We start from the raw sequence: 576,716 nt of genomic DNA, 5'->3' as shown, positions 1-576,716 counted from the left end.
GGGAGACTGAAGTCAAGAAGCCCTAAATTTATGTCCTTTGACAGAAAGTATTTGAGTGACAATGCCAATACTTAGCATCTTAATTTCTTTTTTGAAAATGTATTATTTATTGAAAGCATTCTTTTCTTTTTTAAATTCTAAATTCCAAATTCTCTCACTCCCCACCCATTTAGTGAGAAGGCAAGCAAAATTATATCAATTATACAAGTGCAATTATGCAAAAATATTTCTATATTAGCTATATTGCTAAAATACAGTGAGAAAATTATATTTCAATTGTACTTAGGGTTCATCACTTCTTTCAGGAAATAGATAACATTTTCAAAATCATGAGTCATTTGGAATTATCTTAGAATTAAATTGAAATTATATTAATATATATGTCATATAATGTCATTAAAACAAACTTTGCTATCCCTGTGCACCATGATCTCCTTGTTCTTTATATTTAATTTTGCTTCTGTTATAAAAGTCTTGCCATGTTCTTTCTGAAACAACCACCCTCATCATTTTTATACCACAAGAGTACTCCATTACAATTATATACGAAAACTTGTTCAACCATTCTTCTGTTGGAGTACTCTCTCAATTTCCAATTTTTTGCCATCACCAAAAAAAAAAAGCAATATTTTTGTACTTGTGGGTCCTTTCCTTTTTAAAAAAAATCTCTCTGGGTTACAGAGATGATATTGTGGGGTCAAATATCCAGTTTTATAGCCCTTTGGTCAAATTTTGTTTTACAAAACTCAGATAGTTCATACCCCAACAACAGTTTGTTAGTATCTATTTTGAATTCATCATTTATAATTTCTGATACATGTAAGGTAGTATACCAGAATTGTTTCTCTTTTCAATAGAGATTTAGAATGGTTTTTCCTAGGGCTATAAATAACTTTGATTTCTTCTTCTGAAAATTGCCTGTTCATATCCTTTAACAATTTAACAATTGGGAAATGGCTATTATTTTTTATAAATTTTATTCAGTTCCCTATATACTGGAGAAATGAGGTCTTTGTCTGAGAAACTTAAAATTATTTTAATATTACTTCATTGTCTATGGTACCTTTTAGCAAAATGTAGTTACTCTCTGATTATCTCTTTTAATTCAGTCTCTTTTTGCTTTTGTTTTGGGAACATGATTGCTATCAGTGACTTTTTTTACTTCAGCTGAATCATAATATACTCTACTCTAGTATTTTATTTTTACTCTTTGTGTGTATCTTTCTGTTTCAAGTATATTTCTTGTAAGCAATATATTGTTGAATCCTGGCTAATAATTCATGCTGCTCTTTGCTTTCATTTTATGGAATGGAATGAGTTCATCCCATTTCCAATTATGATTACTAATGGCATATTTCCCTTCATCCCATTTTCTTCTGCTGCGCTCTCTCTCTCTCTCTCTCTCTCTCTCTCTCTCTCTCTCTCTCTCTCTCTCTCTCTCTCTCTCCTGTCCCTTCTCAAAAATCTGTTTGCTTCTAACCACTGTCTCCTTTTTATCATTTTCTACCTTCCATATTTTTTAACCCATTCCCCTTTTCTTTCACTATTGGGTAAATTAGATTTTTAAACCCAAATGAGTATGTATATATACTTTTCCCTCTTTGAACCAATTTTAATGAAAGCAAGGTTCAAGCAACTTCCTCCATATTCCTGTCTACTCTAAAAGTTCTTCTTTGCACGCCTCTTTTATGTGAGAAAATTTTCCTAATTCTACCACTTCCTTCCTCATATTCCCAGTGCATCCCTCTTTCTCAATCCTTTATTTGATTTTTGTTTTGCTTTTTGAGAGGAAGGAGTTCATCCCAACATAATCAATTCACACCCATGTCCTCTATGTAAATTTCTTCTAATTGCCTTAATAATAATAATAAAGTCTTAGAAGTTACAGGTATCATTTTCCAATATAGTAATGTTTAACTGAAAAAAATCTTTAATGTTTACTTCTTATGCTTCTCTTGAGTCTTGAGTTTGAATGTCAATTCTTCTATTCAGCTATGGTCTTTTCATGAGGAATGTTTGAAAGTCCTCTATTCAATTAAATATTCATTTTTCCCTTTTGAAGGATGATATTCAGTGATAAGGTTTTTTCCTTAGTTTTTTGCTCTCTTCTTTGCCTTCTGAAACATTATATTCTAAGGACTTCACTTTGATATGGAAGCTGTTAGATTTTGTATGATCCTAACTGTGGATCCATGATATTCGAACAGTTATTTTCTGGATGCCTGAAACATTTTCTCCTTGACTTGGGAACTCTAGAATTTGGTTATTATATTCCTAGGAGTTATCATGTTAGTATCTCTTTAAAGAAGTGATTGGTAGATTCTTTCAATTTCTATTTTGTCCTCTGCGTCTAAGAAATCAGGAATTATTTTTAAACTTTATTGGAGAGAAATGGAAGAATTCCTCTGTTTTGTTGCCTTTATCCTAGCATCCTTCAACCTCTCATTTTCAAAACAAACAAACAAGCAAATGTCTCTAAAACTATAAATAATAGATTAATTTTTTATTTACCTTATAACAAATTTCCATACCAGTAGTAACCCCATCATGATGCAATCACCATACCAAAACCAAAATTCTCCTTATGATGCTAAATGATTGTGAATCATATAGCAACCATGATTTCAAAGGATTACAATCATAGACAACTGATTCAGAAGTCAACAAAAGAACAATACATAGTGAATAAAAGTAGACTGTGACATGGAATTATTGATAATTCATGGATGTAAAAGATATCATCCAGGATATGTATGACCATAAAAGGAGGTGGAGAAGTTATGCAAAAAGAACACAGTGCTAGCACATAATAGGAGTTAAATACATGCTTATTGTTTTCCCCTACATGCCACACCAAGAATTTCTTGATGAAATCACAGACTCAGGGGAAAAGAAAAAAGAAAAAAAAAACAGAAAAAAAACTGGAGATAAGTAAATGTGTTTATATAACACATAAATTATGTGCCATTATTTTTCATGTAAAATATATAGATACATATTCACATCTAGAAGTATATCCATGTATACATATACCTGTTTATATTAGATGTAGTTATTAAAAATCTATATTTGCTTTTATGTATATGAAGATAATAGAGGGAAAAAACACAGAAAGTTGAAGACTTTAACATATCAATCAACAAGTATTTATTGATGTCTTTATCATCTATTTATTAATATGTATTACTAGAATTAATGATATTATTATGTGTCTAGAATTCTCCTAAGCACTGAGAATGCAAAGACAAAAGGGAAAAAATACTGCCCTCAAGGAACTTATATTCTATCATAGCCCAAAAGTTGCATGATCTTTCTTAGTTCTGCTTAGACCTCACCTTTTTCTCTATGTATGTATACTGCCCATCTCATCTCTCTCATATAACTCATCTTTAACTCTGAACCTTATCATTTACTCCTACCCAAACAGGGACCTTCCTTATTGCTATTCTCAGATCTACAGTCATTTTAATTAAAATAACTCTATTACTTGGGGACATTTCAAGAAGTTAGTCAAACTCTCTATGTCCATTTGCTAATCCAAAAATAGAAAGATTTATTTACCAAAGGCAATATAGACCTATCTCCAAGGGAAATGAACCGTACAAAAGTAAATTATCAGTTACAAATTCTCCTTAGAGAAAAAGGAAATACAAGTCAAATTTGGCTCAAAGGTTGCTGATTTAATTTTTCTTTAACATGAAAATATGCAGTCATTGGATTCCACAAAGGGATTTGGCAAAGCAATAATAAGTTGCTAACCAGCACCTAATTTCTTGCTATTACCAGTGGTTTATGGTCATAGTGCTTCAGTCAGCAAATTGTGAAAGACAATTTGGATATTAACTGAGGGCTGGGGCTTTCACTGAAATGTCTGTCTTAGTAGCCTATCTACTCCCATCTCCAAAGACATCCCAGTGGTGAGGCTGCAATCAGCAAAAACAAAGGAGAGATCAGTCTAGGAAAACAATCATTCATTTGTGGTTTGTTTTCAAAACTGGCTTCTCAACTTCAGGATCTTGAACAAACCAACTCAGAACCATAGGAATGAGTATGGAGAAGAGGGGAAGGAAATTTAAGCTATACTGAATTGCATTGAAAACTAAAATATAACAAGATTGTTAAACTATTATTTTTAAACCCCATCATTTGGGCCAGAAGGAATCAGAATGATGTATCTTTCATATAACAGTGAGCAGAGAGAGATTGAGCCAGGGTTTTCTCTGGATTTCTAGTTTTCCAAGAAGTTAGTCAACCCCCTTTCATATTTTTATAGATCTCTGCCTTTTCTTTTTTTTTTTTTTTTTTTTTTTTTTTTTTTTTTTTTTTTTTTTGGCAAGGCAATTGGGGTTAAGTGATTTGTTAAGTGTTTGAGATCAGATTTGAACTCAGGTCCTCCTGACTTCAAGGCTGGTGCTTTTATTTACTGTGCCATCTAGATGCCCCAACCTCTGCATTTTCTGAGTACTATAATCATACATGTAATGGTATGGACCCCTAGGTTAGTTTTACCTCATATAGATAGGAAAATACTAAATTTCATCATTCATGAATTCATTAACAAGTATTTATGGAATGCCTACGTAATGAAGGTTATGTTCTGTTAGAAAAAAAAAACAATTAATATATATGTAAGTATATGTGCCTAGAGCACCTGACTTGGAGTCAGGAAGATCTGAGTTCAAATTTAGACCCTAGCTGTGTGATCCTGGCCAAGTCACTTAATCCTGTTTACCTCAGTATCCTTATCTATAAAATGAACTAGAGAAGGAAATGGCAAACCACTCTAGTATCTTTGCCAAAACACCCTGAGATCACAAAGAACTGACAGGACTGAAACAACTCAAGAATAACAACAGTCACTAAAATTTATATAGCTATAGTTAGCCCCTCTATTCTCAGTCTCTCAACTTACACTGGCCATTTGAGGTGCCCATTCCTATTAGGATAAAATAGGGATACAACAGGTCAAGATAACTTACCCTTCCCTGGTTGGTTACATTCATCTCTGGTAATTGCCACATGAAAATATCTGCAAAGAAAACAAAGGGAGCTTATTGGTATGGAATATGAATAGCATTTGTTGCTCTCAAACTAAAAAAAAATTCAAGAATGATAATTCAGAGCAGTTCTCACCTTCTTCACATTTGTGAAAGAAAAGAGCAAAAAGAGATATAGAGATTGGTTGTCTGCCTTTTTTGTACAGCAATTCAATTCTGGATCAACACCTGCTGAATCATCAGTTCTTCCAACTAGCCAGCCAAAGAGAAGACTTTTCATCACCACAGAGTACCAACCCCTTAATCACTCATGGACAGAAACCAGCTCATGATAGAATGGAATCCAGTAAGAAATATCTGTGCATGTTCAATAAATCCCACCAGGAAGAACAAATTGTGGCATATAAAGAATTCAAAAGACATAGTTTCTCAGTAATTAGTTACTTTATTAACTATACTAGAAGATAATTAATAAAGAAGATAATTAATATGGAACCCATATTTCTTTAGAAGAGTGGTTGTTCTTGAAGGACTCTAGTTAATAAGTAATGAGAGAATGAGTATTACAATGAGAAGTGGATCTATTTTAAGGAAAGACTAGGGGTCAGAGTGATTATATCATGGACAAAGACCACCTCCACTCAGGCAGTCCACTTTGCCTGAGTGGAACATAATAGGCATGACTTCACCTTAGATTAAATTCTTTGTAAGGTTCTTTAGTTGGGTGGGGTCTCCCACTCAGGATGAAAGGCATATACCTGGGCACCTGAGTAACCTCATCCATCAACAATATCCTTCAGTTCAATGTAATTCAATAATTGATTATTAGTATAAGAGAAAAATAAACATTTCTCTCAAATTCCAAGAATTCTCTTAGAACTGCGTCTTTATTGGTCATTCCTCATCATATCACACTTTTAAATTTCCAAACTAATTACAAATAGAATCTCATTTAGGAGCTTGGAGGGATGGTGTGATGCTTATTATCTCCAATTTACAGATGAAGAAACTTAGAGAATTTAAGTGATTTGTGATAACTGAGGTCTTCTTAATTTCAAGTACATTATTCTATCTATTCATAACTGATTATTCTGAAGGAATAAAAGAAGAATAAGAAGAATGATGGTCAATCTGTGCAAAAATACAATGAAAGGAGATAGAATCTCACAGGAGAGAAATAACAAGTAAGTGAATTTAATCAGATTTTAATTTTAATTGGAATTAATCTATCTAACAAGATTAGATATCCTATAGCCAAATTGGGTGCCAAAATGCTAAACATAAGAATTTTTATTTTATCCTGGAGGAAATAGGGAATCAGTAGATCTTTTTAAGCAGGAGAAGAGATTGTCAGTTTTCTAAATTTGAAACATCTAGCCTGACAGTTATGTACAGCAAAGCTTCTTTTAAAAAGCTACTCACATTGTGGGTTTAACTGTGGGGTCATATAACTGAATGCAGGGATTGCAAAATTATAACTTGTTATCACTAAAAATGTTTGGCTTGTATAGTTATTTCATATACCTATATGTCCAGTGTCTCATAAAGATTTCTCTGGAGAAATGGGGTCATGAATGGAAAGCATTTAAGAAAACATAAAGACAAGATTTGAGTAAGGCAGACTAATTAGGAGACTAATATGTAGTCAATCAATCAATTAGGAATTAGTATAATCTAAGCACTATACTGAGTTCTAGAGATAGAATGGGAAAACAAATTCCCACCCTCAAGGAATTTACATTCTAATGGAGGAGGCCGAACATCTAAACCCAAACAGACAAGATAAATACACAGAATTGGTAGAAGATAACCTTAGAGGAGATAACACTGGCAGTAAAGGGGAACCAGGAAAGGCCTCCTGGAGGAGGCAGCACTTGAGCTAAGACTTAAAGGAAACCGGAGATTCTAAGAGTTGGTGGTTGAGAGAGAGTATTTCAGACATGGGAACACCTGGTGCAAAAACACCATGTGTAAAAGAACAGCTAAAGAAGAAAACAAGTCTTCATTAAGTGTCAGGCATTGTACTAAGTACTCCATAAATAATGTGTCATATAATTCTCATATAATATAAGGGTTATTTTTATCCCCATTTTACAGTTGAAGAAACTGAGGCACCAAGCTTAGCACAGTGTAAGCATTTAATAAATGTTGATTTATTGAGGCAGACAGAAATTAAGTAACTTGCCCAGGTTAACATAGCTGGTGAGCATACTCATATCTTCCTGACTTCCGACCCAGTACTCACTCCACTGTGCCATCTAGATGACTCAAACTAAAATGTGACTTTTGAGATGTTTACCTGATATTGCCAGAATAACTCACAGAAATCAACAAATCAACATGCATTTAGTAAACACTTCCTGTGTACAAAGGATAGTGCTGTAATTACAAACAATTACAAACTGAAAAAGTCCTTGCCCTCAAGGAACTTATATTTTAATAATGGAAGATAATACATAAAAGGGAAATAAAGTGGTGGGATTAGTGAATTCCAAAGATTCCAGAGCCAAGGAATAGTGAGTATGAGTGAACCTGGTTGGCTTAAAAATTCCAAGTAGAGACTACATTTTATGATTAATAAACCATAATGCATTTTTATTACACACACACACAAAAAAAAAAAAAGAATTCAAAATAGAGGTTCCACAAGGAACTTAATCATAGGAGGAGAAGATCACAAGGGTAGAAAGGAGCTTTCAGAATGAGAAGACTTTTAGGACATGGAGGGAAATCTCAGATAATGTGGAGTGGAGCCAGGAGCCAGGAAAAGAACAAAGGGAAAATAGACAGAAAGGATAAGTTCAAAAGATGTCAGTCATACCAACAGGACTTAACAAATGACTGAAAGAGAGACAGACATACACAGAGAGACGGAGACACAAAAGATACACAGAGATACAGAGACAGAGGGGACAGAGGGACAAAGACAGGCAGACAGAAAGAAGGATGGAGACTAAAGTTCCCAAATATAGACCTGGAAAGTGGCTTCACAGAAACAGTAAGCATATATTAGAGGCAAGTCTTGAACCCATAACTTTCTGATTCTAAGATTACCTCTCTATGTATCATACTGGAGTTGGCAAACACACCCAGGGATGCAACCCTCTTGAGTGAAGCTCAAGCCAAATTAAAATATAATCAGGAAATATTTAACAAAACAAGTAAAACTATGATAAAACATAGTGTCCATTTGTGATTTTCTAATTCAATATCCTTTTCTTACATTCAATTTAATAGTCCCATTTCTATTTGAGTCTCATACCATTCATTACAACATGTTGTCTCTCCCTGAAGCAGCCATGTTAATTGCTTCAATAAAATTCACTTTTTTATTGCAATAAGTCTGGAAACATTTAATTTTATAATAACAGTTCCTATCATGCATATGTATTTATTTACAAGAGAAATAAAAAGTACAGGATTTTTTTTAAGAAGATAATTTTTTTTAAAATAAAAAAGAAGATAAAAAATTTATTTCTATTTGGTTATTAGTGTCCCTTCTTCCTTTGAAAAGGGAAAGATTATATTCTTCAAATTAGATAGTCATCATAGGGCAGACCTCTCTGAACATAGATAATGAAAGCACTTTCCTGTAGAAAAACAATGTTGAATTTAAGACAACTCCTCAACTTTTAGGGATCACAGAAATGCTACAATAGTTTTAAGATGCTCAGTGGAATACAATATATTTGAAACTATAGCTCACAATTCCACACTTTGTGTTTACTTTTATTAGTCAGAAGATATACAATTCAAATCAAAGACATTTAATAAACAGCATAGAAAGAAGCACCTATCTCTATAAACTTGGGGTAACAGTCTCCCACAAATTTATCCCCTCACTAGTGAAAAGAAAGACTAGTAGAAAGAGTATTTAACATGTGTGGAGGGGAGGCGCATGTATGTATGGCCAAGGTACATTTATAGAAGAACTCACATTAGAAACATATAGCCAGGGTCTAGAACCAGAGTGATACTCAGACACTACAAAGCTACCAATGCTTCTACTGATGATGGTGACCAACATTTATATAGTTCTTACTATGTATCAGGCACTATTCTAAGGACTTTACAATTATTATCTCATTTGATCCTCACAACAATCCTGAGAGATGCTTCATTTTACAGATGAGGAAACTGAGGCAGACAAAGATTAAATAACTTGCACAGAATCATAAAGATAATGAGTGTCTGAATTCAGATTTGAATGCAGGTCTTTCAGTCCCCAGGTTTAATGCTCTACCAACCACTCTACCTAACTACACCTGATGATGTCATCATTCTATCTATTACCACTGACATTGCTTCATGCAAATCATTACATATAAGCTCTACTGGGCTCTGTTCCCTATTGTTCTTATGGTCACACTTATTCCTTTAATTCCTCCTATTTCCTATTTCTTTCAACTTAAAACTTTTTTTTTTTGTCAGGAATTTACAGCTGAGATGCTACCTTTTACTTATAAGAGCAGTAATAGGCTCTGTCATCTCTCTTTTGACTCATATCCCAAAGAATAACTTTCTGTACTTAGTGAGAAAGGCAAGCTTCCCACATCTAAATGTTTTAATTCTTTTTCTCCATAAGGAGAGGTTTGTTTGATTCAAATCTTATTCCCCAGGGGCCAAGTTCATTTGGAACACAGAGCAGCCAGACAGCTTTTAGCCCAGAGGCAATTCAGTCTGTTTTGAACCTTACTTTCTTATTTGCAGATTCAATGTCTTTATCTCAAACTTCTATTAATTTAGAATTAGATAGCTTCCTCCAATTATAACTAAATGACAACTTTAATGCTGCTTGAATAATTTCAGAGGATGCCTTTATAATAAATGACAAAGAACTATCTTGGTTTAAAGCACCAAAGTTTTTCTCAACCCCTCTATGATCTTTTAGATCTTGCCACATGCAGAAATTACATCATTACAAGAAAAAATGCTTATGGAAAGCAGAGAAAATTTGTTTTAAGCATCATGACTTCCAAAAATTAAAATTAAAATCAGCTCCACCCAAAAATCAAGGAGCCCTGGAATTCATTCCTGCCATTTTGCAAATGTACTTACCAATATCTTTTTCCTGGGTCAAAGCTATGATTTTCCCACTAGCAATGTATGGCTATGAGAGTTGAACTGTAAAGAAAGCTGAACACCGCAGATTTGATCATTTTGAATTATGGGGCTGGAGAAGACTTTTGCTGGGACAGCAAAAAGATCAAATTAGCCAATATTTTTGAAAAATTAATTAGAGCTATTCATTGGAAGTTAAAGTACTGAAGCTAAAGATTAAATACTTTGGCCATATGATGAAAAAATAGAACTCATTGAAAATGACCCTGATGTTGGGAAAGATTGAAGGCAAAAGGAAAAGGGAACGGGAGGAGATGAGATGGATCGTGTCATGGAAACAATGAACATAAACTTGGACAGACATGGAGAAATAATGGAGGATAAAGGGGTTTAGTTCGGCTTAGGTCAGGAAGTGTCGCATACAACTGAACAACTGAATAACAACAACAAAAAATTGGCAACATATGTCCTAGACTTTAAGCTGCCTTATGGTGACTTAAAAAATAAAACTAAATTTGCCCAACAAATATACTGGAGCTGCCCACCGAAGTAACAAAATATAGATTTAGAGCCAGAATGAATACCTAATACAATTCTCTCATTTTCCAGATGAGGAGACAGACAAGAGAGAGGTTAGGTGAGTTGTCCAAAGAATCATTGATAACAGAACCAAGATTTAAAATTCAATCCACTAATTATGAATCTTGAACTTTTTCCATTGACCTATTCTTACTGCTTGGTAGGTGGTACTGGGTCCTGAAATGCTCAGAAGCAACCAATGCAGAGAATTTCTGGGTTCCACATATAGTTTCTGAAAATCTGTCATCTCCTTTCTTTCACCAGAGATAACCTGAAGTCAAAGACCACTCATTGGCAGATAGAAAGGGAATAGCTTCCTGTTCTCTTCAGGTGACAGTTGCCAATAGCACAAATTTTGGAGAATGTTTTAATTCCGGGGAAATCAAAGTTCTTCAAATATGAAGAAAATGTGAGTATTATGACCATAATAATGCTCACTTCTACAATTATCTTTATTATGGAACATGAGAGATATATGAGAACAGAGAAAATACCAAAAATTATATCTACTTGTAATTGAAATGGCTCCCAAGCCAATCTATTGTGTATAGGGGTTAAATTTATAGTCAAAGCATAGACTTTCTACAACAGTGGACAAAGTATAAATAGCATATATAAAAGAGTACTAGTTTTAGAGTAAGGAAATCTATATTCAATTTGCCTTCCCTATGTAGCCTTGGAACAAGCCATTTCAGAGTCAGAGTCAATAAATATTTATTAAATACCTATTGGTGTCAGATACTGTGTTAAGCACTAGGGATAGAAGAAGAAAAAAAAAAAGGCAGAAGATGGTCCCTACCCTCAAGAAGCTCCCATTCAAACAGAGTAGACAAAACATTAAAAATAAGCTGAAAAGGTGGGAGGTACATGATGAAGTCTTGCAGCCCAGGTTGGAAACAGTCTGAGGAAATGACAGTTTTAGAGTTAATTTAATCTTTGAAAGAATGGGCTTCTGGAGATCATAAAGTTCAGGAAAATGGCCAGGTGGAAAAGGATAAAGTGAATCCTTTCTTCCTCTTTCTCAGACTGAAGATCTAGGAGAGAGAGGTCCAAGAGATAAGGGGCATTAAGAAGGGCTAAGTTTCAGAGATGATTTTATCTACCAGAACAATGAGTTTCTGGAGATCATAAATTCCATGAAGTCAGTCAGGTAAGCCTCAGTTTCCTTTTCTGCAAAATTAGAGAATAGGTGACTAATACTACTTCCCTCCCAAAGTTAGTGATATATTATTTAAATGCAGTATTTGAAAGCATAATGATTATCAAAGAAAATTTCATCCAGTGTTACTGTTAGATCATTTTTAATTCTACAACTCACTGACTTGGTGGTGAAGTAGAAGCAATTGAGCAGATCAGAATATTGAAAACAGATCAAAGGAAATTGTATTTTCTATTGATGGAATCCTTTTTCTTTCTCAAAGGCAAGGGGCTCTGAATAAAAATAAAATCTCCATCCTTAGCAAAATGGCATGGAATAAAATCTGGAGATTGTCCTAAATGTTCTTATTTATTATAGCAATAAAATTGATTTTGGCTTGGGAATTCAACTCCTCGGTTTGATGAATGCCAAGGAACAAAACCTCACCATCTGCCTCAAAAACACAGTAGCAAAGATCTGAAAAGAGACTAAAATGTTATATAAAGTTAAAGACCTTCAAACAAATCTCAATAGTTATTCCCTTCAGGACCTCAGGAAAGTCATTTAATATCTCTGTTCCTGATATACAAATATGTTTCCATTGTAAAGTGAAGGGGTTGGATGAGAATCTCTGAAGTTTCTGCCACATCTAAATTTTCCTTTTCTATGTCTAAATAGAATTCTAGCATCCTCTTTTGTCTGTGAGATACATGCAGTCCCTGTCTGAGATCACTTATCCCAACTTCAGACTTCTTAGACACTGGTAGGAAGAGAAAAAATATTTCAAAATGAGGTGGCATTTAGTGATTGCAAATGAATAGCACAGTTGAAAAAAAAAAAAAAAAACTTGGCTCCCTCCTGAATAGAAGGATTAAGATTGTCTCCAAAGAAAAATTGATTTAATTAAATTAATGAAGGTGAAAAACACCTTTATTAAGCCAACCAATAGAGATTATGATAGAATAAAAAGAACATTGCAGTCAGAGGACCACGAATAGTTTATCTTCTATCTGAAAAGGCCAGACAAATGATTTCCAAAGTACGTTCTTTTCTAGATCCGAAAATTAAATTTTTTTGCTTGTATAATACCAAAAGTCAGTTGCACAAGTGAAAGTGAGAGAATTGTAGCTAGAAAACAGTGTGTGTGTGTGTATGCATATCTGAAACTCTATAAACTCTAAACTCAATATAAGTTAATAGTCACATGTGGCAGCCAAAATATCTAACTTAACCTTAAACTACAATCATGGAACTAAAATGTAATGTACAAAAGAAAGGAGTTGCTAGTTCTGTCCCGTATCAACACACACCATGTTTTAGGAAGGTTATTGAACAACTGAATGTTATCCAAAAGATGGTAATTAAGTTGATGAGGGGAAGTTTAATATGAAGAAAACAACCAGAAAAGATATATTTGTTCCCTTCAAATATTTCATAGATGATAAGACTTAAAGTTTAAAGCAACTTAGAAATCAAGCCAATCAAACAAGCATCTATTATGTACTTATAACATGTCCCATATTGAAATAGGTATTAGGAATACAGATACAAAAAACAAAATATCTTCTATTTCATAGAAATTTACATTCTAATGGGGAAGACAAGTAAATCAGTAAATATATCTCACATAAATCTAAAGTGAATAAAGAAAATATATTCAAAGTAGTTAAATATTTCAGCTAGAATATGCTATGGATAGAGTGTGGATAAAATCAGGGGGTTAGCACTCCCTAAACCTACACTCCTAAATTTGGAGTTTAAATCTGGTTTCAGACACTTACCAGCAATGTGACCCTAACCAAATCACTTACCCTCTGTAGCAGTGTTATCATCTGTAAAATAGGCATGTAAAATAGTGTTGACTTGGCACAAAGAAGAATTAAGTTCAAATCCTGCCTCAAACAGTTACTAATAATGTGACATTGGACAAATCATATGACTCTTAGCCTGAGTCAAAATGAGGATAATAATAAAACCTGCATCCCAGAATTGAAATTGTTAAGATAGAATTAGATGACATGCAAAATACTTTCCAAATCTTAAAAATCTTTATAAGTCTTGCGAGCAACATCATTATACAATGTAATTTAGGAAATAAGACTCTAGCATTTGGCTAGATACAGAGAAAAGAGAGAGCAGAGACAGAGGGAAATACATATACAGAGAGGGGATGGGGGGGGATAGAGTATGGAATGTGTGCTAGATTACAGTCAGGGAGACCTTGGTTCAAATCTCTTCCAAAATGTATTAGCTGTTGAGTGAAGTGACTAGAACCAAGAGAACATTGTACATAGTAACAAGATTATGTGATAATCAATTGTGATAGACTTGGCTCTTCTCAACAATGAAATGAATGAAAGCAATTCAATAGGCTTGGGATGTAAAATGTCTCCATTGTTCTGTCTCTGAATGTGGATCAAAGCATAGTATTTTCACCTTTTTGTTTGTTTCCTTGCTTGTTTTTTTATGTTTTTTTCCCCCTCTTTTGATCTGATTTTTCTTGCACAGCGCAATGAATATGGAAATATGTTTAGAAAAATTGCACATATTTAGCTTATATTGGATTCTCTTGGCGGGGGGAGAGAGAAAGAAAAAGGGAGAAAAATTTGGAACATAAGGTCTTGCAAAGGTGAATGTTGAAAACTACCTTTGCAGGGGCAGCTAGGTGGTGTGGTGGATAGAGCACCGGCCTTGAATTCAGGAGGACCCGAGTTCAAATCTGGTCTCAGACACCTAACACATCCTAGCTGTGTGACCCTAGGCAAGTCACTTAACCCTGGCCTCAAAAAAAAAAAAAAAAAAGACTTGTTGAACATAGCTGATTTATTTTTCCCCTCAATAGTATTTTATGTTTCCTTTGCATGTATTTGGAAACATAAAATACTATTGAGGGGAAAAATAAATCAGCTATGTTCAACAAGTCATTTAACTTCTAAGTGTCTCAAGTAATTCCCTAAAATTTAACTACTTGTAATAAACGGGTTTCCACTGCTGAGAAATCAAGTAGCTTATATTGCAAGCAGCCAAGGAGATATGTAACATCTCATACAATTGGCAATATAAATAAGCAATCTTTTCATGCTTTTTCATATTTTATTATACTTATTTCTTTCTACCCCTCCTTTTCTAACTCTGTCCTTCAGGTCTTGAATTTTCTTTCAGAGATCTTATAAAGGCACAGGGCACTTAACAAAAGCTGTATGACCCTGAGCAAGTCATTTAACTCTAATTGTTACAGAAGAAGAAGAAGAAGAAGAAGAAGAAGAAGAAGAAGAAGAAGAAGAAGAAGAAGAAGAAGAAGAAGAAGAAGAAGAAGAAGAAGAAGAAGAAGAAGAAGAAGAAGAAGAAGAAGAAGAAGAAGAAGAAGAAGAAGGAAGAAGAAGAAGAAGAAGAAGAAGAAGAAGAAGAAGAAGAAGAAGAAGAAGAAGAAGAAGAAGAAGAAGAAGAAGAAGAAGAAGAAGAAAGAAGAAAGAAAAATGAGAAATATGAGGTCCAGAAAAATAAGTGATTTATTCAAAATCACACAGATTGCAGATCCAGGTCTTAAACCCATATCTTTTAAAACTAAATACAGAGATCTTTTCCTCTTATGATGCTGCCTCATATAAGCCACTTAAAAAGTATATTTAGCTTTAACATGGGAAGAAGTTGGAGCAGGATGAATCCTGCTCCCTCTGGAGATACTTAAGCGATCTTGCTATAGTTTACCAGTGTTGCCCAAATAACCTATTCTGGTTCCTAATTTCTTTTACTATAAGCACTAGGATTAAGGATTTGAGGAAATTTGCGGAAGCTCTTACAGTCCTACAATTTATGGGTCTAAGCTATTTCATCCTAGAACAAATATTTGTGGGAAAGGGGATTTAGAGAAGATTTGATTTTAAGTACCAGGGTTCCAAAAAAGAAAAACTGGAGTCAGCTCCACCCCAAAATTTTGGACATGCATCCTCTAGGGAATGGCCAAAATCAACATAGTGTTCCTGGAATGCTAGATTCATTTGGTGACCCATCCATTGGCCTTGCATCTGGGTTGGCTGTTACATGAGCCAGTTACTCATCTTGGAAAAATAGAATGCTCTTTTGATTTTGACATAACCTTTATTTTGGTTGGGAAAATATGAAATAGACATGTGATGAAATTAAAAAGCCATCCTTGAAATACTTACATTATTTAAAACATATTTTGACTGTATTTTGTAAATGCTGATGAGCAGTCAAAAAGATCCAACACATTCAAAAATTGTCCATTTCCTTTGAGTACCAAATTATAATCATAGGCAAACATCCCATGTTTACTGTTAGAATCAAACATAACATCTCATCCTGATGGCTCCATTACTATTTTCCCAGGACAGTTTTCGTTATGATGCAATTTTGTCAGTAGTTTATTTTCATTTCACAACAGTATCCTGGTGACCTTCCTATTGTTCCAGACATCCAGTGCCTGGAACTTCTCAAAATGAAATTACTACATTAGAAATTTAGCATTGAAATAGTATATTTTCAATTAGTTGTTTTCAACTACTTCATCTTTGTTTTTCCTATATAATAGAGAATCCTTAAATTAAAATTGTGTGGATAGAGCACCAGCTCTGGAGTCAGGGGTATCTGAGTTCAAATCTAGCCTCAGACATTTACTATGCGATACTGGGCAAGTCACTTAATCCCCCCAAAATAAAACAATATGATTCTTTGTAGCAGTAGAAGTCTCCTTAGAGAAGTCACATTCTTGCCTTTTAGATTTTTTTGGATCAAGAACCTGAGATTGAGAAATGTAAAAAGAATTACCTAAATTAACCTGTTCAGTTTGTGGCAGAATAGGGATATAGCAGAATTTTAAATGTCCAGATTATGAAATAATCGAAGCTAGTTTCAAATTCTATTATTGACAATACTTTTTTTTTTTTAACCTTATGTAAGTTCTTCTCTGGGTCTCATTTTCCTCATCTATAAAATGAGGGAGTTGGACTAGATGGTCTAAAAGAGCCTTCTATAGCTATCACACTTCTCCACCCTCCCTGTCTTTAGGCTTTGTTTACCTAATAAAACAACCATTTGAAAAAAATCTGGATTTTTTTTTAAAATGTAATCAACATTTTAGGTATTTTGTCCACTCTAAATCATTGCAGGATCTGATTGATTTTTTTTCCACTTAGCAGTGACTATTTTAACTATTAAGTCCTCGAGATTCTGTAATGATCAATTCTATATTTGTCCAGTTTACAAATGTGAAATAGACAAGTGGCTTTGTCCAACATGTAAACATGCGTTGAAAATTCATCCAAAGATGTTCTTTTTTCACAACATGCAATTCTATTGTCGAAAATGGATGTTTGTGGTTTGTGGACTGTCTTCAAAAGGAGGCAGAAGCCAAAACATTGTTATGCTGAAATAATACATCTTCTAGTTAAAGGAGGAAAACACACTCAATGTGAAACAATTAAATATCTTATGCATATAGGCATGGTAGTGGCTTACTCCTAGCACAGACAAATTCACTTAAAATAATTTTCAAAATACAATTTAGATCTGTATTTTTCATTAAAAGAGGAAGGGACAAATCTCTTCTTCCTTCCCCCCAACCCCATGCAGAGATTCTTTCAAGCATTTGGTTAGTTGTTCTTTATGGTTGCTTTTCCAACAAAGCTATCCAGTGAAAATGATGAGTGCAAGTACCACAGAAATCTATTTTTGTGATAATAGCTGTAATTGAAATAGTAAATGTAGTCCTTCTCTTAAGGCTATAATCACGTGTGACCTCTTTGTATGAGCTCTCTTGCTCCCTCTTTACCACCCCACTCTATATGAGTGCATGTGTGTATGTGTGTACATGTAAATATAGTAAATAATTTCTAGGCTATTTTGTTTTGTTTTGTTTTGCCAGTATCAGACAATGAGGAAAAATGACTCAAATCTAGTCTCAAAAATTGGTCAAATTGAAAAAGATTTTTTAAAAAAAGATATTTCAATGGAGTAAATTCATTCTACCTCCTCAATAATTTAAGCTTCTCACAATGGACTTTTCTTGCTTAACTCATTTCTTTAAGTGCTTTCAGTTAGAGATAAATGAAGCAACGAAACGGAAAATGTGGATCATCGTTTGGTTTTTGCTTTCTGGGATAGTATTAAAATTCAGGACTTTATTAAATTAGCCACTGATTTCCTTGACTGACTAGAAATCCCTTAATTCTCTCCTTTCTCGATTCTCAGGTGATTTTATGAAAGCTTAAAGAATGATGAAAAGAATGAGTAGGAACTCATTTTGTTTTGCCCATCAGTTTGCATTAGAAAGCTCAGAAAGTTAATTACTATGGGACTGCCTTTCTGTGAGGTTCCTAGATCAACAGTCATGAAAGAGTAGATGAGTCAATTCTGTGAATTATCAAATTGCTTGAGTTGGCTAAATGTTTAACAGTCCTCACAGAGAGGGCCTCCTAGTTTTAAAAATGCAAAGACCTAAGGATATAACCTAGAATATTTCGCAAAGATTAAAAAATGATTTTTTAATCAATAGAGCTTAAGTATGTCTAAAAATTATATTTTTTGGATTACATTATGCATTTACATGGATTAACTTTTTAAAATTTGTTTCAAAAATAAGCTCCGGTGACTGGTTTTTCCTTCCTGTATATGCAAATATAGAACAAAATGCAGAATGGGGGGGGTCTATTGAAAACAGTTTCCTATTTATATTATAAAATGTAAATTACATATAATTAACTAGCCATTTTGAATAATAAGGGCAGCCTGTTTTGCCAAACAATATTCTTCCTCCGAAACTTCTTCATGGAGGCAACTAAGAGAACAAAACATGAATAAAGTACAACTATAAAGTCACATAGAAGTTGTCTAGTTGTTGAAGGTTATGCTAGAAGAGCATCAGCTATCATAGAAACTAGGGAAGAAAAAAACATTCAATTGGGGACCCATTGATTGATTGCACATGTGTTGTCAGACACCTTAGCAAAGTTTAGAGAAGTTTATTCCCAGATTGTCTGCAGGATGATGAATTTTTGGATTCCAAAACTTTTGAAAACCATTTTATGATGAAAGGAACCCTAGATTTCAACTCAAAAGAGTCATATTTAAATCCCATTTCAAATACATTCATTCAAGAACCATATTTACACTATGTACTTATTACACACCAGAATTGTGCAAATTATTGGGAATATGAAAACAAAGAAAAACAGCCCTGGCCCACAAAGGGTTTATGATCTATTGAGAAAAGTGAGCCTTTCTCCATGTAAATGTTGGGGTTGCTTAGCCCAGGGTTAGGACCTCATGGAAGTTTGATTGTTCCTCACCATGATTACTTAGGGATTTGTATTGTGAGATGACAAAAAGCTTTCCAATTGTCTGTTGAACCCAAAAGAGCTAATGACACTTGAATTTCTGAGATGCAATTTAGTGGGCATAAAAAAGGGATTAATTCAACCCTTTATGGCTCTGTATTTTACAGCTTCAAGAGTAGTTTCAAGCTTCCATTCCAAGAGCTGTGTGGAAGAAGAGTGACTCCCCTTCCTCCTAGTTGGCCATCAGCTGTGAACATATGGCATCATCTTTATATTTATTGTTTATTTTTTTCTTTTTTGGAATTATAATTTTAAATGAATTAATATTCAGAGATGAAAGTATCCAGATGAATTCAGAAAATGAGATTCCCTAAGACTTCCTATTCTTACTTGGACCTGAATGGAGGCATCAGTAATAATGTTCATATGAAATAATAATACTGTTTACTAGAATGATTATGGATAATAGAAATGAAAGCAAATTATTGAAAGTAGAGAAACAAACAAAAGAAATAAGATGTACAACTATAGTCACTCAAGGACAAAATAACATTGGGGCCCAGTAATCATTGAAATACCTCACAGAGGAGATGCCATTTGATATCTTTAAAGACAGATGAGAGAATTCTATGAAAAGGCATACAAATTGAGCAGATGATGTTGTGCACAAAGAAGAGCAAATAAATTAGAATGACTGGAGGAAAGTCATTTCCCTTTCTAAGCCTCCATTTCTTCACCTCTAAAATAAGGAGAAATAACAACAATAATTTCACAAGGTTATTGTAGAGATTAAACAAGTTCTCTACAGAGTTCTTTTTGAACCTAAAAGTGCTATAAATTCCAGTTATCATAAGGTTCTAATTTATTATAGAGATCATGATTTACAGCCTCATCATTGAAATCAGAGGTCCTTGAAGTGTTTAAATATAATTATTAAGGATGGAACTATTTGATTTAACTATAAAAAGAATAGCTTAACTTCTACTTTAAACTTATTTTTAATGTAGACACAACCAGACCATAGCTGACTGGATGATATTGTCCTTCACACAAAGAGATAATGCTATTGACTAACCATCTACTGAACAGGGCATTAGAGTTGTCTTTTCAGTAATCATGACAATATACTAGTGAGACAGCTGTCTAGCAAGAAAGGCTTTAAATAGTCGGTGGCAGACCATGAAAAATCAAATGATTTTATAGAAATAAAGCTGCTACCTTTGTTTTATCACACTACTCTCTAACTAACTATGGGATGGGGGGCCTTTAATACTAATAACTTCCAAGCTAAAGATAAATTTCACAAGATAAGTCATCACATATGTCCTTTATAAATGGTCTGTTTCTTCCTCTCTATGTTTATCTTGTCAATTTTTAATCTACTAGTTGGTCAATTCAGCAACTTCTCCTTCTTCCTAAATGTTTATCTTCCATTTCAGACACAGTCTGACATACTGATTTCCATGTGGATTCTAAGCTTGCTTTTTAAATCTAGAATTAGCTATGGAGAAAATATTAGTAGCAGGACCAAAGAGAGCTGATCAGCACCCACACACTACAAATATTGCTTCTTATTGTTCAATAATTCAGACACTTGTGTGGGGAGGTACCTCAGTCATCAATTAGTCCAAGCACTGGGAGAGTTACAAAAACCAATGAAATAATCTCTAACCTGAGACATAGTTAGTAGAAAGAACAACTTGGTAGGTGTAAGGGTCTGTCCTTTGATCATAGTATGAGTTCCACTCAATTTTTAAGTCTTGAATGTCGTTTCTTGTTTTCCCCTCCTTTCTCTTTTTTTCACTTTTTGAGATTGGATCTCCCTATATGGCCCAGATTAAAAGTTCAGCAGCCACTAATGGTGTATCTCATTCATTGACGATTGGCAAGAAATGTTCCGTTTCTAACCTGGGCCAGTTGACTCTCCTAGGGAACCTGGTGACCTTCTGTTCCCAAGAATTCACTATATTCGATGTAGACTCAGTGAGAATGGACTTTAAACCATAGAATTTTTTAACTCAAGCAATTCACTAGTAACAGCCATTGCAGTAGCAAACACAATACACATGCATCACCATGCTCATCAATAATAACAACATTGTAAAAACAAGTTAAACATGCAATGGCTAGCCCCAATTCTAGAAAATTACTGATAAAACACAAACACATGAACTATCTTCTGACAGAGAGGAGTTGGATTTAGGATTCAGATTATGCCATGTGAATTTAGATATGACCAATGTGCAAATTCACTTTGTTATTTTTTTAAAATTTGTTATACACATATATATGTGTGTATATATGTATGTATATATATATATACATATATATATATATTGTTGAAATTGTTTACATTTGTTATAAAGCTTTTGTTTTTCTTTATCTTTTCCCCCTCATTACTTTGAAAAAACATATATAGGAAAAAGTTCAAATGAATTAATTATATAAGAACTCTTGGGAAACAGGAATGTGCTGTAAGGAGGTCAGGAATTGTTATTTAGGGCCAGAATTTGGCTAATCTTTTGTTATCTATTAGATGTAATAAACAACTGAAATATTGAATGAAAAATGAATAAAACAGGATTGGGAATAAATGGGGTGCCCTCAATTTTGACCAATAGCAGAAATGACATTTGAATTGTTTCTATAAATGTCTAAAAAAGGTAAGAAAAAAAAGTTAAAAACCTCCCTCTTGAAGTTTTCAAATCAATTATCTCATACTAAGTCACTGGTTCTTCTCACGTTGACTTCAGATTTTGAATGATTGCCCCATCTTTGTGTTAAGCTATCAGATGGAAAACAGATGAAATGGGTTATCAGTATCTTGTATAGGGAGGATAGCTAATATCTCTTCAGGTTGCAACTGAGTCTTCTCAGATTTCCTCTATAAATCTGGACATATGTCTTAATGAAACCCTATTTGTATTAACTTCTATTCACCAACATACACAATAAAATTAGAAAATAACATAAAAGTACTATGCAAAATGTATCATCAAAAATTACCATCTCCTTTATAAGCCTTCTTGATTCATTTGGTTATTAAAACATAGTCCCTATCCAGTTGAAATTATTTTTATTAATCTATATTATTTTTAATTCCTTATTTTCACATCTCATTTCATCAGAGTAGTCTGTAAGTTCCTTAACAATAAGGATTATTATTTTTTTATTTTGTTAAAGCTTTTTATTTACAAAACATATACATGGGTAATTTTTTCAACATTGACCCTTGCAAAACCTTCTGTTCCAAATTTTTTCCTTCTTCCCCCACTCCTTCCTTAGATGGTGGATAGTTCAATACATGTGAAATATGCTAAAATACATATTAAATTCAATATATGTATACATATTTATACAGTTATCTTGCTGCACAAGAAAAATCAGAACAAGAAGAAAAAAACTGAGAAAGAAAACAAAATGCAAACAAACCAACAGAAAGAATGAAAATGCTATGTTGTGGTCCACAACTCAGTTCCCACAGTACTTTCTCTAGGTATAAATGGTTCTCTCCATTACTGAACAAGTGGCATTGGTTTGAATCACCTCATTGTTGAAGAGAGCCATGTCCATCAGAATTGATCATCGTATACTCTTGTTGTCGCCATGTATAATGATCTACTAGTTCTGCTCATTTCACTTAGCATCAGGTCATGCAGGTCTCTCCAGGCATCTCTGAAATCACCCTGCTGGTCTTTTCTTACAGAACAGTAATATTCGATAACATTCATATACCACAACTTATTCAGCCATTCTCCTATCTATGGGTATCCACTCAGTTTCCAGTTTCTTACCACTACAAAGAGGGCTGACACAAACAGTTTTTGAACATACAAGTCTCTTTTCCTTCTTTAAAATGTCTTTGGGATACAAACCCAGTTGAAACACTTCTGGATCAAAGGGTATGCACAGTTTGATAACTTTTTGAGCATAGTTCCAAATTGCTCTCCAGAATGGTTGGATTCATTCACAGTTCCACCAACAATGTATCAGTGTCCCAGTTATCCCATATCCCTTCCAATATTCGTCATTATCTTTTCCTGTCATCTTAGCCAATCTGAGAGGTGGGTAGTGCTTTTACAGAGTTGTCTTAATTTGCATTTTTCTGATCAATAATTATTTGGAGAACCTTTACATATGACTAGAAATACTTTCGATTTCTTCACCTAAAAATTGTTCATATCGTCTCACCATTTATCAATTGGAGAATGGTTTGAATTCTTATAAATTTGAGTCAATTTTCTATATATTTTAGAAATGAGGCCTTTATCAGAACCTTTGAATGCAAAAAAGTTTCCTATTTTATTGCTTTCCTTCTAATCTTGTCTGCATTAGTTTTGTTTGTACAAAAACTTTTTAACATAATATAATAAAATTTTTCTATTCTGTGATCAGTAATGATCTCTAGTTCCTCTTTGGTCACGAATTCCTTCCTCTTCCACAAGTCTGAGAGGTAAACTAAGGGATAAGGCTTATTTTATCTTTATCTTTGTATCTAGAGTACCTAGCATCATGCTTCACATAAGAGTCAACAATCACTATCAATGAATTCAATTTTCATTGCTATATATGTGGTTTCACTCCTCCCAGTAGAATATCAGCTCTTTGAGGGAAGGAGCTACTTTGGTTTTGTCATTGCAATCCCAGAGTTCCTGGCACAGAATAGGTCCTGAGTTAATACTTTTTGAATTGAATTGAATTTTAGTTTTTCACCATACCTTCCACTCATATTTTGGAGGAAAATGGGGGCATGGAAGATCCTGACACACAACTTGTAGGAAAAATGGAAACTTGGCAAATGGTTCTAAAGTCCTTCTTAAAGGTACATAACTAACCACTTCTGACACATGGTTCAGGGTCAATATATATATATATATATATATATATATATATATATATATATATATATATATATATATATATATATATATATATTTTTTTTTTTTTTTTTTTTTTTTTTTTTCTTCTTAGGGGAAAGTGAGGAAGCACTTGCTATCTTTCTAGCTGAGGTTGAAGCTGTTTGTAACTTTAAAATTATGTTAGCCACATCAGTCTTCAACATATAGTCTGGGAAATAATAGCTTCATCATATTTTCTTCACTACATAGCTGATATCATATTTTTTTTCCTAATGGAACAATTGCACATATTGTTGCAATGATGTCATAGACTACATAGTAATATTACTATTTTGAGGGTTTCAGGTCTAAACTTGTGGCCATATTTATGCAAAGTTCTCAAGTTGTTTCTCAAAAGATATAAATTATACAGAATATTCCCATATTAGAACTTTCCTGCTTTTAACTACTGTTATAAGATTATTAGTGTTTTGACTTCAGATAGACAAAAAGGGGGAAAAGTCAAGATAGCAATTTTGATTAGCATAGGAGGGGACTTTTTTTTTTCAAAATTCAAATAAAAAAAAATTAACAGAATTTAAGTGACTTCCCTATTGGAATAAATGGCAAAGTCAGAATTTGAACTCAGCTCTTCTAACTAAAATTAAGTTTGTTTTTGTATATTGTACCATCTTGCTTATAAACATCAACATCATAAAACCCTGATTTTTTCATAAAACTAATAAAATCCTAAAAATGTATTCCTCAAAGTGTCTTTTCATACACTAATGATTTTTTGCTAGTTAAGAATAGTCCTACAAAAATAACTCTCCATGATATTCTCTATAAAATAAGCTGATTCATATCACCCAGAAGTACGATTCCTTAACTCTTTTTGCCTTGGTACATCTTTAATAAATTTCAAGGAATTTCATTGTTAATCATTATATTTAATCATTTCACTCTTAATCATTATAGAGAAGGTATCAGTCAAATATTTCCAGGTATTTATTTAGCTCCAGGCACTGGACTAAGTTTAAAATGTAATGGAAAGACACAAGCCCAAATAATACTCAGTAGAAGTTCTATAAATGAGCTTATTATGTTGATAGTCATGAAATATATGGCATCATCGATTAGTCATAAAATTGCAGAATCTCAGAGTTTGAAGGGATTTTAGAGATTACCTGGGGAAGTTAGGAGGTACAGTTGATAGAGCAGCAGGATGCAGTGCTCTAAAGTAAGGAAAATTCACTTTGTTAAGTTCAAATCTGATTTCAAATATTTGCTAACTGTGTGACACTGAACAAATCACTTAATCCTCAATTTGCCTCAGTTTCTTCATACAGAAATGATTTGGAAAAAAAGTAAATGATAAACTAATCCAGTCTCTCTGCCAAGAAAACCTCAAATTGGGTCAGAGAATTGAATACCATAAAATGATGGGACAACAGGTCAACAAGAATTTCCTTTGCAGTCTTACTAACTAGAGTACCTGAACTCCTCCGGTGATAAGAACCAGATAATCTGTCATGATAGCCTAACTTCAAATCATTTTGGAATAACTTTAATTGTTTCAAAACTTTTATTTAATCCTTTCATTAAGTCAAAATTTGCCTTTCCCTGAAATTCCTACATGTTCCTCCTCTTTCCCTTGAACTACATCCTATGTAGTCATTTAGACCCAATGAGAATTTATCAGTGTAGGGAATGGCCAATGAACAAACTCCCTCTTCCAGAAACCTTGTCCTTCCCATTATGAATATCTTACCATTTGCTCTGCTATTGTTCCCTTTCTCACCACCTTCAGTTTCCTTCATAATCCTATATATTTTATTTATTAAAATTATATATTTTATGTATTAAAACATAAATTCTGAAAAAGGAATCTGTTAAGGATCCAGTACTAACAGCAACTCCCTCTTATTTCATATTAAACCTTAGGATACAATGAAGTACTTGTGGGTAATTGAACAAAGATAACACAAAATATCAAAAAAAAAAAAAAAAAAAGGCCCAAATACACAAAAAAGAAAGGAAAAAACCCAGCAGCACTTATATTCACCTTTGTTAGACTCGGCCTCCCTTCTTCACAGAAATGTGTCTAATCATCAGAAGGTCTACAGGATATGATTGTTCTGACGGTTTTAAACATCCTCCAAGTCTAATGGACTCAGATGCCACATGAGTTGTGCTTTTTATTTACTGTACTATAGACCAAGAAGCTGAATCTGGAAGACTCTAGGGAAACCAGGGTAAAGGAAACTAAAAGGGACAAAACAATACCAAGGAAGCAAGGGTCACTAAGAGAGGCAGCATCCGTAAGTTTCCAGACTACCAAAAGGGTTTATGTCTTAAAAGGTTGAACATTAATGAATATTCTACATCCAGCCACTTACCCATCTGAATCCACTTAACAATACCATTCAACACAATATAATATAATATAATATGATGATGTGATATAACATATTATATAATATAACATAACACAATATAATATATGACATAATATATAAGATAATATATAACACAATATAACATAATATAATATAATATAAGCTTCACTGAAATCTAGTTGCCCTACGTCTGAAACATTCCCCTATCTACCACTATAATGACCTTACCAAAAATGGAAGTGATATTAAACTAGCATGACCAATTTTGAACAAACCAGGCTAGCATTTAGTAACCACTACTTCATTTTCTGAATGTTCACAGACAACCCATTTAATATTGCAATCTAAAATGTATTTTTCAGAAAGTTCACTAGCCTGTCATTTGTAGATTCTACCCTCTTCCCTTCTGTGAAAAGTGATGTATTTACTTTTTCCTAAGCCTGTAGCACCTCTTCTGTTCTCCACAATCTTTCAAAAGAAGCTCAGCAGTCATATCTGACAGGTTCTGGCATACTCTGGAATGTCAGTAATTTATCTAGACCTGGTGATTTGAACTCACTGAGAACAGCTACATGTCTTCTCACAATCTCCTCACTTATCTTATGCTTCAATTCACTGCAAATCATTTTTATTTTATCACTCACAGTCAATGACCATTTCCTCTAACTCCTACTATCATTGTTCTTGCCCACCTCCAGCCCAAAAAATTTTGAAAAATCCCTTTATGTCTTCTATAGCATTTGTAACCAACTTCATCTCATTCTTAGTTTTATTATTCTTAGCATTATTTCAATTTTCCTGTATGATAGAATATAAGCTCTTTGAAGTCAGCTATTGCTTAATTTCTGATACTATATTAGGTGCCTTCAAGACTTGCTTAGAACATGGAAATAATATGTGTTGAATTCAGTTGAATGACAATACCACATCACTTTTTATTCACCCACATTTCCATCTTTTACATATGACTTCAAAACGTTCATGTTGGTTGATGAGTTCCATATGCATTTCTTAGACATTTGCCCTTTTTTCCTCATCAGAAATATTTCCATTTTCAGAATTTCATTATTGGTAGATAGGTTATAAAATAGAGATGATAAGATGGTGGTTTGCTGAACTGATACACATAGACAGATAGAGAGATACATAGATAGAGAGGGAAGAGAGATATATTTTAAAATGAAAGTGATTTGAAATATAAAAAAATTTAAAATTATTCTTAAGTTCTTACTAGACTTTTTTGTCCAAATTTCTTTGAAATCTCTTTGATTGTAGGCTTGTGCCAATACTTTCTCTAAGCTCTCCCCAAATCTGGAATATACATCAGATTATAATCAGCTTTCTTCTCCTTTTCTATCACCCTTTCTAACATGGAATGGTGACTTTACACTTTCCCACCTTCCGTCCCCAGATTTCCTTAATTTCTATTTCAACAACATTGCTCCTTGTTGGTGAGAACTGTGTCAAGAAGAGCAGTTATTTTTATTACACTTTAGGAACACGAAAACAGAATTATCTTAAATTAGGTCTTTTCAAATATCCATGCATTCTGAGTTTCTTAAAGGGAATATGTTTAATAAATAAGTTGAATGGCTTTGAGATAAAATAAATTGCTATCTCCTTTGGACCATTTCTGGTATTTAAAAGACATTAGTAGCTTAATTCCCCAGAGAATCCAAAAGGGGAAAAAAAGGAAGAGAGAGGTAAAAAGTTTTCACTGAAATTTAAAGTCCAAAAAATGTAATAAATTTTGTAATTAAGGGAGAAGGAAACGGAATTATCTTACTTAGTATGGTGACTATCACTTAATAAATTAACTCTGTTATCCTTTATATCTCAGTCATATATTAACCTCTATCTATGTCTCTCAACTTTCTGTATATTATCATGGGATGTATAGGGTATTAAGGATGGACTAGCACCTCTGCTGCTTCTCTCTGTCTATCTTTCTGTCTCTTTTTATCTCTCTCTGTCCTTCTGTCTCTCTCTCTCTTTCTCTCCCATGTCTTACAAGCACTGATAAAAATGGTCACCTGGGTGTCCAAACTAAAGCTTCTGTCTTTAATCTCATTGTGTTCTGCATCAGTGCTATCAAATTTAAATAGGAACTGGGGCCATTAAATTAGATATAAAGATCCCTATGGGAGCATATTGATATAAAAACACATTAACTTTGCATTCATGTTATTGTAGTTTATAAATTATATTAATTTAATTATATTATATTAATTTTATATTATATATTATTATATATTATATAATATATATGATATATATTAATTATAAATTATATTAATTATATAAATTAAATTAAAATTATATTTTAATTTAATTAACCCAAGTAAAAAATTATCAATAATTGTGGTTTTGATAGAAAGAAAATATAGTAAATGTCCAAATTACTGAAGTTCTGATTGTTAATTAAATATTGCTTCCATGTCAAGTTTTAATTTTTAAATATATTTTCTGTTCTCCCCCACTCGTATGACTGGGACATACTCAGGAACATAGTGATCATTTAATAAATAATATAATAAAAAACTGAAGAACTTGTCTTTTGCAACTAGTTAGTAGATTCTCATAGAATGAAGAAATAGAGAGAAATTTACTAACCTATTCATATTCTTTGACATATAAATGCAACATCTAAATATATACACCCAAGGAGTTCAAAGACAAAATGAAAGTTATCATCTATACTGGTTTAACTAGACAATTCAGTGGTAGAATATCAAGCCTAGAAGCAAAGAAATCTGAATTCAAATACAAACTCTGATACTTTTTAGCTGTGCAACTTTAAGCAAGTCATTTTATCCCATTTGTTCCAGTAAAATGAAGATAATAATAATAGCACTCTCTTCCCAGAGTTATTATGGGGATCAAATGAGATAATGCTCATAAAATGCTAAGTACAGTGCCTAGCAGGTACTAAGGCTAAATAAATGTTGGCTATTGTTATTATTTAACTGAAGTTTTCATAGAAGGGAGTTTTTTTTTTTTTTTTTTTTTTTTTTTTTTTTTTTTTTTTTTTTTTTTTTATAATAGCAAAGAACTGGAATCAAAGTAGGTGTCCATCGATATGTAAACTGAAGATAGCCAAATATTATCACATGTAAAGAATTTGTATAAGAAGTACCTTAGACCAATGTAATCAGAGAAAGGGTGTGGGAAGAGGGGAAGAGACGACTTATGTGAACTGATACAAACAAAATAAGCAGCACTAGCAGAACAACATGCACAGACTGCAATTATATAAAGGAAAAGAGCATTAAATGGAATTTAATTCCATGAAATGGTAACTATCTATCTGGGTCCCAGAGAAGAAATAAGACATTGTACCTGCTCCTTCTGGTAGAGGATTATTGGTATAGAATCTTACATATTTTGTTAGGTGTGATTTTTTGGATTGGTTAGGAACACTAGGATATTTTTCTTACAATAGTAAAGGATCACTGGGATGAAAGTATGAAGGCTTGTATCCAGGACTGCATTTTCTGTCAAATAAATGGGTGGGTGCATCAATAAAAAAAGGTGGGCAAAAAGGAGGCCTTTTAAATTTTAAAATAGAAAGCTAGACTAGAATGGTGGAAGTAAAAAAAAAAAATTAATTTACCTTGACTTCAATAATTCTTTGGCCTCTCTATAAGTACCATTAAACTATTAAAATTATTCTTTGAATTTCATCTGCTAATTATGTACCAACTTGAGGGGCATATATATTAAGTCACTAACCCTGATTGCATATGCCATTGTATTGATCAGAAATCTTAAGTCTTTCAAAATTGTCTTTATGAAGTTATCATTGTATTAAATGTGTGCCTAGTTCTGTTCACATCATTGCATCAGTTCATATAACTCTTCCCAAGTTTCTTTGAAATCATTGCTTTCATTTCCTATGGCATAATAATAAAAACTGATGATGAAACATCCTCACATATGACAGAGAAGAGGTAGGCTTAAGATAGTACAATAAAACAAATATTTTCATAAATGATCACTATTTGGCTATGTATTAAATAGATTTGGTCTTTCTTTTTCCTTTTTCTTTCATTTCTTCCTCCTCCCCCTTCTCCAAAGAAGTAGGGGGGAAAGGAAGGTAAAATTAATGCTATTAATTAAAAATTTTTTTTTAAATAAATTTAAAAGTTTATATGACAGAAGTGATACTTAAAGTTAACTTTTCCCCTACTGCTAGCTAAATCTATACTTGCTCTGATAACCAAGGAGCCAATTTATGATAGAGTATAGTCTTTTGAAGTATAAGCAATTATCTCAACCACAACTGATGGGGCAAGTAAAGGTCCTACCTATGAGTAGTCTTAAAAGAACAAAATAACCAAACTAGTTTTTTGTTGCCTATTTCAAACTGCCTTTTCCAAGTACTGATAAATGTCATAAAATCCATAAGGAATAACTCCACAGATTTTAAGATACTTTTGTTGTTTAATTTTATGAAAGGTTTCCCCCTTCAATTCTATGTAGAATTACTTCTTCACTTGGATACCTAAATATATGTATGAACAGAGAAAGGATACAGTTGAATTTTCAAGGGTAATTTAATCACTACAACAAAGTGAAACAGACAAAAAGATGGCAACAGATAATTGGTACAGGGAGGTCAACATGATTCCAATATTTTATATTCATCAAATTTCATCACTATGCTTACCATTCAGCCTTGACCATTCAACACCACCTCATATCTCTCAGTTATCTTTTCTTTTTGATTGGATAGATGGAGGAAGGCAAACTCAATTCCTCCCAAAGTCTTCCTTTATGGAAAGTAGGGTTTGAATTTCCAGCTCACTCCATTCTCCATTTACATCTTTGCTTGATTTCAACTCTGTAGAACATCATGACCATCAGAATACCCACCCCCTGCATTTTACAGTTTCCTTTTGGGTGTTTTTCCCCAAATTAAATTGTAAACTCTGTGACAGCAGGGACTGTTTTTTGTTTTGTTTTGTTTTTTAATCTGTAGCACAATGTCTGGAATATAATAGGTACTTAATAATTGTTTATTCAATTTAATTGAATCAAATATTTCTCCAGATAGGCATGAAGACAAAAGAAAAATCTTTGGTTGTCCCATTAAGCCATAATAAACTAGACTTGAATCAGTACTTTTGGACTGCCAACTCAGCAAATCAGCATTAAGTTAAATTAACTATAAAGTTAGAATAGTCACAGTGAATCCATTTATAGGCTATTAACTAACCAAAAGGTTAATGGTTCAGAAGAGACATAAAATAATTAAAGAACTTACAGATCTGGCCTCTGGGGAGAACAGTTACTGGAGCAAACAGAAGAAAGGCTCTGAAAATAACTTTTTGACTTTATGAAGCATAGAAGGAAAAGTTTCTTATTTTATCAAGGATAAGGAAATATAAAATATGTAGATAGAGATAGATAAATAGATGTTAGATATAGAGATAGATGATAGAGATAGAAATAGAAATAGAGAAATAGATGATAGATAGAAAGATAGATATAGATAGATAGATAGATAGATAGATAGATAGATCTGAAAGAATAAAATTAGACATCAGATAAAACTTTCAGGTGGAGAAGGTGAGTGGTTCATTGGATAGAGTGCCAAAGTTAGGAAGATCAATCTGGCCTCAGACACTTGCTAGCTATGTGATCCTAGACAAATCACTTAACCCCTTCTGCCTCAGTTTCCTTATCCATAATGGAGTCACAGTCAGACAGGACTGAAAAACTGAATGACAATAACAGAACTCCAGGTATTAGTAAGTTCAGCCATGTTATCCAGTGAATAAAAGGCTAGGCCTTAAGTCAGGAAGATCTGAATTCAAATCCAAGCTCCAATACTTAGAGGTCAGGTGACCCTGAGCAAGTCACTTAATCCCTGCTTAATCTTCCTCAGCTAAAAAATAGAGATAATAAAATGACATCTCCTGTGGTTGCCTTGAGGATCAAATGAGATGATAATTATAAAGTCTCTGGTACATAGTGAGCTCTATATAAATGATGTTGCTTTTCTTTTTTTTTTTTTTTAAGAAAGTGAAAAAGAGTAAGGAAATACATTAAAAGATGAATTTTTATATTAAAAAGTAAATACAGCAAACCTTTCTTAAATGATTTTATAAGTAAAGGCCAAAATGCTGAGAAGTAATGTGGGAACACAATAGAAGTTTGAAAGGACAACGTAGCTCAACTAATCCAACCTCCCCATTTTACAAATGAAGAAACAGGGAAGATGAAATGCCTTGTCCAAAATCCCTCAGGCAGTAAGCTGCAGAAAATATTTCTATTATTGAATGAAAAATGCACATTGAGACACAATGATAATGGATAATTTATAACTAGGCAAAATAAATTTTTGATAAATGATTATTTAGTGTGTACAAATTAGTGTGTAAATGAGTTTCTTTATAGATTTCTTGTCATAATTTGAGGAAGAAAAGGCCCATGTCCACCACATTTATAACTATTCATCACCGCAGTCATTGACTAAGATAGTTTTATGAGTGCATTAAAGTCCTATTAGAAAAGTCAGTCAACTAGGGATAATTCAATGGCTAAATGAGATTTCTATTGCCCAGCTCATGTCTGCTAGATTACCTCCATTCATGAAAATGAATTCCCTATTGACGAGTGCTTAGTGAAGTTGATAATTTAGCTTTAATTCTGAAACTGTAGCTAGTATCCCCAAACTCTACTTAAAATATTGTTTTATTAGTCTTTTCACAAGGGAGTCAAACTGTTACTTCCTCATAACTGCCAGGCAATTTTGGGGGATTACTTTAAGTGTGAATTGTCAAGTATTTTTTCCAGCTGTCTCCTGTCAGGCCATAATCCCATATTGAGTCTTGTCCCTACAGAGTAGGCACTTGATCCTGGGGTCACAGGTCATTTAGCTCTTGACTAATTCACCTCATTAGGAGAGGAAAGTGGAATGTCTCCAGCAATACAAATGCCATGAGATATAACAGAACTCTGGCTGTGAAGTTGTTGTTGTTGTATATTTTTTCTTTTTAAAAATCACAAGGACTAAAGGGGAAAAAAATAAAGCCCATCAACTCTAATTATAAATTAAAAGGGTAATTTTAGGATATTACATAATACCCTAAAGCAAACCTGACAGCCAATTTTATAACAAAGTGTTCACAGTAATTAGCAATCATTTAATTTATTAAGATGTGACACTTACTTTGTTAAAAGATGTGTATGTATATATTTCTTTATATGTATATTATGAAGGCATTTTATATGTAAATATTAATCATATATGGCATAAATATTTTAAACATATGCATATATAATTTAGCATATATAAACATATGCTAAATATATCAATGATATTCAATAAATTAAGTATATGATATGAAAAGAAATATTGATAAAATTATTTATAGCTGAAATGAAAAATATAGAGGTGTGTAGATATGTGTGTATAATTTGTATTGTGTATATGTATACACATACATGCAAGATGTCTTTATATATTTTTAAATTTAATATTGCTTTTTTTTTAGATTTGTTCTTCTAACAATTATTTGAGACTTTATACTAGTTTTTAGGGGTAGGTACTCCAGGTATTATGACCCTTTATTTTACAAATGAAGAAACTGAAGCTAAAGAAGGGTAAGTGATTTACCCAATACAGAACAGTTGAAGTGGCATTTAAACCTGAGTCTTGTGGACTTCAAATCCCACAATCTCTGTACCAAAGTTATACTGCATCATAGGGGAGCATCTAGTTTAACTCCTTTATTTTATAGATGAAGAATATGAAGTTCAGCAAGTTAAGTTGGAAGTGATAGAATTTAGACTTTTTAAAGTATAACAGGACCCAAATTATCTTCTTTTAGCATCAAACACTCAAGCAATTACCAATAAATCAATGATAAGTTCAGAAATGCCACTTGAGATTTTTATCTAAAAATGTCTTTAAGTCAATTTCTAGCTTTTCAGATTGTCAAAAAAAAGTCCCCATATTCTAAATCACCTGTATTTAGATTTTTTTCCCATTAATTAAATACCCAGCAATTCCTTATCTAGCAAAGCTTCCAACTTTCAATAAAAATCGGAAGAAAGGAATTTAAGAATTTATATTTCAGTCACCTAAAGCTCAAATGGAGCTAAAATATCCTATGCCAGGCACAATCCTAGGCACTGGGATACAAAGACAAGAACTTAACAATCCTTGTTTTCAGGGCACTTATATTTTATTGGAGAAAACAGCATTCACACACGCGGAATTAAATTGAATATATACAAATTTTTGCAAATTAATTTGAGCTAGGTATTAGGAGCTTGGAAGGGTGGGTCAGGAAAAGCTCCATGCAGAAGTTCATATTCTAGCTAGGTCTTGGAAAAAAGTAAAGGATTCCAAGGTATAGCGGGGAGAAAAGAATATATGCTGAAGCTGATGCATTGAGCAAAGGTAAAAAATGGAATTGTAAAAAATGACAAGAAACTTAGTTTGACTGGATCACAAACTGCATATAAAAGGAAAAATCACTGTAGTATTATATAATAGATGGATTGAAGTGGGAAACTTCAGGAAACTCTTGAAAGTGTCTAAATAAAAGGCATTAAGGACCTTAACTAAGGTGGTAGCTGTGTGAGTAGTAAGAAAGGATGAAAGAAATATTATGAAAAGAAACAGGATCTGGCAACCAATTGTCTATGTGTGATGAAGAAAAATTAAGTCAAGATTAATTCTTAAACCTAGGAAAGTGGAAGAAGTGGTACCTCTATAGAATAAGTTTTAAGAGGATTTCTTAAAGAGAGGAGTGAAGAAAAAGAGAAGAGAGGATGGGAAAGAAAGAGAAAGGAGGGAAGGGAAGGAGAGAAGAGAAAAAGAAAGGGAGAAGAGGGAGAGGAAGAGAAGAAAGAGGAAGAGAGGGGAGGGGAAGCAGGGGAGAGAAAGAAGGAGAGGGGTCCATAAGGCAATGTGCTGTTTTGTTATATTCCTACTTAAGACAGTTATTACTAAAACCACATTCCTATTTAAGACAATGCATAAAGTATAAAGCCTTAGATTCAAGAAGACCACAGTTATCCAGCCTCAAACACTAGCTGGATTATCCTGGAAATTTTATTTAACATCTGTTTCAGTTTTCTTACCTGTAACAAATGGGGATAATAATAGCACCTACATTCTAGGATAATTGTGAGGATCAAATGTTTTTAAGCTTCTCTACAAACCTTTAAGTCTTGTATAAATGCTATCCTGTTTATTGAGGCATATTTACATTTTAAAATACTATATTACCAAGCAGTCATACTTGAAAGCTAGCTAAATTTAAGAATCTCCAAAGTCATTTATATGGAAGGAACTTATATTTCTATTCATATTTGAAAACAATTCTTCCTGTTGAGAAATGCAAAGTGATTTGTCTTTTTTTTTCTGAAACTATTTTAAGAATTACAAATAGGGGATCATAAGGGCTGACCACATATTCTCTTTTAAAAATTCATCTTTCAAAGAAGTATATTACTTTAACATAAAGAAAAAATGGAAAATTTTTGATATGAGGTAATCTAAAGAGATAAATGCTGCTAAAATTTCGGTCATTTCAAGAAAAATAACTTGCACAAAAGATCATTTCTTCACTACATTAAGGTATTTCTTGACCATTGACTTCAATGATTTGTTCATCCACTTCAAGTAACTAGAAATCACCTTACAGTGTCGTGTCTGCATTCCTTCCTTGAATAGAAACACACCAGGAGACTGAAACCGGATAATTAATTCCACTTCTACCTTTCTTGGCTATTCACAGAAGGTGCCATAGGGATTTGCCTTATTATACATTCTCTGTTTTATAGTTTAACTGCTGGGTCACTCACTATTCCATGAATATACATATGATTCAAAAATATATATTTATGATTTCCATCTTTTTTTTCATTGATCCAAAAAAATGTTATTGTTATTTTCTCCTTCTTCATCTGTTCTGACTAAGGGGAAAAATATAGACACACACCCAGGGGCCAGGAGTCAATAGTGTAAAGATGGTAACTAAGCTCCAATTCAGGAACAACACTTGTTATAGTATTAGTAATAAAAATATTGCATAACTTGTAGAGTATGTTCCCTAGTTTAACCTCACTAAGGTCCTTTATGAGCCAGAAATGGAAAATTAGTTATGCAAGCACAGTTAACAAATCATTTGTCAAGCCAGAGATAGAACTTAGTTATCTTGACTACTCTTGAACAGGTGGTAAAGTACTGTAGATCATATAGAGCTAGAAGGGAATTGAGAAGTTACCTGATTTGATTTGAATTTTAAAGATAAAAAAAAACTGAGGTCCAGAGTTGTTATTTTATCAATTAGTCCTGTCTGACTTTTCCTGACCCCATTTTGGGGTTCTCTTGGCAAAGATACTGGAATGATTTGCCATTTCCTTCTCCAGCTTGTTTTACAGATAAGGAAACTGAGACAGATAGGGTTAAGTGATTTGCCCAAGATGACACAGCTAGTCAGTACCTAAGGCTATGATTTGAACTCAGATCCTAACTCCAGGGATGGTACTCCAGATAAAACCTTAAACTGTATATCATGACCCCATATGGAATCCTCAAATCCAATACTCTTTTCAATGACCTGCCCTTTGTACCCTTAAAAATTTGTGCTTGACTTTTTCTTTTGTTTTTTATTCTACACATGTCTAGAAGTAGAATCATAAAATGATTCTATTTTATATCTCAATTTTGGAGTTCTAGGAAGGGAACTGGCTGCTAGCCAATAATCACAGCCATTTCCTGCTCCATATTGAAACCTTTTGAGGAAGCTCTAAAAGATGGGTTATAATTTAATCTCATACAGTCCTTTCATTTTACAGTGCAGGGAACTGAAGCAAATAATATCTCAAAGTCCTTCAAGAGTACTGAGGGGGACAGTAGCAAAGCCAATTTCAATGTTAAAAGGCTTTCTGGTGTAGTAAGTAGTATATTTGACTTGGATTCACAACAAAGTTCAAACTTCAGCTACTTACTACCTATATGACCCTTTCTGGGATTCACTCCCTTCATCTGTAAAAATGACCTAAATGACATGTGATGTCTCAGTTTTAAATCAATAATCCCATCCTTCCAAGTTGTTGCCCATTAATCAAGTGTTTTTTCTCAATAGTCCCTAAAATTTCAGAGTATATTTCCTATTTAACATTAAAACATTCTGAAAATTCTCCTTTAGTAGTCCTAAATAAAGACCAAAATTACATTTAGTATTTATATGTAATTTACAATTCAATAATACCAGCCCCTTGGGGGAGCAGGCTCACAGGTGGGGATTCACAGCACTATATTAGAGTGTTTGTCACTTTTATAAACTTTCAAGGCTGCTAAAAGGATTTAATCCAAATCATTGTGCATTCATTTTCCAATTTCTTTTCTCTATAGCTCCTAGTCACTCAAAAGTGCTTCTGTCTGGACCTCCATGACAGTGGATATTGAATAACATTTTTCTGAAAGTCCCAAGGCTCCACATTAGAGATCAGGGGAAAGCTCTTCTCAGCAGAGGCATGGAATTTAATTAACTTCTCCAATGGTTTGAAGGGGAAAAATCTTCTTTCTTTTATTCATTCTTCAATAGTATGTTCAAGTAAACACCATTATGGACAATTGTAATGATGTATCTCATTTGAAAATTTGATAGCTAAAACTTGCCCTGAACAGCAGAACTATATACATATGTGCATATCCATTGTCAAATATATGCATAATATGTATTATGTGTGTATATACCTACACACATACATACAAACATAGAGACAGATAAGCAGAGACAAGAGACAGAGACACAAAAAGAATATTTTTTTCTTGTATTTTAATAGTTTTTTTCAAATACATGCAAAGAGAGTCTTTAACATTCACCTTTGCAAAACTTTATGTTCCAGATTTTCGTCCCCTCTCCTTCCTCCTTCCCATCTCCCCAAGACAGAAAACAATCTAACATAGGTCAAACATACACAATTCTTCTAAACATATTTCCATGTCATACACACACACACACACACACACACACACACACACACACAGATCAAAAAGGGAAAAATACAAGAAAAAAAAATAAGGAAACAAAGAACAGCAGCAACAACAACAAAAGATGAAAACACTATGCTTTGATCTACATTCAGTCTCCATAGTTCTCTCTTTGGATGTGGATGGTACTTTCCATCCCAAGTCTATTGGAATTTCTTTGAATCACCTCATTGTTGAAAAGAGCCAAGTCTATCACACTGGGTCATCACATAATCTTGTTGCTATGTGCAGTGTTCTCTTGGTTCTGCTCACTTCCCTTAGCAGCAGTTCATGTAAGTCTTTCCAGGTTTTTCAGAAATCATCCTGCTCATCATTTCTTACAGAATAATAATATTCTATTATGATAATATGTATTTTGTTGTTGTTGTTGTTGTTCATTTGTTTTGGTTGTGTCTGACTTTTGGTGATCCCATTTAGGGTTTTCTTGGCAAAGATACTGGAGAGGTTTGCCATTTCCTTCTCCAATTCACTTTATAGATGAGGGACTAATTCAAACAGGGTTAAATGTTAAACCTAGAATCACAAGTGCCTGAGGCCAGATTTGAACTCAGGAAGATAAGGCTTCCTTATTCCAAATCAGGCCCTCTATCTCCTATACCACCTACCAGCCCTATATGTATATATATACATGAATGTATACATATATATCTACGTATAGAAATATATGTATTAATATATACTGCATATGCATGCATACATTTATGTATATGTATTTAATTATACCCAAAAAGAAAAACCCAGAGAAAGATTATAGTTACACACATATTTATGCCATTATCAATATTACATGATTTTATTTATTCATGATGACATATCAATATCTAACTATGGAAAAGAAAGCAACAAAGCTTTTGACCTTGGTCAAATGACTTTTTCATGTATTGATGTGTGGTAGTGGATAGAACCTTGGATTTGGGGTCAAGAAGACCTAAATTTGATGTTGAAGTCAGTCACTCACAAATTGTGTGACTTAATGTTTATATGCCTTAATTTCTTTATCTCTAAAATGGGGATAATGCTTGCACCTTCTTCCCAGGGTTCTCCTGAAGACCAAATGAGATAATATTTGTAAAACATTTAGCACAATTTCTGGGACATAGCTGGTACTTAATACTTATTAATTAATCATGTAACCTGCCTATTGTAGAGGAGTTATCTTGAAGATATGAAAATTCTTCCTAAACCTATGTAAGAGCCTTTAGCAAGTCCTTAAATTTCCAGCATAAGGTAACCTTAGTTTTGCTGAAGTAGGGGAATAAGGGTATATTGTACATTGGATACTATCAGTTGTAGATACTATTTCTGTTGACTTTTAAAAAACATTAATGTTTTTTTTTAAAAAACATTAAACAATGTTTTTCTTAGGTAGAAAAAAAAAAGGTTTATTGGGTAAGAATGAAAGCAGAGTGTGATGGCTACTTCTAGAAATCCGAAATAATTTTGTGATATAAAAACAAAGTGTTTCAATAAAACTTAAAGAAAACAAAACTATATTCAGAAGAAGAACCAAACAACACAATTTTTAACTACCTTGCTAAATTGAATATACTTAATGTTAATACAAATAATTTCTCACAGAAATGTACACTTTCATATCGAATACAAGTTTTTTTTTGTTCTTTGTGTAAAGAAATGTTTGTGTTTCTTGATGATTAAGTTGATAAAAAGAAAAAATTAAAGCAATTACAAATATGAAAAAGTAGAATAGGTTAATTATGGACTTAAAAGATTGCTGCCTTTTAAAGGAATTTTAATCATCCACCAGCAGGTGGTGGAAATTTAGGAAGCTTGAGAAACCTTTAAAATCATAAATCTCCAGGTGGAAGATGTCAGGGTTCCTTCCTTGCATCCAATCCTTTCATTCTACAGATGAAGAATATTAGTCCCAAAGAAGCCTCCATCACACTGGTAAAAAGCATTAGAGACAGATTGTGAACCCAAAGCTTGAACTAGGGTTCTACCCTACCATTATACCCCTGAAATTACACGATGAAAGCTGCTATCTATTCTTCCTATTTATAAGGCCAGCATTATAGGTAAAAGCTGAACAAAGGATAATATTTATAGTTTATTCCATAAAATATGAATCTAAGAGGCTGAAATTATCTTTGAGATTATCAAGTCCATGCTACTACATTTAAATAATTTTATTTTAAATATTCTTTTATCATGGACTTCATTTATATGCAGCTTGTTTTCAAGTCTATTGTAGAGGCCATCTTCTGAATTTCCTTCTATTCTCTTTTGTACATTTTAAAAAGAAATTATTGTATTGATTCTGTTTTTGTTTCATTTCTTTTTCTGGGGAACATAGGGTGGGTGACATTTATATCACTATCCATCTTTTTTCCTATAACTTTTCTCCTACACAAAACAAAATCCTCATATTTAACACAAAGTTAAACAAGACAAATTCACATACTGGCCATGCCGAAAAAGTCTTCACCTGCAGTTCATCATCTCTTTGAAAAGGGATCAAAAATATTGTCATCACTCTCCTGGTTTCATCATTGGTCATTGCACTAATCAGAGTTCTTAAGTATTTTCAATTTTATTTTACATTATTGTAGCCATTTTTATAAATTGTTTTCCTGATTTTGTTTGCTTCATTCTGCATCAGTTCTTATTTGTCTACCCAGTCAATTAGTTCTCTTAATAATTTCTTGTAGTAAAACAGTATTTTATTATACTTACATGCCATAATTTGCTCATCTGCTCTCCAGCTGATCAGCGTCTACCTTATTCTCAGTTCTTGCCATAATGAAAAGTTTGTATAAATAATGTCAAATACAAATATTGTCCTATCATTTCATTCTGATTTGTATCTCATTGGTTATTTACTTATTAATAGCACCCTAGATGAAAGCCTTTGGTGCCTTTTGAATTTATAATTACAAACTGCTTTCCAAGGTAGTCTGATTTTGCAGTTTCACCAGAAGCACAATCATGCACTTATCTTTCAATATTCTTGCCAACAATCTTCATTGTTGCCAATCTTACAGGCATAATGTAAAACCTAAAATGTTTTGTTTATATTTTATCTCTTATTATTGATTTGGATATTCTGCGGAGAGTTAGATAGCTTATATCATTTATTATTGGAGCCCTCTTGTTTTTATGCCCTGTATTTTTATTAATTCCTTATACACTTTGAATACCAAGTTTCTATCAGAGACATTTGCTGAAAAGAATGTTTTCACATTATTTCTTTTCTAATTATGTTTGTTTATATCAATTGTCTATTTTCTCTTTTGTGATCATTTCAATTCCTTGTTTGGTTAAGACCTCATTTTCTGAGGTTATAATTGTGAAAATATCTCATTTTCTTCTTTAGTTTGTCCATAATATGACCTCTTATATTTAGACTATGTATCCATTTATAGCTTTTTTGTAGTATTTCATAGGACATATTGGTATCAACCTAACATGCATTTTTTTTACTCCAGCTGTACTTAATAACTACTGACTCCTTACTCCTCTCTTCCAGTTCTACCCCAATTAATGTTCTTAGGTTCAATGTAATACTATGCTATTATATTTAATTGCTTCTAGGTCTCTTGTACCTAATTTGTTCCATTGCTCATTTTCTTAAAAAAAAAAAAAAAAACTAGTACCAAATAGTTTTCATGAATTGCCTTGTATCATAGTTTGAGATCTGGTATTTCTAGGCACCCTCCCTTCTTACTTTATTTATTTTTCATTATTGACCCTTTAGATTCTTAACCTTTTGTTCTTCCAGATGAATTTTGTCATAATTGTAAAGTAACTTCTGTAAAGTAACCCTATAGTCATCTAACAATTAAAAATGTTGTTGGTCCCTGAGGGCAGGGACTTTATTCCCTTTAGCTTCTCCACTAAGGAATCAAGATCAAGGATCTTGTTTGGTCATTGATCAAGCTCTGTTTCTTACACACTTTGTTAATTATGTCTCAGTTCCAGTGCCCCAGGAAGGAAAATATATTTAAAGCTTAGGTTTGTATCATATCTAAGTTTTCCCCATAAGGGAGGATTAGAAGAGACTCAGTGTACTATAATAATCAGCTATGGACAATTATCTATGTTCTCTACACAAACGAAATGCTAAATACAAATGACCCATAATCACAAATTGAGAAAAAAATTTAAAACAGTATACAATAACATAACTATTTTTGAGATCTACCTCCATCTTGAGATATAAATATCAGAATATGAAACAGTTCGAAAGGCTGCTAAGTTGGCTTTTTATAATTCATCTTGGTCCTATGATATCCCAAACCAATTCCTTACTGTCCTATACTATTCAAAAACCTAAACAGTAAGGCGGTACTGTAAATAGAATGCTGGTTCTGGAATGAGGAAGACTTGAGATCTAATCCAGTCTCAGAATCTTACTAGTGGTATAACTGTATGGTGATAATAGCACCTACTTCCCAGGGTTGTTGTGAGGATCAAATGAAGTAATATTTGTATCCCGTCTGAAGTCTTCCCAAAGGAAAGTTTCCAAAGGGAAGTGCTTAGCACATTTCATGTAATATAAAGGATGTTTAAAAATGCTTCCTTCCTTCCTTCTTTCTCTCCTCCTTCCAAATCCATGTTTTCTGGAAAGCCAGACAAGATGGTGAGCTCTTCACCTATGGATGATATTTCCTCTGATGCTACCAGTCACCTCATACTGAAGCATCTAGGACTTCCCAATAACTTTATCTCACAAGACTTATTATAGACAGAATATATATATATATATATATATATATATATATATATATATATATATATGTGTGTGTGTGTGTGTGTGTGTGTGTGTGTGTGTGTGTGTGTGTGTGTGTGTGTGTATGTATTTCAGAACTACTGGTCATCTAATCTTAGGAAAAAATAAACACAGAAGAAGTAGCTCCAGAATTTTGCTCAGGTTCATCAAGGTGGCATATCATGGCATCATGGGCAACTACTTACCATATGGCAGGAAAAAAGCCATCTTTTTCTTTCAAATGTTCACCGAATCATTTGGTACTTTCTGTTCAGTGGCCAATAAGGAGATGTCTTTGTCATCCCCAAAGTACCAAAGTCCTTGGGTGCTGAGTTATACATGGCTGATTCAAAGTAGGTAGGGACTTAATCATATCCCAAGTCCTAAGCTAGCAAATATTGAAGGTCACTCTTCACATTGACAATTACAGTAGAGTGACTGGTATGATGGAGAATTCATCGAATTATTTAGGTCAACCCACTCATTTTACTAAGGAGATCCTCATGTCAAGGAATGGTTAAGTGACTTGTCCAGATATGAAGTAAGTTTTTGCCAGCACTGAAGCTGGAACTCACATTTCCTGATCTTCCCACTAGGAAACAAGATTTTTTCATTGCTTTTCAGATTTTACAAAATTAAAAATTTTTTCCCCACAAGAAAAGTCTTAAAATATAAATAAAAACCTGTTTCACATTCTTTTCCTATAATGCAATTCAAAGCAAGATAGATTAGATGCAATATTTTCATCATTTCCCCCATTGGCTTATTTTATATTGGCTAAGGGCAAGCGATTCCCTAGGTAATATGGTCATGTTGAAAAGGTAAAACAATTTTTACCATAGCTATGGGTTGTATGTACAACATAATGATTTAATAATAAGTCAGAAGGCTGGCATTTTCACACCACAACTATGAGATTGAAACAGATTGCCTCATAATTACAAAGAATGTGCAAAATGGAATCGTAAATTTCTGACCTCAGTTTCTCTCAAGAATCTCATATTTTTTCCACAAATGAAGTGTTTCCTCTGCAAATGTAAACTGTTCCATTTTTCATGTTTTCTACATTCTGCAAGATTTCCCTGCAATTTCACTTGGAAAACTGATGTCAGCCCAGCTGTGGTTTTTAAGGAGGTGTTTACATCACTTTAGCACACAGTTCATCCATCATATTCTGCTCACATATTGTGAGGATTAAAATGTAGAAAGATGGTAGCAAAGAACATGGCCTTGTAGATACTAGATATGTGAGTGTCAACCATCCAAGGACAATATGGACAACCAAAGAAAATATGCCACAAGGAGTACCTTTGTCCACAAAAGAATAGAAAGGTACTTAAGATTCTGTTTTTGTTACAGATAACTTTGAAGTTTACTCTAGATTCTTTGCTACAAAAGGTGTTACTTAAAGAAGATTATAAATAAAACAAATCAACTTGACAAATTATTTAAATGTAATATTTAATACCTGGACAAGTCTCCAAGAAAAGTTGTAAACAAGGTGCCAAGCTGTATTAGGAGAGAGCTTCCTCTTCCCAGAGTTTCTTATGCTAGTATAACTACAGGCCTACTTAGCATCTTTATCCCTGAAAGTAAAACCGTGCATGTGGAAAGTATGTGACAACATTTTTTCTCTCTCTTTTCACATAATGAATCTTTCTACACTGGAATAAAGGGGTGAGTTATTAAACATTGGATTGGCAGGAGACTGTGATTAGGCTTTTTTTTTCCTCTCCTTAGTTCTCCATTGAATTTAGTTAGAATGAAATTTTAATGGAGGATTTTTTGTTTCATTGTTGTTGTTTTTTTTTTTTCTGCCACATTCTTATTAGTGAAAGGATTTATCACTGACATAGGAGCTAAGAGTATGCTATTAGGTATTTAGCTAAATAATATTTGGAAAGGAATATAACTTAGCTAAATCATATACTCTTGTTTTTAATAGATAGCTAAAATAACTGATATTATCTAACCTATTTTATTTATCTTAGAGTTCTTCTATGTTGGATATTAATACTCTGATGCTCCGATGAAACTGGGATCACATTGATGCAGATAAAATTCTGTTCAAGCAATGTATCCATGGTAGTCCTTTTGCATTACTTTTATGCATCTATTCCCACAACTTTGCCACAGAAGGGAGTGCTATATACTTCCTAGTCTTCTTCAATTTCTCTTTATATTGGATAGATTTTAGAGATATAAGAGAGCTTTCCATTAATTGTGCATCACTCTTACTATGGATTTGGCACATCATTTTTTTCCTCTAATGAAATTTTTCATACTATTTCAGAATAATTTTGTATTTGAAATGTGTTGCTACACACATCCAACTTGCATCTCTCCATGACCCTTTGTGTGATCCTCAAATTCTGTTCTTTTGAGATAATAGTAGTAGCCAGGAGTGTAATAGAGTCTACCTTACACTGTCTCAATAGAGTCAATTGTTAAATTTTCAGTATGACCATTTACAACTGAAATAATGGCAAATAATACAAATCAGTGCTTGATTTATTATTTTGTTGATCATCTAGTCTTAATAAAATTATGGAGAAATGTTAATAATAGAGATTAAACTTAAATGTGTGTTCTACATACATTTTTCCCTCAAGAGGGTCATTTGTTAAACGTTTACCAGCACACCCATAGTTACAACTATAAAACAGTAATGGAAGCACTAAAAAATTACACATCTTATTTTAAGGAAAAAACTTTTAAAATAAGCATCGTATTTCAGGCTGTGTAACTTCCCAAAGGCCATTTAATCCAAGATTACTCTCCTTACTTAACTCTGATCCCAACTCACTTTCTAAGTAAAGTATTCATATAGATACCAAATGGACGATTCCCTTCCTATGCCTTCTTTCCCTTTCTAGTATAGTACATCTATCTTCAATTAGAAATGGTGGTTAAAAACTCTGCTTTGACCCCAATGTCTTTTAGTTTCTTATGCACACTTTCATAATACCTAAGAATTTGTTATGAGTTTCTTCAGCAATTTCATTTTTTCTCATATTTAGTGATATTAGAATAGAAGGAATCATCAAATTTTTAAATTGTGTTATTCTTTTTGCCTCATTATAGATACATACTCCCAATGTGACTGTCTACAAATGAAATAAAGACATCAGGTCAACAAAGTCTGTTGTACAGCTTGTTATTAAGTCTTTAACCTTAATACCTCTCTTTTCCCCAGAACTAGTAATTGTTTTCCTAGCACACACTTCATCAATCAGATCTGTTCCTTTTTACTGGATGTCCCCTACTCCATGAATGGAATGATTTCCCTCCTCAGTTTGGCTTCCTTGGCTCCATTCAAATTCAGTTCAATTCTAACTTGCAGAAGACCTTTCTCAGTCCTTTCCTTCTTCCACCTATGTTAATAACTTCTTTCTATGATTACCTTCTATTTATCTTGAATATTACACACATGAACTATTTTTGTATCCATCTCCTATATTAAACTATAAGTTCCTTGAGGTTAGGATCGTGTTTTTGTTTTTTTCTGTAACCCCAGTAGTTAGCATAGTGTCTGACACATAGTAAGTGCTTAATAAATGCTTGTTGACTGAACAAATGACTATGTCTAATATTTGTCACTGTCCACTTTTATTTTGAGGAACATAGGAAAATAAATGTTTCTCAAAATTCCATGTTAATTTTCCATGTTAACTTGAGGCTCAAAAGCTTCAAACTATTATATCACTCTATCTGGTCAAAGAATTTTCTTTTTTTTCTGTTACATTTTTTCCTTCCTCCAGAGTTTTAAAGCTCACTTATATATTTCCTCTTCCTCCTCAGAATATTTTATTACATGATATTAGGAAAAAGAGATTTAAAAATAAGCAGTTTGTAGTTATAGAATGGGATCTCCAATTTTGAGATTTGGAAAAGTAACATAGGATTGCTAAGATAAAGGTTATAGTATACTATTATGATAGTACACCTGGAATAAAGGTCAATGAACCCAAGAAAAGTGAGAAAAATACCTCCCATCCTCCCTAAAATTTCTTATAGATGAAAAATATCATTATGTCATCTGTCACTTACTTCCCTATTTTCCTTAAGGCTTCATATTTCAATATTTTAATAATCTTTAGCTAGATCACTTGAATTTCCTCTTAGTCTTTCTTCTTCAGGGATAGAATAAAGAAATGAACTTTAGTTACAAATACAAGAGACAAATGATTTTAGGCTTCATTTCTATTTAGTTATAATATTTTATGGGAGGCTTATATTATTAATATACTACTGCCATATGCATTTTATTTTAGTTAGCTTATGTATCTTATTTTATATTTTATATTTATATTATTTTTATTTAATGCTTATTTAGTTTATGTATATTAACGTGACTGTTTGGCAAATACTTTGATCCTTGGATGCAAAGTGTCATGAAAGGAAACTAAATACAAATATGTATATAGTTGTATGCATACATATGTAACAAAATTTGTAGCATTTTAAACACTATAATTATTAACATGGAATAAGTAAAGTGTAAAAATGTAGAGACATATGTTTATCATTTTATTTTATTTTATATTTATGTATATTATTTTCATTTAATGCTTATTTAGTTTATGTATATTAACATGACTATTTGGCAAATACTTTGATCCTTGGATGCAAAGTGTCATGAAAGGAAACTAAATACAAATATGTATGTAGTTGCATGCATGCATATGTAACAAAATATGTAGCATTTTAAACAATACTATAATTATTAATGTGGAATAAATAAAATAAAAATGTAGAGACATATGTTTACCAAACATGGTTTGATGCCCCCTAGCATCATGGAAGATATGTGTATAGGATCCAAATGAAAGAGATTCTGTATAGATGATAAAGTCTCCCCTATGCAGATTACATTTCAGTTTATATCAAGCTTAACAACATTACAGGACTTCCAAATTATCAAAAGATATCAATCTAACAATCCACACCAAAAAAAAGTCCAAGTGGATAAGAAATAGCTATTATCCAAACATGCAAGTTATAGGGTCAGTCCAATGATTTAGTTCATCAATACATTTGCTCTTATCAGGCAATGAAGGATGGCAATGAATAGGTCTCCAGACTGATTAAGAGAAAAAGTGGAAGTAAATCAAATTTAAGAACTCGGTAATTATTTTAACAATCATAAACTTCTTCCTCACTCAAAACCCATCTTTCAAAAACCGTGTTTATTCCAGAAGATGGTCACAAGTCCAAGTAAGCCACAATCTCCCAAAAAGCAGAATTGTTTCTGACTCAAAGGGCAAAGAAGAGATACATGATTGAAAGAAGTAGGTCATAATGTTATTTTCAATGATGATCCACATGCAACAAATGACATAAAGGATGTTAACAAAAGTAGAATACATGGATTTTCCAAGAGACTCTGTTTGCATTATTATCCAGAAATTGTAAACAAGCCTACTACTTTTGTTCTCCAAGTCAATGTTTTCTGTATCTCAAGAATCTTTTCAGAAAAGTATAATAGACCATTTGGCAGGCTGAACCCCACTGAATACAGATAACAATTTTAAGACAGAGTAGAAGAGGGAGGGGAGAAGGAGAACAAAGAGGGAGAGGTTGAGACACAGAGAAAAAAGGAAGAGAATAGAAATAGAGACAGAAACAGAAACAGAGAGAAGGGTGATATTTACTATTAAGCAAACATGAAAACTCATCGAAAATTTTCACTCAATAATAAATGTACAAATTCATGAAAATAACTTTCATAAGATATCAATGTAATCTTTAACAATGATTTTAAATATATGATAGATACAGATGTGCCTGAAAGGAGAATGAAAATGAAGTATCAATTGATTTATATCTTAGACTCAGAGGAGCTATCTATCCTGCTTTCTGCTGTTTTGATAAAAGCTGTGAAACAGGTCTGGATCTATGATTTCATTGATAAACAAAACTACCAGTGAGGAAATATACACTTTACCAATGCAGACCAGCTTCTTCTCAGTAATGTATAATCTTTAAAAGTTGCCTAGAGTTAAGTGAATTGTTCAATTCATACAGCTAGTATGTATCAGGGACAAAATTTAAATCTAAGTCTACCTGCCTCAGTTTACCTCTCTATCCATGATATATACTACTTACAGCCTACTTTGTCTAATAAGGAAACTAAGAAGTAGGAACTGAAACACTCGGTTCCTTAAAAGACATGAGTCTAAATTCACATCTTGACTGCTAGTCAAGTCATGTCACACACTGGAGTTCATTGTTCCTAGATCCTACTGCCAGGAACTAAAGGTAACAATACACATTTTAATTCTAAGTTCTGAGGAGCAGATTTGAATGTCACTTTGAGTATATTTTTTTTTTGCCAAAAGGGACATTTATTTAGGAGATATCAGACAAAATGAAGAGGTAAAATAGATACCAGGAATTGTAAATATGAAATAGAGGTGGGACAACATATAGTTAGACACGATATAGCATGGCAGAACGGAGTAAGGAGAAAGACATCACAAAGAAAGAACAACATGGCAGGCTAACCCAAAAGGGATTCAGAAAAGATGACAAGGACCAAGGACAGTTTTAGGGGAAATTTAGAGGTCTGATATATCTTGACTTTCTGATTTGATACAATGAGGACCTATAACTTGAGTATACCTTTTTAAGGAATGAATAAGCTTTAAATCCAAGGGTCCTCATCTGCTCATAAGAAAAAACTGCTTCCTTAATACAGTCAATATGTACATGTTTTTTACTATGCTGGATGGACTCTAGGATATGGCATGAGCTATTATTCCCTTTGATATTTTCAGGGGCAGCTAAGCAGTCAGTTTCCTCAATGAAAAAAGTGATAGAGAAAAGGATATGGAATGGTCAAGAAAAATACAATAAAGAAAAGGCAGAATACTGGACTGATATCCATCAAATGTAAAAAAGAGCTAGAAAAGCCCCCCAACTCATTGGATGAGAGAGACAATATGGTATGGTGGAAACTAACTTGGATTTGGAAGCAAAGGATCTGGATTTAAAGACTACTTCTGTCCCTTGTTACTTGTACTACCTCACTTACCTCCTTTGGCTCTCTCTTTTCTTTTCTATAAAATGAAAACAGATGACCCTAAAGTCATTTCTATATCTTAATTTATAACCCTATAATCCTAAGGATTAGTTCACTATGGATGATTCAGAAGACAACAAGAGCAAGAATTGTACAAAGTGATAAAACTTGAATTAGTTAGGATTTCTACTGATAAAAGAAGCACCAAAATCTATGAGATCTTGGAGCTGTCAAAATATTGGGATATGCATGAATATTTCTTCCACGTAGAAATGTACCAGCCATCTCTATCCTTACTTCAAGTTATTGCAGATCAGTTTCTATGGAGTGTACCTAATTTTTTACATTAACATAGAAATTGTGGTTTTCTTTGGTTACTTTAAAAAGGTATTTAAATTGACAGGAGAGGCATCTCAAAAAAAGTATAATCATTTCTTCAGCTACAACCCAGGTATTTTCCATTTTGAAATGTGACCCACATTAATTTTTTTTTGTTCAAAGAAACATGATCTCTTCAGATGTTCTTTGAGGTAAGCATATTTAATATGTACTTTCTGCACTATGTAAAGTTCTATGGCCCGGCAGCACTAATGATGCTGCATATAATGACTTAAAATGGTTTTGATGAATTTCTGTTAAAAAAAAATCAGAATTTCTGTGCTTACTAGATTCTAGAGTTACTATTTTGTTATTTTCCTTCTAGGAACTTGGTATTTCTGCAAAAAACTATGGGCAATCCAAATAAGAATGTCCTGAAGAACTATGAGAAGCCATGCTGCCTTTAGGTATAACAAAGAAAATGCTCGTGTAATTTCTGTGTATAATTTGCTGTGATTAATTTTCCATTAATTCTCTATCCTTTCCCCTGAAAATCCCACCTCAAGAAACTCAAACAGCTTCTGAGTTTCCATGATTCTCCTTTGCACATTTTCATTATCTTAGCTGCTTTGAATATCTTCATTAATTAACCAATTCAGCATACCTTTATTTATATTATCTAATACACTTATTTCATCCTTTTTCTCCCCAGGAGTATAAAAAATGTTTAAACTTGCACAGTTTGAATAGAAGTGCCATCTCGACACTTAGATTGAATGATATGCTTTTTCCCTTTCAGCCTCTGCCATGAAATCAATCCTCTGGGTTTATTCTTCTCCAAAAGTAACAATGGCTCAAATGTTTAAGTATCTCCATAATTCAAAACAAGCATTTTGCCATATGGGAAATATCATGATGTATGTCAGTCAATAAGGATTTATTACACACCTTCTATGTGCCAGGCACTCTTCTAAGCAGTAGGGACACACATACACAAATATATATATATATATATATATATATATATATATATATATATATATATATATATATATATATATATATATATATATATATAATGGTCCATGTTCTAAAGAAGCTCACAGTCTAATGAGGGAGATTTGTGATATCTTTAACACTTAGTACAATTAGGAAACATTCTATGAATAAAATATAGTATCTGACTATTTGTTACAAATACTACCTAGATTTCCACTTAAAATTTCTGGTTTCTATGCAAAAGTGACATCTAAGAATCAACACCAGGAGCACAACCAGGCCATAAAGAAAGCTGAGAAATATCTCAAAAAAACAAAAAAACCAAACCAGGATTCCATAGCATAATTCAGACAGTGCCTCCCTATCATAAACAAAAAGTCATTATGCCTACTGCGTGCAAAAGTGTTCAGTAAAAAGAAATAAACAGAGAATGTTTTAACAAATCATATTAGCAAAATGAAAAAAAAAAGAATAAAGCCACAGTCCTGAATGAGTCTGCCAATAAAGTTTCAATCTGAGCCAAGAGTTGGAAAACAATTTAAACACAGCCAGGCTGAGTCTGAATCTTCCAAAGATATGATATTCTGGTGTGTAGTGTTTTTCTCCCTAACTTCCTTTCTTTTATTTTTTGGGGAGAAAACCTTTACCAGATCTAGCAATGTGATACCAAGTATGCTCAAACTGGATCCAAATTTAAATTGGAGATATAGCCTAATGAAATTCAAAAATACGAAACAGATTATGGGCACCATAGAGAGAATATACATCAGGACAAAGCCAAAGTGTTTGAAACACTGTCTGTCAACTATATAATGTTGTATTTAAAAAAAGCCTAAGAGGAAGTTAAGATGGTGAATTAGGGGTAGCTACCCAGCTTAACTCTCCCAATATTCTCCTCCAAATAACTTTAAAATAATGCCTTAAATGAAATTTTAGAGTGTCAGAGCTAACAAGAGGTCAGAGTGCACATTTTTTTTTTATCAGTCTAAGGAAATTTAAAAGATCAACAATAGAAGCCTGTGACAATAAGGTGGAAACCTGTGGGAAGCCCATGTATGCTTCAATAAGCACACAAAGTTTGAGGAGCTCTCAGAACTGAAGCTATGAACTATGGGAAGCCATGCTGTATTTAGGTATAACAAAGAAAATGCTCATGTAATTTCTAATTCATGGCCAGTAGAAGATAATACAGTGGTCAGTTTTGATGACTGTAGCTCTTTCAACAATGAGGGGATTCAGGCCAATTCCAATAGACTTGTGGAGAGAGTTTTCTGCATCTAGAGAGTAGACTATGGGGACTGAATGTGGATTCCAACATAGTATTTTCTCCTTTTTTGTTGTTCTTTGCTTGCTTTTTGTTTTCTTTCTCATTTTTGTTTTCCTTTTTGATCTGATTTTTCTTGCACAGTATGATAACTGTGAAAATATGTATAGAAGAACTGTACATGTTTAACATATAATTGAATTTCTTGTCTAGAGGAGGGGGTGGAGGAAGGGAGGGAGAAAAAATTGGAACACAAGGTTTTGCAAGGGTGAATATTGAAAACTATCTTTGCATGTATTTTGAAAATAAAAGGCTAATTGTTGAAAAAGAGCAAGAGATTACATAAGACACCCTTTGCTGGCACAAAGAATTGCAGGAGTTTATTGGCAACTATTGCCCATATACAGTTGTGAGTCACAGTATGAAAGCAAAGAGGAACACTAGCACTTGTGACTACAAGGGAGCAGGAACCGTTCCTATGAGTAGATTTCCCAGGATCAAACTATCTTGGAAATACAAAAATCTTACACACCCCCTCCCAAGAACTTAGTCTGAAATCAATAGCACAAAAAAGCTTATAGCTTGGCAAAGTGCCTTTCTGCCCAGAGGTGAGCAAAGCCCAACTTTAACATAAAGTTCAAAGTTAAGAAAGAAATTGGTAAAATGAGTAAACAACAATAAAAAAAGAACTTGACTATAAAAAGCTACTATGGTTGCAGGGAAGACCAAGACATAAACTCAGAAGAAGACAATGGTATAAAAATATCTACAAAAAAAAGACTCTGAAAATGCTAATTGGACCCAAACTCAAAAAAAATTCCCAGAAGAATTAAAGAAAAAGATGAGAATGGTAGGAGGAAAATTGAAAAAAGAAATGAGTTGTAGAAGAAAATTATGGGAAAAAATAGCTAGGTAAAACAGACACCAAAAAATATTGAAGAAAAACAATGTGATAAAAAAATAAAATTGGCCAAATGGTAAAGAGACATAAAATTCTACTGAGAAAAACTTTTTTTAAAAGCAAAATTGATCAAATGGAAAAAATAGGTAAAAATCTCATGAAAGAAAATAATTCCTTAAAAATTACAATTGGGCAACTGGAAGCTAATGACTTCATAAGATATCAAGAAACAGATTTTTTTAAAAGGCAAAAAGAATGAAAAAATAGAAGAAAATGTGAAATAGCTAATCAAAAAAACTGATCTGGAAAATAGATCAAGGAGAGATAATTTAAGATTATTGAATTGAATAAAAACCCTAGGCAACATATTTCAAGAAATTGCTAAGGAAATTGTTCTGAAATCTTAGATACAAAGAGTAAAATACAAATTGAAAAAAATCTGCCAATCAGTTCCTGAGAGTGATTCCCAAACAAAACCTTTCCAGAATATTATAATCATATTCCAGAGCCCCTAAATCAAAGAAAAAAATTTTTCCAACATCAGAAAAGAAACATTTCATATATCATGGAGCCCTAGTCAAGATATCATGAAATTCAGTGTCTTCCACATTGAAGGAGCACAAGCCATAGAATACGATATTCCAGAAAGCAGAAGAGCCAGAATTATAACAACAACAAAAAAATCAGCAAAAGTAAGTTAAATCCTTGAAAGGAAAAACAAATATTGTTAGAGGACTTTTAAACATTTTTAATGACCAGAGATGAATAAAAAATTTGGCCTTCAAACATAATACTCAAGAGAAGAATAAAAAAGTAAACATGAAAGAATATAAAGGAAACAATAAAGTTAATCTGTTTACATTCCATTACCGGGATACATGTAGAGTTTTCTTATTATTAGGGCTGTTAAAAGGAGTTTATATAAACAGAAGGCATATATTTGAGTTGATTATGTTGGAATGATGTCCAAAGGAAATGAAAAAAATGAAGATATGAAAAAGAGGACTCATAAGAGAGAAAGAAAAAAGGAAATGGATAAGGGATAACAGGTGTATAAGGAAGAACTTTTAAAATGGAAGGGAAATTGAGAAGTGATAAGCAATGACTGAATCTCATTTTATTGGAATTGATGCAGAGGGAAGAATATGTATATGCTTAGAGGAAACACAGTTATTAGTCATACCTGTGAATGGGAATTGAGGTAAGTTCACCCATAAAATGGAAACAAATAGCAGAATGGATTAAAACCAGAATCCAACAATATGTTATTTATGATACATACTTGAAACAGAAAGTCACACATAGAGTTAAAATAAAAGGCTGGAATATAATTGAATATGGTTCAGTTTTATAAATAGGACAAGCAAAGCAGAGTGATAAAAGTTACTTATCAAAGGTCACCCAACCAAAAAATAGCAGAAACAAAAAGAACTAAAACTCAGGCCCCATGAAACCAAATCTGGTTCTCATTACATTACACCACGCACGTTGTTTCTTGGATTGGGACTACTTAGGGTAAATTGAGGAATGCGAAACAAGAAATCAGTTAATCTAACCCACTTACTTTAAAGACTAAACTGAAGCAATATTATTTTCATTTTTTCACTGAAATACTATTGCACCTATCTATACTATGGTCCCATTTGATGCTTTTGAGAATTAATTGGGATGTCTATGTAACAGGACACACCTGATCAAAAAAAGTTATTACCTTAGTTATTTAATGGACCTGGTTATTTAAAAGAAGCAAAAGTAAAATATACATGATTAATATACAATAATTTCAAATTTAGAGGCATTAGCTGAATTAGGAAGAAATGAGATAAGGAAAGACTTTATAGAGCTTTATCAAAATTGAGGTTAGAAGGAGTCTTAGAATTCTAAAAAGAATTGATATAGATATAAATAAAAGGTCTTCAGGAGTTGTAATACAGCTTTACCCTCTTGTGCAGAAAGAAACCAACATTCTATGTAAAATAGATCTTTCTTTAAAATATTTTACAACAGTGTTCTTTAAGGTCAATCAAAGCTGATATTAAATGGACTATATTTATATTAGCAATAAATCAGAAATGCTTTCTGTAAGCAGTTCTGAAACAAATATTTTGCTGTTTCTGTTAGACATATTTAGGATTATTTTTTATAACGAAAGGAAATTTGAACTCTGAATGACCATCTTAAACAAGTATAATTTGCTGCTGCTTCACTACAAGAAAGACTTATTCAGGATTGTGAATTGAGATGAAAAAGAAGATCATTTAATAGATGTTATTTTACTAAATGATCTATCTATAAATTAATTATTCAGAATCTGTTTTTGTCATCTGTATGTGTTTCTAAATGCCTCAAAATTTACAAAACATATATTTTGCATGTAACGTGAAGTCAGATATGGTGATAAATTACATTGCACAAATTATACAGTAATGTTCAATTAATGTAGACAACTCAATGGGGTAATCAGTTTAAAAACCTGAATTAACTATATTGATCAAATTAAGCAATTTATCCTAATTTTCTACTCAATTCTGTGTTTAGATAGTTTCATAGAATCTCAAAGTTGGAAAACACCCAAGAGAATATATAGTTAAATTTATACCTGAATAAGAGTTCTCTATACAACATACCCAATAAATGGTCATTGAACTTTTACTGGAAGGTCTCCAATGATGGAAAAATCATTACTCACCAAGGTAGCTCGGTATACTTTTGGACCACTCTGAATCATTCAAAAGGCTTGAAACCTGCAAGTTCCAACTATTGTTTGCATCTTTAGTGTCTAAGACCAGGTAGATAGCTAATTTCTCTTCCATTCAAAAACCTTTTAAATTAATAATTATAGTATGTGTATAGCACTTTAAGGTTTGTGAAACTCCCTACACATATTTTTCTTTCTTTTAATCTTCATTACAATCAGTGAGGTATGTAGATTTTATTCCCATTTTGCAGATAAGAAAACTGAGGCTGAAAGTTTTAGTGACTTGCCTAAAAACACAGGGAAAAAAAAAAGATTTAGTAAGGTTTAAAACTCAGACCTTCCTTACTCCCAATTCAGTAATCTGTCCACTATGCTAAGTATATGTTTCAAGTCATATAATCAACTAAAATGCCATCCACCTTAATTTGGATCTTCCCCAATTCTTTATATGATAATTCACTCATTTGTCAACATTCTTCCTAAATTATAGCAACTGGAAGTTCTTCCAAGACCCAGGCATGGTAAAATAGAACTAGCATCTCACTTTTGCAGGATTTTAGTGAATTGTAAACCCAAGTGAGGTAATAAAAAGCTAGCCCAATTTTACGAGGCAAAAAACAAAAAAACAAAAAACTGGGCTACCTTTTTGTTATCATGCATATCTCCATCTTGCATGGTGGCATGTGGCATCCATGAGTAGGACTTTATATTCAATCCTATTAAATTTCACCTCATTAGGTTTTGGTCACTATTATAAAATTTCTGTAATGCATAATAACCCAAGAAGTTAAACTTCTAGTTTTATATATATATATATATATATGTGTGTGTGTGTGTGTGTGTGTGTGTGTGTGTGTGTGTGTGTTATCTGTAAAATTGTGGACCAAATACAGTTCCTGAATCCCCATAAATGTGCCATTATCTAACCCACATTGCTTCATCCTGAAACACATACCAATCTTGCACAATTTAAAAAAAAAAAGAAAGAAAGAAAGAAAAGAAAAAATGCAAATGAACTTATTCTGTCATGTTCCTGATTCAGACCAAGTGATTCACAGGAGACACTGCTTCCTTTACTTTTTTTCCCTTTAGTTTTATTCATAAACTACCCTAAATAATATATTTAGAAAACATATATTATATATACATACATATATACATGTGTGTATGTATGTATATATGTATACACATATATGGGATGGTATCTGTATGTGTTTGTATATGTGTATGTCTGTGTTTTAAGGAATTTAAAGAAATTTTCCAACACCTATCATTCATTATAACAGCTAACTTTGAGATTTATAAATTGCTTTCTGTATAGAATTCTTTTAATGCCTCAAGACAGCCCTATAAAGTAGTTTCTATTATTAATTCTCCTTATTGCTATTTAATGATTTTAGTCATATGAAACTCTTGTTGACCCCATTTGAGGTTTTGCTGGCAAAGATCTTAAATTAGTTTATCATTTTCTTCTTCAGCTCATTTTACAGATAAAGAAACTGAGGCAAAATGAATTAAGTGACTTGTACAGGGTCACACAGCTTGTAAGTTTCTGAGCTGTATCTGAACTGAGGAAAAAAAGAGTCTTCCTGATTCCATGTCTGGCCCTCTAACCATTGTACTATGCAGCTGCCCCTATCCCTCCTTTACAGATGAGGAAACTGAGGTATAAAGATACAATGACTTGCCATTAACTCATAGAGTTAATGGAGACTTGAAATGGATTTCAAAGCCACTTCCTCCTTACTCCAGCAATCTTCACATCATATTATTAGTTCAGATTGATTTTTGTGAAAATGCAAGCATTTGTCCAAATCCAATCTTTTGGTATCTTTCCCAGTCTTCATGAGTTTCCAAAGATCACCTACAATAAGAAACATAGCTATTCATTCTAATAAGTACAGAAATAGTTCATCTGGGAGTGATGACTTGAATTCATAGAAAGCAGCTAGGTGATCCATTGCCATCTTAATAATTGATTGGTTTCCTTCTAATTCTGAGATTTTGTGACCCTCATTTACCTTTAATTTTGACTCTGGTATTTTCATCACACCCTTTGTTGTCTAAAATCATTCTCATCATAGAAAAATCAACAAGAAAGAAAGGGCAAGAATTCTCCTTTTTGTCCAAGGTCATCATGGAATCCTAGATTGAGAAGAGTTGAGTCTTGCCTCTGATATATACTGCTTACAGAAGTGTGATCAAATCATTTAATGTCTAAATAGCTCTAGTTAACTCTCTAATATTGTAAATTGCAAAGATGTTGGTTAATAGAAGTTTCCTCATGCTGGAGATCTTTTAATCAATGAAATAACAAGTTCAGTAAAATATTTTTGTTGTTCCTAATCTGGCTAAAATTTTCTTTCTTTCTCTTATCTTTAGTATTCATCAGCATCTCATTCTAAAATTTGGTACTCATTTTTCTTTAAGAATCATCCTAGTCTTGTTTACCATCCTTACCTTAGTTTTATTTCCTCTTCTATCCATGTGCATTTTTTGTTGAAATTGGCTGTTGTATTACCTTTGTGTCTATATTAGTCTCTTTAAACATGGTCCTCCTTTATTCTTAATAAGGATCATTCATGTTACATCATCAGTATTTCTTGTTGAAACTTTTCATTTATCTTGAAGTGATTTCTCTCATAAGATTTTAGCTTATAAAATCCTAACCACTCTTTCTCTGAATTCTGAAATTCAATCTCCCAATATTCATGATGTAAAATATTTATCTTTCCCTTCATTAGCTATCACAAACTCAAAAATGGAGCAGTCCATTCTTCCAAGTAAAATTAAACTTAAGTAATCACTGATTCCAATGGGATTAGAATTGAGTCTGAAGTCCTGGGTTCAAATCTGAACTCTGATGATTAAGTACATGATCTTGGGCACTAATTTCTGTGGGTCTCAGTTTCCTCTATAATCTTTGATCTTTTGTCTCAGACCCAGAATACTATTTCTTCATATCCTTCCTCCATTTTTCAAAAGAATGAGATAGGAAACAAATTAAAAATTGCTTTATTGTTTCTTCTCACCTAGAAAGCTGAGTAAAGCTTGGTAAAGAATAAGGAATGGCAAAGAAAATTATTTTCTTTATGTCCTGTATACAGAAGTTCAGCTGTATGTCCTGGATATCAATATACATTCTGGAGAGAATTTCTGAATCCTCAGCGTGAACTGTATTTCGTGATCTTTAACATAAATCTCAGATAATAATCAGAAATCAATCTTTTATAGTAAACCACACTGTTTCAGAATGAGGGAGCCAGATGCCTATTGAAAGGCCAAAACAATAAAGATTCTTATAACGATGAGATTGAGTACATCACAAATTAATACAAACCATTTTCTGGAAGTCATTAGACAGATATGGATGCTCTAGAAATAGGTGATGTAGTGGGGAGAATGATGTTCTTGGAGTATGGGAAGATATGAGTTAAAACTCCTGCCTCAGATCCTTACTCATTGTGTGACATTAGGCAAGTAAACTTAAACATTGTCTTTCTCAGTTTTGCTTATCTGTAAAATGGGGATAATAATAGGACCTACCTCCCAGGATTGTTGGGAGTATCAAGTGAGATCATAATTGTAAAGAACTCAGCATGGTGCCTGTACAGGTATATAAATGTAAATGTACAAGCTATATAGATATAGCTATATGCTGAATAAATATCTCAATTTGTATGTATCATTCTATTCTCATATAGAGAGATAAATTATAATTTTATAATATAAATGTGCATAAAAGGGTAACTGAATTTATATATATATATATATATATATATATATAATTTCTCAGTAATATAATATATAATGTCTCAATAAATAAGAGTAAAGTTCCCATACTTTGGGGAGAGGGAGAGCCTAGAATATTTATTTTTAGTGAAAAAAAGTCTTCATACTCACCTCTTCCAAACTTCTCTATTTTACAACTCTCTTTCCTATTTCTTAGTAAGAATCTTAGCATTAATTCTGAACTCCTCACTCTGTCTCACCCCATATGTTCAACAGTTACCAAATCTTGTTGACATTTTTTGTATTCATACTGCTACCACCTTAAATATCTCATTCCCCACTATTTAGATTATTGCAAGAGATTCCTAATTCGTCGTCCTGCTTCTCCCTGAGTCCAGGAGATGTTAAGTGATTTGCCTTGGTTCATGTATCTGATGTCTTAGGTAGGATTTGAACCCATATCTCCTTAATCCATAAGCAGTGCCTAATCTACCAGGTTATTTCCCAGTTGGATTGGGCTGTCACTAAGCAGCCATTAGGTGCTTACTATGTGCCAAGCACTATGCTAAGTGCTAAGATACAAAAAAGAGACAACAGGCCCCTCTTCTTAAGGAGTTAACAATCTTTAGCTTGTTTTCAATTTCAATTCACTTGCTCCATGTTTCACACCCTTTTCTTTTCCTTCCTTTCTTTCTCTGTCTCTATATATGTATAGACAAAACAGAAGAAATGTATAAGGGCACATGATTTTGATAGATGTTCTATATTTTTCAAAGTAAATGCAATTTAGGAGAATCTATTGAATTAAAGAAGCTATTTAGCAGAAGCAAGAGAATGTATAAGGGACAGTATGTATTATTTCTTTATATCTATTTCTGTGTATATTGTATATATACATATCCTTATGCTTATTTACATAAGCATCCACATAACCATCTGCATCCACTTAACAGTTACATAAACCTAAACAAAACCATCAAAGTACATATTATTATGAAAAATGTAAATCACCTATAATTTAATGAGCAGAACAAAAATATTTTAAGTAAATGGATTGAAGATTTCTTGACTCTTAAGTACCTCAGACATGTCATTTTGGAGAAGGAAATACACAGATGATCTTATTCCCCATATTTGTAATTTGGGTCAATATAGAACCACCCATCATTTGTCTGGTAAAAATTACATTTCACATTCCCTATCTCTCCTTTATTGTAATCCTTTGTGTCACTGCTCATTCAAAATTTGATTTTTTAAAAGCAAAGATCTTTCCAAAAAATAAGAAGCAGTAAATTCTCAGCATATTAGAGGTAGGGCAAAAAAAGCTATAGTATGCCTTCCACCAAAAAAAAAAACCCAAAACATTAATGTTGTGTCAATATACACAAACTAAGCTTATTTTGACCACTGATTTAATCAGTTATTGCTTTTAAAAAGTAGTTTTCCTATTTTTAAAAAATCCTATCTGTAAAGTATGAAGGAACCTTAGAATTCACTTAATTAAATTTTTAATCCACCTATTCCTATTTTATGGATTTATCAGAATACAGCAAGCACTTACTAAAACCTATTAGACTACAACAAGAAACTGAGGCACAGAGAAGTTAAAAGATATATTCAAGATTTTATGAGTAGCAAATTTCAGAATCAGAATTGAAACAAAACTTTTTTTCACTTGAAATTTAGTATCCAAATTGATACTAAAATCCAATATAAATGTTCACAAACTTACTGAGTAACTTAGGGACAATAGTATTTAGAGGTAGAAAGGACCTTATATATCATTTTACAATAGGATGGGAAGTACTGACTAAGCCCATAAATAGTAACAGGTTGCAGATTCTGGATTCAAATACAAATATCCTGATTCCAGATGAAAATGTTCTGCCTACTAAACCAACACTGTATCTAGGAAATGTAACAAGCATTTACTAAGCACCTATTTAATATATGCCACCTAAAGTATCATCTTGTTTCATCTTTATGCCAACTCTAAGAGGTAAGTGAGTAGCTGCTATTATTATTCTCATTTTACAGTTAAGGAAACTGAGGCAAACCAAAGATACTTGCCCAGTCACACAGCTAACAAATGTCTGAGGCTAAATTTGAACCCGGATCTTCCTGACACCAGTCTCAAGGTTTTATCCATGGTGTCTTAAGATCTAGATAAAGTATAGTAGATGAATAAAGACCATAAGGAAAGCAAAATGACTATTATTATAATTTAATGAAATTTTCCTCTTCCTATCAAAAACTGTCTGAACAAAAGAAAAAGTGATTTAAAAAATCAAAGAACTGTAGTTGGAAAAGATTAATCCTTTTACAGATAAGTAAACTGAGGCCCAGAAAGATGAATTGTTTAAGATTAGCTAATAAATGGCAGAACCAATCATTAAACAGTATATGAACCCAGGTCCTCTAGTACCAAACCTAGCTTTTATTCTACTAGATGGCCAATTTCAAAGTGATGCTTAGTATGATGGAACCACCATGTCAATTCACAGGTCAAAGCCATGTGGCGTCATTTGTGAACAGAGTATCAGAGGATCAAAGGTTAAGAAGGAAACAAAATTTGAAAGAAATGTTTTTAAAAAGTCATGGGCCACTGGATGAAAGCAGGAACTGGAGAAGAAAGATGAAGGTAAAAACATCTGTAAGTACTGTTGGGGGAGGGGGAGAACACAGACAAGCATTACCCCACAGGCGACATGACTCATAGTCCAAAGTTAGAGCCTAAATTCTTTGATTTTATGTGTCTAGTAAGAACTTCAGTTATTATTAGTCTGGCTGTGAGTATAGTCTTCATTTAAGTTGTTTGCATGACTTTGCATCCTTAAATTTCATGTTCAATTGTTTTATTGAAAAGTAAATATGACATATATGTGTATAATGAGTGTAAATCACATTGCTAAAAGTTTCCTTAAGACAATTTGAAATAGTTTGGGTTTGGCTTTTTTGTTTTGGTTTGGGTTTTGGTTCTTATGTTTATTTGTTCCATTTGATTTTAGTTAAATGGTCTTCATCTACTGCTTAATAATAGAAAACCATTTTAAAAATGAACTTCATAAAAGGACAAATAAATAATACTCTCTAAGACTATTTCAAGGAATCTTGAAAGGTTTCAATATATAGATCAGAGACACCTTGTTGGAAGAGAGAGCTTAAGATACATCAAGTGAACAGGCTTGAGTCTTGAATGTGAAATTTATAATAAAGTGTCAAACATTAAGAGATAAGTACAATGTTGTTAAGAAGTTGGAAAATTGGGGTCCTCTTTGCATCCAAGAGCAAAAAAAATGACTTTTACACTTTTAAATACCATAAAACTTGATTTTTAAGTTTTAATCTAAAAACTTGATTCTTAAGTTTAAGTTCTACCATTCTTCACTAATCATGCCTTTTACATTTTAAAAACACCATAAAACTTTATTTTACATTATAAAAACCATTCTTAACTCCTATCAGGCCAAATTTGTCCACTGGCCGTAGTTTTCTCAACCGTGGTATAGTAAAGAGATGACCACTAACCTTAAAGTCAGTATGTCACATACTCCTCACATACACTGTGTGACCCCGGGGGAAATCATTTAACCCCAGGAAACTCTCTAAAACCATAAGTTATAGTAGCATGAAGAAGGCCCTTCATGCCAAGTTTCCTTCACAGATGAATCATATACAAAACTAAAACCAAATGCTATTCAGGTAAAAACTTGGGGATTGGAGGTAGAGGAGTGTGATTTGATTATATTCTCATTTCTATTCTGAATGGTCCTAGACAATCTCCAAAGAAAAAACTGAGTTTTTCTTTACTTTTTTAATAAATCAGTATCATGGGCTTAAGAAAGGAAGGAAACAAGCATCTTATTTAAACATTATAAAAATGTTCAGAGATAGATGCTATTATTATCATTCCCACTTCACAACTGAAGATACTGAGACACATGGAGGTGATTTGCTTAGGTACATATAGATAGTAAGTGGATAGATTTAAATTTAGATCTTCCTGTCACCCATGCTGCTAGTTGCCTTAAGATTAGCTGATCATGTCTTTTATATTTTTAAAATACCATTAAAACTTTATTTTACATTATGAAACATTCTTAAAAACTTATTAATTGAAGTTTAATATTGACAATCTGTCAATAACTGTTAATAAAAGGAGATTTACTTAGATATAGAATATAATGCTAAGAAGCACTTAACTGGAGGAGGAAAACCTCTTTGCCTCATTAGGAAATGGGGCAGGGTGTGGCATATCATGTAGTTTTAAGACATCCACAATAGTAAAGGGTTTGGATTCCACCTGGGGCCTTTTTATGTTCTTAGATTACCAATAAATCAGGTCAGTATGGTCAAAGGCTACCCGAAAGCTACTTCAAGAGAGGATAGGAAACAACCAGGTCTCAGCTTTTGTTACCTTTTAAAGTAAACTAGCCAAGTCAATGTTGGTGGGGAAAAGGGAACCCTCATAGAAATTGGTTCTGTCACCCTGAGGACTATTTGTTGCATAGGAATGAATTTGGAACACTGTGTGTGGTAAGCAAAAAACAAAAAATAAAAAAAAAACATTTTATGAGAACCAGAAAGTAGAATTCATAGTATTTGCCATGCTGATTATTTAAAATAAGTCCAGATTTCAGTGAAAATCTCGGACTATTTATCTACACCATAAGGTATCAAAAAGGCTTTATTAATAATTTGTAATAATTCCATTGTACTTAAGAAGTTTAAAATATTGTTTTAGTGAGATTAATAGTCTCAGGGACTTAAATGAGTTTTGTATACTATATTTCATATCATTTTGAAATGTTCTTCCTGTTAGCTATCAGAGGTCATTTATGTGTCTGTAAATAATATTCTAGGGGCATGTGCAGAAAGTCATAGAGAGGTCACTTCTCATCTTGCTCCCGGCCCTACAGAACTAATCACAACATAGAACCCCATTTTACATCAAAACCATTTTGATTCAACTACTGATTGTTCACCACCTTCCCTGTTTTCACTTTTCAATTCTGGATTGGATTGGAAAATGCTAAAGCTCCTTTTCAGTTCAGACTATAAATCTATAGCTGCCCTTCTGCTTTCTTATTTCCATTAGAGGTTTAAAAATAAAATTTCTAATACATTGTAAAAGTGTTATGAAGCTTTCTTACATGATCAACCACTAATATGTTAAATACTAATTTAACTGGTCAAAATGATGCTGTATCAAAAATAGTCAAACAACTGGACTATAACAGAATAATCAATCAATTAATTAACAAGCTTCTATTAAGCACATGCCAGGTAATAACAGTGGATAGAGCACCAGGTCTGCAGTTAGGAAGATTTAAGTTCAAATACACCCTAATGCACTTACTAGCTGTGTGACACTGGGTAAGTCACTTAAGCCTATTTGTGTCTTTTTAAAAAGCCTGGGAAACTTACATGATCTAAACTATAATCAAGATTACATTCAGAAAAATTAAGAATTTGTCAAAAATATCTAGTGCTATAAGCATACTTTCATAACAAATAAGTATATGTTTATAATAATTAAAAATTATGTAAAGGTATGGGGAATTCAATGGCAAATTTATTTTTATAACAAGTGACTACTGTAGCAAAAGGATTTAAATATTAAATTTATTAATGTAAAAATGAATGACGTTTACAACATGTCAAGTAATTACATAATTGTTTTACTTTGTCCAAAATAAATACAATGTAATTTCAAGAGACAGGAGCTAATATCTATATAACTCTGGAAAAGGCTAATAGAGAGCCATGGCCCATCATTGAGCTTTGAAGGAAGTGAGGATTTCTAAGAGATAAAGATGAAGAGGGAGTATATGCTAAGCATAAAAAGAAAGACATAGTGGACAACCAGTACAAAGGCAAAGAAATAATAACTGAAATATTACTCTGAGGAACAACAACATAAGGAGAAACATTTATTGTACTAGTAGACTTCTATTTTTTAAAATGCCCACCTTAGTTATGTTTAAAACTACATGTCTCATTCTGCATATTTAGTCCCTTACTTCTTAGTGGTAAGGAGGGTACCATACTTTATTATGCCACACTATAATATACCATATTATTTTTATTAGTTCTAAAAATCATTCTTGGTGATTGCATTGATCATAGTTCTTAAGCCTTTTAAAGTTGCTTGTTTTACAGGGTTATTATTATTATTTAAATTGTTTTTCTGATATTATTGTTCCATAAGAAACAATCAATAGGATGATTTCAGAAAGGCCTGGAGAAACTTTCATGAATTGATGCTAAGTGAAGTTAGTAGAACAAAGAGAACATTGTACACAGCAACAGCAAGACTATGTGATGATCAATTCTGATGAACGTGGCGCTTTTCAACAATGAGGTAATTCAGGTCCATTCCAATAAACTTGTGTTGGAGAAAGTCAGCTGTATCCAGAAAGAAGATTATGGGGACTGAATGTGGATTACAACATAGTATTTTTACTCTTTTTTGTTGAAGTTGTTTGCTTCTTTTCCCTTTTTGATCTTATTTTTCGTGTGCAGCATGATAAATGTATAGGAGAATTGCACATGATTATTTGTTCTCTAGATAAGGCAGAAAAATTTGGAACACAAGATTTTGCAAGGGGGAATTTTGAAATCTTTGCATATATTTGGGGGTTTTGTTCATCAACTTTTTAAATATTCTTTAGTTATTTACTAATTATGGCTTTTTATTTTCAAAATATATACATGGATAATTTTTGACATTCACCCTTACAAAACCCTGTGTTCTAATTTTTTCCCCCTCCCTCAACTCCTGAGTCAGCAAATGATCCAATATCTATTAAACATGTGCAATTCTTCTGTATACATTTCCACAAATATCATGCTTCACAAGAAAAATGAGATCCAATAGAAAAAAAAATGAGAAAGAAAACAAAATGCAAGCAAACAACAACAAAAAGAGTGAAAACACTATGTTATGGTCACATTCAGTTCCCACAGTCTTCTCTCTTGGCGTAGATGCTTTCTTCATTGGAACTGGTCTGAATCACTTCATGAGCCATGTCCATCAGAATTGATCATCATGCATACATTTTGATAACAAAAAATTAAAATATAAATAACTAAATAGTTTTTTTCTGATTCTCATTTCACTTTCATCAGCTCATACAATTCTTCTAAGGTTTCTCTGAAACCATCCTTCTCATCATTTGTTAAAGCAAAATAGTACTCCTCCAATTCATATATCATAGTTTATTCAAGCATATCCTATTATACTCAATTCTCAGTTAAATAAACCTTGAACGTAGTCTTTCTCCACTCCTAACTGAGGTAGCCCTTTGCTGTTCTCTTATAAGTTTTTATTAGAAAAATGGGGTTTTATATTATAATTTTAAAAATTATATTTGTGTATATATCCTATCAATCAACCAACCAATCAACAAACATTTATTAAGCACATATTATGTGCCACGGATCATGGTAGACTCTAAAGCTACAAATACTAAAATGAAGTAGCTCCTGCACTCAAGAAGATCCCATTCAATTATGCAGATGACATGTACATAATTTTTTATTGTTTGCTGTTTAGTCATTTCAGTCATGTCCAACTCTTCATGAAGCCTTTTAGGGTTTTCTTGATCAAGATACTGGAATGGTTTGCCATTTCCTTAAACAGGGGTAAGTGACTTGCTCAGGGTCACACAGCTATCAAGTATTTGACATATTTGAGCTCTGGTCTTCCTGACTCTAACTTTGGTACTCTATCGATTGCTCCACCTAGCTGTTACATAATTAAATACAAACAAAAATATATGTAAAATAAATACAAGTCTGGAAGGGGGACAGTCAATTAAGTTTTTATATAGAAGATGACAACTGAACAGTATTTTGAAGGGAGCCACAAACTCTAAGAGGTAGAGGTAAGACAAGAATGAATTATAGCCATAGACAACAGCAACTGCTAAGGCTTGAAGAGGGACATAGACGAGATGATAGAGGAACAGCATCAAGGCCATTTGGGTTAGTCCTTAAAGTATGAAAAGGGAAATAATGAATAAAGTGTTGGAATCATTGGAGTTTATTAGAATCAGAAGAGTTCATATTTGATTTTTAAGGCAATACTAAACTTTTAAGTAAGGAATGATTTGGCAGGAAAAAATATGGGGGTCTATAATGTAAAGAAGAAATCAAAACCAAAAAAACAATACAGTCTTTGACTACAAAATGTAAATTAAGGCAATATTAAATTGTGATATAGCATTTTTTGGCACTACTTCATTAAAATTCATGCATCCAGGATAGTAGAGTAGAAACAATTCTCATTATTGAATTAGAGAATCTGAACTGAAATCTTTTCTCAGGAAACTTAACTCCTTGATGACTTTGGACAAGTCATTTCAGGTCTCCCCCTATTCCAAGTTTCCTCAATGTAAAATGAAGGGATTGAGCTAGATGTTTTCTGAGGTACCTTCCAGTTCTAGATCTGTGGACCATTGGGTGACCTTGAGCAAGTCGCTTCACATTCACAGTTTCTTCAGTTGTAAAATGAGAGAATTGGACTGAATAGATTCTGAAATCTCTTTCAGATAAGTGTCTGTCTTTCTCTTTCTCTCTCTCTGTCTTTCTGTCCCATTATTCATTTCTTGTGACACTGAAATCCTGGTGCACAATAGCTTGATTCACATTTAAAGTACCTGAAAAGTGCTGAAGGGCTGTAGTGGTCTTCCATGCAGCTCTGAAACAAAAACAGGATTCAAAAGCTACCATCTGACTGGAACTATCCACCTTCCCACTGGCCCAGCGGCCTGGAATCAATCCCTTTCTTCCCTGTCCTTGCTGTTTGCTCCTTTGACAATCAAGGTTATCATCATCTTAGCTTCAAGTTATGTTGCTGCATGTAGGGTTACTTATATCTTGAATATTTACAAATTTTGTTTTTCTCTTAACCATCTTCAATCACCCAAATCTAAATAAAGCTTTTGAATGTGGTTGGAGGTAGAAAAGTTTTTTGTTATGGAGGCCAGAGAAAATGGGGCACAAACAACCATGGAAATCCACATTGTGCACACTTCCCAAATGAAAAGGTCAGGTTCTGGGAGAGGTGGGGGGTCAAGAACTCTTCACCCTTAGAAACGCTCCAGAGGCAAAAGGTACCTTGTTTTGAGGTCACCTTTTTTTTTTTTTCTTCCTTTCTCTCTGCCAAAGGGACCAAAAATAATAATCCGGAGGCGATTATAGCTACTTCTAGTCCGGAAGCCTCCACACTATACCACTCAGGCATCCCTTGCAAATGATTAAGATAGCCTTAGATGTGGGGAGGCTGTTTCTGATCCCCTTATCACAGAGTAAAGTGAAACATATTTGACTAGTTAATAAAAATGGAAGATGGAGTTACAGAGAGGAAAAAGGTCGCTCTAAAACCCAAACAAAGACCTTTTGGTCACACCCAGGAAGGACAAGCTTACTTTAACCTCAGAAACAGGGGTGAAAACTTCCTGGTGGGAGCCTTTCCTAATTCACCCTTAATTGTCATTAGAAGTAAAGGAGGTTGGGGAAGGCAAACCCAATTCTACCATCTGATTTCAGTTGCTGGGGAAAAGCAAAACTTTTTCCAGGTCAGTTAGACAGTCTAAGTCCCTGCTTACCTAAGCAGCTGTAAAAGTCATTTCATATATGAATGGGACAATACATAAGTTTGCTGCACTCATTCATGAGTTGTCAGTACATATGATTTTAACTTCTCTTTTGAATGAATTGCCTTTCATTTATTTCTGTAACTCCTTTTTCCCTCATTTGATAGCCATGTTTTTTTTTAAAGGTTTCAAAATGCAGAAGCCATATTAAAATAAGGGTATCTGGCAGGCCTGGATTGCTAGAAAAATCCAGATTTTACAAAGGATGATATAAGTAGAATTGGGAAGGATTTAAGAGGTCAATCTAGTATATAATTTTAACTTCCTTTTTGAATGAATTGCCTTTCATTTATTTCTATAACTCCCTTTTCCCTCATTCAATGAGCATGTATTTTTTTTAAGATTTCAGAATACAGAAGCCACTTTAAAATACTAGTATCTGGTAAGACTGGATTGCTAGAAGAATCCAGATTTTACAAAGGATACTATAAATAGAATTGGGAAGGATTTAAGAGGTCAATTCATTCATTTTACAAATGAGGAAACTGAGGATTAGAAAAAGTAGATAATTTGTCCAAGATTACACAAGTATTAAACAGCAGAGAGAGAACTTGAATTTTCCAGTACTTTGCATTTAAGGAAAGCTTTATTTTTTCCTGGAATAATCTTAAACTCCATCCAAAATTCCATCCTAAACTCCATCCAAAGACATGAAGTCTTTCCTGATCTCTTCTTTTCTTCTTCCTTAGAATGTGAATTCTTTGCAGGTGGTTATTGTTCTTTTCATTGTATTTGTATCCTTAGTGCCTGACACAAAACCTGGAATGCAGTAAGTACTTAATAAATGCTGTTTAACTGACTGAGGATTGTTAGTGTCTCCAATACGTCCCTGTTATCCCCCAAAAACTGAGTCTGTATTTATTTTTATTATAGATATGACTAAAACTGCTACTAAAAGCCAGATCTTCTGGTTCCTTTCCCAGAGTTCTCTCCACTGCCTCATATAATCACATCACAGGAAATTGTTTAAAGGGAGTCCTAGCACTTAATAAATGAAGGAGGGGAAATACCATCATAAGCTGATGACAAGCAAAGAGGGCGTTAATAGTAATTCTTCTCCAGCTTCACAAATCATTTCAGATGATTCACTTCAGTGTACTGCAATAAGGGATGAATTTGGACCCGAGTTTGAATCCCAGCACTATCCCTATGATGGGGCCCAAGTTTACCTAGGCCACAGTTTCTTCTGCTCTAAAATTAGGGGGTTGAATCAGACACATCTTAGGATTTCTTCATTCTGGATTAATGACCCTAGTACCATTTTTCATTTGTTGTATATTCAAGTTCTTGAATTCTTAGCTTAAAAATGCCTTGGGCCAATAATAGAGCTTCCTTTATCATGTTTTTTAAGCAAAGATTTTTTTATGGAAAGAGTACTGATTTTGAAATTAAGGCCCTAAAGGTTGAATCTGGACTCTGCCAACTTATTAACCATACAACTTTGGAAAAGTCACTTAAATTTTGCATATATAAAATGAGGATATTGATTTCTTCTTAAACTGTGGGTCTTGACCCCAGAAAGGTCTCGTAACTGAACATGGAGTTGTTAAATTATGATTTTATTATCAGTAAATGTTTTATTTGTATACCTATTTTATATTCCTATTTTTATAATTTCTATATTAAATAAATACATATATTTATAAATTTATATGCAATAAATTTATATATATATATATATTCCTATTTATCTAGGATCATGTAAAAATTTATCTGATGAAAAGGGGTCACAAGTGGAAAAAATTTAAGAAGACCTACTTCTTAGATTTCTTCTTTCTCAGGATCTCTGATCCTATAATTCAATAATACTCACCTCTATGAATTATTTTTCAACTGACACTTCAGAGGCTTTATTAAGTTGTCTGTTTTTTCTTCTGAAATAATTCTCTCAATATTTTTACATATCACTAAAGCCCACTTTGAGCTTTCTTCCCTCTTATAAGGGAAGAACTTTCAATTCAGAAATTCAGAGTGAACTGTGAAATGAAGTTCTTTTAACTATTCAAAGCATTCTCTTTGGGGTTACCTTGATATCAAGTGGTCTGTTTCCTCATGTTTCCAGTGGTGGGGAACATGTCATACTATATTCAAGCCTAGTTTGGCAAATTAGATAGAAAGATGCCAAAAAAAAAAAAAAAAAGCACAAATGGAAAAGTCTCCTAAGTTCAAGATCATCAGAGCTGACCTTTTGCAAATTTATTTGGTAGACTGTGTGAGAATTCCAAGATATATAGGATTGTAGAGTTATAAGAAATGCTAGAAGCTTTCTTATTCAGTCATCTATAGTCTCCTCCAACTTTTCATGATCCCATTTGGGATTTTCTTGGCAAAGATATTGGAGTGCTTTGCCATTTCCTTCTCCAATTCATTTTATAAATAAGAAACTGAGGAAGAGTTAAGTAACTTACCCAAGGTCAATAGTTTGTGAGGTCATATTTGAACTCAGGAAAATGAGTAGCCCTCGCTCCAGACCTAGTTCTCTAATTGCTCTGACTATTGCACCACCATCAAGTCTCTCATTTTTGCAGGAGGGACAACTAAGATCTAGAGAGACTAAGTCCCTTGACCTAAAGAACTGCAGATGGTTGTTTTGAACCCAGGACCTCTGAAAGCATCCTCTTCATTGTATCATACTGCCTCCAATCTCTTTGCTGTTTTGAGGATTACCCATCTTCCATTAAAATATTCAGGGTCTTAATGTGGTACCTTGACTTCCTACCCACACATATCTAAGGCACATATAGTTAACACATGCCTACTTTTACTGAGTATCTCCCAAAGGTCACAGAAGTATAGAGCTTTCTAGAGCTGACAAAGACATCAGTAGTTTTCTACTCATAAAGATTGGGAACTCTTAAACTTTTTTCACTAACACTCCTTTGTGCCTAAGAAATTTTCACACAACCCCAGCATGTAGGTATATGAAATAGACATACAAATCAAACATTTACTGATAATAAATCATAAAGAAATGTATTTTAAAAACAATTCTTTGATATATATATATATAATTTTGCCATTTATTAAAGACAAACATAAATTTGCATACTGATGATATGTAAGTGCTTGTTTTTTACATAAAGAATTAAATCTTGGCAGAATATTTGATATTTTTTATTGTCACCAAATTTTCATAATCCCTGTATTCATATGAAGAAGCTTTACTATAGATTAAAAAGAAAATCTTCCCTAAAATAATCAAGTTGTCCTTCAACTTTTGCTTGCAATTTCCCAATGTCAGAATAACCACAAACCTCCTGAAACAACCCATTCTATTATCCAACAATTCCAGTTGTTTTTCTTCATATCAAATAAAAATTTGGCTGTCTATAACTTATAGAAGAGATTTCAAACCTATGGGCCTAAGTTTGGCCCAAACCAGATTAAAATATAATTGGGAAATTTTTTTTAAATAAGCAAAAATATAATAAAATACAGATAACATTACATTTTAAAACTAAGTCAAATACAGTCTATAGGGATCTATAAGGATTAGTGTTTCTATTGGAGTTTGATACCAAATGAGTTATAATTTCACAGTACCATATATTTAGGGATAGAAGGAAATATATAGATTATAAAGTCTAACCTACTTCATGTTATAGAAGATTATGAAGAATAAAGAGATTAAGTGACTTGCCCAGGTCTTTATAACTAGTAAAAATCACATGGAATCTAAACCTCGGTCTTCCTGACTTGAAGTCCAATGCTGCCCACTCCATTGTCTTGCTACATTCAGACCTTTATATTCCATCTTCCAGTATCAAACCTGACACCATATGCCATAAAAGGTCAACTGAGGCTGGATAAGCAAAGGTTTTGGCATTTGGGGCCCAGATTTTTAAAAATTTATTTATTTTGTTTTGAACTTAAGAAATAAAACAATAATTTCCATATAAAATGGGATAGAAAAATAGGATAGTACTTGAAATTGCAGATCCATTATATATAACTTGCTGTTCCCTTCAAATATACTATAAACTTATCATGTAACTCTCTTTTTTCCCCTTTCCCTCCTCCCAATTTTGAGATGGTTATCATTAGACACAAAGCTGTATGGAGTGTGTATATACATTTACACATATATACATACATATATATATATATATTTGTGTATGTGTATATATATATATATATACACACATAGCGAGAGAGATAAACACATACATACATTCATTTATTTTTCTGGATATAAATGGCTTATTCTTTTAAAGGATCTTTGCAGTTGATTTGAATATTTATAATAGTCAATGACTTGATTGCTCAAAATTGTTCTTAAAACAATATTACTATTACTATATGCAGTGTTCTCTTGGTTCTGCTCATTTCACTTCATTATTTTGTGGAGGTCTTTACATGCTTCTCTAAAATTACTGAGCTCATCATTTCTTATAGGAGAGTAATATTCTATCACAAATATATATTTATATTATATATGTATATTACATATTATATATGTATATTACAATTTGTTTAGCTATTCCCCAACTGATAGGCATCCCTACAATTTTCAGTTCTTTATCATCACAAAAAAGGTACTATCAATATTTTAGAACATGTAAGATTCTTTTACTTTATCTCTAATCATCTTGAGAAGCAGTTTAAAAACTCTCTGAACATAATTTCAAATCCCTCTCCAAATGTTTGGATCTACTCACAGATGCAGCTAATAATGAATTAAGGTTTCAATTTTTTTCATATCCTTTCCAACAGTTGTTACATTCCCCTTCTACCATTTTAGCTAACCTGATAGGTATAAAATTTTATCTCAAAGTTGTTTCAATTTGCATTTCTCTAATGAATTATGATTTAGAGTATTTTTGTATGGTTATAAGTAATTTTGATATTTTCACTGGAAAACTCCTTGTTCATGTTCTTTGATCATTTATCAATTGGTGAATAATTCACATTCTTATGGATTTGAAAAAGTTATTTATATATTTGAGATATAAGATCTATATCTGAAGAACTGTTTATAAAAAAAAATTCCCCAGTTTTTGCTTTCCTTCTGATCTTAGCTATGGGTATAAAAACATTTTTAATTTAATGTAATCAAAATTATCCATTTCTTTTCTTACAAGTCTTTATCTTTTGTTTGCTCATAAATTGTTCACCTATCCATAAGTCTGTTCCATTTTTTCCAAATTTTCTTGTAATGTCTACATATATGTCTATATATTATATAGCCATAGCAAGAGATACACATATATTTCTCTCTCTGTGTGTGTGTACATCTATATATATATATGTATATAGTTCATATAATCATTTTGATCTTATCTAGTAAATGGTATATTAGTCTATGCCCAACTTTTGCCTGATTGCTTTCCAGCTTTCCCCAAATTTTTTACTAAATAATAAATTCTTATCCTCAAAGACTTGCAAAGATCCTGTAAAGACTTATACACTTGCAAATATTGTTATTATATGAATTTGTTGCTGTAGATTGTGTACTCTGTTCCACTAATCTACCTTTCTATTTCTTAGCTAGTACTAGATAGTTTTGATAATTACTGCCTTATAATACAGTTTAAGATCTATTACTGTTAAACCTCCTTCCTTTACATTTTTTTCCCATTAGTTCCTTTGATAGTCTTGACCTGGGGCCCAGTTAAGGGCAGCAGAGAATCAGAAGAGATAAACCCTGATTGAGGAAGTTAATGATTACCAGTTGGGGAAGTCTGGGGAAGCAAGTGGAGGGGAAGCTAAAGACTAGGTATATGGTAACTAAATTCCACAATTCCCAGGCTAGAATTAGAAACAATCACAAAGTCCAGGTATTGAAATATATGTTGGGAGCCAAAAGATCAATAAGCTGGTATCACCAGAGCCAAATCATAAAATTTCAGAGATGGAAGAGATCTCAGCAACTGTCTTATCCAACCTTATTGAAAAGGAATTCCCATTATTATTACATACCTAACAATTTGCTGTCCAGCACCTGCTTGAAGACTTCTAAAGAAAAGGACCCAAGTAGCTCTTGAGGCAGTCCATTATGTTCCCTCATAATTCTAATTTTTAGAAAATATTTTTACCACTATCAAGCCTAAATTTGTCTCTTTATAACTGCCACTTATTGTTTATGCTCCTCACTCCCACAATTGCTGTCTGAAAGATGGAGAGTAGGAGGAGAAGGAATATTTTAGAAAGTATAGATAATGTAATTTTTAAAGTATCAATAAAATAGTTTTAAATTAAATAAAGTGATTACCTGGGCTTCTCGGGAGCTTATAAACTTATTTATTTAAAGTTAAAAGAGAGTTGGGCTCTAAACTCCAACTCATTCCTTTTACAGAAGGAAACTAAATCACAAGGAGAGAAATGATGTGCCCATAGTCATATAGCTAGTAAGTATCTGACACTGTATATCAACTCATCTTCCTGATTCCATGTCCAATATTCTATCCATGGAGTTTCCAATCTTTCATGGCTATAAATAGTCAAAATTATGCCTGGGGCCAATTCAAATGAAGTTAGAGAGAGTCATGAGGACAACCACATATTTTATGCAGTTACACAGGAGGAGTAGAATTATTGTGGGAAAGTGGAGGGAGCCTCCACTAAAGAGATGCCATAGTAACAGATCTCAACAGAAATTAGGATGGATAATAGGACTTATGTTGCTGCTTCTGGATGACTGAAATGTTAGAGTTAGCAATAATCATAAAGAGGAAATAAAACCCTGCTATTATAGTTGGCACTCTGTACCAAAGCCCCTAACTTGTCCAGGTAACTTAGATTGCTAGGAGGTACAGTGGGTAATAGAGTTGGATTAGGACTCAGGGGAAAAAATCAGGAAGATTTTATTTTACATGTATATGTATATTTTACATACATATATGTATGTGTATGCATATAACATATGTATGTAAAATCTGTATATACACATTAGCTGTCTGACCCTAGGCAAGCCATATAACCTCTCTCAGTCTCAGTTTACCCATCTATAAAATGGGGATAATAATAGCATCTATCTCATGGAATTGTTGTAAAGTTCAATGAGAACATATATACAGAGCTTTGCAAAACTTAAAGCTGTATATAAAAATTAGTGATTATAATATTTTCTGAATCAAATATTGAAATATAATATGATCTAAACAAAATATTTTGGTTTTTTGTAATCAAATAAAAAAGTATGATTGCTGCATTACTATTACCTCCATTATCTCAAAGCTTTTTTCTATGATAGTTTATATATGACTAATCTGATAAAAAATGCCTAACTGAAATTACTAGGTATTAATGTCCTAGATCTCTTAGGACACTTTTCCCCTTTTTCCTTTTTGAATTTTGGAAGAGGCCTTCTCAAGGTATAATGCTTTCACTTTAATGAATCTCTAAATATGGCATGATTGCAAAGAAAGTACTTTGAAAAAAAATGGGTCTATTTCTTTGGATGCATGATCCCTTAATTCAACAAATTTAATCAAACAGAAGCATCATCCTAGGCATGAGAGTGTAAAGATAACACAGCATTCACTGTTCTCAAGTTGCTTTGGTTCTACTGAAAATGAGAAGGTAAGACTAGGTTATCTTTTAGGTCATAGGACCACTGATTTAGAAAAGAAAGGAACATGGGTCATCCCTCTATAATATTTACCTAAGTCATTAAGATTGGAGGAGTACAGGCTTCCTAGAGTAACACAGCGAACAATAACAAAATTAATTCAATGTAGCCCTATATAAGTTAGCCAATCAATCATTTCAACACTGTAGGTTGTCAGTAGGTATGGGAACTTGTAATTGCGTGAATATAGGGAACTTTCTGTTGACCTCTATCAATATAAGGCAGGACATTCTCAACAATTTATAGTCTTACAGAATTGCCCTCTAGAGCCCTCCAAGGCTAATTGACTTCTCCATGGTCAGATAGCCAGATCATGTTAGAATTAGGACTTGAACTCATGACTTCCTAGATCCAAGGCCAGTGCTCTTTTCTTAAGTACACTATTTCACCTCCTTTAGTTAATAAAATAAATAACAATATACATATTTGGAATTTTATGATTTTTCATATATGTCCTCTCTATATCAAATGGTCCACACTCTAATTCATACTCTAATCACCTCTCCCTTTGATTATTGCCAAAAGGCTCTTAATTGGTCTTCCCTAGTCCAGTCCATCCTTCACCTCCACACAATGGGCAGAGTGATTTTCCTAAAAGCCAAATCTACCCATGCCTTTTTTTCTCATTCAAAAAGGCTGTATTTATCCTAACTTCTCAATCTGACATTGAGAGCCTTCACAATGACTCTTATTTACTTTACTTCCCTTTCCCCAAATATTTCAGCCAAACGAACGTTATTTATGGTTTATCATATGTCATTCTATCTTACTTTGCTATACTCCTATACTAGCATTTATCTTCTATTCCTGGAATGTATTCCCTTTTTTAGAGTTCCCAGCTGAAGATCAAAGATCTTGAGGGAGAAAAGAGAGAGATAGGAAGAAGAATAAGGAGGGAGGAGGACGGAAGAGGAGGAGGAGGAGGAGGAGGAGGAGGAGGAGGAGGAGGAGGAGGAGAAAAGGGGAGGAGGAGAAAAGAGAAGGGAGGGAGAGAGAGAGAGAGAGAGAGAGAGAGAGAGAGATGAACGAGAGATGATGAGGAGCGAGAGAGAGAGAGAAGATGAAGAGAGAGAGGAGATCAGGTGAAGAGTGAGAGAGAGAGAGAGAGAGCGCACTATTAGTAGTTCCCTCATTCAGAATTTACCTTGTATCGTCATACATTTTGTATTTACTCATGCTTGAGGTAGGTTTTGATCTTATTTCTGTTATCTGGTACAAAAAGTCCCTTGGGAAATGGAAATAACTATATCTACATATATGTATTCATGTTATTCCCTCTGGTAGAATGTAAACTTCTTGAGATTAAGGATTATTTGTTTGTTTGTTTGTTAGTTTTCTTGAAATTCTCAATGACTGGCATATTATTTGCTGAATCAGATCTGTGATTTCCAATAAGGCAACTGAGTCTCTCAAATAGATCAAAATGTTACTTACCATCTTAGAGAATTCCCTAGGAGACACTGAAACTTTAAGAAACGTACTCAGTCAAACTGAAGCTAAAATTTGAACCAAGGACTTTTTGACTCAAGTCAAGTATCCTTTATCCTATACTCTCTGCACAACTGCCATGCAAGTGGAACAGGGTACTGAATTGCTGGATAGCCAACAAACTTCAATTTATTAAAACAAGTGGAATAGCCAAATCACTCATTCTCACAGCTCTTTTGTTTTGTGGTGCCCATTCTTCAAATAATTGACCAAGGGGAAAATAAATAACACTCAAAAGTAGCTCACTTAACACTTCATTAAAAACTTCTTTTAGAAAAAAAATGAGTGGCACATCAAAAGAAGTACTGGATTTAGAGTCAAGCAATATAGGTTCAAATCCCATGTCTTCACCTTTTACCCTGTGTGACCTTAGAAAATAATAATAATCACCATCATTTCTTTAGCCTCAGTTTCCTCCTATGCAAAATGAGACTGTTGACTTCTAAGGGCCCTTTTAGATCAAATTCTATGATCCCATAATAAATAATACAGAAAAGCATTTAGTTCTTTAAAAAAAATAGACAGTCATATTCTACTTAGTACCAGACTTATTTCTGTGATTTGCAAAGAAGTAGTTTAAAAGGCATCATTTCGTTCAAATATGGACAGAAAAACAAGGAAAGTGGTCATGTTGCAGGAGTAGTTACTATGAGCAGAACCAGGAGAACATTGTACACAACAATAAGAAGATTCTGTGATGCTCAATTGTGATGGACTTGGCTCTTCTCAATTTATATTCATGTGATTCAACACAATTCCAATAGTCTGGGATGGAACATCCCATTGTCATCCAGAGAGAGAACTATGAAGATTGAATGTAGATTAAAACTAGATTTTCACCCTTTTGTGGCGGTTGAATAGTTTGTTTTCTTAGTTTTTTTTTTTTCTTTTCTCATTTTTTTCCCTTTTGATCTGATTTTTTTCTTGTGCAGCATGACAAATCCATGGAAATGTGTTTAGAAGAATTGCACATGTTAAACCTATATAAAGCTACCTGCTGTCTTGACAGGGAAGAGAAAAATTGGGATCACAAGGTTTGGCAAAGGTGATTGTTGAAAACTATCTGCATGGATTTAGAAAAATAAAATCCTATCAAAATAATGTTTTAAAAAAGAGTGGTCACAAATCATTTCCAATAGAGCAGTAATGAACTATTTTTGTCCATCTGCATTTTTTATTGCCTTCACAAGCTAAATGTACACTATTTCAAAGTCCGATTCTTTTTGTACAGCAAAATAACTGTTTGGACATGTATACATATATTATATTTAACTTATATTTTAACATATTTAACATGTATTGGTCAACCTGCCATCTTGGGGAATGGGTGGGGGGAAGGAGGGGAAAAGTTGGAACAAAAGGTTTTGCAATTGTCAATGCTGAAAAATCAACTCTGCATATATCTTGTAAATAAAAAGCTATAATAATAAAAAAAAAGAGTAGTCACCATGTATCTTGCAGTGCTATCTCTGAAACATCAGATTAATCAGGAAAAAAATTAGTGAGGGATGGGTTTATAGAAAGTCACAGACAAGAAACAACATTGCTGTCAAACTCAAGAATAGATCCCTCTGGGTTGCATATTGACTTAGAAAATCACAAATTAACATTATCTGTGTTGTATTATATTTTTATTTATTTAGCGGAACACTTTCCAATTACATTTTAATCTTGTTGGCCTCAGTAAGTTTACTATAGGCATTAGTCTGTAGCCTACTTGTAGGGAGTTTGAAACCTCTTGTGTAGTGGAGTTTGGAAGACCTATATTCAAATCCCACCTAGACATTTCATAAAACTGTGGTCCTGAAAAAGTCTTTTAATATCTTTGAACTTACCTATTCTGTTAAAAGAAGACATCGAACTCAATTGCCTCTAAGATCTCTTATAGTTTCAACTGCCTCTCAAAAAAGAGGGGAAAAAAGGACACATTTTAAGTTTAACCAGCATTATTGACATTTTCGTATCACTTTTTAAAGTTAAGTCTAGAAATCAACAAAGCAATAAAACAATTTCAGATCTGTAGCATTTGCCCGTTTGCTCAAGCTGAAAATTTAAGTTGGTTTTATCAAACCTGCAAAAGCTAACTTCAGTATACCTTTTATAAAGATTAAATTAATGATTATATGATTCTCAAATAAGGTCCAGTGGCAAACTGCCTCTGACATTTAATGGAGCAATTTGATCTATCCTTTCAGGGCCTCAACTAACTCTCTGACACTACAGAATTACAGAGAAGATGACAATTGGAATTGATGTTTTTTCAGTGGGAGCTCCCTATATGATGAAATTTCAGTTTAGATTTTTTTAAAAACAAACGTATTAGGAGATGGAAAAATGAAAACAGTCCTGATCATTTATACAATGAAACATCTTGTTTTAAAAAAAATGAATCATCAATTTGATAAATACATCTTTTTGTCTCTGAGACATTAGCCTAAGAGACTTGACTGAATTAGTCACAACAGTGATTTTCCCCAGTTCATTTGATTTAGTTCTGTGGTCAGCATGGACACCAAATCAAACTACTCAAACAAAAAGCTTGATAGAAGTTGTCTTGTGTTGAGAGACCTCAAATTGAGTTTAATTCTTACTTTTTATATTTCACGATTATTTCAGGTAGGCAGAAGCAGGAAAGACATTATAAGGTAGCAGTCAGAAAAAGCTTAAAACCCACTTCCAAGATAGTCTTTGAATAAAGGCAGCCTCCCCCAAAGGAGTTTGTTTGTTAATTGCTTTGGTCCACTTTACAAGGTCAAATCCATTCTCCTAATGATGAATTTCATCTGTTCTGGTGGAGAAAGAAATGTTTTCTTTCACTTCTACGTGTGGTAAGAGCTCATTCATCTCTGTAAGTTCTGAAGAGAAATCTAGCTACATCAGAGAGAGAAGAATTCAGAGGGCAACTGATGGCCAGTAAGATATATTGAATTCACTTTCCTGGGACAGACATTCAAATGGTAACAAGTGATAGAAAACAGCTCTATATTTCAGCATGATGTGTGTTCTCTCCTGATGATTAAACCCCCTGTGGGCCATCTGCGTTTAATGGGTTAGAACTACTTTGTAGCTGCAGTTTTTTCCTTCCCTCACTCTTATTTATTTGAGGGGAGACCAAACTGCAGTCTTTAAAAGTACAGCATGTAAGAAATCCTGCCAAGAGAAATCAGAAAGAAAAGGCAAATTTATTGCCCAATGTTGTTTTAAGCATTTAGCCGTATAAATAAGGAGTGTAGATAAATGTGTACATGTGGACGCATAAGTGACTCTCTGTTTATCTCAGTTACATTATTTGCCTAAATCCTAGGGCAGAATTAACCCAATTAGTTTACATAATGGCTAATGCTGTCCCTTGGTTGAGCTATTAGGAGACGTGCAGAACTGAAATTAGACAGGAGATGGTGTTCTTTCTCTTAATAAGGTAACACTTACAGGAGGAAAAAAGCTGATTCAATTCATCCTGATCAATGCTTCCTAAAGATTAAAATCAGGAACAAGTGTGAACCATATTTTAGCAAAATTGGCTGCGAGCTCCTACTCTTACTAATGCAGCTAACTGAGTTGTTCTTAGCGCTTTGAAAAGCTGGTGAAATTAATGCCGGTATTTATGTGGAGTTGCGTTTCCAGGAACCTCACTTTTTACAGACATCTCATTATTCTTCATCGTGTTTTAGAAAAGTAGGCAGTGATAGGGAGACACTGTCTGGGCACTGACATGTGAGGTGATACTGCACATCAACGGCACATCTGGGAGTAGAAACAGCTGCCTTTTCTGCCCATGAATTTATCTCAGACAGAATCAATGGGAAGAATAGCATGTGGGGACTTTTAAATCTAAAAAATCCTTCACACGGTTGCAAATGTTAAAGTGATTTATCTAACTACATCTGTATGCCCTAGTGATTCTCTCTTGACGCTCATTTTCAGTTTTTAAAGGATGACACTGAGCAGCATTTTTGCTTGGTATCTGCCGTATATATTAATCTGTCCTTTCTCCTTTGCATATTTCTAACAGAAAATTAAGAGGGAAATGTTTTCCTTGCATAATGCCCCCACCTCAATTTCCTGTCCCCGTTCTCTTCCACCCCCCCCAACTTTGAACAGAAAATATCTACAACAAAAGGCTCCTTGGGGGCTTTAAAAAACATCAATCAGTTTCACAGCTGGAGGCAGAAGGATCTAGATAAGAGTACAGCAATTCTTCAATTAAATCACTGGTTGCAACTTGGCTTTTCCATTAGGGAATAATTTTTTTTTTTATAAAGTGAAACAAGTTTAGTCTTCCTAATGAAAAGCAAAGGGTTAACTTAAAGGAACAAAACAAGCACTTTTTTTTTTTTCCTTTTCTTCTTACATTTAGGGATTAGGTAGGCTTCTGACTCTCCTAACCTCTGCAATATCCCCCCATTTCCATCTTGATCAAAGATCAAGGCAGGCAAAAGAGGGTAAAGGTTTTTTTTCCTGTTGAACTGAAAAATTCTTCTCCTCCAGAAGTTTTTTCTAGACATATTAAATGAGTATAGTTAGGCATCATGAAATAGTAGATAAAGGAAGCATCCTTAAAGCCAGAAAGATTTGTGTTCAAGTTTTGCCTCTGATACAATGGATCTGTGATCCTAAGGGAGTCACTTCCTGATTTTAGGAAATTAAGACTGAATTGCAAAGGATATGCTGACCTACTTTGATAGAGGGAGATTTTCCTCATCAAGTAATTCTCCATAACAAGGAAATCCCAAATCCAATCTTTATCCCTAAAGCAAGTTTTGTCTGCCTTGGTGGTTGGGTTCCTATTTTTGTTGTTGTTTGTTTTTGTTGTTTTGGTTTTTTGTTTATTTGTTTTGTTGGGGTTGTAACTGAGAAATATAGAAGAAAAGTTTTTTCTTCTATATGTAGAGATGGATTTTGGGGGGATTTTTTAAAAATTTCTTTAAGTGCTCATATTCTGTCTTTTTTTGAAAGGAGATTGTGCTGTATTCCTCATTATATCCTTACGGACTATCATAGTCAATAAATGTGTGATTTTACTCTCTTCTTTTAGTGAGAGAGACATGAGATAGAGAAGATGTTAGCAGGAAGGTGAAAATATTTTCAGACTTACTAAAGTCTCATTCAGAGTCTCCTTTAGAAAAAGAGAAGTTAAAGATTAATAATTGTTCATGGTGGTGATTGATACACAAAGGCAAAAATTTCTAGAGGAAAGGATAGAAATAAACTGAAAAAAGGAGAGAACCATGATGAAGCAGTAGGATAATTCAGAGTCTTTTAATCAATATTGTTCCAGGCAAAACTATGAATGGGGTGAAACTGAGACTTACCATATTATGGTAGATAGAGTATTGAGCTTTGAATAAGGAAGACCTAAGGGTTCAAATCTTCCTTCACATAATAGCTGTGTGATCCTGGGCAAGTCACTTATTTTCTCTGACCATCGGAGGCCACATCTATAAAAGATTGGAGTTAAATGTGATGACCCTAAGCTTCCTTCCAATTCTAAATCTATAATCCTATGCCTTTTGTCATCACATGAGTTTAAATTTTAGTGCATTTTTCATTTCTTCTGCATCCCTGGACCTCAATCACCTTTCCCAGATCCCAATTTGTTCATATTGCCTTCTGTTAGACTCAGAGAATCCAATTTGATGCTCTATTTATGCCTGCCCCATCAAAATTGATCGGTGCCATATCCTACACTATTGAGGCCATGCTTTATGGCAGACCACTCATTCCACAATCTGACAGCAGTCAGACTTCACATTATTCCTGTTGACATACTCTATGCTCCAACTCAACTAGCTAACTCTTCTCAGAATTTAGCATTCTATCTCTACAATGCACTTTAATGTTTGCAAAGCATTCCATGTATTGTTTCACAGCCCTATGATATAGGAGCTATTATTTTCCCCATTTTAGAGATGAATAAATGAAGCCTAAAAGAAGTGAAGTGACTTGTCCAGAAACATATAGCTAGTAAGTGTCTGATACTGGATTTGAACTCATATCCTTCTAACTCCAAAGTGTTCTTTTTCTTTTGCCTTTAATTAATTTGATTAATAGATTAATCCCTAGTCTAATTCTTAATCTTGGGTAGGTATGTAGATGTGTCCTAGACTTCTCTGGAAGTCTATTGAAGTCCATACACCTCTGCACTATATACGAATAAAATAAAATACTTAGAATTATAAAGGAAAACTAATTATATTAAGATATATTTATAAAATATTCCTTAAAAGTTCACAGATCTTCCTGAGTTAACCATTAACTTATTAGATAGTTTATTATCTATTTTCATTTTCATAAGGACTTTCTGGAAGGAGTCTTTCAATCCACAGGAATGTGTTTAATGGAGGGATCTTTGGGCATGCTTACAAGCTAGTAAAAAAGATATTTTTTTACCAGACAGGATTGGCTTAACTCCATGTATGTAACTCTAAGGTAGCTAACTTCCTGTTCCAATGATTTGAAAAGCCTGATTTTGAATAGAAATTGCATCTCATCTTCTGGATGGTTTTTCTTAAATCTTAACAACTTGTCTCATGCGTACAGGGTTAGAAGAAAATAAATGAACTACAAATTATGAGAAGATGCATGTAAAATGAGTATGCTAATTGCCCCTCCCAAAGTAGGATATAAAATGTAAAGCAGATCTGAGAGAAAACATCTATCAATTAACCCAATTATGCCCTAAACTTTGGTTTGTTAATTTATATACCACTCCATGTCATGGAGAGATATAAGAATTCCCTCTCCTGGATTAATCAGCAACTCTAGATATTCTATTTGTCCCTGTCTGAAACCATGATCAAAACTTTGGGAACAAATAGATTCAGATGTGAGGTGGTCATAAACATTAATTTATTTTTAAAATTTCTTATTGAAACCAAAAAGAATTTTAAAAATATGATTATAAGACACTTTAAAGTTTACAAATCCTTTTTATACACACTAGGTTTTTTGAGTCTCACAATATCTTCTCATGTTGCAGATAAGGAAACTGAGGCTCAGAGAAGATCATTGACCTGCTCAAGGTCAGTTAATCAAAAAGCTTAGGTTTGTGCCAAACACCTAAGTTAAAATAGCCCTTAAGAAATTTACATTCTGATAGGGGAAACAACAAGTAAATAGCTAGTTATATACAGAATGTGAAGTTTGATTGCACACAAACTTTGGGGACACCTTCTAAAGGAGAATTAAAAGAGTAGATGGGAAGTTTATCTTATGAGGAAGGCACTATTAGCTGGGAAATTCTGGAAAGACTTCCAGAAAAAGGTCAGATTTGAGGTGAGACTTGAAAGAAACCAGAAAACCTGAAAGGTAGATGTCAGGAGTATGCCAGGGATGGGAGAAAAATGATGGAGTGTTGTGCAGGAAGAAGAATAAGTGGTTCACATAGCTAACAAGTGAAAAAGGCAAGGTTTGAAATCAGGTTTTCCCATCTCCAACTCCAATAGACTATTACTAGGCTAGAAAACTTTTGACACTATCTTGTAGAACTAGTATAGTTCTATAACTATATTAGTTTAACATAATTAGACACAGTCCAACTAGTTGTTGGACTATGAATTAAATGCCTGTGAATCCCCTTTAAGAAGTTTCCAAAAGCACTGGACTCAGAAGGACCTGAGTTCAAATCCTACCTCAAACACTAGCTAGATATGTGACCCTGGGCAAGTCACTTAATCCCAATTTGTCTTCCTTCCCCCCACCCCCCAACATACAAAAGAAGTTACTTCCCTTATTATTTTATACAAATCCCCCACTTCTTCTACTTACTACCTGTGTGGTCTTAGAATTGTTCCTTCAAATGCTCCAAGCCTTAGTTTCCCTATCTATAAAATAGTCGGATTGGACTAGACATAGAGAAAGTAGCTGACAAAAGTCCAGAGCACACCCCATTCAGATTAAAATATAATTGGGAAATATTTAACAAAAGAAATAAAAATACAACACGATATAGATAAATGTCATTTTCTAAGTCTGATCTATGGTAGAATAATCTAGTATCTATTACATTTGATATCACTGCAATAGAGGAAATCTGGAGTTTTTTTCTGACTTTAAACCATGACTCCTAATTTTAATTACAAAAGAGCCTCTCTATGTTTTTAAAATAATTGTGACATCCCTACGAATAGCCATTTGTATTTTGGGATATCACTTCCCTTCCTTTAGTGGAATCCATACCTAAAATGATTTCCCATCCATAAAATGACCAGGTTAGATGACAAGACTTCTGAGGACTCTTCTGAATCTGAATCTATTACTCTATAATATGACTACACCGATATTAGCATATGTCTAATGCTGAAGAGAGAATTACAAGATCCAAAGTTTATACAACTTAATTCCTTTTAAATTCTATATATAATCTCACATGCAGGTTGCATCACAGTCTGGTTCTCTCCTAAAAACTTGCCCATGACATGAGTTTGTTGTAAGACTACATGCGGATTGAGAGGTGGGCAAAAGAGATTATGTATAGAAGAACACAGGAAAAGTTAGGGGAAAAGGTGAAAGAAGAAAATATATATAAACGGCTAATGTATTCTTTTAATAACAGCTGATGTGAAGAAAGGAGACTTTTTTTTTTCTTCAGAAGTAAAAGGATCAGCAATTTGACAGAGGTCAGGCAAGATGAAAAGCTAGGAATGACTATGTTTCTGTAATTTATAAACACAATTCCTTGAGTTTACCCAGTGTTATAAGGGTTAAGAATTCATCAACTTATGAACAATAAAGACCAGGACTCCAATAAGTTTGGGGGTTTTTTGTTTGTTTGTTTTTACTTTCTTATGGAATTTTGTGGGGAAAAATGCACTCACTTTAAGAAAAAAAGAAAGAAAAAAAATCCATGTTTTCAAGTAACCCACAGATGTGCTCTCTACCAATATTTCACTTTATTTTTTGAGGAAAACTGGAATCTTTGCCTCCATTGACCATTAACTTATGTTTCATCACACAGTCCAAACATGAACCAAAATGATTGGACAGGGAATATGTAAATCACCTTTTTTAAAGTGAAGAAAATATTGCCGAAGGAATAAGATTGTAAGAGAAGCAAATGGTGAACTAAACTGAAATATTTACTTTACCAATTTTGTAAGAATATTAAACATATGCAAGGAAGGTATATTATCTAGCCTTTCTTGGCTAGTACTAGTTTAACTAAAACTTTTTTTTGTTGTTGTTGTTACTATATGAAATTTGCTGTGTGGATGTTTATTAGCCTAGGGCCAGAGTTTGAGGAAACTCAAGAATTAAGAGGGAATCATAAATACAGGAAAAGTATTTTAGGGTATTTAAATTTTTCTGGCAAGTTTAAAGTAGCAGATTTAAGGCAACTAAAAACAGACAGTTTTTATTTGAGAAAAACTCAGCCTTTTGGGAAAAAATTCCAAAAGTATCATCTTCTCAGTTCATCTCAATTTCTAGAGTAGCATGCTCTCACTTTTTTTCTAATCATGTACACGGGGGAAAAAAGACTTTTTTTTTTTTTTGAATCCCAAAACTTTCTAAACATATCCTTTGAAAAAGATTAGACATGAGAAAAGATTTTTTTTTTTTTTACTCTTGATTCCCAGGGCAAAAGTTAAGAAGTTCATTTTAGGGTAACACAGAGAAGAAAACATGAACACCCAGAGCAATAAGGACAAAAGTTTATTATGAACTCAGGGCATGTTGGTTTAAGATGTTCCCCCATCTCGATCATCTGTTTAATTTAAAATTTTATTACAAAAAGTGATGTCTGTTTATTATAAATATTTTCCTAGTGAATAGGGGGTATTTATAGGAATAAAATATTATTTCTCTGGAATTTAATCTTTCTAATTGTATTCCCTCATATTCTATCAGAAGGAAAAGGGCTCCCTTCCCCTTCCTCCCTCCCCCACTCCACCCTCATACTCCTCAAAACCAGTTAAACTTAGCAAGAAGATTCAAGAGGCACACAAAAAACTGTATCCTGTGCTAATCACAGCCATGCAAGTCCTCTTCAATTCAATTAATTTACTTTGCCTTTATGAACTTGGGAGACTGACTGTTACTTTCAAGGAGGCTGACATTTCACTCATCTGAAGGAGCTTGGAATGTGACAGGGGAAAGGGAGGAGAAGTAAATCAAAGGAGTTAGCAATTTTCCAGATGCAAAGTTATTTTTCTTCCTTTTTTCCCCCAACAGGAATTTGAGTAAGTCTTTTTGGACATTTTCATTCCTTATGTGAAAGAATAGTGGCTCAAGGGGCAAAGGTAGGAGAGATCCAAGAGGAAACACAGATACATGTATACATATGTGCACACATTTGTACATATATATATATATGCATATATATATATATATATACATACTCATAAGTGTATGCATATACTCCATTAAGTAGGCAAAGGGCACTGACAATAAAATACTTAAATAAAAAAGGTTTACTCTCTCCTTTGTGCTATTTATTTATTTGAAATCCCTATTCAGGTAGGCGGGTTTTTTTTTTCTTTCATTTGAAGTAATCTGGTAACCAGTAAGTCCACAAAATGATGACATTTTAAAAAAAATTATCCTTGGAATTATATGTGAATTCAGTACTAGTATATTTCAATTATCACCTTTGACCACATAGGTTCATATAGCTGACCCCAAATCTCGTGCAAATGTTGCTCATTTTTGAGTAGTAATTCTTCACACAGTGGAGAGGTCCTAAAACAGAGAGATCTGAAAACCTCTTTGAAAATCTGAATATCAAAGTGTCAGCAAAGAGGAGTTATACCCACCGGGATGGAGAGACATACGTTCAATTCCCTAAACACCTTACATCAGTATTTACTTGCTACACTGAAATTTTCCCCAGTGGATTTCCTCCTCCTCTATCGGGTATTAATTTATAGGGAATTCCTTAGTATGAAGCGGTCACATAAATCAATCTCTAGCAAAGGTATTTGTTTAATGCATTTATTCTTTTAGCAGGTTTTATGATCATATTTCATCGACTGGTACAATAGAAAAGGCTTTACCACTAAACAGGGTTGGTTGAGATCCGTGCATGGTAAACCAATTTAGTCCCTCTACAAATTCGTTCTTAGATTTTATTGTTAAATAATATTAGTATTCATTGTAAGCTGTTCTCCCCATGAAGCCTGACCTTTCACAATCTCCCCCCCATACAGCAGCTTACTGTTGCATCCTTTAAATATGAGAAAGAAGAATGTTTTTTTTTCATTTTGCTATGAAAAGAAAAATAAAGGGGTACTGTATATTACATGGCCCATGAAATATTGGCAGTGTGCTCTTTGGCCTTCATTCGAAGGACAGCAATGCTGGAAGACCTCCTTTCAAATTCTGGCTTTGTTTCGAATGCATGTCCATTGGTGGCCCCAGAGAGGAGAGAGTCAGTGAAAAAATTGTTGAGGGGCACGTGGCCAAATTGGTTCTGATGGTTTGAAAACCCTGTGTAACCGGAATCTGTCCGAGGCGAATGAGAATATGGTGTCATGCAGGAAGAAGTATCACGTGGCAACATACAGGAGGTAACCACAGAGCCACCAGTTGCATTTCCTGCCCACATATTGTTTTGAATCTAGAATACAAAAAAAAAAAAGAAAGAAAGAAATATATAAATATATTTTATAAAGTTTTGCACTTAATAGCTTTTCTATAATTGACTTAGCTTTGTTCCTGTTCCATTGCCGGCATTTTTCTTCTAAGCATATTGGGTAATGATTGAAACTTTTCAGTATATAAACAGTTGATTCAAAATAATTTTATTTTAATAGAACTCAATTGGCTGTGAATTTGACCCTGGGAAATACAAAACTCAACTAATTCAGCCTCAAGAAGCTAAGATGAATCATAGAACAGAGAGGAATCTATGAGGTCATTTTATGGAAATGGAAACTGAGTTTTATAATTTAGTGACTTTACTAAGGTCACACAATGAGAACCAGAATTCATAGTCTCTAAATTTAGTGTTCTTTCCAATATGTCTTTTATATTAGTATTTTTAAAGAAAAATAGAAGATAAAGAAAATATATTTTTATATTGTTACGGGGAATGGAGGCAGTTCAACCTGTGATTTCACTAGAGAATTCCTGGTATCAATGATCCATTCATATCCTTTGAGGTCAAAGGGAATTTTAAAATATGACTTTCTAGACAAAATATGAGTGAGCAATTTTCTTAGTCTCCTAAACCAGCTCCTCTGTTAGAAAATATTCCTCGCATGAGACTAGTGTGCTCTCTAAAGGTCTTAGCTATCACAGGCACTTGGCTGAATAAATCTTAGCCTTTTTTCATTATCTTGGGTACTCTATCACCTTCAAGACAGAGCTCCTAGAACCCTTACAAAGTGTACATTTTTCCAGACATTTGTTTTTATGATTTATTGAATATTGCTGTCAAAATGTAACTGAAGTTAGAAGAATCAGAAATAAGAAAAATATTTAAAATATTAAAAATCTGAAATAGTAAAGCAAAAAAGAGAAAATGATGGAAGCAGCCTGAAAAGAATATAAAAAAAATTAACAAAGTTTATTTACAAATCTATAAGAATGGTGAGTTGGCATGGAACTCCCTATCCCAGAATTTTATATCTCAAATTGTTATTAAAATGGAAAAGTGAAGAACTTTATACTGGATTTATGAATTAGTACAAAGAAATTAAAATTTTCCTGAGGGTTAGAAGAGTCCAGTTTTTGTTTTTGTAACCCCAGCACCTAGTGAAGGACCTGATATAGAGTGGATACTTGATGTACTTGATAAAAGATTGTTGCATTTCATTTAATTAAACACAATTGCCCTCTCCTCTACCCCCTGAAACTGTTCACATTTGAAGGCATATGAATAAATGTAGATTGTGTTTGGAATGGAAAATTTAAAGTGAAAACATAAGGAAAAGGTTCAGGAGTATGCGGGTAAATGTGTAACAACTATCTCTTTGAGGGGGAGATACATTCGGGACATACTTCTGAGCTTAATCTCTAGTATTAATATTTTCTCCATCATTTTCTTAAGTCTCAACAATTAGCAAAACAAGGAGTCAAGCCTAGATTTCAGTGATATGCAAACGACTCACAGCCACCTTCAGAACACCCTTAAATAAACTTTTTTGTTTGTTTGTTTGGGGTTTTATTTGTTTTTGTTTGTTTGTTTTTGGAATCAATTGGTGATAAATGGCTTGTGTAGGGTCTTACAGCTAGTCTGAGGATGGATTTCAACTCTGGTTCTCCTGGCTCCAGACTGGTACCATATATACTATGTCATTTTGTAGCCCCTAGATAAGATTATAAATGAAGGAAAGATATGAGACATAGAATATGTTTACCAGCAAGCATAGAAAAAAGCTTGCTTAGGAAAACAAGGCAAGATAACTGAACAACTTGCTGCTATGATAGATGCACATTCAGATTTAAGCTAGAAAATAATTAAGTGCTGAGTATGTGTCCAGAACTCTACTTGATGTTTTTGCTCAGTCATTTTCAGTCACGTCCCCATTTAGGATTTTCTCAGCAAAAATTTCTAGAGGGTTTGCTATTTCCTTCTCCAGATCACTTTATGGATGAGGAAACTGAGATAAATGGGATTGAGTGACTTAGCTAAGGTCACACAGCTAGTGTTAAAAGTCAAATTTGAACTCAGGATGATTAGACTTCCTGAGCTCTACCCACTGTTGTGTCACTTAGCTGCTCCAGTTCTGGAAGTACCTTATACAAACAAAAACAAAACAGTCCCAGCCTTCGAGAAGCTTACATTCTAAATACCCTGCTATTGATTGGTATCTATCTATACCTATAGATACATACATATATGTATATGTACATGTATGTATGTTTTACTTTCCCACATTAGATCTGTCAGAGAATTCATCCGCCCCAACAACCATCTTTTTCCAATGTTCATGTCAGGGTCATGGTTTCTATATTAATTAGTATTAGTTATCTATAAGTCAACTACAAAAAATATGCTTAATGGTGCTTCTAGCAGAATATAAATTCCTTAAGGAAAAGTAGCACAAAGCCAGGCATGAAGTGGTGCTTAATAAATGTTTATTAATTGATTGATAAATTAAAAGTTCCTGTGTCTCTTTACCACTTAGGAAAGACAAAGCAAAGAGTCTGTCATAACTAATTCCGTTAGCAAAATAAAATGAATTTTGTCCGTGTGTGTGTGTGTGTGTGTGTGTGTGTGTGTGTGTGTGTGTGTTTGTAGCAAGGGTTTCTATTTATTGGCAAGCTGCTCTTTCAATGGTTGTTGTAATGGATTAGATCAGTCATAGAGTGTTATTTTTAGAATATTACATGTTTTTGATTGCTTAATTACTGAAGACTATGCTTTAAATTCAATAAAGCTGTCCCCTTCCAAGCTGAGATTTTTACACTCAGCTAATCTTTGCGGCATCTCGGGAAATGTTATTTTAATTTAGGCTCACTCTATGATATGCATTCTCTTCTAAATAGGACATAATGATCAATGCCAGTAACCACTGACGGATGTGTCTCAGACTAACAAGAGGAACTGTTAATGCCATTACTTTGTCACACACACAGTTCCTCTGACCAGATCTGAGTGATTTTTCTTCTGGCTTGCAATCAACCATTGCTAGATGCCTAACACTAGCCAAGGTCACTTGGTTCCTGACAACATATTTCACAAATTGAAAATGAACTTGTTTTCTTGGTTTTTCCAGTAGAACTAAAGTTTTCAAGTTGTTATTATAGTATCATAGATTTGCAAATGAAAGGAACCTTAGATGTCAGAGTTTAACCACTTTATTTCACTGATGAACAAAATGTGGTAACAATAACCCTAACCCTAACCTAAATAGGCAGAGTTTGAAGAAGGGATGAGGATTTGAAGGAGGGATACATTGGAGCACTCATAAGCAAGAATCAATAGTTAATTTTTTGGTGTGACCATTTACATCTCAGAAATCAGCAACTGCTACAAATTAGGCTTGATTTGTTGTTTACTGATTGCCTAACCTTAAGAAAGTATTAATGAGGGGCAGCTAGGTGGCAGTGGATAGAACACCAGCCTTGAATTCAGGAGGACTCGAGTTCAAATCTGGTCTCAGACACTTAACACTTCCTAGCTGTGTGACCCTGGGCAAGTCACTTAACCCCAGCCTCAGAAAAAGAAAAAAAAAAAAAAAAGAAAGTATTAATGATATCAATGTAGCCTGGTTGTTAAACATTTACCATTGCACCCCTGTATTACTATATAAACAGCGCTGGAATTCTGCAGAAGTGCAGGAGTAGGGCAGAGGCTCACTGCCAGCCTCTGACAAAATCTGAAGTACAAGAGAGAACCTGCATTGAAGTATAATTGGAAAATGTTTAACAAAATAAATAAAACTACAGCATAACATAGTGTTAATTTGTGGTTTTCTAAGTCAATATGTGTTTGACTTCCCTGTAAGTAGATACTCAGAGAATGAAGTCATCACTAGCCTGGATGTCTAATAACTATAGGTTCATAATAGCTTGCATCTATGTAGTTCTTTACAATACCCCTGGTTTGAAACCAGGGCCATTTTTTTCCAAATTCTACATTCTTTAAATTTCACTATATTCTCCTTTCTATTTCAGTAGAGTATCTCAGCTGTTAAAGAATTCAGTGTTCACTTCTTATTACTAGAAATAACTAGTGGAAAAATGTATTCAACAAACTGCTTTCATTCACATATATACACAGACACACACACACACAAACACACACACGTTTTCTTAATATCACTTTATATTGTTTAAAGGCCTTTCATATTCACTACTTCATTTGAGCCCCCTCCCCTTAATCCAGTCCCTATTTATTCCCAGCAATGACCCAAAGTGCAACCAATACAATTGAGGTTGTAAGAGTTTTAGTGACTTGTCTGAAGTCATATAATTAGCTACTATCAGGGGATAGATTAAATTTGGATCTTTTTGACTCCAAAACCAGTACATGTATTTGTTCAAAGATGTTGCATTTGGAAGGGACCTAAGATTCATTTTAGGGATTCTTTTTTGTGGTATGGGATAATCTGGCAGTTTGGTTGGCCCTATGGACCACTTCTCAGAATAATGTTTTCAAATACGGTGAGATAAAATACGTGAGATTACAAAGGAAATCAATTATGTTGAAACAGCTTTTGAAATATAATTTTAAAACACATGTACCAGTTCATGGACTCAAGAACTCCCTATTCTAATCCAGCTTTCCTATTTCATGGATCAAAGATGCTCTAAGAGGAGAGCTGACTTGCCGAGGATCACTCAGTTAATCTATGGCAGAACCAAATTTAAACACATTTGATTTGACTCTCAATTCATGATTTTCTTACAATGCTATGCTGCTTTTTTCATGGTGGCAATGAAGTCTTATACAGAAAACAATGTACAGGAAGAATCTGAACTGGACAGAAATGGAAATGGCTCTGATAAGCCTAAAAGATGAATAAAGTTAAGGAATAAGAATAAAAAAAAAAAAAACTTAAGGTAAAAATTTTAAATTATAAGCATAGAACAAAGAAAGATGGCTTTTAGTTAATTTAGATCTTTGAGATTTTCTGAAACACTGAATATACATATGGATAAGTAATAACATGAAGTTAGTGAAAACAATATACAGATCTCCTCTGTCCAAAGGAAAATACTCTATTAATAGAATGAGAAGCCCACTATAATTTCCATGACAAAAACAAACATGATCATGACAATAAAACATTTTCTCTGAAAACATGTAACAATTCAGGTTTATCAACTCTATTGTTGAGGCTCCAATGAATAGCAATATTTTTAGAAAACAACTGATTCATACAAACATGAGGCTATGCACATTTTACTTTGGCCTTTTAAGAAGACCAAACATCTCAAGTCTCTCCTAGTAAACTGTTTGTATACTTTTTCACAAATAAGAAGGTATAAATGGGGAGGGTATCCCTAAAAATAAATATATTTTTCTATTAAACTATGGGTTTTGTAAAGTGTTTTTAATCATATTACAGAATTTTATTTATTTTTTAAAACTTAAAAAAAACTTGGCACAAATGCCCTACTCATTCCTGGAAAATATAGGGGAAAAAATGGCCCCAAAGAAGTTTGAGCCTACCCTGTCTCAAGCTTCCCTTAAGTTTGTTCAAATATCTTAATTATAATATGATGCATTTATAAGGAGAAATATGAATAGTTGTAAGAGTATAGTATTTGTACTAATTCCTCTTGGGCTATTTTAAGACAGATGGTTTGGGACTGAGACGAGCTAGGTCTGCATCAAGACTTTACCACTTACTACGTAGGGGACTAGTCAAATTCCAAACTTGAGTTTTCTCATCTATAAATCAAAGGGCAGATCCCCCCCACTTTTTTAGGCATAGGAAGGGAAATTAGGGTTCATATGTTCTTATATTCATAAAAATATTCTAATATTCTGAGCGAATTAATATAAAAATATTCTAAACTCCCTTCTAATATAAGAATGTCTTCTACAACATCCTTAATAAATTCTGCTCCAACACTTCCAATGATTCTTGAATTATAATGTGTCATTGTTGGATAGCTTTGTTAAAAAGTTCTTATAAAGAATATCTTGGTCTAATGTTATCCTATTGGTCCTAGTTCTTTCCTCAACTAGAGGATACATGATAGCATAGAAACAGAAACCTAGTCTTTGGTTTCATTGGTTGGTAGAGAGTGCTCCAGGATTGAGCCACTCCCTCTATCACTGCTGGTGAGCACTTTTATTAAAAATTTAGAGAGATAGCTAGAACACTGAGAGGTTATATGATTTGACTTGAATCAGCAGTAGATATCAAAGACAAAATCTGAATCCATGTCTTTCTGATTCGGAGACCATCTTTTTATGCACTATATGCTATTTCATCCCATTCATATGATAATCTTCCTTTCTTCTTCCCTCATTCCCTTCCTTCTTTTCTCCCTCCCTCCCTCCTCCTCTTCTCATAATCCTCCACATTTTGTCAAAGGAGATATTTTCCATATCTCCTCAAAGGAAATGGTATCCTGCTTCTTCACTATCTTCATCACTCTCTTCTGAATGCCCTCTCCCTTTAGTGGTATCTCCAGAACTGGACATATTTTATCCAGATGATAAAAATTCTAAATAAAAATGTCTATAAAATGAAGATAATAACACTTGTAGAATTCACCTCATAGGATTGTTGTGAGTCCCAAATGAGAAGCATAAAATCATCTTTTTGATTGAAGAGAATTCCCCAAACTTCAAAAAAAGAGATTATATCTGAGAACATTTTTACAAACACAGAAGGCAACCCCTTTACCCCTTAGCAGACAATCTTGATGAGTTGGTGTGGTTAAAACAATTCATTCCCTGCTGGTCACTGGACTACTATGAATTTTGCTGGACTAGCATGCAGAGAAGCAACATAGTTTGTCACCAGGTCTATCCATATATTTTTGAATGTTACACTAGCATTATTATTAGGTAGCTAAGTGTTACAATGATATAATAGAAGGCTGAGAATCAGAAACATTTCAAATCCTGCCTCAGACACTTATTAACTTTGTATTCCCTGAGCAAGTCATTTTAGCTTTTCTGTGCCTCAGTTTTCTCATCTATAAGATGGGAATAATAGCACTTAATTCATATGATTGTTAAAAGGATCAAATGAATTAAATATAAATTTGTATATCAATTTAAAACATTTTGCAAAGCCAAAAGCACTATATAGAGGCTAACAACTAGTAACATTATTGCTACTGTTGCCTTATCTTTAAAAAATGAGATGTTTGAGCAAGATGGAGTTAGCAAAAAGTTTTCTTCTAAAGCTCTAAAAATTCCTAATACATTTTAAACATTATTAACCTCTTTAATTACATACATAATACACACAGAGAGAGGGATGGGGACATTTTATCATATTGAATTTATGGTTTACCAATCTCACCAATTCTTTTTTACATCATATTATAATCAAGCTAAATCTTACTCATCCTATATTTAGGGATTTATGATGTTTTGTTTTGTTTTTAGCTGAATACAGGGTTTTTCATTGACCGATTTAAAAGTAATTAATTTTCTTATTTTTTTCTTTTTATGTGTTTATTTTGTAAATTTTCTTCACTTATCATATATAAGATGTCCCGAAAGTTTTAATGCAGTAGTAGGCTTTAATAGTTTATAACAAAACATTTCCTAGATTAAAACTACACTAAGACTTTTGGGACAACCTGTATAAATAAATGAAGAAATGAGTGATCTCATTTTATTCCATATTTAAAAGAATTTCTTAGAGAGAAGTTGTTAAATTCTGGAATTTTGCTTGTTCTGAATAGGAGAGATATAATAGATAAAGAAACGGCTAGAAGCCGAGAACATCTAGATTCAAGACAGCCTCTTCCTGCTACTGGCTGTGTGACTTTGACTTGAATTGTTTGACTGGATTGGTTTTTGTGTTGGGCTTAACTTGCTTAAGGTTGTATAACTCCTCAGTGCTTTAGACTTCTCTTTAATACTTAGATTTGCAGAAGGGTTGCCAGTCTGCAGGGAGGGTAGAGGACAGAGGGAGTTCCCACACCAGGGAGTACCCTAAAGGAAAAAAAAATATCTAGTCTGTAAGTAGTATTTTTCCATTAGTTAGAGTACTATTCTTCACTCTTGGATTTTATTGTAGCTCTATCTTAAGGAAATGTCTCAGATTGGAAGAATTTTCAGGTGGTCCTAAACACCTAAAAATCTATAGTGCCCCAGGATTCCATAGCCAGAAGCAACAATTATATCAAATACTGGCCACATCCTCCTTTCAAATGTATATAGAAAAGAACAGCATGTCATTATATTTCCTCCTTTATTGTGTTTAAAAGGAATTGGGAACCTCAAAACATTCCAGGTCTTAATGTCCTTTGGAACTTTTTTTTTCCCTTAAGTTTTAGGGACTAATATGTTCAAAGCATTGTTTAGAGAATTTAGCCAACTGACTCCCATTAACATGAATGGAAGTTCAATGAGATTACCATATACTACTTTGAACATTTGCTTTTTAATGTTTTTTCCCTAGCCAAATAAAAAAAAAGTTAGCATTTAATTACTGCATGGCTTTGGAACTCGGGGCTAAAATTATGCTCACCCCTTCCCCCTTTGAGATTCATTTAAAAGTGAAAATCAAGAGTACATACATCTTTTCATGTTTAACAGAGAAAAGCAGTGACTATAAAAAAGGGGGGGGAGGTTTAAGATCAAAACTCCATGCAAGGTCTTTGCTATGCAAACATCCTTATCACTAATATTTATCACTAGAGTAAGCAAGCATTAGAAAATATAAGTCCTGTTACCATAGACATGATAGTTATATTATTTTTAAGGAAAAGAAAGTAATTACAATTGTAAATATTTAATTCATCTGCTTTTCCTGTGTTCAGTTATTTTTATTATGACTTTTTATTAGGACAAGATTCAAATTTAATTTCCCCCAAAATTTCTCATCTTTCTGCAGAGTGTCCCAAAAGTCATGGTGCAGTTTAAAGCTACACTGAAACTTTTGGAACTCCTTGAATAGTATTTAAGAGTTTGTAAAAAAAATACTTTATCCACATAATCCTCACAATCCTATGAGCAGACACCAATATGAGGAAACTAAGGCTTAGGGCAATAAACTGACTTGTCCAATATCACAAAACTAATAAATAGCTAGGGAAAAATTTTATCTGAGTAAAAGTCTGTTAAATTTATACTGCAAAAGTAAAAATTGAACCTATTTATCTAGTTTTGATTATTCTAGACCTGGGAACAACCAGGTGGCAAAGTGGATAAAGCCCCTCTTCCCTTCACTCCCACACCTTCCTATCCCACCCCTGCTGGAATTAGGAAGACCTGAATTCAAATCAAACCTCAAATACTTGACACTTTCCAGTGTGTGACCCTAGGCAAGTAAGTCACTTAATCCTGAAAGCCTTGCAAATACAAACATACATATATATGTATATAGATAGATATATAAATAAACATATACATGTATGTATGTATATATATATATATATATATATATATATATATATATATATATATATATATATATATATATATATATATACATAAAATCTAGGTAGCCAACAACCAGTTATTCAAGATAGCCATAATGTTTTGAAAAAATAGTTTATTGGAACTCCAACAAGTAGTCAAATGATCTGACTTCAGTTTAATTTCACTAGCCTCACCTTACTAAAACAATTAGATCTGCTCTAAGTTGGAATGGGTTACCTTCCATGTAATGAAAATTTCAACATTAAAGGTCTTCAAATGGCCTGGATGACTGTATGTGCAAGGAACTCGGAAGATGGTGGCTATTTCAACCAATGTAGATTTTGAAAAATAATTTGTAACTTGTAGTTTTAACAAGTTAACTAGGAAAACTGAGAGGGTTAAGCAATTTGCCCATGATCATCTTCCCAGTATTGATAACTAATTTATAGTTTTAGAGAATTAAGTGGGGGCACCAAGGAATTAAGGCAACTGGGTGGATCAGTAGATAGAATGCTGAGCTTGGAGTCAGGAAGACTCATCTTCCTAAATTCAAATTTAATCTCAGATGCTTTCTAGCTAAATAACCCTAGGCAAGTCACTTAACTCTGTTTGCCTCAGTTTCCTCATCTGTAAAATGAGCTGGAGAAGGAAATGGCAAACCACTTCAGTATCTTTCCATGAAAACTCCAAATGGAATCACAGTCGGACACAACTAAAGGGATTGAACAACAATAACAATAAACTAAGAAATAAATCATTTTCCTTTTTCCCCACTGGCTTCTAATCCTGTTGGACACAGAATTTGAATACAGGTCTTTACAATTTCATGAGAGGGACCTCTCAATTCTATGCCTCACTGACTGTTATTATGATCAACAAAATAAAAAAAATAGCTATTTTCTACTCTGTGAATCTAGAAGAGAAAAAATATAGCAAAAAAAAGAGTATTCTAGTTGAAAAGTCTAGCAAGTTCGAATTATGTTATGATACACATTTCTGCATATTTTATTAACACAACTTAAACCGACTTAAAAGAAACCAGTCCATGGAACCAAATTCGAATAAAAGAGGCTTGTGAAACACCTGGAAATGCATCAGTAAACATGTGCCTTTTAATTGAAAAACAAGTTCCAAAACTGATTTTTTACTATATTTATATTTCCAAAGTGGTCAGTTTGTTTGCTTATTTATTTTTTTAAAAGAAAAGTCTTCTGTGCAGGAGTTACAGATTAAGAAAAAATACCCTTGTCCTTCACACAAGCATGAAATATTCAAATAAGTGTATGTGTGTGATTATCTCCTGCTCTACAATTAAGAAAGGATATGAAATACTCAAGATGGTTTCATGTATTTTACATTAAAGCATAAAAATAAAATAAATGAAAATTAAAAGTTTCTATTTGTCTTCCTGCTTTAATATCATGCTTTTACCTTACTTTCTTCCAGTCACTGTTAACCTAGACACCCTGTAAAAATTAATTGGCACATTATCACCCCATAATATACATTATCACAAAAGTTTTTATTGTTTCTTTCGAAAAAAAATTTATATGGCATTCCTCAAAAACAGCTGAATTTTTCTAATAGCCTGATGCATTAATTTTACTTACATATCCATTTCCTGAAAAGTCAAGGTGGTGATATGCTTAATTCTTATTAAGATGAAAAAGAAGATTCACATAAATTTTATTTTTTAGAGTTGTATTCATTTTGGGGGGGAGAGGTGGGGCAGATGTCAGTAAATGATGAGCCCAGAAAGAGCAAATGAATATTCTCAAACTGCTTTAATTCCAGTGACATCCTGAGGCATATATAGACACACTATTAGTTTTAATTAGTTAACAAATCCAATTAATTATATTTTAAATATAGTCTTGTTATATAAGGACAAGGCACTGTTTTATCCACATATACTAGTTAGTATCAATTTCTTTTAGCTGAAGTCTGTCTAAAATTCAATTACATTTTATGACACCTTCAAATTTTTTTTTTCAAATGTTCCATGATTAAAAATATTCACAATTTGTCATTAAACTCAATGGAGTCTAAAGTCTAAAGTCTACCCCAAACTAGAAACTAAAATCGAAAAATTTACTAAATTATTGTATAGCTTATTTGATTTTCTGATATGAAACCATTTTGGAATGGCTATAAAAATGAGTCTACTATTACAGCTATTATTAATAACAGACATGTGTATAGTGTTCTAAGGTTCCCAAAGAACTTTAACACATTATCTTATTTGAGTTTCCCAACATCTTGGTTACTCTGTCATTCTGCTACTTAATAAATTCCAGTTGCTCCCTATTGCCTCTAGAATAAGATGTCAAATCCTCCCTTTTTGAAGTCTTTCATAATTTTGCCCTGACCTAATTTTTCCATGATCATCACACATTACTCCTCCTTATGCACTCTGCAATCTAGTTAAACTGGTCTTTTCTCTGTTCCTTACAAATGACTCCTATTTCTCAGCTCCACACCTTGTGCCTGGAATATACCTCTTCCTCTGAAAACATCAATTCTTTCAAAGCACTCCTCAAATACCAAGCCTTTCCTAATCACCTCAGCTTCTAAAAACTCCCCCTCTCAAACTACTTGTATTTAACTACATCATATTAATAATTTTTTGAATTTATTTTGTATCTATAGATATTATTTTGCCTACTTTACATAGGGGAAAATGAGGTTTGGAGAGATAAGTAACTTGCCCAGAATCTCATAGTGAAAGGAACCCAGGTTCTCCTGAATCTTAATTCTCATGCTCCATTAAATCATGCTGCCACTAAATGGGCTCTTCACTATCATGAATGGGATGGAGGAAGGGTGAGAAGGAAAAGAAGGATGATATTTGATATGCGTTCAGCATTTATTTTAAGCTACTTGAAATTCAAAATATCTCAAATATGAAGTAGAAATAAAACTAGCTTCAGTGAAATTTAAATGTATTATAATGAGTCCTGAAATTGAACAATTTGGCATAAATTGAATTTATTTTTAAGTCATTCCTACCAAACTTTCAAGTTTCTTTTGAAAGAGAAAGTTGTCTTCATTATAAAATGGGAAAATATATATTTAAAATCCAAAAATCAAGACAACATTCTATAGCAGAAATGTACATGTCTGAATAGTTTTCATATAAATATAAAACTTCCAAATTAAAAAAAAAGTTAATTCTGCAGTTGCCTTAATAATTTTTTTCATATTTCTGTTTTACTTTCTTAAATACACAATTTTGACTCCTTCATCTTTGATTACTTCACCTTTAGTAATTGTAATAGTCAAATATATTACATCATTGAAATTATGCATTTTATTATTTCAAATAGAATATCAAAATATCTTTATTAAGGAGAATAAAAATAACAACATGCAGAATTTGTCTTATACTATTTTTATCAAGCAACAACTTCCATATGAAATATTTCCTAATAATATTCTACATAATTTTTGTGCTTAACATTTAATCATGTCATCATATTTCTTTGACATAAAATAGCTAACATTTACATAGTGCTATTTGCAAATTATTATGTGCATAGATGCTCTTTCATTTAATATTTTAAATGGAAATAAGAAAACATTTTTTTGATTTATCAGTACCTAAATACCATTGGTACCACAATTCCCCAACAGTTTTAATAAAATTATCATTAAAATTTTAAATATGCTATACTTCTGTCTAGGCATTTTAATTTATAATTTGAGGAAAATTTTAATCACAGAAATCAAACCTGGAAAGATTTACTAAGAATTGTTATACCCTATGCTCATTACTTTCCAAATTATATGAGCTTTGAAATCTAGTTTGAGGAGGGGGTCCATGTCCAAAAATGTGAATGAAGATAATTATTATGTATCTTTTGTTTCTAAAGATAACACATTTGGATCTTTAATTTTGCAATTTTTAAATTAATTCTTCAATATCTTTAAAATATATCCATTTGAATTTGTTTTAGTAATGTTATAATATCTAGAAAAAAATACTATATTTCATAAACAATATAAAGTAAAAGAAATGCTGTATATAGAGAGGAGTATCCAGCACAATTTGCTCCATTTTTATAGAATTAATTGTATATTCAGTCCTATAATCTGTATATCTTCAAAAAGTTATCTTTCAAAAAGAAAGGTATACTTTATCACAGAATATAAACACACACAAACACACACACACACACACACACACACACACACACACACACACACACATTCTTTTCTTCTTCCAATTGGTTTGACAAGGTAGTTCTATAATTCTGCCATAAACTTTTTTTTTGAAAAGTTTCCATTACATTAATGATTTACTTGTTCAATCTCCCTCTAATTTATAGAGAATATTAAGAAATGGACAACTCCAGTAAAAATGTTTTAATAAGGCATCACCTAAAATGAATAGTCTTTTCTAGTTTCTTATGCTCCTTAATATTTAAATTCATTACCTTCCATTTATCTATTCACTTGTTTCAGATACAATAAAACCATGTATAAATAATTTGTTGCATTTTCTAGTTCATATTGTTACTTTCATCATCCAAGCCATACAACAAATTCCTTGCCACACCATCTCCTATTTTATGGTGATATCACTAATCTTTTAAAATTGTGTAATAATCATCAGCAAAGTAGAAATTTTTTGACATTCGAGGCTCAATACTTATTTAAGAAATACTGCAAAAATTTCACTTCATTTCATTTATTCCCCTTATTTATATTTTTAAAACACATATATAAGCTAATCTCATCCTGGCTCTCAACAACTTTATAAGTGTTCCTCATTCTTCACCACATTTACAGATGACACTTGTTTAACATGGAGCATAGGATCCATAAAATATTGTTAACAATTGTGTGAAGAAATAATTTTTGTCATGGAAGTTCTGAAACTTTTGAGTCTGAGAAGAATGCCTGAGGTATACCACTAATGCCACTACTCATCAGACATACCCATGGTTCTTTCCACTGGAATAGTTGATAATCACTTAAATTTTCCTGAAACAACTATTGGTTTATTATCAGCAGTGAAAGAATTTTGTTTGCTCATAATAGATATAATCTATTGGAAAGAAAAATAGTCAAATTGACTGTTTAAAATTTTCAATAAAGTAAAACTTTTAAACTTATTCTTTGATCTTCTAATCATAAAAGGGGGAGGGGCATAGCAATTCTATTATCAGTCCATAAGCATTTATTAAGCCTTCACTATGTGCTATATACTATACTTGGGATATTTTATAATGAAGAAAAAAAAAATCTTTTTTGACATTAAGAACCTTATGTTCAAATAGATTCAATTCAGTTTTATTAAAGATGAAATTTTAAAACAGCACAAAATATGTGATGGAAGAACCTTATCATAAATGGATATTGGGATTTGGAAGATATTCCCCCCCAGAATATAGATATATACCTAGATATAGGTATATATCTAGGTATATATAGATATATATACATATATATCTATATCTATATATATATATATATATATATACATATATATATATATACACACACATACACACAAATAAGAACACCTTTCCATTACTATCTTCTAATTAGCATTTGTTGATCAGAAATTTGTTGATCAGAAAAGTAAACCACTGCAATTTGTGTTTTAAATCAATTCTTGATGACCCTGGAAATGATGTATAATTAAAAACCAAAGATTGGCACCTCTGCTTTGATCTCCTATTAGAAAGTATTCTTAAAACTCTTAGCACAATTTGACAGAAACCAAGGCAATTGATCATTTTGCTTTGGTTTTTCATTTAATGAACAAAAGATTTTTTATGATCTTTCACTGGATGTCCATAAAAGTCATATATAACATTTTAGTAAACTAAAACTTTCTTAAATAATTTCTACTCCAAGCCCTTTCTGAAATTTTTTTTAAAGAATAGAATTTTTCTCATGAGAATAAACCAGTGACAAATTCAGAATATACTGAAACGTTCCCACAGGAACCATATTTTATAGTCCTAATTCAAGAAAAAAAATTGAATTAAATTGGATTTTTCCTTTAGTTGTAATGAGCAAACATGCTCCCTAGATAGCACATTTAACTGCATTTTTGATTAGTTTGAACTGCTACACATGTGAAAATTGAAACCATTTCCCTGGTTCTAAGTTGGCTTTGGGGGGGGGGGGGGGGAGGAAGAATGGCCTTATAAGACCATTCTGGCAGTTTATGCAAACAAATCTTCCATGCCTGTGTTTCATGTAGGATTTTTTTCATAAAATGCTTACACTAGAATAAAAGTATTCTAGTATAATGACAAGGAGTGACCTCTGGTTTTTCTACTTTAGAAAAACATTAAGTATCTGATGTAAATTGTTCACATTTAATTTTAAACTATGATTCTCTGATTTAAACTATGATATAATAAGTTTAGGAACAAAATGACTATTTCCTTTTCAAAGTCAGTTGTTTTAACTGAAGAACAGTATGATGTAGTTGAAAGAGTATCTAACTTGGAGTAATGAAGGCACCAGGATTGAAGTCCATAACCTGATATTTATATATAGTACCTATCTCCCTGTACTAACATGGAGACCAAATGAGATGTGATATTTATATATAGTACCTATGTCCCAGGATTGCCATGGGGACCAAATGAGACATTTGAAAAGCAATTGGCAAAGTGACCAGAACAAAGAAGTGCTTAACAAATGTCTATTTCCTTCCCTTATTTATTTAATAGCAAGCCACTAAAACTTTTTAAGCTTCAGTTTTTCTGTCTGTAAAACAGAGACACTAATATTTTGCACTACATACCGCAGAGGGTTGTTGGGAGGATGAAATATGTAAACCTCATAAACTCTAAATCATCATAAATAACACCCACATTTTGTAAGCCTGTTCTATAATCATAATATTTCATAATCTATCTAAAATGTCTGAAATGTATCCTTTCTTCAATTGTGTCTCTTGGAATCCTTATCACCTATAAAAAGTCTTTCCCCAAGTTGTTAATAATTTTACCTCCCCTGGGGAAAAAAAAGTGCATTTGCTTATTGTATATTGTGTACTTACTTATATGAATACATTTTTTTCCTGATAGAGTGTAAGTTCTTTGAAAGCAAAAGCTTGTTTTTTGTTTTTGTTTTTGTTTTTGTTTTTTTTACTATAGAAGAGAATCTATCACCATGTTACACATGTCCTATACACTTAATAAATTCTAGTTAATTTAGGCTAACGATACTTTAGAAATAATTGATCCCTCTGCTTTTCTCAATAACTAAACTTAAGCCAAGGTATATTTTAAAGATCACTCGGTTAATTACTCAGGATGAGGACTAAAACCTTTATAATTGATCACTAAAACTTTTCATTTTACCAATACCATATGGGCAAACAACGAAATGGTCATGCTCAGAAGTGAATTATCTATAGACACAGATCATGAATGCAAGTAAATCTAATATTTATACGAAGTAATGTAGGCACAAAAATGAAAAAATTTTGAAGAAAAAAATAGCTGTCTTATTTCTTAGCATTTCATGAGATAACGTAAAAATGTCGCCATAAAGGGACATTTAACTATAATGTCATCAGCTTCAGACAGAACATTCAGCAAGTCATTCTTATTTGTTTACTGATACAATATATTACTTCACTAAAGAAAAGGATAGTTATAAGGCCCTTTTCTTATCTTAACAAGTTGTTCAATGATATTTTCCCCTTTTGATCTAATTTTTTTTGTGTGCAACAAGACAAATATGGAAATGTTTAAAAGAATTGTACATGTTTAACTTATATCAGATTGCTTTCTGTCTTGGGAAGGAGAGAGGGAAGGAGGGAAAGAAAAGTTTGGAAAACAAATTTTGCAAAGATGAATATGGAAACTATCTTTGCATGTATTTGGAAAAATAAAATACTGCTGGGAAAAAAAAGTCGTTCAAGCACAATCTTATATATTAATGCTCTTCAAATATAGATCACAACTTCATATGGGATTGTATAACTGAATGTAAGGGTCATGAAAAATTTGCTACTAGTAAAAGGTATTAAATATTTCACCAAGATTTAATTCTTTTTGTAAAAACAAAGACACAAATCCATTTCATTTGTATGCAAGTTTACTTTCATTTTTGATAAATGGTAAAAATTGTATGTATAGCTTAAAATAAATTTCTTTATGGTTTATTATTGGCAAATGTTTGATTTCATACCTATAATCTTGGGGTAGTGTAAAAATTTCTCAGATGAAAAGGAATTGCAAGTGGAAAAAATTTAAGAAGCCTGGTCTATATGATTTCACCAAATAGTAGTGCTATCTTTCTCAAATTATCTTGAATTTAGATACTTTATATATATTTTTTATCTATTTTGTATTCATTTTGTGTATTTTATATTTAAATTATGTATGTATAAATGCATTCATATATATATACATTTTATAATTATATGTGTATATATGAGTATGTATATAGATGAAAGTAAGTGTATATGTGTTTACATACACATATGTATGCATGAATATATGTATATACACAGAAACACATCTGTATTTACATATGTGTGTATGTGTATATATCTATTTTATATACATATATCTATTATCTATATCTATATCTATATCTATATACATCCAGGTATATATGTACACTATATGTATAGGCATACATGTATGAATACACATTTTACATATATACAAACATAGCTGTGTTTAACAGCTATCTACACATATATCTGCATGCACATACATATACATGTATACATCTCCTCCATTATATCGTATGCTGACCCATAGTAGTTACTCAATAAATATTTGTGGATTGATTGACTATCATATCAGATGATTCAAAGTTTAATCATCATAATAGGAATAAACAAATCCTCATAGGATGACAGCTAGAACTTGAAGGGATTTTAGAGGTCATTGGGCCTGTTCCCTTCAGGTTAAAGATAAGGAAACTGATGCCCAGAAAAGTTAAATGGTTGACCCAAGTTACATAGCTATTGTATGTCTGAGGGAAGACAACTCAGTTCTTATGAGTTCACAGGTATGACCCTCTTTCCCCTGAAAGCTACTTTTCATAGCTTTCAGAAATACAGAAATTTGACAAGAATGAAGGCCATTAACATGCCTACTCAAGAAGAATCATTATTATTAGAATGACCTTGGCCATTGTCTAGTTCAAGAATATTATAAATTCTTATTTATAATAAGAAAACAGAAGCCCCAATGAGGTATGATCACTTGTCCAAATCCATTGTTCATTGATCGAGAAGTCCAGATTAGACCTTCCTATCTTCCTATTTCTCTCCTTTATATCACAGTTTATTTGAGTATTGCTATCAATCATCTTGACGGTAAATAAAGTTAATTTGTTTGGAAAGTATATTCATTGCTTGAATTACTTAAAACTTCTCTGTATGTTGCTAAGAATGAATACCCTTGCCATATTTTTCATTCTTTTACTTTGTTATTCTGCCTCCAACTTTTTCTAATATTTGACTATTCTTATAATTAGTCACAGTAATCAGATTAGATTTTCTCTTGCACTGAATTTTTGGAGAACGCTATAGTTTCCAGTAGAAATTTCTATTTCTAGGCCCCATGATAAAAGTTTCCTCCAGGCTTGAAGCTTGGCAGACATGAGCTCAGCCTGGGAATGATTTTTTAAACCAAATCAGAAAAAAGCAAAAAAAAAAAAAAAAAAAAAAACCCTTCAACTATACTTCCCTCCCTCTTTTGAAGCAGTAAAATAAATAAATTAAGTAAATTAAAAATTTGGAGATTTGTTTTGTGAAATGTGTGAAGCCTTGATTAATGTATTTTACAAACTCATATACTCTTGATATTTTATTTCATGTTTCATCCACTAAACCGGATTTCTTTAAGAAGGAAAACTAGTTCAGTGACATTAAAAGTTATTTGTGTATTAATGTCTTCACTTTTTAAGTACTTTCTTCCGGTGTTAATAAAAATCTACAAATCCATTTTGTCAATCAATATTTTTTTTTCTTAAAGTCCCCATTCTAAGGTTGGCTATCCTAACAGGAGTCTGGCCAACCTGAGATTAAATTAGTAGAGAATTTTGGTCTATCTGTAGCAAGAAGGAAGAAAACAAGAATGATCTTAACTAGCTTGTTACTGTTCTTAGGAATTTCTAAACCAAGCCTCCTTTTGGGGGGGGGATAGCATAACAAAATCAAACAAAAACAAATACCATGCAATTGCATACTCTCCCTTTCTACTTTAGGTACCATCTCTAGGTAACTTAGTGAGCTTTCAGTAAGTCTCTAAGTCTTCAGTAATAAGGCAACAAAGTATGATGTTTTATGGATGTGAAAATGGACATATAAGGAAGATAATGGATTAAGAGAGGTAGAGAAAAAGACAGAGAACATTAAAAAAAAGAATAACATACAAAAGGAGATCAAGGTAAAAGAACAGAGATGAAAGGAACTGGATAGAGAAAAAGAAGACGCATAAGAGAAAGTAAAAATAATAATGGAAAAGAAAAATATTTGCATGGAAAAGAAAAATATTTGCAAACAATAAAAAAATGAGGCAAGACAAAAAAATCTATCCACCATTATTCTGTGATCCTTCTTTTAAGAAACAGTCTACATTTATTTTTTGCATGTCAAAATACCACTAGGATGTAAACCTTTGATGAGAAATTTTGAGAGAGATGTAACAATTACCCTATGACCCCTAGTTGCTTAAATTATGGCAGTTGGAAAAGACTTGAAACATTTTTCTATTGATATTTTGATAAATCTTTAAACTTAAAATATTTAACAAATATTTATTTTACTCTCATTGAATAATTGCCTTGAATTTTTTAAAGTCCTTAATGTTTATATTTTTCCTTAAATACTTTTTAAGCTCATTGAAGGCAGAGACATGCTTTCTTTGTCAATTTTCTTTCTGGGGCCCTTACAACATCTTGCTCTATGATATGGACTATAAATATTTGAATTTCATTATCTATATGATGTTAAGATTCAATAAAATAGTGATAATTTCTCAAAGAATAAAAGAAAAGATATAAAAACTTATACATCTTAAATGATTACAAAAACAAAACAGAAGTGATGGAATAAAGATGCAGAATGAGATATATTTTTGGACATGACTAACATGACAATTTCTTTTGTTTAACTATGGACTATGAATACTCTTTTCAAGGTTTCTTTTTGTTTTTGTTTTTCTTTAATCTTGTATTTTATTTTGGGGGGATAAGTAGAAGTAATTTTGTAAAGAAAATAAAATTTATGTAAAAAACAAAAACCTAGCATTCTTATAGCAAGAACCTGATTTCAGCATTGGTTCTTCAAGCAACCTATCTAAACTGCCAAGGGAAGAAAATATTTGGGATATCAAATTTCCCAACATAGACTTTTAATTTCCACAAAGAGCAAAAAGGACCCTCCATTCTGAAAACTCACTCAAAGAAAACACAAAAAGACAAAAGGACCATGTGAAGTCAGAACCCATAGCCAATATTGTATCCAATACAAAGATTCACCTCTATGTTCAGATTACTCTTAAGGTTTTTCAGCTTTTTAAGTTCATCTTCCTATTACCCCACAACTCATCTAGTCTAACTCTGATTGATATGTATTTTTCATTCCATGTGCTACATTTTATAGAATCACTTGTCTTGCAATTAAAAGTCCTAGAGTATGACATAGGGTCATGTTTATGCAGAAAATTGCGTAAAACTATAATGATAAATCTCATAAATGCACAAGAATAACTTTTGAAAAATAAAATATATTCATATATACTATATACACATGCTTCCAAAAATATATTCTTCTAATTAATATCTAGTAGATGCAGGAATTATATACATATATATGCATATGTACTTGTACATATATGCATACATACACTTATGGCAATATAATTAAGAATCAACAAGGGTTATTATAAATCTTTCAAAGTCTTGTGATAAAGAGATAAGTTTTTTACCCTGAAAATAAAATAGTCAAAACGCAAATTCAAACCTAGTTATTACAATTGCAGGTCTAGCTACTGTAATAATTTTGGACATTATTCAAAAGAACTGAAGACAATAGGAGTCTCTGAGAAAATGAATAACATAATTGGTCCAGGGTTAAAAACAAAGACAGCAAAAGAAAACAGATGCTTGGCTATGAGTGATGGTTTCATGGAACTATTTTCCACACTGGGCTATAGTTCATCAAACAAAGCCCCAAAGGTATCATGCCATATAGTGTTTTATTTATTTCAATAGTTAACAAAGGATCTGAAGAATGAACATGTACAGCCATGTATAATAATCTCCAAAGGGGACACCCTATATATGTTCATCATTAAAGAAAGTAATGAAATCAATCAGGCAAAGACCTAAAACAAAAGATTGATTCTTGAAAAAGATTTTAAATGTAATAATATATGCATTTCATATTTTTTGCTATATAACAAATCACCAAGTATGATATCCATCTTCACTATTCCATATTATTTACCATACCTGCGGGTAACTGTCAGTCCGTGGTAAGACAGATATATCATAGGTGGCAGCAAAATGGCTTTTAGCTTGTTGTATTTGGCCATAACGTTCTCTTTTTCTCCATTTAGCTCTTCGATTTTGAAACCAAACCTACATGAGAGAAGCAGCATGTTGTCAAAGAGCCTGGAACATACTAAGAATTTAATAAGAGCTTGTTGTCTCACCTTGCCTAAAAGAAATAACTGAAAAAGTCATGCAAAATGTATGACAAAATATCCCAAATACCACATTAGTACAGAAACATAGGCAAACAAGGCTTCTTTTAAAGTCTGTCTCCATTCCAAAAGAAAACAGTCCTGATATTTCTTTTCCATCTTATGTAAGATCTCATAATAGTAAGTATTCTAAATGTCTCATTCGATTAATTTTCCCCAAATGATGGAAGAATAAAAAAACAGAGAGAATCAATATTTTGAAAAATTCCAACATTTCAGATTTTCTACCCATTTGGAGAAGTAAGATGGAATAAAAAGAGCACCAGACCAGATGGCCAGCTTTGCCAATAATTGATAACATTAAGCAAAGCTTTCTGAGACTTAGTTTTATCAATGATAAATAGGGTTGTTAAACTGGATTTCTTCCATGGACTCTTGCAGATCAGAAATTTTGTGAATTATATAACTTCACTGAAATTCCAGATCCAAAATTCTTTAAGACTAAAAGTCATTGAGATATTTTTGTTTTAGAATTAAATTCAACCTGACCTGCCTGCCTGACATGGGTATGATCTGGTTGAGTAAAAGAATACTAGATGAAGTCAAGTCCTCCAAAGAAGACCCCATGCATGTCCTTGATTTGATTCTTTTCAGAAAGTGTTGAATATTGAAGGAGAAATATAAAGATATTCTGGCTTTTTATAGAACAGGAAAAAAATATTGACTTTATTTTTTTATTAAAAGTAAATGATGGGCACATCATTTAAAGCACAACTATCTGTAGGTATTATCTATTTATATGTGAGATATGTAGATTTGCTGGATAGATGGAATGCATTTATATGGTTTATTTTTTCTTATTAAAATTCATATACTTTTAAACATTTTCATTATAAAACAAAAAAATTGAGGCAATATTACCTCAAGTCATAAAAGTCCCTCTGTCAAGAATTTCATCCATTTGGTCATGTCTTTTACAAATCCAAATACAAACTTTTAAAAAACAAACAAAACTTTTTTTGACTTAAAACTTCTAATGAATTTCCAATGGAAAGTTATACTTGTAATCATGGCATGACATTTTTTGAAACTGAAGTCCTAAGGACATTTTTCTATGAATATATGATTAGTGTACTGACAGAAGATATGTGATCTAACTGAAGATGTCTAAGGAGAGGTTATCCAAATTGATATTTGATAAACAGATTTCTAATTTTTTAAATTGTTGATGTTCTTTGAAACATGACTGCTTTTAAACTGTAGCCTACTTAGTGTGGACTTAGATGGAAATGAAATAGGAAAAATGCATAGCTAAATAATCTTCTGCTAAAGATCACTTGAACTTTTTACTCTGTGTGTGTGTGTGTGTATGTGTGTGTGTGTGTGTGTGTGTATTCTCATGTCTACCTCTCATAGTCTTTAACTTTTTCAGTTCATGATGATCTAATTGCTTAGAGATACTTTAAACACCAGTTTGATATTTAAATGCACATTGCAGATTTAATGTGGTACTTTGAAAAACTGATCTATTATTCAGGGACATACCTGTTGAGCATATTTTTCGAAGGAGCTGCTTGTTAAATTTGTATTATCCATCATGCCTGGGACTCAGAAAAAAAGAAAGAAGAAAAGAAAAAAATCCCCTTCTGTCTCCACAGGAGGCACCAAGAACATACTATGAGAATTTATTAATGAGCTTCTTTCATTGAAAAAAGACCTCAACAATCTCTTTAAAATGGGTGCCAATTACTACATTGACGAGAAGCAGGAAAGAGAACTTAGATAAATTAGGTTCAAGCTGGCTCTCTGCATGGACTCAGGACAAAAAAAAAATTAAATTGGACCTTGAATCAATATTTAAGGGGAAAGCAGGTAGTATGTACAACCAGTGTGTTTGCTTGTGGACATACAGTATATGTTCACATAGTATAATTGAACACATACTAACCAAAGGAGAAAGGGTAAAAATATCTACATTTATATTTTTATTACTTTAAGGTTTTTTTATAACTCAAAAATTTTCTTTTGCATTGCTTTTCCAGAAATTAGCTAAAGATAAAATAACCATTTGTCTCCACAAATGAAAACAAAAATCTGCTGCTTGTTATCCGTGCATTGCCAGATGTTGCCCCTAATGATGTAAGGGCCTTATAATTACTTATTCTTGTGATGGAATTCTGTTATACTCAGGATAGAAATTCCCACTGCTTTTCCTGAATATTTCTTTCTTAATTATTAATCAAAATTGCTAAATTCAGTACTTTCCTATGAAAAGCAGGCTATATATATATACACACTGTAAAGAAAATATACAGCTCCTGGAGTGTTTGTTGATATTATTTGCTTTAGAAACCTTTAGTTATATTTCAGGCAACACTGAAAAGGGAAAATAAACCCCACATAAGAAGAATTAAAATTAAATCTAATGCAAATAATGTAAACAAATGAAATATAACATTATGCCAGCTTTGATTTCCATTTTTAAAACTATAAATATATTTAGGCAACATTCTTTTAAAATAGAACATTCTGTTTTCTATATTGGCAAAAAAAAAATAAAACCTTTTAAAAGGGAAATTTAACTATGTCTAATAAAATCAGTATTAAAATGAAATAATGCTCACTGCTTATGGATAGAAATGAAATAATTTAATTTTATGAGGATAATAACTTATATTTGAAAAGTATAATTAACAAGTGAGATTAAAAATTTGTACCATTTTATCTTTAAACCCTATTCTAATAATATTGATATTCATATAAAATTTAGTTTATTATTACATTTTTCTTTATTATGACATGCAATATAAAATCATCATGAGTAACTTTTTTGATCTTGTACATACATAAACACACACACACACATATATATATATATATATACATATATATGACAAACATATTTCCAACAATACTCAAATGTTGATAACTAAAAACATATATATATATATATACATTATCTATCTATTTGAAGATAGATAGATATGTACACAATGTATGCCATATTTTAGAAAGCTACAATTTTAATATTAGCACTTAGGAATCATTTTGCCTCTTTTTTGCTTCATTATATTTTTGCTACTTATGATTAATAAATAAACAGATTATCTTTTAATATTATTAAACTATTAGTATAATATAGTTTAGATTAATTGCAATATTCATTTTTCTAAAGAAAATATGGCTTAATGCCATCTCTTTTAAAGGGAAAAGTAGTTTTTCTGGGATATGCTAGCTCTCTATTTAACCTTAATTACCGAAGATTTTAAAAATGCAGTTATTCAACTATGATAACATTAATTATTTCTCATTTAGTCAAGTTCATACCTGGACTCTGGCCTCAGTCAGCTCTGTCCTCAGAGCAAGTTGTTCTCTGACATACACATCAGGATAATGTGTTTTCTGGAAGACTTTTTCCAGCTCTTCCAGTTGTAAACTTGTAAAGGTGGTTCTGTGTCTCCTCTTCTTGCTGCTGGACACATTGCTGTCACATTTATCTCCAAGTTCATCCAATTCTCCCTTTTCCTGCATCCCTTTGACTGGAGACATCCTGAGGCTGTTACAATTGTCCATGGCTCTATTCAGCTCAGTATGAAGAGGCTGTCCTTCGACTTTAGTAATCCCATAGTTCACTAGATACAGGGGGGAAATAACAAGTAAGTCTTAAGACTCAATAGACAAACATCCTTGAAAAAATAATTTTCAGTTTAGAGTATGAGGAAGATGTTAGTGTTAGAGTTTGGGAAGAGGATATGTGGATCAAATGCAAGTCAGTATTATCTCATTTTCTCTTTCTAGTTCTTTAATATTATATTAAAATTTAAGTGTAGGGATTGACATGAATCTTGATTTTATAAGGCACATAACACATATAATGCCTAGCTTTCTAATAAGTTGAAAAGTAAAGCAAATAAGCCCTGGCCTCTGCTTCCAAATAAGTATTCTTCCAACTAAAATCTTTGTACATTTGGTAATATTGAGGGAATTCCTTACACACACATACATGAAACTCCCTCTCCTCCCTCCCCCCTCTGAAAAAGTTTCTGCTTACAAACTGAGAGCAGAGTCTTAACCTTAAGAGAATACACAGTCTAAATAATTTTCAATTGGGGGGGGGGGTGGAGAGAGGAAGAGATGAGGACAGAAGAAAAGAAAGACAAAACTTAGAAAAAGAATAGAATTCAGTTAAATTTTTAAGCTAAAACTTTCAAAAGTTATTTTTCCCTTTTGAATACATAGGATTGAAGTGCTTCAGGAAGAAAAATAAAGCCACAACTTGACACAAAATTTATAAACTTGTTTAGGAGGGATTACTGGACTGATGCTAGTTGCTATTAATCAAACCCCCAATTTAGATTTCCCACTCACCCACCCAAGATCTGTAATTGGCAATTTGGAACTATTTCCTCAATGTTATTCATTAATTTCACATTTAATTCATGAAAAACATTTTTAAAAGTATATTTATAGGATCCAATTATTTTTAAAAAACCCATATTTTCTCACTATTTCAAGAAATGCCCCCCCACTTTCAAAGAGACTGATTACTGATAAGACTTAAGGAGAACCCTTTAGCATTAAAATAACACAAGGAATTTGTAGCTTTTTCTAAACAAGTCCCTTCTTAGGATACTTCATACAATATCTTCTAAAATTTGAAAGTTCTTTATTTCCCATCCCCCATAGATGGGAAGGGGAGAGATACGGAAGTATCTAGTAAACACAACTAGTAAAACACTACAAAGGATGGCATCTGTTATGCTATTATGAGTTGTTTCAGGGTTCTCTGCCATTCCTAATAATTCCCTATTAATTTGATTGCAAGCCTATAGCATTATTTAAACCAAAACTTTATCACATAATTTTAGACATAAAAATAATATGTATAATTAAAGAAAAAATAAGATCTAAAGTGACCTTTACTACCTATACTTTGGAATTTCTATTTTCCATTTCTCTTTTTAAAAGCTATTTCAGTCTATTTTAAAACATTTCAAAAAAGCATTAAAAACATATTCACCTTAAACTTCCACATAATTAACTTAGTTACTGTAAAATCTTTTCAAAGCGAGTAAAGAAATATTTCACATAAATATGCATAAAGTGATAATCTAAGGAACGAACAGTGGTTAATGACTATTATGAATCAATGTCTACACGTGTAAAATAAAGTGGAAAATTTAGACGGGGAGATATCTCGGGAGAATGGGAGGGAAGCTTTAAAGCCAAATAACTGAGAAACTAATCCAGCAGATCACTCCCCAATTAGTCTGTGTAAAAACAAATCTCCAAATGTCATTCCGGGATTTTTTTTTTTTTCATTTCACGATATTTTTCCGCTATATATTTTGAAATATGTAAATACCTAAATATTTATATCAGTTGAAATTATTGACAATAATTCTTTTCAGTGATAATCCAAGAGAGCCTATTTTTTAAAAAAAAAATCTGACAATTCCCTAATTGTAGGTTTACATCTAAGAAATAGATGAAATAAAAGTGTTGCGTTATTCGTCCTAAGAAAATCAATGAATCAGCTTACAGTTTTGTGAAAAAAATAATAATGATGATTTGATTGTCTCTAATGCCTTTCAAAAAATATATGCTGAGGAGTAGGAACTAATTTTCCTCCACGGTTTCAAAATCTTTCGAAGAATTTTTTAAAAATACTTTCTCAACCTTACCGACTGAAAATAGAAAAGAAAAGAAAAATTCGACTGGGAGCATGAAACATTTGAAAGAATCATGAACAAGGACTTCTGCGGTCCAATTTTTTGACAGCTTTGGAACCCTTATTAAAGTGAGGGGCTGGAGTGGTGGTGTGGAGAGCTTGTTATAAATACCTCCCTTTTAATTGGTTTGTTGTTTTAAAAGAACCCGCAGCTTATAGGTTAACTGTGGTATATATACAATGATAAGGAGAAGTCCTCTTGGAATTGTAAACGTGCCTCAACTGTCACATCTGAAATAATAGGTTCTCATTCAGTTACAAGTTAGAAAAGATAGATGGTCTGTTTAGATAACATTTGGACTTGGATACAGAGTGGCGCATTTGGAGTGGAAGCCGTAGTCCAAAGCACCGAAGCAGCCCCCAAGCCTTTTGGTCCTATAACTTTTAAAATAGAGTGCTTGGGAGAGAAGGGGGATGAAAGCTGAATTGAAAAGAATTCTATATTGGGAGATTGATCTGCGGAAAAGTGTGTGTAGTGATATACAGCTAGAGAGTGAAAGCGCTCAACCCGACGCTTTTCATATTGAATTGTTCTTTTTATTTGTTTTAAAGAAACTTCGATATAGTTATGTATGAATCTGTATTTATATCTGTGAATGTGTATATAGATTTATATACATATACATGCATATATATAAATGCCTGCAGCGGTCTAGTGCGCACTTCTGTACCGCCATCAACCCGCCAACATTTGACAAGAAAATAATGTCATTTCCTGGACCATAAAAAGGGGATTTCACTACAAGCTAGCTCGATCTGACCCGTTACACGTGATGACAGTGATCTTCTCTAATGGATTTTGATCGATGTCTACTATTAACTGAGGGCTACGTAGAAAGGAAATACCCTGCTTTGATTCAATTAGGCTGTCCTTTGCGCTTTATCTCTGTACCCGGGGCATCCCCAAGGAAATCTAACGTTGGATCTCAGAATTGGAGGACAATTAGGGCTGCGAGGGAACTAAACCAATCTAGGGGAGAACCGAACTGAACCTTAAGAGACTCAAATGGATTGCTTTATCTTTCAATATTTCCGCAATAGAGTAGAGAGGGCACAGCGAGGCTGTGAGGGCTGAAAATTCAGTCGCCTAGAAAACACCTCCCTTATTCTTACAGCTGGAACCTAAAAGGGCAGCGGGGGAGAGGGAGAGGGAGGCGGAGAAGGAGGCTGAAGGGAAGACTACACACTCTTACAATTCTTCTACGCGTTTTTATTTCCTCATTTCATATCATTCATTTTACTCAAAATTAGATTGTGTTCCTTCCTTTCCTTCCTTCCTTCTTTCCTTCCTTCCTTCTTTCCTTCCTTCCTTCCTTCCTTCCTTCCTTCCTTCCTTCCTTCCTTCCTTCCTTCCTTCCTTCCTTCCTTCCTTCCTTCCTTCCTTCCTTCCTTCCTTCCTTCCTTCCTTCCTTCCTTCCTTCCTTCCTTTCCTTCCTTCCTTCCTTCCTTCCTTCCGATCGGGAAAGTGGACAGCTCTGGGAGGGAGTCAATCTACGATTGGGAAAGACTCACCATTATTCTCCTGACAGGGAGATGTCCTGTCCAGTCTCACATGATGCTCTGCCCTTTGGAGAGGATTGAAGGCCTGCACACATTTGCTGGCGGAGGTTTTGCTGTAAAAGGTCTCATTGTCTAAAGTTTCCATAACGTGCTCCAAAGTGCCTCCTGCTCCCATGTAAAAGTCACTGTTTTTACTCGGCTGGTTTTTCAGGGCAAACTTCTCGCTCAGAAAATCCATAATCATCTAAGGCCGGTGCTAAGCCTCCTCTAGAAACACAGAAGCTGGACTGTGAGCTGGGGGAGGGAAAGAGGGAGGGAAGAGAGGGTGAAGGAGGGAGAGAGGATGAAGAGAGAAAGGAGGAAGAGGAGGAGGAAGGGAAAGAGAAAGCTCCGGAGCTGTTTTCACTCTGAGAGTTTAATTTGTCTTGTCTTGAAAGAGGGAACCTGAAGTTGCTTTTATATCTTGAAACTCAGCAGGGCTCTTCGGGCAACCTCCATTTCTAATGAATATGAAAATAGGCAACCGCCTAACTCCACCCCAGGTTCTCCCTCTTCCCCTCCCCCAAACCTAGTCCCAGCCCAGAGACGGAAGGAAGATCCAGGACCCGGTTAGACAGCTCCATTCCAGACAGACAAACGCAGAGGGGGAGGAGGGGTTGGCACAAACACGCAGCAACTTTGCCCTGCCGCGTTGGACTGGCATTTCTAAGGAGATTTGTAAGATAAAAACAAATAAACTCTTCCTCTCCCATCCTGCGTTAACACACACACCCTCCACCCTCCCTCTTCCCTCCTTCCAGTTTCCCCCAAAAACCCACCACCACCACCCTCTCCCTCCTTCTTTCTCCTTGGTCACAAGCTCCTGGAAAGATTTAGAAGCATCGCAGAAACTTGAAAAGTGAGTAATGCTCTTAAAAGGGCTTTTATTCATCAGTAAGTTGCTTATGTAGGAGATCCACATTAATCCAAAGCCCAAGGAAACCGGATACATAGGAAGCTATTAACCGAACAGCGATGGCAAGCGTTACTCCTGCTTCCTACGTAGAAAGCATTCGACATCTTATACTGCATTATACAAGCACTTTAAGAGGGGAGGGGGGATGTTTTGTGTGTGTGTGTGTGTGTGTGTGTGTGTGTGTGTGTGTGTGTGTGTGTGTGTGCGTGTGTCCCCTCTCCCTTCCTTTCTGGAAAAACTGTGTGTTGATGTGCTGGGAAGGGCAATCCAGAAAAGGACAAAGAAGAATTGAAAACAAGTAAGATTAATACCAATTGAATTCTCCACCCCCCACCCCTCCTTCATCCACGGGCAGAAAAAATCTTTCGGGGATGGAATCTTAAAATCTATATTATGAGATGCAAAATCCACTTTGCAAAACTACAGATCTCACCTATCCCACTTATTCCACTCAAAAATGTTTGCAGTCTCAATAGGAAACTATTAGAAAGTGAGTGAGAAAGAGGAATTTCTTGCACCGATTAGGGTGTGAGGGGGTGGGGTGAGGAGGCAATTGTGCATAGCTTTTATAGCTTTTAAAAAGGCACTATGGCGATTGCCTTTTTTTTTTTTTTTTTTAATACATTTGTCTGAGGAGGTAGAGCATCCCTGCATATTTTCTCTGGCCCAAGGCACATGCCTAGAGATCCTCACCTCAGCTCAATGAGGGAAGAGGTTGCTCCTTCTATTTGTCAACCTTGAATCCTGTAGCCACTCAGAGGGCTGAGAGTGGGTGGGCTAGGGTCGAAAACTGGCCCCTTTGATTCAGGGTCAGAGTTCCAAACGAGAGAGCTGGGTGCAGAGCACATTCTAGAGAGCTTCCCCACCTACACACACATGAAAGCAGGAGAGCTGGATAGATATGGCTACAGAAGCACCAAGAAGGTCTCTTCCCTCCACAGGGCATTTCAGGCATTTACCCCTACTGCCCCAACTCAGGCCTAGAATCTTGGAAGACTGAGCAAAGTTTAAAAATTAGGAGAATGGTGGAACGTGGAAAGGGGGACTGGCTCTGCTCGAAAAGACTGGGAAACCAGGCTTTGGGCTTCAGACGGGCCCAGGTCCAGCCTGACACTTTAAGAAGGGTTCTGACTAGGCCTCATCTTGGCTGGGTAACGCAACTTTTACTTCCTCTTTCTGATCCAGGAACCAAGCAGGAAGATTATCTGGAGATCATCCTGGGGGACTGTGCCACTTCCACCGCCACCACCCCCAAACACATGCATGCTTGCACCCGACCACCCTAAATTCCATGGAGTCTGCTCGTGGCCGACTACTAAGAGATGGGCCCCACAGAGCTTCCCTGCCTAGAGGGAGGGAGGAAGGACATCCTTCCAGAAAAGCAAATCAAGCCCAGTCCCCTCTAACCCTCGGGGGCAGACTGGGCATCTACCAGTCCTACTCTTCCGGTTTCAACAAAGAGCAAAATCTTCTTGATAGTCTCTTTACATCTACTCCAGGAATGTGAGTGACAGTGGTGGTGGTAGAGATGGTAGTGCTGGGGTGCGTGCTTTTGTTCAAACTCTAAAAACTTTATTAAAGCAGATTTTAAAATAGCTCCCTATCGAAGCAGCTCAGCCATCATAAACCGTAATGTAAATGTCCAAAGAACATGAACGCGTCTATGGAGGCTAATGAAATGCTGGGGGGATAAACTGGATGTGTATTCAGAACAAAGAAACTCCTCCAATCTTTTCCCCCTAAAAGCACCATCACTAAGGTAGATGTACAAACTGAGGGAGGATGGGGGAGTGAAGGGAGGAAGCATTTAACTAGACCGAGGCACACCTACCTACTTGAACAACGAGAAGTTCTTTGCCGATGCTCCAAGATGCTGTGTGGCGAAGGGGAATACCTGTAGAGTCAACACCAGCTGGCGGCAGGAGTATGCATAGTCACCTCCCCCCCATTACCCCCACCCCATCTCCTCCAGTACTCCACCCTATTCTTCGCCTTGCTTATTTGCCTGGGTTGGGGTAGGTACTAAACACTTTCCCTGGCGTCCTCCGCCTTTGGGAGTTGTCTTGATTTTAAAGAGTCCAAGGACTCTCTCCTATTCTACCTCGACGAGAATGCGTCCCTCTCTTTTCCCCAAAACTTTCACCACTCTCCAAGTATGGTCTGGATCAGGAGCAGTCCTGCTTTTTTGCTACCTTTTCTCTCCAGTCCCCCCCCCCCCCATCCCCTTCCTGATGTCCGATTGTTATCGGGTATCCCCCCTTTGGTATTTCTCCCCACTCCATTTTTTTTTTTTAATCCACAGCAAGATCAACGCTTATTGCTGACTTGAAAATGCACAAACAGCCCCTTGACATAAATGTATTTATGCCATGGAAGTCTGTCAGAATGTTTATAAATATGTGTCTTAAGAGCCCTAAATTCCTTGAAAAACGTTTGGTGTCTTCTAAATGAAAGACATATGATGCAAGGTTGTGGAAAGCCCGCAGAGTACTTTGATACCAATAAAGGTCCGGCTTAAAGCGAGCCAGTTAACTGCGGGGGAGCGGGGGAGCAGCAGCTGTCTTGTAAACCAAGATTCCCTACTATCCCCCCCCAAATACATCAGCCTCACTTTTGGTGGTAGTATGAGAGGCAAGAGGCGACAACGAATTGGGATCCCAGTAACCTCCGAGAGAACGCAAAATCTATTCGCCAGGGATACTGCTTGTACTTTGGGACAAGCAATCACATATGCCCCTACCAGAGAGAACAACTAATGGCAGTCGTCCCTACCAAATGCTTAATCTGCAATTGTTGGCAAGGGATTGGGACTCTCTTTGCCAAGAACTGCATTAAACGGGGTTTGCAAGTTTGAAATGCAGCTCCTCCTAAAGACACAGTTGTGGTCACTGGAGCATTGATAATTACAAATAATCATTATAATGACAACAAAGGTGATCACAGGATGCCTGGAAGTCCCTCGGAGCAAACTTAAATGGGAGTCCGTCTCTTCCTCGCTAAGGGATAATGTGACCAGCCAGTCTCTTCTGGTCTGATGCTATGAGGATAAGAATCCAGGAAATTGACTGGAGAGCTGAACTGATAACTGCTCAGCTTCTCTAATCCTCCCAGACGCGAGAGTTTCTGTAACTTCTCCTCAGGGAGCTTCCTGTAGGTGCAGAGAGGCTAAGGTAGAGATAATACTAAAAGGAGCTAATTTCAGTTTCTTTAAAAAAAAATAATAATAATAAAGGAAAGCTGGAAGGTAAATTCAGGTTCAGTCTGAGAGCTGAATTGAGGTAGGAGATCCTGGAAAGGTTGCTTCAATCAACACTATTTCCAGGACCCTCTGCTCCGTCTTCCCAACCTCAGGATGAGATTGAAAAATTCATCTTTTTCGAAACCTGAGTATTCAACATTCTGGCCCTTTCTTGTTATCAGGGAATTTTCCTTGAATAAAATTATCTCTCCCTTCCCCTCCCCAGATTTCTAACGCCCCAAATTCTGAGTTGCCTCTTCATTTTTTTTCCCCCTAGAGTCACAGACACTGAGTAGAGAACTTTATAAGGGGAAGGGAGGATTGGAAAGTGATTAGGAGGAAGTCTGGACTCTGGGTCTTCTCAAAGGCGGAGTTCCAGGTGCTGGGTCATCAATTACCTTGCAACATAACAAGGACCTCCGAGGACCTTCCTTATCACAGATTCCCAACTCTTTTCAATTACTGATCTGTTTCATGAAGATCGATCTCACATTGCACTCTGACAGTTTTGGGGGAAAGAGGCATCCGTGGACCAACTGCATCATCTTATCCTTTTTCAAAGAAGGGGATCTATGTGTAACGGATCATTTGCAAGGCCTTCTGGGGGAAGGAGGTTGAGTTGTCGCATTAATGACAATGTAATGGAAGTAGGGGAATATTTCAGAACGAGACCGATTTAGCTTTAACGACTGGAGGAAGGTAATTCACCAGACATTGTTTAAAACCCGGTCTCCTTTCCTTTTCGCAAGCTTCATAACGCACTTTCCCTAAAACTTTTAAATCCTACTATTCTTCCTCCTCCGTCCCCCTTCCCAAATGTTATTTAAATGGACTTATTTGGGTCCAAAAATGTTTGACACTAGTACTCAAATGAAAAAAGCTCAGGATATCAATAAAAGATGGAAATTTTGGTATGAAATCAATGGGGGAGGGAAGAGGAGGAGAAAGGGAAAAAAAGTTACTTTTTTTTTTTTTAAACAGTATTAAGTTTAGGTTTAGAACTGGTAGTACTGTACAGGGTAATATTTCCATGTTTTGCATAAATAATCTCAGTAACTAAAAGCTGCTTTTATTGAATTTTTTTCTTTTTCTGGACAAATATAACATTTCTGGAAAAGGAAACTTTTCTATTTACTTAGATCAAGCAGTAGATGGTAGTAATAGTTTTATACGCTCTTTTCTCAACTTGTTAAAGGAAACCCAACGATTATACATTAATAAAGGAATGACAAGTTAGGACTTCAAAATCAAACGTGTTTCTTTTATACATTTTGTAAAGTCAATTTGAGGTATACAGGAAAACTAGGAGAAACTCTTACTGAATAAGACCATGTAAACTTCGGGAAACCAATGGAAAAGGGGAGTGTGTGTGTGTGTGTGTGTGTGTGTGTGTGTGTGTGTGTGTGTGTGTGTGTGGAGGGGGAGGTGTACAAGAGGAAAACTTTCTTGAAAAAGTACTAAAATAATTGAATGTCATGTACCTTGGCTAGAAGCCAAGAGGCTCAGAATTTGTATGTGCTCCGCTGTTGGTTGGTCTTTCTGAAGTAGGGATTCTTGTCTAACTCTCACCCTTCAACCCCAGCTTTCCATACCTCAAAGGTAAAGATGTCTAGTAGGCACTGCTAGCAGCTAGAGAGGCTAGCACTAAAATCAAAGGGGGAACGGGAAAATAAGCATTAAATTTACTATAGGGAAATTTTTAGGGTTTTCATTTTTTAAATTTCCCCTTCTAGCTTTCAACCTCTCTGGAAATACGAAGACTTTCGTACACACCTTAAAATATACAATGATAAGACCAACAGAACTCTGAGGAATCTATATATAAAGTGCTTTCCTGATCAGAAACAGGGAACTCAGTATTTCCAAGAATGGCATTTAGAAACTCCTCAAGAAAATGGATATCTATTTTCTAATGGAATTTCGATTGAAAAAAAGGTTGCTACATTCGGCTTCCTAAGAATTTTCCAAGAGCAATTAATCTTTTGAGGGTTCAGCTTGCTTTGTAGATTTGGGGGATCCGGGTCTATACTTTTCTCTCCAAAACCTGGAAGGGGACTGAAACTTCTATTTCGTCAACTGAAAATACACCCTTATTTTTTTGAAGAGAAAATATTTGCTAGTTACTTCAAGAAAGGGGTCACTTTAAAAGTAGATCCCATTCTATTTTCAACGTGACAAGAAATATTACTTGTCTCCTTTGCAAGGCCTTCTGGAATGAAGGAAGTTGAGTTTTTATATCAATGACAGTGTGATGGAAGTAGAACGGGAACGATTTAGCTCTTATTCAACATGTTATGAATTGTGTTTTTCTATTACTGGAATATACACTCTAAAAGTCACAAAACATTATTCTCTTGTAAGCATCCAGTCACCTATATGAAAATTTCCCTCTATGAAAATTTAACAGAGTTCTGAAAAAAACTCTCTGGTGACATCTCCCTAAAGTTGAAGCCACACTTTTTAGAAGATATTTGTCTAACTGAAAAGTCTGATGTTTCTTTGTATACAAGTAACATTTGGCTCTCAATTTAAATATGCCTTATGTTTATTAAGTTTTCATCTAAGCTCGATTCTTGAGCTCATGTTTTCCTTTGTAATTATTAATTATTTACCAGTTTGGATCCTCCTTTCCTCAACTGTTTTCCATTGTCTAATCCTAATCCTGTTTTTTTTGTTTTTGTTTTTAAGAGTAGGTTAATTTATTTTTTAAAGTTTTTACTTGTCAGACTATATTATCTTCGGCAATCACACATTCGATTCCATCATACTCAGTTTCCTTGTCTATAAAATGACAGGACTGGACGAGATGGTCTCCGAGGTACCTTTCAGCTATGGAGCTTTGATCTTATCTGTTCTTAAATGTAGTCCTTTCTTTGATAAGAGTACGTACTCTGCACTCATAGAAAAGCGAGAATGATGACTTCCTCGTTTTAAGTCTTTTTCCCTACAAGAAAACTCCCACTAGAAAAGTTCTTTCTCTGCTATGACATTTTATAAGGGGGAAGAAGGGACGCGAAGTTTCTGATCTTAAGACAGAACCGCCCAAAGCACAGTGGGAGAGATTGTGGAATGGGAGCTTCAGGCACAGGTAACTCCGAAACAGGACTCCTCTCAGTTCCTTGGATGGCTCAGAGAGGTGAGAAGAATCCTCACTCCTCGAAATTTGATTTGCGGTCAGTGCGTGCAGGTGCTGAGCTGACCCACATCCTCTTTCTCCCCGGTATCTCGGTTCCCACAGCTTAAGGAAAAGCAAGATGGACTGGGAATCTGGGAGTACTTGGACAGTAGTTTTCCCCCTACCCTTTTCAGCAGCTGAGAACTGTTTGAAATCCATCTTGACTTCTTTGCTACACTAATAAATTCAAGAGGCAGATTAGAAGACAAACATAAATATGTTTTTCACATCAAAGGATTAATCACATAAAACCTCTCCCTTACCCTTTACCCCCTAGTATGAATAAACAACCTCAAGAGAAAGTTAAAGATGAACATTTGCTTTCGTTACTCCCACACCGCACATTCTTCCCCATCCCCCACCCTCTGTCCCAAACTGATTGTGCCTTTTGAAAATGATGAGTTTTAACTCATAATATCTTTTATCTAGAGTTTCTGCACTTAAAAACAGCAGTGAATTAATTGCTGGGGGTTGGGGCGCGAAATGGGGGGGGGGGGAAGGAGGGGGCTAGTTACAGTAGCTTCCTGCCTCCAAGCATCTCCTATAACCTAGCTGGCTGCCGGCTGCCCTCCCATCCCAAGCCCAATTTGCCCACACACAGGATTCTCTCCGAGCCGCGGGGGTCCGGAGGAGGCTTTTTTCCAGTTATTTCCTGTTCCAAAGACGCAGGCCACCCTTCCACACCGAGTCTAGGGGTCCCTGATGGGTGGGCAGGTGGGGGAAGGAGACTTGTACAGTTTTCTAGCTAGGATATTTTTCTAAGATTACATATCTAAAAAAGTCATTGTCTGAATTTTAGGGTTGGAGATTTAAGAGTATAGAAGCGCATCCATCCATGCCTCACCTGGCTTCGCCCCGGCAGAGAGATGAACGATTAAGTCTCCTGCTTCCGAAGCAGCTTTTCAATTTGCCGGGGAACTTCTGGGTGAGAGTTTAGGGAGCCCCACAATTAAAACTTCCAGCAACTGCGCTGCCCCGACCTGTTTGCGGCAGGAGACACTCTTGATTCCCTTATGGAGGTTCTATTCTCAATTTACAAAATGAAGTTTCGCTTTTACTATCAACCTGAAAATGCCTTAGATGAATACAGGAGGACTTTGCGGTTAACCATTTTTGCTGCTAATATTTCGTCCTCAGTCGTTTCTTCGCTTTAAACTCAACTCCTGGGAACACAACATATTTTAATCTTTCCAGACAAATATTGATATTGGCAAATCAGATCAGCTAACCATCCCCGGTCGAGGACAATATTCTTTTTGTCTCATTTGTTGGCAAACAAAATGAATCCACGATATCACAAATTTCTTAAAAAGATCAGCGGACTTAAGGCAGGACGAGATATGAAGTCTTTTTTTTTTTTTTTTTTTTTTTTTTTTTTTAAGGAGGGTTCCCTTCTATTTTTACACATAGCTAATAGCGAATAAACCTTCCTCTGTGTTGAGAAAAGGCTTGGAACTTTGAAAATACAGTTGGAATGTTCATAAAGTGGGATATGTCAAATGCCAAGAAACTATTTCAGTCACTTAAGGACACAGTTAGTTACTGAATTCCCACTGTCCCGAGAGAAAAGTCTCCAGAGGGGCCAAGTTTTCTCAGCTTGAGGACCAGCACTGTTTGCAGAAGAGGGGCTCAGGCCTCTGAAGAGCACTGCTGATTAGCTATTCCTAGAACTTCTGGGTCAGTCTTAAAAGGATGCCTCATATTAGTGCCAACGTACTAAATACCAGTTCATGCTTCTTCAATAGCCAACTTTTCCAACCCATAACGATTTCACCTACATGCAAAGATCACAATGATTCATGAATATGTTATAGGAATTTTCATGTAAAATATCAAAGGAATCTGAAAAGAGTTAGAACTTCTGCAGTTTTGCAGTGTTCAAAGAGAAAACACACTTGTTTTTTAAACCCAACACATTACAATGATCTTTTAAAACAATTTCTGTCATTCCACTTATGAGGTTTCCAGTTCCCATTTATGAAGCAATTGCATCATTTAACATTCTGAGTTCTTCATGCAACTCTAATTTAATTTTTGCAAAAAAAAAAAAATCTTCAATACAACTAGTTGGTGAATATCAAAATAATGATTTACAAGGAAAAGGAAGGGTTGTCCTATCATCATCAAATTCACTTTGAATTTATATTCTATATACTTATCTGACTTCATATTGCCTTCTTCCTCATTGGCAGAATTAAACCATCAAAAGTTATTTAAATGCCTGCTGTGGGCAAGCAAAGTACTGCAATACAGTGCTTTGAGGGCACTGCCTGTCATTTTTGTCTTTGTATTTCCAGTACTTAAGACAAATGAGGACAAATGGTAGGTACTTAATAAAAGCATATTCCATGGAATTTTAAAGTGGTCTAAAATAACATTCTTGAATCTATTTTACATACTTAATATTTCACCTCTTTTTTCTGTTTTTGATGTGTAGTTATTATCCCATTACATTAAGGAATGCTCAAGAATTGAATTGAATTAAGTAAAATGAAAGTAATTGATTAGGAATGTCTTTTAATCTTGAAGTTTTTCTAATGTTAATAAAACCTGAAACATGCATTTGAAAGTTATAAAGAAATAAACCTAAATCAAAGACTAATGAGCTAAGAAAAGAAACTAGATATATTTAACTATTCTTTTGATTTTTCTTCACATTTTTTAAACTGTTAAAATTCATTTTGAGAATGGAGAATAATTTTCCTGCGATAAAATCTTAATTTATTTTTACTTATATTATCCATTAGCATGGACATTCCAAAATAAAGCATGGACATTCCAAAATAATAAAACATAATTGTTTCAAAATAATTTAAGCCTTCTATTTCATATTATGTTATGTCACATTTCATAAATTGTGCAATAGCAAACTAGTTCAAGATTTTTATACGTATAAATAAACCTATGTGTGTAAAATTTATATATATACATATATATATATATATATATATACATACACATATTTATATGATATAGTGTGTGTGTGTGAGAGAGAGAGAGAGAGAAATTGGTTAGGTATCATTGGTCAGGTATCACAATGAGTACAAGAAAGAAATGTTCAAATTATTTTGTTACACAGGATTTTCGTTTTAATAAATAAAGTCAAAGCCAAGAAGGACCTTAAGTGTCCAGTGCTTCCTAAAGTAGAAAGAAATATGAGAAAAGCCCTTGGACATATACAGTAGCTGTCCCATAAAATAGGGATTCCTAAATGTACCTGTTGTGGCTGCTAGCAATATCAGATGCTACCAGGAAATCTAGAGAACTATTCATGTTGTCCTCACAAGTCTAGACATAGTAGTAGAGACTCAAATTGGAAATTATCTATTCTTCCCTCATTTTCCACCTCCATTCCTTTACCTATTGATACTTTGTATACTTTTAGAAAACTGAATATATGAGGGAATCTAAATTTAAACTTATGATCATTCCACTTGGGTTGGGTTAGAGTTTACTTTTGCATTTCAGTAAAGAAAGAGTTTGTTGTGTAAATTAAGATTGTAACTAAGATGACCACAGAGTGTTTAGCCTACTTAAAAGAATTCATTGTTTTAAAGAACCATAGGACTTTACCCCCCCACACACACAATATGCAAGTTAATAATGCTAATTTTTAAAAATTAGACATAATCAAATCCAGCCAGGCAATTCCTCTCCTTGGAGAACTGAATTAAGCAGTTAGCTTAAGTAAGTGTAGCACATGAAAACAACAAAGCTGAATTTCTTGGGGATATTGTATAATTCAGACTTCTTTAACCAATTCTGGTCAACTTTTCCAATTAGAAAACTTGCTGTAATTTAGGACAATTATTCTTTGTTCATTTTTTACCTTCATCACCATTAACAAATGACATACAATTTTGTTCAATTAAAAATGTTTATTAAGCAACTTATGATATACATGTACCAGTATGTTATGATTGCTGCCTGAAAATAGGTTTTTTAAAAAGTTCACAAATCCCAGGTGAAGAACTCCAGGTAAAGAGGTAGTGATGAGTTTGAGGAGAGGTGTCTTCAGGAAAAATAATGGCTTCAGAAAAGCCACTATTAAAGGAATGGAAGGTAATATAGTAATAATTTATTAATCACTTTACTATATGCCAGGAACTATGATAAGCACAGGGGATGTAGTACAAGCAAAACATTCTGATACAGCTTAAGTGTCGATATGCTTTTTGCCTAGTAGTATAAGAGCAATAGATTTATAGTAGAGACTGAGCCAATCAGGGCTATATTGCCATTTTATGACTTTTCCTATTTTAATACTTTTTCCCCTTCCCCTATCAATTCAGAGATCAGGTATACACACACACACACACACACACACACACCCCTACAAAACCTAAACAAAAAGACAACAAAGTTATAAGCCAAAAGAAAGTCCTCAGGAAGCTTACATTCCAGTGAGGGAACCCAATCCATAAAAAAAGAGCAGAATCCTGCAGGGGAGGGGAAGAGAAGTCCATGATGGGAGGGGAGGGGAAAGAACTATCCACTAGGGAATATAGTAGTAAAACTGAAAGTCAGAAACATTACTGGGAGGGAAATGAAAGTTGGAGATCCTACATGGAGCTTACCAAAGGGAAAAGAATAATGAAAGGAAGTTTCAGGGTGAGGAAGCAGTTGAATCATGGTAATAAACTTCAGAGAATCAACAAACGATAAGTATAAATGTTACTAAGCCATAAAGTGAAGTTAATCTTTTTTTTTTTTTTTTTTTTTTTTTTTTTTTTTTTTTTTTGTGCATGGACCCATTCAATATGTTTGTTTTGTCTAGCAGTGAATGGTGTGGAAAGAAATGGAACAGTGAAGATAATCTAGAATAGAAGATCAGTAAAGCAAAGAATACACTTCAAAAAAGGTGACAAAAAAAGGAAGGAGGCAAGTATAGTGAACAGCATTTAAGTGAGGGTGGGAAGATAATGAAGAAGGATGGACTGAGAATAGGGAAGAATCTGAGAACAGGAATCCAAATGAAGACAAAGAGCAGGTTCTATGGGAATGGCAAACTGGGAGAAGCTGAAGAAAATTTCTCTTAGCTTCCTACTGATTGGTCTTCCTACCTCTGTTTTCTAGGTTTTGTAGTGCTGGTCCACTGAACCAGAACTCAAGATACTTGAACTCAAATCCAGCCCCAAATATTCACATCTGACTGCCTCAGTTTCCTCAGCTGCAAAATGGTGTTAGTAATAGCACTTAACACAGTTCCTGGCGTATAGGAGGTACTTAATAAGTACTTATTCTGAAATTTCCTTCTCTCTTTCTAATCTATTCCTCATATTACTGTCCTTATATTTTCCTAACAAATTGTTCTGTTCAAGATTCTTCTTGTATTTAAAGCCCCTATAGTCAGTCTCTAGGCTATATTTATATCCTTATCTTACAAGATATCATCAACATCATACAACTTTCCTCTTTCAACATATCATTCTTATGTTGGTTTTGCTCATATCCATGGAGGAACAGACATTCCCCCACCTCTACTCTCCCACTCCCCACTCCTACTCTACCTTCTGAAATATTCAATCTCCTTAAGGACAGGAAATCTTTGTTGTTATTCTTTTTTATATTGTTTTGTTTTCCTACCTCCAGTTATTAGCATTAAGACTAGTGCACTTAATAACCATCTGGTAAAGCTGAAGGGACAATTCAGATTCACCTTATCCTTACATTCCTTCATTTACTCATTAAACAAATATTTATTTAACACCTGTTATGAGCTAAGAACTGTGCTCAGCTCTGGGAATATACATATCAAAATAAAAAGAAAATAGTTTTTTACTTCAAGGAGCTTACATTCCTGTTTCTTAGGAAGATTTTCCTGATCTTATCATATGATTTATATCTCCTAATTATTGCATATTTCTTTTGTAATTAATATTCTGTACCTTTTATTACTTATTAGTATACATGTTTATTTTACTTGGATATCTCATTAGGCCTTTACCTGGAGATAACATTGATTTCTCAAAGTTCTGGAAAGTACTATTGTTGGTCCTTTGTTCTCAAAGTGGACAAATTATATCAGGAGGGCCATTATAGGGTTAGGGAAAAAAGAGATGAATGTTGATCTGGTGATAGGTTGTATCTATCTTACAAATACCTATAATTTTGAGGGTTTAATCACCAAGTCACTGATGGGTTTATTTATTTGTTTTTTTGGCCATAGACATTTTTTATATATTAAGATGTAGTTGGGTTTCAATTTGGATTGAAGGAAGGAAAGTCAACAAAAATTCTTGAAGTGCTGAAATGGCTATGTTTTATGCTCCTTTAAGACCATAAGTTCTTCATGCACAGACAGTGACAATCATTTAATCTTCCTTCAGCATTTAGCATAGTAAAGATAATAAATTAGTTCAATTGAATAAATACTAATATTTTGTACTTTTGCTGTTCTCAATCTTAGAATACTCTGCTAAGTCTAATATCTGCTGATTGAAATCCCATTCATCTTTTAAAGCTTCCTGGACATGGAAACAATCTTTGTATCCTTAACACCTATTCACAGTACCTTGCACATAATAAATGATTAATAAATGTTTACTGAATTGAAAGACAAACTCAAATATTCTTTCCTTCCTGAAGTCTTCATTGACTTCCTGAGCTACAAATAATCTATCCCAGATTAGACATATGTAAAACTGTGTGAACTAGATGGGATCATGAGGAATTGGATGTTCATCCAATCTCTACAAGACCAAAATTTTTTTTCAGGGACATAAGGAGAACTTTTATTTTAAAAAAATTATGATGAATAGTTTATCAAGTGAAGAATCACTGGTGATTTTTTTTTGAGATCAAAATTCTTTATTTTGTCCAGGCTTAGAAGTTCAGCGGCCACTGACGAACCCTATTCCAAAACTGATTGATTGACATGAAAAATTTAAATTGCTCATTTTGTTGGAGATGGACCAGAGTACCAATCCTAAGGCAGCCTGGAAATCACATTCTCCTTGGGGAAAGGCTTACTGAGACTGATTTGTGAGGATATCTGATGGCAGCTCAGAACTCCTGAACTCAAGTGATGTACCAGACTCAATCTTTTTATCATCATAGTTTTGTATCATTGTACCTAGCTGACCCATTTTAAAATAATGTTTTTAAATTCATTAAATAAAATAGGTACTTAAAAGAAATCACTTTGAAGTTTACTAACAATATTAAAAATTGTTCATAGAGTCCATCTCAAAAATCTCCAGTCTAATTTGAGAGAACTTACTAAACTTCTTATGAGTCAGATTAAATCTGGACTATTTAAATCTTCAGTATCATATATAAAGAGAGACATAAACAAATAGGATTTTTACAGATTTAGATAACTAGGAAAGTAAGAGATCTTGAAAATATATAATACATATCAAAGTCATTTGAAGGCTCTGGCAGTATTTAGCCTGAAAAAAAAAGAAGATTTATGTGGAATATGATAGTTTATCTTTAAATGCTTGAAGTCACATTACAGATAAGAACAAAATGGTATAAACTGGTAAAAATTATAGGGGGTGCATATATGGATTTGATATTTTAAAAATTATAAGAATTAAAAAGTATCTGCCAAATTAGAAATCACTTTGAGAAACCATAATGGGCTAAGAAATGATCAAGGAGAATCTAGAAAAGAGCTGTCAAAACATATAGTCATGACTCCTGAATGAGGCCCAAGCCAGAATAAAATGTATTTGGAAGATACTTAACAAAATACAAAAATACAATAAAACAAATAACATTAATATGTGGTTTTCTAAGTAAATATATGGCTCTTAGGGTCCCTTTTTCTAAATGATTTTAACATTTTTGGTCGAGAGGAATGTCAATTGTAGTGTCTTGTAGACAATATTCTTGTGATCTCTTGAAGGCTGGATTCATGTGATTCATGAAGCTTTTAGAACACAAAGATTTTTGCTTTGTTATTCCTTCTGAAGAATATTCACCATATTATTTTAAAGTTTTGCCCTGTGTTTCCTCAGAAACTCGAGGGTGTTATCCACAATGGATGATAAAAAGATATTATGTATTCTGGAAATAATATTATGAATTTTGGAAATAATCTAAATAAAATTTTTGATAAAATTAATTTTCATTGACAAGATTATGATCAGAAAGGGAAATTTCAAAGCTCAATATTTTAGGGTGGATGAGTTATAACATATGACAATAAAGGTCCTCTCCATTTAATTTTTGCTTCCACACCTTACATTATTCCAATCTAGGCAAAATGGACTCTATTTTTTATACCCTAAATTCCAGAAAGCTGGAAATGATATGTCATCTTGTCAAAATAAAAAAAAAAAATTAACATATCATTGAAGAGTGAAATGTCTTTTCTAATTTCTAAAGCAATAAAGTATATATCCCAAGAAGGTTCTGAATTTAATGATATATTTGAGACCTACATTTCTGAATCAAAGAATGTGTGAACAAGAAAAGACCTAATTCCATCATTTTACAGATATGAAACTGAGAGAGAAATTTGCCAGCAGATACCTATAGATAGTAAATGGCAGAATCAGAATTTAAGGTTTGATTTTGACTTGGGAGTTCAATGGTTTTTCCATTACTTGCATTCTATTTAAGGAAGTTAATGTTTAAAGACCTTAAAAATGTAATTTTTTTTTTTTGGCAAATATCATCCAAAAAAAAGTTTTGCAAAACTGAACAAGTAGTTTTTAGCTCACAGAAATTTCTTTTCTTGGCTAAATTTCAGAACTTTGGGCTGAGAAAATAAGGTGATTCCCAGGAATGATAACAGATGCAAAAATGCCTACCCATGAGAGTAAAAGTCCTGTGCCTAGTCCTTTGCACAAGGCTGCGCTATTCCAAATATGGGCATCCTTTTGAAGTTAATGGGAGTTCCATGCTTAGATCAACTCTACTTGATACAGACAAAGATGAGAAACAGGCCCACCATATCTATATCTCCTTGTAATCCTTTGTTGATCCATAGACACAATGACTTTCAGAGAATATCACAAATCTATTTCATAGTCCAAGGCAGTAAATTTTGTGTTATTTTTATTTAGAACACATGTATCCAGAATATTCCCTAAGAACTATATATACATCTAGAGATAACCAAACACTGAAAATCTACTGTTTTCTGGTCCATTTTCTCCTATGTTTGCTACTTCTAGAAATATTTTGGCTGAAATTTCTTTTATAAATCAATAAGTACAGATGAGATTATATTTTCTTTCTTTCCAAGCAATAAATTAAATTTAGAGAAGAAATCACTCTCTGTGACAAGAATAAGTATAGCTATGTCCAAACAGCACAAAAATAATAATTGAAAATGGGAGAATATATTTTGTTAAATTTTTAACTTAGATTCTCTTAAATCCTTAAGTTTTTCCTTTCTAATAATTCGATCAATGTCTATCAATCAAGCATTTCTTAAACTCCTATATGTCTGGCATTATGCAGATCATTTGGGTTTAAAGTACAGTGGGACCCAATTGCAGCATGATTGGTTATCAAGTGGATTTAGATATCTCACAGGTCAACTCATACCTTACAATTTTACATCTATACACAGGAGAAAAAGGATGTAGCAGTTGGACTATAAATTAAAATTTAATCTTGTTTTTTTTTCATTCTTAGGATTATAAAAGACTTCTGATCTACTTTACAACCTTGTCTATGATCAAAACATCATACAGACTTTGAAAACAGATGGTATCTAAACAAAGGCTAATTAAATATAATTTTAAATAAAGATGATCTCTTTTTCTTATCGCTATCTATTGTTTAGGCTTATAGAATAAAGAATCCATTGAAAAAAATCCTTCTTTTTCCCTTTTTTTCCTCTCCTATAGGTACTATCATTCTAGTCTCTATCACCACCCTATTAATCTTTTGCTGAAATCAATTCCTGACCAATATTATTTCCCTGTTCAGTCACAAAATTCTTTGTTGATTGTGAAAGTTGCCCTTTTCTACATATCAGCCATCACGGGAATAATCAGCATCTTTTTAGTCCAGAAGCAGGACAGTAGAAAAGAAAACTGCTATTCTACTGAAATTCCTAAGTAGGAATTATATTTTATAAAGACGGTTTATAAGAGGAGGCTTGGGAATTTCCTGTTATAGAATTTTTAAAGGGATAATATCCTTAAATTCAAAGTAGCTCACTTATTAGTTAGTACAACTACTTATAAATAGTAGGTTGCCCAATCACTTTAAGATATAGACGTAAGTTCCCCATCTACTACTACATGAGATCTTTGCTCAAAGGTAATTTTCTCCACATATGATTTTATTTTTTCCAAATTACATGTCTTTTTCTTAAAACTCCTCTCTGCCAATCCATATCCTTCACTTTTTTTCTTTCAAATTATGACTCTAATTTCTACAATACTTCATATATACCTAGGGATATCCTTCCTCAACTCACACATGATTCCTCTGAACTTTGAATTCCAGAATGAAGGTACAATATAGGCCCTTATGTCCTTAAAGACTACATTTCAGGAGTTCCCCTTCCTTTTTTATTTTCTTTTAGTCAGAGGGCACAAGTAAAAAAAAAAAAACACTTAATGAAATAGCATAGAAAAAAAGTAGAAGCAAAACATTCCTCTCCTAGGTGTGGAGTATAATTTCCCTCATAAATACATGTAAAAACAATGGGAAGAGGGAATATATCTAGGCTATACATATGGAGGAAAACATAGGAATATTTGTGAGGGACAGCTGCCCCTCTGATACTGCAGTTCTGTTGATTTCTTTTGGTAATATTGTTGTACTTTTCCCATTGGGCCTGTTTTTACTCACATGGTCTATTATTCCTTCTGTAAATCATTCCCATTAGTCTTTCGTAGTCAGTGGTCAACATTGTTGTTACAACCTTGAGGTTACTGCCAGGTAAAGATAAACTAGGCAAGAGTTTTTGAAGTTTCTCTCAGCTTCTAGATTTTGGATTCAGCTGGAGTCCTTGGCAAGAGGTATTGTTCTTTCACTTAAGAATATGAATTGGCTTCAAAATGATACTTCTGAAGTCCAAAGTCTTGTATGCTACAACTGCATTTAAAAAAGGAGAAAAAAAATCTACCCCATGAGACGAGAATAAGCCTCCCTCCAGTGGTTTTTCTTCCCAATTTCTTTGAGTCTCAGTTGAAGTGTATGTCTCTTTGTCACAAAGAAAGTTTTTTGCCTTTAGACAGAGCGCTACTCAAGCTAAGTATGCTTTTAGACTTAATTCTCTTTCTCTGTCGTTTTTTCTCTCTGTGTCTGTTTCTCTTCATATCTTCTCTCTCTCTCTCTCTCTCTCTCTCTCTCTCTCTCTCTCTCTCTCTCTCTCTCTCTGTTTTTCTCTGTTGCTTTTTCTCTCTATCTCTGTGTCTGTGTCTGTTTCTCTTCATATCTCCTTTCTCTCTGTCTCTGTCTCTGTCTCTGTCTGTCTCTCTGTCTCTCTCTGTCTCTGTCTCTGTCTCTGTCTCTCTCTCTCTCTCTCTCTCTCTCTCTCTCTCTCTCTCTCTCTCTCTCTCTCTCTCTCTCTCTCTCTTTCTCTGTTGCTTTTTCTCTCTGTTTCTGTCCCTATCTCTGTTTTCCTGTTTCTCTCTGTCTCTGTCTCTCTGTTTCTCTCAACTTATCATGCTTTAAATAAACCCAAATGTAATTGAACAGCACAGTGTCAGACACAGAGTTATTTCCTGCTTATCAAGGGCAGGTGCTCTCTTAGAGGGTTTAGTCTTATTTAGGATTAGAATTTCCTCATGGTTCCCTATTTAATTTCCAGTTACTAAACTTGTACTTAGCTGTATAATGGAGAACCTGCTGATTAATTATTTGGTATGCTTTCCATTTTAGTTTACTGACATTCTAGAGTAAGGACATCCGTGTGGTCAGTGTCCATTCCCTGAAGATGTTGTAAGATATCACTAGGATCTCTACTCACTCTCAGTCAACATTTACATTATTTTCTATCACACTTCTCTTGTCACAAGTTAAATTTGCTACTGTGCCAGAAGTAGCTACTTACATGATGTGTGATTTGAACTAATTCACCCTATCCCACATATGGAAAGTGACATATAGAAAGCTGGATTTCTGAATACATACAGAGAAGTACTTGTTGGGTTTTTTTTCTGTCTTCATAAAATTATGAAATCACAGGATTGAGTGGACCATATAGTCTCCCTAAATATAAATCTGTTCTCCAATAGCCTTGAGAAGCTATATTAATGATAGTGATATAGCACCTATTATTTATAGAAGCATTTCAAAGTTTACAAAGTTTTTTTATTTACATTATTATATTTGATCTTCAAAACCAACTGATTAGGTAGATACTATAACTTTTATTTCTCCAATTTTTCAACTAACATTTGAAAAATTCAGCTCTGAGGACTTCATCATCTTCTGACACTGCCCATTCTAATTTAAATTGTTAGGAAATTCTTCCTTAAGATAAAATGAAACCCAAATGAAACCCACCACTTTCTGATTTCTACCTTGTTCTGTCTTTAGAGGCCAAGTAAAACATGTCTAATCTCTCTTCCACAATGATCTTTCAAATGCTTCCTTCCAGCATATTATTCCAGTGTAATAAAGTGGAAAGTGTCTCTGAAGCCAAAAGGGCTGGATTCAAATCCCATAGCAATTATTCCTTGGGTGACTTTGGGCAAGGTAAGTAATCTCCCGGTCCTTAAGTTTTTTTATCCATAAAACAATGGGTTTGAACTAAAACACAATTGAGGTCCCTGTCACTTTTAGGTTTATGATTTTTTTATAACCTTATATATTTTTTTCTTTTCAAACTTATCATAGACAATCCTTTAATTTGATCTTCTTATAATTTCCAATTCTCTTTCCACAACAACTGTCCTATTTAGGGTAGATTCCAGCTGGTCAATGTTCTTTCTAATATATGGGCACAGAACTGGCAAAAACGCCATAGCTGTGGTCTGATCAAATTTGTGAATAGAAAGACTAGTACCTTGACAACTCTGCATAGAATGTTGCTATTATTTCAGTTTAAGAGCCTATGAGCTTTTTTGGCTTTCATTTCTACTTTTGAGTCATATTAAAAACTCTAGACCTTTTTCACATGAACAAAGGTCTAGACAAAGATTCCTTGTTTAGTATCTATATTAATTTTTAAACCAAGTTTAAGACTATATAATCGTCCATCTTAAGTATATTATTATTATGCTTGATCAATTGTTCTGGTCTACTGAGATAATTTTGGATTTCAGTTCTGTCATGTGTTAGCTATCATTTACAAAGTTGATAAATATGCCATCTACTCTGTCATCCAAGTCACTGATAATAATGTTGAGCAGAAAAAGATTAGAGTAAGACTCTTTTCCAGATCACCACTTAATCCATTAATCATCACTAGTTGGATGCTGTGATTACATCTATTTTGAATTCACTTAAATTTATTATTTGGATTAATAGCAATCTGAGTAACAAAAGAAAGAGTATTACTTAATTTGAGCTCTTTAATATATTTATTCAATTCTAAAGACCTAAGATTATGTTGAATCTTTATAAACAAAAAGAAAACAATGAAAAACATCAATATTCAAAATAATATATTCTGATATACTATCAATATGGAATTATATTCTTATTTGATACTAGGCAAATAAAGGAAATATCATCATCATCATGTTTTCATAATTATCATCACTGTCACCCATTACCTAAAAATAGAGTAGTGTCAGTACTGTCATTACTTTTAAAATTTAATTGCATAAAACAATCAAACTGGTTGCTGAATAAGAGTCCATGCTAGTAAGTCCATTTTAGGCACTGAGACAATTTAATAAAAAGGAAATAACTAAAGACTTTCCACTTCACTGATTTTAGTATGTGAACCATAAAAATATCAATACCAACTTTAATGTGGTTTTTCCTACCATTTTCAAAATAAGTTGAGATTCATAAAATATTTCCAATCATATTATATTGCTATGTGGAAGCTGTTAGTAAAAAGACAATAATGTAATGGACTGTTGCACAAAACAATTGCACATGGAGTTTATGTTTCTAAACTCAATTTCTAGGCCACAACATATGAATCTATGTTTTCTTTATTGACTGACATCTCAAGGCTCATTGACTTTTCTAGTTCAATCAGAGTTTAAAGAGATTTACAGGTTTTAATGGGAATAAAGTCCAGAAAAATAGTAGTGATGATAATAATGATGGGGATCCAAAGGGAGAGGAGTGATCAAGAAATGCATCCTAGCTAAGTTTAGGTATTTCTTTTCTCCAGCTGAAAGCTTTCAAAAAGGGAAGAAACTAAAAGGAAAGTTGACTGGATCCTATTATTCAACTAACATTTAAATGGAAAGTCACTGAAAACTCAAACTTTGTGAAAACAGTTCTGGACTCAAGGGAGCAATAGTATTGAAAGCCCATTAAAGGTAACTACAAGATTTTGTGTATTTAATTTACTAAGTTGTCACTCAACTTTACTAGACAGGAAGACTGGACATCTGTAAGCTTTGGGAAAATATGAAACATAACAAAATGATGCTTGGAGTTGGAAAGGACTTTAAAGAACGGGTTATTTAGGAGGATAATTTTATGAAAATATAAATTTCTAACAATTTTCTGAGTCAGAATAATAATCACTTATTAGATTCACATGTACTTTCATATGTCAAAATAATAAATGTACCACATGTTCAAATAGTACTACCATTAAAATATCCAATTTGTTTTAATTTATCAAGTTCATTTTAATTTGAAAGACCATCTCTAAAAGAAACTATAGTTTGATAAATTTAACAATCAGAAAAACATTTACAGGAACATCATGAACATGAACTAAATTACCTATGAAAATGACATCCTCCCTATCTAGTTCAATAATATCAATTATAAGATCTAAAACTTGTTAAGACAGAATGTGAATTCCTAATAACACAATACACAATTAGTATCAATGAAAATATACATAATCATGATGTTAAACTTCCCAGAATTGTTATTAATAGATTTATCATTATTGCTAACAAAAATTTTATCTTGAACTTAGGAATCATAAAATACTTTTAAAACTAAAGAGTTTTTTATTTTAAAAATCCCTCACAATTATATCAAGGGTTAAATTTTTCTGGAGACCATATCACATGAGCATAGGAATCATTGCAAAAACTGTATTTTACTGATGGGGAGTAAGATAACTCAACCAGAAAGCTAAATTGCAAAACATGTATAGTAAAACAAATTAAATGCAGTACTCTAAAACTTTGTATCCAATTGGTAACATATAACCAGATATTCACAGACCTCTTGAAAAGAAACAGCTCGCCATATGTTTTGCATGTTGAAGTTTGAAAGATTAGTTGAAAGTTTTCGCCTTCCATTTCCCACTTTCCCATCCATCGCTGAACTCTACTGGATAGTCTCGATGTGATACCCATTTTTTCTTAGTATTTTTTATCCCCGGAACAGCTATTACTTTAACTGAAAAGCAAAAATAATAGCATTAAATATAAACTTTCACTTAATATGATCCAAGTAAAATTGGTTTGAAAAAACAATAATAAACATGATTAAATCAACAGTATGTACTTAGGGGTCACTGACATATTTCATTTATTAGAAACATCTTTTTGGTGTTTTGGGAGTTAAATTATTTACTGAAGACTTGATAGGATTTTTTTATGCCAATTTTACTTGAAAAATACAGTTACTTGAAAATGTAACCACTATATACATATATATATATATATATATATATATATATATATATATATATATATATAATTGTTTCCTAGCTTTTATCCTTTTTTTAATAAATGAAAATACATTGATGATTGGACATTTATGAAATAAGTAAATGCTTTCAATTTTTCCTGAATGGCATATCATTGTTAGTTTGTGTATGGATTTGAGTAAATTGGAGAAAATCTTGCAAATAGCAACAACAATGACTAGAGATGAAAAATAAGATTGATGAGATCAGGATTGAAAAAGGTCATATCCTCTTTACTCTGGAAGAGTAATCTATTATTCCTACATATTCTTAATATATTAGGAACTTTTGAAAACTTAATTTTTAAAATTTTGTTTTTCATCATCTTAGAAGACAGAACAAGAGGGAATAAACAAAAACAAAAGAGCTAGGTGGAAGGACAACAACATCCAGTCTACATTAGCCTGATAAGCAGAAGATTTATTTTGCTTTCTGATTGTGAATTTGAAGACAGAGTAAAAATGTTGCCTAGCAGCTTGGAAGCAGATCATGACATATTTGATGTTAACTTGTACACATGTGGATGTCATATTGGACCCAATAAAGCCTTTCTGGACAATGTGCTGTTGAACACAACATTAGGTTAGCAAGAGACTGTTGACTATAATTGATGACATGATAAACCACCACTTATCATGTTAATTTATGTATATAGAACTTCATAATGACACTGGGTGAAATTAGTTGACTTTCTATAGTCCTTTTCTGAATAAGTTTATGAGTTGGAAAAAAAAAGAAATCTGTCATGTTTTGGGTATTAACATTTAATTGCCAATATACAATTAGGGATATTTTAATAAGCAAGTGGCTTAAAAAGGGAACAAATTTTAAGACACTTAGGAGAATCGTTCTCTAAATTTAAATTTGGCATAAAAGGTGATTAATATAATGTGTGAATATATTTTTCTGCTTCAATGTTCTTTAAAACATTCTGAGGAATTTACTCGAGTTTGAGTCCTATTAGGGGGCAGTAGGAATGCTGGGACCTGGGATCATATCGTGATTCCAACACTTACTCATGTGGAACCTTGGATAAGTCATTTAACCACTCATTCATAATCTCCTTATTTATGATGCTATGATTTGGTCAGTCATGAACTAATATTTACTCTTAGGCATCTTTTCAAAATTGAGTGGATTCTAAGATTATACTTTTGGGCCACAGGCCCAAATTTGATTTGTTACCACCACATTTCTGAAAGGATGGAAGAATAAAATCTGTTATTTTAGAGAAAAAGAATGAGCAATGCATAGTGAGGTTACATGCTTAAGGTGACTCATTCTGTTAGAAATAGATCTGCATCTAAAATGAGTTTTGATGACTTTACAATTGTAATTCATGTCAGAAATCCTAGGAAAGAGACTAATAAACTGAGATGATGACTGAATTTGGTTTTTACAGGAGTATGTCATATTCATCTACTGTAAATCTGCTAATTAGAAAATCAGTTAGGCCCTTTGAGAAATTACATTAAGCACTTCAGGCAACTGCAGTGTCAATGAGAATAAAATCAATGTCATTATTTTCCATATAAACAAATGGTCAAGAAAAGTTAAGAGAATTTCCAAAAGAATTTATCTTACTTTTAGCATAAAATTGGGCATCCTACATAAAAGCATAGTTTCTAAAAGTCCAACAGGGTCTTAGAGATCATTGAGTCTAACCCCTATCCAACATAGCTCTTCCACTCAGGACAAGTGGTCCTTCAATGGCCATTGCGCAATCCCAGCAATGAGCAGAATCACTTAACAATCCATCAGGCAGCTGTATTATTCCATTTAATGATTCAATAAATAATTTTTAATTAATCGATTGCCATACATTTTTTCATACTTTTTTATTATTTTGAGTTTTGAAAATTTGTCTAAGAACAACAACACTTAGTCAATAAACTATTCCATGAATAAACAAATATTCACACCCATACCTACAATCTGGAGTATGTTTGGTTTTTGAGAAAAGGAGTGGCAAGATAGGATTGTTTCACGAAAAAAATCTATTGAGATATCATTTAGTATCCAAAAAAAGATTTAAGTTAACAACTGAAATAGTTAATTTGAAAAATTCCCTCAGAAATATCCAAGGTTTTGGCTTTTTTTTTTAACCTTACAAAGAAGAGAGAATGACAAATTTGTTTATTAATACAATGATCAGCTTTTTTCTTTAATTAAACAACCATTTTTGTTTCCACTTGTTCTGTCTTCTAGGATGATGATTGAGTTTTTCATAATTACATTACATATTCTATATCATTTTAAAATACCTACCTTTATTAATAAAAAATAGGAATGAATGCTTTAACCTTTCCATGCTTTGACTGATGTCACCATGCTTTAAGATCACAGAAAAATATTAATACATTCATTAATTAATAAAGCTTTTTGATCATGATAAAAAGAAGACAATGTTTTATGTATATTTACAACATTAAATTATTTATATTTGGAAATAATAATTTTCAGGATAAATTCATTTCAATTTGTTGGGGAACATTTTATATTTAGTAAACTGCTCCCAAGCCTTATATTCTAGATGTTTACCAAAGAACTTCCATTTCTAACAAATTCCATTTTAAAAATTTCCTAATGTGGATAGGATCTCTTTGTTATATTTTGTCTTTCAATTGAATCTTCAAGTCATTGTGTCCCTCCGGTACAATGTAACCCTATATTTAAGTGACAATCTGTAATCTTTTCATAGCAAGTTGTAACTCCTTCTGCTAATATCAACAATTATGTCTAAAAACAACTATTATGTGATATTACAGGCTTGCTCGTTCATAACAGTCTCTAAATATGTTTTTGCTGGAATGGAAATGTTTAAGGAAAATTAGCAATCCACATGACATTTAAGATCAGATTGAACAAATAGAGTATTTTTGAAAGAATATTGTGTGTGTGTGTGATTAAAAAGCCCATAGTGTTACTATTTTGCTATTTGTAGATAAACAATTTGACCAATCATCAATAAAGCATCTTCTCGCATTGTGTTCTGTGACATATTTTTGTTATTATAGAAATACTTCAAATTAATAGATACAGAAAAATTGTGGTATAAAAACAACAGAATTATGTGAAGCCATTACTATGTTCAATGATTACCTCTCAAATTGGAAAAAAAATGTGTAAAGGAGCAATTTAGCACAGTCAATGTATAATCATGCTAACATTATTTATCTACCCAAGAATAAAATAGTAAAGGACTCAAACTAAGAAAACAATTTGATATGAAAGGTATCTTTTCTGATAGCCTCTTGGAACAAAATTGCTAAAGTACTTTTTTTTTTCATTCTCTCAAAGACTATTGTCAGGCCATATGAATCTTCAACGATCTTCTGAAGCATATTTTCAGGTGATCATACAGATCAACCAACCAGTCTTTTAAATATGTGCTGAAAGCAAGTCTTGAAGTTTAAGTTAAAATGCTCTCATTTTCAAGCAGCCACTTCTTTGCTGCTTAATATGTTTTCTGCTAAAGATTTGTTCTGGTCTTTTTTTGGTTAAATCCCTGGTTCTTTAACAAATGTCAAGGTCTACATATGCTGTGTTTTGATAAGTAATTTAATATGTAAAATGCTTTGAATGAAACTCCTGGTATGTATAAAAAAAAAAAAAAAAACTTGGTTAAGCAGGTCATGATAGAAATTTCATGATGTATAGTAATACGTCATAGGATTTTCATTGATATATCCAACGTTGTGTGTCTGGAGATATAATTTATTTCAAAGTCCTTCCCATATTGTATTACTTAACAGCAGATAGAGCATAAGTAAAGCATGGAGAAGAAATTCAACATTTTAATGAAAGTGACCAGAACGAATCTTTAGCAGCAAAGCGTTTACATCAATTTAAACTCTGTGAATGAGCTAGGTTCGCCAGGATTGGGGTGAAGTAGAGATGGTGAGGAAAAGAATAGTTATTTTTATGCTACTCCTTTTAAATCATCCTGACCTTTTCCATAAAACCGATGGATGATTTAAATATCATACATATTATCTTGGGATTTTGTTTGGTTTTAGTTTTTATTATTTTAGATAGAAGAGAAATTTCAATTTTCATGATGTCTGCTACAAAATACACAATTAGATTTTGTGTTCTCTCCAGCCCGTAGCACAGCACTCTGTATATGGTGGGGGTTTGATAAACATTTTATTAATTTGACTTGATGTTTGTTGATATAAAATAGAAGTGTGAGTCTTACTAATTGCCTTTGAAATTATAGTAGGAAGCTTTAAAACATTAGGAAATTTATGATTTAATAAAAAGTTTCATATGTTCTTAATTTTGTAATTTAAAAAATCAAGTATATTTTATCAAATTCCTCAAATTTTTCTGATTTCTTATAAAAATATTGGTGACATGTTATTTAACAACTTATGAACAATTTTTTTTCTTATTGCTTACCAGGGGAGAGAGAAAATAATGCTAAAAATATTTGCAGTGACCACAAAAGTTAAGATATCATATAGAGTATCAGGTTGCTTGATGTCCTGGGGAGAGAGGAAGCAAGGGAGGGGGAAAATATGGCATACAAAAATCTTACAAAAATGAATGTTGAAAACTATCTTTAAATATATTTTGATAAATGAAATTCTATTGAGGGAAAAAAAGATATATAGAGAATATAAAATCTTACTATGTAGGTATTCAAATTTCTGATGATGTATTTTGCTAATATGTTGCTTTTAGTTATTTCTTGGTTCCAGAATGGGTACTATCTGTTTTTGACAAATAGATTTTATTAGGTTTCCCTGTGATAAACATTATTGTCTATGTGTTTTCAATTAAACTTATTTTTTGGGGGTACGGCTACTTAAAAATCACCTTTAATTATTTTTTGTTGATATATATATATACATATATATATATATATCATACATACATATATACATATAACATATATATATGTGTGTGTGTGTATGTGTGTGTGTATATATATATATATATATATATATATATATATATATATATATATATATATGTACTTGTTATTTCCTTTTCTTTGGGATTTAATTTTTATGAGCGTAATAATTACTATTTCCATCTCTTTTTTTCACTTGCCCAGTCTCAGACCACCAGCCACAAGCTGGACATCTCTAATTGAATGTTTCATAGAAAGCTCAAATTCATCATGTCTCAAATGGAATTTATACTTCCCTAAACTAGCCTCTTCTCTAAATACCTCTTTCATAAGAGGGCACCATGATTTCTACAGTTACCCAGGTTCAGAACCTGAGAATCAATTTCGACATTGCCTTCTCTATCATTGCTCACATAATAGATGATAATTGCTAGCATTTGTATAAGCTTTAAAGTTCACAAATAACTTTGTAAATATAAATGTGTGCGTATTATTATTTAGCTTTTCCTGACTCTAAATCCATCATTCTTTCTATTTTGTCAAGTAGATTCACACCTAATCAGTTGCCAATTTAGTTTCCTTCAAATCTGTCTATTCTTCTTGCCTTACAATGGGCATGTATTTAGGCCCAGTTCATTTTCCAATGGACTCTTCTAATAGTTTCCTCATTGGATTCTCAGCTTCAGTCTTTCTTTTCTCCAATTCATCCTACATAGTTGCTAAAATAATTTCTTTAAAGCAAAATTTGACCATAACTAGCTCTAGTCTATCTTTCTGTTCTCCTTAATATATTCTATGTTCCACTTTTGCTTATTTATTTTGCTTAGTCAGCAAACACTTATTAAGCATCTACTATGTATCTGATATTGTGTTAAGCACAAAAATAATACAATGAACATGTTTCCTACCCTTAAAAGCTTTCAGTCCAGTGGATTTTTACCTCATATATCCATACATAGCTTTGCACAGGCTACCATGATTAAAATGTACCCACTTTTGTGTCTTAGACTCCTTAGCTTCCTTGTAGGCTCAGCTTTTGTACCATCATATCTTCAAAGTTGTTCTTCCTGATTTCCTTCATGGTCAGTTCTCTCTCCTCAAAGTACCATGTACATGTTTAATATTTATGTATTATAATCCCTCTATCCTTCCTCTGTAGGATGCAATACTTCATCTTCATGATATTCTTCACTTATGTATTTTTTTCTCCACTCAGAGAGCAACCAACCTGAGCCAGACCTTTTAATCTCTCACATGAATTATTATAATAGTCTCTTAACTGTTCTCTTTGACTCCAGGCTTCTCCTTTTCTAACCCAACTTTCATTATGATATCAAAATAATTTTTATTAAGTTTTATGTCTAATCATGTCATTCCCCTTCAATGCTTTTTTACTGACTTTAGGACAAAGTTCAAACTCTTTAGTCTAGTCCTCAAAAATCTGGCTCCTACCCACCTTTTCAGACATCTCACAAGATTTCCTGTCATTCATTCTATGTTCCAGCACTACAAACTGTACTATGAACTTGACATTCTATCTCCAGTCTTTATGCATTCATATGATCTGCATATCATTGTGTTAATTATATACATTTAAGATATTAATGTCTGTGGAATTAAATTGAATATGGAGATTTTTTTCTTTTCAAAGAGAATTATATCACACACATACTCCCTTCACTAAGACAATCTGCATTCTTGGATGACTTAGAAAAATAGCCAGAAGGAGCTGATTGGGATGCAAACAGTTTAAGTGACTTGGTTGGAGTTTTTGAGTCCATTAACATTTTAACAAGTTATGATTTTTTTAAATGTAGCTTTCCTGTTAATTATCTCCCTTGCCCTAAATCATAAATTTCCATTTGAATTTTCAAGGGCTGTCCTTTCTTATCAAGAGTCATTTACAAATTACATATTCTACTCTAATATTATTTATTCTTTAACTGGAGGTTCTTAGCATTTGATTTTTAAAATTCCATCACATTTTGCAATGGGGACCTGTGTAAAGTAATTACAATTAAATAACTAATTGTAATTAATTAATTAATGGTAATTCTTGATAGTGAGGTCATGTAGAAAAAGTTTTAATCAAATCAACCAGCTCAACAATTTTTATCAAGAAAATTGAATTATGTCTTTTCATGTTTCTCTGTCCATATTAGACCATTGTATAATAGAAATAGATATTAGGAGCTTGCAGAATTATTTTAAGAATTGTGTACATTATATGAGGCAGCTAATTGTCATTGGATGGTGCACTGTGTCTGGAGTCAGGAAGATTTCTCTTCCTGAGTTCAAATCTGACCTCAAACATATCCTAATTGTGTAAGCCTAAGATCTGTTTGCCTTAAGCTAGTCACTTACCTTCTGCTTTAGTGTTTTCTTCATCGTCAAAATAAGCTAGAGAAGGAAATGGCCAATCACTCCATGATCTTTGTCAAGAAACCTCAAAATGGGGGTCTTTAAGCAGATGCTAGATGTCTACATGTGGATTTTAGAGAGAGGATTCCTGCATGTGTATAGGTTAGCTGGATAGATTCTCAAGTCTCTTTGAACTCTAACATTTTGGGATTTGAGTAGATGGATCCCAACTTTGTAACTAATAGGCAACAAATTATGTAAGAAATTGAGTGGTATTCACACAAGTATAAAGAGTATTGGTTAAAATAAATCTGTTTCTTTCACAGAGACAATAATAATATTAGGCTATTTATGAACTACAATTCAATATATAATAGAAATATGGCAAACATGACTATATTAACCTTGAACTAATTAACACAGATGTTAGCAAAATTCTCTTTTTTTTGGTTTGGAGGAAAAATGAATAAACAAGAGTACTAACTGTCTCTCCTCAAAGAGGAATGAAAAATGATGGGAATCTTTGCTAGGTGACTATGAGCATTTTGTGAGATTTTAGAAAACTGGCACTAATTGCCATATATAATTACGGTGCATTTTTGTAGCATCAGACATTTTTTAATGAGATAATTCAGGTCACCAAAACACAATATTCTTTAATTGTAACAGTTAACTTTGGTATTACTATTACAAATGTACAATATTTAACCACCTATCCTTATGTCCTGAATTAGTTATTTTTTTACTTTTTTTCGTTCTTGTTTGTTTGTTTTTAATTCAATAAAAATTTTTGACTGGCATCACTTTCTAATTTAAGAAGGAATTTAATAGAGAAAGTGATCAATGAATTGAGCTTGTAACTTAAAAAGCTAGAAAAAGACCAAATTAAAAACCCCCAATCAAATACTAAACTTGAAATTCTAAAATAAAAAAGAGTAATTAATAATATTGAAATTAAAAACAACTATTGAACTAATAAATAAAACTAAGAATTGGTTTTATGAAAAAAACCCAATAAAATAGATAAACCTTTATTAAATCTGATTAGAAAAAGGAGAGAGGAAAATCAAATTTTCAAAAATGAAAAGGGAGAACTTTCCACCAATAAAAAAGAAATTAGAGAAATAATGAGTTACTTTGCCCAACTTTATGCCAATAAATTTGATAACCTAAGTGAAATGGATGACTACCTACAAAAATATAGGTTTCCCAGATTAACAGAGAAGGAAGTAAATTGCTTAAATAGTCCCATTTCAGAAAAAGAAATAGAACAAGCTATTAATCAACTCACTAAGAAAAAATCCCCAGGACCAGATGGATTTACATGTGAATTCTACCAAATGTTTAAAGAACAATTAGCCCCAATTCTATATAAACTATTTGAAAAAACAGGGAATGAAGGAGTCCTACCAAATTCCTTTTATAACACAGACATGGTACTGATATCTAAACCAGGTAGATCGAAAACTGAGAAAGAAAACTATAGACAAATTTCCTTAATGAATATTGATGCTAAAATCTTAAATAAGATATTAGCAAAAAGACTTCAGAAAATCATCCCCAGGATAATACACCATGATCAAGTAGGATTTATACCAAGAATACAGGGCTGGTTCAATATTAAGAAAACTATCAGTATAATTGGCCATATTAATAAACAAATTAACAAAAACTATATGGTCATCTCAACATATGCAGAAAAAGCATTTGACAAAATCCAACATCCATTCCTATTAAAAACACTTTGAGAGTACAGGAATAAATGGACTTTTCCTTAAAATGATCAGTAGCATCTATTTAAAACAATCAGTAAGCATCATATGTAATGGGGATAAACTGCAATCATTCCCAATAAGATCAGGAATAAAACAAGGTTGCCCACTATCACCATTACTATTCAATATTGTATTAGAAATGCTAGCTTTGGCAATAAGGGTTGAGAAAGAGATTAAATGAATTAGAGTAGGCAATGAGGAAACCAAATTATTACTCTTTGCTGATGATATAAGTATAGAGAACCCCAGATATTCTACTAAAAAGCAATTAGAAATAATTCACACCTTTAAAAAAGTAGCAGGATACAAAATAAACCCACAGAAGTCATCAGCATTCTTATATATCACTAATAAAATCCAACAGAGTTATAAAGAGAAATTCCATTTAAAGTAACTACTGATAGTATAAAACATCTAGAAATCTATCTGCCAAGGGAAAATCAGAAACTATATAAGCAAAACTATAAAACATTTTTCACACAAATTAAGTCTGATCTAACCAATTGGAAAAATATTAAATGCTCTTGGATAAGGCGAGCAAATATAATAAAAATGATAGTTCTACCTAAACTAATTATTTATTTAGCACTATACCAATCAGACTCCCAAAAATCTATTTTAATGACCTAGAAAAAATAACAACAAAATTCATATGTAAAAACAAAAGGTCAAGAATTTCAAGGGAATTAATAAAAAAAAAAATCAAATGAATGTGGCCTCGCTGTACCAGATCTAAAATTATATTACAAAGCAGCGGTTACCATAACCATTTGGTATTGGCTAAGAAATAGACTAGTTCATCAGTGGAATAGGTTAAGTTCAAAGCACAAAAAAGTCAATAACTTTAAAAATCTAGTGTTTGACAAACCCAAAAAACCCAGCTTTTGGGATAAGAACTCACTGTTTGACAAAAATTGCTGGGACAATTGGAAATTAGTATGGCAGAAATTAGGCATTGACTCACACTTAACACCATACACCAAAATAAGGTCAAAATGGGTTCATGATCTAGGCATGAAGAATGAGATTATAAATAAATTAGAGGAACATATGATAGTTTACCTCTCAGACCTCTGGAAGAGGAAGGAATTTATGACCAAAGAAGAACTAGAGATCATTATTGATCACAAAATAGAAAATTTTGATTATATCAAATTGAAAAGTTTTTGTACAAACAAAACTAATGCACATAAGATCAGAAGGGAAGCAATAAACTGGGAAAACATTTTTACAGTCAAAAGTTCTGATAAAAGCCTCATTTCCAAAATATATAGAGGATTTACTCTAATTTATAAGAAATCAAGCCATTCTCCAACTGATAAATGGTCAAGGGAAATGAATAGACAATTCTCAGATAAAAAAAAAATTGAAACTATTTCTAGCTATATGAAAAGATGCTCCAAGTCATTATTAATCAGAGAAATGCAAATTAAGACAACTCTAAGATACCATTACACACCTATCAGATTGGCTAGAATGACAGGTAAAGATAATGCACAATGTTGGAGGGGATGTGGGAAAGCAGGGACACTGATACATTGTTGGTAGAATTGTGAATACATCCAGCCATTCTGGAGAGCAATTTGGAACTATGCTCAAGAAGTTATAAAACAGTGTGTAACCTTTGATCCAGTAGTGTTACTACTGGGCTTATATCCCAAATAGATTCTTCTTTAAAGAAGTGAAAGAGACCTGTATAAGCAAGAATGTTTGTGGCAGCCCTCTTTGTGGTGGCCAGAAACTGGAAACTGAGTGGATGCCCATCAATTGGAGAATGGCTGAATAAATTGTGGTTTATGAATATTATGGAATATTATTGTTCTGTAAGAAATATCCAGCAGGATGATTTCAGAAAGGCCTAGAGAGACTTACATGAACTGATGCTGAGTGAAATGAGCAGGACCAGGAGATCATTATATACTTCAACAACAATACTATATGATGATCAATTCTGATGGGCGTGGCCCTCTTCAACAATGAGATGAACTAAATCAGTTCCAATAGAGCAGTAATGAACTGAACCAGCTACACCCAGCGAAAGAACTCTGGGAGATGACTATGAATCACTACATAGAATTCCCAGTCCTTCTATTTTTGTCCACCTGCATTTTTGATTTCCTTCACAGGCTAATTGTACACTGTTTCAAAGTCTGACTCTTTTTGTACAGCAAAATAACTGTAGGGACATGTATACATATATTTTATTTAACTTATACTTTAACATATTTAACATGTATTGGTCAACCTGCCATCTGGGGAGGGGGTATGGGGAAGGAGGGGAAAAATTGGAACAAAAAGCTTGGCAATTGTCAATGCTGTAAAATTATTCATGCATATATATTATAAATAAAAAGCTATAATTAAAAAAGAAGGAATTTAGGTAATTTAAAAAGTTCTAAATTTTTTTCCATTTAAAAATTTGTCTACTATTTCATAAGTAGATCCTTCTAATTAGAGAATTTTCACATACTCATATTCTAGAACTTAGAATTTTTATCTTTCAGTGGTAGACTTCGTTGTTGTTGTTGTATTCCAAGCAAACTTTTAACATAAACCTCACTAATCACAGCTTAAGTCTCACCTCCTATACAAACCCATCTCTGAACACTGTAGTCCACAATAATCTACATTCCTTCTTCAAATTTTATATCAATGGCAGTTCCGTGCTATACCATTTAGCATGTGACTATATTCTGACATATTCTTTTCTGGGTAGATTTTTCCCATAACATTTTGCAAAATATTTAATTCAGAATAGGTTCTGTTTTGTCCTTTAATCCCATCCTTAAGTGGAGTCTGTTGGAAATGGAATTTAGGGTCCTTCCATATAAGAAAGTGGAATAGGGAACTATGATATTATTCAAGAGCCAATAGAAATAGGTTGAGGTCTATAAAAGCTTATCCATTAGGCATGGGAGTGTTTTTGAACATGAAGCAGTAATAAATCAGAAGAACTTAAGAATAATCAGAGTTTAATCAGAAGCAGGCCAACAAGGAGGCAATATAAGGAGTGCAGGATCAAAGATAAGATCTTACTGTGTATTTTGGCAATGGTACTGGTCACCAACACTCCAGGGCACCCAGAATAAACCATTGTCAGTAGCCACAGATACTTATTAACTTGGCTTGGAGAGGCTAGTTGGGATTAGTACAGGTAAAATTTATACAAGGCATTTTTAAAATGTTATTTTATGACAAATATAAACTAATGGTTTATCTGGGCCAATTTATGCAGATCCTAGCATGTTGGGAAGGAGGGTCTGAACTTTAGATACAATAGGAAATTACTGAAGATCTTTGAACAGAAGATTGACATAATCACAGTTTTTCTCCCCTTGGAGGCAATGGGGTTAAGTGACTTGACCAGAATCATTCAGCTAGTAAGTGTTTGAAGTTAGATTTGAACCAGGTCATCCTGACTCTAGGTCTAATGCTCTCTCCACTGAACCACATTAATTTTTTTTAAAAAACATTATTCTGGCAGTACTATTCAGGAAGGTTAGAGATAGGAAAATCTGTTAGAAGAGTTTTGAAATAATACAGGCAAGTTTAAGTGAGATTCTGTACTGGGGTGGTGGAAAAGAGATGAGGAGATAGATGTGAGGAATGTTTCAGAGATGGAATCAACAAGACATGGTAACTGGTCTGAATATTTAAAGTGAGAGAATTGTTACTGGATTAGTTAAGGCACTAGGGATAGATGTAGATAACTTTTTGTAAGAAGTTTAATATGTAGGGGAGAGGAAGCATCTTACAAAATCTAAAGAAAGACAAAATGGAGGATTTTTTTTCTTTTCTTGGATTGAAGAAATTTGCATGGCTAAGAAGATAGAAAGGAATCATTCAAGGGAGGGAGTGAAGATGCATGAGAGAGGAGCAAGATCTAAGAGGAGGCTTAATGGGATTGAGAAAAACAGAAGTATTAGGGGTTAGGTAAATTAAAAGGATAGCTTTTTTTCCCTTGTGACTAGAGACAAGGGAAAAAAGATAAATGCTTGGGTAGTGAACAGAGAAAGCTTGAAAATACATTTAAACCAATTTCCTTAATTTTATAAGTGAAGCACCGGAAGTCACTAAGCATCCAGTGCCATGCCCAAAATGATGGAGGTAGGAAGGAATCAACGTATGATTGATCCCCTCATTCAAATCCAAATCCAGCAATCCTTCCATAGCACCACACTGCTTTCTCCAAATCCATTGCTTTATACACTATACCACCATTACCTGACAATCTGAATGTTCTGTTTTGGATTCATTCGATGTTTAATCAAGTTTATTATTAACCCTTATTTAAAGGTCTGAGCATTTTCAAATGTTTGCCTCAATTCTTAAAGATCAGGGCAGCATTACTAATGCATCATTCATTTTAAAACATTAATTTTGTTTGCATTAAAATCATGCAATAGATATATTCCATAAAATATTCTTTTCTTTCTTTTAAAATATTTTCCTTAAAACATTTATAAGAGTGAATTTTCAGAATTTATAGTGTCAGAAAATGTTACCAATATTGAATTTATCTGAGAAAAACAAACATTAATTAATATATAATTGAATCATGTTTAAAATTAATTCCCCATCATTAAAATATGCAATTATTGATAGTACTGCTACTTGTAACTTCAGTCTGATTTCTGTAGATGGCATTTGCAGTACTCTGAAAGGTAGAAATGATCAGTCCCATCACAGAAAGCAGACATTCCTTGTGTAATATGACCGTTTCATTCATGGTGAAACAACTCTCCCTTGCTTGGTCTCTAAGTACTTTCAAATGGAAAAGAAAAGAAAAGACTCTACACTTATCAAAGAGGAGATCTAGTTTTATGTCTAAATCAATCTGTTTAGACCCTGAATTGAAATACTAGAAGTGAACAGTTGGGCAAACTTACTAAATGAAGTACCATGGAAAGAAAATGATAGGGTTTTTTTTTTGCTGTTTTTTTTAAAGCCAATACAGTGGATTTGGACATATTGGGGACATTAGAGTTTAAAATATTACTCTGTCCATTTTAAGAAAAAGAAACTAAAGCACAGCATTTGTTAAGAATTATTCATATATTTAATAACAATGGATATTTTATGTATAATTTAAATATCTAGCTTAAGCCATGTTGGACCAATTACCGCTTACTGATCTTTTATGAACATTGGGTCCTGAAAGATTTTGTATAGCTTCTGCTGTTGAGTATGACATAGGAATCATGTCATCCCAATTCTGATTAAATTCTCCAGGCTTTTATGGAACAACTGATTATAGTGAGTTTTCCATACTATGGAAAGAAGCCATGAAAGAGGTGAATTCTATTTAAATTCCCAATCTATGGCACTAAATGGTAGAGTAGATAGCATGCTATGGGGAGAAAAAAGTTCTGAAATTTATAATGCTATTTAAGACTTGTGATTTCATTGCTAGACGGTATAATAGATAGGGTGCTGGATCTTTAGAAAGATTTAAGTTTGAATTTTGTGTCCCTGATTAAGTCAATTAACTGTTGGTTTCTTCATTTATAAAACGGGAATAGCAATAGCACCTATATCATTTGAGAGCATAAGATGGGCTAACATGTACAAAGTTCTTTGCAAACCTTAAAATGCCATATAAATTTTAGCTATCATCATCATTCCTTTCTCTTCTGATTGGCTATCCTATATTAATACAAAAAATCATGCATTATCCTCAAATAACAATTTTGTGATTATGTTCATTTTATGTTTATGAGATACAGATACCTAGGATAATCTCTGTATTTAAGTTCCAAAGCAGAAAACCAATTGTAATAACAATTCACTTTTCCTCATTTAGAGCTTTATGTAGAACATTAAACTTTTAAAACCTCTCTCCTGATAAAGAAGGTAGTTTATCTTTAAAAATATTTTAAAACAAGATGAACATATTTTGATTTTATGATACTTTTGCTTCCATATATATGTATTCAAGGGGCAAGTATATATGGTATAGTAGAATGAGTGCCAAGTCTGGAATCAGAAAGACTTTATTTTTAGCTTCACATACTTACTAGCTATGTGATTCTGGGCAAGTCACTTAACCCTGCCTGCCTTAGTTCCTCATCTGTAAAATGAGCTGGAAAAGGAAATAGCAAACTACATCAGTGTCTTTGCCAAGAAAATTTGGACAGAACTTACACACAGTATGGACAACTGAACAACATATGCATATACACATATGCATATATGCACATAGAGATATGTGTGTATACAGTAAGGAGGAAGGAAGGGGAGAAGGAAAGAAGGAAGGGAGAGAAGGAAGGAAGGAGAGAGAAGGAGGGAAGGAAGGAAGGAGGTAGGAAGGAGAGAAGGAAGAAAGGAGTGAGGGAGGGAAGGAATCATAAAAAAGAAAAAAGGAAGGAAGGAAGGAAGGAACAAAGGAAGGGAAGAAAGGAAAGAGGAAGGGAGGAAGGGAAGAAAGAGGAAAACAAAACAAAAACTCCAGACAACTAATAAATGTATTCAATATAGTTGAGCAGAATATGCAGTATTCTACATCCATAGTTTTCTACCTCTGTAAAGAAGAAATGAAAGCTTCTTTTTTCCCCTTATGCTCTTTATATTTACAGATGAGGAAAATTAGACTCAGCACATGACCATGAGCATGGCCATGTCCATTTAGTCATCTTAGCTTTTAAGTGTCAGAATCCAAGACAGATCTTGAGTCCATATCCAGAAATTCTTCCATTAAATAAGATGTTTCTTAGAATTGGAGAAAAAGCCTCAGTTAGTTTATTTTTTAAAATATTTCTTACCACCTAAGCTATAATATTTAATTAGTAGGGAAATGAGTCATGCCTGAGGGACTACAGTTTCTTTTATTTCAAGTAATATGTGGATGAAGTTGAAATGAAGGAAAACAGCCAAATGAAATCAGCTTATGCAGATATCACCAAAAATTTTTTTAATGATTATGTCAAAATGTTACAATTTTAAAAATAAAAAGCAATCCTTTTAATAAACAAATTAGTTTAAGAAACATAAGGGAAAATGTTTCTAACAGTCTTTTTTTGGTAGTGGTAAGAAATTATACACTGATTTGATGGCCATCAATTGGGGAATGGCTGAATAAGTTATGCTATGGGAAAGTTATAGAATATTATTGTTCTATGAAAAAAATCAGCATAATGATTCCAGCAAGGCCTGGAGAGACTTACATGAACTGATGCTAAGTAAAGAGAGTAGAACCAAGAAAACATTGTATATAGCAACAAGAAAATTATGTGATGATTAACTCAATGACATGGATTTTTTCAATAATGAGGAGATTCAGGGCAATTTCAATAAATGTGTGATGGAGTGAGCCATCTGCAGCCAGAGGACTCTAGGGAGTGAATGTGGATCACAAAGGAGTATTTTCACCTTTTTTGTTTGCTTGCTTTTTGGTTGTTTTTTTTTTTCATTTTTTCCCCTTTTGATCTGATTTTTCTTGTGCAGAATGATAAATGTGGAAATATGTATAGAAGAATTACATGTTGAACAGATATGGGATTATTTGCTATCTAGGAGAAGGATCAGGGTAAAGAGAGGAAGAACAATTTGGAACAAAGCTTTTTTAAGGGTGAATGTTAAAAACTACCTGCATATATTTTGAAAATTAAAAACTATTATTTTTAAATCCTTAAAAATTAAAAAAGAAAAAAGAACCATAAGGAAAAGTTTGGCTTCTTGGCTCTACAATGGGAAATGTATGACTTTAGCAGGCTTCATCCTTCTTTCATGAACAATAGGAACATTAAACTAGATCACAGATTTATATTATTAAAGTTGGAAAAGATCCTTTAAAATCATTTAACCCAGCTTCTACCAGAATTATAAACTTTTCTTATAAGAGCCCATACAAATGGTCATTCAGATTCCTAGAAAGATTTCTCAGTGTCCTTTCAACTTTAAAATACCATGAGTTTCATGGAGAAAACTAAATCAGTAAGAGAAAGTTGCTACTTTGGCTTCTTATAGCATAAATATATATTTTATAATCTTATTTTTCACTTTCTAAAGTGCCTCAAACCATAATGTAACTTCCTCAATTTCCCTTCTTCACAGTATTATTTTTTTTTCTTTTTTGATTTATTTGAATATGATAGCATCTTTTAGGGAAGAGCAATGGATCTGGAATCCAAAAACCTGGGTTCAAATCCCACTTCCAGCATTTATGTGACCTTAATTTAAACAAGGTGCTTAATGTCCTTTTCCTCTCTCATTTTCCTCATTCATAACATAAGGGATTTGAATTAGATAGCTTATGAAATCCCTTATAGTTAAAGAAATAACCTTATGCTTTTACAAAGATCAGATTTTGTTTAATGTCATTTCACTGTGTGTTTTGTATATTTTTTTTAATGAAACAAAATACTGAATTAGGTCTAATTAATCTTAATAGTCTATTTTATTGGGTGATTAAATCCATTTACATTTAGGCTAATTTCCATTTATGTTTTCATGGATTAAACTCTTATATTGTTTTTCACATCCTCTTTTAAATTAGAGCTTATTTGTTGAAATTTGTTTTGTTTATTCTATTTTGTCTCTGATCTCTTCCCACCAATTTCATATCCCAGGATATACTTCCTCAATGCAAATTCCTTGAGTTCTTTCTCTCTCTTCCTATTTTTATATCCCTGTCTCTTTCTTCTCTCCCTGCCTCACTTTTTTTGCTTCCCTTTTGTTTTGCCCTTCCATTTTTTAGCTCAGGTGAAAACATGCAATTTACCTCTCCCTATCTTCATAATCCTATCAATTTTTTATGGGATTTATCTACCATTTGTGGACTTGGTGCTTTTCTGACCTTTCTTATTCCCCTTTCTGGCTCTCCTATTAGTCTGAATTTCAGTGAGACAAAATTTATTTTTGTTTCTGATAATCACATCTATTAGTATTATTAAAGATAATTTTGTCTTGTCTTCCTTCTCTGTCTCTCCTATTATTATTTTTTCAAAATATTAGTTCTAAGAATATTCATGAAGGATTTATTTGGGGTAGAGTGAGAGTGCTCTATAACCTACATTTTGGGGATTCATTTCTTTTTATTGCCTTTTCTTTGTGATCTGCTCATCTTGGTATTGTCACATTATTCTTTGGATGTCTGTCTGTCTGTTTTTCTTCTCTGAGCTGTTCACCCTTAGGTCAATATTCACATTTTCCCTCTAGTAAGCAATAATTCCATGAAGTACTGCTTAGAGAAGCTATTTTCCTGAGCTGTTTAAATGCCCTAGAGTTCAGGAAGTTCCCTGCTATACTCCCTTCCATCTCAACCTCTGTGGGATAGGTATAATACACTGCCAGAATATTCCTTTAAAAATTTCAGCACTACCTTTGTATTGTCCCCTTAATGAGAGGATAGCAGAAAGGTGAAAGGAAATTAAAAACGTTTATGCAAATCTCTCAATTGCTGAACAACTTTAGGAAACACAGCACTTCCAGTCCACTCCAGTAATTATGTACTGATTTATTCATGAGAAAATGAGATTTTAGATTATTAAATAGTAATTCACTTATAGTAGAAAGGGAAGTATTGTGATTTTTTTTTATTCTTAAAACTTTTGCTCCTTTGATTTCTTTTTTTCACTGATGTTTTCTATTTCTCTGATGTTTCATAGATTTTGTACAAGATTTTTTAAAAAGGGGGAAAAAGATACACATATTTTATGCACCTCTATTACAAAGGAAAATATCAATTTCATTTCTTCCCCTTTCACTGTTATTTGAAACTATTCAACAGATTTTCTTGGGTGAATTTACTTGCTGAATATCCTGCTTACTTTTGTGTCCTATTTGTTAAATGTCCATTAAAAATCACACATTGTTATTTTGGGGTTCAAATAAAATTTTCTAAGCATTATATTCTATTCCCCCCCTTGCTTTATAGCAATCCTATGGTATTTAAGAATAGATTTCTTCAGAATCTGGGAAATTTTATTTTTATAATTGACTGTAATATCTGTGGTCTGCACTTCTGTATATCATTTCTAATTTATATTCCGCACCATCACCCACCTTATTTCTCATTTCTATCTTCCTCCCTTGCTATTTAAAAGTATTAACCAACTATCATTCAGCCCTTCCACTATAGCAGATGGAATGACTGATTCAGAAGCAATAAACTTCCTTTCCTCTTAAAATCTTTTTGTCTCTCACTCTCACTCACACTTACTCAAATCTGGTTTCCTTCTTATAATAGAGCTTCCCTGGTCACACTTTCTGGAACTGACTGTACTTTTACTCATTCTTTTTACCTCAGTGGTACAGATGTAGGAGTTGTTATACTCACGATTCCATTGCTACTTCCAGGTTCTCCCCCTGCCTCAATAACCTCTCTTGATTTGAACTTGAATGCCATTAATATCTACAGCTCAATCAGAATTCTGCTGTGGTCTGTAGGCCCCACTCCTCAAACTACTATCTTTCTTACTTAATGAGGAAGAAGTCCCTGGCTCATAAATTTTTTTCTCCTCCTCAAATCCTGCCTACAATGCTAGGGGACTTAAAAGTTGATCAAGGAAATTAGAATAGCAAGTAGTGATGGGAATTAAGTGAAACCATATTAATTCCATTTTATGACTCAATAGCTAGCTCATTTTCCTTTCTGTACATTTATGGATCTATTTCTGTCTTGTGAAAAAGACATTCAATTATGGGAATTGTGAGAGGATTTTATTACTTTGCTTGAACTTAGCTCTATGGTATTGGGAATCTCTACCCATTACTGCTTAGAGATTCTTGACTAAGGACCTAGTTATGCTTACCAGAAACCCAGTCAGATCTAAAGACTTATGCAAGGAGTTTTTTCAAAATTATACATCTCAAGCAACCCTATGTTTTACCATAACACTGGGCCCATACTGATTAATCAGTTATTGTTTACTTGTACCTTTGAAATACACTTGGCTGGGGTGGAGGTGAGGGGAGAAGTAGGACACTTCTTTTTCTGACTTCAGGAAATTTCACCTGTTTGCTCTCCCTTTGCCAACCTGAAAAGTCCCTAATCTTTCTTCCAATTAGAAATCAGATTACCTAATTTTGTATCCTGATTATTTCCCTTCAATTAATTGGTCTTTTAAAAAACTGTTTTTAATGTATAAATCTTTCTCCCCCCTGTATTTGAGGTTTAATTCCAAAAACAAGGAAGAGAGCCATTTCTGATTTGTTAGGCAATTGGCATACATTGCTTAGTAAACTGATATGCTGGGAAGCTCCAAGCTTTGTTTCCTTTCCACTTCTTCATAGAGGTTCTTCCAAACCTTTTCACCATTCTCCAAATCTTTCATGTCTCCCCCTTACTCCACTACCTCAATTAAACATTTTACAGAAAAAAATTGATCCATTTTTCATGATCTCCTTCTTCTCCCCTTTTCCTCATCTCCTATCACTCAGAAGCCTAATTGAATAAATATTCAAATGATGCCATCCTATCCTGTTTCCTCCAATAGATTGCCCCTTCTGTGATCCCCAGTCTTTCATTTATTTTCATTCTCTTCCAATCTACTAGTTAATTCCCTGCTGCTTATAAACCATGCCTATGTCCCCTCACTGCTTTAAGAGCCCTCACTTGAGCATTCCTTTGCTGCTCTTTTGTCCTCTACAGCTAACTTCCTCTAAAAGGCCAAATACAATAGGTGTCTTGACATTTTCTCCTCTCATGTTCTTTTTTGACCCTTTACAATCCAGCATTCAACCTTATTAATACCACAGAAATTGCTCACATTAAAGTTATTAATAATGTCTGAATTGCCAAATCCAGTACCCTTTCCAATATCCTCAATAGCTTTGACCTCTATGTAGCCCAAAACATTGTGGATTACTCTCTCCCCCTGGAAATTTTCTTGTCTTTAAGTTTTTTGGGGACATCAGTCTTGCTTGGTTCTCCTCCTACCTATCTGATTGCTCCCTTTCTCTGTTTCCTTTGCTATTCCTTTCCTCTTTCAGGTTACACTCTAAATATAGGTGTCTCTCAATTTTCTCTCTGGTTCTTCTTTCTCTTCCCTTTTTATTCTACTTCATTTGGTGATCTCGCCATCTTCTATAGATTTAGTTATCATCCCTATGCTGATAATTCTCAAATCTATTTATCCTGCCTGAAACTCTCTGCTGACATCCAATCTCATATCTCCAGTTACCTTTCAGAAATTTGAAACTGGATATTCAGTAAGCATCTTAAATTCAACATATCCAAAAATAGAATTCATCTTCCCCCCCCCAAACTCCTTCAATACCTTCCCTATTCCTGGAAAGGGCAATAGCATCCTCCCAGGCCCTCAGACTCTCAACAAAGATCTCATCTGGACTCCTTACTATCATTCACCTCCTGCTCCACATCTAAGTCTGTTAATTTTACCTTTGTGATATCTCTTAAATTTATCTCCTTTTCTTCTGACACTGCCTCTATTTCATTGTAGACCCTTATCACCTCATGTCTCAATTACTGCGATAAGATTTCTGCTGTGTCTGCACAAGTCTCATTTTAGTTCAATCCATTTTCCATTTAGCCACTAAAGTGATTTTTCCTAAAGCCCGGGTCTAATCAAGTCATCTCTTTAGTCAATAAATTTCGGTGACTGCCTATTGCTTCAGATGTCAAATATTTGTTTGGCATTCAGAGACCTTCATAATCTGGCCATATTTCCAGTCTTTTAAAAAAATTTACTCCCCAAAATGTCCACTTCAATCCAGTGACATTAGTATTTTTGCTGTTCCATGAATAAGATTCTCCATCTTTTTGCTCCAAACATTTTTTCTGGCTGTCCCCCGAGCCTAGAATGCTCTCCTATCTATATGCAAGTACTGATCTCCCTGGCTTACTTTAAGTTGCAACTAAAATCCCATCTTGTACTGGAAGTTTCTCCCAAGCCCCCTTAATTCTAGTGTCTATCCTCTGTTATTTCCTGTTTAATCCTGTACTATTTACTTTGTACATATTTGTTTGTATGTTGTATCTCCCAGTAGATTGTAAGATCCTTGAGGTCAGGACTTCTTTTTGTATTTCCACTGTTTAATACTATAGTGTTATACTATAGAACATAGTAAGGATTTAATGCTGACAGGTTGATTTTGTAATTATAAAGTTTGAACTTGATATTTCTTACTGAGTTTAGTTTAACTTGAATTTTCCTTTGTTGTTCTGTGTACTATCTTGAACAGTCCTTTGCCATTTGCTTCCAATATTTCTCTAAAGTTTTTTCCTATACTATACAAAGGCATAATATTTAAATTTTTTCATCATATTTTTCTTAAAATTACCTCTTAAAATTCTATTTTCAAATTTACTGTTCCAGTTTTATAGAAACATATTGGTATTTTACTCTCATTTTTTGACTTTGGATCCATTTTTTCAAACCCATCAAAAAAATTTTTTATTTTATAGAGGCTGGAGTGAAGTGACTTGACCAGGGTAATAATATAACTAAGTCTCTGGGGTAGGGACTGATTTAGGATATGGTTTTCAAATAAGCAGAGAAAGTAATACAAGAATTATTGATAGATTCGTGGAATGCTAGAGCTAAAATCGGTAAGCAATTATTTATTAAGTGCTTATTATGTGCTGCGTACTATGCTAAAATGACCTTAAGAGACTGTTTAATCCTTTCCCCTAATTTTGCAGATGAATAAAATGATGTTGAGAGCAGTTAGATGATTTAGTCCAAGGTCATAGAGTTGACATATAGCAGAATATTAACAAAGATTGAGATTCAAATCATTAGTATTGTTCTTGGATAAATGGATGTTTTTTAACTATTGTTTTATCTATATAATACCAAATATTTGGATGAAAAGTGGAAAAAGTGAAAAATTATGATCTACTGATTATTTTAAAAATGAACATCTTTGAGAAATGACTAAAGTTTTTGCTTTTCTTTTTTCCTTCATTCAGATATGTCATTGTATTCATAATGAATTTTTTAAAAACTCTAATTTAATGAATTAATTAATACATTTTATTGGGACCTGCAACTTCATTAATATGGGTTACTCCCTACATTGATGATGATCAGTAATTCCTCTGTAAATGATAGTTTTAGAGAGTTGCCTGAGATATTGAGATGTTTTTGCTAGTCACTCTGCCAGATCTCCAGAATTCAAAGACAAAAATGAAAATAGTTTTCAAGAACTTATATTTCACTAAGGGAAAACAACAGTATACATATTTCTACATGAGCATGAATTTAGATTATAAAATTTATTAGGTCTAGTCTAATAGGATATGTCTGTGTGTATGTGTATACACACATATACAAATGCATAAACACATACATATACAAGTATATACACACACATACAAAAATGTATACACACACAAATATATATATTTGTGTACTCTTGTTTTATGTTATGTATAGTATGGTATACTATAATGTATATAGTATATACACATTTTGCATACTCTCATTTTCTCTCTATATGTTTATATGTATATGTATGCATGTAAATCTATAGACAATATATATACACATTACATATAGATATACTATATATATATATATATATATATATATATATATATACACATACATACACACAACCATCCACATATTATATATGGATATGGATAGATACCTATATATCTATATCTATATCTACATATATCAAGAGAGAGAGAGAGAGAGAGAGAGAGAGAGAGAGAGAGAGAAGGAAAGACAAGCAAATCATACAGGTAAGCTATCAGAATTTGAATTTATCCATTCCTGTCTCTAAGAGTCACTCCCTTAACTACTGTCAAGCTGTCTTTTAGCAATTATAATAGACAATTAGCACATTAATAATATAAAAATAAACATGTCAACAATATCAATTACATATTTCATTATATTATACTATAATATTGTTAAAGTTTAATTTAATCTAAACCATGTGATTCCTTGAATGTTAAAACCAATGAAGTTAAAAACTCAAAAAGACAATTTTTATAGACTAACAGCTTAGATAAAATTTATGTTAATTTATAATATTTTAGAAGTTTTGTTCAGATGTGTAGGATATAAATGGAAAATTGGAATTTGTAAAAGTGAAACTCTCTCACATTGCACTGTTATAGTCATTAAATATATGTTTATAAAATACATAGCAGTAATAACCATAGTATAATTCTTACTAAAATAAGCAAAACATGTTTTCTCCCCAAATTGAAACAGACTATATCTGTGTGACAAGTTTACAAATATCAAAGAGACAACACAACCTAAATACAACTAAATAGCCATCAACAATTCAGTGGGAAACATTTCAAAATATATGTTTTGTTAACAATAGTGTACTGTCATCAGAAACTTATATATAAATATATAGATTTTTTTAAGAAACATTTTATTTAGGAATTAGTTTAATATAAAATGGCCAATAAATTAATATAAGAAGACCAAAAGACATTGTTTTGATACATGAGGCCTACTTTTTATAATTAGCTAAAAATAAACATTTTAGAAATGAATGATCAAAGGGTTGAATCTAACCCATAGGAAAAAAAATCCACTGGATCACAGGTTACAATTAAAATAAGAACTCATGCTGTTAATCTTTTAAATAATTTATTTTTTCTCATACTAAAAGAAGCTATTTAAGGGGAGGATACACTAAATGCATGTATTAGGTAATTCTGGTTTATGCTATTCTATCCCCTAACTGTAAAAGAATTCACTTTGACATTAGGTTCCATCAATTCATTTGCAATTTCTCAATGTACATGGAATGAAACCACAACTTACATGAAGATTCTGCTGAGTGTCTGGATGCTTGATTATTTTTTTCTCTGTTCTGAGCCAAAGCACTCCCACTGTTCATGGAAACAAGGTCTACATCCACGTCTTCTCTCCTTACAAGTCTTGCCTGGAAGCAATGGGAGAGAATGTACACAATCGTGAAACAAAATATGGCACTTTCTGAATGCAGCTCATATTACCCCAAATAAACAAACAGGCTCTGTCAAACAACCGTCTTCCAAATGATACCACAATCCTTTATTGCTGCCCAGGCAGAACAAATGCACTATGTCAAAGCATTTTTTGCAAATAAGAGCCGATTTCAAAATTGTAGTTTGCTATTTGAGTCTGTACAACAAAAGAAAACATTTTAGTACTGTAATTTTGAAGAAAATCAATCTTCCAGACAGCTGATGAAACCTTAAACAGCTTAAGATCATTTATTTACCAGTATATAATTTAATTCTTAATTGAATGTCAGAAATGTCAGAACTAGTTATTTTCTGTAATATTTAAGTTTTAGCCTATATATCAGTCCCATTAATAATTGTAACATTTTATCCTCTAATCATTTATTACAAAAATCATATTGAAAAAGAGATCATTGTTTATAATTTGTATACAAGTTAACATAAAGGCCCTGTATTCTAGAACTGATGACAATACATGCAAAATGATCTTGAGGATTAAAAACCCAAATTATCATATTTAAATTCATTCATATTTTGGCCTAAGCCCATAATGAAGGATTAATTTTTTATTGTTGATTGAAATAACATTTTCATTCAATATCAGATTTAATATTCAGCACTTAAACAGATTTAGATGAATTTTTAAAATATATTCATTCTTTTTCCCCAATGAATTCTATGTGGAATGAACATTTTTCAAGCTATTTGGAAACAAATATTAGACATAAAGAGTGTGAATTCTCTAGAAGAGATTTTTAGTGAAAATTTAAAACTACATGAAAAACAACAAAACCAAAAATATACACTATACACAATAATAATTGATTGCCCATGAAGTTATCAAAAACAACAGTACTATAATTTATCTGATTAAGACTTTCATATTAAATAAAAATCTGTTTTTTCTTTTCAGTCTGGAAAAATCTGTTTTTTTCTTTTTCATTCTAGATTCTAGAGCAGTAAGAATTTCATAGATCATATAATTCAATCCTCCCATTTTAAAGAAGAGGTCTAAAAAGGCTAAATGACTTTTCTCAAGGTCACACAGGGCAGAATTAGGATTTATAATTCAATTCTCAGTGAATGATAATAATAAACATTTATTAATCATCTACTCTGTGTCAGACACAGTTAAGTTTGGGAATACAAAAAGAAGCAAGGCCTTCTGGCCTCAAGAAGCTCCCAATCTAGTGGGAGAGACAATAAGCAAATAAATAAATACAAAAGCAAGCTATCTGTAGATTTTGATAAGAAATAACAAAGGGGAGATACTAGAATTAAGAAAAGTTGGGAAAAGTTTCTTGTAGAAGATAGAATTTTAGTCAGGACAAAGTCAGGAAAGTCATGAGGTGGAAAGAGGGACAGCAACATTCCAATATGAGAGATAGCCAAAGAGGATGTAGAGGGTTAAGAGATGAGTGTTTTGTTAATGGAATACCCAGGAGGCTAGTGTTATTGGTTCAAAAAGTATGTGTTGAGGAGTAAGGTTTAAGAAGATTGGAAAGATGACGTGTGGGGATAAATGGGTTTGGTTACAAAGGGCTTTGATTGGCAAATGAGGATTTTGTACTTTATCCTAGAGGCAATAGGGAGCCATTGGAGTTTGTTGAATAAGGAGGGAGAAAGGGTGACATAGTTGGACCTGAACTTTAGGAAAATCACTTTGATGGCAGAATGAAGGATGATTTGGAATGGGATGAGACTTGAGACAGACAGATGTACCACAATGCTAATACAATAGTGCAGATGGGAAACAAGGAGGGTTTACACCAGAGTCGTGGCAGTATCAGAGATATGTTAGAGATAGATTGCATAGTTGGATCAGTTGTCCAAGACTGGATATGGAAAATAACAGATAATCAGGAGTTAAGGATGATTGGGCTGTTAGCCTCAGGAATTAACAGGATAGTGGTAGGACAGGGAGATTTTAGGGGAAATGTAAGTTCAGTTTGGATTCATTGAGTTTCAAGGTGTCTGAAAGATTAGATGAATAGATTTTACAATTGTTAGCATAGAGATAGGGACTAAAACTCATGGAAACTGAAGAGCATCAAGTGAAGTAATGTATAGATAGAAGAGAAAAAGGGTCCAGGACAGAACCTTGTGGAACATGTATGGTTAGAGGGTGGGAACTTAAGGAAAACCAGCAAAGGAAACTGATAAGGAACATGCTGTCCAATAGGGTAGAGAAGAACCAGAGAGTGGTGTTCTGAAAACCTAGAGAAGAGTTATCAAAGAAAAGAAAATGATAAACAGTGTTGGTAAGCTATAGAAAAGTAAAAAACAAACAAACAAAAAAACAAAAGAGGGTTGAAAAAATCCATTTGATTTAGAAGATCATTGGTAACTCTGGAGAGAGTATTTTCAATGGAATAAGGAGATTAGAAGACTACTTTGTCCAGTATGTTATACTGCTTCCTATGACATTTCATGTTAGTGACAATTTTAGACTTGAAAAAAAATTAGATTCCCTAATATTCCTAGCAAATTTATTCCATTATGAAACTTGTATTCTTAAAATACTCAGAGAGAGCCTCAATTACTGTCTAAACTTCACTGAATTCTGTCTCTCCAAAGACAGTATATGAGTTCCACAGAATGTTGATGTCACCTGTCTGAACTCTAATTGGATCAAATTACTTCCAAAATGTCTTTTTTTCCTTCTTTCTTTCTTAAGGGATGCAGGTTTTTGATAGGAAACACTTGCATTTTTACTATCGAGGTGAAAAATTCAAGGTGCAATTATTTGAACCTCTTCTCCTCTCAAGTCTCCCAAACTATTCTCTCCTCTCTGTTCAGCACTGAGATAATTTGAAATAGGCCCCCTCCTTGCCAATATTCTCCATCTCAAAACTCCTCAATATCATCTCCTCTTCTCTTTTCCATTAATCTTTGATAATGATGTGGGTTTTCTGTTCTCCAAGGCTAGCTTCTCTATCAAGCCTACCCACCATGGCATGCTTAAAGAGGAAACTGCTCTATGAGCAAAGCAGAATTCAGTAGCTTAAAAGAAATATAAGATGTGGAAATTCAAATATCTCTGCTCTAAATACTGATATGGACTATTTCTGCTCATCCAACCTACTAGTAGAGCCTGCCAAACCCATAGTCTGCCACACTGTACTTTAAGTGCAACATATTGATGTCATTTTAGTCCTCTTCAAGAATAAAGACAACCAACCAACCAAGTCTTATCTCTGGACTCTATCTTGTTTCCTGTTGGTTCAGTTACATTTATATGCATATGGTTCCCAGACTTGTATCTGTAGTCTTTCCTGGTACCTCTTGTGCTGGTCATCATCATCTCCTAGTAGCATGTCTGCATGTCCTATGGGCATCTTATACTCAAATGTCCCAAAGAAAAATGCACTGTATTCCCATCCAAATCCCTCCAAATTTTTCTTTTTCTCTGGAGGATACTACTCTTCCATTGGCCCAGTTTCACAATTTCCTCACTCTCCTTTATTGCATATAGTTAAAAAAATCACCAAATTCTGTCATGTTTACGTCTACAACATCTTCATATCCCCTTTTCTCTGCTCACACAATCACTGCCTTATTTCTGGGACTCTTCATCCTTAGCTAAACTACTGCAATATCTTTTTAATTGTTTTCTCTCCTTCCAGTCTCTCTCTTCTTTAATCTATCCTCCATACAGCTGACAGAATGAGATCACAAAAGTATATCAGATCATTCTTTGTCCAATAATCTCTGATGGCTCCCTGTTATTTCTAGGATCAAATACAAATGCCTTTGCTTGACATTTTAAGCCACTGAGGATTTTTATAAGCATTACTTTTCATATACTCCACAACTGAGATGAACTAGCTTCCTCACTATTCTTCACATATACCATTAGTATTCTTTGCTCCATAGCTTTGCACATAGCACCCCCCATGACTGAAAAGCATTTACTCTAACCACTCTCTCTTAGAAACTTTAGTGTTCTTCAAAACTTGGCTCAGGCACTACCTCTCACCTGAGGCCTTTACAGATCCCTTAGAGAACATTAAGCTCTCTAAATTAAATAATTTGGCATTTATTTTGTACATAATTATAAATGTACATGCTATTTGCCTCCAATAGAATACAAGCCCCTTCAAGGAAGGTATTGTTTCACTTTTGTTTTTGTATTCACATTGTCTTAATAAATACCTATTGAGTAATTGACACCAAAGTAGAACCTGTTACCTTACACTCCTGGTGTTTCAGTTGACACTCACTATGTACCCAAAAGTTTTAAAGTATATTTTTACTTATTTTAGTTCTATGACTTAACATCATCAAGAAGGCAGTCCTCAAAATAAGAAAACCACTAAGAGTATCTGGTTAAGGTCAAGGAAATATTTGTAAACATGTGGCTTCTGAAAAAATCATTAGCATCTGAGTCACCAACAGGCAAAAGATTAGCTCTTTCCATTAAAACACACATAAACACACATGTCAGTCTCTAATTATTTCTGAATATGACAAGAATTTCAAATCAAAAGTCAATTTTCAAAGTGGTATCATCCAGGATCTTATATGCAAACCTAGAATTTGTATAAGTGGACAAGTTTGTTTCTCATTTGTCTAGCAGCGTAATCAGTGCTGCCACGGGAATATTTAGATTCATTTCTGAAAACATAGTTTCCAAATTTAAAGTGAATCAAGCTAAGTTCCTCCCAGGCTATACAGATGGACACAACACAGATAAGGAAAGCAAAACCACAATCTCCTGCTATAAAGCCCTAAACTAATACTTGATAATAATTCAGTACCTTAACAAGTTTACAAGACAATGAATTTCACAATATTTTTGAGTGATTCTGCCCATTCATCCTCACTTCCATTTAACCTCACAATGTTGTAATATAATCCCTTATTAAATGGTAAATTTGCTCTAATCATTTTTTTTCAGACAGTACCTACTGTATTTATTCATGCTATTTTTTCTGTTTCCTTCCTATGACTTTTCATTGGAAAATGAAGGGTTTAAATTAAGAGAATCACTCCAGCATCAGGGCCCCAGATACACAAACATTTGAGTCAATTCATTTATCCTTTTCAGTCACAAGCATTTATTAAGGATCCATGCTAAGTGCTGAGAACAAAAGTTACAAAGAAGGTAGAATCCCTCTCAAAATGAGCTTACATTCTAAGGAAGGCGATAATCAGTACATCTAAAATATATGTGGCATAAATTTAAAGTGAATAAATACAAATACATATAAAGATCAATTTGACATTCTCACTAAAGCACAGATACATTCTGATTATACAGAAACTCTCAGCAACATTAGCTAATTAGTAGATTTCTTAATATTTTTTCTTCCTAACAAGAAATATTTTTAAATATTATCTACACCCAAGGCACTGTCATAACCACTGAGATAGAAATAAAAATAAACAGAACTCCTGCTCTCAGGAACTTATAATTTAATAGGAAAGATAAATCATGTCAACATCTAATCATAATACAAAATAGGATGATAAATGCATTAGGAATACAAAGTGCCACTAAGCTCAAAAGAGTAAATAGGTGAATCAGTGGTGGAGAAGCTACTGATTCAACTTGTAAAGTCCAAAGTTTGAAGTATGAAGAGGAGGAAAAACGAACTCTTTTTAGATACAGGAAGAATCAGCCAAAGAAACAGCAAGACAGGTGGGATGGATGAGTAAGTAGCCTAGCTTAGGAGAACTTTTCTGTGAGAGAAGGGGAACAGTGTTGAGTCTGACTTCTAGAAATGCTTGAACTTGAAGGAGGCAGAAATAGGAAGGGGGAAAAGGCAGCTGAGTGACTTTTAGTAACAAAGTAGTCAGCAGAAAGCAACCTGTTAGTCAATTTAACCCTTTATCCAAGTGGTATAGCACAAAATTGGGAAGGAAAGTAAAGACAGGTTTTATGCAAAAAAATTGAAACTTTCAAAAAAAATTTCTACATAAAATGTGTGAAGGGAAATAAATATATCAGATGGACAAGCATGAGTCCCTTTGGTACATCTTGTTCCTTTTGCCTAGGAATCTCAAAGTCTTCCTGTATATAACTATAAATGCTTTAAATTGATACAATCCCTTAAAAGTTGGTTGTCTGTCATCCATATGTTAACTAGAATACAGATTTTCAGTATTCTTGGTGGCTAGATACATAAAGTAAGCTATGATGAAATAAAGACTTTTGGTCTTAAATATTTTTTAGCTGAAATAGATAATAAAAGTCCTAACTTCTAATCCTCACAGAATTTACATAGTCAGAGTTCTATAGGCCTTCAATTAACACCCAAAGCAATTCTATGAATTTAAATTAAGGGTATGCTTAAAGTATGAGAATTAAATGAAGGTTTAGTTTCCATAGTTACATAAAAAGAAAATATCAGAAAAAATGAAATTTAAATCAGAAATGAAACTGAAATCTAAGAAATGAAACCTAGGGGTTAGGCTGATGCAGAACAATAGGAAATATAGAGAGATTGCCAATATAGTCACTCAATGGGGAACTATGACCAACTATGACCTATGCCAAGGGGAGATGTAAGAAGGGGTATACTCAAATGGCGGATTTAAGCATTTCAGATAGACTGTAACCTCAGTAGTACCAAACCATTGAAGGAAATAGGGGACGAACTTGATTTTCAGGACAGAGCATAAAAGGCTGTGTGCATACACAATTTAAAGGTGTGCCTATTAGTTTAAACACCTCTTTTTTGCAAGAATATAGAATAAAATCTTTTCTGGATTCATCAGTGAGTGAGTGGAGTTCTTAGGAAGAAGCTTGTTTCTTACAAGGGCTCCCCTCAAGTTCTGGTTCCTTTAAGATATCTTTTCTGATAATTCTCTATCATGTGTAGTTATTTTGAATGTAGCCTATATGTACTTATTGGTGGATATACTATGTCATGCTACTGGGATGTAAGTTTCATTAGGGTAGTGACATGTCACACTTTTGTAGTTGTATCAGCCTGGCAATAGAAGAAGCTGAATAAAAAAACAAAACAAAACAAAACAAAAAGCTTTTTTTGGATTGCTTAATTGATTGATGGAGCAAAGAATAAGATACTGGGCTGGGCTAGGAAAGGCAAATGAGTCCAGATTGGTTTTTTTGTTTTTTTTTCTTTTGGATGGGGGGAGGGTAAGGAGAAGGGATAGGCCCAACTAGACTTTAAATTCAGTAGTTACAATCACCTAAAGAGCCCTGTACAAAGGAATTACATTAAGTCCAAAGACTTATCTAGCCTTTTCATTCCTTTATGAAGTATATAAAGAGGTTCTGTTTGATGGGATTAGGAAACAGCCAGCTATTGGCTGCCCTACAATAAATAACAAGTCCTAGGGGCCTAACAGAAAAATAAACAAACAAACAAATAAAACTAATATAACCCTGGATATTCTCTGGGGATAGTCAAGACTGAAAGAGTTGGGAGAAGAAAGCTGCTTCAAGGTGTGTGACCTCTAGAAACACTAAAAATGAACCAATTACAGATTCCAGATGAACCAGTCTTGGAGGTCAAACATCGAGTTATGGAGGAAAGCAGGCCCTTGGAGCCCAGTTTCATGTTCTGCCCAGTAGAGATGATGGGCCTAGAAGAACAGTGCAAAAATACCACAAGATGGGAAAAGTTATTGGAACTCTAGAATGCCACAGGTGTAATATGCTTCAGCTAAATGTATTCTCTCCAAGTATGCTTTGTTACCAGCATACCCTTAAATTTGGACCCACTTTTCTCAGTGACACTTCATTTGTGGGCCAGCATGCTTCAGGTTTATGGGGATAGGGCTTTTTGACTATTGTTCCTACTAAAGCATCTTAGTAAATGCATTTTCTAATTGTTTCTCCTGGACAGCTTTCTGGTAAGTAAGGGGAGAGGATTAGTGAGCTATAATTTTATCCATTAAGCTTTGATGTAGTATCTACTCCATGGGAGACCAAATCTGCCATTGTGAGTTGAGGGAAGGTATAGGCTATGGAAGAGAATTACACAGTACATACTTCATCCAAGATATATTTGGAGGACTGTAACGTGCTGTTGTCTCCAGAAGCTGCCGATCCCTCTCTGGGAGGAGATCTGCTTTGTCAACTCAAATCTCTCAGACAGATTCTTCTTCCTGTAGAGAACCATTGTCTCCAGACAGTAACCATTAACTGTGGTCCAGAGTAGCGACTTCCCTCTTTTATCCTCCCAGAGAATGGGTGTGGGATAATGCAAGGGCTTCTGGGAAAAATTACTTCAACCAATGAACTTGCCCCTCCTAAGCATGCAAGCTCTTCCCCAGAAATTCACAAGTAAAACTCCCAGTCATGGCCAGAACTAGAGAATTGTCATGTACAGACTTAGCACTTAGTAAGAAATTAATATCTCATTATCTCATTAGCACTTAGTAAGAACCTAACATCTCCCCCTTTCTTTTGATTTAGAACATAGGGTGGTCATGACCTTGAAACATAAATCCATCAATATGGGAGGCATTACACATAATTACATAGATTACATAAACACATTGTAACATAGTACATACTAGAAGTATGTAACAAATAACATGATCAAATAATCATAAATTGAGTATTTATAAATGTCCATAAGTCCATTGTCCATTAGTCTCATCATGTGTTAGGAAATCCAATGATTCCTGCTGGTTTTAAAGTTCTTTAACAGTCTTCTTATTATCCATGCTCTTTCAGTGTCAGATGTTTCTTAGATCTTCTCCTTTATTTTGAGGTCTTTCTCTTTTTCTGTCTCTCTCTGATGGATAAGGCGAATATGACTCGTTGGCACCCATCTGATTCCTTCTCCATCTGAAGAAATACAAGCAAACCCTCTCCCCCAGGCAGTTAACCTATCTGGTCCCTTCCATTCACCACTTTCTGGGTCTCTCCACATCACCTGGCGATTATCTAAGGACAGTGGAGCTGCTCACACTGGACACTGCCCTTCTGGTGGGACATAAAACCTGTATGCCGGAGCCAGTGCATCTTTGTCAAAAATTAGAAAATTAATGGTATAGAGAACTAAATTTAGAAGTTCCCTAGGGCTACCTGTGGCTCCCCCTTTCTTTTGTTTTTGGAGGAGTGTCTTAATGTCTCTGTTTCTTCTCTCTACTATTGCCTGACCTTGAGGATTAAAAGGTATTCCAGTAATGTGTAATATCTTATACTGCGCACAAAAGTGCGCAAAATGTTTAGAACTATATGCAGGTCCATTATCTGTTTTTATTTCTTGTGGCACACCCATAATTGCCAATACTTGGATAAGGAATTCAGTGACCACTCGGGCTGTCTCTTTTGCTGTTGGCACTGCAAAAGTGAATCCTGAAAAGGTATCTACTACCACATGGATGAAAGACAAACGATCAAAAGATTTATAATGGGTCACATCCATTTGCCAGATTTCATTGGGTCTCAAACCACGAGGATTCTTCCCTGGAGGGAGTGTAGGAGCGTGGAAAAGAAGACAAGCTGTACAGCTTTTTACTATGCTCCTAGCTTCCTCTCTTGTGATTCCAAATTGTAAACTTAAAGCTCGAGCAGCCTAATGATATTTAGAATGAGATTCTTGTGCTTCCTGAAATAAAGGACTACTGCCTAACATAGTTAGAAGGCTATCTGCCTTTGAATTTCCATCAAAAATAGGACCTAGAAGTCCACTATGTGAGTGGACATGCAAGATATAAATCTTGCCTGGATGTTTTCTCACTTGCTCTTGAAGTTCCTTAAAGAGCTGATAAATATTAGAGGCTGCAAATTTTATTTGGGCTGTGGCAATTCTTTGTACTACACCTACTGAATAGGCTGAATCAGTAATTATATTTACATCTCCTGGGTAATAAGAAAGAGCTAGCATGATAGCAAATAATTCATTCTGTTGAGTGGACTGAAAAGGAGTCCTGACTACGCTCTTTATGGTTAAATCATGAGAGTATACAGCACAAATATTTTCTTCGGAGGCATCTGTAAAGATTGTTGGTCCTTAAATATTGTTGGTCCTTTAAGAGGAACCTTAGAAACCTTTTCTTCAAAAATCCATCGCCAATTATGTAGTAGCCGGGTTATCTTTAATGGAGATCCATGTGCAAAATTTGGAGCGGTGGCCAATAAAATTTGCCTTTCTGTGATGGTCTCACAGCATACATTAATTTGTGCATTAGTATAGAATGTGTATATTTTTTCAGGACTTATTCCAGATAATTGTATTAGTCTCTTAATAGCCTTTAATAAAATCCTAGCCACAAGCACTAGGTAAGGAGTAAGGCTTTGTTCTGGTTGTGCTGGGAGGTTCACCCACTCAATCAGACTGTCTCCTTGATGAAGGACTGCTGTGGGTGCCTCTTGTGTAGCAAAAACTGATATTTCCAAGGGTTTTTGAGTGACTCTTTCAACCACATTGGATAAAGCCAGTTCAACTTCTCTCAAAGCCTCTTGTGCTTCTTTTGTAAGCTGGCATGGTGAATTTAAATCACTGTCTCCCCTTAAAATGTCATATAGAGGTTGTAGTTGATTGGTAGTTAAGCCTAACACTGGATGCATCCATTGGATATCTCCTATTAATTTTTGGAAATCATTTAAGGTGTTCAACTTCTCTGTTCTTAAAGAAAGCTTTTGTACTATGAGTGTCTTAGGATATAATTCATATCCTAAATATTGAAAAGGAGCATGTCTTTGAATTTTTTCTGTAGCTATATGCAGTTTGTAGTACTTTAGTGTTTCCATGGTCTTTTGTAGGCATGCTTCTAACATTTGTTCCTCAGGTGCACATCCCAAAATATCATCCATATAATGTAACAATATTACTTTAGGAAAGGCTTTTCTTACTGGAGCAAGAGCAGCAGCAACATACATTTGGCACATAGTAGGGCTGTTTTTCATTCCCTGTGGCAAAACTGTCCATTCATATCTTTTATAAGGCTCGGCCAAATTAACACTAGGCACTGAAAAAGTAAAGCTTTTCATATCCTCCTTATCTAGAGGGATACAATAGAAATAGTCCTTAATGTCTATAACCCATAGAGGCCATTCTCTTGGCAACTGAGTAGGAGATAGAAGTCCAGGCTGAAGAGTTCCCATAGTTTCCATCTGTTTATTTACTTTTCTTAGATCAGTTAACATCCTCCATTTTCCATATTTCTTTTTCACCACAAATACTGGGGAATTCCAGGGACTTAGAGAAGGCCGCAAGTGTCCTTGGTCAAGTTGTTTGTTCACTATGTCTAATAAGGCCTGAATTTTATCACTTCTTAAAGGCCACTGTTCTACCCACACTGGTGAATCAGTCTTCCACTGAAAAGGAACCGGTGAAAGTGCAGGTAGGCCTTCAACAGCAGCCCTGCCTAAAAAGCCCAAGTGCTTATTTGTAATCCTATCTGTTGTAAAATGTCTCTTCCCCACAGATTGATGGGGATTTTTTCAACCAGAAAAGGAGTAAAAACTCCTGTTTCACCTTCAAATATCCATCTCAAAGGCCTAGCACTAATTTCTGCTGCTATTGATCCTCCTACCCAAAACATGTAGGTGTCTGCCTTAATCTTTGGCCAGTGACTGGGCCAATTGGCATCTCTAATAATTGTACGATCTGCACCCGTGTCTACCAATCCTTCAAATGGTATTCCATTTATATAAGTAGTAAGCATAGGTCGGTCAGCTGTCACAGCTGCTGTCCAATATATTCCTGGATTTTGTTCATTGGAGTCAGAATCTGGGCGACTGTCACCAGGTTGCTAATTAGGGGTACATAACATTAAGCCTGATGCTACTACTTTTCCTGGTTGATAAATCACATGTTGTCTACCTGTGTTAGTGACTGGGATATTAGCTACACCTTCTCCAGTTTCCCACATCAGTGTATGGATAGACACTGTTTTGTAAGCATTCTCAGAAGGTGAAATGGTCAAGCCTACTGTGCCTGGAGGCAAAGGATCCATAGGCTTAACAGGAACAGATTTCACTTCTCCAGGGAGTATCTCAGTAGTCTCTACTGCACACAACTCTATTTTTCCTAATTTCTATCCCTTTTTTCCATCTGATTGCCTTTTGGCTGATTGATCATGTCTTAAAAGTCTCTGGATGTAACCTCGGCTGCCATCATGCCCCACTTGGGGGGATGAAGCTGGGCCCTGCCTCTCATTTTCCTGGGTCAATCTACATTCAGAAGCCCAGTGGAGACCCTTGTGACATTTCGGACATGGAGTTTTAGGTCTTCTCTCACCCTGTCTTCTCACTCTATCTCCATATCTACACTGAGCTCTTAGATGTCCAATTTTTCCACATTGGAAACATTGACGAATTTTTCTAGAAGTCCCTTGCCAGGAGGGACCCTGTCTTTCTACGTTCATCATAGTCTGGGTGTAAAAGCATTTGTTCCCACTGTAGCACAGCATCTTATGATCTCCTCTAAAGGAGCATCTTTGTCTAATCCCCATATAATTCTTTTGCAAATCTCATTGGCATTTTCCTTAGCCAGATGTTTGGTCATTATTTCTGTAGCTGCATTTTCTCCAATAGTTCTTTTGACAGCAGTTTGCAAATGTCCCACAAAATCCGCAAAAGGTTCATTGGGACCTTGCTCTATTTTAGTGAAAACTTCTCCCTGATCTTTCTGTCCAGGGAGGACACCCCAAGCTTTTATTGCAGCCTTAGCAATTTGCTCATATATTGTCATGGTATAATTAATCTGTTCTGAATTCTCTCCATACCAACCTTCACCAGCTAAGTGCTCAAAAGTGAATTGTGTGTTAACTCCTATTTCCAAATTGCATCTGACTTGGATTTTACATAATTCATGAAACTCCGCAAGCCATAACAAATTTTCTCTAGGTTCTAGGCAAGCCCTTGCTATGGATTTCCAATCATTTGGGGTTAGGACTTCATAAGACAAACCATCTAGTAACATTTTAACATAAGCTGATGTAGCCCCATAAAGGGTACAACCTTTTTTCAAATCTTTAATTTTATTCAAATCTAAAGGTGCATATTTTCTCCTTTTATGACCTACAGAGTCAATATCTTCAATCACAGGATATGCATGTATAAAATCCCTTATATCCTGTCCTTCTCTCTTGGCTTTAATCAATGCTTTTTCTAATCTTGTCATAGGCTTAGGCTGCTTCACAGGCAATTCTGTTTGGGTTTCTGCCTCTTCCCCTCCTCCTTCTTGATCCACCCCTGAAGGGTTAATTGAGGGAGGAGATGGGAAATGCTCCTGTTGCTCAGAATTGTACTTAACTTCATTGTTATCTGATTCATCCTTTTCACCTAGTTTAGTTGACACCTCCCCATTTTGGTCCTTCTTCTCTTCCTTTAGAATAACATTTTTTAAAGCCATTTGGATTAAATTGTAGGTATGAAGTGTATCTTTGGAAATTGAGTTTGGTCCGGAACCAAAGGGCAAAATGTCACAAAGGCAATTGTAGTGTTCCCCCAATTTCTTTCCTACTAATTCCCATTCATCTGGATCTAATTCTTCTTCCAGAGAAAAACAAGGACCATATGACCTTCACAGTTTTTAAAAGTTCAGTAATATCCTCCAAAATGATAATAAATCCTTGGCTTTTCATAACCTTGACGATGCTCTCTAAACATTTTCCTTGAACAGAAGGTGTTTGCCCCATTTCACTATAAGAGATTGCTAGTTTAGCCCTTAACAAGTTAAGTTCCTTATTTGTCTATTAGAACGCTCACTTAATCTTTAACAAAGTTTCCTTGTTACTCACAGTTCTGGGTCAGAGAGACTGAGATCTGGATCAGAGGCTTTCCCACTGGAATCAGGATCGTGTCTGTCCCTGTTCAGGTGCCAAATAGCGATGGTCCGGTCTAGCTCCTCTGAAGGGCTGAGAATAAGTACTTAAATGCGAAGGTCTGGGCTAGCTCCTCTGAAGGGCTCAGAATAAGTCCTTGTCAGGATAAGCAAAAGTCCTTGCCCTACATTGGGCGCCAATTTGTAATGTGCTGTTGTCTCCAGAAGCTGCCGATCCTTCTCTGGGAGGAGATCTGCTGTGTCAACTCAAATCTCTCAAACAGATTCTTCTTTCTGTAGAGAACCATAGTCTCCAGACAGTAGCCATTAACTGTGGTCCAGAGTAGTGACTTCCCTCTTTTATCCTCCCAGAGAATGGGCGTGGGATAATGCAAGGGCTTCTGGGAAAAATTACTTCAACCAATGAACTTGCTCCTCCTAAGCATGCAAGCTCTTCCCCAGAAATTCACAACTAAAACTCCCAGTCATGGCTGGAACTAGAGAATTGTCAAGTACCGACTTAGTACTTAGTAAGAACCTAATATCTCATTATCTCATTAGCACTTAGTAAGAACCTAACAGAGGACCTTCACTGAAGAGATTATCATTTGGGTACTCCTTATATGACTTAGTGTTTCAGGGATCCATTGGAGAAAGCACAGGTTTTAAAAATTATTATTTTGTTTTAGGTTGTAGTTGGTCAGTTAATTTTGTGTTGTTTTCCCTCTACAAATCATAGTAGTTTTTTTTAACATAATTTTTGTACAGAATTAAGGCTTATCTTTCAAGATGTGTCCATTTTTAATATGGAAATTGATATGAGCAGTATTCATGCTAAATTCTTTTTTTTTTAATTATGGCTTTTTATTTACCAGATATATGCATGGGTAATTTTTCAGCATTGAAAATTGCCAAACCTTTTGTTCCATTTCTTTCCCCTCCTTCCTGCTACCTCCTCCCCCTGATGGCAGGTTGACCAATACATGTTAAATATGTTAAAGTATAAATTAAATATATGTATACATGTCCAAACAGTTATTTTGCTATACAAAAAGAGTCAGACTTTGAAATAGTGTACAATTAGCCTGGGAAGGAAATCAAAAATGCAGGTGGACAAAAATAGAGGGATTGGAAATTCTATGTAGTGGTTCATAGTCATCTCCCAGAGTTCTTTCGCTGGGTGTAGCTGGTTGAATTCATTACTGCTCTATTGGAACTGATTTGGTTCATCTCATTGTTGAAGATGGCCATGTCCATCAAAACACAATCTCCTACAGTATCATTGTTGAGGTATATAATGATCTCCTGGTCCTGCTCATTTCACTCAGCATCAGTTCATGTAAGTCTCTCCAGGCCTTTCTGAAATCATGCTGCTGGATATTTCTTACAGAACAATAATATTCCATAACATTCATATACCACAATTTATTCAGCCAATCTCCAATTGATGGGCACCCATGTAGTTTCCAGTTTCTGGCCACCACAAAGAGGGCTGCCACAAACATTCTTGCACATACAGGTCCCTTTACTTTCTTTAAAGAAGAATCTCTTTGGGTTATAAGCCCAGTAGTAACACTGATGGATACCTCTTTGAGCATAGTTCCAAATTGCTCTCCAGAATGGCTGGATGTATTCACAGTTCCACCAACAATGTATCACTGTCCTTGTTTTCCCACATCCCCTCCAACACTCGTCATTAATTGTTCCTGTCATCTTAGCCAATCTAACAAGTGTGTAGCGGTATCTCAGAGTTGTCTTAATTTGCATTTCTTTCTTGCTAAATTCTTAGCATGAATACTGATGACTGGAAATGTACTTAGATATATAGTTGACTCCTAATTAAAGGACTGGCTCATTAATTAAGGGTCAAAGATAATTAAAACATTCTGTAGGATAGTATAAAACTAGAGTTCTGTGTGTGTGTGTGTGTGTGTGTGTGTGTGTGTGTGTGTGTGTGTATGTCCTAGACTCCCTCTCTCCAATTTTGGCAGGTTGGTAAAACCTATGGGACCCCTTCTTGGAATCAAGACTTTAATCCACAATGTAGATTAAAGAATTACAAAAAGAAACCATTTATATTTAACTAAAAACATATTTTTGCCCACCTGTATCCAAGGACCCCAATTAAGAGGTCTCAATAAAAATACCTAATAAAATTTATATAGTATCTGCTGTGTCAGATTGATCTACAAAACAACTCGCGAAGATAGGTCATATTCTTAATCACCACTTGTTACATTTAAGGAAACTGAGGCAGACAAATTAAGTGATTTTCCACATATCAGTGAAATAAAATCTTTAGAACAAGTCAAGTCTTTCATCCACTCTGCTACCTAGATGCCTAATCAAATCTCATCTCATTTTACACATGAGGAAATTGTAATATCTTTTGTAGCTTCCTCAATGACTTGCCATATGTGCCTACATGAATCATGATAAGGGGATAGTCATCCATTTTGAAAATCACCAAGGAAGTTTTTTTTGTCTTGAATATATGCCCTAAGAAGACAACTCACTGTTCTATTGTTGCTATCAAGTTGAGAATTTGCTGCTCAAGTCCCTGAACAGGGAATCACCAATTCATATTCCTCTTTTTTTTTTCTTCTCATGACTTTCATTGGATGATTTCTCACCTGAGAGCTTTTGTGGCTCTTCTGTATCATTCCTTGGAGGACAAGGAGTTTTTTCCTCCTCAGTCTATCAAATTCCTCCTTTTCAGGAAGTCTCAAAGTTCAGGGGCTAGATTCTGATGGATGTCCATATTCCCTAATGCATGCTACTTAGTTTTGATCCCTCACAGCACAGTGGAATGCAAAGTGCTTAACACGGAAAATTGTGTTTCTGGGACTAACAAATAAAAAACTTTCTTCATCTTGTCTGGAACACCATGCTGATTTAATAAAAAAAAAAAAAAAAGATATGATAGGATGGGCCTGAAACAGAGAAATGTTGGTAGTTGTTGGAAAGTCTGAGGGGACTAGTCTATGACATGGTATGTATACTGAAAGTATAGAACTCAAAAGACTATATTATCTGATGATTTTAGAAAGTATGATGACACTTAGGGAATATTCCTAATCTCCCAATAAAAGGGAAAAGAATTCATTGATTTTATGTTAAGATTAGTGAAACTGTCCCTGAGGACCACAATCAGAAGAGAGTACTTGGATCAGGGAGACTAGTATAAGTTCTTAGGATAGTACATTACACGTCAAGTTAATAAATATTTATTGAGCACTTACTGTGTGCCAAATATTGTGTTAAGTGCCTTCTTACTACTTCTGCCATTGAAACCACATGAGTGAAAAAAACCAGTCCTTGGCACAAGTTGGAGAACCTCCTGGGAATCCAAAACATTCCCCCAGGCATGAGTCACTGGACAATGGGAGGAGAGGTTATACAGGACTGACAGATCTATGCTAGGAACTCAGGTGGTCTTTTGAAAGTGCAATAGGCAGAGTCACTATTTCTAGGAAGGAAGAAGGTTTGAAGGAAGAGATCCAAGAGACCCAGAGCAAGAAAGCAGGGACAAAATGCAGAGAGTTAGGTCTATTCTATTACAACTGTGTCCTAAATGGACACACTAGGGATGTATGTGAGAAAAAGAAATACAGAATTGGTATGTAAAAAGGCTTGAATTAAAACAAAAACAAAAACAAAAACAAAAAAACCCAAAAAAGAACTACCATAGGAAAAGACATATGGGTACTTGAATGAAGATCATCATTGAGACCTTTGAAAAGTGCAAGCCTGGTCTCAGTGTCATCAAAGCTTAGGGCTCCATTTGATCCGGACTTGTGGTAACTTACAAAAAAAGGGTCTAAAGTAAATGCTGGGAATGTGAACTGAACTGCTGAACTGGACAATACATCCCAGTGCTCTGCTCTACTCTAATGTTCTTCAAAATTTGGTTGTAGCATATAAAGAAGGATAGAATTATATAGCCCAAGTGAAAAAAGGATTACTACATCTGGCTTCTAGGTGAAAAAAGTTTTAGGGAAAAGAGCAAAATGAGAACGATATAAACTGAAAAAGAGTAAGAAATCATATAGTTGGCTTGCAGCGGCCTAGATTAATGAAAAAAGTAAGAGATTGAATCTGATGGGGTCAATTAAGTAAAAAGAAAATTATAAAAATGGATGATGAATATTCAAGTAGGATAAGGGAAGAACCTGAGGAGATAAATTCAAGAAAGAAATGGAGAACACAATTGGTATGAGAAAGCAAAGTAAGAAAAGGTTGAACAATTTAGAGGGTTAAAAATTGATAAAGTGTAGCAGAGTTCAAAATATTGAAGCAGAAAAGAAAATAGTACAAGTCCAAAAGAGAATTGAGTATGCTGGTATCGTTGAAAATTGAGAAAGGAAGTTGAGTGAAGTTGTCAGGTTATTAAGAGATGATTGGTTGTTAAAAAAAAAAAAAATTAATCAGATACCAAGGATTAAGGTAGAAACACCCATAATTAGTTAAATAAAGCAAGACTGAATATTTCAACTATTATGAAGAATAGGAGAAAATTTGCAGTAACTTACATTATATGCGAAATGTTTACATTTCTGCGCACTGAGAATTTTCTGTGCTTCAAATGTAGGCCGATCTTCTTCTTTGAGGAAATGAAGGGACTTGAAAAGTGCTTCTTTACACTTCAGGTTGTTGGGAAGAAGCAAGTTTTCCTAAAGGAAAATGGGGAAAAGGGAAATGAGGAAGAAAAGAAACTTGACTTTTATCAGGATAGTAGTGGAGAATGGAAAAGTATTATCCAGAGGAGAGAGAGAAAGAAATAGATCTTAAAAACAATTTTGAAACTTTCTGAAGTGGACACACTGAGGAGGAAAAAATTGTTTTTCTTCCAAGGAATCAGAGTAGGACCACAGAAACCTATAGGGAAGAGATTAGCCAGTAAGATTCAGGCAAAGAATTAAAGAATAAGAGAAGTTGGTGATTCCTAGTTCAGAGGGACTGAGACAGCTTTTTCTCAATATGAGAGCAACAATTAGGGAAATATTGTCATCCTTAAGGCATGTATCCAATAAAACAAAACAAATATATATATATATATATATATATATATATATATATATATATTATTATTATTATTATTTTTTTGCCACAAGTCTAGGTAGACTGGAGGAAGGTTTGTAAATAATTATAAAATGTCAGAAAAGAAATGGAATTGCAATTTCCTCAATATTGCCCATTAAAGAAAAGGAATGAAGAACAGAAAAATTAATTTGGGAAGTGAACAGTTGGCTAAGAAAATGAAATCTGACACTAGATTTTGATGCTGACATAAAAGTAACAAGAGGCTCTACCAGTGGGGAGTCTGAACCTCCTTCATTTTTCCTTTCACTTTGCTCTCCTACCCTTGGGCCATCTCATAACCCAAGATGGATATGCAAGGAGCAGGAAGAATTGACTTCACCAAGAGTGCTTTCTTACCTTGCCTTTTCTTTTAAACCAAGCTAGCTACTTGACTGCTCACAGGACTTGGATGATATCGGAATCAACAACTTCATTCTTTATGATGAAATACAAAACCACCATTTGTCCTATCACTGCCTCCCTAAGAATGTCTAGGCTTTTTCATCTGCCCTCTGTACCCTATGGTCCTTTGGCATTGCCATCTTAAATACCCATGTAACCTAAACTTTAGGCTTTGCCAACTAATCCACTGCTCCACAAAAGGCTTTGGAGTTTTTGCATTAACCCTGAAGCTGAATTTTCATAATATGATTGTTTCCCCCAATTAGAGTGTAAACTCAGCGGGGACTAAAATATTTTCATTTCCAGTTTAATAAATATTTTTATTTACTCATTAAATTCTGTATCATGGATTATAATACAGAAATAGCAGATCCCTGACCAGAGATAAGAGTATTCCAAAAAAAAAAAAAGACTGGAAATAATGTATTTGGCAGGTGTTCTATAAATCTAATCAAAGGAGCTTTAAAATAAAAAGAATGGGGGGAAAAGGAAGACTTTATATATAGCTCTCCTTAGATAGAAGCTACCAAAAAAAGGAAGGAAAAGAAAAAAGAAAAGAAGTAGCAACAGAGATTCCAGATTCATAGGAGGAAAAATCCAGGAAAAGAGGTGGTGGTAAGATCCAGAAACTTAAATGTCTATGTACAAATATCCACAGTTTAGGCAAGAAACTAATCTCACAAGGAGTTAAATTTTATCTCATAGGTATCATTGGAACTTGGTAGTATAGAACCGATGAATAGGTTATGGTACTAAATGGATAGATCTTATTCAAAATAAAGAGGGTAAATGGATGTGGGTGGTTATGGAGTTACACTGAACACTAAGAAAGCATTTCCATTTGAGTACAACCAGTAATTAGGCATGGAAAGCATGGTAGAGAGCATTTTGGATGAAGGTCAAAGTAGGGAGAAACAGAAGTGATTGATTATGTTATTATAATACACTAAAGAGCACCTGTACAGAAAGAAGAAAGCTATTATTTGGGGAAACAAATAAAAAATCTGGCACAGAGGCATAATGTAGTAGTGATGGGGAGTTTAATTATCCAAACCCCGGATGGAGCTCTCTCAATGCCAAAATCAGTTTTACATCATAAGTTCTTGATTGACTTTACTACAAATTTCAACCTTCAAAAAGTAGAGCAATCAACAAGGGGAGAAATTCAGTTCTGGATTTATCTCATTTACTTGGAGAAACTGCTGGGTTGCTGGGCTGGAAGTGATAAGAATTCTGGGGAGAAATTACAACAATTGTGATAGAAAAGGAGAATCCCTTTACATTTAGGAAGGCATATTTCAAAGGGCTCAGAGACAAGATAGATGGTATCCCATGGAATGAAATGCTTCAAGGAAAGGAGACCAGATCAGGATGGGTAGGAGGTGCTCAGGAATTGTATTCCTAAAGATATAAAACAATTTCACTGAAGAAAAAAATGGGACTTTGAAAGTATGATTCTTCTTCCTTAAAACAAGTTTTTATTAATACCTTTTGTTTTTTAACATGAACATGATTATCCCTACTATCCTTCCTCAGAGTGCAATTCAATATGGCAAAGAGCAATTTTTGGACATTTATTTTATTTTTTCCAAATACATGTGAATATACTTTTCAATATTTTAAATCAATTGATAAAAGTTATACATGTGCAATAATGTTTTAAATAGATAATTTTAAAGTCAAAAAAAGAAAAGAAAACCAGAACAATTGATCAATATATTGAGAAAATCAAAGACTATGTGAGGTTTTGGGTTGAAAAATTGAGAAGATGGAATGTTTCATAGCTTGCATGGATTTCAGTTAAAAGCTAGTAACTCCATGTTGCCATGTCCACAGCTCAAAAAAAAAATTTTATGGAAACAAGTAATAGTAAAATATCCAAGTTCATTGCCAAAATATCCATGGGATGTTGGAGTTCAGGGTATGTAAGAGGCAGCAGATTAAGAGAAGTTCACTCAATAGTAAGGTGTATAAAGATTCAACTACTATCTATTCATATAAAGGTCCCAGAGAATTATCAGGGTCCTAAAAAGAACAAATACATTGAAAATTCCTCTTTTCTACCTGAAAATTGATGGGATTTTTGTGAAGAACTAACTTGAGAGTAGTGATATATAGTGAATATATACTAGAAGAATCTATTTGCTTGCTATGCAAAGACTGTCAAAAGCTAGATATTAGCTCAAAAAATGATGATTCTCAGGATGAACTGAGTGCAGGTAATAAAGAAATTCTGTTAAAGGGTCCTGGGCCTCTCAAACTGATCTCACATTTCTGTAATGCTTCATTTTTTTCTTTAACTTCCCTATTTCTGTTGTTGATAAGACTGTCCTAGCAATCTAGGCTCAAAAACCTCAGGCATCAATTTGACTCTGTTTTCTTCATTCCTATTGTTGAATAAAATTCAATCAGGTTCCAAATTTTAATGTAGCATCATAGTGTAATATATGTGGGAACTTCAGAAGAGCTACTCTAGGTTCAAGGTATTCTGAGTTTGAATTCACTCAAAATCTTTAACTCATGAACCCTGACTAGTAAAGTTTACTTTTTATTAGTTAACAAAATTATATAATGAGTAAAATAAGCATAATATTTCCCTATCACGGATATAAATAATCTGTTGGATCCTCACAGGTAAGATTGTTTTTGCTCTCTCAAACAACTGAAGGGAAGGGGGAAAGACAAATGTTATATTCCAAATTCTTGCTTTTATATGTAACTATGGCTAATCACTAGCTTCTAGGGTTTTGGGCTACCTTATATAGTTAGATCCACACAAAATTTCTAATATCCATCCTCCCTTTTTTTTCACAAGCCACCACTAAAGTCCAAACCCTCACTGAGTTTCCCTGAACTATTTAAAAAATATTTTCCCTTTGTTTCCAGTCTTTCCCCTTTTTATTGCAATCATGTTTTACACAGTCAACTAAAAAAGAAAAAAAATTCTAATGAAGAGTTAGGATCATGCCACTTCTATTATCAAATACCATATTTTTCCACAGGAAAAATATAGTCACCTTAGCAATAGAAATTCTCTGCAAACTGGTCCCAACATATCTTTTTTAACCTTATATCTAATGACTCCACTTCATTCATTCTATGTTCTCACCAAATGCACTAACAGTTAATTCCTTATCTTTTCTGACTCAATTTTTTTTATAATTTATTTTCCATGCCTAGAATGCCCTCTCCCCTTATCTCCATTTATTGAAGTATTTTTTCAAGGTAAATCTTAGATGCTATTTCCTCCAATAAATCTTTCCCACCTTCTATAGGTAAAATGATTCCTCTAGTTTTCTTGGAACATTTTGTCCAGAAATTGCCTTTGACCTTATGATGTTGTACTAAATATACTTCTCTGTGTACATATTTAATTCCCTACTCTCCTGTATTGTAAACTACCCAAATATAGAGGCCATGCTTTTTTTCAAGTTTGTATTTCCATAATCTATTTCACTTCATATAATAAGGATTACATAAATGGTCGCTGAATTTAACATAAATAATTTCCCCTGATAATATTGTAATATTGTAGCTGAGATTAGAGGAATTAGGATTTCACAGGATTGGAGGAAGACTTTTTTGAATAATACTACATGGATGTATTAAGAGTAACATATTTAAATAGTTTTTTTTGTTTTTGTTTTTGTTTTTTTTTTTTTGGACAACCTAATAAGGGAATAGGCCCTAGACCTAAAAAAGAGAGAATCAAGTTTCAATTGGAAGTTATACTAAATGAACTTTGAAATCTCTTCAATTATCATAGGATTACTAAGTTAGAGAAACAAGAAAGTAAAAATAAAATGAGAAAAAGTAGTAAAGGGAACTGAAGAGTCAAGATAAGGATTGTTTGTTTTTCCAAGAAAACCCATGATGTGTGTGAACAAATGAATGAAATGTTTAAAAAAATGAATGAAGACCAGAGAAGGAAAACTTTGTTTGTAGAAGAGAATATAAGAGAGAATAGGACTGAGGATATTAGTAGCAAGATGACACTTAAGAAGAGGAATGATTATTTCCTCACAAAAATTTCAACATTACATAGATAACATTGTAGAGTATCATTATTATGTAGTTATTGAATCCTGTTATCCTATAACCATAAAAAGGACTTTTGTGAATTCAGTTTTGTGCATGGATAAGTTAAAATTCTAGAAAGAAATTCTCTAGCCTAAATTAATTTATCTCTCTTAAACCAGAAGTATACTGAAAATGTAGCTGCCTGAACATGAGAGGGAGGAGTCTTTCTTGCCTTTCCTCACAAATTTTCCCTTGGTAGGAACAGCTTTGCCCAGTTCCCTCAAAAGGATTTCCAAAGGAACCATCCCAAGATTATTGGGGTCAATAGTGAAAGAAGTCAATCAGTACAACACCTGGAGAATCTCAGGTGGCTATGTTCAGATGCTCAACATCCCTTGGGCCACCAGTTCCTATTAGGTTCCACACACCTGTGTGGAAAATTATTTTATTTTATTTTTTTACCTTTGTGTAAACATGGACTAACAACAACAGATGTGTTTACTGGCCCACTTAACCCTTAAAGAGGGACAAGCTGAGTGTAATATCTCTGTAAAACCTGATGCAGTGAGTGTTCTGTAGCACTGTTTCATTTCTGTAGGAATTCAATAGGACATCAGAAATCTCTCAGGGAAAACATCTTGATGAAACAATGGAAAGTGGGGAGACTCCAATAGTATGGGATATAGTTCTGGAAATGCTAGAAACAGAAAAGAGAAAGAAATCAAAAGTATAAAGATAAGTAAAGTCATGCCTATTTTCTGATGATATGATGGAATGCTTGGAAAATACTAAATACTTTTTAGCATAGATATTGGTCGAGATCATTAATAGTTTCAACAAATTTTAAGCCAATTGTATTTCTATATAATAATAAAATCCAAGAAACAAAATAGAAAGTTAAGTCTCATTCCAAATAGCTATAGTACTATGCATAAACTATCTGAGGACTGATTTAGTAAAGCACACAAAAGACTGGTACTGATTCAGTTATCAAGTATTACTTAAAGAAATAAATAACTTAAACAGATGAAGAAATTATTCAGTGCTCATGGCTAGGCTGTGCCAACATAATAAATATGGCAATGCTATCAAAGTTAATTTATATTTTTAATATTAAATTAATCAAATTATGAAAGTGATGCTTTACAGAACTTGGTAAAATACTAATAAACATTATTTGGAAAAAGAAAAGAAAAGAAAAAATAGAGCTGAAAGGCAGAATAGGGGAACAACATTTCTAAACCTAACACTATAGTACAAAGCAGCAGTGGCATAATTTAAAAAGTAGAGTGATTAAACAAATGAGAAGCAGGGACAATGGAACCCAATTAATGCCATGTTGGATAAAAAAGGAAAACAAATTATATAGAAAAATACTCTTTTGATAAAAACTGTTTGGATAACTAGAAAGAATTTTAAACGAAATTAGACATATCTTAATATCTTAAAAATTCAAATAGAAATTAATATTTCTATGGTATATTGATTAAAACCCCCCAGCAAAGCAACATTACCTATGTTGTCTTGTATTTTAATTTCTTTAACATTTCCCAGTTATGTTTTAATCTGATTTGAGTTACAATAGGAAGTTTTGCTAATCTTGAGTTTGACACCTTTGTCTTATCATAATTCTATGACATATCCTAAATGTATAAGCAACTTTATTATTAAAGATCATACTATTAAAAATTATCAGAGAAATAAGAAATATATTTCTTAGCTATGACTAGGAAATGTATTCCTAACCAAATGAGAGATTAAAATTAAAAAGATAAAATTGATAACTTTTATTATATGAAATGGAAAAGCTTCTGCACAGACAATATGATTGCACCTACAATAAGTATGAGAAAAAAAAATCTCTGTATCAAATTTCCCTTATTTGGATTTGGAATCAAAGATATATAAACAATTAATAAATTCATATAAGACTAATCATCATTCCCCAATAGATAAATGATCAAAGGATAAGAACAAACAGTACTCCAAAGTAGAATTACAAAGTATTCACAAGCACATGAATAATTAGAAAAATACAAATCAAAACAACCCTGAGGTTGTTCATACCCTGAAAATTGGCAAAGATGATTAAAAAAAGACAGTCAGTGTTAGATTGTAGAATAATTCATACAGTAAACACATCACTGATAGAGCCATGAAATGGTACAACTATTCTAGAAAGCAATTTGGAATTACACTAATAAAGTGACTTTTGAACTAGAGACTATTATTATATTACATGTCAAGGAAGCCACTGATAAAAAAAAGAAAGCCCCCATATATACTGTATATTTGTAACTGCACTTTTTGTGATAGAGAATTGGAATCAAAGGAGATGCTTATTGTTTGAAGAATGGCTAAACAAATGGTAGTACATAAATATAATAGAATATTGCCATGATGTAAGAATCTATAAGTGTGATATAAATACAGAGAAACATGGAAAGATGTACATCAATTGATTCAGAATGAATTAAGCAGAAATATGAAACAACCTATACAACAATATAAATATAAAATAAATGGAAGGAACAACCACACTCAAAACCCAAAAGTGAATATTACAAAATTAAAAATCAATTGTGACTCAGATGAAGAGTCCCTTAGGGGGAGGTGGGAAATCCAAAGAGTTTATATTTTACACATATTTCAGGGCTTTTTCAATATATTAATCAGTAATGCTGATTTTTTCCCCTCTTTTATTTCTTTCCTTCTTCCTTTCATCTTTAAAAAAGTATTATTTGTTATATGAGATAGCTCTCTGGGAGGGGAAGGAGAAGAATATCAGGACTATGATGATATAAAAAATCAATTAAAAACATTCTATGTGTAAATAGAAAGCTTTCTAAAGTTCTCTGCTTCATCTGTCCTTAAGAGAGATTTCTGATCAGCTATTAACTGTGCAGGGGGTAGAGAACCTCAGAAGTGAAACCAAGGCTCTCTGTTCACAATATGGGCAGAAGCCAAAAAAAGATTTTCTTAGATAAAATCTCTGTGCTGCTGGCAGCCTGACCTGCATCTGTTTCTATCTGTTGTGACTGGATCCTGAAGCAAGAAATCTGAGACCAGACTATTCTTGACCCGGCCACATCCTGAGCTTCTCCCTGTGGCGATAAGGACCGGTGCTGTAGAAATGAACAGAAGCAGAAAACAGGATCGAGAGGTGGTCCAGAGGCCTGGAGACTGACAGTTGTCTCATTGTTGGTGTTCAGTCAGTCTGAAGTAAAAGGGAGCAGGAGTCCGATCAATTTCCCTTGCAATGCCCTTATATTCTTAATCAAACTTAAAGGCCCAGAGTTGTGACCTCAGGCCCCTGGCCATTAAGCCCTCTCCAGGATCTGCTGGCAAGACTGCCTTAGAGTCTTTGAAGGTTTTTGGGAGAGAATAGTCTAGTAGAGGGCAGCTTGGGGAGTAGTCAGTTTGGCTGGAGTAAAGAGTGTGTATCCATTTTTCATCCATTTTTGCTATGCCATACAAACCATTAGAACACAGTGAATTGAGTCAGTGTATTCTATGAGTATATGTATTGGGTAAAGAGAAGGGGGATGGGGTGGGGTGGTACTGACTGAGAAACAAAAGTCCACATTGGGGAGACAGATGGTACAACTATGCAAATAGATTGATGGACAGATTGGTGGACAGATAGATAGTTAGATGGAAAGAAAAATAAGTGTATGGATAGATACATGGAAATGATGATGATAGATGGAAAAAGATAAATAGATGGATAGATAGATGGATGGATGGACAGATAGATGTATATAAAGATGAATGCATGGATAGATGTGTGAGGAGCCAGATGACAGATAGTTAGATGACAGATAGATGGAAAGACAAGATAGATGTACACATATGTGTGTTTTTATGTAAATATATTTTTAATGCTTTTGCGCTCATTATTTCCTAGTCTGTTTCCTAAGTCATCGCCACCTTAAGATGCTGAGGGTTCCATCCTTCACTGTCTTTCCAGTGCTGAAAGAGACTTTAGTTTTTGGAGGCTGAGAGTGCTCTTGGGGATAAAGCAGCTATTTAGAAGGCAGTTCTGTTCAGGCTCCAGAGGAAAGCCTATTTGACTCGGCGTTTGAGTGTATTGCCACCTGCTGAGCAACTGTGATATTGTACTCCTTCTTTGGATAATTAATGAAAGGTTACCTTGCTTTCCTACAGATCAAATTTTTCATTGGTGGTATCCTTACTGTTTTCATTTTTGATACAGATAATTTGGTTTTTACTTTCCTTTTTCTAATCAAATAACCAAAAATTATCAGTGAATATGTGCTACAGAGTGCCTCAAATGTCAAACACTCTAGAGTCCTCACCAAGTGCATACACAACCTACAACTGTTTCACACAGATTAATTAGCATTCAACTAATCACAGAATCATCAATTCCCTCCTTCCCCCTATTTCCCTTTTTAGGGGAAAGCAACAAAACAAAGAATGCAGGCTAACATCAGAAAGTAAGTACAAAAAAAAAAAGCAGCTTCTAAAATGTGTCCTTGAGTCAGTACATCCAGTCTGATATTCTTTTGATAAAATCAGCTTATTTTCTGTTGAAATCCTGCTTTATTTGAAGGAATATGATTATTTTAAATTAACTGAATGATGCAATATTTGAAGTCATTGCGATTGGAAATATGCCAAAAGATTACAAAGTAAGTAATATTTTTAATTTTTTTATACTTTTTATTTACCAGATATATGCATGGGTAATTTTATAGCATTGACAATTGCCAAACCTTTTGTTCTAATTTTTCCCCTCTCCCCCCCCATGGCAGTGTTAAATATGTTAAAGTATAAATTAAATACAATATATGTATACATGTCCAAACAGTTGTTTTGCTGTACAAAAAGAATTGGACTTTGAAATAGTGTACAATTAGCTTGTGAAGGAATCAAATATGCAGGTGGACAAAAATATAGGGATTGAGAATTCTATATAGTGGTTCATAATCATCTCCCAGAGTTCTTTTGCTGGGTGTAGCTGGTTCAGTTCATTACTGCTCTATTGGAACTGTTTCGGTTCATTTGTTGAAAATGGCCACATCCATCAGAATACATCCTCATATAGTATTGTTATTGAAGTATATAATGATCTCCTGGTCCTGCTCATTTCTCTCACCATCAGTTCATGTAAGTTTCTCCAGGCCTTTCTGAAATCATCCTGTTGGTCATTTCTTACAGAACAATAATATTCCATAATATTCTTATACCAAAATTTATTCAGCCATTCTCCAATTGATGGGCATCCACTTAGTTTCCAGTTTCTGGCCGCTACAAAGAGGGCTGCCACAAACATTCTTGCACATACTGGTCCCTTTCCCTTCTTTAAGATCACTTTGGGATACAAACCCAATAGTAACACTGCTGGGTCAAAGGGTATGCACAATTTGATAACTTTTTGAGCATAGTTCCAAATTGCAAAGTAAGTAATCTTAGTGACTGAGTATAACTGAAGTTAGACAGATATAGTTTCTAGTCTAAAAAAGAAAGGAAGATGGCAATTCCTCTCCTAATATGCCATATAAAAAATACTTCTAATTGAGAGAAGGCAGTTGTTGTTTTTTTATGTTTCCCAGTTGTCAATACTTGTGTTGAACCAAAATTTGCCTCCCTTTAACTTTTGCCCATTTGTTTTGGTTTCCAGGTTTTGAATTCTGGAACGAAGGAGAATAAATCCAGTTTTTTTCTCCACCTAGCCATCAACCAAATACTTGAAAAGAGAAATAATTCCTGTGCTAAGTTTGTTTTTTCCTTCTGTTGAACTGCTGCAATACAATTGATATAGTTTCAAGTTACCTTATCACTTTGTTCACTGTCTTCTAGCTCCACTATACTTTATATAGTAGGACTCAAAATGTGATTCCTAGAACTGAATACAGTACTCTTCAAATGATAAGCTCAGTGCAGAATGTGACAAGACTCCACCTCTTTTTTTCCTCAACATTCTTCAAGGGGAACAATTTTGATTTGGTCAAATTCGGGGTTACCTCAATGAACACGTGCCCTAAGTATTACCCAGAAACTTCTGGGGACTCCAAAATCATGGTAATTTGTTGCTTAAGGTTTTGGGCAATAGTGAACTTCTTGACTGCTTCTGACCACATCATGACTGCAAAGATTTGGTCCCTTGATCATCTTCCCAGTAGCCTCTTCATTAAACTAATATTAATATACTAAGAGCACAAGAATAAAGTGCCATGGTGCTGGCATTCACTGACTTTGCATTTCAGTAAGTGTCCCCACCCCTAATTTTTTCATACTGACTCCTTTTTCTAGCCAAGCCTCTTCCATTCAAAGTATAGGCCTTTATATTTCCCCTATTTGATTAAGTTTGCTCTTTTATAGGGCTCTAACCATTGACAGCTTCTGTGTGGAGAGGGAGCAGACTTCAAATGCTGAGGAGACTAGGAACAGACTGTCCCCAGATGTATCCCCTGGGAGGGATATAAGCTGCTCCTCAATACAAAAGAACCTCATAGAGGAAATCAAAAAGGCTCTCACAAGAGAGCTGGAGGAGAAATGGGAAAAGGAAAGGGAAGCTTGGCAAGAGAGCCTGGAGAAGTCATCCTATGCATTCAAAGACAGAGTGGATAAAGAAATCAAATCATTGAGAAACAAGATTAGTGAGCTGGAAAAGGTAAACAACTCCAAGGAAAACAGGATTAGAGAGCTGGAAAAAGAAATCAGCTCTCTAAAAAATACAATGGAAAAAAATTCCATAGAAGATAAAAACTCAATTGGACAATTACAAAAAGATATAAAAAAAGTGAGTGAAGAAAATACATCATTGAAAATTAGACTGGAACAAGTAGAAATGAATGACTCAAGGAGAAACCAAGAGGGAGTCAAGCAAAACCAGAGAAATGAGACAATTGAAAAGACTGTCAAGTACCTTACCAGAAAGACAACAGACCTGGAAAACAGATCCAGGAGAGACAATTTGAGAATAATCGGACTCCCTGAAAAATGGGAGGAAAAAAAGAGCTTGGACACCATTTTCGAGGAAATTATAAAAGAGAACTGCCCAGACGTTTTGGAAACAGAGGGTAAAATAGACATTGAGAAAATTCATCGATCACCTACTGAAAGGGACCCTAAAATCAAAACGCCAAGAAATATAGTGGCCAAGTTCAAGAACCATCAGACAAAGGAAAAGATATTGGAAGCTGCTAGAAAAAAACAATTCAGATATGGAGGATCCACAATAAGGATAACACAGGATCTAGCAGCGTCCACATTAAAAGAACGCAGGGCCTGGAACATGATATTCCGAAAGGCTAAGGAACTTGGTATGCAGCCAAGAGTGACTTACCCAGCAAGAATGAGCATCATTTTCCAGGGAAGAAGATGGACATTTAACGAAATAAATGAATTCCATCTATTTTTGATGAAAAAACCAGACCTACATAAAAGGTTTAATCTTCAAATACAGAACTCAAGAGACTTCTAAAAAAGGTAAAAAGAATCTTGAGAACTATACTTCTGTCAAAAAAATATGTAAAGAACATATGTACAATTTGTCTTAGAAACTAGAGGTGGAAAGGAGATTATATCATAAAAAAGTATAAAGTGGTGGTACTACATCTCATGAAGAGGCAAAGGTAACCTATTATATCTGAGAGAAAGAAAGGAGGGAGATGAACATAGCGTGTATCAATAGACATATTCGATTTATGGTGAAACTTCTTCCACTTCATTGAAAAGTGAAAGGGAAGGAGTAAGCTAAGGGGAAGGGAATACAGTAATTTCGAGGAAAAGGGATAAAATAAGGGGAGGATCTTTAAGGTGGGGGAGGGATCCTAAAAAGGGAGGGCTGTGAAAAGCAAGTGGTGTTTACCAGTTTAATACTGGATAGGAGGGTAAAAGGGAAGGAAAGGGGAAAAGCATAAGCAGGGGTTAATAGGATGGCAAGCAATATAGAATTAGTCCTTCTAACCATAAATGTGAATGGGGCAAACTGCCTCATAAAGAGGAAGCAGTTAGCAGACTGGATTAAAAGTCAGAATCCTACTATATGTTGTTTACAGGAAACACACCTGAAACAGGATGAGACATTCAAACTAAAAGTAAAAGGGTGGAGCAGAATCTATTATGCTTCAGGCAAAACCAAAAAAGCAGGAGTAGCCATCCTCATCTCAGATCAAGCAAAAACAAAAATTGATCTAATTAAAAGAGATAAGGAAGGGCATTATATCCTGCTAAAGGGAAGCATCAATAGTGAAGCCCTATCAATATTAAACATGTATGCACCAAGTGGTGCAGCATCTAAATTCTTAAAAGAGAAATTAAGAGAGCTGCAAGAGGAAATAGATAGCAAAACTATAATAGCGGGAGATCTCAACCTTGCACTATCAGAATTAGATAAATCAAACCACAAAATAAATAAGAAAGAAGTCAAAGAGGTAAATAGAATACTAGAAAAGTTTGATATGATAGATCTTTGGCGAAAGCTAAATGGAGACAGAAAGGAATATACTTTCTTCTCAGCAGTTCATGGAACCTATACAAAAATTGATCATATACTAGGGCATAAAAACCTCAAAATCAAATGCAGTAAGGCAGAAATAGTAAATGCATCCTTTTCAGACCATAATGCAATCAAAATAACATTTAATAAAAAGACAGGGGAAAATAGACCAAAAAATAATTGGAAACTAAATAATCTTATACTAAAGAATGATTGGGTAAAACAGCAAATCATAGACATAATTAATAACTTCACCCAAGAAAATGACAATAATGAGACATCATACCAAAATGTGTGGGATACAGCCAAAGCAGTAATTAGGGGAAGTTTTATATCTCTACAGGCCTACTTGCATAAAATAGAGAAAGAGAGGGCCAACGAATTGGGTTTACAACTAAAATTGCTAGAAAAGGAACAAATTAAAAACCCCCAGACAAACACAAAACTTGAAATTCAAAAAATAAAAGGTGAGATTAATAAAATTGAAAGTAAAAAAACTATTGAATTAATTAATAAAACTAAGAGTTGGTTTTATGAAAAAACCAACAAAATAGACAAACCCTTAGTAAACCTGATTAAAAAAAGGAAAGAGAAAAAGCAAATTGATAGTCTTGAAAATGAAAAGGGTGAACTCACCACTAATGAAGAGGAAATTAGAACAATAGTTAGGAGCTACTTTGCTCAACTTTATGCCGATAAATTTGATAACTTAAATGAAATGGAAGAATACCTTCAAAAATATAGCTTGCCCAGATTAACAGAGGAAGAAGTAAGTAGTCTAAATAGTCCCATCTCAGAAAAAGAAATAGACCAAGCTATTAACCAACTTCCTAAGAAAAAGTTCCCAGGACCAGATGGATTTACAGGTGAATTCTACCAAACATTTAAAGAACAACTAACTCCAATGCTATGTAAACTATTTGAAAAAATAGGGATTGAAGGAGTCCTACCAAATTCCTTCTATGACACAGACATGGTACTGATACTTAAACCAGGTAGATCGAAAACTGAGAAAGAAAACTATAGACCAATTTCCTTAATGAATATTGATGCTAAAATCTTAAATAAGATATTAGCAAATAGACTTCAGAAAATCATCCCCAGAATAATACACTATGACCAAGTGGGATTTATACCAGGAATGCAGGGCTGGTTTAATATTAGGAAAACTATTAGTATAATTGACCATATTAATAATCAAATTAATAAAAACCATATGATCATCTCAATAGATGCAGAAAAGGCATTTGATAAAATCCAACATCCATTCCTACTAAAAACGCTTGAGAGTATAGGAATAAATGGACTATTCCTTAAAATAATAAGGAGCATATATTTAAAACCTTCAGTAAACATCATATGTAATGGTGATAAACTAGAACCTTTCCCTGTTAGATCAGGAGTGAAACAAGGTTGCCCACTATCACCATTACTATTCAATATAGTACTAGAAACTCTAGCCTTGGCAATAAGAGCCGAGAAAGAGATCCAAGGAATTAGAGTAGGAAATGAAGAAATCAAATTGTCACTTTTCGCAGATGACATGATGGTATACTTAGAGAACCCCAAAGACTCTGCTAAAAAGCTATTAGAAATAATTCAGAATTTTAGCAAAGTCGCAGGATACAAAATAAATCCACATAAATCCTCAGGATTTTTATACATTACCAACACAATCCAACAGCAAGAGATACAAAGAGAAATTCCATTCAAAATAACAGTCGATAGTATCAAATATTTGGGAATATATCTACCAAAGGAGAGTCAGGAATTATATGAGCAAAATTACAAAACACTTGCCACAAAAATAAAGTCAGATTTAAATAATTGGAAAGACATTCAATGTTCTTGGATAGGCCGAGCGAATATAATAAAGATGACAATACTCCCCAAACTAATCTATTTATTTAGTGCTATACCAATCAGACTCCCAAGAAACTATTTTAATGACCTAGAAAAAATAACAACAAAATTCATATGGAAGAATAAAAGGTCGAGAATTGCAAGGGAACTAATGAAAAAAAAGTCAGAGGAAGGTGGTCTAAGTGTACCTGATTTAAAGCTGTATTATAAAGCAACAGTCACCAAAACCATTTGGTATTGGCTAAGAAATAGACTAGTTGATCAGTGGCATAGGTTAGGTTCACAGGACAAGATAGTGAATAAAAATAGCAATCTAATCTTTGACAAACCCAAAGATCCCAAATTTTGGGATAAGAATTCATTATTTGACAAAAACTGCTGGGAAAACTGGAAATTAGTATGGCAGAAACTAGGCATGGACCCACATTTAACACCACATACTAAGATTAGATCAAAATGGGTCCAAGATTTAGGCATAAAGAACGAAATCATAAATAAATTGGAGGAACATGGGATGGTTTACCTCTCAGACTTGTGGAGGAGGAAGGAGTTTGTGTCCAAGGGAGAACTAGAGACCATTATTGATCACAAAATAGAACATTTTGATTACACCAAATTAAAGAGTTTCTGCACAAACAAAACTAATGCAAACAAGATTAGAAGGGAAGTAACAAATTGGGAAAAAATTTTTACAGTTAAAGGTTCTGATAAAGGCCTCATCTCCAAAATATACAGAGAATTGACTTTAATCTATAAGAAATCAAGCCATTCTCCAATTGATAAATGGTCAAAGGATATGAACAGACAATTTTCAGATGATGAAATTAAAACTATTTCCACTCATATGAAAGAGTGTTCCAAATCACTATTGATCAGAGAAATGCAAATTAAGACAACTCTGAGGTATCATTACACACCTGTCAGATTGGCTAAGATGACAGGAACAAATAACGATGAATGTTGGAGGGGCTGTGGGAAAACTGGGACACTGATGCATTGTTGGTGGAGTTGTGAAAGAATCCAACCATTCTGGAGAGCAATCTGGAATTATGCCCAAAAAGTTATCAAAATGTGCATACCCTTTGACCCAGCCATACTACTACTGGGCTTATACCCCAAGGAACTACTAGAGAAGGGAAAGGGTCCTGTATGTGCCAAAATGTTTGTGGCAGCCCTTTTCATAGTGGCTAGAAGCTGGAAGATGAATGGATGTCCATCAATTGGAGAATGGTTGGGTAAACTATGGTATATGAATGTTATGGAATATTATTGTTCTATAAGAAATGACCAACAGGAGAAATACAGAGAGGTTTGGAGAGACTTACATCAACTGATGCTGAGTGAAACGAGCAGAACCAGAAGATCATTATACACTTCAACAATGATACTGTACGAGGATGTATGCTGATGGAAGTGGATTTCTTCAACATAGAGAAGAGCTAATCCAATTCCAATTGATTAATGATGGAAAGAACCAGCTACATCCAGAAAAGGAACAATGGGAAATGAATGTAAACTGTTATTTTTACCTTCTGAATCCAATTCTTCCTGTGCAACAAAAAATTCGGTTCTACACACATATATTGTATCTAAATTATACTGTAATATATTTAACATATATAAGACTGCTTGCCATCTGGGGGAGGGATTTGGGGGAGGAAGGGAAAAAATCTGAATAGAAGTAAGTGCAAGGGATAATGTTGTAAAAAATTACCCATGCATATGTACTGTCAAAAAATGTTATAATTATAAAATAAAATAAAAATTTAAAAAAAAAAAAAAAAAAAAAAAAAAAAAAAAAAGAAAGTTTGCTCTTTTATTGTAGCCCATTGAGGAAGTCCCTTTTCTATTAACTAACATATTAGCTAACTATCCCATTTTTTTATCACCTAAGTCTTCATCTAAGTTCTTTAAAATGTACAAAGTCTCACAGGAACACAACTAGAGAATTACCTATAGGTTGATCATGAACCATTCATCAATATAATGACAAAAATAGAGGGTAGCATGATGAAGTAGTGAATGGAGGATCTGTCTGCCTCTTAGAGCCAAGAAATATTGGGTTTAAATTTTGCTTCGGACACATACTATATCTATAATTCTGGAAAAGTCACTTAATCTTGTTTAAGTCTTCAGCCAACAAAGATTACTAGTGGCAGAGCAGTTGTAAATTTAAATTGATGGAGGGAACTTATTTATTAGGGAGCTTTATCTATGGATGAAATCATAGTCCAGACTTAAATTAATGTAGCTCTCCTCTAAGAGGCCAAAAGTTATAATGGAAGTCTGGAAAATGGACAGAATGACAGCATTTTCACCTTGAAGTCTTCCTGGTCTCATTGATCTCGACAAATTCTGGCCTGATGTATATATAGAGGTATATATATACCACCAAAGATTTTCCATGAATGTAAGCAGAGAATGACACAACCTGGAGCCATATTTGTATCTCAGGAAGCTTGGAAGTGCAGAATTAGCACAGACTTCCCCCTCCCCCCACTTTCTGTATTGTTCTTGATTTTTAAAAAAATCAAAACTTTGCTAAAGCTGTTGTTTCAAGTAGATAATATCTGCAGAGTGATAGTTTTATCTCCTCAATGCCTATTGTAATTCCTTTAATTTATTTTTCCTTTCTTATTGCTACAGCCAACAGTTTTAGCACAATATTGAATACTAGTGGTGATAATAGACATTCTTGTTTCAATTCCTGATCTTACTGGGAAGGCATCTAATTTCTCCTCATTACAAATAACACTTACTGAATAGTTTTAGATAAAAGCAGCTTATCATTTTAAGTTTAACTCCATTTATTCCTATGCTCACTAGTGTTGTTTTAAATAGGAATGGGTGCTGTATTTCATGAAAAGCTTCTTCTATATCTACTGATATTATCATATGATTTCTGTCAATTTTGTTATCAATGGACAATTATGGTTATAGTTTTCCTTATATTGAACCACCCTTGCATTCCTGGTACAAATCTCACTGGGTTTTACCCTGCTGATAAGTTGTAATCTCTTGGCTAAAAATTTTTGCATCTATATTCATTGGGGAGATTGGTATATAGTTTTCTTTCTCTGTTTTAGTTCTTTATGGTTTAAGTATCAGTACCATATTTGTGTCATAGAAAGAATTTATCAGGATTCCTTCTTTATTTTTTTTCAAATAGTTTACATAGTATTGTGATTGATCTTTTTTTTTTTTTTAAATGTTTGATAGAATTCTACTGTAAGTCCAATTGGCCCAGGAGACTTTTTCTTAGAGAGTTCACTGATCACTTGTTCAATTTCTTTTTCTAAAATGCACTTGTTTATATAATTTATTCCTTCTTCTTTTCAACTAGGCAATTTATATTTTTGTAAATATTCATCCATTTTAATTACATTGTCAGATTGTTTTGCAAAAAGTTGGGTAAAACAGTTCCTAATTATTGCTTTAATTTCTTTTTCATTGGTGGTAAGTTTACTCTTCATTTTTGATGCAAGTAATTTGGTTTTTACTTTCCTTTTTTAAACTTTCCTTTTTCTAATCAAATGATCAAATGCCTATCTCTTTTGTTATTTTTTTCATAAAACCAACCCTTACTTTTATTAATTAGTTCAATTGTTTTCTTACTTTCAATTTTTATTAATCTCTCTTTTGATTTTCAGAATTTCTAATTTGGTATTTAATTGAGGGCTTTTAATTTCTTCTTTTGTTAGCTTTTTAAATTGTATGACTAATTCCTTGATTTCCTCTTTCTCTATTTTATTCATGTAACTATTTAGAGATAAAAAAAAAATTTCCCCTAAGACCTGCTTTGGCTGCATCCCACAGGTTTTGATATGTAGTCTCATTATTGTCACTCTCTTGGATGAAATTATCTATTCTTTCTATGATTTATTGTTCAATTCACTCATTATTTAGAATTAGAACACTTAATTTCCCACTAGTTTTCACTCTATCTTTCCCTGGACCTCTATTGAATGTGATTTTTATTCCATTGTTATCTGAAAAAGATGCATTCACTATTCTGCATTTGACTGTGAGGTGTTAATATCCTAAACATGGTCAATTTTTGTGTAAGTGGCATGTGCTGATGAGAAAAAGACATATTCCTTTTTATCGCTATTCAACTTTTCTCCAGAGTTCTAAAATATTTAACTTTTCTAAGATTCTATTAACCTCCCTAATGTCTTTCTTGTTTATTTTCTATTTAGATCTAATTCTCAGAGGGGGAAGTTGAGGCCCCCCATTAGTATAATTTTGCTATTTCTTCCTGTAATTAGTTTAAGTTCTTCTCTAAGAATTTGGATGTTCTACTACTTGGTGTATTTAAATATAATATCAATTCCACTTCATTGTCTAAGGTACCCTAACAAGATGTTGTTTCCTTCCTTACCTCTTTTAATTAGATCTATTTTTGCTTTTGCTTTGTCTGAGATCAGAATTGCTATCCTTGCCTTTTTTTTTTTTTTGCTTTGACTGAAATATAATAAATTCTGCTCCAGCCTTTTACCTTTTCTCTGTATGTATCTCTCTGTTTCAAATGAGTTTCTTGTAAACAATATACTGTAGGATTCTGGTTTTTAATCCACTCAGCTATCTGCTTCTGTTTTATGGGAGAGTTCATCTCATTCCCATTCCCATTTATGATTACCAGCTGAGTCTTTCCCTCCATCCTATTTTCTCCCTTATATATACTTTTTCCCCTCTCTTTCCACCATGTTCCCCCTTAATAGTGTTTTGCTTCTGACTAACAACACTGCCCTCCCTTCTATCTCCCCTCTTCTCTTTTCTTACCTTTTTCTCCTAGTGTTTCTGTCCTTAATACTTCTGCCTTTCTCCTCTTCTTTCCCTATAAGGTAAGATAAAATTTCTACATCCATCTGATTGAATATGTTATTCCATTTTTGAGCCTAAACTGATGAGATTAAGCTTCAGATAATGCTCACTCCCTTCTTTTCCTCTACTGTAATAGGTCTTTTATGCCTCTTCATATGGTCTAATTTATCACATTTTATGTCCCCTTTCCTCTTCTCTCAATACAATCATTTCCCCATGTTTTAATACTTTTTTCTTTATTTCATCACATCAGAATCAATATATACTCACACCCTCTGTCTATATATGTCCCTAATAAAAGATACAGTTTTCAAGAGCTACAAGTATCATTTTCCCATCTAGGGATGTAATCAGTTTAAACTTTAAATAATGTTTTTCCCCTTTATTTACCTTTTTATGCTTGAGTTCTGTGTTTGTAGATCAAATTTTCTGTTTTATTCTTCTCTTTTCAACAGAAATGACTGAAAGTCCCCTACTTCATTGAAGATCCATCTCCCCAAGATGATGCTCACTCTCATGGGATAGCTTATTTTTGGTTGTAATTCCAGCTCCTCTGATTATTTATTGAAAAAGCTGCCAAATCCTGGGTAATCCTGCTCCTTGAGAGATTACAATCAATTGTGTTTTTTTCTTTCTTTTTTTTCAGCCTGGACTATTTTTTCCCTTGAGATTATAGTTCTGGAGTTTTGCTACAATGTTTCTTGGGGTTTTCCTTGTGGGATATCTTTCTGAAGGTGAATGGTGGATTCTTTGAATGATTTGTCTTTGACTATTGTCAGACAAAGACAAAGACGTGTCTTTTTTTGCTTGTGGCCTTCAGGTAGATAGATCATTTTAAAATGATCTCTCTTGGATCTATTTTCCAGGTCAGCTGTTTTTCCAATATGGTATTTTACATTTTCTTCCATTTTTTTTCATTCCTTTTAGTTTATTTGATTGATTCTTGATGTCTCAAAGAGTCATTAGCTTCCATTTGTTCAGTTCTAGTTTTCAATGTGTGATTTTCTTCAGTTAGCTTTTGTATATTCTTTTCCATTTTATTTATTCTACTTTTCAAGGTGTTTTTTGGGTATTTTTTTCCACATTTGGTTAATTACATTTTTCAAAAGGAATTGTTTTCTTCAATTTTTGTCCTTCCTTTTCCAAGCTGTTGACTCTCTTTTACATACCTCTCATCTCTTTTTCCCAATTTTTCTTCTACCTCTCTGATTTGACTTTTAAAATCCTTTATGAATGCTTCTAAAAAGGATCTTTGGGATTGAGACTAATATATATCCATCTTTTGAAGTTTCACATGAGGGTATTTTGTCTTCTTTTGAACTAATGTTCTTTTCTGTCACGATAGTAGCTATGATTAAGGTTCTTTTCTGTTTCTTGCTCATTTCTCTCTCTCTCCCTCCCCCTTCCTCCCTCTGTTCTTTCTTTCCTTCCTTCCTTCCTTCCTTCCTTCCTTCCTTCCTTCCTTCCTTCCTTCCTTCCTTCCTTCCTTCCTTCCTTCCTTCCTTCCTTCCTTCCTTCCTTCCTTCCTTCCTCCTTTCTTTGTATTTTGTGACTTTTAAGGTCATGCCTTGCTCCTGGGATTTGTCCCTAGCTTCCTATGCAGCTTTGAGAACAGAGAGGCCCCTTGTGTTTGGTGTCTTGCTTATAGCAGGAGGTGGACCCAACCTAGTTGCCTGAGTTTTCCAGGATGCCTTCTGAGCATGAACTGGAGGATGCCCCCTTGGTCTGCTCTGCTACTGAGTCAGGAACAAGGATCTCAGTTATTAATCTGTGTAATTCAGACCCTCTCACTGGCTTTCCTGGACACTTCTCACCTGGGCTGGGCACTGCTTTCTTGAAATTCTGTTAATCTTCCTTGAGCTGGAGAATAGTTTCATTCCATCACTTTGTAGGCTCTGTCATTTCATACTCTTTTCAGAGGCTTGTTTCTTGTGATTTCCAAGGGCAACTGGGAAAGCTTGAGCAGCTTCCTGGCTTCACTCTATCATCTTGGCTCTGCCTCCGGAAGTGGAATAATGTTTTCCAAATCAAACTAATCAGTCAACAAGTATTTATTTTTCACCTGTCTTAGTCCAGCACTGACTTTAAAGTTCTTTGATTTTGTTTTCACAAACATTAGCCCTCTGTGACTTGGGAGACAGGCTACAATGTAGTGTGGATAAAACATCCACATCTAGGGCATAGCTTATGACAAGTTTTGAACACAGTAGAGACTAAATGAATGTTTAATTGAATTAAATCATAAAATTCTTGCAAACCACAAAATCTCAAAAATGTGGTATTTATTTTTTCTGCTTCAAGAAGATGATTAAATATAAAGTGGTAAAATTGTTTTAGTAATAGTAACTGCCTATTAGGGCTATTGTGAGGATCAAATGAAATAATATTTGTAAATTACTTAACACCGTGCCTGCTACATAGTAGACATCTAATAAATGCTTGTTTCCTTTCTATCTAGCTACAGTAAGGAAAAATTTCTCCTCTTTAGGTTTAGAGGAGGGGTACATCAAAAATACCTTGCCCTTGACATATCAAAGAGCAGGAGTGACAGAAATTGGCATTTAGCCATTTGGCAATATTGCCAATTCATAGTGTGTCCTCTCTTAATACCAAAATTACAAATAATCTATCCATATAAATTTCTTCCCTTACCCTTAGACTGAAACTATCATTAACGTCTTTTTACTCCAATGTTAAAATGGCAACCATTAAACGGGGAAGGGATGAGAATAAACAAAATAAAACAAAGACAAAACAAACTAAAAAATCTTGGAGCTTCTAAAGAGCTTTAAGGTTCTGTGTGGAGTAAAGGGAAACTTTAATGAAAAATTAAAAACACAACAACAATATTTCAGACAAAAGGCTATAACTGTGCATGGAACTGAGAGAAAACAAAGCTGGAGGTTTTGTGAAGGTCTTGTGACTAGAGGTACAGTGAAAGCTTCATAGCATCAAAGATGTTGAATTTAAAGGGACCTTTTCTATTAGTCCATGGCTTCTCCACTTCCAATTTACAGATATAAAACTAAGGCCAAGAGAATTTAAGTGATTTGCCATCATCACACAGCTCCTAAGTGTTTGAGGTAGGTTTTATATCCAGTTCTTCCTGACTCCAAGCCCAGCACTCTTATCTCTTATGACTTATTGTCTTGCAAAGTAAAGAGACTTCATATCATGACCAGGAAGGAACAGAATGGCTATTCACAGGCAAGATCTTACTACTAATCAGTGGGGGAATTTTGACCTGTTCCATTTCCAATCAAGGCTGGTTCATTTCTCCTTAGGTAACCTAGTGATGCTCCATTTCCAAAAGCTCACCATATTAATGCTCGACTTAGTCAATAATTCAATAAACATTTATTAGGTATCTACTATGTGCTAGGTACTAAGCATTGGAAATTTAAATAAGGAGCAAAAGACAGTCCCTGCTCTCAAAAAGCTGATACCCAAATGCCATAGCACACTGCCTTCCAGCACTCCTGAATGTAAACTCTATTCCAGTCTTAGCTTCCCATGTAGTTAGGATTATAGGCCATCATACCCTAATCAACAAGCACTTGTCAAGCACCTACTATGTGTTGGGCATGATATTAGATACTGTGTATATAAAGGCATACATCAAATAATCTCTATTCTCAAGAAATTTATTGGGGGATGATTTATGCAAATACAAGAATATATTAAGTATATAGAAAAATAGATTATGTCAGAAATGAGTACTAGACTGTGGATTTTATCAGCTGCCCAATGTAGGTCCACACTGCAGTGGGTGAGAATGATGGTTTTGGATTCAGGAAGAACAAAGTTCAAATGTAGACTCATATTTTTGAACAAATCCTTTAACCTCAATAGAAGGTAAAGAATTAACCTCTGTTGACCTCAGTTTCCTCAATCTGTAAAATGGGGACAATAATAACACTTCAAGATTGTTCTGAGCATCAGCTGAGATAACATCTGCAAAACACTGCAAACCTTAAAGAACTCTCATCAGCTCCCTTAGACTTAAATACCTGTCTACCTTTCCTGCCCCAATCTTCCTGCTGCCCTCCAATTTTGAATCTCCAATTGCTTTTCAGATATCTCAACCTGGATATCCTGTAGAACTCATTCATTGTCTTTCCCTCTAAGTACACCTGCTTTCTATCTTTCATATTAGTATGGAGAATGAGTATATTCTCTCTGGCTCTTGGATTCAAAATTTAAGAGTCAGCTTAGTCTTCTGTCTTTCATTTCCCCCATACCGAAACTGTTGCCAGGGCTTGAGACATTTCTTATTTCTTCCCCTTCTCTGACACTGACCTCACCCTAGTACAGGCTCCCCTCACCTCCCACACTGATGGATGCTTGCTGATGGGTTTGCCTGCTTCAATTCTCTCCCTATTCCAATCCATTCTCTATCAGCCACTAAAATGATGTTCCAATCATGTCACCTTCTCTACTCAATAAATTTCAGTAGCTTTCTATTGCACCCAGGAGCAAATGCAAAAATGTTCTGTTAGGCCTTCAAAGCTCTCTCCTACTTTTCCCAGGCTTTGTACGGTTTGCACCCTGACTTCTTAGCTGTCCCATGATCTCCCAGCTCCAGGCATTCTCTGTGGTTGTCCCTCATGCCTGGAATGCTTTCAACTACTGAGCTCATCTTCCTTTAGTTACCCACTAAAATCCTTTTACAGGAAGGCTTCTCCATATCTTTTAATTCTAGTGCCTTTCTTCTGTTAAGTATTTCCTCTTTATCTATTATCTAAAGCAAGTTAGATAACTTGCTTTGTTCATATTTGTTTATCTTCCCTCATTAGATCTTGAGCTCTTTGAGGACAGGGACTGTCTTATGTGTCCTCTGCAATTTATCACAGTGGCTGGAACATAATAATTTTCAATAAGAATTTATTAATTAATGGATTATTAATTACCTAGAGAATTGAGAGGTGAGTTACTTGCCCAAGAATCACACAGCATGTGTCAGAGGTAGGATGTGAAACTAGTATTTCCTGGTACCAAGGCCAGCTCTCTATTTCTTACTACTTCTATATATGTGTATGCATAATATACACATATATGTGTGTATATATATATATATATATATATATATATGAAATGCAACCATATCCCTACACACATACATACACAACCATATACATCAAAATAACTTCACATTTCACATGTATACAGACATATGATTATATTGGGTACATATAGTTTTATTTCCCTTATGTAGAGGAAATGTCATATATGCTTACACACTCACACAGAACAATTTTTAGAAGAAAGAAGTTGTCCTAGAAACTGGATCGATATGGAAAGGCTCATGTGGGAGGTGTTGGAGGCTCAGCATTGAAGAAAACTAAGAAGTGGTGTACATTTCAGGCATGAGAAAAACAAACTGGGCAAAGTCACTGAATTTACATTTACAGGCACTTGAGAGACTTTCTAATCATTACTCTTATTTTAAAAAGGAAATAAATGTCAGAAGTATGATGTGAAACCAGTTCCTCTGGCTCCATAATTAGCTTTTTTTCTATAATACTACAATGCTCCCGAGTGGGATGCTGTATGTAGAGAAAGCAGTCCGTTTGACCAAACAGTAAAGCACACGAAGGGAAGTTGTTAAGGACCATGCCTAAGTGAATGGGCAGGTCAATTCTCAGAGAACCTCCACAGATATGAATCATAACACTTGAAGGAGTTGTAAAGTAGTCTTTGACGAAGATGTTCCTTGTGGATTGGGAATGAAATAAATTGAAGGCAAGAGGGAAGAGGAGTGAGGTCAGATAATGCAACTGCCTCTCAGTCCTTGTATCCTCCTTCTGTTCCTGTTCTTCCTCCTCTTTCTCCTGCTCTTCCTCCTCTTCCTTCTTTCTCCTGCTCTTCCTCCTCTTCCTCCTTCCTCCTCCTCCTCCTCTTCCTCCTGCTCCTCTTGTCCCTGCTCCTGTTCTTCCTCCTCCTCCTGCTCCTGCTCCTGCTCCTGCTCCTCCTCCTCTTCCTCCTCTTCCTCTCACATGAAAAGATCCATTCTACAGTTGGAGTTAGACCTCCAGCAGCCACTGACAGGTGGTTCCCGTATAGCAACAGGAAGCAATGTATAATTATAAAGTTACAAAAGTAGATTAGAACCAGATAATGAAAACTTTAAATGGCAAACAGAGGAAAATGGATGTGACCAAAGAAGTAATAAGAGAGATATGGGTGTATACTGAGCAAGAGATTGACATGGTCAAGTCTGTGCTTTTAAAAGTATTGCCTTGGCAGTGGTATCAAGTGTAGGCTGATTCAGGTCAAAGGAAGAGGAAAAAAAAATTTGCTATAATAATAAAATAATCTAGAGTCAACTAATGGCATAGAATGATTCTTGGATGCCAATATGAGGGGCAAAAGATAAGAAAGAAGCAAGGTATTACCATTTTCAAAAATAAAATAAACAAAACATGAATCCAAGGACCAAAACCAGCATGACACCTAGCACTTGAGTTACACACACACACACACACACACACACACACACACACACACACACACACACACACACACACTCTTACACACTCCAACAATTTTCTGGATTCATCTTTCTTTCCAGGATGAATTTTTTTTAATGCTCAGTTCCTTTTTAACTGGCTATAGCTGAACAGCTCCATACAAACAGGTGTGTCTAAGCAACAAGAGAAAGTGTTAAAAGTTGGGAAAGTTTAGGGAAGAGAGACTCTTCTTAAAGCTATGCTATCTACAAAGTGGCTTCTCACTGTTTTCCCTACCTGTAATTTTTATACTGATTTTTCTCCATGAAATTTCATTAATTTGAGATTTATTGGGAGTTAACAAACATTCTTTTTTAAAATGCATATACCTTAAGAAGAGTTAAAGGTGTTATCACATATTTAAACCTAATTTTGAATAATATATTTATCTGATGCTTTAGTGTTTACAACAAGTTTTCCTTCCAACAACTATATGAGATAATATAATTAATACACTGTATAAATGAAGAAATAAAATCTCATTAAAGTCAAGCCACAATTAGCAAGAGTGAAAACCAGAATTAGAACACAGATCTCAGGACACATTTGTATTTCCAAAATATCAAACTATTCTTTCAATCAGTTGTATCAGATTATGTTCCATGTCACACTTAACTTGGATTGACAATGCTGATAGAATGGGAGTGTTGGTTGGAGGGAAGTAAGATTTACAAGATTTTCTCTGTAGATACTGCTGGGAGTATGAGCTTCATGATGGCATAGGATCAAAGATTTGGACATATAAGGAACTACAGAAGCCCAATAGTTCAGCCCTTTAATTTTACAAATGAGAAACTTAGGCCCAGAAAGTTTAAATAACTCTTGCTCCAGATCATTGTTTCTCCCAGTTTGAAAACCTTACATCACCCAGTTTCCATTTCCCTGTCAGCCCTTTAGAATTTGGCATTCCTGAGAAAATCTGGTCCCTGAATCTGGTTTCTTCCTCTCTTAGGATGCTACTTGTGTCTGGGTCTTTTTTTCCCTAGGAGGTGTTACCATCAGGCTTCATGACTGCCTTAATTACCAGATTGTATTGGGAGGGGAATGATTATACAAATTCAAAGAGAGGTTTCCTAAAGACAAAGCATAAGTTTTAAATTTTTGCCCACAGACTATCCTTCATTCCACAAAATATTTCACATAGGGAGGATAATCTTTCTTTTTTCAATTTCTTTATATTTCAGCTTTTTACTCTAAGAAATCCCATTAAGAGTATTACTATTATATATATATATATAGTTTACCTATATATTCATTGTTCAAGTTATTATTTTTTTGTATGTGAAGAGTTGTCTTTTATTAGGTTGGTTCCATGGAAAAATTAATTCTGATTCCCAAATAACCAATCAGGAATTGAACATTTGGAATAACAAATAATAGAACTGATAGAGTTAGTTCCATGATGCACCCAAAGGAAACAAGAAATATTTGATTGTATATCTTGCAGGATTCAGAATGAATATAAACAGACTAGAAAGAAAATAAATGCAGTTTATTAGCCAACCTCTACTTTAAGTGATGAAAAAATAGAGAAATTAGAAAAAGAATTTTATAAGGTTCCCTAAGTTAAGTCAACATGTAGTTTTGAAACTTGAGGATTTCACAGGGGAAGTGACAGATTTATTGGACAATATGGTTCAAAATCAGAAAATTTTGAAAGAGACCAAAAGGCTTAAAAAAACTATTGAAAAAATATCCTATCTATAAGGGTAGGGGTATTTTATTCTAAAACAGTTAGAATATATTAAGCACCCAAGAGATAAAGAAATAGTAAAATTGATCTGTTGGGGGAGAAACGATCTCTAAAAGAAAGAATTGGAAGAGGAATAAACATAATGGTATATGAGGTAAAAACAAACAAAAAGCCCTGTTCCAAGAAACAAACTTACTGAAAATCAGAATGAACCAAAGAGAAGATTCCACTGTCCAATAAGAAATATTAAAACTAAATCAAGAGACTAAAATATATAAGTAAACTTAAGTATCTCATAGCAAAAAGAACTGACATAAAAAAAAAAGATCAAAGGAAATAATTAACAAAGCCATGACAATGCCTCCCAAAGGCCCAGACATTATCATATTTAAAGAAATTGTAAAACTACCCAGTTCTTTTAGAAGCAGAAAGCCAAGGAGAAATAGAAAGGATCCATTGTTGATTTCCTGAAACCTCCAAAATGAAAACTCTAAGAAACTCCCAGTAAAAGTCCTGAGTATCCAAGTCAAAGAAAAATACTGCAAGAAGCCAGAAAGAATCAAATCCCTAGGAATCATATTCAGATCCACATATGATATAACAACCATCACTCTAAAGAAGCACAAAGCTTAGAATACTATATTCCTGAGGGTAAAGCATCTAAGACTATCCCCAAGAATAAGTTGTCAAGTAATATTGAATATAATTGTATAAGGTAAAAAAAATGGATCCTTAATAAAATAAAATATCTTCTAAGCACTTCTGATGAAAACAGAACTGCTTAAAAATTTAAGCAAATGGAGATCAAGGGTCTGGGAGTAGTTTCTTGATCTCAAAAAAACAACAGAATTGAAAAAGAAGAATACACTGGATGGAGTGGAAGCAAAGGAGAGGAAATGAGGAAATTTTCTCTCATGATAAAGGTACATAAGTAGAAATCTATACAAAGAAGAAGGAAGGAGTGAGGAAAGTGGTTGATACTTGGATTTCACTCACATGAACTAATAAAAAGGAAGGAATAATATCTAAGCAAAACAAACTAAAGATGTAAAAAATTATTTATAGCAGCTCTTTTTGTCAGTGGCATGTAAATGGCAACAAAAGGAATGTCCATCATTTATAAATGGCTGAACAAGCTATAGCTTATAAATATTATGCAATATTTATGCTATAAGGGATGATGAGATTTTTTTTAAAAGCTAGGGAGAAATATAAATTGATGCAGAGTGAAGTAATAAGAACCAGAAGAACAATTTATACCATAAAAACAATATTCCAAATAAAAAAAAACTTTGAAAGACTTAGAAACTCTGATGACAATGACAATGACAAACCAAGATTTCAGAAGATTCAAGATCAAACATACTAGCCATTATTTCTGGATAGAGAGAGGATTAAATCAGAGTGTGGAATGAAGCATATCAATTTTTTTTGGAATGTTACCAATGGCAGGGATTTGTTTTGATTGATTGTAGAAGTTTGTAACAGGTTTTTATTTGTTGTTTCTCAATACAGGAGAAGGGAGATATGTTATTCAGCTGTTTTCATTTATGTTTGTCTCTTTGTGAATTTTTTTTGGAAAAATTAATAGAATAAAATAGATTGTCTTGCTGTTTTCTTTTTCATCTCATTTTACAGCTAAAGGACTGAAGCAAACAGGGTTAAGTGACTTGCTCAGGGTCACACAGCTAGTACTCATATGAGACTAGATTTGAACTTAGCAAGGCCCAGCACTCTATCCATTGTATCATCTACCTACCTCAGGTAGAGGTGGAAGGAAGTAAAAATAGAGATTTGTGATTGAAAACAAATTTAATTTAAAAAGCAATAACAAAAACAACAGAAAGGGGAAATAGGAAATACAGAATATTACAGCTGAGTCATTGGTAACTTCTTGGAAGCTTAACTTGTTGTATCATCCCATTAAATCTTACAAAAGATGAGCTGCTTTTACAATTATACCTTCATTCCCTATTACCTTAAATACTTACCTCTTGCTAGGCACAGATACAAATAATGTCTCAAATATTTATCTTTAGCATATCTCAGCTGTGCTTCTTTACCTCCACCCCCAAATATTTTCAAGATTTTTAAAGGCATTCTATCATTCCTTTCATACTATTATCTCTCTATGAGTTATTGAAAACATAAAACAAGTATGATCTCAACATATTCACCAGCTGGATCATTCATTCAACTACACCCTTAGTAACTTTGTAGTACAAAGAATGCTGGGGAAAAAAAAACCCTATATGTCCATTTGGGGAATAGCTGAATGAATTGTGATATGTGAATGTAATGAAATATTTTTATGCCATAAGGATTGGCAAATATAAAGAGTGAAAAGATATTTAAATGATTTAACATAAAGAAAACAACTAAATGAACAATATACACATCGGTTGGAATTATGAAAAAATATCAAAATTAAAAGAAAATTTGAACAAAATATATAGGAATAGAAAGGGACACAAGATCTGACATAATGGAATTTGTTTTCACAGCCTTTTTTGTTACTTTTTGATGATTTGTGTTGATGAATATAGACTATAAAAATATCTAACCTCCCAATCATGTCCCAAGTCTCCCAAATTATCTTAGAAATATGTGACCAAATTATATTCCTATGAAAAGAGTTCTCACATGTAAGATTTTTCTAAAAAAGAATCTTAATTTGGGGGCACCTAGGTGGTGCAGTGGATGGAGCACCAGCCCTGAACTCAGGAAGACCTGAGTTCAAATGTGACCCTAGACACTTAATACTTCCTAGCTGTGTGACCCTGGGCAAGTCACTTAACCCCAACTGCCTCGGTGAAAAGAAAAATCTTAATTTTTATTTTTCTCCCCAAAAGATGGGACAATTTACTTACTGTTCTGTGCAGTTTTTATTTATAATTTCTTGAAATATAGTTCTGACAAAACAGGCTTTTAAAAAGTCTATTATGTTTCAAATAGAAGTACTTAGACTATGCCTATAAATCTGAATCACTCTGATTTTCACTGAATGACCAATAATAACATCTAGCCCAAGATTTTGTTGATTTAGAATGAGTGTAAGAAGGAATTGTTTTATATTCTGACCAGAAACTCTGAGGGTCTTCCCCAACCAGATTGATATTTTTATGATGGCAAATAAAGCCATTTTAGTCTCAATTATGACTTAGTCCATAGTTACTGAAAGGGCATAGCTTCTAACAACCTGAGATCTAGGAAGGATCTAAATTTAGAAAGGCCTAGGTCACCCACTACACTTCAGGCCATTCCAAGTCTTCTTGTCTTTTGTCCTAATCCTCTTGTTTTGTTTTGTTTTTTTGTCTTGCCATTGGACTTAGATGACTCTGGAAGAGAGAATTAGGCTGATGACTCTTGAAGTTCTATCTCACTTTAATCCAATTCATACCCAAATCAAGACATCATTCTTAGGATGTCACTGGTCCTCTTCAAGAAGCATGAACGACAACAATAGACTATGATTTTTTTCAAAGAAGGATTTGTAGTCAAAGGATTTGTGTCCAAATTCTAACTATACCATTTAATCACAAAAAAGTAGGTGTGACTTTGGACAAGCCACTTGACATCTCTAGGGTTCAGTTTCTTGGAATGGAACATACCAAGCTATGGTTTAAGAACAAAGGATAAAAACCAAAACTGACACATTCCCTGTTCTCAAGAAACTCACATTCTCATTGGAAGATACAGCATGCAAAGCATAGTGGGTACAAGGGCTATGACCAAAAGAGGCTTTGGAATATCTCCATTAGCAATAAGGAGGCCTGGGCTTGAGAAGGTGATAGAGGTGGCTTCTTCAAATCCTCAGTATAGCAGAGAAAGTGTTGGAATAGGAGAGGTAAAGGTAGTTCATTTAGAAATTGAAAAAGTTAAGAAAACATGCTTTCTAACATTTATAATAGCTTTAAATTTATTATTCCATTGTTTCCTTTACCTCATAATCATTCTGTGACCCAAATGTGAATGAGAATTTTTTTTGTTATTATGAGAATTCTAGAAAATAGGGAAGAGATATGGAATTTCATGTTATCAGATTCAAACACTAGCAGATGGCAAGTACCAGTAAGTAACGCTCAGAGAGAGAAGGCTTGGTTGCTGATAAATGCTTATGATCTAGCCCAGTCAGGTATTCCAGTTCTAGCATAGATACCTCTATTCTTTACTCTTTACATCATTAAATCTCTTTGATATATAGTGAAAAGCACCACTTGTAAGTGCCACTTTCATGTTTCAAAGACACGCGCTATATTTCTGGAGTATGTACCAGACAGAAGAATAGGGCACAGCCTAAGTATGAAGTACACTGTGATGCTATAGGAAAGTTAGACCATGAGCAAAAACAGTCCAGCCATATATGTGGAATATCAGTGTACAAACTTAACTATAAGGAGAATCTTAGCCTCTTCAGGATATATTTTAAGGATTTAAGTCTAATACCATAAGCTATGGTCCCTCTCTGACATATCTGCAACAGAAGCACTTGTACTTAAATGTTATTGTTTTAAATTACCACAATGTTTGAGATGTAATAAAGAGACATAAATTCAGGTAGCATATTCTTGAGAAATAGTCCAAAGTAATGAAGATGCTTATATAATCTAAGGGTGGCAACCAATCCATCACAAACTCTTCCTTTCTTAGCACAAAGATTGCATGGGAACAACCAAGGAAGGATGCAGTCTTCTGATGTTCTGGCATTTTTTCAGCTTTTCCCATAATGCTACATTATCATATATCCAAGGGTGGGTGGGTTGGTCATTGTCCTTCATTCTTGAAGAGAACCCAAATGAGATCACTATGCTAGAGCTGAGTTTTCATGTGTCTGAATAGAGCTGAGCTCCAAAGACTCTGCCTCAGGTCGGACACAACCAATCCCTTTGAACATTTGCGGTGGACTCTCTAACTTTGGGCATCTTGTGTTTCTTCTGAGATAATTCAGTTCTGCTTTGCTCACAGAGCCCAGCACCCTCTCTGATGAGGGCACAACATTTTGGGCGGTCCTGTGCTAGTCTCCCGTCAATTCTGAAGTTAAGAGAGACCTTGAGAACATCCCTGTCTCGCTTGTTCTGACCACTCTGTGAGCATTCGCCCAGGGAATTCTCCACCCAATACTCTTTTTGGCAAGTGGACAGTTGGTATTCCCACAACACTCCAGCCCAGCAGAGCAGCACTCTAGGCAGTAGTTGTGTGACCCTGGCAAGTCCGGTAGTTTCTCTGAGTCTTTGTTTCATCATCTATAAGACAGAGATAATAACAGCATCTGCCTTCCCCCAAAGGAGTTGTGAGGATCAACTAATATCTGTGAAGGTCTTTGCAAACCCTCAAGTGCCTCCACAATGCTAGCTGTTACTGTGGTTTTGCACAAGGCATCTTGCTTCTCTGGATCCTGATTCTTATCCTCCTGCTGCTCGAAAATGCCTGTCCCTACAGACAGAGCCTCTCTGTTCCAGGATGGGCATCTGGCAGCAGCAAGTTTTTGCTTGCTCATTCTCTTGGCCAGCTTCCTCATCCCCTTGGGAAAACTCCTCAGCTGAAACTGCTCTTCTGCCCCCTAAACTATGATGCATTGAACAGCACCTAAAAAAATCAAGGAAGGAACAGCTGCAACCACAACTAGAGTCTTTGCATGCTCAGTGCTACTGAGGAAATGACCCTAAGTTCCAAAAAAAGAAATAAAACACAAACAAAAGCTTTGTCATTGATTATAATGTTTCCCACGTGCTCCTGTTTGCCAGTGATATCCTCATTATTACACCAGGCTTTAGCACACTACAGAGCTTCCTCAATGATATGTACAGGGATGTGAAAAAGACTGACTCAACTATCCATAAAGTGGATGAAAAACAGTGTCCAATTAAGACATACAGCTAGCTGGGAAGGTCCACTGAATTAGTCTATTATTGATATGTATATGTATGAACATTGATATGTACCATTGGATAAATGGTGCAGCTAACTAGTTGCATCGAGAATTGAGTCATGGGAAGATCAAATTAAATTGCATTTGCAAAAACAAGTTATTTATGTAGAAAATCAACTTTCAGGATTTTAAATTGATTACTCAGACAAAAATTCATTTCTTTTAACATTAAAATTCTCCAACTGATATTGTGAACTGTGAACAATAATACTTGGAGGCATTAAAAAATAAATATCTTAAAGAGTACATAGTGGATTATGAACAGTTTACAGAATGGTATGAACAATAGCATTAGTACAAGAAATGTCATAATCCTTAAGTGATGTCGTTTGGGTCCTCTTCAAGAAGGAAGGACAATATTCAACCCACCCACTCTTCGATATATCCCTACCCCCTTTTTGTCATGTACTTCTGTATATTAATTGAAATAGTAGAAGAATGTTCAAAGTGTCAAGGGACAAAGTGTCAAGAACAAAATTCAACAAAATTTCAAAAATTTTCAAGGAATAAAAATATGTACATTGCATATAAAATAAAATAAAATAAATATAAAATAAAAATATGTACATTCCATATATTATATTGCATATATTAAAATTTCAATTACTTTTTCATTTTGTCTTTCATAGTCTATGTGATGAAGAAGAGTGCTATTTCTTAGGATATATCAATTTTAGGTAACATTTAAAGCATACTGTCAGGACACTTATTTGACTTGATTTTGTTTATTGTTAACTATGTAATATATTCATTACCCTCTCCCAAAGAAATAACTTATTTAATCATAATTTGCTCCAAATTGATTGAATCCTAATTTTAAGCAATACATGACTTTAATCATGTATTAGTGGAAATATATTATGTTAATAATATATTAATAAAGATATACTATTTTCAAAATCTTTAAAGTATTATTTCAATATGTCATTTTGATATTGTTCAGAAGTAGTTACAGTTGTGACATTTTTGTAGTTTAAACAAATTATAGACATATTTTTAAACGACAGTTATTGAGTATTGGTGTCTGCAACATTTTACTGTAACTTTAAACACATTTCTTACCACAAGTTGAACTCGCCCACCATTAAGTACATCTGGATCTAACACAGGCAAGAAGTGAGTCTGACTGTAAAGTGACCAAAGCAGAAAATGTTTTATATTTTAAATGTAGCATATTACATAATGTAATTTTCATATTTTAAAATTTTCTAGAATTATTTTGATCAAAGAACTTGAAAATGTCATTAAGCTACATTTTGGCAGAAAATAAAACATACAATTTTAAGATATCAATTTTATGAACAGTTTTTCCTTGAAAGTAGCAAGAAACTAAAAATCCTAAATAAAACTTTTAATTCCCAAACAAAAAATGTGAAACAAAAACCAGAAACTGATCATTCTTACAAAATATAGAAATTTTACAAACTTAATTCAATTAACTTACATCACTTTATTTATCTTTAGAGAAAAAAAAAATCTCAGTTTGAAACATCTGTAGGAAATTTCATGCATTTTCCTAATGCATATAGTGAACTTTGTTTCTAAAATTGGGAAAAATATTTCAACTACAGAAATGGCATAGTCATAAAACTTGCCTTTCTTTACAAGACCACTAGCTAGACATTTGTAAGGTCCTAGCAAACAAGAAAACCTACAAAAACCTGCTTCTTATATTTTCTTTTGAGAAAAAAAACCTAATTATGAGTAAGAAAAATGTCAACTTCAACATTCAAAAATCTTCCTGTATAATCTTGAATTGTCTATTTCATATAACTTATAACTATACAAACTTTTGTACTAGCTTTTTATGTTTAGATAATGTAGTTAAAGAACTATCTACTGTATTTGTATATTATTGGTGCTATTCATATGGTACATATAAAATGTAGTATTATTCAGCATGAAAATAAAATAAAACAGACATGATAATTACACAAAATCCTTAGTGAAATAATAATGAGCCTTAGAAATTATACTAATGTCAAGAACTTTTTCCTACTTTTTTGGCTCAAAATAAAATATGGTAATACTGAATCAGAATACAAAATACTGATGCAATCTGACTCTTTCATTCTTCCAAACACATGATTTCCATTTTCTTTAACAGGAATTACATGGAGAGAATTGACCACATATGAGTAGAATCAATTAATATACATTATTTAGAGAAGTTATATTTTTGCATATTGTGATTCTCTTGTTGTTAAACTTAGGACTGAATAATTATAGGTTTCGCATTCATTCAATTTGTTTTATAATCAACAGTGACAAGAAATGCAGGCCTAATACTTTAAAACCAGCTTCTGTATTTGGAAACATGACTGTTTTACATCTGCAGCATCTGTCTGTACAGAGAATAATAGGATCATAGAATTTCAAGTGGTAAAGGACATTAGAGATCACCTAGTTTAACCTTCTCATTTGGAAGTTGTGGAGGTCCTCTAATTCTCCTAAAGTCACACAGGTAACAAGTAGAAGCCCTGCTATTTGAACCTTTAACTAAATATATAGAGTTCTTTTCATTACAAAATATTTCCTGAATGTTAAAAAAGAAAAAGTTCTGAAAATTTAGGTGGAATTTTCTTCTTCAGTTGTCTTAAATATTAGCTTAATGGATACATGGATAGCCACTTTTTATTTCATTTCCTTCTTTTCTTCTGCTTTTTTTTTTTGACATATTATATTATAGACTGACTACAGTAAAACCTATGACATAAGCGGCCATTTTGTCTTAGTTTAAGGATATTCTATATTGCATTTTTCAAGCATGATTCCTTGGTGGCTTATCTATTGGCTTTCCATTATTATTAAAGAAACTGAGTTCTTCATGATCATTTAAAGGTTATTAAATCAATTATGAATGAGGGTCTTTGAATAACCTAACCATTTGGTACACTGGCCTTTGGCTATAAAGCTATGTTTGTTTTAGCACAATTAACTGAGGTTTCACATTTCATGATGTATTTACAAGACAAAAATCTAATTGAATGGAAATGACCTCACCCTTTCGAATTTTTGGGGCAGGTTGTTTCATAACTTCCAACTTGCGAATGGAGCCACTGGTAGGTCAGCTCTTTACTGCGCTCAAGTTTTTCATTGGAAATAGCAGTATCTGCACTGGTAAGTTCTTCTTCATCAACTGGGGAAGAAATATATAAATAATGTATATGACAAAATATTAAAAAAAAGGTTAAGAACTCTGTTTTGTTTTTGTTTTCAAAGCAGAGAAGATTTGAACCTCTATTACTTTCTTATTTTACTTTATTTTTGAGGTCTAAGCCTACTTTTTTTGTATAAAAAGGGAAAGACACAAGTATGCTCTGAGTTTTCCCTAAGACAGTGATCCTCCTTGGTGACGTGAGGGTGATTCTTCTAGAGTTCAACAGTTCTTAATAGGGTACTTTTTCTCTGAAATTCCTTTTTGAGTGTTGTTCTAAGATTAACCTATATACACTGGACTCATTCAATAAAAAAAAAATTAGAAATAGCATCACAACATTTGAAACAAAATCAGAATTTTTCAGAAAGAAAAAAAACACACATTTAAATTTCCATGGGATAATCTAAAATCTTATGCCAGGATAGTGTAGCATATTCTGACACTAAATAAGATAAATGTACTCAAGTTAATATATACATATGCAGAAACATAGTGGTTTAAAACATGTTTTATTTATTTTTCTAGGTGTAATTTCATGTCAGCTGTATTGCCCTGCTATTTGAGTTTCTTAAAATTACAATGATTTATATTATTGATCTTTTGTTTCAATGGAGTCATTTCCTATATTCAGATTTTTTTTGCCACTTTCAGGCTCTTTAATCAATGGAGTAACTATTATTCTGGAAAGGAGTGGATTCTATTTCTTTTTCCCCACTAGTCAAATAATCTAATTGCTATCCCTGGGTGGGATGAAAAGAAAGGAAAAGAATAAAATCCTTCCTTTCTCTTTGGTCATTCATACTTCTTAGTGCTTTTTAAAAAAATCTTCTTTAAACTTGGCTATCATTCATTTCCTACTCTGTTAAGTCTAACATATCATATTACTAAACAATGTCTTTTTTTCTTATATTTTTACTCTAAATTGAAATTGGTAGAGAAGACAATTGTGTAAACATCTGAAATCTTTGAATTATTAAGATTCTCACTTTCACTGAGTTACAAATAGGTCAACCTGAAGTTATATTCAATTAATAACAAAATCAACTAAAATGTATATCTTTAAAATTTTTTCTTTGTCTTCTACTTAGTACCATTTTTGACAAATGTCATTTCCATCCCATGTGATGTTGTGTCAGTAAAAAAACATTTAAGCTGAGAAAGAGTAAATTTTTTGAGTCACTGAAAGAGAACTGAATTTTCTAGGCACACCCTTGAACTATTGCTTTAGGGTGCTCTGTGTGTGCAATTTGGGTTAATGCCGGGAAAGCTATGTAACCTGGCAGCCAGGATTTTTTTCTATTTAATTACTTGTAATGGAGATCTGGGATAAACCCATGATTCCATCTCTTTCTATAAAAATAAACTCATTATTAAAATGTATATAGAAAGATTAGCCAAATTTATTCCCAAAGAAAGTTATATGAAAGGAGATAACTTTTTAAGCAATTTTTTTTAAAACAAGGAATTTTTAAATGCACTTGTGTACCCAGATGTTTCTAGCACTATTTAATTTACCAATTATTATTCCTATTTGAGTCTCCATAGGGTTAGATACTTGAGATTATAATTCCCAGGCTTTGTACATTCATTCCAGGTATCGGCCGATATATAGTTTACCTTATATGAAGGATAGTTCCAAATGACTGAGATATGTTTAATGAATTTAACTCTTAGAGAGCTGGAATTACCCTCCTAAACTTTTGGGATCTTTACCTCTGCTTGAGGTACTATATTGATTCCAATGTCCTAGCTCACCTTTTGAAAATTATTCTTGGTTGCTATTCTGAAGAACAAATTATTTTTACTTTTATCAAAATCTTTCTTTATATGCATGAGATTGATATGTTTAAAGGTCCTAAGAAGCCATGGTTGCTGTTCAAATAAGAAAATGTAGGAGGTGGAAAACAAGAAGCAGCTCAAATGAATGAAAGCATGTTTTCCTCATGAAAATGGCAGCAACATAATGTAAGTTGAAGAAATATATGTACAATGAAAGTTTGGGTACATGTCCAGAAAACCCAAAATCAAAGTCCCCACCTAGGAGATATGCATCTGGGATGATGGCCAGTGAATGCAACATTCAATGTTGGCTATCCATGTGGTTGAGATTAGCCTCCTTCCATTGGCTGCATAGTCAGAATTGGTTGCATCTTTAAAACTACTTGAATAGGATAGTCTCTTTTCTCTTTTTTACAATTTAGCATGTTTACCTAACCTACATTCTTTTTTTGTTGTTAATCTCTTCTTTAAAAAAAAATTTTACTTTGTTCATATAACAGGGAAAATGCAACTCTAATTTTCTTTAGTACTTAAAAATAAACAAAATAATTGGAGACACTACTCACAGAAGGTACTAGCATGGACACCATACAGTAAGTAAGGAAAAAATTTTGAAGACAACTTTCCCTTTCCCCTAGGCCAGCTGGCCCCAATAAAAGAGCTTGGGGTTTTGCTTTTTCTTCATTTGTCCTCTTTAGTTCTAGGTACAGGGAATGGAATCCTAGACCCAGAAGCTTTAACCTTGAGAACTTTGGAGCCTGGAATTCCAGGACGAATATTACAAACCAACCCCAAAGAGCAACAAACCCTGAGAAAGAAGGATTCAAGGTAGAAACCTGGGAGGGAACTTTGGCCTTGAAACCTGGTGAAACTAATCCTATGTTTGAGCTAAATTATGAACCTAATCTTTCTTTCCTCTCCTCAGAGATTGAGGGGGAGCAGGGAAAATTATGTTCCTGAGATATTCCAGGGCAATATTTGTATGCCTATTCTGGCTATGCTTTTCATGGAATATTTCTTTGAAAAAATTTATCTATTAAATAGTTAAATGGAACTGGGGTATCTGGACTCTTAAAACTGAGGGAATGATCACTGTTACACATGAATAAAAGAAAAGTATAATTAAGAAATATTTTAAAAATCCAAATTCTTATGTTCAGACTTAAGTATCCCTACACACATTCCTGTAATATGAAAAATATTCACAAAACTTTGTTTATAATAAAAACTCATTGAATGAAAATACTCTTTGCCTCTGTCTATGTCTGTACCTGTTTCTGTTTTTCTCTCTGTTACACAGATATATAGAAATACATACATATATACACACACACTTCCCACATATGTTACTCACAGTTGACTGCATTTACAAAGCAGGGGGGCATGTGCCAATTTCTGTTTTTAACCTGAGCGCTGCCCTACCTTAGACAAATCTGTGACTCCCTAACTTTAGTGAGTGGACCATATTCCTGCTAAACTTTGAGTTCCAACATTTTAATGTTGAGTTCCAACAGTACTCAGAAGTCCAGAGCTGAAGAGATTTGTCAACCTCAGTCTTCCTATTATCTAGGTTTACAGTCCTGGGCCATGACTAGATATATGAAAACTCTCAAAGGCTATAGATGATAACACTTATTAAGTTAAATTTCTATGTATAGTTTTTAAATTTTTCTTATTAGTTTAAGCTTGAAAAACATCAAGAAAGCAGAAAACTAGAGAAAAAATAATTTATAGCAAGTTTCTTTGATAAGGAATTGAGCCATTCCCCAACTATATGGTCAAATGATATGAATAAGAATTTTCAGAAGAAGAAATCAAAATTATCATGTCATATTTTGCTATCACCTTATGACTATTAGAATGGCTGTGACACTGAGAGAAAAAACCAAATGCTATGAAGGGATGCAAATAAATAGGGAGGCATGCATTTTGGTGAAACTGTGAGCTGGTCCAACTGTTCTGGAAAACAATTTGGAACTATGTTCAATAGGCTATAAAATTATGCATACCATCTGACCCTAAATCACAAAGCCCAACAACTTTAAGGTTCAAAGCATTTTCCATTACAATGGGCTGGTCCAAGGAAAGACTGTGGGTTTTAAGCCAGCACTGACAGTGAGAGCCTTGTGTTGGTGCTAAAACTAAGGGCAGATAAGAGAAATCTTTCTATCTCCTTCATGAGGACCACCATCAACCAAGATGCTCATGGCAGATTCAATAATATTCAGCCGAAAGTGCAAATCAAAGAAGGCTCATTTGGGATCCAATGGAGGAAGAGAAAAATGTAATTGGAGCTTGGGGAGAGTCCATGTGTGTTTGGCAGAAAGCTGCAGGTAAAAAGTACCTATGTGTGGGATGCTGTGCATGAGATAAAGTGCACATGGGGAGGGAAGGATCCACAGTGTGGAAGAATCACGTTTTCTGGGACTTTCTAGCCCAGCTGGTTTTCCCCAAAGTTCGGTTTTAATGGAGAGAGCAAGGGACTAATGTGAAGTGAAGTGGAATGGGGTTTGAAAAGTCCTTAAGAATGAATCCAAGCATCAGGGCTTGGGTATGGTGGTGAGAAGCAAGCAGTTGTGGGGAGATAAGTTGGGAGTGTGGCTGTTAAGTGAGGTCGAAGGGATGGCAATGGTTAGGAGAGTTTGATTCAAACAATGGCCCAGCACTGGGGATTTTGGAGTATGCTCAGGTGAACCCCATGTAGGTACTTTCCACTACCAGTATCATTTGGTGGAGCCAGAAGCCAGTGGTGATGAAGAAATGAACCCATCCACCCAAGAGCATTGAAGGGTAATACTCCTATCTTTGGCTAAAAAAGTCAAGCTGTTCCCCTAAAAATCTTTTAGGGTCTATGTCTCAAAGAAAAAGGGAAAGGACCTATATGTAACATCTTTATGTATATCTATACAGAGAGAGAGAGAGAGAGAGAGAGAGAGAGAGAGAGAGAGAGAGAGAGAGAGAGAGAGAGAGAGAGAGAGAGAGAGGAAGAGAGGAAGAGAGAGAGAGAGTGCGCTGGGGTCTATGTTCCAAAGAAAAAGGAAAAGGATCGATATGTAACATTATATGTATATTTATACACACAAACATATTTTATACATTTATATACAGAGAGAGGGAAAGAGAGAGAATTGGCAAAGAAGTGGACATTGAAGACATACCTATTAGCTGAGGAATGGTTGAACAAGCTGTGGCGTATTATTATGATGGAATACTATTCTGCCATAAGAAATGAAAAGAAGTATATTTTCAAAAAAATCTGGGAAAACATATGAATTGATGCAAAGCAGAATGTGCCAAACCAAGAAAACACTGCACATAGGTAATATCAATATTGTAATAATGATCAATTGTGAATGACTTAGCTGTTTTGATTAATACAATAATCAATAACAATTCCAAAGGATTTATGATGAAAAATGGTTTCTACCTCCAAAGAGAGAACTGGTGAATTCTGAATGCAGATTAAAGCATATATTTTTTTAACTTTATTTTTCTTGCTTTTTTTGAGAGAGGGGACAACATGGTCAATATAAAACATTTTCACAGGTATAATTTCACATGTACAAACAATGCTTGACTTTTCAATGAATGGGGGAGGGATTGGAGGGAGAGATAATTGAGGATTCAAAATTTAAAAGAATGTTTTTTAAAAAACTTAGTCCTATGAAGTCATGTCTGATCACTGCCTTTATCAGAGTACTTAAGTCTTTCATTTTTTTTTCTTTTGCAATGTTCCAATTATTTAAATTGTTCTACTGCTTCTGCTTACTTCACTCTTGTTCAATTCATACAAGGTCTCTGATGTATCATTACTGAATTAAAAGAAATATACTGTTTAGTCATGAGTACAACTGTAAATTGTTTTGAGTTCAATTCTAAATTGTTTTCTGGAATGGCTAGAGTAATAACAGGGTATCAAAGTACTGTCTAAATCCCTCCAAATATTGCAACTTTATTTTTTTTTATCATTTTTGCCAATCTGGTTGGTATAAAATGGAAATACAAAGTTGTTTTAATTTGTATTTCTTTAATTATTCGTGAGTTCAACCACAGGGTTATATGTAGATGCCTTTTTTTTTTCTTTTGAGAAAAGTAATGGTTATATTCTTTAACCATTGAGGGAAATGGCCTTTTAAAAAATATATTCCTTTGTATCTTGGCTATCAGACCTTAACTAAAAAATTAGCTGCAAAGAATTTTCTCACAAGCATTTATTTTTAAGTTTGAATGACATTGGTTTTCTTTATCTTTATTATTATTTTTTTTTTTTTTTGTGATTAGACCTTTAACATCTAGGTCTTATTTCCATTCAGTGATTATTGTGGTATGTGGTGTAAATTGTTCATCTAAACTTATTTTTGCCAAAATACTTCACAGGTTTCCTAGTAGTTTTTATTGAATAATATGTTCTTATAGCAGTGGTTGAAATATTTTGGTTTATCAAATGATATGCTATTAGCGCGCATATACTTTGTGTGTTATGAACTTATTTGTTCTATTCAATTAACATTTCTGTCTCTTATCCATTACCAAATTGTTTTGATAATGATCAGTATCTGGTATGGTTAAGATATGGTCCTTCTAAGTCCTTTTCCTTAACACCTTTTTTTTTCATTATTTTCCCTATCATAGATCATAATTTTTACAATTCAAGGTTATCTAATAGAATACTCTTATTTTATCAGACCATACAAAGAGATTAAGTGTTTAGCCTTTGATTACACTAACAGTAAGAGGCAGAGGATTAAAACTACTATCTGATTTCAAACATCACAGTCTTATACTACACAATATAATTCTCTAAAGCCCTCATGTCTTCCTGTTAAGTACTCAAACCCTGGTCCTCCTATATGACAGGAAAGGATAAGCTTCCCTGATTTAGAAGGAGAACCTTAGGTACTAACATTTTAATGATATTTATACTACCCAATCATGATTGAGTAATATCTTTCTACTATTTAAGTTTCTCTTAATTTTTGTGAAGATTATTTGAGAGTTGTGTTCACTTAACACTAGCGTGTGTCTTGGGAATGAAACTTAAAGATATTTTATACATTTGAACATAATTTATTTGTCTAACTTACTAATGGGTTTTGTTCATAATGTATGCATGTTTATTTTTATAACTGATACTTTTGCTTAATTTAGTGTTTAAATTAATTTTAGTTGACTTTCTAAGGTTCTTTAAATAAACCATCATGTTATCTAAGAAACACAATAATTATATTTCATTTTTGTTTTTGTTTACTGGTTTATTTATTTATCTTGACTTACTGCCATATCTAGTATTTTGTTGAAATCTATCAAATCCTAGAGATAGGTAGATGGTACAGTCTTCATTTTAAATGGAGTCAAAAAGACCTGAATTCAAATCTGTCCTCGGATCTTTTCTTATTGTGTGAGTCTGAGCAATTCATTTAACCTCTTTTTTTTTTTTTTTTACTTTTATATATTTGTAGCATGAGGACATAAATAGCACACTTCACAGGGTTGTTTTCAGAATAAATTGGGAAAATATTTGTAAAGCCTTTCATAAAGTAATGTGCTAGTTATCATCATCATTAACAATGAATTCTTAAGTTTTACACTGGACTTTACTGACAAAATCTCTGATATTTTTCTATTACATAGAATGATGTTTTTTGATTTTAGATAATACTTGACATTAAGAAATGGTCCATGTTTTCAACATGATACTGTACTTTTAAAAAAGTTTATTCTAAATCTATTGATATAAGCATATGATTTCCCTTGCTTGTTATTAATCAGTTCATCATGTTTACAATATTCCTAATATTTAATCAGTTCTATATTCTTCTTATAAATGTGACCTGATCATAGTGTGTGATCATTTCAGTATGTTGTAGCATTTTGCTAATATTTCATCACAATTTTTCAAGCAATTTTTGAATGTTAGACAATGAGATAACATATGTTGTAAAAAGTATTATGTAACTTGTATAAATATATCCATTTTTAGAGATACTGATTTGTAATTTTTATTTTATATTTTGTCTCTCCTGGGTATAGCAAATATGGTTACAAAAATGTTTCTATCTTCACCAGACATTTATTGATGGTTTCACATTTTAACCAAAATAAGTTCTTGTCTCAATCAAATGGTACTTCTAAAGATTAAGACTATGACATATATACATACGTGTATATATGTGTAACATATGTTATATATATAATTATTTGTGATCTATATTTTGCGTGTATATACACACATCTAATTTCAATAAATTGTATTTATGTTCCTTGAACCTTAAAAAATAAAGAGGGGAAAGGAAGACACAAAGAAGGAAGGGTTCACACCATTATGAGGCCAGGAACTATCTTTTGTTTCTTTGTACCATTGGTGCTTATTAGCATAATGACTTGCACATAGTAGACACTTAAATATATTACCAATTTGTGAAGGGTTTTAAATGCATAAATGAAGAATAAATATTTTATTCTACAAATAATGGTGAGTCAGTGAAGTTTCTTGCTTGGGTGAGTGCTTTATGATGATTATTTTGGTAGCTGTATGGAGAAGGGAATGTAGAAGGCACAAATTGTTGGCCAGAAATCTAATCAGGAGCCTGTTGCAATAGTCCAGGTGAGGGATTCATAAGACTTGAACTAAAAGCAGTGGCTGTATGAGTGAAGTATGACAAAATACAAGATGTTATGGAAGAAGACTTGATGTGAATTTGCACATGACAGGATATGGATAGAGAAAGAATTGAGGAGTTTGGGATAATTCTAAAATTGTGAAACTGAGTGACTGGAAAGATCATAGTGCACTCAATAGGACCAGCAAAATTAGGAGGAAACACAGATCTGGGGGAAGGGGAGATAATGAGTTCTACTTTGGATATCCTGAATTTGAGATATCAGTAAAAAAAAAAAAAAAAGATGGTTCCAACAACCTGTTGATTATGTGGGACTAGAGCTTAGGAAATAGTCTACAGCTGCATATATAGATCTGGGAGTTATATACAAAGAGAAAATAACTGAATTTCTGGGAAGTTAAAATCACCAAGGAAGTATATGTAGAAAGAGAAATGCAAATGGACCAAGACAAAGCCTGGAGAGACATTAACATGAACAGAGACAAAGATAAAAGTAAAATAAAAATGATGTCTCTTCAGGGAGAAGAGTACCTAGGAAGAGGAGACTGTCAAAAGTGAAAATTTCTACAAAGAAGTCAAGAAGGATAAAAACAGAGAAAAGTCTCCTTGTAATTGTTAATGCTTTATATTAATTTATTTCTGTATGAAATGTGGTGAGATAAACAGATTTAATGTCCTTTGCTCTTTTCCCCCCTTTTAAGCATCAGTTACTCTGAGTAGCTCAGATTAGAAGTGCTGTGATTAGATTTAATTTCTTCTAATTTGTTGTTGTTTGACTTAACTAAATGATGGCTTGATTACGTACGTGAAGTTGATCCTGGTATGGTTCTGATATCAATAACCAGTCACTAAATAGACATTAAGCACCTAGAATGTTGTCATTTCCTGTTTGTTAAGAAATAATATTTGTGTGTATGTGTGTGTTGCTTCAAGCTCACCAAGTTTGCTTTAATACTCTTCTGAAGAGTCTAGAATTGTTTGGCATCTCTGTTTCTTAACCAGGAAACATATCATACATTTTTTGCCATAGTAAAATCACTGAATATTGATGTACATGTTGACTTCATTTATATGATCTTCTCAAATTCTTTATTTCTTTATCTCCAAATCTCCCACTGGAGCCCTCCAAATATCTCAAGTCAGACTATCTCTAGTCATGTTTCTTAGTTCCTTAAGCCAATACTCATTTAAGCAAGATTGAGAGGTGAACTGTTTCCTTCATATGGACAAGAGGGGGAGTGGGGTGGGAGGAGGTGGGCAGGAGAGACAGAAAGAGAGGAGGAGGAAAGGTAGAGGGGGGAAAGGGAGAAAAGGGAGGGAGGGGAAAAGAGGGGAAAGGAAGGGAGAGAAAGAGGGAAGAGGAGAGGAAGGGAGAGGGAGAAGAAGAGAGAGGGAGATGGAAAGGGAAGTGAGAGAGAATGGAAAGGGGAGGGAGAGAAAAGGGAAGGGAGAAGGAGAGAGATGAGAAGGGGGAAGGAGGGAGAAGGGAAGGGAGAAGGAGGGAAAGAAGAGGGAAAGGGAGAGAGGAGGAGAGGGAAAGACAGAGACACAGACTAGTTCTGCTAGTATCAAGGTGATAGAACTGGGATCAAAGAGTAAAAGTTATAACAAAGCAGATTTGTGCTTAATCTAAGGATTGCTATTGATAATGACAGTATTGGAAAGTGAAATAATTTATTTCAAAGGACAGGAACTCAACTATTCCTAAAAGTGTTTGCTAAAAGTTTTCAGTAGAAACCAGATGGAAACTTTTAGGGGATATTGTGGAGGAGATTCTCAGTCATAAAGGGATTAGATTCTCCAGTTGGGGTATTATGTAATTTTCTAATTAAAGCTTTTCATTTTCAAAATACATGAATAACTTTCAACACTAACCTTTGCAAATTCTTTCAAAAACCTTTCCAAAATTTTTCCCTCCATTCCACCTTTCCTCTAGATAGCAAGTAATCCAATGTATTTCTACATTTATCATGCTGCTCAAGAAAAATAACTTCAAAAAGGAAAAAAAAATTAGAAAGAAAACAAAATGCAAGCAAACAACAAAAAGAATGAAAATACTATGCTGTGATTCACACTCAGGACCACAGTCCTGTCTCTGGGTGCAGATAGCTCTCCATCACAAGACCATTGGAACTGGCCTGAATCATCTTTAGAACTGATCACTGTATAATCTTGTTGTGTACAATGCTCTCCTATTTCTACTCACTTTACTTACAAAAAATAGTAACAGACTTATGGAAATCTCCCAGACTTCTCTGACATCTTCTTGCTTGTTGTTTCATATAGAAACAACTATAACTGTTTGGCTTATTCTCCAACTGATGGGCAGTTTCTTGCCTACAAAAAGAGCAGCCACAAACATTTTTGTACCCATAGGTCCTTTTCCCTTTTTATGATATTTTTGGTTACAAACCCAGTAGAGACATTGCTGGATCAAGGGGTATATGCAGAGTTTGATAACTTTTTGAGTATAGTTCCAAATTGCTCTCTAGAATGGTTGAATTAGTTCACAACTCCACCAACAATGTCGAAGTTTTCCCAGATCCCCTCCAACATTCATCATTATCCTTTCCTATTATTTTAGCCAATCTGAGAGGTATGTAGTGGTACCTCAGAGTTGTGTTGTCTTGCATTTCTCTGATCAATAATGATTTAGAGCGCCTTTTCATATGAATATACATGATTTTAATGTCTTCATCTGAAAATTGTTCATATCCATTAACCAATTGTCAACTGAAGAATGGCTTGTATTTTTATAAATTTGAGTCAATTCTTTTTTATGTTTTAGAAATGAGGTCTTTATTAGAACTCTTGGATGTAAAATTTTCCCCAGTTTACTCCTTCCCTTGTAATCTTGACTGCATTGGTTTTGTTTGTACAAAAACTTTTTAACTTAATGTAATCAAAACTATCCATTTTTTATTCCATAATTTATTTTAGTTCTTTGGCCACAAATTTCTTCCTTCTCCACAGATCTGAGAGATAAACTATTCTTTGTTCTTTTAATTTGCTTATAGCTACCACACTCATGTCTAAATCATGAATCCATTTTGACCTTATTTTGGTATAGGGTGTTAGATGCTGGTCAATGCCTAGTTTCTGCCATACTAACTTCCAGGGTGTTATGTGATTTTAAATGTATATTTTGATACTTTTCCATTGACACCTTCTTAAGATATAGAGCTGACTGAATTGACAAGGATCTTAGCAGTGAAACATCAGCTTTAGTCTTTTAAACTGGAAGGATTTCAAGTATGATTCTGGAAATGAATTCTAGAGTTTGGCATACAAGACTTGGGCTACTTCAATTTTGAGAATTGAGTAATATGGTTTGGTGATCTTGAAATAAGGGGTCTCTGGGAATGAGCTTCAAAAAATAGAAAAAGTAGAACTTCCATTGACAACAGGAGGCCGTAGCAGAGCCCAACAGAGGTATTTTCAGCAGCTAATGACAGATGAGCTGACTAGATGGATGAAGACAATTCCTTAAGGACTTTAATGGCTTAAAGGATTTATGAGCCCTAGTGAGAAGAGCCAGCTGGATACCAACTCTTGCATCCCAGAAGAAAGCTAGATATAAGGAGAACTTTCAGGGTACTCCATGAGGAGAAAAAAAAATTCTTCTACCAAAAGTCTCAAGATAGCCTTTTGCCAGTAAGGTTCCTTATATGAATGGTTATATTTTAGTAGATTTGAATCCAAGCTCCTTAAAGACCTTTGGCTCTGCAAGGAAAGAGCAAACTCCTAGTCGGTAAGAACTGCTTTTGTAACTACTATTTTTGTCATTTTTTTCAATAAATCACATTTATAAGAGCTAATATCTATTTTTTAGTCTTTTCCCGCAAGTTGACTGATAATGAAGAACGTGATGAGGGGTGGCTTAAGGTTGCCTCTAGGATGCTGGAGTAATCAGCTATCCTCTAAAGGCCCAACCATTTCCCATGGAAGTGGGAGTTGAGAAAGTTCTCCTAGAAAAGGGTACTCCACTGGCCTCATAATAAAGGTTTCTTCAGCTGTGGTAATTCTTGACTGTTGATCAGTTCTCAGAATGGTTGTAATTTGTGTCTATAGATGGACTATCCAAAGTAATGAAATCACGGATTGGTGAAATTCTGAAATATCTCAGTATTTTGAAATGATGGATTATTATTTGTTATTAAATTATATGATTGCAATGAAACTTGTTTTGTATATTTTGCTATTTTCTTTAAGGAACACAAAGTATAGCAAGCAACTTCAGGCTCTATGAGGTTCTCCCAAGATAACAGAACATTTTTACTAGTAAAGGTGCTTTCCTTTTATTCATTGTGGGTAGAGTATGTTTCTTATTAAATCCATTGCTTCAAATAAATTCATTCTTTGATATTTTAAAGTACAGTCTCATAATTAAATGGGAGCAATAACCAATTATAATTGAGATTTCTAAAAAGAGAAAGTTAATCATTTTTATTACTGCATGCTAATGATGGCAGTTTTCCCATGACATACTTTTTTTTCTTTCTCAATATCATTTTATAGTAATGCAATTCTTAAATACTTGGTTTCATGGATGGCAAAGAGTCTATATCCTTTTTTTTTAGGTTTTCAAAAGTCACGATACAGTCTGAACTCAAACAGAGAAAAAGAAAAAAAAAGAATCTATAGTATGGAAATGTTTTTGGTAACTTGGATAGATTATATGCTGAAAATACCTTTAGAAATATGATTTATATTAGAAAGTATAAATGTTCCGTATGTGTTTATTAAGAGAGGTTATTGCATCATACTTCACAAATGAAGCAAACATAAAATTGGATCTTGGCACAAACGTTACACTTACAGAATTTTAATTTCATTAACATCTGTATAAATACTTGTTGATAGGCTGTTTATGGCTTCCTGGTTAACCAATCCAATCTGTGTTTTTGGAAGGCTGACAGCACTGGCATGAAACCAGGAATTCTATAAGGGCTATTTGTATGGGACTAGCAACATCCCTATTCTTTTGAATGTATTCAAATGTACATGAAATTAATTACTAGAGGAAAAAAATGGCTTAATGAATACAGAACAGGATTGTTGGGAAGAGAATTTAAAAACAGAAACTTTGGGGATAAAGCCAAATTTAAGACATGTAAGCCTCAAAGAATGACTGAAACACTAATCACTCTATGGCTTGTTCCAAAATATTTCATGGTGGGGGAGTAAAAAAAAGGTACTAGGATGACAGTTACTTGACAGTTTTAAACATTTTTTGCTAATATTAAATATGGGTCTGCCTTGGTGGAATAATTAAATCACTTGAAGGACGTAGTCAAAAGCAAAGAAAAAACAGACAGTGAAGTACTGATGTACATCTTTTAAATTATTTGGGCTCTGTGAAAACAAAATTTCCTGTGTTATGGGATTACCAGATTTAAGATATTTAATATAGAGATGTCTCTATATGGAGACATTGGGACACCTGCAAGAATAGAAACCCCCTTTCACAAGTAAGATATACATGTTTTCAGTAAACATCTTTTAACGTATATTTCTTATTTTTAAAAAAAGTATTCCTGACCCTTGTCATTGTCAAGATGAATATTTCAACAGTAACATTTCTGTGCTTAAATGCATCCTGTTGTTATACAAATGAACATGTTCTTTTGAGCCCCCCCCCCCCAATGAAGGGAATAGCAAGGGGAATTAAAGTCACATAGGCTACATTTTGAAATTACCATTCACTTTACAAAAGGCTTTAGATTTCTAAGGCACTTACCTCACAACAAAGATAAGATACATAATGTGGATTTGATGGATGAGTGGATGAGACAATGTGTAGGTTAAATGACTGGCCTAATGGTACAGTTGCTAAATGTTGGAACTAAGGTTTGAACCCAGGTCTTCTAATACCAAAATCAATGTTTTTGCTGCACCAAATTGCTGCTCTATGTGTCTACTCATATTTTCATTGATTTCATAATTTGTTAGTCACATGCTGTGATCAGAGCATTTTTGTATTAGGATGAAACATTTAAATAATATATGGTCCCCTTTCTTCATGGATTTTATATTATGGGATGGAAATAAGGCATCAGGAAGAATATTTATCACATGGCAAATTGATTTAAGTTCTATATAGTATTCTTTGTAAGTTCTATAGCACAATATTAGATCTAAATTCTACATAAAATAATTACATAAGAATTAACAAGATAGCAAGAAAAGACAGTGTGAGTAAATGTCCAGAGGCAAAGAAAAGGGATTCTTTTGACTTGTAGCATAGGGAAAGAGACACCAAGATGCAATATTAAAAAACAAAAACAAAAAAAAAAAAACATTAATTAAAAGGCTTGGGTTCAAATTTCTACTCTGTCTTGTACTACTTGTATGACCTTAGGCAAGACACATTCTCTTTCTAGACCTCCATTCTCTCAGTTAGAACTTCTGAGGTCCCTTTCAGCTCTTACTTACTCTATGATCCTTTAGAAGTAATTTGAGATAAGAATCAAAAGACATAATGATTTAGAAAGTGAAGGGGGACTTTGAATGGAGTGTTAGAATAGAAATCAATAAAGGGGCAAGGTAAGTTTTGGGCTAGAGGATTGACATGACCAATTATATAACAGACTATTGTATTCTGACAGAGATATTAAAATAGGGAATCACTTCAGGAAGCCAGCTAGGGAGTGTGGGAGAGACACTTCTGAGCCTGAAGCAGGGAAGTCTTGAATTCAAATGTGACTTCAGTTGTCAAACCATTTCAGTACCTCTATCAAGAAAACCCCCAAAAGAGTTATGAAGACCTGGAATGGCTGAAAATAACTCTAGAAAGAAATTTCAATAAATCAGGCAGCTGGAAATGTAGACCCCATTCTAGAGTAGTGATAACAGAAAAAGATGTGAAGATGGAAATGATGGGATTTAGCAAATATTTGGATATGAGTTATTGGGAGAGATAAAAGTTAAAAACATCTGTACTCTTAGTGGTACATTTAGGGAAAGGAAAATATATTCTTTCCAAAAGGTATGAAGAATAATATTTGACTCTTAAGAGGAGAGAGCAGGACTGGATTTATAGACTATAAAATTTATTCAATTTAATTCAAACAGTGATTATTAAGCATTGACTTTGTGAAAGCATCAGGTGCTAAATAAACAAAAAGAAATTCTCTACTGCTTCAATGTTTAACATATCGGGGGAAGGGGAGGGAAACACATTTATGGGTAAATAAACACAAAGTAATTTTAGCAAGGGAAAAACAGGGAGGTAATGAGGAAATGTCTTATGGGTGTGGGAGTGGTCCCTAAGGTGAACCTTGAAGAAAATAAGAGTTTACTAGAACTGTAAGGGTAGAAGGGAACAATTATATTAAGGGGTATTATGAGGCTCAAATGAGGTAACAGATGTAAATCATTTTGTCAACTTCAAAGGGTTTTAAAATGCTTCTTCCCTTTCTTCTTTTTTTCTTTCTTTCTTTTTCTTTTTTTCTTTCTTTCTCTTTCTTTCTCGTCTTCCTTCTCCTCTTTCTTCGCTTCCTTCTCCTCTTCCTTTTCCTTCTCTTCATTATTATTTTCCAGTCACAGAATCTAGTCTGTTGGTAACATTCCTTAAATAAACTACTGAATATTTACTAAACTCAAGTAACATTTATAAAGCATTACAAGGATATGTTGGCAAATGGTTTTAACAATAACACAATACAAGGATATGCTAGCAAATGTTTAACAATAAGACTCTCCTAGAAAAAAATAAAATGTACACATGTTTAAGTTTATTCTGTATAATTAATACTTTGTTAAATATAAACTTATATTTAACAAAGTATAGACAATAAAAAGAAATAAAGCCATTTTGTAACAATGACTGATTTTTGCTTTATAACAGTAGATTCCAGCAAACTCCTTTTACATCAAGTATCAGAGATAGCCTATGCAAAATGCAAAATGTTGAAACGAATCTAATTGAATCTATTCTTCCTACCCAATTCAATTCAGGATTATGCAATGTTATTAAACATCTACTATATAGAAAATAATTTACTTGAAGCTAGAGATACTCAAGAAGAAGAAAGCCAGTTTCCTGTCCTCAAGGAGTTTGCAATTTAATCATAATCTTATCTCAAAAACTTGAAGTCTGTCATATTTTTTTTGTACTTTTCATGAGGGCAACTATCATAGAAGAAACAAAGTTAGGGTCATAGGTTTACTTTGCTGTATTTTAAAAGAATCTATTACTTAAAAGATCTGTTAGAAGCATAAATCCAGTTCAGTCTATGTACTTTACACTGATATCTAGTAATGACCTTGAAGAAGGCTCTCTTAGTATGACTTTCTCTCTTGTTTCTCCCTATAATTAAATTATGCTTGGAAAATAATTCCACTAGCCTCTTCTCCCCACTCTGGGCTCCCTCAGGGAGTGATAGTATTATAGAGTATTATAGGTTATCCAAACTCAGAGCCACACAATGAATTAATGAAATCTGCGGATGTAAGTAGGTTGTCTTTTTATATAATTGTTTTAAAGAAATGATAAACATATTACAGTTATCTTTTGTCTTATGTGCAGGCTTGCAATTTTGAAGGTCCTCACCAATGCCATGACCTTTCATGGTCCTATATACAGTCATCTCTAATTCAACTCATTCATATCCCTTTGGCATTTGATAAGGTTAAAAAGTTCATTTTAAAAAGAGAATACCCATGTTAAACAGGAAATTCTCTTCCCCCCCTCCAACTCCCATCTATTGAACTCATTCGAATGTTTTGAAAGAAGGTTCAGCTGAGTATTGTACTGATATTTTTATGGTATGAGTTTAAAAAATTTAAGATTATTGTAATAATTATCTGGTCAATATGTTATATATATTTTTAATTTTTCTTTCACCTAATACCCCAAAGTAACTACATTTACAGCAGATTTCACTTAGAAAATGGAAGCCATCCAACCTAAGCTACCTTTCTTCATTTCTAAACCATCTTAGCAACAGCACCTTCTCATTTCTTCCTTAAAGTCACAGAATGAAATGTCTGACATTCATTTCAATGTATGCAAAGTTGTATGCAAAATACTGACCTTATATTAGCTCATCATCAAAATAGAAAAAAAAAAGTTTGTGGCTCTTCTCTTTCTGTATTCACATCACTAAGCTGCAGTTATTATTGCTATTTCTATATTACTGATGAGAAAACTGAGTCTTTGAAAGAAGGAGTAAAAGGAATAAGAGTTTATATAATCACTACATATCAGGCACTGAATAGACAACTTTTTATAATATAATTTATTGAAATAAAAATAAAACAAATCTATAGTCATTACTTCTATTTTTCTTATTAGCCACAATTCTTAAGGCATTATTACTGGGTTTCTGCCCCAACTCTTGCACTGAAAATCTTCTCTCAGACATAACCAATGACTTTCTAATCTGCATATGCAAAAGAGTTTGGCTCAATTTTTAACCTCTTTGACTTTTCTGACTTTGACACTGTTGACCACTCTCCTCTCATGTGTCTGCTTTTCCTACCTCTCTGAAGTCTCCCTGATCTCATTCATTGGATGCTAATCCTCTTCCTGATTTTTTAGAGTTTATCCTTGATTTTTTTCTTTTTCCTTTTTTCTCTTTTCTTTACAGCTTCATTCACTTTCATGGTTTCAGTACTCACCAACAGGTTTCCAACTTGACATATCTATTTTAACCTCGATTCTGAGTGTCACATACATGTACTTCCAACTCACTATAAAATGTCTCCACCTGGATATCCCATCTTAAACTGAACATTTCCAAATGCAAATTTGTTACCTTTCCTCATAAACCTGTTTTTTTTATTTTATTTTACTGTCTTAATAAGTAGCATTATCATTCCCCAAGTTTTCTATATACATAAAATTGGAATTATCTTTTGACTATTTCCTTGCTTTCAATTCTTAGTTTGGTTTTAACTCTAGAACATTTATGATATTTCACCCAAATTCTCTTTGCCACCCCTCTAGATCAGCCTTTCATTATCAATTATCTTGATTATTATGCCATATTTCACTGCCACATTCCAATTTCTAGAATATTTGGGTACACTATCCATTGGGTATACTAATCTATTCAACTTTTCAGAAGCCTATGTTTACCTCTGAACCTCCTCATGTAGTCAAAACTAATCATGTACAAATATTAATTCTTTGACAGTAGGGATCAATTAATTCTTTGTATGTTTTCCCAGCATGCAACACATTGCCCATCACATAGTAGGCATTGAATACATAATTTTGAAGGATTGAAATATAAAAGGACATTTACAAGAAATAAACTGTGAGATATATTTTAATAAGAAATATTAATCTGTTTCCCATTTTACTCCTCTATGTCAGGGGAGGTGGTCTGCAACCTCCTAGATACATTTCCGCACTTGTTCATCACCCTGAAGCTAGAACAACAGGGGAAATAAGTGAGCATACTTTCACTCATAATCTACTAGATGAACATGCTCCGACAGTCTAGAGAAAGAAAGGTAAAAATACTGTGCTAGGTATGTAATTAGGAGATTTGAGTTCAGTTCTGCTTCAGACACTTAGTAGCTGTGAGACCCTGGGCAAATTAACTGTTTGTCTCTCTTTTCTCAATTGTGAAATGAGAATAACAACAATACCTACCTCTTAGGACTGTTTGTTGTGAGGATCAAACGAGATACTATTTGTAAAGTGCTTAGCACAGTGCCCAGTGCATACAAGTGACTTAAAGAAATGCTAGTTCCCTCCTTCCTCTTAGTTACTTGTCCAAAAAGCTTCAGGGCAAGAGAGGCTTTAAGTCTCCCCACCAAATCTTCAAAGCACTGAAATCTTGTTAAGTTTATAGTGAAGGGAAAGAGAGAGGGGCCCTGTGTCTTTCCTCTTTTAGAGAGAGTGACTGTATCTTTAAACTAGCCTTCATTTCAGCAAAAAAAAAAAAAAAAGCTCAAAAACTAATCCAATCCATTCCATCTGCTAAATTCGTTTTTACTCTTCTATTTTCCTCCTATGTTGAGTTTTAGAGTAAGATCGTTTTGAGTTTTTGAGTAAATCATTTCCTTGTTTTGCTCCTTAGAGAATTTTGACTGATTAGTAAGATTCTGCCTTTCCTCTAAGGTCAGCTATAGAACAGAAGTGACTACCATCCATTTTTTTAAGCTTCCAAATCTTTATATATATATGAACAGAAAATTGTATGCAGAGCTCATATTATGGTTGAATAACACATTGTCAATCAAATGGCTTTTATATTATTTTATTTTTTGAATTAAAAAAAAATTTGGTGGGGAGTTATACATGTATATATATATTTTTAAACATTCCCTTATGAATCATGTTGGGAGAGAAAAATCCAAACAAGAGAGAAAAAACATGAAATAAAGAAAAAAAATAGAAAAAAAAGAAAAAAATGAACATAGCATGGGCTGATTTCCATTCAGTTTGCATAGTTCTCTTTGGTTATGGATAGCATTTTCCATCCAAAGTTTATTGGGATTGCTTTGGATCACTTAACAGCTGAGAAGTAAGTAAGTCCATCATAGTTGATCATCAAACAATCTTGTTGCTGCCATGTATAATGTTTTCCTGGTTCTGCTTGTTTCATTCAGTATCAATTCATGTAAATCTTTCCAGGCCTTTCTAAAATCAGTCTGTTCATTTTTTTATAAAACAATAACATTCCATTCCTTTTATATACCATAACTTATTCAACCATTCCCCAAATGATGGACATCTACTCAGTTTCCAATTTGCCACCACAAAAAGAGGTGCTACAAACATTTTTGTGTATGTGGATCCTTTTCCCTCATTTCTTTGGGATACAGACCCAATAGAGACACTACTAGATCCAAGGTATACACAGTTTGATAGCCCTTTGGGCATAGTTCCAAATAACTCTCTAAAATGGCTGGATCACTTCACAACTCCACCAACAATGTTTTAGTGTCTATGTTTCCTCATATCCCCTCCAACATTCATCATTATTTTTTCCTGTCATTTTAGTTAAATTGAGAGGTATGAGGTGATACCTCAGTGTTATTTTAATTTGCATTTCTCTAATCAAATAGTGATTTAGAGTATTTTTTCATATGACTATAAATGGCTTTAATTTCTTCATCTGAAAATTATCTGTTCATAATTTTTGACCTTTTACCAATTGGAGAATAACTTTTATTCTTATAAATTTGACACACTTCTTTATATATTTTAGAAATGAGGCCTTTATCAGAATCACTGGCTGCAAAAATGTTTTTCCCAGATTTCTTCTTCCTTTCTAATCTTGGGTGCAATGGGTTTTTTTGTGCAAAAACTCTTTAATTTAATATAATCAAAGTTGTCCATCTTGCATTTCATAATTTTTTTAGTAGTTCTTTGGCCATAAATCTCTCCCTTCTCCAAAAACCTGACAGGTAAACTCACACTCTCCTAATTTGTTTATAATATCACCCTTTACACCTAAATCATGTATCAATTTTGACCTTATTTTAGTGAGATATGGGGGTCTATGCTGAGTTTCTGACATATATTTTCCAGTTTTCCCAACAATTTTTGTAAAAGAGTGAGTTCTTAATAGTGACTATATAATCTACTGTTTGATAACCCCCAAACTCAGAAACTAGAGTTTTGGTTTTATTAAACATTAGATTATATAGACATTCATTATTGTTATCATGCATATCTATCTTATATTCCACTTATCCATCACTCTGTCTTAGCCAGTACCACAGTTTTAATGATTGCTTCTTTATAATAGACTTTTAGGCCTGGTACTACTAGGCTATCATTCTTTGTTCTCCCTCTCCCCCCATTCATTCCCTTGATATTCTTGACTGTTTGTTCTTTTAGATGAATTGTGTTATTTTTTCTAGCTCCATAAAATAATTTTTGGCAGTTTTATTGGTGTGGCAAAGCAAGTAGACTAATTGAGGTAGAATTATCATTTTCATTATAGCCTTGGCCTACCCATAAGCAACTGATATTTTTCCAATTGTTTAGATCTGACTGTGTAAGAAGTGTTTTATAATTGTGTTCATATGGTTTCTGGGTTTATCTTGGCAAGTTAACACCTAAATATTTTATTTTGTTCACAGCTATTTTATATGGAATTTCTCTTTTGCTGCTGAAATTCCTTAATAATATATAGAAATGCTGATGATTTGTGTGGCTTTATTTTATATCCTGCAGTTTTGCTAAAGCTTGTTAATTGTTTCAAGTAGGTTTTTGGATAATCGTCTAAGATTCTCTAAATATATCAAATCTGCAAAGAGTGATAGTTTTGTCTCCTCATTGTCTATTCTAATTCTTTTAATTTCTATTCTTTAATTTCTTTCATGAAAGTGGGTATCCTTGTTTCATATCTGATCTTTCTGGAAAGCTTCTAGCTTTCCTGTTACAACTAATGTTTGCTGATGGTTTTAGAAAGATATTGCTTATCATTTTAAGGAAAATTCCATCTATTCTTATTTTCTCTAGTGTTTTTTTTTTTAATAGAAATGGGTATTGTATTTTGGCAAAAGGCTTTTTATGCATCTACTGAGATTTATCATATGATTTCTTAGTTTTTTTTATTGATGTGGTCAATTATTGACAATTTTCCTTTACTTAAGCAACCCTGCAATCCTGGTATAAATCCATTTGGTCATAGGGTATTATCTTGCTGATAAATTGTTTTAATCTCTTTGCTAATATTTTATTTAAATTTTACATGAATATTCATTAGGGAGATTAATCTCTTAATGTTCTCTATCTCTTTTGGTTCTTCCTGGTTTAGATATCAGCATAAAAGGAATTTGGTAGAACTCCTTCTTTACCTATTTTCACAAGTAGTTTATATAGTATTGGAATTAATTATTCTTTAAATGTTTGGTAGAATTCACTTGTAAATCCATCTAGCCCTAGAGAGTTTTTTTTAGGGAGTTTATTGAGAGCTTTTTCAATTTTTTTTCCTAAAATGGGGCAATTGAAATAGTTTATTTCCTTTTCTGTTAATATGAGCAATTTTATTTTTTGTAAATACTCATCCATTTCAATTAGATTATTAAATCTGTTGGCATACAGTTAAGCAAAATAAAATAGTTCCTAATTATTGCCTTGATTTCTTTTTCATTGAAGGAAAGTTCACTCTTTTCATTTTTGATACTAGCAATTTGATTTTCTTCTTTCCTTTTTCTAATCAAATTAACTAAAGGCTTATTTATTTTGTTGGTTTTATCATAAAACTAAGTTTTAGTTTTATTAATTAGCTCAGGAAATTTCACTTTCAACTTTTATTAATCTCCTTTGATTTTCAGAATTCCTAATTTTGAATTTAATTGGGAGTTTTGATTTTTTTTCCCTAGCTTTTTTTAGTTGCCTTATCAATTCATTTTCCCATCTAGTGATATAAACAATTTACTTTTAAATAATATACATACATACATATATATATATTTTTTCTTTCCTGTTTACCTTTCTATATTCCTATGTTTGAAGATTGAGTTTAGTTCTGGTCTTTTCAATAGAAATGAGTGAAAGTTTCTTACTTCATTGAAGTTCCATCTCTTCCCCTGAAAGATGATGCTGAGTCTCGCTGGATAGTTAATTTTTGGTTGTTACCCTGTGTCCTTTGCCTTCCAGCACATGGTATTCTAGGCCCTCTAATCCTTTATTGTAGAAACTGCCTTAGTTCTGGATAATCTTTACTGTGGTTCTTCTAAACTTGAATTTTTTTCTGGCAGCTTGTAGTATTTTTTCCTTGAGATTGTAGTTCTGGAATTTTGCAAAAATGATTTTGGGGGTTTTTCCTTGTGGATTACTTCCTGGAAGTGATCGATTGGTTCTTTCAATGATTATTTGCCTTTCTAATTATAGTCTAACAGGGAACTTTTTCTGAATGATCTCTTAAAGAATGCTATACAGACTCGCCTTTACACCACTAATTTTTAAAATTATCTCTCAACTATTTTCCAGCTCAGCTATTTTTCCAATGAAGTATTTCACATTTTCTTCCATTTTTTCATTCTTTTGTTTAATTGATTCTTTATATCTCATGAAATCATTAGATTCCATTTGTCTGGTTATAAGTTTTTAATATATGATTTTCTTCAGTTAACTTTTATATCTTTTTCCATTTGATTAATTCTATTTTTCAAGGTGGTTGCTTCAGTGGATTTTTTTTTTTTTTTGCATTTGGCCAATTGTATTTTTTACAGAATTGTTTTCTTCAATCAATTTTACTCATTTCTTTCCCAAGCAGTTGACTCTCGTGCACACTTGTTTCTTTTCCCAATTTTTTTTCTCCTCCTCCTATTTGCCTATTAAAATCCTTTATTCCAAGAAGCCCAAAGAGGCTGTTCAATCAGCCTTTGAGACTTCTCATATGGACACTTGGCTTCTTCTGAGTTGGTGTTTTGGTCTTCCCTTCTCCCTCTAAGGTTCTTTCAATACATATCCATTTCAATTAGATTGTCAAACTTGTTGGCATACAGTTGGGCAAAATAAAATTGAAATGGATGGTTAAGTTTCTTTTTTGTTTTTTGCTCATTTTCTTTATTTTTTCCTATTTTGTGATTGTTAAGGTCAAGTTTTGCTTCTGGTGTGTTCCCAAGTTTCCTGACCAGCTGTGAGCCTTGGCTTTGGGCACAGCAGTCCCTTGTGATTGGTGTCTTGCTCACAACAGCAGGGGATAGCCTTAGCTGCTCTCTCCAGAAAACAGCATGGTTTCTCTGGAAGACAGCTGTGCTGGGACTGGAAGCTACCTCACTGGTCTGCTCTGCTGCTCTAGGACCTAGAGTCTTAGTTGTGACCTGCTATGTCTAAGACCCTGTCACTGGCATTACCAGGCTGAGATGGACTGAACAAACCTTTTACTCCAGAAGTCCTTCTAATCAATCATGAGCAAAAGAGTGATTTCTTTCCTCAGACTTGCTCACAGGCTTAGTTTCATGTGGTTTTTTTGAAGGAAATGGGAAAACTGAAGCAGCTTCTGGGCTTCATTCCACCATTTTGCTCCACACCCAGAACCCCTGCCATGGCTTTTTAGCAACAATAATCCTTCCTGGAGCCTATTTATATCCAACTTTTATTGATTTGGGTCTTTTTGTCATGTAGATTCTTAAGACAAAAAGTACGAATGGAAGGGTAGATGCAGCTATTCTTTGCTGGTCCAGAAGTGAGGAAGTCTCCTATTCTCAGTGCCAGTGGTCAGTTGCAGTTAGGAGGCAGCTTTTTGGCTTCATCAGTATTTTCTCCTCATTTCCTCCTGGCAATTTGGTTTTATTCTCCCATACTTCATCCTCATTCTGCATATCTGTGGGCCAAGCTGCTACCTGGCAAACTGCATATGATCCCATGTAGGGTAGTGTTATCATTTGCTATCCTGTGCACTAATTTGTGGGAAATTCTGTTCATGAAGAGAATAAATATATCTCCCAACAAATTACAATAGTATCCTAAGAGGTTTTTCAAAGTCTGTCATCTCTCCCCATACCTCTAGTACTAAAATCAGCTTTCTTAAGCATGTATATGGCCATATCACTCTCATGTTCAAATTTCTCCGGTGGCTCCCTATTAACAAGTAAAATTAAAACTCTTCTTAGAAGAAATCTTCCATGATCTGGTGTCAACCTCTCTCTGAATTTCAACAAATAGTAAATAAATATTTATTAAATATTTAAATCAGATAATAGAATATTATTGTACTAAAATAAATGATAAGTAGGTAGATTTCAGAAAAACCTGTAAAGACTTATAGGAACTGATAACAAAGCTAAATGAGCAAAATCAGGAGAACATTGTACAAAGTAAAAGCAACACTGTGGGATGACTAACTAGACTGATTTAACAATTCTCAGCAATACAAAAAATTCTATCCACAACCAGAGAAAGAATTGATGTAGTCTGAATGCATTTCTGATTATACTATTTTCACCTTTTTTTGGTGTATTTTACTTCTTTTTTACCTCCATTTTTTCAGAACATGACTAATATGGAAATTTTATATGATTGCACATACGTAACCTATATCAAATTGCTTACTGTTTTAGGAAAGGGGAAGAAAAATAGGAAAGGAGAAAATTTGGAACCCAAAATTTTATTTTTAAAAATGGCAAAAATTGTTTTTACATGTAGTTGGAAAAATAAAATATTATTTAAAAATACTTAATCAGGTTAAGCTTGTTATTAGGCACTAAGAAAGAGAGAAAGAGTAGCTTCATTCAATCAACAAAATTTAGTAAGTTCATATTATATGCCAGCCATTGTCTTAGGCACTGAGGATACAAAGATAAAAACAGAACTGAACCTGGCTTTTTAAAATAGGGTGGCAGCTTATACCTGTGTTTAGGGAAATATATAACACAAGCAAAACAGATACAGTATAATCTTGGGGATAAAGTGCTAGAGCTTGAAGGAATAGGAAAAATATCAAGCATGAGGAAAGGTGGGATTTCAAGAGACAGAAGCGGAGAGGGAGTGAATTCCAGGCGTGAGGGACAGATGGAGCAAAGGCGCAGAGATAGAAGGTGAAGTGCCATGTGAAGAATACCAAGAAGGCCAGTTTGGCTAACTTATAGAATGCATAAGGTGAATAAGGTGTACTAAGACTGGAAAGACAAGAAGTTGCCAGGTTGTTCTGACTCTTGGTTTCATGGGCTTCCTTCAAGTTTAAATTAAAATCTCATTGTGAGAAACTTTTCCTAGTTTTTCTTAATGTTAATGCCTTCTTTCTCAGATTATCTCTGATTTATCCAGCATATCTTTTCTTTAAATATAATAATTTCAATATTGTCTTTCCCATTAGTCTGTGAACTAGGGTCTGCTTTTCCCTTTTTGGGGGGGAGAGAGGGAGGAGTATATCCAGGGCTTAAGCACACTGTCTGGTACATAGAAGGCAATTAACAAAAGTTTGTTGATTTGACTTTATTTGAAAATCTTTTATCAGCTAAGAAGATAAAGACATTTAAAAGACTGCAAGAAACTTGTCCATAGTCATATAGTTTCTAAGTGTCAGAAAGCAAATGTCAAATCTAGGTCTTCTTACTTCTATGTCCCACCATTAACTTCTATAATTCCTTTTGGTTCCCTCAAAACTTTAATTCCTTAAAGTGAACAGACATGAAAATATTTGTTTTGAAAAGATGGGTCTCTGTACCAGGAAACATCTTGGTAATCTAACAAATATGGTGTAACTTCCCAAATACCGTCTACCTCACAGTTCAGCTTTCTATTCAATTCTAGGGCCCATTCTCATTGTTCATCTCCTATACTGATTAGCTAATTCAATGGATTGGTCTTCCAGCTATATGTCAAAATCTGGGCAACAGGCATTTTTCATCCGTATGATTTTACTGTGAAGGCTCCATGGATGCTCTTCTAGTCTACTCTTTTGAACAATCACAGATTTCATTGAGGAGGTCCTCTAATATTCTGGGGCTTAATGCAATTAGCATACCATTATCCACAAAAAGGAACATCTGGAGGACCTCACCATCTATAAGGAAACCCTCTTCATTTAGGGCTTTGTACAAGGAATGCTCCACAAAAGTAGTAAACATCTTTAACCAGCAAACATATGGCAGTTTTATGACTCAATTGATATTGATGATCAGAATGTTCTTGAACAGCTATTTTTGTGGTTATGAGTGTCAAAGAATACACATAAGCATGTACATGTACATATATGTATGTATATGTGTGAACATACATGCATGTGTGCATATATACTTATACATATAGAGAGAAAAATGCAAGAGATTCCTTCTTTGTGGTTAGATTTGACTCTTAAGTCAATGCTTTTTTGTTATCAATAAATAACAATACATCTGGATCTTTTCTTGTCTATACCACTCAGTCAATTTTGTGACAATCAAGATTTGATCTACTATAGATTTGTCATATGCAGAAAAGAAGATAGGCATAAGGTTTGCTATGTTGATGCCCTCCTATCCATCAGGGCTATTAATATCATCTAATATATTTCTGTTCTTCTGGTATAAAGTGACATTTAAATTTATACTGACATTGTACAAAGTCCTTCAGATATATTATTTGTGATGCACAATGACCCTGCGAGGTAGATATTATAGATGTTACAATATCCCTTTTTATAGGCTAAGAACCTGAGATTCTGGGACAGTCAATGGCTTTTACATTAATTAATTAACTAATATACCTGTTAAATGTTAGGGGAAGGTTTTGAACCCAGGTATTCCTGAATTACAAGTCCTATACTCTACTATGTCAATCTGCCTCTATCATCCCATCATTTAGATGTAAAGCAATTCTTTAATGCTTTCAAGACTCATCTATTAGAATTTAAGTTCTAAGAGGAAAGGACTATATATTTTTTTCTTTTTGTCTATTTCAGGTGCCTAATACTCATGACTGGCATACAGCACTTCATAAATGCTTTCTGATTAACTGATTCAATCTTTATTTCCTGTTTTAAAAGGAAGTTCAATCAATACAGTAGATAGGGTTTAAAAGAAATAGCACTGAATTGGGAGAGAAAATATCAGTGTTTTGCCATATGTCATTTAATGATTATAGGACCCTAAACAAGTGGCAACTATTCTGAGTTACAACTTCCCCATCTGTAGAATGGGAAAACCTGACTGTCTCCCAGAATTATTGTAAAATAAATGATGTGATTTATACAGAACTTTGTTAATGGTAAAACCCTGTCTGGTATTATTATTATTATTATTATCATTATTAGTGATATAAAATAGAGCCTTTTAGATTTTTCTGTTCCAATGTATGATACATGATTGTAATATATTTGCCAAAACTGTTATCTAAAATATGGATTTTTAAATGTGAGGCAATAATATAAGTAATGTACCTAAATTTTTCCTGTTTTATTAGGTTGAATTTAGGCAACAAGAGGATTGATTTTGTTTAGTTTAAAAGGAGGAGACATATTTTATAAGCATAATTATACATGATAGATTATACATATGATAGATTTATGACATAATTTTATTATATACATGATTATTTAAATATACATAATTTAAGCAATTATCTCTACAAAATGTTTTTTTTTTCTGTTTCTAGATTATCAAACCAAATGAAGCAAAAAACCTGAAGGCAAAATAGCAAAAGGGAAAAAATAAACCACTATGTATGGGATTTAGTTCCAATATTATTATAAAACAAAATGACTATAAATTCATTCTTACTAGAATTTCTTACATTTTCATACTTTAAAAAATGTCACTTTCACTAAGATTTTTTAATATGGATTATAAAACAAACTGATTATGTGTTCATTTATATCCAAAATATAATATTGAATTATTATTTCAATAATTTATTTTACAAAAACCCTCTGAAATTTATCTTATTCAATAATTTCTTCAACAAAGTCCTTCTGTGATGACTAATAGAAATAGTCTTGAGCTCAATGGAATATAAGCTTTCTACCCATGATGTAAAGTTCCTAATTTTAGTGCCCAATTACTCATTGAGGGGAATCCATGTTAGAGGCAACACAATTCTGAATGGACTGAATGATTGATAAGAAGTCTCAGGAAATAGAAATGAAAAGATACTAAATAAAAAGAAAGTCACCTCAGGTATTGATAAGTCTTAGGAAATGGAAAGATACTAAAAGAAAAAAAAATCTCATCAGGTATTAATGACTCACAAATTGTTGTTAATGGGACACTAATTAACTAATAGTTTAGATATGCAAAATTCATTCGTTTATCTGTTTTTAAGTTACTCTACTTTCTTTGAAATAGCTTAATAAGCTCAAGAATTTCGGGATTTTTTTTTTTTATTATGCTTCTATTTTAAGAAAAAATAAGAGAAAATTATAACATAAACAACTGAGTTTTGCACATCTAGTAAACTTATTTTCTAAATTTTCCTGGATTGTTAGTCCTTGACCTCCTTTTATCACAGCATTTTAACATTCCAAATCTTTTTCTTTTTTAAAAAACATCCTTACTGGTAGTTACTAAGCAATTACTGTGGACCAACTAGGTGAAACATTCCATCATGGATACTTCTAAAAGATTTAAAAAAATAAGTACTGGACAATTTCTATAACCTCAAGAAATTTAGAATTTGGTTGAAAAGGTAACAACACAGTTAAATATGAGAATGTTTCCAAAGACATGAATCTTATAAAATGGGCAAAGTATTTTAAGTGTTGTTTCAATTTTCATGAAGACAGACCAGCATAAGCAAAACATTAATTTTGTCAATTATTTTTGATAAGGAACTGTTTTAAATATGCTCTTCAATTTTTTAATATATGTCTTATATTTCTCTCTTATCTAAAGGTAAGCAGCTAGGTGGAACACTGGATAGAATATCATACCCAGAGATAAGAAGAATCATCCTCCTGAGTTCAAATCTGGTTTCAGACACTTACTAGCTATATGAGTCTAGATAAGTTACTTAATAGGATTTGCCTCATTTTTTTTCCTCTGTAAAATGAGCTATAGAAGGAAAGGCAAACCACTCTACTATTTTTGCCAAGTAAACCAAATGGAGTCATGAAGAGGAAGACATAATTGAAAAAGAAAAAAAAAAAAAAGTGGGCTCCCTCCACTATACCATCTAGCTGCTTTCATTATTTATTTATTTATTTATTTGTTTTTTGCTGAGGCAATTGAGGTTAAGTAATTTGCCCAGGGTCACACAGCAGGCAGTGTTCAAGTTTCTGTGGGCAGATTTGAACTCAAGTCCTCCTGACTTCAAGGCTGGTGCTCTATCCACTACATCAACTAGCCGCCCCCTCATTATTCTATTTTTGAAAATTCATGTGACAACATAATTTTCAAATAATATTTACCATAGGCAAAATTTTAGAGTTGAACCATTCTCAGACAATTCATCTGTAAAGTCCTTTGGGGATAATAAAAAAAATGGGAGTTATTTTGGTTGGCTGGTTGGTTTGGGGATTTCTTCTTTCTCTCCACTCCCGCCCCTATTTCTATAATTTCATAGCTGAATGGATTCAAGGAGAATTTGCCAAATATTTCAGAGATCAACATGAAAAATTCAGTGAAAAAGATGATTTCCCTCCCTGAAAGTAACACACAGGGACAAAAAGGAAGATGAGATATTAGCTTTAATAGGTGCTATATTAAAGAACAAAAATAATTCCTTATTATCAGATCAATGATTCATCCTAGCTCAGAATTCTTCTTACGCAGTAGTGTCAATGCATGTTTTGTGGAATGCTGATCCCAAAATATTGATATAATCTGAACATCCATTAAGTTCTGTTATGGATTTCTCATAAAGGAATTTATTATAACCTTTTTTAAACCAATTTATGCTTTTCAGCTTGTATTAACAGGCATGAGTTCTTTAAATGTATTGCCTACAGTACAAATACCTGGTTGTTTTGATCATCCAGTTAAATTTTAATTTTATTATTCACTATTTAAAAGAAGGCTACTTTTTGGCCATAGGCATACCCCTTCTTTATGAGAAGACAAAATTCCTTAATAACTTACTAGGCAGTTTGAGATTCTGCAGCTAAAACATTCACTACTAGTAGACTGAACTCATGTTGTCTGGGTATGGCCTCAAAAAACACAGTTTGATTCAGGATATACTAAAGCCTGGCCTTCCAGAGATAAGTCAATTTCATGCTAGTAAAACACACTGGAGTAAAACATTATAGGAAGAACTTATTCATATCGTTAATAATTTATTGGACTTGAATTATGATCTTACAGCTTTTGTCACTACAGAATCACAAACTTTTACTGCTTTGGTAATGGTTTTACTTTGTTCTATTGTTAATGCTTATATATTCTCTAAATCAGGTGTCTAGAGACCATTCTCTAAAGGGGTTGAGAGAAGCTCCCTGGGATCACAATTCTTCAGCCTGAATATTTTCTACTCTCTTGCTAGATGTCAAATACTGAGTGTTTCCGATCCCTAGCCTCCACTCTCTACCTCTGGATCAGAAAACTGTGATCAAATCATTAATATAAATGATGCTGGAAACAATGTCAATTGCTTCTCCTATTGGTCCACTGATCATATGTGACATCCCCAAAGCATCTCTGTGTATGTCTGTCTGTATGTCTTCTTCCCTTATATATGTGTGTGTATACACACATGCATATATGTATATGTAGGTTGTGATATATGCATGCATATATTTAAATATACAAATATGTAGGTGTATATTTGTATGTGGTATGCATCATATATTAAAATGCATTTCTATGCACATACATATGTATGTGTGTGTATAAACTACAAAAGCATGACAGTCTCTGACTTGAAGCTTACATTCTAATAGGTAAATATTTGTGCATACATATACACATACATAATAGACACGTGAGTATGTATATGTTTATGTATATATATTTATCTGTTCATATATATATGTATATATATGTATGTATATATACATATCGCATTCACGATGTTTACCATACAGTAAATACTTAATTGCTTTCATTCATTCACCAATTCTAATGAATTCAATGATAGATTTTTAGGGAGTTACTTAGTGATAGAAATAGGCAAATACTGGTAAATTCTAAACCCCTGAAATCAGTAAGTTTATTGTCATATTACTTTGTATGGAAAATCAATACAAGATGGTTTTAGAAGAGGAGCAGCAGAAACAGCTGAGGGGAACAAGAAAGGATTCATGTAAAGGCTGTGCTCAAGCTGAGTCTTGAAAGAAATAAGTGAGCCTAAGGGACAAAAGTGGAGAAGAGGGCATTCCAAGTATGTGGGAAAGCCAATATAAAGGAGAGAAGATGGGAACTGAAATATTCTGTATGAAAAACAGAAAGGAGATGAATTCGACTGGATCATAAACTGTGGTTTAAAAAAAGTGACAGAAAATGGGGTAATAGGTTCAAACTAGATTATTGGGGGCTTTAAGTGACAGATTATTGGGGGCGTTAAGTGAAAGAAGAGTTTCAATTTTATTTTAGAGGCAGTCACTGGATTATACTGCATAAGGGAGTTTCATGGTTAGACATGTTCTCAAGAAAAATAACTTTGGTGGCTGCATAAAGGATTAATTTGTTTGGGAAGAGAATGGAAGCACACTGTATGACCTTATTTCAATTCTGCTGACCACTAGGCATTGGGATGCAGGGTTCCACTATGAGAAGGGGTTATTGGTCCTGCCACATTCACTCAGTAAATATTCAGTAAATATTTATTGTGTACCTACAGTATTAGCTACTACATGTAAAGCACAGTCCTTTTAACAAGATGTCAAAATGCCTGCAGAGTCATCTTTACTATAAATGACTGGTAATCTTGAGTTCTAGAATGATGAGTTAAAACTAATCAGCTACCAGAGAATTACAGTGGTGCTAAAAAGAGCTAGTGAGGCAATCAAAATAGACAGCCAGTACCACTAACATCTGTAAGGGATATGGGTTGGTAGCAAAGTCCTTAAACATATAGAAGTTCTTGAATGCCTTTAAATAAAGTGGCAATTTAATTGGTAGTTAATCTTTTCCAGCTGTTTTGTGTGATTTTTATATTTTTCTGTTTTTAACACCTGGTCAATGCATAATAAATACTTCTTGATTGGTTGATATATGTAGTTTTCATGTTTAAATAATAAGAGCTCCAAATTTCTGCCCATCTATTTCTTTTGGACTTAAATATCCAGTATATTTCTATGTACATCATTCTAAATGATTGCAGTGGGATAGATGGTGAACAATTAATATGACTGTATACTGAGGCATCTAAATGTTGTTGTGGATAGAGTCCCAATCTTGAAGTCAGGAAGATCTGAGTTCAAATCCAGTCTTAGACATTTATAAGCTGTATGACCCTGGGCTTATGTCATTTGACTTCTCTTTATCTCAGTTTCCTCAACTATAAAAAGGGCACCTGCAGGGTAATTGTGAAATATTTGTAAACCAAAGCTCAGCAGAGTGCCTGACACATAGTAGGTATTTTATAAATTCTGATTCAGTGTTTTGCATTTTCTTGTTCTTTTTCTCCCCTCCTCCCCCCTCCCATTTCTCCTTTTTACCTATTCCCCTGGGTTTTTTTTTATTTCACTAGGTGATCTGCTTACATATGTGTATGTAGGCAGACACACATGCTTTCCCTTCACCCAGATGCTGATCCAGGGACCAGTAAATAGGTTGTGATGGCATGAGGGCAAATTTCTCAAGGGCTATCCTTTAGTAGGATAATGTCTACATTTGGGGTAGCTAGGTGATTCACTGGATAGTGTTGGGTTTAGAATCATGACTTCAAATCCAGTCTCAGACATTTCCTGTGAGACTTCACTCTGTTTTGCCTCAGTTTCCCTATTTATAAAATGGAGAAGAAAATGGCAAACCTCTCTAGTATCTCTGCCAAGAAAACTCCAAATGGGTCACAAAGAGTCAAGCACAAATGGAAAAACTTAGTATCTTCCTTTACAGTTATCATTAAATAGAGTGTGCATGAAGAGCATTCCTCTCTGCTCCCTGCCATGACCCACATTTATGTCTAGAGGCTCCCATTTACCTCGACCTGAAGCTGCCAAGGTAATCTTCCCTGATAGGAAGGCACCTAAGTGAACTGTTATAGCATCTTCTCTTGTTAAAGGAAGCTCCCATCTCTTTTCCTGCTTGCTCAGCCACCTTATTTCCTTCAGTTGCATTAGGTCTTCTGATTCCTAATTTTGCTTAGACTTCGGACTTCTCCCTTACTCTGCCAACCATGAATTGTGCTCTCTTCTCTTTTGATCCAGTGCTCACTCATCTACCTGATTCTTACTCAGGGCTTTTCTCCAGCCCTCATTTACTTTACCTCTCTGAAGTCTCAGTTTCCCCAGTTACAGAATGACTGGTTGGAAACTGATGATCTTTCAGGCCCCTTCTAGCTGTGCTGTTTCTCTAAGTGATCACTCAAGCCTTAATGCAATATCCCCAGCAGTTAGGACACCTACTTGTACTTTGGGAGAAGACAGTCCCAACAAAAAGAAAGCCAAGTCCCAAACAATAAGCTCTGCTCATACCCCACAATGACACAAACCAGACTTTCCCATTAATCCAGATCTCATGGTGGGCTTCCCAATTTCTACAGTGGAATCCGATTCTATTTAAGAGAAGTAGAAGCCAGTCCTGGCTGACTTGGATTTCAGACTCCATGCCTATACACAATTCCAGGATCTATATTACATTAGGAATATATATTAAGACTGCCTAATATTTCTGCTGTTTCGTTTTTCTGTCTTCATTTGGAACTCTGGCATTGCCTTATACCTTGGGCTCAGAACCCCAGTGTCTCTGATGATGCTTTCTGATGACCCTGGAACTGGTGTGAGAGTACTCTGATTGGTTCAAAATGAATCCTTCTCATCCTGATATTGAAGCCTAAATCTGAATTACCTGTTGCTTATGGTCTGTTACAGCCAGCAAAGTTCCAGTTGAGCAAGTGTTAGTCAATCTGGAGCTGATTTCCATTTCTATTCCTATGATTTCCACTTCTTTCAATCAAGGACAGAATCAGTACAATATAAAAACTGGAAGGATATTAGCAACAAGCCCTTAAAAATGACAGTGCAGGTGGCTAGCTGTGTGGGCATGATGGGAAGGGCTTCAGAGTCTAAAGAATCTTGCACAGGCACTTAAGACTCTGGAAATGGAACAATTTGAACTCTTGTTAGTCAAAGAGCAACAAAAACCATTAATTTAAGTGGAACTGGGGGAAGGATGAATGTGTTAGCAATTTCATAGCTCAGTAAATAAATCAAAAGAACAGGGTAGATATTGAATTGGGCCCTATTTTTTCATTTGTTTTTCTAGTATTCTACTTTAAATGATCAGATTAGCAAGACAGCTAATAAGTTCTGTCTCACAATAAGAAGTAGGAATTCTTGTTGCTTGATTTCTTAAGTTTATGGTAAAATGACATTGTGTAAATTGTTTAATTTCTTATTATGCTAAATTCAATGTATATTTTAACAGGCAGAGAAATGCACAATGTACAATGTGAATATGACTTGCACTTTGATCCATTATATAAAATCAATCTTTATTAAGGACATTATTCTAAGTTCCTGGTAATATGAGATACTAAAAATATCAAAAAAACAAACAATACAACAAAATGTTTCCTATCAGAAAATATAAAAACATATGTAACTATATTCAAGATAGATGTAAAACAAATGCAACAATAAAGTGACCTTGAATAAATAACACTTAGGCATTAAAAACCATTCTGGTCCTGATTTTCATTTGAACTGAACTCAAGTGAAATTTGCTAGTTAATCAATCATTCTAATCAGGCTGCTGTGTAGAATAATTATGATTAAAGCAGCTCTATGTCAAGCTATGGTCAAAACTGTTCTAGAACCATTTTGTTCCCTTTGAGTGTAAGTGGACCCTAAATCTGTTTGGCCCTCTATTTTTCATTAAGTGAAACCATAGGAATAGTATCAATCAACTTTTTATTTTTTTAATTAAAAATTATATAATAGACTGTGCTTTTCTGAGGTCTATACCAGATTAGATTTAGACAGGAATATGACATGTAAATTTATATTTTCTATAATTAAACACATTAATGATATAGCCTTATGTACATCTAATTTTTCTTTCCACTCTGAAATGATAAACTTATATAGACTTTATAGACTTTATTTTTTAAAATAGATATTAAAAAGTACTCTTTATGAGGTGAAAACTCAAATATTTCAGGGAGATTTAGATATAAGAAATGGCACAATACACTACAGGAGGATATATACTATTGAAGCATGAGTAACATAGATTAACAAAGACCGACAACATCTACACAAGTGGACCCACCATTCTGGCTAAAAACCAGGAGTCACGCTTATTATGTAGAACTCTCAAGAGTATCATGCAATCAGAGGTCACAATCGAGGCAACAGAAGCAATGTCACGATATCAGAGAATGGGCCAATTCAGATCTGCTCCCTGACAGTCAGTAAGGTCAGGGCTCGCGGCAAATAATTGTATTAGACAGAAATATTCTCTGCACACTTTTAGAACTGTCATCTGAACAAACAAGGCCAGGTCATCTGTAGGTTAAATCTGAACTCTTTTCCTGGTACCCAGTGCTACTTTCTAATCTTAATTTGTTCAATTTTTTTGTTTGTTTGTTTTTCGGCAGAGGTTGAAATTCTCTTCTGCCACTGTACTTAGTGAATAAATGACTTTTAAATATTCAGTAATCATTTAAAATGAATTTTAGATTATATATTAATATACTTCAAGACAGTTAATCCTTAACATTATGAAACTTCTTATATTTTAACCTGATAAAGTTACTCCATGAGAAATGAAAAACCTATTCTTGAGACTGAGAACAAAAATATTTTCCAAGTCAAAATGGAAAAAAAAAAAACAACTCTATATAGAGGTTCTCATTAATGTGAGTTCTATGAACTTGACAAATATATTTCGATGTAATTGCTTTCTTTGTTATCCTATATGTTTTATTATATGGTGCATTAAAAAACATTCTAATGTGGCTTTCCAAAGGGGTTCAAGACACACACACAGAGCTCTATTTTATAATCTTTCTTATAGAAAAATAATCAATTATTTTTATGGGACCATATGACTTTCTGTTTACTCTTCATAAAACATAACACACTCAACTCAGAAAATAAGTATTTGGCAAAAGGTACATATTATTAATAAAAGGTATATATTGATCACTTAATGTGTTTTCCTGAAAGTTTAGTTGAGAAAGGGGAAAAAAAACACTTGCTAAGAGTTGGTGAATCAAATTTTAAAAATGAATGTTAAAAGATTTTTTTTCATTTGGTAGTAATGACAATGAAATTGTAATTTTAATTGAATAGCACATTAATTACTCAGAACCTAAACTCAAACTTGAAAATTCACTATAATGACACATATTCCATATCTGTCATGAATGAAAAAGTGGACTGTCAATCATCTCTCATCTTTTTTCTCCATTCTTAAAATGCAGACTTTTTTAAAAGGGCCCCAACCCAGTGATTTAGTATATATTACTTTAACACAAATAGTCTTTTAAAAATCATTGTTACTTTGACTCTGAGCGTTTAGATGCTTTAATTCAGTACCCAATGTCAACAGGTATTATCTAAATGTTAGTATTCCTTCAACAAGATTTTCTCCTTATACATGTTTAATCTTAAAAATTTTTTTCACTTTTTAAAAAATCTTCAAATTTAATATTTACTTAAAAACATGCATACATACAAAACAAAAGATGATGGCAGCCATCCAAATTCAAATGCTGTAATAAACACGATGATAAAATCTTGACCCTGACATTGGCAAGTGTTCAAATTTCAACTCAATTAGTATGCAGTTCTATGTTTTTCATGGCATAGTTTTTGTTTAGTATGCTATCAGTTGGAAATTTCTCTAAGAGTTTCATCTATATGGTCTAACGGACAACAATAAAATGCTTCCAAGAAAGATCCTAGAATCTTTTCACATTCAAAGACTTCAATTTTAAATAACTTATAATCATAAACCTTCTCTGAGAACTTCTAAATCTGTAATGCTTCTCTTGTATTTTCACAGATTATATGAATTTTATAAAAGGTGTAAGACTTTCTTCAGAGTGAATAAAATAATTTTCAATAACTATTTCAATTTCAAAGACTTAAGATTTAGTTTGTTGTTTTTTTTTTTATTTACATCTTAAGATTCAGTTGTTTTTTCATTCACATCTTTCAAAATGTATTTTGACTATATGGTTGAGCCACAACTTTGTTAGTAATAAAAAGAGGGGGGAAAAAAAGCAACAAATGTATGTTCAACATTAAAGCTGCTTTTATATGGAAATATATCTTGACCTCACTAAAAGAAATCAATATTTCATAATACTGCATTTTATGTCCAAGTAATGGAAAAACAAAAAAAAAATTTGTCAAAATAAACTTAAGACAATTACATTTTCAGATCAGTAATGTCCTTGTAAGGTTCTTCCCCTAATCCAAATCCTATGGGCATTTCTGCAGCTCAGATAGAGAATTAAAAACATTCCTGGCATAATTTCTAAAATGTATAGGACCTTCCTGATCCCTCTTCCCCCAAACACATCTCCTTCATGGGTCAGCTCATTATGGTTACTTAAATACTGTTATAACATTTGGCCATGATATTGTCATTCTTAAAATGATATTTGTAATTCTCTTTTTTCTGTCATTTAAATAAAAAAAATTTGATATCCACAAACATGAATTTAAAAAAAAAACTAGCCAAGAAAAGGAAAAATTTGGAAATTCCTCATTTAAGAGATTCACAAATTTAGTACTCTGCATTCAATAATTTGAAGGCAAAAAAAAAAAAAAAAAAAGCAATGGCTTTTAGTGCTTTTAAAAAAATGAACCTAAGGCAAAAATTCCTCACTTATTTTTAACTAAACCTAAGTTCTGTGTTATAATATTTAGTTCAGAAGGGAATTTAGTTGAAATCTCTGTTACATTTCAACTCTGTGGATTTAACTTGTTTCTAAAATTATCTGCATTTTGCACTCTAAGACCTGGGTCACAACCTTACTTAGGGACAGGAAATAGTTATCAGGTCACCGAATGGTCAGATGAAAAAGGATTTGAAATGCTTCAGCACTTAAGACTCTATTCATTCAAAAGGATTGCCTCATGCATTGTTAAAAGGTGTGGACTGCTCTTCTTTGAATAGGCCAGTTTATACATATATATGATTGCAAATATTATTTAAGAAGAACTAAAGCTTTAGACTCTTGACAATGGACAAAAGTACTGAAAATGAAGCCAGCACATTCATGCAAAGAGAATTTTGTGCCAAAGCCACCTTATGAAACTATTATAAGAATTGACCTTTAGGAAATGCTCAAATATTTTATTCAACCACTTAATGAGTCCAAGGCTAATTCTCCTGGCAATCAGGTTCAATACAACTATTAAGAAGTGGAGAGAGAGGAGGTAAGATAGACAAATACTTTTCTTCTTAAAGAAGCATAAAATTTTTCATGGCAATGGGGCAACAAATGTTCCTTCCACCTAAGAAAGATGATCATGTTCACCCATATATATCAAAATAGTTGTCCTTGAGCATTCTTTCATTTTCATCTGATATCATTTTGAACAAAATATGATAATGGGGATATGAAAGTAGCATGAAGAAAGACAAAAAAGGGACTATTTCATCTGAATTCTTCAGTTTGAGGATACTGATATCAATATTAAGTGTTCTAAATTTGCAAACATGTGCAATCTCCATACTGAACACCGGTAGCATCAGAAATGACGAGAAAAATTCTAAATTGAAAGAATTAAACCTTAAAAAAGCAATGAAAGAAATTTATCATAATACCATTACCTAAACAAGACCCTTTTCCAACATGTGGAAGCCCAAGCTCATCTTATTATGAACATAGGACCACATAAAGGTGTTCCATATTTACTTGCTTTTTCTTTGGCAATAAACGCGAAGGAATGTTTTATTCTACAAATGTTGAGGGAAGCAATGTTATCATTGATGGACAGGAGGTTGGAAAATTAGGCACAGATTTTATTTTTAAGTTTTATTTTATAATAAGAAACTGGGCCATTAAAACTATGTAACTGAAGCTCTAGTGCGTGCACTGGAAGGCCCCTGAAGTCTTTTACAACTTTTCAGAGTGCCGCTGTTGTGAACTAGGTTTGCACTCTGCCAGAAGAGCAGCTCTGACCCATGGCGAGCACTCCTTCAGATCAACACTGCCTCAGGCTTTTCTGCTTTCTCCAAGAAGTCTTACATTTCAGGCATCAAGTTGAATTTCTTCTGGAGATGATTAACCCAAACCCATGACAGATTTTTTCCAAGATATCCAACTCCTTATGTTTATTTTATCCTGGCTCTTTTTTGGATGTACTGGACACAAGTAACCTACTCATTTTACATGTTAAAGGGCTGGTGGAGAGCCATTAATTCCTTAAAAAATGAGAAAATATTGCGATGTGATGAACTCTGTTGTGTGAGCTCACACCAGCTACAAAATTTGGATTTTTATGAGGCATGTTTCTTCCATGTTGGTTTTTTTTTTTAAATGCATTTCATCACATCTCAAGATAAGATCTATGCTTTCTGGAAATGCATTATAGTGTATTAAAAAACACAATGCTGGAAGGATCAATTGCTGTTTCCATAAGCACAGTTTGCAGGGGGTTTTCAACTAAAACTTGGCATACAGTTTCAGTTTAAAAAAAAAAAAAAAAAGGATAAGGATAATTCTTCCTATCCATGTCCCTACTCAGTTCCTATATCCCTAACTTTTCCAAGATTTTCTTTTTAGATTGGGCAGAATATGATGGGTAAAGAAAAAATTCTGGTGCTTTTTTAACTTCTTAAAAAAAAGTAATACTCAAGAAATTATTTTTGAAAAATAGCTAAGTAAATTAAACTTTTACTAAGCATCACTAATGGAACCTTTCATTGGAACTTGAAGATTCTATGTTCTTATAAAAAAGTATCTTGGATACTTTTCACTGACTTTTTGAGGCCAACACAATTATCTTTGAAACCTTATTTCTAAACAAATTATTTATTTGCTAATGGATAGTGAATCATAACATATATATATATATATACATATACATATATATACACACACATGCATACATATAAATATATATGTGTGTGAATATTATAATATTCACATAGAAACAGAAGTGATAATGTCATTTGAAATTTCCATTGTTGAAATTTTTAATCTTTTTCTGGTCAAAGAAAAATGGAAAGAAACCAAGAATATTACAAATTTATAAAAGGAATACACATGCTCTTAAAAGCTACTACATCTAACTATTTTACTTTTAATAAAGTTATTGACAATGCTTACAATTTGAGGGAAATGGTTACATGCAGAAAATTAAGACAGCTAAGCTACAAAACTATAGTAGAATAGTTATCTAATCACACAAGTTGGTATTTTCTGACCATGAGTGGTTCATCATTATGTGAAAATGACAATTTTGAGAAACTCTGAAACTAGAAATTTACTCTTAAACCTTAATGATTTTCATAGTGATAGGTAGATTAGTTCATTAACTAATTCAATAAGCATTTGCAGAGCACTTACTGTATTTTATAAAAATATTCCAGGTGTTGGGAGAGATATAAAATTTCGATAAGACATGCTATCTTTGTGGAACTCATAATCTAGCAGTTTAAGGTAAATATAATTTCATGACTTTAAAAGAGCTACAAAGAAAAGATGATTTTAACTAATTTACAACTTATATTTGGGATTAGTTATTCTTATAAATAGAATAATTCCTATTTATAACATAAGGATACAAGTACATAAAATAAAATACTTTTAAAATAAATTTTAAAATGTTTCCTATCAAATAACAGAAATAATTAAACTTATATAAAAAAGAAATATCATATGTAATAGAGTGATATTCATCATTCATTAGGTTCATGTTAATAAGTTCAGAATTGTTCATTTTGTTTAATTAAGGCTAGACATTAAAAAATAGATTCCTGCTTATAAATGCAAAATAATAAAAAAATATTCAAAAAATTAATTGCCTCGTATATAATTCTCAATAGTTATTTGTGGAATTTCATCTTTAAGTAAAGGTTTCAAACAGTTGATTTTCATAATTTAATTTACTACTCAAATAAGTATCAGTTTCTTCTTTAATTCATACTTAGGTGGGCTACCTAAGTTCAAGGCCTTACACGTGGTAGAGATGACTGACTGTCTAACATCACTTTAGAAATATCTAAGACAGATACGGATATTAAATTTGCCCTGGTAAACTTACAGCAAAATGGATCATTCAACTTAAACATAAAATTCACTCATTTAGATTAGTTCATTGCCACATGAAAACAAATTTTCATTTAAAATGCTAGGTCATTAAAAGATATAGAGATATAAATATATGTGAATAAACATGTATTATAGATATTCAGAAGCATTCAGATAATAATGAAATTTACCTAATAAATATAACTAAAATAGATATTTTATCATACTAAATTTGTCCTGGTAAAACATAGAATAGAAAGGATCATTCACTTGAATCTGAAACTTACTCATTTCATTGCCACATGAAAACCTTTTTTATGAAAAAATGTTGTCATTAAAAAATACTATAATGTCTATCTATTATATTCATATACATGTATGTATATACACATATATTCAGAAGCATTCAGGTAACAGTATAATACAACCAAGTACCAAGTATAATTACAAAAAGTTATTTTTCTTGTCTTCCATGACACCTCAAAGAATAGTCTTAAAAAGTAAAAGGCAATTTAGTCAGTAATAATAATAATATCTACATGATTTACTCAAGTGCTCAAAAGAATTCCACTGCAAATAGTTTTAAGATCATTTTCTGTCTGCTCAGTAACAGTTAAGAAGTTTTACACTAATTCAAATACACCACCTTCACTACACTTTCAGTTGAGTATTAAAAGCTAAAGTTATAAAAGCCCCCTACCCCCCTCAGAATAGGGGAAAACAAATTGTTTATAGTCATGAAGTTTGACAAGAACCACAACCCTAATAGAATAGTATTGACACTGTGAATGTATTTACCTATTCAATGGTTTCCTTAACAAAGTAATAAAAAGTATTGTCTATCAATATTATACTTCTCATCCAAGATTTATAAAATATTAGATTCACAAGGACTTAAAATAAGAAAAGACCTTAGTTAATTCAAAAACCTTTATTTTACAAATGAGGAAACAGGACTGTATTCCAGATCTTCTGATATCAAAACTAGCACTATTTTCACTGTACCATATTGCCTTCCTATTTTGGCAATTTCTGGTACAGAAGGATGTCTTGAAAACTATATCTTGACTATAACTGAGATGATATATCATCACACAGCAGTTATGTATCACTTTAAGACTGATAAACACACAATTTCATTTGAACCTCACATCAATCTTAGGTATTATTATTCCCATTTTATTGAAAAGAAATCTAAGCCTCAGAGAATCAAAATTTAAAGTTGGAATGGTTCACCTAGCTCAACTCATATCCCAAAAGAAAATCTTACTGTAATATACTCAATAAATGGCCAACCAGCCTTTTGCTGATAGCCTCTAATTTGAGGAACTAATAGTCAAGAAAACTATTTTTGGCTATGTCTTACTGTCATTCTCCCCTTCACCAAAATCTCTAGATCATTTTCAACCAAAATGAATATCTTAAAAAGTTATGTGACTTAGTCAAGGTCATAGCAGATCAAATTCTAAACTGTCAATTGGAATTTGAAGTTAGGTTTTTCTGACTCCAAGACCAGCAAGTTATCTACCTTCTCTCTTTCTGTGTGTGTGTGTATAATGTGTATGTGCATACACTCATATATACATGTGTGTATGTATACACACATATATAATGTGTGTCTGTTATACATATACATGTGTATATGTATACACATGTGTGTATATGTACCCACACATATATGATGTATATATGTATATACACACATATATAATGTATGTGTGTGTGTGTGTGTGTGTGTGTGTGTGTATATATATATATATATAAAGTTTCCCAAACTTTATTTTTTCATGGTGCTCTTAGGTCAAAAGAAATACCCACAATTTTATACATTAAGCAGTTAGGTCAACAATTTGAAATATTCTGTAAGTTTGCTATGAAACCCCAAGGCACCATGGCACACAGTTTAGGAAACACACCATAACACTCTGCTTATCCCCTCTTTGATCCTCAGTTTCTTCATTTGGAAAACAAAACACTTGGACTAGATTTCCAGAATTAACTTAAAATCCAGCATGAACAGTCTGTGATCAATCAACAGACATTTTAGTTTGAGTGGAACATACAACAACAATAAAGCACCAAAAAGAAATTATTCTATAACTAGGTATGTGTAGATGTACTAAAGTCATGAAAATTAAGAGATTGCCTTCAGCTTGGTCAGGTACAAATCTAGCTATCAATAACGTGGAAAGCATTCACAGTAGACTGAACCACTGACATTATTAAGTTGAGACTATTACAAATTCTTAATTTAAAGTAACAGGAATTAAAAAGGAGAAAATTTAGAAGTTAAAATTACATTAAAAGTGAAATTAAAAGGATATTTGTTTAAAATATCTTTATATTTATTCAAATGTAATTATACATATGTACTACATATACATGTATAAGTTATAGTGTTCACATATGTTGTTAGATTATATGTTTGCATAGTCTTATAAAAGAGGAAAGAGGAGAGAAAAAAAAAAGAGAGGCAAAGGGAAAGGGAGTTAAAACAATCATTGGACTAGTGATTAAGTTGATACAATGGAATTATTTGATTGAGGAAATTTCCTCTACCATTGGAGAATGGCAATTAATCTGCAATTTATATTAGAAGTTGCCAAAATTAAATAACTCATATTAATTAAACACTTAAAGTTAACAAAATTCTCCTCATAAAATTCCTATGGGGTAGATGGTATAAATATTATTTCTATCCTACAGATGAAACAGGCTAAAAAAAGGCATTTCTAAATTATTTGCCTGAAATTACCGTCAATAAGTATTGGAGAGTATATTTGAACCCAAGTTTCCTGTTATCATTTCTAATGCTCTCTACTACATATTATCGCCTTTAAAATTCGATACATCAGAGTACTATTGACTCAAAATGGGTCTGCTTAAGCAACGCCCAGGTAGAGCAAGCATATGATAAGGGCACAGGGAAGTATTACTTATATTTTCTTTTTAAAAATTTCATCAAATAAATGAAGTAAAGTGAGACTATTCTGATGATTTTTCTCTTTTTTACTGATATAATAAAATTATTTTATCTTCAATGGGTTTTTCCATATATGTGACTTTTAAATGATGAGTTAGCCAACAAGCATTTATTAAGCACCATAGTATACTATAGTTATAACTTCCTTAAGAACAAACTGATTTGAAAATATTTCCTATAATTGTACCCAGTGACTAAATAAGAATTCCTAGAGGTCTGTCCCTTTTTCTTTGAGCCTTTTCAACAACTGATGTAACATTTCCCATATAGGTAGATAAGTATGCTTATGGCATCAGGAAACTCTTTTAACACTTTAAGTTGCAGAGAAAGTATAGATCTATTATCAGTAGAAGGTATCCTCGATTGAGAGATTCATAATAAATGTGAAGTTCAACCTCTATTTCATGAAACTGCAACACAACACCAACTTTGACATTCAAAATAGAGTATTAAAGGGAATAAATGTTGAGCCAAAATAAATCTTCATTTTTTTCCTTAAGAATGCCTAGAGTGTGTATGTGTGGGAAGGGTTAGGAGATGGAGAGAAGGGTGGTTCCTACCCATAGCTGCTGCTTCTTACTTTTGCCAGAAAGAAGTCTAAGAAGCTGTATATCATTGAAGTCTAACTTTCCTCTGTGATCATATGTGCTTTTATTAATGTAGCCTAAACTAAAGTTATTATATGTGCAATGTGGGTCAAGTTATCCAAGGGATTTGGGATCACAGTCTCTATCCAAGTGCCCTAAAACTTTATGCTCTGACATGATAAAGCATTTCCCTTACTGGCTTCTAAAAGGAGAGGTAATCCTTATGAATGCTCTCTTATTCCTGTCTCCAGAATGTGTGGAATGGAACTTTTTCTCTGGGACTTCCTGTAAGGAGTGGGAGAGAGTTACTTCTCTCCCTGCCCTGAAGCCATGGATGCTGCTAACATATGGCAGTATGCTTATGTGCAGCCTTGCCAAGGATGAGTCTAGGCCCCAAAGATCCTGGCTACATCTTCTGCTTGGGTTTCCTTCCACACTTCAAAGTATAGGTGATCCAATTTCTAAGGTATACAGTCCCAGCTTGGGCAGCAACCTCATGAGCCTGAGAGGTTCTGGATTCCACAATGAGGGATGACTAAGAGGTGGTTTTCTGTCACTACAAATTAACCTTCTTAGAGGAGACAACTACAAAGGATGAGAAGGTTCCTTCCAGGCTAAAGATATACATCTCAGGATTGTTCAGTCTTCCCCTGTGTGTGTGTGTGTGTGTGTGTGTGTGTGTGTGTGTGTGTGTGTGATTTCTGCTGTAAGCTAAGGTTCATGAGGTCAAGAACCTCATCTTAAAAAAGCATCTTCCTACAAAAAAAGAAAATGAGTCCATACTTATATTAGTAACTTTTGTGTAAATAATTAGCACTATGGAATGGCTTTATTAGTTAAATTTTTAATTAATTAATTAAATTTGTCTTGGAAACTAGAAACAAGAGGTCAAGGAAGATACAAAAATCTAATATTAGCAGTTAGCATCCAGAACTTAAACTAGGGTAAGTCAGAGCAAGGGTAACAGAAATAGCAATCAGGCCCAGTAGACAGCCAAAAACTGGGACCAGTAAATAATTATAACAATAACAATAATAATATCATCTATGATTTTTATTTTTAGCTAGCATTTATGGAACACCTACTATGTGGCAGGCGCTCTACTAGGCAATTTACAGATATTATCTTATTTGATAATCACAAGTCTCCATTTATAGTTGAGGAAACCAAGGAAAGCAGAGATTAAGTGGCATGCCCATAAGTGTCTGAGGTCAAAATTGAACTCAGGCCTTCCTGAAGCTCCACTGCTCCCCTCTCTAGCCTATTCAGTTAACTCAATAAGAGAAATAATCTAAAGTTGGGACCAGAAGTTGGAACAGAAAAGGCAATGTTGAACCATTAAGGTTCTTGTGTTCTCTGCCTCTTTCTGTAGGATGAGCTTACCAAAAAGTTTGGCACAAGAATCAGTCTACGCTGGGAAGCAGGTGTAGGTCAGCAGGTTACTCAGCTTTCTTCTGGTCAAAGGTCTACACCTGGCAGCCAGGCCCTGTCTGCCAGACCTTGACAAATGGTACATGTTTGTACTAATGAAGTACCAGAATCTTAATTCATCAGCTTGGGTACTACACCATGTGTCCTACATCTGGACATAGCTCTTTCATTTGTCAATGTTTCATGAAGAGGGCAGAGTGGAAGAATAACAATGTTCTCTTAGTAGCAAGCTGCTTTACAGAATATATAGAACACAAGAAAGGGATAATTATTCATTCTTTGATCGCTCAGCTGGGAAAAGGAAAGAATTGGTTTTTGGTAACTCTTATCAATAAATAACTAAAAAGACATACTAATTGATAGTTATCTTTTATTCCTCAAAGTAAACATATTTCTTTTTCATAGGTCCATAGAAATGAAAAAAATATTCTCTTTAAGTTATATGGATCTTGATATAGACACAGGTATAAGGGAAAGTTAGTAAATAATTACTTAAATAAACATCACTGTATTTCAATAGTCCTAAAAATTATAGAGAATATTTTTTAAAAGCACAGATTGAAGAAAGCAAAATATTAAAAATTAGATTGGAATTTTTTATTTGCATGCAAAACCATCTTAAACCAAGTAGGAATTATGAATGATAGCATTCAACTGACACTATGGCTTAATTTAAACAAAACCAAGGGAATTATAAGTTGGTCTTGCCAAACCACTCTTGGTTTCCCATTGCGCCTAGATGTTGTTCCACATACTGTTCCATAGACTACCATCCCCAGTGGATATATTGCCAAATGGATGTTGCAAGTGTTACTCTTAAATCAGACCTTCCTCACTTCTTCAGGAAGTATGTCCAATTGTTAATTTAATTTGCATTTTTCCAATCCAAAAAAAAAAAAAAAAAAAAAAAAAAAAAAAAAAGAAAAGAAAAGAAAACCTCTAAATAAAACTGTTTTTGCAAAGCTTTCCTTCCAATTTTTTTTCCAAATGCCTGTTAGTCTCTTGAAAATTTGGTAAGTACATAAAAGCTGCTCTGTGAAATTAATGAAATGCCAGATGCACTTGAGGTTGAAAAAAAAAAAGTAAACCAAACACATTTCACATGGGGAAAGAATACAAGTACAAATATGTTGCCTTATATAATGAAGCATGCATGAAAATGTTCCATACATATATGGGTCACCTTATCCAATATTATTTTGGCTAATCCTACTATATACACATATGCATATACATGTGTATATTTTTCCACATTCATTCATACATAGCGTACACCCAAGACTGCATACATGTGTACGTCTACTGCTCTAATTTGTAACAAATCTGCATGTCCCCTAGAAATAGTCAAAAAAATTTCATATAATAGAAAGGTTTTCTTCTATCTACTACTGAGACATGTTCCAGTTTAAAGGGGCAAAAATGCTCTAATTGTCTCTCTTCCTAGGGCATCCCCTTTCCAAAGTAACAATCCTTTTACTTAACAGGTAACATCTGTGGAGTTGCTATTGATTTTAGTTAGAATTTCCGCTCTCTCCCCCATTTAAAGAAATACAACTATAGCATTAAGAATATAGCAGGGAGATTAGGCTTGCTTAAAATTACAAGTCTTATTTTTATTGAAAAAATATTTAGAGAACTCACTACAGAAAACCCAAACTTTCACTCACACAGTAATAAAATTTTTTAAATTCATGTTTAGAATCTTTGGTCCCTTTGAAAGTAAAACTATGTTTTCCTGTGGCTAGAATATAATAATTAGTAGTAACTTTTAAAAATATAATATGAAGGAATGGATAGACAAGAAATGGAACATTATTTCAATTTGGGGAATAATAAAGTTGGAAAATAATGAGTTGAAATTTTTATTAATGGTTCATAAATTCATAAAGTAAAATTGAGAGGCCTAAACATTTCATATTATTCTATTTCCTTGCTTTATTGCTCCTCTAAGAAAATATAGGTAATACTAGAGAAAGATAGATTCTCATAATTGTGAAACATCTATTTCATTATTTTAGTCATATTTAGTTAACATTTCACTTCTATACCAACAATCCCTTTATTTTTCAAATAGTAAAATCAACTTTCTCTCTTCTAAACACTTTGTTGTATATTTTTAAAATAATAAAAAATAAAAATTAGTATTTATATAGTGTCTACTATGTGCCAGGAACTGGATTAAGCACTTTACAAATATTATCTCATTGATCTTCACAATGACTCTTGGAGAGAAGTGCTATTATTAAATAATGTAAATAATGCAAGGAGGAGTTGGGGTGGGTGAGATTTTTCTAGCAAAAATCAAAAAATCTTATTTCTAAATCTATTGAAGGATTTCAAACCTCAATGGAAAGTTCATAGAACTTAATGAAATCTACAAACATTGTCATATAGCTTTTGGCACACCAAAATAAACAAAAAAATAAAGAAATAGAATAATCTTTATGTACTGTGAGGACAAAATTTTCATATATATGTCTATATATCTATACACACATATACAAAGTTTTCACAAATACCCCAACCCCACACACATATATAAACGTATATATGTATATACATACAGACATACATATATATGCCACTAAAAATGTAAGAAGTTAACATAACCCTAGTACAAATGCAAAATATACTTCTGATAATAATTTTTAAAATTTTTGCTGAGTATTATTATTTATTATTTTTACTCAATTATAACTGAATACTATTATATATTTCTTAACTATATTCTCAATACTTTACTGAGAGTTTTTGTTTATTTTGAACATTTTCAGTCTTCAAGTTTGTAACTTACTTCATAGGTGTGACTGACCCCTACCTTCAAAATACCCTTGTCTGGCAGGGTATGCTTTCCTCGCTGGCTTCACAGGGGGTTGTTTATTTTCATTATTTTTGAACAATGCCAGGCGCACAGCAGGGTCTGGACAAAAAAAGTTAAAAATCAAAGGTCACTTCTAGCTCAATCATTTTCTGAAATAGCTTTTCTTGATTAAGTTATTTAAAACCCTTTCTTGATATTTATATGAAGAAAATAATGATATTCTTTTATTTCTAAATTACTTCTAACTTTATTCTCGAAATAAGAGAATGATGCAGATCATATAGGTTTATTTTTTTATATATACTTTTCCCTTCTGATGTTAAAGATTAACTGTCAATATTTTAAAACATTCAAAGCAAATCAAATACTATCTTATTTTAGTTAAAAGTGTTCTTTATTCTTCATTATTCTTCCTTTTGGTGCCAAGATTCTCCTCTAATATTATGAATATGTTTTAAGTTCCAAAAGTTTTGATACCTCTGGTAAAATTGAAGAAAATTTAAATATGTCTCAGATATAACATGTATTTACCAATTCATTCAGCTATTTTAAATATGTTTATGTCTTTTCTTTGTTTCTACCACTTGATTCATTCTGTGACAATGAAAATCAATAGTTGAAGAATGGGGGCTGGATCATAGAATTTAGAGCTGGAAATAACCTTGGAGATTTCATAAAGACTAGCCTTTTAATTTTAAAGATGAGAAGATTAAGTGTCAGAAAAGATGTGAATTTGACCAAGGTCATATATAATGTCAATGGCAGAGCCAGATTCAAATCCAAAGTCTTCTGTCGAGAAAAGCACTGGGATAATATATGGAAAATGGGAGGGGGAAAAAGGTTGAAGGAAGAAATTTAACAAGGTTGAAATTGGAATGAAGTGAGTAAGATTTTGCTTTGTTTTTTTTTCACTTGCTTTGTTCTTTAAAACATTCATAGGGAAATACTGATCTCCCCATTGTCCCTAAACAATCTATATAAATTAATTAATTATAAAATAAAGTGAAGGTTGATAATAAGGAAAGAGAAATAGGGATGGAGGAAAATATTCAGTTTCTAGGAATATCATTGTCATGATATTAATTGGTGCCACAAAAGTAGTGTTAGAGAAATTAGATTCAGTTGAAATGTTTTGGGAAAATGAATAAAGTTTACAGAAGAATAATATGAGACATAGATTATAAAAATGGTAAAGGAAAAAAATATCTGTTTTGCCAAGTAGGTTGGTTAAGAAAGTGATACTTTAGGGTTCAAAAGGCTGTTTTTGTTTTTATCTGCATTACTTGGTAAGAAGTGAGAAATGATAACGGTAGATGGCAACTGTTAAATCCAAATATAACACAAATTCCATGTATATAATAACTGCAAAAGATATTTAAAATTATGGTGTAAAAAACTGGGAATTGGAGGTAATACATAGAATTGTAAGGGTTACTCTGTGTGTGTTCATTTTTAACATTTGAAATCAAAAGCACTTTTGTGCTCCATCTGTAGTTTTCCAACTAAATAATAAATTCAAGGATATGTCATTTGGCATTCTGATAATACATCAGAAAACATTGACCCTTAGTAATAACTAAAAAAACACTGACATATGGTCAGAGAACAACAATGTTATTTTACACATGAAGCACCTTATATAATTCTTGATAACTGGGACCTGAAATGTAAATTTTCATTTCACTTCTTGAGAAAATAAGCAGCAGCATGTTGTAGAGGGTACCCCTTTGAGTTCTTAAAGTGGAAAAGAAGATAACTAGGAGCAAAGCAAACTTGCCTTCAGATCTTGACTTTGCCTTCAACTTTATGACTCTGGAAAGTTACTTCCATCTTCTAATTTTGTTTTCTCATTTGCTAAAATAAGGGGGCAGGGTTTTATCCCTTTAAAAATAACACTTTATGACTAGGAGTTTCTGATCACAATCATCTCAGTTTATTGAAAGCTCAAACACTGAAAAGGTTTAAATCATATGAAAGACAAGAAGATAAAAATAATAAGCTGAATTCATTCTAGTTGGAACAAAATCAATCCCTCCTCCTTCATGTTCTCCATAATTGTATAAATTTCATTTTGCATCTTAAGATAGTTTTTCAAAATTTATTTCCAAAAAACCTTTTAAAGAACCTCAACTATATGTTTCATACTCCTCATCATTTAGATATAATTTTTGTACATTCATTAAATTTAAATTATTTTTATCCTCTGCTTTGTTTCTTGTATGTTTATTTTATATCCCTCCCACAGTTACCCTCCTTCTCCCTTCAAGCTAGGTCCTTGTAAGAACTTTGAGGCTTGGGGATCATCTACTGGTGTATAAAGTATCTTCAGATAAGCTAATTTTTTCTTAATTTGTACAAGTTTTTTTTTTTAATTTTACAGTAGGTGACAACATCTTTTGTGGAATATAAGTATTAAAAAGTCAAAACTGATCTATGTGATTTGTAAAATAACCAATAGACATTTAAAAATTTAAGGCAATAGTGTTTTCCACTGAAAGTTCATTGAGTGTTTTAAAACCTGCAATCTACTCTTGGAGAGAGAAATCTCCAAGAAAACGATCTTTTAAACTGTGAAACCAGAAAACTTGAAAATGTTTTCATAAAAGGTATAACCAGTATGGATGTAATTTTTTAGAAACTTTAACATAGAGGGTGATAAATGACACAGTGGATAAAAGTGCTGAAGTCAGGAAGAACTGAGTTCAAATCCAGCCTCAGACACTTAACATTTACTAGCTGTGTGACTCTGGGTTAGTCACTTAATCCCAACTGCAGAAAGAAAAGAAAGAAGAGAGAGAGAGAGAGAGAGAGAGAGAGAGAGAGAGAGAGAGAGAGAGAGAGAGAGAGAGAGAGAGAGAGAGAGAGAGAGAGAGAGAGAGAGAGAGAGAGAGAGAGAGAGAGAGAGAGAGAGAGAGAGAGAGAGAGAGAGAGAGAGAGAGAGAGAGAGAGAGAGAGAGAGAGAGAGAGAGAGAGAGAAAAGAAAGAAGAGAGAGAGGGGGGGACGAAGGAAGGAATGAAGGAAGGAACGAAGGAGAGAGGGGGGGGACGAAGGAAGGAATGAAGGAAGGAACGAAGGAGAGAGGGGGAGAGAAAAAGGAGAGAGAGAAAGAGAAAGAAAGGGAAAGAAAGAAAAAAGTGGGAAAGAGAGAGAAAGAGGGAAAGAAAGAGAGAGGGAAAGAAAGAGAGAGAAAGAGGGAAAGGAAGAGGGAGGAAGGAAGGAGGAATTTTAACATATCACAAGAAAATGCAAATAATGATGTTCAGTCTTATGGTGCTCAATTAAATATGAAACCTACAATTGTGCAGTCTTTCCAGTGACTTGGTTATTAAAATATAATTTCCATGGGAAAAAAATAGAATGAAAAAGAGAATGGAAAAAAAAAAGAATGGCAAAAATGCCATAATCATCTGGAATTCTGGAGAAACTGAGGCAAGATAGAGATTAGAGAGTATTTAATATTTTATTTGAAAGGGAGAGATTGTGCTGGGACCAAATGGATCCATGGTTTGGTTCCAGGGCTGAATGAGACTATTTCTCCAAGAACCAGCAAACAATGTTGAGTTCTCAGAGACATATATATATATATATATATATATATATATATATATATATATATATATATATATATACACTCGTGGCTCAGATACAGGGGATAGACAGAGGCAGGGGTGGAGCCAGAGCCCTGAAAGTGGGGAATGGAACTCTGACAGGGTGGGGGGAGGCACCAGAGATGGGGGAGAGGCATCTGATAAAACTGTATCTGATATTCTGAAAGATTGGAATGAGGAGAGGCATTCTGATATCCTAAAACATAAGATCTTTTATCCTTCTCAAATATTCTGATGATTAAGAGGGAGGGGTGGTTTTGCAGGATTGAGCAGAACAATTAGAAACTGAAGCAGGACAATTTAGGGAAACTTAGGACAATTAGGGGAACTGCATCAGGACAATAAAAGAGAACTTCGGCACAACACATGCTGCAATATTTTCTTCTAAAGGCAAAGATATATTAAGGCAAATCATAATGAAGAGTCATTTAAAGCATAAATGTTTAAGATTTTTGCTTTTGTTTCCAAGTAGTTAAACTAAACAGAAAGAATATCTATTTTAAGAGATTTATACAAACAACATCAATAATTGTCACTTTGCAAAACACCTTACAAAACAGCTACTATTTTTTAAGAAAAACCTATGAAATGTAGAAAATTCTACAAAAAAAAAATCTACAAATTTTTCTAACATTTTGGGGCATGAGATAAGATAAACTAATAAAGGGTAATTCTAAGTTATTTTTGAAAGAAATCAAACTAATATAATTTATAAAAGCCAAGTTTTTTTAATTTTTAATTTTTAAAATTATCATTATTACTCTTTTTTTTTTAGTTAAACTTTTTTTTTTCCATTTCATCTCAAAGGAAATTCAAACTGCAGGTTATAGATCAAATGAAAATATATCTCATTTCACAAGGCAGATTTATAGTTTTGAACTGGAAGAGACTTCAGGGTCTCTTGGGTTGTGCTCTCTCGTTTTGTTAAGAAGACCAAGAAAGGCTATTATAACTTCCCCAAAGTCATACATGTAATAATTAACAGAGGTGGGATTTGAACTTGGGTCTTCGGGTTCCTGAACTTTTTGGTTCCAAATCATTCCTCTTCCTACTGTACAATATTGCTGCAAAGTTTCCAAAATTGCAGTTTTCATGTATTGATTTCTATTTCCCCACTAATTTCCATTTTTAAAAAGCAGTAAGTTTATTTAGGGAATTTTAGAATTGTAACGGACCTTCAGAAATGATTTAGTCCAACCTCTTATTTTTTAGAAACTGAGGTCTAGGAGCAAAAACTTAAGACATGCTAAGAATTCAACCCTTTCATTTGACAGATGAGAACCCTAAGCCCTGGGAGACAGTGATTTGCTCCCAGTCATAGATCATTACAAGTAGGAAAACTGGATTTTGAAAACCAAGTCACCTGATCTGATGAAATGTACAAACTTCTCTGATTGGCATTCAGAGCCCTTTCAACAGTCTAGCTCCTTGTATTTTCAGATGAATGCAGCTTCTCCCTCCTTCTCATGTACCATATGATCTAGCCTGTACTCTCAGTGCAGTACATTTTAAAATGCTTCCATTGCCTTTAATTGATCATTGCCTCTTAATTCTCTTCCCACCATTCAATTATTCTATTGCTCCCCTGTCCTCACTTCCTTGAGTTTCTTCCAAAATCTATGGAAAATTGATTATACTTTTTTTTATTAGTACTAATATTAACAATAGCAGCTCATACACAATTATATATATATTATTAGTAGCAACTCATACATAGAACTTTAAGACCTACAGAAATTAATCTTTAAATATGTTGACCTAATAACAACTCAAAATTGCTGCTGCTGTAATGTGTTCAGTCATTCAGTGATATCATGATATCATGGCCCCTAAACTCTATGGAGTTTTCTTAGCCATTTTCTTCTCCAGAATTTTAGGGCAAATAGTGCTTAGGGATCAGGATTACATAACTAAATGTCTGAGACCAGATTTGAGGTCAGGACTGGTCCATGTCCACTGCTCTATCTCTACTAAGCCAGCAAGAGGCCTTTTGAGTGTTGTTATTATTTACTATAATTGTTATTGAGTTTGTGCTATCTGTGGCTCACCAAAAGTTACATGGCTGATGATTAATGAAGTTAGAACTAGCCAATCTAATCCAAAAATATTATTAAGTAGATACTTAATGTGTCAGATATCCAACCAATCTTCTTTCCAAATCATTGTTTCTTACATTATTTCAAGCTGCCTCCTAAAGCTAAATAAATTAACGATCCTCACTAATCTCTGCTGCATATGATTCTACTTTTGGATTACTTGATCAGGACTTGGCCTTTGTTGTTCATCTTCCATTCATTTCTCAGGGCATATACTTCCGGTCAAGCTTTTGCCTTCATAGACTGTTAATTCCTAGTGGACCTTTCTGATATTCTACTTTTCTACTGTTAGCTTGGTATAATCCCCCAATGTATAACTTTAGCATATTTAGATTTTATTCATTCACCTTTATCATTTCAATAGGTTCCCCTCACCTCAGCTATTTATATAAATATTGTATCATTGGCATTATTCTAACTGGATGATGTTCTATATTAGAACTAATCAAAAGAGTTCTCTCCTTTGTCATATAGTTATCAAAATTTTCCTTTATTCACAATTGATTGAATTGCTTTCATCGTTCTTTGCACTACCTTCAAATAATGGACATAAACTTTAAAAAAATTATCAACTAAACGGAAATCTTTCCTTCCAGCTGATGTAAGTTTGTTTCCCTTCTTGATAGTGTCATGGGCCCCATACTTCTCTTTTCTTTCTATTCATTAAATATTAACTATTAAACTTCAAACTGAGTCATCCAACAACAACAAAAGACCCCACAACCTTTCTCCTTTCCTATACAGAGGCCACTAAAAAATGTTACTTATGATTCATGTTCATTTCAAAAATAATATTTATTTTTAAAGACTGATGATGGAATGTGTTCCATAGTCAAGAGGTAATAGACTGGAGGTTCAAAATGAGAAAGATTTTTCAGATACCGCCTATATGTATGAATTTTGTTTTGTATAATTATAATTCTTTGCTATAAGGGAGAGCTTTTGGAGGGAGAGGAGGAGTTGTGAGTAGTTGATAGTGATGTTTTAAAAAGAGGGAAGAAAAAGTTGCATCAGTGAACATTTTGGAAATATGAAGAGAAGAAAATTCAGAAAGGATTCTAGAGATCAAAGATATAATTCTGTTACTATTATGTTAAATATACATAGAAAAAGCTTTTATAAAACCAATTCAGTCTTATATACAACCTTTTTATACACAAATTTAAATGATTGTTTTTGGTTAATGTGTTAAATGCATAATATAAAGAAAAAATAAAAAAAAAACACTTGCTAACTAGTAATTCTATGAATTCATATAAAGCTACAATCATCTGTTAATTACTGACTAAAATTTCCAATTCTATCTCATCATTCATCTTTAGAAAATGATACCACCATCTCCCTTCAGTCCAAATTGAATTCTACCCAAATGACTGCCAATCCACGGTTCTGCTATTTGCTCATAACCTACTATATTTCCTTCTTTGCCAGTGCCCATCATTGGATTGGATGCAATGACTTACACATCATCTTATCCCATTAAACTAATTGGCTTCTCCTTTGTATAGTCTTTTCTATCTCACTTTGAAATTAATTATTTAATAAAAATCTATAGACAACAAAACTAGAAAATAGAGACAGGAATAGTATAGTATTGCTGTAAAGTGAATTTAAATTTTTCATGATGGAATTTTGCATTTTAATTACCATAATCCACCATTCAAATAATGTTCCATTTTCTTGGTAACATACAGCCTTTTCTAATTTTGGGGACAATCTGACTCTATCTAAATGAATGTTTCTAGTCTATGAACCTTAAGAAAGCCAGGACAAATCACTGTGGGACTATCATGGATTATGTTGCCCTCTGGTGGCCATTCAGGTCAGAAAAAAAACTAGGCTTCTTTATATCATACATATCACCAATTATTAAGCATTGTTTACAAATTGCTTTAATTTATTTGAAACATTTATTTTTTTCTTTCCTTTAGTTTTGCTGAAGCAATCGGGGTTAAGTGATTTTCCCAGGATCACACAGCTAGAAGTGTTATGTGTCTGAGGTCAAATTTGAACTCATGTCCTCCTGACTTCATTCTATCCACTGCCCCACCTAACTGCCACCTACCTGCACACTCCTTTGAAAGATAATTTAAATGGAAGTTTAAAATAATTTCTTTTTCACACTTAAATGAGGTTTTAAAGTAACTCTCTTAAGATAGTGAGTCTTACAAGGCAGGTTCATCATATTTAATAGAAATATAAAGTTTTAGAGTAGTAATACGGTCAAGAGTCCAACACTCTTATTTCACAGATGAAGAAACTGAGGACCAGAGAGTTTAAATTGTTTTCTTGAAACTTGTTCTTATTTGTGGTCAATATCCTCAAAAAAGGGGGAAAAAACCAGAAAGCCATCTACTGATAATCAATATATTTGATTAGGGAAAAAATGTATTACTAATGATGTCAAATTTTCCCTTTTTATGCTTTATGCTTGTCATTACAAGCTCATACAGCATTCAAATGCATGTTGGTTAAGACTTGAGGGAATGACAGTGTTAAAGATGATTACCTATGTGAACATTTTCCCACTTTGAATTTTCATTTGACAGTTGGATTTAAATTAATTTTGGGAAATATTCTGAAAATGAGCATTATAAAACTAACAAAGAAACACCATACCTGATATCATAGAAAGTCTTTTAAAATAAGATATGACTTTTACCATAAAAAAGAAGTCAAGCTTTAGTAAATACTGTCATTAAATGTATCTTCATATATATGTACACATTTTATATTATAATGTTTGAATTGAAATAATAACTTAGAAATCTGAAGCACTCATCTATTTGTTACCCTACTATGCCCCCTTGTGACTGGTCATTATAGATTTATTTTTTATATAATAATTAATTTGTTCTTTGCAAATCTATAGTGTGGGCTTTGCATGTAAGTATATGCTAGATTATATACTATAGAGCTTTGCTAGATGTATATGTAGCAGTAACTATAATAATTTATACATTTATAAAAACAATTAACTTGCATATGAATATTTAGAAAATTCCATAAAAATGCAAGTGCCAAAATATTATTGGCATAAACTGCTTTAACTTTAAGCAAAAAAAAATCAAATGCTTGACATATATATTTTTTTAAATAAGTAATGATAGTGCAAACACCTTGATTGACATCCTCATTCTTTTGATATTGAGACTTTTCTTATGTTACATCCAAAGATAGCCTAACAGAATGGAAATAACCTGGGTTTTTAGTCATATCTCTCACACTGATTTTATGACCTTAAGGGCCTTTCTGAAATTGTTTTCTTATCTGTAAAACAACAGAGTTAGACAAAATGATCTCTAAAGTCCTTTTGTAGGTACACCATTTTGTGATTTTTATGTCTCAGTTAAGAAAATCAGTAGGCTTGTGTTTTTATCTCTTTCATAAAAGAGCTATGTAATAAAAATCTCTCAGCTTTTGTTTGAATGAAGCACAGAGATTCCTCATGGAATTTATGGGGATTTTACTGACCCTTCCACTACTCTCAAAGATGGTATTTAATGCATATTTTGTTAATGATGAAAGTTATGACTTATGCTGTTGAAGAAATTTAAAAACATTTCTTGGCTATTCACATTCTCTGCATGGCTATGGAGCCTGACGGACTTCAAGAATGTGCTTTCTTTGCTTCAATTTTGCCTGATAGCAATGACAGAATTGGTTGCTTAATGACACTCACAGCCCAAATGAAAAGACAGGAACTCCGAATGTGATGAGAAATGTCATGTTTATTTACATTAAATAAATTGATATTATAGACAAAATATATTTTAAATGTATGAAACAACATATAATATGCCAATTACCCAAAGACAACCCTAATAGTCTAGTTTTTGCATATTTAAGAAAATGGATACTTTGTTGTATCGTTGAACCTGAGAAAGTGATAATCTATTAATGGCCATTAATTATATAAAATGCAAGGGACACTGTGTAAAAAATCAAAAGAAAACAATGATTAGGCTATTTCATCTCACTGGCTCACTCGGATTATAGCTATTTTGTGATTTTAAAATTCTTCTTACCCATAGATAAGTATACTATTTTCCCTCTTTTTCTTCAATTGTAAGAGATCTATGCTAAAGAAGCTGATAAAAGTCTTAAAATTTCACTCTATTGCATAGTCCTCTCAAGATACCTTTTGATTATGAACTTATAGGAGTAATGGTAAATGCCAACACTACAGAATATTAATATTCACCTTTTAGAAAAATTTCCTTAAGATTAACCATGAAGAAAAGAGAGAGACACAGAGCCAAAGACAGAAACAGAAACAGAGACAGAGCTAGAGACAGAGACAGAGAGAAACAGAGAGAAATAGTCAGAGAGATCAAAATTTATAGGAAACTGTTCTTTCCATCAATGACATCTGTAAAATAGCTGAGAACATTCAACAAATCCACTCAAGTGATAAGAGGTGTCCAGAAAAGGAAGGCTGGCAACAAGTAGTGGTCAGGTCACACAAGTGGGACAGAAAGAAAGAAATATCTGGATGCTTTCCAAGCTCTACAAAACCACATGCTAATACTTGGAAGCCATCTATTATACTCAAACTACAGGTGTCAAAAGTCATGAAATCTCTAAAACTACCATTCATGAAATTTATCAATTTAAATAATAGCCTACAAGAGTCTAAAAAATATGATTATGAGCACATATCATGAATTTTTTTAAAGGAAGAAATCAATAAAATTAAAAAGAAATAAAATTGCTTGACGACATATTATTAGTTAAATTTTCAGTTCAAAAATTTCAGAAATTAATTAAAAACATCAAAAATACAGAAGTAAACAAAATATAACACAAAAATACTCATCTTTGCACGACCAAAAATATTCCTATTTCAGAAAATATTGTATATAAGGCTGTAACTAACCATTTCAAAATAACTTAATTTTCTGAATTTATTTATCTATTTTGTCTTCTTTAGAGTCACTAATTTTGATGTAATCATTTCTGATCTTTCATTTCTATATTTAAAATAAGGTATATTTTAAGAACCACAGAGATAATCTATACTAAATAAAAGACAGGTATTTAAAATACATTTGTACTGTTCACCCACCTAATTTGTGTCTTGCTTTCTTAGATTTCATTTTCTGGGCTCTCTTTAGCATCAACTGAGCAGTAGAAATATCTTTAAAGCCCCTAAAAAGGCAATTAAAATAGGTAAAAACAATGATTGAATAAACACCAGATATTAAACATGTTCATATATGTGCACACGTGTGAACACACATTTATGTGCACATACATATGTATATATGTAAATATGCATATATGGGGATAAAGAAATTTAACATAATTATTGTATGTCATTTAAATTTAAAAAGCAAAAATATTGATAGAATTATGGTTTAATCAGCCTAATCTGTCAAATAAATTTGGGAAAATCAATATTGAAATAGAAGAAAATATCTTTTTTAAAAATAGCTTGGTCTTTTGATTTGTAACAATGTAGAAATAGAGAATATAGAAAACGTACCATTCCTCTGAAATTTTTTCTTCTTTTTTAGATCTTAGGGACGTTTTCATATAGTTCTTGATGTCAGATGAAGAGGACAGATTTTGACTTTCTGATCTAGCAACAGAAGAGAACTAGTAACAACTGAGTTAAAGTATGATTGCCTTTCATTCTTTACTAAACTGCAAACTGTTTATGTTCTGTAAAACTCGGAAATAAAATCTATTTTAAATAACAGAAGAAGTCTTTATCTTAGAAAGTAATAAAAGTCTGCCATCAATTTAAAATGTTTACATTTCAATTACTTGAAGCATATTTCAATCCCTTTCTGCAGAGGAATGCAGCATGGAAAGAAATTCTCCTTTAATCCTTATCTATACCTAGGGAACTGTATTTAAGTGTTTCCCAGCTGAAAATCATTTTATTAAAAACCTAGCTGTGCAACTTGGTTTTAAAAATAAAGCTAACTTTTATAATTTGCATAATTAAAAAAATTCCTAGAAATTATTTTTTAAAACCCCAAAACTAATTAATCATATTTAAGTAAATATAATAATAATAGTAATTTTTAAAAAGAACTCTACCGCCTATGCTAACTTATAACTAGTGCCTGAAAGAATGCTATTTATTCATTTGGATAAGGAGCTACTTCCCATAAACATGCACACATAACTTTAACCTACCTGTCAGTAAGCTGAGAGTCTTCAGAAGAGCATGGGTTTTCTTTCTCATTATTTTGCCAAGCTTGCTCTGGATGATATGGTAAATTAAGTGAAGTGTCATCAGAGGACAAATATCCTGAATACTTATCAAAAAGGAAAATGTAAATACTGCATTACTTTATTTTCATTTGAATTTTGAACATTTTAGTCAATTTACATTAATTGTCTTAAAACTACAAAAAAAAATTCAACTAAACATCTGTAATTCATACTTCAATTTAAAGACAAAATGTTCGAGAAATGAAAATTTATGAAACATCCTTTGTTGTTATGAGGAGGAGTAGGTCTTCTGGAATAGTTTGCATATAGTAAGATGAATAATTACAAAGCAGCAAAAAAAAAAAAAAACAAAAAACAAAACCTAAAAAACCTCAGAAAGCTAAAACTTCAAAGTTTATCAAATAAATAACAGATATTACAGTTCAATGACCTCTGAGAAGCTTCAGCTGTTGCCATCCTAATGCAGACTTTTGTATTTTTAATGTACTATTTCAACTAGTGATTCTTAGCCCATTGCCAAACATGCAGCTGAAGCATATCATCTTTTTTTTTTTTTTTTTGCTACTGTGAAGTAAAGTGTTGAAAGAAGTCCAAAATTAAGAAACAAATGAAACAAATGAAAGAAAGAGCATCATGAAAAATTACATCTGGGGATGAAGAGGAAGTCAGAGGCTTCTAAAAGTAATTGTGTTTTTCAAGTCAATAAATTGGAGTATTAATCACCCCAAGTGTAGCATAACCTTAAGAAATGAACAAAGATGTAGGACTAAGAAATTTCCATGACATGTTACCTTTGGCTGGTGCAGCCCATTTGGGAGATCCTGTGTTTGGGAAGGGAAGTTGGTGGAATCCAAAGAGAACCATTCTTTCTCTAAGGCAGCCTGTGTGAATAAGAAATGCCCCAAAGTATGCTGATAAAATCAAGTTTCATTTAGATAACTTTTACAAATTCTCTTTTAAACTATCTTATATACTGTGAAGGTTGCAAAAGTTTTCACATAATACATCAGAGTTTTTCCTTGCAGGAAACTTTTGTCTTTTTGAGATGTAACATAATAGATTATTGGATGTAACTTTTCAATAAATTATGTTACTTTTGATCCCTGTTCAGTGCCTTCATCTGTTTGACAGCTATAATTTCAAAAAGTATTAGAAATATCATATAATCATTATACACAAGTTGATGCATAGAACAATATATTTGTCCAAATAATCATACATTCTCTCCTAAATTTATTAATTGGACTGCATTAGCTAACAATATCTTTCTCAAACCTGAGAGTAAAAAAAAAGTGCCTTTTTTTATTAGATCTGAGAGAAAATATTGTCTCATTCATTTTTCAGTTACTTACCACAACTTCTCAGAATATATGAAAGTATTAAGTGATGATGAATAAAACACTACTAGTAACATGATTAACTTTGTCCTTTGTATTAATCTGGATCTAGTGCCCTTCTTCCAAAGTCCCTTCCCCCCAAAATTTAAGAACATCTTTCTCCCACTTATTTATTTATTTCTAGGCTGTCTTCAGTTTCAATCAGAGCCTGAGATAGATGGTTATCCTAACATTGGATAATTTAGTATAGAATTACTGGGACTATTTATTGCTTGGATTTTCTAATATGACAGTATATACTTTAAAAGTTTAAATGATGTATAATATGGATTGCATTATTCTTTAAGAAAAGTTTATAACAGAATCACTGTTCATTTATAAGAAGTTACTCTGAATAATGATCAAATTTTTTTTAATTCTAAAACTGTTCTGTATATTTAACAGTATAAATAACAATTCTTAATCATTTTCCCCATTTATATCTTTCTCATATTTTTTGTGATCATATGAAATTTAAGGAAAACATTTTATACGGATTAACACCGTGGAACAAAATAACTTTCTTTTATTCATATGCCTAGGAGATATTTTGTTCAACAGCTATTGAAATGAATAAGGATGATATGTAATCATGTATACATTTCCAAATATTTCTTTGGAATTTTATACTCATTTCTCATACTGGGAATTCTACAGTTTCCAACTAAGTAGTATAAATTAATCTTTTAGCATAATTTAAATAAAGGAAACCAACATAATTTTTGAAATATTATGTTTTAATAGCAATGCAGAGAGGTCTAAAATTAATATAATTCAATACTTAAAGTTTACATTATTTCATAAGCATAAGTGCTACATCTACCAACTTAAGCCTGAAAATTTTCAGTGAACTGACAAATATCTCCATCATCCACTAGGGTGACATTCAAAGAAGAATCCTACAGGATATTTACTGGGACCATACTAATAAACGTTTTGAAATCTGTAAAACTTTCCAGAGCTCATGCCCAGTTGGGAAAGCTTCTGAGAATTGATGTCTTCTTGCAGTCCACTGTGAAGTATCATCATAGACCTTAAGTAGAGAGTTACTGAGATAGAAATATGTATATGTAAAAATGAGTACTATAATGAATGGAAAAATAGGTTATTTGAAAGCAACAATTTTTGTTTTTATAATAGTTTCAGTCTATTTTACTATTGCTAGTGGTTATTTTATCCTTTATACCTGAGCTAGAAAAATATTATCTGGTATGAGATTTTTTTAAAATGACTGGGAACTTTAAATATCAATTCCTCCTTATGTCTTTGACAAATAGGGTGAAATCTAAGACCATCCTTAGAGAGTAAATGTTTTAGTCTTTCACATTCCTCTCTTAACATTTTTATATAGGTGAAACCTAGTTAAATAATTATCAATAACAGCCTTACAGAGACAAAGATATTGAAGTGTCACCAAAAACCACGTAATTTGAAGGATGGCTTTGAAAAGATAGAAGAAAACATTGCTGCCAAGAAGACATGAAGACCCAAATAAATACTATATGTGTATATACACAATAGGATTTTGGGGTTTTTTTTTTGTTGTTTTTTAGCACCAGCTGTCCCCTTTCTGATCCTATCTTATAGTGTTTTTCTATTTTATTTTATTTTCATATTAGAATCATATGATTTAAGAACATGTATTTTATTAACCTTATTTTGTGATTATATGAACATTGAGATGTCTTATAAGCCTAAAGGTAATTTAATTTATTAAAAAAGATAAAAGAATTATTTAGGAAATATAATAAGCACAATAAGTAACAAAAATACAACTAGTATAACTGATTTATATAAGGTCAAACTTGCTAATGGAAGCTTACATTTGCTACTACTAAGAATGTTTGAAAAAATATATCCCACAATGTCATTTAAGCAAAAGCAATAAACATATCGCTGCTTTCTAAAATGTATGTTATTCTATTATGTTTACCACTAGAGATTTATACAATCCTCAGTGGCTGCTTAAAAAAACTTGTTTAGATTTTCCTTACTATATAAATGTTAAAAATGTTTGAAGAGAAATTTATCAACATGTTTTTCTAGTTATTGGAATCAATATAAATATAAAACATACACATTATACATATATACATATTATACATATGCGTGTATATATGTGTGTTTCTGTGTATATATATGCACATAACTTATATATAAGTATATGTATGTATGCATGTATATATGTATAGAAAGACAGAGACAGGGAGAGAGTTCTAGCTATATACTTACAACCTTGGTCAGAAGAGATTTAAATTGTACCTTAAGACTTTAAAAGGCAAATATCAAAGATTATGGAAATTCATTATTTTATGTCTATATTAAAATCTCTTCTACACATATATCTAGATAGATAACAGATAGATAGATAGATAGATAGATAGATAGATAGATAGATAGATAGATAGATAAGATAGAAAGATATTCACAGATCTATGTCTCCAAGACATTGCAAATGTAGCAAGGGTTATCCTGGAAAATACAAGCATGGTAAAAGAATGTATCCATAGGAGATGATAATGAGTAAGGATAGACTGGAGTAAAAAATAAAGTATCATACTCTATACACTATTGGGAAGACTTAAATTTTTAAACTATCCTCATCAGAATGATGTTCTACATGGTGATTGGATATAAAACCATAACATAAGTGAACATATATTAGATTCTAAATGTCCACATGCTAGTGAGATTTTTGTCATTATCTTGGATTCAGCTATTCCTCTGCTCATTTCCAATACTGCTATTTCTGCACCACTTTACAAGTATGAAATAAAGCCTGGGTGAACTCCTTAAGAAGTATTTGTAGTTTCCACTATATATCACAGTGATATAGTATATAGTACATCAGACATTTTACTTGTAATGAATGTTAGTTACTATTGCAAATGTAATTATGAGTCCCCTGTAGATGCTGGCCATTTTGCTGATTAAAAGGGATAAAAAAATGTAGAATTTTCATGTTAAAAAAGAAAAAAAAAAAGCACCACTAAGAAAGCATCTTAAAGAGATGATGGATTAACACCGGACAAAGACAGTTTTTTTCAGCTGTTCACCTGTATATGAATTCATGGGAGAACTTTAGAATTAACATCTGCAGAATTCTGACCCCAGAATTGTTTTGTGATTATAAGACAAATATAGATTGACTGGATATAGCATAGTCATCAGAGATGTGTGGATTTATTAAATATACTGGTTGATCATTATAACTTTGAGTTCTTTCATTGAGAGGACCCAGCCCTGAACAATGAATGTTGGTGAAAGAGAAGTTATACACTGCTACCTATTGCTTAAAAGATAACAATCTTTCATAGTCCAAAAGTAGAGGTTTTTTTAAAAAAAAAAAATCCCATGCCAAAGGGATCTCTGCTTTTTCTGGGAAAAAAAAAAAAAAAGAAAAAAAAAAAAGAGGAAATAGCATAGGAGGAAAGAGTCTTGCCTCAGCAGAAGAGCAGCAGGGAATCATTTTTTTCAACATGGATGGCATCATCCATGGCATCCATCAGTGAACTCTGAAAACATTCTCTGAAAAAAGGCATCAAGACCCATAGTTCGGAATTGTCAATTGCTCTAGCCATGTATGTTCTTAGCACGTGTGCCACTGTGTAAGTGTTTATTCTTTCTATGGATGCCATATGCTAGGTTTGTTGGTACAACATTATTTAATATTTTTCTTGCTTTGTATTTTGAATAAATATTTTTGCGGTTTTTTTTAAATGGTGGAAGAAAAAGAAATGCTTGTTAAAAAGAATTAAAATAATTAAAATTTCTGATTTATTAATGAGAAACACACTGATAAGGATCATGAGGTAGAATCACAGGCATAGCTATCTATAAGTTTTTTCCTAAGACCCTGAATAGTAGCCACTGATCCTCTGAGAATCCAAATTGGCAATAAGGGTGCATTTTGGAGAACACAAAAAGAAAGGGGGAGGAGGAAAAGTGAGAAAAGGAGGAGATTGTCCTTGCAATGAGCTGGACTTCCTAATCTGACAACCACTTTACATTTAATGCTAAAATCATGATCTACATATCATGAATGTTGCTCCATCATATCCAATTACTTTTCTCCTTATCCATCTTTCCTGACATTTGTGGTGCATTTAAGACAAATGAATTATCTCTTTCTAGATACCTCTTTATCCTTTATTTCTAAAACATTATTCTAGCTCCATTTTCCTTTTTTTATTGTTTACTAGCTCTATTTTAGTTCCTTGCTGGTTTCTCTTCTTCTGAATATATGAATATCAAATATCACTTCTTCAAGAATGATCAATTTTTTTCTATGTAATATTTCAATCATTCTATACTTTTGATAGGTACAACTACATCCAAGTTCAGACCTTTATCATTCAGACCATCTTAACTGCTTTCTAACCCTTTTCTCAGCTTCTGGTCTCCCTTTTTCAATAACTGACTTCTTGACACGACTGTCCAAAGTTATAAGCTTAAGTGCTTACTCCATTCACCAAATTAAGTTAAGAATTCAATTTTTAAAATCCTCAGACGGACATTTAAAGCCCTACATGATGCAATTAAATAAAATTGAATTTCAGTGGGAAAAGAACTAAATTTGGAATGAGAAAAGTGAACTGAATCACATTCCTGTAATTTATTACATGTATGCCTTTCAGAAGTCATTCACTCTTTTTAATCCTCAGTTTCCTCATCTGTAAAATAAGAAAGTTGAATTAGATGATCTCTAAATTTCTTCCATCTAATTCAAAAATTTTATCACCTTACTTCAATTCAGAAAATTATTAAACTCCCTATGTGGGGAGAACCCTCATCATAAGTCATGAGGGACAAATATAGGAAACAAAACATGAGCTCTCAAGAAACTTACAATTTGAGGAAAATGAGAAGTACAAAAATAATTATAAAACAGGGGAAAGAAAATAGAAAAAGCCCCAAAGTAAAGGTCACCAAAGAATCAGGAGAGTTGAAGAGGGAAAGTTCACTTTCACCACTGTTTACCTCCAGTCTGCAATTTTTAGCCTTACATCTTTATTTTAACTTCACTTTTTGCAAACTCCATGTTCTAGTCATATTGAAGAAGGCACCCTAAACTCTAAAACTCCTTGAAGGAGAAAATCTCTTTCAACCCTGCCTCTGTGAGGGATTCTCCCTCCTCCCCCCAGGGAAACAAGATAAACAGCTTCCTTACATTATCTAGGTGGGGTTGGTCAGTCCCAAGCTAAAAGAAGTCCAACCCTATTCAATTAAAGATCTTCTATTCAACTCCACTCACCAGCTTCATTGAGAGGGGAAGCAGGCCTCTCTTGAAGCCAAAGACCTCCTTAATGGCAATTAAAAACTCATTTCTTTGCAGAGGTTCTGAACACGGCAGGCTATGCCAAGGAAGCCTTTGCCCACTGGCAAAGAATAATATTCTTTTCCAGTGTTACCCTCTCTTTACCCTCACCTATTTTCCTAAACAAGACTTTATGCCTCTCTGTTGAGATTTCCAACCTTACTTCCCAATCCCTATAATAAACCTCTTTTATCAATTTAGGTTTTCGGATTTGTAAATTCCTTTACAGAGAATCCCTGCGCCACCAGAAGGGGGTTCCCTACCCTTGTGCCAAATCCCAAGGGGGTGTAGGGGAGCCAAATCTTTCCATTTGGTTCCCTAAACTCTGAACCTGCCACTAGACCTTATCATTTAACTCCCTGACCACCAGAAACCCTAATCTCATTTTGGTTCCCTAAGTCTAGACCGCATCATTTGGTTCCCTGAAAAGGGAATCCAAAACCTAAACCTCATATTTTTGGTTCCCTGAAAGGGAACCCCCAAAACTAGACATCCTCACCAATATTAGGTAGTTGTTATAGACCCCGTTTTGTGTATATCTGTTCAGATAAATCCCTATTCCAAGAATAGACTCTCTTCTATGTCTCCTCTCTGTTTAAAATTCTTTCTTCAAGACCGGGCTCAGGAGTCATCTTTTCTATGAAGTGTTCCTGATCCAGTTAGATAAAAGTGATCATTTTTCTACAATCTAAAATAAAGCATTCTTGCTAATGGGATAAAAAAAACAAACAAACATACATTTGATGAACCTGACTATGCCAATTCACAATGAATTTGGCTGGAGCTTAACTAGTCTTGTATAGGACACAGTGTATAATGTACTACTATAACTAGTGCTTATAATAAGTATCTGCTTCAGGATTCAAAAATTTTCCTAAAGGATATGTCTTTAGACACTAAGCTAACTAGCTGCCTACTTGATAATATGATTATGTCTTATGAGGTATTCAGGAGGTACAGTGCATATAAGAGGGCTAGGCCTGGAGTCAAGGCCTGAATTCAAGTCTAGCCTCAGGAATTTATTAATTATGTGACTCTGTGCTAGTCACTTGACCTTTGTTTACCTTAACTTCCTCAATTGTAAAATGGGGGGGATAATATCATTTCTGGAGGACTGTCAAGGAAGAGTAAATGAGATTATATTGCTATTAGACTTTAGCACAATGCCTAGAATGTAGTAAGCACTTAATATATGTTTCCTTCTTCTAACACTACCAAAAATAATGTGGGACAGATTATGTTGGGCTGGGGTTTTTTGTTTTTTTTTTTTGAGGAATTCATAATATTTCCTGGCTTGAATTTAGATTATTTTGATCTCCTAGGTTATTAGACTTAGTGGTTTCAAACAGCACTAGAGGTAGCATGAGATTTCTGGCATACTTAATCACTGAGTTAAGAACCACATATTTGAAGATGCTATAAAATTAACTGTAGTCTTCTGTGTGACTCATGATATCTGTGGTCTTCTCAGTTTAAGTTCAGAACTATGTATGTTTCTTTGGAACAGGATGCATGTGGTTGTTTGGTGAGAGAAAGCAGGTAAAAGCAGGGGACACAAAATATTAACATTTGAAAACTAGTCAGAGAATATAGGTAGAATACTGTACTTAGATTTGCCCAATTTCCTGGTAGGTTAAGAAAATATCAGAGGATATTTTAATGAATGGAATTGGATCCCAAGAAGACTGGTTAAGCTACTGCCTAATTTATCATGAATCGGCTTGCTCAGGCTCACCAAAATTAAAAAAAAAAAAAAATGCATGGGCAGGAATATTTTATTCTACATTGTAGAAAAGTGATCACTTTTATCTAGTTGGATCAGGAACACATCATGAAAAAGGTTGCTCCTAAGCTAGGTCTTGAAGAAAGAAGTTTCAAAGACAAAGATAAGAGGTAGAATGGAGTCTATTCTTGGAATAGGGATTGACCTGTCCAGATATATACAAATATATGTGCTGATCAAGTAAATAGGGACAAAAATACACCTGCTCAAAGGATTATTTTGAGGATCAAATGAGATGATTTATATATGAGATGATTTACATAAAGTACTTTGGTAAATTTGCATTACAATATGTTGCTATATTATTACATATTATGTTATGATAATCATAAATATGTATTATGATATTTGAAAATATCTCATAACAGTCATACTGTTTGCAACATGCAGGTGATATTCAACAGCTGGCATGCTATGTATAGTTTTCTCTTTAATACTAAGACTTAGTACGTGGCACTAGGGCCTTTAGCACAGTCCAGGAAGAGAAATGGCCCACCCAAAGACCACTCAATTACCTGATTGGTTTTGTACTTCAGGAATTTTATAATTCAGGAATCTTAAATCCTAGATGGTCACATCTTCTCACTGTGGAAACTCTCAGAAATGAAACTCTCCCCTTTGTAGTTAAGGGGATCCCATGCAATTGACCACCTGCCTTGCCAAAGTCCAGTTGTCTATCAAAAACAGAGAATTATAAGTCTGTCCCAATTGTGAAGCCCTGAATGACATCACTCTTCAATATCAGTATACTTCCTTCATTCCCAGTTGATAAGGGCAATTGTATGATTCAGAGACAGATAAGGGATAAAAAGAAGACAGCCTGGCAATAAAGTGCACTATTTAAGAATATCAGGTTGTCCTATTTGATTTTTCCAAGAGTTTTAAATTTTTTCAAAGGTTCACTGATTTTGGTTGAAGTGGCAAATTCTCCATTGATTGTGAGCACAGAGAAAAATGGTAAAAAACACACGGAAAAATACTTTGAGATAAATAAAAGAGATCCAAGTCTTGTAGAGCACATGTATATTTTGTCTCTGTGTTCTGTGATTTTTTACCTATAATAATATAATAATTTTTAAGCATAGTCAAATGTTAGACATGATAGGCATTTAGCAACACCAAAAGAAATGAATTTATATTATTTTAAGAGGCAGAAAATATCTAGTTACCAATGTGTGAATCATGCCTGGCTTATCTGTGCAATCAGATCATTGAGTAGTAAGATGCTAGGTCAAAATTAGTACCAAATTGTAAGATAACATGAGATGAGAAGTATAAAGTTATTCTCTGAAGTGTAATCTTTTCTGAGAGCTGGTTTCTTGAGGGGCTTCTGGAGGCAGCCTTCGTTTCAGTTTAGTGTAATCACCCCAAATGCAGCCAGGTATTAAAGTCTAAATCCTTTATTGATTCCTTCAAAGTCTTGTCTCCTTCACTTGGAGCTCAGCTAGTTTTTCTTGGAGGCCTTCTGTAGTCTTGATTCCGAGAGCTTAGCTGCCTTCTCTGGCTTCTGAATCTGCTCGACTGAATCATGGCTGAGGCTCTGAGAGCTTCTAGTGGACTTATCCTTTCTGACTCTGAGAGCTCCTCCTTATATGTTCCACACTGAGTATAAACCAATCATTATATCACTAGGAAATCATTATTTGTTGTTAAGATTAAATATTGTATCACTAGGTAATCATTATTTGTTGTAAGATTAAATCAATGCTAAACTAGATTTAACCATTGTCTCCTCAATTCCACTTAATACCTTGTTTCAAGTTCTGGCCCATAACATCTGCTTGTAGGATCAGATCAATCATTTTGAACCATGCTAAATTAGATAATTATTGTCTCTATCAATTCCATTTACTTAGCACTTTGTAAGAATCCTAACATCTCCCGCTTTCTTTTGTTTTTAGAACATAGGTGGTCATGACCTCCCTGACTTCTCAAGGAGGTGAGAATCCCAAAAAAGAAGGTGATCATGCCTTCCCTGACTACTCAAAAAAGGAGTGAAAACACCATAAAAAGGAGGTAGTAACACCCTCCCTGACTTTTCAGGGAGATGAAAACACCAAAGGAAATGGGAAATCAAATCAGATTAACGAGTTTCTAAAGGGGCTCATTCTTAAAATAGGCATACATAAATCCATCAGTATGGGAGTTATTACACATAATTACATAAGCACATAGTAACATAGGATAGTAGTGATGTAACAAATAACATGAATCAATATGAGGAATTATACATGTCCATAAATCCTAGAAATAGTCCAAAAGGACTATACACACACACACATATATATATGCACATACACATATATGTATCAAATGATACAAAGGTAGTTTACAAAAAAAGGATGAATTTACAAGGATAATAAATGGTAATCTGGAAAAATTTGATAGCAGTTAAATGCAAACAAAAGAAGAATAGAGGTCATATCTAAAGACCTTCAGTTGAATCAATATAATTATAACACAAAATGAAATACCAAGCTAATCATTATGTTTTTCATGACACAATTTCAGAATTTTCAGAAAGTTCATAGGTATTTAGAATTTAATGTTTAAAACACCTTGTGGTATATTGGGAATAAGCCCTGCCCCCCCCCTTTAATGTTCTATTTAAAACATCCTTCACTATTCTTACAGAATATCTTGAGATTGTATGTCTCTTATCGTAAATTTTATATTTTGTTTACTTGTAGCTACAATCTTTTTTTCTTCCTAATTTTACTGATATATTTTTGGCACAGAAGTTAGAGGTTGCATAGCTAGCAAGTATTCAGTGTCTGAGGCCACATTTGAAGTCAGGTCCATCCTGACTCTAAAACTAATTGTGCTCTATCCACTGCGCCATCTAGCGGCCCCCAAGTCACTTAACTTCTAACAGCATCAATTTCCTTGTCTATAAAATGGGATAATAAATAGCACCTACCTCCGAGGAGTAATATTATGAGGATAAGATTAAACCATATTTTTAAAGTACCTTACAAGCCTTAAAAGTATTATATTAATGGTAGCTTTTATTTCCTAAATATATCTCTCCCTCTGGGAGAGCTATACTAAATAATAAAGAACAGAGAAAGAGGGGAAAATATTCAGCAAAACTCATATATTAAATAATTCTGACATCATAACTATGGATAGAGTTCCATACTCAGTTTCCTCCTACTTTGCAAAGGAGGGGTGATCTACTCTCATATGTCTTACTTAGGAACAAACATGGTCACCATAAACTTACAGAATTCAGTTTTGATTATTTCATCATTATTCTTTCCTTTTGCACTGATGTAATTTTGAGTACAGTTTTTCAGGATCTGTAATTACTTTTAATTTTCATCAGTTAATTAAAATGTCCCAACTGCTTGAGTGTACTAATCATATTCATTATGCACTCAATAGAGTAACATTATATTTATGTACCATAAGTTGTTTAGCCATTCCCCAACTGATGGACATTTATTTTGTTTCCAGTTCTTTGCTGCTACAAAAAGTGGTACTACAGATATTTTGTTGTAAAAAAAAACAAAATTTTTGTTGTGGAACTGTCTAGCAGTGGCATCCCTGGGTCAAAAATATGAATATTTAAATCACTTTATTAGAATAATTTCAAGTGGTTTTCCAAAATTTTTGGACCAGTTCATAGTACCAACAGCATATTTATATGACTATCTTTTCACTCCCTCTCCAGAATTGATTATTTCCCATGCTTTGGTACCTTTGCTTACCACAAATAGTGCTCCTATGAAAATGTAGGTATTTATGAGGAACATTTTTCTTATTAATGGAATATGGTTCAAAAGTTATCAAATATTTGACCATTTTGTTTGCATAATTCCAAAGTGCTTTCCAGAATAGTTGTACAGCTCCACCAACAATGCATCAGCATTCCTCTCTCCCTATAATCTTTCTAACATTGAATATTGACATTTTTGTTGGCTTTGCCAACATAACATGCTTTTTTTTTTAAACATTACTGATTTTTGCTTCTGTTCTTCCCAAATTGTCTTTCAGTTCTAGGTACTTGTATTGCACTATCAGCAATTCTCTTTTATTTCTTTGCTGAGACTTCCTACCATGGATTCAAGTTTTTCTTAGTTTGACAATTATTTCTTCTATGTAAACTACAACTTCTGCTTTCACAATTCTTATTTCTCATTTAGATAATTCAAGAATGTGCTGCTGTGGTTCTGTGCTGTTTTGGGAATACACAGGGTTGTCCCCCTCCTCAAGGTGTGTGTTCATCTTCTTTTGTCTTTTAATTCTTTTAATTTTTAAATTCACAGATGTCTGGACTCTTTTGAGATCATATTCCCTACTGTTAGTATTGAAATATATGGAGAATACATATCCCTTAAAATGATATTTTTAAACTTTGGGGCATACACTGAAACCTAGTCCATTAACAGTTTTATTTGCTTCTTGAAGGAGTACCTTTGAATCATTCTTCTATTTAATGCAACTTCATTCCTCCTTCTTGTATTTGTAATAAAGAGTAATAAAATTGGTACTTAGCTTCTTTTGTAATATGTCCACTTTTCTCACATATTCAGTGCACCAATCAAATTAAAGATTATCAGTGTCTAAAAGCCATTTTAGAAATTAATGTTTCCTATCCTGCCTCTGCTACCATCACTACAAAAAATAGAAGACTCTCACCCAGGGTTAAAGACCATTAAAGTATATTTATAACTACGTCATTTATATCTATGCTGATATCTGCATTATCTATTTTCTGTTTCTTTCTTGGTCTCTCTAACTCTCTTTGTCTGTGTGTGTGTGTGTGTGTGTGTGTGTATGTGTGTGTGTCTCTGTCTGTCTGTCTGTCTGTCTGTCTATCTGTCTCTTCATAGATTGATCTGACCGAAACAATTTCATCATCAGGTAGGCTATTATACTTTCCCAGGATTAGGAGACTCCAGGATTGGAGTTTGCATATTCTCTTAGAAACACAAGAAAACAGACTTGATTTATTCCCTGTGAAGTTTTTCTAGCAGTTTAGAACCTGTCAAGATTAAATTCTGCTGGCAAAGTTTTCAAGAACCCAGAATTACCTCCACAACACATCATGATGAAGCATCAGAGCAAGACTTCTGTGGAGGTTACACCATATACTATAATATATTTCATATAAACAATTAAAAAACATAAAAGTTAAAATAAAATTCAACAATTTTGTTTCAATTTTTAAAAAGGGAAAAATAATCTCTGTCCTTGGGTAACATATACTCTCTGTTGTGTTATTATTACTAATGATCTTTTTGAAAATATTAATGTTACTATAATACAATCTACTATACTTCTTCGTGGTCCAAATACTTCTGACAAAGATAACAAAGAAGTTTTCTAAAACTTATTACCATGCATGCACTACACTCTGACCTCATCACTTTATACAAAGTGATATACAAAGCAATAATACAAATGTGAGTTCAGAACCAGACTGGAAGTTTAGGAAAATACATGCTGTGATTATAATATTCCTAGCACATCCTTACCTTGAGAATGTATACATTGTCAATATACATTATAATATATATATAAATAATATATATTATATATACATTAACATATAATATTACATTATACATTAAGTAATATACATATATACTTTACATACATTAATATATACATTAAGTAATGATATGCGTTTTCCTATTTGAGAGAATACATAATGGAAATTCAATAAAATTTTAAATGGTTTTAGATTTTAATTTAGCACTATTTTAACTGAAAATTTTATGTTTCACTTTATACTTACTTCATCAAAAATAAAGTCATCTATATCAACTTCTTCATAGTCATCCTCAAGTTCTTCATTTTTAATGGAAGCTAATGCTTTGGCTAGTTTCTTCCGTAAAAGGAAGCCTTTCCAAACTGCCTAAACAAAAATGTAAAACATGTTATATAAGGTTATAGATCAAACCCGAACCCAGATTCTCTCCATTATACCATTATGAAGATAAAATATCTCAGACCTTGTTTTAATAGCTCAATGATCTGATTTTTGAACTTTATATGACATTTAAAACTGTAAGACAAATTAAGTGCCTTCATGTGTCTAAAGTCCTGAATACCCAGGAGACTTGTTGCTTGGTAAGCAGAATGGAATCTTAAAAACTCCTTCAACCACAAACATTGGTCAACTAATTAATGATCTGACAAATCCTCCAGGACCTATTAAAAGTGAAAAGAGAGTAATATAAAAAAAATACACAAAAGCTAATTTTCAAATGATTGTGTGAAATGTAAATCTCAGCACACATCAGAAATATTAAATATTTGGAAGTGGCATATGTAAAAGTATTAAATATTTCAATACTTGAAATTATAAACCTTGTCTTTACAAATAAATCCATGGTCATTTTGAGTTCTTTAAAAAAATACACAGAATTTTATAAAAATACTACTATGAAATTTCAGATCTGGAATAGACCATAGAGATCAGCTAACCCTTTCATTTTACTATTACTATAATTGTGATTTTACTGTCTCCAATTTTTTTCTCCTTAGCACAAAGTGGTGGTGAGATAATTGGTCCAAAATTAGGAAGACCTGGGATCCATTCCCAACCTAGAATTTCTATTTGTCTTCAAGCAAACTGCTTAATGTCTTTTAAATTTTTAAATAATTATAAAATTTAAAATAAGAGCAGTAATACTTAACACTGCCTCTTCTCAGCAAGCTGCTGTGAAGAAAATATTCTGTAAACCCGAAATCATGACATAAATTTGAGTTTTTATAGTCATATCTTAGTAATTGTAATAAAACAATTTATAGTTATCTAATACAATTTTTTAAAATGTATTTGTATTTATATGCAATCCCAAATCCTAAAGAACTACGATAGTATTCTTGAGATAACTGGAAATGATGAATTGTTTTTAAAAGAAAACAAATTTCATGAATCTTCAAAAAGAGATGAGGAATTATGTTTAGAGAGAAGAAAAATCTGTGATTAAGCAGAAAAGCTTTATTTAAAAGCTACATCTGGCCAGGGGATAGTTGAACAGTGGATAGAGTCCTTGTTTAAAGTCAGGAAAATATGCATTCAAATATAGCCTTAGATATTGGCTTGTGACCCTAGAAAGCACCCTACCTGCCTCAACTTCCTTATCTGTAAAATGATATGGAGAAGGAAATGTGAAACTGCTTTAGTATCTTTGCCAAAAAAAAAAAAAAAAAAAAAAAAACCTAAAAGGGAGCTCAAAGCATGTTTAATCAATGAAAAAAAAATCTTTCACTCACCTGATATTATTATCTTTTTTGGGGAGACAGGGTGACAGCACAACCTAATAAGTATCTGAGGCTGGATTTGAACTCAGATCTTCTGACTCCAGGGCCAGTGTTCTATGTAATACACCACCTAGCTGCCCTACATTGATACCTTTTTAATCCAAAGGATAAATTTGAAATCTCTAATTCTAACAAGATAATGTTGAAAAATTAAAAATACATTTCTTTCTTTCCAAGTACAATTGACTTTACTTCAAAATATTATATCTCTGATTTCAGAATTAAACTATTTCATGAGGGTTGTTACAAAGTAATAAAGAAATACTGAATTATTATTGAGAGTCTCAGGGGAAAGTGGGCAGCTGTGTTTAGATGTAGCATTCAAGAATCTGTCTGTAATCCTAAAACTGTACTCTCCACCCTCATATTTCCTCCCCTCACAAAAAAAAAAAATAAATCTTGGCTTATTGGTGATTCACAATGATGTGAGTGACAGTTGACAGTTGTTGCTATAGAAGCTCTGGTCTTCTGGGTTGAGTTTGTGGTAGTGTGTGAAGGGGATACTGAGTGACGGAAAGAAAGAAGAAAAAAGGGAGGAAAGGGAATGGAAGAGAAAAAGGGAGAGGATGAGAGAAAAGGAGAAGAGTAGAGGAGAGAAAAGTAGATAGAAGAGGGAAAGAGGGAAGAAAAGATAAGAGGGATAGAGAGGGAGAGGAGGGGGACAGGGGGAGAACGAGAGAAATGAGAGAAAAGGAAGGAAAGTGAGAGATGAGGGAGAAGAAGGGGAAGAGATTTCACGGATTGTTTCTCAAAATCATGATTTTAAAACATTTATAAAATACAGTACATAGGATTCCAGGGGCAACCAAAAGCTGATGAAAATAAAGATAATTTTCCCAATCCCTCTGGAATTATTCATTCTACCCCCCCCAATTTTTTTTTTTTTTTTGGTGGGAGATTCAATGGACTTCAAGTAAAGAGTTCTTGTTCTGTATACATTCAATATCAAGTATATATATATATATATATATATTGGCCCCTTTTACTTACTATATACATATACATATATACATATATATGTATATGTATATAGTAAGTAAATACATATATATATATATATATATATATATATGTATATGTATATAGTAAGTAAAAGGGGCCAGCCAAAACCAGGCTACCCCTGCTTGCACAGCCAGATGGTGACATTTGACACCTCTATCCCAATGCTGACCCACAAAAAGCAAACATAGCATTTTGGAGAATTTTTAAAAAATTTAGGGCATTTTAAATTTCTGGCTAAACTCTTGATATCTTCCTCATGGGAAAAATGACTACCTGAAATGTCAGGGAATGGAAAGGTCACTTAAAGTTTGGTGAATGACTGAATTTGAAAATATGAGTGATTCTAGGACATCTTCCGCCTTCCTCATATTTGTTTCTGGGTTTCTTTCAAGGCCCAGCTAAAATTCCACCTTTCATAGAAGCTTTCTTATTAGAAGCTTTTCCTAACCCCCCTTTACTCTGTGGATTATCTCCAATTTATCCTATTTAGAACTTCTTTGTACATAGTACTGTGTCTCCCCCATCAGACAGTAAACTCCTTAACATTTGAGATCACTTTTGCCTTTCTCTTTGTATCCCTAGTGCTTAGTGGACCATCTGGCATACAGCAAGTACTTAATATATGTTTATTAATTGAATGACATGCCACTGATAAGTTTGATCGGTGATATAAGTTGTTTTTTATTTCCTTCTCCCAAAAGAGGGCTGTTTCATCAAAAAATACAATGATAGAATCAGTTCATACTATTTACACGTATAAATGACAAAAGATGACACTGACCTGAATAAGTGTAGCAGCTTTCTCCCTCTTTGCATGCATATCAGTATTGTAACAATTTCTTTTTTTCATTTGGGTTTTTTTAAGGTAATTTCGCAAAGCTCTCTGTATTATCATTGCTGCCATATTCTTTTTATCACAAAAATTAATCTGTCTTCGAATGACATATCCTTGCAAGTGGCTCTGAAGTTCTGTAGCTGCCTCACTATTAATACAAAACAAAACAAAACAAAACAAAAAACCCACTGAAAATATTTCATCACATTTGGAAATTTTCACTTAAAGATAGATATATGAATGGGTACAACAACAAATGTTAGTGTAGATTCTGTCTTTATAGATTATTCTCAATTACAAAAAGCCCTAAGGAAGTCTTGTGCTCAGTTTGCAAAATGTGTCTAAGATACAGTTCTGCTACATTATGGGAGCAATATAGAGTTTTCACCTTGCAAAAACAAATATTTATTTCTGGAATTTGAAAAATTAAATTAAATGTCCTACAAGAGTGGTGTAGTCAATATTGGGTCATCAACAAGGAGATATCTGACCAGAGTGTGGATAAAAGAGGCTATATTTTACAAATGATAAAAAGTAAGAAGGTGTTTTAAGAGACCAAATTTTATTGTAGAAATGACAAGTAAAAGGTATTTAAACCTTAATAATTCAGAAAAGTAGGGGAAGCAGAACCAAGAACAACCTCTGGCATATCATAGGAAAACAAAACTTTGGAGCTAGTAAAAAAAAAAAAATCACTGGAGGTCAAATCCAACAAGAGAAGTCGTCTTGTTCAACCACTGGTATCTAAACCAAAATATAAATGTATTCCTGCCATAGAATATTGACTTAGAAAAAACACAAATTAATAATATCCACATGTATTGCATTTTTATTTATTTTGTTAACGATTTCCCAATTACAATTTAAGCTGGTCTCACTGGCATTGTAATTCAAGGCTAATGCTTTATCTAAAACATAAATGAATTTTATCTCTAATAAATAGTCATTGAGCCTCCAGTTGGAGGTCTTAAGCAATTGAGAAATTGCTATATTCTATGGTAGGACATTCCATTTCTAGATAGCTCTATCTAATTTGGTAGATGTTTTTCATCATATTTGGCAATATCTCCTTTTTAACTCAAATCCATTGCTTAATTCTGATCTTTCAAGTCAATGGAGGTCTAATACCATTTCTAAATAATGCTGACTCAAATATATTGAAAGCAAACATTCCCCCCCCAAATCTCTATCAATTCTTGTCTTCAGACTAAAAATTCCCAGTTCTTTCAATTTAATCTCATAAAATAGTTTTCAATCCATTACGAGTAAATATTTTGGTCCATATCTCAACTGGATGTCCTTTAGCTTGACAATATCTTTCTTAAAATGTAGCAACAAGAACTGAACAGGACTCTGTGTTGTCTGAGGCCAGAATATGGTGGAAATAATATTTGCCTAGGTTATATGTGGCCACTTAGGGATAGCATGGGGGCTTGATCAAAAACAGAAGATGCCAGAGAAAACATATTTCCTATTTTGACAAAGTCACTAAATTGTTAATTCTGAGGAATGCCTTAGACACAGTACATTTGAAATTCAATAAAACATCTGAAAGAGTTTCATTAAAACAATCTATCTATCCATAAGTATTTATTAAGCACCATCAGGAACCATGTTGGATGCTGGGGACATAAAGGTATTGAATGAAAAAATCTCTACTTATAAAGAGCTTACATTTTAACAGAAACAAGAAAAAAATATAATCCTTGGTTCAAAGAATAAATCACTTGGAGCTTTCTCCTATAATTGATACACATGCTATTTAGTGTCCCATGTCTGCAAGGGGAGGAGGGGGCAGGGTGGAATTAATGAGAATGGTAAAGAGGAGTTACATGAGCTCTTCTGTTTCTCAGTTTTGAGAGAGAAGATTCATGATTTCAAATACTCTTTAGATCCCTGAAGGGAAAAAGATCTTGGGAAGAAATAGAATGTAGAAAAGTTATCATCTCTATCACATCTCTCTCTCTTTTGCTGTTGGGAAATTTCTTTATGGTCCATTTAGGGATTCTTAGCAAAGATACTAGAGTAATTTGCCATTTTCTTCTCCAGCTCATTTTAAAGATGAGGAATTTGGGCAAATAGGATTAAGTGACTTGCCACACAGTCAAGATATAGAAGATGATGTGGAAGATGAGTCTTCCTTACTTCATGTTAGGACTCTAAGCTTTGGAGAATATCTCCTTATATACTATCTCCTCTCTTTCTTTCTCTAAGCTTTGGGGAATAAATCCCCTTGGATATTTTCTCCCTTCCTCTCTCCTCTCTTTCTGTATGTGTGTGTATATATATATATATATATATATATATATATATATATATATATATATATATATATATATATATATATATATATATATATATATATATATATATATATATATATATACACACATATATACATATATATATGTGTATATATATACTTACATATGTATATATACATAGTTACATATATAGATATATACATATGTATATATACATAGTTACATATATACTTACATACATACACGTGTATATCTACACTTATACATATACACACATGTATATATACTTACATGTATATATACTTACGTGTATATATACTTACACGTGTACATACATATGTAGACATTTAGATATATACATACACATGTAGATATATACTTACATATATACATACATGTGTATGTATATTCATATATATGCTATGTATATTCATCATAGATCTAATTATCATTTGGGAAAGGTATCAAGACTTTGATATATAGTTTGGGATAATACTATTCTCATAAAGATAGATAGATCTGGTCCTTTGGTTTGAACCTAACTGTATTTCAATATTCTAAGACCATAACACCAAAAATGGTTAAGAACTCCTGTTTTAGATTAAATTCTATGGGGAAGTTGCTACAGAATAGAAAAGCAGCTCTCAAAAATGAAATCCTAAAGAAACAAAAATGAAAATGAAACGGGTTTGAACTGTCTAAAAAAAATGATGTGGAACTCGTTGGAGATTTTTAAATCTTGTACAGAAGGCAGAAGCTAGAGTTGACAATATGATGGATCAGTCAGGAGAAACTCAAACTCAGTGGAGCATTGGCATTGGCTGTTATCCTTTACTGTTCTTGAAAACGATCAAAATCACTATGTTGGAGTCAAGTACAGTGTTGTCTAATTGTGGCTGATCAGAACAATGGGAGCTCAGAAGGCTCCAGCACTAGTCAGGCATAAATATTTAGAGTGGGAATGTCTTTAAATCTGCACTTCTCACTTTTCTTTTACGCCAATACAATTCTGCTTTACTCAGAAGCACAGGATTTTCTCTTTGATATGAACATACCATGCTAGGCAGTTCTTTGCCAAGTGTCTCCTATTCAATGGATTCAAAGTTCTTCAAAGAGTCTTTGTATCACTTCTGATCTCCATGTAAATATTTGCCTTATATGAATTCTTCATAAAATATTACCTTAAGCAAATGCATGTTTGGCATTCAAAAATTGTGGCCAGCCCATGGAAGTTGCAGTAGAGTTTGAACGCTTGACAGTTTAGCTTGAGAAAGGACTTTAGTATCATGTACCTTATCTTGCCAGGTAATCATAAAAATCTTGCTAAGACAATTCAGATAGAAGGGCTTTTAGTATGGCATTGGTATATAGTCCAGATTTCACAGGTATAGCCTTCCTTCATTCAATTGGTTACTGGGAAAGTATGAGAGCATTGTCCATTATCCAAAATCCAAGCAAGTTTGTCATCATGAAATAGACATACAATACTGATTAACTTCTCTGGGCAACCAAATTCTGACTTAATTTTTCACAAGCCCTCATAACTGTCAATATCAAAGGCTTTGGTCAGATATACAAACGATGTGTTCAGACACCTATTTTGTACCTGGTCTTTGTCCTGCAGTTGTCAATAGCAAATATCACACATGTCAACTATTCCTTGGCTCTTCTCTGAAGCCAAACTGGCCTAGGTAAAATAACCACCTTCTAAGTGAAAGATTAGTCTACTAAGTAGGACTCTCGCAAGAATCTCGCTAGCAATGACTAAGAGATAAGACACCCCATGCGAAACACTGTGATTGTCACAGGACAATCTATTTCATTTACTTTTATATAGACAATGGTGGCACCCTTGTTCTCCTGAGGAATAATCTTTTGCCATATAACCCAAAAGATGTCAACTTTTATATGAATAATGAACTCCCTGCTTTATAAATCTCAGCTGCAATGGAATCAGTATCAGGAATTGTCACAAAAGCAGAGCCTAGTGGCATTCAAAACTTCCACTTGGAAATTCAGCCAGAGGGAGACTGACTTCATAACTTGAAGTTTATGGCCAATGATTTTAGAAATGATTAATGGGATTCTTAATTTGGAACTATGCCCAAAGGCTATAAAACGGTGCATACTCTATGAGCCAGCAGTGTATTTGCTAGGTTTACCTCCCAAAGAGATCATAAAAAACGGTAAAAGGATACATCCACATATGCAAAAATGTTTATAGCAGCTTCTTTTGTAGTGGCAAGAAACTGGAAACTGAGTGGATGCCCGTCATTTGGGGAATAGCTTTATGAATAAAATGAAATAATACTGTTCTATGAGAAATGATGAGCAGGCCGATTTCAGAAAAGCCTACAAAGACTTAACATGAGCTGATGGTAAGTGAAATGAGCAGAACCAAGAGAACATTGTACATGGCTACAAGATTATATATTGATCAACTGTGATGGATTTGGCTGTTTTCAACAATAAGGTAATTCAAGTCAATTCCAATAGATTTCTGATGGAATGTGCCAATCTGCATCCAGAGAGAGAATTATGGAGAATGTATGTGGATCAAAGCATAGTATTTTTCATCTTTGCTTTTTTCCCTTTTTTTCATGTTATTTCCCCCCTTTAATTTTTCTTGCATATCATGATAATATTGAAATAGAAGAACTGTACATAGCCAATCTATATTAGATTGCTTGCTGTCTTGGTGAGGGAGAAAAATTTGGAATACAAAGTTTTGCAAAGATTAAATTTGAAAAACATCTTTGCATGTATTTGAAAAAATTAAAAAAAACTACTATTTTTTAATGTGTAATAGTGCTCTTATTGTGAACATTATGAAAATGTTCAGCCCATCTCTCCAGGATCATGCCCTTATCACTAGTCAATGTGGAATTGAGTAGTTGAAATATACCAAGGTCTTTGGCCCATAACTAGTCTCCAAGACATTGTAAAAGCACTTTCTATTGTTACTATGATAGAACTGAATTTCATTTACTTTCTAAGCAAACTAAATTTCCCTGTCTCTAAGCTTCACTTACCCTTTACTTTTTATGTACTTCCATGCTGCCTTCTTAGATGAACAATCCTGCTGGACTCTGTAGAGATTTTGGTTTTTGTTCAGAGTTCCTGAATTTCCTCATCATTTTTGCCAAACCAATCTTGGTGTTTGTGGTGTTTTTAAGTGCTCTGACCCAGATGGGTAAATGCAATACAAAAAAGTACACCATATCTTTGAAAACTGCCCATCCTTTTTCATTGCTGCTAACTGTATGTTGGTTAAACTTTTTCTCCATATTAACAACAAACTTCCCATTCAGAGAAATGTTCTAGAAATCTGTTAACATTAAATCTGATAGTCATCTTGTCTTGAGGCTGCCACTTTTGTTGAATGTAAATATTTAATCTGGAGAGGATAAGTCTATGATAAGCACTCTGCACCACATATCACTTTCCTCATTCTCACATTCTCTCCATCTTTTCTAACAATGACAATGTCTAGAAGATGCCAAATGTTTCTTCAAGGTTGTATCCCACAAAGTTTGTTGCATTTAAATAAATGAAAGACAGTGTTGGTGATAAAATAGCCAAGAGATGTACAAATCTTCAGTAATAAGTGACCATGCTGTTGCTATTTCTGATTCCATTCCTCTTTAAGGACTCTCTGTCATTTCTAGTAATCTGTGCCTACTCTAGCATTAAAGTCTCCCAGAATTATAAGGTTATCCTCTTTTTGGCACATTGATGATGAGGATCTGTCACTTGTTACCCCAAGACTTTTAAAGTAGATGAAAATATCAAAACGGTATGGGTGATGTCATGACAATAGTATAGACTGAGGGAGGAAGAGAGAACTACAGTGGTACTTAGATCAGATGTGACCATTTGGTGTCTTCATTTTGCTTAATTGATTCTCTTTTAACTTGGAGAATGTGGGAGGTGATGTATATATATAGATATGTTAGAAAATAACTATGGTATAAAAAACAAAGGAATCAAAACTTTTTAAAAAGAACGAATAGTTTTAGAAATATTGATAATGAATACTAAGAATACAAAAAGGTTTCGTTTTGGGTTTTTAAAGATACTGTAAAGGAAGGAACAGTTTTATCATAATGCCAAAAAAAGGTATTTTCTCACATTTTGCTTCTACATTCTCTACCAAGGAAAATAGTTTTTGGACTAGATAAGAGAGATGAGAGAACAAAAATGTTTAAGGAAAAGTTGAAACATGAAAGATATAGGGAGATAGAAATCATACTGCTTTCATTGAGAAGTTAAATTCAGGAGGCTCAGAGGACCTACAGGTATCATATGAATTAATGGATATAAATTGTTGGGCCACTGTCAGTGATTTATGAAACATCCTGAGAGTTAGAAAGGTACCATATGTCTGAAAATGGCAAAAGCTTATATTTTTAAAAAAGGAAAGAGAAAGGAATCTACAAACTATAGGTTATTAAGTCTGAACTTGGTCCTTGTGTTTCCATAATGGGAAATGATGTAAAAAACAAGGTTAATGGACAGGAGAATAGGGAGGAAGTAAAAGTCACAATGAGAAGGGAAAATTCTAGAATTATTATATTAATAGTTAGCAAACACAGAGAAATAAAAGTGGGGACCAAAAAGATCCATGGCTCCATCAAGAACAGATCATACAAGATTAACTTACTTACCTTTTTCCACAGGGTTCCTAAAACGGTATATAAAGGTTTACTTACCTATATTTTGGCAAAACATCTTGCAAAGTCACTCATGCTATTTTATAGACATGATGGAGAAATGTGAATAATAAATTGTATAATTAGATGGACTGAGAACTAGTTGAATGTACAGACCCACCAAAACTGGTCATGAATGATTCTATATCAAATTGAAAGGATTTGGAAAACCCCAGGAATCTATAGGTGGATATATGGTCTTTTACATTTCTATGAGACTTGGTTAATGGGAAATAACATGCTTGATTAAGTTTTCAGATAATACAAAATCAGGAGGGATAGCTAACACATTATGTATAACAGCACTAAAGGCCTTTATAGGATAGAATGTTGAGCTAACGTAAATAGAGTAAAAGTGAATAATGTAAAGATTTATATTTGTGTTCAAAAAAATTCTAGTTTTTGAGTACAAAATGGATACTAGAGAGAAATTTATTTGGCTAATAGTTTCAGTGGATTAAGTCAGCACTGTAATATAGTAATTCTAAATTGCCTCATGTGATATACTCTTTAGTACTAAAGAAATGATAACCATACTCACTCTTCTTCTCTATACAGATTAAAAAATATCTGGGTTTCAATTCTCAGACCAAATTTTAAAACTGAAAATGACAAGATGAACAATTTCCAGAAGAGAATCTGATTGGTGAAAAACCTGAGATCATGGTATGTAAGGATCAGGTGAAGGAATGGGTATGTTTGCCTGGAGAAGAGGTCTTGGGGAAGACAATTCAGCTTTCTTTGTATACGTGAATGTCAAATAGAAGAGTAATTTGACTTCTACCCAGTCTAAAGGTTAAGAATAGAAGAGTAATTTGACTTCTATCCAGTCTAAAGGTTAAGTACTATGAGCAATGGAGTATAAGCTATGGGAGAGCAATTTAGTATTGCTATAAGGGAAAACTAACAATTATAACTGTCTACAAGTGAAATGGGCTACATCTACAGGCAGCTAAATTCCATATTAATGAAGTTATTCAAGGGAATTGTAGGTATATTGTAGAGGGAATTCCTGATTAGTTATGAATGAAGATTATGATAGATGACCTGGTAGAGTCCTTCCAACACTGAGATTTTATAATAGTCCATGATTATTTTTCTCCATTATCTGTCTCCAATCTTTTCCCACTGCTTTTCACATAAATAGGCTGCCTAATGCATAAATCTGGTCACTTTATTTCTTAGTGTCAAACTTTCATTGACTCCTAAATTAGCCTATCCAAAAAAGTACAAATTCCTTTTCTTAATAATTAAGGCATTGACATTAAAACTATAAATCCACCTTCAGGCTATTTTTGAAGATTTAAACTATTTCTCTTTATGAATTCTGAACTATAGGAAAACTGGAATACTCATTATCTTCCAGTTTTGAGCTACTCTTGTCTTGCCCCTCCCTTTATATCTTCCTCTTCAACCTTCAATAAGAAATAAACAACTGTCACATCTACTATGGAAATCATTCTCTCTTCAAATTTCAACTGAGTTCCTGACTTTTCCATGAAACTTTCTTTGAACTGAAAGTTATCTTTCTTTACAAAAGTTCCTTATATCACTTTGGAATTTTTTTTCTTACTTGCATTCTCCTTTTCTACTTCCAAAATGATAAGTTGCATAGTAGCAGAAAGGTGTGTAGAATGTGTTAAGAATCATAGTTTTTAGGCCATCTCTAACCATTAACTGAGCAATCAATACTCAACTGTAATATCTAGGTAGAAAAACCAGTGAATTGATATACTATTAGAGAAATTAAACTGCAGATATGGGGGCATTTTCACTACAAATGAAAGCAGTAGATAAAAAGAACCTGTAGTTAAATTGAAAGTGGGCTCATAGGTTTTCCTTGGAAAGAATAATAAAGAGGCTTCATGATATTTCCAAGTGTAACAGAAAAAAAAAACTTTCATGAAATACTTGATTATTTCAATTTGTGCTGACAATAAGCATAAGTAAAAGTTAAACATAAAAGCTGGAATATATCCATAACTATCTGCTGTTATATGAGGTAAAGATGTAGAAAAATTCTTATGAAGACCCTAATGAAGTGCTTCAAACCAACTCAACATAAATCTTGTTAACTTATTCAACATGAAAATGCTTACCATAAGGGCAAGAAAAAAAAAAAAAAAAAAAAGGAGAAAATGTTTTACTCTTTTTTTCCCCCGGAGGCAATTAGGGTTAAATGACTTGCCCAGGATCACCCAGTTAAGAAGTGTTAAGTGTCTGAGAAGATTTGAATTTAGGTCCTCCTGACTTCAGGGTGGTGCTCTATCCACTGCACCACCCAGCTGTCCCCAAATGTTTTACCTTTAAAAAGCTTAGAAAAAATTGCACATACATGGATATGTAATTATGAACTAACAAAAATAAAATAGATGAAGTTAAGCATAGTAGAAATCTTGTTAGATATGTTTTAGAATCAAGAAAGTATGACATTAAAATCCTATAGCATATGAAGAAATCTCACAACTTCTATAATTTTTTTAAAAATAGCATAAGACATTAGATAATGTTTTACATGCAAAAATGTCACCAAATATTAAATTATAGTTCAGCAGAAAAGAATCAGTTACCAGTGTGGGAAGTTGTTTCAGAAATGGTTTCCCAGGAGTAATCAAATTATCAACTAAAGATAGTAATAATTAATGAAAAATTAAAAGATAATGAAAAGATATTGCTTAATCATGACTATACCAACTCAACTTGTTTAAATAACTATCAACTTTGAAACTTTGGAATAAGAGAAAAGAAAAAAATTTGAGAACAACTGCAATTATGTTAAAAAAAAGTTTCATCCATACAAAAATCACAGATTTTTAAAAAATAGATATTACCTCACAAAAAATAATCTCTTTGTTCATAAAATCTATGAGTGTTAAGGGAATTCCACTATAGAAAACAAGATCATTTGTAAAAACTAAATAAATAACAAAAAAAAAAAAGAATCAAGAAGTCAAAGTATTTATAATCTTATGAAAATTATGATAAGTATAACCATATGATATTATTACCTGATTAAAACATGCCAGGCAACTAAGCAAAAATAATCTCATGTGAGATCAGGCTGAGTTTGTTTATGCTGAAAATATCAAATTAAATTTATCAAATTAAAAAGCCACTAATAGATATGAATTAGAACAAGGTTACTATCTTATCTATGCTGATCCATTCTCCAAGATTCTGATAATGAACATTGTTCCCATATATTTTATAGTCATTAATATATATTAACTGTCATTTTTGCTTTCCTTTTTCTTGAACTCTTGTCTATGTGCTTCTACATCAGTTGTCTCCCATGCCGGGAATGAATTTGTGTACATTTTTCTTTTCTCTTTCTCCAATAAAAAGGAGAGTTGGGGCCATGTTGAAAAGGATTTTAAATGCCCAATAGAAGAGTATTTTATGGTTCACAGAGAGTCACTGAAGTTGAGTAAGAAAATGACATGGTCAAACTTTAAGAAAATTACATTGGCAGCTATGTTGAGAACAGATTGGAGTGAAGAAGAGATTTGAGGTAGTGAGACCAATTAAGAGGCTAATGGCATACTCATGCAAGAGATAGTGAAGGCTTTAACTTAGAGGAAGTGACTATATGAATGGAGGGAGAGTTTCTAATACCCTCTCTTCTATTCCTAGACCTTCAAAATTTTATTGTTTATTTTAGGTTCATATAGTATATGCACATAGGTGTGTATACACATGAATATATGTGTTTGTATATATATATATATATATATATATATATATATATATATATACATATATACATATACACACACATACATAAATACACAGATGTATGTATGTATGTGTATGTGTGTGTGTGTATGTGTGTGTGTGTGTGTGTGTGTGTGTGTGTGTGTGTGTATAAAATACATCCTACTTCCCAAAAGAATGAAAGATCTTTGAGGGTGAATGTCTTTTTTTTTTTTCCTTATAAGCCCCCAGAGCATATAAATGGGTGACTAACAAATACTTGTTAAGCACATACAGAGTGATTGATCTCCAAAGAACAACCCCTCAGAATTTACCCTTGTTTCCATCTTCCTTGCCCCAACCTCTTCAGAAAGTTTTTTCCCATAATTCTCTTTTATCTCTAATTTTACATTTCTTCCTATTAGCTCTGTTCCTATTGTGAATAAATATACCCCAAGTCACTCCCCTATATTCCTTATATATTCTGATCTACCCAACACCCCCTTCTCTTAAATTGTTGCTATTTCTCCATCTTTTCACAACCAAACTGGCAAAAAGAAGTCTTTGCTTTCATTGCCTTCACTTCTCCTCCCCTTACTTTTCCTGGCTTCCAACCCAATCACTAAAGTGACACTAATCTCTTCAAAGTTGCTATGATTTCTTAACTTCCAGTTTTCTTTCTCATTCTTCTTAATGTCTCTGAGGCTTTTGGCACTTATGAATAATCTTCTCCCTTCTCCAAGATACTCTACTCTCATTCCTCTGAATTTTTGTAATCCTCTCATTTCTCAGTTTTCCATTTGCCTATTGTTTCTTTACTGGATCACTGTCTGTGTCATACTCAGTAATCTGTTTTCTCTTCACATTTTCACTTGGTTAGCTCATCATCTTTTATGAGTGTAATTATTATCTTTTATGCACATAACTCCTAAATCCAGCTATCTAAACCAAACCCTCTATTGAACTTCAGGGCCTATATTACCAATGACTTAAGGAACATCTCAAACTGAATATTGTCCCTGGATAAATTTTTAATTCAAACAAAACTAAAACAAAACTTTCTATTTTTCCTCCTAATTCATCTCCTAAAGCTTCCCAGATACTATCTACCATCTTTCTAATTCTCCTAAATTCACAATCTTGGAAACAAACTTGACTCTTGGTTTATCCTCATCCCATATATTCAATCAGGAGTCAGCACTTAAACCAGTAAGTTTTTACATGCATCCCTTTCTCTTCCCTTTCATCATTACCACTCCAGATAGGGTTTTTTTCACTGGGATTATTTTAATGCTCCCTAATGGAACTATTTCTAATCTGTCTTTCCTCTTTTTAATCTGTATTTCACACAGCTGAAAAAGTGATTATACAAAAACATAAGTCTTGACTGTTATTCCCCTCCCTCAATAATTTCCAGAAGCTCCCTATTATGTCTAAGATCAAATATATAGTTCTGTGTTTCACATTTTAAACTCTTTCACAATTTAGCTCCACCCTTTCAGACCTTGTGACAACACATGACACATAACATTCTTACATATCATTATGATATCATTATGACTTTCTGCCTGTGGCTTAAGAGCAACATTCAATCCCTTGTGTCTCTGGGTTGGGGTGTGTGTGTGTATGTGTGTTTGGTTGGTTTTTACAAATTATTTTCCTTGCCTGGAATGCATTTTGTCCTTATCTAAACTTTCCAAGAATCCCTAGTTTCCCTCCAAGGTCAGATCAAGTGACACCTTCTGTTTGAGATATTTCCTCATCTCCCAATGACCAATATTTTCCCAACACTCCACCCCCCCCCAAAAAAAAAAATTACCTCAGATAAGTTTTGTGTGCCTTTTATATATCTCTATATGTACACACCTCCCCTCATAAAATGTGAGATTCTCAAGGATAGGGGCCTGTTTCATTTTTGTCTTTGTATTCCATGCTACTAACAGAATAGAAGGGTGTTGCAAATGATTATTTGACTTGTGCCTAAGAAGTAGAATATAAATAGCACCTCCTATATGTGTAACCTGACACAAGGGTAGATAATTCATATAATAAAGTTGAAATATAACTGGACAGCCAAAATGTTGTGCTCATATCCATGAAACCTTAGTAGAATCTAGGAAAAGCACCAGTGAGTTAGGTAGATTTTCTGTTCAGGATTCACAGAAAAACATGAATACGATCATACAAAGCCTAGATAGGTTACAATCTGCCATTATTTTCAAGAGATTAAACTAAACAGTTATTCTTTTTTGCAACCTTGACATTAGAGGCAAGTGAAATGAAACAGACTTAAAGCTAAAACCATCTTTCATTACAGAAAGGGAAAATAAAGCAAGTAAACCGATTTACCATTTAACCATTCATAATGTCATTCTTGATTAATAAAATATTTCTATAGCTGCAAAAAAGAATGTGTACAATTAAATCAGAAGGCATATTGGCATAATTCACTTGGCCCTTATTGGGCTCAGTTAAATTTAATGAATAAACAGGAAAAAAAATAAGTCTTCTTTGAAAAGAAAGTTGGAAAGGCATTTGAATGCATTTGAATGTCCTTGAAGGGCATTTCTTTGTTTTTTCCAGTTCCTCCAAAAATAACAGTTTTAAATAAACAAGAATTTGAAGACATTGAGTAGCATCTAATATTCAATTACATATTAGCAGAATTGATCAATTAATACCCCAGATTAATATGGTAGAAAACAAAGCGACTTTTAGGCATAGTGATATTTTGAGAAAAAAATATCAGTACTTCTCTACAAATAACCAATGAGATACAAAGTATCTGGTCATTTGAAATCTGTCCTTGTACCAAAAAGTGCTGGAAAGATATTCCCCCCCCCTTCATAAAGATCATACTATAAAATATAATCAATAGTGTAAAACTAAGAAGAAAAATTATATTTGTTAATCTTACTTTTTGGCATCATTCTGAATATGCTGTTTATCATTTTCCATTTCACTTGTAATTAATGGCTCAGTGCCAGTGCTGTTCTTGGTATAAATTTTGGTGCTTATAATGCCTTTCCTCCTCCTCTGGACTCTGTGGTCTTGATTTGTTTTCTGTATGTGCTCATGTATAGAAGATGCAATGAATCCAGAGTTACTTGTGTCAGAATCAATTCTTTGTTGAGAAGCTTTCAGAAAATTCTGTTTGTTTTTATTTACCTCAGGAATGAAGACGCTGTTTTGCTGTAGTCTGCTACTGTCTACTTGTTTCAAATGATCTTGCTGTTCTTCTGATAGGTTTGTTTTTGTAATACTTAAATCTTCATCTTTATGAATGATTCTGAAATCTACACGTTCATGAGCATCTCTGTACCTACTACTAAGTTTCATCAGCTCATTAAAGTAACAGAACAAGTCCTCTACAGCATCCAAAGAGTCTATGTTGCTAAAGAAAAAATAATGGAAAATATTTAGTCATAATGAGAAAATGTCACAATTTTAAATAAGTGTAAGGAACACTGATTTCCACTGATGTTAGAGATTTATTTAGGCTTTGTTGCTTCTTAATGGATCTCATTTTTCATAAAAATAAAAATATTCATATATATATATGTTATATATTATGTATACTTTTTTATTAAAGCTTTCTATTTTTCAAAACACATGCATGGAAAATTTTTCAACATTAGCCCTTGCAAAACCCTGTGTTTCAATTCCCCCTTTTCCCCATACCCTCCCCTAGTTAGCAAGTAGTTCAATATATTTTAAACATGGTAGAAATATATGTTAAATCCAATATATGTTTATACAACATGGTAATTATATAAATACTATGCTGAACAAGAAAAAAAAGAAAAACAAAATAAAATGCAAACAACAAAAAGAGTGAAAATGCTGTGTCATGAACCACACTTAGTTCCAACAATCCTCCTTTTGGGTGTAAATGGCTCTCTTTATCACAAGATCACTGGAACTGGTTTGAATCTCATTGTTGAAGAAAGCCATGTCCATCAGAATTGATCACATTGATATATTTTTAAATGATTAGATGAGACAATGTCCTGTTGTCTTATTGTAATATATTTCCCTCTGGAGATAATAAATAGATTAGAGGAACAGAGGATAATCTACCTCTCAGACTTGTGGAGGAGGAAGGAATTTATGACCAGAGGAGAACTAGAGATCATTATTGATCACAAAATAGAAGATTTTGATTACATCAAACTAAAAAGTTTCTGTACAAATAATACTAATGCAAACAAGATTAGAAGGGAAGTAACAAATTGGGAAAATATTTTTAAAAACAAAGGTTCTGACAAAGGTCTCATTTCCAAAATATATAGAGAACTGACCATAATTTATAAGAAACCGAACCATTCTCCAATTGATAAATGGTCAAAGGATATGAACAGACAATTCTCAGAGGAAGAAATTGAAACTATATCCACTCACATGAAAGAGTGTTCCAAATCACTACTGATCAGAGAAATGCAAATTAAGACCACTCTGAGATACCACTACACACCTGTCAGATTGGCTAAGATGACAGGAACAAATAATGACAAATGTTGGAGGGGATGTGGGGAAATTGGGACACTAATACATTGCTGGTGGAGTTGTGAAAGAATCCAGCCATTCTGGAGAGCAATCTGGAATTATGCCCAAAAAGTTATCAAACTGTGCATACCCTTTGACCCAGCAGTGCTACTACTGGGATTATATCCCAAAGAAATACTAAAGAGCGGAAAGAGACATATATGTGCCAAAATGTTTGTGGCAGCTCTTTTTGTTGTAGCTAGAAACTGGAAGATGAATGGATGTCCATCAGTTGGAGAATGGTTGGGTAAATTGTGGTATATGAAAGTTATGGAATATTATTGCTCTGTAAGAAATGACCAGCAGGAGGAATACAGAGAGGATTGGAGAGACTTAAATCAACTGATGCTGAGTGAAATGAGCAGAACCAGAAGATCACTGTATACTTCAACAACAATACTGTATGAGGATGTATTTTGATGGAAGTGGAAATCTTCAACATAAAGAAGATCCAACTCACTTCCAGTTGATCAATGATGGACAGAGGTAGCTGCACCCAGAGAAGAAACACTGGGAGGGGAATGTAAATTGTTAGCACTACAATCTGTCTGCCCAGGTTGCATGTACCTTCGGAATCTAATGTTTATTGTGCAACAAGAAAATGATATTCACACACATGTATTGTACTTAGACTATATTGTAACACATGTAAAATGTATGGTATTGCCTGTCGTCGGGGGGAGGGAATAGAGGGAGGGGGGGTAATTTGGAAAAATGAATACAAGGGATAATATTATAAAAAAAATATATATATATAATAAAAAAAAATAAAAAAAAATAAAAGGAAAAAAATATATATATTTCTCTCTGCTAGGTATTCCTTTTGTACAAATGAATGAGAATGAGCTAAGTCTTCACAACTGTAAACATCAGATGCAGACAGAAAGCCTATGAGGATTACCACTGCTAAATCTAGAGAAGCTATTTATGAAATAAACTTGAAAGTGCTTCCCACATTGGATCTTGCCATGCAAAATATTTTTATTGGACTTTTAAACAAAGGACTGATGTTATGGGAAAGGTTTTTTTTCCCATTTTTCACTTGAAAGAGAATTCACTTGAAAAAAAGAATTCAAATACTTTACACAACATTAAGCTTACAAATTTAAACAAAGGTAAAATCGCTAGATCAATTTTATTTGTTTTAAATTTTTATCAGTTTATAGTCAAATGTCACATGTTACCATCAATTATTAGGTCCTTGGCACAGGATGGCTCCATTATATTAATTATGATGTTTCTAACCATAGGAGGAAGGAAAAAAGGGATAAGGAGTATTATAGAATATTAGATAATTATGGCACTGAATGCTGTCAGGAGCTTAGTAAACAAAAATAAGAGATGCACGTGTCTGTCATTTTCTAAATAACATAATTCATCTTAATTGCAACCACTAAAAATTAGTCATGTAAAAAAGGCTTTTTGTGAATTTCAATGCTGTATAAAAAGTCATATTTACCTGTAAAAAAGTATAAATATACACATATGTGTATTAATATATGTATGTGTGCACACATATATATTGGAGATTATTTCTTATAGTTATATCTTTTTAGTTCAGTAGTTCATAATGGAATAATAAATTTGTCTTTAAGTGCAAATTATAACAAAAGTATTATTTTAAAATCATACTTTGATTTGTTTTCTTTGAATTTTAAAATACTGTGTGACACTGAACTATCAATTCTTTGGCACAGTATATTTCTGAAAATAGTAATAGCACATGCAAAATGAGGACTAGTAAATAGATGGTTTTTAACAACAAACATCGATCTGATTTTACTAAAGATTCAATATGAGTTAAATGAATCAAATAATTAAACTCTCTTTTCCTAGGCTCTGTTCTCAGAATAAATCCTGAAATTCCTTTAAAGAAAAAAGAATCCTGAGTCATAATTACTAGACAACTAGATAATATAGTAGATAAGAAGTTCTAGACTTGGAGTCAAGAAGACTTGAATTCAAAATCTACTCAGAAATAATAACAATGTGACCACAGACAAGCCATTTAACTTTTTATCAGCTTCAATTTCCTTATTTGTAAAAGAGGTAGTTGTGAGAATCTAATAATATATAAAATGTAATAGCACTTTGAAAATCTTAAAACATTATTATTATTATTGGTTGTGGTGGTACTTTCTTACTTATATTATTACTATTAACATTACATGACTTAAATTTTCATTTATACTTGAGTTCCTATATCTTTAAAAATGTTTATACTAACTAACTAAATATAAATGGAAGAGCAGTAAGACAAAATAAAAATAGGTCACATAATCTCAATTTTTTATTGAAGAAATCATGAAATTCTTAAATCCAAAATAAAAATAAATGTCCATATTTTAGATTTTGTAAGCATAAATGAAAATTATGTTTTATCCTTTAATAAAGAAATTAAGCAAAATAAGCAATCACAGAAACAATTGTTTATTCAGTTGTCGTGGATAAATGGAAAATTTCCCTTAGGAAATTAAAAATCTAGGTAGGAGCTTTTTTAATAGTTATTCATTCTAATACTGACTCTGATCATAAGTACTCAGTAGTTATCAATTCTTATTCCTCAGGGAAAATACAAGCCATATATTACTTTCAGACTCTCCTATTCTCTTTTTTCAAATTCTTTCCTTTCTCTTCAGCAAGTAGGAAAGTAAAATCAGAACTGAAATTTCCAGGCCCAAAATGATAATTCAATAAAGCAACCAGTTATTGAATCAGACTCCTTTCTCATGATGTATTAATCAAATCAGAAGACTCAAAAGTTAACAGATTACTTATTTGCATGTGTGAACAGTTTGTTGCTAACTTGGCATGGGGAGAATTTGAGACCAACACATGGATAGCAATAATGGAGCATAAAAGGAGAGGGCAGCTTTCAGAGAAGGGGTGCATGGTATTGCATTTACTCATCTGGGCCAGAACATTTGCAAACATCAAGATTGGTTTGATGAAAATGATGGGGAAATTCAAAAAATACTAAATGAAAAATGAGAATTTCACATGGTTTACCAGCAGGATAATTCATTTTTTTTCTAAGAAAGCAGCATTTAATTCCATCCAAAGTATAGTATAATGAAAGTTTAGAGAGATGCAGTTTTCTTGGCTCAGAAAAGAGGCAGATGAGATTCAATTTTATGCTGAGAGGAAGAATCCAAAATGCTTCTGTGATTCCCTGTAAGCTATTTATAGATAAAAGACCTATGGCACATCTTAGCTATCCACAGTGCTGATAGAACCAAACTGATCAGTCATAAGGACATAATCCTAGAGAGATGGGCTGAACATCTCCATAGTGTTCTCAACAGACCATCATCAACAAATGCTAAAGCCATTTACCACTGTGTACTTCAGGCTAAAATCAATCCCTTTCTAGACAAACTTCCAACAAAAGAGATTTTTTCAATGTCATTAAACTCCTATTTTGTAGCAAAGAATCTAATTCTAATTTCATTTCAGAAAGATCTACAAGGTAGGTATCCCTTAGGTATCCCTTACACATACAAAATCTGAGAGCTTTTGGATTATTATGGCAAGAGATTATTGTCCCCCAGGAAATAAAGGATGCCTCCACTGTTCATCTCTATGAAGGAAAAGGATTAATTTGATTGTCCTGTGACAAACACTGAAGGATCTTTCAGTCATGGGAGGCAAGATTTTTGCCATACTTCTCCTTAATAAACTAATTCTTCACCCAAAAGATGGTCATCTGGCCAAGAGCCTCCGTGGTTTCAGAAAGGTCCAAAGAAGAGTTGACATGGTGTTTGCTTCAATACACACTTTTAATCAAGGCCTTTAATACTATCCATCATGAAAGATTTGTAGAAGATCATGAGGAAAATGGGCTGCCTAGAGAAGTTCATCAGTACTGTACAGTATTTCATGATGTCATATTTACACAGGTTCTGGATAATATTCATATGCTTTCCCAGTCACCAATGGAATAAAGCATAACTGTGTGCTTGCTCCCATGTTTTTAAAATGTTTTCAACAACACTGTGAGATGCTTACAGTGAGGACAAAAATGGAATTAAGGTCAACTACCACAATGATGTTAACTTATTTTGAAAAGCCAAATGGAATGGAGAGTTGGTATGTCACTTTTTATTCATGAATAACTGTAATATTACTAAATATTTAATTGGATTAAATAAAAATACTTCCTACAGAAATATACTAAAATTCAGTTTGTGATTTTGAAACTTCGGTTGTTGGTTCTCAATATAAATCCAAAATGTACAACTATAAATTTCTATTATTTTGATACCGTATTTTTATTTCAAGATCTCTCCAAGTGAATATATATTGTATTTCAAAGAACAGATCTAAAAGTTATCTGACATCCTGCAGTTTTACTGAGAATTTTTCAAAGGTATTATATTCAACCAGGATGATACAATTAAAGTAGAACATTTGTTATAAAACTGCATTAATATTTTCATTATGTTAAAATTTGGTTACATACCTTTTTTCAGTGATGTATTTTTTAAAAATTAAATTAAATTCCTGGGTCTGGGTCTGACAAAAAGCTGAAAAACTGTCTGGTTCTGGAACATTGAATTCATGATCAGATGAATCAGATTTTAGTGTTTCACCATTAAGAATTTTTAGAGCAGGTAAAATTTCAAATATGGATTGCCTAATGAAAAAACACAAAATTAAACATAAGTTTTACAAACATGGGTGAACTTTTCAAAAAAAACTACAACTACTTAGCTATACAATATAAATTTGGATTGAACTTTATGGAAAGTTTTGATTGGCCCTCTTCATATTATTACCAAAAATATGATGTAGATAATCCAATTAAAATTTTAGTTTGATTCAGCACATATTAGTGAGCAAGTTTAGTATATTCAAAGTACTGTGATGGGCTCTGAGGGAATTCAAAGACACACATGAAACAGCCTCTGCCCACAAGAAGCTTATATTCTACCAGAATGTTTGCAAATTGGAAATTGTTCCTTTTAGAGTTTAGTAGATTTTAGAGTTGAAAAAGCTTTTTCATATTTACTTTATAATTCAGTTTTAGAAGAGTTAAAGACATAGTCAAGAAACACATAGAATCAGTAGCATGTAAGAATCACTCTTATGCAAGTACCACCACCACCACCCCTGCCCATAAAAAGCAAATTATCAAAATACTAAAGTAATGGTTAAATACACTGTAATTATCAAACCTAGAAAAAATATAACCAAATCTAACAATGTAGAACTTTGGCAGGAGTGCCAGGGGAACTAGGGATTCAGATCTAACTCAGCATCTCCTGTATCTTGGATCTTCTAGCTCCTAATCAATTAGAGGTTTTTTTGTCATGATACCATAATGATTCCTTTATTTCTTCCCCAAAGTTCCATATGCTATATTGTGACCAGGCAGAGAACTATTTATATATGCTTTTATAAGTAGGACCTCACAGGCTAATCTCCCATTTTACAAATGACACTTGAATAGTGCATGCAAAACGGATATCCCATCATTGAACTCAAATTGATAACTTATTGACAGCTGCTCACTAATGAAACAAATTTATGTTGTGAGGGTTTTTAGATAGCACTAGGAACAAGGCCACAAGAAAGTGAATGCTTGTCTTCTATGAAATAGAAAACATTTGGGCAAGACGCTTAACTAGCTTGAGCTTTAGTTTACTTAATATGAAAACGAATTGTCTCTGAAGTAAAATCCAACTCTCGATATAGGACCCTGTGAACTTTAAAATTCTTTCTAATTGCTTAGTGATTTGAATAAAAACACACAAAAAAGGAGAGGGCAGAAAAGAAAAAAATAAAACCAGACCAATTGCTATGGTAGTCTATGCAGAAATGGCTGTCCTGGGCTGATGTTAAAATTGTGATTGTTCACCATTTATTTGGAAAAGGACCAATGACATCACAGGTTATATTTTGTATGTGAAATGAGGCAGAGATCTGAACAAAGTTGTCAGCAGCTTCAGAAAAGCCTGGAAAGACTTACATGAACTGAAACTGAATGAAATTAAGTAAGCAAAATCAGAAGAACATTGTACTCAGTAACAGCAAGATTATGTGATCAACTATAATACACTTAGCCCTTCTCAGCAATGCAGTGATCCAAGGTAATTCCAATGGACTTGGGATAGAAAATGCCATCCACATTGAAAGAGAGAACTATACTATTTCAACTTTTTTTAATTGTTTGCTTTTTCTTCTCATAGTTTTTTTTTTCCCTCCTTTTGGTCTGATTTTTCTTTCACAACATGACAAATAATGGAAATATGTTTAAAATGATTGTACATGTATAACCTATATCAAGCTGCTTGCTGTTTTGGGGAAAAGGGAGATAATAGATGAAAGGATAAAGAGCAAGAGAAAAAAAATTGGAATTCTAAATCTTACAAAAATTAATGTTGAAAATGATTTTTACCTATAATTGGAATAACAAAAATACTATTGAGAAAGAAAATTCAAAACCAAAGTTGTTACTCAGCCTTACTCTCTTCTCCAGAATCACTGAAGTACAGTGGCAAGATAAAAATCAAGACAAGTGGTCTTTCTAAATAAGGTCCTTCCTCGGTCTCCATTTGTTTGAGGCACTGTTGGCTACAAAGGATCAAGATTGCTCATCAATGAATTTCAAAGTTAGAAGACAACATAGGTCTACTTCAACCTGTACCTGAGGAAAAAAATTCCATTGATATATCTGAGAAAGGTCATACAACCTTTTTTTTTAATATTCCTTCTTGTCGTTCAGTTGTTTTCAGACAGGTCTAATTCTTTGTCACACCATTTGGAATTTTCCTGGCAAAGATCCTGGAGTAGTTTGCTATTTCTTTCAGATTTATAGGTTTACAGATGAGGAAACTGGGAACAAACAGGTTTAAGTGACTTGCCCAGGGTCACATACCTAGTAATATCAGAGTTCTGTATTCGAATTCAAGATGAATTTTCCTGACTTTAGGCCCAGCCTTCTCTCCACTGTGTTGTCTAGCTGCCTAGTTTATAAATAAGGAAACTTTAATCTTCCTAGATACCTAGTAGAGTTTTGGAGAGTTCTATTTTTTAGGAAGTTTTTTCCTTATATTAAGCCTAAATTTTTGCCTTTCCAACTTCTATGCATTGCTCCTAAGAGTTCTGTCCACTTAGGTCAAGTAGAACAAGTCTAATGTTTCCTCCATGTGACAATTCTTCAAGTCTTGAAGGCAACTGTCATGGCTCCTGAATCTTTTATATGCTCACTACACCTCCAGGGCCTTCAAACACTCAATCAGCAGGTATATGCCAGGAACTTTGCTACAAATCAAACAGCCTCTTCTCTTAAGGAGCTGACATTCTATCAGGGAGACAAAATGAACATATAGGACATAATATAATATGTGATCTTGGAACCTTCACTCTCCTGATTGCTCAGTAAATCAAAGGCATGTTTTTCTCTTCAGTTACAAATGTCAACAGAGAACTAGATTATATAAATTTACTGCTTACATGTGGTATCAAAATAATTAAAAGCCTCTCAACATGTGCCAAAGAAACTCTTCTTTAGATCATACCCCCAAAGCAATAGCCAAAACAAATAATGAAAAGCCTCAATTGCTTTGAAGATTAGAAAGTGTTGTTTAATTATATTTTTCTAATTTACAGGTAAATTACAGGTAAATCAGACTAAAAATGATTCTGCTAAAAGGAGATGCTCATCATAGAAATCTTGAGACTTTAGGGAAGGAAAATAGAGAGTATGAATAAATCAGAGGGAAAAGCTTGCCTTGAGAAAAAAATATTGAGGGATAGGGACTTGCAGGAAGATATTAAAAATAAGTATTCCTAAATAAAGGTGTTTGTGTGAGCCTGCCCTTAGTCTTTTTATGATACTTCACTGCAGTATGACTCTTTATTCTAGAGGACAAGTTAATCATGGAGCACAAGTTTTAATAAAGTACCACACCAAGATAGAAAGGTTTTGAGTAAGGATGCAGAAATGGACTTTTGTTATTTAAGGACAAATGTCACTTAGTGCAAAGCCTTTTACTATCATTTGCCCAGAGGGTGATGAAATTTTCAGTATTAATAAAACTCTTATAGTTTTCCCCATTATAAAGTCGATAATACATACGACTAAGATATAACTTGTAATATTCACCAGTTTCAAGGAAACACCACCACTGAGGAAATCATAGATCCATGAAGAATAAGATACATTCTAAAAGTAGACCAGAAAGCTGCGGTGCTGAGATTCTAAAAGTTGGAGGTGAAAAGAGCCTTAGAGAATACCTAGTCACCCCCTTTATTTTATGGAAATGGAACCAAGTCCAGAAAGGTAAATGGTAACTTGCCAACAGTCACAGAGGTAACAAGTAAAACTATGACCTAGTAAGAAGCAAATTGAAAATTATGTGTATAAATCTAAAAAAACATAAAATATCTTAGGGCTATCTCAGGTCTTAATCACACTGGGTCATTTGGGAAAAGCCCTATTTGAGAATAGTGGAGCCCCATTAGAAGTGTTTCACTTCTACACTTATTTTGCATCTTATTTGCAAGTTCATAATTACAGAATCGAAAAGCTGTTTAAGAATTTGAACACTGGTGTTTTCTAGGCTAACAGTGAAAACTTTGCATACTTACACTGCTGTCCACACCCACTGTAATGCTTTAAATTGACAGAGGAAGAAAGAAGGAAGTACATATATCCAGGTGAGGAGAGGGAGTAGATATATTCAGGAGAGGGAAGGAAGTATATTTATACATATATATATATACATATATACAAATATTCAGAGTCCTCTACCATTCATCTATTTCCCATCCCTGATTGGCTATCAGCCAGCATTAGACAATGACATTATGACAACCACCAGCTCAGCATGACCTAATTAATGGTGACTGACACCCCAGCCAGTCAAAAAGATAAAAGCTATTAATAGCTAACTTGTTTATAGTGCTTACTGTGTGTTAAGCACTGTGCAGAGTGCTTTACAGTTATCTCATTTGATTGGCCACAACAGCCCTAGAAATAGATGGCATTGTTATCCCATTTTATGGGTTGAGGAAACTGAGACAGTGTATAAGCAAATTGTTCAGTCATACAGCTAGCAAGTATGTGAGGTAAGATTTAAATTCAGGTCTTCCTGCTTTTAAGCCCAGAACTTTATTCACATTTGTTGTTGCCATTATTTAGTTGCTTTCAACTGACTCCTTTTTGGGTTTTCTTGGCAGAAATATTGAAGTGGTTTGCCATTTCCTGCTTTAGATCATTTTACATACAAGAAAATTAAATCAGAGTTCTATGATTTGCTCAGAGTCTCCAGCTAATGTGTCTGAGGTCTTCCTGAATCCAGTGGCATTCTATCCACTAACTCATCTAGCTGCCATTAACATTTGGTCAGGTCCCCAAACTATTTTGGGAATCTGATTAGTACAAAATTGTAATAGAAGTTCCTGAGGTTATCTATTTTCATCACTCTTAGTGTCTCCTGAGGACTCATAGTCAGCATTTGACTTGAATGCAAATCAAGGTTTTGACTTATAATATGCACCACTTTTAAGAACCATCACCACTGAGGAAATCTTAGCTCTAGGGAGTAATAAAGTAGGCACCTAATTAAGGATTTGATGCATTCTAGGAGACAACCAGAAAACTCAGGTGATGGGATTCTAAGACTTCTTGCCTTAGAAAATACTAATCTGTCCTTTTTATTTTATAAATGTGGAAATAAGTCCATAAAGACAAATGGTGACTTGCCAAAAGTCACACAGGTAAACAAGTAGAACCCTCACCAAGTAAGAAGCAAATTACACTGGTAAAAGCCAGTCAGAAATGGCTAAAATTCAGCCCTGAAATCAGGAGAACCTGAGTTCAAATCTAGTCTCTTCATAGCTGTGTGATCCTGGGCAAGTCTCTTAATATCAATTGCCTCAGCAAGAAAAAAGAAATGGCTAAGATCAGAAAGACATCTTGTAAGTAATGTTAAAAGCAACTATAGAGCTCTCAAAATAACTTTTATTTTTAAAAAGCAGAAATTATAAGTAGATTAATAAATCTGGAAAATGATATAACTTATAAATTCAACTTTGAGAATATTAATATTTGTATTTACTTTGGTACTAGTACTTACTTGTGTGAAAGTAATCTCAAAGCTGCTTTTGACCATTTGGTGGATTCTAAATGCAGCTTCTTAGAGGCAAGGGTGAGGCTTAATAAACAGAGACGACAATTACCTGCTCCCACCTAGCTTTTTTTCTGAAAGTTTTCCCTATTCACTCATTTACATGAAATAACTGAAAAGGTTTAGGGGTTGGAAAACTGGAGAATTCTGAGCTGTAAAGATATATAGTAGCTAGGTAATGTTTTATACTTCAGAGAGTATAGGGAATGTTTACCACAAACTAGAATTGAGTTACATCTGTGGGTATTAGAATTAATCCTAAAATTAATAACCTGGAAACTTAGTCTAAACAGAAAGTTATTGGCTAGCTATGAGGCTCCTGTCCCTTGTTCCAAAGATTTCAGTACCTGAGGTTAATTGAAAATGAACGAACTAGACAAGACTGTGAAGACTAGGATGGGAGAATTTTTTTCCTAATCTAAGAAAAGGAAAGTTGCTTTTCTAAAAGAGCTAAAAGCAAATAAATAAACAAACAAATAAATAAGCTCAGAGAGCACAGAGAAGCTCTCCCTCCTCATGGAGATAGTAAAAAATTTCAGTTGTGCTAGAAGCTGGAAATAGAATTGGCACTGACTTGTGTCCAATCAGGGTGTGTTTATGTCCAAAAGAAATTATGTACCCAACAAAAACTATGTCTGGTGGAGAAGAGCAGCATTAGCAGTACCAGAACACAATAATGGCCCTGTTGCCCCTCCACAGGGTCACCTGACCACTGATTTCCTTTTGTGTATAGATTTCCATATATATTCTCTGTCTGTTCATAGCCACTGAAGGTGTCTGTAATTCTCTCATAAGAGATTTATGAGAGAAATCAGTTATTACTATCTTCTTTACTAACACTTTATTAAACTTGTTAATTGACTGTGGGCTCATAAAGTACTTTAAACCTAGGATAATTATTCCCTCAACTTATCCTCAGGCTCCAATATTAAACACAAGAATTGTAACATATATTATAATGTATCAACTTATTTTAGATGGAGCCATACCAAAAGACCTTTCATTTCCCCTTTTCTCACATCCCGCTAAATCCTCTGCAATCTACTTTCTAACATCAGTCACCTGAAACCACCTCTCCTACATTACCAATGATGGCTTAATTGCCAAACTCTCCTCAGTTTTCATGCTTCTTGACCTCTCTGTAGCACCTGATAACTATCAGTCACCTTCTCCTGATTCTCTGACTGTATCTTCTCAGTCCTTTTTTGTTGACTGTTCATCCAAGTCAAGTTCAACAAATGTGACTTCCCTTTAAAGGCACTGTTCCTGGGCCACTGGGTAATCTATTACTTCAGTTCCTATGGGTTCAATCATCATTTCTATGACCGTGACTTCCAGATCTATATATCCCAATCTAGTCTTTCTCCTTAGCTATAGCTAAGGTAATGCATCATCAGTAGCCATTTGTATATTTCAAACTTCATATTTTGAAATGATCTAAAATTCAACATGTTCAAAATAAAAATCATTCTTTCCCCTCACACCTCCCCAAATTCTCCATCTTCTGAGTTTCCCTATTAATTTTAGACACGACTTTCCTCCCAGATCCCCAACCCCTACCTTGGAAATTATCTTTAGCTCCTTCACTTCACCTATTCAATCTGTACCAAATCTTATCATTTCTACTTTTTCATCATCACTCAAAAGCATCTCTTCTCTACATACATTGCCACTATATTCATCATAATTTGCCTGCCAGTTACAAGTCATCTAATTCATTTCCCTGCCTCAAGTCTTTTCTTGTTCTAATTCATCCTTCATTCATCTACCATAGTAGTTTTTCTAAAGTGCAGGTCTATGTCAGTAAGTTTCATTGGCTACCCCATTAATCTCTGAAATCAAAAACAAACTCCTCTACTTGGCATTTGGAGATCTTCCTAACCTGGACCCTTCTTACTTTTCCAGTTCCCTTATACTTTAATATCTTCTATGCTTAAATGATTAAATTACACTAGCCTACTTGTAAAGGGTCACAGACAGTGGGGAAACTCTGGGTAAGGCATAAGACCCCCTTCAGCCCAGAGGGAACCTGCTAACAATGTCTGGTTTTGACTCCCCATCTCCCCTAAGGATTCTTGGAAGCCTTCCTGAGAAGTCAGGAGGTGGTGACAACCCGTGTTGTGACTGAAGCAAAGTGATAGCAGGTGGCAAACTATGTACAGTAGAAAGTTGTTTTTGTGGTCCTATGTGAGCAATATATACTGGGTGCATGCCCAATGTTTTTTTGTTACATAAGGGTATGAGGGTATAAAAATAGGAAAGTTCTTGCAATAAAGGGACTCCCATTTTCCCACCATCCTCAGGAGTCCCACCTCATCAATTTTTTCCACTAAGATGGTATATTTTAATCACCCTGGTGTAGGGCTCTAGAAAGTGGGACACAACATTTGGCGCCTAAGCCAATAAGGGGTCCTATAAATGCAGGGCCTTGCAAATCAGGGCACAAATCAACTCTCAACTGCAGAGATCAGCCCAGCTCAATGGAGAAGTCCTTGTGACCCAGAATAGGGTAAGTATAAAAACAGGAACTCGGGAAAAATCAGTAAAGGCTAAACTAGTCACTTTTGTTTTTCAACCTAAATGAGGCAAATACTAAGAAAAGAGCCTTCCTCCCCAGGGAAATATGAAGCAGGCTTCCTTAGGTTAACAGAGAAGCAAGGTTTGTTGGTAACTCAGAAGCAGATCAATGAATTCTCAGGGGTGCATGTTATCTGTGGCTTTGTAAGAAGGAGAGTTTGGAGCCAGAGATGTGGAAGTCAGTAGGAGAACAACTAATTGAATACAATGGATTAAGGAATCTCACAAGTTTAAAAAGAGGAAAGATTTTAACTTGGGCAGCCAGACAAGGAAGTATGAGGAGAAAAGCAAGCAGCCTCTGAGAGGTACAACACCTGGGGCAGAGTTAAGGAAGTCATTTTTTTTTTAGCATTTTACTGATTTATTTTGCATGTTACTACTACAAGAGATGTGCAGGGCACTGCCAGTTGAGCAGAAAAGGAATGAAGTGCCTTAACTACCTTGCTGATGAGCTTGCTTTTCACCTTCAAAGCTCATTTTCAATTCTGCCTACACCTGAGCATGCATCCTTAGAGTATTCTCCATTTCCTGACCCTCCTTCCTCAACTTCATGGTGGGGGGGAGGGGAAATGATACCATTAGCACCACCCATGTAGCAGTTTTGCTCCCCCCCCCCATGTCCTCATTACAAGAAGCTGGGCTTGACTCCAGGGCCTCAGGCAAAAAACACCTGGGGCATGATGGCAAATGTTATTAACCCAAAGAGTCTTTAAGCAAGCCATTTGGGGGAAGGAGATTGCAATTAGGATGAATAGAGTTGTATGCCACTGGGACTACTAGAGAGCTGAAATCTCTTCCTGTCTGCCTATTGACCCCTTGCCTCCACACAGTCAACTTGATCATTTCACCTCCTGAGGATGCTTACAAAACAGTGTCCATCCATATACTGATTTGGGAAGCTGGATAATGTATAACTAATATCCCAGTCACTGGCCAAAGATTCTAGCAAACACCCATAAGTCTGGCATAGGAGGATCAATGGCAGCTGAATTTAGTGCTACCTCTTTGAGATAGAAATTTGAAGACATCAAGTTGCTCCTCCAAAAATAAAAAGGGGGAGCCACAGGTAACACTAGAGAACTTCTAAATTTAACTTTATATATTAAATTTTTTTTTGATTTTTGATGGAAATGCACTGGCTCCAGCACATAGATTTCATAACCCAGTGGAGAAGCAGTATCCTGTGTGAGCAGCTCCACTGTCTTTAGATAATCGCCAGGTGATATGGAAAGATTCAGAAAGTGGTGAATGGAAGGGACCAGATAGGCGAACTGCTTGGGGGAGAAGGTTTGCTTATATCTCAACAGATAGAAAAGGAGCCCAATGAGTGCTATCAAACCGTATCTGCTTTGTCCATCCAAGTGAGATAGAAAAAGAGAAGACCCTCAAAACAAAGGAGATGACCCAAGAAACATTGGATGGTTTCATCACTGACTGTGCCTACTACTGAAAGAGCCTGGCACTTAACCTTTTGTGTATGGCAAGTGGCTCATGAACATCAAAAATAATTCTCAATGACAATGATACAAGACTTCAAAATCTGCAGGAATCATTGGATTCACTGACACATGAAGTGATGGACAATAGATTAGCTGCTGAAGGAGGTGCATGTGTGGTTGTGAATTGATAGTTATTTTTTACACATTCCTTCTGGGACTCATGGAAATCTTTTATAGCACTTGGTTTATTCATATTGTTTATGTTACTACTTGCTTGTATGATATTACAACTTGCCTGTGCCCATGCTGATGGATTTAACCACTATTATATACCTGCTTCAATTAAAACAAAAGAAAGGACAAGATGTAGAGCAGGGGTTCTCAAACTACGGCCGGCGGGCCATATGCCCGCCAAGAACGGTTATGTGGCCCACCGGGTTATGGCAAATGGACTGAGGGGCGGAGACAGAGTGTGAGTTTTTGTTTTTACTATAGTCCAGCCTTCCATCAGTTTGAGGGACAGTGAACTGGCCCCCTATTTAAAAATTTGAGGACCACTGATATAGAGGGTCACAGACAGTGGGGAAACTCTGGGTAAGACCCTTCAGCCCAGATAACAATGTCTGGTTGGCTCCCCCTCTCCCCTAAGGCTCTTGGCTTTCCTGAGAAGGCAGGGGGTGGTGACAACCTGTGTTGTGATAGAAGCAGAGTGATACCAGGTGGCAAACTGCATGGAGAAGTCCCCATGACCCAGAATAGGATAAGTATAAAGACAGGAAAGCGGGAAGAAATGGTTGTTTATGTGGTCCCACATGTGCAGTATATACTTGACTAATGCCCAGTGTTTTTTGTTACATAAGTGTATGAGTATATAAAATGGGGAAAGACCTTGAAATAAAGGGACTCCATTTTTCTGCCATCCTCAGGAGTCCTGCCTCATCATTTTTCCACTAAGACAATATATTTTAATCACCCCAGTGTGGGGACTCTAGAAAGTACGGTATTTTTTGTCACCCCAACTTAGGGGCTCTAGAAAGCTGGACTCAATATTTTAATCATCCCGCATAGGGGCTTTAGAAAGCAACGGTACATTTTGTCACCCCAACTTGGGGACTCTAGAAAGCAGGACACAAAACCTATTGGCTGTTACTTGACCATGATATCATCTTTCATCTCCATGCCATTGCATCTCCTATGTTTGTAAAACTCTTCCCTATGACCTTCACTTCTTAGTTACCCTGCTTTATAATTTTGTTCAGGTCTTTCCATAAACTCTCCAGAAAGTACCTATTAACACGTCAAAGATCAAGTATACCTATTATCTCTAATCTTCTGTATCAACTGTCCACTTCTTTGCTGCCTTTCTTGCTATGATAAAGATCTTACCTTAGACTCTTTCCTCAAGTTCTCTCCATCCCAACTATCTACTGTCCATTTGCAACTAGATGTTCCCTAGGCATCTCAAACTTTATGTATCCAAAATAATTACTTTTTCATTTCCCTTATGAGCTTCTCTATTTTTATTTAGGTCTATTTCTATTTAGATCAATTATAGATCAATTAATCTTAGAATCATCTTTGATTCCTCTCATGGCCCATATCCAATCATGGTACATGGTACTTTATCTCCTTCCTTAGTAAGTTTCAGTGGCTCCCTATTAACCTCAGAAATAAAAAACCTCCTGTACTTGGCATTTAAAACTCTTCATAACCTAGACCTATCCTACTTATGTAGGTACATGAGTATGTGGTACTTCATTTTTTTCCATCTATATGACCATCAAAATAGTGCAGGTGCTCATCACATTTCTCTGAACTGCTTCTGTACTCTAATTGATATCCCTTACTCTAGCTTTACCCTAATTAATCCATCTTCTACATCGAACAGATATGATTATGACATTTCCTTAAAGAAAAATAAATTAGGAAACAAACAAGCAAAAACAAAAACAAAAAACCTCCACAGTCTGTTTATTGTTTATAAGATTAAATGGTAACTCTTCAGAATTTGGTATTTAAATTACCCTTCCCCATTTTTATTTTTTCTCTCTGAAAACATATTCTCTCTGGAAAAATATGGTATAGTTTTTCATACTACAGATGCTTTTAAGAGTTATAAATTTTGGAGGTAAGAAAACAGTACAAGCTGTCTAGATTCTCATTCATTTTTCCAATTTTTTCAAAGATATTAACAAATGCAGTGTAGAATCTCCATTATTAAATTAATAATAGCAGTAATCCACTACCCATACTTTCACATAATCTCCCTTCCTATTTCAAATTGAAAAAGCTTGAGAGGGGAAAAAATAGAAAAATAGATATATTTACTGAAATTAATTTCAGTTGTTAAAGTTTTATCTGATTATTTATTTGATGTTAACAGGAGCAATTGAGAGAAAAAAATGTTGAAGATGGCAAAATCTCAGAACAAATGGGGAAATAAAAACAATTTGTAAGAATACATGAAGTCTATTCCAAGTTTTCAATTACAATTTTGCCATTAATTAACCTAAAATGCTCCACAATCTATAGAAACAAAATACCATTTATAGTTTTAATACTATTTAATGAAAAATGGTTCTTTCTCAAATTAGTCAACATAATTCTCCATGTTAAAAACACATTTTACTCTTATCAAATAAGTAGAAATAGAAAATGCCATTTCTTCAAAGGAACCTAATGATTATGATTTAGTATATGATGTGATGAGCAATGATGCCATTGCAAAGTAAGTTTTATGAAGGCAGAGGGTATCTCTTGCTAATTAATCTCTCTCTCCCCTGTTTAATATTCTAAACATTAGACATGCTTAAAAAGCATGTTAAATTTTATTTTTAAATTATTTTATTTTCCCCTAATTACATGTTAAAAACAATTTTAACATTTTTTTAGTTGCAAATTAAAAATTCTATCCCTCCTTCTCTTCTTCCCCTCTTTGCCCCAATGACAGAGATTATACATAATGCAATCATGTAAAACACTTCCGGTAGTCAAGAAGGAAAGAAAAAGTGAAAATTAGAATGCTACATTCATTCTATTGTATTCAGACAATATCAATCTTGCTCTGGAAGCAGAAGTTTCATCATGAGTCCTTTGGAATTGACTTGGACCAAAGTATTGTTGAAAATTAGTGAAGTCATTCACAATTCACTGCACAATATTGCTATTGCTATGTACAACTTTCTGTTTTGGCTCACTTTACTTTGTATTCATTCATGCAAATATTTCCAGGTTCTTCTAAAACCATATTGTCTTTTCTTAAAGCACAATAGTATTCCAGCAAAACCATATATCAGTATTCTTTCAGCTTTTCCTCAACTGATGAGAATACCCTCAATCTTCACTTAAAGTTTTTATTTTTGTGGAGGAGCCAAGATGGCAGAGAAGACACACACACATCTATCTAAGCTCTTCCTTGTCCTCAGACTCCTTTTTTTCATGATACAACCTCGGAATTAGTGCTTGACTGAAAAAACCCATGAATATTGGGAGTACAACACATTATCAACGGAAGATATCCTTGAAATTCACCAGAAAAGGTCTGTTTTTGCTCATAGGTGGGGATGGTTATACTAGGTGCATTCAGCAGGCAGGCAGAAAGAGCATGGAAGGCAACTAACACTGAGCAGACTGGAGGGGGAGTGGGTGATATCAGCAGGTGGAAAATTTGCAGGGAGAACTTTTATCACAGTATGAGCTTCTTTGCCTTGGCAGCAAGTGAGTAGATCAGCAGAGAAGCTGGATAAAGACTTTAATCCTAAAACACTAGGGTCTCTTGGGACCTGGCCACACCCACCAAGCACCAGGAGTGACTCAGCCTGCTCCCAGAGTCTCAAAGCGCAACCTCTGTTCAGGCAGCGCAGCCATTGTTGTTCTGCTGCTACTTCACTGCTACTTCCTGTTGTTTGTAGAGGAAACTTGGTAATACCATATTGCCCAAAAAGCACACTGCACTTGCTTTTTTTTGTTTTGTTTTCTTTGTTTCTTTTTTGTCAAAATGAGTAAAAAGTTAAAGCAACTCTAACTATAGATAGCTTCTATACAGATAGAGAACATACTTTAAACCTTGAGGAGACTAAAAACAGACTGTCTCCAGGTGAATCCCCAAAGGGAAATGTGACCTGATCCCCACAACACGAAACTTTCATAGAAGAAATTTTAAAAGCTCTTACTAGAAAACTAGAAGAAAATTGGGGAAAGGAAAGAGAAGCTTGGCAAGAAGGTCTGGATAACTCATCCCACTCATTTAAAGATAGAGTGGATAAAGAAATCAAATCCCTGAAAAACAGAATTAGTGAATTGAAAAAGATAAACAATTCCAAGGTAAACAGAATTAATGAGTTGGAAAAAGAAAATAGCTCTCTATAAAATAAAATTGGAGAAATGGAAAAAAATTCCATAGAACAAAACAACTCATTTAAAAACTCAGTTGGACAATTACAAAAAGAAATAAAAAAGGAAATGAAGAAAATAATTTATTAAAAATCATAATTGAACAAATGGAAATGAATGACTCAAGAAGACACCAAGAATCAGTTAAGCAAAACCAAAAAAAAATGAAAATTTTTTTTAAAAAGTTAAATGCCTACTTGGGAAAACAACAGATCTGGAAAATAGATCTAGGAGAGATAATCTGAAAATTATTGGACTTCCTGAAAATTATGACGAAAAAAAGAGCCTAGACACTGTTTTTCAGGAAATCATCAAAGAGAACTGCCCAGATGTTATAGAAATAGAGGGTAAAATAGACATTGAAAGAATTCATTGATCACTTACTTAAACCTAAATCAAAACTCAAAGAAATATTGTAGCTAAATTCCAGAACTATCAGACCAAGGAAAAAAATACTACAAGCAGCTAGAAAAAAACAGTTCAAACAAGAGGAACCACAATAAAGATTACTCAGGATCTAACAGCATCCACATTAAAGGATCAAAGGGCCTGGAATGATATTCCAAAAGCCTATGGAACTTGGTATGCAGCCAAGAATAACTTACCCAGCCAAAATGAGCATCTTTCTCCAGGGAAGAAGATGGACATTTAATGAAATAGGTGAATTTCATCTATTTCTAACGAAAAAACCAGAACTAAACAAAAAGTTTGATCTCCAAATATAGGACTCAAGAGAAACATAAAAAGGTAAAAAGAAAACTTAGAAATTATATTTCTGTTATGAGTATACATAAAGAATACATGTATAATTTTGTTTTACTATTATTAAAAGAAACTAGAGGTGGAAAGGAAATTGTACCAGAAAAAGGGGAAAGTAAGGGTACTATATCTCACAAAGAGGCAAAGGAAATCTATTATATCTAAGAAAGAAGGGGGGCGGTGAACATAGTGTGTATCTTACTCTCATCAGAATTGGCTTAAAGAGAAAAATGTTAGACATACTTGATTTACAGAGAAACTTCTCCCACCTCATTGAAAAGTGGGAGGGGAAAAGTGAAAGGGAAGGAGTAAGATAAGTAGAAGGAAATACAGAAATTGTGAGGAAAAGGGTTAAGAAAAGGGGAGCATTCTAAGGTGGGAGGAAGGATCCTAAAAAGGGCACTTATGTCTGTGAACAGACTTTTTCTAGAATGAAACATTTGAAATCTCCAACCAGATCAAGACTAACAGATGCACACTTGCATCACTTGTTATGACTATCAGTGACAAATGTAGAACCAGACACTGACCATCTCATTAGCCAAAAGCAGGCCCAAAGTTCCCATTGAAATACTAGTAAGTTTGTTGATTTAACTTTACTTCATTTTAAATATTGCATTTGTTCCCGTTTTGTTTCTTCACTTCAAAATAAGATATATACAGCGTGCATAGGAATTTGTTCATAGTTTTTGTTTCTACTATAGTCCAGCCCTCCAACAGTCTGAGGGACACTGAACTGGCCCCCTATTTAAAATTTTTGAGGACCACTGATATATGGTATAAGACAATGCTTTATACCTACTTTCTGACATACTATTTCCAATTTCTCCAGCATTTTTTGTTGAAATAACTTTTTGTCCCCAAAACTTAGATCTTTAGGTTTATCATATACTAGATAACTATGGTCATTTTCTACAATATTCTGTGTCCCTAATCTATCCCATTGTATCCTATTCTCTTTTTTAATGAGAATGGGATATTGTAATTTGTTAAAAGGCTTTTTCTGCATCTATTGAGATAATCATATGATTTCTGTTGATTTTATTATGGGTATGGTTAATTATGCCGATAGTTTTCCTAATAATGAAATCAGTCTTGTATTCCTAGTATAAATAGCACTTTGTCATGGTGTTTGATCCTAGTGATAAACTGCTAGAATCTTCTTGGTTGAAAAATTTTGAATCAATATTCAAAGTAAATTGGATTACAATTTTAACTCTACTTAGGTTACAACACCATATCATGTCATAAAAGGAATTTTATAGGTCTCTGCCTAGTTTTCTAAATAGTTTACATAGTATTGGGATTAATTATTCTTTAAATTTTTGGTAGAATTTACTTGCAAATTCATCTGGTACTTGGAATTTTTTCTTAGAAAGTTCACTGATGGCTTGTTCAATTTCTTTTTCTAAAATAGTATTAATTAAATATTTTGTTTCCTCTTGTAAAGACCTAGACAATTTATATATTTAAAATATTCATCCATTTCATTTAGATTATCAGACTTATTGGTATAAAATTGAGCAAAATAGCTCCTAATATTTATTCTAATTTCCTCTTCTTTGGTGATTAATTTATTGCTTCCATTTTTAATACTGATAATTTGGTTTTCTTCTTTTCTTTATTAAAAACTGATTTAACCAATGGTTTACCAATTTTTGCCCAATAAAAACAAAGTTCTAGTTTTACTTCTTAATACAATTGTTTTCTTTCATTTTCATTAATCTCTCCTTTGATTTTTCAAAATTTCCAGTTTGCTGTTTGTGACTTATTAATTTGTTCTTTTCCTAGTTTTTTTAAAAAGTAATATGCCCAATTCATTGATCTGCTCTTTATTGATGTAACCAATTAGAAATAAAACTTTTCTGCTAAGTACTACACTGACTGTATCCCTTAAATTTTGATTATGTTGTGTCATTGTTGTCATTCTCTTCAATGAAATTGTTTCTATGATTTGTTCTTTTACTTACATTTTAGGATTAGATTAGTTTCTAACAATTTTAATCTATCTTTATACTGCCCATTACTGAATGTAATTTTAGTATGATCTGAAAAGGACTTATTTAATAATTGTGCTTTTCTACATTTGGTATGGTTTTTGTGTTTAATACATGGTCAATTTCTGTGTAGTGCTATGTACTTCTGAGAAAAGGTTTATTCCTTTCTATTCTCATTTGATTTTCTCCAGATATTTAGCATATTTAACTTTTTCCACCTCCTTAACTTCTTATGTATTCCTTAGTTAGATTTATCTAGTAATGAGAGGGGAAAGTTGAGGTCCCCAACTAAAATAGCTTTATTGTCTATTTCATTTCATAACTTATTCAACTTTTTCAAAACTTTAGATGCTATGCCATTTGATACATACATAGCAGCAGCCAAGATTGTGGAAAGAAGCCAGGAAGTTGCCTGAGCTCTCCCCAGTTTCTCTCAGAAACAATGTTAAATCAAACCTTTAAACAGATTCTACAGTGACAGGACCTACAAAAAAAAAAAAAAAAAAAAACAAAACAAAACAGAGTGAGACAATCTTCCAGCTTATGATAACTTAGAAGGATTTCAGGAAAAGTCTGTTTCACTTGGGCAAAAAGGGGAGTGTAGCACAGGATAGGTGTAGTGCAGACAAGTCAGTGGAAGGGTGTAGCCACTGCAAGGTCAGCAACCTAGACTCCTTATTCTTAAATCTACAGGACAGTGAAACAGCAGGCCACAGTTGCAGAAGGCAAATGGCCAGCTCCACAAGCCAGGCAACAACAGCTCCTACTAGGCTGGGCTTACCAGTCCTTGAGTCCCAAGGCTCAAAATCAGTGGCTCCACTATGTCCTTTAACACAAGAAGCTTGGGACAGTGCTCCCTGCACCCTCGAGCAGAACTGAACTTTAAAAGCCACTACATAAGTTTAAAAAGTGAGCAAGAAACAAAAAAATATCCTCAATCATAGAAAACTGCTATGGTGAACGGGAAGAAAATAATTCAGAAGAGGACAAAATGTCTGCATACAAAACCTCAAAGAGGGGATATGAATTGGTCTCAAGACCAAAAAGTCTTTTTTGAAGATAGAGCTCAAAAAGAATTTTAAAAGACAAATGGGAGAGGTAGAAGAAAAATTGGTTAAAGAAATGAAAGGTATACAAGAGAGTCATTTGGTGCATATGTTTAGTACTGATATTACTTCATTGTTTATGGTATCTTTCAGTAAGACTTGATGTCCTTCCTTATCTCTTTTAGTTAGCTCTATTTTTGCTTTTCCTTTGTATGAGATCATGATTGATACTCTTGCTTTTTTTCCCCTTTCAACTGAAACAGAAAAGATTCCAGTCTAGCCCTTTATCTTTATTCTCTGTGTATATGTCTGTGCTTCTTGTAAACAACATTGCAAAATTCTGGTTTTTAATTCATTCTGCTATCCACTTCCATTTTAGGGTTGGGTCCATCCCATTCACATTTATAGTTATGATCATTACTCCATCCTATATTTCTCTCCTCCTCTCTCTCTTACCCTTGCCCTATTCTCTACTCAGAAATGTTTCATTTCTGATCACTACCTCCCCCAATCCACCCTTTCTTCTTTCAGTTCCCTCCTTTTCTCTTATATTCCCATTCCTTTTTACTTCCCTATATGGTAAGATAAATTTCTACATATAACTGAGTGTGTATGTTATTCTCGCTTTGAGCCAATTATGGTGAGTTAGTTTCATTTTTTTTCCTCTACTCCCTCATCTTCGTCTCCCTGAAAATATGCATGCCCCTTTTATGTGAGATATTTTACCATGATTCTATCCTTCCCCTCCCTCTTCTCCCAATATAATCTTTCTCACCCCCTGATTTTTTTGGGGGGGCTATCACCCCATCAAAGTTATCTTATATTTACACTCTCTACAAACTCTTTCTAATTGACTTTGCAATAAAATTCTTAAGAATTACAAATATTATCTTGCCATATAGGAATATAAACAGTTTAACCTTATTGAATTTCTTATGTTTCTCTTCTTGCACGTTTATCTTTTTATGTTTCCTTTGAGTCTTGTATATGAAGATCAAATTTTTGATTTAGCTCTGATCTATTGATTAGGAATACTTGAGCATTTTCTATTTTATTAAATTTCCCTTTACCCCCTCAATTTTGCTAGGTAGGTAATTCTTGTTTGCAATCCTAGTTCCTTTGCCTTTCAGAAATCATATTCCAAGTCCTCCAGTTCTTTAATGAGGAAGCTGCTAAATCCTGTGTTATCCTGACTTCAACTCCACATTATTTTAATTGTTTCTTTCTGACTGCTTAGAGTATTTTCTCTTTGACCTAGGATTTCTGGCATTTGTTCAACTTTTAGTTATATAGTGAGTATAGGTACCCTGGATATTTTCCTAACTTACATTTAAAATGTTATCAAGTTATTTATACGTTAGTTTGCTTTTTGTTATATTTGAAAAAAAAAATATTTTAATCAAAAAGAAAAAAACAGTAAGTGATTATTGTGAAATCTGATTTTCAAAATTCATTTCTATAGCACATTTAGTGAATTCTGTTAAAACACTTTCCTCTATTTCCTGTTAATACCAAGGTAATATTATCTGATCTGACTGCATTTGATATATTAGGATAGTACTGCATGGATTGACCTTGAGTTTATAGTGAAGAATTGTAAAAGTCAATGCTGAATAATGATATGTAAGAAGTGCCGAATCAAGTTGATTAATGCAAAAAGTGAAATATTTTAATGTTATGAGATCTTACCACTACTTTTCCCAGCTGGGCTTCTCCTACTGAAGGGCTAAATCAATATTTCATTTAGTGAAAACTTCCTGGTGAATATTCTGTCACTTAAGAGGTTCTATTAATCATCTCTGAAATGAAACATATTCCCAAGAGAGATTTCAGACTGATCCTAGGGTTTAATTTTTTAAAAAGTCATTTCTTAGTATTTCAGGTTTTTTTTCAGTGTTATCACTGGCTAGACATGAAAGTAAGAAGCCAATTGGGAAATATTACAACTAATTCCTTTGTTGGTATCAAGAGGTTATGTAAAGTTCAGTGGAACATGTTGCCTGAAGGTATAGTTGATACTGTAGTCAACAAATCCATATTTTATAGTACCCTATATTCTAAATCCTTTAGATAAATGAATCTCATGTCAAATCATGAAAGCTACATTTTGTCAAATGATCTGAATAAAATTTGGTCTAATGTTCTTAAAGCCACATCTTGGTTGTTTCTAGTTTTAAGCTGTTCAACTAAATCTAGATTTTTCAATATTTAGAATGTATTTCTTTCCTATAATTATTAAATATTTTTATATAAATATTTGACATTTAGAAAAATTCCAAATCATTTATATTTAGTAAATTCATCAAATTTTTGAGTTAGAAGAGACCCAGGTGATTATTTAATTCAAATCCTTCATTCTACAAATGAGGAAACTGACAATTACAAGGCTGAAATAAAGGGAAAAGTCATTCAACTACCTCTTGGCAGATCAAAGAGTAAAACCCAAGGTTTTTGATGAAAGTCAACATCAATGTTTACAAAAACACAAAAGCTATTCATACTAAAGATCATTTTATATAGTCTTAATAAATAACAACAACTCTATCAAAAAACATGATCTCCCAGAGTTAGACTTCCAGATAGCCACAATGGAAAAGTAATATAATAATACATAAATATATTCATACTACCATATATTTTTGAATTAGAGACTTTCTTTGAAAGACCAAAAAATATAAAATGAAAATTAAAAATAAATTTAATAGAAAATTGTTCTTAATATATTCACAAGAGAGGCAACATGAAATTATTAATAAAGGAATAGCTTCTCAAATCCTGTCCATGAAAAGAACTAGTAATATGACTATCTCTATTTTAATGTGACTGTCTCTATTTATATTTCTATCTCTACTTAAACCTCAATCCATTCTCACAGTAAAAATTTGCATAAATAACTATCTTTTTTTTAAATATTGCATGATTAGCAATTGAGGTTATTACAAATTGAACATATATTTCTGTTAAGCTAATTTCTGAGAGTCAAGATAATGGAGAAAGTGGTGAGTTTGTAGCTCTCCCATGTACACCTCTTGGCAAGCACAAAATGGCACCCCAAGACAGTTTCTAGAGCAGTGAAACCAGCAAGGAAAAAGGATGAAACAATCTATTAGCCCAGGAAACTTAGAAGATCATCAGGAGGGCTTCCTCTCACACAACTGGAGAGGAGCAGGCAAGCAGGAATCTCCCCAGCACCCAGCAGCAAGCCCCATCTCAGCAGATCAGCAGGAGATCCTCCACCCCAAGATGGTGGAGCTGTGTAACATCAACCCTCCATGTGCCTTTGCAAAACCAAGGGAACTCCAGGAAATATCACATGCTCCTGGGTCTCCCCAGGCAATCAGGCATTCTCCAGGGGTCAGACTTCCATGTGCTTCAGGGTAGCCTTGGGGAAGCAAGAAACACCCCACCTAGACTCAACATATACCACACACCATTAGTAGGAGGCCACATCAGCACCAGGTAAACTGCCCAGACCCCTAGAGTACCCAGTATGCCAGCCATCCCAATCCACCCACTCAGCACAACACTGGACATGATATGCGTTCCCCCATGGGCCAAAGAGGCAGCATCAAGGAAGTACCAGGTAAATAGCCAGACCTGGAGTCACAGAGGAAGAGACAGAGAAAGAGACAGACAAACAGAGACACAGAGAGACAGAGACAGAGAAAGACAGAGAGAGAATGAGAGAGACAGAAAGTCAAAAGACAAAGAGAGGGAGACAGAGAGAGAGACAGAGAGAGACAGAGATGAAAGAGACTAACAGAGATAGAGATGGAGAGAAAAGACAGAGAGCTACAGAGAGAGAATAGACAGACAGACAGACAAAGACAGAGACAGAGACAGAGACTCAGAGAGAGAGAGAGAGACAGAGACAGAGACAGAGATAGAGAGCCAGAGAGATGGAAAGAGAGAGAGAGAGAGAAAGAGAGAGAGAGAGAGAGAGAGAGAGAGAGAGAGAGAGAGAGAGAGAGAGAGAGGGGGGGGGGGGGGAGGGGGAGGGAGGGAGAGAATAAATTCAAAATTAATGAAAAAGTGAAAGAATATGTAAAATACCTCTTGGAAAAAAATGAACCTGAAAACTAGGAGAGGCAATATCAGAATCACTGGACTACCTGAAAGCCATAATCAAAAGGAAGACCTAGACAGGATCTTCCAAGAAATTATCTATTATGGGACAGAACTCTGAAACAAGGATTCTTACAAGATGTTAAGTCAGTGGAATTGATAAAGACAATGATTATCTAGTTTAGCATGGTGATTAATAGTTCTCTAAGTTCAGTATGATTGATTTAATCTTACAACAAATAATGGTTTTCTAGTGATATAATGATTGGTTTATACTCAGTGTAGAGCACATAAGCGAGGGTCAGAACCAGATTAATTCAGAGCCAGAGAAGACAAGCAGACTGGGAGGTGGAGAGCTCAAGCCCTCGGACTCAGAGAGATTCATTTCCATCTTCATCAGCCTTCTAGTGGCAAGCTCTTCTTCTTTGCTTGTCCACTGAAACCAACTTCTGAAAGGCTCTCAAGAAAGCTTGCTGGGCCCCAGGAAACGAAACTAGATTGTGAAGGAGATAATAAAGGATGTGGACTTCAACACCTGGCTATTCTTGTGGTCATTAATCTGCTGAAAGGATGACTGCTCCGAGACCACCAGAAAACAAGAACATTACATTTTTGGCATCCGAACATGGGACTAAGGACCTACCTCTGTAACGAAGAAATTAGGGTGAGTACAAAAATAGACAAGAAGGAAAGTTTGTTAAGTGCTAAAATAGTGTTTCAGCTGAAATGGGACAAATGTTTAGAAAACAGCCTTCTTTTACACTTCAAGGAAAATGTGTCAAAAACTTAGTTAAACTCATAAAAAACCATGGTTTCATTGTAACTTGGGAACAGATCATTCTACTTTTAGAAACATTACAATTTAGAAACACATCTCCTTGATTCTCTAAGGAAAAAGAATTAGATTCAGACAAGTGGAAATTGGTAGGAAAGCAATTATGTGAATATTACAATGATAATGGCCCTGATTCAATTCCTAAAGAAATATTTTATATATATATACATATATATATAACTTAATACAATTGTCTTTTGTAGCGAGCTGTCGTCTCCAGAATCTGCTGGATCGCTCTCTGGGAAGAGATCTGCTGTGTCTTCTACTCAAATCTCTCCGACAGATTCTTCTTCCTGTAATGAACCGTTGTCTCCAGGCAGTTGCTGTTAACTCTTGTCCAAAGAAGTGACTTCCCTTCCTGCAGAGAGCTCCGTCAAGCCCGATGCAATTCAGAGTCCTCTTCTTTCTCTGAGAGTCCTCTCTTTTATTCTCCCAGAGAATGGGCGTGGGATAATGCAAGGGCTTCTGGGAAGAACCACCCCAGCCAATGAGCTTGCCCCCTCTATCAAGTCAACCTGAGTTCTCACCTTGTAATTGTCCAGAAAACCTCAGTTCTCACTTAGTAATCCTAACATCTCCCCCTTTCTTTTGATTTAGAACATAGGACAGTCATGACCTTGAAACATAAATCCATCAATATGGGAAGTATTACAGATAATTACATAAATTACATAAGCACATAGTAACATAGTAACATAACACATGCTAGAAGTATATAACATAATCATAAATTGAAAATTTATAAATGTCCATAAGTCCATTGTCCATTAGTCTCATCTTGTGTGAGGAAGTCCAATGATTCCTGCTGGTTTTTAAAGTTCTTTAACAGTCTTCTTATTATCCATGCTCTTTCAGTGTCAGATGTTTCTTAGATCTTCTCCTTTATTTTGAGGCCTTTCTCTTTTTCTGTCTCTCTCTGATGGACAAGGCGAATATGACTCGTTGGCACCCATCTGATTCCTTCTCCTGCTGAAGAAATACAAGCAAACCCTCTCCCCCAGGCAGTTAACCTATCTGGTCCCTTCCATTCACCACTTTCTGGATCTCTCCACATCACCTGGCGATTATCTAAGGACAGTGGAGATGCTCTCACTGGACACTGCCCTTCTGGTGGGTTATAAAACCTGTCTGCTGGAGCCAGTGCATCTTTGTCAAAAATTAGAAAATTAATGGTATAGAGAACTAAATTTAGAAGTTCCCTAGGGCTACCTGTGGCTCCCCCTTTCTTTTGTTTTTGGAGGAGTGTCTTAATATCTCTGTTTCTTCTCTCTACTATTGCCTGCCCTTGAGGATTAAAGGGTATGCCCATGGTATGTAAAATCTTATACTGTGCACAAAAGTGTGTAAAATGTTTGGACGTATATGCAGGTCCATTGTCTGTTTTTATTGCTTGTGGCACACCCATAATTGCAAAAGCCTGTATAAGGAATTCAGTGACCACTCGGGCTGTCTCTTTTGCTGCTGGCATTGCAAATGTGAATCCTGAAAAGGTGTCTACCACGACATGAATAAAAGATAGACGACCAAAAGATTTATAATGGGTCACATCCATTTGCCAGATTTCATTGGGTCTCAAACCACGAGGATTCTTCCCTGGAGGGAGTGTAGGAGCGTGGAAAGGAAGACAAGCTGTACAGCTTTTTACTATGCTCCTAGCTTCCTCTCTTGTGATTCCAAATTGTAATTCCCTGTTCGGGCGCCAAATTGCAAAGGTCTGGTCTAGCTCCTCTTGTCAGAATAAGCAAAAGTCCTTGCCCCACGTTGGGCGCCAATTGTAGCGAGCTGTCGTCTCCAGAATCTGCTGGATCGCTCTCTGGGAAGAGATCTGCTGTGTCTTCTACTCAAATCTCTCCGACAGATTCTTCTTCCTGTAATGAACCGTTGTCTCCAGGCAGTTGCTGTTAACTCTTGTCCAAAGAAGTGACTTCCCTTCCTGCAGAGAGCTCCGTCAAGCCTGATGCAATTCAGAGTCCTCTTCTTTCTCTGAGAGTCCTCTCTTTTATTCTCCCAGAGAATGGGCGTGGGATAATGCAAGGGCTTCTGGGAAGAACCACCCCAGCCAATGAGCTTGCCCCCTCTATCAAGTCAACCTGAGTTCTCACCTTGTAATTGTCCAGAAAACCTCAGTTCTCACTTAGTAATCCTAACAGTCTTTAAGGAACTACATAAGTTATAGAACAAGGAAAAAGAAGAAAGTGCAGGAAGGGGAGGATACTGACAAACTAGGTGAAAAGCATGAAGAATTAGACAATAATGGAGTTAAGTGCAATTCTGATGAAATTAAGGAGTGTGGTGCTTCACAAGAGGAGTCACTAGGGCATTCCAGAATCCCTGACCTACCTCCCTTTATGGGTGGAGGGAGAAGATGGAAGGGGAGGAGCAGTGACACAATCATCACCACTTATGAAGAAGCCTGTGACAAGATTACAAAAGACACTAGTTTAAAGCTAAAGAAGGACAGGATATATCTGATGTGATAAATGCATACCCTGTTATTGAAGAATTTAATTCTTCAGGTCAAGCAAGGAGAAGATATACTCCTTTTGATCTGGAAATTATCAAAGATTTTAAAAAGGGTTGCACTCTTAATGGGGCTACATATTTTATGTTGAGATAGTACTAGAGAATTTGGTTTATGAAATTTTAAACCCCAGTGATTGGAAATCTATAGCAAGGAACATGTTTAGAACCTGGACAAAACTTGTTGTGGCTTTTGGAGTATAGTGAACTATGTAGGCTACAAGCCCAATGAAATAGACAAACTGGAGTTAATATACCAATCTTTGATCAGTTAGCAGGTAAAGGTCAATATGCAGATGCTTTAGAACAGATTAATTACCCTTTGATAGCATATGAGCACATTGCTGCTACTGCTATCAAAGCATGTAGCTCCCTCCCAGGAAAAGATAGAGGAGAAGCCTTCATGAAAATAGAGCAAGGCCCAAATGAACCCTTTGTTGATTTTGTGGGACTTCTGTAAACAGCTGTCATACAAACAATTGGAGAAAATGCAGCTACAGGAATTATGATAAGACAACTGGCTAAGGAAACTGCTAATGATGTTTGTAGAAGAATTATATGGGGACTATACAAAGATGCTCCTTTAGAAGATATCATAAGATGCTGTGCCACAGTGGCACAAATGCCTTTTTAGATTCAGGCTATAATGCAGAACATGGGAAGACAGGGTCCTTCTTGGCAAGGGATTTCCAGAGAGATTTGTCAATGCTTTCAATGTTGTAAAGTAGGGCATCTGAAAACTCAATGTAGGCATAGAGAAAGAGTGAGAAGACAGGATGAGAGAACAAGACCCCAAACTCCATGTACAAAATGCAACAAGGGCTTCCACTGGGCTTCAGAATGTAGATAGGCCGAGGGAAATGAGAAGTGGGGCCCAGCACCAGGACCCCAGGTGGGGTATGATGGGAGCAGAGGTTACACCCAGAGAGTCTTTAGAAATTCAATATTAAGACATACTAAGAAAGGGATTACAAGATCAATCAGCCAAAAAGCAATCAGATGGAAGAAAGGGATTACATGATCTATCAGCCAAAGAAGCAATCAGATGGGAAAAAAGAATTGTAATTAGGGAAAATAGAGTTGTATACAGCAGGGACTACTGAGATATCCCCTGGAGAGGTGAAACCTGTTCCTGCCCAGCCTGTGGATCCTTTGCCTCCAGGCACAGTAGGCTTGACCATTTCCGCTCCTGAGAATGCTTACAAGACACTGTTCATCATTACACTGATGTGGGAAACTGGAGATTGTGTAGCTAATATCCCATCTCAGTCACTAATATAGGTAGACAATGTGTGACTTATCAACCAAGAGAAGTAGTAATATCAGGTTTACTGATACAGACTCCTAATAAGCAACCTGATGATAGTTGCCCAGATTCTGACTCTAAGCAGCAGAATCCAGGAATATTCTATACTGCATCAGTTAAAGCTACTCAACTTATGCTCACTATCTATGTAACAGCATACCATTTGAATACTGCAGCAGTTACAGCTACTCAACTTATGCTCACTATCTATGTAAACAGCATACCATTTGAAAGGTTGATAGACACGGGTACAGATCATATAGTCATCAGAGGTGCCAGTAGGCCCAGTCATTGGCCAAAGATTAAGGCAGTCACCTGTATATGTCTGGCGTAGGAAGATCAATAGCAGCTGAAGTTAGTGCTGCTCCTATGAGATGGACATTGAAAGTGAAACAGGATTTTTTACTTCTCTTGTAGTTGAAAAAATCCCCATCAATTTGTAGGGAAGAGACATTTTACAGCATTTAGGATTATAATTGAGTACTTTGGCTTTTTAGGTAGGGCTGCTGTTGAAGGCTTGCCTGCACTTTCACCTGTTCCTATTCAGTGGAAAACTGATACCCCAAGTGTGGGTAGAACAGTGGCCCTTAACAAGTGATAAAATTCAGGCCTTAGTAGATATAGTGCAAGATCAACTTGACCAAGGACACTTACAACCTTCTCTAAGCCCTGGTAACAGATTAATTACCCTTTGATAGCATATGAACACATTGCTGCTACTGCTGCTGTTGTAAGAAAGTAATCTGGAAAATGGAGGATGTTTACTGATTTAAGAGAAGTAAATGAACAGATGGAAACTATGGGAACTCTTCAGCTTGGATTTCCATCTCCTACTCAATTGCCTAGAGATTGGCTTCTTTGGGTTATAGATATTAAGGATTTTCTATTCTGTCCCTCTAGATAAGGAGAATATGAAAAGATTTGCCTTTTCAGTGCCCAGTGTTAACTTAGCTGAGCCTTATAAAAGATATGAATGGGCAGTCATGCCACAGGAAATGAAAAATAGCACCACTATGTGTCAAATGTCTGTGGCTACTGCTCTGATTCCAGTAAGAAAACCATTTCCAAAAGTGTTGTTACATTACATGGATGATATCATGGGCTGTGTACCTGAGGAGCAAATGTTAGAAGCATGTCTACAAAAGACCATAGAGACACTAAGGATTATAAATTGCATATGGCTACAGAAAAAATTCAAAGGCATGCTCCTTTTCAATATTCAGGATATGATGTCTATCCTAAGGTGCTTACAGTACAAAAACTTTCTTTAAGAACAGAGAAGTTGAACACCTTAAATGACTTTCAGAAATTGATAGGAGATAGCCAATGGATGCCTCCAGTGTTGGGCTTAGCTACCTATCAATTATAACCATTATATGACATTTTAAGGGGAGACACTGCTTTAAACTCATCATGTAAAAACAGCTCAAGAGGCTTTGAGAGAAGTTGAATTGGCTTTATCCAATGTGGTTGAAAAGAGTTAGTTAAAAACCTTTGGAAATATAAGTTTTTGCTACAAAAAAAGATACCCACAGCAGTCCTTCACCAAGGAGACAGTGTGATAAGAGTGGGTAAACCTCCCAGCACAACCAGCACAAAGCCTTACTCTTTACCCATTAAGGCTATTAAGCAAGTGGTACAATTATCTGGGATAAGACCTGACAAGATATACACCTTTTATACCAATGCACAAATTAATATATCCTGTGAAACCATCCCAGAGTGGCAAATTTTATTGGCCAAATTTTACACATGGATCTCCATTAATTGGCAATGGATTTTTGGAGCTGAATTCACCTTGTCCATTGGAGAGAGACAGAGAAGACCCTTGAAACAAAGGAGAAGACCCAAGAAATATCAGATGGTTCCATCGTTGATTGTGCCCACCACTGAAAGAGCATGGCATTTATAACAATTGACTCATGAACATAAAAATTGTTGATGAGACTGTTTCAGGACTTCAAAACTTGCAGGAATCATTGGATTCCTTTACACATGAATTAATGGACAATAGATTGGTTTTGGACTATCTCTTGGCTGCTGAAGGAGGTGCATGTGTGATTGTTATTTATATACCCTCCTTCTAGGACTTATGGACATGTATAATTCCTCATATTGATTTATGTTGTTTGTTATGTCACTACTACCCTATGTTATATTATTATGTGCTTGTGCAATACTTCCCATGCTGATGGATTTATGTATACCTGTTTCAAGTAAGACCTTTAAGCCCAGAGGAAACCTGCTAACAATATCTGGTTTGATTCCCCATTTCCTTTTGGTGTTCTCACTTCCCTTCCTGAGAAATCAGGGCTATTCTTGTGGTGATTACTGAACTGAAAAGAAGGCTGACCCAAAGACCTTTAGGAAAACCAAACAAGAACATTACACTTAGGGGAAAATTAATTTCTCTAAATTTGTACTTAAAAAAAAAAAAAAAAAAAAAAACAGATCCGTAAATTAAGTATGCAACTAAAAAACCTGAAAAACAAATCTCCAACTAAGAACCAAATTTGAAATCCTGAAAATCAAAGGCAAGAATAATAAGACTGAAAGAAAAATATAAAAACAAAAAGCTATTAAGCTAAACTAGGAGCTAGTTTTATGAAAATAAAAATAATAAAATAAATAAATCATTGGTTAATTTGATTTTTAAAGACATATGAAAATAAAACATCCAGTATGAAAAAGAAAAGAATGAAATTAAATGAAGAAATTAAAACAATCATTAGTAAATATTTTGCCCAATTATATGCCAATGAATCTAAAAATCTGAGCAAAATCATCGACTATTTATAAAAATATAAATCACTAGATTAACAGATCAGGAAATGGAATGCCTAGATAACCTCATCTTATAAAAAGAAATTGAATGAGCCACTAACAAAATCTTAATAGGAAAAAATCTACATGGCCAGATGGGATTCACAGGTGAATTCTACCAAACATGAAAAGAATATTTAATTCCAATATTATATAAACTATGTGAAAAAAAGTGGGCAAAGAAGGAGCCTTATCAAACTTCTGTTATGACACAAATATGGTACTGATACCTAAACCAGGAGCTAAAACAGAGAAAGAAAATTGCAGACCAATTTTTCTAATGAATATTGTTGTAAACATTTTGAACAAAATCCTAGTAAGGCAATATGTCACAAGGATTATACACTACAATTGGGTGGGATTTATATTAGGAAGGCAGGCTGGTTCAATATTAGGAAAACTACCAACATAATTTACTATATCAATAAGAAAATCAACAGACATCATATGATTATCTTGATAATAAGTATTGAAAAGAACTTTTGGACAAAAATATAGCATTCATTTCTAATAAAACTACTAGACAGCATAGGAATAAAGGAAGTGTTCCTTAAAATAATAAGCAGTATCTCTCTAAAATCATCAGCAAGCATTATCTGTAATGGTGATAAGCTGATCAGGGGTGAATCAAGAACACCCATCATCACCATTATTATTCAATATAATACTAGAAATGTAAGCTTTAGCAATAAAAGAAAAAAATTCAAAGAAATTAGAATAGGTGAGGAAACAGAACCATCACTATTTATAGATGATATGATGGTATATTTAAGAGAACCCTAGAGAATTAATTTTAAAATTACTTGAAATAAACAACTTTAATAGAGATTAAAAATATAGGATAAACTGACATAAATTATCAGCATTTTCTTATACAATCAATCAAAGTCCAATAGCAAGTGATAGAGAATTCCATTTAAAATAACTGTAAATAATATAAAATACATGGGAGTCCACCTGCCAAGACAAACCAAGGACCTATATAAACAATTAAAAACTCTTTTCACACAAATAAATATCAGGTCTAATCAACTGGAAAAATATCAATTGCTCATGGGTGGGTTGAGACAATATAATAAAAATAATAATTCTGCCTAAATTTATTTATTTATTCAATTCTCCAATCATACTATCAAAAAAAAAAAAACTATCTGAAACAGCTAGAAAAAATAATAATTTTATCTAGCAAGAATATCAAGGAAATTAGTGGGGAAAAATATGAAGGAAGTTACCCTAACAATACCAGAACTCAACGATATTATAAAAAAGTAATCATCAAGACTATATTTAAGGAATAGAGTGGTGGATCAGTGAAGGTACAGTAATCTTACCAAAGTAACCTAGTATTTGATAAACCCGAGAATCCCAGCTTTTGGGGAAAAAAACCTCACTATTTGACAAAAACTGCTGTGAAAACTGGAAAGCAAAAGGACAAACTAGGTGTATACCAAAATCTCACACAATATAAAGTCAGAATGCGTGCATGATTTATACAGTCATATCACAGAGTGATGTCATTAGCAAATTAGAAAAGCAAAGAATACTCTACCTGTCAGACCTATGGGTTGGAGAAAAATCATGACCAAATAAGAGATAGAGAGCATTACAAAATACAAAATAGATAACTTTCATTATATTAAATTAAATAACTTTTGTACAATCTTTACAGCTAGTATCTCTGAGAAAAGTCTCATATCTCAAATATATAGGAAACTGACTCAACTTTTTAAGAATACAAGGCATTTTCCAACTGATAAATGGTCAAAGGATATAAACAAGTAGTTTTCAGATGAAGAAATAAAAGGCATCTATAGGCATATGAAGAAGTACTTTAAATCGTTTTTTATTAGAAAATGCAAATTAAAACAACTCTGAGAACCTTACACCTATTAGCCAGTATGACAAAAATGATAAATACATTAGAGATGATGTTGGAAATTTGGGACACTAATGCAGTGCCGATGGAGCTGTTAACTGAGTTATTCTGGAGAACAATTTGAAACCATGCCTAAGGGGCAACCAAACTGTGCATACCCATTGACTATACATCCCAAAAAAATCATAAAAAGAGGGAAAGGACCTGACTGCACAAATATTTACATCAGTCATTTTTTGATGGCAAAATATTGGAAACTGAGTGGACGCCCAACAATTGGAGAATGACTGAAAGAGTTGTGTTATATAAATGTTATTGAAATTTTATTGTGCAATAAACAATGATGAACAGGCAGATTTCAGAAAAACCTGAAAAAAACCTGTACAAACTGATGCAAAGAGAAATGAGCAGAACCAAGAAAACATTGTACACTTCTCAATAATATTATATAATGATGAATTATGACTGACTCAGCTCTTTTTAGCAAACAACAATGTTCCAAGACAAGTCCAAAGAACTCACAAAGGAAAAAGTTATCTACAATTAGATAAAGAACTGATGAACTTGGAACACAGTTCAAAACATATTTTTAAAACTTTTTATTTATTCTTGTGTTTTCCCCTTTTGATGTTTCTTTTTTTTTTTTTTACAACAACAAGAAATTTGAAAATATGTCTTACATTGTATAAACTGTATTAAACTGCCTACTATCTTTGGAAGAGGGAAGAAGAGGGAGGGTGGGATAGAGAAAAATATAAAATTCTAAATCTTGTAAAAATGAATGTTAAAAATTGTCTTGAAATTTAACTGGGAGAAATATAAAATACTACTAAAAACAATTAAGCTTATCTCACTCTGTATTCCTCAATATTAAATTTTTAAGATTTCCAAAGTCTCTTGTTAGGGTCTTTTTACAATAGGTCAGCCTAGTGCAAATAGGAGGTTGAACTTGAGTGGCCTAGAAGTAATTTCTGTGACCAGAGACTGCCTCATGGGTGGGACCCTGATCATATTGAGATAGCTTCATCACAGGAGACGGCTCCCTCTCTGATTGGTTGTATGTGTGACCTCATAGACTCTTCTTAAGCCCAGTGCAGCAGGAGGTCACTCTCTTTATTCTGGGACAAGCTGATGGATAGCCAAGAGAGATAAGGAGCTTGCTAGTGAGCACGTGGTTCTCTTGCAGACCTGGTATTCACTTGGGAGTTAACAGGTCAGGGCAATATGTGAACAAGTATAATAAAGACTTTAAGTTTGCACATGGCTGTTCTTGAGCACACTACCAGTTATTAAACTACGGTTCAAGAAATCATAGCCAAAGACCTCTGAAGACCTCAAAAGAGGCATTAAAGTTAGTTGACACTGCAAAGGTCAGTGGCCAGAGGATTCTCTGAAGCCCTGAGAATTAGGAGAGACTGGCAATGTAAAGGACTACAACTAGGGCATTTGCAAATGAAGTGACTACCCAGGGTTTAAGTATTCCTGTCCTTTATAATCTCTGATTTTATTAATGTATATGTAACTTTCTTAACCAAAGCAGTTCATAACTACATTGACTTATTCAAAGAATCAGTGTTACAGAAAACTTATCTCCTGTAAACAACATAAAGTGCATAATATTTAACTTAGCAAAGTCTTCCACAATATGACTCTTTCAAATCTATCTCCTTTTTCTCTACAAGAATACTTCTCCATTGAATCACACTGACTTAATGTGCTCTTAGCTTATGTATGGATACCTTGAATTCTGCCTTCTACTCACAAAAAATACTTTCTTTTCTGCCTACTTCAATTTGGTCATCATTCAAGATGCAAAACAAATCCAACTTCCTCCAACCTTTGTCATATCTAACAAACAGGGCTTGTTTCTTTGTTCAGAACCTGTAAAATATTTCAGGTTTGTATGGACTACTAAGTGAATCAAATGGATAGAGCAGAAAAGGATTTAAAATATTATGTAGTCCACATTACTCAAGGTATAAATGATGAATTGAGGTTCAATACTCAAGTGATTCACATAATCTCATATTAACAATTAAGTTAATAGTGCATTTCTTTTGCAGTGGTAGCTTATATTTCTTTTGACTATCATATTTTCTAAAATTAATTTTTCAATGAACAAAAAATCTCCTTTCTTTGCCTCAAAATAGGAAAAAATATTTATACATTCTATGTTATAGAAAATTTAGAAAGGACAATGATAAACTAGAGAGCAGAACAAAAAGTGATTTGCTTCATAACACTTTTTCTTATTGGTAATATCCCTTTTTTTAATATAGGCAAGAACAATCAAATAGCTACCTTCTGATCCAAGAAGGCTATTTTTTTCTTCAGCACTAGGTTTCTTCTATCCTGAGCAAGAACTTGCAGGTATATTTATACCAGAGAATGGCTTCAGGAAATCAGGATAGGGAGAAAAGGAAGAAGTATTCATTTTATGAGTAAATGTCAAAAACAAAAACAAAAAATAAACAGTCCCTTCTATAGGATCAGACCTTATAATCATATTCACTAAGTGTGACTTTTCCCATCTCACTTAATCCTATTTTATTTGATGACTTCCCTGGACTTTAGTGTTCTGCTTTGTGTTTCCAAACCAAAAAGAAAATATATATCCTTCTACTCCTCTCCACATTGTTCATTTTATAGACTCCAGACCATATGGATTCTCAACCTTGCAAAGTCTGAAGACCATTTTTAAAGTTTAAAAAACAAAATAAAATAGACCTTAAGATTATAGTAGTTGTATTATTAGTAATAAGTCAGACCATTAAAATCTATTGAGTTCTCACTTTGTGCAACACATTAGAGATACAAAGTCAAAATAAATAGTTCCTACCTGTAGTGGACCAGAATTCTGAAAAGGTGTACTTGAATCAAGGCTAGCAAGGTACTTATAGTTAAACACCTATTCAGAATGCTAAGTGATATAATTGTACTGAGGTATTTAGAGGAGTTTCAGACACAGAAGACTCTTTCAGCCACAGAAACAAGAGAAGATGCCAGACTCCAGATTCCAGACTCCAGACTCCATCTTTGACCAGCCTTGTGGTGGCCCTCCTGCCTCCTTCACTCCTCCACTAAAACCAAGGACTCAGGCTGATCCCAAGGTCCTCCAGAAAGCTAATTCAAGGAACTTAACAATCTACTAAAAGAATTCACTATTATACAATAATATAAAGTAATTTCAACAAGGGGAACGATTCTAATAAACAGGAAGATATCAAGAAAAGTCTTGCTTGGAGAATAGCATCTACACTTTGACAGAATTTTGGAATTTTAAGAGGTAGAAGTGAGGAAAAAAATACATTTTGCAAGAAAGATATAGTGACTCGCAATGTCCAGTGAATAAGAAGCAGGCCAGTTTTACTCAACAGAAATTACATGAAATAAATATCAATTAGTTGAAAAAAGACATGAATAGATATGCGTTCTTTTCAGTAAATTTATGCCTATTTGAATTTCAGGGGGAATTCAGATAATTTCCAACCATGTGACCATGTCTCTTATTTCTCCTTTCTTGATAATGGCCAGCTTTTCATTGTCCAAACTACTTCTCAAAGGCTGTATGTGTGGCTTTCAAGAAATATATGGAAAAAAATAAGAGGAAGGACTTTCTTGTGAACTGGAAAAGGTTCAAAGATGTCATCACTGGCCAGCTAAAGGATCAGCTTAGTAAGCCTTTGGAGAGAATGAATCAACTTAAGGCTGGCTACTAGGTAATTGGAAATGAGCTGATATCTTATGATTATTTTAAACTGAAGGTCACCAATTACCTATTTGACTCAACTAGGTTTCCCAGTAGGAAGGGGAAGGGCATAATTATTTATAAACTAGTCTGTGTCAGGAATTACATTAAGCACTTATTACAAATATTATTCTCAGTTTTCATCCTCACAAGAGGTAAAAAAGATGTTAAATATTTCTAGAGGCACATAGAAAGTCTCTGAGTCAGTATTTGAAGCTCTCTATTCATTATAACATCAGCTAATTTCAGACTGAGATGCCCCATAGCCATCTCATTCTTACCACACCTTAAAAACAAAACTCTGTACCATTCTCTCTGTAACCTTAACTTAAAAGGGAAATAATGAAAGGAATAAAGAAATAACTTAAGAAATTAAGGAGGTCTAACAGTATTAGATCTCAAACTATACTACAAAAACTATTTGGTACTGGTTAAAAAATTGAGATTCTATCAATGTCAACAGATTTGCTATACAACACACTAAAGCAAATTAACCCAACAGCGTAGTTTTTGATAAGCCCCCAGATCCCACCATTGGGATAAGAGCTTACTCTATGTAACAAAAGCTGTTAGAAAAACTAAGCACCATTCTTGCAGAAATTAGGTTTATGCCAACATCTAACACAATATGCTAAGATAAGCTTCAAATGGATATATGATGTAAATATAAAAGGTTATATAAACAGAGAAAGAATAAGAAAGAAATTAAACTGAAGATCAATTATGGGGAATGGTTCATGACTAAAAAAGGGAGAAAGAGAAAGATCAGAGAAGATAAAATGAGTGGCTTTCATTATACATAATTAAAAACTTTTTGCATAAAAAATCCAATGCAGCTAAGATTAGATGGAAAACAGTTAACAGGGGCAGGGGGGAAGTCTTTGTGGTAAGTTTCTCAGATAATAGTCTTACTTCCAAAATATATAAGGAATGGATTCAAATTCATGTGAATAACATCCATTTGCCAACTGATAAATAAATGGTGAAGGGGGAAAAAAACTCAGCCTTCTATAACTATATTAAAAAAAAACTTTAAATCATTAGGTGAAGAAAATGCAAATTAAAGCAACTCTGAAGTTTCACTTCACACCCTTCAGTTTGGCAAAGTTGTCAAAAAATAAAAATGACAAATGTCAAAGGGACAAAAAGAAAACTGGCATACTAACACAGTGTTGATTGATTAATGAAATGGTATAACTAGGTCAGAAAAAAATTTGGAAATCTGCTGCAAAAGTTAGCCACACTGTGAGTATTTTTGGTTCAATTCTATGCCTATGTCTGAAAAAGATCAAAAGAAGAAGAAAAGGTACTATATAGACAAAACAAAATATTTATAGCAGGTCTTTTTGTAGTACCAAAGAATTGGAAAGTAAAGAGGTTTCCATCAATTAGAAGAAAAGAATGCTACCTATCTCTTGATGTAGGGTGATTGAGAAATATATGGGAACAAGTCACATTTTTTCACATGGTTAATATGGACATTTGTTTTGTGTGATTATGTTTATTTGTTATAAAGATTCTATCTTTCTTCACCACCCGCAGGAAGAAAACGAAGGAAAAATAAAGCTTGACAATTAAAAATTAAATTTAATCTTAAAAATATGGAGGGAACATTGTAAAGGAATGTTTTTCTTACCTCCAATTTCTTTCTTGGAGAAGGGGATTTCCAGTAAGTGACAAGTCACATAGATTAAAACATGCATCAAACCACCTGGCTACACCTGTAAGATCTACATAAAATCATTATATAAGTTAGTGTACTAAAAATGATCATAACAAAGCCAAGAATTATTTTATTTTTCTTCTGATTTTAAGAAATATTAATGCAAATATAAGCCATTCTTTAAAAACAATTCAATACTTTAACAAAAAATTATTAGTGAAATAATTTCACTATAAAGCTATATAATAACAAATGGAATATTGCATAGCTAAATTTTACAAATTGCTTTCCTTAATGCAATAATAAATAGTGAAAATATTATTGTTGGTTTGTTTTTTTGTTTTTTTCCTTCTCAAAGAGGACCATCAGGAAGGTGATTGGGTGACATGCAAGTGAACTGGACTAAAGTGAGGGAGGACTGCACAAGGGCATCACTCTCACTGTCTCCTCCAGAGCTATTTGGGTCCACTGGCAGGATATAGATCAGGAGTGCAAGCAGTGAGAGACCTTGGCCTTAATAAGTCTCAGTTTGACTGAGACAGCATTCATTCAGAAATAAAGGCAAGTTAAGAGAGAAGTGAGATAAAGAATGTCATTTTTACCCAGTCAAAAAAATTTCATCAACCTGGGAGGGGAAGAGCCTCAGGGTTTCTGGCCCAAATGTCAAAGATTGTTATTTACATTCACTCTTATACAAATCAGGACCAAAACAAAAACCTAGTGGCCTAGGTCTGTTGGCCAATTCATGAGAGCCACAGTGATTTAAGTTGAAGGAGGGAGGGAGGGAGGGAGAGAGGGAGGGAGGAAGGAAGAAAAGAAGGAAGATTGTGTTGCCTGGTCCTCAGTGGGGCAGTTTCCACTATCAACTCTATGATGTTATGTCTTCTTTGAGAATGAAGGGAAAGTATTATTACCTTTATTTTGTATATGAGAATATTGAAATTTAAACAGTTTAAACCCCTCCAAAGCCAGTAAGTGTCAAAGCCAGGGTTCAAAAACTCTGTTGTGACTCGATTTGACTTGAGTTCAACATACTTTCTACTAAAGCACATTCTTATGATTTATGACATAAATACCTAGAATTTCATTTAGAGCCTAAAAAGAGAAAATGTTAGAAGCAGCTTAGATGGCACACTGGATAGAACATTGGTCCTGAAGTCAAGAGGACCTAAGTTCACATGTTACTCAGACACTAGTCATGCTGAGCAAGTTGTTTAACCCTTTCTGTCTTGCCAATAACAACCCTAATAATAATAATAAAGCCAGTGTTAATTTAGGAACCCGTTAAGCATTTTTTAAAAAGTTAGTTTAGGGGCAGCTAGGTGGTGCACACTATACACTGATAGAGCACCAGCACTGAAGTTGAAGTGGAAGGACACCTCTCTGGACTGTGAGAAACATAATCTTGAAACTCTGTAGTTAGAACTTTGTTACTAGTTCTTCACACTCACGTAGATGGTATTTTTATACCCCCAGATGGACATGCTTCAGTTGACAATATTCTTCCTAAAACATGGCACTTACTTCAGTTATGAATCCAACATTGATCTGGTCTGAGTATAGTGGAATACAGTGGAACTTTCAGCCCCACTTCTTCAGGATAATACAACTTTCTTAATGCAATTTAAGACTGCATTAGCTTTTGTGGCTTTCCTGTCATTCTACTGACTCTAGATGTTAATCTGATACCCTAGGTGTTAATCACACAGGTTGCTATCTAATCATTCCTTCCCCATATTATGCCATTGAACCCAACTTCAATCTTAAAAAAACATTTTAAGTTTTCTATTTTTCTCATCTATTCTTCCAAACTCACCTGAAAGGCAATTGTTGCTGACATCCAGTTTTTCCAAAGAAACAAATTGAAAGAGTGGCACAATTTCAATCAAACTGAAAGTAAAAGTTTAGAATAAACATTAAAAATTCCAAATAGTAACAGTAACATGCTCTATCAACAGTGGATGAATCCTGAGAATCTTCTACCTCTAAGTTTATGAACCTATACATAATATAATTATGTAATTAGTAGTTAATAATAATAATAAATCTGTCATTAACACATATAACAATATTAATATTTGGAAATATAATGGTGGGGAGTTTAAAAGGAGGGTCTGTTATTAATTTTTGGTTTTGTCCGTTATCGGTTTAGAGAATTGTCAAAAGGGAAACTCCCTCTGCCAAAGTGGATCATTAAGTTCTGTAATTTATCAGAAAGAGCTTGATGTTCAAGGTATTTGAAAAGGTAGAAGATACTAGAGAATTTAAAGGGGAAAGAAATCTTGGATTCTAATGCTATACAAAAAGTGAATCATGAGAATTTAATTGACTCCATTGATGACAAGAGGATTCCAAGGACAAAGGTCCCTATTTTGTCCTTTGAAAAGGCCTTGCAAAGAGACTTGGCCAATAATTGCACAAAATAAGAAAATGGTAGATATTTTTGATTGACGTTGATACAGGTGCTACCCAGATCAATGAGATCAGGGATCTGCTAAAATATTAGTATACTTATACCAAAAATAGACATTTTCATTACCTTAATCTGTTTCTTAAATTTTTTTTTAAACAATGAGTATAATGCTAGACAATGCTTTTTGTAAAGGAAAATTCTTACCTGCTAATCACATAGTTAATATTATATAGTGAACAGTGTTGTCTATATGGTCAGGAGGTCCCAGTTTTAACTCCTGCCTCTGATAAACACTGGTTGTGTGACTTCGTGCAAGTCACCAAGTCTCTCAGATCTCTGAGCAATTCTTTAAGACAATAAATTGCAGAGAATAGGTCTGCAATGACTGATGGAGAGATTTTCTCGAAAGGGGATTCTCTGTTCCAGTATAATCACAAGTCTAGTTTCTATCTCTAATTGCATAGCTACCCAAATACACATAATCAATGACTTCCTATTTATTTACTACAAATACATTTTTAATTGACTACTAAATGGAAGGCACAGAGCACTGAGGATACAAAAAACAAAAGAAACATTCCTTCCATAATTTCTTTTGAGATTACCAGTAGACAATTGTATTTTAGCACAAAGTAAGAATTGGTGTTTTAAATTAATCAAATGAGTGAAATCTAGAATAATTCTGTCAGAAAAAATCAACTTCAAACTCATTGAGACATTTAATTTCTAAGAATTGTATGCATTTACACTTTAATATATAATACTTCACTTCAGCTACCTAAGAATCAAATTAAGATAGATAAGTTTAGCTTGGCCTTGTGAGAAAGAGGTTAATGCTTTTGCCCATACTATTCTTTCTCACTTGCTCATTCACAAAGGTCTTATGATTAAATCTCCCCTGTGTATTTTTGAAAGTTCCATCTTTAGCTTTTCCTAAAAGAGAACCTTCTGTTGAGAATCAAATCACATTAATCAGTTTACTTCACCTTTTAAAGGGCTTATTTTTAACATTCCATTTCCCATACACACCTATTTCTCATCACTTGATCAACTTTCTCTCATTTCTTCCTTTTCCTTTTTTTTTCTCCCCAAGTTGTATTATTTTAAGGTCAGAAGCCCACAGAGCAGCATGATCACCAGGAGCCTACACATGGTCTGGCACAATGCTAACCCTTGTATTGACCTTGACTGTGGTAGAATACTCTCCTGTTCTGCATTACCAAAGAGACAGAAGATATTATGTATAAAAACAGACTAAACAGTGAGATAGGCTGAAGATCACTCCAAATGTGGGCTACTCTACTTCAAGAGCATTCATAGATGAATAGGATACAAGTTACAAGTACTTTAGAAGCCACCTTTGAAAAAAATAACACAAAGGAGGTACTTAGAGGAAACAGCAAAATTTAAGTCAGAGTCTTTGTAAAATTCTCCTTTAATTGTGTATTTGTTGATTAATTAGGAGCATATTTGGAAGTTCTCCATTTTTCTTTATAACTAACACATTCTGTCCTGCAGAACTTCTCAACACTAAGCTGCTTTACACTTTAATGAACTTAAGGTAAACTTAACATCCCTAAATTCAAGTACAGAGAAGTCATACTTTAGGTAATTAATTGCAGTTTAAGAATCCATATCTTCCCAGGTTCATGACACAAATCCAATAATATTTGACGAAAAGTTTCCTCTTTTGTCTCTTTAGTATTTTTAAATTTCTAACTTAAGTTCTGTTATTTTCAAAAGCTTTGAAATACTAATATTAGTCATTAAGACATGTCTTTTGCATTCATTTCCATTACTGTTCCCAAATATTACTATTTTTCAAACAACAGCTATATGATAATATACTGGGGATAGTAAAAGAAAAGTTTTAAATCTGAAATCCCTGGAAATTCTTATTGCAAAAACCATAAAATATAAAAGCAACTGAAAAATTCATTTTTAGTAAACAGTTCACTTTGTTTAAAATAACTAACTTTTTAAAAATCTAGAGACTTAATTTAATTTAGATTTTTTTTTACTGGCAATTCATCGACATTTATAACTGCTCATTGGCAAACTAGAAACCTAACAGAGGGCTCTTTCAATTCTATAACTTTTACTTTTACTGACATTCTGTGTTAATTTTTTCTTTTAAGAAAATTCAAACCAGAAAGACAAAGGACATTAGTGAAAACCTAATACCACTTGACCTTGTCACACTAGCCCAGGGCATAAAAAGATATAAATTTCAAAGAAGACAAAAAGGCAAAAGATATGTACAGAAAGAAGTGGGTAAAAACTTCCCTTTCTGCTCCTACTTAGAATTTCTCTGCAAGTAAAATGCCTTATAAAGCCAAAGAGTATTCCAATTAAAAAACAGATGAATCAAACTGAAAACAGTCAAATATTTTAAAGAAAACTAAAAACAGTAGTAAAGATGAAATAAATCTTTCAAACAATGTGTACTAAATGTTTTAATTTATATTCATTTTATTGGATGCAAAAAAGCAGGATGAATATTACTTTCTTCCTTTAATGCAAATATGAATTCAAAATTCACTACAATGAAAAAATGCATTATTAACCTAAAAATTATAAGTATTCCAAACAATTTCTTCTTTTTCTAGAAAATAAAGTATTAAAACTGCCAAAAAGAATAACCCAAAGTGTTAGTATCCTACCAACATCACCTTTGATGAATAATTCTTTGTGTCAATTTCTATTCAGGTTAAAAAAAAAAAAGTTTCATTCTGTTCCTAATTCATCCACTAACCCCAAAAGTTATCTTACAGGGATAGCTAAAGAATGTTTTGAGAAGGTTACAGCAATAACCTTTGCAAAAATTAGCCATAATATGAACTTCAATATTTCAAGCATTTATGATTTCACTAAGTTGGTACCCTTGTCACTAATGTAAATATCAATTTGTAAACATATTCTCAACCTCCTTTCCTAACTTAGAATTTTACTATCTGCAATTAAAATAAATAAATAAAGCACTACCTGGTCTAATGATCAACCTTCTGGTAACAGGTCTTAATCTTGATCAGGGCAAAGTTTTAGGTGAGAGACAGACACATCTATCATCAAACCCTAAGTAAAAGCCTATCCGATTTGGTAAAACATTCTGAGCTGACACTTCCATTAGCATAGCCTTTGAAAATCCACTAAGTTATAAGCAGGACGGCTTTGGAATTAATGTGTTTAATCTGTTATAGACTTTAAAATAAAAATAAGCTACATGTAATAGAAGCTCAAGATTTCATTTATACTACATTCATATCTGGCATAATATTTGTATTCTACTCTGCTATGTATAATAGAAAGCTATGGTTTTATATAATTTTATTCATATTTTACATATTAATGTGTGTTACACTGTTTATGGAAATTTTTATGTTTCTTAGTCAATTTTAGATATAACAACAAAAATGAAAATCCTAATTAAAAAAAAATAGAAAATGAATAACCAGTGGGTCACTGTTATACCTTGATAGGGCACTGGAATAGGACTCTAGTAGAGTTATGTTTTATTCTCTTCATTCTATCTTCTCATATATATCTTAAACAGAGATCTGACCATACATGTTACTGCCCATTCAAAAATTTCCAATAGTTACCTTATTGCCTCCAGGATAAAATATTAATCCCATCTTGTATTTTAAGACCTTCCACAATATACTTACTACATAAATCAGTCTTAATTCATATTATAGTGGCATCATATATTACAGTCACTTTATAGTAGAGTCATGTGTTATATGAAGATGAGGCTCAAATGAAGGCAGAAGGCAAAAACCACATTGTGCAGTTCCCCATAAAGAAATCTTTAAACAACTGTAAAAAAAAAATGGGGACAACTAGATGATATAGTGAATAGAATGCTGGTCATGGAAATTCAAATCTAGTCTCAGACACTTACTAAAATGGGGGCAAAAGTAGCATCTACTTCCCAGATGTATTGTAACTATCAAATAAGATAAATAAATTTAAAGCTCTTAGCACAGGGCCTGGGACATGGTAAGTACTGTGAAAAAGTTAGTTCTTAGGTAGCTCATGGATAGAACACTGAATCTAAAGAAAGAAAGACTGAAATCAAATCTAGCTTCAGACAGACACTCACTAGTTGTGTGATCCTGGGTAAATCATCTAACCTGTTAACCTTAATCCACTGAGAAGGAAATAGCAAATTAAGACTTTTGAGAAAATAAATAATACTTATTTTATGGCTTTATTTAATTCAAGTTCATGATAAAGAGAATTCTTTAACATTAATTATTAAGCCTAATTAAACTAGTAATATTACCATATCTTCAAATTTTTCTTCATAACGATTTATATATAATTTAAGATTGTACAGTATCACTTAATACAGTATGCTATTTTTAATTACTAATTTTAAAAGATTTATGAAAATAAGTGGTATTATAAAAAAGAGCTCAAAATATAACTGTAAATTTCAGACCAACAGATATTTCATCATGAATGAGAAGAAAATATGTGAATATTCAAATAGGAATGTTATATTAAAGTACTTAAAATAGGATAATTCCATAGATTAGACTCTCAACTAAAATAAGCAAATCAAATATTACTCCCCAAGATATTCTCTCCAAAATAAACAACTAAAACAAAACTTTAAAGAACCTTATAAGCCTACTTATGATTACCTTTTCAAAATCTTTTGAATGTAATTATGTGACTAGCCATTGGAATTAAAGTAAAAAACATAAAGACATAACAAAATGTGTTTTAAGTATTTACGTTATTACTAAAAGGTACTAAATTTCTTTTAGTCCTATTTTGTAGATAATCCTTATTTCTTTCCTTCAACAACAATATGCCTCTTAGATCTTGGAGTTGGGAAGGGAAAAAAGGGAGTGTTCTCTTATTTCTGCACAATGGTATGGGTTTTTCCCTCAACAGATTAACAAGTCTCACTCTGAATCTCCAGATTGAAGAATAGTGAGAAGGTTAATATATATTTTTGATATATCCCTTTGATCTGTTATTTTGTTTTGTATCTGTACTATCTTAGATCAAAAACTCTTTGAAGCAATACAACTTGATTTATACACCATCTATTACTTCATATAAAAATAAATATGATGATCAATTTGGGGCATGGTCAATGTAAACTAGGATTCAAATAAATGAAAAAATTACCTTTGTAGAAGATATTTAAATGGGGTATAATACTGCCAAAATATCTCATATACATATAATTGTATGTGTGTATATGTATGTATGTATATGTAAACATATATACATACATGGTGGACTTTGAAGTACAGAAAATATGAATTCTTGAAAAAAAAAGGAATACTACTTATACGAATTTCTGAAATATATTTGTAGAACTTTTATTGGGATATTTAATGGGCTGTCAATATTGCTTATCTTATTCTGGGAAATATGTATTCTTGCTTTTATTTGTTTTCCGTTAGTGGACTATCAGGGATGTAAGTCCTTGGATAATTGTAGATGTCATTTAGGAATCTCTGTAGCTCTTTGGGCCTTGATCAAACCAGCACAAGGTCACCTGTAGGACATTACCACCTGTTTTAGGAATCTTTCGCTAGGTCTCTTTGAAGGTCCTCTCCACAAAAAAGTGGCTAACTTAACAAAGAAATGAATCCTTTGTGACCTGTTCAATACTGATAATCCTAAATAATCTAAAGTTTCTTTGTGATTGCATTTATCAAAGAATATTGTATGATCTTAATATACACAGAAGATATGTCTCCTTAGAGAAAAGCATTTAAGATAGAATTTTCCTTACAAAGACAAATGCTTTTCTATAACTGACAAACAATAGTAATACTGAGACTTCATATTTCCTGTATTTTTCTGTAGATTTCATGTGTACAAAAGTATAGCTTGATATTAAATATCATTTATAAACATATCAACTTATATTAAGGATATTCATGCACTTGCAGGTCCCATAATATAAAAATATTAATAGGAGTACTTTTGTGATTAACAAAAGTTTTTTTTAATGAAATCAATAATCATCAAGTAGGAACTAGATGAACAAATTGCTGCAAATGCAAATAAAGGAATAAAATTTCTGTCTTGTGAAGAAATGGCAAAATGAGGAATTCAGAGAATTATTGGAAGACATTACATCATATAATGCATATGAGTGAAATAAGCTGAAATAGAAATGGAATATACACAATGATATATCCCACCTAAACCTCTCTTGCCTTTAAAATTTTCTATAATCAAGGGCACCATTTTCCTCCCAGTCTCCCAGACTCCCAAATGACATATAATTCTCGATTCCTCTTAATCTCTCAGCTCCTATATCCCATTTGTTACCACAGTCTGATGATTTAACCTTTGTTAACATCTTCCTAAAATGACCCTTCTCTCCCTGACATTGCTACCATCCTGATGTCCTTCCTTACTTTCTCCTGTCAGGACTTTCACAATAGCCACCACCTTTAAGTCTCTCTCAAATCCACTTCACCCTCCACTCAGCTGCCAAAGGGATTTTTCTAAAGAGGAGGTCCAACTGGCACAGTCAGGAAGACTCATCTTCCTAAATTCAATCTGGCCTCAGACATTTGTAAGCTGTGTGCTCCTGGACAAGTCATTTCATCCTATTTGCCTCAGTTTCCCCATCTGTAAAATGATCTGGAACAGGAAATGACAAAGCATGCCATTATCTTTGCAAAGAAAATCCTGAATGGGGTGACCAAAAAATGTCTTTTTTTTTTTTTTGCATTCTCAATTTTTAGCACGGTGCCCATCTCTTGATAAATGTATATTGACTGACTTCACAAATGAAAAGAACAATGAAATAAAGTCAAATAATATATAACTATAGTAACTAATTGTTATCCCAAAGAGCAGATAAAGAAATTCACCTCTCATTTTTCTTTGGAGGTAAGAGAAGATATGAGTGTACAATGAAGCATACATTGTCAAACACAGTTTCTGTGTCAATTAGTTTTTCTTAGCTGTTTTTTTTTTAATGACTTTGAAGTTAAACAAGGGATAGAATAAAACTTTAAAACCAAACAAAAAAAGTGATAGTAGTAGCTAGCATTTATAGAGTGCTTTAAGGCTTACAACATACTTTTTAATAATTTTATCCTCACAACAAGTTTGGGGGGTAAATGATCCTCATTTACAGATTAAGGAAACAAAAGAGACAAATTAAGCCTCTGGTATCTGTGGTTGAATTTGAATTCAGGACTTCCTGACTCCAGGTCCAATATGTATTCTATTCATTGTGCTGGTAATCACCAACTTCTTAATAACCTTTTAAAAATAGTAGTAATATTACTAGAAATGGCCCTAAGCAGACTATAATTTGTTAATCTGGTACTGATTTGTATTGGCAGAAGGAGTTTCCTGGATGGGAGTTTCCTACACCAGTAATGTCAATGATTCTGGCCAAAATATTTTTGAGATACTCCGTATAAATAGGTATATATATGTATAAATGGTATATATATATATATATATATATATGTGTGTGTGTGTGTGTGTGTGTGTGTGTGTGTGTGTGTTTATGTGTGTATATATGTATAGATATAGATTATATATATGTATATATATATATATATACACATATATATGTATATAAATGTTTATATACACACATGGGCACATCATATTTGTGTTTATATATAAAATTACCAATAATTTTCCCAGTCTTTTAATATCCTGCTTTTATATAACTTGAAAATTCCCTCAAAACCACTAGCATGAATTTCCATATACATTTGGATTAGTACATCAACTCTTTCCATCTTTTTCTTCTTAGTACTACTTCCACTTATTCCAAAAGCATAGAGAGTACTGATGTTGGTTTATAAATATCGTAGAACCTTTGTCACTGGTGAAGAAAATACGTTACAGGAATTCTGACATGTCTTTTCTATTTTTTCATTTATTTGTTGTCTTCCTATTTTCATCTTTAAATGATGGCAGAACAAGATTCCAATGGAAAATCATTTGGGAGCAGTAAAGTGTTGCTATGTGGCCACCCCAACTGACAGGGGTTTGAAAGCGGGTTCTGTTTCTACTTGCCAAGGTCTTAAATTTCTAATGGACATTGAAATATTTAGAGGAAAAATGCTCAAAGGATAGACCACCCTAATGTGGTGAAGATTAAGAGAAAATTTTAGACATCTTTTATTGCAAAAGAAAGGAAACACATGGTGGACATCTTCAAGTTTGGGCTGTCCTAGTCTGTTTCCCATGAAGTGTAGAGCCCAAGTTAGTAGATTCTCCTTCAAAGCATTTTTCTATCTGCCTTTGATGAACAAATTAATCATATTACAAGGAGTAGAATTCAGTGAAATATTAATCTAATAGCAAAGCAGAAGGAGATGTACATCTATTTCCCTCATGTTTTGGTTTCCAATGATTCTCTCTATAAAGTTCCAGATGTTTGGTGGTCTCACACTGAACTCCTGTGACAGGTACTCATTTTCATTCAATGCCAAAGTATTTTTAAAGTATTTTTATGTCCTTTGGGAAATCAAATTTAAATCAATCTTAACAGTTACTATAAGAAATAAAAGTTGAAAAAAAAAGCTTAATAACTGTCTTGCTAGTATATAATAAATACCATTTGAGAGAAAATGACATCTCAGGATGAAATAAAAAACTTCTTGTATTTTTAAAGGAATATATTCTTTACTAGGATAAATGAAGACTTCCCATAGAGATTTCTATAGATCTATGTTTGATAAAAATGACTTTAGGTAAAATAAGCAAGTTGTAACCTTAATGTATAATACTTTAGTTCTAAAATTTAAATTGTATATAAAATAAGTTTAATATTTTACAAGTCAATTTATTTTACCAAATTATTGGAAAATGTGATACTAATGACAATATTCTTTGCATTTGAGGGGACACTATTAATGTCTTTTAATTTCTTACTGAAGCAATTACTTAAGAAAAGATAATTTACCTGTTTTGAGAGACAGTTAGAATCTGTAATAAAGGAAGCCAGTATGAGGAGATTATTTCCATTGTTGAAATACTGTTGTCATCCAAGTATAATTCTCTGAGAAGAACTTGATTCTCCAGAGATGGAAGCTACATTTAAATTTATTTGACAAAGATAATTAATTTACTCATTTAATCAAACTTTAAACTTCAAAAAAAAACTAATACCACCACATTTATTATAATAAAGTATTTGTTTAATTCAAGAGGCCAATCTTTTTCAGCAATAAGGTTGACATTAATGCTCTTCATACAATAACTTGTTTTTTAAATGAAATTCATAACTATCACTTGGTAAAGTATGTCTCACTTAAAAAAATATTGCTAGCTCATTTGTCTCATACTTATCAGAAATATATGTAAAAATGTCTAACATTGTATATGTAAAAATGTCTAACATTGAATGAAAAAATAAATGTAGGACTAATTCCTTTTGTAAAATAGCAAACATACACTTTTTAAGCAGAGAAAACCCCATTTTAGTTTAAAATAAATGAAAAATTGACTGCAGATTATAACTATGAAAGAATAATCAGGGATAAAATTATTCAAATCTATACAATAAGGCTATCATACTATATATTTACACAAGTAAAAAGAACATATATAAATATTAATCATTAATATGAAATAATTTACCTCAGTTAAGTAATTTCCCTGTAACTTCAAAATCTGAAGTAAGCCACAATCTTTAATGCCTTCAACTTTAGTAAGATTATTATAAGAGCAGTCCAGATACATAATAGTGGGAACACTGCAAAGACCTCTGGTGCTAATTAGCTGATTATGATCCACAATTAGCTGCTGAAGAGATTTCAAAGATTCTAATCCACCTGAAAGAAAAATTGCTAAGTAAGATGCTGGTATTATGCAATCTTTCAAATCCTAGTTGTGGTTCATTTTCTAAATTATGATGTTACTATATTTTCTAAATTTTAAATTAGGACTTATTTTAAATTTGTTCTAATTTGTTTTAATAAGTTATCAATAAGGTATCATAAAAGTATAACAAAATTATATTCCAAATATAATAATACAATAATAATAATAATGATAATAATAATAACAAATAACTTATCTTTTTTCTGAAACTTATCAAGTTTCAATAAGCACCTATGCCAGGCACTGTGGAAATTGTAGAATATACTATCAATTTAACAACAAAATAACTAAATAAAATAATTCTATTTTAAATTACCAATATGGCTCATTAGAAATATCTTTGCTGGTTTTTTACAGCTTCTCATTAATTATTGGCCTACTCACACCCACCATGCTTTTCTCCACTGTTTTCTCTCCCTCTCTTTATATGATGCTTATCTTTACTTCTGTAGTATTCCACATTTTGTTGCCATATAGCAACTTCAATAAAATGCAAGCATTCAAAAGATGAATATTTGCTTTTGTCAAACACTTAGAGACAATAAAATAACTCTGACATTTCTCAAAATTTAGCCAGCCCACTCTTCTCATGTTCAATATGAGTCCCAGACACACATCCATTCTATGAAATCTGGGTAATAGCCGTTCTTCATCAACCTGGCTTTCCTCTGTGAAAGGACATGTAAACTACTTTAAGTGGCCACAGAGCTTTTCTAGGAAACTCTGCAGTCTTTTGGGCTTTGATGCAATCAATACAATGTCATCCTTAAACAAGAATAAACAAAGGATTTCAGAATCCACAGAAAATTTCTCAAATCAAGACACTGGATTGCAGTGGATTGCACCCAGTGAATATCTTTGTCAGGTATGCATCTCTCTGACTTATGGCTCACCTAATATTTTCTTTCAGAGTCACTGACATAGTTGTTTCTGTTATTATTTCTTCCAAGGAATCTGGAATGTTCTTGATGACTCAATGAAGTTGCAAGATTGTAAAAACACTTCAGTTCTACCAAATCAAATTCTGATCACATACTCCCTTCACCATAATTATGTGGTTACATCATTTCTTTCTCATTAAAGAGTAAATTACTTGGAAATCAGAGCTATGCCATTTTTATTTTAAAATGTCAAGCATACAACATAGTTCCACATACACTATAGATCATCATATTATAATTTAAATATCAAATATCAATAATAAATATCAAAATATTTAATAAGAATGAAGAACTCTGATTCTGGAAAGAGTAACTAAGGAAAATTGTGAAACCTTTTTCTGCAAGGATTTAAAACTTTAACATTAGATAATAACTTTATCTAATGTTCTAGAAGCCAAACCAGCTGTTATCTTAAAGTCATTTCCAACTCTACAAAAAATATGAGAGAAAAAATTACAAAATATATTGTATGTATGTAAATACATATATGAAATATGTATATTTAAAAGGTTCTAGTTATGCAATTTTCAATATTGTGGAGATTATTAGTAAGTTAAATATTTTAAGTTATTGTTTCAACTATATTGCAAATAGATTTTAAATATTTCAAAATTATTTCATATTTTTTTATTTTTAGAGTCAATATGTAATATAAAGATTAAAAGATACTTTCAAGTTAAAGCTTTGAAAATGACTTATTCAGATTTACTCCAAAACCATGAAACAATTTCACTAGCCTTTCTTATAAGACTTTTTGATTTAGTATGGAAATATAACTGAGTTATTTCACCAGAAAGATGGATGGATTATCAGTAAGTAAGAGACTTTTAAAAGTCATGTATGTGTGTGTATGGGGGGGGGGAACTAATATAGAGAACTGACATATTGATTTAATTCTGAAAGAATTGAGGACACTTAAGAAATCTATTTCCTGTCTTATAAACTTTACCTTTCTCTTGTTTTCACTTTCTTCCCCCCGCCCTGTGCCTATATGTTCCCTTTCAAGAAATTTCAGAAACCTATAATATAAGAATATGAAGGTGCCTTAGAATTCTTCTAGTTCAATCCTCCTCTCCCTCCCTCAGTAAGACTCATGAACTCCTTCAACAACATCCTTAACCAGCACTCTTATCTCTTCAATAGCACTTCCAGGATTAGGAATTCAGTATTTCATAATGCAGATTATTCCATTTTTTGATATATTTTTAATTATTAGAAAACACTTCTTTAGACCAAGTCAAGACCCTCGACTTTTCACATTTTTTCTAGACATAATTACTACAGAATGAAAACTGAAACATTGTCACATTTTAGAAATTCAAAAAGGGAAATCTTTCAAAGGTATATGGCAACATTTAATTATTACCAAATTTATATTTTAAAAAATTTCAAAAATGTATGGGTACATTTTAAGAGTTTGCAAAAGAATACAAATTTTAATACAAATGCCTATTCTGAAAATTATCTCCATTAAGTATCTTTAATCTCATGACTTACTGACTCTAATTAATAGCTGAATGCTGTCACTGAGATTTTAGATGAGGAAGGAATACAGAAGAAAGAGGAAGTAAAATAAACATTAAAAAATAATCATATTAGAAAGAAAAGGAGATTTTAAAATTCACATAAAACATCAGTTTAAAGATCTTGTCTTAGAACAGACCAACAAACTCTGCTGCAACTAAAAATGGCTCTTCTGCATATAAAGTTAGTTATCTATTGTGGTTGGGTAATAGGTTATTCTGATATATTAATATCTGGTTTGAAGAAAACAAAATCTTAATTCAGAAGATACCGCGAGATATTTAAGGATGTCATTATGGAGGCCACAAGTATCCTGGTTCATAGTCAATCTTTGAAAAGAAATAAAATATATTAGGCACAGTGCTAAACTGTACAAATATGATCAAAGTTTGTTCTCATAACAATCCTATGAGATAGATGCTATTATCATTATCCTCATTTTACTGTTGGGGAAACTGAGGCAGAGAGAAGGTAAGTGATTTGACCCAGGTCACATACCTAGTAAAGTGTCTGGAGTTGGATTTTTAAATTTGGTTCTATCTGACTCTAGTCCCACCAGCTAGTAGATGAAATGCTAGATGAAATACACTTTACTGTACATAGAAAGGATTGCTAAAAGTCAATGTTCTGTTGCTTTATCATTCAAAAAAGGTCTAATGTTTTATTTAAGCTGCAAGACAGATCTAAAACTAATATAAAATTGATATTTAACTTTTAATTAGATTTAATTTTCATTCAAATATATTTAGCATTATTTATGCATTACTAGTTACATAATTACATAATAATTACAATGTAATAATAAAACTGCATTACATTTAAGACATTGTTCTCATTTCCTAGCATTTAGAAATTTATTTTTTTAACAAACCAATGAAACTATAAACACATCATTTTTTGTATTATCACATTAATCAACAAATAATCATTAAGCATTTACCACATGCCAATCTCTGTGCTAAGTAAATAAGCATACAAATATGAAAATAAAACAAGTCCTTTTCATATTAATATTCTGTTTTCCTTCAAAAAGAATAAAATTTTTAAAATCAGAATCCAATAATAACTCACAAACTAATGGGTGAAAAACTTCATCTTCATTTCAGAAAAAACTCTATTGTCAATTTGTGTAGAAGAAAAATTGTAGTAATAGACAAAAATGCTAACAAATCATTAAAAATATTCAGGAAAACATTTTTCCATCTATCAATGAGATCAGTTTATATATTTTTCCAAGCTAAAATTTTAATTGAACAAAAGATTGCTATTAATATAATATTAGTTGATGATTTTAGAAACTTGGGAGCATAGAGAATATTATAGCAAATACATTATAGCAAAATAAAGACATCGAAGCCTCTCTGCTTTAATAAAGCTGGACATTTGATAGGCAATAAGTAAATGTTTTACTGAATGTATTAAATAATATCTTTTCAACAAATACTTTTTAAAATAAGTGATTTTACTACATGTACTATATTATAAGGCATGTGATTTTATAATGTTAATAATCACTCAATAGCAATCTCAAAATTGGAATTATCCTCCAATAGCAATTAGTTAGAAGTTAGTCCAAACAATCTAATCTATATAAAGACTTCCTCTACAGCATCCTTAACAAATGTTTTATAGACTCCAGTAAAGGGGAACTTCCTTGCTCCTATGACAATCTATTCTTAGTAGTAATAACTGTTAATCTCTTTTTTCTCATTTTGGAGGTAGTTTTTTCCCCCTACTTTTATGGTCTTAGGAGCAGGGGGACTTCATTGGGAAAGGAAAGATGAGAAAGAAGTATACAAATATGGAGGGGAAAGATGGAGAGAATGAGCACCAAATGAACTTCACAGTTTCATGTGAATAAAAAAAAAAGTTAAATATATTCATTTTATAGTGACAAAAAACTGGAAACTAGGAAAATGCTTATATTAGCATATGATAGATATGGCACTAGATCAGATAGATCATTTGACGTTTTGAAAGATTTGAAAACTCTCTACATGTATCATCTTTGTTTCCCTATAATCATAGTTTATCATTGCACTATGATTATAGGGAAACAAAGATGATACATGTTTCCTACTTCCTGCCCATAAGATAAATAAGAATAGGAATTTTTGGAAATGGCCAATGTGGCAGCTGGCTTTGCTTGAATGCATGTTTTTTTTTCTTCTTTTATGTTTTTTGCTCAATTGGAGGAGGGGAAATAGGGGAGAAAGAAAAATAAGTATTAGTTTAAAAATATATTTAAAATAAATACTGTCATTTCACCTTTACAATATTCCTCATCTCCATCACCTTCTCTATACTCTTATCACCATAACTGTAATTCAGGCTTTCATCACTTCTCTCCTGCCTTACTGAATAAGTCTTCTAACTGCTCTCTTTTCCTCAAGTCTTCTCCAACCCTGATCTATACTCTACTCAGCTGCTAACATGCCTTTTCTAAAGCATCGGTCTGATTGTGTTTCATTCTCTCCTCGATGAGCTCCAGTGGATCAAAAGCATTTCAAGGGTAAAAGGAAAGTCTCCAAGTTGGCATTTAAATCTCTTCATAACTTGGTCTTATCATTTTAGCCTTTTTTATCTCTCATATAGGTCTACCACAGAGTAACTAGAAGACTCACTTCAAAACTGGCTTCAAATGGCAATTCTTAAGGGACGGTCTCAATGCTTTTATACTCATGCTCCATTATCTGTATTTGCTTTCACCTTCAGGATAGATTTTTAGACAGAGCATTTATTAGTAAATTGAGAGTTGTACTACAAGGAAAGCTGCAGAATGGGTGCTTTTTAGTTATGGTGCTGAAAAAGATTTTTGAGAATACCCTGGAAAATAAGGAGATCAAATTAGTCCATTCTTAAAAGATTTAACTCTGTTGATTGGAACAATATAGCCACATAATATAGCTACATAAGAAGATGGAACAAACTGGAAAAGACCTTGACACTGGGAAAGATTGAGGGCAAAAGGAACAGGGGACAGCTGAGCATGAGATGTATAGTTTCATGGATTCAACAAACAAGGGCTTGGGCAGATAGTGAAGGACAAAAGGGTCTGAAATGATATGGTTCATAGGGTCATAAAGAGTCAAATCATACAGTACAGTCCCTCTCTTCAAGGAACTTATATTCTAATGGAGAAAATAATATATATAATGGTAAGCTGGAAAGGGAGGAGGATGAGGAAGTCACATGTCTGTGGGATATCTGTAAATGCCCAGGAAAGGCTGTTAAGTCCTGAAACTGAACAAGATAAGAACAAAGCCTTCTTTTTTCTATTAAATTGATCGATGAAATTCCATTTGGGCATACAGCAGACTAATCAGTTACCTCCCCTTTCTCCTCCTCAACAGAATTGCTTCTCTGCTTCCAACCTAATCCATTTCAACAGTTATGAATTAAACATCAACTGTGTACAAGCCACATTCTCTCCCAGGTGCTGAAGAACATAGACTAAACAAAGAACAAAAAGTTCCTATGTTTAAGAGCTCTTTGCTCCATTGCACAGATCCCACATAGAAAAAGAAGTATGATGTTTTAAGGAATGAAAGGACACTGACAACTAGAGGGACTAGAAGAGTCTTCATGTAGATCATGACATCTGAACTGGACTTCAACAGAGTTTGGCATTACAAGAGATGATACTAGAGAGAACTGAGGCCTCAGGATAGCCAGTACAAAGGAACAGAGGTTATCAGCCTTGGGGAAAAATAGGTAGGAACAAATTTTGTGGAATATTAAGGGCCAGGAAGGGTATTGATAATACAAGATGAGAAAGATATAGAGGCAAACTGAAGGGGGTTTTATGCCATGCTGAAATATAATCTTAGAAGAAGAAAAAAGGACTTTTGAAAGTTTTGCCCCAGAGGAATGGTCAATATTGTTATGAATACAATGATTATTTTTGTTTTTACTTCGTGGATATTTTGTATTTATTTGTAAATGTTACAGAATCTAAAGTCTTCTTCCTCCTCTTCTTTCCTATGCATTTTCCTCTTTCTCTTCCTTCTAATCCTTCTCTTCCTACTCTCTAATTTTCTTCTCTTTATCTCCTCCTGCTCCTCCTTTTTCTCTGAGTGATCTTCATCTTTGAGTAAAATTTAAGGCAACTATATTTGACCATTTGGCTGGTACAGGGGGAAGAGTGGGAGTCAGGACACTTGATTTCTGGGTCCAGCTCTGCTTCTTTGGGCACTAAGCCTTTCTAGACCTCTGTTTCCCCCCCTCCTCTAAAAATGTAAGAGCTGTGATAAATACCTTTAAGGTAATCTCTAGCTAGGAGATACTATGGCTTTCAATGACTGATCAGACAACAGTCAATCCAGAGAGTAAAACTTTCCTCTTCAAATTATACAAAATACTTTGTTCAGATAACCATGTATTTATTCCATTCAGTTTTACATCAAGGGTGTGAAAGTCAGGCTTTGAAGGAAGAAAAAAAATTTTAAAGTTGGAAATGTAGAGGAGGTAAATTCCAGCCAAAGTCTCAGCTTTGCATGAATATACCGAGAAAGGAGAAGGCAGGATGAGATCAGGTAACAGTGGGTAGTCCTGTTTAGTTGGAATGTAGATTATGTAACAGGGGTAGTAAGGCTAGAAAGATTGAAGACAGATTGTAAAGGGCTTTAAATGGAAAGCACAAGAGTCTCTAGTTTATCCTCCAGGCAATAGAGAGCCACTGAAGATTTTTGAGCAAAGGAGTAACATGGCCAGATTTGTACATTGTGAAAATTATTTTAGCAATATAAAAATAAAATAATGAATTAGAGAAAGAAGAAACAAAAGACATATCATTTAGGATGCTGTTATAATAGTTTGAGCGTTAATAAGAATTTCAACTAAGGTGGAGACAGAATGAGTGGAGAGTAACAGAATGATGCTAAATATTGGCAATGTAAAAATCATAAAATAATGGACCTTGTAACAACTGCTTAAATGTAAGGATAAAAAAGGGGAAGTATGATGATTCCAAAATTTCATTTCCATTACATGTTCTTTGAGAATAAGTGATGTGTACTATTTTCTCTTTGTATTCCTAGTGCAGATCACAGTGCTTCATAATGTGGTAGTCATCTAGTAATTATTTGTTGAATTAAATTAAAAATAAGATTTCCTAAGGGTGTCTCTAGGTACCTTAGTACCTGTAAAAGATAAAAAGCAAAATGGTGCCATCTGGTGGACATCTAACCACTTCATTTCTAATCTAAAGAGAAAATAGGTAACCGTGAGGGGGGAAGGGAAACCTATTGATTTTTCAAACAAACTTGTACCTCTATCTGCATAGTTGCAGAACTATCTATGGCTGTTCTGATTTTTAAGGAAAAAAACAAGCAGGGAAGGATGCCTTTAGTCAATCATTTCACATCATGAAAGGCTGGATTTTCCAGAAATGTTTACAAAATATAATCACAAAAGGTGACTAAATGTAGGAGAAAAGATTTGAACTGTTATATGACTATGATAACTTATTTGTTAGTAAAGAAATAGAGATTATACCTTCAACACAAGATAAAGAAACAAATTACTAATACTAAATAGCTTCTTTATAGAATCTTAAATATGATTTCTATTTTCTTTCCCTTGTTATATGACATTAAAAAATCTATGATCATTGTTAGATCAGAAGTGACATTTACTTGATTAATTTTGTTTAAAAAAAAAACTGTTTTCAATGTAAATATTTGGCTCTGTCAAAAGCTTAAAGCAATCTCCGAAATGAAATCTGAGCTAAATACCATGCCTTTCTCATTGTATTTGTGCAACAACAGTTCAAGATACACAGTGAATTAACTTGATGACTGTCTTGCCCAAATTCAAGTCCTAATCTGGATATCAAAGTAATGGGCTTTATTAAAACTGATTCTATTTTAGTTTTATTTTACATAGGCTAAATAAATATTTTCAATTTCTTTTTAATTTTAAATGCAAATTTTTACACATTTTAATAATATTTAATATGGTATAACCATATATTAGACAATAAAATGAAATTTTTATTTCTAATTAGTTCACAAATATTAAAGGATTAATGTTTACTCCATTATGTTAATTTTACTTTTACACAAATTATTAGCTTCAAAAATTCAATTTACATTTAAGTTGTTACATCTTATTAATTTCTTATTGTATATATGTATGTGTGTGTATATAAATATATACACACACATACATATTTTAAAATCAGTTCTAGAATGTTTTCTTTAGACATTTTGAATAAAATGCAGAAGAATGTTGGGGGAAGACTTTCTATTACTTTAAATTATACTTGTCATTTTCCACATTTTTCAAATATGCAGAAAGCAGTTACAGAGTTAGAAATAGAAACTCAATGAAAATTCTTACCTTCCAACCTTCTTTCACTTGCCAGAAATACTGCCTAATATATTCCACAACCTTGTAAACTTGTCAAGGCTTTTACTCTGATTCTTGGGTTCTTTCTAAAGTACTAGAAACTTTTCAAGTTATCAAAATGTATTTATCAGTATCACTGGCTTAAATTGATTATTCTAATTATGCATCTAATTGAGCATAAAGAATATGCTATTTTTAAATATTTTAATAATACTAATTAAAATACCACTTAACCATGACATTGAAAAATTGGAGGCAATTACCTTGATACAATACAAGGAATAAATACAATAGATACAATGCAGGATAATACAGGAACACAAGGAAATGTTTTCCTTCTATATTAAGTGTTCCACAAAACAGGAAATAATTATGACTCTAAAAATTTTATAACAGTTGATTTTTCCATATATAACAATTGTTTCTCACATCACAAAGAAATAACTTTGAATTATTTTATGCAAATATTTATTTTAATGACTAAAATTCATAAAATTATATGAATACTCTTTAAAGAAAATTAACACACATATTAGTAACTGCAGTCTATAGTACTGTTAAATATTGAAAATGTTATAAAACACAACTATATATGCTTGTTTCATTTTTCAAATTTTAAAAATTGAATCAAAACCTAAATTTATCTTAAGGTGGCACAGTGGAGCGAGTTCCAGGCCTAGAGTCAGAAAGCTTCTTCTGAGTTCAAATATGGGCTTGGTTGTATAATCTTGAGGCAATTTAAATGAAATAAAAGTTTGCCTCAAATTCTCATCTGTAAAATGAACTGGGAAAAGAAATAGCAAACCATTTCAGTCTCTTTGCCAAGAAAACCCCAAAGGAGTCACAATTTGATGCAACTGAAATATCTAAACAAGAAGAATTTTAAGGATATTTTTGATACATTTTATAAGTTCAGTTTTTTTGTGACAATTTTAAGTAAATTTTATGTTTTACTAGATCAAAGGGGGAGTAAAATTTTCCTTAGCTATGATTACTCTCACTCTTTATCCCTTTCATGAAAACAACATAAAAAAATAGAAATTTATCTCAAAGTTTTCTAATTAGAATTCTGTAAATATAATTAGCATTGTGAGATAATTATTCATATCATAGCAATAGCTACAACCTAAATTTGAAAACTGAATACATGGCCCAAAGTATTTTACTTCTTTTCTTTCCAAATTTATTTCAGTTTTTGCAGAAATATTACAAGAGAGAAATAGATTTTTCACTTATAAAGACTAGTTTATCTTTGGTCACTTCTATAAGATTTTTTTTTTTTTGCTTTCAATATGTCACTGAACGTCAAAATCAATGAAGTTCACTTGGCTTAATTAGAACCTCTGAAGGCAGGTTGTGAGGATGAAGGAGCAGATACCCCAATATGTTCTAGTCTTCCTGGGCATCCAATTTCTTGCAAACTTCTCACACTCAATAAACACACACTGTATACAACAGACAGCATAGAGATCTTTTACCTTCTTTGCTTTGCACTACACAGAGATACCTCAGGTACATCAATAAATAACATGACACATTTCACATCAATCTTGCATATGGGCTACACCCCAGGAAATCCATTCACTACAAAAAATTCCATACACTCTTACTGGCAAGGAAAATTGGATAAATGGAAGTTTAAGCATTTCTCCTAACAAACGGTCTCTTTTCTTAGTTGCCTTTAGGTTACTGGCATGATTCCTCCAAGTGAATGCCAATAATATTAACATATATTTCAATGCAGTCGTGCTCTCTCCAGGGAAGGGAGAAAAAGATTTATTTCAGTATGTATTTTAAACTCAAAGTTTTAAATAAATAATTTAATATCCAAGTATTAATCTTTAAATGTTAAAATTTCATGGGTGGCCCCATTGAAGGCAGAACACAACTTAAAAAGGTTAAATTTGAAAATGTAAGCACACACATATACATATATGTTGTGTCTGTATATAGTAAATAAATGTTATATTATCACTAAGTTAAGAAGGAAAAACATTCAGTTATTACTTCTATATTGTGGCTTTCTCCATAATGGTTTTGATATATTGTGGATATGCATAAAAAATTAAATGGGAATTTTGGGGGACTTGTGTGGAAGCTGCAGACATCATGGGAAGGTCAGCAGAAAATATGAAAAAGGTTAGAAACTCAGAAATCCATTACTAGATGTATATTATTACATAATATCAACATATTTTATTTTGTAATACCATAATAATTCAGATTTCTTCTCTTGTACAAAGGGAAGGCCAAAACATTGAACACAAGTTTTTCAGATCACAGGAGTGCCATACCTTTCCTAATACAAAGGATAACTACAGAAATATACTCAAGTAAAATCACAAATTTAAAGCTGAGTGTGACCTGAGAAAGCATTACATCTGGCTCCCTGATTTTTTGGATGAGAAAACTGGCACAGAAGAGTCAGATGACTTGGATGAAATGAATCAGAGTGACCATAGCACAGAACAATTTATAATTAGCAAGAAAGTATTCAGCTTGCAATCATGTTTATTTCCCTTCAAATTAATGAAACATAAAATTACTTACAAACACAAAAAAAAAATTTCCAAAAGGACATTAATATTCAGCATCATTAAAGTGTTCTAAGGTATTTTAAAATGCAGATAAGTTTTATAATAGGTATTACATTCTCCCCTTCTTACCATCCCCCAGAGAGTCATCCCGAAAATGTCTGCTTCAAGTTCAGATAAATTCTAGGTTAGAAGTTCCTCAGGAGAGTGTTATTCAGTTCTAAGTATCCCTGCCTTTCATCCACCAATGAGTCATATGCATTGAGGGATTTCCCAAGCATATACCAATAAATTTCATGATAGCTTAGAACTAATCTTAGAACCATCAAGATGGTTTCAGATGAGAGCAGCTGCCTTTGGATTTCTGACATTCCTACAATGCCCTGTTTGGTCTAAAAGTAAAGGGTACCTAAGCTGGATCAGTACCAATAGGATTTCTTAGCTTTCTGGCATGCCCTCTACCCTCAAATACATTGTCATATATCCACTAATGATCTCTAGATTATTTTAATGATCCTTGATGAGAATTAAATTTTGATTACTTAAAAAACAGCACCAAGGCTTTTTAGACAGCAATTTAAATAGGTAATTTGGCTATTAGAATAAGAATGCAAAATTAAGCCCCACCTTATTCTAATGGTATGGGCAGTCTCAAGACAGTAGATGGACATTTTTCTGTATTCTCTCTCTCTGCACCAGAAGCAAGGGCTCTTAGATCTATTCTAAAATGAAATTAAACAATATATAAATACGATTTTACATGTACAAAGTATGTATTTTCTCACCAATTCGGGTGATCTTGTTATTTGAAGCTTCAATATTTTGAAGATTACTACAATCATCCAATCCATGAAAAGAAGTTAGTTCATTGTCATTCAAAAGAAGGATGCAGAGATTTTCTAAATTTTCACAATTTATAACCTGAATTTGGTTTTCCTGAAATAGATAAAAAATTATGAATGTTTGAGACATTAACAAAAAAAATATCCAAGCTGCATCTGATGTGCCTAAAAATTATTCATAAAAACTCTTTTTCAAATGCTTAAATAATAAGGCTGTGATTATGCAGTCTTCCAAATGAATACAGCATTCTTTTATTCAACTCTCAACCCAAAATTTGCCAAAATGAAAAAAAAATTATCATAAGGAAAAATTACAAAAGTTTTATTTATTATTATATTAACAAATCATATATGAGGTATAAAGAACAAGTAGGGTAGGGAAATCAGGCTACCTGGCTTTTAGTCTTGCCATTAATACTTACTAAATTTTTCTTCTTAGGCAAATTATTTCTTGAAGCCTTCTTTTCCTTCTCTATCAAATGCAATTAAAACAAATAACAAAGAAATTATAACTCCAAGGCCTATTATTTCGTGGACAAGAGAGCTGTTAGTGAACTCTGAGCAAAAAGAGAAAAGAGAAAGGGAAGAAGTGAGAAATAGACTGAAGATGGGTTTTTTTCATAAGATTTTTCACAGAAAACACTTAAGGACAGATAATCTTTGTAAGAAGTCGGCAAGGATCTGTTAAATGCAAACTAAGAACAAATGAGCAAGTAAAGTCACATTAAGAAGACAAGGCAAGCTGTCCCTACCGTCCCCTTTAAAAGAAATTAAGAAAGAAAGAAAGAAAGAAAGAAAGAAAGAAAGAAAGAAAGAAAGAAAGAAAGAAAGAAAGAAAGAAAGAAAGAAAGAAAGAAAGAAAGAAAGAAAGAAAGAAAGAAAGAAAGAAAGAAAGAAAGAAAGGAAGGAAGGAAGGAAGGAAGGTTAAAGAGCTTAACCTAGAGGCTAAAACCATCATGAAGTGAACAGGTAAAGTATAAAGGCAAATAAATAGAAGGTAATTTAGCGGTAAGACCCAGGTGCACTTTAAAGAAGTATTTAAGGGAAAAGTGATGAGAGACTGTTTTAAAGTTGACTGCACATTTCAGAATATGTTCAATAAACACTAGAGATAAAGTCAACTTCATAATTAGTCTCAGTGACCTGCAATTCATGACTAGCATTTGGCTACAAAACATTTGTATACCTTTTGTCAAAAGAAACACATTAAATAAAAGATTCAGAAATTCGAGTAAAGATACACTTTAAAGATGAATTCTACAAACCAAAGAGGAGAATTATGGATTAGAATCAATGGTGTAACAGACAGAAATGCTATTATGGCTGCTGAACAACAAATACAAGGTAGGCTAAGAGAAGGAAATAGATGAGTTTAGGCATCATCACTATAGTAGCAGAAACTCTGTTGATGTGCAGTTGTTTCAGTTGTGTCCAACTCTTCATGATTCCATTTGGCAAAGATTCTGGAGTAATTTGTAATTTCCTTCTTCAACTCTTGTACAGATGAGGAAACCAAGGCAAAGAAGGGTAAGTGATTTGCCCAAGGTCACACAGAACAATAAGCGTCTGAGGCAAGATTTGAACTCAGATCTTATGATTCCAGGCCTAGCTTCCTACCCACTGTGCCACCGAGCTGCTCCCATCATAGTATGAGAAAGTAGCAGTTCAGCTATGACAAAAATGCTGCAATTTTCTGGAAAACTTAGAAAAGTTAACAATTTTTTCATGTGATTCAAAATGATCATTTTAAAAGGTAGGGAAAATGATCAGTGAAACTACTACTCTAAACATGACCTAAACAATCAACTATCAAAGTAGAAATATTGAGAATATTACTTAAATAATTTAGATTCTGCAAAATCAAAAGAAGAAGAAAGAAGAAGAAACAGCAGGCATAATCTAGTATACTCTAGCTAATGAAGGCTAAGATTTCAAAGAATTCAAGTAAAGAATAAGTGAGATCCTATTAAATTTAATGGGGGAAAATGACCCCAAAAGGATGGAACATTCTCAAAATCCAAATAATTATATCACAAGAAAAAAGATTTTGATGAATTATGGAAGTTCTATTCTACAAAAGAACAATGTAGATACACTGTGAACTTAATGATTGATTGATATATCTCCCCCTCAAAAAAAAAAAAAAAAAAGAAGATCAGAATGAATATAGAAGTACCACAGTACATTAAGAATACTCTCAGGGATGGTAATGTTCAGAAATGGGATTCATGATGAATACAAAACAAAAGAAAAAGGTCTTTAAAAGTATTACAAAGTATTTTACTTTGTAAAAGCACAATACAATCAGTATTCACTGATTCATAATAACTAACAAAATCAAGAGATAAGAAAACTTTTCATCTACTTGAAGACCATCAATAAAATCCATTATTATTCAAAAGAGAATAGTTTAATAATCCATATAAGAAAAAGCAAATAAGAAAAATGCTTATTGTCCAGAAAAGGGTTAACAAACTAAAGCCTTTTAACCAATCCAGTTTTTTCAATGCACTTGAGCTAAGAATGTTCTTTTACACAGTAAGAAAAGTTCTGTTGCCATACAAAAAGAAAGGGCCAGATTTGACCCAAAGGCTATTGTTTGCTGAACCATGGTTTAAATCAGTAATGAGGAACCTTTTTTTCAGTCAAGGGGGATTTGAATATTTGTAACATCATTCATGGGTCATATAAAATTATCAACTTAAAAGAACGCAAGGTTCTTGAGATTGCTATTGCTTGTGATTCCCTAGGTAGGGACAGACCAAATGGTTTGCAGGCCTTAAGTGGTCCATAGGATGGATGTTCTCTGGTCCTGATCTAGATTGTGTTGTATAACTAGAGAGCCAATACATTTGCATTAGTAGATAAGTATGTATATTTGAGACAAGAATTGGGGATGAAATTAAGTCTGAAAAGGTGGAAGAGTATGGAATAGATTTCATTTGGTAAACTATAAAATGTTTTCAATGATTCCAAGCAAAAACCTATTTTTCAACACAAATGTTCTCCTAGTGATGACTTCTAATTTTGAAGTCAGCCTGGAACATCAAAATTTCTGAGGAATTCAAATTGAGGGTTAATAAAAAGGCAAGAGAGAGATTTATTATAAATGCAAGCAAGCTGCGGCATACTTACAATGATTACTGACTGGTGTTCAAATAATGGCCTAAGGGATATAAAAAGGCTATGATAAATGGAAAAGGAGGTAGGTTAGTTATATGACACATGTGAGAAAGGATAATAGATGGAGAGGCCCAGTGTTCCACTGGTTCCTTCAAAATGTTTTTAATAATATTAAAGAGGACTCTGGCATGTTGGATGGATTTTTTTAACCTATTTTAAAAATGGATAAAAAACACAGGATGGATGATTTGTAATCTGTACCAAATGAGAGTGATCAATTTAATTTAGAGTTTTTAAACCAAAAATGAGCCCTGGACTGGGAATGATAGAACAAGAATAGTTAATAGGAAACTGAAATCCAAGATGAAAGTGTCAATGGAACACTGACCTATCCTCAATGAATTAAAGACAACAGATTATTATATCTTTAAAAACAGATTATGACAAGTTATTAGGCTGTTAAATGAAATAGCTAATGAATGTAATTGCTGCGCTGCTATCAATGACCTTTTAAAAACTGAAAGGTAAGATTTCTGGGGACCAAGATGGCAGAATAAGCTACTGGGCCTCAGCACACACTAATCACCATCACTAGGATTCCAGCTCAGCAGCAGGTAAGGTGCCAGATTCCCTATGGCCTTAGCAGCACCAGCCACTCCTCATTTCACCCCTCAGTGCAGCACCAGACACAAGGGTCCCCCCATGGGTTTCACAGAAACATCAGCACAGCAGCAAGTCAACCAGTAAATACTGCCACAACAAGCCCAAGACAGTACTCCTTCCCCGGGGGAAAGAGAACTCAAATTTAAAAGAAAGGAAAAAGGTTAAAAAAAAAAAAAAAAAAGAGCAAAAAACAACAAGAAAAAAGACTCTTACCACAAAAAATTAATTAGTGACAGGGAAAATCAAAACATATTTAGAAAAAGGCAACAGTGTCAAAACATCTATAGGCAAAACCCAAAAGAAAAACAGAAAGTGGAATTATGCCCAAAAACAAATCATAGAATTCGAAAAGGAGCTTTAAAATTACATAAACAGAAGAAGAAAATGATAAAAGGAAATGAGAGTGATACAAGAGAATTATGAAAAAAGAGGCAACAGCTTGGAAAACTGCTGAATAAAAAGAATTGGTCAAATGGGAAAGGAGATATAAAAGCCACTAAAGAAAACAAATGGCCAAATGGAAAAGAAATTATAAAAGCCAAGGGAGTAAAACAAAACCTGAAAAGTTATAATTAAGCAAGTGGAAGCTAATGATTCTATGAGACATCAAAAATTAAACAAATTTGAATAAAAAATGTAAGAAAATTTAAAAACAGTTCATGGGAAAAACAATGAAAAATAGAGCCAAGAGAGACAATATCAGAATCACTGTACTACATCAAAGTCATAATCAAATATAGGAACAGGACAGGATTTTTCAAGAAATTATCAGGGAAAACTGTCCCTGGTGTCATGGAACCAGAGGGGAAAATCAGCATTGAAATAATCTACCAATCAGCTCAGGAAAGAGATCCCAAAATAAAAATTCCAAAGAAAATTATAGCCAAAGTTCAGAATTATCAGGTCAAGGAAAAAATGTGACAAGTGGTAGGGACAGTAAAGAAAAAAATTCCATTATCAGGACCCACAATAAGAATTGCAAAGGATTTAGCAGCTACAACACTAAAAGATCAGTGATCATAAAATATAATATTCCTGAAGGGGGTTAAATTAAGCATGATACTGAAAGAAGTTTAAAAAATGATCATTCAACACAACAGAAGGATTTCAAGCTTTCATAAGGAAAAGATCAAAACTAAACCAAAAAGTCTGATCTTCAAGAGCAAGACCTCAAAGATTCATAAACAGGTAAAGAAGGAAGAGAAAATATAAGGGATTAAATAGAGCCAAACTGTTTATATCCACATACAGGAAGATTATACTTATAATCCTTGCTTTTTTTATTTTTCCAAATGCATGTAAAAATAGTTTTCACTATTTACCTTTGCAAAACCTTTTGTTCCATATTTTCTCCCTCTTTCCCCCCAACTCCCCTTCCCAAGACAGCAAGTAACCAGGTTAAACACATTGCAATTCTTCTAAACATATTTCCATACCCATTATGCTGAGCAAGAAAAATCTGATCAAAGGGGGGAGGGGATGAGAAAGAAAAAACAAAACAAAACAAAACATATAAACAACAACAACAAAAGGTTAGAACATACTGTTTTGATTCATATTCATTCTCCATATATAATTGGAATTCTTAAAAACTGTATGACCAATAGTACAGCTAAAGGAAATATACCTTGAGAAGGGATGGGTATTAGGTGAATTTGAGAGAATGACACAAAATAATGTGTTACAATGGAGGGGAAAATGGAAGGGAGATGAAAATTGTTTAAACCTTACTTCATAGTAGCTCAAAAGAGAATACACTATCCATTTAATATAGGGAACATTTTTATAGCTCTTCCTCAATGTGAGTCAACTCATTAATGACTATTTCTATGTCTAATCTTGAACCCTACTAGTTCTGAATTCTTTTAACTTCTAATATCCAGTTCATTTTTCTCAAACTTATCCCCAAGGATGTATATTTATAACATTACATTCATTGGTAACACTGTCAAAGGTATAAGCTTTTATACTTAGTCAAAGGTATAAGATGTTGTTTGATGTACCTAAGCAATGTCTTAGTGAAGATCAGTTTTTATAATATATCCTAGAATTTTGCCAGGAATGGAAGTCAAGTGTTTAGTTTGACAACTCCACTCTTTTTTTTTAACTTTAGAATATTTTCCCATCTTCACTCATTTGGTACCTCTCATACTTTTCAATTATTTGGATGAGATTCAAGATATATAATTATTAAATTTATAATTTACAAAGCTGGGAAGTATGTTAAGAAACTGGGTGACAATAATAATTTCAAAAAACTATTGAGAAGTTACAAGAATTAACAAAACTTAATAAAGTCATCTACCAAAAAAAAAAAGTTAAAAAAAAGAAAAAATAAAATCCAAAGTGCTTTCAAAAATGCTTTCAAAAAAAAAAAAAAAATACTCGAGAACAAACAAGAGCTTTCTTAAAAAAAAAAAAAAAAAAAAAGTCTAATTAGGCCATCTCATGTCCGAAGCTGTCAGGCTGTGTTTGACAAGATCAGAACTGATAATACTACAAAAGTGAATACAAGTAGATGGGTACTACACAATAACGATTCAGCGAAGCTCCAAAAATCTTTATAAATATAGCTATTGGACGATCTTGATTCAGGAAGGATTTTTACTCGTTGTTTGTACAAGTTTAGTCTCAGGGATACATGGCTAGAAAACAGTTCATGTGGAAAATACCTACTAGATTTTATAATGGATTTCAAGTACAGTGTTTGTTCTTGTACATAGATACTTAATAAATTGGAATGAATAAAGTATGACAACAAATTACCACATAGTTAGATTTAGAGGCATATAATCCAAAATGGAAAGGTATTAGTGAGTACTTTTAGATTATTTTATTCAGTTTCAGGTCCTATATTTTTTGGGGGAAAAAACACAATGATAAACTAGAGAACTTTCATAGAAGAAAGACTAGCATAGTAAAACTATGCTAATAAGTGTAACAGTTGAAGAAACTAAGTATTTAGTTAAGAAAGAAAATTCAAAGGATTACTTCACATATTAGAAAAGTTTTGAAACAAAATGACTAAATGTGCTCCACTTGATCCCAGTGAATAGGATTGGAAGAAATATAAAATTTGAAAAAATTTTTAACAAAATCTGAAATCACAGAAGTCAGCTGGTACAATCCATATAATTTTCTCTACAAAATACTTGTCAAGGAGTCACTTAGTTTGCAAATGCTGTGAGACTGCCTATTTGAGATCAGTTATCCTTTTTAGAAATTTTTTTTCTGATATTGATGGAAAAAAAAACTGCTAACCCAGAAGAGAATATTCTATTTCTTCAAAGAGAGTTAAAAATGAAAAAATGTTATTTGAAATAATGTTGTTTCTTCTTTTAATAAAAATATGACATTCTGGTAATCTCTAGATCAGGCCACACTTTGTATCTCCCTCTATTCCCAAATTTAAACTAATTTTCTTTAAAGTGTTCTCTGAGGAGCAATGAATTAATTATAAGACATTCTAGTAATACATATTTTCCCCAAATCACTTAATATCCCACACAAAATCCCACTTAATATCCCAAACCACTTAATATCCAGATAAAATATTTTGTACTTTATCACAGAATAACGCAAAAGAAACATTGAGGAAAGTACCTGTACATCAATATACTTCAATTTTTTGCAGTTATTCAGTCCTTCCAGAGCAGTTAATCCACAACGTCTAAGAGACAGAAATTGAAGACTTGTACATTCTGACAATGTGCAAAGACTACAACCTGGCAAATCCTGCAATGTTACTGTTGTAACCTAGGAAATTCAATAAAAACAAGTGTGTAACATTGTTACTTTATTCTACTGAAAATGTGCAAAGAATAATTTCTTCAAGTGAATGGTCAAAAAATGTTATTAAACCAGTCATATATAAAACTCTGTATTTATCAATAATTGACCTCCTTTGAAAATGTTTCACTTACTGGTGAAATACTGTACAATTTTATAATGTAATAGAACTGTCACAATATTGATATCAAATCATGTAGATATTTCCATTATATATTTTTCTGATTTATAAAATATACCACCTTAATTATGGGATGTAATCTTTATTCCTTGAAAACATAATTAAATGCATTATACCAAGGAATTTTTCCCATGGATTCTTGATCTTTGTGCCTTCCAAAGATTTTTCTGTGTTCCAATTTTTTTAACTCTTCATTCTTTTATAATTATTTATATTGGGACAGATCCTTATAAACCCCTAGGCAAATAACACGGGAGAGCTTTATAAAATTTTATCTGTATATTCAATTTGTATAACTTTGTATTTTCAGATTAAATATAGCCTCAATGCCCACCAACTATGGTAAGTCCAGATCTTGGAAACATACATTTGGGAACTGTATTTAAAAAAAAAAAAAAAAAAAAAAAAAAAAAAAAAACATCTTGGAGGGTAGTGGGAATATGGCAGAGTAGGTTGGTAAATGTCAAGCTCTCCTAAATTTTACAAATAGAAAAAATTTTCACCTTAAAGCAAACACAGACTAATGAAAAATCAAGACTTGAGAAAGAACAAGGGTTCTCCTGATAAAGCTTGAGAGGATCTGAAGAAAAATCCTGGTCCCTGTGAAGTACAAACACTTCCAGGATAGCTCATCAGTGGGGACTCTTGGGTCTAGCGGGGTTATGGTTAGGCAGGAGCCACAGAGACTTTCACCTGTTTGTGGAGTGTTTGTGGAGTGGTGGCTTGAGTCCCGAAGACAGAGTGAACCTTGGCTCTTTAAGAACACCAGCTCTAGCTATGCTACTGAAATGCAGCTCTGGGTGAAAAGGAACCAACACCTGAAGAGTGGGCAGTGGGACCAGGATGCTGCTGGCTGTGGTCACTTGCAGGAGGGGGGAGCTCTTGGTTTGGGGTTCCTGGCCATAGGGAGAGCTAAAGGGAAGCTTGAGGCATCATCCTCTCAATCCATGATTAGAGATGCTTACTCTAACACTTGTCATTTAAAAAAAAAAAAATGAACTGGCAAAGAAAAAAGAACCTCACCACAGAAACATACTATGGGAATAGGGGAAGACCGGGGTTTATCTTCAAAGGAGGATAATATAGTTAAAAAAAAAAAAAAAAAAAAAAAAGATTCTATCCCAAAGAGAAACATGAAATGACTTCCTGCCTGGAGAGAGTTACAGAACTCAAAAAAGGTTTTAAAAATCAAATGAGAATCACTGAAGAAAAAAACAAAACAAAACAAAACAAAAATAAAATCCATGATAAACAAGATTATGGGGAAAAAGTTAACCAACTAGAAATGGAGATACAGAGTCTCAAAAAACGAAAATAACTCTGAAAATTAGGGGAAGTTATGAGACCAAGAAATAACAAAACAGATTATAAAGAATGAAAAAAATAGAACAGAATGTGAAACATCTTAAAACGTAAACAACAGATCTGGAGGGGACAGATCAAGAAAAGAAAATATAAGAATAATTGGACTACCTGAAAGTTGTGACCAAAAAAAGGACCTTGACAAAATAATGCAAGAAATAATCCAAGAAATTTGTCCTGAAGTAATAGAACAAGAGTGGGAAGTAGAAATAGAAAAAAATCCACTGATTTCCACCTCAAAGGCCTTTTTTTTTTTTTTTTTTTGCTGAGGCAATTGGGGTTAAGTGACTTGCCCAGGGTCACACAGCTAGGAAGTGCTATCTAAAGCCATATTTGAACTCGGGTCCTTCTGACTTCTGAGGTGGTACTCTATCTACTATGCCACCTAGGTGCCCCCAAAGGAATCCTTTGTAGAAAACACAAGGGAACATTATTTCCAAGTTTTGAAATCCCCAGATCAAAGAGAAAAGTTTGCAAGAAACAAGGAAAAAAATCCAACTTTGCTGGAGCTACAAGTAGAATTGTACAGGATTTATCAGTAGCCACAAGAAAAGACTGCAGGTCCTAGAATCATATCTACCGACTATCAAAAGAACTAGACCTGTAGCCAAAAATATCATATCCAGGTAAATTATTATAATTTTGAATGAGAAAGACTGGATACCCAACGAACTTGCAAATTTTCAGGCCTTTCTATCAAACAAACTTGAACTTAATAGAAAATTTAACATATTAAAAGACATTATCAGAGATCAATTTCAAGGAACTCAACATGGACAAATTTTTTTTGTTTGTTTTTTAACAAGGGTAATGTATACCATATATTTAAGACTGACAATAATAGGGCAACGCAAAAGAGACTGGGGCAGAGTTAAGGTAAAAATATTAATTATGTCATATAAATGAGGTACTGAGGAAGAACAGACACAGAGACATTAGAGGAGGGAAAAAGCCTTGTAGTTCTGAAAATCTACTCACATCGGGAATAGATTAAATAGGCAACATTTAATTTATATATATATATGTATACACACACATACATACACACATACACACACACACACACACATATATATGTATATATATATATCATAAAGGATATATATATATATCATAAAGGATATAGCACTCTCCAAAATCTATAAAGGAATAAAGGAGGAGGGATGGGTTGACAGAGAAGTAAAGGGCAGGGGTTGGGACAAGGTCAAATAATAGCAAGGCAAGTTAGGAGCAGAATTAAAGCAAAAGGTCAGAAGAGTTAAGAAAGATATATATATGTCTGTGTGCGAGGGTTTATTTGTATGTATGTATATATATCTACATATATATATAAATATATCTTTTCTTAATTACAGCCTGTTTAAGGGTGGTGGAAGGGATGAAAAGGGAAAAAAAACAATAAAGCAAAAAAGTATGCAGCAGAAAACAAAACAAAAAAAAAACAACAATTTACAAGGAACTAAAGATAATTATGAATATAATTTTTCTACTCATTACATGCATACATACACACACACACACACGTACTTTTTTGAACACCTGCTATGTATTGTTATATATTTGAGCCCTTGATGTTCTGCTGGGCACATGACAAAGTTCTCTTTTGTTTTGTTTCATTTTGTTTTGTATTATTTTTCTGTGTTTTTTTTCTTATTGTGTTTCTTTAAATAATTTTTAAAGAATTAAAAAAAAATTTAAATCTGTCTTAGGACTCCGCACACCATTTAGGAGGACATTAAGAATAGTGTCCTGTGGATGTTGCTTGAACTTTTTTTTAATACAAATACACTGGGAGAAGGCATTTGAAAAGACTGTGCTTGAGTTTCTCTAGTCTTAGAAAACTTTCTAAAAGGGGAACAGCATACCTGGAAATTCATCTAATTTAACAAACTGGAGAACTCTTATCTAAGCCTGCATTCTTGTCTCTTCTGGTGAGCTTCTTGGTCTCTTCTCTGACTCACTGCTATAGCCAAAGCGTAAACAGCAGCCCCTGGATGGTTATTAGGGTGTCCCCATGACAAAAGAGTTTTATCAAAAACAACTGACAACAAATCCAAGAAGATCTGCCCTCAAGAGGTAGGTAGGGTGCAAGAAGGAAAGGTTTCCTCTTTTGATAGGAACACCTGAGTCTGCCAAGTCTCCTCTGGACAAACAAAAGATCTCTGAGTTGCAAATACAGTTCATATTTAGAGATGAAAGTGAAGTATTTTTTTTGGGCAGCTGCTACAATGTTGTCAATAATTCCTAGTAAGCTAATAGGTGCTATGGATTACTGATTTAGGTTTTAAAGCAAGTTTATAAATTTTGTTTTGAGTATTTCTTTCTTGGTGGACAAGAAAGCTTTCCTGACCTACATTTGATATCGACTACTCTGCCCAATGAGTAACTATTTAGAAGATACTCTGTTAATTCTTTTTGGGAAGAATAGTATCAAAGAGGTTTTTCCCCCCAGAATTCCAGAGTTGAAGTTACACTAATTTCTTTCTTTTTGAAGTCAGACTTTCTCCAATATGGAACCCACTCAGTCTAAAAATGAATCTGGAGTATGAGCTTCACTCCTTGTGCTGAATTGGGTTCCTCCTGGGCCAAAGTTGCCACACATACCCCACCCCCAAAAAACTTCACATTTATAAAACTGATTAAATGAACCTAATTTTAGTATAATAATCATAGACTATATAGAGAAATTAATATTAGAGAATCTCGAATCTTAAAGATCTATATTGTTAGATTTTTTTATAGATTTATGGACATAATATTTTAACATTATAATAAGGATAATATTACTTAGAAACAAAGTCTTGAAAATTACTAAGAAAACTGAATTTGTAATACACGTGAAGAGGAAATCCCAAAACTCTGAAAAATCCTTAAAGGAGAAAACTTCCTTCAACTCTGCCTCAGTGAGGGGACTCCACCCCAAGCACAGTTTCATCTTTGTTATCTGGGTGGGGATGGCTCAGTCCCAAAACCCATTGAATTCAATTCAAATTCTAACCCTGGCTGAAACCCAGGCAGGACCCAATCTGGGACTTCACCCACAAGCCCCCTTCAGCTTATAGCCAAAACCCCCTATTATAAAAGAGCCAGACTAGAGCCTTCTCTTTGAAGAGGTTCCAAACATGGCAGCCTTATGCCTGGGGTGCCAAGATCCTTGGCATTGGATCCAGTTTTTTACTGGAACACTGTTTCTGATGCCCTCTTATCTCTACCTTCAACTTTACTAACTAGACTTTAACTTTACTTCAAAACCCCATAATAAAGCTCTTTTGTCAATCTAGGTTTTCGGGTCCGAAAATTCCTTTTACAGGGGACTCTTGCACCACCACTAGACCTCATTTAACTCCATATCCTTGCGCCGAATCCAAAAGGGTTGCAGGGGAGCTCTATTTGACTCCCTGTACCCCAAACCTGCCACTAGACTTCAATTAAATCCTAATTTCATTTAGGTACCTCAATTCTAGACTTCATCACATACACCACACACATATAATGTGATTACCTATTAAACTGACTTTAAACATACCAAGTTTTACTTACCCTGGAAAATGACATTTTTCCCTTACCTAGATACTATGGTAATTAAAACTTTCTACAGTGTTTTGGATGATGTATTAGATATACTGAATGGAATATTCTCAGAGACTTTCTTCCTAATTTACAAAGAAATTAAACCATTTTACTCTTTATATATAAAATTCACATATTCCCTTCTCAATTCTTTTTACTATAATCAAATTTATCTTAAAAAAAATTTTTAATGTTACCCATTTGTTAATGGTTTACATACTTTATAATATAAATGTGGATTGATCGTTTCTCCAACAAAAAATACTATGGTCAATAAAAAAATGGTCTAAATCATAACAATAATAAATAAATTAATAAATTAATAAATAATAAATCTAAATCATCATCCATTTGTATTAGCAAACAAAAAGAAACGGTACCAAGAAGAAATTGGTATATTACCTGTTGCAAGGTACTCCACAGGCCACCTTGAAGGATTTCCACTGTATTCAGAGGTGGCAGCTTGCTAACTGAACACTTCCTAGGTCTGTTTGTTTTAACTATTTTCTTTGTTTGGATTTCCCCAAAGATTTCAAGCCATGGTCTACAGATCTTTATCCAAGCTAGTCTCTTTTCTTCAATTAAAGCTGAAACTGTTATCTTCTTTAGAGAATGAGTAGACATGCAACAAAACTTCCCTGGTATTTCATTCATAACAGATGGAACAGTTGTGGTTTCTTCAGACAGTGATGAACTTTTATCAGAGCCACCTGTGTAATCATAAACCTTTGAGATAAGGGTAACAGATTTTTTCTTGCATGAATTATTTTCCATATTTAGAATGATATCAGAGGTGTTAAGGATTATAGTTTCACTATCTGTCAGAATATTTGTATCTGAGTTTTCATCATTATCAATAGCTTGTGAATCACTTTCTTTGGCTGGTGCTATCACCCTCACACTATTGAAGGGGTTTTCTTTACTTTCTGTTTTTTGAAGTGAAAGTGTGAGATTTAATGAGGTTCTGAAGTGATCTCCATCTTCAAGACTTTCTACATTCATTTGCTTTTCCTCTTTCATTATTTCAGAGTTGTCTTCCTCCAGGATCTGTGTGTTTCTATTCTGTTCGGCTTTGTTTCTTGACCCCTTGACCTCTCTGTCTTCTTGGCTTTTGTTTCTCTCATTTTCATCTTTTGAACTTCCTTTTTCTCTTTCCTGTTCTAACTGTAAGTAGTTTGTCATGTTTTCTTTAAATTCATTTTTTTGTGATTTTATGAAATCTTTGGCTAGACTCTTATTTAGTTTCTTTTCATTTTGCAATTCATCCAATTCTTGATGTCTTATTAGATTTTTTTTCTGTTCTTTTTCGAAGTCTATTATTAGTTGTTTTGACGTATCTTCCCTAAGTAGTTTTTGCTTTAATTTTTGCATAGGTTCCTGTTCAGTGGCTAGACTTTCATGTATTTTTTTTTCATTTTGTAATGCATCCAGTTCTTGATGTTTTACTAGATTTTCTTTCTGTTCTTTTTCAAAGTCTATCATTATTAGTTGTTTTGACATATCTTCCCTAAGTAGTTTTTGCTTTAATTTTTGCATAGGTTCCTGTTCAGTGGCTAGACTCTCATGTAGTTTCTTTTCATTTTGCAATTCATCCAGTTCTTGATGTTTTACTAGATTTTCTTTCTGTTCTTTTTTAAATTCTATTGTTATTAGTTGTCTTGACATATCTTCCCTAAGTAGTTTTTGCTTTAATTTTTGCATAGGTTCCTCTTCAGTGGCTAAACTTTCATATAGTTTCTTTTCATTTTGTAACTCATCCAATTCTTGATGCTTTACTAGATTTTTTTTCTGTTCTTTTTCAAAGTCTATCATTATTAGTTGTTTTGACATATCTTCCCTAAGTAGTTTTTGCTTTAATTTTTGCATAGGTTCCTGTTCAGTGGCTAGACTCTCATGTAGTTTCTTTACATTTTGCAATTCATCCAGTTCTTGATGTTTTACTAGATTTTCTTTCTGTTCTTTTTTAAATTCTATTGTTATTAGTTGTCTTGACATATCTTCCCTAAGTAGTTTTTGCTTTAATTTTTGCATAGGTTCCTTTTCAGTGGCTAAACTTTCATGTAGTTTCTTTTCATTTTGTAACTCATCCAATTCTTGATGCTTTACTAGATTTTTTTTCTGTTCTTTTTCAAGGTCTATCATTATTAGTTGTTTTGACATATCTTCCCTATGTAGTTTTTGTTTTAATTTTTGCATAGGTTCCTGTTCAGTGGCTAGACTCTCATGTAGTTTCTTTTCATTTTGCGATTCATCCAGTTCTTGATGTTTTACTAGATTTTCTTTCTGTTCTTTTTTAAATTCTATCATTATGAGTTGTCTTGATATATTTTCCCCAAATAATTCTTGGTTTGATTTTTGCACAGGTTCCTGTTCAGCTATGTCTGTTTTTTTCAATTCATTTTCTGGTGCTATATGTTTGCTTTTATCTTCTTCACTGATTTCTTCTTCCACTAGTGGTTTTATAGCCAGAATTTTTTTCTTTGTAAAAAATTTCACAGAAATCTCTTTAGACATATTATCTTGATTTTTATTTTCTTTTTTCATTAATAATTCTTTGTCCCACTCATCACTTTTTTTGTTTTCTTTTTTCACTACAAGATCTTTTTTATTTTCATTTTTCATTACCAACTCTCCAAATGGCTTTTCTCTTTTTGCTTCTTCCATTAGCTTTTGTTGCTCTTTTTTAAATTTCAAAATTTTCTTCTTTTTTTCATATTCCTTCTGCCTCTTCTCTTGTTCTTTTTGGTTTTGATTGTTTGTTTCTTCTTGTCTTTTAAGTTTCTCATCCATTTTTTTCTTTCTTTCTTCATCCTTTTGTCGTATTTTATCTGCTATTTCTTTCCATTCTTGTTTTTGTTTTTCTAGCATTTTTTTCTTCTTAATACGTTCTTTTATAATTGATCCATATTTTTGATAAGCCATAAATGTTCGATACCTAGTCTGGATTTTTATGGCTGCATTATGCTGTTGATCTGCCAAACGTTGTCTTTCTTTAGCCTTTAGTTCTTCCAAACTTTTTCTTTCCTCTTCCATCTGTAACTGTAGTCTTCTGATAAACTCCTAAATTAAAATAGGAAATAGTTAAATATAAATAAAAAGATTAAAACAATGGATGAAACTGCCATCAAACTGGTTAATTCTAATAAAATATGATCACATTTTAAAGAATTAAAATATTTAACTGATTAAAATATGAAATTTGTTATTTCTTTCAAAATATTATAACCATTTATCCTATCAATAAAAATCCAGGCAATATTATGTTATAGCTAACAGTGAAAAGTATTCAGGAGTAATTTGACTGTGATGGTTCTAAAGAAATCTGCTATAAGGAAATATCTATATTATAAGAGAAAATCTTTGTTTTTCCAGTAAGTTGTAGGTTAACAAACAAGTTTATAAAAGGAATAGAATATTAAACAATAATTATACTTTTCATTTGATTAAAAAGTGGTCTGTTTAGTGATAAGAAATAGCAAAAATGTGATATACTTTTTAATATTTATAAGCCATATCTAGAGACAGCCTAAAGTCCTGCTATTTTCAAAGAAATATAGAGGGATTTCCAGATGTATGCATGGGGTAGAACCCCATCTTGTAATCAGAGCATGAAATCAGTTGACAGACTGTTATTTCTACTATTTCAACATTCATAAATATTCTGAGAATAAAGAAAATTTATCAGAACAGATTATTTTTATAGCCTAAGATGAAGGAGCTGACATCAAACAGTCTCCAAAGTGGCAAGAAAATAGAATTGCTATCCCTAAAGTTAAACCCTTAAGAGTTTAACTTCTTCAGAGCATCTTGGAAGTACCTCCTTTAAAGCATTAGAATGATTGGATACTGCTAATTAAGATAGCGTTCTGTACTATTAGGGGTATAACTAATTTTTTTAAATACTAAAATTTCTACAAAAAATTTGGGAGGGGGAAGAATACATGAAAACTTTATTAGATCAATTAAGCTGAAAAAAATAATCTTAATTTACACACTGTTGTTTAGGATGAATTATTCACAATATTGGTCTTTTTCAATACTAAAGATAAATGGTAAACAAAAATATACTATGAAAATGTTTGTTTGGCATGTTATTTTAATATTGGCATTCAGTAAATTTTCAGAACTGTGGTTTCTCTAATGTTTAATATCTAGATCAAAGAAAGCAGCCTTACATAATAACAAAACTGTAAAGCATCGGTAAAGAAACAACTCAAAATAAGGTTAATCTTCTCAGTAATGAAAACAACAAATATAATTACCTCATGTTCCTTTAAATCCTCTTCCCACAATTTCTGTTGATGCTGCAGTTCAACATTTAGTTTCTCTTCTTCTTGCTAAATAAATACATTTAAATTAGTATTACACAAGATTCACCATGTGTGATGCTGAACCTAGGCCCAGATACCAATAAGTGCCTTTTTCTCAACTCAGGAAAACCATAAAATGTGCTCATCATAGCATCACAATCATATACTACCACTTATTTAGCTATTCCCCAACTGATGAGCTTCTCCTCAATTTTTAATCCTTTGTCAACATAAAAAGAGCTGCTACAAATATTTTTGTATATATAAGTCCTTTTTCTTTTATCTCTCTAGGATAAATACCTAATAGTAGTGGTTTTGCTAGATAAAAGGATATGCATGGTTTTAGAGCCTTTGGCCATAGTTCCAAATTGTTCTCCACAATATTAGATTAGTTTACAGCTTCACTAACAACGCAATAGTGTCAATTTTTCCGTGAGGTGGTTACCTTGGAGTTGTTTTAATTTGCATTTTTTCTAATCAATAGTAATTTTAAATATTTTTCACATGAATATAATTTAATTTCTTTATCTGAAAATTGCTTGTTCATATCCTTTGACCATCAATTGTGTAATGACTTATATTCTTATAAATTTAGGTCTCTCTCAAAGAGACCTTTATCAAAGACACATGCTATAAAAAATAATTCCCCCCAGTTTCCTTTTCTTCTAATCTTAACTACATTGATTTTGTTTGTGCAAAAAACTTTTTAATGTTACCAAATTATCCATTTTATATGCCATAATGCTCCTTCTCTTTTGTTTAAGCAAAAAGTCTTCCCTTATCCATAAATCTGACAGGTAAACTTTTCCATGCTCTCTTCATTTCTCCCCCTTCCCCCCCACCCCCGAGGCTGGGGTTAAGTGACTTGCCCAGGGTCACACAGCTAGTAAGTGTTAAGTGTCTGAGACCATATTTGAACTAGCGTCCTCCTGAATTCAAGGCTGGTGCTCTATCCACTGCGCCATCTAGCTGCCCCTCTCTTCATTTTGTTATGATATCACTTTTTATGTCTAAATCATGTTCCCATTTTTACCTTTTCTTGGAACATAGTGAAAAATATTGGTTTATTTAAAAAAAAAAAAAAAAAAAAAAAAAAAAACTTTCATCCTCCTTTGTAAGGAATGGTTCTTTCAAAGAAAAGAAATTGAGAAAAAGAAGAGAGGAAAAACTTAAAGGATATCATAGTAGTAAAGACTATTTTTCTTTTGTTAGCGTAATCAATGTTATTTATTAACAATCAAGTGTTAAATAATCAATTTAATTGTAACAAAGAAGTCACACCTAATTTCTTGTTTTGCATTCTCTTAATTCTTGTGAAAAAAAAATCACCAAGCTTGAATCTGCCCTATCTCAGACGAATAACAAATTAGCAGATAAAGTCTCTCTTCCATCTCCATGGATGATAAAGGAACAGTTGTGTACTCCCCAAAAACTATGCTTTTCAAATAAGTCCTTATAATATATGGTTCATGTTCAGAAACCCTCTTGCCACATACACACTTCTCTATGTGATAATTCATTCTCCCTGCTTTGCCCTTGTAATTATAACTAAAATAAAGCCTTTAATGATCCACACTCCAAATAATAATTTGTTTTCTTGTCATGATAGGACTGGTGATCCATATGGTTACTTCTGTAGGGAAGAAAGAAAAAATGACAAGCTGACTTTTTGCCTGTTTTCCCTCCTGATATGAAAGCTGGAATAAGAAAGATTCCTTTCCTCTCTCTGAGGACTCAGAGAATTTGTTGCCCTTTGAGAATTAGACTACTTCTGTTTGTTTCTATGGTCAGTTAAAAAAAACATTATTCTTGATATTCCATTTCTGTATTTGGCTAATTAGATGCCTATTCTGTTTGTTTTCTGTCAGCAAGACAGAAAACTCTTTAACTCCCTTAACTGTTATAGAAGAATTGGTATGTTTGTCTGTCTGTCCCCAGAATGTGCATATTTCCTTTATTTTTGAGAGCTATTGTAGGCTTTCTAGTGAGAATGGACTTGATGCTTTCATACTCTCCCTCTTCTTTTGACACTCTGATCTGCCCTAGCTTTGCTTTTTGTTTTGTTTTGTTTTGTTTTTCTTTCCTGGCCCAGATGAATCTTCTACCTAATGATCTGGATTTCCTTGACTTCCCAGAATGTGTGCCTAAACCAATAGCTCCTTTTAGACTTTCCTACACATATTTCTGTAATTTCAATTACTCCAATATCTTTATGATTATTTTCTCAAGATTTAACTGATAATGATAGTGAAAATAAGCAGAGAAGGAGGGGGAAATATCTAGATTGAATTTGTTTTTACTAAATGTGTGAGTGTACATGATACTGAAAAAAAGTATTTCATTTGGTTTCTAAATGTATATTTGTGAAGCTGGAAAACTGTTCATATCCATATGTGGATGGATAGTTGAACTGAATTGTAGTCCTAGCTGAGCAGAACTTAGCTTATTGAATCAGATGAAAAATAAACTGATATTCTATAAAACTGTGCATACCCTTTGATTCATTAATATCATTACTAGGTTTTATCTCAAACAAAATTTTTTTAAAGAGGAAAAGGAAAAGGACCTATAAGTACAAAATATTTATATTAGCTCTTTTTTGTGATGACAAAGAATTGGAAATTAAGGAGATATCCATGAATTGAGGAATGGCTGAACAAGCTGTGGTATATGATTGTGATAGAATATTATTGTGCTAGAAGAAACTATAAACAGGATTGCTTTCAGAAAAACCTATATGAAATGATACAAAATAAGAGCAAGCAGAACTAGGAAAACATTGTACATAATAACAGCAATATTGTTCAATGATTAAATGTAAAAGACTTTGTTATTCTCAGCAACACAATGATCTAACACAATTCCTAAGGACTCATGATGGGAAAAAAACCTGATGGAGTCTGAATACTGTTTGAAGCAAATTTTTTTTAACTTCATTTTCCTCGGAGATTTTTTTTGATCTGTTTTCTTTCACAATATGACTTAAGTTTTGCATGACCACACATGTATAGCCTCTATCAAACTCTTTGTCTTCTCAATGAGGAGAAAGGATAAAAAAGGAGGGAAATAAATTTTTTTAATTTTGGAACCCCAAATTAAAAAAATGTTAAAAACTGCTTTTGCAAATAAATGGGAAATGAAATAATATATTTATATATACATACATGTATACATGCATGTGTTTGTGTGTTTGTTTATATATATGCATACACATGAATGTGTATGCATGCATGCATATATGTATGTATGACTGCTTAAACTGATGCAACCTGCAACTTGTGTTTAGCTTCAGTTGATTTTAGGGAAGAGTAAAAACTTTTTTTTGTTGTTTTTCTGGGAGCTTTTATTAATTTTTTTTTAATTTACCAAATATCTAAGTGTTTGAAGTTCAATTTAAGCAACTATTTTCATTTTATTTTATTTTCATTATGAATTTGATCATTTAGAATCAAACACAAAAAAACAAAAAAATTTTGAAACAGAGACTTCTCCTCTTTAACTCTTTAGAGTTATTAATACCTTAAAAATAAGGAAAAACAATATTTATTACTTATGATGATACTTATTACATGAGAGTGAGAAAATAACCTAAGCAAATTAAAATCAAAATGCATGCAATAAGGTACACACCTATAAATATATATGCTGGACTTAATGGGGAGTTTATGATACATATATTTTTAAGTTGGATATGGAATTTTAAAATGGAAATGTGTACTTTATGAACATTGAGATTGACAGTACACTCTAAATGGCCAATGCTGCTTCCAGCCCAACCCTCAGAGCCATCTTCTAGGGAATGAATTTGTAAATGTGCTTAGAAAAAAAAAATTTTTTACCTATAAGAATGGAAAACTGCATATATGCCTTTAAAATGTTTGAATATTATGAATGAACATCCGTAAGCTATTAATTTGAAATTAGAAAACATGCGGTCTTGATATTTTATCATTTTAGGCTGTGTATAGAAAATGCAGTGTATATGTCAAAAAATGGGAAAGGAAATTAGCATTTTGGTATTGTTAAAAAAAATTTAAAGCCCTATAAATTTATAATTAAACTAAAAAAAGAAGGGAGTAACCTTAGCTTAAAAAAAAAAAAAAAAGACAATTTTCTGCCTTCTCCAAAAATACTTTGCAGGTGTCTAAATTTTGAAGATAGTATAACAATACAAAGCTAATCCCTAGAGAGTTAGTTATAAGGAGGGAATGTTAAAACACCCCCTGTGGAGGAGATAAGAATGGAAGAGTGAAGAGGGTAGATATTTTTTTCTCCTCCCACTCCCCCCAAAATAGTCATGATTTCCCAGTACTAATTTAGACACAAATTCTACCAAAAGAAAAGTTGACTAAAATTTAGGCAAGAATAATAAATATTTTACTTTATAAGAATTGTGCGATCTTCTAAAATATGATCATTTGAAAACTGGTTTTTAATTTTTAAGCTCATATTTTAAAACTATATAAACACTTTAAATTCATAAATAAATTCTATATAAACTAAACATTGGTCTTTTAGAGTATAATGAAATTAGAATATAATCATGAAAAGACTGAAATTTTTATACATATATAATTATATGTTTATGTAATTCTAATGCTCCATCTTATATACCTAAATATGTTTACATAATGAAATATATTTGTACATGTACATATATAGGATGTATGAAAAACTGAACATTTCTGAAAGTGTGTCTCATTTCCTCCACTCTTTTGAGATATTAATGCATTAGAAATGTCATCTATCACCATTTAAATATGCCCAGATATTTAAAAAATACATGTAATACATTTGTAGTAACAAATAGTTCTCTCTCTCTCTCTGTCTCTCTCTCTCTCTTTCCTCTCACTAATATGAAAATAGACATAAATTTGTGAAGTATATTAAAGAAGAAAGGTCCATCTTAAGATATTAAAAGGCTTTTGAATCATAACTTAGTTTTAGTTTAAATTAAATTTAGTTCTTTTGGGAACACTTGATATCTCTATTAATTATACTAATTTAGGGGACAACTGATTTCTCTTTTTAGCTAACCTATTTCCTATATTCCTAGAAATTTGATTAGTATCAGTTAATATAATTGATTACTGCAATTATAAATGTAAAGACTATGAGAGAATGGAATAACAAACATGATGAATATTAAGATCTGAAATTAAAATATCCTTGTCTCTTCTCTATTATTGATGATATTTATAATAAAGACTCTCAATAACAATCTTTCCTTCCAACTATTCCCAAATCTATTCATATATGTGATGGAATTACACACAGGACAAAAGAAGCAATCACTGGAAATAATTTAAAATAATGGTTTATTGTTGGCTACTTTTAAAAATAATTTTTAAATGATTACTAAATGAAACTTCTCATTATTTTAGCTTGCAATTAATTAAAGTATTTTTGTCCCTGTAATTACATCATGAGTTTCTTTTTTCAATAAATTGATATTGAAAAAAGACATCAATAACCATTAACCATTTCCCTTCTGTCTCTGCAAGTTCTTGATAATGCTGATATATGCAAATATCAAAAGTATCCTTGGTGAAAATTTAAGAAACAATAGAAAGGCTTTAACAAATTGTATAGTAGATTTCAACTATACATTTATAAAACTGACTAGATAGTACAGAAAATGCAAAGTCACATTTTATTTACTGTTTGCTAATTTTTTAAAAAATGGTATTTGATACAGGAAAGAAAACAAAATGCAGCTTCATAAGCTCTCAATCAACAAGATACCTCTTATGTAAATGTCAAGCTGATATAAGTTTTTAATATATGTAAATTTTAAATAATTTTATTCATAATACTCTAATTATTAATACCAAGTAAGGAATAAATAAATGCTCATCAAAGATATTTGCTTCTATCAGGGAACATATCTAAGCAGAGTACAAGTAAAGTGGAACTGGTAACAATAAGTAATAGTTTCAGAAGTATTAAAAGGTAGCAGCATATAAAATAAATCCTTAAAAAGCATCATCATTTGAATAGATTAATAACAACTCATGAAGAAAGAAACAAAAAGGTTAAGAATAAAAAAGGTCTAGAATAAAAGATTCCAAATTATATTTCAAAGCAATAACCTTCAAATGAAGATCATTTCTTTCACAACTATGATTTTAAAAACCATAATCAGCCAAAGGATAGAAGAAGTTGTAAAAAACAAAATAGACAACTTTTATCTTATAAACATAAAAACAGCTTGCTCAAACAAAGCAGGAAACTCAAAGTAGAATTAAAGATACATATTGTGGGGAAACTCTTTCTATCACATATTGGCCTTACCTGCAAAATAGATCTATAAGAATTTGGCACAAATCTAAAAGATTAAGATTCATTACATGATAGATAAATGGTTAAAGGATAGAACAATTTTCAAAAGCAGAAATGAAAACTATCAACATAAGCATCTTTAAATTGTTCAAAATTAAGGAAATTTTAAAATGTTTTGATATTTCACTTCATAGTCACTGAGATAATTGACATGAGATGTTAAAAGATTAAAAAAAAAATGGCGAGGCTCTGTGAAGAAAAGCAAATTCATTCTTAGCTTCACCTCTCACTCCTCAGACTTATCTGCCCCCTTTACCAACATTTTCCTCACATAGGAAATGACTCTGCCCCACAGTCTGTTCTTTGCGAATATTTTATTTAAGATTTTTGCAGCAATATTTATTAGGGAAATTGGTTATAATTTTCTTTCTCTGTTTTGACCCTACCTGGTTAAGGTATCAGTACCATATCAGTGGTATAAAAGGAATTTGGTAGGATTCCTTCTTTCCCTATTTTTTCCAAATAGTTTGCATAATATTAGAATTAATTTTTCTTTATGTTTGGTAGAATTCACATGTAAATCCATCTGGCCCTAGAGTTTTTTCTTAGGGAGTTGATTAATAGCTTGTTAGATTTCTTTTTCTAAAATGGACTATTTAAGTAATTTTTTTTCTCTTCTGTTAATCTGCTATAGTCTGTTCTGACTGTTGAGGTCAGAGATACCCAAACCACCAGTTCAATTCTGCTTAATCTTTATTCTCTTAATTCCTCTATCTTCTTATCAAAAGCCTTACCCTACATGAGTACTCTTGCCTATATTCCTTTCATAACTGGTTCTCCTTTATCTGTCTTCTCCCACTAGAACATTAACTTTCTGAGGGCAGAGACTGTCTTTTTGATTTGTACTTGTATCCTGAGCACTTAGCACAGTACCTGATGCTTAATAAGTAGTTACTAAATGTTTTACCTTTCTAGTTATCAATCTATGGATTTATCTATCTGTAGACATAAATGGGGAATATATAGGAGCAATGAGGTAGCTCAATGGATAGAGTGCTGGGTCGGGAGTCAAGAAGACATCTTCCTGAGTTAAATCTGGCCTCAGTCACTTACTAGCTGTGTAATGACCCTAGGCAAGTCACTTAACCCTAATTGCCTCAGTTTCCTTGTTGGTAAATTAGCTATAGAAAGTAATGACAAATCAAAGTATCTCTAGTATCTTTCCCAAGAAAACCCCAGATGGGATCACAAAGAACTGGACATAACTGAACCCCAATCAAGTACTTTATAGCAGTTAGGTAGCATAGTAGATAGAATGCTGAGTCTAGAATCTCAAAAAAATTCAAATCCAGACTTAAACAATTACTAGCTATGTGTCCCTGGGCAAGTCATTTATCCCTGTATGCCTCAGTTTTCTCATCTTCAAAATGAGGCAGAGAAGAAAATTTATCTTTCAGTAACTTTGCCCCCCAAAAAAACCCAAATGGGATTATGAAGAGTTGGACATATCTGAAACAAATGAAAAGAAGAAATGTGTGTGTTTTAGACATACATGTATACAAGTATGCATGTATATATATTGTACATGAATGTTTGTGTGTATATGTATATCACCATTCCACAGGGGGCCCTATATTTTCACAAAATCACAAAAATACAGCATTTCAGAGTTGAAAGTATTCAATGGCCATCCAGTACAACCCATACCTCTGAACAAATCTACAATATAACATAACAACAAATCATCCTGAAAACCTTCCATTAGGGAGAAACTATTACCCATGGTTAATAACTTCTGATTCAAATATATACAAACACATATTCATAACCACAAATATATATGTGTGTATATATATGTGTGTGTTCATGTATATGTGTATGTATGTGCATATGTTTATATATGTGTGTGTGTGTGTGTGTTGTATGTGTATTTCAGTGCTGGTAAATTTTTGAATTTGGCCAAACATTCTACAATATAATTTGGAATTGTGAAGAAAAATTGCTAAACTATTCTTGCTTTTTGACTGAATGAGGCTACCACAGATTTTATATCCCAAAGGAATACAGTGATCGATAAAAATGACTCATATTGAACAAAATATCAATAATAGTGTAATTTTTAACAACAAAAAGATAAAAAAAAAACTATGGCTCCAATTATTGTGGAGTGCCTGAACAAAGTGACCCATATGAGTATAATAAAAAAATTATAGACCTAATGCTTGCATCAATAAAACTGGGGAAGGGAAAACTTATCAATGAACTGGAAAAAATTTTTTAAAAATAGAAAAAGGACAAATTTAAAATGTCCAATTAAACACCAAGTTGGAAATCCTGAAAATTCAAGAAGATATTAACAAAACTGAAAATAATCACTGAATTAATAAATAAAACTAGAAGCTGATTTTATGGGAAGAAAAACACAACAAAATGGATAAACCATTATTTAATTTGATTAAAAAATTTAAGAATCAACAAATTACTGGTATCTAAAATGAAAAGAATAAATTCAGCAGAAATTAAGATTAGTTAAAGCAATTATTAGGAGCTATTTTGTCTCATTATATGCTAATACACCTAAAAATCTAAATGAAATATATGAATATTTACAAAACTATAAGTTGCTTAGATTAACAAAAAGAAGTAGGGGCAGCTAGGTGGCACAGTAGATAGAGCACCAGCCCTGAATTCAGGAGGACCAGAGTTCAAATCTGGTCCCAGACACTTAACACTTCCTAGCTGTGTGACCCTGGGCAAGTCACTTAACCCCAGCCTCAAAAAAAAAAAAAAAAAAAAAAAAAAAAGTAGTATACTGATTAACTCATTACACAAAAAAGAAATTGAACAAGATTATTAATGAGTTCCCTTAGCAAAAAAAAGTCCCCTGAACTGATGGATTCACAAATTAGTTATACGAAACATTATGAGAATAATTTATTCCAATTACATAAAACTATTTGGAAAAATATGCAAAGAAGGAGAGTCCTATTTCTTTTATGACACAAACATGGTGCTGATATTTAAACCTGGAAGACCAAAGAGAAAGGAAACTCTAGATCAATATTTCACTAATGAAAATTGTTGCAAAAAAATTTAAATAAAACAGTAGTGAGATGACTGACAGTATATCACAAAAACTATACCTGAACCTATCTGAAACAACTGAACAAGAAGAAATGTGTGTGTTTTAGACATACATACATAAAAGTATGCATGTATATATGCATTGTACATGTATGTTTGTGTGTATGTGTATATCACCATTCCACAGGGGGCCCTATATTTTCACAAAATCACAAAAATACAGCATTTCAGAGTTGAAAGTATTCAATGGCCATCCAGTACAACCCATACCTCTGAACAAATCTACAATATAACATAACAACAAAGCATTCTGAAGACCTCCCATTAGGGAGAAACTATTACAGATTTATATTAGGAATGCAGGACTAGCTCGATATTATGAAAATTATTGGCATAACTGATCACATCAATAGCAAAAACAAAACCATATGATTATTTCAATAGATGTAGGAAAATCCTTTGACAAAATACAACGCTCATTCCCATTAAAAAGTCTGGAAAAGGCTTCTTTAAAATTATAAATAGTATTTGGAGGGTCTAGGTGACAAAATGCCCTAGAGTCAGGAGGACCTGAGTTTAAATCTACCTTCAGATGCTGTTTAGCTGTATGACCTTGGGAAAATCACTTAATCCCAATTGTCTCCAAAATAAAATTTAAACTTATTTTTTAAAATTATAAGTAGTATTTATCTAAAACCAATCTTAAGTATTATCTGTAATGGGGATAAGTTAGAAGCCTTCCCAATAAGATCAGGCTATAAATAAAGCAAAGATGCTCACTATCACTACTATTATTCAATATCGTACTCAAAATAGTAGATATATCAATAAAAGAAAATAAAATCATAGGAAATGAGGAAACAAAAATATCACTCTTCACAGCTGATAGGATGATATATATGAAGAATCCTAGAAATAAACTAAAAAAATTAACTGAAATAATTAATGTTAAAAAGTCATAGGACATTAAAAAAACAACATAAATTATCAGCATTTCTTTATATTACCAACAAAGTCTAGCAGCAAAATATAGAAAGAGAAATTCCATTTAAACTAACTATAGACAATGTAAATTACTTGAAAATCTACCTGCCAGGACAAACCCAGGAACAAAATGAACACAATATAAAACACTTCACAGAAAAAAGTCAGATCTCAACAATTGGGAAAACACTACTTACTCATGGGCATATGAAGCCCATATAATAAAAATGATAATTCTGCCTAAATAAATTTATTTGTTCAATTCCTTATCAAAAAATTATTTTATAGAGCTATAAAAAGTAATTTTAAAATATCTAGAAGAACAAAAGATCAAGAAATTAATGGGAATTAATTAGCCATACCAAAGGTCAAATTTTATCTGCAAAACAATAATCAAATGAACAACCTGATGTAGTGGAATACAACAGATACATTATACATAGTAGGAAACAACTACAATAATCTTGTGCTTGATAAACACAAAGTTCCAGAATTTGGGGAAAAGAATTTATTATTTGACAAAATTTAATGATCAAACTGGAAAGCAGTTTAACAGAAACTAGATCAAAACCTCACATTGTATATCAACAGAATGTCAAAATTAATACATAATTTGAACATAAAGGGTGATATCATAAGCAAATTAGGTAAGTGTGGGACAGTTTGTCTGTCAGATCTATGAATAAGATAATATTTTATTACCAACAAGAGGAAGAAAGCATTACAAGATATGTATTATTTTGGATACATTAAATAAAAAAAAAGTTTCTGTGTAAACAAAAGCAATGCAGCAAAGATAAGAAGGAAAGCAGAAAACTGGGGAAAAATTTGTACAGCATTTTTTTTTCAGATAAAGACCTCAGCTCTCATAACAGAGAAAATTCTCCAATTGGTAAATGGTCAAATGAAATGAACAGGCAATTGTCAGACAAATTATTTATAATTCTTTTAAAAATGCTTCAAATCTGGGGCAGCTAGGTGGCGAAGTGGATGGAGCACCAGTCCTGAATTCAGGAGAACCTGAGTTCAAATTTGGTCTCACACACTTAACACTTCCTATCTGTGTGACCCTGAGCAAGTCACTTAACCCCAGCCTCAGGGGGGAAAAAAAATGCTTCAAATCATTATTTGTTAGAGAAGGGCTTCTTAAACTTTTTCTACTCATGATCCCTTTTCATCCAAAAAATATTTTTACACACATATAAGTATTTAGATATGTAAAATATGTGAATCAAACATTTACTAATAATCAATATTTTGTGACTCCCACATTTAGTCATATGATCCCATATAGGTCACAACCAACAATTTACAAAGATTTGGGTTAAAGAAATGCAAATTAAAACCCTGAGGTATCACCTATCAAATTGGCAAATATGACAGAAAGGAAAAATGATATATGTTGGAGAAGATGTGGGAAAATTGGGACAATAATGTACTGTTGCTGAAGTTGTGAATTCAACCAACCATTTGGAACTATGTCCAAAAAAGCTATAAATCTGTGTATTTCCTTTGACCAGCAATAACACCACTAAGCCTTATCCCAAAATTATTCACAGCAACTCTTTTTGTGGTGGCAAAAAAAAGTGGAAATAGAGGGGATGCCCATCAATTGAGGAATGGTTGAACAAGCTGTAGTATATTATTATGATTAAGTACTACTCTTATAAGAAACAATAAACAATATAGAAAGTAAATTATATATATATCTGTCAATGATGAAAAGTGAAGTGAGCAAAACCAGGAGAACAATAATACTAACAATACTACCAGTAATATTATAATATGATCAGCTACGAATTGATTTAGCTATTCCTAGCAATACAAAGATCCTAGACAGAAAAATCCCATGCACTTATAATGGAAAAAGTAATGGAATATGCAGATTGAAGCATACCTTTTAAAATTTTATTTGTTTTTCTTGGGATGTTTCATCTGTATCTTCTTTTACAATGACTAATATGGGAATGTTTTACGTGACTGCACATGTATAAAATCTTTATCAAACTTTTGCTTTTTCAATGAGAGAGAAAAAGAAAAATGGGAATTTGGAACTCAAAATTGTAAAAAAAAATGGCAGCTAAAATTGGTTTTATATGTAATAGGGAAAAAAACATTAAAATAAAAAAAATCTCTTATGCTGCTTTTAAGATCAGAAGCTCAAAGATTTCTTAAAATTTTAGTAAAAATACCCTTTGGCTCAGAGATTCCATTGCTTGGCATATACGCTAAGGAGGCTAGTAACAAAAACAAAAGTTTCATATACACCAAAATATTTTTAACAGTACTTTTTCTAATTCCAAAGACTTGAAACAGTTGCTATCTGCTGATTCCTGTGAAGATATACCTATTTAGGGATCTTTATTATTACAGGCTCAGCTAGATGGTATAATGGATATAACAATAGGCCTGGAGTTGGGAAAATCTGAGTTCAAATCTGATCTTTAGTACTTACTAACTGTGTGACCCTGGGGATGTCACTTAAACCTAATTTGTTTAAATTACTCATCTATAAAATGGGGAAACACCAGAGAAAGAAATGGTGAGCAAATCCAGGATCTTTGTTAAGAAAACCCCATGTGGTGTAATACACAATTGAACAACAAATTATTATTTATAAATGTTACCTTATGAATATTCTCTATTTTTTTCTTTTCTATTTCAAATTGCTTAATCCGGCAATTTCTCTTTTCTTCTTCCTCTTGCAACAGTTTCTCTTCTCTGTCCCTTAGAGCTCTGAACTTTTTATTTTCCTGGTTCTCCAATTCTCGCTGTTTCTCTTCCCATGCCGCAAAAGATTGTCGACATCTTTCCTCAACTTCATAGTATCCAAAACTTATTGTATCAGTATCACCTATACTCACATTAATGTAAAAAATATTTTGTCTATAAATTCTAAACTATTTAAAACCATTCCTACTAAATGTAAAAATAATTTTGTAGGAACCAACATGCAAAACTTATCAATGATATTTGAATCAAAAGTATTTAAGAAACAAAATACAAAATTGAGATCAATATGAATTAATTAATATAAAATAAAATGCAAATTGAAAAATGAAAAATAAGTTATATGAAATTAATAAAATTAGTATGAAGCTTGAATTGCAATAGAGTACTAATGGGACTTATTGAAATGAGTTCTAGAACCGAGGGGATCTCTACTAAATTACATGGGCCCTGATCTCATCCACTTCCCCAACTATAAAATGGGTGGGAAGTGCCAGATAATTTCCAACTATAACATTCTGAGAGTCTACATAAAATAGAATAGAGTAGAAATCAGTGCTTACATATTCTTTAAATACAGAAGTAATAAAGTCATAGCTGATTATACTAACTGAAAACAATTTAAAAGTATGTCCGGATTTATGTTGAGGAGAAAATAATCTTTTGATTTGTAAGGAAGTTAAGTGTAGCTATTTTTAAAGAGCAGTAAGTAGCTCTGAAGTAAAGAGAATCTGAGTTCAAATCCCACATCTGTCATTTACTACTTGTTTTACCTGATATGAGTCATTAATTAAGCCTAGGGGCTCCCAGCTTGAGAGTCATGATTCTATGGTCCTATGAAATAAACTTAATTAGTAAGATTTTAAAAATCCAGACACTATAGCTTTATTAAATTTGAATGTTTAAAAATATACACATACACATATAAACAACAAAATGCTTAACTTATATGTTTTGGTTAGGAGCCATGTTTACCAAAGGTAAATTTACCTGAAGAAAAACGCTCATCAACAGGTAAGTTACAAAGATCAGGAAGTTGAGCAGAATTAGGAATTGTATCAGAGGTTGAATTCATCTGTAATTTTTTTTCTATTTCAAATAACATCTAAATAGATACAAAAGTATCAATGATTAAGAAAAATCTGTGGGAAAAGGCTGTGAAAAAGTAAAAAACTTATAAAAAAATTTTGTGAAATATTACATTTAAAATATGTATTAAAAATAAAAATTTTGAGACTGTAATAGAAATATGCAGTTAAGATAATGTATTTAAATTGTATCTTTGCAGAACAATCTTTCTTTTTATTTTTGAAGTCATTTGAATAGGAGAATTTGGAGTCAATTTCACTTTAAATTTTGTTTGATTACTAGTGAACAGAACTCTGGCAATTGCATTCCAGACCGCAAATACATTCTTCTTTCCATATGACTTTAACTTCTCATTTGCTAATGTTGTCTAACTAACCTGCACTCATCAATATTTTTGTTGGGTTTTTTTCCTCCTTTCACCTTTACTCAGATCCTACTTTATGGCTCAACTGAATGACCTTAGGTCCTGAAGACCACATGAGAAGATAAGAGCATAAGCTCTGGCGTCAGGAGGACTTACTAGCCCTGTGACCCTGAGGCAAGTAACTTAACCCCAATTACCTTAAAAAAAAAAAAAAAAAAAAAAAAAGACCATATTAAAAAGAATACAAGGACTGATGGTTCAACTAAATGGAAAAAGTATTTAAGATGCAGTTCAGGTACCAGCATAGCTAAGTTTGTAGACATACATAAGTTTGTTCATGTTAGTTGAATGGTGATGAATTTTTTTCAGAACATCTGCTAAATCGTAGAATTATAATTTGTCACCGAAGGGCAAATCTGCACTAAAAACGATCTTTGAAATAATTATGTATCTTTTCTCCTTTCCAATATGTCCTAACATTTTTTTTCTGGTTTTTTGTTTGTTTGTTTGTTTGTTTTGCATTTAATTTTCTATACAAAGGTCTCTTTACCAATTAAGTCAAATTGAAGAGGAAGAGTATATACTATTTTCCTACCTTCACAAAGTACATACATTTGTTTCTATCTTTTTATCATGTTTTCCCCTCAGCAAACACAAAATTCTATAAATATGTAGCTTGTTTTGTTTTATTCATCTTATAACAAATTCCCAATACCTATTTTTGATATAGACATGCTAAGAATTCATATTAATTACATTGTTTATAGTAATACTAAAACTTAAGTTATATGTTAGCAAAAATAAACAATACAATGTTTTATCTAACACAATTTTCTTAATCTCTAAAACAATATAGTGCCTGGATTCAACTTTGTCTTCCCTTATTCATAATATGGAATCATCAGGAAGATGTCAAGTTTCAATAGCATACCCTCTTCTTTAATTCTAATGCATCTGCATGATACTTAGATGTCAACTCATCCATAAATTCTGTAGGATTGTTTGAAACTGCTCCATAATTAGAACCTGGAGAGGGGGAAAAAATCCATATATCTATATGTTAAAATATAAAGCTAAAGTTCAAACTTGTTAAGACATCAAACTTATTATTTTTCTATAACTTTTAAGGTCTGTAATAATATATCATTAAATATATAAAAAAAACATAGGGAAGGATAGGAATTAATTACAATCATTTGAAATTTAGATTGTCTTTACATAAGAAAAGTAAATGAATGAGGATTAAAAGCTAGTTCTAAACTGTTTCACTATAAAGTTCTGTGATCACCTAATCCTTGGCTATCTAGTTTAGGGCATCCTCCATTAACAGAATTACCACCTACTTGTTTGTAAAAGGAAGAAATATTTGAAAAGCTATCTTGGGCAGACTTACACAGCATAGTTCCAAAAGGCAAAATAACTGAAAATAAAAAATAATTATCTGACAAAAGAGCTCACTAAAAACGGAATAGACTGTCTTGTACAGCAATAACTTTATAATGTATTAGCACATTAACAGGGAAATGCAACAGGAAGGTGAGAGCTCATCTAACTACTATAGAGGGACTGTCTGCATTTACTGAGAAGTAAATGGACTTCTGAATATTGGGTGACACGATTCAAGAATTTGTTCTATCATTATATAGCAGTGTGGGTCTTTGGCCAAATTCTGGTTTCCTTATCTTAAATATAAATCATTTATTCTTATTTCTGTCTCACCAATCACACTTTGCCCTTAATCTTGCCTTTATCACCTAAATTGACTTAATTGGTCTTCCTTCCTCCCTCTTTAATTCCCCCTTTACACAACTGCCAAAGTAATTGCAAAAGCATATGGGACCATGTCATCCCCCTGCTTAAAAACAAAACAAAAAATCTTTTAGTAACTCCCTCTTGCTACTAGGATAAAATATAAATTTTTGTTATTTTAAGTCCTTCATAATCTAATGTCAGTCTATTTTTCTTCATTCATTTCAAGTTACCTCCCACCATGAAATTTTTAGGCCAGCCAAACTTCCTCTTATGGGAAATTCTATTTCTCATAACCTCATCTTTACACTGAATAAACCAACATGTCTACAATGGCCTCCTCACTTAACATTTTAAATGGAATCCCTATCTTCCTTCAAAGTTCAACTGGAGACACATCTCCTAAATGAGACCTTCCCCAACAAATCAAACAAAAAGTATAATCCCTTTGTAAATATTTTGTATTTACATGTGAATAGATATGTATGCATGTACATGAATCTTCTTCTAACAAAATTTAATCTCCTTTAAGGCAGAGACTATCTCATTTTAATCTTTGCATCCCCAGAACCTGGCAATAGTGTCTGACAAAAAAAGACAAAATGCTTCTTGGATAAGAATTAATTAATAATCACTAAAGTCTCTTCTATATCTATAATTCATTCATTTTATTTGTCTAAGACAATGATGTTTACCTTCTTTGAGGTCTTTTTATTCTCTTTCCTCTAAAATGTTTTGCTTCTTATTACTAATTGTAATTACCTTACAATGAAGTTCATTACATTTAGTTAGGTTCTTCTTTACATGGTATGTTATCTGATGATTATATAAAATATGTTATAGATTGCTCTGATTCCTCATCCTGGAGTAGGGAAGATCCCTGGGTTCTGAAGATAATTTATGTTCACTCTTACAGACTGGTTGGGAAAGCTTCAAAAGCACCTCTTACCAGGTCTAAGTTGAACTGTCAGTCAATGTGCATTTATTAAGCACCACTATATTCTAGGCACTGTTAGTGCTAGGGATATAAAAAGAGAGAATTTGCCCTCAAGAAAGTCCCATTTTAATGGGGGAGAAAAATAGTTCAATTGACCCTGAAAATGATGGGGAGCTAATGAACTCTAATGGACTCAATCTCTGGCATCTGATGATTCACCCAGCTAAGTTGAAAAAAGCTTGTTACAAGGATTGCTGCATAATAACAAAAATTTTAACCACAGAAATCTATTTGAAACAAATTATATCCAAGAGCTACAAAAATCTGTTATCAATGGAGTAGTCACAATGAAGAAATTAAAGATCTCTGGCATACAGATAAGCATCTATAAATACATGAGAGTATGTGCTTGTATGCACTTGTTTATATTAAACACATTTAAATATTCTCACACATTTCAATTGTTCACTTTTTTTTTAATCACACTTTTGCTTTTCTGAGGCTAAGGATTCTTAGCCCTTCATCATTAATTCATCCTAAAATTGCATACAGAAAGAAGAAACATAAATACTATACTTAGGTTTAAAGTCTAATTTTGTTATCTTTTTATAAATACTTCATAATTAAGTACTCAATAACTATATTAAATATCTTAAAACAAGCAAATGCCACATATTAACATATCTTAAAATATACTTTTGTATATATCATTGTAGCTTTGGCATGAAAATAACATGATAACATATTTAACATTGAGAGGTTTTCTATTAGGATATAGTATCAGTGCCCTTTAAGTTTAGATGTAAAAAATATGGAGAGATTTCCAAATAGAACTAAATACAAAGAGGGATTGATTCTCTTCTCTACCAATGAACTGAAAATGTTGTCTCTTGAGATCTTCAATGACTTTTTTGCTACCAAATCCAAAGGGCTGTTTCTAAGTTATCATTCTCTTTGCAGAACATTTGTCATGATTGATTACTCTTTTTTTTTTTCTATTTTCTCCTTGCCCAACTGTTCTCTTCTGATTTTCCTCCTATCTGTCAAATTTCTCAATGCCCTTCTGTGGTTCATTTTTTCCTTCCTTTTTGACAGAGTGGGTATTCCCAAAGGTTCTACTCAAACTGTTCTTCTCCCTACATATTCTTTGTCTTGATGATCTCATCCATTCCCATGGCTTCAATTATAACCTCGAAGGATGACTCCCAAATCTCTCCAAACCAGTACTAAAATTGAAGAAAACAACTCCCTAAAAAAGGACAATTGGTCAAATGTAAAAAAGAGAGTGCAAAAAGTAACTGGGGAAATTGGCTCCTTAAAAGTTAGGAAATTCAGGAAATGTAAGCTAGTGATTTTATGAAATGTCATGAATTAATTTTTTTAAATTTTAAAAATCTAAAAAATGAAAAAGAAAAGAAAACATAAAATATTTCATTGGAAAAAAAACAACTGACCTAAAAAAAGAGATCCAGGAAAAATATTGTCAAAAGAATTGGACTGAAAAGTCCAATAGCTGAAAGCCATAACCAAAAAAAGTATCTGGAAAGCATCCTTCAAGAAATTAGCAAGGAAAACTGATCTAATATCTTGGAACTAGCATACAAAATAAGCATTGAAAGAATCTTACCTCAGGAAAGAGATGCTAGGAAGAATCTTACTTCAGGAAAGAGATGCTAAAATAAAAAACTCCAAGGAACATTATGACCAAATTTCAGAACTTATAAGATCAAGGAAATAAACACTGCAAGTGATTGCAAAAACACAATTCAAATATCTGGTAGCCATAATCAGGATTATACCGGACCTAGCAGCTACAATATTAAAAAATCGAAAGTTATGTAACATGATACTACAGAAGGCAAAGGAGCTAGGACTACAACAATCACCTACCTAGTGAAATTAAGCACAATACTCCTAAGAGGAAAAATTGATCATTCAATGAAATAGATGGATTTCAAGCTTTCATAAGGAGAAAACTAGAACTGAACAAAAAATTTGATCTCCAATAACAAGACCCAAAAAAGCCTAAAAAGAGAAAAAGGGAAAAGAAAACATAAGGGATTCAATGGAGTTGAACAGTTTACATTCCTACTTTTTCTGAAAAAATATTTGTAATCTTTAAAAATTGTACCATTACAACTAAAAGGAATATATACAGATAGAGGATAATAATATATGGTGAATTTGAGTGAATGATATTAAAAAAATCAAGGGATGTGAAAGAGGAGTACACTGGGTAGAGAAGAAAGGGAGAGGTAGAATTATTTCATATGAAGAACCTATTACAGTAGAGGGGAAGATAAGACACTGGGTGATGGACATCCCTTGAACCTAATTTCATCAATAGTGGCCTAATGAGGGAAATATATAACTATCAATTGAATAAAGAAATCTATCTTACTGGATAGGATAGCAGAAAGAGAATTAAGTGGAGGTTTGGGGGAGTAGGAACTGAAAGAAGAGAGGACAGATAAGAAGGGTTATAGAAGTAAAACACTGTCATCAAAAAAGAAAAGAGTACTAAGAGAGAGAGAGAGGACAAACAGGAGTAAAGAAAGAAGGAAATATAAAAGTATTAATCATAACTGAATGTGAATGGGATATCCCATTAAAAGACAAAAGGATGGTAGGGTGGAGGCAAGACGGCAGAGAGTAGACAGGACATTGCCTGAGTTCTCCCCAGCTTTCCTCAGAATCAACACCACAGGAACCCTCTGAACATATTTTGGAGTGACAGCACCCATAATTATTCAAAGTAACAATTTTCCCACTTAAGATATCCTGGAAGGACTTTAGAAAAGGTCTGTCTCAATTGGAAAGGGGGAAAGGGGCCCAGGGCATGCATGGCATGGGGAGGCCCAGGGCAGGAAGTCTAGTGGGAAGCCCATAGCCAAAATTCAGCAGCTACTATGACCTATTTCTAAAGGCCAGTGGCACAGCAGAGCAGACCCCCAAAGCTCCGTGCAGTCAGTGAGAAGTCCCTGTCATCCTGCAGAGGGAGCTCCGGACAATCTCCCCTATGCCCTAAGAACAGCCCTTAACCTTTAAAACGATCTGAAAAGAAAACTCTAATCACAGACAGCTACAATGGAGATTGGGAAGATCCAGAAGAGTGAAGCAAAGGCAAAATGCCTTCAGGTGAATCCTCACAGGGGGATATGAAACTCTTTCAGGGAAAAAGATGGACATTCAATGAAATAGGAGAATTTCAATCATTTCTGATGGAAAGACCAGAGCTGATCTTCAAATTCAAGACTCAAGAAAAGCATAAAAAGGTAAATGGAATGGGGGGAGAAACTATGCTTTTTAAAGGTTAAAATATTTACATCTCTACATATTTTAAATATATATATATATATATATGTATATTTGTATGTATACATGTATAAGTCTTGAAAACTATCTTTGTTTATCAAGGCAGTTAGAAGGGTATACTTAGAGGATATAGGTATAAGTTGATTTTAATGTGATGATATAAAAAAGAAATTAGGGGTGGAAAAAAGAGTACTCAGAGAAGATGAAAGGAGTGGTAAATGGGGTAAATTATATCACATGAAAAGGCAGAAAAGATCAATTACAATTGAGGGAAATAAGGGGGGGGGAGCATAAGCTTTGTTTGAACCATATTCTCATTGAAATTGGCTCAAAGAGGGAATAACATACATACTTAAGTTTGGTATAGAAAGAAATCTGTCTCAAACTACAGGGAAGTAAGAGGACAAAGGAGAAAGGAAAGAGGCAGGCTAATAGAAGGGAGGGCAGAAGTAAAAGGGTAAAGGGATAAGAAGGGGGAGATGAAAAAAGAGAGGGAAGATTAAGGGAGGTGGTGATCAGAAGTAAAATACTGGTAAGGAGGGAAAGGCTAAAAGAAGAGGAAAAAGTATAACTTGGGAAATATAGGATGGCAAGAAATACAGAGTTAATAATCTTAATTATGAATGTGAATGGCATGAACTCTCCCATAAAACAGAAGCAGATAACAAAATAGAATAAAAACCAGAATTCTACAATAAGTTGTCTACAAGAAACACAGAGATACATACAGAGTTAAAATAAAAGGCTGGAGCAAAGTATATTGCTTCAGCTGAAATTAAAAAAAAAAAAAATTAAAAAGTAGAGGTACAGATCCTGATCTCAGATCAAGGAAAAGAAAAATAAATCTAATTAAAAGAGATAAGGAAGGAAATCACAGCTTGCTAAAAAGTACAATATATAATGAAGTAATATCAATACCAAGTAGTGAGCATCCAAATTCATAGAGGAGAAGCTAAGTGAGTTGCAAGAATAGCAAAACTATACTTGTGAGAGAAATCTAACCACAAAATAAACAAGAAAGACATTAAGGAAGTGAATGGAATTTTAGAAAAGTTAGGTATGATAAATAAACCTTTGGAGAAATCTACATGGAGCATAGCATGTACATAAAACCTCACAATCAAATGCAGAAAGGCAGAGATAGTAAATGTATACTTTTCTGATCATGATGCAATAAAAATTGCCTAATAAAGAGCCAATAAACCAAAAATTAATTGAAAACTAAATGATTTAATCTTAAAGAATGAGTGGGTCAACAACAAATCATAAAAATAATTGATATTTTCACCCCAGAGAATGACAAAAATGAGACAACATACCAAAATGTATGGGATGCAGCCAAAGAAGTTCTTAGGGGAAATTTTATATCTTTAGATAAAGAAAATAGAAAAAGAGTAGATCAATGATCTGGGCATGCAACTAAAAATGCTAGAGGGGGCAGCTAGGTGGTATAGTGGATAGAGCACCATCCCTGAAGTCAGAAAGACCTGAATTCAAATCAGGTCTCAGACACTAAACATTTCCTAGCTATGTGACCCCAGGCAAGCCACTTAACCCCAATTATCTCAGGAAAAAAAATGCTAAAAAAAGAACAAATTAAAAACCCCCAATTAAAGGTCAAATTAGAAATTCTGAAAATCAAAGGAGAGTTTAGTAAAATTAAAAGAAAATTATTAAACTAACAAAACTAAGAGTGGGTTTTATGAAAAAAACAACAAAACAGTAAATCTTTGGTTAATTTGTTTAGAAATAGTTAAGAAGAAAACCAAATTAACTGTATAAAAATGAAAAGGGTCAACTTACCACCAACAAAGAGAAAATTAAAGCAATAATTAAGAGCTATTTGCCTAACTGTATGCCAATAAAGCTGATAATCTAGATGAAATGAATGAATATTTACAAAAATACAGATTGCCCAGATTAACAGATGAGGAAATAAAAAGAAATCAATTAGCCATTAATGAACTCCTTAAGAAAAAATCTCCAGGGACAGATGAATTTACAAGTGAATTCTACCAAACATTGAAAGAACAATTTCAATAATACACAAACTATTTGGAAAAATAGGGGAAGAAGGAATTCTGGCAAATTCGTTTTGTAATATACATATGCTACTGATAACTATACTAGAAAGGGCCAAAACAGAGAAAGAAAATTATAGACGGATTTCCCTAATGAATATTGATGCAAAAATCTTGAATAAAGTATTAGCAAAGAGATTACAGTAACTTATCACCAGGATAACAGACCAAAACTAAATGGAAGATATACTGAAAAACTATCACTATAATTGACTATATCAATAACCAAACTACCAGAAATTATATGATAATTTAAATAGATACAGAGAAAGCATTCAACAAAATGCAGCACAAATTCCTATTTAAAACACTAGAGAGCATAGGAATAAATGCAGTTGTCCTTAAAATGATAAGTAGCATCTATCTAAAAACATCAGCAAGCATTATATGTAATGGGGAGAAACTAGAAGTATTCTCAATACAAGTGAAACAAGGTGGTTCATTATCACTATTATTAAATATTATACTAGAAATGTTAGCTTTAGCGATAAGACAAAAAAAAAAAAAAAAAAAGCAATTGAAGAAATTAGAAAAAATGCTGAAAAAACTAGAAACTAGTCATTGACCAGCCTATACTAAGATAAGTTTGAAATGTGTTCATGATTTAGACATAAAGGATGATAATATAAGCAAATAATTAGGAGAACAAAGGATAGTATATCTCTCAACTATGTGGAAAAGAGAGGAATGCATGGCCAAAGAAGAACTAAAGAGCATTATGAAATGCAAAATGGATAATTTTGATTCCATTAAATTTAAAAAGCCTTTACATAAACAAAATCAATGCAGCCAAGATTAGAAGGCAGAAAGCTGAAGAAAAAATCTACAGCCAATGTTTCTGATAAAGGCCTCATTTATAAAATATATAGAGAATTGACTCAAATATAATACAGACCATTGTTCAATTGATAGTTAAAGAATATGAACAGACACTTTTCAGACAAAAAAATTAAAGACATTTCTAGTCATGTGAAAAAATGCTATAAATCACTATTGATTAGAGAAATACAAATTAAAACAAATCTGAAATATTACTTCACACCTTTCAGATTGGCTAAGATGACAAGAAAAGATAATGGTGAATGTTAGAAAGGATGTGGGAAAACTGGGACATTAATGCATAGTTGATGGAGTTGTGAAGTGATTTAACCATTCTGGAGAGTAATATGGAACTGTGCCCAAAAGGCAATAAAACTGTGTATATCCTTTGATCCAATAGTGTCTCTACTAGATCTGTATCCCAAAGAGATCATAAAAGAGGGAAAAGGATCTACATACACAAAAATGTTTGTAGCAGCCCTTTTTGTAGTGGCAAGGAACTGAAAATTGAGAGGATAATTCTCAGTTGGGGAATGGAAAAATTATGAAATATGAATGTAAAGGAATATTATTATTTTGTAAGAAATGATGAGATTAATTTCAGAAAGGTTTGGAAAAACTTACATGAACTGATGCTGAAGGAAGTGAGCATTATCAGGAGATAATCCTGATCATATAATCAGAAACAAGATTATATGATGATCAACTGTGATGGACTTAGCTCTTCTCAACAGTGAGGTGAATCAAGGCAATTCTAATAGACTTGTGATGGGAAAATGGGAAAATAACATACACATCCACATAACTATGGAGACTGAATGTGGACCAAAGCACAGTATTTTCACCTTTTGTTGTTATTTGCTTGCTTGTTTTTTTTTTTTCTTTTATTGTATTTTTTCCCTTTCGATCTTATATTTTTTGTATTGCAAAATGAATATGGAAATAAGTTTAGAAGAATTGCACATGTTTAACCTATATTAAATTGCTTTCTGTCTTGAGAAGGGGCAGGTTAAAGAGAGAGAGGAAAATTTGGAACAGAAAATTTTGCAAAGGTAAATATTGAAAACAATCTTTGAATGTATTTGGAATAATAAAATACCATTAAAAAGGGGGGGAAATGGGATAGCAGAGAGCAAAACTCAGAATCCTACACCATGTCCTAAGAAACGTTCTTGAAACAGAAAGATACACACAAAGTAAAGGTAAGGGGCTGGAGCAGAATATATTATGCTTCAGCTGAAGTTAAAAGAAAAAAAGGAGAGGGAGCAATCCTAATCTCAGATAAAGCAAAGGGAAAAATGACCTCATGTAATATTCTCAGTTGGTTTTCTCTCTGTATTAGTGACTGGGATATTAGTTACACATTCCCCAGTTTCCCATATCAGTGTATAGATGAACATTGTTTTATAAGCACTCTCAGGAGTTGAAAGGATCAAGCCTACTTGCTTGGAGGCCAGACAGGAACAGATTTCACCTCTCCAGGGGATATCTCAGTAGTTCCTGCTGCATACAACTCTATTTTCCCTAATTGCAATCTCTTTTTCCCATCTGATTGCTTCTTGGTGGATAGATCATATAATCCCTTTCTTCCATCAGATTGATTTTTGGCTAATTGATCATGTAATCCTTTTCTTCCATCAGATTGCTTTTTGGCTGATTGATCATGTCTTAATATTGAATTTCTGAAGACTCTCTGGGTGTAACCTCGGTTGCATCATGCCCCACCTGGGGCCCCGGAGCTGGGCCCCACCTCTTATTTCCCTGGGTCACAGATGTAAAGTCCTTAGTTCCACATTCGGACACCAAAATATAGTGTTCTTGTTTGGTTTTCTGGTGGTCTCTGGAGCAGTCATCCATTCAGCAGATTAATGACCACAAGAATAGACAAGTGTTAAGTCCAAATCCTCTATTATCTCCTTCACCATCTAGTTTCCTTGCCTGGGGCCTAGGCCAACCAGCCTTGGTCCCAGTGGGGGAAGTGCAGGAGGCCAGCCCCTGCCACCATGAGGCTGATGAAGATGAAATGAATCTCTCCGAGTCCTAGACTTGGACTTCAGGCTTCAACCTCCAGCCACCACAAAGGTGGATGATGGAATGAATCTGTCTCTCAGTCCCTTTTTTGAATCTGTCTCTGGCTCAGATGGGCCTTGATCTCAATGGAGAAATGAAGGAGGAGAGCCTGCCACCCAGGTGGTGTGAGATGAAGTGAGTAAATCTGGTTCTGAGTCCCCGCCCTGGCTTAGTTTCTATGTCTAGGTAGCTTTCACTGAGAAGAATCACTGGAGTGGCCATTCATTCCCTCTTTTTTCCTTTCCTTCTATCTCAAACCACAAGGACATCTTCCTGCACTTAATCCTCTTTCACTACAATCTCATATGAAATTTCATGATGCTTTCTTGCCAATGTGAATTCATCTAGATGCACTCTTAATCTCAGGTTGTCTTATCTTCTCTGAAAGACTGCTTCCTTGCACTAATGCATTCTTGATGGAGTAGTAAAATGATCCAGCCATTCTGGAAAACAATTTGGAATTACACCCAAAGGACTATAAAACTGCATATCTAGTACATGTATAACCTATATCAGACTGTTTGTTGTCTTGGGGAAGAGGAAGGTAAAGGGAATGGAGGGAAATCATTTAATATTTAGGTGAAATCTCTTGCTTACCTGAAATTTCAGTATCTTCTAAGTCTTGGAGAACAAGATTTTCAGCATTTTTACTCCGATTCTTTATGATATTAATACAGTAAAGAACTGATTCAGGCAAGTCTTCTTCTCCCTGAAAATGAAAATACTAAAATAAAATCAAAAAGTGTTTCTTAGTAAAACTATGTGATGAACATTCACTGCCTCTTTCGATTCTCTCAATTTTATGGAAAAATTCTTCATGAAATTACTCTTCGTGATAAATATGAAATGAGGGTTTATAGAGAGCAAAAGTTTTATTTATGCATTTATTTTTCATTTCTAGAAGTTTCTATATTTCTGCAAACAGAAAATTTGAAAAACAGAATTTGGGCAGCCAATATTCTCTAATATGTTTACTAAACATTTGTACAAACCAATTACATGCAATTTAATTTATCCCCATTTTCAGTATAAATTATTTCTTCTTTTAGCCTCTGTGTCCCTCATAGAATTAAAGCTTCTAAAGTTCCAAATGTGAGTTTCTTCTTCTGACAAATTTCTATGGAATTGTCTTTGGAGATCCCTACCCCATCCACCACCCTCTTTTTTTTTTTTTCCTGTTATGCCTCATTCTCAGAAATGTCCACACACAAAGGAACAATTTACAAGTACAGAGTAGTAGCGTGGCCTTCAAAATTCACCCACAGAGTTTTAATTGAATTGCTGAAAGATTGAATATTATATGTGCATTATATATGCAACTCCTATAAGTATTCACCCCATAGTTTCAATATTTACTATTCCAAAACTTAGAGAACATATTTTATATAAACCCTTTTCTATACCTACTGAAATATATTCACAATCCAGTATTCCTTGTATTATGTAAAAATTGAAAAGAGTGAAACTGTAATAATCTATCACAGAATATTTGAAATTTATTGGAATTCTATATAAGATGGGTATGTTATTTATCTCTAGATGACTTCCTTTCTTCCTTCTTTCTGATCCAAACATCCAAAGATTTGTCAAGTCTGGTTATTTCCATGTCCTCACTATTTTTAAAATATATCCCCATTCTCACCATTCATAGTCCCAAAGTTCATATCATCAACAACACTTGGGTTTCTTGGTTTCATCACTTCCCAGCTCAAGAAGCTCCAATGGCTCCAATTACCTCTAAGAAAAAGTACAAACTCCTCTGCGTGGCTTTTAAAACCACAAAAAGATCTGCCCACAAAAGATCTGTTATTCAGATACATGTAATTTCCCTCTATTAACATAGACCACAATCCTTCCAGCACTTAGTAAATGGTCTTCCCTGTGACCAAAAGAAAAACATTACCTAGTAGTTATCCTTTTAAGTATTCTGTCAGAATTCAGTTAGGTAGTCTTCATAAAACAAATATAATGATCCTTTCTGTCAATATTTTTAATGTTTTCAGTTTGGTAGAATCTGCCAGAGCTTTTGAAAACTCATGGTCATTTGTGGGCCACATCAAACAGAATTTGGGCAGAGGCTATTCTCTAATATATTTCCTAAATGGCAATGATATTTTAAGAATGAATGTAATCAAAAGAACTGTCTATTTGGAGCTAGCTCAAAGCCTGGCTCTATTATTTTATATCACTTGTATGTCCTTGACTTTGGCAATTCACTCCCCTGTAGGGTTTCAGATCTTTCATAAAATAAGATTGGATTGGATGAGTTTCTGGGGTCTTTTCCAGTCTAATAGTGTCCACAGTTATATTCTAAAAAGCATAACATAATGGAAATGTAAAAAACTCAAAAGATTAATGAAACTTAAAAGCTACACACTTACTGGATCACTCTCACTACCAACTTCAGATGGTGAGTCTGTCTCATCACTTATTTCCAAAGATGAAACGCTCATATTATCCAATTCAGCTTGTATTTCTTTTTCCAGTTCTGCTTCGGTATCTTTGTCATCCCACATCCTTTATAATAAAAGGTAAAATCATGAAAACAAAAACAGAGGACCAATGACAGTGAAATCTGTCTAGACTTAAATGTATCCATGGTTAAACATATTGGTTTCAAATCTTTCTGGCATACTCTATGTGATACTAGGTATAATACACTTGCCTCTCCCATTAAAATCATGTTCTGAAATGTCTTAAAAATGTATAGGTTTATCCAAATCCTCAAAAGTTCTAACGGTCAAGTAAGACAAACTAGTGAAAGTTCTACCAATGTGGAAAAGCTCTGAATGTGGATCCAGGAACATATCTGAATTGTCCAAAGACCAGTCTAGCTAAGCCATAGAAGCTCATCTCCAGCTTTGCTTCAGGCAGATGAATTTCTCAGATAAATTCTTTGGGATCATCTACTAAGACTAGGGGGATTATTGGAGGGAATAGTCACACCAACAAAAAGCAGATCCTGGAATATAAAAGTACAAAACTATAAAACAGGCATAGAATGTCTGTGTTATAAACATATGAAGGTGTTTAAGTGTATGTATTGTATGCAAATATGAATATCATAGCAGATGGATGGTGCAACGAATAGAGTGCTGGGCCTATACTGGGGAAGACTCATTTTCCTCCTGAATTAAAATCTGGCCTCAGATACTCCCTAGCTGGGTAAGTAGGCAAATCACTTGACCTCGTTTTACATTAATCCACTAGAGAAGGAAATGGCAAGCCACTGCAGTATGTTTGCTAAGAACACATGAGGTCATGAAGGGTTAGACAGATTGTACCCATACACATACACTCACATGTGTATGTATGTAGGTATATATTCATACAGGCATGCCATATGTATTTGTGGTATATTTCACATACATGTATAGCCGTGTTAGATGCACATGATGTACATATATTAACATGTGTGTGCACATATATGGATTGCATTATGCACATATATGCATACCATGCATATATACACAGGAGTGAATGCATATGAATATACATGTACATAAAAGATTTATGAATAAAATTTTAAAACTAGCAGGGAGGAGAGCAGCTGGCTGGGGCAGTGGATAGAGCACCAGCCTTGAAGTCAGGAGGACCTGAATTGAAATCTGGCCTCAGACACTTAATACTTCCTAACTATGTAACCTTGGGCAAGTCACTTAACCTCAATTGCTTCAGGGAAAAAATAGTAAGGGTAAAAAACCATTGAGAGATGCTATTCAGTTACTGAAAAATCTCAAATTAAATGCTTGGGGGTTCAAGGGTTGTTTCTATGCATGCTAGCTGGGTGACACTTGATAAATCAGTGAACCTCTCCTGGCCTATGTTTGCTCATCTGTAAAAAGGGTTAGTTTAGAAGACTAGAGAGCTTTAAATCCTATTTTAGCTTTATTAAATGCTACAATTCCAACAATTCTACTTTGCTTCCATTATCTAAGGAGAAGTTAAAGGAGTAAGAGACAATATGGTACAGTGCGAAGGTTCCCTGTTAAGGGTTTAAATCCTAGTTCCACTACTTACTAATAGTGTAATCTCAGGTGCAATTTTACATTCAATAATTTCTTCAGTTAACCCCCCTAAAACTTATAAGACCCCCTATAAAGACTGCATACTCTATTTTTGAAGGCTAATTACTAGTTTCCTCCAAATAGATGAAAAGCTGTCATATGACAGGGATTATTATTATCTTTATAAAGTTGCCTTTTTGCATTAATGGGGGGCTTCCATTGTTTCCACAATGGAAATCCCTCTATATATCAATGAAGTCATACTCTAAGTCAAAACCAAACCAAAATAGAAAACCCCAAATAATGAGGATAGCAAACATTTAAGATTGATAAAGCTTCTTAAATGAAGTGTCATAGTTTCCTCAGTGTTTTTCTCACAAAAGAACCTATAATACAGATTGAACAAATATGATTATCTCTATTTTACAGAAAAAGAATCTTAGAGAGAGTAATCTCTCTAAGAGATTACTAGATTTGGGCTAGTAATGCCCGGGGAAGTATTCAACTTAAGGTCTCCTAAATCCAAGTTCATTCATCTGTCTAATATTCTGCTATTCCATGAACCCAGAAGGGAACACATAGAATAGGAAGCAATTTCCACAATTGGAGCTGCCTCTAACTGGAGTTCTTCAAGTGAAACCTGAATGACTATTTGTTAAGTTATAGGAAGAATTAAAATTCTGATTTGGATTGTATTCACTCAGTGGCGTTAAATTCAAATATAAACAGGCTACTAAATTGTATAGAAGGATCCCTTCTGAATATATTTAGAAAACCACATATTTGTAACTATTTATGTTTAGTGGTACTTTCAATTATTTTATTGACTATTTTCCAGTTTTGTATAAATCTGATTTGGGCCACACTGGGTTGTTCTTCAGGCAGCATGTTACTAGTGGATCTTGTGTTTGACACATCAGACTGGATGGTATTTGCAGTCACTTCTAAAGCTAAGATACTGAAATCCTTTTGACTTCGATTTAAAAGAAAAGAGGGCTCAACACAATCATAACTCAAATTACACCAGAAGGAACAGGGTAATAGAATCAAAGAGATTCAGATGAGTGAATGAATGTCTCTGGATACGCATTTTCCCAGGGTTCTGGTTTCCTTTGCCCTTGGAGGGCAAAAAAATTTCATGGGTTGAGTACCTTTCCTAGAATGTAGCTGGAGACAGTGTACAGACAATGTATCCAGAAGTATTTCTAAGTATCCCTTCCTGGGATAAACTGAGAGATGAGCAGCATAGACCAGAGTGGAGTTCGTGTGGACAAAAGATGAAGGAAGCAAAAAACATCAAAGACCAAAAGTTTAATTCAAATGGGAGCAAACCCAGCAGCTGCTTAAAAGGTGAACAAAGAAGATTATAGTTCATAGTTTCTCCTCTTTCTGCTGGTTTTAAAACTGACCAATACCTTTCCTTTGAATTATTGTAAGGAGGGATAAAAGGAAAATAGAGTCCAAGCTGCAGTATTATTGTGGTCTGTAATTTGAAACACTGTTCTATTAATTCTTTGAATTTCCTATGCTATTTGATTATGTTAATAAATCATGGAGCAATAACAGAAATGTTACTAGCTTACAAAAAGTGATTATAGTGACAACAATGGGCGACAGAGTGATATAAAGTAAAGCAGAATTAAGAAAACAAGTTACATAGTGATTACAAAAAATAAATGCAAAGATTTCTGTATTTCAGGCAAACTGACTTCATGTTTCTCAAGAATTCACCCCCCCCTCAGAAGCACTGTCTCCTTATGTAAGTCTTACTTTCTTTCCTCTAAGATAAAGCTCAAGCACTACCTTCTGTTTGAAGCCTTTTCTTCCCTTCTAAATACTAGTGCCCTGCCTCTCAAAACTATTTATTTATATATACACATACATATACCCACACTTACATATTTGTATTGTTAACATTTATACTGAAAATGTGTATGTGTATACCTATACACACACACACACAGGTTAATAGACAGCATAAATAACTAAATAATATAGTGGACAAGAGCACTAGATCTGGAATCAGGTAGACCTGAGTTCAGAATTTGGTTTTAGCTACCTATTAGATGTGTGACCCTGGTTAAATCATTAAATCTTTATGCTTCACTTTTCTAAACTAAAATGAGGATAATAGTATCTACTTCACAGGATTATGTGAGGATCAAATGAAATAATATTCCTAAAATTCTTAGCAGATAGCCTAGCAAATAGTAGAGGCTTAATAGATGCATGCTTGCTTCCTTTCTTTTCATCTCTCATTTCTTCCTTCTCTCTTTTGTCCCTCCTCTTTCTTCCTTCTTGTTTCCTCCATTAGAATGTAACCATAACTACTGAACTTGAATCCTATGAGTCTTAAAAGTGGGGGAACTACAATTGAGGAGACAAAAGTTAGCCCATGAATAATAGGAGGAGGTGGTCAACAAGTGAAGGACATGAATTTTATAGTCTTGATCATCTGAGTGTATTCTAGATTATATATTCTAGATTTTTACTGGAACTAGGGATAGTGATGTTATAAAGAACTAGGACAAGGGCCCCCAACTGCTTCAGTCTCCCCCCCCACCTCCTCCTCTTTCTCTCTGTGTTTGTCTCTCCTCTCTCCTTCCCCCTACTTCCCTCCTTCTTTCTCTCTCCCCCTCTTCCTCTCTCCCTCCTTTTCTTCTCTATCTATCTTTCCTCTCCTCTTTTGTCTCTCTCTCTGTCTCCTCTCCTCTCTCTCTTCCTTCCTCTCCTCTCCTCTTTATCCTCTTCCTCCTCTTCTCTTCCTCTTCCTATCTCTCTGTCTCTCTCCTCTCCTCTGTTCTCTTCTTCTTCTCTTTCTCTCTCTCTCTCTCTCTCTCTCTCTCTCTCTCTCTCTCTCTCTCTCTCTCTCTCTCTCTCTCTCTCTCTCTCTGTCTTAAAAAGAAATAAGGGTAGGGAGATAGTAAAAAAATTTTAGCATTACATCAAGCACCACTAAGGTACTAAGACATTTCAATAATCAATGAACAAAGAGAACCAGGGAATACAGAAATATTTGTTGAGTCCCAAAACAAACATCATGTTACTATAAGAATAGCATTTATTTCAGAAACAGAACCCATTTTTTTCTTGAAAATGTAGAATTATTATAAAGATTTACCATAAGAAAAATAATTCAATGATAACACTTTTTAAAGTCTTTGAGTTTACTCTCAAGAAGACAAATTACACATTAATTTATGTCAACTTATAATTAACTATTTCAAAATATGAGGTATCTCGAGACACTATATTATTATTGTCATGTACCTGGATGTATGAAAAGATGTGGAGGAGATTGGGATAAAATAAAGGTAAAGCCATTTCTACCACTAGTACCCCTTCTTCTTTCTTTCCTCCCTCTATCATTGCTGGAAGATATGAGCCATGACCCCAAAAGAATCACTACCAGACAAAAGCTAAAATTGAAAAGAAGCACTTGAGAAGACAGAAGGGGAAAGTAATTACTTGTGGCAAAGTCCCAGGAATTAATGACTCATTACTTTCCACGTACTATACTCAAGAGCAAGGGACCTCCTCTAAGTTACTTTTCTATTCTGGCCAAGAGTTAGCATGCTGCCTAGATGATGCCACAGAAAGTATCTGTGGAAGAGATAGAAAATTAAGGGAGAAAAAGCCTTGTTTTTATTTGTTACCAAGGAACAGGTCAGAGAAAAATCAAGAAAGGAAGAAGTTACAAATTTTACAGGCAAAATTAAAAGGGAGAAAAAAAATTTGCTTTTCCTCCCAACTTCTGTATTTTTTCTTCCTTCTGGAAAACAATATACATAATGACTTAAGACTGGGAGCAATCCATTGCCACACCAGACAAAATGCTCCAGACACTTATAAGATCTGGATAAGCCACTTAATTTCTGACTCAGTTCTCTGAATTATAAAGTAATCGACCTACCTCAGAAGATTGTTATGAGGTTCAAATGTATTCAAAGTGCTTTTCAAATTCTAAAGTTCTCCATAAGTGTCATGAGTATTTCTATACGAATGGAAAGAATAACAGAGAAACTAAATGGTACAACAGAAAAGAGACTACAGTATAAGTCAGAGAACCTGAGTTTCGTATCCTGCTCTACTATTTACTACATCTGTAACCCTAGAAAGTCAGACACCTCACCTGTTCCCATTACAGTACCCTCATCTGTAAAATGAGAACATGGAATAGATGGTCTCTAAAATCCTACCCAGAGACACTGATACATTGTTGGTAGAGTTGTGAACAGATCTAGCTATTCTGGAGAGCAATTTGGAACATTGCTCAAAAAGTGGCCAAACTGTGTGTACCTTTTAACCCAGCAATGTTTCTATTGGGCCTATATTCCAAAGAGATCTTAAAAGAGGGAAAGGGACCCACATGTTCTAAAATGTTTGTGACAAACCTTTTTGTATGTAGTGGCAAGAAATTGGAAACTGAGTGGATGTCCATCAAATGGAGAATGGCTGAATAAATTATATATAGGAATGTTATGGAATATTATTGTTCTGTAAGAAACTCCACCAGGATGATTTCAGAGAAGCATGGAGAGATTTACTAACATGAACTGATGCTAAATGAAATGAACAGAACCAGGAGATCATTACACACGGCAACAATAAGACTATATGATGATTAATTCTGATGGACATGGTCTCTTCAACAATGAAATGATTCAAACCAGTTCCAATTGTTCAGTGAGAGCCATCTACACCTAGAGAGAGAACTATGGGAACAGAGTGTGGATCACAACATAGCATTCTGTTACTGTTTGCTTGCATTTCGTTTTCTTTCTTCCTTCATGATCTGATTTTTCTTGCACAGCAACATAACTGTATAAATATGCCTACATATATTGGATTTAACATATATTTTAACATATTTAACACGTTTTGGATTACCTGCCATCTAGGGAAGGAGGTGGAAGAAGGAAAAAATTTGGAACAGAAGGTTTTGCAAGGGTCAGTGTTGAAAAATTACCCATGCATATATTTTGTAAATAAAAAGCTTTAATTAAAAAATAAAATAAAATAAAATCCTACCCAGAACTAAAATGATGCTTCTATGAATTGAAAGTAAAAGCTATGAAATGATAATAAATAAACTTATCACCAAAAAGAAGATACAAGAAGGCATTGCTGCTGAATCTTTATAGAGGCTGTAGAGTGGAGAAGAAGCAAGAGGGAATATGGCTCTCTTATTCAAGGGTGACTATACTCCACCTCTCCAAATTGACCTCTTGTTCTAAGGTCAAAACTGGAACAATGAAAATGATCAGCTATCCAAGTTTCCTTACTTTTCTCCTAAAGGGGAAGAAAGAGCCCTTGCCACATCTGATTTCTCTGATGACTGCTTTCAGGGGATGAAATTGCACTTTTGTGATCTTGAACAATTCATTTCAAATGTCTCGGTTTGACATTTGAATGTCAAACTTTGAATAAGTTTATTCATTCTAAGGCACAAATAACAAATGTCAGTGTTAACAGCAAAGTCAAAAGATCATATAAAATCCCAGATTTTTAGGCTGGAAGGCACCTTCGTTGAATCCAATCTCTTCATTTGAAAATCATTAGCCCCCTAAATAAATCTGTTTTACAGTTTTGAGCATCAGCTAAGCTAAAAACAGAGGTATCTAAATAAATAGGCTTCCTAGAATCCTGAGATCATACCCAAATATTTACTCTATATTCAAGGGGTTTTTTCCTGAAAAGGGGATTATCATGTTTATTTTCACCTAAGAGAGAATTATAAAAATTACAGAATTGGAAAAGATAGAACACCCCTATCTTTTTGCAGATGAGGAAACTGAGGCCCAGAAAAATCTTCTCACATCTCTTACTCTAGATTTATTATAGATACTTTGCCTCTTGATACTTGCCTCAAGAATTACGGTTAAAACCCTGGAGCTCAAAAATCCAATGTGTAACATTTTTCATCCCACGTGGAAGGGAGGAGGTTGAAGGTGAGGGCCTTCCTCCAATCCAAGCGGCGCCTGAACCAGAACCCCACCTAGTAACATACCCGATAATTGGCTGTCCAGCCTCTGCTTGAACACCTCCAGTGATGGGGAGCTCACTACCTGTGCAGGCAGCTTGCTCCACACAGAGGCTGTGGAGACAAGTTAGGATTCCTTTCTTTTCCCCTCCCCCTCCCACGGATGGGCCTCGCTCCACGGGGGACTCGGGGGCTTCCACTCTGAGGGAGGGTCGGTCTCCGCTCCCAGCACCGTCTCCTTCTCGGCCCACCCACTTCCAGGAACCCCACCGGAGCGGCCCCAGGGGACCCGGGCCACCCAGGTTTCCTCGAACCTTCGGCTGCTGCCTAAGTTTTTACCTCCTCTGAAAGAGCGGGTCCATTGCCTCCAAACAAAGCGTAACCATGCCAACGACCAACCTCGGACGACCTGGGCGGGACTTGGACGACGGGAGCTGCAGGGGTTCAAAATAAATCGAATTCGCTTTTGTTTTGTAAAACGTTTTTGGAGGGATGATTTGGGATTGGGATGGGAGCCTCTGAGATGCCACCCAAAGGCAGAAACAAAGGTGGGCTCCTCCCTCCCCCAACATCCTTTCAGAATGAAATTTGTTTTGTATGACTTCACATGTGTAGTAGTTATCATGGAATTTGCTTTTTCACTGAATGGGGGAGGGGCGCGCAGAGAGGGAGGGAGGGAGGAAATTCGGTCTTGACATTGAAAAAATAATAAAAATTATTTTTTTAATGAAAAAATAAACTTTCTGCGAAAGCATCAAATAAACTCTTCTTTAAGTAAATAAATTATTTTAGGAAATAGAAAATACATGTTAATCTTTAATACGTGAAGGCATATTTTTAAAAGAATTAAATTTTAAATTTTAAAGAAAAGAATCTATTTGAAAAAAATTTATTTTAAGGAGTATATATTAAAACTATTTTTAAAACAAATAATTTTTGAATAAAATAAATAACTTTAAAAATATGAATTCATAGATTCATTTTAAAGAAAAAATACATTTGTTTTAAAATATAAATTTTAATAAAATAATAATTTAGCTTTAAAAGTAAATGTCAGGGGCAGCTTGGTGGCTCGGTGGGTGGAGCACCAGCCTTGAATTCAGGAGGACCCGAGTTCAAATTTGATCTCAGACACTTAACACTTCCTAACTGTGTGACCCTGGGCAAGTCACTTAACCCCAGCCTCAGAAAAGAAAAAAAAAAAAAGTAAATGCTAAATTGTTTTTTGAAAAATAATACGTTTTAAAAGATGAAAATGAATTTGTTTTTAAAGGAATTTAAATAAATTAACATTAAGTGTATTTTTTAAAAACAAGCATAAATAAGTGAATAAAGGAAGAAGAATGAGAGAGAGAGAGTGCCTTTTTTTTTAGTTGATAAGCTCCTTGAAGTATATACATCACTGAGTATAATCAGAAGTACAGTTTACAGAGTAAGAACCAATTGAAATTTTAAGCATTTTTATTTGTCTAATTCCAAATTGCTTTACAGAATGGTTGCTCTAATTTGAAGCACAGCCGTTAGACTAGGTGCCACAGTGAATAGAGCACGCTAGACTTTTTCCTCTTGTGTGACCCTTGGGCAGGTCTCAACACCTCTGTGCCTCAGTTTCCTCATCTGTAAAATGGAGATAACAACAGCACCTACCTACCAGAGTTTTTGCATTCTATTAAATATCAAACAAAATCCTGCCTTTTGCTGGAAGCCTTCCCCAATCCTTGATTTAGTATCTTACTGCTGTTAAATATTTCCTATTTATTCTTTATATAGCTTGGACGCCCTAAACCAAAGAATAGCATAGGCACTTAATGTGTTGATTGATTGTGTGCATAAAATGAGATAATACAAAGTACTTAAATAAATGCTTTATCTATTTTTATTATTAAATTAAAAATTATTTTGTCCTCTTCTGAGCACAGTTTGCTTTATTCTTTTTTCCCCTTTCATCCTCCCAAGCAGGCTATGTTAAGCACAAATAAATTTATATATACATAGAGAGAGAGACATACATTTATATACATACATTCACACACACACCCATATGCATATGTCTATATACACATATGCAGACCTACATGAATATATATCCACATATACTCAGGACATATATATATACACACACATTTACTCATAAGTAGACATGCATCTAAAACTAATAATATAGCTGATATATAATGTAGATTTCTCTCTGGATTGAATCTTTAAGTTTTACTTTGTCTGAGATAAATGATTACTAGCACTTTTTTTCCCCTAGTAAATTCTACTCCTAAACCTTGTAGTAGTGTTTCTGTATATCTCATTTCCTATCCTTGATAACTTCTATTTTAATTCTGTTTCTTGTCTTGCCTCTCATCACCCATGGATCTCTCCCTTATCTTCTCCCCCCACCCTTCCCTTCCCTCTTTATTCCATTCCCAGCTATACACCTCACCCCACTTTGATGAATCTAAACACATTCTGCACCCCCATCCTTTCTTATGATCCTTTCCTCCTTTATCCCTTTGCCCATTAATCTACGCATCTTGTCTCACTGCTATAAATCTGCACATCCTTCTATACCTCATTGTAATGTCCAGGCTAGCTCTCTCTGGAGGGTCTCAGGATCAGTCAGAGTCAGGATCAATCAAAGTCCTTGGTCTTTAGGAAGAGAAGTGAAGGAGACAGGCAAGCTACCCCGTGGCTCATCAAAGATGAATCTAGGATTCTAGAGTCTGGAGCCTGAAGTCTTCTCCTCTGATCCTCTCCCTCAGGCCTCCAATCCTTGCTTACAATTACCTCACCACAACACATTCAGCAATCACCAATCCTGAGGGAAGGCATCACATCCCCTTATCATCTAAGTATATGTTTATAGAACCATTATCTCACAGAGTGAGTAATTAGCCTTAAGTACTCTGATGTCTTTAGATTCAAGTATACCTTTTCAGAATTCCAGCCCTCTACAGTACCCCATCTTATCATATTCCTTCTCCCCATCACTTGCCCCTTATTTCTTTATAGATTTTGGAGAGTGTTATATCCTTCATGGTACATATATACTATTACCTATTTAACCCATTCCAGATGTGAATAGATTTTCAGAATTACCAGCCCTTCACCCCTCCCCCTAATACCTCTATGTTCATTCTTCCTTTGCACCTCGTTTGTGAAATAATTCCTTTTTTTTTTTTTTTCCTGAGGCCAGGGTCACACAGCTAGGAAGTGTTAAGTGTCTGAGACCATATATGAACTTGGGTCCTCCTGAATTCAAGGCTGGTGCTCTATCCACTGGGCCACCTAGCTGCTCCGAAATAATTCCTATTTTTACCTTTTCCTAGAAGTTTTGCTTTTTAGTCTGATCATACTCACCTCTGCTTCGATTTTTCTTTTGAGCTAACCAGTACTGATGTCAATCTTAGACAAAAGATATACATTTCCATATAAAAAATTAAACAATTTGTACATGTTAAGTTATTTGAAATTAGTCTTTGATATTGACTCATATGTTAAATTTTCTAATAAGTTTGGGTTTGGTTGAAAGTCATAAAAATTTGCAAGTTCATTAAATGTCCATTTTTTTTCTTTGAATATTACGGATTATTTTGCTGGATATGATATTTTTGGTCACCGGCCCAGTTCTTTTGATTGCTGATATATATAATTCTAAGATCTGTGGTCTTTTATTATGGCTGCTGATAAATCCAATACAATTTTAATTGTAGCTCCAGTCCAGTATGTTTGAATTGTTTTATTCTTGTTTTCTGCAAAATTTTCTTTTTAATCTGGTGGTTTCAAAATTTGATAATAGTATTCTTATGTGTTTTCCACAAAGGATCTCTTTGAGGTGGTGATAAGTGAATTTTTTTTTTCTATTTCTACTTTTCCCTCATGTTTTATCCCTCCAGGACAATTTTCTTGAATTATTTTCTTGTATTAAGGTGTCAAGGTCACAGTTTTCAAGTAGTTCAATTATTCTCATATTTTCTTTTCTTGATCTCCTACTTTTCTTATGTTTCCCTTTCTCTTCTATTTTTTCATTATTTATATTTTGTTTGTTATTTTTTTTTTATCTCTTATAGGTTTACTGGCTTCTCCTTGCCCAATTCTAATTTTCAAAGAATTATTATTATTTTTCTTAACTAGTTGGTTAACTTTTTTTTTCCATAATCAAGGAGGTTTTTGTTTTTGTTTTAGTTTTTTTCTTAATCTCTCTCATTTGACTTTTAAATTCTTTTTTTTTTCAGTTCTTCTAACCTCTTCTCTGATCAGAGAGCCATTTAACATTACTCTTTGGAGTAGAAACGTTTTTTATTTCAACGTCCTCCTCCGAAGATTAACTTAGTCTTCTATATTCCCATAGTAACTTTCTATGATTTGGGTTCTTTCATCTTTACTGGCTCATTTTTTAAATTAGAACTATTAGTTTCAGCACCTCTAATTGTAGAGTGGTGGGATGATGCCTTTAGCTTCATTTCAGGTCTTCCATCTGACCTGGAATCCTCCCTCTGCAAATGCCCACAGCCAACAGTCCCTGTCCCACTCACTGCCTCTGCACTCACCAGATGTGTTGGCTCCTTCTCTTGCAGGGCCCGTCTCTGCAGTACAGCTGGACCTGGCATTCCTAATCAGCTGAAGTTCCCTCAGTCTTCCTGGACTCAGAACCCTGATTTTGCATGCAGTTCACTATGGGAGGAGAGCAGGCAGTTTCTGTAGTTCCTTTTGAGGCTCCAATCAAACTTAGGTTGCCCCAGGATTCCTCATTTGCTGTATCTGTGAAGCTAGCCCGAAGGTGTTTGCACTTCACATTGGTTAATCACCATCATAGGTCTTTTATTTGGGATCTTTTTGAGTCATTTCAGGAGGACCTCTGTTCTGCCCCAAGTCTACTTTATATTTTACCAGTCTGAAGTGCAAATATGTTCTGTTTCTGGAAGAAATCTGAAGAACTTCAAATTTACTGACCTACTTTGCCATCTTACCCAGTCTTCTTCTACATCATTCATTTTCAATTATTTTGTGATTATTAGTCTTTTCCATTTAAATTGTTGTACTAGTAAATATTGTTTCTTTGTTTTGGTTATTTTACTTGTCATCAAGTTGTGTCTTTCTCTTCATCATAATTGTTGTATCTTATAATAGTAATATTTCATTACATTCACATAGTCTAATTTGTTTTACAATTCCCCAATCTATGGTCATCTACTTTGTTTCTACTCTTTGCTATAAGTGTTTCTATAAATAAAATATACATCCTTTCTTTTGGCCAATAAATAGCTTCCTTGGAGTATATGTATGCCTAGTAGTAGAATCTCTGGGTGGAAGGGTATGGAATTTTAGGCTTTTTATTGGTCTAATTCTAAATTGCTTTCTAAATTATAATAATTAGCTCAACTAACAATGTATTACTATGTCTATCTTTCCAGAACTCCTCTAACTTCTTGAACATTCTCATATTTTTGTTATCTTTACCAAATTTTTCATCCAACTATTGTTAACCAAATGATGAGATCATCATGTGAAATACCCAAATAATATTTAATCTCTAGACGGAGAAACAGCTTGGGTGGATGTCTTCGCTTGTGTGACATTGAGAAATCTCTAAATTTGTTTGAATTTCAATTTTCCCAGCTATCAAGTGAGAGACTTGTAACTCTAAGATCAATTTCAATTCAAGTCTTTTTTTTTTTTAATTCAATTTTATTAGTGTCTCTTATTTTTTGCCTGCATTGATAAAGGGAGTTTCTTCACCTAGAAATTTCTTTACCATGATTTTCAAAGCCTGGTGGAGGTCCCCATGACCCTTTTGGGGATCCATGATGTAAAAATTATTTCATAATAATACTAAACATTATCTATCAAGATTTTTGAACTACATGTCTGTTGGAGGTTGGGATTTTCTTTTGATATATCAACTAAAACAATATATCACAACAGGTTGAATGCAGAAGCAGATATGAGAATCCCAACAATAAAAAGATTTGCAAAAATATTTAAAACAATTCCTCTCTTTTCATTATTTTTTGTGTTGGAAGATATAGTTATTTTCTATTAACATATATTATTTATGTTAATATGCAATTAGTTTTTTATTACTATTTAAATTAATAAAATTATTTTAGTTATCAGTTTTAACTTCTACTTATTAATAGATACGACCCACATAAACTAGTTCTTTGGGGTTCTCAATAATTTTTAAGAAAGTAAAAGGGAAAGGGGGCAGACTCAAAATGGCAGAGTAAAGGCTATGATTCACCTAAGTCTTCCCCAGATCTCCTCCAAACAACTTTAAATAATGTCTCAGAAAAATTTCTGGGGATCCGAACCCACAGAAGGACAGAGTGAAACTTTTTTTCTGCCTAAGTCTACTTGAAAAATCAGCAGGAAGATCTATCACACTGGGGTGAGAGTGGAGCAAAACATAGTTTAAGCTACTACACTGGAAACTAGCAACATGTCTTGGAAGCTACTTAATCATTAGCAGCAGAAACTTCCTGAGGTTGCAATCCATAGATAATAAAGGGTTCAGAAGAAAAAGAAAAAGAACAGAGATCCCTTTTCTGGCAATGGGGGCAAGACTGCTGCATTGTTCAAATGTGGATTTGGGGTACAATCCTACTGGCAATCTTAGGGTGAAGATGAATGCAACGTACTAAAGCTTGAGTCCACAGGAGAGCAGAGACACACAGCTCCAAAGTAGAAAGGAGTGTTTGTGGTTACTCCCTAGATCAAATACAGGCCTGGAAAGTAGTAAACATGCCTCGTTAGATCATACCACCTTAAAAGGACTAAAAGTTTACAGACACACACATAACCTTCAGATTCCAGCAATATCTGAAAATAGCTGCATAAAAATCCTGAAACTTAGCATAGTGCCCTTGCCACCTCCAGGAACACAGAACAACTTTATTATAAAGCTATAAGTCAAAAAATAGGTTGGAAAAATTAGCAAACAAAAATCATCACCATAGAAAGTTATTCTGGTGACAGAGAAGATCAAAACACAAACTCAGAAAAAGACTACTATTACATCCAAAGTCTCAAAGAAAAAGGTGTGGATTGACCTCAGGCCCAAAAAGAATTACCGAAGAGCTCCAAAAGAATTGTAAGGAGCAAATAATAGAGATAAAGAAAAAAAAAAAAAAAAAGGAAGGGAGGGGAAATGACAACAATTGAAGAAAATAATGAAAAAGGAGTTAATAGCTTGGTAAGGGAAGTACAAAAAATATTGAAGTAAATTACACTTTAAAAAAACAAACAGAACAAATGGTTTAAAAAATGTCATAAAATTCAATGAAGAAAATGTCTTAAAATTTTATTTTTAAACAAATCTGGGGAGAATGAATGCATCTCCTTGCATTTAAAAATATACATGTAAGATGTTTCTGTAAAATTGACAATTAAAATGCTTTAATGAAGAAAAAGCAATCCAAATTGTAGAATTGTAGCTTTCTGCTAGTACAGCCCAGATAACTCCTAAGCACAAAAATCCAAAGAGAAGAATGTCTTAAAAAGGAGAATTGAACCAAAAAAAAAAAAAAAAAAAGACATACAAAAAATGATACTGTATGAGGATGTATTCTGATGGAAGTGGATATCTTCAACATAGAGAAGAGCTAATCCAAGTCCAATTGATCAATGATGGACAGAATCAGCTACACCCAGAAAAAGAACGCTGGGAAATGAGTGTAAACTGTGAGCATTTTTTGTTTGTTTGTTTTTTTCCCCAGATTATTTTTACTTTCCAAATACAATTCTTCCTTTGCAACAACAACAACAACAAAATTTGGTTCTGCACATATATATATATTGTACCTAGGATATATTATAAGATATTTAATATGTATGGGGATGCCAGCCATCTAGGGGAGGGAGTGGAGGGAAGGAGGGGAAAAATTCGGAACAGAAGGGCGTACAAGGGATAATGTTGTAAAAAAAAAAAAAAAAAATTACCTATGCATATGTACTGTAAAAAAAAATTATAATTATAAAAATTAATAAAAAAAATTAAAAATAAAATAAATAAAAATTTGAAAAAGCAAAATTGGACAAATGAAAAAAAAGATATTTGCAAAAATTCATTGAAGAAAAGATTTTCTTAAAATGTTGATCTAGTTAAATGGAAAGACATACAAACTGATGCAAAGTAGAATCAGTAAAGCATTGTATACATTGTACAGCAATATTGTTTGGTAATCAAGTTGTAAATGACTTAGCTAAACTCAGCAATATGATAATCCAAGACAATTCCAAATAATTTATAATTTTAAAAAAATGCTCTCCATCTCCAAAGAAAGAAGTGATAATATCTGAATACAGATTTAAACATTGTTTGTTTTAACTTTCTTTTTCTTTGGCCTATTTTTTCCTCCCACAACTTGACTAATATTTTATTTTTTACCATTTCAGGAAAGGGGGAAGAAGGCATTGGAAGAATTTGGAACTAAATTTTTAAAAATTAATATTTAAAATGGTTTTTACATGTAATTGTGGGAAAATAAAAAATGTTAAGAATGCTTTTTAAAGTGTAAAAGGATCCTGAGACTTAAAATTTTTATAACCCCTGTCCTACACAAATGAAAATATATATCTAGTCCCTGTTTACACCCATGTTTTCACATCACCTATATTTCCCAGTGTATCTCCATCTCCTACTCCCAGGCAACTATCTTACATATAAAAAAAAAAATTAAAAGTTTGGAGAAAAACTATCTAATATTTAAAGAAAAACCTCTAACATTTTAGAAAAAAATCTAACATTATTATTGTCCATGCTTATAGGTTACCTTGACAAAAAAAAAGTTACAGTGGAATGAGTGAGTATATGTATGTGCTTTTTGGGAGAAGGGGAGAAGAGTGCCTTCTCTATCTCTTCTTTAGAGTCCAAAAGAGTCATAATGCCAAAAACATTCAGTTTTTAGTGTTTTATTTTTAATGATTTTTTAATTTACATTCTTGTCATCTTGGAATTATTATGTAATTTGTGTCCTATTTCAGTTTACTTCACTTTAAATCACTTCATTTGTCTTCTCTATAGGCTTCCCTGTATTCACAATAATCATTATTCCTTGCAACAACAACAAAAATCCGATTATATTCACATACCATGAATTGTTTAGTAATTTTCCAGTTAATGGACATCTGCTTTATGTCGATTTCATTGCAATTACAAAAAGGGTTGCTTTAAAAATGTTGCTGCATTTTTTGTCACTTGCTTGCATGTGAATTTGAAGTAAAATCTATGGATCTAATTATATAGAAATTTTTGTCACTCTATTGACAAAATTGCAATTAAAATTAAATTTAAACAAATAATAAATTTGATGAAAATAAAATAAAAATGCAATTAAAATTAAACAAAAAATTTAATTAAAAATGCAATTAAAAATTAAAATTAGACCAATCCAAAACTTCAACAGGAGTGTTTTAAAGTCTTTTCTTCAACCCTTCCAAAGTTGACTAATTCTTTAATGTTTGCAGTTCTTCTGAGAACTATTTTTCACATCCACTGACCATTTATAGATTGTGGAATGGCTTTTGTTCCCTATTGTTTGCTTTAGTACTTGTGGACAGGCTGACAGCTGGTGAGAAGCTCAGTCTGTAATCCACTTTACCATGTGCCATGTATCACAAGTAATTTATACAGTGCAATACAAAATATGAAATATCTAATTTTCAGTCCTGATAAGCAAATCTTTTTATATTCTGGTGGTATTTAAGAATCAACCTCCTAGCATATTATTACCATATTTATAAATTAAATGAATGAATATTAAGTTAATTTTTTGATCAAGTGTGCATTTATGATTGTCTAGTATTTAGTATTCTCTTTTTGTGTAGAAATGTGTTACTTATTCCACACTTTATTCACATTTATTTTCTACTGCTTTCTTTTGGGAATATTCAAATCATGATCTATAATCTCAATAATAATTAAAATCCTGCTGAAAATGACACAGTAGGGAATTAATAAGCTGGAGAAAATATAATTTAAAAAAGCCTCCCCATTAGACAACAGGCTCCAGGACTAACGTCTAAAAGTGAATATAGGACTCATATTTTGGGGGAGGAGGAAGAGGGAGAATGGAGAGAATCCAGCACCAGTGTTCCAAGTTATTCTTTTTAAGTCAAAACTGTTTTTTCAACTAGTTTTGCCTAAATTATTTTGATGCAACTCTATTCCCAGAGAATCTCCCTCTCTCCAAATCCCATAATTCTCCATTTGTTTGTCAATCCATTACCTAGCTTAGAATTTTATTTAAATTACTGATTTCTGTTTCTTCTTTTTATTTTCTTCCTCCCCTCCCTTCTCTTTAGCCTCTCTGTTAAATGATTTCAAAATGTTCTTTCCTCTAATTTTCTCCAACTTTTTTTATGTATTTGTATAAAACTTAAATGCAAAATTTTTAAAAAATAGAAAAAGAAAGACAAGGGAAAGAAAAACAGAAAAAAATAGTGCCTTTGACTCGGTGGTGACTCAATTCTCCCCTCTGATCTGGAACTCTAATCCAAAAGCTCCACCCTCTTTAAGTGCTGATAGCTAGCAGCTCCATTATTTCTGCACTCACCAGGTAAATTCGCACTCAGGGCAAAATCTCAGCAATATTTCTGGGCTGAGACCTCTGACTCCCCAGCTATCTGGAAAAGATGAAAGTTCTGGTGGTTGGGGTTGAGGCTACCAGAGCTTGCTATTGTACCGAAACTAGCCTAGTTTACTTGGTTAATCCTCTATTCTGGAGTCTTTTCTTAGCGATTTTGGTTGTTCTTAGAGAATCACTGTTCTGTTCCAAGTCTCATTTCTTTTCCCACAGGTCTACGTTTGCCTTGAGGAACAATTCTGTTTCATTTGTGGGGCAAATCTGGAATTTTCTGATCTATTCCACCATCTTCCCATAATCCTCCCCTTATTTCCCTCTTTTAAGCTTTCTTTGTTTATGCCTTTTCTATGTTTTTCTAAAGCTGTTGTTCTTCACTTTGTTCTCTTGTTAATTGTCTTCTGAAATTCTCTTCTTTGACTCATAATCTCTGCCTTTATTTATTCTTTATTTAGTATCTCTTATTCATGGGATGAAAGTTTCTTAAGTACTTGGTTTGACCTCCCTTTTCTAATCTTGCCCCATCACTCCCTTTTCTGTTGGACCTCACTTTTAGAAGTACTTTTTCTTGAGTAAAGAATTATGTTGTGTTTAACCTATACTGGATTACTTGCAATCTGAGGGAGGGAGTTGCGAGAAGGGAGGAAGAAAAAAAATTTGGAACACAAGGTTTTACAAGGGTGATTGTTGAAAACTATGCATATATTTTGAAAATAAAAAGCTTTAAAAAAACCTGATGAGATCTTAAATACATTAGAGTATTAGATCATGTAAGTCCTACATGAAATGGTCATTTATATTTCTTTTTTTTTTTTTATCTTGATACTCATTATCATTAAAGTTCATAGGACCATAAGTTTTAGAAAGAAGGGAATTTCCTTTCTAAGAGAATAGTAAACCCATTAAAGTGGAAAAAAAAAAAAAGAAAAGAAATGCATTTCTCCATTTTTTGACTCCTGTCTGAAGAACAAGAAAACCAGGAAATCTTGAAGATCCTTGTTAACCCTTTTTCTGGATTACACAAATCCATGTTATCTCACTTCAATGGCCTTCTGAAACTAATCTTATTATCTCTTACATCCCCTGGGCTGTTGAGTTTTTCTATATACTTTGAATGGAGGAGAGATCTCATCAGTATGGATGCTCCCTTACAACATATCTTGTTTAAATCTAATCAATATTTTCCCATAACTTTGCCATAGAAATCCCCCAAACAACCATACCTATAAGCCATTATATTGGAGAAATCTACCTAAGTTCTTGTGACACTGATGGAGCACAAATTTTCTAATTGATTACCCCTCACAATTAGTCTATCTTTTTTTCTGGATGTATATTTCTCTGACAACATACTTTCTAATGCTTAGACTTCAAAAGTACTTGTTTATAATGTGTATATAGCCTATTGTCCCTACCATAGCTTTTAAATGATTTAAAATTATCATTGTGGTCACAAGATTCTAGAATTGGAAAGGGCTTTAGAGGCCATATAATAATGATAATAGCCATTATTTTTATAATATATAGTTTATTATATAGTATATGTAACATTATGCATAATATAATATATTGGATAAAATAAATATAATTAACAATCTTAATAATGTTTGTTATTATATAGCATTTACTATGTATCAGACACTATGCTTTTCTTTTAAAAATATTGTTTTATTGTTTCACTTGATCCTAACAACAATCCTTCAAGGTAGTTACTATTATTACCCCTCAATTTACAAATGAGAAAACTTAGACAGCAACTGAATACCTTGTATAGAGTCACACAGCTACTAAGTTTCTGAAGCTGAATGTGAACTCAAGTCTTTCCAGCACTTTATTCACTAATGGTTTTTTGCTTTTAAAAAGTCTTATTTTCATTGATACAGTAAAAAAAAAAAACAAAAAAAAAACATGCCTATTACTGATTATATTCCCTTACTTCCTCTACACCAGTGATAGTACTTTAAATAAGTGCTATCACTTATTTAAAAAAAAAAAAAAAAAGGAAAAACAACAACAAATCTCACATCCTGTAGTGTGTGTGTGTGTGTGTGTGTGTGTGTGTGTGTGTGTGTGTGTGTGTGTGTAAATCAATGACTTAGATAATAGCATACTCATCAATTGACCTATGATGCTAGGCTAGGAAGATTAGCTAATTGTACTTGTGATAATTAGGATCCCAAAACTTGATAGGCTAGAGCATTGGGAGTGAATCTAAGAAGTTAAATTTCCATTTGGTACCAACTCCCCTTCCCCATCTCATTTGGTACCATCCCCTTCCTCCACCACCCCCCCCAAATATCATAAATATAAGATGGGAAGATGGCACAGTTGAGCATCAGTTATTCTGAGTAAGATCTCACCATTATAAAGGACTGCAGTCTCAATACAAACCAGCAATATAATGTAGCCCCCTCACCCACTCCACCCCACCCCACCCCAAAAAAAACAATTGTAAAGGGCTAGAACAGAGCATATGTATTTAACCTAGATGCAAGGTAATCTAGCACTTGAGGCTAATCACCAATTGGACTATTCTTTATTCACAAGTTTGGAGGATGACCCTACTCAGCTATTCTGTGCTGGCTCAGTGGGTGTGGACAAAGAAGGGGAAGTGATATCAGTGGGTGGAGTAGGAGAAGATTCATTCATTCATTCATTCATTCAGAGAGAGGAAGGAGGTGTGGAGATTGTTAGATTCTAATCCCCTGACCCTCAACCCCAAAAGACCAAGAATAAAGATTTTGTTTATCCTGACTCCTGCTGATTCTAAGATATCTAGGGTAACAACACCCAACAACAATTTAATCATGAATTAAACTTTAATTTTTCTAGTCTTGAAGGTATGCTCCTCCTAAAGTTCTACTTTATTCCATCCCTGTGAAGTTTCCTCTGAATTGTGCTATTCAGTTCTGGGCACATTTTAGGGTAATGATGAATTGAAGAGTGTCCAAAGGGCAATTGCCTTGATTCTGGAATATATGCGAATGAGTTGAAGGAAGTGGATATTGTTTAACTCAAAAAAAAAAAAAAAAAAAAAAAAAAAAAAAAGACCCAGAGAGAACATGACAACTACCTTTAAGCATATCTGAAAGACTTTTATGTGGAAGAGGAATTCAACTTAATTTGCAAAAAAGCAAATTGAGGCTTGATGTGTGTTTATGAGGGAAGGGGAAGAGGGTGAATTCCTAACAGTGTGAGTTGTCCAAAACTGGAATGACTTCCTGATAAGAGTGACTTCTTTCCTTTTTCCCCTCATCTTCTTGTAGAGCTTTGAGTACATTAAGACCCAAGCTTCTTAAACTATGGTTCTCTTTGGGGCCTTAAAACAATTACAGGGGCATGAAATTATGATTTATTATCAGTAAATATTTGATTTGTGTACTTATATACCTATAATTGTTTCAGGTGTCTAATTCTAGACAATTATTATATGTTATAATGAGGATTCTCTTTGTATATGGATTGAATAAAGGATCACTCCATTCTCAAATTCTGTGATTCTTTGACATTATCAGCCACCATTGAGCATTGCCATTGATATTGAAATGATTCAAATAAAAAGTAGTGAGGTAAACTCAGCATTAATATTCAGAAGCTACTAAATCAAAATAATGTGTGTCACGGAAAAGGGACATACTCTCAGAATTCCTATTAAGTCCATTTCTATTCTTTTTATATTTCTCTACAAAGCTACATGGATGTATTTCCAGCCAATTGAGGGCAAAATTGTTATAAAGAAACAGCATTTCTAAATATTGAAGCATGGGAACAAGATGTTTTAATAAACTACTATTAAACAATCACATATTTTTGTCACCAAAATACAGAGAGATAGAGCAATTGTGAAAAATGAAATATTAATGTGGAATGATTTTCTTAATCTCTTCAGTTGAATGTTCCTGGCATGTGTATTAGTAATTATTTACTATAAAGTATGCAATGCAAATTTGATCTGTCAACTTAGCAAAAATAAAATTAATGATTCTTGATCTCTTTAAAATAGTCTTTTATTTTTCCAAATATATGCAAAATTAGTTTTCAACATTCACCTTTGCAAAACCAAATTTTTCTCCCTCTTTTCCCTTCATCCCTTTCCCCAAGACAGCAAGCAATCCAATAAAGGTTAAACATGTGCAATTCTTCCAAATACATTTCCATATTGGTCATGTTGCATAAGAAAAATCGGGTCAAAAAGAAAAAAACACAAGAAACAAAAAAAGAATAAGCAAACAACAACAAAAAAATAAAATACTAATCTTTCATCTTTATCTTTTTTAGGAAATAAGATGTGTTCATCAAATTTTTTTTTGGTGAATTCTATTAAATATGGACCCTATCCTTCTTCCTTCTCTGATCTCCCTCCTTTACTACTCCTTCCCTTCCCCACCATTGTATGAATTTTACAATTTACAATTTTACAAACAAGGATTTTAATTTATCTATGATTCCATTATTAATCAGCAGGTGGCAGCATTGGACTGTACTATTCTATAGCCTTCTGTCCATCTAGGAATTCCCAGTCTTGGGAAACAATTTAATTCTGGACAAGAATAGGGAAGCAGAGTAAAGGGAGAGAAAGAATTCTTTCTACATTTGGAATCAGAACCTGGGATAATTCGGTTCTAATGTTTTCCTCTCCATGGAACTTGGCACAAATCACTTAACCGCTGGACCTTAACTTTCTCAACTATAAAATGAAGGAATAAATCTAAATAACCCTCTGAAGTCTATTTCAACTCATGATCTGTGATCTACTATGATTCATAAGTTGCTTTCTCTTTTTGACATCATGATCCTAAGAATTATTCTTCCTGAAGTCAGAAGCTTTTTGTTATTATTGATCTTTTCAGTTAGTTGTCACTTTCAGAGAAAGGTATCCTAAATTGGTACGAGGCCTGAGATCTATGAGCATTAAGTGTTTTTTTTATTTTTATTTTTCTTTTAAAATCAATTGTATCCACATATATTGATTTTAATTGAATATGATTATAGTCTGCTAAAGTTGAAATTAAAAATCACCTATTATCAAATTTATTAATTACAGTGATGTTTATTCTTCTCTAGTCATCACAAATATATTTAAAACTTTGTCTTTAATTTATTATAACCATTAATGCTTGTCAGTAAGACAAATTGTGTTTAATTCTCACAATTATTTGATTTCACATATCATGTATTTATCAGAAAGGGCAATTTAAAATGAGTGTTTTCCCAGAAAGACAGCTTAGTATGATATATCTCCAAACATTAATCAAGCACCTACTAGAAGCAGAGAGGGCATTTAGTCAGAAAATGAGTCAGAGGGTTAACCTAAATGTATTTGACTCATTCTGTTTCTCTCTTGTCCTTTCCAGATACATTTAGAAGTTAATCTTTTGGGTATCTTGGTGTATTTAGTCTTTTCTCTTGTATTAGTAATATGGACATCAAGTGAGAACCTTTATATGTCTCTAAATTATTGAATTCTATTTTCTTTCAACCTATCTTTATATTCTTTCATATTATTCTAGAGAATACTCTTAAATATATTCCATTATCTTTCCTTTGTTACTTAATTCTCCTTTTTCTTTTTCCATGAAAGGGGTATAAAAGACCTTTTTGTTTGTATATTATTCCAGTTATTCTGCCACCTTTTTTCTCCATTATTTTATTTTTCATAAAAAAAGACCAGCTAGTATGAAATTCTCAACTTTAAAAAGTCCAAATAAACATTTCCCTAATGAATTCTACTAATTAACACTAATTGAATTACATGAAATTCTTCCTTATCCTCCTGAATAACTAATCCTATTATTTCTACCAGAATTGTAAATGACAACCTATTTTGTGTTTCTGCTTAGATCTCAGGACATGATGTTGAGAATATATATAGAAAATTTGACTTTGCTTCACTGAGCCAAAAATCAACCTAAATAAGAAATATAATAATAATAACAAAATGAGTAATAACAGCTAGAATTTTATAGTGCTTTTAGACTCTGGCAGAAAATAAATGGCTAGGGAAACTCAAGAAGACATTCCTAAGAAAGAACAAGCTAGCTCTCCAAGGTAATTGTACTTTGTGATAATGGAGGATTTTATCATTCTCTATTTCACAAAACTCTATGCCAATTCCAACTAAGCAGTCATCCCTTTTCTGACATCCCTGACAAGTGGTCTACCAGCCTAAATGTACTGGTAGTGTACATCTGTAATCTTGCTAAGAGGGAAGCTAAGGCTAAAGGATCTTTTAAACTTAGTAATTCTGAGCTTCAATGGGTTAGGCCAAATCAATGTCCAAATTAAATTAGGCACTATTATGATGCATCCTTGATAGAGCGTATTTGAGAAGCAAGTGCTGAAGGAAGGATGAATCAATCTAACTGCTTGCTAATTAGTGTGGACTTGCTCAGCATTCCCAGCCTGGGTGAGATGAGGATACCTAGTCTTACACACATACAGCGCCCCCCCACACACACACACATTCTGATCGCCTTTGCTTGAAGACCTCTTGGGGAACTTGCTTCATTAAGAAGCAGCCCATTTCATTTATTGACAACTCTTAAGATTTTCTTAGATTCAGCCCAAATCAACCTATCCAAACAAATTCCACTTCTTGACCAGTTCAATTCAACAAACATCTCATGTGCCTGTCAATCAATTAATTAACTTATCAGTAAGCACTAATTAAGCATATATGATTGGCTGAATTTGTACAAGATTGTATAAACCTGGGTAACTGAAAGGATGGTGACATCTCCAACAGAAATAGTGAGACTGGCTGAAGGATGGGCTTACGGGAAAAAATAAGAGGTTTTTTGTTTTTTGGGTTTTTTAGATGTTAAGTTTGAGATGTCTTTGGACAGCCACATAAAGCTATCCATCCAATAGGCATTTAATAATGGAGGACTGAAGTTCAGGAAAGGATATAAAGGCAGATAAAGATAAAGTTTGGGATGTCATGAACATAGCAATTGAACTGGTGGTGAAGGGATAGAGATGAAATTTATAACTGAAAAAAAAATACAGAAAATGAAAATAAGCAAATGTTGATTGGGAGCCTTGAATATAGTGGAAGAGGACATGACATGACATGACATGTAGATGACAAGATATGCAGGGATGAAAGAGAACAACATCATGAAAAATAAGAGTTGAAAAAGCGTCCAGGGGAAGAGGGGGTTAACAGTGCCAAAAGGTACAGAGTGCTTAAGTACCATGAGGACTGACAAAAAGTCATTGAATTTAGAATTTAAACGAGCATGAGGAGTTTAGAAAGATTAATTTCTTTTTTCTTTTTTTTGGTTATTTTTTCTTTTTTTTTAATTTTATAATTATAAATTTTTTTGACAGTATATATGCATGAGTAATTTTTCTTTTATAACATTATCCCTTGTATTCATTTTTCCAAATTTTTCCCTCCCTCCCTCCTCTACTCCCTTCCCAGATAACAGGCAATCCCATACATTTTACATGTGTTACAATATAACCTAGATACAATATATGTGTGTAAATACCATTTTCTTGTTGCACATTAAGTATTAGATTCCGAAGGTATAAGTAACCTGGGTAGATAGACAGTAGTGCTAACAATTTACATTCACTTCCCAGTGTTCCTTCTCTGGGTGTAGTTGTTTCTGTCCATCATTGATCAATTGGAAGTGAGTTGGATCTTCTTTATGTTGAAGATATCCACTTCAATCAGAATATATCTTCATACAGCATTGTTGTTGAAGTGTACAGTGATCTTCTGGTTCTGCTCATTTCACTCAGCATCAGTTGATGTAAGTCTCTCCAAACCTTTCTAAATTCATACTGCTGGTTATTTCTTTCAGAGCAATAATATTCCATAACCTTCATATACCATAATTTACCCAACCATTCTCCAATTGATGGACATCCATTCATCTTCCAGTTTCTAGCTACAACAAAAAGAGCTGCCACAAACATTTTGGCACATACAGGTCCCTTTCCCCTCTTTAGTATTTCTTTGGGATATAAGCCCAATAGCAGCAATGCTTTTGGGCATAGTTCCAAATTGCTCTCCTGAATGAACGGATTCTTTCACAACTCCACCAACAATGTATTAGTGTCCCAATTTTCCCACATCCCCTCCAACATTCATCATTATTTGTTCCTGTCATCTTAGCCAATCTGACAGGTGTGTAGTGGTATCTCAGAGTTGCCTTAATTTGCATTTCTCTGATCAGTAGTGATTTGGAACACTCTTTCATATGAGTGGATATAGTTTCAATTTCTTTATCTGAGAATTGTCTGTTCATATCCTTTGACCATTTATCAATTGGAGAATGGTTTGATTGCTTATAAATTAGGGTCAGTTCTCTATATATTTTGGAAATGAGACCTTTATCAGAACCTTTAACTGTAAAAATATTTTCCCAATTTGTTACTTCCCTTCTAATCTTGTTTACATTAGTATTGTTTGTACAGAAACTTTTCAGTTTGATGTAATCAAAATCTTCTATTTTGTGATCAATAATGATCTCTAGTTCTCCTCTGGTCATAAATTCCTTCCTCCTCCACAGGTCTGAGAGGTAGACTATTCTCTGTTCCTCTAATCTATTTATGATCTCATTCTTTATGCCTAAATCATGGACCCATTTGATCTTATCTTGGTATATGGTGTTAAGTGTGGATCCATATCTAATTTCTGCCATACTAATTTCCAGTTTTCCCAACAGTTTTTTTCAAATAATGAATTTTTATCCCAAATGTTGGTATCTTTGGGTTTGTCAAACACTAGATTGCTATAGATGTATCCTTTTTTGTCCTTTGTACCTAATCTGTTCCACTGATTGGTTGGTCTATTTCTTAGCCAATACCAAATGGCTTTGGTGACTTCTGTTTTATAATATAGCTTTAGATCAGGTACACCTAGACCACCTTCCTCTGACTTTTTTTTCATTAGTTCCCTTGAAATTCTCCACCTTTTATTCTTCCATATGAATTTTGTTGTTATTTTTCCTAGGTCATTAAAATAGTTTCTTGGGAGTCTGATTGGTATAGCACTAAATAAATAGATTAGTTTGGGGAGTATTGTCATCTTTATTATATTCGCTCGGCCTATCCAAGAGCACAGAATGTCTTTCCAATTATTTAAATCTGACTTTATTTTTGTGGCAAGTAGAAAGATTCATTTCAATAAAATAGTTAGATGAGAAACCAGAGAGCAAAAAATTCTCCAATTGATAAATGGTCAAAGGATATGAACAGACAATTCTCAGATAAAGAAATTGAAACTATATCCACTCATATGAAAGAGTGTTCCAAATCACTACTGATCAGAGAAATGCAAATTAAGGCAACTCTGAGAGCAGTGGAGAAGAGGTAAGGAAATGGAAACAATGAATAAATAGACTCTGATGCCCCTCAAGCTATCATCCTGCTTTCTTATTCTTATCCCTTTCACTAAACATGCATACAGACAGATGTATACATGTATACACACATACACACACTATATGTATGTGTGTATAATATATATGCATGTGTTTGTATTGCTTCCATTTTTTCAATCACCTTCAATGCCACTTATTTCTCATTCCTTTGTTTCTGACCTAGCCATCTGAATGAAGCATTTCTTTCCAATATAATAAAATGATGATGGTCAACATTTATATGGTTTTATAAAATTATTTTGTATATATTACTTCATTTGATTTCAAAAGAACTATATGAAAGAGGTGATATTATTATCCCCATTTTCTCCATTTTTTTGAAATAAAGAAACTAAGAAAAATTTATATGAGAGTCATATAGCTAGTGTTTGAAAAAGGATTTTTATCCAGTCTTTTAAAGTCAGTGCTCTGTCCACTACAACACCTAACATGACCAATGATCTCTTCAAATCTCATTCCAGTGACCTTTTCTTGTTCTTCATAGCACTTGATTTCTATCCTGGTTTAAACATTTTTAACCACCCTTTTCTCCTAAACTCTGCACACTTGCTTTGGGATCTTAGTCTTATCTGATAGTCTTTTTTAGTCTTTTTTAATTAGTTCATCATTCTCTTACAAATGGTTGTTAGTTGACAAACTAAACTACTTAATAGCTAACATTTACATATCACTTCTAGGGATTTCAAAATTGGCCAAACTGCAAGAAAAATCACTGAGGCAGAACTTCAAACTAATAGCACACTATTGAATGGTCTATGGTTCTCTCTAAAAAGTGGACTTCAGATCTTTCTCAGGATCTGAAATGTTCCCTTCCTAGAGGGCCCTAGAGCTTGATACCTAGACAATATAGCTGGAGTAGAACAAAAATACAGAGTTTCATTGGTGGATAGACCTTGCCCTTGATCTCTCAGGAGACTCCACACAAAATATAGAATCCTATTGATTGACAAATGGACATACCTTGATAGACCTATCTTGATCTTTTTAGGAGGACATACCAAAATCAATAATCATGGGCTAGCCTAATAAGCAGATGTCAAAATATACCTACATGGACTTTTGGACTGGTAGAAAAGCAGATCAATCTGGAAACCAGAGTCACTGATAGGCCAAATGTTCACAGTCATCTCTCCATGTTGCACAATGAAGCTATATTGAAGAGTAGAGAGGCAATGAGATGGTTGGAAGCTTTGCTTTCCTTGTAACTGTTACTTCTGTCACATTGGGTTTAGTCCCTTGCTTAGCAGATAAAAAAGAAGAGTAGAGGTCCTCAAGTTAGCAAACAAATTCCTTAAGTGACTCAATTATGCAGAATACAGTTTGAGGCCTTTTATCTTTATGGACTTGGAGGCAGGAAGATTTTAGTTCAAATACTGCTTCAGACACTTATTAATTATGTGACTATAAGCAAATCACTGAAATTTCTTTTGGTCTCAGTTATCTAGCACTTTGAAAGCCTTAAAGTACTAAATAGATGCTAGTTATAGGGTCTGAAATTTCCCAACCAAGGGAATTCTGAGCCACCCGTGCCCCCAAACAAGGGGTACTCTTGCACCAAAGGGGCAAATTGATACTAAAGAAAGAGGCTGGGAGCTCCAATATGATTATAAATATTTTTAATAAGATAATCATCTAGGGCATCTACTAGAGATTTAGAACCATGCCAGTTGGGATAGTAGCAAGACTATTCAGTAGATCCCCACAAAGACCCCCCAAAGCCCCATGGTTATTATAGAAATCAAACAAATATTGGAGGAGATATAGAGCACCATTGCATAGATTACTGCAGTTTGGTTAGTGTTTTGATTTACTTCTTGGGAACTGGTATGGTACCAAGATCCGGGTATAAGACCAGTGCAGGTGGTTAAATGTTCAAACATTCAAAGTCATGTACTGGTTATTTTGAATAAATTTCCAGACATACACACACACAAGATTATTTGTTGAATACTATATCGTCATGGCTTTTACCCACCTTGTTATGGCTTTTATCTCCTTTGGTATGGCCTTCACTCAATAAAAATGCCATATACCCCAGAAGGGATCCTACACATTCCAATAAGGACTCCACATTCCACCCCCAAAACCTTTGGTATGGTTTTCACCATTCAGAACTTTACACTAGTTATTACTATTATTTGCTAAATAAGTATAATAATAATACCTTGTCTCACAGATTGGTTATGATGATCAAGTGAAATAATGAATTAAGTATTTTGTAGACCTTATAAATTATTCTTGTGTTTCCTCAGAGAAATGCTTAGTCTTATTGCATAGTGCTACTTTTCTACTCACTACCAATCTATTCCTTTTGAATATTATATTCCAATCATAAATCTCATCCCAGCAAAGTTAAATGATATTTCTAAAATGAAATTCTCTTCCCTTTCAATAACATAATCCCATCTAGGTATAAGGGAGACTAGGAGATAGAGGGGTTGACTTGGATTTTTAGATCAGAATTCAAATACTGCCTCACAGATTAAGTCATTCTGTGACCCACACCAAGTCACTTAACAGGAAACTTAACAGTTTTCTCATTTATAAAATAAGGGGATTGAGACTTGATGATGTATAAATTCCATTCCATCTCTAAATCTATGATCTTATGAGCTATTTCCTTTACTGTGCATTTTAAACATTTGATGTCTATGTTTATATAAGTACATACGTGTGTGCGTGTGTATGTGTATGTATGGTCCCTCCTAGCCATGATCTCCTTCCTCCTGTGCCCTTGATCCTTCTCACTTCTTTTGGGATTTTCCTTTCTTTAAATAGATAGCAGATAGATAGATAGATAGATAGATAGATAGATAGATAGATAGATAGAAAAAAATGGAGGAAGTGTCAGATTTTATGTTCTTGACTTCAAAAGATTAATGCAGATGGAGATTTGCAGTCATGAAATTTTTTAAAAAATTCCTTTTTCCTTGGAAGAAAAACTATGGCAAATCTGTACAATATACTGAAAAGCAGATATCACCTGGCAGATGAAGGCTGTCATAGTTAAACCTATAATTTTTCCGATACTAATGTATGGTTGTGAGAGTTAGGCTATAAGGAAAACTGAGTGCCTCATATTTAATGCTTTCAAATTGTGGCTCTGGAGAATACTTGAGAGTCCCTTGGACAGCAAGGACATCATTCAAAACTTTAATTAATTCACATTCTTCACTGTAAGGATAGATACTGAAGCTGAAGTTTAAATATATTGTCTACCTATTGAGAATACAAGATTTATTGGAAAAGACACTGATATTGGGAAAGATTGAATGCAAAAGGAGAAAAGTATGACAGAGGATGAGATGGATTGATAGTGTCGTGGAAGCAATGAATATAGTGTGTATAGACTTTAGGAAACAGTGAAGGATAGAAAGATCCAACATGCTATGTGGTCTATGGTAGGGCTTCTCAAACTTTTTCCACTTGCAACCTCTTTTTGCCTGAGAAATTTTGATGTGACTCCACTTATAAAGATATATAAAATAGATATACAAATCAAACATTTACTGATAATAAATAATAATTTTGTGACCTCCACATCCAGTTACAAGTTCCCATATGGGGTCTCCATCCACAGTTTAAGAAATTGAGGTTTATGGGATCAGGAAATGTTAAACACAACTGAGCAAACAACAAAATATATTCTCTTTTTGTCTCCCTCCCTCCATCTCTTTCTCCCTTCCTTTGGTACTCTCCCTTCCTCTTTCTTTCCATATTGGTAGATAGATATAGATATATAGATACATACACACAATATACATATATAGACAGATACACACACATAAGTGTGTCTGTGTGTGTGCCTTTAGATTTTATCTCCCATGGATTACTGATCACTTCTGCTGATATTCTTCTTTTCATATCACCTATAGCTCTCTCCATTTGATTTGCAAGGTGTTTGTGGGCAGTTTTCTCATAAAATCTTAATGAGATAATTAATTTGAGGCCAGTATTATTAATTCATTTTACAGAAAAACTAAGACACAACTTTTAAGTATTGAAGCTGAGATACAAACCCAGTTCTGCATCTGGGTTTCTTCACTATATTGAGAGACTCCTAATTTCTCTTTATACACACATTCTTCAGACCATATGTTGTCCTTTTGTAATTTCTTTTTCCCTTATTATTTACTCTGTGAAGAAGCAGTATGTTTAGTGGGAAAAGTTTTCTACATATACATACAGGCTGTGTGACCTTGAGCAAGTCCCTAATATAGCTCAGGATCCTAAAACAATGATCCCCCTAATTTTTGAATCACATATCCCTAGCAGTTAAAAGTTTTCAAGTATGCATTTCAAACACATATATACCACGTGTACAAAAGTCCTAATGCAATTTACCTAAAAGTTATTAAAACGTTATTAACAGTTCACTTGGATTTGGGGGATTCCTTGTATTTATTATACATAAATTGTCTACATGTTCAGGATAAGTGGTCATATAGATAGAATCAAAGCCAGGAGAACTATGGTATAACTAATAATTGTGTATAGTATTTACCTTATCAAAAATAGAAATTTTTAAAAAAGGATTTTTATCAAAATGAAATAAAATTTGATTTTCCAGTCAGTAGAGACTCCTAATTTTTCCTTATACACACATTCTTTAGGCTACTTTTGCCCTTTTGTAATTTCTCAGTAAATTCTCAGTAGAGAGCCGTTAAAGTTTTTAAAGTAGAATTAAAGGATGACACTGAGATTACAAATCTAAATGAGAGGCACTCCTGATAGTTATGAGGAAATTTGGAAGAAGGATTAGTTTTGGGGGAAAAGTATATATGAGATCTTTGATGAAGACCACAATTTAACTGTATCAAATACACACACACACACACACACACACACACACACACACACAAAACCACAAAGCATGATCCCCTTTTTATTTTTTTTTAATATCTCAAGTTTATGTGCATACCCTTTGATCCAGAATTGCTGCTATTGGGCTTATACCCCAAAGAAATACTAAAGAGCGGAAAGGGACCTTTATGTGCCAAAATGTTTGTGGCAGCTCTTTTTGTTGTAGCTAGAAACTGGAAGATGAATGGATGTCCATCAATTGGAGAATGGTTGGGTAAATTATGGTATATGAAGGTTATGGAATATTATTGCTCTGTAAGAAATGACCAGCAGGAGGAATACAGAGAGGCTTGGAGAGACTTAAATCAACTGATGCTGAGTGAAATGAATAGAACCAGAAGATCTCTGTACACTTCAATGCTGTATGAAGATATATTCTGATGGAAGTGGATATCTTCAACATAAAGAAGATCCAACTCACTTCCAGTTGATCAATGATGGATAGAAATAAGGAAGTGAATATAAATTGTTAGCACTACTGTCTATCTACCCAGGTTACTTATACCTTCGGAATCTAATGCTTATTGTGCAACAAGAAAATGGGATTTACACACATATATTGTATCTAGGTTATACTGTAACACATGTAAAATATATGGGATTGCCTGTCATCAAGGGGAGGGAGTAGAGGGAGGGAGTGGATAATTTGGAAAAATGAATATAAGGGATAATATTATTAAAAAATTACTCATGCATATATACTGTGAAAAAAATTATAAATAAAAAATATATATATCAAGTTTAATGTGATAGTTTCAACACTATTCTGTTTGTCTATATTTCTTCTGATTTTTTTGATTTTGAGGTTAATGACTTGCCCAGGGTCATACAGCTAGGAAATGGTATGTGTCTGAGGTTAGTTTTGAACTCAGGTCCTCTTGACTTCAGGGCCAGTGCTCTATCCACTGCGCCACCTAGCTGCCCCTCTTCTGAATTTTTAATGATTCATTTGTCCTATTTTCTTTTTCTTCCCTCCTCCACACATTTTCAAAGTACTATTGTCAATGCCCACTTCCCCTTCTATTTTTTTCCTTTTTCCATTCTCACTATTATAAGTCAAGTTCTCATTTTTATAATCTGTTATCCTAAGTACTGACAAAGTATCCTACCTGGTTACTAACTTCAAATGCATGATCCCCTTTTTAAATAAAAATATCCAAGCATGTATTAACAGAACAAGACTTACTACTTCAACTTGTAGCTACTGGCAAAATCTGTAGAAGGATAATACTTAAACTTCATCATGATAATAAAGTAAATTTGATGCTTTAGACATTTCATTATTGTTGATTGGATATTTTACAATTACCTTAATTCTTGATCCTCCTGTTCACTTATTTTCAATTGTATCCTACTCTTTGTAATTCCAATTGGGGTTTTCTTTTTTTTTTTTTTTTTCTTTTTTTTTCTGAGGCTGGGGTTAAGTGACTTTCCTAGGGTCACACAGCTAGGAAGTGTTAATTGGGGTTTTCTTAATAAAGATACTGGAATTGCAATTTCCTTCTCTATCCCATTTTATAGATGAGAAAACTGAGATAAACAGGAACTTGTTTAGGGTTAGCTAGTTATCAAATGTCTTAAGCCTGATTTGAACATAGAAAGATGAATCTTTCTGACTTTTTGCCCTGGATTCTATCCACTGCATCACTTACAGAGCAATATTCCATAACCTTTCATATACCATAATTTACCCAACCATTCTCCAATTGATGGGCATCCATTCAATTTCCAGTTTCTAGCCACTACAAAAAGGGCTTCCACAAACATTTTTTGCACATACAGGTCCCTTTCCTTTAATATTTCTTTGGGATATAAGCCCAGTAGAAATATTGCTGGATCAAAAGGTATGCACAGTTTGATAACTTTTTGAGTATAGTCCTAAATTGCTCTCCAGAATGATTGGATTCTTTCACAACTCCACCAATAATGTATTAGTGTCCCAGTTTTTCTCCATACATTCTAACATTCATCATTATTTTTTCCTGTCATCTTAGCCAATCTGACAGGTGTGTAGTGGTATTTAGGAGTTGTCTTAATTTGCATTTCTCTGATCAATAATGATTTGGAATACCCTTTCATATGAGTAGAAATATTATTCTTCCATTGATTTAAGGCTTAGGGTTCTATCTGGGAGAGTTTTCCAAGTACACTCTGATATCAAGTAATAAAATGACCATAATGGGAAAGCACTTATTTATAAAAAGAGAATCAAACTTACAAAACATTCAGAATAAAACACTAGAGCAAAATAGGACACGGTTGAGTTGTTTTTTTTTGTTGCTGTTGTTTGTTTTTTTTTTTTTTTTGTTTGTTTTTTCCCAGAGAGAAAAGAGAGGTAAGGAGGAAAAACAAAACAAAAACAAAATAAAAACTTTTCTGCCACAGAAAAAGATGGGACTGGCTACCACAGGCAGAACTCAATTCTACCTCCATTTCTTTTAACCCTTTCTACTCTAAATTCAAATATTTGTCACAGTAACCCAACCCACTATCATCCCTTCTGTTCTCCTTGTGTCCCAAATTTTTAGTAGTCACTAGCTCTCATGCTCTCTTAACCTAAAATCCCTGCAGTATCAATAAGAAATCTCCCTCCCCTGACAGCTATTGATATATATAATAGATATTATACATAGTTTTCAAAGATGTTCAGTTTGTGTTTCTTCTGTGCATTCTTTGATACATTTTTTTTAAATGCTTGAATGAATGATTCTTTTCTTTTTCTTGATGATTCTATTGATTAGGTGCGAATGATGAAGTGCAAGAATAGAGAGAAAGAGATCCTCCTAACAGCAATGGGATCCCCTTGGCTGATGGCAGGTTTTGCAAAAGAATTTGCAAACCCCAATGAATATAGGCATGAGGTTTGTGGCAGAGAGGAATTTAATTACACTAAGAAGTCAGCTTGCTAGGAAGACAGACTTCTTAGTGGGTGAGGAATATAGCAAAGGTGAGAAATGAGAAATGAGAAGAAAATATCTTCAAAAGTGGGCAAAGTCCTGTTAGAATGTCTTGGAAGATAAGTTGACCTATCCTTGATTATACCAGGTAAATATTGGCCTGGGGTTGGGGAACAGTTTGAACTACTCAATAGAGGACTATTGACTATGAGATCTCCAATTGAATGAGATCACTTGACTGGGAGTTTGACCCACTGGGAGCAGTTCTGAGGGACTTAATTATCAATACAATAGTTAGTGGTGATTATGTCCCTGGGCAAGATCTCCAATTGAATGAGATTACTTAGGATATTTTCCTTATGGACAGAAGGGTGTAACCCCCCCAGGGGAGAGCTTAAGTCCCCCACCCCTTTCTCACAGATTAAAGGGGACACAATTTCAGGGCTCCCCCAAAGGTTAAAGGGGATACAATTTACATCACTATCAATGGTTTCTCCAATTCATCATATATCCCAATAATAAAGAAAGACAATATTTCTCAAGTAAAACAATTCAATATATTTCTTGAATCCAAACATATGTGTCTCATTTTATATCTCAAATTTATCATCCTTCTGTCAGGAGGCAGATAGATACTTTATCATAATGATGGGGTACAGATTCTAGGAGAAATACAACAATAATCCTGAGGCCCCCAGACATTAGGAGTGCTATTTTTGTAACAATGTTTGTCAATGATCCTAAAGTCTCCTGGCTTTAGGAATTCTGTAGTATAGTCCTGGAAATTTTTCTGACTGCCAGATAACAATCTATTGGTATGTGATAAAAGGGTTTCTGAGACAAATGTTTAGATGTATACCAGACTATTCCTCAGTTCTACTTCTGGGCCATAAAATTAGCATATTAGTGATGTGAAGAATCAAATCTATCTGTCTATTTCTATAAATTTATCTTCTTGCTCCTGGTTCTTTGTTAAATCCTTTTGAAACTTAGCTTACTTCAATTGGCATTACAATTACAATAAATGTTGCCCTTGACTTGGAGATGAGATCAAGCCTGCAAATTATTTTGAGTCACCTCGGGAAATCTGTCTGTGACCCAAATCTTTGGGGGCCTCTTTTGAACTCAACAATAGAATTGGGGTTAGTCATTGTATTGATCAAAAGTTCTTTCAACGCTGATCTTTATAGCATCATTGTTGTATAAACTGCTCTCCTTATTCTCACTTCACAGCATCATTTCATTCAAGTATTTATCCAAAACAAAACCCTTTATCCTTCTCACAACCTAATTGTAATCTAGTATATTATTCTACCATAATTTGTTCAATCATTCCTCAATTGATAGGCATTTCTTTAATTTTCAGTTCTTTGTTAGAACAAAAAGATACTTTAAATATTTTTGTATTTGGGACTTCTTTTCTTCTTTCTTTGATTCCTTTGGATATATAGGTCCATTAATGATATCAGTGAAAGAGTACACATAGTTAAGAGTTATACTTTCAAAACATTTACAGAATGGCTTCATCAAATCACAGTCTCAAGCAGAGATTGCTTGATATCAATAAGTCAATAAATATTTAATGTGTGCCGGCCATAGTGCTTAGTTTGGGGAATATAAAAAGAGACAAAAGACAATCCATGTCTTCAAAGAACTTATAATCTAATGGGGGAACAAGCAAACAAATATGTATAAACAAGCAATTTTTTAATCACCATTAATAACTTGAATCATTTCAAAACTGCCTATTCGTATCCATTGGCCTACCAGAGAAAGACTTTTAGTCTTATAAATATTTGATTCAGTTACTCATTTAATTGGAAATGAAACCACTATCAGGAAAACTTCCTGCAGACACTTTCCCTGACTGAAAAGTATTTTCTTAAAAAAAAAAAAAAAAAAAAAAAAAAAAAAGATAGAGAAACAAATAGCACAGATTTTCTCCTCACTGGGAACAAAAAAATCTGTTTATCAGAAGAGAAATGAATACTGTGTTTCATTTTATTTCGAGAACCTTTTGTTCCAGATTTGACTCCAGATTGTCTAACTTCAATTAATGCAGTTAATACTTTCAGCTCTGATGAAATCAATCAGGTTGATAGGTGTACAGACTAGGTAGACTCTGCCTGCAGGCAGCTAGATCTCTCTCTGAATAATAAATTTGTCTTTGGAGGACTTTAAACAAAGAGTAGATTAGGGTCCTGCTTTCCTTCTTAACCTTGAACAAAAATGTTTCAGCATTTGAAAAAAAATTAAGGTGTAGAGACATCTGGCCATAGTAGCTAAGCAACAGATTAGAAACTGGAGCAGTCTATTCTAATGCTGACTGTCCTTTCTATTTTGATTATGAGCCTAATAAGTCATTTTGTTTGCTTTAGAAGTTTCTTGTCTTCACTCCTTTCCATCAGGCACTGATGATTTTTCTCTATAGCACTTTTTCTACCATGACTCTGTTCCATTCCTTTTTATGTGTTTTCTCTCCCATTAGATGTAAGACTAAGAATGCTCTTTTTAGATTTGACTTAACTTTGAAGTACTTGACTTATCAAAGTGCTTAAGAAAAGATGTGATACCCATTTAATCTATATGGAATTACTTGCTGTCTAGAAATGGGGAGGAAGAAAGAAAATTTGGACACAAGGTTTTGCAAGGGTGAATGTTGACAACTATCTTTGCATGTATTTTGAAAAAAAAAAAGAAATTTAATCGTCATTCTTCTAATTCCACAGTGCTCCTGTAAAGGTTTTTTTTAAAGGAGCACTGTGGAATTAGAAGAATGACAATTAAATTTTTTTTATTTTACTGTTCACCTGTAAAGACATCTCTTGATATGTGTCTTGCCATTGGATTTTGATGACTCTGGAGGAGAGAGTAAGACTAACTAACTTTGCCTCACTTAAATCCAATTAATTTGGAAGTCAAGAATCACCTTCATGATATCACTGGTTGTCTTTGAGAAAAAGGAAGAACAAAATTATTTTGAATGAATTATTCATTCTATTTCCCATGTGAAAAAAATGAAGTCAGATTATAGTGTGAGAAAGGACTAAAGTGCTCATGTGATAGGGAAAGCAAGTCATATTGAAGTTAAATGTGTTGCTCAACTCAAGCAGATAGTTAAGCAGAACAACTGGGGTTCCAACCCAGAGCCTTTAACTTCCAAATGGAGAGATTTTTTTTTTTTTCAGTGCAACTTAAAGGAATAAAGACATGGTGGACCTGGTCTCTTTCTTAAACTGGAATCAGGCAGAGGGTATTTTCAATGTGAGAAATCTAGAGATAGAGTGAATTTTCAGGGTATAGAGGTTTCTAAGGTTAAGTATAATAGAGAAAATCCAGAGAGTAAGGAGTGCAACCTAGAAAGGAAGAAAGATAAAAGTATTTCCCACTCCTCCCCCCTTTACCTTTAACTGATTTTTTGATTTGTTAAGATCAAAAATATTTTCCTAACATACTTGTGATCTTCCCCTCCATTTCCTTTTATGAGATTTAAAGGAATATGTTCACTTGCTGCACTTTGGATATTGTTCTTTTAATATGTATCTCACCAGCCAACTGGAGGAGATGACAAAGGTTGAAGATATAACCATGGGAGAAAGAATCTAGGGGAGAGTGAGCTTCCAAGATAAAGAGGTTTTTATGATCTGGCAGAAAAAAAAACTGCTATAATTCCCAAAGTTGATATCAGATCCCTCATTATTCCTCATGCACACATCAATGCTAGCCTATAGTGATTCTTAACAAAGAACACTGGAAGAAATACTGGGACACTAATTGATTTACTCAATGATTATTCCAGATTAAAAGGGCCTTATAAGGTATTGGGCAAAACTAAAAGATCAATACCAAGATTTCTGAGTTGCCTCTCAGGTTTAGGTGAACTGAAAATTTCATATGTATGGTAATCAAGGAACAAAAATATAAATATAAGATATCAAATACTAAAGTATTAAAATACTAAAATACTTTGGGACAAACAAGTATTAATAGTGAACCAGTCACGGTTTTAGGACACCTAATCCTAGGACTCACATAGAAATCTCAAGGATTTGGGTCAACATTAAATGAACCAGTAGTAGGATTATATAAAGTAATTTAGGTCAATAGATTTGCTGCTGTGCAGAAGGTTTTGAGAAGGGTGTGTGCCAATTCAAGAGAATGGCAGTGGAGCCAGGATTAAGAAGGAAAGAAGATTGGCTGGGTGGAGGTAGCTAAGGAAACTTAGAAAAAATAGTGAGACACTCCTATTTATCAAGAACTATGAGGAATTCTTTGATATGTTGGAATAAAACTATGCAAGACATTTCAATTTTCTATATTTCCTTGCCCTGTTGATTTTCCATAATTCTATCAAATTTAGTCATTCCCCACACTATCTTGATCCTACAAGCATATCAGCAACTTTTTAACATCATATTCTACAAGCACAATGCTAACTTCATCTCAAGAATTCCACTGATCCTATAGGAATTACAGAGTAGGCATCTTGACCATAGTGACTTTTGCCAGGGTCCTTCAAGTGATGATTTATCAGGGTCTCAACGTCCAATGCAGGTATCCAAGAAATAGTGAAGAATCCAAAAGTCCTTGCCAAAGATACAAGTGTCACTTTTATTGTCATTTTGTTCTTATAACATTGTCAACACAGCTTGGTCAGCCAGTAAATAAACATTTATTAAGCACCTACCATATGTATTATAAATAATAAACTCTGGGAATGCAAAGAAAGGCATAAGACAATCCATACTCTTGAGAAGATCACAGTGTAATGGGAAGACAAGTTGTAAACAACTATATAAAATGACCTATATACAAGATAAAATGGAAATATTTAACAAGTTTGTGGAATCTATCCTGGTGTTGCTGGGTGGCCTGAATACTTCTGGGGTTTACACTGGTGCCCCAACATTTTTGACATAGATCCCCTCTCTTCCTCAGTATTTCTGGCATAGTCTGTCAATTTCTTAAAGCCCTATGGATGGACGTTATTGGGGGCTTAAATTTGGGAACTGTGTGTGTTTAAATTGAAATTCTGATTTTGAAATTGTATGAGATAATTTCTATTAACTAGTGTGTGCTAAAATTGTGAGCTTATTTATTCTGGAATACGATTTTAGAAATATGTGTGCATTGATATTGGAGTATTGTTACTAGAAATTTAAAACTGTATTTGATTTTATTTTAATATAAAAATTTTAGTTCTCTAGTAACTAATTTAAAAAGGTCACTTGTTCATATCTCCTAATGTTTAAGCTATTATGTTGCTGGCTAAATTATATATTGGGCAATTTGTAAAAAAACAAAAAAAAAATTGCATGTGCTGTGTTTTAAAATTTTGTCAGCGCAGCTGGAAATGTGGTATAAATTTTGGGAATTTAATTCACAACTATTTAGAATATTGATCTTAAGGTTTGTCTTGTTTTCTCCCTTTAACAAAAAAGATTTTGATATATGGTGATGTGTGTAATTGCAGAGCAAATTGTGTCTGAAGGGTGTGTAATATATGTAGAGATAGTTGAGAAGGTACTGAGGCAGTGTCTGTCTGGAGCAAGGGAGCCTAGCTTCAGAATATTTAGATTAGGTTTTGGTGAAAGTAGAGAAACTGAGATGTAGAGAATAGGTGAAAACCTATCCTTTGAGCTCAGCCATGGCAGCTGAGGTCAACAATATACCTCTTAAACAAATCATTCTCCATTTGGGTTAGTTGAAAGGATTAACTTGTAGACAATTACTGCTAGGGTATTAATTAATTATATAGTGGCAGTATCTACATCCCTTTTAGCCCTTAGGAAGAAGGATTTCTGTCCCTGATACCTTTGGAGTTTGTAGTTCCACAAGTTCTGGAAGAAGCAGAGTAGAAGTATATTGATGAGACTGCAGTCTGGAGGCTGAGAATACCAGGCTTAAACCTCAAGAATGTACTGTTCAGGACAATTTACAACCTCTAAAAATTTTGCAATTAGGAATGTTTTGGTGGGAGGTGGAATTGTTTGTGCTTAGAGGAATTTTAACAATATTGATGTTGTACCTATTATTTATGTTTTATGGGGACTTCTTGATTGGAAAAAGTTAAATTACCATTTTTTAGGATGAAGAAATAATTGTTAATTCTGATAGGGTTCTTTAATGTGAAATTAGAACAGTATATTTTATGTGAGTTTTAATTGGTTGTATTGCCATTTTAAAACTGTTTTGATTGTTTAGGGAGATTCTGAGAACAGAATCCCCTTCAAAGTCCCTTTGAACATGTTTTGATGAAGATTGATTATTGAGCATCTTAAAGTAAAATGATTTATGCAATGTCAAATTTAAACAATTTATTTAGATGTGAAGATAAGCCATGAATTTTCTAGGATGAATCTCTTACTGTTACCAATGAAAGTAAGTATAGTCAATATTATTTAGGATATGTGATCCTTGAGAGCTAAATTCACCTGAAGCTTTGGTGAATGAGACTTGCTAGTTGAGATAAAATCTCTTGAGATTGTGTTGATATTATTTGCAGTTTTGAATTCAGATATGATAGCCTGATGGAACATCAAGGCAGTAATCCACTATCTAAAAGGAATATGACACAAGTTATTCAAAGTATTGTGATCCTGAATTGTTATAGGTACAGACTAGTATCTAGATAAGAGTTGGGAGGACAACCTTGGCCTCTGCTAAGATGGGATACTTCTGACTCAGTTTCCCAGTGGTGTAAGAACCTACCTGATTATTCCTGAGTCTGACTATAAGGTGGAATTTTAAAACTGAGCTAAGGATGCTTTATCTTGTCATGTATATGCTCTTGAGCTAAGGCCTGAAGCACCAGTTTTTGATTATAATTATGTTCCTACTTTTTCTTCTTATAGCAAGCTCCTATAATCAGAGGAAGTGATCAATAGAAATCATGAGTACAACTCATGTATATAAGATCTTGCAGTTTTTGATCTGAAAATATGTGGTCATTATATCTTATATAAGTAAATGAATATTGGGCCTAGGCATCTATCTGTTGCTAGATGTACATATCAGTCTGTATTATTATTATATATATTTTTAGTATTTTTGTTGTTGCTGATAAGGATTTTTATTTTTGTGAAAGGTTATCTACTCTAATTACTGGGGACACAAATAGTTAGGTTGACAGATGGCTCCAGATGGAAGTTGGGGGTACAGAACCCCAATTGGTATGCTGAATAGGCTCATTAGACTCCAGGCCCTGATTGAAATAATTACTAAGTAGATGACAAAGGCACTGGATTTGTTATAGAATTGAGAGAAAGGAAAGGGCTTTTATAAATGCCTTGGTGGAACTCACACCCCATGAGATTGGGGCACGTCCTTAGCTGGCAGGCTAAATGCTGAAGGGGACTTGTGGAAGGCATAGTGAAGTTAGGAGAGATACCATGTGGTGTGGGGAAGGGAAAAGATACCACAAGGCAGGATGCTGTGATAGGCTGACCCAGAGGAGAGTGGAGGCCATGGGATGACCCACGGGTGGGTTTTATATATATACATATACATATATATGTATATGTAAATAATCTAAATGTGTGTGTAATATGTATATATGTGTATATACATATGTATATATAATTATGTATATATCTATTTATAAAACAGATTTTATGGATACACACACACACACACACACACACAAATATATACACTTTAGGAACATGAATGGGATTTCCACAAAAGAAAGGAAGATTGAGCAACCTAGGGAGGGAGGTCTAGTTAGACAAGAATGGATCCTAATAGAGAGAAAGGATCTGGCAAATCCCGAGGGATTGGATACTGAGAACAATGATTGGGTAATAAATCAAGAACGATATGAAAGGTCTTCAATGGTTATAAAAGAAGAAGAATTATGTGGAATTAACTGAGTGAAGACACTCTCATGGGAATATAGCTTTAAACTATATTTTAATTGTGACTGAGACTTTATAATAACAAGTAGAGCTTAGCTAAAAAGCTGCAGGTGTTCCATTGTCTTGACTGAACATTCCCCTCCTGTTTCCCACCACCTCTGAATTAGGATTTAAGTACTTCTTTTAAAGGTGATGATGGCTTTGAATTCTGTTGGTATATCTGTTGGTATAGCAGTTCTCTAGGGAAATTTAAATTAAGAGTTTATTGTTATTGACTTGTATTCTTTTGTTTCTGGGATAGATTTCCGGGGCTTAAAGTATAAGCCTAGATTCCCCCCAAACAATGGGAGAAAAGGCCAAGTTGAGATGGGGACTTCTGCATGTTCAGGTTATTTAATCTTGCATTTTGCAGTTTTTACTGCACCTTGTCAGGTGAGAGATATCCTTCTCTGGTTGTAATAAATTCCTTTTTACTTTTTCTTACTTTGAGAGTCTCTGTTTTTGTGGTTGACTATCCCACACACAAGGAAGGAAAAGAAGGAAAGTGAAGAGAGGAAGTATAGGAGGAAGGAAAGAAGGAGGGAAGAAAGGGAAGGAGAGAAGGAGGAAGGAAGGGAGAAAGGGAAGGAGAAAGGGAGAAAGGGAAGAAGAGAGGAAAGGAAGGAGAGAGGGAGGAAGAAAGGAAGGAAGGAAGAGAATAAAGAAGAAAAGGAAAAAGGAAGAATGAAGGAAGGGAGAGAGGGAGGAAGAAAGGAAAGGAGAGAAGGGGGAGGAAAGGAATTAAATTTAAAAAATTTCTACTTTATGTTAAATCTCTCTTTAACTGGGCAAAAAAGTCTCAGACCAAGCTCCAGTTCCTCTTTGGTCCCAGATTACTTCAAAGTGATTTTAAACAACACTTGTTTCTATATTGTCCAGAAATTCTGAGAATCTTCCCTTCCCAGATTGAATTTTTTAATTGGCTTAATTAAAAAGGCTATACTTTCCCTTATTTTTTTCTTCCCTAACCTTAATCCCTGAATGAGTAGTTTCCTCAATCAAAGACCTTAGAAAGGCTAAGACTCCCATTGTACTGAGAGCCATCATTAGTTATCCAAATATCTATATGGCCACTATAGCATCCAAGTGGCTCCAGAGGATACCTTGTACTGTCCTCCTTCACTTAAATCCAATTTACTTGCTTGTCATAGTCCCTGATATCATAGTCATCTTCAACACTGAAGGATACAACAACTTATGTTCCAGGTAGTGTGCTGTTACAAATAATTCATTTGATCATCTTAACAACTTCGGGATGTAGGTGCTATTTTATCCCATTTAATTGAGGAAACTGAAGTAGAAACAAGTTATATGTGTGACTTTCTTAGGGTCAAATAGCCAGTTAATTTCAGATATTAATTTTGAATTCTATCCTTCCTATCTCCACCCAAAGTTCTATACATTTCTTCATCAAAGTCCTTGGCCTTATCAAATGCTTCCAATTTAGAAAGGAATAGTTGTTGTTGTTGTTGTTGTTTTAAATAACAACTTTTCATTTTCAAAATACATGCAAAGAGTTTTTAACATTTACCCTTGCAAAACCTTGTGTTCCAAATATTTCTCCCTCCCTCTCCTCCATCCTTTCCCTAGACAACAAGTAATTCAGTGTTAAAGATGAGCAATTCTTCCATACATATTTCTACATTTATCATGCTACACAAGAAAAATCACATTAAAAAATGAGAAAGAAGGGGAAAAAAGCAAGCAAACAACAACAAAAAAGATGAAAATACTATGTTGTGATCCACATTCAGTCCACATAGTCCTCTCTCTGGATGCAGATAGCTCTCTCCATCACAAATCTATTAGAACTGACCTGGATCACCTCACTCACTGATGAATTGAGCCACATCCATCAGAACTAATCTTTACATAATTTTATTGTTTCTGTGTATAATTTATATGTATATATACACATATATATATATATATATACATATATATGATATATAATATAATCTAGTGGTATATATAATATATAATATATACTATAATCTAGTAGTAGAGAATTCAGGTGTGAGAATTGATGTGAGAATCCTCTCTGGTTTCCTCGCAGGTCCAAAATGAAAGAATTCACAAACCCAAAATCTGAATGGCAAAAGGACATTTTATTTTTTGCTAAGAAGCTCTCTTTTAGTGGACAAATCTCTTAATGAGGAAATCTGCAAAAAATGTGTTAACAACAACCTATTTTATGAGGGGGTTGGGGCAGTTTGAGCTAATTAAAAGACCAAAATCTCCCAATTGAATAAAATCACTTTGAAGGCTTTTTTTCCTGAGCCTGAAATTTCCTGAAAGGGAATTCAACTACCCCCAAAAGATCAATGGAGGATGATTTGTCACAATCTCCAATTGAATGATACCCCTTATCTCAGAAAAGGCTTGTCTGGAAAGTATCTATCTGATTCTAAAGTCTTCTTTGTGGATAGTACCACAAACCAAATTCCTGAGACAATAGTGAATTCATCACTCCTCAGTTCTACCTCTAGGCCATAAATTTAGCATATCAATGACATGAAGAACTGGATAAATTTGTCTCCTTGTTCCTGGTTCTGTGCTAAATTCTTTTGGAACTTAGCCCAATTCAAATGGAGTTACAATTACAAAAACTTTGTCCCTTGACTTAGAGATGGGTTCAAGCCTGCAAATTCTTTTGAGACACCTCATAACACCAGTTTGCAACCCCTTTTGAAGTTTCCTTTTTGAATCTCATCTCTAAGAGAACTTTTTCTTTTATATTTGCATCTCCAATACTTAGTACCACTGTACTGTACTTTGTACTGTAGTTTGTTTTTCCTTCTGGAAGAGGACCATGACATCAGGGAAGTGATGTTGTGACATTACAGATGAGTTAGATTTAAGTGAAGGAGGACTGTGCTTTCATCTGCACCACAGAACCCAGAAAGCTCTGGAGGGGAAAATGAGGCTTTCTGGGTCCTGTGGTCAGATATAGCTCATTTGGACTGGAGATGGCCCTAGAAGAAATGGGTGAATTTGGCCTTTTTAAGCTAAGGTCTTCAACATTCAATTTGAGTGAGGCTGTACCCATTCAGTGATTAAATGGAGGTAGCAAATAAGAAAAATAATCTTTTCTTTCACCTAGCTCAAAAAAGACCTAGATAAAAAACCAAACAAATAAATGAAGTTGGGGGAGAGGGGAAGATCCTCATGGTTTCTGGCCAAAGCAGAAATGATTGCTATTTATATTCACTCTAAGTAAATCAGAATCCAATCAATGACCAAATGGGGCATGGCCTAGGGCCTATTAGTGGCCAATTAGAATCAGATTAGTTTTGATTTAAAGACTAGTCCTTAAGGAAAAAAATTAGCCTTGCATATAATCACAAATGCATTTTCATCTATCCATCTTCTAAGAATCTCAACACAAATTCTTTCTGAGTAGGAGTAAAGCAGTACAAAAGTGAATTGATCAATTAACAATTAAATATTGCTATGTTAAGCACTTGGGGTACAAAGATAAGCAAAAATATCTCCTGCCCTCAAGGAGCATTACATTCTTAAAGAGAGAGGCAACTTATACACAAAGAAGTACATATGAGATTATTGGAGTTCAAAGGAATTCAAGTTGGAGTTCAACCCCAATATGTTAGAGTTTCAGACCAATGTTGTGAGATGTCTCAAAAGAATTTGCAGGTGTAGACCTGTCTCCAATTAAGGGGAAAAGTTTATTATAATTGTAATGCCAATTAAAGTGGCCTAATTTCAAAAGAAATTGAACTATGTCTTAAAGGAAACCAAGGATTCTAGAAGGCCAAGTTTAAGAAGGAGATATTAGGGTATGGAAGATAGCTAGGGTGAAGACACTAAGAAAAAGCATCATGGAAGAGAAGCAGCAAGTATACTAATATATAAGTTTGAGATACCTAACAAGACATCTTATTTGAAAACTGCAATAGGCAGTTAGTGACATGGGATGGAGGCTCAAGGAAAAGATCTAAAATAACGTAGAGATTATATGATTAGAATTCAAAGATAAGACCTACTGACCATTTCTTCCATTAGATTTAATTATAGAAAGGAATAACAGAATTTTCTTCTTAGGTTGTGTAGTATTGATATTGAAAAACTAGGTGACACAAAGTCCTGAGTTACTTGTTGGAGCAAAAAAAGGAATACTAAGCAAATTGCATTTCTTGCTAAATATAATCATCTAATATTTATGAAGATCCATTTAATGAAGAAACCTGGAGACATATTCTCTAACCACTTATTAAGAGTAGTGCTACCAGAATATAAAAATTACATTTGAAAGGACATTCTAAAGACAGTCATTCTAAAGGTTTTTTTTTTTTTGTTTTTTTTTTTGGTGGTGGTGGTGGGTGTAAGTTATTTTTAGGAATTTACACACTTGTCAAAAACTCTCAAGGATATTGGTAAAAGGTGGGGCTGGCACTTATTCAAAGTCCCTTCTAACTATTAAACAAGCTTTCAGATGGTTTATGTTCCTAACCCTGCAGCACTTGGGCTTAGACAGTCCAGGTATAATTAGCTTTAATTCTGCTTTTGTGATTGTCAAAACTTTGACATTTACCTGAATTGCAATGGTTGATCCCTATTACATCTACGTGATCTATTGATGTATTTGTGCTGAATCATTCTGCCTAGGGGTTTGGAATAATTCCTAAACATATCCAGATTGTAGGAAGCTCCTGCAATATCTTTAATACTCTGTATTTCAGTTTGGAAGTCCTGAGATCCCAGTAGTGATGGTTCCTCAGAAATAGTTCCTTGTTCTTGAATGTGTTCTTTGTTCACTAGGTAGATCATTTGACCCATTAACAATTTAATGTAGTGGGTAATATATTCTTTTTCTCCACTTGAATCTAGCAGCTTGAAAAATCTTTCTGACACACAAATTATTTTCAAGTAATCAAGTAGTCAGCAAGTTATTAAATGCTTAATGTGTATACTAAGCATTACACTCTATTATATGAATATAAATACAAAAAATGAAAGTCTCTGCCATTAAAAAGTTTGTATTCTATTGGGGAAGGGAGTATACACATATACGTAGACATACAATACATACAAAGTAAAGGCAAGTCAGTTTTGGACTGTACATACTAATTGCTGGGTGAACTAACATAAGGTCAACTAGCTCCAAAGCAAGAATATGGATGATAGGATGTTATGAGTGAGGAATAGTGAGATGTAAAAGAAATAATGTGTATTAAGTTGGAAAAGATTCTGTCTACTGTGTAACATATTGTGAAGGTCAAACAGAGTACTTTGCATTTTATCACAATGCAAAAGGTACATATTAAAGTTTATTGATTAGGGTGATGATATAGTTATACTTGTGCTTTAGGAATTATTTTGGAAGCTTTGTGAAGGATGGCTTAGAGAAAGGAGAGGCTTGAGGCAAGGAGACAACTTAGAAAAATATTGCATAGTCCATAGTCCACCTGAAAGCCTTGAAACTATAAAGGCTTGAAATATGGTAGACCTGTGAGTAGTGAGAATCAATCAATTGGTATCTATTCAATCATTCCTGGATGAAATATTTTGATGTGTGCCTATCCACTTAAATTGTTACATTAAATAACAGACATAAAATATAATAATATGTAGTGGAAAGATTATATATATATATATATATATATATATATATATATATATATATATATATATATATATATATATATATATATATAATAACAACACATCCAACTCTGTTCCTAACCAATGTTGTACAAAACAAAAGACCCAGTATCTATATTGCCTTGGACAAATCACTTAAGCCTCCACAGAGGCTAAAAACTGTAAAATCATGGGGTCTGACTGCATCAGAAGTTCTTAACCTGTTTTGTGGTATGAACTCCTTGGGCAATCTATAAAAGTCTATGGACCTCTTTTCTGACCAACATTTTTAAACGCATAAAATGACATAGGGTTGCAAGAAAAACAAATTATATTGAAATATATTCATTAAATAAATAACAAAAACAAAAACACAAGCTCCAAGATACTTCATCTCTACAATTCCTTCCTTTTAGCTTTAAAGTTTACTTTTACCTCGTTTTTCATTAGCCTCATCATTCTATTCTCTTCTAGGGAAAATTATTTCCTTAAGGTCAAGTATCTTGATTTAATCTTTCTTATTCTTTCTAAAGTAATAATAACAATAATAAAATTAATAACAACAATAGCTAATACTTATGTGCCAGATACTGATTTCTATCTCATTTGTTCTTTATATCAACTCTGGGAGGTAGTTGCTTGTAATGTTCTGCTCTAAAGTGTAATGCTCTCTGGGAGCAGGTTTCTTGGGGGGCTTCCGAGAGCAGCCTTAGTATCAGTTCAGTGTAATTATCACCTCAAATGCAGCCAGTCCAAATCCTTTATTTTCTCCTTCAAAGTCTTGAATCTTTTCCTGGGGCCCAGTTAACTTTAATAAGAGGCCTATCTCTCTCCTTGGTTCTGAGAGCTCTTGCCACTAGTCCTTTGTCTCTGCCAGCTTCTGCCTCTAGCTTTCTCTGAATGTCTTCAGCCAGCACAAAGGTGGAAGTTGGAATGAATCTGTCTCCGCCTCTGAGAGTGGGCTTGTGTGTCTGGCCCTGAGAGCTTCTTGCTAATATGCTGTATATTGAGTATACACCAATCATTATATCACTAGGAAACCATTATTTGTTGTGGGATTAAATCACTGTCTCCTCAATTCCATAGTACCTTGTTTCAAGTTCTGGCCCATAACATCTCCTTGTAGAATCAGATCAAACATACTGAAACATGCTAAATTAGATAAGTATTGTCTCTATCAATTCCACTGTCTTAATGTCTTGTAAGAATACTAACAGTTGCTATTATACATTATTAGACATATAAGACAACATAGTGAAATAATGGTTCAATAAATGACTTATCCAGGGCCATATAGCTAGAAAGTATCTGAGGCTAGTTTGAACTCAGGTCTTCCTGACTTCTGGTTGTCCATAGCAGACTACCACCAGGTATAATGCTTTGCCCTTGCTTTCATGTCATTTTTATCTTCATCTATTTATGCAACTCTACTTTTCCCCATTTTACTTCAAATCCTCCTTTAATTCACTTTACAGTGGAAAGAACATAAGATCTGAGATCAGAGCACCTGGATTCAAAACCCATTCTGTCACTTAACTATCACATCGGCACTATGACTTTGAGTGCCTCCTGGTTCTTTGATTTCCCCATCTATAAAATGAGAGGTTTGAACTTCCTGACCTCTATGGTCCCTTCAAGCTTCTATAATTTTCAAGCTTCTAATTCTTCTATAATTTTCCTTTAAATGGAAAATAGATGAATACTTCCCTTCTTCCCCATTCTAGTTTTTAGATGCAACTCAATAACTTTCAAATAGAAACAGGAGGACTGCTTATGTTTGAAAAATACAAACGTTTCTTTTCTTTTTTAAACTTTAATTATTGCTACAGCCTTGATGATCCTCTCAGTGGGCTATTTTATATGTCACTTAATCAGCTAGTTTAAAATGATCGGTCCTTGAGGCTGATTTACTTTAATTTTCATCAATATATGAACTTTGATAGTAGAACTTAAAAAGATGAAATCAGGAAGAGTTTCTGAGCCTGGGCAAATACAGACAGAAAAAGAAAATCCATGTTCACTTCCAAAAAATCTTAAAAGTATTCCGAGGCTAGTTTTCAAGATATCTTAAAAGTGGGAAGATTTCAGAAGAATGGCTCACAGGTGACATTCTGCAAAAATTAAAGACAAACAGGAGGATATCATTAACTACCAGTTCAAGTGCTTACATTTCATTTTTTCAAAATCCCCACTATCCCAACTTAATTGGTATAGTCACAGAATGTTGTCACACATAATGTTTTAATGTGTTAGCAATGTGAGGAAAATCGCCCCCATTTTGATTTAGGAAGAGAATAAATTCTGAGGGTTTTAAATGGCTAAGCCCCAGATGAATTTAAGCAATTCTAGAAAGAGGATTAAAAACCTAGCACTATATGTGGCTATTTCAAAGTCTAATGTAGGAAATAGAAAGCAAACAAATGTATACAAATTATATGTGGAATAAATAAGAAATAAGTGAAAGAAGGGGAGCATTAGAACTAAAAGAGGTTAGGAAACACAAAGACTTATGCTTGCCCAAAGATTTTCAGTAATAATATAGAGGATATAAGCAGAATCATGTAGAAGAATATCTTATTGATGAAATTGTTCTTTAATATCCTCAGTTTGCAGATGAGGAAGTTGAAAACTACACAAGTTAATGGAAATGCACATTACACAAAATGGCAGATGTAAAGTGTGGGCTAGTTCCCTAGAGGGTTTCAGGGTCAGCCAGAGTCAGAATAAATCAAAGTCCTTGGTCTTTAGGGAGAGAAGTGAAGAAGGCAGGTAAGCTACCACGTGGCTTGCCAAAGATGTATCCTGGGTTCTGGAGTCCGGAGTCTCTAGCCTCTCTCCTCCTTGTCCTGCCACCAAGTGACTCTGGCTTCTCTCCCCTTGCCCTCCAATCCTTGCCTACGATTATCTCAACACCAAACATTAAGCAAGAACTAATGATGAGGAGAGCCATTACATCACCATCTCACATCCAATAGGTAATTACCCTTAAGTGCTCAGTTGTCTGATTCAAGTCCTTTTTGGAGTTTCAGCCCTCTACATCTCCCACTTTCTTTTGTTTTAGAACATAGGTGGTCATACCATCCCTGACTTCTCAGGAAAGGGGGGTGAAAACACTGAAAAGGAGGGGATCAACCCCCCCAACTTCTCAGGAAGAGAGATGAAAAACACCAAAGGGATGTGGGGGGTCAAGCCAGATATTGTTAGTGAGTTTCTGGGCTGAAGGGTTTTACTAGAAACAGTATATAGAAATCTATCAGCATCGGAGGTATTACACAAGCACATAGCAATAATGCACAGGCTAGCAGTGATGACTCTCCCCACAGCTGGTGCAGGCTCAATGTGGTATAATAAATTTTAACTGTACATGCAAGTAGCAATATAACAAACATTATGAATTAACATGGTATTGTAAAAGATTTCCAGAAGTCCTAGAAGGAGAGTATGTAAATAACACATGTACAATTAAGGTTGTTACAGGCAGAGTTGAGATTAGAATCCACATGCTCCAATAACAAATTAAGCACATTTCTAACAATGTCATATTGTACCAAATGACAATTAAATAATTTTATCTAACATAATCAAGATTCTGCAAGAAATTCCCTAATAGTATGAAAGAGATTCATTTAATCATCCACTTTGTATCAATAAAGATTTATCTGTCTGTTTATCTATCTACCTATCTACAACATCTATTACAGGTATATCTCATTGGTTCAGTGTCTATCTATTTACTTCTATTATCTATCTGTTTCTATCATCTATTTATCTGCTTCTATCTACCATCTATCTACTATCTACTATCTATCTATCTATCTATCCATCTTTCTATTTATATTTCTGTTATTATTGGCCTCGACTTGTGATTTTTTCTTTGTAAGGAACTTCCTATAGGAACTCCTTCCATTTATCCTGGTCAATATCCTTTCTGCATTTTATTTTCTTAGAGAATGGTTTAGGATCTTGAGAGGATTTAAGTTTTCTTTCATCAAAAAGACATTATGTTTCAAACATGATACTTAGACTCAATTCTTCCTTACTTCAAGGCTAACCCTCTATTCACTTTACCACAATAACTTACAGTCATATATATATATGTATATATATATATATGATAATAATATCTATAATAATATAATAAAAATAAATAAATAAAATAAAATAAAATAAATAAAAATAAATAAATAAAAATAATATAATAAAAATAAAATCTATAATAATATAATAAAAAGAATAATAATCTTTTGGAAATAATTTTCCATTTTCTACCTTGGTCATTCCTTCTATATCACAATTTGGCATTTATTTGTATTTTTTTTTTGGTACAACAGTATCTCAGAAGGTTGGTATTTTATTTAACTTCTTTTATTTATAATTTGATAGTCTGGTTGATAAATACTATATGATTTATGAGGAATAGGATACAAATATAATTTTAATTATAGAGAAACTGAGACAAAGAAATTATTTTACTTGCTCTAATCCTTGCGTGAGAACTATGATAAAGAAAATGAAAACTAATATTTGTAACCTCATTTCAGGCCTGCCTTTTTTTAATCAGCTAATCTTATCCTTGACTTTTCAACTCTATCTAATAGTTAAAACTTGCATGTGATTTTTGCTGACATTAGTAAGAATCAAAAATGTAGATCAAGGACCTCATAGTCTTAAATGAGGTTTGTGGTAGGTCAAACTTCTTAACATAGATCTGTGGGATTTTTTCATCCTCTTAAAGCATGTTTAACTTTAGACACAAATTATCTGCTTTTCAACATTGCCAACTTCAAAGTAGAGCATATCTAAGCTAAGTATAAAATGATTTTTCCCTTTCAAAGAGTAATTATATACTACCATCTGAACATTCCCCAAGTTACAGAAAGCTTTAAAAACCAAACATTATTTCCATTGATGCCTAGTTTGTGGAAGCTACATTGGCATATCTCAGTCTAAAATACCACTGGTAGCAACCTTAAATTATATGATATTCTATTTCAGCTGGACAAAAGAAATAAAAAATTTGGTCAGCTTGTATAATATGAATTTTGACCAATATAATTTTCATGTAACTCACATCCAGAAAATGTCCACTTAGGAAAACACAAGCTAAGAGTGAAATAGATTTTTACCTCCTCAGATTAAAAAAATATGTCACATTCAATCTACATTAAGATTCATTGTAAAGGTTATTTACACACAGGAGAGATTTTACTATCAGATGAATTTTATTTATCAATTTTAGTTTATTGAAATATAAAAAATAACCATGTTGTTAGTGTTACCTGTGAGGTGGCCCTATAGCACAGAATGATTAATAATGCAAAACTAAGGTTTAAATGTTTTTTTTTTTTTTTTATTAAAAAATATCCTCCATTTTCTTTGATATCTCTTGAGATGTCAGGGTATTTTTTCCTTTAATAAAAACTCATAAATGTTTCTTTTTAATCATATCATCTCCTTTGCTAAAATGCAATTTCCTTGAGGATAAGAAATGCTTCATTTTTATTTTTGTACTCTGCTATTTGGAAGCACCTAGCTGGCACAGAGAATAAGAACTGGCCTGGAGTCAGCAAGAATGACTTTCCTGAGTTAAAATTTGGTCTCAGAACCTTACTAGCTGTCTGATCTTGGACAAGTTACTTAGCCTTGTTTGCCTCCATTTCCTCATCTGTAAAATGAGCTGGAGAAAGGAAATGACAAACCATTCCAGCATCTCTGCCAAAAAACAAGTCCCAAATAGGGTTATGAAGACTAAAACATGACTGAAAACCACAAGAATAGAACCCTACTATTCGAGCTTTTTATTTTTTATTTTTCCCTTCAAACACAGCTATATAATGTAATAATCCCCTTTTCCAATGGGAAAATTAGCATTTCCACATAAATTTCCCAGTAATTTTTTTCCCTTTGGCACTCTGTTATCTTTGAAAAGTAGAACAAATGAAGCTGTTGTAATTCTATCAACTTCACTGGGGATTCCTACTAAACTGTTTAAAGAACATTTGTCTCTCATACAGTTGAGTACTTTCAATCACTCAGAGAATAAACAAGGATCCCTGATCATACTTATAGTACTGTACAACAATTTAGAAAAATCCCCCCAGTGCAATCAATAAACATATGAATTAGTAAATGCTCATTTGTCTAGGGTCCAAGGGATAGTAATTCCTGAACCAGAAGATATTTTGAGAAACTCTGTTTTGTTAAGTAATCTTGAAAATTACTCATAAACTCAGATTTAGAGAAGCTTTGTGTTTTATTCTCTCTTCTTACACTGGTTACCTGAGTCACCAGAAGTCATTTCACTTCTTCACACCCCAGTTTCCTCATTTTCAGGTGGTATTGTTAATGCCACAAGGGGGTTGTGTGGAAAAATTGTGATAATATGTGTAATTTGCTTTGAATGCCTTTAAAGTTCTTCCTAAAATGTCTGAAAACTCTTCCCCTGAGACATTTTCATATATACAAAAGGGAGAAAAGCTAGAGATATATAGGTAATCACACAAGAAGCTACATGTATGGGAATACTAATTTTTTCACTGAAAAAGGAGGTTGTTACATTACATAACTATTTGAAGGGAGAAATAAAAAGCTCAAGGAACTTCTGGTTTCTCATAGTACTGAGAAAAAATTTTCATGGGCCACGAGACCAGAACAATTAGTAGAGCCTTTGGTCTTTGTATACCTGAAGGCAATAGGAGATAGAGATAGAGTAATGCAGTAGCAGAGGGTTTATGAATTTGAATCACTTCCTGTCACTTACTAATCATTTATCTTAATCAATTAATTTAATCTTCTAAAATCCCTTTGAATTCTAAACCAATAACCCCATGTAATGAAAATTACATGAAATATGATAGCAGTGAATAAATGAGCCAATACGACATTTTTAGGGCAATGGAAATAAATGTCTGATTACTCAGAGTTTGCAAGTTAGTATTACAGAGAGAGCCTGTGCACTTGATTTTCAGAGTACATGTTGGGACATCATTGCGAAAGTGCCTTTATCAAGCACCTATCTGCACATGACATTGTGTTATAATTCACTGCAAAGTGAGATAATAAGCACTATTTTTACTATTGAGCAAATTTGAGCATGTGACAAGTTAAGCTCCATTGGGAAAACTTAAATTCAGACAACCCGCAAATGAATAAGTACATTAATTAAATTTTAGAGCTAGAAGGCACTTTGCAGAAGGAAAAGGGTAAAGGAATAAGCCTTTATTAGCACCTCCTCTTTCCCAGACACTGCTAAATACTTACAAATATTATCTTACAATAACCATGTGAGGTATTATTATCCCCATTTTGCAGTTAAGAAAACTGAAGGAAATGGAAATTAGTGACTTGACTAGGGCTACATACCTACTAAGTGCTAAAGTCAACTTTGAACATAGATCTTCCAGATTCCTAGCCCAGAACTCTATTACTGTACATATGCACTCATACTACATGAGGGGAAAAACAACTTCAGGCCAGAGAAGGAGAGTGACCTATCCAAATTATATAGATAGCTAGTGTCAGTTAAGTCCAAACCCATCATTTTACCAACGGAGGCACTGAGAGTTTAAATGACCTCCACAAACCTTATGGATAATAAGTAGTAGAGCTAGAATCTAAATTCAAGTTTCCTCATGACAAATCTATCAATTCTTTCATAGCTCCATTCTTTCTTCCTGCTGTACCATTAGTGATAGAATAATCCTGTGGAGAGAAAAATGCATATGAAGAGGGAGAACATCTTTGGTGTTGTCTATTTAAACATAACTGGGTTAGGAGAAATGGCAAATTAAACTCAGAAGACATCATCAATACAAAATCAATATCACTAACATTACCTCTTACTTAAGGTTTCTTTAAAGTACTTTAGGGGTCCTCGGAAAATAGAAAACACAAAATAATTTGTGTCTTAAGGGTATTGCAAAATAATTTTCCATAATGGGTCTCTTAGACCATATATCCTTGAAAAGATGCAACGAATGAAACTTCTATAGTGGCTAGTGGATATTGCAGTATGTTCATGAAGTACTATAAGGAAAAGGAAATCCCCATGTTAATTTCCATCCTATAATTCACAAGATTTTAATAGTCTGTGAGTCATATATGATATATAGCTAGATGGAACCTTGGAGATCATTCAACATAAACCCTTCATTTTTACTGAGGAAAAAAATTGAGACCCAGAGACATTAAGTAATTTAGTTAAGGTCAGACATGTAGAAAGTAGAAGAGATAAGAATCAGATCTGAGTCTTCTAACTCTAAATCTTGTTTTATGCCCTATTATACCTTAGAAGCTCTGGTTCTGTGAAGTAATAACTAATGTGAAAAAATTTTAATTATATTGGACAGAGTCAGAATTCTTTAGTTCAAGTCTCATCTCACACATACTAGCTGTGTGACTCTGGACAGGTGATTTAATCTCTCTTTGCTCTATTGTTGTTTGTCATTCTTGAAGAGGACCAATGACATTATGAGGGTGATGTCTTGATTTGAGCCTGAATTGGATTTAAATGAAGCAGCTTCACTCTTTCCATCACAGTCCAGTGGTGAGATAAAAGTCAAGATGACTAGGGATAGCCTGGGATGAACTTGGTCTAAATTAAGGTCTTTCCTAGGTATCAATTTGTCTGAGGCAACATCCATTCAATGACTAAGGATTAAGTAAGAATTGAGACAAAAAAATGGACTCATTTACCAATAGTTTCTATGCAACTCCCAAAGACTATAAAGTGCTAACCTGTATTAGCAGAAGTTTACAATGCTATTTAAATCACAAGTTCAGTCTCTATTTCTAATAATTTCTATATTGATTCTTTGATTAGAAAATAGCCTTTAAAAATATCACAAGTGAGCCATTGACAAATTCACTGGCAATATTCACTGGGATTTTCTTTCTGAGTTGTGTTTCTTTTAGCCTTGAAGAAACTTTGAAAAAAAAATTGCTAATCAGCTCTATCCATCAGTATAGAATGGAATTGTCATTTAGTTTAATTGTACCACAGTTAATTGACTCATTATTGATTGAGAATAGATTCTCTATCATTTGACTCTGGGAGGATAATATGAATACACATCTAGAAATCAACACTCATATTTTATGCCATGGGTAGAACAAACCTCAAGTAAGTAACTTCCAATCTTAACAATTGATGAACTGTTTTTGAAAAAATTTAATACCATGTAAAACTTATGGCCTATGGGCCTTTACACCCTTGAATGAAGCTGAAATAGCTTAAAATGTAATTGGCAGGTTTGTTCTGTTGAACAAAAATAAAAATACAAGACATAATATTAGTGTTTAAATCACTATGCCACCCACAAGAATCAGTTTTTATTTGAATTCAACATCACTGCTACATAGAACAGAGAGCCATCATTTAATATGTGACTTTTTTTTGTTCTTTTTATATGGAAATGAATGGGGAAAGTTTGATATTTCTTCAAAAGGAAATTATAAATTAACTAAGATATAGGATTAGTTTCCATTTTGCCTTTCCTTCCTGACAAACAATTCCCAGGATACGGGTGGACAGGACAATTCAGGGAATGTGTAGAACAAACTGGCCTAGTCCATTTTTACTCATCCCACACATTGGGAACATATATCTCAGTGTCAGCAAAAGACATGTCTTTCCTTAAATTCTAATTTATATGTTATTTCCCAGTTTTCCAAGGATCTAGCCCCTGTTTTCTAAGCCATTGTCAGATTGTTTTAATGATTGATGCTTCCTAATATAGTTTTTTTTTAAAAAATAACTTTTGTGCTGAGAATGTAAAGCCATATTCTCAGCCAGTGAGGATGAGCCATCAAGGGAGTTAATATTGCATCAGGGAAAATATATATTGCTTATGATGTTTATGCTCAGGGACTCACTTTTACCTCTTGTATGGTGAGAGTTACCCCTGCTTCTCATGAGAAATGAAAAAAATTTTTTCTTTATATCTTGAGAGATCTTCGAAATTTATTGGGTGAATTATGTACCTCACAGAAATATTTATGTTTGTTTAGCTGTTGAAGATTTTGGACAGCTAATGGCACAATGTTCTCATTAGTTCTAATCTATTAATTAATTAATTATTAATTAATGCTAAAATCTAGCATTAGTTCTAATCAGGAAGTCTTCAATTCAAATTCATTCTAGAGGTTAACTAGATGACTGTGGGCCAGTCACTTGACTTCTGTATCAATTTCAACAACTGCAAAATAAGTATCATAATAGCACCTATCTCACAAACATGTTACAAATATCGAACAAAATAACATTCTTAAAGTTCTTAGCACATTGTCTGGCACATAGTAGGCACATAATAAATACTTCTTATCCTTCCTTAAATTCATAATAAAAAATTAAGGAGATTTGGAACATTTGTGGGAAGCATGAACAGGAATTAATCAGGAAAGAATAAATGAATTCCCACACTGAAGTAAATATTCACTAATGGAAATTTGTAATAGACTCAGAGAGCATGTTTTTATTATCTGAGTTGACATATTTTGGGGCAATTTTCTCCTCTCTCTTCTAATGTCAGCTTAAAGACTTTTTGGTCAGATTTATAAAACTATAGCTAACTTCATTTACCAGCTTTTCAGAGCTATACTCTATGCTCATGTATATATAATATACATGTATATATAAAATACTCCATCATTCATGTAAAGGTTGCCTCTGTAAAGATAGAAGAAGATAGATAGAAGGTTTTAGTCCCAACAATTTCAGAAATGGTAGCAGTTGCTGGTGAGAAGGGTATATGGATAAAACAAGAGACAGTTTCTTGGCAATCTGACTGTTTGGCATCTTTCTACCAAAGATAAGGGAGATGAGAAACTAATTAGATTTACTTAGAACAGATGTTATTCATCCTTATAAAGCACTAGCCCTTTGTAGAATTCCTGAACTGCCCTAGGGTTCTCACTCTTTGAACTCAATACTAGAGGATAAATGCAAAATCCCAAACCAGGAAAGATAATTGGATAAACTCTAATAAGATGAAACAGCAGGAAAAAATATAAATTTTATTTTTTTATTATAGGTTTTTATTTACAAGATATATGCATGGGTAATTTTACAGCATTGACAATTGCCAAGCCTTTTGTTCCAATTTTTCCACTCCTTCCTCCCATCCCCTCCCCCAAATGGCATGTTAAATATGTTAAAGTATAAATTAAATACAAAATATGTATACATGTCCAAACAGTTATTTTCCTGTACAAAAAGAATTGGACTTTGAAATAGTGTACAATTAGCCTGTGAAGGAAATAAAAAATGCAGACAAAAATAGGAATATTGGGAATGTAGTAGCTCATAGTTATTTCCCAGAGTTCTTTCACTGGGTGTAGCTGGTTCAAATCACTACTGCTCTATTGGAACTGATTTCGTTCATCTTATTGTTGAAGAGAGCCACGTCCATCAGAATTGATCATAATATAGTATCCTTGTTGAGGTATATAATGATCTCCTGGTCCTGATCATTTCACTCAGCATCAGTTCATGTAGGTCTCTCTAGGCCTTTCTGAAATCATCCTGTTGGTCATTTCATACAGAACAATAATATTCCATAATATTCATATACCACAATTTATTCAGCCATTCTCCAATTGATGGGCATCCACATAGTTTCCAGTTTCTGGCTACTATAAAGAGGGCTGCCACAAACATTCTTGCACATACAGGTCCCTTTCCCTTCTTTAAGATCTCTTTGGGATATAAGCACAGTAGTAATATTGTTGGATCAAAAGGTATACACAGTTTGATAACTTTTTGCGCAAATTGCTCTCCAGAATGGCTGGATGTATTCACAATTCCACCAACAATGTATCAGTGTCCCTATTTTCCCACATCCCCTCCAACATTGAACATTATCTTTTCCTGTCATTCTAGCCAATCTGACAGGTATGTAGTAGTATCTCAGAGTTCTCTTAATTTGCATTTCTCTGATTAATAATGACTTGGAGCATCTTTTCATATAGCTAGAAATAGTTTCAATTTCTTCATCTGAGAATTATCTGTTCATATCCTTTGACCATTTATCAATTGGAGAATGACTTGATTTTTTTTATAAATTAGAGCCAATTCTCTATATATTTTGTAAATGAGGCCTTTATTAGAACCTTTGACTGTAAAAATGTTTTCCCAGTTTATTGTTTCCTGTCTAATCTTGTCTGCATTAGTTTTGTTTGTACAAAAACTTTTCAATTTGATATAATCAAAATTTTCTATTTTGTGATCAATACTGATCTCTAATTCTTCTTTGGTCAAAAATTCCTTCCTCTTCCACAGGTCTGAGAGATAAACTATCCTGTGTTCCTCTAATTTATTTATAATCTCATTATTCATGCCTAGATCATGAACTCATTTTGACCTTATCTTGGTGTACGGTGTTAAGTGTGGCTCAATGCCTAGTTTCTGCCATACTAATTTCCAATTTTCCCAGCAATTTTTGTCATTGAGTTCTTATCCCAAAAGCTGGGGTCTTTGGGTTTGTCAAACACTAAATTATTAAAATTATTGACTGTTTTATCCTTTGAACCTAACCTATTCCACTGATCAACTAGTCTATTTTGTAGCCAATACCAAATGGTTTTGGTAATCACTGCTTTATAATATAGTTTTAAATCTGGTACAGCTAGACCTTCTTCATTTGATTTTTTTTTTCATTAATTCCTTTGAAATTCTTGACCTTTTGTTTTTCCATATGAACTTTGTTGTTATTTTTTCTAGGTCATTAAAATAGTATTTGGGGAGTCTGAATGGTATAGTGCTAAATAAATAGATTAGTTTAGGTAGAATTGTCATTTTTATTATATTTGCTCGCTCTATCCAAGAACATTTAATATTTTTCCAATTGGTTACATCAGACTTAATTTGTGTGGAAAGTGTTTTGTAGTTTTGCTCATATAGTTTCTGATTTTCTCTTGTCAGAGAGATTCCTAAATATTTTATACGATTGGTAGTTACTTTAATGGAATTTCTCTTTGGAACTCTAACTGTGGATTTTGTTAGTGATATAAGAATGCTGATGATTTATGGGGGTTTATTTTGTTTCTTGCTACTTTGCTAAAGATGTAAATTATTTCTAATAGCTTTTTAATAGAATCTCTGGGGTTCTCTAAGTATACCATCATATCATCAGCAAAGAGTGATAATTTGGTTTCCTCATTACCTACTCTAATTCCTTTAATCTTTTTCTCAACTCTCATTGCCAAAGCTAGCCTGTCTAATACAATATTGAATAGTAGTAGTGATAGTGGACAACCTTGTTTCATTCCTGATCTTATTGCGAATGATTGCAGTTTATCCCCATTACATATGATGCTTACTGATGGTTTTAAATAAATGCTACTGATTATTTTAAGGAAAAGTCAATTAATTCCTATACTCTCAAGTGTTTTTAATAGGAATGGATATTGGATTTTATCAAATGCTTTTTTTGCATCTATTGAGATGATCATATGGTTTTTGTTAATTTGGTTATTAATATGACCAATTATACTGATAGTTTTCCTAATATTGAACCAGCCCTGCATTCCTGGTATAAATTCTACTTGATCATGGTATATTATCCTGGGGATGATTTTCTGTAGTCTTTTTGCTAAATATCTTGTTTAAGATTAGTATCAATATTCATTGGGGAGATTGGTCTATAATTTTCTTTCTCTGTTTTCAACCTACCTGGTTCAGGTATCAGTATCATGTCTATATCATAAAAGGAATTTGGTAGGACTCCTTCATTCCCTATTTTTTCAAATGGTGTATATAGCTTTGGGGCTAATTGTTCTTTAAATGTTTGGTAGAATTCACATGTAAATCCATCTGGTCCTGGGGATTTTTTCTTAGGGAGTTATTTAATAGCTTGTTCTATTTCTTTTTCTGAAATGGGACTATTTAAGCAATTTACTTCCTCCTCTGTTAATCTGGGAAGCCTATATTTTTGGAGCTAGTCATCCATTTCACTTAGGTTATGAAATTTATTGGCATAAAGATGGCCAAAGTAACTCATTATTTCTCTTATTTCCTCTTCATTGGTGGAAAGTTCTCCCATTTCATTTTTAAGACTAATAATTTGATTTTCTTCTTTCCTTTTTCTGATCAGATTAACCAAAGGTTTATCTGTTTTGTTGTTTTTTTTTTTTCATAAAACCAACTCTTAGTTTTATTTATTAGTTCAATAGTTTTTTTTTTTTACTTTCAATATTATTGATTTCTCTTTTTAATTTTAGAATTTCAAGTTTAGTATTTGACTGGGGGTTTTTAATTTGGTCTTTTTCTAGCTTTTTAAGTTGCAAGCCCAATTCATTGATCTTTTCTTTCTCTATTTTATTCAAGTAAGCCTCTAAAGGTATAAAATTTCCCCTTATTATCACTTTGGCTGCATCCCACAAATTTTGGTATGATGTCTCATCATTGTCATTATCTTGAGTGAAATTATTAACTGTGTCTATAATTTGCTGTTTCACCCAATCATTCTTTAAGATGAGATTATTTAGTTTCCAATTATTTTTTGGCCTATTTACACCTAAGTTTTTGTTGAATGTAGTTTTTATTGCATCATGATCTTAAAAGAAAGCATTTACTAATTCTGCCCTCCTGCTTTTAATTTCGAGGTCTTTATGTCCTAATATATGGCCAATTTTTTGTATAGGTTCCATGAACTGCTGAGAAGAAAGTATGCTCCTTTCTGTCACCATTCAGTTTTCTCCAAAGATCTATCATACCTAATTTTTCTAATATTCTATTTACCTCTTTAATTTCTTTCTTATTTGTTTTGTGGTTTGATTTATCTAATTTTAAGAGTACAAGGTTGAGATCTCCCACTATTATAGTTTTGCTGTCTATTTCTTCTTGCAACTCTCTCAGCTTCTCCTTTAGGAAGTTAGATGCTACACCACTTGGTACATATATGTTTACTTTTGATATTGCTTCATTGTCTATGCTATCCTTTAGCAAGATATAGTTTCCTTCCTTATCTCTTTTAATTAGATCAATTTTTATTTTTGCTTGATCTGAAATAAGTATGGCTACCCCTGCTTTTTTTACTTCACCTGAAGCACAGTAGATTCTGCTCCAGCCTTTTACCTTTACTCTGTATGTATCTCCCTGCTTTAAATGTGTTTCCTGTAAACAACATATTGTAGGGTTCTGACTTTTGATCCAGTCTTCTATCAATCTCTGCTTTATGGGAGAGTTTATCCCATTTACATTTCTGATTAAAATTATTAATTCCATATTTCCTGCCATCTTATTATTCCCAGATTATGCTTTTCTTTTTCTTGCCTCCCCAACCCTCTTTCCCAGTATTAAACTTATGGGCCCCACTTGTCCTCTTTAGGATCCTTCCCTACCCCCTTTGAATCTCTTCCCTTTTCTTGTACCCTTCCCTTATTACTCTTTCCTTTTTCCCCTTTCCTCTCTCACTATTTAATGAAGGCAGAGAAGATTCTCTGTAAAACAAATATGTCAATTATTTTCTCTTTGAGCCAACTCTGATGAGAGTAAGATTCACACAATGATCCTCCCCTTTGCTAAATTCCCTCAGATATGATAGGTTTCCTTTATCTCTTTGTGGGATGTAGTTTCCCTTTTTTCCCCCTTTCCCCTTTTTCTGACACTATCCCCTTTCCATTTCTACTTCCCTTTTTTATGTTATATCAGTAAAATCAAATTATACATGTAGTCTTTATGTATATCACAACAGAAATACAGTTCTCAAGAGTTCCTTTTATTTTTTTCTACTTCTCTTGTAATATTATTTCCTTAGTCTGATAGTTATGAAATTTGGTCACAATATTCCTTGGAATTTTTATTTTAGGGTCTTTTTCAGAAGGTATTTGATGAATTCTTTCAATGCCTATTTTACCTTCTGATTCTATTATATCTGGGCAGTTCTCTTTGATGGTTTCCTGTAAAATAGTATCTAGGCTCTTTTTTTCATCATAATTTTCGGGAAGTCCAATAATCCTCAGATTATCTTTCCTAGATCTATTTTCCAAGTCTGTCATTTTTCCAAGTAGATACTTAATGTTTTTCTCTAATTTTTCACTTTTTTGGTTTTGCTTAACTGATTCTTGATGTCTCAATGAATCATTCATTTCTATTTGTTCAGTTCTGATTTTCAATAAGTTATTTTCTTCATTAGCTTTTTCTACTTCTTTTTGTATATGTCCAAGTGAGTTTTTAAATGAGTTGTTTTGCTCTATGGAATTTTTTTTCCATTTCACTAATTTTTTTTTTCCAATTCACAAATCCTACTTTCTTGGGAATTCTTTATCTTTTCCAATTCATAAATCCTACTTTCCTGTGATTTTTTTTTTTTTTTTTTTTTTTTTTTTTTTTTTTTTTTTTTTTTTTTGCTGAGGCAATTGGGGTTAAGTGACTTGCCCAGAATCACACAGCTGGGAAGTGCTGAGACTCAGGCCCTCCTGACTTCAAGGCTGGTGCTCTAACCACTATACCACCTAGCTACCCCCTGTGATTTCTTTACCTTTTCCAATTCACATTTCAAGAAGTTGTTACTCTCTTGCATAGCTTCTCTTTCCTTTCCCCATTTTTCTTCTAACTTTCTTTTGAGATTTTTAATAGTCTGTTCCAAGAGAGTGTTATTTGGGATATTGTCTGGAGGCTGTTTGCTATTAGTCTCCTCAGGGTTGAGAATCTGCTGTCTTTCTATTCAGAAGCTACAGATCCTCCTTTTCATTTTTTTTTACTCAATTTTTAAAGCCTGGTCTGCCTTTAGAGCCAGCAGGTTACTAGCTTCCTCTGCAAAACTGGGATAAGTATATGGATGGTAGATTTCCTGCCAACCAACTACAAAGAGTGGCCAGGTACAGGAGTTCTCTGGAAAAGAATTCCCCAAGGGAAGTGATTCAGTCCTGATTAGCACAGGCTGACCTGAGGAAGTGCCCAGTTAAGAACCCCATTGTGTGGATTAGCGAGTGCCCTGAGGCTTGAGATTTTTGCAGAGAAAGTGTCACTGCCTTAAGCAAAGCCCACTGTGGGGCTGTGGATATTAGCAGCTGACCAGTGAAAAGCCGTGCAGGGACCAGAAGTGTTTCTGCCTAGGGAAGCACAGTCAAGTTGCAAAAGTTCTATTGCCCCTGGCTGAGACCCACACTGTGCAGATTAGAGATTAGGGCCTGGCTTTTGACCCCTGCACAGATTTGTAACTACCCTGAGGAAAAGCCTGTACTGCAGAATGAGGCTGCAGAGCTATGTAGTATATTTTATTTAGAGGGCTTATCACCATTGGATTTCCAATAACTGTACATTTACCAGCAACTTTTTTGAGATCTGTATATTAAAAAAAAAAAAAAAAAAAAAGTCATGGCCACCTCCCTTCTTTGCCATTAAGACTAGAAATTAGGTTTAAAAAAAGAGCCCAGGAAAAACCTCAGACTACCTTTATATACCATTGTGTCATAAACTCCAAGTACATTATCTTGATCCTTGCTGTGATAATTCCTCCTCCTTGAGTATTTTCCCCTGCTTCACTGTCTCCTGCCCTTGACCATTTTATCTTGACTCATATCCTATCAGGATGATACTTTCCTAGAATTATGGCTTGTCTGTCCTCCCAGTGTCCTCATCTCCTTATCTGCTTTTGTTTCCCCTATAAGATTGTATACTCAGGTTATATATTCTGTTTTCAAACCCTAGTTAGCTAAAATCCTATATAAGTTCTCTGCCTCAATTTATCTGCAACAAATGTATTGGACATGAGTCCCAAGCTAGCTTAAAATGCCACATTAAAGATTAAAAAACAATCTTTGCTTGCCTCAGTTTCTCTAGTATCATACTTTGAGTTGAACAAACACTTAAGTATTTTGGAATGTTAAACAGAGACTTTAATACTTGATAATGGAGATAATAGGAAGCCATGGGAATTAAATTAAAGATGATTGCTTCTTACTTTATTATTTTTGCCTTTTGAAATTTTATACTTCCTTCTATCTTCTTCATGATGACTTACCTATTGTTTATAGAATTGTTTACATTCCAAACCCTTCTATCCCCTTTCTACATTTTCAGTTTTCTTAAACCTTATTCTGTTCCCTCTTTCCTCCATGCTCTATTTACTCTGATTCAGGGACATGACTTCCTTATTATTCTTTGAACCAGGGACTCTCCATTCCAGGAATTTTCCTTGTCTATCCTCCATGTTATTCTATTTCTCCTCTTTTTTTCCTCCTGGCTTACTTTGGTTCCAGCTTAAATTTCACCTTCTACAAGAATCTTTTCTTGATACGGATTAATGCCAATATCCTCCCTCTGTTGATCATTTCTAATTAGAAATTATCCTGTATATAGCTTGTTCACACATAGTTGTTTGCATGTTGTCTTTCCTGTTAGACTATGAACTTCTTGAAATAAAAGATTTTTTTCCCCTTTTTAGTCTCAATATTTAGTATAGTGTCTAGCAAATGGTAAGTGTTTATGAAATACTTGTTGGTCACTGAAATTGATTGCTTTGGATATATTTTAACCTAAAGGAATGTTTCTCGTCAATAATCAAAAAATGGGAAATTATCTCAGTTAGATGAAGATTTTAGCTTTAATAAATAATTTATATCCCACTGTCAGACAGAGAATACAAAAAAGAGAAGAGAAACTGATAAACAAGACTAATGCTTATGATAGGGACTATGCACACACAAAGTGAGAAAGTAGAGAGAGTAGTGAAGGCAACAACTTGAAGTCTAAGTGCCTGTGGGAAGATATAATTGAATAATGAGGATGCCTTTCTTGGGATCCCATTGGACCAATTTTAGAACAGCTTGTTGAAACCTCTATTTGTTCACAGCTATGAAATGACAGTTAGTAGGAAGCACAGTAGACCTGACCTAAGACTAAGCCAACAAATACTGGGAAAGAAGGGAACATGTATACTCAGGAGTGATGAATAGCCAAAGCTTTAGGGAAACAAACTGAATCAGACAAAGGGTTAGTTCTTTGACATTAGGTATATATCTTTTCCACTGATTTCTCAACCTGAATCTCTGCTGCTGCAATAAATAGAAAACCAGAAGAAAACTTTAGGCTCAGCTCCTTGGATTTTTGTTCTCCTATGAAACCCTGTTATAAATCTGCTTTAGTCTTTTGATTTACCATCATCTGTATTCTGAAACCTTCTTCTTCTGGAGACCACTGGTTCCCCCCAATCCCAGTGTTATATTCTTTGCAATAGAATCTTGGTTTAGACTTATGTCAACTCCTTTACTGATGTAGGATGACTACTGTCTCACTATTCTAAATACAGTCAAGTGGTTTGGAGTAACTCTGAATCAATGTCATCAGGCAGCATTCTACTCAGGATATTCCCTTTTTAGTATATCAATTCACTGCTGGAAACTTTACAGTAGGCTATTGTCCATAATAGAGCTTGCTATCTTTGTGTTTGGTTGGAAAAGAGTGTTATACTTGACACAATTTACTGCTTCTAAAAAGATGTCTAGAAAATGAAATATCAATATTTAAAAATACTAATTGCTATAAGTATCTTGGCTCAACCCCTCCCCACTTTGGGAAAATTCACTATCTCAGTTTCTCTTCCCTCTATGCTCATTTATAACATGACTCCAAGAGAATGGAAGAGAGGAAAGACTTCTGCAGGATTCCCCTGGGACAAAGGAATTCTGATAAGGAAAAGATTCTCACTCAATAAGTCTATTGCTATCAAGATTCATAATACCTTGTCAGTTTGAAGAAGATTCTTTTTTTTCTTAAATTCCCTTTTGTTCTTTATTCCATTTATGGGAGGGAAGGGATTTAGCAAGACCCCCAGAGCAGTCTTATAGTCTTATTTATGATATAAACTCTGCTTAGTCCTCTTGAACATATTTAATCTATATCAGATTACTTGCTATCTTGGGGAGGGGGGAATAAGGGAGGGAGGGAGAAAAATTTGAAACACAAAGTTTTACCAAAATGAATGGAGAGAGAGAGAGAGAGAGAGAGAGAGAGAGAGAGAGAGAGAGAGAGAGAGAGAGAGAAAGGAGAGAGAGAGAAAGAAAGGAGAGAGAGAGAAATGAGAGAGAGAGAGACAGAGAGAGAGAGAGACAGAGAGAGAGAGAAAGGAAAGAGAGAGAGAGAGAGAGAGAGAGAGAGAGAGAGAGAGAGAGAGAGAGAGAGAGAGAGAGAGAAAGAAAGGAGAGAGAGAGAGAGAATGAATTTCTTTATGGAGAGACAGGCATGAAGACAGATCAGCATAGTGACTACCAGGCAGACAGGTGAGAAGTTTGGTGAACAGTTAGATAAACAGACAGACTGACATAGAGACACAAAGAAACGGGCAGATCCTTATTAAATTTTCAAAGGGCATAAAGCTGGAGAGACTACTCTATACATCATCTGACAGTGTGGACCCAAACATAGATTGCCAGCATAGAGCATTGGATTGCTTCCATCTCTATCATATCCTCTCTGTCTGGGGTTGTTTCACTCATGCCTCTTTTCCCCTCATAAATTGGCTTCTTCCTGGAATCAGATCCTTCCTATACCCTTCTCATCACAGAACAACAGTTGTGGGACTTTAAGCAGGTTCTCTCCTTGCCAGTGCTATCTTGTCTTTTTTCCCCTTCTCTTTTTCCTGTAATTGAACATGTTCTATGCATTTCTGCCTATAGCATATGGGCTCTTTTCCTAGATTGATGGGCATCTGAGAGTATGAAAATGTCAAATTTGGTGCTCATGGCTGCTCAGCTGAAGAATAGACATATTTTATTAAATTGTAACATTTAACTTAACTGGGAGTGCCTCATTACATTTATATATTTATATATATAAAACTTATAGCCCAGTCTACCTGCTGCTTGGCATTTATTTGTTGTTTGTCCCTCTTTCAGTGAAGCATCTTTGTCCATCAAACCTTTCAACATTGCCTTGAAGTTCTTAATTTTGGTGCTCCAATGAATGGCAAATTACAAGCCATAGTAAGCTATATACTCGTTCATAGGCTCATAGGATCTTCTAGGGCAAAAAAGGATTTCAGAATCCGTCTAATCTAACATCTTCATAAAACAGATGAGGAAACTGAGTAACTTACTTCAATGAAACAGGTATCATCAACGACAGGACTTAGATCCTGTGACTTCAGAGCTGCTTTTCTTTGTTATCCTTCTTGTCCTTATCCAGAAACCTTACTCAGACATTATCCATTTGGATAAGGGTCTATATTCTATTTTATTTCTTCTACTCCTTTCATTCTTAGCCTAGCTCTTCCCTTAATTCCCTGGAATTTTGCCCTTTGGCAACCTGCATTTATTTTGGGCCATCAAGAACTCTTCTATTTTCTTGTTTTTTACATAAGTTTTTATTAGCATTTTATCTTTCTTTTGTCACAATAATATTCCATTCATTCCCTTCTCCTATCCCTCCCAGAGACCATTCCTATGACAAATACTATTTTTTTTTTTTTTTTTTTTTTTTTTTTTTTGCGTTGAGGCAATTGGGGTTAAGTGACTTGCCCACGGTCAAACAGCTAGGCAGTGTTAAGTGTCTGAGGCTAGATTTAAACTACAGTCCTTTTGACTTCAGGGCTGGTGCTTTATCCATTGCACCAGTTAGCTGCCCTGAAATAGTATTTTTTTGATAGAAAAAAAAAGTCAACACAGTAATCGATACATGTAAAAAAAAAATTAACAGCATTTACAATATGTAATACTTGAGACTTCCCACCTTTGCAAAGAGGTAGGTTGGGGGTATATTTTCATGTCTCTTTTCTTTGTGTTCCATTCAATCTTTATAATTTTGCACATTTAATTTTTTGGTGTGTTATTCTTTATATTTACATTATTGTGCTTATTATGTGCATTTATTTTCTTGAATCTGCTTACTTCTCTATACCAGATTATATAGATCTTTCCATGCTTCTCTGTAGTTATCCTTAACATAATTTCTTATAATACAATATAGTATTTCATTATATTCCTGTAAAACATCTTGTTTAACACTTCCCAATTGTAGGACATTTACTTTGTTTATGATTCTTAGCTATGGCCCATCAATTGGGGAATGGTTGCATAAATTGTAGTATATAATGGTGATAAAATACTACTGTGCTGTAAGAAATGAATACCCAAATTGACTACAAAGAATATATGAAGGAAAATGCTTTTTGTTTCCAAAGAAATAACTAATAAATAAGAGTATGTATAGAACAGTTTTACACACACACACACCCCCAAACATATCCCTATTTGTGATGAATGGTAGCCGTCTTTAAGTTGGGAAGAGGGAAGAAAAAAAAAAGAAACTTAAGTGATAATTTTATTATATATTTAAAAGGAATAGCAAGATATACATAATAGACTTGCAGTTTCATGTGCAATCATCTTTTTTATTATACTTTGTTATGAAATGATTATTTTATTCCATAAATTAAAAAAAACAAGATAAAACCCATTTACTTCTTAACAAGATCAAAAGGTCTTCTTATGAAGAAGAAAAGGTACTATAAATATTGTTTTTCTTATCATTGTTTTTCTTAGAATATAAGTTGGAATGGAGACTCTGGTTTAAAGAGTGAACATTTTAGTCAATTTCGTTGTATAATAGCAAATTGATTTCTAAAATAGTTGTATCATTTTATAGTTCAATTAACCTATCTTTCCACAATTCTTTCAATATTGACTATTGACAATTTTTTATTATTTTTGCCAATTTGCAGAGTATGAGGAGACACCTCAGGGTTGTTTTGTTTTATTTTTCTTCAGCTATTTAATAAAGAGCATTTTGTAATTAAATCTATAAGAGTCTTTTGCATGCTTTGGGATATTGATTTCCAGATGATATTCCCGGATATTTTATGCATTTTATCGTTATTTGGAAGGGAATTCTCTTTCTATTATTGCTTCTTAATTTTTTTTATTATACAGAAATATTGATTTTTAAGGAGTTATTTTGTAACCTGCAATTTGCTAATGTTATTATCTCAGTATCTTTGCTGATTCCTAGGGTTTTCCAAATAAACCATCATATTATTAGCATTATCCTATTATTTCTTTCACCACCTTTTATGTACTCTCCACATTATAATATAACACTCCTATAAAAGAAATGTGTATCTGTAAGTAAGGTATTGTTAGATTTTGTCCCTAATAGTATTTAGCTCCCTTTTCAAGATTACCTCTACTTGATTTCCCTCTTCACCCCAATTTCTTGTCTACATTTATAAAAAAAGTTTCCTACTAGTCTTTCTATTAACACTATGTTGCTGTTGTTGCTCTGGCTTACTACATTTATTCATTTCTGTTGTTTGGGGTATTTAAAAAACATTTTTTTTTTCAATTTCAGATTTTTTTTTCCCAAAAACTGTTTCAAGCTCTATATTATTATTCAATATCTATCTTTTGTTCTGTGTGGCTAAGCTCAGATTTGTAGAATAAGTTACCCTGGGCTGCACCCTGAGCTCCATTGTTTTTTGGAACACATTATTCCATTATCCCCTCCTTTAGGTACAGAATAGTCTTACATTATTCAAATATCCTTTTCTTTGTATTTGAAGGACTTTCTCCTGATTGTTTGCAGAACTTGATGTTTCTGAATTGAATTATTAAATTTAATCACTATATATGTCTTGGAGTTTACAGCCTTGTTTTATTGTCTTTGATTTGTTTCTTTGTTTTACCTTGATATGATCTGTGAATTCTTTTCACTGGAATTTTATTTTCAATGTTCAAATGTGCAGGACTGTTTTCTTTTATTATTTTATTCATTAAGGGTTTTTGCTCTGTTGTATTCTTCAGTAAGAACTATGAGCGTTCATTTGTTTCTACACATCCTATTTTCAAGATCAGTATGTTTTCCTTACATAATGAGTATATTTTCTTTAAATGTTTATTTTTTCTTCACTTCTGTGCATTTGCATTCTGAATCTATTCTGCTGATTTTTGTTTCTTTCATGAGGTTTGTCATTGAAGATTAAACATTTCCTATTCTGTTCATTATTGTCTACGTATGGCATAAATTCTGCTCTTATAATTCAATTTCTCTTTTAAACTCTGCAGGGACAACAGGCGGTTCTGTGCTCTCAAATTTCACAGGGTCATCTGTCTTATCAAGTGTTAGATAATTTTCCTTTATTTTACAATATTTATTCATAGATGTCTAAAACTGTTGCTCACTAGAACTATAGTCCATCTTTCTGTTGTTAGCATTTTTTTTCTATTTATTTTACCTGTTTATGTTCAAGGTCTTTGAAATTTCTTCTTCCTGAAATCTTTGGTACTTTCAGTCTGTTCCCTCCCTCCCTGCCTTGTTTACTTTATTACTCACTTTCTGACTTCCCATTCTCTATGGTTTCCTTGGGTGCTGGATTTCCAAGTGTCTCATCCTCTTTCCACTTGATAATTCATGGTTTAACCAGTTTAGGGCTCTGTTCTCACTGCCTTTTGGATGATAAGATGGATTGGTACCTTCACCCCCATATACACACACATACACACACACAGTGTCCTGTCCCAGTGAACTATTCTTTTCCCTTTTTCTCAAGTCTTGGGACTAGTATCCACAGTTCAGAACTTACTTTCCTCAGCACCATTTTTTTCCTAGTTCTAGTCTTATGTTCTCAAGGTTTATCTTGCTCAACTACTTCAACTAATCATCATTTAACATAAATAAACAATCAACAAATATTTTTAAAGTATGTCTTACATGCTAGATACTCTGATGGGGATGGAGGTAAAAACCATAAGACAATCCCTATTCTCAAAGAACTTATATTCTAGTGGAGGGGACAATCATTCAATAAATGAGTAAATAAATATTTATTAAGTGCCCACTGTGTGCCAACATCCCATTAAGCATTAAAGACAAAAGACAGTCCCCGCGCTCAAAAAGCTCACAGTGTAATGGGGAAGACACACATATCAAGAAGTTGAAAAGTATGTATGGGTGGATGGAAAGTGGGAAAGGGTCCCTGATTGGAAGGCATTATAAAGTCCTTCAGCTGGAAAATAATGAAATAGCTGCCCTGAGCTCTTTCCTTAAATGGAGATCTAGGAGGAGTTCTCCAATAAGGCAGGGAGTACAAGTACACATAAATATATGAAGCATAAATGTAAAGTGAATATATAGAAACCTACAAACTAGTAAAAAAATTGTTTGGGAGGAAGGTTATTAACAATATATTGGGAGTTCAGGGTAAGATAAGAAAAGACTTCTGGCAGAAAACAGTGTTTGAACTATAATTTGAAGGAAAGGAAGTCTGTAAGGGGAAGGGATTACAGTGATGTGGGATGGTCAATGCTTGGTCACAGAGAATATAGATGGAATATCATGTGTAAGCAATAGAGAGAACATTAGTTAGCCTAAATCACAGAGAATGAAAAGGAGTGAAATATCCAATAAGGATGGAAAATAGATTGTGGTAAATTGGTGATGGTTTTTAAAAGTTCAAAAGAGAAATTTCTATTTGAATATAAGACAATAGGAAATCATTGGAATTAAATCGTGTGACATGATCGGCCCTGTGTTTAAGGAAAATTACTTTAGTAGCAGTATGAGGAGATGAGAGACTAGAATGGAGATCAATGAGAAGATGTTATAATAATCTAGGAGAGATGATGAGTTTGAGAGCTGTATGAGCAGAGAGAAGGGCCTGGATTTGAAAGATGTTGAGGAGGGCAATCATATCTAATCTATTGCCAAATCTTGCTTTATCATCTCAGGGCCTGATGAATTCTGATTCAATTGCATCTGGAATATTGAATTATTTCTGGATGCATTCCTCTTATCAATGTCTTTCTTAAACAATGGCACCAAAAATTGAGTTGCAATATTCCAGATGTGGTCTAGAATTGCCTTATTTTTGGGAAGTATCCCCCTCAATGCAAGTCAAGATTACATAGCTTTTCTGGCTGCCACATTTCCAATCAACTAAAAGACATACATGCTTTTCAGGAGGAAGCTACTTTTCTTTATACATCTCTGAATATGCACAAGGAATCTCAATTAATAGAAACTGGAATAGAAATAGAAATAAAGAAGCCTCTAAGCTCCTTTGGCATCCTAATCATAGCTTATGGGAAAACAAACCAAGAAGGAAATTTCTCCTTTTATTAGATGCAATCTCATTCGGCCTGGCATCAGGATTCAATGAATCTTGGAAAGTTTTTGGCAAGATGTTGAAATTCCTTGATGTTAAATGAATTTTGTTACCTCTAGATTTATTGATATTATGAATCAGGATATACATGCATAAAACTATATTTAATATAGGAATTTAATTTTATTTGCAATTCAAAATTTCTATATTCTGGACATAGGTATATACAGAATGTAGGCTGGGTATGCAAGAATCTTGTCAGTACATCTAATTCATACTTGGTATATAATATCTATAATCTTGAGTAGGACAAGGAAGTAGGCTGCAGTGCCCAAGGGCCAAGTTTGTTCCAGGTAATTTGGGAGTGAATTTTCTTGTTTTGCCTTCTCTGACCCATATAGTCAAAACCAAAGCTCTCAGTTCACCAAATATCTATAAATTCATAGGATCACAGAAATAGTTTGAGAGGGTACTTATCTAATATGACCTATATTTTTTATATATAATAAAACTGAGATTCAGAAAGGTTGGATTTAAATTGTGATCTCACTAACTTCAGGTACAGAGTTCTCACTTAACAGCCTTTCACTTGGGGCTGGAGTAAATGATCCCAGACTTTAGGATAGAAGGTCTAGTAAATGAGATTTTAGAAACCTTGTGGAAGAATCTGTGTTGGATCAGGTCTGGGAAAAGCTAGGGGGAAATAGGTATGGCTTTATGGAGAAGTATAGGAAATGTGCCATTGGGTAGCTTCTTATTTCACTTAATTCTTTAAAAAAAAGTGATAAGCTCACTTGAAGTATAAGTACTGTCGGCATTTTCTAAATTTTGAAGCTTTAGAAAAAAACTATTTTCCTTCCCAAGTTACATCTCTAATGTTTAGCTTGGAGAAGAAAAAATTTAGAGGAAACACGATAACTGTTTTCAAAGATTTCAAGGATTCTACTTGAAAAAACACATTTATTTGATATCAGAGACAGTAATGGGAATAACTCCCAATTATTGCCCTAATTTCCTCTTCATTGGTGAAAAGTTCTCCCTTTTTATTTTTTGAGAATAACAATTTGATTGATTTTCTTCTTTCCTTTAGTGATTTCTTTAACATATAGATGAGTCATATTACAACTAAGTTGGTTTTTTTTTTTTTCCCCCTAAATGATCATAAGTGAGGTAATGGTATGATGGGAGTGTTTTGGGCCATAGTCAGTAGATAGAAAAAGACTTTGAAGACATAACATTTTACTTCATGCCATCCAAATCATAACATAGATACATAATTTCTTACTCTGCCTATCTGGAAGTAGTCTTGGCAGGTATGGCCCTTAAGAAGGGAAGGCAACTACTTGTTTCTTAATTTGTTGTTATAGGAAAACTTGACCCTGTAGCCAAGGCTTCTGGGAATGTTAGCATAGTCAATGCCGTGGCAACAGAAAGAAGAGGAGGAGGGAGGGTTGAGGTCTCTATTCCTAGTTCACTTCTATGCACACATACAATTGAATTCATTTAAATAATATCTTATAAATCCTGCTTCAGGACATTTGTATTCCTAGGGCTCTTCAAATCATTAGGAACTATTTGGTAAAAAGAAAGAGTCAAAACTCACATGCTAGAATCGTCAAGAATACTCGATTGTTTCAACTCAAGCAAAATTGCCTAAATTCACCAGTCAGCAGGCTATGTCAATTCCTATTAGCCACAACTACTGTTTCTCCCCTCCACCAATGAGAAAGGTGTTCAAAGCTTTTGTTGGAGCTGGCTGAAACCAGACAAAGGCTAGACAGCTTCAGCTCACAGATTTGCAGGAAGATTATACCCTCAAAGGCTAAAAAAACACATTTGGATAGCATCTACAGTTATATTAATACAATATTTCATCCCCGCTGATTTTTAAGTATGTTATTTTAAGAAAAAAATAACTGCAGAAAAATTAACTACTTTCTAATGCATAAAAGCAAAAAAGAAAGGAGAGTAAATAGATAAAAAGGTCACTTAGTTATTTATTCTCAGATCATAGTCTGCAGCAGTCATACTGAGATTTAATCTTAAGACATATCATTTGCTAAGGCTATAATTGAAGATTGTTATAGTTATCTGCTGAGGCATAGGCAATGTTTAAAATTATTCACAGGTTGTCAGTGTTCTTTATATAAATGACAGCTTCCAGTTGATTAATAATAAAGTATTCATGTTTCATGCTGTTATAGCATATCACGTTGGAATTAAAAAAAAAAAAAACTCACCAATATGCTATTAAATCTGGACCTGTTAAATATTCTAAAAGTAATCATAACTTGATATCTAATTATGTTCCATTTATTATTAAAATCAATTTTTCATTTACTTAGAATGAATTAAAGAAATAATGCACTATTAAACTGCTTTTTCTTGGCATTTCTAAAATATAATGTTCTGCCAATTAGAAGTGCCTTCAACAATTTGCTTTTCATTCTTTTGGTCTAATAATCCAATCAATCAGTCAGTGAGTTAATTAACATATAAGGTAGTTTAAATAAGAGGGCTAATGCATGTTTGTTTGGCTTATAGGAACCCAATATGCAAATGGATAGATGGCATGATCTCATAAAAATATTTTAAAATATTTTTATAAGTTTTAATAAATATTTAAAAATAAATAAAAATAAATTAAAATATTTTTATAATTTTAAATATTCTAAAATCCCTTTTTTATAAGTGTTTTTTTGTTTTGTTTTATTTTTTGCTGATGCTTTAAAATATTTCTATTACATGTTCTGTCCCTGATGGAACCCTTCCTTGTAAGAACTATTGTTGAGCCAAACCAATCAACACATTGGATTGTCTTACAACATATGCCTCATTTTTGCAATTGCAGTCTATCACCTTTCTGGTAAGAGTTAGGAAGCTTGCTTTGTCACCAGGCCTATGAGGTCATAATTGATCAAAGCTCTGGAGTCTTTCAGGGTCATTTTCCTTTATATTATTGTAGTCATTTTATATATAAATTTAACTTCTATTTATTAAGTACTTCTTGTTTGTAAAACACTGTGTTAGGAATGAATGAGAAAAAACATTTAAATTCCTGTTTCAAGGAACTTATGGTTTAATAGAGGAAAGAAAGGGCAGATATATATGTAACAAGGATATTAAGGAGAATGAGATACAGGAAAAGAATAAGTCCAGGTAAACTTCTATGAAAAATTTGAGTGAAGACAGAAAGATCACTTACAAGATTCTGTATGGTAAATGTTAATTGGATGATACAAACATTATATCTAGAGGAGGAAGACATCACTGGAAGAAATATTTAACAATGGTTAAAGAAAGCTTCCTAGAGGAGATAAGCATTTTGATGGATCTTAAGGGAGAGGGAACACTTATGTAAAGAGTTTTGTTTTTTTCTTGAAAATTTCATAAGGGAACCAAAAAATATGTAGCCTTCTAAATGTCATATACTTTTGACAAAGTTCTTCCTATTTTAAAATTCCTTGTTCTTATTCTCATAACTCTCATAAAATCATAGCAGTATAGCTCATCAGATTGCAGATTTAGAATTAGAAAGGACCTTAGAGGTCATGTAACCCATGCCTTTTGTAAGAACTCTCCCTTTTGACCCGTTTGTCTTAGGTAACCCTGCATAACCATTAGCTCATAATTTATTGAGCTACACAAAGTCCTTCCACTATGACAAGACAGTGATCCAGGGGGAAGACATCACTGATAACAGAAAGTGAAGAGGAATTAAGAAGCCTCTAGATGAGGGTAAAAGAAGAGAGTATAATTTTTTTTTAAAGCTTAACATCAAACAAAACAAAACAGCAGCAAAACAAACCTCATAGAATAGAAGATGTGGAATCAATGTCAGATTTTATATTCTTGGGTTCAAAGATCACCTCAGACAGCAAATGCAACCAAGAAATAAAAAAAAATGCTTACTTCTTGGAAGGAAAGCTATGACAAATGAGAAGGTGGGACTCTTTGGAAAAGTCACTGATATTGGGAAACACAGAAGACAAAGAGAAGGTGATGGTAGAGGATGAGAGTGATAAATAGTGTCAAGGAAACAATGGATATGGACTTGGATAACTTCGAGAGATAGTGGAGAATAAAAGGGCCTCATATGTTGTGGTTCATGGGATCATGAAAAGTCAGACAAAACTAAAGCCAACCACCACCACCACCACCACCACCACCCACCAGTGTCTCATTATTTGAGAAAGTTGAGCTAGAAAAAGTAAATTGCTAATATTAATAAATGTTAGATCTGGGACTCAAACTTCTAGATTCTAGGTTTAGATTTAGAATTCTAGATTAGAGTCTCTAATTCTAAGTCATAGGTGATAAATTTAGAACGAAAATTGACCTTGGATGATTGCATCCAGCCCACTTACTTTCTGGATAGGAAACTGAAACTCAGGTTAAGTGACTTATCTAAAGTCATATAACTAGTAAGTATGTATAACAGGATATGAACTCATATTTGCCTTGATATCATTGAGCTCCCTATCCACTGTGACATTCAATGTTTTTCTTACCACAACATTTTTTTGATAAAGTTTATCATATCATTTTGCCTGCTATTTTATATATACCATTTTAGCTCTAATGGAAAGCCATGTAATTGAGCAGTTAAGTGACATGTACAAGGAGTAGCTAGAAAGCTAATATCATTGTTAAAAAAACAAACAAACAAGCTAAAATGGTAGGAAATAGTCAGGCTTTAAAAGTTTTAAAGGCTTTTAAACTTTTAAAGGCTTTAAAAGTTAAACAGGAGATTATAAATTTGATCCTGGAGGTAATAAGACATTTCAGGTTAATGAGAAAAATGGGATTCTAATCAGACCCATGCTTTAGGAATATCGTTTTGAAAGCTGAGTGAAATATATATTGAAATGGGGAGATACTTATGTAAAGAAACAATACAAATAAGATTAAAAGAAAAGTACAAAGCTGGAATTTCTAATAAATGTCTCATTTCTAAAATATATAAAGAACTGTGTCAAATTTATGATATAAATTATTCCCCAATTGATAAATGGTCAAAGGATATAAACAGATAATTTTCAGATGATGAAATTAAAGCCATCTATAGTCATAAGAAAAAATGCTACAAATCAGTATTGATTAGAGAAATGCAAATTAAAATAACTCTGAGGTACCACTTCACACCTCTAAGATGTGTGGAAAGATGGCAGGAAAAGATTATGATAAATGTTGTAGGGGATGTGGGAAAACTGGGACACTAATGCATTGCTGGTGGAGTTGTGAAATTATTCAACTATTTTGGAGAGCAATTTAGAACTATGCGCAAAGAGCTATCAAACTGTCCATACTCTTTGACCCAGCAATGCCATTACTCGGTCTGTATCACAAGGAAATTATATAGGAGGGAAAAGGAACCACATGTGCAAAAATGTTTATAGCAGCTCTTTTTGTGGTAGCAAAGAATTGAAAAATGAGTAATGCCCATCAATTGGGGAATGGATGAATAAGTTATAGCATAGGAAGGTAATAGATTATTATTATTCTATGAAGATGATGAACAAGCTGATTTTAGAATGACCTGGAAAGATTTACATGAACTAATGCTGAGCAAAATAAGCAAATTCAGGAATGTGTCATACACAGTAACAGCAAGATTGTGAAAGACTTGGTTCTTCTCTGTGCTTCAGTGATCCAAAGCAATCCCAATAAGCTTGGGATGGAAAACACCATATGCATCCAGAAAGAGAACTATGGAAATTAAATGTAAATCAACACATATTATGTTCACTTCTTTTTTCAGTTTATTTTTCCCTCTCATATTCTTTCCCTTCTGTTTTCTCTCCCAACATGATTCATAAAGAAATAGAAAGAAATTCATAAAGTTTATATGCATGTATAACCAGAAAAAAATAAAACAATCAATAAAAAATTTTTAAAAAGAAATGGGGAGAGACTTAGAACAAGAAGACCAGTCAGCAGGCCATTACGACAGAACATGCAGAAAAGCGATGAGTGCCTGGCCCAGAGTAGTATTTGTGTGTAGAGAGAGGACATATGGAAGAAATGTTGTAAGGTAAAAATGATGAGTCTCCCCCAATAAATTAGATATGTGGAATTAATGGGAGTGAAGAGTCAAGGATAACATGGAGGTTTAAGAGAGGATAGTGGAACCCTCAATAGTAATAGGAAAGCTGGGAAGAGGAAAGAGTTTAATAGGAACAATAATAAGTTTTGTTTGGATACATTAAGTTTCAGATGTTTACAGGATATCAACTTACTTGAATCCAATTAACTTGTATGTCATGATACCTCCCTGTCCTGGTCCTCTTAGAGGAGGGAGGGAGGAAATTCCCTCTACTAGTGCAAATTAACTTCTGTTTCACAATTTAGTGAGTTAGTTCACTGAGAAATCCAGAAGTAAAATGACTTGCCTAGAATCATACAATCAATGTATGTCAGACACTACATTTGAACCTCTATTCCCCTTAATGTCTAATCTACTCACTACACCACATTGCATTTATGTTTTTTAAAATAATTTCTACTATAGTTTCTAGGCTTTTGAAACAAATATGTAAATTTCCTCTTCAGAGTAGTGTTAATGTTCCCATGGCAAATTTGCTTCAGGAATAGTAAAATATAGCAAGAAGTTGCTAAATAACACTTTCAAAGTGGCACCTCCATTATGAATCTGCATCATCTAAATGGAAAGTTTAGATCCTCTCTCTCTCTTCCTCCCTCCTTTTCTTCCTAGGGCTTAGTTTTCCTTCATAAGGCTGTGTGTATGTGTGAGTATATTAGCTTTTTTATTTTTTTTATAAGACAAACTAGGTTAAGTAATTTGCCTAGGGTCACATAACTAGAAAGTGTTAAATGCCCAAGGTGAGATTTGAATTCAGATTTTCCTGACTTCAGGGCTAATGCACAGTAGATAATTGTGCCATCTAGCTGCCCCAGTATACATGCTTCTTGTTATGTTTTAAATATATTGAAATTTTTTTAAAAAATAAGTATTAAGGAATGAAATATCTTTTTTTGTGAAAGCTTAAGAAACTTTCAGTTATTTTAAACTTGAGCTCACAGTTTTCTTAATATTTCTGAGTCTTCTAGCTGATTTTATAAGAATGCCTCTCATGTGTTCAGAGGTTTTTTATAACAGTGTTCCTCAGTTGGCAAATGTGCTAGCAACTATGTGGTGTGGAACAACATTTGTTTTGTTTCGTCTCCAAGGGAAAACAAAAATTTTCAATACTTCATGGATCTGTGCTTTTGTTTGTAAGGGTGACAGCCCCTCTGGACTTTTATCAATAATTTTCAAGATCTGCTCTATAGCCCAGATTAATCATCCTGTACCCAAGTGAATAATGGACTTCTCTGGATTTAGATATGGATTTTGATCCAAAACAATTGCTGATAATAATGACTACTTATATTAGAAGCAGGTAGGAGGTGTGGTGCATATAGCACTACTCTTAGAGTCAGGAAGATCTGAGTGTGAATCTTATCTCAGATACTTACTAGCTATCTGACATTTTCTCATCTAAGGTTTCCTTATCTATGAAAATAATTACAAATATAATTATGTATAAATACAAATATAATTTCAAAACTATGATAATAATTACAAATAATAAGAATAATTATACCTCACATAATAATATCTGGCATAGTATATTTTTAAGGATCAAAGTAACATTTACATTTTAAAACACTATACAAATGTTAGTTATTATTTGTAGTGGAAGTTTGTGTTATATAGGCAATAGTCAATGAATATTTATTAAACACTAAGTTCCAGGCTTTCTGCTAAACACTAGTAATACAAAGAATGACAATGCTGCTTCCATGAGCTTACAGTCTAATGTAGGAGGATGACACACATAAGGAGCCTGAAAAAAGGGGTCATAGGCAGAGGAAATCTGCTAGTAAGGAGTGCAATGTTTTTAGAGTTGGAAACAAAGCAGTTGGTAGGAAATGAAGAGATGACTGGGAAATATGAGTCCTCTATAAAGTGGGGTTGGGGAAGAATTTTTTGCTCTGCCCTCTAATTAGAGGGAGGGGAAACGGAATGAAGCAATCACCATGATGACAAAACTTTAGGTGATGAATTTATTCTGGGAACAAACCCAAAGGTTGATGTTATCATTATAACCATTTTAAAGATGAAGAAATTGAATTTCAGTGACTTCCCCAGGCTCATAGAGAGTAAGCATTGGACCTCTGAGCCATCACCAGTTGTCTTGACTCCTGTCTTGCTACAAGACTCCAGTGAATGAAGCTAATGACTTTGCACAGCTCTGCCTCATTTAAATTTAATTCACTCACAAGTCAAGACATCACTTACATTTATGTTATTGGTTTTCTTCAAGAACAAAGCACAAACAACCTACATTAGAGCTGGGTTCCTTCTGATTTTATTTCCACAGCTCTTTCTGCTTCAATATAATTCACAATATCACCTTCATGCCTTGAAGGGACCAAACAGGAGAGAAGTAGTATGGTATAATGGAAAATATTTTCAATTTGAAGTCAAAGACCCTGAGTTTAAAAGCTAACTTTGCTACTTCCTATCTGTGTGAACCTGAGTAAGTCACTTCAACTCTGACATTCTATTTTCTTACATGTAAATGAGATGGACCTGGAGATCCCTTACAATTTTAAATTTATAATGAGAAAACCATAGTTTAGATAATTTCAGCGATCTAAAATGGGGAATTATCATCTAAGAATAAACAAATGCAACAAATGTAGGATCAAAACTATTTTCCTATAGATAAGTGATTAAAAGATGTGAAGAAACTGTTCTGAAAAGCAGAACTCAAACTACTGGCAAACATGACAAAGGATTCTCCAGATGACTAATAAAAGAAATGCAACAAAACAAAACAAAACAAAAAACCCTGAGATTTTACCTTGTATCAACAAAATTGGCAAAAATGAGAAAAGACATGAAGAGTTGATGTTGGGGGGTTGTGAAAAGACAGTATAGCTGTCTACTGCATTGTTGGTGGAGCTATGAATTAGTTCAACCATTCTAGTAAACAATTTGAAATTGTTCAAAGAAACCAGCTAGAATGTCCATTCCCTTCTATTAGGCATATAACCAAAGGACATCACTGATGGAAAGCTTCACATACATCAAAATACTTTTGGCTGCATTTTTTTGTGGTAGAAAAAATAATGAAACAAAGGAGATAGCCATCAACTGTTAAGTGTCTTAAATTAGAGTGCATATAATAATAAAATGTTACTCTGCTAAAAAGAAACAATATAATTAAACATAAACAAAAAATTTACATAAACTGATGCAAGATGAAATAACCAAGTCATGAAAACAATAAACACATGAAAGACCACCCAAAATAATTGCAAATGAGTATTCCAAAATTACAAAGGACAAGTTTCATCCCAAAGAAGAGAGATTCTTTTGGTCCTCTGGAAAGATGGGGATGAGGGTGAGGTAACAAATATGCAAGGTGCATAATGTCAGATTTTTTTCCAAGGCATTTTTTGCAGATTTTCTCCCCTTTTATTTCTCTTTTTCTTTTTGTAGTCTTTGTAACAAGATCTCTGGGAGAAGGAAGAAAACATATATGCATAGGTGAAGTTAAAAACAAAAGGTATAAATAAAAATCTATTTAAAAGAATAAACAATATTTTTGAAAGATCATTGAGATGATACTTTTCATAAGCTGAACTTAATACAATAGCATGCTACTATTAGAAAGTAATTAGCATTTTGGACGTCATAGATGGAAAGCAAAGGAATAGAGGGGAACCAGCATTCTGGTTATTAATTATTAATACTTCTGCAGTTTTAACAGAGGTTGTGCACTTGATTTGTAGATATTCTCAAGGAAAGCAGCAAAAAGTGACAGAAGTTAAAAATTAGAAGCTCTGAAGCAAAGGAAATAGCCTGAAGATGAGACATTTGAGTCAGAGTTAAAGCTCTATAAATGAATCTATCGTGTGAGGCCTGTGTCAAGTAGCTATTCTTCATCTCCAGAGATAAAACAAGAGGAAGTAAGTTTTAATTGTAGCTGGGGGCTGGAGGTGCCAGTAGGATTTGAATGAAATAATTAAAATGACTTGCTGCCTTAAGAGTCAGGAAATGCTGGAACATTTTGCCATGAGTGCAACCTTCTCCTCTTAAGGTAAAGAGCCATAAAGACAACACAGGGGGCATCATAAAGATGATTAAGTTTGGGCACTTATTAAGTTCATTATCATCCACAATTAGCCACCAGCATAGCTCACAATAATTGAACAGATAAAAAACAGAACCCTCATTTTCCTAATTTGACACCTTCTATATTATGAATCAAGTAACTTATGGCAATTGAAATCATGAAGGGACAAAGGTATGTTTATCATCACATCAATTAAATCTTGAAGCAGAGATAAAATGGTATTTAGAAACTTGTTCTCCATAAAGAAAAATGTATATTAATCAACTTTTAAATTTAATCTGCATTATTAACATTTTCTTCATCACTTTTATATCTAGTCAGTCAATAAAACAACAAATCAAGCCCAAATTTGTAGTGTTTGTTAATTTCTAAGGTGTAAATGCTCACATCGAAAAGTTAACAATAGATTCCATCCATATACCATGTCTTCAAGTAGCCTTATTGATCATCTAGTCCATTATTCTCATTTGATTGATGACCACATTAATATCATTAGTAGAAATTATTTCTTTACAATTATGCAGTAGTAAATAGCTGAACCAATATTTGAAATCCAATCCTCTACAATGTGATGGCATTTCAAAGTCAGAAAGAAAGAGGCAATTTACCATGGGGTCCCAACTCTTCAAACTCACTTCCTAGGTTCAAAACTTCCACATCTGAATTTCTGTTCAGTCACCCATAATCAGGGAAGGAATAATTCCCCATACCACTATCACCATAAAAAGCCCAAGGCTCAGACTGAAGTTTGTCTAAAGCAACATATATAAACACTGCCATGTACTTGAAGCTCCTGGGATGTCATGGTGAAGAAAAGTAATCCTCATAGAAGTTCCTTGAGAAGGACTCCTCCATGTTGTATGTTCTAGAGAAAGAAAGTTGTTTTTTTTTTTTTTTTTTTTTTTTCAAAGAAAGTGTAGAAACTCTCTTTCCTATATAAATGATGTCTTTCTTGCTATTTCTATACATGGGGAAAGCATCAAATTTCAAATTCCAAAATGCCAACTCCTTCACTGCTGAGCTATATGTATCTCTGGAAGTTGTTGGGGGAACTGTAGGCCCATGATCCATGAGGTGATCTCCTACTAAACTAGCTTATAAAAATGAAAGATATAATCATATACTGTAAGCAAAATTCTCTCCAAACCTTGAAAATTCCATGTAGATTTCAACTGTACTGATAATTATGGTGAAAATTGGTATTATTATAGTCTATAAAATAATAAAAGGACATTGATAAATGGAACATGATCTTACTAAGCAAATCTACTTGAATTTTTTAAATATCAAGGTTTGTTTTTTTTTGTCTTTATGTTGCAATAATTTTCTAACCTTTCCTGATTAAAATCTTTAGCATGGCAAAGTAAAACAAATAAAAATATTTATACACATATGTATGTATGTATGTATTGTTCAATTTGTTTTCCTTCATTGATTTTTAAGAAATTTACACTGATTTAGCTATTGTTCATTTGTTATTCTCCTGGTCCTACTTGGTTTGCTTTTTCATTTATTCATATGTGTCTTCTCCTGTTTCTTTGAATTCCTTATATTTGTCATTTCTTGCTCTTCTTGTGATAGACACATTGTCAAGCACTTTGCAATTATTATTTCATTGATTTCTCACAAGAATCCTGAGATATAAGTATCATCTTTACGTTAATCTCTAATCCCTATTACTGTTATGTCAGACCTTACCAATGTGGAAATTTTGAACTATTCACTGGGCTGAGTTGATGAGGTATCTTTACATCTCTCCATAGGTCATACCACCTTGGAAAAACTAAAAACGTATAGGTCCTTAGAAGTATCTCTGAAAATAGTTTCATAAAACCCCTGAAGCTTGGGACAATGCACCCTCCATCCTGGAAGCAGAGTCCTACTTAAATAAAAAGTTAAAAGTAAAGTAATTACCTATAAAAATGAGAAAACAACAGAAAAATATTCTGACTCTAGAAAATTACTATAATGGTAAGGAAGACTAAAAATACACACTTAGAAGATAATAAAGTCAAAATTCTTACATCCAAAGACTTCAAGAAAAATATGAATTGGCCTCAGACCATAGACGAGCTCAAACAGAATTTTGAAAATCAAGTAAAAAAGGTAGAGAAGAAATTGACAAGAGAAATGAGAATGATTCAAGAAAATAATAATAAAAACACCAACAGCTTGATAAAGGAGAGGCAAAAGATATTGAAGAAAATACCTTAAAAATATATTAGGCCAAATAATACAGGAAATAGAAAAAGCCAATGATAAAAATGCTTTGAAAAACGAATTGACCAAATGGAAAATGAGACACAAAAATTCACTGAGGAAAAAAAAGAATTTGTAACATCTTACAGGCAAGAGGGGATCCCTAGATGTTATTGAATAGGGGAATTACATCGACTAAGGGAAAAAAAAAACACTAGCAGTTCTATTGAGATCTTTTGTTACTGAAATATTTCCCATTCTTATCTCAAATAGATTGTAAACTCTTTTAGGTAGAGCTATATTAAAAAGTTTATTCCTCTTAAAATCTAGAAAAGTATAATGAATAGTAAAGAGTCTAAATGCAAATTGAATAAGCATATGTATGTATGTATGAATGATTGAGTGCTTAGGCGAGTAAATAAGAGTGAATTAATCTGTTTATCTAAAATTCTTGTACAATGTAGTAATTTACTTAGGATGACATAATAGCTATGGGTTTTTCTATGTGTTACCAACACATGCAGATAAAAAATAAAACTAATCATTGCCTATTGTTTGGATAATGAGAAATTAGTTTGATTTTAAATTTTAATTTGTTACTTGCGTCACAACATATCTGAGAACAGTCTCTCAATTCACATTTGCACTGATGAATTAGCTTCCCCTAGAGGAGCTTCTTTCTCCCTTTAGGGTTTTAGGTCTAAGCTCAAGGTGTTGTGGCTTTTAATGTCATTGCTCACAAGACCCTATCTGGGATTTTGTGATGGTGATATGGAAAGTCTGAATTCAAAGTAACACGCTGTGTGATCCTGGGCACTTTAATCTATCTCTGTGTCAGTATCCTTAACTGTAAAATGAAGACCATAATTCTACTTCCTAGAACTGTTGTAAAGATCCAGTGAGATATATTATAGATGTATAAATAATACACATATATTGATATGTGTAATCCCATGTCAATTAACCAATAGAAATTTACTAGCTTTTAGAAAAGGGCACTTATTAAGGAGAAATAGAAAGAATATTAGTATAAAGCATTCTCCCCAAACCCAAAGGCTCACTCTCCCCTTATACATACACAATGTCTTGAGAGAAAGGACTCAAAATTAAAATACAATAAGTGTGAAACATACATCTTATGCTAATGGATGACCAAGGTGACTCTTTTCTCCCTTCTTGAAGTCCTTATGATATTTCCTTTAGTTTTAGCTCTTAGCTAGGATTGGGGGACTTCTCTTTATAATGAGTGATGAAGATATTCATTGGCCATTTTCTGGGGACTTTAATTCCACCTCCTTCTCTGTACACTGTCTGATTTCTCTATTGTTGACCCCTACTGTTTTGGTCAATTCTGTTAGGGACTCCATTTGCCATTCGAAGCTTTTTGATAGGTTTCCTGGTCTCATCAATCATCTGAGCCTTTCCATACAGTTATTTATCTAAGCTCAGGAAATAAAATTAAAAGAGACACCATTTGTTCAGGAGTACATGACAGTTTGGTAGGGAAAAAGTGGCCATATTCCTTTTCTACTTGCTAGCTCAACTTGATGAGTGAATTTCTTCAAGAAACCTTTAAATGCATTCTTAGCTCTCTGCTCAGACTCCTCTGAATCATTAGTCCTGTTTTTTCAGCCAACTGCAAGACTGTCACCACTCTGTGCCAGCTCCTCCATCCCTAATGATCAGAAGTAGATTCACCAAACTTCCATCTATGGGATTGGAGTCAGGTAGGGGATATCTGCGCATGCTCTATATCATCTGTCAGGAAGGGCAAATCCAATTATGCATTAAGTACAAGGTCCTCATTGGCCAGCCTTCCAATTGCAATCAATTTGTGTGGGATTTGGTTTATAAGTAATTTCCAACTGTTCAATAAGAGCAAAAAGAGAGGAAGGAAGGAAGGAAGGAAGGAAGGAAGGAAGGAAGGAAGGAAGGAAGGAAGGAAGGAAGGAAGGAAGGAAGGAAGGAAGGAAGGGAGGAAGAGAGGGAGGGAGGGAGAGAGGGAGGGAGGGAGGGAGGGAGGGAGAGTGGAAGGGAGAGAGGGAGGAAGGGAGGGAGGGAGGGAGGAAGGAAGGAAGGGAGGGAGGGAGAGTGGAAGGGAGAGAGGGAGGAAGGGAGGGAGGAAGGGAGGGAGGAAGGAAGGAAGGAAGGAAAGGAGGAAAGGAAGAAGAAAAACTTGAAAAGATTTTGCACATAGAAATCTACAAATGAGGGGAAAGTTTGAAGCAATGTTTTCTTGCCATCGAGTTTCCAAAACTGACTTTCATGATCTAAGGAAATATGTTCCATTATAATACCACCTTGCTCTGATACTGAAAGATGACTCAGAAAGTGATTATCCATTGAGTCTGAGAATACTTGCCCATCTAAGCCCTATGAGAACCCCTCCTCTGCCTCAAGGATATAGCATTCATTTCCATGACAGATTTACAATCTTTAGCCAAGGAAAATAAAGTCACTGCCATAATTCATTCCCATTACATATCTTTATGGGGCAGGGCAGTTCAGAAAAACCTAACCTCATCAAAAGATGGTCAAATTTGACCCTCAAGAAGAAATCTTGTCTGTCATCAATCACTGTAGACTAGCTCCAGCCAGCCTTATCATTTTTTCATATGCCAATCCATCCTGCTGGTCACAAATCTATTTGACCTATCATCATCTTAGAAGTGCTTGACTGTGATATTCTATGCTATCTGCCTTGACCACTTCTGTGAAAAACTTTACCTTCTTTCTTGACTACATTGTGTCTGAGCTATTTCCCTTCTTTAGAAATACATTTTTCCCTTCTCTTTAGTAATGCCTATTCTATGCTGATAACATGGAAAATCTCAAATCAGTAAATAAACATGCCCTGAACTAAGCTAAATTTGCATATACTTCTCTTCACAGAATGATTCTCATAGTGTCAAAAATCATAAGTTCTTAGTTTTTTTTTGTGTTGCAAATCCTTTGACAACCTGATAATGTGTATGCATACCTAAGAATAATGTTTTAAATGCATAAAATTAAATACATAGGATTATAAAAAGACAATTATGTTGGAATGCAATTATCAAAATAATTATAACTTTTTAAAAAAGCACAAACCCCAAGAACCCCTGCTAGAGAGTTTGAATTCAGGCTTAGAAACTCATGAAATACCATCTTCACAAGTCTCCCCCCTTCCTCACCTTCCTTCTGAGATTACTTTCCATTTATACTATATATATCTTGCATTTACATAGGTGTTTGCATGTTGTCTTTCCCATAGACTGTGAAATCCTTGAGATTAAAAACTGTTTTTGCTTTTCTTCATATATCCAACACTTAAAACAGTTCGTAGCACATAATAGACATTTTATAAGTGTTTGTTGACTGACTGGATCATTTTATCTTCCCTATTGCCAAGACAGATGGTCTCAAGATTGCCCATGTCAAGAGGCACAACTCAAATCAGGTCAATTCAGCAAATATTTATTAAAAGTCTACTGTGTACAAGACCCCTCTTTGTTGCATTTAATAGATCATTTTAAATCCCTAGAACTAAGAAAAAATTAACAACTGGCTGAGTTGCTACTGCACCTAAGGGCTGATTTTTCATTCCCAATTAACTAGACTATCATATTGGTTTAGCGACAAGCCTGTTACTGTTCCTGTGGCTGACCACATGATATGAACAATAGATTCTGCTTCTATATTCCATACAATGAAATGACCAGCCCCTCCAAATCTACTTCATTCAACAGCAACATCTTTCATTATTTTAGCAATTGCTCTGCCTGATGATTCCTAAGCTCTATGGCTGCCTGTCTCTGCTAGAAAACTTTTCCACCTAAAATGTGTTTGGAAAAAGATTTTCATTATATATTCAAATCAGATTGACATTCAACAAGCATCTGTCCTGATCTTGTGTCAAGCAATTTCCATGTGCTCTATATTTTGGCAGCTATCCTGCCAAGGTTCATGACACTTGGCCCCCACTTCAACAGTAGTTGCCCTCCACTGAAGCAGCCAGACTCATTTCCTCAATTGGAACATACAGAAAAATTTGTTTTACCGCAGTATTCAAAATTTGTTGATGTGTTTATTTTTGTTTGTTTTATGATCTTAAAAACAGCAATAGACTGACGACATGGCTGACATGATTCTGACGAAACAATATATATATAATTTTAAAACAAACTATATAACTCAAATTGTGTCTTCACTGATTTATTGACACTAGCTCCTTGTGAATATAAGGTTTCCTTATTAAAACTAACAAAGGACAGTAAGGTAGAGCAGTGAATAGAGCACTAGGCTTGTAGTCAGGATGATTTTTTTTTTTTTTTCTGAGCCTAAAACTGACCTGAGACATTTACCTGTTTGTGACCCTAGGTAAATCACTTAACCCTGTTTGTCTCAGCTTCCTCAGCAAAAGGAAACAGTAAATCATTCTAATATCTTTGCCAAGAAAATGCCAAAAGAGGTCTTGAAGAGTTAAAAAAGACTGAAATAGCTAAACAACAAGAAAAACAAAACTTGATGCTTTTGTAAATCTCTTTCCCTCTGATGTATTCAAGTATTATTCCATTCATACCTTTCTTGCATTTTGCCATACAGTTTGACCACTAAATTGTCCGTGTTTACAGACTATGATCATAATATTCAGGCAATCTTCATGACCATTTGTGCATGTCATGTCCATTCTATTGGTGATGAATCTACAGTGATCAGATTTGAAGATTACGGTGGACAATTCATATTCAATCTCCTCTCTTTAAGTGGGGATCCAAATACCCTTTTCTCACAGGTATTTAGCACAATTCTAGAATCATTATTTAACACTGCTGATGAACCTGGGGTTTATTTCTGCTTGTGATATTTTCTGTGGAATGGCTTAACCTCTGTAGGTCTTGGTTTCTCCATTTATAAAACAAAGGAGTTAAAACTCTTATGACTTTTAAATCCTTTTCAGCATTTAGAGTAGTACTTCAGAATTTAGCATAGCATCTAGCAAGTAAGAGTATTTAATAAATGCTGTTGACTGACTTCTAATTCTAAATCCAGGCTACTAAACCTGATTCTGTGAAATAAGGGAGAACATCCATTCTCTAGTGATACTAAAGGATGTTAAAAAAAAAAAAAAAGTTCATGTTTCTGAACATTGAAATCCTTCATGGGGAAAAAATTGTGGAAAACTATAATCACCAAAAAAATTAATTGGCAGATCACTCAAAGGACAATGGAGAGACACAGATCAATAGGCTGTGGCATATCACCAGTGAAAAATTGTGCACTGGAAGCAGCATCAAACTGATCATCAAAGAAATATGTAACTGGAAAAGGACAGGGCTATATTTATGTCTTTTTTTTTTTTTTTTTTTTTTTTTTTTTTTTTTTTTGAGCAGAACCTCTTCTCTTTTCTGCAAGACAAAGACCATAGGTCTTTTGTGTACTACCAAAAAGTCAGATAGAAGGGAGCATTGTACTCTGAAACAGTTCTCTAGATTCTATGCTATTTCTCACAAATATTATATTTCCTTTCTTCCCAGAACTGATTTTACTCTTACTGTCATTAATGCATCTATATAAATAGTTTCTTCCATGAAAATTACTATAAAGTCATAGATTCTTCGCTGTAAGATTCTTTAGAGACCATTGAGTCTTACTCTCTTAATTTATACCTATGCTTGTTAGATGAGAAACTAACTCTTTGAAATTGGTTTTGACCTTAGGCCTTCCTGACTCTACTAATCTTCATACTTAATCCACTATTCAACCCACTGGCCTTGCCCAGGTTCTTCTCTGTCCTCTCCCATTGATGACTACTTAAACTGCATAAACTGGATTTACAAGTAACAAACTACAAGAGAGTCTCTATAAATCAAGTTATGATTTGTTTATTCACTAACTCCATTCTATTTGGTCATTTAAGCAACTGTTTGATTGTCCCTAAACCTCTTCTTTTTTTTTTTTTTTAAATATTAATAGCTTTTTATTTCCAAAATACATGCAAAGATAGTTTTCAACATTCATTCTTGCAAAACTTTCTGTTCCTAACTTTTTCCTTCCCTTTCCCTCCCTCTTCCCCTAGACAGCAAGTAATCCAATATATGTCAAACATGTATAATTCTTCTATACATATATTTATATACATATATTGTTATATATTATATACATAATATATATTACATATTATACATATATTTATCATGCTGCAGAAGAAAAATAAGATTAAAATTAAAAAAAGAAAAGAAAAAAAGCAAGCAAAGAACAACAAATAAGATGAAAATACTATGTTGTGATCCACATTCAGTAATTCAGCTATAAAATGAGTTGGAGAAAGAAATCACAAACTACTTCAATATCTTTGCAAAGAAAACCCAAAATGGGGGTTACAAAGAGCCAGACATAATGACTGAATGACAACAATTGCTAAATTTAATATCATCCTTTACCTTTAGATATCACATTTTCCCCATACTAGCAAGGTCTACTCCTGTCTATATTTGTTGTTGTTTATTCCATGGACCCTACTGTCTGGGATTTTCTTGCCAAAGGATGTTTCTCCAAACAAGTTAAATGACTTGCTCATAGTCACAAAGCTAGTAAATGTCTTAAGGTAGGATTTGAACTCAGGTTTTCCTGACTTCAGGCCCAGAACATTGAGACATTGGGTGCCTCAGTTTTGTTATGTTTCGTTTTTAAGCTTACCAAACCCATCCAAATGGAATGGTATGACTTCCAAATACTAACTAGGTTTTATTCTGATCAGCTCCCAAGATCAGATTAGATTAGTGCTTTCAGAGTAGTATGGGCTATAATTTTATTTTAATTTGTTTTGTTAAATATTTTCCAATTACATTTTGATATGTTTGAGACACATTTGGGAGTATGGAACATTCCCAAAGATCACTGTTTTCAATACCTTGAACCTAAGTCATTATTGTTTTTGTTTGTCCTTCATTCTCAAAAAGGACCGTGACATCAGGCAGGTCATTAACTTAGTTGTTTGAAGACTTTGAGTTATTCCTTCATATTCTCAAGATTAATTCCATATTTTACTTTTTTTTAAACTTGTTGTCTATTCAATTTGGGGCAAGTAGGTGGCACAGTGGATGAGTGCTGAGATTGAAATCATAAAGACTTATCCTACTGAGTTCAAATCTGGTCTCAGATATTTACTAGCTCTATAACTAGTACTTCTAGTATTTCATAGATTAGGAGAGGTTCAATTTAATTCAAATAAATGAATATTTACTTAGTAATACCTATATGCCAGACTCTATGCTAGGCACTGGAATATAAAGACAAGTGAAAAAACTCAATTACCTCAAAGTAATTAGATGTCCTTTCTTCCCAGAGTTGAGTTCACTCCTATTAGTTCCTTATTAGTTCACTCCCACTATCATTAATGCATCTAGTTAAACAGTTTCTTCCGTGAAAACTATTGTTAATCTGGAAGATTCTCTAGAGGCCATTGAGTTCAACTCCCTTAAATTATAGATAAGAGACTAACTCTTTAAAGTTGGATTTGATTTTGGTGTTCCTGTCCTAAGAGGGAGAAGGAAAATTTCCTTCCCTTTAGAAAAGGACTACTAATTGGAGTGCTGTGGGTTTTCTTCTCTCTTAAAGAAAGTAAGGTAGCTGCTCCAATCCATGACCTATGATGAATAATAATAGCTAGCATTTCTATAGCACTTCATAAACATTTCATTTTATCCCCACTTTAGGAAATAGTTGCTATTATTCCTATTTTACAGATGAGGAAACTGAGACTAATAGAGATTAGCTAATTTGCCCAGGATTATACAATTTCTGAGTTGGGTTTTGAGTGAGACCAGGTAAAAATTTCCCCAAAAGTCTGAGATGGAGTAGATCAGATTAGGCCTAAATCACGTGATTCCCTATTCCCAGAGATCTGCAGGTTATAGGAAGTCACATAATCTCAAAGCCTAGAGGTCTCTAAACAGCAGACCCTAGGACAACTTCAGCAAGAGACAAGAAGTGATGTGACCCACAGGAAGCAGACAACATTGGTCAATAATGGTTACTTCCTTTTTATTCCATCCAATGAAAAGACTTGGGTCTTTTGCTATTTAACCAGTTTTATTATTTCCACTTTATCAGGTCAAGCACATGTTGGGAGCTGAGATGCTTCCTAAGTGTGCTGGGTCTCTCCCTGCAGGAACTAAATAAATGTTTTTTCTTTGTATCTGAAGATGTCTCTGATTAGTTCATTTGGGTAAGGGGGGTCTAGCACTTGTCCCATACAATTTGAACTCAGAGCTTCCTGATCTCCCAATCAAGTGTTCTATCTCATGTGCTGATTTTGCCATTGTAGGTCAACAAGGTCCCATGTGCAACCTTCATCAAATTGCTGGAGAGCAAAGAAAATGGTTGGGTCAGAGTCCCAGATGATTTGTTGTAGGCTTCCTTGTGTGAGGGATTATGTGCTTTCACATAAAATCATTAACTAAGGTAGACCTACCATTTAGATTTTAATGTATGAAGTAAATTGAGGGGTTGGGAAATGAAATTCTTTGTTTAAATATCATGATAAAGAATTTAAAATAGTTTAAGTAAAGTACTGTAGCCAGCTAAGCAAACATTTGTAATAAGCCAACCACATTGGTTTGAGTTACAGACTAGAGTGTAGCAAACATTGTAACACTTTATAACACTTTTAACCAGCCAGTGAAATGGGAAATTGAGGCCTTCTCAGAATAATAAAACTCAGCACCAAGGGTTTAATTATTAGGCTCTGGGAAGAAGAACAAAGACTTTCCAAGAAAAAACATTTAAGCGATAACTGCTTAGAGAAGAACCTGACTAATTATTTAATGGCCTGGAGATATTGGAGAAGTCTGCAAACTGCCTAATCTCTATGTGTTGATTGAGAAAACCCTGAGGTAAAACCAAGTTGCCTTAGTTATTTTAGAAACCTTTAACCCCTCTGACTTAATTGATTATTAACCTTTCAAGCAGAACAGATCCTTTTTTTAAAAAAATAGATATTGCTTAACCAAGACCCTAGTGCCACAAAAGCCCACCTATATTCCAAAACAAATAAAGGAATAAAGGTTGAGTTTGCCAATGGTTTTAGGAGGATTAGCAGGAAATGGATGAGTGAATAGTTTCTATAATCTTTTTTTTTTTTTTCTTGACCATTTAAATCGTCTCTTAGTATCTCTAAAATCAGCCTCCTCTCTCTGAATACCCAGTGAGTAGACTTCCTGCTTCTCCCAAGATTCTAATAAAGCTTCTGATCTTCACTTTGAGAGATCTCTGAGTAGTCATTTTGAATTAGGGGTTGCCAGGCAGCCATCCCACACCAAATAACCTTGGAAGGCCGCACCACTTCTGACTCTTTAGTTCTTATACATTTTTCCCTCAAGGCATTACAGCTACATAATCTGCTTATGTTTTTTTGCACATCACCATTCAACCTCCACAGCCATATCTTTTTACTAGGTTTAGCTCAGGCACCAATAGTTCCCTTCTTAGATCCATCTCTTAGTTTCCCAACTTTTATTCAAGATTCAGTTCAGATATCACTTTCTGCAGGACACCTTTACCAGTTAATCAATAAATGTTAGACCCTTCTCTTCTTAAAATGCCCACGATATACTTTGTGCCTTGTATGGACCTTTTTATTTACATGATGTCTTTTCCCGTTAGAGTTTTAAGTTCTTAGAAAGCAAAAACTGTCTTTGCCTTTATTTATATTCCCAGCACCTACTACAATATCTTATATATAGTTAAGTACTTAAGAAATACTTTCTGATTGATTAGTGGGTTCCAGCCCCCTTGCATGAATTGATCCAACTCATAACTTTCACATTGTCTGAGTAAAATTAATATTATGCCTGCATACTCCCAGAAAAGGAATGAATCATAACATCATAAGGTACACTTGGAAAACTAGTCTCTTGCAGCAATTTGTCCTTTGGGAGAGGGCTTAACTGTTGCTGCTGACTTTAATACGATTCTCTCTTATCCACTCATTTTCTGATCTTAGCTTGGCCTGTTTACTATACATCCCTTTCCTTCACCATGCATTCAGCATCTACTAACCTCAATGAGCCTCCTGAAGTTCTTTCCAGCTAGTGAGTAAATTTCTCTCACATTTCTCCCAAACCCTAATATAGTCTGTGTGCCGTCCCCTCCCCTTATAGATTCTTTTTGATCTATAGATTAATTAATTTTTAAAAATTATTAAGCATCTGTTATTTGCTTGGTACTGTGCTAAATATTCAGAATACAAAGATTAAATGAAAGAAAATACTGTTTTCTCTTTATTACCTCTCATACCTCAGCAGCTAGTACCTTGATCAATCAATTGCCTTGAAGCATTTACTTAATGTTTTAGTTTATGTCTTTCTTTCCTTTTGATTCAGTCTCTCTCTCTCTCTCTCTCTCTCTCTCTCTCTCTCTCTCTCTCTCTCTCTCTCTCTTTCTCTGTGTTGTGTTTGTGTGTGTGTGTGTATATATGTATACATACATATATACACGTGCACGTGCACACACACACACACACACACACACACACACACACATACACAGATACTCATTTGCATGTATTCCATGCTTCAAGGAGACATTTAGCAGTACTGAACAGAAGAGGCAGAGATGATTACTTTTGTGTAACATTTTTTTGCCATCATGTTAGAAAATTCCTGTACCCCTTACAAAAGGAAGCTAAATTTTCATTTATTTATTTATTTTTTCTGAGTCAATTGGGGTTAAGTGACTTTCCCAGGGTCAGCTAGGAAGTATTTAGTGTCTAAATTCAGATTTGAACTCAGGTTCGCTTGACTTCAGGGCCAGTGTTCTATCCATTGTGCCACCTAGTTGTCCTTCCTCCCCTCCTCTTCTCCCCAGGAAGCTTAATCTTAAGAGTTATATAAACAGCAAGAATGCATCAATTAGCTAGAAACCACATTTTTATAAAATAATTCAATACTATGAGAAAATAAAGATATGTCTGGGGAAAACTTTGAAATGTGAAGAGAAGGTTTAGTTAATATATATCACCATGGTGATGTTTGATGTTAGAAACAAGTTGAGTTTGATATTCACAATGATGTGAATGTTTATATCAGTTAAGGGCACAAATTCACAGGGAATAGGGTCCATGGACACCACAACTACGACAGTAGGGGATCATAATCTAACAACAGGGTTAAAAAACAAGGAACACATTTTTGTATTTTGTACTTTGAATCTTCTTACTTGTGTGTAGATGCAGCCTCCCAGAAGAATGGAAGTTTCTTGAGGGCAGAGACTATTTTATTTTTGCTTTGTTATCTTTAGTGCCTACCTCTGTACCTTGTACATAAGAGATATTTAATATAGGTTTATTAGATAATATTTATTAACCTATTGGCATGTACCAAGTAGAGGAAGCTAACTCTATCAATAGATATTAACAATCTAAAGTCAGTGAGTTCAAATGCGACTTCAGACACTTATTGGGCAAATCATTTAAGCTCTGTTTGCCTTAATCCACTTGAGAAGGAAATGGCAAAACATTCTAGTACCTTTGCCAAGAAAACTTCATAAAAACTATTGGTATGCTGTGGTCCATGAAGTGGAGTCAGGAAAAGTTGAGCATGGCTGAAAGACTGAACAACAATGTACCAAGCAACACACTGGGCTCTAGATATATAAAGACAAACATGAAACTTATTGTTTGCCCACAATAAGTTTATATAGTATTAGTAGGAAAGAATGTATACACATATGAGTCCCTGCAAAATGCAAAGTAATATTTGGAGGGCATTTGATTTGAATTATCATAGAGGTTAATAAACAATTGAGGGTGTAAATCCTTTATTTATTGCATCTAGAGGTTGACATATATACCTACACATATGTGTGGTTATATGTATAGGTGTGTATATGTACACATATAGATGTATGTGTATATGTGTCTTTATGTATGTCTATATGTATACGTACATATAGACATATGTCTATATAAATAAAGATATAGATATACACACACACACAAAGAGAGAGAGAAATATAAAGAGAGATGGAGGTAGGGACTGGATCAAAAAGAGAGAAGAGAGACAGAGACTAAAAAATTAAAAAAAAAAACTATCAGAGCAACCAAACACACACATACACACACACATATATACACATGAATTTTTACATTTCACTGACAAATTTAATAAGGAAAGCGGATTTATTCTGAATTGCCCAATATTGGGCCTTTGTGGTCATATTTATATGGCTCCAATTTTGTAATTTCAATAAAGGAAGTATTTGATTTTTAAAAAATCTTCCTATAGACCTTCTGTCAGAGGTAGGACTTGACCTAAAGTCTTCCTAGTTTTTTGGGCAACTCTCTTCTACATAATACTATTTCCCATTTTCTCTTCCTGACATGTGACTCTGAGCAAGTCACTTGAGCACTTGGTGAACTAGTTAATGTAGTAACATTATAAATAACAATAAAAGTGTTGACTTGCATTGATAAGAGTTTCCTTACCTGAAATGTCCCTATATGAAGGAAATCATAGGTCCATTGCCTAGCTCTATGGACTTTTTACATTTATCATTCTTTAAAAGGTGTTTCTTGGGGGCAATTAGATGGTGCAGTGGATAAAGCACCAGCTCTGGGATCAGGTGATCTGAGTTCAAATTTGGTCTTAGACACTTAACATTTCCCTGAGCAAGTTACTTAACCTCAATTGTTTTGCCAAAAAAAGGTAAATAAATAAAATGTGCTTTTGCCACTGTGTATATATATATATATATTCTCAAGTTCAGTGGCTATGGTGATTAATTTTTCTGATTTCTGTTTTTGTTTTTCTTTATCTCTGTCTCTGTCAGTCGGTCTCTTACAACCCTTACTAGACTTGGATTCTCTTCTCTCTTTCTCTCTGTCTCTCTGTCTTTCCTCTCTTTGTCTCTCTCTTATTTTTGATTATGCAGGATCATTCACTAGAGAAGAGGGGACTGATATGTTTGGAAATGTAGATGATATAAATACCAAAAGTATTATGAAAAAATGAAAATCTCCTACATACAATTATCATGCATATTAGTCATAATATCCTTATTCAACAATCGTGTAAAGTTTTTCCTTAAAAATTGGTTTCTTGTCCTTTCTTCAAGACCTTGCCTAACAGGAGATTTTGTGAATAGCAAGGGTAGACTCCTTAGTTTTCCTATATAGAAATTTTTTTCAAGAAATGAGATTGATTTTCTCCCTTACTCTCACATGCTGGTCAGCTGAACATCTTTGAATAGGTACAGTCCATTTATAATAAACTATTAAGAAAATCAAGACAAAAGAACAAACAATCATATCTGTTGTAGGAAACTTATTATGGGTCTTATCTACCAGCATTTCAAAGGCTATTGTTGATGGCTTTCACTGCCAAATCCTCCACTTATGAAGTTGCTCCCATTCTTTTAAAGAGAGCATTGTTTTTCTTTCTTTCTTTTTTGAAAGCTGCTCCTCTTCCCTTAGAATCTGGAATCTGCACTATTGCTGCAATGTATTAGCAAATGTTAGCTGCCTGGATCAATATTTCTGTCTCCTTCATTTTGCTCAAATCCCTCTAGTTACAGGCTGGCAGCATCCCATCAGCTCGACTGTCACATGCTTTTCTGTTGCTAAGGGCAACTGAGCAGATGGCAAAAGCAGGTTATTGCACATCACATGGCAAATAGAGACCTATAACAAGTTAAAATGGCTTTTGAAAGATCAGAGGCAGCTTGCCTCCCAATGTTATAGGCTTCTGGGTACCATGTGACCACATGGCTCTCTGAGGGCTTCTTCTAATTGAGTTAAAAAATAAAATGGTTTATTCATTACTTTAACATCATTATGGCATCTCTACAACAGAGATCAGGTTTGCCTTTCAAAATTAAAAAAAAATCAGTACCCAAGAATTCAGGCTGAAACAAATCTGCTTTTTCTCAATTAATGAGCATTGGCTTGTTCGTTGGACAATCTATATCCATTTGACAAAGTACATCTAGGCCTTCAAGAGGATAACAATTTCACTTCCATGTATTGCATGAATGATATTGTGAGAAGAAAATATAAGTAACATTAACTAGCTCCTGCAGAGAAAAAGCAACAGCAGTTTTAAAAGTATCCCCCAAATCCCACTGGACTGTATTACCCTTCAACTGTTCTTAGGATTATAGATTTAAAGCTGGAAGGCACCATCTGCATTTTTCAATGCTTACTATATGATTTTAGGGATGTTGAATGACTTGTTCAGGCATCAAAGACAGGATATGAACCCAGATCCTGTGATTATGGAATTAGTGCTCTTTCCACTGAACTATGATATTTCCATCTAATAAAATATCATTCCCAGCTTTAGAATCCCATCAATCAATCAATATGCATTATATTCTAAGTACAGGGATAAATGCTGGGGATGTAAAAAAGAGACAAAAACAAAGTCCCTGCCCTCAAAGAGATTATAATTCACTGGAAGAATCATCCTGCAAATAAATATATACAAAGAAAGCTAAGTGATTAAGAGAGGAAAGGCACTAGAATTAAGAGGGGGAGGAGAGAGAAGGTTTCCATATATATATATATATATATATATATATTAAAGGAAGGAATTTTAGTTGAGTCTTAAAGGATCTAGGGAGGTCAATAGCCAGAGGAGGGAGAGCATTTCAGTCATCGAGGGCAACCAAAGAAAATGTATTATTACCTCCTCATTGAACTCTCTCTCCTGCAATTTTTCCTTCCCATAATTACCAAACTTCCAAACTACAAGTTAACCCTTTAATTAATCAAGCAATGAGCACTGTAGCTGGTGCTGAGGTTACAAATACAAAAGCATTATGAATTCTATAGCTTACAAGGGATATGTCCCTCCCAATTTAATAAATTTCAGGGGCTCCCTATGTATCTCCAGCCTCTTTCTAGGATTACTGTACTTTACTCCCCTTCATATACTCCATAGCCAGTCAAATTGGCCTCTTTGCTCTTCCCCTAATTTGATTCCATCCCCAGTTCTACCTCTTAGAATCCTTAGTTCCTTCAAGCTTCAATTGACCTGACCTCCCTGATTCACTTGGTTATTTTTGCTTTCTGCCATTCTTTCAAATTACTCTTTATCTCTATGTGTATATATTCATATTATCTTTTTGTTGTCTAATAACTCCCTCCACTCTCTATACTCAGTAGAACTTAATGTCTCTGATGAGATGGGCTGGTTTTTATCCTTTTTTTGGTAACATATCTTTTTTAATAATGTTAATGTTCTCAATGAGTTCATTGGCTGGGGCTATTCCTACTCAGGAAAGCCTAGACAAATCTGGACTTCATAATATTGGAGTAAATACAAATCAATATTATAAAAATCTTTTAAGTTAGTCCAACTGGAAACAAAAAATTCCTAATTTATCATCTTTTATTAGAATTCTTGGCATTAATGATTGAAAAGGTCAAGTCCCAAACATTTTGTAAGCCCTTTCTATGTGTTTGATTGCAGAACTTAAAAGAAGCTAACATTTCTGAATACATATCTCAACCCTTAATATTATGTTCTTCAATCCACATAGAAACAATATTAGACAAATCTCTGCAGAGGCTGATTGCAGCATATTTAAATTATACAATTTCTCAAATATCTCATATAAATATAACAGAAGATACACTAGACATTTTTGAAGGAAATACGGACTGTCTGCTTATAGACTAAACTCCCACTCAATTCAGCAGTTCTTAAGCTGTGATCCACAGACATGGACATATTTCAGGAGAACCATAAATTTGGATGTAAAAAACAAATGATGTCTTTTTTCCCCTCTAACCTTGTTTCTTTTATTATTTGATGTATTGAAAAACATGATTCAGAGGACAGTCATAGACTTCACAGATTGACTGAAGAGTCCATGACACAAAAGAGGTTAACCAAAGAATTGAATTAACCAATAAATATTCTGTTTAATCCTGATGATACAATGAGAAAACTTATTGTTTTAAAATCAAAGAGATCATGCAAAGAATCATAGGGTAACATCTATAAATAAATGATATTAACTTTCTGGATGCTATTTTATTCATGATCATAAGATCTCATATTTTAGGGCAAGACTAGACTATCTAGGCTTGTCCAGCTTCCTCATTTTACAGGAGTGGAAACATAAGTGGCAGACAGAACCTGGTTCCTCTGCCTTCAAATTCGATTATTTTCCATTGTATCACACCTAATAATAATAATAATAACAAATATTTTTCTAGTTCCTTAAGATTTTCCAAGCACTTTGTAACTTTGTATATATATATATATATATATATATATATATATATATATATATATATATATATATATATATATGGGCCATGCAAAAGTTATTTGGGTAAAAAGGGGTTACAAGAAGTTTAAGAAGCCTTGGATTATATATATATCACATAGCTGTCTCTTATGGCACCTACTAGAAAATTGTGAATTCTTATTTTTATTTTTAAACTTATTTCTATTCCTGTGTGGATTGTTTTTGGTTAGCTAGATAATGTAGTAAATAGGCCATCAGACCTGGAGTCAGCAAGAGTTCAAATCTGACCTCAGACACATACCAGATATGTGACCTAGGTAAGTCACTTAACCTTATTTTGCTTCAATTTCCTCATTTGTAAAAGTGAACCAAAGAAGTGGCAAGTAACTCCATTATCTTTGTAAAGAAAACTCCAAATGAGGTGACAGATAGTCAGACACAACTGAACAATAACAGATTAAAACACTTTTCCCACTACTTAAAATGACTAAGATGAAACTTAGAACTGTTCATCACAGCCGTAGATAAGTAAGCCAAATGATTCAATCCCTATTTCCCTCCTACTTTTCAAAAATAGGTTTATTATGACTGCATTTGTAGATGATTATTTCATTTTCCATTTCAATTTACTTGAGAAAATAGCTTTTAATGTCCTTCAAAGTCTATTTTGCAGCTCTACTGCAGTACTCTAGTACTCCAGAACAATTGGCCATAAAGCAAAAAAGGAAAAAAACAAAAACAAAAACAAAATAACAAAATAGTCAAGAGAACAATATGTAATATAAAGTAGAATATGGATTTTTCTCCAATATTCTAGTAGTTCTATGATCCCATTCATTTGAACATTCTCTCTAATGATGCAAATTGTAGTCTTATCACATAAAAATCCTGTTCTGTTTCCTCCCATAAATTTGCCAAAACAAACAAACAAACAAAAAAGCCCAACAAAAAGAGTGAGTGCTTTCACTATGATCTCTTCATATTTTGTGGATATTAGCAGAGCATAAGGGTCAGTCAGGAGTTGTCCCTTATTCTTGCTATATGAAAGAGCCCATCTCCAAATATATGTATATATGGATATAGATATAGATATATATGTGTATTTATGTATTTATAATTTATTTGTTTCCACTGACCTCAAGCCAACAGGTACATTGTATGTGTATAGGGCAGGGGTCTTAAACTACGGCCCGTGGGCCAGATGTGGCCTGCTGAGGACACTTATTCGACCTGCCGGGTTATGGCAAAATCAGACTGGAAGTTCCATTCGACCCAAACTCGTGTTAGCAGTGCACACTTCCGGCACTGGGCTGAGGCGGAGACAGAGTGTGAGGTGAGTTCCCAGGCTGGGGTGGATGGTGTGGGGAAGGGAGAGAGATGCAGAAGATGGAGAATTGATGGCCTGCCGCCTTGTAAAGTAACAGAAGCCACCACAACAGACAGGCGTGAGGGATGCACAGTGCATGCTGCGCATGTCACAGCCGCTGCAGGGGGAATGTATGGGCTGTGTCTGGTGCGCGGGTATAGTAACAGTACTACAAGTCTCAGCTTGACTCTGTCATTGTCATTATGCTGTAATGACAATGTAACGGCTTCCTCTCAAGTGCATGTTGTGGTACTCCCTGCTATTGTCGTTCAGAGTGAGGCTCATGGTACCAGGCTGTGGCCCTGTATCCATAGTGACCTCATGTCTGGCTGTTGTGGTATCATTGTGTGTATGTTCTGTAGTTTCATAAAGAGATGGAATATTGCTAACATGTCATCACCTTATAACCACTGGGGATCTGATCTTGGTGTCCCCCCACTTAAGTGACTTGTCCAGGTTCATGTAGCTAGTAAATATCTAAGACCAGATTTGAATTCAGGTCCTCCTGACTATAGGGTCAAACTTATTCTCTATGCAACATAATTACCCTCACTGAATCTACTCTTTTAAGAAAGTAAGGGATTATGCTGCGGAAGTGAGGAAAAAGAGCATTCCACACATGAGAAATGACCAACATGCAAATACAGAAAAGGGAGAGGGAATGTTGTGACTGAGGAACAGGGAGAAGTCATCCGACTGGATGGCAGAGTGGGGGAGGGGAAGTAATGTCCACTGAGGTTTCTCTCCCTGAGTCCAGTGTTTGTTCCAATATACCATCTGACCACATGACTAATGATTTTTGACAGCTGCATATGAACCCACTGGACCAGATTATAGATTAACTTCCTTAAAGCAAATTAGTTTACTTATGTCTGGCCACTGTGGATTCAGTGAGGAGACATGCCAAATATAATTTGTTTTATGTAGGTGTTAAGAATAAATCCTGTGATAAGGCTGGCTAACATTTGTAGAAAACTAAAAATTATTGTCCCTTCCTAAACATTGTACTAGATTACACTCTAAATGGTGATCTAAAGGATTTGTGTGTGTGTGTGTGTGTGTGTGTGTGTGTGTGTGTGTGTGTGCAACAAATGATTAATACTTCTTTGGATTTATTATCATATGGGAAAGAGAGCTCATGTTGGAATCCATCTGAGTACAAATCCTGGATCTGCTGTTTACCATATTTTTGGCACTGGGGATATCAGGTAACCTTTGAAGACCTCCGTTTCATTTGTTGGACTAGATGGGCTTGGAGGCTTTTTCCCACTAATATATATTCTCTGATCTTTGGAACTAACTTAAAATTTTCTACAAAGTAATAGATTTTTAAAAATCATAATTTTCCGATTAGAAAAGTTTATTTCTGGAAGAAACTTTGTTATTCAATAAATATTGCAATGAATTTAGCACCTGCTCTTCAAATATTTTATGAAGCACTTACTACCAACTGTGCTAAGATCTGAGAATACTAGAGTTGCTGCACGGGAAAAGTTGATGGAGTCACATAATGAGTATTTGTCATAAGTAGGATCTTCTTGACTCCAAGATTTGCTCTCTTTATTATGCCTGGTTGCCTCTTATTTGGCATTTGAACTCTTAATTATAATGCAAAGAATGGGAAACAAAACAGAAGCTCATTCATTGGAGAGCAACTGGATTATGGTGCATAAAGATAATGAAATATCTTATTGCCCAAAAAGAAATAAGAAGGAATTGAAAGAAACATAGAAAAACTTTTATGAACCGACACAAAGTGAGCAGAACCAGGAAAACAATATGTTCAATGACTATTACAATTGAACACTATATATATACATATGTATGAGAATGACCAAAAATATTGGTCCTAGAGAATAGATAAGAGAATATATCTCTGCATACCCTTTGATCCAGCAGTGTTACTACTGGGCTTATATCCCAAAGAAATACTAAATATGGGAAAGGGACCTGTATGTGCCAAAATGTTTGTGGCAGCCCTCTTTGTAGTGGCCAGAAACTGGAAACTGAATAAATGCCCATCAATTGGAGAATGACTGAATAAATTGTGGTATATGAATATTATGGAATATTATTGTTCTGTATGAAATGACCAACAGGAGGAATACAGAGAGGCCTGGAGAGACTTACATCAACTGATGCTGAGTGAAATAAGCAGGATCAGGAGATCGTTGTATACTTCAACAACAATACTATATGATGATCAATTCTGATGGACGTGGCCCTCTTCAACAATGAGATGAACCAAATCAGTTCCAATAGAGCAGTAATGAACTAAACCAGCTACACCCAGCGAAAGAACTCTGGGAGATGACTATGAACCACTACATAGAATTCCCAATCCCTCTATTTTTGTCCGCCTGCATTTCTGATTTCCTTTGCAAGCTAATTGTACACTACTTCAAAGTCTAATTTTTTTTAATAGCAAAATAACTGTATGAACAAGTATACATATATTGTATTTAACTTATACTTTAACATATTTAACATGTATTGGTCAACCTCACATCTGGAGGAAGGGGTGGGGGGAAAGAAGGGAAAAGTTGGAACAAAAGGTTTTGCAATTGTCAATGCTGAAAAATTACCCATGCATATATCTTGTAAATAAAAAACTATAATTAAAAAAAAGAGAGAGAGAATATATCTCCATTTATTCCTTGCAGAAATGGAGCACTATGAATGTAGGTTAGTGTGTATATTGTAAAAGCTCAATAGATGTATTGATTGCATTTCTGGAACTACTTTTTCCTTCCTCTCTTAAAAAAATTTTTTTTTGCAAGAGAGGACAGATATAGGTGCGCACATGTGGATGTGCACACACACATATATTCATATGCACACACATATGCATATATGCATGTGTGTATATGAAAATAATTTTAAAATAAAAGGTATTAATATTTTTTTTAAAATTACAAAGCAAAAAGTCTCTTATACACTAACGTTAGTTGTTACAGGACTTTTTTGTGGTAGCAAAGAATTGAAAATTGCCTGAGCAATGATTAAACAAATAATGGAATGTTAAATGAGCTTACTTAGATAAGCTGATTCAAAATGAAATAGGTAGAACCAGAAAAGGAATGTCTATAACAGTATAAATTAAAAAAAATAAAACTACTAATAAGTTATAATGACCAAATCTGATTCTCTATCCTTCAAAAAAGAGAGGGCACCTACCTCTTTTCTTTGTAGAAGTGGGGAACTAATTAAAGATTTAATGTCCCTTACTACTCATACAGTGGCAAGCTTTTTCAATATATTGGTTAATTCTGATGACCTGTTTTGTTCCCTCTTTTGCTCTTTGTTATGAAAAAAAGTTCTCTGGGAAGGAAGGGGAGTTAGAGACCCATTGGAAAATGTAGGTGATCGAAAAAAAATTAAACTAATAAAAACTATTTTAAATGATTAACAAAATTAGGAGTAGGAAGAAATATATTGGGGAAAAATCAGATCACAAACAAATAAATAAATCTATAGAATTTAAATACTTTCCCCAAATGTAGTACGGGTATTATTTTCCTTGATAAAATTAAAGCTCTAAGAGGAAATATAAGTTATCCAATATTTCACAGCTGGGTAAGTGATAAATCTTGGACAATAGAAAAATTCTTGGGAAGGTGATAAGAAAGCAGGCACTGACAAAGATAAGAGAAGACAGAAAACCTATCTGTGAATATGAGGGAAGAGAGAAGATCCAATCCAATAATCAAATCAATATTTATTAAATCCATACTAATATAAAAGGTGTTGGGATAAAAGTAGAAAGAATGAAATAATTCCTACTCTCAAAATTTTATATTATCTTAGAAGAAACAATAAATACATGTGTAGTCATGGTATGTCATAAATACAAAGTTAATAAATATAAGTATGTTGAAGTATTTAAATACCAATAGTTTGTGAATGAAGAAAGGCTTTATGCACAAGATGATGTTTGAGTTTCATGTTAACAGAAGAGAGAGATTCTTTGAGATATGGATAAAGAAAAAATGCATTCCAAGTTAAGACTACTGTGAGATGCCACTACACACCTCTTAGTTTGTCTAAGATGACAGGAAAAGATAATGACAAATGTTGGAGGGGATGTGGGAAAACTGGGACACTGATACATTCATTGTTGGTGGAGTTGTGAACAGATCCAACCATTCAGGAGAGCAATTTGGAACTATGCTCAAAAAGTTATCAAACTGTGTATACCCTTTGACCCAGCAGAGTTTCTACTGGGCTTATATCCTAAAGAGATCTTAAAGGAGGAAAAGGGACCTATGGTGCCAGAATGTTTGCGGCAGCCCTTTTTGTAGTGTTAGAAACTGGAAACTGAATAAATGCCCATCAATTGGAGAATAGCTGGATAAAATGTGGTATATGAATGTTATGGAATATTATCATTCTGTAAGAAATGACCAACAGGATGATTTCAGAAAGGCCTGGAGAGACTTACATGAACTGATGCTGAGTGAAATGAGCAGGACCAGGAGATCATTATATACTTCAACAACAATACTATATGATGATCAATTCCGATGGACGTGGCTCTCTTCAACAATGAGATGATTCAACCAGTTCCAATTGTTCAATGATAAAGAAAGCCATTTACAACCAGAGAGAGGACTGTGGGAACTGAGTGGACCACAACATAGCATTTTCATTCTTTCTGTTGTTGTTTACTTGCATTTTGTTTTCTTTCTCAGATTTTTTTTTTCTTCTTGATCTAATTTTTCTTATGCAGCAAAATAACTATATAAATATGTATACATATATTGTATTTAACATAGATTTTAATATATTTAACATGTATTGGACTACCTGCCATCTAGGGGAGGGGGTGGAGGAAGGAGGGGAAATTTTGGAATAGAAGGTTTTGCAAGGGTCAGTGTTGAAAAATTAGCCATGTATATGTTTTGTAAATAAAAAGCTTTAATAAAATAAAAAGAAAAAATGTATTCCAGCCATGTGAAAATCCCATTGCAAAGACACTGAGATGGAAGATCAACTGTAATGCTTATGAAGGATGAGTGGCCAATGGAGAATGATCAATAATGTTCCAAAGATGATGACCTTTGAACAGTTTCTTTAGAGTGGTGAGAATAGAGGCTGACAGGAGGCTGAGCAGATAAATAATGAAGTAGAGACATCAGATAAAGATAATGATCTCAAGAAGTTCAATGGAGAAAGAAAAGGAAGAAATAAGACTATAGCTGATTGGCTAGAAAAATTAAGGAAAAAGTTACATATGCATGCATGCATACATATGTATGCACACACCCATACATATATACACATATGTACATACACACATATCTGCACATATGTGCACACACACGCATTCATGCACACACAGAGACCTATATATTTATACTGAGAGGCTGAAGATGCATATGGAAAAAGATACAAACACTGAATCAAGTACTGGAAGAGAATGGAGGAAATGAAATCAAGAGTACAGGTAAATTAACCTTAAGGGGTGTCCTTTTTAGAGAAAGGGAAGTGAGTGGCAAGGGTGATACTGAGATGTTTTTAGGAATGGAGGAAGGGATTTAAGAGGTCTTCTCAGCAAAGAAGTAAGCTTAAGTATAGAGGACAAGGATATAGCTATGGATCAGAGGAGAGAAGAAAAGGTTTATAATTATCATTTTTGTAGTAGTTGAGACTATTCTGATAAAGTCATTCATAATGAATTTTTAATGGATGAAATCAGCTTCTTCAAGGACATTCATAGGATTCTTTTTTGAGAGAGGAGGGAGTCAGGCAATTGTGGTTAAGTGACTTGCCCAGGGTCACACAGCTAGGAAATGTTTAAGTGTCTGAGCTTGGATTTTTGAATTCAAGTCCTCTTGACTCCAGTGTGCCATCTAGCTGCCCCCATAGAAATTTTTTTTTTTTTTTTTTTTTAACAATCAGCAAGCATTTATTAAATGTGCTAGATAACAATGTTAAGCCCTGAAGTTTGTTGCTTTTATTTTTTTTTATTTTATTTATTTATTTAAAAATTTTTTTTTATTCATTTTTCCAAATTATCCCCTCCCTCCCTCCACTCCCTCCCCCCAATGGCAGGTAATCCCATACATTTTACATGTGTTACAATATAACCTAGATACAATATATGTGTGTAAATAACATTTTCTTGTTGCACATTAATTATTAGCTTCCGAAGGTATAAGTAACCTGGGTACATAGACAGTAGTGCTAACAATTTACATTCGCTTCCTAGTGTTCCTTCTCTGGGTATAGTTATTTCTGTCCATCATTGATCAACTGGAAGTGAGTTGGCTCTTCTTTATGTTGAAGATTTCCACTTCCATCAGAATACATCCTCATACAGTATTGTTGTTGAAGTGTATAGTGATCTTCTGGTTCTGCTCATTTCACTCAGCATCAGTTGATTTAAGTCTCTCCAAGCCTCTCTGTATTCCTCCTGCTGGTCATTTCTTACAGAGCAATAATATTCCATAACCTTCATATACCACAATTTACCCAACCATTCTCCAATTGATGTTCATCCATTCATCTTCCAGTTTCTAGCTACAACAAAAAGAGCTGCCACAAACATTTTGGCACATACAGGTCCCTTTCCACTCTTTAGTATTTCTTTGGGATATAATCCCAATAACAGCAATGCTGGGTCAAAGGGTATGCACAGTTTGACAACTTTTTGGGCATAATTCCAGATTGCTCTCCAGAATGGTTGCATTCTTTCACAACTCCACCAGTAATGTATCAGTGTCCCAGTTTCCCCACATCCCCTCCAACATTCATCATTATTTGTTCCTGTCATCTTAGCCAATCTGACAAGTGTGTAGTGGTATCTCAGAGTTGTATTAATTTGCATTTCTCTGATCAGTAGTGATTTGGAACACTTTCATATGAATGGAAATAGTTTCAATTTCTGTTAGGATTACTAAGTGAGAACTGAGGTTGTCTGGACAGTGACAAGGTGAGAATTCAGGTTTTCTGGACAATTACAAGGTGAGAACTCAGGTTGACTTGATAGAGGGGGCAAGCTCATTGGCTGGGGTGGTTCTTCCCAGAAGCCCTTGCATTATCCCACGCCCATTCTCTGGGAGAATAAAAGAGAGGACTCTCAGAGAAAGAAGAAGACTCTGAATTGCATCAGGCTTGACGGGGCTCTCTGCAGGAAGGGAAGTCACTTCTTTGGACAAGAGTTAACAGCAACTGCCTGGAGACAACGGTTCATTACAGGAAGAAGAATCTGTCGGAGAGATTTGAGTAGAAGACACAGCAGATCTCTTCCCAGAGAGCGATCCAGCAGCTTCTAGAGACAACAGCTCGCTACAATTGGCGCCCAACGTGGGGCAAGGACTTTTGCTTATCCTGACAAAAGGAGCTAGACCAGACCTTCGCAATTTGGCGCCCGAACAGGGACAGATACGGTCCTGATTCCAGTGGAAAAGCCTCCCATCCAGATCTCAGTCTCTCTGACCCAGAACCGTGAGTAACGAGGAAACTTTGTTAAAGATTAAGTGAGTGTGCTAATAGATAAATAAGGAACTTGTTAAGGACTAAACCAGGAATCTCTTATAGCTGAAATGGGGCAAACACCTTCTGTTCAAGGAAAATGTTTAGAGAGCATCATCAAGGTTATGAAAAGCCAAGGATTGATTATAATTTTAGAGGAGATTACTGAACTTTTAAGAACTGTGAAGGTTATATGTCCTTCTTTTTCTCTGGAAGAAGAATTGGATCCAGATGAATGGGAATTAGTAGGAAAGCAATTAGGTGAACACTACAATTCCAGGCCAAACTCAATTTCCAAAGATACAATTCATATATACAATGTAATCCAATTGGCTTTAAACAATGTTATTCTAAAGGAAGAGATGAAGGAGCAAAATGGGGAAGTGTCAACTAAACTAGGTGAAAAGGATGAATCAGATAACAATGAAGTTAAGTACAATTCTGAGCAACAGGAGCACCTCCCATCTCCTCCCTCAATTAACCCTTCATGGGTGGAGCAAGAAGGAGGAGAGGAAGAGGCAGAAACACAAACAGAATTGCCTGTGAAGCAGCCTAAGCCTATGACAAGATTAGAAAAAGCATTGGTTAAAGCTAAGAGAGAAGGACAGGATATAAGTGATTTTATACATGCATATCCTGTGATTGAAAATATTGATTCTGTAGGTCATAAAATGAGAAGATATGCACCTTTAGATTTGAATAAAATTAAGGATTTGAAAAAAGGTTGTACCCTTTATGGGGCTACATCAGCTTATGTCAAAATGTTACTAGATGGTTTGTCTTATGAAGTCCTAACCCCGAATGATTGGAAATCCATAGCAAGGACATGTCTGGAACCTGGAGAAAATTTATTATGGCTTGCGGAATTTCATGAATTATGTAAAATTCAAGTCAGATGCAATTTGGAAATAGGAGTTAACACACAATTCACTTTTGAGCACTTAGCTGGTGAAGGTCAGTATGGAGAGAATTCGGAACAGATTAATTATACCATGACAATATATGAACAAATTGCTAAGGCTGCAATAAAAGCTTGGGGTGTCCTTCCTGGACAGAAAGATCGCGGAGAGGCTTTCACTAAAATACAGCAAGGTCCCAATGAACCTTTTGCAGATTTTGTGGGACGTTTGCAAACTGCTGTCAAAAGAACTATTGGAGAAAATTCAGCTACAGAAATAATGACCAGACATCTGGCTAAGGAAAATGCCAATGAAATTTGCAAAAGAATTATATGGGGATTAGACAAAGATGCTCCTTTAGAGGAGATCATAAGACGCTGTGCTACAGTGGGAACAAATGCTTTTTACACCCGGACAATGATGAATGTGGAAAGACAGGGTCCCTTCTGGCAAGGGACTTCTAGAGAAACTCGGAGATGTTTTCAATGTGGAAAAATTGGGCATCTAAGAGCTCAGTGTAGGTATGGAGATACAGTGAGAAGACAGGGTGAAAGAAGACCTAAAACCCCATGTCCAAAATGCAACAGAGGACTCCATTGGGCATCAGAGTGTAGAATAATTCAGGGAAATGGGATGAGGGGCCCAGGTCCAGGGCCCCAGGCAAAAAAGACTTGGGGCATGATGGCAGCTGATGTTACACCTAAAGAGCCTTTAGAAGGCCAGGACTCTGATTTAATCAATCAGCAGAGAAGCAATCACATGGCAGAAAGGGAATACCTGATAAGTCAGTCAAAAGGCAATCAGATTGCAAAAATGGATTACACTTGGGGAGAATACAGGCCTTTTAAACCAACAGGGCTGTGTCCAGTGCAAACAATTCCAATGTAATTGCCAGATGATAAGAAGAGATTTAGAAAGTGGTAAAGAGAAGGAAATTAGATAGGTTAACTGCCTGGGAGAGAGGGTTTGCTTGTATTTCTTCAGCAGGAGAAGGAATCAGATGGGTGCCAACGAGTCATATTCGCCTTGTCCATCAGAGAGAGACAGAAAAAGAGAAAGACCTCAAAATAAAGGAGAAGATCTAAGAAACATCTGACACTGAAAGAGCATGGATAATAAGAAGACTGTTAAAGAACTTTAAAAACCAGCAGGAATCATTGGACTTCCTCACACAAGATGAGACTAATGGACAATGGACTTATGGACATTTATAAATTTTCAATTTATGATTATTTGATTATGATTATGTTATATACTTCTAGCATGTGTTATGTTACTATGTTACTATGTGCTTATGTAATTTATGTAATTATCTGTAATACTTCCCATATTGATGGATTTATGTTTCAAGGTCATGACTGTCCTATGTTCTAAATCAAAAGAAAGGGGGAGATGTTAGGATTACTAAGTGAGAACTGAGGTTGTCTGGACAGTGACAAGGTGAGAATTCAGGTTTTCTGGACAATTACAAGGTGAGAACTCAGGTTGACTTGATAGAGGGGGCAAGCTCATTGGCTGGGGTGGTTCTTCCCAGAAGCCCTTGCATTATCCCACGCCCATTCTCTGGGAGAATAAAAGAGAGGACTCTCAGAGAAAGAAGAAGACTCTGAATTGCATCAGGCTTGACGGGGCTCTCTGCAGGAAGGGAAGTCACTTCTTTGGACAAGAGTTAACAGCAACTGCCTGGAGACAACGGTTCATTACAGGAAGAAGAATCTGTCGGAGAGATTTGAGTAGAAGACACAGCAGATCTCTTCCCAGAGAGCGATCCAGCAGCTTCTAGAGACAACAGCTCGCTACAAATTTCATCATCTGAGAATTGTCTGTTCATATCCCTTGACCATTTATCAATTGGAGAATGGTTTGGTTTCCTATAAATCAGGGTCAGTTCTCTATATATTTTGGAAATGAGACCTTTGTCAGAACCTTTCATTTTAAAAATATTTTCCCAATTTGTTACTTCCCTTCTAATCTTGTTTGCATTAGTATTGTTTGTACAGAAACTTTTTAGTTTGATGTAATCAAAATCTTCTATTTTGTGATCAATAATGATCTCTAATTCTCCTCTGGTCATAAATCCCCATAGAATTCTTAAAAGTCCTTAAAAGTTATTTAGTTGGGGAAGCTAAGTGGCACAGTGAATAATTCCCTGGCCCTGAAATTAGAAAGATATGAGTTTAAACCTGACCTCAGACACTTTTTAGCTATGTGACCTATGTTAGTCACTTAAACCCTGATTGCCTTGAAGAAGTAGAAAAGTCATTAGTCCTATTCCATTTTTCAGGGTAGGGAATCAAGACATGGGCATAATAAATGCGTTGTTCAAATAACAAAGAAAATGAATGAAAGTATCAGGATAGTCAGAGGCTACCTATCTGTAGCATTTAGCAGGAGTATGCCCAACATTTTTGCTATCCCAATGTCGAGCATCCCTTTACAATTCGTAAAGGTATTGCATCTTGGGTGTTAACGACTCATTACTATTTTGTCAGCTAAGCTAGAAGTGGAAGGGAAGAGAATCAAACCACTCAGTATTTTCTTTGCAATTTAAAATGAAGATTTTGTAATCAACTTGATGAAATCTAAGTTCCAGTACTTGGCAGCTTATGAACTTATGCAAATTATTATATCTTAGTGATACTTAGGTTTTTCATCCACAAATTAAATGCACAACATCATCTAGATGACTTTTGTGAGGCTAAAATAATATAATGACCATAAAGTGCTTTGTATATGTGCATTGTGAGCTATTCTTGTAAATTTGACCAATCTTTGCTTTCATTTATGTAAGGAACTCCTGAAGTGAAACTGTTCTCTGGCAAAGCATATATGTATTATGTAGCCTTAAAGAACTGTCTGAGGAGATGTGGTCAGTTTTTAAATATTTTTGAGTTAATTTTCTTGAATTATAAAACTTGTCTGAGTCAAAGATAAATAATAATAATAAACAATGGACAATTGGAAATATTCCTATTATGATGAAAACACCTATTTTTGTTACTATTTTTCTGTTGTATAGGAGCTTTAATCCTATTAGCTTTTACAATCTATACATTTATATCTTTTAGCATCATTGGTAGAAATTAACTTTTATCTTATGTTTTATTCTTTTTTTTTTTTCTCCTGAGGCAATTGGGGTTAAGTGACTTGCCCAGGGTCACACAGCCAGGAAGCGTTAAATGTGTCAGTCTAGATTTGAACTCAGGTCCTCCTGAATTCAAGGCTGGTGCTCTATCCACTGCGCCACCTAGCTGTTCCCCTGATGTTTTATTCTTGTACATAATTATAGCCAAGAGTCAATTCAGCCAAAAATATGTGATGATAAAAACATTTAATTGTTCTGAAAGGCAAGTCTATTCTCTTCAACTTGTCACATCAGGTAATCCCCTAAGCATCCCTCTATGTTAATTTGCTTCACCGGAATAAATCCTATCACAGAAATAGGCTATTTAATAGTTAATGCCCTGCAAGTGTTTTATTTTTAAAATTTTATTGTAAAAGGTTAAAATTCTCTTCTCTATTGATTTTCAAACTAGAAAGTCCTTCAATTCAGAGCTAGACTGGATTACTTAGTCAAAAGTCTTTACACACATCTAAATAAACTATCCTGCCATACGTCACACTGGGAACTTGGAAAGGTGGAATTTGAACACAAGTCAGCTAGCTCCAAATCCACTGCTATTTCAACTGCATGATGCTTCCTTTTTAGAAGCTATGATGACAGTTATAGAAGAGGCTAGATGGAAGTTCTGAAGGAAGCACAGAGATTCAGGACAGTTTTTATAGTAATGTGTTGAAATTAATGTATACTTTTTAAAAAGCAAAAGACAAGAGATTCATAGCTCCACATACAAGCATATTTTTGTATTTTTCTGTTTATGGAAATGATTCATGGGATTATATATTGAGAATTCAAAACTGAAAATCGAAACAAGGGATTAGAGTTAGTAAAAACAATAGAAGTAGATGAACACATATTTATCTATTTATTGGTTTACTTTTTCATTTCTTCATCTATTTGTTCCTTCATTTGGTTATTACTTTGTAATTTTGTTAGTACCTTTTGTTTTTATATGAGTTGATTTTGGATATATTCTTTAAATTTTTTTAGCAATATTTTATTTTTTCAAATACATGTAAACATAATTTTCAACATTTGCTTTTGTAAAAATTTGTTTTCAAATTCTTCCTTACCCTCAAAGACATCAAGTAATCAGATATAAATTAAATATATGAAATTCTACTAAACATATTTTCATATTTATCATCTTGTTCAAGAAATATAGACCAAAAGGGAAAAAGCTATGAGAAAGAAAACAAACAAGAAAGTGAAAATGCTATGCTTAAGTCTATGTTCAGTCTCCAAAGTTCTCTCTCTGGATGCAGATGGTATTTTCACCCAGATCTATTGGAATTTTTTTGAATCACTGTACTTCTGAGAATAATCAAGTCCACCACAGCTGATTATCACATCATTTTGCTGTTACTGTGTATAATATTCTCCTAGTTCTGCTCACTTCACTCAGCATCAGTTCGTGTTAAGTCTTTCCAGGCTTTTCTGAAATCAGCCTGCTCTTCATTTTTTTCAGTGTCATTTCTTATAGAACAGTAACATTCCATTATATTCATATACTACAACTTACATTCTTCAATTAATGGGAAATCATTCAATTTCCAATTTCTTCCTATCTCAAAAAGAAGTGCAAGAAGACATTTTTGCACACATGACTTCTCTTCCCTCTTTCATGATCTCTTTGGGATACAGATCGTTACTGAGTGATACTGCTGAAACAAAAGGGATCCACAGTTTTTTAGCCCTTTGAGTATAATAATTCTGGATATTTTTTGAGTCTGCCTTTTCTTCCTCTGTTTCTCAGTGAGTCTTCCCTTAAAAAAAAAAAAAAAAACCTAAACAAAATCAACCTATTTAGAGACTGAGTCTATTAGGATAGGCAACATTCTGCACCTATGGCATGTTTAAAATAATAATAATTTTAAAAATTGATCTTTCCTAAGAGAGGAGAGATAAATATTACCATCCCTTCTCTGGGCCATCATTGGTCATTGTAGTTACACAATATTGCTGTTGATTTTAGTTTTCTCTATTTACATTATTTTCTTTTCTTAAATATATTGTTCTCTTGGTTTGCCTTATTTCTCCCGTCTTATTTCATATCCCTCCTAATCCTTATCAATATCATCTTTTCAAGCTTATTCAATATCATAGCTTTTTAAGTTCCAGATGAATTGATCTATTTGCTGTTTCATGAATAAAACATTTCATTTTCCATCTCTGTGCCTTTGCACACAGTCTGTTCCTTATACCTGGAATACAATCTCATGTCACCTTTATTCACAGAATATTTGGCTTCCTTTCAAGTGTTTTTTTTTTTAATTAAATTTTATCTCCCAAAGGAAGTTCATCTTGTTCCTTTTGTCAGTTTACTTTTAAAATTCATTTTGCATAAATGTATTTGCATTGTTTCCCCAAAATAGAATGTTGTTTTTCCTCAAAAGAAGGTGGGGTCTATTCTATTTTTGTCATTTTGTATCCCTTGTACTGAGAGTAGGCCATGCATATAGGAAATACTTAATAAATATTTATTTAATAGATAAATGTTATAGTTTATAGAAATCCTCTCATATTTCTCTAATTTCTTTATATCCCTCATTTTGTACTTGTAATAATACACTACATTTCTATATTGTAATTTGGTCATCTATGAACTCATGGGACTGTCCTTTCTTTTTTGGAGGATCTTTATTTATTTATTTATTTTCATTTTCAATAGAATTTTATTTTTTCAAATACATGTAAAGATAGTTTTTTATTTTTTATTTATTTATTTAATCTTTATTTATTTATTTATTTTCATTTTACAAATAATAGAATTTTATTTTTTCAAATACATGTGGGTCCAAAAGCAATATAGGAGAATCATGAGAGGCCTTATGTAGGAGAAAACTAGTTAAGTCTACATGGGACTTATCGATTTCAAGAGATAGAGGTAAGGAGAAAGAAATCCCAGGAATTAAAAAATTTAAACAATATGAGGGGAGTCCATTTCCCCAGTAGAGTCTGTAAATTGGAACAATCTGTGACTTACTAATGGTCATTATTTTATGTTTATTATTAAGTTCCCCAATGGAGATGGAATGCCTTGTAATAACTAAGTTAGTTGGACTGGAACTTTAAGTGTATGGAGACAAGTAAGATGAAGGAGTCAGATCAGAGACAGATTGTGAAGGAATTTAAATGCCTAATAGAAGAGTTTGTACTTTATCATTGAAAGAGGAGAGGACAGAGACAGAGAGACAGAGACAGAAATAGAGAGACAGAGACAGAAAGAGGGAGAGAGAGAGAGACAGAAAGGCAGAGAGACAGAAGCAGAGATAGAGACAGAGAGATAAAGACAGAGAGAGAGACAGAAACAGACTGACAAATATATATACAGAGAGAGAGAGAGAGAGAGAGAGAGAGAGAGAGAGAGAGAGAGAGAGAGAGAGAGAGAGAGAAAGAGAGAGAGAGAGAGAGAGAGAAGAGAGAGAGAGAGAGAGAGAGAGAGAGAGAGAGAGAGAGAGAGAGAGAGAGAGAGAGAGAGAGAGAACACAATAAAAGCTTTGTGAACTGAAGATACAACTATGCTTTAGGAATATCAACTTGGAATCTTGGTAAAGGATGTTTTGGAGAGGGTAAATATGGGAAGTGGAGAAAACTACTTTAAAAACATAATTTTTTTTATTCTATGCTACATAGAATTTGCTATAACAAGCCCATTCTTCAAACAGAATAGTATATCAGAATAGTAAAGTAATAGGCATTTATTATGCAATAATAGGCATTTATTATGCAAGTGGAATGATTTTTGAGCAAAATGAATTATGGTCACTATTGTAAGGTTTTGACATCTATCTCATCAGGATAAGTTCTGATGCCATTTCCCTGCTCAAGGACAAGGTGATTAACCCCTCTGAATAGTTCCCTTATCTGTAAAACAGACATAATAAAATTTGTTCCTACCTCACAGAGTTGTTGTAAGGATCAAATGTGACAATATTCATAAACCTTTTTTCAAACTTTTCCCAACTTACCTATTTTTGAAGTTTATTATATATATTCCCATTCTTGTGCTCTATGTTCCAGCCAAACTGGTGTACTGGTTGTTCCCTGAGCTCAATGTGCCATCTGCCATATCCTTTTCACAGCTGTCCTTTGTACCTATCATTTGACACTTATTTCATATTATTCTCTTCACCTAGTCTTAATATAGCATGGTCTTCAAATTCATTCGTCAATGGATAAGAATTAAAAGGATATGACTAAACAGTTTTCTAAAGAAGAATTGCAAGCCATTTACCATATGGTTTCAAATAGCTCATAATAAGAGATAGGAAAATTCAAACAAATCTGAGGTTTCAACACACTCAAAAAAATGACATAGCTGAAAAAAAGAATGGGAATAGTAAATATTGGAGGAGTTGTGAAAAGATAGGTACATGAATACCCTGTTGGCAAAACTGTGAATTTGTCCAACTTTTCTGGAAAACAATGTAAAGTTACGCTAAAAAAAGTGACAAAAATTATACCCCAGCAGATCAAAGATAGAAAACATACTCATTTACAATAAAGTATCAATCATAGCACTTTGGTAGAAATAAAGAACTGGAAACAAAATAGATATTTATTGACTAGAGAATGGCTAAGTAAATTCTTGTATATGAATGTCATAAAATATTACTGTGCTTTAAGAAAAAATGAATATGAAGAATGTGGGTGAGAGTAGAAAAACTTACATGAACCCGATGTAAAGTGAAATGGATGTAGAAAATAAGATACATGATGACTTCAATAATTTAAATGTAAAAATAGCAACAAAAATAGAAATTGAATAGTTTATAGTTACAATGATTAAGCTAGACCCCGAAAAAGAGATATGAGTTCCTTTTCTCCCTTCTTTGCACAAGATGGAGATCACTGAGGTGTAAGAGAATATGCAATCAGACTTAATTGATGTATTGATTGGTTTTGCTGAACTAGTTTTTTCTCTTTTATGTCTTTATTATTTGTTATAATGGACAGTTCTCCTGTGGCAGAGGGAGGGAGATATCCTGAATTAAGCACATGTGAAAACAGAAAATGTCAATAAAACTATTAATAAAAACTATGGCCTGTAGATCTATACCACAAAGAAATCAGAGGAAAAAGGACACACACATAGACACACACACACACACACACACACACACACACACAAACAGACATATTTTAGGTGGGGGGACAATGAAATGACAATTGAGATAATGTCCATCAATTGGAGAATAGCTGAATAAATTGTGGTATATGATTATGGTAAAATACTATTATGCTATAAGAAATAATAAGGGTGGGGGATGGTTCAGAAAAATACTAAAAGTGTGAATTTTGTGTATGAATTGTTGCAGATTGAAGTGAGAAGAGCCAGAACATGGAATGTTGTAAAAGCAATATTGTAACAATGATCACTTGTGGATGACTTCTACTCTGATCAAAATAATGATCTGAGACAATTCCAATGGACTCATGATGAAAAATGCTATCTACTTTCAGAGAAAAACTGAAGAACTCTGAGGGTAAATTGAAGTATACTTTTCCACTTTATTATTCATGCTCTTTTTCTTTTTGCAACATGGCTAATATGGAAATATAGTTTGCATGATTTCATATGCTAATTGATATTATATTACTTGTCTTCTAAATGAGTGAGGAAAGGCTCAAGGGAGGGAGAGAATTTAGAATTCAAAATATTTTCTAAAGAATTTTTAAAATAAAGTATTTTTAAAAAGCATAGTCTCTAGTGCTTTTAACATCCTGGTGACTATTTAATTTGCCATTGTTTGAAGTTCCATATAGATGGCATTTAAAACATTATGAAGAAAACTGTTTCTTAATATCTACCTCAAAAGCAATAAGCTAAAAAACAAAACAAAATTCTTAGAAATCTCCAATACAAATACTGAAAATTAAAAAATGAAATGAAATCAAATAACATAGAACAATTAAAATTCTGCATGAAAATAATAGAGGCAAAGCATCAGAAAAATCTGTACTATAATGATATGAATAGTAGCATCTGAGGAAAAGATGGAATTTTTTCTCAAGGACACACAAGATGGATAATAAATACATTGGATGACTAAAAAGAAGAAATGAAATTTCTTAATATTTTGTTATTATTTATTATTCCATAATATTTATGAGAAAATATGGGAATTAGGCTTTGATGAACTTAAAGTACCATGCTATCTCTAAATTGTGATTATTTCCTCCAAGATCAAAATGAAATAGAAAAGGAGCTGAGGAGGCCTAAGGATGGTCAATCCATGTTAATAATGAACCTAAGAATCTGAGAATTTCCATAGAAATTGAATTAAAGTAATGATTTTGGTAAAAAATAAATAGAATTATTTTATTATAGGGAAAATGATTATTATAATATATATATATATATATATATATATTAGAATATTAGATATAAAGAAAAATGAGAAACTGCTAAACTAAAAAATGACTTGGAAGCAATAAAAAATTGAGCAGCCCCTCTAGAAAACACAGCAAGGAGACAAACATTAAGAATTTTCAGGCTACCTGAAAAGTACAAGATACTGTATCTCAGGAAATTGTACAAAAATGTAACAACAACAACACCAAACCTGTCCTAGAAATGTTAAAAATAAAAAGCATTTCATGCCCTCTAACTGGAGATGTCCCACAGTGCTCTGTGCTAGGGCTTCTTCTCTTCTATACAATTTCACTTGATCATCTCATCAGCTCCTCTGGATAGAATTATAATCTCTATGCTAATGAATCTCAAATCGATCTTTTTCTTTAACCTCTCTGATGACCTCAATCTTTTATCTCCAATCATCTTTCAAACATATTTAACTAGATATCCAGTAAGATCTGAAACTCAACATGTTCTTTTCCCCCAACTTTCCTCAACTCCTCACTTCCCTTTTACTACCAAGGACAGTACCATTTCCCCAATCTTTTTGATTTGAACTTAGATGTTATCATCAATTCCTCACGATTTTTCATGTCCACGTTCAATATGTTGCATCCTTGCAACATCTCTTAAATTTCCCTTTCTTTATTCTGATAATTGTTATTACCCTGGTGTATCCCCTCTTGAGGATTTTCAACATTACAATAGTTTGTTGGTGAGTCTGCTTGCCTCAACTCTACCCACACCAACTAAATTACTAAACCAAGAGGTTTCTTTTTGAAAAATAACTGGTAGAGCCACTTGTTTGTAACTCTATTGCTTCCAGAAAGATTGGCCATATCCAGAGTCAGACTGCCTAGAAGTGATTTTGGTATTCCCATATTGGAAAATTTTCCCTCTTATCTGAAAATAAACTTTTGTCCATGTATTATTACAAAAGACACGGAACACTTGTCCAACCCCCCACATACAGAAAATATAACAAATTTTGTGGCATTCTTTGTGCCTTCCACTATGATAACCATATATCCTTTGGGCAATGGTATCCACTATGATTAAGTCCCAATTTAACAATGATATAATAGAGAGAGAAAGAGCATGGTTAGCTGATGGATCCCATAAAAGAATGTCATAATAAATGAGAGATTATGTGAGACAAACTATTATCATAGAGGAAGATAGGTAATGAAGTATATAGGATGTTAGACTTAAAGTCTAAGATATATCAGTTCTAGTTTTGTCTCAGGCGCTTACTACTTGTGTGATGTTGGAGAAGTTGTGTAACTTTATGTTACATGTTTTTTATGTTTCAAAACATACAAGATCATAGCTTTCAGATTAATCACTTAACCTAAAACAAAAGAACAGGCAGAAGCAAAGAACTGAGGCCCATGTTCATGAGGCCACATGTTGACCATAGAGATAGATGGCTAAAGGCCCTTCACTTAAAAGCATTGTCTCTCTTCTCTCACAATGCTGCCAAACAAGAAATCAAACCCAAGAACAAAAAGGTCCAGCCAAATTAAAGGCTTTTGAAGTTATTCAAGGTTCTGATTTTGTCATTAGAATCAATAAGAGGTTTCTATTCACCATATGGCTAGTAGATTGAAATAAATTACAGAATCTCAACATATTCTCCAAAGTCTTTTCAAGGAATTTTCAAACCATGACCATAACTCTCTCAGAAGTAAGCTATCTAGTGGAAGAAATTTTATCAGCAATACTCAGAATATGTTCATGGGGACTGAACTCATTGACCAATCCCCTGTTACACATAAATGAATGAGTGGATGAACATCCCAACACATGTTAGTCTTTGGGGAGAATGTAATATAGTTAATCTGATGGTAAGAGATATTTTTATAGTTAGACACAGTTTTGCAATAATAAAAAAAAAACTTTAAAAAATTTGGCATTAAATAACTGTTTGGACATGTATACATATATTGTATTTAATTTATACTTTAACATATTTAACATGTTAATCTGCCATCTGGGAAGAGGGTGGGAGGAAGGAGGGGAAAAATTGGAACAAAAGGTTTGGCAATTGTCAGTGCTATAAAATTACCCATGCATATATCTGGTAAATAAAAAGCTATAATAAAAAAAATAAAATTTTGGCATTAAGTATTTTCAAATGATTTCATATATATAATGCATGCGGAAGTGCATATGTGCATATATTTGTGGTTGTTCAGTCATTTTACTTGTATCTGACTCTTCATGTGCCTATTTGGGATTATCCTGCCAAAGATGTTGGAGTGGTTTGCCATATCCTTCTCCAGTTCATTTAACAGATGAGAAAACAGGCTAGAGTGACTTGCTGAAGTTTATATAGCCCATATATATGGGTATGGATTTGAATTTAGGTCTTCCTATTTCATTATCTAGCTGCTATTTGTGTTTGTGTGTGTAATACACACATATGTACACATATACAATTAGACATATTAGATAAAAAAATAAAAAAAAACCTTTATACTAAAATTAAACAGAACATTAATGAAGATAGTTTCTTTATATTTTTAGTTTTCTTGTGTTTTTGGAAGCTTTTTGTAGTCTTATCCATAAGTACAATTATTTCAGTGTACTTAGCACTTTAGATAATATTTATAGTTACAAGGTGAAATGAACATAATTTCTTTAAACAGATGAAAGAAAATATATGTAATTATCATCTGCTTTACTTAGAATGATGTACCTTGACCTTATTGTATTAAAGTATTGTGACACCTATTCTTGATGTATCTTGATTTCTAATTTTTCTTATTTTATGAACAACTGAAATTATAAAATAATACCATGGAGTTATTATAGATATCATTAAAATATTATAGAATATTAAAAATTCTTTATTCAGCATGATAATTATTCACAATTAAAAACAATGAGCTCAAACCTTCCATAGTAGTTGCAATAGTACTGCAAACTCAGATACCTTCTTTTCTTGACTAAAACAAGTTGCTTATTACATTGAAAATTTTAACTTATTAAACTCACTTTTGACTTAAAAACACTTTTGACAAGGACCTCCATGAAATCTTTATGTGATGACTTATTTTATGTGAATTTGGTCCTTGATTTGCAAAGACTGTGCTAGTGGAATGTATGATCCAGCATGCCTTGCCATGTTAGACAACTTTGCTCTTCAAGGACTAGCCCAGTTAAGTACAGAGAAGCTTAACATCTATACAGGAGTCACTTTGTAATATTATTTGTTCATACCAACCAATGCAACAAAGAAAAATTCAAAGTGGCCCTGAATCTTGTGTGATCTCCTTTGATTTCTGCAGTTTTAGTGACAGATGGCAAGAAAGGAATAAAAGACAGTAAGAATCATACAGTTTTTGGACTATGTGTAAAAATTAACTGTAGTGAATCTACTTTGGAGATCTTTGTCCAGTGATCTAGCGGATATACTACCTGAAGAACTAAATCACAGGAAAATTTTAACATTCTTGCTATAAAAGGAAACCAAAAGCTATATAGAAGTTACCAATAAAAAAAGAAAGATGATTCTCATTCTCCTGGGAAAGAGGAATGAAGGAGTTTGCAGAGTCACTTTTATTATGTAGTCAAAGCAAATAAGAAATATAATTTTATGGAACAATGGGATATCTCATGTTGTGTTACTTACGGCAAGCATTTATAAAAAGACCATTTTGGAGATAATTGTAGCTTATATAGTCATACATATCTCAGAGAAGGGCAGTAGAGGAATTCTACAAAAAAATTAGTAAGACTTCAATTAAAACAACATTTTAATATGGAGTGAATTCAAGGCAAGTAATTTTCATAATTATAATAGTTAACATTTATATAGGGCTTACTATATGCCAGATATTCTGATAAGTATTTTGTAAGCATGGGGGAAGATGACATAATACAAAGTGAAAGCTATAATTTGGGAGTAAATAATAAAACATTCTGGATCTTGGAAAATAAAGAATCTCCACACCTATATTCAAGATTATAATTGGGAGGTGTTGAGTAATGTGAATATTAAATAAGATTTTTTAAAAATTAAACATTTTAAAACAGAAAATAGATTTAAAAAACAAATATTGACACAGACCATAATTTCCAAAGTAAGTTTAACCCATGTAAATTAAATTAATTACATTGAGGTCTTTCTTCATTTAGTAAAAAAAAAAAAAAAAACAAACAAAAAAAAAACTTAGAAATTAAGTCATTTACTATACATTTTTTTTTCCTTACTAAATGAAGAAAGAGTATAGCCAGTGGCAATTCTAACCTAAAATATAAACTCATTCATAAAATCTTTAGGAAATGATAGTGGATGATTATTAACAGACTCACATCAAATAACTATGAAATTCAATTGAGGGAATGAGTTTTCAGATTGATTATAGAGATATACTCAGCTGAGTCAGGTAACGCCAAAAACATTAAAGATAAAGTGGAAGGATCATATCAAATAGACAAAAAAAAAGTAGATGATTTGCCAACATTTATATGATAAGCTTTCTTTTACAGTAATGATAGTGGAGCTACCACATTTGGACTCTAATATCTCAATTTCCAAATACAGCATTTGAGAAAGTACAGATGACATTAAAAATAAAAAAAGGTAGGAGTGAGCTCCAAGTGAGCAAGATTGATTTGCGTAGGAAATAATAAAATTTTGAGGATGGAAAGGGATGACTTTTCAAGAGAGCAAAGAGATGAAAATAGCAAATATTGGGGAATGGGGAACATTGGGAAATGTATTATTTCTTTAAAAAAAGGCAACCAAGAAAATAATTATCACCTCTTCACATATTTATGGGAGAAATGGGAGAGCCATTTCTACATTTTTTTGGTAAAATTGTCTATAAAGTATACATACACACACACACATACATATGTCGGCTTTTTGCAAATAATGTCCCATAGCAGATCTTTTCACATTCACATGATAGAATAAAAATTCATAGAAGGCATGATTCCATTGTGCCTATTATTTGCTGATAAAAAAAGCATTTTGATGTGTTGGGATTGCTGGGTCGCTACATTGATGTAGTAGAGTAAAACGCTTTCTTAAACATACTCCTCTAACATAGCATCTCTCATGCATTTATAAGATCATTCAAGATAACTTCAACTATTTAAAAATACAGGTAACTTTGATAAATCTGTGATTATTAATGTCAAAAAAGGCATAAGACAATATGTATCGTAAAAAATATTCACTATTGTCATAGAGATGTTCAGTACAGAATTCAATTGGATTGGGGATTTCCTCAAAAATAATATGTGCAATACTTAAAAGACTGCATCCTAACTATTGACAGGAGAAAGCAAGAGGATGAAGAGTGATCCTTGTCCAGACTATAATATGTTGTTACATGAATAATCCGTGGACCATGAGTACATATATCAAGGACAGATCCTCAGTGATCCAGAAGTATATTTAATATACTTCAATGTATGGGGGACTTGTGGGAAGACACGGAGAACCTATACAAAATAAGAAGACAAAAATGACTTTTGATTTGTGTCACTGGAGGCACTGAAATTGATGACATCGTGCTGAAGAAGCATACATGAATATATAAGGTAAGCTCAGGAATTAGACTTTTAATTTCATTGATATAGGCAATTACCAGACAAGGAGACTTTCTCTACCAATGAAGAATCTTGGAGAGAGTTGCCTACTGAGAAATCCAACTGAGGTAGGACTTTAATTAATTAAGGTTTTCTTCATATCAAGACTGATTCCCTGCCCACTCACTACTACAGGTAGCCACTCAGGTATATAAAAATCCCATTAATGCTAATTAAATAAAAAATTGGGCAATTTTTGGTTAGCCTTGACCTCTCCCTAGAATATCCAAATATGAATCTAAACCTTTTTTAGGGAAAATTAAATGGTTTATTTATATCATATCTACACTAGTTAAATAAAATATGAATAATTCATCTTTCTTCCAAAATATGTCTAAGTCTTGTGGTGCCTATGGTGGTAAACATTATTTATGAGTGGATTTGTGTTCAGGTTAAAAGGAGAAATAGAAAGGAATGCTGAGGAATTTATTGTGGGTGGTTGTAGTGCATTCAAAATGGCACACATCTGAGCCCAGAGATCCTTCCAGATAAATTTCCTTTTTTTTTTTTTTTTCAAATGTCAAAAGACCTTTTCAAAGCTTCTATATATACTGAAAACCAGTCCCTGGGCCTAACTTCTTTATAGGCTGTACCACAAAACAATTGGCTTATTCATCCTCCTGGAATATTATTAATATTAAGGACAACATATTATTTAAAACAGATCATTTCATTCAGCAAGTGTCCATATGATTACAAGCGAACTGAAATAGTCTAATTATACCTTTTGAGAATGATTTTAATAATGCCCTTGATTTACATAACCCCTTTATTATGAACAAATCGGCAAATTTTGCCAAGATGTTTTCCATAATTACAGCATAGCAAACACATATATCTCCAATAGAAGAATATGGTTACAGTTATATCAATCAACAAACATTTATTGAGTACTTATTTTGTGTCAGGCATAGTGCACAAAGAAGCAGCAAAAACCATCTCTGCCCTTGGGGAGACTACATTCTAGAGATGGAGATAATTTGTATGTTTATAGGTATATATAAGAAACATACAAAGTAGAAACATACTAACCTTAGAATTGGGAGCGGTTAGGTAGCCCAGTGAATAAAGTATTAGGGCTAGAATTAGGAAAACTCATTTTCCTGAGTTCAAATTCAGTTTCAGATACCTATTAGGCAAGTCACTTAACCCTATTTGCCTCAGTTTCCTCATCTGTAAAATGAGCTGGAAAACTACTCTAATGTTTTTGTCAAAAAAAAAAAAATCCAAATGGGGCCACAAAAAATCAGACACCACTGAAAAAGATTGAATGCCAACAATAACGATAGAGGGAATGGCATGAGCATTTAAGGAACTTGGGAAGATTTTCTGTGGCACTAGAGCTGAGTCTTTAAAGAAGGTAAGGATTCTAATAGGCAGAAGTAAATAGAGAAAACATTTCAGACATGAAATCTAGTCAGGGCATAGGAAAGAAATTAGATCTGGAGCTCTGCATGTGAGGAATAGTAAGTCAATATGGCTGGACCATTTAATATATGCATACATCTATATCTATATCTATCTATCTATCTATCTATCTATCTATATGAATATATTTGTCACAATTGAGGACCATGACATTACAAATTAATTTTATGATATATTTTGTCTTTATATCATTTACATTTCCACATATGCTTCTCCTTTCCTCTTTAGAAACAGCTTCTGTAATAAAAATAAAGGGAAAAAATCCCATGAACCTAACTAATTAACACATCAATCAAATCTGATAGAATGTGTACTGTTCTATATCTGTAATTCCCCAGCTCTGCAAAAATCCTTTCCTGTCAAAATTATGTCATTTGATTAAGTGAAAACAAGATTTTCTTCTAATTTTCCATAACTTTGCTTTATGTATAATTTAATTTCTGACTAGCAATCTATAATGAAACTAAGACTGATCTTAGAGTTACAATCTATAGTGACTTAATTCTCAATACTTTAAACTTTCTTGTGTTCTGGAGCTCTTTACAAATCTGGTGAAGCTAATGATTTTGTCTCAGAATAACATTTTTAAAAGCATTAAACAAAATACATAGGATAACAAAGGAAAACAATTATGTTGAAATATAGGTAATATTGAAGTATAGATAACTATATTTTCATTTTCCCTCCACTGGAATTCTCTTCAAGAAATAATTATCTTTTTAATTATTTAACTAATATATAACTTTTATTTATAATCAGGGCAATCCTTTCTTAGTAACCATATCACATCTTTCTAAAATGTATACATCCATCTTTAAAGAAACAAATACATTCTTTCTTGCTTCTCTTTCAATATTGAAATGTTTATGTTTATTGATGATCATCAGATTCATAATAAAAAAGAGAATTTATCTGATAACAATTTTTAAAACCATAAGAGTTAGTATCACAAGCAAGTCCAAATTCCATTTTTCTTTTGTTACACTGGCTCTCAATTAGTTTGCTAATCCAAGAAGGATTAACAAGGCTAATAAGACTCCATAGGTCATTGAGAGACTAAGAATTTTTGTTTAAATCCTAGCTTTGATGTAGACTTGTGATATAAAAAGGGGTAACTTTCCTCTATTAAATTTTTTTCTTCTGTGAAATTCATACATACACACATATTATATATGTATATATATATATATGTGTGTGTGTGTGTGTGTGTGTGTGTGTGTGTGTATCCACTATATCCATTACATTATATGTCTATTACATATAAAATAAAATACATGTCATATATTAGTCAATCTATAACATGCAATATATGTGGTTTTTTACATACACATACACATAATGAAGAGGAGTTGCCAAGTCAATAATATAGGAAGTTTTCCAGGAGTTCCCTACATAGGTTTGAAACCAAAAGACTGATACAAATCTATGCTTGTACATATTAATATGTGTCTCATCAAAATAATATGTACAGTTATCCCTATCACATCATAGGGTTTATAGGTGCAGTGGCTCCCCTGGGATCAGGAAAATTAGTGTAAACTGTTTACACCCTCTTTTCATACCAAAAAAGAAATGTGAATTCTGATGGTAGTAAAAGATAAAATATTTTGATATTACATAATATTGTACATACATTTTATGCATTTATATTTTCCATATATATATATATATATATATATGGAAAATATAAATGCATATATATATTCATTCAATGCTATGCATTCTTAACTTTTTTTTTTCTGTGTCCTCTGCTGGCATTTGTGTATAGTCTACAGATTTCCAGAGAACTTCCCCAAAATTTTCATTTCATTTCTGATGTCAAATGCAATATATCAAAACTACAATAGGGAAAATTGTGATGGTAAGGGATAAATGCACACCACATGCATGCATCTACATGTATATACATGCATACATATATGTATGCATGTGTTAGTATGGATGTTTTAAGATTTGTGATGTACTTTAAATATATTATTTCATATAGTCCTCAACTCAAACATATGTGTATTTCCATATAAAGATTATAGTTTTAAGCTTTAAAAAACTTTTGGAAAATCCTGTATTTGTACCATTTGGTTTGTGGATATAAATGTATATATGTCGATATGTTTCCATAGACATGAGATATGTATATGTATTTTGCATTTCTATATGGAGAAGCAATATGATACGGTGAGCAGAGAACTGACTTCAAAATCAGAGAATCCTCAGTTGGGGTCCCATCGGTGCTATGTGCTGTAAGTGTTGTCATTCTTCCAAAGTTCTATCACTCTTTGAGACTTTAAGTTGCAGAGAAGGTGCCAATCTGCACTGGGAGAAGAGATGATCTTACCCAGAAATTCTCAAATCAATAGAATCAGAGGTCCAGTTCCAAATCCCTTATATCTATAGATCTGTATGCATGTATATGTACATTCATATGTATAAGTGCCTATGTGTATTCAGGTTGTGTGTGAATGTTTATATCTATTTATATGCAGAAACACATGCATTAAATCTCTCCAGGTCTCAGTTTCTTCATGTCAAGAATAAGGATTTGAGGTAAATAATCTCACAAATAACTTTTCAAAATAATTATAAGACTTTGAAAGTACTTTGAAAATCATAGCAAGATTTTTTTTTTATGAAAAAGCCATTAAACATGCATCATCCCTTGAAATACAGCAGCTAAGAAACTAACAAAGATTAATAAATGCTGTGAGAAGCCTTGATTTGGAATCATGAGACCTGTACTTTTGTTCTTGATCTGTCAATTTTCAGCCATGTGATGAGGAGGAAAGCATTTAACCTTGGAATCTGAGTCTCAATCTTCTCATCTTTCAAATGAGAGATTTGAATAAGCTGATCTCTAAAGCTGAAAAGTCTTTTATTTCTAAATCTAAGATACTGGATAAATGAAGGATGTTGTATACTCCTATACACACACACATACATGCATATATGCATATACCTTGCTTTGTGTATATACACACATAAATATCCACAAACATATACATGTATGTCTTTCTGTGTATATATACACATATGCCCCTCAGTGTGCATATACATATCTACATATACATATATGTATCTCTTTGTGTATGTATATACACATACATATAATGTGTATTTAATGGCTTGTGTGTGTGTGTGGACAAAGTTCTAGGTCTGAAGTCGGGAAGAGTCTTTTCCTGAGTTCACATATGACCTCAGATACTCCCTAGCTAAGTGACCCCTGGGCAAGTCCCTTAATCCTGTTTACCTCAGCTTCTTCATCTGTAAAATGACCTGGATAAGGAAATGGCAAAACATGCTAATGTCTTTGCCAGGAAAACTCCAAATGAGGTTACAAAGAACCAGACAATACTGAATGATGAAACAAAATATATGATCTCTCTGGACTTCAGTATTCTGATCTGTAAAATGAGATGTATAACTTTAACATATAGATACAAACCACATACATATGCACAAGTATATCTATATATAGATGCATGCATCTATGTGTGCATGTGTGTATGTGTACACACATGTATATATACACACATATGTGTACATATACACACATGCACACACACACACATATATATATATATATATATATACATACACTTATTTCAGCTGTCTACATCTGTACATAAATGACCCAGATCTAGAAATGCCCCTAACCTGGTAGAAAAGGCTGTAATCTTATCCCTTGGGCTTGAGGGTTCTATGCTTTTATTCTGCCAACTCATCTACATAGGAGAATAGAAGAGACTTAGGAATTCTGGGAAACTCTGAGTCTTGATGCTTTTGGATAGGAGTTGTTTTGTAGTCTAGACTTGGGAGATTAAAATTGGGAAGCATGTGAAAATGCTTACCTAAATTAGGATGAGTTCTCTTGAAAAAGACCCAAGTTCCCACTTTGGAAAGCAGATACACAAGAAAAGACTAAGTCTGAGGACATAGTTAGCCAGAGCCCAACTCTTTTATGTTTAAGAGTTTGGTATCTCCAGCTAAGAATTTCATGCTAGGGGATAATAAAAGGTAATATTGATATATTACTTAGAGGTTTGTAAAGTCCCTTACATATATCATCTTATTTAATTCTCACAACAATCTTGAGAGTTGTTACTTTTTTTAAACGATGAAGAAACTCAAGCCAATAAAATTTATATGGCTTTCCTTTGTTCGTAAAATTAATAAATGCCTGAGGCAATATTTAAATTCAGGTCTTCCCAACTCCAACTCCAAGACTAAGAAGCAGTTAAGTAGCCAAGACTAAGAAGGAAGTTAGGAAAATCTGAAGGGAGGCTTTTTGTTTATCTTAAGCAAAAATTACTGCTTTTTTTTTTTTTTTAAAGAGTCAGAAAAAATATATGGACTTGACCTATAAAAGTATGGAAACACCCACTGCTCCCTAGAAGCCAATGATTTATGGTGAGCCAAAAGCTAGAAACTATGAATCCAGCAAGCAGGGTCAGGTGGAAATGTGCCCAGCAGAGCAACATTCCTGCAGTAACATCAAGTATTGTTTGCCCTTCATTCTCAGAGGACTGTGGATTCTAGGAGAGTGTTTTGCAAGTGAATTGGATTTAAGGGAGGCAGAGCTGTGCCAATTCATCAGCCTTATTCTTTCTTCCCGAATCATGACTCCAGTGGCAAGACATAAGTCAAGCTGATTGGCAATGGCCCATGATCCATGTGAAGACCTTGATTTTTTCAAGTTAAGGTCTTTCCTAGATTACATTTTGTTTGAGGCAAAGCCCATTGAAGGCTTGATTAGAATTCAGACAAAACATCTAGTTTGCTTTCTAAAAAGAATCAGTTTGGAAAGGGGAGACCCTCACAGTTTCTGGCCAGCACAGAGAACCATAGCATCAGGTAGGAAATACAAGACCATCTCGGCCTTTGTGAGCCCTAGGTAGCCAACCAAACAACAGCAAAATCATAATATCACTAAAATACATCAGTAGACCTTAAGTATCAGTAACATGAATTGTTCCTTGTGTGGAACAGTAGTGACCACAAAAACAATCAGAGACACTCAAAGTAAGAAAAAGCAAAAAGGGGTTTATTACAATCTCTGAGAAAGGGCATCTCCTTTCTGATAAGGGGTTTGTAAAGGAATGCAAATCATAAATTGCAATATACAAGATTAAATAAAACAGAATCTCCCCACCACCACCTTGGCATTTTTTCCCATTGTTTGGGAGAATCCAGGCTTATACCCTAAACCCAGAAATCTATTCCAGAAACAAAAGAATACAAGTCAATAATAAATTCTTAATTTAAATTTCCCTAGAGAACTGCTTTACAAGCAGATATCCTCAGATAAGCGAATTCAAAGCCATCATCACCTTTAAAAGGAGTACTTAAATATTTATTAAGAGGCGGTGGGAAAGTGGAAGGGAAAGTTTATTCAAAACAATCAAACACCTGCAGTTTTTTAGCTCTAGCTTAACTTGTTATTATAAATTAGGTCATATTCCCATGAGAGAATCTTCACTCAGTTAATCCCACACATCTTCACCATATATGCCTAGACTGCATTATCACATGTAGAATGTATATAGTGTTTATATATATATATATATATATATATATATATATATATATATATATATATATATATATTGTATGTGTGTGTACTTGCCCCTCCTCACACATGTCCTGGTCACATATATTCCATATCAATGTTCCTCTCCATGTTTTCTTTATTCTGGCCATACAATGTTCTTAGCCACAAATTGTTTATATGTGATTACCATTGATGTGTAAATTTATAGGAGAGTGAAACCTAGGTTTATGGGTGAAATGTTTGTTGATAATTTCCTCCTTTTGTCATTTCATTAAATCCCTTTGTTGTGTTTTTTTTTTCACAGTCAATTATTAAAAAGTAAAGAAACCACTAAGAGATAAAAAACTACATTCTTTGAACCTGAGGTAGCTATCCCCTGGGCCACCTGTCAATTGCTTGGTACCTGCAAGAGGCCACACTATAATAACTTTTAATTGATTGGTTTTGATGGAAATCCTTTAAAGAAGAATTATATGCTTTTCTGTCTTAAACTTATACTTCAAAACTTCCATTTATTTCAGCAAGTACTTATTTCTAACTACCATGCGCCAGTTACTATACTTGACATGGAGAATACAAATAAAATGAATATGGTCTTATTGAAACTATCTATCTATCTATCTATCTATATATATATATATACACACCCCCCCCCCCAGGCTGGGGTTAAGTGACTTGCCCAGGGTCACACAACTAGGAAGTGTTAAGTGTCTGAGACCACATTTGAACTCGTGTCCTCCTGAATTCAAGGCTGGTGCTCTATCCACTTCGCCACCTAGCTGCCCCTTGAAACTATATTTTAAGGGGGAAAACTAAGGTAAAGAGGGAGGCAGGAAAGGCTTTGTATTAAGAGGTAGATGTGAGGAGGAAAGATATTAGTGTGGGAGCTCCCCCTAACAAGGGCATAGAAATTTCTTCCCCTACTCAGATTAAAAATGTCTTTAGTTTAGCTTTGGTTCTGGCCTAGAGAATTGGCTGAAATTTGTAGAATAGGCTATTTGGCCAGTGTCACATAGCCAGCAATTGCCAAAGGTGAAACTTGAACATGAATCTTCCTGTCTGTAAATCTAGGTTTCTATCCGTTGAGCTGAATGATCTTAGAAAAACATGGATAGACCTGCATAAAAGAAAGAGCAAAATAAGCAGAACTAAGAGAATATTGTATACAGTAACAACAATATTGTTTTAAGAATAACTCTGTGAATGTCATTTTTACTATTATAAATACCCAAATTAATTACAAAGGACACTTAAGGAAGACCCTATCCATAACCAAAGAAATAGATGATAAACAGATTATAAAATAATTATACATACACACACATATACATACATACATATTTGTATCTAATGGTAGCCGTCTCTGGGTAGACAGGGAAGAAAAAAAATTTACTTGATAATTGTATGATATAATAAAAGTAATAGCAAGTTATACATAATAACTTCACAATTTCATATGCAGTCATCTTTTTTTCTTCTATTCTGCCACATTATGGAAATATTTATTTTGTTTCTTAAATTCAGAATAAAATTTAAATTAAAAAGTGTAACGAACAATAAATTTAAAGTCAGAACACTAAAAGTCATGCTAACACTACAATTTCTTCTGTGATTCCAAACAAGATACTTAACTTCTCAAGTTTTGTTTCTTGACTAAATTATCTGTTTGCCACAAGTTGTTCCTTATTATGATCATTCTTTCCATTAATGTATATATTTATAGGATCCAGATCACAAAGGATGCCAAAAGAAAAAAGAAGCCAATTCCAGAAGGGAATGGAAGGCAAAATTCTTTGGCTGCATGGTGAGATGCTAAGATGTCTTGCTATGTTTCTTATCACCCTCAATTATAGTGCTTGATTTTGAAGATTAGAAACTGGATCATAGAATCATAGATTTTCTAAGTTAGGAGGAACTTCAATGGCCATGTAGACCAATGCATATCCCATACCTTCTATAAAATGTCTGATAAGCCTTTGTTTACTGTACCTCCATTCCTTGTCTACCTCCTTAAACTTCCTCTCCTCTCTTCCCTCTCCTCTTCTCTTTTCTTTTTTCTTTCCCTTTTCTTTCTTTTCTGTTCTTTCCATTCCCCTTCTTCTGTTCACATAGAGTGCTTTTCTCAAAGGAATGTAAATTCTGATCACTGAAATTTCATAAGATATGATCTTATGAAGATATGACTAGTACCATACCTTTAACCCAAGTCACTCTGGTTCTCATTGATTCACCAATAATAAGTCCCAGGACAAATCCCACTTTGCCATTTTTTGGGCTCTGATTGGCTTAGAGTGAATGTAAATAGGAATTGTTTTTGTTTTGTCTAGAAATCCTGAGGGTCTTCTCCCAGTTATATTTGTTATGTTATGTGTGTATGAGTATATATACATACATACATACATACATATATATATACATACACATACACACACATATATGCATGTATGTACATGAGTATATATGTATGTGTATATGTGTTTAACTAGGTAAAAGAAATCATTCTCTACTTCATTTCTTCTTTAGCCTTAATCAATGATTAGGCATTGCCTCAGTCGAACCGCAATTTAATATCACTTAATATCTCTGGGTCTTATTTTCCCTACGCTCTGAGTCTACACACAGTTCTAAATGGATGATTCTATGACCTCCTTTGTTTTCTTTACTTAAAAATTTCTATGTTCCTCAATAGTACTTAAGGGGGCAGCTATAGGCAAAGTACTTTATATCAAGGGAAAAATGCATGCATAATATCCTTTAGGTTTAATCTGTATCATTAACACTTCTTCTATCACTTTCTTAAGTTTAAACTATCAACAAAACAATAAATCAAGAGCTGATTTGCGATTTGCCAGTATCCAAAGTTTAAATGCTCAAAATGAAAATTTAACAAATGTTTCTCATAAGCTGGTATGATATAGCTCCAAGACATCCCTGCCTTTATATCATACTTGGATCATAGACCAAGAACTGGAAGGACCATCTTAGGTCATACAGCCCAAACTCTTATTTTATAGTGAAGGAAAGTATAGGTAAGGGAGATTGTTGACTGGCTTAAAGTCACACTGGTAGTAGGTGTTAGAGATTAGATATGAATGTAAATTCCAGGAGTCTAGGGTCAGCTCTCTTCTACTGTAGCAAATTCTATTTTCGTTGATTGGAGGCCAATTTTTTTCATTCCCTAGTATCTGGATGCATTTTAAATAGCTGAAGTTAGTGAGCTCTGGATATAATCTGTTATTAGAGTATATTATTTTTGTAATGCATTATATTATCTTTGCTAAAGCAGTAGATTTAAACACATAACTGTGTTTACTTAGACTAATGTTGACATTAGTTTTAATTCCCTGACAACTGATGGAAGGGTTTGTTGACCCAGAAGCATAGCAGTTAGTAGAGAATAGCAGGCCTAGAATTTAAAAATAGCAATGGAAAATCCACTAAGTGAATGTTACATAAATACATAATTGTGCACTGATTTGCATTAAATGCAACTTGTATGCTGAGGGAGATTTTCTTAGAATTTCTTTCATACAGCTCTACTCTTTCAGAATTCATGGAAGTATCACTTAGTTACTCCCCTTTGCCATTATCTACATTTGTGCCATTTTTGGTGGCCATGAATGCCCTTTGAGCCTGGCATTAATAAAACCTATATCCCCAGATGCCTCTGCAAAGATGATTTACAATTCTACCTGTGAACTGAAGTTCTTGTAAGCTTTATCATCTTACATTTCCACCAAGTCCCAATCTTCTGGCACCATGACTAAAAAATATCTCCAAGGTATTAACAGTCATAACAAGGGTCAAGTTTCTGTCTCCCATTTGATGACTGGTAGCACTATATTTTTTTGTCAGTCTCTTTACAAAGCTAAAAAGTCAAAGAGAGCAATGATACTGAAGATGTGACATAGTTCTTAAAGAAGTTGAAAGAAGTATTAGGATAGAAACCGAGAAAAGGCAAGATTGTGAGCAGAGCACAGAGAGGCTCACTTCATATCTGCTCTGTCCCTGACTACCCTCTACTGCTCCATAAAGAACAGAGAGGAATAATGGGAGTCAGTCCAGCTTGTGAACAGTGAGGTAGGTAGCAGTCTGACAGAGGAACAGAAATGTGCATGGAAATGCTGTGGCGATGAAAAATTGTTCCAGTAACCAAGTTCTCCCCAACTCGAATTCAAATTTTGACCCCATTGGATGCTATGAGTCAATGATCAGTTGGGACATATATTTCCTACACTCCTTTGCCTGCTTCTAGGACAAATGTCTGTGCAATGAGATAAACACTTTCTCAGGGTCTCAAATATAGTAAGTGTCTGACGCAATATTTGAATTCAGGAAAATGAGTCCTCTTTACTTCAGACCCAATGCTATGCCCACTGTGCCACCTAACTGTCCTTAGAGAGCTGGTGACTTGTTTCTCACAAAAAAAAAACAGAATGGAGAAAAGCTGGCTACTATCACTGTGGAGGCCTTTATTGGTGGGTATAAGCAATGAGGCAAGTATAATTTCCTGTGAAATACACAAGAATGAATATTTTATCACTAGAAATTGGCAAAACAGTATAATTTTACAGCCAGTTTTTGCTATTCAATTTCCCACCCAATAAAGTATTGTCATTGTTGGGTTTAATGTGCATGGTATTGAAGAGAAGCTATTTCTTGTAGGTAGTAAGTCCACATAATTTAAAAAGGATTATGATTACTAGAAGGGATAAAAGAACCTTTAAAGCTTTATTAGCCAGTTTAATATTAAAATCACACTTTATATCCCCTTGCTTTGAAAGAATATGCTAAAAATTAAAATATAAACCCCTAAAATTTTTATTTCTTCAGCACCTATTGTATCTGGTGAAGTTATCTACCAGTTTCTCATTAATAATGATTATTCTACCATTATTCATTTGTTTATTTATTTTAACCAGACCTATCATTTCTTTGGTGAAGGGAACATATCCATCAGGATCTACTCTGCAATTTATACTTTAATACTAGAAGAGTATTTCTCCTCTTTGTGGCCCCAGAGAGGAGAAACATTTTTTTTCCTCCTTTCCTGTTTCTAGAGATATCTCTAATTTTTCTTTCAACCAATATATGTCAAAGATGCACTTGAATCCAGGACTTTCTGAGTCCAAGAAGGGCTCTCTAGCTATTATACTGCCTTATGTTATTAAGAAGAAGGAAAGGGAACAAATATTTATTAAACTTCTCTTACATGCTAGGCACTGTGTTAACTAAACACTTTATTATCTCATTTGATCCTCAAAAATAACCCTGAGAGAGAGATACTACTATTACTACCATTTTACAGTTGAAGAAAAGGAGGCAAACAGAAGCTTGTATTTGATAATTCCTACAAAATGTGAATATTCATTAAAATCTGCATGCAATTACTGTCAAAAATTAAATAGTACAGTAGGGATGGTCAGGGGAAACCTTATTTGTTAAATTTGGGTACTCCTCATGAATCTAGACTTCTAAACCATCTAGCCAATAAATGTCAAAATGCCGAAATGGTAAATGCCAAGATACCAAAATTAAATTGAGATTTTAAAAATAGAGGCATAAATGGGAAGCTAAATGGTGCAATGGATAGAATACTGGCCCTAGAGTTCAAAGGACTCAATTCAAATTTGACCTTAGACATTTATTAGCTGTGTGACCCTGACTGCCAAAGAGAAAGATAAGAATTTAAAGATACACACTCACACACACACGCACACACACACACACACCCACACATATAATAATAACATATATGTGTGTGTGTGTGTGTGTGTATAAACAGCATAATCTAAATATTTTGGATATTACAAATTGACATTTTAAATAAAGTTCTGTATAATATTTATATCTGCATATGGCCCTAAACTAAATGAAATAACCCTGGACTTATAAGAATCAAAAAAATCTGGATTGAAGTGTTAATTTAAACACCAATTCACCATGGATATCACAATTTTTATGGGATGCAGTTTCTTCATCTGTAAAATGGGAATAATAAAATCCACACTATCCCACTTCATGGGATTATCACAAATAACCGCCACCGGGGAAAGATGGTAAAGAGTGAGGATATAAAAATCAGAAAGATGCTGTTATCAGGCTAATGCAAGTTTCTTTTCTGGAACCAGCTGTTGAGTCCAATCATTTTTATCTTCTAGTTTGTCACTAGGATAATTAAATATATATATATATATATATATATATATATATATATATATATATATATATATATATATATATATATATATATATATATATATATATATATATATATATATATATATCTTGATTGCAGTGGGATAGTTGAGACCAGGAAAAATGCCACCATTCAAGCATTCCAATTTGAATTGGATTCCAACTTTCATGCCCCATGGAAGAAAAGATTCCAGTTCCAAAGTTCCTAAGTCTTCATCTGATGATGCTACCAGATATGTGATATGAACAGATGTTGTGGGCTATGCTATATTAAACTATACTTTGTTGCTGTATTTATATATACCATAGGATAAACAAACTGAATGTGCTCTATAGTTTATTTCTTTATATTTTTAGAACCCGTAAGTTGAAAGATATTAAACATTTTGGAAGGAATTGAAGGATGTGGAGGGGGTTATAGTGATGCAGCCATGTGGTGAATGGAGTATTACATATGCACTGTTTTATTGTTATTATAAGTTGTTTATCTGCTTGAATTGGTTTTGTGACAAGTAAATGATATATACACACAAATGTATGTCATCTGTTCACAAAAAAAGTGATTATGTTAGTGGCTAAGATTTCATAGCTTGAATAAGGAAAAAGGGGGGAAAAAAGTAGGGATTTTAAAATTGACTCTTATTTGTAAAGTACTCAGTAATTTGTTGTGGTTATTTGGTTATATTCAACTCCAGACTCCTTTTGGGATTTTCTCGATAAAGATAGTGGAGTGGCTTTGTCATATTTTCTCCAGCTCATTTTACTGAGGAGTAAAATGAAGCAAACAGAATTAAGTGACTTATCTAAGGTCACAAGATAAATCTTCCTGCCTGCAGGCCCAGCACTGTACCACCTAGCTGTCTGTTATACAAAAACCTGTAATTAGTGAATAGCTTTGCTCCAAAGAAAAAGACTAGAGTAGAGAGAGATGACTCTCAGAAGACCATAAAGAACTCAATATTTCTTCCCAGCAAGATGGAGAACAAATCATCTAGACAAGCATGACTCCCACTTTTTCCTGTTGAACAAGAAGAGAAATATAGCAACTGATTTTGCTTAGTGCTTATGAATTTGAACCCAGGTGATTAACTCCAAATTCAGTATGCTTTCCATTAAAATCGATCAGATAATCCATGTGTTAGTGGTATTTGTTATGTTCTAACACCAGGCTGAGTACTTTGGGGAGGGGTAAAAATAAGATCAAGTCATGATTTCTATATTCAATTCCTTAAATATTTCTTAAGTATCTACTATATATAAAGTTCCAACAACATTCAAGCTAGTCAGAAAGACAATCATGACAAAATATCAGAAAACTATTCCTATGTTTGCATCAATGCGTTTAAACAATTGAAGTTTAACAAAGGGAAAGATAGAAGTCAGAGTTCTCTTTATGTAAGAGATGGAATTTAAAATAGAACAGTTTCCTAAAAAGGGATGGATTGTCTTATGTGGGTAGAGGGGGTTAGGTTAAGTCCAAAAAGTGCTTAGAAAAAGCAGCATGGATTAAATGACACTCCAAAGTCTGTGGAATCTTTAGAATTCTAGAGGTACATCTTTCTTGCCTTTAGCTAGCATGTTTGGTTTTATTGATCTTACTGCATTCCTTACTTTTCCAGATGCTGTGAATCTAAATAAACTCTTCAAAAAAGTTTTTAGTTAGAATAATGCTATATGACTGCCTGGGGCCTGGGGAGCTATTTCTGTCAGTATGCACAAGGCAGACAACATAGAAAAAACTTTAAAAACCAAGATGGAGTTCAAAAGGGACTAATAAAAAAGTAGTACAGTGAATGAGAAAAACTAGACTTCATTGATGAAATGGACAAAAGACTGGCCCCCTCATCCCTGAATCAAGGGGCCTCAGGCTTATAGGAAAATGTTGCTTAAACTAAATTAAGGAAAATGTTTTTTATGTTCAGACAGAATGCTTGCCTAACAATGTCAGACATCATGTAAGCTCCCCAGCATCCCCCTTCTCAAGTGAGAAGTCAAGTCACTGTTGTAACCACAAGGCAGAACAAGAATTGCTTATAAGCCTGTCTCTACTTGGGTTCAGGAAGGAACTTGATCCAGAGATCCATCCCAGTCTTTGAATAAACTGCTCTCTAAATTGCAATCACCTTGGCTGTTCTGAATTTTATTGTCTGGGCTATTTCATTTGGAGGTTCCTACTGAGATAAGCCTTTGGCTCAGTCTGACAGCCAGGCCCTCACCTTGGAGGCCAAAAGAGGTTATGGATCCTAGGGGGTGGCCACTGAGAGATGTTCCTCAACCCCAGTTTCCAGCAATCTCTTTCTGTGGACTAGGCGAGTGAGACCCAAATTTTTGAATTCGGTTCAAAATTTGCACAGAGCATTCTAAAAGCCAGTTCTGGTTAATAAAATTTTGAGGGGCCCCTGCAGCTGCCTAACTATCCTGCAGCCACCTGTCTGGTCTGGCCCTGTATCTGTAGCAAGTGGGGTAAGCTGGATACAGTGCTAAAACCCCCTTGCCGACCTCCATGGGACGCCATACGATGGTTCTGGGTGTCTAAATCTGGACACATCTGGTCTGATCTGATTCTGAGCTTCTTTTTGGGGCATTCTTCTAGTTGTATGTGTTCCGTGTGATTTGTCTGTTTTGTTATTTAAGAGCTTTATTAAGTTTTAAGAACAATGATTAAGAAATTTGGGAATTGGTCATTTGAAAATTTGCTTGTGATTTTAAACTTTTTAACCTGTTGTACTAATTTGTCAGTAAATGGAACTTGGCCATTTTAAACTTACAAGAAAGTTTTCCCCTTAAAGCAATTTTCAAAGCCTTTTAGAGTAGAGGGCAATAAAACCTTATCTGATTGAAACTCAGGAAGAAAAAAAAATGATTAGGAACTTTGGGATGATTCTGAAAATTGTGAGAAATAATCTTGCTATTGCCTTTGCATGCTAGATCTGTTTATTCTGAAGATAAGATCTTGGAATTTGTTTAAATATTGATACCTTTATTACTAAAGAAAAAAAAAAAAGCAGCCTGATTTAGTTAGAGAGGAAGGGAAAGAACAATAAAATTCAAGCTCTGCCTGGACAGATAAGAGAGATGTTAATTGCTGTCAGACAATGCCTCAGGCAGGAAAAAAAAAAAACTGTAAAAAGTTTGATTTGACTCAGTTTAATGTTATATTTTATGGAGTTATCTAGCTATTCACTATATTGTGAATCTTAAAAGTTTTGAAGAGAATTGGAAAGAAGAATGCAGGTGATTTATGAAGGATTGGTTTGTAGGAAAAAGTAAAGGTTTGCATGATTTTAGGAAGTAAGAGAAAGGTTTTGGGCAGCAGGAAGAAGAGGTGGGGGAGAGAGAAATGGGAAGAGGATCCTTTGTCTTCAAAAATAAAAATTCGAGTCACTCCTCCCTCCCCCCACTGCTTCCTGCTACTTTAGCAGTGGAGCATCTAGTTAGGAAAGTTGTTAGAAATTGTTTAAGTATGTAGCCTGAAAGAAGGAGAAAGTTGGGAATCTGGTAGACTTGGGAAGAAACTGATGGGCTACCTCTTGAGAAGGATTCTCCTGTAAGAAATTGAATGGGGAACCTGAGGAAATTTTTGTCTAAGAGTGCAAGAGTGGGGGAAGGGTGGCCACATGGAATGCTCTCCTCCCCCTTACCTCCCTAAGTGTGTTCCAGCCACTTTTTTTTTTTTTTTTTTTAAATCAAGTTATTGCCAGTGCAGCAAACTAATTTAAACGGACAGGTTTACTTTTAGGTTAATTGACTGAATATTTGTTTCTTGATACATAATAGTTTCTTGTTTGAGGAATATCATCATAAATGTGACCCATACTTTGGTAGGATTATTTCTAAAAGTTTAAAGAATATTCTCTTATGTGGTATTTGGACATTCTGTATAAGTTTTAAATTGATTTTATTGGGTCATCCTGAGATTAAAGGGCCTCTGAAAATAATAGTTTTTTTTTGTTCTTTTGAAAATGTTTTTGTTATGGACAATATGCAATTTGGGATATTTTTCTATGTGTTGGGTATTTTAAAAGCAAACTGATTTGTATGCATAATGTTTACTTATGAAACATCTACGTGGATAATTGTTTAAGTTGTGAATTTATTGGGAAAAATTTCTTACTGTTATCACTATATTTGTTTAGGATTTACCAGAAATTTGATTAATAGAACCTGTTGTTGGAGGAAAAATTTCTTGGGCTTATAGTTAATTAGTTAATGCTTTATGGGAGTTTTAAAGCTCCACTCTAACAGTTAGTGGGACAATTTATTGGAATAAAACTGGGTTAAAGCTATTTTATCCTGTATGTGCTGAAGGTTGAGTTTTGACTGCTTATGTTATGCTATAATTAAGTTCTTGCAATTTTCCCTCCTGTAACTGATCTTTATGGTCAGAGCAATGGTCAATAGAATTGTTAACATAATTCAATTATGTCATACCTTGCTGTTTTCAGTCTGATTATATGTAATCATTGTATCCTAAATGCTTAGGCAAATGAGTATTTCACCTGGTCATTTGTCTGTTATTCTGTTATTGGGTATTTGTGGGTTTTTTTTTAAGGTTTCTAAATGATGAGGACAATTAATTAGGTCTGTGAGACCTAATTGCTGTTAAGACTTGTGACTACAACTGGTTGCCTGTCCTGTAAAGCTGTCATCTCTTCACATAGGAAGCTGCTGGCTCTTCACATGTTGCAGCAGTCTGGTGGACCAGTCTTTTTATCTCAGATTGTTCTAACTTTTATTTGTGAGATTTGCGTCAAATCATAGATATTGACTTGCTTCTGGGACCTTGATCAGCTTTGACTGACAGCATGGCACACCCACCCTCTGCATGGTCTGAGAACCACCTACCATCTTCGCCAGGACTGAGAAGCTTTGTCCCCTCACACCTGATGGACTGAAATGGGGGACTTTGGGAATGGTTGATGACTGGCTGTTAAACATTGACTGGGCCATCTGTTACTGTGTGTTTGAGATTTGGGATGGGAGTTGTTACAACTATGTAACTGTTGCTGTTGTGTTTAAGGGATTTTTAGGAAATGCTCCCCTACTAGTCTGTTATGTATAGAGATTTTGATTCACTCTTGGGATTTATATGTAGAATGGTCATTTGATAATTCCTTTCAGTGAGAAAAAAAGGGAGGAAGAGATAGAACATTGGAGAAACTGGTAGGCACTTCTACCCCACCTATTCTCACTAATTCAGATGCTTTAGTTTTGGAACCCCTTATTCTGTCAGAATTGCCCTGGCAGACTCAGTTCTTGGGATTATTTTTTTTTAGAAACAACCAGAAATCAGATACTTGTCTTGGGACTGGCAGTCTCTCTGATCTCTTTTTCCAGTCCTGTAACCCCAGTTCATTAATTAGTATTTCATCAATCTCAAAGGACCTTGAAGTTTGATATCAGGCATCTAAAAGTTTGGAGTTTGCCTGCCTTGATGGTCTAACTGTGCATAATCTGCTCTGCAATCTGATCCTTTCTGCAGCTCTGTCTGTTCCTCTGGGGCAGGGACAGGTAAAGCTACTCCAAGTTTCATCCTTCTCCACTGGCGAGGGCTGCCCCTCTGAATGGGCCTTGAGTGCTGCTGCTCTGTAAGCAGAGACTGAGTTAAGTGCACAAATGACTGCAGACCACCTAACTCACAGTGAACTGTCCATCTCAAACTGGATTCTGTGGCTGAGATGGTGCCTCAACTGCAGAGGACCTGACATGCTTGCAACAGGGAGCCTTTATACAGCTGTTAACTCTGGGGTTATCAGGGAGAGGTTTGTCCTTGCATTTTTTTTTCTTTTCTAGTTTTATTTTGGTTTATTTGCTTCATATAGAATTCAGAAGAGAGAGAGAGTGTAGAATGTTGTGCCACAGTCCTCTTTAATTGTCCTGCCTCAGTTTACCTAAATTGTTCTGCCTCAGTTTCTTTAACTGTTCTGCCTCAATCCCCTCAGATGCAAAACCTCCCTCTGGTTCATTGAAGACTGAGGGCCGCTTGCTCTGAGGTTATAAATTGTTAATATGAAACTCAAGTTAAGGGGGAGTTCAGACTTCCTGGCTCCTATCAGAATGTTCAATGTCTCCCACCATGCTGTCAGAACCAGATCGCTGTTCCCACCCTCAATGTTCTGACCCCGCCCCTGCCTTAGTCTAACTCACCTTCGCCACTGGATACTTTGAGACAAGAGTCCTGTACAGTCAATCAAACTCTCCAATTAATAGAATGTTGGGAGCTCTCTGATCTATCTTGCCTCAGTTTCTCCAGGCTTACATTTGCCTTTTTAGCTCTCAGGTTGATGCAGACTCTGGAGAGTCTCATCACCCATTTAGAAAAATCAGTGGACTCCCTAGCGGAGGTTGTCAAATTGATCGGGGGTCATTAGGGAATCGCTCTCCTCCTTGAGTAAGTGGTTGGAGGCCCGGGAGGTCAGTCATAAGACTTCAATGTCCTGGTATCAGTCACTCTAATCGCAGGTCCAGTCCTCTTGTTCCTTCTTCTCTCCTCACAGTCCCCTGCCTAATTAAGTGCTTCACCTCTTATGACTTATTCCCCATTGTCCTCAGATGAGTCACAACTATGAACATAAAAAGGGGGGAGTGAAATGGACCCCTCATCCCTGGGTCAAGGGGCCTCAGGCTTACAGGAAAATGTTGCTTAAACTAAATTAAGGGAAGTGTTTTTTATGTTCAGACAGAATGCTTGCCTAACAATGTCAGACATCCTATAAGCTCCCCAGCATTTCCCTTCTCAAGCAAGAAATCGAGTCACTGTTATAACCGCAAAGCAGAACAAGAATTGCTTATAAGTCTGTCTCTACTTAGGCTCGGTATGGAACTTGATCCAGAGATCCGTCACAGGCTGTGAATAAACTGCTCTCTAAATTGCAAACACCTTGGCTGTCCTGAATTTTATTGTCTGGGCTATTTCGATGGATATAGACGTCAGAATGTTTTAGAGACTAGTGAGAATCAAAATTCAACAGAAAACACGCATGAATCTTTCTGAAGCAGAAAATAATG

General features: G+C 33.6%; 2 protein-coding genes across 9 annotated transcripts; both read right to left on the bottom strand.

Moving 5' to 3' along the window:
- Window positions 1-89,629: 89,629 nt before the first annotated feature.
- On the bottom strand, window positions 89,630-120,062 carry ALX1 (ALX homeobox 1). Its single transcript, XM_074270908.1, has 4 exons — window positions 119,555-120,062; window positions 115,639-115,943; window positions 112,118-112,246; window positions 89,630-90,268 (listed from the first exon to the last, which is right to left on the bottom strand). Exons 1-4 carry the CDS (start codon window positions 119,784-119,786, stop codon window positions 89,948-89,950), a joined length of 987 nt encoding a protein of 328 aa, XP_074127009.1. The 5' UTR covers window positions 119,787-120,062; the 3' UTR covers window positions 89,630-89,947.
- An 18,350-nt stretch (window positions 120,063-138,412) lies between these two features.
- On the bottom strand, window positions 138,413-436,374 carry LRRIQ1 (leucine rich repeats and IQ motif containing 1). Of its 8 annotated transcripts, none has more exons than XM_074270901.1 (28): window positions 436,197-436,374; window positions 428,249-428,384; window positions 426,465-426,591; window positions 415,828-415,922; window positions 414,434-414,548; window positions 413,341-413,567; window positions 400,316-400,390; window positions 396,456-399,113; window positions 390,755-390,907; window positions 383,309-383,459; window positions 370,931-371,124; window positions 370,254-370,381; window positions 360,734-360,807; window positions 358,891-358,984; window positions 322,198-322,371; window positions 316,108-316,584; window positions 302,468-302,669; window positions 299,150-299,269; window positions 285,719-285,808; window positions 284,889-285,010; window positions 284,227-284,322; window positions 283,807-283,889; window positions 273,031-273,132; window positions 222,998-223,133; window positions 221,057-221,120; window positions 185,735-185,875; window positions 167,318-167,438; window positions 138,413-142,327 (listed from the first exon to the last, which is right to left on the bottom strand). In XM_074270901.1, the coding sequence occupies exons 1-28, from the start codon at window positions 436,241-436,243 to the stop codon at window positions 142,203-142,205; spliced, it is 6,327 nt and encodes a 2,108-aa protein (XP_074127002.1). In that variant the 5' UTR covers window positions 436,244-436,374; the 3' UTR covers window positions 138,413-142,202. The 8 variants fall into 8 exon arrangements, 7 of the variants coding, with proteins under 7 accessions (XP_074127002.1, XP_074127003.1, XP_074127004.1 ...); XM_074270902.1 differs by having other exon boundaries at window positions 426,465-426,576; XM_074270903.1 differs by lacking the exon at window positions 436,197-436,374 and adding an exon at window positions 435,885-436,190.
- Window positions 436,375-576,716: the final 140,342 nt, after the last annotated feature.

The sequence above is a fragment of the Sminthopsis crassicaudata genome, chromosome 5 (genome assembly GCF_048593235.1).
Source record: "Sminthopsis crassicaudata isolate SCR6 chromosome 5, ASM4859323v1, whole genome shotgun sequence".
NCBI classification, from domain to species: domain Eukaryota; kingdom Metazoa; phylum Chordata; class Mammalia; order Dasyuromorphia; family Dasyuridae; genus Sminthopsis; species Sminthopsis crassicaudata.
This window is presented reverse-complemented; position numbering and strand designations above follow the sequence as displayed.

What these genes read in the sequence shown, in the direction of transcription:
- ALX1 (XM_074270908.1), bottom strand. Translation starts at nt 119,786, where the DNA reads ATGATTATGGATTTTCTGAGCGAGAAGTTTGCCCTGAAAAACCAGCCG. An exon ending in TCCCTGTCAGGAGAATAATG is followed by an intron (nt 115,944 to 119,554) that starts GTGAGTCTTTCC and finishes CCCTGTATCTAG; the next exon opens with TGAACTATGGGATTACTAAA. An exon ending in GGACTGACAGTTACCCGCAG is followed by an intron (nt 90,269 to 112,117) that starts GTATGGTAAATA and finishes TTTGTATTCTAG; the next exon opens with ATTCAAAACAATATGTGGGC.
- LRRIQ1 (XM_074270901.1), bottom strand. Translation starts at nt 436,243, where the DNA reads ATGGTTACGCTTTGTTTGGAGGCAATGGACCCGCTCTTTCAGAGGAG. An exon ending in AAATACATCACTGAAAAAAG is followed by an intron (nt 316,585 to 322,197) that starts GTATGTAACCAA and finishes TTTTTTCTTTAG; the next exon opens with CAACATAGACTCTTTGGATG. An exon ending in GAAAGCAAGACACAAATTAG is followed by an intron (nt 273,133 to 283,806) that starts GTGGGTGAACAG and finishes TTTTTTGTCCAG; the next exon opens with ACCCTGCTGTGCGCCTGGCA.